The following is a 576,716-nucleotide window of genomic DNA, read 5'->3' on the forward strand; positions in this document are numbered from 1 at the left end:
AGTTTATTTACTTATTCAGTTGTATTTGTTGACTTCCTTACACAGAACAGCACGGTTCTAGACACGGTCATGTCAACATAGTGAAATCATCGCTATCATTCCATAAATTGGGTTTGCTAGTAAATCCTTGCAGTTTCTGAAAAATATAAATAAGGTAATTGATGCTCATTATATATCTTTCCTAAAACTAAAAGTGACCTTGGAGGTTTAAATTGTCTTGTTGTATAAGTTTATATTATATATAATACAATAATCTATACACAATAGGCTGCAAGTATGCAAAATATATCCTTTATAGCCCCAGATTTCATATACTTATTATTTGGTATAATAATTTATAGCCATTTTAATAAATAATAAATAAGTTTGATTATATTTATCAAGCTATTGGAATTCTTTCTTTTTAAATACTTTCCTTTGAGACTCATGGAAACTGGGGTCTATTTTTAACATCATTACTCCTAACCTTACTAATATCTTACACACCAATAAATATTTGTGAGTTGATGTGTATGTGTATGAGTGCTGACATAGGAAAGCAAAACTGTGTATCAGGGGGACGGGTGGGGAGAAAATGCAGACAACTGTAATTGAACAACAATAAAGTAATTTAAAAAAACAAAAAAACAAAAGAAACTTCTCTGTGTAGCAGAGGATGAATTGGGTGTGTCAGAGTCATTTATAAATTGTCATGTATTTCTAATATGTAAGATTGCCAATAAAACAATAGATAAAAGTAATATGGAAAACTAGTTCAATTTCCTATTTAATTCAAATCCAAAACACTTATATCAAATATGTACCTAATTCAGAAAAATATGTATTTTTGAAATATACAATACATGTATATTTATTGGACTGAATTATTCACATTACCTTAAACAGATAGCTAATTTGTTCCTTTCCATCTCAAAAGAAGAATATGTTTATGTCTCTTCTTGATATTGAAGCTAGAGCATAGTGAAATATACCAAGATTGTATTATGCTTCACAATTCACAGAAACTTTCTCATACATCACATTTTTGGGCATGAAATCAGGGCTAAGTGGTCAGCATAAGGGCCGTAGAGCTGAACTTCATTTTAAAACTGTTTTGTTCCTCTAAATCAAGTGCTCTTTCTAATATAATGCGGCCATTCAGTGTGTTGGGCCACAGCTTTCACAAAAATATTTCGTTTTGTAGATTCATATTTTGTTGAAAGTGTCCCTTTATGTGAAGAACCAGAAGACCAAAGTTCCTTACCGTGGTATTCCTGGGCCTAAAGGGGATCCATGCCGGGAAGGACTGGGGGCTCTGTGGCCCTCTTAACATCAAATGCAAATTGTGTTGTGCATATACAGGCAAGCATTTACTTGAGGAACTAGCTAGTGAATTTCAAAACATTCTTAAATTGGTGTATTCCTGCTTCTGAAGGATAAAACCACTGAGTTAGATAGTCCCAACTCAATTTCTACTTTTTTCAATTTTATGATGTTTCATAATAAGGATTAAGTGTGACATGGTCATGCTGTAAAAATACCTTCTAAATGAATTTATGAAACCATGAAAACTAAGTCTCATTGCTTTGATTCCTGAATTGTTAGGTGGCTGGAAGATTGCATTTGGTTCTTACGAATATTTGGAGGAGGAGAATCTCACCAACAGCTCTGAAATTCTACTAGTCGGCATTGTTCAGAAGTGAAATTTAAAGGATAAAATTTTTCTTCGTGATCGGGCTGAAAACCACAACCTCGAAATTAAGAACATAGATTCTAAGATCCGAAAACGAGGTTTGTAATTTAAGCTCTGTGATTTATTAACTGTGTAAAGATGTACTGAAGCTCTCTCTGCCCAGGTATCCTTTTTTAAAAACAGTTGTGGTAAATATACATAACCTAAAGTGTATAATTTTACGTGTACAGTTCAGTGGTAATAAGTATGCTCACATTGTTGCACACCCACCACCACCATCCCTCCCCAGAACTTTTCTTATCTTCCCAAACTGAAACAACTCTGTACCTATTAAACAAGTCCCTGTTCTCCACTCCCCCAGCTCCTGGTAACCACCATTTTACTTCCCGTATCTGTGATTTTGACCACTTTTGGTAGCTTACTTAAGTGGAATTGTTTACTACAGCAGATCCTTGGATACTGTCATTGTTTTTAAAACTGATATTTACATTTATTTTTTAAATTTTCATTTATTGACTTTTTTGAGAGACAGAGACACACACACACATCAATTTGTTGTTCCACTTATTTATGCTTTCATTGGTTGACTCTTGGATGTGCCCTGAGTGGGGGCAGAACCCGCAACTTGGTGTATTGGGACGATGCTCTAACAAACTGAGCTACCCGGTCAGGACTCTTAGTAATGTTGTTTTGGTTGTAATATTGATGAGATGTTGGGAACTTAATTCTTGCTTATATCAATTAGCTCATGGTAAAATTGGTTTCTTTATATGTTGTTTCGCTGTAGTTCCAAGGACATATTTGATGATGGTAAGGGAAGACTTACTGCATTTGTCCTTTTGTGACTGACTTATTTCATTGAGCATAATGTCTTCAAGGTTCATTTGTGTTGCAGCATGTGTCAAATTTTTTCTTCTTACGGCTGCATAGTATTCCACTGTATATACCACATCTTGCTTATCCGCTCACCTGTCAGTGGACACTTGGGTTGCTCTAATCTGCTGGCCTCTGTGACTAATGCTGCTGTGAGCATGGGTGTACCATACCTCTCGGCAACTCTGCCTTCAGTTCTTCTGTGTACATACCAAGAGGTGGAATTCCTGGATTAGAAAAGTAATTCCATTTTTAATTTTTTGAAGAAATGCCATACTGTTTTCCACAATGGCTGCATCATTTTACAGTCTTACCAAATAACCTACAGGACTTTAATTTGTCCGCATTCTTGCAATGTTTAGTGTCTTCTTTTTTTATGATAGTCATCCTACTAGGTCTGAATTGATATTTCATTGTGGTATGGATTTGCATTTTCCTAATAATGATATTGAATATCTTTTCATGTGCATTTTGGTCATTCATATATTTTCTTTGGAGAGATGTATATTCAAGTCCTTTGCCCATTTATTAATTGGGTTGTTTTATTGTTTTTGTTGTTGAGTTTTATGAATTTTGTGTGTATTCTATATACTAATAACTTATTAAATATATGACTTGCAAATATTTTCTCCCATTCCATGGGCCAGCTATCCTTTAAAAAAGAAGATCTGTTAGTCATCACAGGACAACAGAATTATTTAATATTAGTTTCTATGGCTGTTGTAACAAATTATCATAAACTCGGTGGCTTAAATAATAGAAGTATGGTTTCTCACAGGGCTGGGTGCCAGAAACCTGAAATCACTGTCACTAGTTTGAAATCGAGGTGCTGGCAGAGCCACACTCCCTCCAGAGGTTTTGGGGAAGGAGCTGTTCCTTGCCTCTTCCAGTTTCAGTGGCTGCTGGCATTTCTTTCTCTGCCCCCATGGTGACATTACCCCAACCTTTTCCACCTGTTGTCAAATATCCCTCTTCCTCTCATTAGGACACTTGTGGTGGCACTTAGAGCCCACCCTGATAATTCAGGATAATCTCCCTACCTCAAGACCGTTAATTTAATTACACCTGCAAAGAGTCCTTTTCCAAAGGAAGGTAACATTTACAGGTTGCAGGCATGGGAATCTGATCTCTTTAGGTGACCCTTGTCCAGTCTGCTGGAGGATGACTTGGAGGAGTGATGAGAGGATCTGTGTTAGCACTTAGTACAGTGCCTGGGCGGTGGTAAGCATGTCACAACAGTGTGAGCAATTATTATTATTATTATTATTGTTATTATTATTATTATTATTATGTATTCAGTAACAGTGGTGTAAATCTCCCTTTGAAATCACTAATGGGGTCTCTCTTTACAATTCTTTTAAACTTTTCTCAAAATTAGCAGTGATGCCACATGGAGCATCCCCAAGAGAGCAAGCCAGGGCAAATCACACGGCCTGTCCCCTCCTCCCATCCATTTCTGCAGAGACTGATTAAGACTTCAGACCGTGAAGGAGACACAGCTCTGGAAAGCACCATCTGAGGGCCCAATGAAGGCATGTAGACCCAGTGATCAGGTGGGGCTGGGTGGCGGCTTCAAATGCACAGGAACGTCTAAATCTCTTACTTGTCCCTGGAACGGTGGACGGTGGTGCATCTCAAGGGCAAAGGAGTAGGGGGGAAAGAACAGTTCATATCTGGTTTAATCACTGAAATGTACTGTCCTCTATAAATAGGGCTAATAGCAAGTGAGCAAAGAAAGATGATCACTTTGACAATTTAGTACAATTTGAATTTCCCAAAGAGAAGTAGTAATTCTATCTAAACAGAAAACTGTATAAATGTAAATACTGATTTATGTACATAGTAAAATTCATAGTGTATGTAACAAAATGTGCATGTACATAATAAATGTATATATAGAGGTGGGCAAAAGTAGGTTTACAGTTGTGAGCACACAAAACAGCTTATTCTTATATTATTTATTAATTATTGTCTTATTTTCCATATGAACAACTGTAAACCTACTTTGCCCACCCCTGTGCATACACGTATATATACATGTACTTATATTTGAGATATAAAATTTATAAAATTTATTTAAAATTTTGGAAAATAATTATTGAATGCCTGCTATATGTCAGGCCTTCTTCCAGGGTTGGAGAGCAAAATAGACCAAGTCCTTGCTCTTCTGTAACCTACATTCCAGTGGAGAGAGAGAGAGAACAAACACAGAAGCATGCTCTATATCACACACAGAAGTGTGGAGGTGGGTGCTATTTTCCATCACAGGATGGTGATTTGAGCAGGGCTAAGATCTGCAAAAACAGGGGAAGATTTTTCCAGAAAAGTGAAACTGCCCAGCATGTCAGAGTTCCTTCTTTTTTAGTAGTAGACAAAATAATGGTGTCACTAATACCGATAGTATCTTAGAGTCACCGAAATACACAAATACCTTTATGCTGATGATTATTTCATTTTCAAGTTGAATTAAATTAGAAATCATATGCTTCTCAATTAAACTGAATTAAGCCAGAAATCAATACCACTTTCTATTCTTTTCTGTAATATTAATTTTGGTGCATCATGAGAATACATACGGTAACAGGAATCATGGAAATACAGCATCCCCTTTTCTTTGATAGACTAATTATCACCAACTAGATCATCTTTGTTTTGGGTTCAATTGTGTCCTCTTTAAATATGTGCATTGAAGTCCTAAACCCTAGTAACTCAGAATGTGACCTTATTTAAAATAGGTTCCTTGAGATGCCCTCTCTCACCACTCCTATTCAACATAGTACTGGAAGTCCTAGCCAAGTGATCAGACAAGAAAAAGAAATAAAAGGCATCCAAATTGGAAAGGAGGAAATGAAACTGTCACTGTTTGCAGATGACATGATAGTGTACATGGAAAATCCTATAGACTCCACCAAAAAACTACTTGATGTAATAAATGAATTTGGCAAAACAGCTGGATACAAAGTCAATACTCAAAAATCAAAGGCACTCCTGTATACCAACAATGAAACTGCTGAAACAGAAATCAGGAAAAAAATCCCATTTGATATAGCAACAAGAAAAATAAAGTACCTAGGAATAAACCTAACCAAGGAGGTAAAAGACCTGTACTCAGAAAACTACACAATACTGAAGAAAGAAATTAAGGAAGACACAAACAAATGGAAGCATGTACCATGCTCATGGATTGGAAGAACTAACATCATCAAAATGGCCATACTACCCAAAGCAATTTATAGATTCAATGCAATCCCTATTAAAGTACCTATGACATATTTCACAGATATAGAAGAAACACTTCAGAAATTTACATGGAACCATAAATGACCCCGGATAGCTGCAGCAATTTTGAGAAAAAAGAACAAAGCAGGAGGGATCACAATACCTGATATCAAACTGTATTACAAGGCCACTATAATCAAAACAGCCTGGTACTGGCATAAAAACAGGAACATAGACCAATGGAACAGAACAGAGAGCCCAGAAATAAACCCAAGTCTTTAGGGTCAATTAATATTTGACAACGGAGGCAGGAGCATAAAATGGAGCAAAAATAGCCTCTTCAACAAATGGTGTTGGGAGATCTGGACAGCTACATGCAAAAAAATGAAACTTGGTCACCAACTTATACCATACACAAAAATAGATTCAAGATGGATAAAAGACTAAAATATATGTCGTAACACCATAAAAATCCTAGAGGAAAACATTGGCAGGAAGATCTCCGACATTCCATGCAGCAACATCCTCACAGACATGTCCTCTAAAGCAAGGGACATAAAGGAAAGAATAAACAAGTGGGACCCCATCAAAATAAAAAGCTTCTGCAGGGCTAAAGAAAACAGCATTAACATACAAAGAGAACCAACAGTATGGGAAAACATATTTGCTAATGATACCTCAGACAAGGGCCTGATCTCCAAAATATATAAAGAACTCACATGACTCCACTCCAGGAAGACAAACAACGCAATTAAAAAGTGGGCAAAGGACTTGAACAGACACTTCTCCAAGGAAGACATACAGAGGGCCCAGAGACATATGAAAAGATTCTCAGCATTACTAGCCATCAGAGAGATGCAAGTTAAAACCACAATGAGGTACAATCTCACACCGGTTAGAGTGGCCAACATAAACAAATCCACAAACAAATGTTGGAGAGGATGCGGAGAAAAGGGAACCCTAGTGCACTGTTGGTGGGAATGCAGACTGGTGAGGCCACTGTGGAAAACAGTATGGAATTTCCTCAGAAAACTAAAAATGGAACTGTCCTTTGACCCAGCAATTGCACTGCTGGGATTATACCCTAAGAGCCCTGAAATATCAATCCAAAAGAGCCTATGCACCCCAATGTTCATAGCAGCACAATTTACAATAGCCAAGTACTGGAAGCAACCTAAGTGCCCATCAGCAAATGAGTGGATCAAAAAACTATGGTACATTTACACAATGGAATTCTATGCAGCAGAGAGAAAGAAGGAGCTTATACCCTTTGCAACGGCATGGATGGAATTGGAGAGCATTATGCTAAGTGACATAAGCCAGGCAGTGAGGGACAAATACCATATGATCTCACCTTTAACTGAAAGATAATCAACAAAAGAAAAAAGCAAATAAAATATAACCAGAGACATTGAAATTAAGAACATTGTAACAATAGCCAGAGGGGAGTGGGGAGGGGATAGTGGGGAGAGGGGTCTATAGGAGCTACTATAAAGGACACAAGGACAAAATCAAGGGGGAGGGTAGAGGTGGGGGAGGGAGGGAGGACTGGCTGGGGTGGGGTGGAGGGAAGGGGAGAAAATGCAGACAATTGTAACTGAATAAGAATAAATAAATAAATTTAAAAAATAAATAAAATAGGTTCCTTGAAAACATAGTTAAGTTAGGATGAGGTCAGTTGGTGAGCCCTTATCTAATATGATTTGTGTCTTAATAAAAGGGAGAATGTGAAGCGACACAGAAATAAGATGCCCATCCATAAGCCAGAGAGAGAAGCCTGAAACAGATTCTTCCCCCAAAGCTCTTAGATGGAACCATCCCAGCTGCTGATACCTTGATCTCAGGCTTCTCATCTTCAGAATGGTGAGATGACACATTTTTGTTGTTTAGGCCACCTAATTTGTGGCACTTTGTTATAGCAGCCCTGGTAAACTAATACATCATAATTTTTAAAGTACAATTTATCAGTTTATACTTAGAAATGAATATCTAGTTTTTAAGAGTTCTGGAAGAATTGCAAAAAAGTTGTTCCTTATATCATGGATGTTGCTGCCATTGGACAAAACATATGTTCTTAAGATAGTCAAATTCTAAAATTGTGGCTTCAGGGCTGTAGACAACATAGAGTTTCTTCATACATTGTATATGATGCTTACATTCCACATTTGCAGGTATGTCCATGTGTATAACTTTCATTATTTTTCTAATAATGGTACTTAACCTACATTTCCGGGCATCATTCTGCCTTAGACAGAAATTGTGGTTATTTTTCTGGCATTTCAGATTTAAACTTTAGTTAGCTTGTCATTTGCCTTCTTCCTGAGGGGGTGTTCCATTTGAGGTTGGCTGTGGAGTCACAGAGCTGGGAGGTGGTGATGGGACTCCAGGAGGGGGGCGGCACAAGGCCTCTGCTGTGCTCACCCTGTTCTCCTGGCATCTGTTGAGCCATCATCCATATGTCCTGGAGCCCGCTGCAGTGATTCCTCCCATTGGCACCTACCAGTGCTGACACCCACACAGTGGTCTGCAGCCCCGCTGTGGAAGCCAGGGTCCCATGGGTGCAGTCTTCCTCCACCTGACCCCAGGCTCTTTTGGGTGCTTCAGTCATCTTCCCTTATGTCACTTATTACCCTTTGGGCAGTGGTGAGAAGCTTTAGAATCCTCCCCATGCCCTTCAGTGGGATTTGTCTCGAGCTTGTCTTAGCCTCAACCTGCTGCCCCTGCTCTACAGCTACTGCAGAATAAAGAGAGAATCTCACATTTGGCTGATCTGACCTTCCTGAGCCTTACAAGTCATCTTACCTTGACCTGTCCAGATTTTCTGGGGACTCTCTCATTGGACCCACCCAGTGCACACACTTTCTGGAGCTAAACCAGCTTCAGGGGTCAGAGGGGAGTGGGTCACAGGGCTCCCTCTCCGAATCAACACACAGCCAACACACAACCTCAGGAGCATTCTCTTCGCCATGCACAAAAAATGCTCTTCGAGTGATCTGCTAACTTACACCTGGACCAAGCACTTTGTTCATCTTCTACCTCCTAAACACTAAGAACTGTGATGTTTCTAGTCTTCGGAGCACAAAAGACCTCCATCCAGCACTGAAAAAAAAGGAGGTCCTGGGAACACAAGAACAGAAGGGCAGTGGTGCCCCAAAGGGAGTTAGTATGTCAAATATTACGCTGCCACAGTTGTATTTATTTTGATATGGTGTAGTCCCAGTTCTCTCTTCTAGCACAAATTGCTTTACTTCGTTTTTTTTTTTGACATACATTATCTCTTTTATTTTATTTTTATTTTCTTTAAAGTATATTTTGTTGATTATGCTATTACAGTTTTCCCAACTTTTCCCCCTTTAGCTCCCCCTGCCCAGCACCCCCAACCCTCCAGCATTCTCCCCCCCTTACTTCATGTCCATGGGTCGTACATATAAGTTCTATGAGTTCTCTGTTTCCTATACCATTTTTGATCTCTCCCCGTTTATTTAATGCCTACCAACTATGCTTCTTCTTCTCTGTACCTTTCCCCCCCTATTACTCCCTCCCCCTCCCCACTGATATCCCTTCGTGTGATGCCCATTTCTCTGATTCTGTTCCTGTTCTGGTTGTTTGCTTAGTTTTGTTTTAGTTGTTTTTCTTTCTTTTTTCTTTTAGGTACATGTGTTGATAGTTGTGAGTTTATTGTCATTTTTCAGTTCATATTTTTAATCTTTTTCTTAGATAAGTCCCTTTAACATTTCATATAATAAGGGCTTGGTGATGATGAACTCCTTTAACTTGATCTTATCTAGGAAGCACTTTATCTGCCCTTCCATTCTAAATGATAGCTTTGCTGGATAGAGAATCTTGGATGCAGGTCCTTGCCTTTCATGACTTCAAACACTTCTTTCCAGCCCCTTCTTGCTTGTAAAATTTCTTTTGAGAAATCAGCTGATAGCCTTACGGGCACTCCTTTGTAGGTAACTCTCTCGTTTCCTCTTGCTGCTTTTAAGATTCTCTCTTGGTCTTTAATCTTGGGTAACTTAATGATGATTTGCCTTGGTGTGTTCCCCTTTGGGTCCAACTTCTTTGGGACTCTCTAGGCTTCCTGGACTTCCTGGAAGTCTATTTCCTTTGCCAGATTGGGGAGTTTTCTTTTATTATTTGTTCAAATAAGTTTTCAATTTCTTGCTGTTGTTCTTCTCCTTCTGGTACCCCTATAATTCAGATATTGGAACATTTCAGGCTGTTCCAGAGTTTCCTAAATCTCTCTTCACTTTTTTGAATTTTGTGTCTTCATTCTGTTCCTGTTGGATGTTTATTTTTCTCTTTTGTTCCAAATTGTTGCTTTGAGTCCTGGTTTCCTTCCTGTCACTGTTGGTTCCCTGAATATTTTGCTGTATTTCATTTTGGGTATTTTTCATTTGTTCTTTCATTTTTCAACTGAGCTCAGTAAGTTCTGTGAGCATTTTGATTACCAGGGCTTTAAATTCTCCATCAGATAGGTTGGCTCTCTCCTCATCGCTTAGCTCTCTTTCTGAAGTTTTGCTCTGTTCTTTCATTTTGGCCCTATTTGTTTGTCTTGGCACACCTGTTAAGTTGCAAGGGGGCAGGGCCTTAGGTATTCACCAGGGTGGGTCAACTCTCCTTGCTGTGCTTCTGCGGGGCTGCCTATGGGGGAGGGGCCAGAGAGGGAACAATGCAGCTCCTCTGCTGGTCTCTAGCCCACTTTCCAATAAACTCTGCTGTGAGAATGGGATTTTCTTCCACCCTGGCAACCTCTGTAGTCCACAGCTGCTCTGAGTCTCAGTTTTCCCTTAAATCAGCCCCACCCTCAAAGCCTTCTGCCTCACCCAGGCTTCTCTCTGTCCACAGCCTTACCAGTCTAGTTGTTCTGTCTGACTGTTTCTTTAATTCTGTGGTTGTTGGAGTTCCATACAGCTTGATTTCCTGGCACTTATGGTTGTTTATTGATTTTAGATTGGTTGCTATCCTCCTTTTGGTTGTGTGAAGGAGGAAAGGGTTTCTACCTACGCTTCCATCTTGGCCGGAACTACCTGCTTTAGTTCTTTTTTATTTTTATCGTTGACAGGAGCCTTTGATCTTCCCAATGTCCGCATCATACTTTCTTAGCTTGCTGGGTGTATGAGAAAGCACATTTGCACATTTAGAAAAGTTAGTCATTGCAATGTGCCTGCTTGCATATTATTGAGTGACACATTTAGGAAACACAAGGCATACGATTAATGATTACTTACTAAGCATGTATGTTAAGATGAATATTTTCACAACAAGAAAGGTACCATTTGCCTCTCTTAAACTGTATACCTTAAAATGCAGTAGAGCAACCAGTAAATGTGATTACTGAGTAATCTTTATTTTCTTCCTGTACTAAAATATATTTCATTCTTCAAAATACATATAATTTATCAGTAATTTTTTTAAATTCTTAGTTTTGTTTACACTAAATCAAGTACAGAATTAGAAAAGCCTTTAAAATTGTAGTTATTTTATAATTTTATAGGATAAATTGGGGGTCAGAGAATTTAAATGCCTTACCCAAGGTCATACAGAAATCAAGATCTTCTGCTTCCTTAGGCTATTTTTTTTTTACTACACTGTGCTGCCTCTCTTACCAGATTTAGAGTGTTATTTATGAGAATATGTTGTTTAAGTTTTGTCTGAATATATCTACCAAAATAGTAGTGGGATTTAAAAAACCTAAAATAGGGACAGAATCCAATTTATTAGCATGTTTTGCCAGCCACATATTGTTCTACTGACATTAAATTCCTCAGAAAATATAGTCCATAGCCCTTCTGAGGCACATTCCAAATCCATATAAGATATAAAAGATATGATCAGTATTTAATGATATTTTAAAAAACAAAGCTTATAGTAAAACAAAACTGAGTCATTTTCCCATACTTAACAGTAAACTAGATTGAACTATTTGACGTTTTCATCCACTTTCAAAAATAATCAGTGATGCAGCTCTGAAGACTGAGGTGTAGACCATGTATTACAGTGTTATCATTTCTGGAAGAATTGTTAGCACAGTAGATAATGTAATTCGGGGAGCATAAATTAACTTGCAAAGAAAATAAAGGGAAGGAGGATTCTATTCAAATGTATGAATAGCGGAGATGCCTTAAGAAGCTAAGAATGGTGATGGATAGCAAGGTTTCTGAGATGGTAATGATGCTTCCAAAAGATTGTCAGTTTCGAGTAGCAGTAATCCACATGGACCAGGAGAGAAGAGAGTTCAAGGATTTCAGAGGCTGTAAAGGATGTTTCCTTCCAAGGAAACAATAGTTGGAATGCAAGATGCATCTTTTTAAAAATAGCGAAGCCCATTTTCCCCCTGCCCGGCAGGTGAAAGAAAATCTCTGTGAAAGAAGGAACAGGGAAGGAACATTGAAGAGAGCCAGGAGGGCAGCCACTGTAAAAGCACACATAGTGTGAGGATGTGCGAACTCTGCCGCAGAGGAGGAGGCCTAAGTGGTAGAGCCCTGCACTCACCAATGAGACTCCCAGAAAGGGCAGAGGTGGGGAGGAGCAGCATAGCATAGGGGCTGTGCGCTCAGACTGTCTGCCTTCAAATCTGGTTCCATCACTTTCCAGCTGAGGGACTTTGGGCAGATCGCAGATTTATGTGGAGGATTTAATGGAGTAATTCATGTAAAGTGCTTAGCTGGGTGTATGAAACCTAGTTATTTCTTATTAAATGATAAGTCATTCGTATCTAGAAAGGACAGGCATTTTGTGAACGTTTATTCTCTTCCTAAATTTCTTATGGTGAGTTTTCTTAAAACTACCCACAAGAAGTCTTGGAGGCCCAGAAATCCAAGAGGTGGCCCCTAGGCAAAGAGAATTTAGTGATCTCTTGCAGTGGGATTGATATTTTAATGAAAAGTAATGTATGAGTTTGCCTTGGTTGTTATAACAAAATTCTACTAACTGAGTGGCTTAAATGAAAAAACCCATTTTGTCACAGTTCTGGAGGCTGGAAGTCCATCAGCTAACTTAACCCAGGAAATATAAAACAGGTGGAGAAGGGTTCATTTCTCCTGAAGCTTCTCTCCTTGGCTTACAGATTTGGCTAGTTGGGTCCTCACATGGTCTGCGTGTTTGTTTCCTAAACTCCTCCCTTTATAAGGGAAACAGTCATATTGGATTAGGGCCCACCCATGTGAAGTCATTTTACTTTAAGTATCTGCTTAAAGGCCCTATCTTCAAACACCATCACATTCTGAGGGACTGGCAGTTAGGACTTCAACATACCAATTTTATGCAGAAGCAGTTCAGCACATTAGTAAACATGCACGCCTATGTCATCAGTTTAGTTAGCAAATATATATAAATAATCACCTGTGGTATTTTAAAAAATTATTTCAAATTAATTCTTTTGTTTCCAACTTTTTATCAAAAACTCCATCCTATTGTTTATGAGGTAACCCCTAAGTAATAATATATTTTAAAAGTTCAAGAGCTCTCACCTTTACTCACAAGGGCTGGCTTGAACCTTGTATCACCCACATAAGAGGTTTTGATCTCTGGATCTCTTAAAGTCTACTCCTTTGTCTACAAAATGGGGATAATAATCTCTACCAGAAAGGGTGGCTATACATATGAGATGAGGCAATGTACACAAGGCAATGTAGTAGGAATTCAAGGAATGTTCTCTTTGTTTAAGTGTACAACTAAACTGGAGTACAATCTATTGATGCGTAGTCATGAACTTGGTGCTTAGGCAGAAAATACTATGAACTATGTGGGTCATCAGTTACAAAATAATTTCCAACAAGGAGTTGGAAATGATGGCTGGCTTCCACCCCAAGCACCCTCCTTGAACCATGAGGTAGAAACCGTGTGTTGAGGATGGCAGACTAATGTGATTGAAGAAGCTTCATCCCTAATAACTCAGGAGCCCTCATACAAGCTCGAACAGCCCAACTCTGGGCTTCAGTTACATGGAAAAGAAATTAACTTCTGTCTCGTTTAGACCACTGTTCTTTTGGATTTTTGGCCTTCACAGTTAAGCCTAATCCTAACTGACATAGAAGTTTTATTATCTGAATAATACAGAGTTTACTATATAACCTTAGTACAGTGTCTATACATAGAGTCTAATAAATTGTACCTATTGTTATTGTGATATGAATGTAAATTCATAAATGCAAAAAAAGTAAAAAATTTAGAACACACACATTCACAACATTACATTTCTCTATACAAGTTACACAAAGCTAGAAAATGAGAGATATTATTTGATTCTTAAAATTTTTTTCAATTGATCATAAGATATTACTTTAAAAATTATATCTTCATGGGAAAAGAAGTATAAGAACAACAACAACAAAAATACCATACCCCTGCCTATAAAGAGTAAACGAAGAGAACTAATAGAGTTAGCAACAACAAATACGTAGGTGCCTAGCACTGTGTGTTGTACTTATTATAACCAGCTCATTTACATACATTAACTCACTTAGAACAATACATATTTTATTATAATACATGTTTTACAGAAAGGAAACTGGAATATAGAGAAATAAAGTAGCATTCTCAAGTTCAGATGCACACTAGAACTTTCTCTTTCTTGAAGTGCATACATACACACATTCTAAAATGCGACTAAATCCCCAATAAAACAGACAAAAATTCAGTTATTGTTAATTCAGGTTCTGAAGTAGATATAAACATGAGTATTGAAAGACGGAGCTTAACATTATTCATTAAAGATGAATAAACCTGTTGGATAAATTAAATTATAAAGTAAAATATAACAAAATAAGTAAATTCATATTTTTAAATCATAATTGAAACAACAATTTATCCTTCACTGAGTTCATGCTTTGAAATACTCCCTTAGTTTCAAATGCTTAGCAACAAATGGATAAAGAATAAATATATCTTAAAAAAAGAAAAAGGTACCCGGAGAAAGTCCAGGTTCATAAGCAAATAAAATCCTTCAGTGTATCAAAACCGTAAGTGCAACTCAGAGCCGTGAATAGGAAGGAAGACAATCACTAAATTTGCTCCAGGTCTGGAATGAAGATGTGATGGTCACAGATTCCAGTTTCTGACAGGAGGAGATGGGCCGAAGAGCCTTCACAGGTGGTGGGACCAGAGCAAGCTGGGGTGGGGCTCCCACATTCCAAAAGGAGGCTGAAGGAAAGGGCTGCTGCCCACCTTCTCAATCTGAATTTTATCAAGCTAAGGGCCTACACAGGTGGGAGAACAGACATAGCCCGGCAGCTGGGAACTCAACCATGCCAACCACCAGCTATAGGATATGTGCTATTCCCCAAATTTCTAAGACATTGTAAGAACTCAAAATTGGAAACGTGGCTAACTGATGCATGAAATAAATACAATTTTTTTAGAACTTGATAGACTTATTCTAAATATGTGTGTATCCACACACACATACACACACAAGGCAAAGAGCCAAGAATTGACATCAAACATTTTCTTTTTCAATTTTAAAGCAGTTTCTGTTTATTAACTGACCAGATTACAAAAATGACCATGGTAGATACCTTAGTTCACCCTTCTAATAAGCCTGTTGATCTGGTCCTCCCTGTTGCCAGCATCTCCACCTTCTACAAAATGGTGGTCTTTTTCTTCATTCCACCTCGTGAAGAAGATAATTTGGAGGGCCACAGGAAGTTGTTTGCTTCTTTGAAGCGTTTTCCAACCGTATAGAACTCATGAATCATATCCTCCATGCAGATGATGCCATATTTACCGAGAGATCGAGCAATCAATGCGTTATCTGTCAGGGCAATTTGTTTTTTTGTTGATCTCATAACCATGCTTGTAGATCAATTCATTTACTGACTTCAGGTTAGGGTACCCCCATGTAATATATGGCTCCACAATCCTCAGCATGTTCATCAAAGCCTTGTTGAGCTTAACGACAGTGCCATTGAAGATCTGGTGAAGGTGAAGAAGCTGCAGCACCTTTCGGACATTTGGGCTCACACCATTGATGCCTCTGATCCCGATGACAAATGCCAATTTGGGTTCTGCAGGTACATAGAAGTTGCCAGCTTTTCTTGCCATTCTAGCCATTTGAATCTCAGTTCTGTACATCTGCCTGTGATAGTGCTTAGCTTTTTCATAGATAAGCTTCCTCCTGGCCTTTTGAAGCATCTTTTGGGCAAATTTCTTTCTCAGGCACTTGATTTTTGGCTCTGTGAAATTCCTTCGCTTTCTCTTAAGGGTTTCTGGCCCAGCAGGAACCTTCTTCTCTTCTGCACCCTGCATGGTTCCAGCCAGAAAAAAGACCAACATTAAACTTTTGAAGAACAAAAGGAGGGATAATCCTATCAAATATCAGGCTTGTAATAAAGCTAAAGTTTTGTGAAAGAGTATTTTACCAATGAACTAGAAGAAAGAATCCCAGAGAACAATTGTATATACGGAAGTTAGATGGCAGAAATAGCAAACTAATGAGAAAGGAGGGGTTCTGACAAATGACAGAAAGATGTTCAATATCACTTGCAGTTGTGAAAATTAAAACTCACAGATTAGTGAAAAAAATAACCATTTTGCATATCAATTGGGGAATAAAAAGCCAATCATGTCATTTCTAGGTATACACATTTAAATTGTAGGTATTTACACAGAATCTGTGTGTGTATGTATATACGAGGTCTGTCCAGAAGGTATCCAGCCATGTACTATGAAAAGTAGAGACTTTTATTGAAGAAGATACAAGATACAAGAAACATTAGGCAATGACACCTCAATCCATTTCAAAGTAGGCACCTTGGGACCTCACACAGTCCTCCCAATCGTCATCAGCTGCCCCATCATGCTTCCCTGAAACTCATTAATGGTCTGATATCTCTGCCCTTTCAAAGGTGATTTTAGTTTGGAGGAAAGCCAGAAGTTGCAGGGCACCAAATCTGAGCTGTAGGGGGGCTGAGTCACCTGGGTGATTTGATATTTCAGCAAAAAACTCTGCATGAGATGTGATGAGCAAGAGCATTGTGATGAAGCTGCCAATCACCAGCTGCCCATAGCTGCGGTCTTCTGAATCACCCAAATAGTTTCTGTGGAGGAATGTTCCATCCTAACACAAAATTTGACACAGATTCGTTGCTCTACTTGCTTAGTCATTTTGTATGGGATGTTCACACAGTACACATGCTCACTTAATGGCATCTACCGCCCCCACTGACTGGTACAGTGAAGTCGTCATTGTTCACACATGCACATTTCAGTCCACCCTCTTTGGCTGTCAGGTTAAATCCATGTGGTGCAAACCATCCTCCTTATGTTAACAATGGCTGGACTTCCTCTGGACAGACACTGGATAGCCATGTAAACATATACGTATGAAAAAATGTGAGAACATTTTCATTGAGTTATGGTTTGTAATCTAAAAAAATAGAAATTGACACAATCTTCAATCAGATAAAGCTAAATAATTTGGAATGATATACAACTACTAAAATAAATACACTAGATATACATGTTTCAAAGTGAATGAAATTTAAATAGTGTATCTTAACATTAAACAAAGTAAAATTAAAGCATGATATATACAAAAATAGCATTACAGTTTAAAACATACAAAACATACCATGTACATTTTATGTTTACATACACATGTAATAAGAGTATAAAAATGTGCACAGTTCTAGCGAACAACACACTTGAAGCGATAGTTAGCTCTAGACAGGGAGGAAAGTGGCTGGAGTTGAGGAGGGTACACAGGGGCTTCAGCTACATCAATTGTACTGTATTTCTCCCCCTATGTGGTGTTTCTATATATTTTCAATGCATTTTTGTGTGCTTGATACACTTGATACTTTCTTTTAAAAGCTTGCTTTCTAAAATATGTAAATAATTGAGATAAATTTATAACAATTAACATTTGAATTCCACTTGATAATTGGTTAAAGGAATTAAATGAGCATTCAGTGACAGGGAACTACAAATAAGAAATCATCACACTGAATAATCCATATCTCTATCACTATTTAATAAATATAAATTTTAGTAACATCAATATATCATCATATACCTGTTTACTAAATAGAAATTATCAAAATGTCATTTTGGGGATCTATTGTATCTTAGAATGACATACATTTTAAATGCTTAAATGACATAAATTTTAAGTTTTCCTGTTCACATTTACAATTGTTTTCATTTCTCTGGGCAAAAGAACATGATGAACTATGAAACTATTCAATATGTATTAGCACAGCAATCCTACTTATAGAGTATTATCCAAAGAAAAAACATATAAAAAAGTTATTTGCTTAGAAACATTTACAGTAATGCTTTTTATGTTTGAAAAAAATGTAACAGAAAACCCAAATGTCTAAGGAGTGAGCTAAGCAAAACAAGCTGTATTGTAAAAGATGATCACTACGGAACTATAAAAATGTCAACTCTGTGAGTCATCCTGATGCATGAAAATATGAAATAAAGTTAATGTTATAAAGCAGAGCTATAAAAATGTCAACTATGAAAACCGTGCTGACACATGGAAATATAAGTTAAAATTAATTTGAAAGCAGAACATACCATTTCCTGATTTCATGATTTCCACTATGAAAACACAACATTTGACTAAGATAGAAGAGAATTTGGAGGAAAATAATAAACCGAGTTGGGTTTATTAGATTCTTATTCTTTCCTTTAAAATTGCCTGTTGACCTGTTTTCATTAAGAAAACAAGGCCACAAGGATTTTATCAGCAGCATAATGATTTTAGGAGTAAACAGACATGTCTGTGCCCATGTGATGTGATTGGAAAGCACCGGTCTTTTCTGACATTGTTTATCTTCTAGGCAAGTGAGGCCTGGGCAACATTTTTTTCCTAATAGATATGCCCAGTTTGAACCGTGTTAAAGTTTTATAATGGTAATAGCTGTTGATTAGTTTCTTATTTTGTAAAGAATATGCTTGTTGCAAAATCCATTTGTCTAATATAGACTATGAGCTACAAACCTGTATTTCATGTAGGACTCCGTAGGTCATTCTATGCTACAGCAAAGGTTAGTCTTCCACATGGATCAAGATACATAAGAATCAAAGGAACAAACAACCCCCAAACAGCCTGGCTTAGTACCCCTGTTAACAATCTTGTAGTATAAGTGAATGCGTACGTGAAATTATGAAGGAAGTAAAATTCTAAGAAAAAGATAATACTAGAAAAATAAAATTGGCTCTCTGGGATAGAGAAGATGTGAATTTTTCCAGAAGAACAAAATTACTTTTGAAGTCTCTTGTTTTGTCTTAAAGACCCAGGCACATTTTGCCTCTACTTTATAATATATCCATGTTTATTTTAATATGAAAAGAATGTTTTAAGTCACCAGCTAAATAATTTAATTCTCCTTCCCACCAAAGCTAGAAAAAAACTGATGTTCCAGGAGACACCCCTGTGTCTTCGTGTACTTCCGGGACATGGTTGCCCACTCCTGGGGTGGGGAGGGGACAAACATGGGGTTTGAGGTGGTGCTCAACAGCAGCCCTGACCGGGAAGGTCCGAATGGGAGCACGAGTCATGAAAGAAGGGAGAAGGATTAATTTTTGTTTTGCTCATAAGATTTTCACTCTCAAACTTCATTTCAAAAAACATGAAATCAGCATATCTTTTCCAAGGTATAAGACATTTATACTTATTATTAGAAAAAGAGTTTTACATAGTTTCATAAATCACCTTCCAAAATTAGACTTAATGGTTGATGAAAAACAATATGTAGTGTCAACTTTTGCTTCATAATGTGTTTATTTGCTGATCTACCAAAAAACCACTAAATATTCTGCTATCAGATATCTAGTTATTTAAGATAGGATGTTCTCTCAAGGTTGGATTGTCAGAAATCTGTGAAAAGTAATTAATAACACTGTAGAAATAGAGGAAAATCACAGAAATAATAAATATTTTCCATTTATAAAGTAAGAAAAATGATGTTAATAACTCAGCGTGGTAACAGATGATATTAAGACTGAGTGAAATACTTGGAAAGAAAGTAGTAAAGAGACCTTGGCAAAAAGCTGATATTGTACAACTGTAATTTGCTATTTAAAATTTTCTCTCAGGGCTTAAAATGGAATGTAACTGTAATGAAAAAGAAACACCTGGATAAATTTTGACCAAAGCCTCTATGAAGAAGACTAGTGCACAAAAAACCTGAAAATGCTATTGGAATACAATAAATATAGTAAAATCTAAGTAGACTGAGCGACCTTATTTACATGCTGAGTAAACAGTGAAGTAATTAAATTAACACAAATCAATGTGTGGTACTCTGGCTTATCGGTATTTGTACAGGTCAAAAACTTACTTTGATTATTAACTTTGTTACTGATAAAGTAGGAGTCTCACCTTTTGACTCATGTTTGCTGTTTATTTATTTTGGTGCTAGTTTATTTCCAGGTTGAAATTAGAGCCTGTGAGAGAAAGATGAGAGGAGACTAGCATATGGCGGAACTCTATACAGGAAACCAATGTGAGTACCAAGATTTATGTGCTCACTTGGAACCTCAGGTAAGATAAATTTAAGATGGAAAAAGGCAATCACGTTTTGTTTTCGGAAGGTGGAGATCATCAAGCTGCAGGTCGAGAGCTCTATTTATTAGGTTCTGGGTCATTCTGTATACCAAGTCCGAAGAGTTGGTGCAGAACAGAGACAAGAACTGAAAGGAAAGGAAATAAGAGGAGGAAAGGAGGTGAAGTTAATTTAGCTTGGGAGATGAAATGGTGATTAAAGATTATAATCCCACACAAATAGTCTAATTACTTGCAGACATTTCACTATAACAATGATTGGTGGAGGCAGACAAAGAAAAATCATACATGAGAAGTATTAAATGGCACTATTCTTGTATCATCTTCTCATCCTCAAGAATTTATTGAGCACTTAGTTATTATCTGTTCTGGCAATTGTTTGAATGTGCCTACCTCTCTTCAGAGCCACTCTATTTGGGTACATAGGGATGAAGTCTTGGCATCCTCAACACGGAAATACTTAAAAGTCATCCACATCAAGCCTGGATTGATGAATGAATTTCCTCCACAGTGTATTTCTGATGAACATTCACTGAACTTCCTCTTGAACATGATGAAATAGTTTGACTTCCAGAAACTTCTTTGGAGCACGTATGATGTACAAAAAACTGTGCAAGACTCATAGACACAGACAACAGTATGGTGGTTACCAGAGGGGAGGGGGTGGGAGGAGTAGTAAACAGTAAAGAGGGTCAAAATATAGTGACAGAAGATGATTTGACTTTGGGTGGTGGGCACACAATGCAATATACAAATCACGTATCACAGAAATGTACATTTGAAACCTATATAATCTTATTAACCAATGTCACCCCAATAAATTTGATTTTAAAAAAATTAGAAAAGCAATCTTGGAAAAGTCACTGAGTTTGTCTTTGAAGGACCCATCCTGATCCAAACAAAGCCACTAAAACAAATTAAAATGATAAGGCAGTCATTTCCATGTTCCGGAACCCCAAATACGAATGGAATGCAGAGGCTGACGCCAGGAGTGTCTAGTACCTGGGATATCAGAGACGGGCGGCATTTCCACTTCTGTCAAAGCAGTGTATACGTGATGGAGAACTGGAGCCAGGCTTACTACCCAAATGCAGGGTTTGGGTGCTATCTCTGAGCCCTACGGGAGCCAGAAAGTGGTACTTTTGCTGCGTTCTTGCCGTGCAGCCAGAAAGAGGAAGGTGCAGGACCTGGGCCAAGTTCCTCACTGTCTTGGTGACTGTGTCTGCAGTACCCACAGTATCAGAATGGAAGGCTGTGGCTGCCGAGAAAAGACCTGAATCTGGACAAGAAGGCAAGGGCCAGGTGAAGGCCAAAGAGGAGGGCAGAGGAAAGAGGGAGAGGAAAAAACAGACCTCTGCTCAAAGACTCTGAGGATAATTAACACTGAGAAAAACAGTCAAAAGTTGGAAGAGGAATTTACCAGCAATAAAATACAAATAAGAGAATATCATCCAAATGACTTTAAAGATGTTTCAGATTCTCCCAGAAATAAAGGAATAAAATATATGAAAAAAGTCATTATGAAAGGGGGAAAAGTGACTCTCTCAACAGAGGTAAAATGGGCCTCTGATAACATGCGAATAAACAAACAAACAAAAATAATTAGTAACAGAATGTAATGGAACTTCTTGAACGTGAAAAAGGATTTCTATAAGAGCCTACAGAAAACATAGTAACTTCATCCCATTAAAGTCAGGAGTCAAATAAGGCTGCCCACGATCTCCTATCATTCAACACTGCTAGGGGCCACAATTAATACACTAAGACTAAAAAATATTTTAAAATAAGACTATTTTTTACAATCTTGAACAAAGGAAGGATTTCTTTAAAAGGTCATATTCAGAAATCACGAAGATCAAGACTTATAGTAAAAGGACATGTACCAAATTCATCATGGTGGTTGCCTCTGAGAAAGGCGGTAGAGAGAGAGATGATAAAGGAATTCAACAGTATATATAATATTTTGTTTCTTAAAAAATGGCAGCTAGGGACTTCCAGTCAAGATGGCAGTGTAAGCAGACATGGCTCACCCCTATGCACAACCACATCAGAATTACAACTAAAATATGGAACCACCACCACCACTCAGAACTGGCAGAAAGGAGGAGAGTGTTTTGATGGTTGCCATGTAGGAGGGGGGTGGTTTGGGGGAATGGGAGAAGAGGTGAGGGGATTAAGAAGTACAAATAGGTAGTTACAGAATAGCCATGGGATGTAAAGTACAGCATAGGAAATGGAGTAGCCAAAGAACATACACATGACCCATGGATGTGAACAATGGTGGGGGTATTGCCTGAGGGATTTGGCAGTTCTGGGTGGAGGGGGCAATAGGGGAAAATCAAGACAACTGTAATACTAAAATCAATAAAATATAATTAAAAAAATGGCAACTATAAAGTATTTACAAATGTTCCTTCCAATTGGTGGATACATAGTTATTAATTGCAATATTTCCTGCATGTTTCTGGAAAAAATTTTTTTAAAAGGACAAATATTGAAAGCAAACCCCAACAGATACTTAAAAATTTAAATATAACTTTAAAGATGTGGATCCTTCTCTTAAGAAAACCATAGTGATCAGATATACGTACGTGTGTGTATATGTACGTATATGTACATATACAAGGTCTGTCCAGAAAAAGTCCATCCATTTTAATATAAAGAGAATGTTTGTGTGGCTTTGATGTAACTTGACATCCAAGGAGAGTGGACTGGAATGCGCACGCATGAACAATGATAACTTCCTTGTACTAGTCAGTGGGGGTGGTAGACACCATTGAGTGAGGATGTGTACTGTGTGGCTGTCACATTCAAAATTACTGAGCGAGTAGAGTGATGAATCTGCATGAAATTTTGCATTAAGCTTGAACATTGCTCTTTGGAAACTATTGAGATGATTCAGAAAGCCACAGCTACCACAACTTCTGATTGTCAGCTTCATCTCAACAACACACCCACTCATGCACCACAACTCATGCAGAGTTTTTGCTAAAACATCAGATTACCTAGGTGACTCAGCCCCACTGCAGCCCAGATTTGGTGCCCTGGGACTTCTGGCTTTTCCCAAAAATAAAATCACCTTTGAAAGGGAATGATTTCAGGCCATCAGTGAGATTCAGGAAAATACGACGGAGCAGCTGATGGTGATTGGGAGAACTGTGCAAGGTCCCAAGGTACCTACTTTGAAGGGGACTGAGGTGTCATTGTCCAATGTATGATGTTTCTTGTGTCTTCTTCAATACATGTCTCTATTTTTCATATTACATGTCTGGATACCTTCTGGACAGACCTTAATATCTAGTCAGTCATTATAGTAAAAATAAAAATAATACAACTGTAATATAAATATGTCAGCAAAATACAAAATTCTATGGTTATGTAGAAGAGAAAAGTAAAGCAACAAAATTAATAAGTGCTTCAGGGAAAATATTAAATTTGTGCTGAATCCTCAAAGATACATTGTATTTCAATATTCAAAAAGAGACATTGATAGAAGCATACTCCCATGGGCCAGTTGGTGAAACTTGTAGCCATTCCGAGAACAAGGAGTATCTTGTCACTGCAGTGGAGTGGGAGATGGAGCAGGTCATGTCGTATGAGGTGAAGCGTGGTGGCCTTGAAAGGGTTAGGGTAACATTTAGACTTGGAACTCTAGGCCAAGAATAGCCATGAAAAGTGTTTGAGGAGGTTTATGAGGGAGACAGCTTTGTGGGTATCTACCCACCCTAAACTACACGCATGCCTGTTGTGGACATCGATAGCATTTTGAATATGTGTTCCTGCCCACATCTGGGTTAAGACACAACAGTCAAACAGCGTCAATTGATCTTCTCTTCCAGGAATGACAAACTGGAACTCGGCAAATCATTCAGTCTATTAGGTGCTTAAACTGGAAGGGATGTGAAGTTGGACCAGAGGTGGCATGAGCTTAGAACTGGCCGTGTATGTCTGCCTCAGCAGAGCAAAACAGTGCCCCAACAGAGAGCAAGAAGGACTTGAGAGACAGGAGGATCTGGAGTGACAGGTCTCAGTAACTTGTGAGGCCAGGCTGTGCTTCTGGACCTTGAGTTTGAAAACACCCCTCATTCTGTGTGATAAAGCTGCCTTTTTTCTAAGTGACTTCAGTGGGGTTTTATCCCTGACCAAGGCCAAGGGATAGAATTTGAAGGAGATCAGGTTTAGTATCTTCAAAAGTTACAGAGGAGTCTAGTGAGTGGATAACCGATGATGAAAAAAATTGGGACAAGTCAAGGGCCACTTATGGGAACTGTTTAAGTAGAGCATTGGGGGCAGATTTGCAAGTATAGTTATATTATATATTATGGGAGTTAAAGCCCAAGTATACATTACAGATAGATTTTTATAGGAGTTTGGTAATTAAGGGAAGAAGAGGAATAAGGCTGCCTAAGAGGGAAGAAATGTCAAAGGCAGGCCTCTGTGCTATCACTGAGGATGAAGCATGAATATTTGTGTAAACTGAGGGGAGAGTATTAGTACAGTTGAGAGGATGGTTTATCAGGGAGAGTTATGAAGGGAGAGTTATAAGAGAGACTATATACAGCCCCACATTTGTGCAAAACATAAACAGCTGCATTTGCTTCCTATGATTTTTCCTGAAATCAGAAATGCTGAACTTATACAACACTGAAGTTTTTACAGAAAAATAGCATGTAGCTAGTTACTGATTTTTCTTCAAGAGAAAAGAAATAACATTAATGTTATAATAAACCGTTTGTATCACATGGTTATTGCTGCATTAAAAAAAACCACTGCAACACTTGCAGATTTAACACCATAGTCATTTCTCAGTTCTCACGAGAATAAAGGTTGGCTGGATGGTTCTGCTGATCTGGGCTCAGCTGATTTTGCTGGGCGCATTCATTCAGCTTGCAGGTCAGCTTGCAGGTTGGGTGGGTACTATGTGCTCTTTCACACGTCTAGACTCCAATGGAACAACTGGGCTGTGTTCCATTCTCCAGAAGGCAAGCTTATTCTCAGGGAGATCACGTAGGCACAAAACAGAAATAAGAGTGCACAGGCCATTGAGGTCTAAGCCTGGCACATTGTCACTTCACCCCCTTCCATTGGCCAAAGCAAGTCACAAGGCATCCCTGGTTCAAGAAGTAGGGGAATCGGCTGTGCCGCATGATGGGAACAGTACCATGTTACACTGTGAGGGTATGGATAAAGAGAGGCCACTAATTGAGGCTATTCAATTAATTAATCCAACACACTTACACAGACTTTTTTTTCCTTTTTAGTTGGAGTAAGGATGGTAACAAAACTGTCAAGGAGGGGTTTTTCAAGGAGGTCATGAGGAGCTCAGAAGTTTAGTGTTAAAATAGGAGGCTTAAAAACTTCTTAGGAAGAACTTCCTTACTCTTATTTTCACGTGGCTGGCTCAACTGAACTAAGTTGACGAGCTTTGCTCCATTCGTGTGTGTGTGTGTGTGTGTGTGTGTGTATCTTGTACACTTGATAATCTAAAAGTCTAAAGAAATGTGCAACTTCTTTTCCTACAAAGATGATGATTTACTTTTTAATGCAAATGTCACATTAGTAGTTTTAGATCAAATCATATTTCTAAAATTAGAAATGAATTTTGTAAGAATTTATATTTTGTGCATTAAAATGAAAAAAAACCCAAGTGCATATAAGTGGACACTTTTTAATGGAATATTAGACTTCAAGATAATATACTAAACTAAAACTGATTTTTTAATTTTGATCAAAGGTTTAATAAAATAGGGATATTAAATCTAGAATGGCAATAATTCAAACAGGTTTGAAACTAGGTACATAATAGACAGTAGGTAGGTACTTTTGGATTTTTGAGATTGGGTCGAGAAAAAGTTAATAAAAAGCCATCTCTGAGAGAGCCCTAAATAAATAAATAGTTTATTATTCTGTAGAAGCAGCCCTCCCCAAAAGATTGTTTGTAAGTATATTGCTGATGGTTTTTTTTAAGCACCCAAATCCAGTCAAAGTGACCAGGGAACAGCCCAAGGACTGGACTACTAAGGAAACAGGACCTTAGTACAGTGTATCATATCATGTCCAGCGGACACAGCCTTTGGGCTTCTTGGCTGGAGACGTCCTTCTACAAGGGTAGCTCCATCAGACAGCTGTCACTTGTGGACACTACACATGAAGAGGAGCCAGCTCTCCCTGTCCTGATTCCACAGGCACTTCGCAAGTTTAACATAATTTGCCTTCCTTTGTAGACTATGAGCGGTGGGAATGTGCCAACCAGAAAATGTTGATCTTTCTGGCATTTATGTATGTCAGTATAATTGGCAGTCTTGCTTCTGGCTGGTTACTTTAGCCTGATCATATCTGGTAGCATGAACAAAATCAAGTTTCTGGACCTACAATGCTGAGAACTAGAGGTAGACCCTGACATTGCCGTTCTCTAGAGTAAGTGCTATTCTGTGAGACACATTCCTGCGGAACCCGCTGGTGTCTTCCACGATGAGTCAATGGCAGAGGTATGAATAATCACCACCTTTCCTGACATCTAGCCTGTGTTCTGCATATTCTACCACTGCTATTTTTTAGAGGATGCATGCCTAGCTTCACAGCTGTTTTGGACATATTGCTATTCAAGAAAATATGAATTGCCTACTTCTGAAATTCAATTTTTCTTTTTCTAGCTCTCTCATCTTGGAGATGATATGGTTGGGTCATCAATATCTGTGAAGATGAAATTAAAGGCATTGATCACTTTCCTTCTGTTTTCATACTCTTCTCCAAATCTTATAGTTTAGTAGTGGTTATACTGAGAAGTAAGTTTGCCTATTGATAATGAGGATTCCTTTTTTAAAAAGATTTTATTTATTTATTTTTGGAGAGAGGGGAAGGGAGAGAGAAAGAGAGTAAGGGAAACATCGATGTGTGGTTGCCTCTTGCACGCCCCCAACTGGAGACCTGGCCTGCAACCCAGGCATGTGCCCTAACTGAAAATTGAACCAGTGATCTTTTGGTTCACAGGCTGGCACTCAATCCACTGAGCCACACCAGCCAGGGCTGATGTGAGGATTCTTGTAATATTCAGTTTATACAGCATCATCAGAAATACAGTTGACCCTTGAGCAATGTGGGGTTTAGGGGAGCCAACTGCCCTCCCAGTCAAAAATCCCTGTAGAACTTAAGTTGGCATTTTGAACACTTGGATTCCTAACCTCCACTTGACCCTTGAACAGTGCAGGTTTGGACCATGAAGGTCAACTGATCTACAAAAGGCAACTGAGAAAATCCACATGTAAGTGAATCAACTCAGTTCAAACCTGGGTTGTTCAAAGGCCAACTGTAGAGACTGTAACTGAAAACAGTGTTTTAATGCCTCTATGATAAGCTTTGCTCTATTAAAAAAAAGTGTAAGTGTAAAAATAGATTTCTATACACATTTAAAGTCATTAATCCAGAATAGTATAATATGTATATTGTTCATGAAGCTTTTTGGTATCATTTATTTAATATTAGTTTTAATTCTGCAGTATCATTTACACATCTGTTTTCTGAACTGATATTTACATATAAGTAGAACTTTATGCAATTATTTATATTTAAAGCCATTAAAGAAAATTTAACATTGAATAATTTACCATCTAATATAAATGTAACAGAAAATATAGTGCAGTGTGGATAAAATTATTAACAATGGCATTAATATGAAAACAAACTTGATAGTAATACTTTTTGAAGATAAATAGTGACCAGTAAAATAATTTTAGTGGCAATGGACAATCTGCTTATGGAGCAAGTAGAGAATGCTGTTAAGGTAACTTTTCTTTAATCACTCTGAAGTGTGTACGGGAACTTGCTCTGTTCTTAACTATCACAAATTGTCCTAAGTATATGCTAGAAAACAATTGTGAGTCTTAAAAACCCATCTGTGTTAAAAGCGAATCCTGTTATTGATCAATTCATAAAGGAATGTAATTGAATTCTACTTAGAAAAAATAACATATACATATAAAATGATGTATTTGAAACAAATACATACCATATGATCTCACCTATAAGTGGAACCTAATCAACAAAACAAACAAGCAAGCAAAATATAACCAGAGAAACTGAAAAAAAGAACAAATGGACAGTAATGGACAGTAACAGGGGATGGGATGGGGGAGGGGAATAATGGGGGAAAAAAGGGGAAGGGTCGTAAAGGAACACATATAAAGGACACATGGACAAAACCAAAGAGGGGTAGGATCCAGGGTAGGAGGCAGGGATGGGTGGGGCAGGGGAAGTGGTGAGGGGAAAATGGAGACAACTATACTTGAACACCAATTTAAAAAAAAAAAACAACCAGAAAAAAGTAAATAAATTCAGCAAATTTAAAAATGGAGTGTTCCTTATGTAAAGCAAAACACTATCTTAGCAAATAGGCAGGTTTCATTGCCACTGAAGTTGACCTTTCAAACACTTGGATTCCTAACCGCCAGTTAACTCTTGAACAGTGCATGTTTGGACCATGAAGGTCAACTGAACTGCGAAAGTCCACTGAGAAAATCCACACATAAGTGAATAGGCACGGATACCTTATAGAACTACCTTGACTCTTGTTTTGATGACCTCCAGAAAGGGATTCTCCCGTGTTTACTATGCCACCAGGGCTTCCTATCTCAACGGAAAAACCATCTTTATCTCTCTAGTCAACATTAACTTTGTTAGTTAGACTTTGTCAAATGCAATTGCATTATAAAAATAAATGCCTAGTAACCATTAGTGTTGTAAACCCATTAGTTCATAGTGGAATGTTGGTAACATTACAATAATCAACAATGTGACTATTTCATTTTAATCTGCAGCTGTTCAAATAAAGGGATTTACTACAACAGCTTTGAAAAATTCTGTAATAAATGTACCAGCGCATACGTGCTTATATTTCCATACAATTTGAACAACAGTGTAGTTTAAAACTGATGTCAGCTTCTTTGAATATAACCATACTTGGTTGTCAACACTATGCACCCATGCATTTGCATTTGTGTAACCCTGGATGAGGTTCTCTACCTGTGTCAGCTGTTTTATTGGCGTATCCTTTGCTTTGTTTAAATCTAACCCATGAAAATAGTGTTTGTTTTCATAAAGGTGAGCCAAATATATTCATATATCATGGTATAATGATTATTCTCTTTTCCCCCAAAAGTGAAGACAAGGTAAAATAAATTCACTGTATTTGAATTTTAATCCTGCTTTCTGTGATTTTGTAAAATATTGATAATCATTTTTTTCCAAGGGTCAGGTGGAATCAGAAGTGCCCTTAACTCTTTCTCTGCTGCAGCATTTTGACATTTATGCCACTAACACCTAGTCTTTAAAGGTAAACAAACACCACTTGGTAGGATTGGGTTACTCTGCAGTAATGGAAGCACTTGTCTTTCACCCCCCACCCCACACCACAACCAACAAAACAGGCTACCTGTGCTCATGTAAATATCAGAGAGGGGGACTTCTCATCCACCCACTGAGTCCCACTCTAATTTCATGCAGTTTTCAGGTAAGTAAGTATGTATAGGTGGTACCCGGAAGTGGCTGTGTTCACAGAATTACAGTGCTCTGCCCTGGCCTGTGCTCTGCTTTGGCAAGATGCCTTCATGTTTCAGCTCGGCCTTGGAGGCTCAGTCTTTACTTTGCTGGAAAGGGAAAGTGCAGTCCAAGAACCAGAGGGAGGAGCTGACTTATATAGACAGAAGTCCCCGCACCCGGTCCTTGATTGACTGTCCTCATGCAAATGAGACCTCCAGATCCTTCAAGTTTGGCCCAGAAGGCACTGTCCTGATTGGTCACAATGGAGTCACTCTGGTCAGTGAAGAAGCTGATGGGGATATAGCGGTGCAGCTCTCACATTGGATGGAGAAAGCCTCAGTGCTAGTGGTTGAAATCGCATTTCAGGAACTCCTTTGTTAGGACTGCCTCAGATGGCAGAAACACAGTGTTGGCAGGAGGGACAGTGTAGGCTTCTAGAAGTACAGTTTGCATGGGAGGTGCCTGTGTAGAAATGGCTGCAGGATTCCGTTATTTATTTATTCTTATAAATTTGAGCCTGGTTAGCCACTGAGAACCCATTCTTATAGGTCTCTTCAAGTATCTTCTTTCTCAGGGTTCACACAACCAAAGGATCAGTCTCACCTGAAAACCAAAGTTTTAGTTCTTGGTTTGTGGTAGTCAACAACCAAGCAAAAAAGATCATCTGGGGTATTATTATTGTTAATCATGTTAAGTTATTGAATTTCTTATTGGAAGCAACAAACTAATATTTGTTTTGAACCTACGAGCTATTATTTGTGTATTGCAGTTTATATACAAGGTACTTCCATGGAGAAAATTCTATTTAAAAGTCACAAGATACAGTTTTTAATTACCATATACTTTTAATTATAAACAAAAATCAATGATTCAATAAATTCCTTTAAATCTCGACAATTCCTTGTAAAAGGCTGAAGTTAATCAGTAAGACTGCAAGTTACCTGAGGGCAGGAGCTCAATTGCTCCCGTTTCCTGTTCAATCCCACGTAGCTAGAGCTGGGTCAGTAAACGTTTGTTCTGTCACTTGAAAAGAGTAATCTTTTACTTTGAAATGATTGTAAAATGAGTGCAGCACAGTCAAGAGCGGAAAGGGGGATTGAGGGGAGGTCGCAAATCTGAAGGATCAACAGGACCAAGAGGAATCAGAGGAGAGAGAACATTGGAAGGCGACCCCTCAGAGGCTGGAAGAAGCAGGGGTGAGGGCCCAGGGGCAGCGTTACCGTAGCGGGGAGGAGTCAGGCAGGAAGTAGCCAAGATTTGCGGGGAGTACTTCTCAGGGAATAAGGAGAAAAAGGCACGGGAAAATCAAGCCGCAGTCACCTTCCTCCCACGTGGGAGCCCCGACCTCGGCGGGTCCCAAGTCCACTCGGCTCCCAGAGGAGCGGAATCCGAGGGAGGCAGGTGCGGCGGGAGCATGCGCGCGGGGCGGGCAGGGGGAGGCTCCGCACCCCAGCCGGCGCGTGCACTCTCGCTCCCCTCCCGCGGGCCGTGCCGGACTAGCGGCGCCGCAGCCACACCCGCCCGACCTCGGTCTCCCTGCCGGTCCCCTTTCGAGGAGTCGCTCTGCGGACGGCTCGGCTCAGCTCACGGTGAGGGGGACGCCGCCGCCAGGCGGGTTCGGGCGGTAGATCGGGTGGGCGGCCGCGGTCGCCAGGGCTGGCTCCGAGCCCCGCGCTTGGCGGAGGGGCGTGCGCGACGCCTGCCTCGGGCCCAGGCCAGGGGGTTGGTGGCGGTTAGGAGTCGCCTCCGCCCTGTCCCTGCTCTTTCTCTTTCGCCGCCGGGCACGCGCCGGGCTCCGCGCGAGGCGCTGCCCCACTTGGGTCCCACTTTGGACGGCCGCGGCGGCCGCACAGCCCCTCTGCCCTTCGCCGAGTTCGGGCGGGGGTGCGGGGCCGCCGCCGGGGCGCCGAGGAGCCGGCTAAGCGGGACGAGCGGCGGGGACGTGACTCTCTGGGGTCCGAAGGGGGCCCTCCGACTGCTGGGTGCCCTGCGCTGGGCATTTGGCTTTTGTTTCCTTTCGGGGCCGGCGTCCCACCGGTCTTCCTTCTTCTCCGCCAACTGTCGTGTGAGCGGGGTTCGGGCTTCGGCCGTGACCCCCGCGAGCGCTTCATCACTCCACGTCGCTTTCCTCCCCTTTCCTGCTCCCTAAGTTCTGCCCTGCCCCGGGGTAGGAACCTTGGAAGTGAGCGCCGGGCGGACCAAACCGTAACTGACGGTTCGAACTAGCTCGTCCTTCTCCCCCAAACTGCCTGGGGGACGCCCTGGCCGGAGTGTCTCCTGCCTTCTACGGGAGCAGGTCGGGCGCACGTCGGGACTAGAGGAGCTGAGCGTACTTGGGCCGGCGCCGCGGTTACCTGCGGGATTGGTGTAAGCGTTTTTTTCAGGAAGTCGGGGAACTTTGAGGGTTTTATCCCCTGCCTTTTATATCCCATAGCGTTGATTAAAGTTCACAGAGTGCTTTATCTTATACATGCCTTTGTCCACTTAGAAGGACCCTCTCAATCTGTCCGTGGCCCACAGTGAAAACTACACAAAAGGAAGGTCTGGTTTTTGTTATTGTTGAGACTGCAGCGTGTGATAAGCAGATAAAGTCAGCAAGGTTACCTGGACCAGCCCTTCTGGGCTATTTCCACGTGGACGAGGACTTCCTACTCTCACTTCAGGGTTACTTGGTCTGTTTGCACTTGTCAGTGACACCTTCTGGATGCCACTGGTGGAGATTCTTGTAGCGGGCTCCAGAGTCAGTCCTTAGCTGGAATAAGTGTAGTGGGGTCTCTTGGTGTTTTCCAGCCCACTTAACTCCGAAAAGGTTAAAGTTGCAAACAGTTTGTGGTGGCTGGAATTTGTTTTAGATGCTTGATAATACAAAGACTTTAAATACGTTTAGTTCTTCACAAGATGAGATTTTTGGAGCAGATAAACTGATTGGATTCTGCTATACCCACTGGGTATGTAATTGTTGAGTAGGAAGGAAGATGAGCGTAAAACTGCTAATAATTATGTTCTGAGGTTGTGAGACACATTGATGAGTTTGTATTTTATGTATTCGACTGCGGAACTGTCAGTTAGCACTTTGCTGGAAGATACTGGGGTCAAAAGAAGTATTAAGCTTGGTCCACCTCTACAGTGAACTCTCAATTTTTTTTTCTAAGAAAGAGCATTAGTGGGAAGCTGATCTGGTGAAGACAGAATTAAGGCAAGTTAAAGAACTGCCTTAACTTTCATTTTAAAGAGAAATCAGCATTTTTGTAAATTCATAAGAATCTTAAGTGAGTTCTACCATCTATACATTTCATTGTAGTAACTGTGTGATTTGTATCTTAAGTTACACTTGTAATTCATCTTTATTCTTCTTAAAATTTCACTTGTCATTTGTACAGTAAACCATCTACTACATGAGTTCATACATTCATATGTTGAGGAGATAAAACATGTGAGCCAAACCACTTGTGAACAAAATATGTCAAGGAACAAACGAGCCGAGACTGAAACAATGTGAAATCAATGGCAGTGGTGTGGAGCAGACAGTGGCCAGAGGCTTCGGCAAGGAGAGGGTTTTTGAGGGGTCTGAAGTGATCAGAAAAGGACTCAGAATGTTGGGCCTTGGGCTGAGTCTTGAGAAGTGGACATTGTATAGATTGACAGGGAGAAGGAAGAGGAGTGTGGGGGACTTGGAGGTAGAAAGGTGTTTCGTGCATCGAACGAGGGGTGATTATGATTTGTTTAAAACTAAGATGATTTGCAGCGCCCAGAGTGGGCACTGTGGGTACACACGCTCTCCCCACCAGTCCCTAACCCTCCCAGACTAGAACACTTGCATTCTATTCTTCATGACCCGGTGTAATTCCTCCTCTTTGAAGGCTTCTTTGGTTCTTAGACCGGAGTTCCTTCCATTGACTTCTACAAAACCAGATTTAAAAAAAAAATGGCCCAGACCTTAGGTTTTGCCATTTTCTGCTTATTTGTTTGTTTGTTTATTTACTTACATTGAGATTTAATTGACATGTAACATTATATTGGTTTCAGGTGTACAACATAATAATTTATATGTATATTGAAAAATAATTACCTCAATAAAGTTGGTTAACATCCATCACCACAAAAAGTTTTTTCTTGAGATGACAACTTTTAACTACTTCTTTCTTAGCAACTTTCAAATATGCAATACAGTAGTGTTAACTATAGTCACCATTAACTATGGCCATCATAGAAAGTTTTATATATTTTTCATGATTTAGTTTCTGTCTTTAAGGAACATACATGTTTATTAAGGGAAGGAACAAGACCTTACTTCTGTTTTTATTCAGAATGCTTTGCTCTGTGGTCCAAGTTTAGCTTAAATGACAGTAACCGTTCTGTGCCTGGTGTGGTACTTGACATGCGGTCAGGTGCGTACTGGACAGACACTTGTGATTGTAGGACTGAATCCATGTGTGAGCGGGCAGCTGCTGAGCAGAGGTGCGGGTGATACGAGCAGCAGTCAGGAAGATCAGTCTGACTATGAAGGAAGATTTGCTGATGGGAGGTCCTGGAGTCCTTCCTATGAAGAAGAGGGGGACCTGAAAGTCACTGGGCGGGAGGCTGCAGAGGTAGCACCACCCACAGTCTTACGGAGGAGGTGGGGAGTTCGTCCCCTCTGCCCCTTTACCCCAGCCATTTCTTCAAGTGTGGTATAGGTTCCCTTTCTCTAGAGCAGACAGAGCAGACAAGACTTTGAAATCATCATTAGGTAAGGGTTAATTGTTTCAATTACTTTAATTAAAAAAGAATGCTGCTGCTTTGAAATGGGACGTTGGCAGGAGGGCCAGGTTGGCGGGTTGGGAGCAGGGTGGAGCAGATTGTGTTCAGTCTTTAGAATACTGAATTGTAAGAGACACTGACATGGCCGATTTGGAGAGAGTAACTCAGATGTTGGGCCAGAGAGAGCCAAATAGGAAATATTCAGCTGGTATGGGGGTGTCACTAAAAAGCCGAGACAGAGTAAATAAACTAGGAGAAAGGAAAGAGCAGTTTTATGACTGGGGAGTGGGGTACACCAGAGGAGGACTCTGTGAGGGAAGCTAGGGAGTGGTCAGCTGGGAACGAAAAATCAGGTGTCACAGTAACAGGGAAGCTGGCGGAGGACCATAGGGGGAAGTCCCAGTTAGGTCTGGTCAGTTGCTGATGAAAATCAGAACTGAGAAGATGAACTTGGCTAGAAAGAGGTGATCTCAGTGGTAAGGCTTCAGCGTAAGCTGTTGGTAGTGTTTTCCTTTCCGTTTTAGGTACATAGATGTCCCTCTTCATTTGAATAATGTTTTGTGGTTTACAAAGCATTCCTACCTATAGCATTGTGAACATATTTTGAGGATCATTTATTATAAGAACATATGTCCAAGTGAAGAAAACTATTTGGGACCATTAAAAAAAAAAACACCAATGGACTGTTCACATACTTCAAAGTGGCCCTTACATCAAATATTAAAAATACGGATATTATATATAAGCAGAATAAAGCAAAAACAATGAATTAGAAGATACTTGGGAGAAATGAAGCTCTTCAGTTAATTCACACACATAGTATCTTTTATTTAAACATCTGCACTACTGTTTTTGTTTTTAGAATAGTGCCTCAGAAGAATTTATCTTTATTTTGCAAATACACCTTTCACAGTAGCAATGAAAAAGTGAAACCTTTCCTCTGAGCTCTTCAGAGTCGTCACTGCTACCCTGGCCTGTGCGTGCCTTCTGGGGAGGATGGCGCACGGTAAGGCCCCTGTTTAGCATCACCTGCTGAACCTGTATGTTGTGTTGATTTCAGCTCATGTGTGAAGCATTCTGTTAATGAAACTAGCCATCGTGGAGAATGCTTATGCATCAGATCATTAAGATGGATCCTAAGTGATGAAAGTGTGGTTGCTGCCCCAATTAATAATTGAAAATAAGTCGTCTGGAAAGTGTCATGTGGGGGCTGTGGGAAGCAGAGCAGCAGTGCACGCGTCTGTTCTTTGTAGCATACCTAGCTAGAGAGGTTTTTTTTTTTAATTTTAATTTTGTATTGTTATTCAATTACAGTTGTATGCCTTTTCTCCCCATCCCTCCACCCCACTCCAGCCAAACCCCCCTCCCTCCCCTACCTCCACCCTCCCCCTTGATTTTGTCCATGTGTCCTTTATAGTAGTTCTGTAATCTCCTCTCCTCACTGTCTCCTCCCCACTCCCCCCTGTCCATTGTTAGATTGTTTTTAACTTCAGTGTCTCTGATTATATTTTGTTTCCTTTTTTTTTTCTTTTCTTTTTATTATGTTCCAGTTAAAGGTGGGATCATATGATATTTGTCCCTCACCGTCTGGCTTATTTCACTTAGCATAATGCTTTCCAGTTCCATCCATGGCATTGCAAAGGGTATAAGCTCCTTCTTTCTCTCTGCTGCATAGAATTCCATTGTGTAAATATACCATAGTTTTGGGATCCACTCGTTTGCTGATGGGCACTTAGGTTGCTTCCAGTACTTGGCTATTGTAAATTGTGCTGCTATGAACATTGGGGTGCACAGGTTCTTTTGGATTGGTGTTTCAGGGTTCTTAGGGTATAATCCCAGTAGCGGAATTGCTGGGTCAAAGGGCAGTTCCATTTTTAGTTTTCTGAGGAAATTCCATACTGTTTTCCACAGTGGCCTCATCAGTCTGCATTCCCACCAACAGTGCACTAGGGTTCCCTTTTCTCCGCATCCTCTCCAACATTTGTTTGTGGATTTGTTTATGTCGGCTACTCTGACTGGTGTGAGATGGTACCTCATTGTGGTTTTAATTTGCATCTCGCTAGAGAGGTTTTTAACTGGAGGGACAGATGCACAGTGTGACACTTTCATTCAGAGTTTTTTGTGTGTAAGCTATTATGGTAGCTTTAAAGATGAGGATAGCTGTTTAGATTAAATCATCATTGCCGTAAAGAACCTAAATGGGGACTGTTCCTGTGGTGGCAGCAGGTAGAGCTTAGACTGACAGGTACGGGCGGTTGCGAGATTGCTTCCAAGTATGGTCGCCATGCGGAAGAAGATCTCTGCACCTGGATAGAAGAGGCGACAGGCATGGGCATCGGCACCAACTCTCAGCTGGGCCTGAAAGATGGCCTAATCCTCTGTGAATTCATAAAGAAGCTACAGCCAGGCTTGGTGAAAAAGGTCAATGAGTCCTTGTTAAACTGGCCTCTGCTGGAGAATGTTGGCAACTTTATTAAAGCTGTTAGGCCTTCCCAGGCCTATGGTATGAAGCCCCATGACATATTCAAGGGAAATGATCTTTTAGACAATGGAAACATGACCCATGTTCAGACTATGCTGGTGGCTCTAGCCAGTCTGGCTGAAACAAAAGGATTCCATACCACCATTGACATTGGAGTGAAGTATGCAGAGAAGCAAACACAGTTTTCAATGAAGGAAAATTAAATGCTGGCCAAAGTGTCTTTGATTTGCAGATAGGAATGAACACATGTGCCAGCCAGGCAGGTATGACAGACTATGAACCAGGAGGCACCCAGAATCCAAACAGACAAACCTTTTGAGAAGACCACGATTAGTCTGCAGATGGGTACCAGCAAAGGGGCCCGCCCGGCGGGGACGTGAGCGCCAGGTACCAGAAGAGACGTCTATGACCAGAAGCTCACCTTACAACCAGCAGACAGCTGGACAATTTCTCTATAGATAGGTACCAACAAAGTCGCTTCCCAGAGAGGAATGAGTGTGTATGGGCTCTCGTGGCAAGTGCAATAGATGATCCTAAACATTGTGCTGTCAACAGAACCTGCCATCCACGATGGAAACCTAGGCACAGAGACAAATGGGGTGGAAATCAGTGATGGTGGTTAGCAGGCAGAAAACCCAGATGAGAAGCATGGCGGCTGCTACTGTGGCAACCCAGACATTGATTGCTAGTCACAAAGAGGAGCTCAGTACTTAGGCTGTTGTTTTTATTCAATGAGAACCAAGCTAGCCTTGACTAATTTTTATCTTGTCTTCCTAAAACACTATCGTGCTTATTATACCTAAAAGAAATAGTGCTTCCCATACATTCCTTTTTCCTTTTTTTGCCTCTTCGTTAAATAGTTGCCTTTTCCTGCTGTAACAGTAAAATCCTACAGCATAACCGATAACTCGCATATGAGGTAAAAAGGAATACTCTGAAAGCGGAGTACTCTTGTACAGCCGATTCTTTATCACAGATCCATGCATTTTTACCATCTTTTACTGAAACTGCTGTAGGAAGCTTTTTTCTTTCTTCTTCCCTTTTTAAAAAAAAAATTATAGCTTAGTGTCTGGTTTCTACATGGAAGACAAACTCATTCTTTCACACAGCTAAAGGTGGTGTCTGCCAATTAAATTGAAGATGCAGAATTTTAGAAATTTATATATCAATGTTTCTACAGTATTGTTTGGTAATTTTTAAATAAAGTCATGATCTGTGTGCAAAAAAAAAAAATAAAGGACCTAAGTTGGGGGGGTGAGGCATTTTTGCTGGGTGTCCACTTTGTGTCAGCTGCGTACTGTGTGAATGGGGCTGATGAATGCAGACATAACCTCTGCCTTCAGGGAGCATGTAGTCTGCTGAGGGGGACAGATACTAACAATCTCTGAAATAAATGTCTAAGGACAAACTTTAAGTATACTATGAGAAAAACAACAGGTGTGCCTATGTACAGGTTTGTGGGTCCGAAAGGCCCCGGCGAGGATGAATAGCTTCAGAGAGAAGTGTGTGTGCAAGGCACTCAAGGTAGTCTCGGTGCGCTGGAAGGAGGGAGAGAAGGCTTGTGAGGCAGGAAGGCATGGACTGGGTGGGGCAGTGGCTGGAGGGCTAGTCGGGGCCTGAGCATGAAGCCCCAAGAAAACCCTGTTAGGATTGTGCGTTCTATTTTTCTTGCCCCAGGAGGGCTTTGCAGAGTCTGAGCAGGGGTGTGACGTGATCTGCTTTCCGTTGGGAGAGGCCCACTCTAGCTGCCAGCTACAGAATGTTGTGCAGGTGGCAACAAGACCAGTTAGGATGCCATTGCAGGGATTCAAGTGGGAGTCGTGGGGCTTGGGCCAGTGAGATGGGTAAGGAGATGGATAGAAATGGAGGGACTTCAGGAGTATTTTTAGAGGTAGAATTTACAAAGTGGTTGATGGGTTGGAGGGTAGAGGAAAGAAAAGAATCTGAGTTACTCTCCTGAGCTTTAACACAAGAAACCAGGTGAATTTTCATGGCTGAGCAAGACTGGGGAGGAGCAGACCTGGTAATTTTACTTTGCCCATTTGTCCAGTGTAAGGCCTGCTGGGTATAGGTTATTTTTTGGGAGACAACTTGGTGTGGTTGTGATAGTGTCAAGCACACAGCACTGTCCTCTCTGCACATGTTTCTGGAGTTTAGCATAAGTTTCTTCCCATTTTCGGTGGCTGCTTAGCTCACACCAGGTTTAATGGCCATCCTGCACAGGAACCTCAAGTCTGTCTGCAAATGGACAGTGTGTCTAAATACATGTTGTCTTACAGCCTGCTATCAAGGAGCCTTCCAACAGTTTCAGCCCTAACCAGGAAGGTCTAAAGTTGCTGGATGTACCGCATGGACCATTTATTACTTAATTTCCCTACAGTGTGGCACCCCAACACCGGTCCTAACACTGGGAGACTCTCCAAGTCCCTCAAAAGTCTCTGGTATGACAGTTATGAGCCATTGCTTTTTCTTCATGGTTCCTTCTTTTGAGTACATTGCATTTAAAAATGGGACTTTCTTAAGTGACAACATTTAAAAAACTGCTTTTAGTCATTACTATTGTAATTTATTTCTACATAGAAACCAAGAAGTTTTATAAATATGACTACAGGCCTGCATAAATGGATCCAGGTTAGCACTGATGCCAGTCCAAGGCCTCCTTCATAAGATAAGCTGATATTCTGCCCTTGCCTTTGTGTTTTTAGATCTAGCCATGCACGGTACACTTGCTTGGTGCTGTTAGGCCGATGGAGTTATGACCTAAATCCAGGGTCACCAATTTGGATGTCTAATGGGGCTAGGCAGGTAGAAGAAAACACAGAATCCTCTTGATTTTGCTTTCATTTTCTCACATTGAAAACTTAGCATAGATGCTTGTCTATTATAAGAAGTTCTTTAAGTACAAGGACAGTGAGAGGAGGAGATTCCCCACAGTGCTCCCACACTGTGGGAGCCCACACTGTGCCCCCACAGTGGAGACAGTAGGGAATGGTGGAGACGGGCAAACTAGGGATCTTGTATGGGCTAAAGCAGATAGTTAATTAAAAAAAACCCCTCAAGACAAATACCATATGATCTCACCTTTAACTGGAACATAATCAACAGAAGAAAAAAGCAAACAAAATATAACTAGAGACATTGAAGTTAAGAACAATCTAACAATAGCCAGGGGGGAGTGGGGAGGGGACAGTGAGGAGAGGGGATTATAGAAGCTACTATAAAGGACACATGGACAAAATCAAGGGGGAGGGTGGAGGTGGGAGAGGGAGGGGGGTTCGGCTGGGGTGGGGTGGAGGGCTGGAAAGAAAAGGCATGCAACTGTAATTGAATAACTATAAAAATTAAAAAAAAAAGAAAAAAAAGGAAAAAAAAACCCTCAAGTTAGAAATCTACATTTTTAAGATGTGAAAGCACCCTATTTAAAAATACTGGCTCTAACTGTTTGGGACACTGCTAAGGTGAACAGCGCGTTTGCTGACCAGATGTAGTTTGCGGGCTCGGCCAGTTTACAGCCTGTGACTTATCCATGATTAGCTGAAGGTGCTTTCCTTTTAATCAGGTTGTTTTTCTTACTCATTATGAATGCCTTTCTTATTTATCATGATGGAGAATATCAGCAAACACACCGGCTTCTTAGCCTACTGGTTCCTGCCTTATGAAGTCTGATTTGATTAAATCTGGGAATGAGAAGTGGGGAGCGGGGTCAAGCCTTGCGGCTCTGTAAGGTAGAGTTCTCAAAATTTGGGTGTAACCTAGACTTGTTAAAGCTTTCATTCATGTTTCTGTGGAATTTTTCACATACTCCTATTTTTAAAATATCTTTTTTACTAATTATTTTAGAGTTTGCGTAACTGATGGATGAGTGATTTTGTATGATTTGAGGGTTACCATGTCTTCTCTCACTTGTGGACTTTTCAACAGTGGTGTCTGCCCTTCTTGTGAACTTTCCTCTGGGAAGTTTCTAGGTCTCCCTGAAGCTGGATTCCCCCTATCCTGTGTATTTGCTTGCCGTGGTGTGCTCGTGCTTGCTATTTCCCTCTGAAGCACAGACCCTTCCTTTCCTGTGTTCCCCAGGGAACTTTAGGGATTAAGTAAAGGCTTGTTCATCACATCTTTCCGGAGCCTAACAATTGCTCGACATGTGTTAGACACTCAGAAAGGTGGAATGAAAAAGAGTCAATTAGCGACAGACTCACATAGGAAAGAAAGTCCACCAAATCCCTAACAGTTTGGGATTCTGTGAGTAACCAGCTAAGGCTTCGGATTTGAGCACTGACGTTTTAGCTCCTCATTTTATTATTATTGTTACCCTTCAAGGGAACTATGAAAGTTCTCTTTTTGCTTTATAGCAAAGAGTATCTTTTAATTCCCTATCATTGCACCCCTTAATCCTGGTCTAAGACGTCATCAAAGTGAATTATTAGAATGTATGAAATCTGTATTTTACACACTCAATTTCTAAGGATGGCTAGAACAAATATTTTTTTCCTTTTCCCTTTTAAATCCATTAGCTTGCTGTGATTTTATTCCCAGAAGATATGTGGATAGACATCTTTCAGGCATCTTAACACATACAGTTGAGCTTAGAATAGGAAGGCTATTAAGGCTGTTAAGGCTAACATACCAAGAATCTGAGAAGTCTTGGCCAGTATAGGGGATCATCGTTTTGCTAAATGTACTTGGAAAAATCCTACACTTGTAATTTCCAAGTTGATAGAGTTCTGTGTAGGGCCATGAATATATTTCGTTTGTTAATTGAATGCCACAGATATTTAGTACTTTTTAGAAAAACAATAGTGTAAGTCATGTCGCTGGATTCTGCATCCCATGTAAATTAAGAGCTGTTAATTGTCCTGTGGATGGACCCTGTACACAGTACTTCTGTGTATAGGAAGCTCCTCATCTCCGTCTGTTGCGGTTGCTGTGTTTTGCGTGAATGTGGGTGGCCAGCCTTTTACTGCAGTCGCATATTTGTAATCTTTATGGCTACGTTGTTCTATTGTGAGGGCAAGGAGAATATCATTGTCAGTCTTTAGAACTGGCATGTCCAAATTAGTTGTCTCTCAAGTTTCTAGAATTTTTAGTTCAGAGTAGCTGTAACTTCTGTCATAGACCAATTACAGGTTATGGAGAAGCTTCTGCTGTCCCACATTTAACAATCTAGAGTTAACTTTTTTTTTTAAATTTAGGGAGTTTGGAAGCAATCTAATTCCTTTTTCTCAAGCTCTACTATTAGATAAGTTTTTGTTGTAAGGAGCTGTTCTATGCATTGTAGGATACATAGCTGCAGCATCCCTGGCCTCTACCCACCAGATGTCTTAGCACCTTACCCTTCCTAAATGTGACAAGCAAAAATGTCTCTAGATATTTCCAAATTTGCTCTAAGGAGGGGGCAAAGAGGGCAGAATTCTTCCCTGCCTCCACCCCTGTTGAGATCCACTTAGCTAATTCAGCCTGTTTTAGAGATGACAAATCAGAGGTCCAGTTGTATTAAGCAATGTGCCCTAGGTCGTTAGTGTGTCATAATATGAATAAAAAACAGCCTATCTAGCTTGAAGGAACTTCTTATTAATTCTAAACTCACTGTTCTTTTGTTTTTTAAAAAAATTTACATATATTTTTAAAGATTTTATTTATATAATTTTTAGAGAGAGGGGAAGGGAGAGGGAAGGAAAGGGAAAGAAACATCAATATGCGGTTGCCTCTCGTGTGCCCTAAACTGGAGACCTGGCCTGCAACCAAGGCCCACAACCCTGGCATGTACCCTGACTGGGAATTGAACCAGTGGCCCTTTGATTTGCCAGCTGGCACTCAATCCACGGAGCCACACCAGACAGGGCTGTTTTTTAAAAATACAGTTTTTTAAAAAGTATATTTTATTGATTATGCTATTGCAGTTTTCCCAACTTTTCCCCTTTTCCCCCCTTCCGCCCTGCACCCTCCAACCCTCCAGCATTACCCCTCGCCCTTAGTTCATGTCCATGGCTTGTACATGTAAGTTGAGTTCTCTGTTTCCTATGCCGTTTTTGATCTCTCCCTATCTATTTTATGCCTACCAGTTATGCTTCTTCCTCCCTGTACCTTTTTCCCCTTATTTCTCTCTTCCCCTTCCCCACTGAAATCCCTCCATGTGATGCCCATTTCTCTGATTCTGTTCCTGTTGTAGTTGTTTGCTTAGTTTTTGTTTTTGTTGTTTTTCTTTTCTGTTAGGTTCATTTGTTAATAGTTGTGAGTTTGTTGTCTTTTTACTGTTCATGTTTTTTATCTTTTTCTTAGATTAAGTCCCTTTAACATTTCATATAATAATGGCTTTGTGATGATGAACTCCTTTAACTTGACCTTATCTGGGAAAGACTTTATCTGCCCTTCTATTCTAAATGGAAACTTTGCTGGAGAGAGTAATCTTGGATGTTGGTCCTTGCCTTTCATGACTTCAAATACTCCTTTCCAACTCCTTCTTGCCTGCAAGGTTTCTTTTGAGAAATCAGCTGATAGCCTTATGGGCACTCCTTTGTAGATAACTGTCTCTTTTTCTCTTGCTGCTTTTAAGATTCTCTCCTTATCTTTAATCTTGGGTAGCTTAATGATGATGTGCCTTGGTGTGTTCCTCTTTGGGTCCAACTACTTTGGGACTCTGAACTTCCTGGACTTGCTGGAAGTCTGTTTCCTTTGCCCGATGGGGATAGTTTTCCTTCATTATTTGTTCAAATAAGTTTTCAATTTCTTGCTGTTGTTCTTCTCCTTCTCACACCCCTATAACTCAGATATTGGAACGTTTCAGGTTGTCCCAGAGATTCCTCAGCCTTTCTTCATGTTTTTGGATTCTTGTTTCTTCATTCTGTTCCAGTTGGATGTTTATTTCTTCCTTTTGCTCCAAATCGTCGCTTTGAGTCCTGGTTTCCTTCCTGTCACTGTTGGCTCCCTGAATATTTTGCTTTATTTCTTTTGGGGTATCTTTCATTTTTCAACTGAGCTCAGTCAGTTCTGTGAGCATTTTAATTACCAGGGCTTTAAATTCTCCATCAGATAGGTTGGCTATCTCATCATTGCTTATTAGCTCTCTTTCTGAGGTTTTGCTCTGTTCTTTCATTTGGGCCCTATTTCTTTGTTCAGGGCACCTGTTAAATTATAAGGGGGCCGGGCCTTAGGTGTTCACCAGGGCGGGGCAACCCTCTTTGCTGAGCCTGTGGGGGAGGGGTCAGAGAGGGGGCAATTCAGGTCCTCTGCTGGTCTCTAGCCCACTTTCCAAGGAACTCTCCTGTGAGACTGGGAGTTTCTCCTACCACGGCAGTGGCAACTGCCATAGTCCACAGCCACCTCTGAGTCTCAGTTTCACATTGAGTCAGTCCCGCCAATGAAGTCCTCTGCCTTGCTGGAGTTTCTCTCAGCCGGCCTCACCCGAGCAGTCTGCCACCTCGCCGTGGGTTCTTATCGGTCTGGTTGTTCTGGTTGACTGTTTCTTTAATTCCTTGGTTGTCGGAGTTCCATACATTTTATGTTCTGGCACTTCTGGTTGTTTATTAGTTGTTATCCTCCTTTTGGTTGTGCGAGGAAGCACAGGATTTCTACCTACACCTCTGTCTTGGCCAGAACTCTACTCATGTCTCAAAAATATATTTCTTAATGATAGTAAGTGGTCCATGTTTATTCTGTCTTTACATGACTAGCCAAATACTACTGTCACTACTGTTAAACTGTGGCAAAGACATAAATTATTAATAGCACTTTGAAAACTAAAACAAGTTATAAAGTAATTGAAATTTAACCACGTTGATAAGAAAAATATATAAAATTACTTCGTTTTGAGTTCTATCTTATTATGGCTTTATGCTCTTTACCTACATCTTAAATTTCTGCTGATAGTGAGGATAAAAAAACCTTGTTACGTATATTTTTAATCCAGACCCCTTATTGCAGAGTTGCCAAAATGAAAGGACAGTGAAAAGATGTAATTTGTCCACGTTTATCCATCTGAATAATGGCAGAGTCGGAACTGTGATTGAGCTTCCTGAATCCTAGTCCAGGCATTTTTCTATTATCGTGTGTTTACCTTTGTTTTCACAGCCAAGTTTTGCAGTATAGTTGTGTTCAGTAGCTTGGTGAATTTTATTCTAGAGTCGTAATTCTTTGTGTGCTTGCACAGTTGGGAATTATGGAGCCAGCAATATAAATATCTGCTAAGTAAGACTACATTTATGTATTCCATATGCATTTATTCAGTGTCTACTTTGGCCAGGGATGTGCGAGGCTGTGGGAGACGAGAAGGAGCCAAAAAGACACTGAGGGGCTGGTCCTGTCCCCAGGACACTCATAGCCACGGGTGCAGATTCAAATTGGAGGCTTCTCCTGTCACATCAGAAAAGACGCGCTGGCTTATTCCGTATTTAGTCATTCAGCAGCATTTTTGAGTACCTATCCCTTGTGTGCCAGATGCTGGCACTGGGTACTCTGTCCTTTTTGCCCAGGAAATAAAGCTGGGAGGGAATGGACGTGCTAGTGAGTGGGCCTTCGGATTTTACAAGAGATGCGTGAGAAATGTCAGTGCCTGTGCTGACAGGGGGATGGCCGTGCTTTCTAAAAGTTGTTGAGAGTGAGACCGTCCCCGTCACATCCCTAAGTGACAAGCATTATTGTTCTGCTCCGCAGACGGTACACGAGAAGCTGGGTGTAGAAGGTCGCACAGTGGCAGGGAGCAGTTCCCTCTCTGCCAGTTCTCGTCTGACAGCACTGCACTCCCTCGGAGACCACGTGTCACAGACGAACCAGCAGCTCAAGTCTTAATCAACCGCTCGGAGGGATGAGTGACGTCCTCAGGGTTATGTTATATTTGTTTTGTTCATGTGGTTCATGTGGTCACTGTTAGCATATGACACGAAAGAAGACAGACAGGTTCACTTTTTGAAAATTGAAAAATCTCTGTCCTCCTCTTTGAATGTTCTCACTGAGTGTTGTTTCTCAAGTGAAGATAATAAATTCTCCAAAATGCATAGGCCCTTCAGTGTGAGCATTAAAAAAGTTCTTCAATTTTTCCTCAGGCTAAATTACTAAAAATGTCAGTCAAGACTGAAAGTAAAAAGTAGTTTATAAATTATTTTGAAAGATGATTTAATTCACTCATGTTCTTTGAATTATTCTGATTTTTATTTAATTTACTTCAAAATTTCCGTAATGAAGGTTCCTATAATTAAATAGATGCCTAGGACCCTTTTATATCCTTCCTCAGGATACATTTCCCTACAAGCAACGATGAACTTTCTTCTAGGACTAAAAGCAAGGAAATCTTTTAAAGAGGGGACAGAAAATTGAGTTTTTAAATTTATTTTTGTTTCCAGAGTTTGCACTTACTCCCATCCCCTGCCAGGCATAAAATAAATGTTTAAATGAATGGCCTGGGGTGTACCTGTCACCCCTATTTCTTTTTCACTTATTTATAGGAAGATCCAAAGTGGAAGAATGTTCATGGATGTTGTAGATGAGGGGTTTCGACTTTATCAACCCTTTGATATCATATTTGGAACATCCCCCTTAGTATCTTGTATCTTAGTATCTTAGTATCTAGTAACTAATAGATTATAACTTACCTATAATTATTTTTGAAGAAGTCAATATAGTGCCTGTATATAAAAAATGGAGAAATAAAGGGAAGGCCGTTTATAATAAAATGATAGGCGTTTCAAAGTGGGCATGATTAGTCTAGAAAATAAAATGAAGTAGTTGGATCCTTGTACCTACATGTACGTTCACCTATATGTGCAAGTGACCAATACAAGTGCTGACACAGTGGGCTTGCGTCACGGAAGGGGGTCTTTGAGTAGCGTTCTGCCCAGTGACATAATTTTCTGAAATGTGAACAATATTTGCTAAAGTTTCACACAAAACAAAGTAAGACCTTTCTTCACTTTACACATAGGTGAATCCTGGGAAAGACACTACTTTTTGATTATATATAAAATGGAGTTATACTCAAGATTTACAGAAGCATAAATAGGTTTTTCACACATATGAATGTCAAGTGAGACTCTCACCTTCATAGTAGCCTATTCCATTTTTTAAAATTTTAAAATAGAAATTGATATTTGTCCCTCACCGCCTGGCTTATTTCACTTAGCATAATGCTCTCCAGTTCCATCCATGCCATTGCAAAGGGTATAAGCTCCTTCTTTCTCTCGGCTGCATAGAATTCCGTTGTGTAAATGTACCATAGTTTTTGGATCCACTCATTTGTGGATGGGCACTTAGGTTGCTTCCAGTACTTGGCTATTGTAAATTGTGCTGCTATGAACATTGGGGTGTATAGGTTCTTTTGGATTGGCATATGATCTCACCTTTAACTGGAACATAATCAACAGAAGAAGAAAGCAAACAAAATATAACCAGAGACATTGAAATTAAGAACAATGTAACAAAAGCCAGAGGGGAGAGGGCAGGGGATAATGGGGAGAGGGGTCTATAGGAGATACTATAAAGGACACAAGGACAAAATCAAGGGGGAGGGTAGAGGTGGGGGAGGGAGGTGGGACTGGTTGGGGTGGGGTGGAGGGATGGGGAGAAAATGCAGACAATTGTAACTGAATAAAAATAAATAAATAAATAAATAAAATAAAATAGAAATTGAGAAAGACAATTTGTTTTAGTACCTAGGGTATACCCATATATGATTTGGCTGTAATATATGAGTCCTTGTATGAAAACTAGTTTTTCTCTTCATTTGTACTTCATGTGCATCTTACAGGCTGCCTTCTTGCCCAGTTCAGTTGTTGCGCTGGGTAAATTTTGAGATTTGGGGTGAGAATGGGGATGGGTTTGGATTCCAGTATATTCTTAAGGCTTGAATATGATGTAAGAAGCAACAAGAATTCAAATTTCCACAAAATACTGTTTCATTTTATTTATATTTTATCATCACCCCAGGACATTTTTTCATTGCATTTAGAGAGAGAGGAAGGGATAAAGGAGGGGAGAGAGAGAAACATTGATGTGACAGAGAAATATCGATTGTTTGCCTCCTGTACACATCCAGACAGGATCGTACACGCCTGGGATCCAACTTGCAACCTAGCCGTGTGCCCTGCCTGGGAATGCAACCTGCAGTCTTTGGTTACGGGACAATGCTCCAAGCAACTGAGCCACACCAGCCAGGGCCACAAAGTACTATTTTGATGGTGTTTGACAACTGTCAGCGTTCAGAGAATGAAATTTAATATATAAGATGAATAGAAAGTGATGTCTGTAAATTGTCTTGTAAGGATTAAAAATTAAATATGAGTCATGTACTGATATTATACACCCACACTCACACTTGTATAGGACAATTTTGGGTTTATTATTGAATTGGTGACCATTATTGTCTATGAGAGATATAAAGGCATATACCTCTTTCAGTTCAATTTACTTGCCACTGTATAATTAGAATCATATATAATTTAAGTTTGTGTTTAAAGAGTAGGGCTTGTGGCCTGATGAAGTCTTTTTATAATGCAAGGGAGGTGAGAGTAGGCTAACGCATCAGGTAGCTTACAAGTGTGTCCTAGTCCAGGCTTTTGATGCTCACATGTGAGGATGAGGAAACACAGGAATGCAGGAGCGTGGCTCAGTGGGTTGAGCCTCTGTCACTGTCTGCATTGAGGAAGGAGTTCAGAGACTGGTGCCTCTCTGAACCTGTCTGTAGATTACAGTTCCCAGGAGGTATGTGTTGATTTTGGGGGTGAGCATTAAGCCATTTTCTTGATCGTTGCCTGTACGTGCTGAGCTTTGTGGTAGGCTTCCCGAGTAGTTTACAAAAATGAGACCCACAGATTTTTACAGTCATTCTTCTTTGATACCATCTTTGGCCTTTCTTTCACTTTTTTTTTTTTTTTTTTGGTCTTTTATCTTGTTTCACTCTGTATCTATAGGCTAATTGTGGAAACACCTGGGCAGAATGCATTTAGTGGTTTATCAACTACGTAATACGGATTTACAGGAAAACCTGAAGTAAAGGAAGCACAGAAAAGTGGCATATTAAATTGTTTAAGGCTCACTCTTTGAGTTTTTAAAGGCTTATTATTGATAGTCTAATATTTGGTAGACTTAACATAAAAGAATTTTTCAAGGTTGTGATTGCAGAACATTCTAAGTTAGGATAATCTTACCCCACACTTCTTTTTAGCACTCTAAGGGTGTGTTTTTAAAGTTTGGTATTTCTATAATGCTTTATACTTTTAGAACACATTCCTATCGATTTCAGTTATTTTTTAAAATACGTGCTGATATTCCTACGCATTGATTTCTCAAGGTCAGAGGTATTAGTGGCCATTAATTCCTAGCCAGAGTATTTAAGAGTTCTGTCTTTGTTTTTGTTTAAAAATCTTTAATCAAATAAAAACATTTTGTTTGGGAGGACACAATTTTGTAACAGAAGAAATGGTTTTACGAGGGAACCAAAATGCTTAATATTCTAATTATTTCAGTATATCATACTAAGAATATTCATATGAAAGATCTTCTTAAGATGAGCTGAATAAAATTTACTGTTAATTCACTATTAACTCTCTTACTTAAAAGAGTTTGAGTTTGTTATTTTCTAAGATGCAAGTGTAGTGAAACTTGACATTTTGCTAGCCTTTGAGAGGATGGCAACTGCTGAGCTTTCTTTGCTAAATTATATTCAGTCAGTTGAGATGAAAATTAATTGGAAATAAATGGTATGACTGTCAATTACTATGGAGTAAAAAATCCCCTAAGAACAAGGCCACTTATACAGTTAGATGGCACTGTTTCCTTTTTCTTTTAAAAAGTATGACTAAGTCTAATTAAAATATAAAGAGGTTTCATGTGGCCTTATTTAGATCTAGCCAGATTAAAAACAAATGGAAGTAAATTAGAAACCAGTTTGAGGTGAAGATCCAGCACCCATCTGTAATTGAAATGTACCTTCCTACCCATGAGCAGAAAGTTACTGGTTGTTTTAGGGATGCTGAACAAACACTGGGGTGCTTTCCAGAGTTACTCAAGACAAGCTGCAAGGGGCAGGAACATCAGTGTGTTCTGCGGCCCTGCGCAGGTGACTGGAGTAGGTGAAACGGCCTGGGTTTGGGGCCGGTGGGAGCCAGTGCACAGCGCACACCTGCAGGGCCTGTGGGTCGATGCCTTCAGGAGTTTGAGTCTTTTGTTGCCAGGCCTAATTTGTGTATTTGTTTGTTTGTTTTTCCTCCAATTGAAGTCAGAAATCCAATTATTTAAAATGTGTGTGTAATTTCCTGGGCTTTAAATAGTGGGAGGCACACACACAAAACATCTGCATGACTGAATTTGGTCCAGATTGCTGTCTGAAACTTCTGGCTTATGCACCAAGAGCAGGGAGGCAAGGAGGTTCGGGAGAGAAAGGGCGTTTCAGCAGCGTCAGAGCACCGTGGCTTTTCTGTGCCCCTGTGATGTATAAGGAATTGATCAAAGGGCTCAGCTCTGTGAAGAGGCTTGGAGCCTGACATGGTGCCCAGGTAGTCCTGACCCTCAGCGTAGGGAGTTTTACTTCCTTCAACACCTGCTTTGCAGGATATCAGACAGCGGATGTCCCACCTGCAGAAAAGGAAGGGTGTCCACCACTCTACTTTCCACTCAGCACTGTAGCATCTTAACCATTCCCAGTCCATTCCACTGCAGAGCCATCTCTCCCTTTTTCGTCTTATGAACTTAACGACACTTAGTATCTGAAACATAGGTTCCCAGATTTGAGGCTGTTTTATATACCAACAGAACTATATGTGAGCTTCTAGAGAGCTGCCAGCTTTTCATTTTCTGTGAACAGATAAAAAAGAAACCAGCTATCATACAGAACCTCCTCTTAAGGTCACCTTAACAACAAGAATGGAGGAGGGAAGCCACCTTAGAACAATGGACTTTCTGTTCCAAGAAAGGATATGTAGCACACTTCAGAAAACAGACACCGAAGAAGAAAGGGAGCTGTGATTGTGATGGAACATCTCAGATGTGAAAAGTTTGGTATAAGTTAAAAAATGATTTTTATGACATCGCACGGTGATATCAGTGTTTCATATAAATTATCTTGACATGGATCTTTCAATCTGGGGCTCTGTGGGTGATACTTGAAATAAAAATGATGTTCAGTTGTCCTAGTAATTTGATTTTTTAAAATAACAACTTAAAAAAAAACCAGTTACATGTAAATATTGAGAAAAAGGGGCAACTCGTTTCCTCAGCTTGTACTTTGCATAATATAGGGTGCTTGTAAGTCTTAGTAGTTTTAAAATAAAATAGTGCGTGTTTGCTGTTTGGATGTGTGTCCCAGTGTGGCGCATTGCGGCGCTCAGAGAGGGGAGGGTGCGCTGTGCTGCGGGCTTCTGTGTTGATTGGCCGGGTGGGGGGTTTGCCTGGTCCTTCTCGGTGGGCCCTGCCTCCTGCTCCATTTCTTTCCTCTCTGTCTTTGGTGTCTTCTTTCACCTGAGTTCCGTCTTAGTCTCTTCGGTATTTTTGCTTATCCTTTATCAGCAGTTTTTGTTTAGTTTCTCAGAATTCCTGAACATCTGTTTTTACACTTAAAAATGCTTATATGTTTGAGTAAACATTAAAAAATGCCCCTGTGTGAACATAGGCAACTTATTTAATGTGCCTCAGCTTCCTCAGCTGTAAGATGGCGGTGGCAAAGGGTTGTTATGAAGATCAATTACTTTCTAAGCATACAATATTTTTAAAATTCTGTGTATTTATTTTTTTTAATCCTCACCTGAGGATATGTTTTTTATTGATTTGAGAGAGGGACAGAGAGAGAGAAACATCGACTGGCCGCCTCCTGTTCATGCCCCAGCGGGGGATCTGACCTGCACCCTTTTGGTGTGTGGGACAAAGCCTCCACCAGCTGAGCCACCGGCCAGGGCTAAGCATAAAACCTTCAGAACACAGTCCATAGATAACTACTGTTCAGTAACTGTTGGAAACTTATGATCTGTTGTTACACTTATGTGCTTTAATATTGCCCCAAATGGGCAGCGTACTTAGTTACACACTGCCCAAACGAATAAGTAAATACGTTCTGAGAAACACCTTCTTTTCTTAGTGAAGGTGACTGCCTTTGCCTGTCACTCACAGGAGTGGTTTTCACCTGGTGGTGGGTCCCAGGATGCCTTCTCATTAGTTGGCTACAACATGCTCACACAATCCACCCTCTTTCACCGTATTGTGCAGAGCAATTTGAACTGTTTGGGTGGAGTGAGAGGTGCCAACAAGGGCCCATCATGTGGGTGGGGGCAGATAAGAACCTGGGTGTCCAGGCTGCAGAAGGGGTTGCACCATTCCTCCTCTGGGTAGCACCTTGCATGCAGGGCGACGTCGTGAAGTCCCAGGTGCCCAGTGATTATTCAGTCCTGTGAAGAACAGGACTCCTTTGGAGGCTTGTAGCAGGCCGAAGTGGTCTATGTGATGGGCTCCTTGAGGCTTTGTGGTACCTGTGTGGCTGCACAGTAACTGTTTATAAATGTAAATCATATTAAAAATTGTGCAATTTAAAAAAGGTGCTCTGTTAGACTCTTCACTGGGGTTGGGTTTTTTTTTTTTTCCCAAACAGAGAAGAAAACATTGATTAATATGCGGTGTGGGTATGCCAGTGTTAGTACTAGAACTACTTGGGTTCAAGTCTTAGTCTTGCTGAGTGTTAATTATGAGACCTTGGGGAAGAAATAATTTCACAGTGCTGTGCTCTTTTCTGCTCCTTTGTTGCAGATGATATCGCTGGGGGTTAAGTTATAAAAATGATCAAAAGAAAAACGATATAGTATACCCATGTGATATGGTAATGTATTTAGTTGTTCTGGAGCGAAAAGGATTTATATAGTGTTTAATTACGATTTTATTCCTCCAAAAGTGAAAGTTACATCAGCTTTTCAAATGCTGCTACTACTAATCATATTTTTTGAGAATTGTGATTAAAATTAACACACAAAACATATTGCAGAGCATATTTTTAGTCCTGAGAACAGTAAATTGGGTGTTTAGGTGCACCTGTCACAAGTTTGTGTTAGACCTATCACTTTATTAATAATACGCTTTCTAAAATAAAGGAGAAATTTCCCTGACTGGACTGAATTTACCTTTGTGCACACACATTTCCCCTCTTATGTCTTTATATGTAGGTAAGGGTGGGACAAATACTTCGGTCATCTCTTTCAAAAGAACCTCCCCCAAATTTGGTGAAATATATGGAAAGCAGAATATGGTAAATAGAAATAAGACAAATGGTCACCTATCCTAGAATAATATGGTGGAAGAAATGAGGCTGTTGGTTCATGAGTAATAATCATTTATCAATACCAGAGATGATCCCGGAAGTAACAGTCTCAGGTAATATTTTATATAACAATGGAGCAGACGTTGGGGAAGGAAATCTGCATGTATGTCAGGGTATTGAGAACAATTTTGTAAAGCATTACCTACATTCTTTTGTGTGTTGAGAGAATATAAATTTATTTTCTTGTGATTACATTTGAAAAATTTGTAAGCAAATGATCTTTTTTGGTATTTCATGCAGTCCCTTGTATGTGCACTAAACAGTCTTAAAAATCGTATGAATATGGGAGAATTGGGCTAGTGTGTTCATAGTGGTAAGGTGGAATCTCTCACTGTCTCTTTGGGGAGAGGTTGTTTTTGCTTCTAGTAGATTTACAAAGTTGCTGGATCAGGTAATTATAGTAGTATTACTTCAAATTGAATTATTTAATATTTGCTATATAATGTCTAGTTTCTTCATCCCACAAATGGTTATTGGGAGCCTAGAGCGTGTGAGGCCCTGTCGTGGGTGTTTGGGGTACATTAGCAAACAAAATACGCCAATTTTCTTGGTGGCTTTTGCTTCTCCGTGGGGGAGAAAGTCAACAAGTGATAGAAATACGAAATAGGTAGCTCATGTAGTATTCTGAAAGGTGACAAACGTTATGCAGGAGAGAACAAATAATGCAGGATAGGAAGTACTGGGAGTGCTAGGTGGCCACACACAGGCCTTCACGAGGTGAGATTTCAGCGAAGGGGCTGATGTCTGGGAAGGAGCCCCGGAGGGAGTGTGTGTCTAGCTACAAGTATGGCCCTAAGGCCCGAGGGTGCAGGGCGTGCTAGAACGACAGATTGGAGACTGTTGTGGGCAGGGAGGAGAGTAGGCAGTGAGGGAGAGACACGAGCCACTGGGAGAACTTTGGGTTTACACCGACACGGAAGGCCTGCCAGGACTTGGGGAGAGGGTTGACATGGGTCAACTTTGCTTTAAGACCATCGTGCGGCTGTGGAGTAGAGAACTGGGGCTTCGGAGCACCTGCTAGGGAGGCTGTTGTGAACCGGGTAGAAGATGAGTTAGCTCCGACTACAGCGATGTGAGTGGTGAGGAGTGGCTGTATTCTGGACGTGGTGTGAAGGCAGAGACAAGGGAATTTCCTGATTGCCTGGGTATGGCTGAAGGGAGGGTCTGTCATGGCTCCACGGTTTCTTGCACAAGGAGAGTTGCCATCTGAGATGGAGAAGGTCTTGGGTGGCGCAGGTGATCGTTGTGAGAATAACGCCAGTTCCTATGGGTCAAGCTCTTAGCACAGGGTCTGCTCATGGCAAGTATTAAAAAATGTTAGTGTCTCATTAGCATTAGTTGTAATAGAAACTGAATGCTTTTCCTTCTCCCCTGATCTGCTCCCAAGGTATCCTTCTGATGCTCCCTATGCAGATTAGGTGGCATGGAGTGAGTCATTGAGCCTGGCAGCGGTCAGGTGAGCTGGGCTCATCTTTGCCTCCTGCTAATTTCCAGTTAGGATAAGTCATTTAGCCTCAACCCCACTAGTGTCGTGGGAAACTGACAGGAGAAAATGGGCAGAACAATAGGTTGCAGATCTAAAAAACTAAGGTATATAATGTACGATTATATTTGGGCCATCGATCCAGCCAAAAGTAAATACGATTTACGGGAGGCTCCATGGGGGTTTTATTTTGAACATTTTGTATTTTTTATCAAAGTGATATGTAAATCTTATAGCAAACAGAAGAATCTGGAAAAGTTTATGATAATAAACAACAGTTCCATGCCCCGCTTTCCCCATCCCCTATTTTCTTATTCCCTAGAGGCAACGTCTTTTCTGGTCTAGTGCTTTTTCTGGGTTCCTGTCACTTCTTTTCTCTCCTGCCCTGGGAAGGAGAGCTGACACCTGGACCTCACCGCACTGCTGCAGCTCTGGGCTCAGTGGTCGATTGGAGAGGACCCAGGATGTCATCACGCACTATATTTTATTCTCAAATTTCCATATTGTTAGTGGATTCCATCCACTTTTTTCTCTCGTGAAACTTGTCGTCAAATAATGGTGCACTAAACATCCATAAACATTTTATTGAGCAATTTCCACATTGCTGGGCATTAACTGTTTTCATTATTTTCTTCTCAAATAATGCCAGAATAACCATCCTTAATTTGTTTGTTCTGCACACTGGTGCTTTTACTTTTGGGACAGATTCCCAGGAGTGGATACTTGAGTTAATGGGTATATGTAACTTTATATTAATAGTTGTTTTCAGATTACTTTCTTTTTAAATAATATATTTGTATATTTTTGACATATTGTATATATTTGTTCTGCAACATAAAGTTTTGATAATGTATACATTGTGAAATGATTACTGAAATCAAACTAACATATCCATTACGTCCCGTAGTTACCTTTTTGTGTGTGTATGGTGAGAATACTTGATATTTACTTTCTTATGAATTTCAAGTACATAATACATTATTAACTACAGTGACCCTGCTATACATTAGGTTTTCAGAACTTATTCATCTTATAGCCAAACGTTTGTATCTTTTTGATCAATGTCTTCTCTTTTCCTCTATCTCCCAACCTCTAGTAACCACCAGTTTCCTCTGTCACTTTGAATTTGACTTTCTTTTTCTTTTTTTAGATGCCACAAATAAGAGATCATGTGACAGTTGTCTTTCTGCATCTGGCTTATTTTACTTGGCATAATGTGCTCCACACTCGCCCATAAACATGGCCAGACTTCCTTCTTTTATGAGGCTGAATAATACACCTGTCATCATATGTCTCGTTTCTTTACCCCTTCATTTGTTGGTGGACACTGGTTGTTTCCGCACCTTGACCCCTGTGAATAACGTTGCAGTGAAAACAGGAGTGCAGATTTCTTTTTGGGATAGTGGTTTTACTTCCTGTGGTTACACATCCAGAAGTAGGATTGCTGGATCATATGGTAGTCCAATTTTTAACTTTTTCGGAACCTCCGTAATGTTTTCCATAATGACTACACCGCTTTCCGTTCCAGCCAGTGTGCACGAGGGCTCCCTTTGGTCTACATCCTTGCCAACACTTCTGACTTTTTGATAAATAGCCACTATGACTAAGTAGTGAGGTGGTGATGTCTCATCGTAGTTTTGATTTGCATTTCTGTGATGATTAGTGGTGTTGAGTATCTTCACATGTCTATTGACTGTTCATACACTGTCTTTGGGAAAGTGTCTGTGCAGACCCTTTGCCCATTTTTATTTTTATTTTTTTGTTGAGATGAATTTTATGCATTTTTATAGTTTGGTTTCTCTTTCCTTTGAGCACTATGGAAATATAATTGTCATATAACATTGTGCAAGTGTAATGTGCATGGTGTGTTGATTTGATATTACCACCTTACCAAAAATGTGGCTTACGGATATTTTCTGTCTTTCTTTTGGTGGCCTTTTCATTTTGTTGTTTTCTCTGCTGTGCAGAAACTTTTTAGTTTGATGTAACTTCACTTGTTGGTTTTGCTTTTTTTGCATGTGCTTTAGGTTTCACATCCAAAAAATTAATGAGGAGACCATTGTTAAGGGCCTTTTACCCTATATTTTCTTCTAAGGTTTTACAGTTTCAGGTCTTACATCAAGTCTTTTATCTATTTTGAGTTGATTTGTGTGTATGGTGTAAGATAATGGTTTAATTTTATTCTTTTCCATGTGGATATCCAGTTTTCCCAACATCTTTTATTGAAAGAACTGTCTTTCCCCCATTATTTATTATTGCTGCCTTTTATAAAAATTAGTTGACTGTATATTACTCATGGGTTTGTTTTTGGATCTTATATTTGTCCCATTGGTCTATGTACATGTTTTTATGCTGGTGCCATATGGTTTTTGTTATAATAGCTTTGTATTATAGTTTGAATTCAGGAAGTGTGATGCCTCCAGCTTTGTTCTTCTTGCTCAAGATTGCTTTAGCTATTTGGGGTCTTCGGTGGTTCCATATGAATTTTAGATTTTTTTATATTTCTATGAAAAATGCCATTGGAATTTTGGTAGAAATTGCATTGAACTTGTAGATGGCTTTGGGTACAATGGACACTTTAATGATATTACTTCTTCTAGGCCACAAACATGGGCTGGGTATCTTTCCATTTATTTGTGCCTTCATTGATGTCTTTCATATATATATTTTATAATATTCAGTTTCACTTTCCATGGTTAAATTTATTTCTAAGTATTTTATTCTTGTTTGATGCTATTGTAAATGGAATTGTTTTCTTAATGTTATTTTTGGATAGCTCATTGTTAAGTGTTTAGAAATGCAGCTGATTTTTGTATGTTGATTTTGTAGCCTTCAATACTACTGGATTCATTTATTTGTTTTAACAGTTTTTTGGTGATATCTTTTTGTTTCCTACATACAAGATCATGTCATCTGCAAACAGATAATTTTGCTTCTTTTTGATTTGGATGTCTTTCATTGTTCTTGCCTAATTACTCTGGCTAGGACATTGAGCACCATGTTGGATAAAGATGGCAATTGCAGGTGTCCTAGTCTTATTCCTGATCTTAGATGAAAACCTTCCAGCTTTTCATCATTGAATATGATGTTACCTATGGGCATGTCACATATGATTTTTGCTACTTGGAGGTACATTTCCTTTTTAAAAAAATTATTTGTTTTTAGAGAGAGGGGAAGGGAGTGAGAAAAATAGAGAGAGAAACATCAATGTGAGAGAGAAACATCTATCAGTTGCCTCTTGTACAAATCCCGAATGGGGACCGAACTGCGACCCAGGCATGTGCCCTGATGGGGAATCAAACTGGTGACCTTTCACTTTGTGGGAGGACACGCAACCAACTGAACTACATTGGTCAGGACTGGAGGTACATTTTTTAAGTACCTAATTTGTTTAGAGATTTTATTGTGAGAAAATGTTGAAATTTGCCCTTTGTTTTTTTTTCTGCATTTCAGATGCTCATACAATTTTATCCTTCATTTTATTGATTATGGTATATGATCCTTTTAACGTGCTATTGAATTTGATTTGCTAGTATTTATTTTGAGGATATTAGGGATATTGGCCTGTAATTTTCTTTTCTTGTAGTGCCCTTGCCTTTCTCTCTTATTAGGGGAATGCTGACCTGGTAAGATGGGTTTGGAAAGTTCCACCCTCTTCAGTTTTTTGAAAGAGTTGGCGAAGCATCGGTATTAAGTCTTTAAATATATGGTAGAGTTCACAAGTGAGGTCATCTGGTCCTGGACTTTTTGATAAGAGATTTTTGATTACTGATTCAGTATTCTTACTAATCAGTCTGTTCAAATTTTCTATTTCTTCATAATTTAGTTTTGATATGTTTCTAGGGATTTATTTCTTACTGGTCTGTGTTTCTAGCAATTTATTCTGTGTTACCAAATTTGTTGGCATATAATTGTGTGTAGTAGTATCTAATGATTTGTTGTATTTCTGTGGCATCAGTTATAATGTCTCTTTCATTTCTGATTTTATTGATTTCAGTCTTCCTTTTTTCCTTAGTCCAGGTAAGGTTTTGTAACGTTGTCTTTTAGAAAATCAACTCTTGGTTTCATTGATCCTTTTTATTTTGTTTCTAGTCTCTATTTTAGTTCTTCTTTGATGTTTGTTATTTCCTTCCTTATGCTAACTTTGGGCTTAGTTTGTTCTTTTTCTAGTTCCTTGAGGTGTAAAGTTGGGTTATTTATATGAGATTTTTTCCATTAATGTACCATTTATTGTTATAAATTTTTTCTTAGAACTACTTTTACTGTATCCCATAACTTTTAGTATGTTGTGTTGCCATTTTTGTTTTTTCTCAAGATTTTTAAAAATTTTCCTTTTGATATCTTCTTTGGATCATTGGCTGTTCAGGCATGTGTTGTTCATTCTCTACCTATTTGTGAATTTTCACATTTTTCTCTTGCTATTGATATACATTATTTCTTTAAATAAGCTTTTCTGCCCCTTTCTCTTTTGTCTGCTTCTGGGGTTCCCGTAATGCAAATATTGTTTTCCTGATGGTGTTACATAAGTTCTGTAGGCTTTTCTTCATTGCTTCTCATGTTTTTTCTTTCTTGATTTGATCATTTTAAATGACTTTACTTGAGTATTCTCATTCTTTGTTCTGCTTGATTAAGCCTTCTATTCAAGCTCTGAATCTTTTAGTTTAGTCATTGTACTCTTCAGTGTTTCTTTGGTGGTATCATGTTTTCTTGATTCTTTCTGATTTCTGAAGCCTTGTGTAGGTGTCTGTACATTTGAAGAATCAATCACCTCTTCCAGACTTTATGGAGTAATTTCTTCACCTATGCATGGGACTATGCCGGAGTGTACTGTGGCCCTGGGTCTAGTGGTACAAGTCACCATGTGTGGGGGCCTGTGGTGGCTCCAGGTCTGTTGGGGGGGAGCGTAGTGTCTCATTTGTTCAGGTAGCTGGTGTTCATAACTGTGATAACTGTGTGATCTTGGTGGTGAGAGCTGTGGGGAGTACATGTTGGCTGCAGCGGGTGTTGAGGTTCTTAGATGGTGCCTCCAGTTCCAGTGGTGAGGGACAGGAACAGGTAGTGGTGGTGGGGGAGCCAATGGCGTGCGCATAATCTGTAGTGGAGTCTGCCTGCAGGTGCCTGTGTGGCAGTCAGGCTGGCTGCAGGAACATGCATAGTGGCAAGTCTGGGACCAGTGGCAGAGGCTGGGGTCAATTGTGGGTGCACAAGAAGCTCTGGGGTCCTGTCCTGTCAGCCTGCCTTGTTGTGGCTGCCCTGGCTGGCTGCAGTTGTATGCATGGTGATAGAGGTCAGTTAAGGGAGTTGGGGCCAGCAACATGTTGCACAGTCTAGATGTGGTCATGTGTGGTGATGTCAGCCAGTGATATGAGTCAGGGCCAGCTTTGGGAACTTGAGCAGCTACAGGTCCCGGGCAGTGAATGTACACTCATGTGGCAACAGGGGTGTCACGGGCACACCTATAGTATTGGCTGGTGACAGGAGTTGGGGCCTGCAGATGCAGGTGTGTGGCTGTGTGGGCTAGTTGCTTCTGTGCCCCGCAGCATAAGCCTGTGACAGGAGTCGGGGTCAGGAGATGCAGGTACAGAGCTGCAGGTGCTGGCTGTGGGCACGTGTGATGGTGCAGGGCAATGACAGGAGTTGGGGCCAGATATGGGCCCACGGGCTGCTCTGGGGGCTTTGGCTCTCAGTGTGCACTCATACAGCAGTGGCGGTTAGGCAGGGGACAGAGTCTGGGCTTGGCGTGTACAGGTGCATGGCTTCAGGGTTCAGCTGCAGGTGCATGCATCTAATGGAAGCCAGTGACGTTAGTTGGGCAGGATCTGGGTACATGAGCCGCTGTGAGGGCCTGGGCTGTCAGTGTGACATCCCGTATCCTCAGGGTTCAACTGTGGGCATGCACATGGAGGTGAGGGTGGGGGGTTGGTTGTAACAAAACCACTGAAGCTGCGGCTGGCTGCCACTATGAATGCTGGACCTGGGGTGTCCGTGGCAGCACAGCTGGGGTGGCTAAAGAGTCGGGTAGTGGTGAGTACTTGTGTCCGAACACAAATCTGTGGGGCCGTTTGTGGGAAACACAGTAGGGGTTTCGTGGCAGCTATGCTTTTCTCAGCCATTGGTTTTCTCAGTGGCAAAAGCTGCAGGTGTTCTCTGCAGAGCAGTTTGCTCAAGTCCATGAGTAAGTCCGCAGTGATGAAAGCGTGGGAGGTCCACAGTGTTGGCAAGGGCATTTGGGGTACTCAGCAGTGAAGGCTGCTGGGGTCCTCTGCAGAGCAGGACATTGAGGACACAGTTTTTCCCACCGTGTGGCTGATACTGGTGGCTTCTGCCCTCCCTTTTTCCTAGCTATCTCTAGATGTCTTAGTTAAGCCAGTATCTGGGTGGGGTACAACCAAAACAGCTCCTTAGTGCAGTGTCCCCAAAGACTGGGGAAGCTGGTTGTTCACCTCTTTTTCTTTTCCTCTGGAGGGAGACTCTTGTCGGGCTTGGGATTTCCCTCTCGGTACTGAGTAGTGCTGGCCTGAGAGATGGGGTGATGCAGGCAAAATGAAACTTTTTTCTACCCTTTTTGTGTGGTTATTTTCAGGTTTTTGCTTCACTGTGTTGATGAAACTCCTTAAGTGGACTTCTGAGACCTCCCAGAGCTATTAATATAGTTCCTGGATAGTTACTTGTTGTTCATGGAGGGATGCGGGCTGGGATATTTCTACTCTGTCATCTTGATGTGACAAATCTCAGATTGCTTTCTGAAATTACATCCATGTCCAGTCCCAAGGAAGAAGGTACCTTTTTTACCCTTATGTCCCTAGTCAGAGCCCTTTTAAATTTCTTATCAGTGTCATGGGTGTGAGAAGATATGTAATTATTATTTCAATGTATATTACCTTGAGTTTAGTGAATTTGAGCATCCTTTGTCTATTTTTTGGCTGTTTGATTTGCTGTTTTATGACTCCATAACTGTAGATACTGTGTCTATATCTCTATGTATTGTTTTATCGATTTTCATATACTATCTGTTGACATTCAAGGTAAGAAGGATGAGAATTATCCTAATTTATACTATCTTCTCTCCTCTTTCTTTCAGTATAATTATTTCTTGTCCCATCAACTTTTAAAAATATGTATTTTATTGATTGTGCTATTACAGTTGTCCCATTTTTTTCCCCTTTATTCCCCTCTATCCTGTACCCCCCTCCCACCATCGTTCCCCCATCTTAGTTCACGTCCATGGGTCATACATATGAGTTCTTTGGCTTCTCCATTTCCCATACTATTCTTAACCTCCCCCTGTCTATTTTCTACCTACCATTTATGCTTCTTATTCCCTCTACCTTTTCCCGCATCCTCCCTTCTCCCTATCCCCGTTGATAACCCTCCATGTGATCTCTATTTCTGTGAATCTGTTCCTGTTCTAGTTGTTTGCTTAGTTCATTTTTGTTTTTGTCTTTTTTAGGTTTGGTTGTTGATAGTTGTGAGTTTGTTGTCATTTTACTGTTTGTCTTTTTGATCTTCTTCTTTTTCTTAGATAAGTCCCTTTAACACTTCATATAATAAGGGCTTGGTGATGATGAACTTTCACTTGACTTTATCTGGAAGCACTTTATCTGCCCTTCCATTCTAAATGATAGCTTTTCTGGATAGAGTAACTTTCTATGTAGGTCCTTGCCTTTCATGACTTTGAATACTTCTTTCCAGCCCCTTCTTGCCTGTAAGGTCTCTTTGGAGAAATCAGCTGAACTCCTTTGTAGGTAACTGTCTCCTTTTCTCTTGCTGCTTTTAAGATTCTCTCCTCATCTTTCATCTTGGGTAATGCAATTATTATATGCCTAGGTGTGTGCTTCCTTGGGTCTAACTTTTTTTGGACTGTCTGAGCTTCCTGGTCTTCCTGGAAGTCTATTTCCTTTGCCAGATTAGGGGAGTTCTCCTTCATTATGTTTTCAAATAAGTTTACAATTTCTTGGTCTTCCTCTTCTCCTTCTGGCACCCCTATGATTTGGATGCTGGAACATTTAAAGTTGTCCCAGAGGTTCCTAAGCCTCTCCTCATTTTTCTGAATTGTTGTTTTTTCATTCCATTCTGGTTGAATTTTCTTTTTTCCTTCTGCTCCAAACCATTGATTTGAGTCCCAGTTTCCTTCCCTTCACTGTTGGTTCCCTGTGTATTTTTCTTTAATTTCACTTCTTCCTCTATTTTGTGACCATATTCAACCATTTCTGTGAGCATCCTGATTACCAGTGTTTTGAACTCTGCATCTGATAGGTTGGCTGTTTCTTGGTTGCTTAGTTGTATTTTTTTTCTGGAGCTTTGATCTGTTCTTTCATTTGGGCCTTTTTTTCCCCCCGGGTGCCTGTTACGTAATAAGGGGCGGAGCCTTAGGTATTCACCAGGGTAGGGCAACCTACTCTCTGTGATGTGACGCTGAATGTGGGGTAGGGGTCTGAGCAGGAATAATGGTGCTTGTTCAGCTCTCTGTTGCCTTTCAGTCACTCCCACCACTACCCACAAGTTAATTGGGCCCTTCTGCTGTTGATTCCCAGGTGGGTGGTTTGTGTACATTCTGGGACCTGGTGGGTCTCTCCAATGACCTCTCCTGTGAGGCTGGGAGTTTCTCCTGCCATCTCAGCTACCACAGGTTTTTTCAGTCAGAGGTTTGTGGCTTTATTGGCCTGTGCTGGAACCCTGGGTTGCAAGGTCTGTCTTGCTCCCCAGTTGTTCCTCCCTGTTTATCCGCACGTAAATGTGGGACCGCTGGCTCTGCCAGCCGCTGGCAGGCCAGGTCCTCGAGCCACTGACTTGCGGTGAGTCCAGTCCACCCCAGCTGCCTGTCTCCACCCCTCCTACCAATCTGGGTGAATGCTTCTTTTTTAACTCCTTGGTTTTCAGACTTCCATACAGTTTGATTTTCTGGCAGCTCTGGTTATTTTTTGTTTTTAAATTTGTTTTCCTTTTGATTTGCGAGGAGGCAAAGTGTATCTACCTACGTCTCCATCTTGGCCAGAAGTCCTTGTCCCATCAACTTTTGACAGTTTCTTTTGACTCCCCAATTTTCAAGACAGGAATGTTTGCAACTCCTCCTTTTTTCTCCGATCTTCCCCCATTTCTCCATCCTACCTCCTATCAGTTACACTTGAACATTGTGAAAGACATTTAAGAATATATTTTATAGTCTAACCACAGCCACGTCTTCTGTGTTTTGCCCGCTAGAAGACTTGAAACATTGAAAACCAGTAAAATGTGTTTAAAACAGAATATTAAAGCAGTAGGTCCTGGAGATACAATTTAAACCAGAACTTCTCAGACTCTTCCATCAAAATATGCCAAATGCCAGTTGAGAAGAAATATACTTCTTTTCCCATAAACTCAAAACTTTTTTTTGTAGATATTCAGGTAGTATTTTCTCTTCCACTCCATCATATACTAGTTTTAATAAACATAAATGGTAAAAAAAATTACTCTCTAACTCTGTTAATACAATTAGCTTTCTGGGAAGTTTTCTAAGATTATATTGTGGCTTAAGTTCTCCTATGGGTTTCCTAGTGTGAGAAGCACAGTTTCCTAATTTGCTTTATTTTATAGAGATGGGAGTGGTGGCAAGAGAGATGATGTAATTTGCCCAAGTTCTCTTAGGTGAGCATCTCATGTCTCACTGTCTCACTGTGACTCCCAAGACTTTGATTTGGTTGGTGATCTACGGCCAGTTCCAAGGTTTATTTCTAGCCTTATTTTCTCTTGAGTATGTTCAGGGCAAAATTTTGGAGTCTTTTCTCTTTCTCCATAACCCAGTCTGTCACCAGATTTTGGAGGTTCTACCTTTGAAATCAATATCCTGAATCCAGCCCTTTCTTATGGTATATATTGCTGCTACCTATTATACCCAAGCCACCATCTTCCCACCTGGACCACTGCTGTGGGTTTTTAACTGGCCTCCTTGTTTAGGCCCTTCCCTCCATAGGGTCCCCTAAGTTCTTTTCTCTGTTCAGACTGTTTAATCCCATTCACATTGTATTCATAATAAAATACAAGCCTTTCTATGATCTACAGTGTCTTTAATGATCTGGTTCTTCACCACCTCCTTGCTCTCATTTTCTACCTTCTCCCCCTTGCTTACTCTGCTCTACCACATTGGCTTTCTCACTATTTGAGCAGATTAATAAGCAACTATCACAGAACTTTCGTACTTTTTCTGCAGGGGATACTGCTTACATAGATGTGTCAATTTTTTGTTCTCTCATTCCTTCTTATTTGGGTTCAAATTCTACTTTATTAGAGAGATATCTCTGACCTTAGCTCATATCACTACCTGACATATATATTATATATTTATCTGTTTATGGTTTACTCCCTGATTAGAATGTAAGCTCCATGAACTTGGACTATATTTTGTTCACTGTTATATATGTAGTGCCCTGAACAGTGCCTAGCACATTGTAAGTGCTCAATAAAATACCTGTGCAGTAAATGAATGAACATGGCTATATTGTTCCTGACCCTTGATTTTTGACTCTAGTTAAGCAAAACTGTTTCTGGTCAGTTATGACATCTCAAACACTTATTACATGCCATCTGTGCCAAGGCATTATGCTCCCCTCCTTGGTATGCCTTTATTCACAATGTTCACATTTTCTCAAAATTTTTTTGCTTTTACCTACTCATGCAAATCTTTCCCTTTCTTCAAGCTCAACTGAAATGCAATTTCTTCAGTGATACCTCCACTTCCCAAGTTGCAGTTAAGCACTTTCTCCTCTGTGTGCCTAGTGTGCTATTTGTAGTTTGTTTATTACCATCTGTCTTGTATTACAGTTATTTACATACATGACTTATCTCTCCTCCTGGATTGAAAGAGCCTTTAGGAAACCCTTGTATTCCCTTAGTGCTTGTTCTGGTGTTTTGGCATGCCAGGTACTTGTGAAATGATCATTGAGATGAATCATGTGTGATACTTAAGCCTTGACTCATTGAATTGGCTCAAATTTAGAGACGGGTTCAAATCTAATTGATGTAAGGAAGGTGAGCTTTTGGTAATTTCCTAAAGATTATATTAGAAATTAAAGGACTGGCAAATGGACCATGTGGGAATTGAATTCATCTGGCCTTTTGGAGAGTGATTTAGGAGTAGTAAAGAGCTTTCTGAAAGTAATGTTGGACAGTCATTCTTGCCTTCAAAAGGAGAAGGAATTTATATAGTAACTAAGAATGAAGCTTTAACACTTGAAAGAACTATGAACTAATGATTTAAAGCTCTGAAATATTTTCCGGAATAGCTCTAGAAGTGATTAAATAACTGTTACTTTGAGTGAAGATGGTAGTAGTACTTTTAAAGAGATGAATTCTATAACTTCGTTGGAGATGGTACTTCTGAATGGTAACCTAGCCATCTCTCTTGCCTATATTTTAGTGGTTGTTGGAAATCTTTACCTTTTCTTTTCAGCTTTATCATACTCTTAACTCTGCAGAAAATGTAAGATCTTTTGCTTTGAAATTACCAACTTCCTTCCCTTCTATATTAGAATCTCTATGTCTGTGTTTCTTACTTCCTGTTTTCTACTTCCTTCTTCCCAAGGCTGAGGCTCTGTCAGAGCTCTTACCTACTCCTCTCCCTGTCTTAAGGTATGTTGCTACCAGTTCCTTTTCTCTCAAACATTGCATCTCTTTTGGCCATTCCTTATGTGCACAGACTACTGGGTGTTCTCATAGCATGGTGGCTGGCTTTCCCTAGAAAGGGCCATCGCAGGGCGGAAGCAAGCCAGGTGGATGCTGTCCTTTATGACCCAGGCTAAGAAGGCACATGGCATCACATCTGCTGCATCCATTGGGTAGAAGTGAGTCTTTGAGTCTGGCCTGTATTCATGGGGTGTGGAATTACATTCTACCTCTTGATGTGAGGAGTGTTTTGTGGACATTTTTAAAAATGACCACAGCATTGTTGAGCCTGCTGTCCCAGATTCATTGCAAAAGTGAGACTTTTATAACTTTATTGAGTTTCCAATAGGTAGTAATATATGCATGTGGTACACAATTTAAGGGGAAAGTAAGTCTCCCTTCACCCTAGCTACCATTTTGTATATTTCTTTTCAGAGAGATGCCAATTCCATGTAAATGCATACATACATACTGTTGGGTGAAGCTGCCAATCACCAGTGTGTATATATATTTGTAAATATATATAAATAATGGTCAGCCCAGAAAGTATCCAGCCATGTAATATGAAAAATAGAGACATTTATTGAAGGAGATACAAGATATAAGAAACACTGTACATAGGACAATGATGCCTCAGTCCCCTTCAAAGTAGGCACCTTGGGACCTCACACAGTTTTCCCAGTCACCATCAGCTGCCCCGTCGTATTTTCCTGAATCTCATCAGTGGTCTGAAATCAAAGGTGATTTTAGTTTTGGGAAAAGTTGGATGTCCCAGGACACCAAGTCTGGGCTTTAGGGGGGCTGAGTTACCTGGGTAGTTTGATGTTTTGCTGAAAAACTCTGCATGAGACATGCTGCACGGGCAGGCACATTGTTGTGATGAAGCTGTCAATCACCATTTGCCTATAGTTGGGCCTTCTGAATCATCTGAATAGTTTCTGCAAAGAAATGTTCAAGTTTTATGCAAAATTTGATGCAGATTCATTGCTCTACTTGCTCAGTCATTTTGAATGCAGTGGCCACACAGTACACATGCTCACTCAGTGGTGTCTACCGCCCCCATGACTAGCACAGTGAAGTCACCATTGTTCACTCATGCATGTGCATTCCAGTCCACTCTCCTAGGCTGCTAGGTTACATGGATGTTGTGCAAACTGTTCTCATTATATTGCCAATGGTTGGACTTTTCCCAGACAGACTATATATATAAATACATGTATATACACACATATGTATATATGTTTATATGTATTTACACATAAACACATGTATGTATGTACTTGTGTGTGTGTAATCATCTTAAGTATGATTATATATTTAAAGAGAGACAGTGTTATAGGGAGGTTGTGGGCAAGGGTCCAGCCACCCTAGTAAACACATCCTGCGCAGTGGGGCAGCAGTGGTTCCCTCCCTCCGATTGGTGAGGATGACTCCTCTTGGTGGGAGGACAGCAGTTCCCAGATGTGACCGATGGATCATCACAGTGCCAACAGGAACTGTCTGTTTTTTTTAAAAGCCAGTTACTTTTCTTCTACCCTTGGAGTCTCTGATCTGATAGGCTTAGAGTAGGGTTTGGTAGTTTTTATTCTAAATATTTCCTAAGGATAAAATGGCATACTGTATGGAGGCAGTTTAGTAATATCTTTAAAAATATACCTGATCCTAAAGTCTAACTTGAAGGTTTTTATTCCACAGTGGTAGCAGCCAGTGTATGAAATATGTGTACAAGTTGCATAAGAGGCTCATTAAAGCAAAAAACTTAGAAAACTTCCCAGGAAAGGGTATATGTAGGCGGCATGGATAATGGAGTGGATAGGGACAGGAGAGGAAGTGAGATTTCTTCATATGAACCTATTTCTATTGTTTCAGTCTTTGAAGCGGGTGAATATGTCACTTATTCAATAAAGGAATGAATGAATACTTGACTACATTAGTAAATAAAACAAATTAAGCATAGTACTTCTGGTGGTCAGCCAGGTTTGCGATCATGGAGACAGGAGGCCTGTGGAGGAATAGCAATTCATTACTCCTCTTCTTTCCTCTTTGTTGCCCTTCTCAAGAGGGTTTTTCTTTTTTAATTTTTTGTTTTTTGTTTTTTGGGGTTTTTTTAGTAGAATTCTTCCTGGAATTTGTGAGATAACTAGTCAGTATTACTATATTACCTTTTGTATTTTCACAATCATTCCAGTGCTAAGGCAGGAGGAGGGCAAAGCCCATCTTGCAGTCATAATTCATCTATTCTCTTATTTGTTCAATGAACCTGATTCATTAGCAAGGGCCAGATGATGTTCTAAGTGCTGGGGGCTGTGCTGATGAACAAGGATAGGGGCCTGACTTTGTAGAGTTTCCAGTGTAGACAGGATAACAAACAGACAGTAAGTAATCACAACAAGCAAATAAACAAAGTAAGTTTATCAAATATTTAGTGATGAAACGAGAACAGACCGAGGCAGGGAGGGCCGCTTTGGATAACTGTTATGATTAATGGGGAGGAGGCGGTATCTGAAATGAGCCCTGTGTGATGAGAAACAGGACGCCATGTGAGGATCTAGTCAACGTATTCCAGGCACAGGGATCCAGGCACAGCAAGTGCAGTGTGGAGGTGCTGAGGAGCACCTTGCTTGTCACTTCTCAGGGACACCGAGATCCACTGTGGCCAGAGGGAGGTGGACAATGTGAAAACACATGGTAGAAAATGAGGTCGGAGAGTTAGAGAGGGCTAGACCTTGTAGGTGCTGTAGGATACAGCGATGACCTTGGAGTTTATTTAAGTGCATTGGGAAGCTGTTCATGTCTTGAGCAGGCAAATGGCATGTTTTTAGTGAAGACATCTCGGACAGATGTCTTGGGGCACGTCAAATTCAACATCTCTAAAACTAAACTAATTACCTCATCCTCCGAGTTTGCACCTCTGCTCCTTTCTTGGTAAGTGACACTGTTCAGTTTGTTACACCTAAGCTGGAAATTTGACATTGTAGATTCTTTTTATTCTTTATTACTGTCCATGTTTGTTCTGTGACCAGGCCCTACTTTATTCTACCATATTCTATTTGCATTTTTTCTATATCTCCATCTTAACTGTTGTTGGTTAAGCCATCATCATGTTATCCATTAAACTAATATTTCCTGCCTGCTACCTCTGTGCCAGGCATTATTATAGATGCTAGAGAGACAATGATAAAGGAGCCCCTTGGAGCTTACGGTCTATTAAGAAAGATAGGTAAATAAAAAAGGTATTGATACAATGTGGTAAGTGCCATGTTAAGGAAAATGCTGTCCTTGGAAGTCTGTAGCAAGTGTCCTTCACCTGGGAAGCACCCTAGGAAATGACATTTAAGCTGAGACCCTAAGGGCAAATAGAAGTGGGAAGGATGTTCCAGGTAGGAGGTGAGAAGAGAGCAAGGTAAGTTTGCAGCATGGTCTGGGTAGGATTCGGGATCAGTGGGCTGTGCAGGGAGTTAACAAGAGAGTCTGGACTTTACCTGACGACAGGGGGAGCCACTGAAGGGTGGTCAGCGTGGCAGAGATGAGTTAATAAGGGCATTTTAGGGCCACATGTGGGCAGTGGATGGAAAGGGCAGAAAGACTAGAGTTACAGCAGTGATTGGGGTTAATGCAGTAATGTAGGTGGCTAGCAGTGAAAAGCGCCAGTGAGTCAGTGTTTGAGTTTCCTGTATAGATACCTAAATTAATTCACTGGATCAGATTTGATGAATAATACAGTAGGAGCCCAGATCTCCCAAATACACTAAAGCAGAAATTTTTTGAAAACTTTTTTTTTCATGTTATTGGGAATGTCTTCAGAATATGAAAGCTTTATTGAGTTGGTGTCTGAAATGAATTTCATTTAAACATGAAGTTCATTGAAAACCTTGCTTCTGAATATTTTTCCATAGATTTCATGCCCCTTTAGAAATTTTCTTTTTCCTCATGTTTTAGTATCTGCAGTAAATACTGGCAATGGGAGAGGTGGTGTTGAGGGCAATGGCAGTGGGAAGTGTGGGTGGTGGTGTCAGTGGGAAACCGTCCACCTGTATTATGGGAAGGGGGCGGCGTGGCGGAGGCAGGCACATCAGAGGATTTATGGGGCTTCCCTTGGAATCAGGAAGTGAGGCTGTGGAAAGAAGTACCAGTTAGTGGTGAGGATATTACTCATTCCACAATTTACCACACCGGCCATTTGAGTTTGATAAGCTGTTCAGAATTTTAAATGTAATGGAAGAGATGATTGGTTTTTTCCTTTCTTCAGTTTTGTATCCATCTTCTCTGCCCATATCTGTTGACACATCACCCTACCAAAAATGTGGCTTTTGCAAATGAAGTAAGCATCAACCTTGTCCTTTGTGTAAAAGATGATATATGAGTCTTCAGAGCTGCAAAAACCTGTGTGCCAGGCTGTGTTGTACCCACTTTACCAGTATTAACCCACTTGACAGCTCTGTGTGGTAGGTGCTATTGTATTCTGTGTATACAGGCACTTGGGCACAGACGATGAGTAACTTGCCTGAGTCACACAGTTCTTAGGAGGCAGAGCTGGATTTGAACCCGGAGACTCTAGTACCAGAGCTGGCTGCTGGGGAGGACGATGCAGGAGGCACGTGGAAGTAGGGGTATGCCGCTGGTTGTGTGCGTGTTCAGGGCTAAACGTGTGTGACCAGATAGGGCTTTTATTCTGCCTTCACCCTTTAGAAGACCACTGATACATGTGGAGAAGAAAAAAAATAGAATAACTTTTTAAAAGTCCTCTTTTTAAACACATAGTTTTGTTTCTGCCATGGATTTTGGAGAACCAGCCTTTAAAGAAAACAGTAGTTTAGCTTTGTCTGTCTGCTAGATAAAAACAGTTTTTACTCTTGGTCTTTTATTTTCAAGTTTACTTTATTAAAAAAAAATGTAGTCTTTAGAAATGGTAGAGTGGGATATATTTCTTTTTATTAATGCCCTTGCCATCTGGGCAGATCTGAATCAGTTTATAAAGAGGCCTTCACAATAATTCTCTTTTACTGTCTCTGGGATTATCCTGTGCTGACCTGACAGCATATTTGTGCAGCGCCTGCTCTGCTTAACTGAGTGCTTGCTTTGCTGACACTGCATCAGCTTCCTTATTGGTGGCAGGGATACCGTTGCTTTGGGTAGAGAACTTTTTTTGTTTTGTCAAATCTCCAAGAGCTCCATGTGGGTGTAGGGGATGTGCAGGTGAGACAGGGTGGGGGCTTGGTGGAGAGCTCTGCTTGGCTGCTGACCCCGAAGTGCAAAACCAAGAGGGGGACCAAATATCGGAGATGCTGCATAGAGTAACTGCCAGTGTTTCTATGTAAGTAGTGAATGGAAGGGATGTTATTCCATTAAACCTGTTGGAGATCATGCAGAAAGGTGTTTAAAGCTGAAGTATTTTGGCTGCCTTGGGGAAAGGTTTGATAAAGGATTACTCTGTTCAGGTTGGTTGTTTGCTGCACATGAGACAAGCTGCCCAATTTCCAGCATGGATGGGGTGGCAGAGACAAGAGTGTGGAAACTGGATAGCTCCCCACAATCTACACAGTCACATCTTCACGGTACACTTCATTATTTAGTGTTTTTTTTTTTTAAGAAATTTCTCCCCTAGAATGTTGTGGATGCAGGGACTTATGTTTAAATGTCAACATAAAATACAATCTAATGTACAGTTGACCCTTGAACAACGTGGGGGTTAGGGGTGCTGACCCCTGCACAGTTAAAAATCCAAGTATAAGTTTTGACTCCCCAAAAACGTAGCTACATTTGTCCCTCAGTGTCTACAGGGAATTGGTTCTATGCAGATACCAAAGTCTGTGGGTGCTCAAGTCCCTTGCATAAAATGGTGTAGACCAATGCATGCATTTGGCCCTCCGCCTCCGTGGGTTCCCATCTGTGGATTAAAGATACTGGTTTTGATATCATTTGGTTGAGTCCACAGATGTGGATGTGTAAAAGGACCCACGCAGTTCAGACCTGTGGTGTTCAAGTGTCAGCCGCACATGACTTTTACATCACTCCCCGTGTTAGCTGATTTCCTAAAAGGAAAAATAGTGCATGTCTGAATGTGCTTAGCAGCAAGCAAGCACTTAGTGAGCATTCATTGTCATCTTGTGTCAGGAGGGTACTGAATTTAGGACTTTCTCTCCATTGCTTGCCAAATATAAATTCTTGGGGTAAGAGGTAATTTTTTGATATTCATATTTTCATTAAAATTTAAAAATTAATTACAGTTGACATACAACATTATATTAGTCTCAGGTTTACAACATAGTGATTAGAAATTCATATAACTTACAAAGTGATTACCCTGGTAAGTCTAGTACCTATCTGACACTATGATAGTTGTTATTACATTATTGACTATATTCCCTATGGTAAAGGTGTTTTAAGTGAAAGAATTTGTTGGACCATGTTCCGTTTTTTTAGAGAAAAATGATAACAAACAAATTGAAGTAATTTACATATTTGCAAATATATGTATATATATTTGTCCATTGGGTTATAAGAGGGTGATAATATTACTTAATATGTGAGTCAGAACCCTTCTGAGAGTGAAAAGAGGCCCTTACTGTACTGGATGAGCAACTGCAGGTCAGCAGATGTAAACTGGACTATCCTGTGCAAACCAGGAGCTTTGGTCACCCTTAGTGTAAGAAAGCTTGCTAGAGAATGAATATTTAAAAAAGGAAAAGAAAATAATTGGCAAATTTTTTGTAATATTGAAGAGAATTATTGTTGGTTCTGGGATTTGATTTTGCCTTAGTTACAAACTAGTAAGTTCTCCTGTTACTGTTTCGTGGATGCCGGCAGAACACAGGGGACCCTGGGGCTGAGACAGAGGCGCTTTCGGCTTTTGGTGAGGAAGGCGGCGTGAGCATCCGCATATCTGTGTCAGTTTCCCGTGCCCCTGAAGCCCCACAGGGGCAACTGGATACAGCCCAGATGGGAGCTGTGCACACAGCGTGTTTACATCACAGCTGAGGTATACTCTGAGAGCATTCACCACGTCCATAGGAAGCAGATTGTGAACCTAGTCTGGCTGTGGCGGCAGGAGTGGGGAAAGGAGGTGCAGAAAGGGGAGAGACGTTGATCCACCTGTCAAGGTTACCAGCTGACTAAACACCCTAAGAAACAGTCTAGGGAAAGGGTGGTCAGGGCCTTGCAGTCCTGGCACAACCAAAGGTCCAGGAGGACTGTTTCTCCCAACAGTTTTGTTTATAAAATGTATTGTCCTTATGGCTTTAGACTTTTGCTCATGGCATCAAAGTAGAAGGTGAAGAAACACTATTGGGAAGAGGCTCATGGGATGCAGAAGGGCTCATTTATGGTGATATCGATGAGTTTCTTGATGAACTGAGCCAGGCATTTTAAAAAAGGTGTTTTCTTATAGTGTTCCTTACTGTGTTCCTTTTGGGAGACAAGGTTTCTGGGTCAAATTATTAAGCTTTCTGCTTCATTGTGGGTCGGCATCTATTTTTTTAATCTCAATTAAGTGACATATGAATTCATAGCTGACTTAGGAAAGTGCTATTTAATGACCCTTACCAAGCGCCAGTGGCCCACCTGTGGGATGGACCAGTTTTGCTCTATAAAATATGCTGGAGCAGGGGTTTTGGTGAAATTTCCGATGACCATTGGCCAGGCAGGGTTAGCTTTCCTTAGTATTGTGGAGTGGGTTTTTTTTTGATTTTTTGGACTTGAGGCTAAGCTGCCTGGGGCTCTGAGCGTCCTCATATCCCCAAGAGGCCCCTGCAGGGCCTGATGCACAGGCAGCCTGTGTGGTGCTGTTCTTATCACAGTGTACTTTTCATATACATTTTCAGAACTTGAGCATTTGCTAATTCTTGTCACTTATATCCTGTTTAGTCAGTTAACAGAAATGGTGTAAGTAAGGAGTTGGCAAACTGGCCAAGTCCGTTCCACTGTCTGTTTTTGTAAATACTTGTGTTGGAACACAGCCATGCTCATCATTTACGTGGCATCTGTGGCTCCTTTCCCACTGTAACAGCAGGTTAAGTAGCTGCACTAAAGACTGTATGACCCCCAAAGCCTAAGTATTTACTGTCTGGCCTTGTAAAGAAAAAGGTTGCTGCTCTCTGGTCTACGTTAATAAATCATCTAAACAGCACACTCCTGGGTGTGTTTGGGTCTTGCTCATGTGTAGCGCCCTCACTGCTGTGGCACAAAAAGTGCCTTACTCATACTTGACAAATGAAGAATGATAAACAGCTTCATGCTGATGAAATGTTGATGACAGAGGACTGGTCTAGAGTCACATGTCTTATGAGTATGTTTTGTTGGGGGACAGTGTTTTAACCCAAACATGACTCAGCTGGGGGGAGTCAGTGGTTGGCCTATGGGAGAGGTTCTGTCAGAAGCCACCATCCACTTCTCTTTCTCTAGCTTCCATTCTCTTCTCTCCAGTACATAGACCCGTCGTATCCTATGTAGATTTAACTTAGGTGCCTTCATCTCTTTTGGCCAATAGTGGGTGTGATTCTGAGCCCCTCTGCCCCACTGGAACCTGGGACAGGAGGAAACTGCCGCTCTCCACTTGAGCTCAGTTCCTGCAGGCCTCCACGCCTGTCACGCCGCACTGGATACCATGCATGGCTTTCTTGCAGCAGCCCCCTAAACACAGGCCGGCTTTTTCATTTAGCCTTCAGCTAAGAACCAGCAGTGTCTCCCTCTGCTGGAAAAGAAGCTGGCTTTGTTGAGCTCGTTTAGAGACAGTTTGTAGTTTTCCACATCTCATTTTGACTGTGTATAATTTTTTCCTCTACATAAGGACATTAGAACCTGACCTTCCTGTAAGATGTGAATCCACTGAGTTGTGATTCCTGCATCAGCCGTTTATGCGTGTTCTCCGCTTCACACTGTCCTGGCCGCGACGATGGGCTGTGCAAGTAAGCAAGTAGACAGAATGAAAACGTGACCTTTTTTCTTCTTTCACACCTGTATCTAGTAGTGAAATAGGTCCGTTCTTTCTTTGTAATGTATTTTGCTGCTCTCTCTCTTTTCCACCAGCACTTTTTGTCACACTTGTGATAACTGTCCTAGCTGGGCTCTGGGACTCTCGCACTCTTGGTGTCACCCTGTGAATGTCATCACAGACCTATTGCGGATCCCCATTTCCAGCAAAATCCAGCCGTACTTCCTTTGCTCGGCTTTCAGAGCCCTCCATGAAGCCTTCCTGAGCAACGGCACTTCCTTCATGCCCCATAATAAATCACCTCCTGTGTATCTGATCTCTTGTCAGTGGTGTCTGAGCGCCTCTTATCTCATTTCCTTGTCCGTAATGACCCTCTTTAAATACTCTTCATTCCTCTAGCTTAGGGTGTCTTAACCTCAAAGTTATTAACATTTTGGGGCCAGATAATTCTTTGTGGTGAGGGGTTGCCCTATGCTTTTTAAGATGTCTAGCAGAATCCAGGTCTCTACCTACTAGATGACAATACTCTCCACTCCCAACCCCCAACTCCTGAAGGACATAATCATCCCTGTTGACAGCCACTGCCTTTGCTAAATCGTAGCCTTACTCCTCCTGAAGCATCTCTGTGGAGTCAGAAACTCACTTGCGTTCTCTTCTTTGGACTAACTACTATAGGGCTTTCCTTTATCATGTATTGAACTTTTAATTAGACAGTTTTATTTGCTACTTGTTTTAAGTGAATTAATCCTGTTTCCGTAGTTGAGTTGTAAGCTCTGAAAGTCAGGGATCATGTGGCATACTACTTTTGTGTGGTTTTGGGGAAGTTACTTAAACTCTCTATGCCTTAGTTTTCTCATCTGAAAAACAAGATAATATCTGTATTTCAGGTCTGTTCTGAAGTCAAATGAGTGAACTGCTTAAAAAGGTTCTTGGCAGATGGTCATCACACAATAAAGAATGGATAGCCAAGTTATTTTGCTTTTCCTTCTTCAGGGAAGTGCCTGGGATGGGAGTATGTGGGCTATGGCTTCAACAGAAATGGGTTGGTGTTTTCTCTCCCATATCTGCACCCCACATCTTTTAATGCTGTTGACATCGGGTAAAAATAAGTACCAAAGCCTGCTTCACTCCTACTCACGAAAGAGCACCATAAAGAAGATAGTTAGTGGGCATAGGTGACTGAGGAGAGCTTAGACGGCAGAAATCACACTACCTCGCCTTTGATGGAGGCGGGCCTGTGGCCCTCAGGCCTGTGTGTTTGCTCTCCTTCGTGTGATTCTCCTGTGAGCTCCAAGGGCATTTTGCTGAGGCACATGGCAACCTTGGGCAGTTCAAGTCAAGTTTTTCCAACAAAGTCTGTCTTGTACTCCTCTCAGCACTTGGATTAGGATTCTAGTTCACCACATCTGAGCCATGTGACTGACTGTGTAATCTGTGGAGCCTCCATTTCTTTATAAAATGGGCATATGATACCAATATCTACTCCAGGGGGTTGTGGTGAGGACTAAATGAGGTAGTGCTGCCTCTGTATTTTGTGAATAAAGCTTGTGGCAACTTAAAAGACAAATCATAGCCCTTTGTGACTATAACCACTGGTTATGATGTGCCTTTCTAGTGGCTATGAGAAGTCTGGGAATGGGGTAGAAATCTGGCAGTAGACTTGTCCTCGAAGTGCTTCATCTAAGAACATTCTGCCCTTAGGCTTGGTAGCTTTTGGAGATTTCTGATGAGTACACACAAGACTCTGTAGCCACGTGATGAAGGGCTGTGATAAGAGACCGCCATCTGCCTGTCCTGTCTCCAGCTTCCTAGACAAGACTCAGCATACTCGTTTACTTGAGAGGTGGAGAAGCCAAGTGAAGAAACATTCTCTTAGGGGTCAGGACTAAGAGAGCCCTGGACGAGCCCTGGAAGAGGCAACACCACGACAGTTAATCCTTCCACCTCCCAGGCTTGGTGAGAAGGCTCTTCTCACCAGCAGGCTACTCATTTTCTAGGAAGGTCACATTTGCCTAGTATCTTAGGTCTCTTATGTAAGAGAGTTAATTTTAATTAAGCTAAATTGCTAATGACAGCAGGATGTCTTTGTGCTCCTTTCGTTAGCCTTCCCAGTGATTGTTTCCAGGTGACCTTGAAATTGGAACACTGTTCTGTAGTTTACTGGAAACTGAGGAGTGTTCTGTGTATGTATTTGGGGAATAAGTTTTCTGAGTTCTCAAAAGAGATGGCATTTTGGGGCCTCAGTCGGACCTTTGCAGAACCGGAGCCAAGAACCCAGGTTCTGGATGTTAGCCCCTGGTGGGTGAGCCTCCCTCCTGGCTTTGCCTTCTGGTCCTGTGGCAGAGTTCTGTCTTGTTGGGGGTTTAGTCAGCCACCTCACTACCAGGTGCTGCTGTTTCTTCTCTTTGCAATGCACAGATCTACCCCACAGATACTGGGTTCTTTGGCAGGAGTAAAATGAGATATTCATATGGCTGAAGGGATAGAGTTAATTCATAAATTTTTGTTAAAAGCTATAGTTTATAGTCTTGAATCTTTCAGAGAAAAGCAGACAATCTGTGAGAGAAAATTTAGCATTTTGATGGCTTTCCTGTATCTATGGGCAAAAAACAAACATCTGTATTCAGCAAAATATTAATGTCACAGCATAGTTTATTCAACAAGCTTTTCTTTCTGTATTTGTTTTGGGGACATATGAAACTAGACACCCATTTAAAGTTGTATTTACAGCTAGCTTTGCAGTATTAATGGAGATATTTAGAACTTATGAATATCAGTTCTTTTGCATCATGAACTTATTAACTGTATGCTTTATAAAGATTCATAAATCTTCCTCAGTCTCTATTTTATGAACTTAGTTTATTCTTTTTAAAAAAATTATTTTATTGTTGTTCAATTACAGTTGTCTTCATTTTCCCCCAACCACTCCCCCCCACCCCAGCCAAACCCACCTCCCTCCCTTGCTTCCACCCTCCCCCTTGGTTTTGTCTATGTGTCCTTTATAGTAGTTCCTGAAAACCCTTCCCCCTATTGTTCCCTCTTCCCTCCCCTCTGGCTATTGTTAGATTGTTCTTAACTTCAATGTCTCTGGTTATATTTTGTTTGCTTTTTTCTTTTGTTGATTATGTTCCAGTTAAAGGTAAGATCATATGGTATTTGTCCCTCACTGCCTGGCTATGTCACTTAGCATAATGCTCTCCAGTTCCATCCATGCTGTTATAAAGAGTAGCAGCTCCTTTCTCTCTGCTGCATAGTATTCCATTGTGTAAATGTACCACAGTTTTTTGATCCACTCATTTAATGATGGGCACTTAGGTTGCTTCCAGTACTTGGCTATTGTAAATTGTGCTGCTATGAACATGGGGGTGCATAGGTTCTTTTGGATTGGTGTTTCATGGCTCTTAGGATATAATCCCAGCCGTGGAATTGCCAGGTCAAAAGGCAGTTCCATTTTTAGTTTTCTGAAGAAATTCCATACTGCTTTCCACAGTGGCTGCACTAGTCTGCATTCCCACCAACAGTGCCCAGATAATGTTATTATTCAAAAACATTAACTTTTCTGTCTTAAGAATTCAGTGATACTATGAATGTAATCAAGCAAGCCAAGGCTTGGCTATGTGGCACCTTGAGACATAACTCAACAATTAGTGTTGAAGGAAACAGGTTTTTATTAACAGGGTTCCTGTTTTATTAACAGGGTGGGAGCTGAGAGCACTCCTGCTCAGAGCCCTCCTGTCCCCTAAGACCAGCACTTCCTTTGCTCCCCAAAAGGCTACAAGCCAAAACCATGCCCAAAAGTTCCCAAATCCTTATCTGTTCTTAAGCCGGCCACACAAATATATCTCTGTCCTCTCTGGAATGTGCGCATCCTCTTGCAGCAGCTCTCTCCTTCAGGATCTGGGTTGTCTGTTCTCAGTCTCCATGTAGTGGTCCAGGAAAACATGTGCTGTGTAACACTGGGTCATGGTGGTCTCCAGAGAGGCACATGTCCCAGGACAGTGGCTTCTCTGTGTCCTTCAGAGAATCAGAAACCTGCAACTCAGCATTCCTGGTCACAGTCAAGCTCCAAGCATCTCTCATGAATTGAGCTTGGCTTCGTGGGACCCTGCGCAGGTCTGTCAGCTCTGCTGCTGTCTTCTCCAGGCAGGCTTCCTAGCAGGCCTCCTCTTTCTTACTCCAGACCTCGTGGAATGCTCTTACTCCAAACCCTGTGGCTTCCCCCTTGCACACCAGACCTCATGGTGGGCCCACTTCTCTTTCAGTCTGCCCTCATTTTAAAGGATTGGCCCGGAACTTTGTTTGTGCCCTCTTATCTGGCCCCTTCTATGATGTGTTAGTGTCCATCATTTTTGCGAGTTCCCCAGTATCTTTTACCTTCTTTCAGCTGCCATCTTTAGTGAGCGGCGCAGGGACATCTGGGCCGGGCATCTGCCCCCTGCCTGTTGTGCAGGCCCTATATAAGCTCCCCACCCACCCGTCAGGAGTCCCTCAGTGTTCGCACAAGTCATGTACACAGTTTGCCCTGGGCGGCAGCCCCCTTCCCTTCAGGAAAGGCGTGGCTATTAACTTGCCATTGTTATGCAAAGTATCTGCTGTGTCACGCACCCCCTCCCCTGACCAAGAGTTGTGGGGGGTATGCTCTGCTATTTTTCAGGGGACCTCTGCTCTGCCCCTCATTACATGAACATTTTCAGGTTTTGGAAGATGACCTTAAAACACACATTTACCATATTCTAATGCCTCTGTTCAGACACAAATAATTCCCGGACAGTGGAGTGCTTATTTGTATCTTGTGTGTAGCTACATTTTTGGGGGGTTCTGTATATTTCAGAGTTGTTTAATGAGGAATGTGCTGATCATCTGTGGACAGGAAGTTTCAATTACTACTTTGTCAGAAAATATGTATTAAATTACGTTTCTGTTTTATATAGAGAAATTATTATTAAGTTTATGAAATTTATGTATAATTATTAATTTATACATTTAGAGAAGGAAAGGACTTGGAAATGAAAGGTTGGAAGTTACTTTCCTCAGTCTAGCCCTGCACGTATGTCATTGAATTCACAAAAGCAGGCGGCCACTGCCCTTCCCATGGGCCATCCTAACCGCACAGCCCCAGTTGCTGTGCCTCCCTGAGGGGCATTTGACCACAGCTGTGTGACTTTTCCAAAGTGTCTGCACCCAGCGCCCACTTAATATGGGAGAGCCATCTTGATGCAGTCATTTAGCCTAGTGATTATAAAACATAAGTGACTAGGGAAGAATCTGATGTTCTTTGAAGAACTAGTGATAACTTAAAGATCTTTTCATTCGCAAATGTTGCAGTGTTTTAAAAGTTGACATTTTTGCAGGAGACAGAAGGAGCTGAGGAGCCAGTTTATATTAGAGATAGTTCCTTCCTTGACTTACAAGCTTTTCTTGCTCTTTGGACATTGTTTTCTTTATCTGAAATGAGGGATCTAATGACTCAAACCCTTGTTGCTGCCTTACCTTTGTAAGGGGAGCCTGAACAATTTGTTTCGATGGCTGAAAGGTCTGCTTTTCAAACAGGGAGGGAGTGGTAGGACCGATCCCCCATTTCTTCCACAACGGACACGGACAACAATTTAGAGCCAGTCTAAATTAGCCTAAATAATTGTCATCAATGTACATTTGTAATTGATTTACTTATATTTCCTTGTGATTTTATAACGTGTATCTTTATTTCTTAGACATTCCATTGGACAATGCATTCCTTTGATTTCTTTGTTGTTTGGGTATATCATCTCTCTCTGTCTCTCTTTTATTTTTTTTTTTACCTATTTAAACCATGTTTATACATTTTGTCTTTATAAATTTAGTAATTTTTAGAAAGCTTTTTGTCTGGAAGGAAGCATGTCTGTTGCATAAAGCATTCATAAATACTTTACATCATGCCGTGATCACCTTAGTCTTTAATAGGTGTTTTTGGCAATGATGATTGTAATTGTAACTACTTTTATTCTAAGTATAAATATTCAAACCTAAGTTTAGATTACATGTAAGCATATCTTAGTAACAGCAGCATGAATTAACATTTTATATAATTTGAGAACTCACATTAATACTTAATGATTTTTCTTGCCTTCACATTAAAAACCAAAAAATTGTCCTCACACTGGGTTAATAGTCTTTTTTATTGGCGTGGAAATCAACAGTAACTTTTATGTTGTTGCTTTTGAAGCATGCTTTACGTTTCGTTTGTAAATATTAGCCATCAAACTGAATTACTTAGATGTTAAAGACAGCTACTAAAGTCTCAGATTACAGTTTTGAATATATTAGGCATTATATAGAAAGTATATTTGATAGAAAAAACTTTTTAGTGTTATAATTAATCCTAATTTATTTTAAATATGATTAGCAAGATTTTATCAACAAGATTAATCAACAGAAATATATTCTTTTGATTATATTTGATAAATGTATTCTTTTGATTAACATGTGTAAATTGAAGTGTACATTTATGGGGTCATCTAATTTTGTCAGTTCTTTTTTAAAAAATTTTTTATTGTTATTCAATTACAGTTGTCTGCATTTTCTCCCCATCCCTCCACCCCACCCCAGCCAAACCCACCTCCCTCCCCCGCCTCCACCCTCCCCCTTGGTTTTGTCCATGTGTCCTTTATAGTAGTTACTGTAAACCCCTCTCCCCACTATCCCCTCCCCACTCCCTTCTGGCTATTGTTAGATTGTTCTTAACTTCAATGTCTCTGGTTATATTTTGTTTGCTTTTTTCTTTTGTTGATTATGTTCCAGTTAAAGGTGAGATCATATGGTATTTGTCTCTTACCGCCTGGCTTATTTCACTTAGCATAATGCTCTCCAGTTCCATCCATGCTGTTGCAAAGGGTATAAGCTCCTTCTTTCTCTCTGCTGCATAGTATTCCATTGTGTAAATGTACCATAGTTTTTTGATCCACTCATTTGCTGATGGGCACTTAGGTTGCTTCCAGTACTTGGCTATTGTAAATTGTGCTGCTATGAACATTGGGGTGCATAGGTTCTTTTGGATTGGTGTTTCAGGGTTCTTAGGGTCCACTGTTGGGATTATACCCTAACTTTTTCAGTTTTGAAGTTTAGAAGCATGCTTTATCATGAAGAAGTTGGTTTTAAAAAAATGTTCCCAGTGACGCTTACGGTCTCCTTAGGAAGTTACACTGACACTTTTAGTATTTTTAAAAATATTTTTATTGATTGATTGATTGATTTTAGATACAGAGATAGAGGAAGGGGGGAGAGAGAGAGAAACATCGATTTGTTGTTCCACTTATTGATATATTCATTGGTTGATCCTCCTCTGTGCCCCAACCAGGGATCAAACCCACACCCTTGGAGTATCAGGACAACACTCTAACCCACTGAGCCACTTGAGCAGGGCAGTGATGCCTTTAGTTTTGAATTGTGGGCTCTCTGTCCCTTGTAAAAGTAAACAATTAAGTAGTATATCTTAATGGGAGTTCTTAAGCCTTTTGGTCTCGGGACCCTATTATACTTTGAAAATATTGCATTTTCAAAAATGCTTTTATTATTGTACAGTTTATATATCATATTTATTGTATGTTTTATATATCAACATTATTTATTTTATTTAAATAAAATTTAAAAAATTAAAGTATTTGTTAGTTTATTTAAAAAACAATAAACTTGTTAACATAAATAATATTTTGTGAGAAATAATTATTTTTCAGAATAAAGATATTTAATGGCATTGTTTTAATTTTTGCAAATTTCTTTTAAGTGTCTGTCTGAATAGAAGACAGCTAAATTCTCATACCTGCTCCTGCATTCGGTGTGTTGCAATGTGTGTGCTGGGTGGAGTTTGTGAAGAAAGTACTGCTATGCACAGATGACAAGGGTGGAAACAGGAGGACTCGCTGAAAGTGTTGTTGAGGACCCCGGGATCCTCAGTCCGTACTTTGAGCTTCACTGTTTGAAGATGCTGCTGTAATGTTGGAAAGATTTCCTTTCTTTCTCTCCTGCTCCCTCTCCCCCTTTCTGCCTCCCTCTCTCGCTCTCCTTTCTTTCTGCATTCAGATATTAGAGGTTCAGGGAGTGTGGTTATGAGAAGTCATCTAAACTGCCTGGTATTTGTTCTGTGGATTAAACACGTATTACTTTTGGATCTCAAACTGAGTGTCTGCATTTAGCAATATGGTTCAGTATAGCTAGTGGTTAGGTGGGTGTGGGAACTCTAGATTGAGACCACCTGGATTCAGTGTGCCGCTCCTCCACCCACTGGCTTGGGAACCCTGGGCAGGTCCCTTAATCTTTGTAAATCTCAATGTGTTCATCAACGATGTGGAAGTAGTAAGGGTACCTGCTACCTAGAATTATGGTGAGGTCTTAGTAAGATAAATCATGTAAAGTATTTGAAAGTCTGGCATGTTGTAAACACTCAGCAAGTGTTCACACCCTAACAGCGAGTTAGCTGTTACTATTTTTATTGTTATCTCTGGGTTTTCAAAAGTAGCTTAATGGTTATGCTAGATAGTAAAAACCACCTTCTTTGTAACATTTCACATCATGTTTTCAGTTTGCTTTATAATACATGTACTTCAGTATACTTTTCCTAATTGTCAGTTTCCATTCTATTGCAGTTTCTCTGTAGACTGAGAAGATGCAGGGGTTCCCGATGTAGGACGTACACGGTGTGAGGTGGGGCAACTGTGTGAGTGAGAAGCATAGTTACTGAAGGGGCAGGGTCGGCTCTTAGATGCTTTGTACTTGGGTTTTCATATAACGGTTTGTTTGAAGAAAGGATGCAAGGTTAAACAAAGTCTGAAATCCACTTATTCACTGCCACAGTTTACCAGCTGAAAAATGGTATTGTGACCATATTGGGTGATTTTTCTCTTTAAATTTTTTTTCCACTAGGGATAAAATGCCTGTGTAGCATTCAACTGTGTCTTTGATATTTGTTCTAGATCATTATCTCTGTAAGATTTCATAGACAACTACCTTTTCATTTTCACAGGAATCATGGAGAAAGTGGTTTTTTTTAGAATAGAGATTATTCAGTTGTAACTCACAGTGGATGAGCGCTTTTGTTGGGAATTAGTATATAAAACACCCCCCCACTTGCCTTCCCCTTCTTGCCTACCCCCCAAAATCCAGAATAACTTGGAAATAGTGACTTAACATTTCTAATCAAAAATCGCATTTGTTTCCCATTTTATTGCTTTTCCCCCCCATTATGTTGCAATACAATGTACAGAAAGTGGTCAGTAAATATCGTTCATTAAATTGAAACTAAGATGTCATAGGTCACAAGGGAGGGAAAGGGGTATATTGAGAAAAGTACAGATTTTTAAAATCAGAGATACTTGGGTTCAAATCCTGGTAGTATTATTCATTGGTGGTGTGATTTGGGGCAAGATATTGAATTTCTTGCCTCATTTTAAAAATAGTTATGATAATTCACAGGGAAGTTATAGAATCTGTAGATTATGTTAATGAAGCATAGCCAGGGATTGGGGAGCATCCCCCACTGGAACCGTATGGCCAGCAAAGTGGAAGGAATAGTCTTCCAACAGAGAGGGGCACTGCTACAGAAGGAGAGAAGGGTGCTTGAGGAGACAAAATGCAGAGACAGCGTCTGTGAGGTCTCCTGGTACAGGGTTTGGTACCTGTTCATACCATTTATTTTCTACTACTTAGGACCTTTGCTTGCTTGAAACAGGGACCCAGTTAGAGTTAGCTGAAGGTAAGAGGGGATATGTACTAGAAGGCTCCTTAGGTGTTCAAGGAATCCAGGGACAGGATTGCCATCTGTCTAAGAAACGACGTGGGATTGCTTCACTGCTGAACACCCTACTTATGTATTACTTTACATATCTCCTTCATTTTCCCTTCTTTCCACATCCGGCTTTCTCCATTTCCACATAATGAAAATAGGTTCTGCCAACAATTCCCAGTCTACATGTTGCAATCCTGCTATCCAGAGAAAGATTAATCTGATTTGCCTTAGTTCCTGTTACACATTTTTAGGGAGGAATCTAATTTGTCTGGCTTCAGTCCAGAGGCCACTCTGCACCCATCAGCTGTCACCAAGGGCCAATATCATGGGGTGCACATAGGGCAACTCCCAGTATAAAAGTATGGATGGTAGGGGTGGGGGAGAGGGGGCAATTTCGAAACAAAGAACATTGGGAGGACTGTCTAGCAGACTATCATTACAATTTGTACTGGAATTTAGTGTGAGAAAAATCTGTGTTTGAGTCTTTGCCCTGCTGTTTTGAGCTACAGTGGCCCTGAGCGTTTCTTTTACTGGGGGTGTGAATTTCACTGTCCTCATAGGTGTCATGTGCTTTGCATATTGCAGGACATAGTTAAAAGATCAGCTAAGGTTGCAGTTGCTGCTGATTTTGTTCTACTGGTATTGTTACAGTCGTCATCATTTTCCTGTCTTGCCTACCCAGCATCACTCTTGAGAGCAAGAAGTCAGCTCATGTATGAGAAACAGATTAACCACACACACACGTACAATTAAGGTATTATTATTTGACCACTGTCTCGTAGTCTAAAGTTATTCTTTTTTCCTAACCTTGAATTTCTCAATTTACCTCTTTATAACATTAAAGTGATAAATACCCTTTCAGAATTTATTAGCTTAAGTAAAGTTTTTGAATGTTTTATATATAAGATCCCAGAGAAGTGAAAACCTCTAGAATAGAGGAGTAACTGATTTAATGTCTCATCTGGCTTTCTTAGGATTCTTCTTAGACAGTTCTAGTTCTATTTTAAGTGTTATATTTGTGAGACAGAAACACCTTTTACTTGCCAACTTGTTATTATTGTGTCATGTGGTGGTTGTGAATTATCAACTAATATGTAATTATGAAACACGGGGAAAGACCACGGTTTCCCCTTCCTACACCCCTTTAAGCCATTGTGCTTGCTGCCCTCTGTTTGCCACAGGCATGGATGAACATGGAGCACAGGGTGCCAAGAAGGCCCAGCCTCTGTGATTGAAATAGAAATCTGGGGAACACTCTCAAGCTCTCTTTCTAAAATAGGAATCTCTGTTGGTCATCTAGTGCTTCAGCACCGTGTTGGAGTCCATTCCCTCCCACTCTCTGGGAATGTTTTCCAAGATTAAAATTGATTCATTGTAAAATGTCCTTGGAATTCTCTAGAACAATTTACTTAGACTGCTGTGTAAAAATAATTTCTTTTTTCCCCTCAAGTATGTCATGACTGAACCCTCTTTTTTTGAAGCGTTATATACATACAAATGAAAAAAATGTTTAATGAAAATTTATTTCAACAATTGCTCAGGAGTATACTAAGGAATTGTTTGAGGAGTATACTAAGGAATTGATGAGGCTTTATCATTACTTGTTGACCGGAGAATTAAGGAAATTACACACTTTTATATTTTAAACAATTTCATAATGTCTTAAATGACTGATTAAATAAGTTCCTTATGTCATAGGACTGGGCTATGAAGCTAATTGGCACAAGATGGAAATGTTAGATTTTTATCAGTAAATACAGAAAGACCAAAATGCTTTTACTTTACAAGGCATTTTCATAACCTGAGATACTATCAGGACTGTCAAATTGAATATGTAACAGCCTAGAAATGATAATTGCAATTTAACCCCTTAAGGTTAATACCATCCTGCCTCTTGTACTTTTGCGCAAAGACTCTCCTAGCAGAAAGCAGGAACCGCCAGGAGCACACTAAGTGTATCCTTTTCCCCACTCTTGCCCCCTGACTTCCCTGGGGACTGTCCTCTTATCTGCTTTCTGTGAAATAAGGGCCGTTTTGTTCACTGGCGAGATGACAAGATCTCGGTTCTTGTCTTCTTGAAGGAAAAAATTCTGTCAAGAGACAAAGCACAGCAAAGTGAGCAGGAATTTATTGGTTCCGACAAAAGCACACTCAGGAAGTGAAACAAGGAAGGGCTTAGCATAGAAGCAGCAACAGGAGAGCCCAGGCTGGACTGCTTTGGCTCACTTGGAAGTCAGAGAAAAGGGGGTCTCGGTTCAGGGGGTTAGCCCAGGGTGAGCTGCCACTGCCCATTGCTCCCCTGGTTACAAATCTCCATGGGGACCCTTAGAATTTAAGAGATGCATGCTTGTGGGGGAAGAGGAGGGGGAGGGAAGGGCATGGGCATTCTCCCCAGAGGGAGAGTGCACGCTGGATTTTTTGTTCTGATGGTTTTTATTTCTCTCTTGCAGGCAGGAATCTTAGGGGAGGTCTCAAGGGCTGGTTTCAGCAGAATATTCATCAGTTTTCCAGGGGTGCTCTTTCAGGGTCCATGCCTCTGCTGATTAGTCAAGGCCAGGGCAGGGGTCATTAGTGCAGCTGGTCCTGAAGCAGCCATGGCCTCACTTGTCTGGTTTTGCTGCTTTTCTGGGCCTGGAGCTAAAACACAACTGAAGCTTAGATGTTATCTTTGGCAGGAAAGGTTAGGGGGTCCAAATCACATGACCAGCGATATGCTAGGGGAGGAAATGTCACCCTGGGGTGAGGTCTGTGTTTTCCCAGTTTTGCCTGTTGTTAGGCCCCTGGGGATTTCTGCCCTGGTGACCTTATGTACCTGGCCCATTGTCCTTGCTCTGCTCCTGTCTGTCTAGCGGCCTGTTACAGTTTGCATATTTGAGAAGTCGAGTTTGGTGAGTACAGAAATTGTGAGCTTACATTGCAGAAAGGCTTTCTGAAGCTTGAGCCAGGTAAGATCTTATAAGTTCTTAGATTTGCCTTGAAGAGGACAGGCCTATGGAGAGAAGAAACTAGAGTAACTGGTATGATGTTGGAGTTGGTTACTTTCTTATCCATAAAACCTTGACTTTTGCTTCAGCTTTCTTCCTGTTTGGGTAAATCTTCTTTTGGTACTTTATTCTAAAATGTTGTTAGTTTTGGAGGAATCTGCTTTGCCCTTGTGGTAACATTAAAAATGACTTGCCTTTTTAGAGAGTGCTTGTAACTAGGCAGTTGGCATGGTACAGGAACCCCGGAAGTGGCTGTGGGTGAGACCTGCGTCTGTGCTCAGCTCTGTATGTAACCTTGTCTCTGATTTGTTTGAATTTCAGTTTCTCTTTATGTAAAGTAAGAAGGATTGACTTGGATCAGTATTTCATAAACTGGGTTTCCATCAAATACAAGTTCACTTACTAGGCACTCTGGGGAAAAAAGATTTATTTTAAACTAAGGCTAAGAAAATTTGGATTGAATTTAAAACTTTTTATTTTCAATTGCAGACATCACTAATTTTACTTTGTTAAAATTCATCAAGAGGAGGGATTTGTTGTTCAGGGTTTCTCATTTTATGAACCCTAAGGTCATAGTATAAGGGATAAGAGCTTGAGCTTTTAAGAGATAATTCAGTTTGAATCCTGGCTCTGGGCTTTACTAGCTATGTAACTAGCTATGGGCAAATTACTTAACATCAGTTTCCACATCTGTAAAATAGGGACCCTGAAGATTATATAATGACTGTAAAACATTTATTAAAATTCTTGCCAATTAGAAAGTACCTAATAATTTTAACAAGTCTTAGAAATAACAGGTTATAATTCTGTGACTTATATTTCACTTAATTCTTACCTTTCTCTGTGATAGTGGCAGATAATCATTTTCATTTTGTAGGAAACAAGATTAAAATTTGGGGTTTCATCGTCTTGCTGAAGGTGATTATTTGTAAGTGGTAGAGCCGAGACGTGAACGGGCTTCCGATTCTGCATCTAGCACTCTGTCAGACTCTTCACAGGATGGTTTTCCGTGACACACATCGAAGTAAGCAAGCATTTCTTGAGTTGGCATTCTACTCGTGGAGTATTGTTAGCATGTAGACCTCTTTTACACAATTGGCTGAATTGGGAGATTTAAGACATTGCCCTAATAGGCTGACCTGGAAGAGGTCTTAAAGATCATCTAGTGTAGGCTAACCCGTTTATTTTATAAATGAAGTCATGAATTCATAGAGCTTAGCTTAAAGCTTCATCATTTATAGTGAGATTAGTTTCTCCACCTTGATGGGGGAAGGTAGATGAGACTGAAAGAGACCTTACCTTTTGTTTAGTTCGCCCTGCTTTGTCTTACTTGTCCATGGTTTAGTTTAGGGTAGTTTTTAGTAGCTGCAGTTTTGTGTCTTCACATGAACTGCGAGAGGACAGTGAGATAATGAGGTTAAGTTCTGAACTTTGAAGCATTCAATGAAGTAAGCCTAAAGATAAAGCTTTTCATGGATGTATAAGTAATTCTGTTTTGGTGGTTGTATGACAGTGTATGCATCTCACATAGTCCAGCATGGTTAGACAACTGACTTAGCTATCAGTGACCAGAAGAGTCCTGTCCATCCCTGTCCTTTATGTGTGTGGTTTGACTTTTCTGTAATGACTTTTTCAAAAGTCCTGATCGTAATAATTGGGGCCAGAAATTGAAGGAAGTTTTCACAGTTGCTTATGTGTAGGTAGCATTTTGCTAAGGAGTTTAAAGTCAGGTGATCAGCATTTGGAGGACTCTTGCATTCATATTAAGAAGAAGAGCAATATCTTTTTTTCTCTCTCTCAGATCTTCACTACCTGGAGTAGATCATTGGTTAAGGAAGACGGGGTCGGATGGTATAACAGAAAAGCTACCAAAATTAAACGAACAGCAGAATAGAAAGAATGTACTAGTTATCTAACTGCCCAAGATTTTTTGTTTAGTGCTTTTACTTATTTCTAAATTTTCTCTTATGAAGTTTGACTGAATAAACTCTTAGGAATTTCATGTAATGTTCCAAGGATTGACAGGAAAGTACCAAAATATAAAGTAATGTCAAAGACTCCAACCTGTCATCACCATTTCTGTTTAAGATAAATGGGGTTTCTTAATTACAATATTTGGAATAGACTTCAGCAGGCAAAAATGAAGTTTCAAGTAGGAACTAATTTTTATAAGATATCAGCAGCATAGCAAAAGTCAAGTACATTTAAATTGAACTAGAAAATCAGAAAAAACTCCCATGTATGAGAAGAATGTGCATACAGATATTTAAGTTGTAGTATGTATAAGGTTTGGAAGAAATCTGGTCTTTACTATGTTGATTCCCATCTCCTCTTCAAGGTTGGCCTGTGGCTTCCTCATGAGTGGGAGCATTGTCCTCTGCTTCCCAGGACACTCTTTGGAGTATAAATGTCATCTTGCACCAGGTCTTGTGCAAACGCAGTCCCATTTTGATTTAAAGTGTGTAGACACAGAAAGTCCAGGTGACTCACGTGGCTTTTTTTAGTAATTGGAAAGAGAGCTTGGAGCAGATAGCATGAGGGTAAGGTAAAAAGATGGAAGTTCAAGTTTTTCTGTGGGCTGTGATTCAGGGACAGAACAGTGGAGGAGCCCAGAGGTCCCAACCCTGCTGCTGACTAATGAGGCCTTTGTTTGTGGCCCCATGAAAATGGGAGTGGCCAACTCGGCTGGGGATGAATCAGGCAAATACTGGTGAGTTGCTACCCATGCACCTAGTGCTAGAATAAGATCTCACTATTTTGATCTTCATACATTTGGGGATACCATATTCTGCCATGTACAGTGCATATGTTTTTTGCCCAAACTTTTGAGGGAAAAATAAGAATGCACAATATACATGGGCATAATGATTACATACCATGAGTATAATAATGGGTATAACACAGTCCAGTATATAATGCTCACAAAACGTGGGTACGCATTATACATGGCAAATGATGAAGTTTATCTTCACATAGCTCACTGTTTAGTCATAAGTTAATGGAGTTTTAATATTACAGGAGGTTGTCTTGCATATTATTAGTAGATTTTAAGTCATTGAGGTTAATTTATTGATGCCAACTCTATGTTCTTTAACATAATTAAATAATAATACTTTGGAATTACAGTATTCCATTTTCCAGAACTTTTACGTGCAGATAGTGTTTCTAGCTGGATTGTTTATTTTGGTAAGTCTCTTTGCAGTAGCCATCTGTCTTCCTCGAGGTCCGAGGGGCTCCCTGGACACCATGGAAGGAGGTCACCATTATCTAGCACTTTGGCCTTCAGGCTTAAAGAAGTCCCCCCACAAACATACTTGCCTTATCTGGTGCTGTTGAAAACATTTCAACTGAATAGTTAATTTATTAAAAATCTTTTGAGAAACTTGCTTAGAGTGTTCCTGACAGAATTCATTAAAAAAAATTCTCTCACTCATATTTTTGTATTTATTTCATCACATCTGCTTCTTGCCTTATCGTGCATAATATCAGAACTCTGTAAGAATGCTTATGGAAAATAATGAGTAGAATACATACATGATTTGTAGCAAACAAAATTTTTTTGGCTTTAATCATCGTCTTTTCAAAGCTGAGGTTTTAGAACTACCTCATGAACAGTCAATTTTCTTGATTTGTATTATGCTGTGAATTATGTCAATGGCAGCCAGTCAGTGTATTTTCCATCATCATTTTTCAAGTATGTGTTTATTAGAGGTGAAATACATGGAAAGTTTGTGAAACAGAATGTGCGTGTTTAAAAAGATACTGCATTAAATTGTACTTATGGTAAGTTGTAAGTACATCATGTTTAAGTTAAGGTCATGGATAAACTAGGGTTTTGTTCATTTAGTTTATTCTGGAAGGGCACAGGAGATACCTTCTTCTAGTGAGGTTAGATCCCTTCCTGTTTTGTGTCACTGGGGATCCTTTCTTTTTGGAGAGATTGTGTCTCTGACTCTCGGACCCATCTCCATGTGGCTCATTTATCCTTTGTTGTGTGGAGCAGTTCTCATCTTGGAAAATTTTTGACAATTTTCTCTTCAAACATTGTGTTCACTAGTTTTCTCACTCTTTTCCTTTTTGGGGCCCCAGTTACATTTTGCATCTTTTCACTTTGTGCTACATCTTCCACGCTCCTTTTCTGTGTTTTCCACTCTTCCTGTCTGTGCTTCAGTTTAGATATTTTCCACTGACTGGTCACCCAGGTTTCTGCAGTGTCAGTCTGTTGTAAACCCGTGTGTCAGTGAGCTTCGTATGTTGTACTGTGCAGTTCTAGTGTGACAGGCAACCTCTGGGTTAAACTCCTGTGTTTCCGGGTTAAGCTTCTGTGCTTTGTTCTTGATTTTTACCAAATAAGGTAGCTAGACCTAACTTCCGCTTTGGGCTTCTGTAACCTTGCTTTGCCACGTAGGCAGGGAGCAGGGGACTATTTAAACCCTGGAAGGTCAGAGCTGGGGCCCCAGAATTTGGAGACTGACTCCTCTGGGCCCGCATGCGTAAATAAACTCCACTTCGCTACCCCAGGACGTCGTCTCAGTCATTTGGCCCGTAACACTAGAGTTTCCATTCGGTTCTTCCTGTATATTCCAAACATGTGGTGGCATGTTCTATCTTTTCATGTATTTTCACATATTTTCCTTAATTTCCTTGAACATATTAATCATAATTACTTAAAAATCCTTGGCTATTAGCTCCATATCTGTATCACCTATTGTGATTTTTTGTCAAATTTCTTATCTTTTATCATTTTGACATTGTTATTGCATTTTTTTCATTACCATTTATCCCCCTTATACCCTCTTCTACCTTCACCCACTCCTCTTTTCCATAATCAGCACGCTGTTGTCCGTGTCTGAGAGTGCTTTTATTTTTTTTTGGCTTGATCTCTCCATCCCGTAACGCCCTCTCCCCTTGAGCTATCTCCCTACATATGAGTCTTCATGCATAGTAATTTTGTTAAAAGTATATTTTATTGATTATGCTATTACAGTTTTCCCAATTTTTCTCCCTTTATTCCCCCTCCACCCTATACCCCCAACCCTTCAGCGTTTCCCCCCCCACCTTAGTTCATGTCCATGGGTTGTACATATAAGTTCTTTGAGTTCTCTGTTTCCTATACCATTTTTGATCTCTCCCCCTCTATTTGATGCCTACCAATTATGTTTCTTCTTCCCTGTACCTTTTCCCCCTATTCCTCCCTTCCCCCTCCCCACTGAAAACCCTCCATGTGATGTCCATTTCTCTGATTCTGTTCCTGTTCTAGTTGTTTGCTTAGTTTTTGTTTTTGTTTCCTTTTAGGTTCATTTGTTGATACTTCTGAGTTTCTTGTCACTTTACTGTTCATATTTTTGATCTTCCTTTTCCTAGATAAGTCCCTTTAACATTTCATATAATAATAATGGCTTGGTGATGATGAACTCCTTTAACTTGACCTTATCTGGGAAGCACTTTATCTGCCCTTCCATTCTAAATGATAGCTTTGCTGGATAGAGTCATCTTGGATGTAGGTCCTTGCCTTTCATGACTTCAAATACTTCTTTCCAGCCCCTTCTTGCCTGCAAGGTTTTCTTTGAGAAATCAGCTGATAGCCTTATGGGCACTCCTTTGTAGGTAACTCTCTCCTTTCTTCTTACTGCTTTTAAGATTGTCTCTTTGTCTTTAATCTTGGGTAACTGAATGATGATGTGCCTTGGTGTGTTTCTCTTTGGGTCCAACTTATTTGGGACTCTCTGAGCTTCCTGGACTTCCTGGAAGTGTATTTCCTTTGCCAGATTGGGGAAATTTTCCTTCATTATTGGTTCAAATAAGTTTTCAATTTCTTGCTATTGTTCTTCTCCTTCTGGCATCCCTATAACTCAGATATTGGAACATTTCAGTTTGTCTCAGAGGTTCCTAAGTCTCTCTTCACTTTTTTGATTTCTTAGTTCTTCATTCTGTTCCGGTTGGATGTTTATTTCTTCCGTTTGTTCCAAATCATTGCTTTGAGTCCTGGTTTCCTTCCTGTCATTGTTGGTTCCCTGAATATTGTGCTTTATTTCATTTTGAGTATCTTTCATTTGTTTTTTCATTTTTCAAGCAAGCTCAGTCAGTTCTGTGAGCATTTTGATTACCAGGGCTTTAAATTTTGCATCAGATAGGTTGGCTGTCTCCCCATTGCTTAGCTCTCTTTCTGAGGTTTTGCTCTGTTCTTTCATTTTGGCCCTATTTCTTTGTTTGGGGCCCCTGTTAAGTTGTGAGGGGGTGGGCCTTAGGTATTCACCAGGGCAGGGCATCCCTCCTTGCTGTGCCTCTGCAGGGCTGCCTGTGGGGAGGGGCCAGAGAGGGAACAATGCAGCTTGCCTTCTTGGCTCTAGCCCACTTTCCAGTGAACTCAAACTGGAAGTTTCTCCCACCACAGCAACTACCATAGTCCACAGCCACCTCTGAGTCTCAGTTTCCCCTTAATTTAGCCCCTCCCACACAGCCTGCCACCTTACCACAGCCAGCCCCTGCAGGGTACACTTGCACAGGCCAGCCTCCTGCCTCCCCGAGGTTTCTGTCTGTCAGCTGCCTTACCATTCTAGTTGTTCTGTTTGACTGTTTCTTTAATTCTGTGGTTGCCAGAGTTCCATGCAGTTTGATTTTCTGGTACTTCTGGTTGTTTATTGATTTTAGATTGGCTGTTATCCCCCTTTTGGTTATGCAAGGAAGTGAAGGGTTTCTACCTAGCCTCCATCTTGGCCAGAACTCCCATGCATAGTAATTTTTGATTGGGGGTGTGTTTAAAACATTGTAGAGGCTCTAAATGTTATAAATCAATTTTATCTTGCTCTAGAGAACTTCTGTTCTTTCCTTTGCAAGGCAGGAAAATTGGGGGTTGATAACCTTAATCTAGCTGAGTTGAAGTTTGGTTTTAATTGCCATACATCTTAGTCTGTCTCTGATAGGCCCCTGTTCCTTAGGCATATCCCTCCAGGACTTTAACTGAGAATCTTTATATTCATGCTTCTCCTTATTGAATGTTTCAATCTGATCTTTGTCGTCACAGAACTGTGAGAATTTAGAAAACTCTTATGTTGTTTTTAGGTGCTTTTGATTTAGCTTTTTCACTTTTCACTTTGGTACCTATCAGAGTGAAATGGGAAATGTGTTTGAGGACCTGCAAGACTCTAGTTTTGGCCCAGTTGCCTCACAAGATCACGTAAGCTTCCTCTTGGACCTTTACATGTCAGATGCAACCAGGAAATGTTGATGCAGATCAACAACTAGCCTCTCTGAGGGTTTTTTGTTAATCCTAGCCCTTCTTGTTCTCTCTATGTTTATACCTCTTTTATGCTTTTATCAGTTTTGTATCTTATTTAGCTTTTCTTTATGTTACTCAAGGAAGCTTTGTCTATCATAAAGCAATACATTCTACTCCAATGGTCTCAATAAATGTTTGCTAGCAAAACTGAATGGCTTTTAGAAGCATATGACATCATAGATCTGACCTATGATTTAAATTGAAGCCTTTAACATCTAAGTTTGATTTAATGTGAATGCAAAGTATTAGGAATTAAAGTGACTACATATAGCTTTTGGAATAATAACTCAGATTTGATAGGGATTTTGAAGGTCTTACATTAGAGTAAAGAAACAGGCATTATTTTTAACTTGTAAACTCTTACTGATTTTAGAGCAGTCATGAAGCTCTAATACCCATTTCATTAGTGTGCTGTGGGAGCGTGTTATTTTTATCTGTAAGAGAGTAATTGATTTCTGAGCACCTTGCTACCTGAGAAAGAGAGATTTTGGAGAGACGAAGGGAAAACATTGGTTTAGGAGAGGTATTAGTACATGCTTTTTTGTGTTGTTGGGGTTCTATTTTCCTTTCACTGATTTTGGTCATATACCAAAGTGGCATTTCAGAAATAAATGAAATGATCCTGTTTAACCTCAGGCACAGATTTGTCAGAGTAAAGATTCAAAGGTATGTCAATAGAGAGTTGAAATTACATGAGCAATATTTTAAGGAAGTCAGCTCCTATCTCTTTAGTAATCACAAGTAAATATCTTTATCCTAGAACAAACCAAACTTCCATGACTAGAAGGTATATTTCCCGTGCATGACTTCTCTGTAGAAACTGCCCCACTTCATCTAATACAAGATACTGTTCATTGTAACCTGCTCCATTCTTTTAAGAGCCAGAGTAAGAAAAAGCAATGTCAATTAAACAATTATGTGATATTTTATTATCACTAAGAATTTATTGAAAGAATTCTTCTTTAACTTAAACATACACTTTTAAACATATTTTTAATTATTTATAACATATATACTCAAAGAAGAAAATAATAGCTTAATAAGTTGGATAGGCTTTCTAAATCTTAATCACCTTCAGAGTCCAGCTCCACTGAATTATTTTTGACTCTCTCCTCATTGTCTGTGTTTTCCCGCACAGTATCTCCCTTGTGTATCCTCAGGAGAGTTAATGTTGAATCACGCCTCAGAAGAGTTTCAGTATTGTCTTTGGTATTTCCTTCCAAGCTCTTGGCATGTGTTCTACACATTTTGATAGTACCATCAAATGGTTTATCTGACAACAACTGGGACTCCTATTCCTCCTTCACATTATCTGCAAATGGTTTGTTGACCAAAGCATGGGAGGGTTACAGTTGTTCCATCGAGCTGCCAAGAGGCACAGTCAGGTCTGTGCGTGGGCAGGTAGTGATAATTACATAAGAATTGCCACCTGGCTGGCAGCATTGCGATACCATCTTGATCTCAGATATGCTAAAATGTACAGAATGTATTTTGTTAACAATCAAGTATGGCACACATTAGCATATATTATGGCCACTTAGTATCTGCCTGCTGTATGCATGATGTGTTCTATATTTGTGGCCACAGGTGTACACACCCTCTGGCAGACAGAATGGAGAGAAAGGATGAATTTAGTGTAATGCTTGACATTAATATTTGATATTTAGGGGTTATAGGAATGATCATTTTAATATTATTGAGTAATTAGGAACATAAAGAGGCACAAGAGACACTGAAAGTGGGTAACTGGAAAAAGATGACTTGTTTCCATTGATGTGCCTGGGAGATTTTTGTAGTCTCTTGTCATATAGCTGGAATTATGCTTAAAGTTATATAAACACATATGTGAGTGTCTCTTCTCAACCCACCCTTTTCCTTAGCCTGCATGCTAATCTCTTATTCATAGGCAATTAGGTGTTTTGTTTGCACCAAAGTCTTATCTACTATTGCCTCTACATTTTTGAACACCCATTTATTATCATTAGTATTCATTCCTACTCTTTTAAAACTTTAACTGAAACTTTTATTTTGGGCCATATCTTAATTTCCCTAAAATTCTAAATGTTGTATTTTCTTAAATTTCAAATAATTAAGAATCACTTTGTTTTGAACTTTTAAAAAAATTTATGATTTTAAAGATGATTAGAAGAGTACTAAAGAGATTTTAAAATCCAGATTGAAAATGATGTTGGGAAAATTAGATGTATTCAAGAAAATGAAATGACTATCTTTTTATATTATACACAAAAAAAACTCAAAATGGGTTAAAGACTTAAATGTTAGACTTAAAACCATAAAAATTCTAGAAGAAAATGTAGGCAGTAAAATCTTAGACATTTCTTGTAGCAGTATGTTTCCTGGTATATGTCCTGGGGCAAGGGAAACAAACAAATGGGATGACATCAAACTAAAAAGTTTTTGCACAGCAGAGGAAACTATCAACAAAATGAAAAGACAAGCCACTGAATGGGAGAACATATTTGCCAGTGATACATCTGATAAGGGGTTAATATCCAAAACTTAATGAAGAACTTATAAGACTCAACACCAAAAAACCAAACATTCCAGTTAAAAAATGGGCAGGGGACCTGAATAGATACTTCCCCAAAGAGGACATACAGATGTCCCATAGTCATATGAAATGATGCTCAACATCACTAATCATCAGAGAGATGCAAATTAAAACCACAATGAGACATCTCCTCATACCTGTCAGAATGGCCACCATCAATAAATCAAGAAACAGCAAATGTTGATGAGGATGTGGAGAAAAGGGATCCTTCATGCACTGTTGGTGGGAATGCAGATTGGAGCAGCCACTGTGAAAAGCAGTGTGGAGTCACCTCAAAAAATTAAAAATGGAACTGTTTTATGATCCAGTGAATCCACTTCTGGGAATTTAGCTGAAGAAACCCAAAACACCAATTTGAAATAATACACACACCTCTGTGTTCATGGCACTGTTATTTACAATAGCCAAGATTTGGAAGCAGCCCAAGTTCCCATCAATAGATGAGCTAATAGAAAAGTGGTGTGGTACATTTACACAATGTAATACTACTCAGCCATAAAAAAGAAGGAACTCTCATATTTTGTGACAGCATGGATGGACCTGGAGAGTGTTATTCTAAGTGATATAAGCCAGGTACAGAAAGAAAAAATAAATACCATATGATTTCACTCATATGTGGAATCTAATGAACAAAATAAATGAACAAGTAAAGTAGAAACAGATTCATGGATACAGGGAATAGACTGACAGCTATCAGAGGAGAGGGGTTAGTGGGGCTGGGTGAAAAAGATGAAGGGATTAAATAAACCAACAACCTCATAGACAATAGTATCATCATTACCGGAGGGAAATGGGAGTGGGGTGGGTAGGAGAGGGTAAAGGGCGAATAAATGATGATGGAAAGAGACACGACTTGGGGTGGTGAACACATGATAACAATATACAGATCATATATAATTGTACCCCTTAAGCCTATATAATTTTATCAACAAATGTAACCTCAGTAAATCCAATTAAAAATGAATAAAATACTAAGGACTCATGTAAAAAAATAAAATCCAGTTTGAACTTACAGAGTATGAAATGAGTAATGAGTTAATGTAGTGTTTGGATTACAGTCCAAGTCTTTCTCAGTGTGTTGAATTACGGAACTATTTAGAGAGCAGCTGTCCTTTTGCTGTTGCTCTGTCACTGCCGCTTTCTTGCTTCTAAAGTTTTTACTGGTCTAGACTCTTTTAGTTGCAGATGACAGAAATCCAGATCAGACTGTATTAAGCAGAAAAGGTCCATTATTAGTTCATGAAACTAAGAAGTCCTGGTACATATTGGATCAGATATGGCTGGGTCTGGGGGGTTGTCACTCTCAGCACTTGGTCTGCCTTCTTCTGTGTTGGCTGGGGTCTCAGAGAAGCTCTCTCTTACTTGGGGCCTCTGAAGCTCCAGATTTCTACTAATTTAACATTCTTGGAAGAAAGGTTCTTCTGCACAGTATTTCCAAAAAGAGTCCTAGAATTGAATCTTATTTTTTAGGGTTGCTTTTCTATTCCTGAAGCAATTACTATGTCCACAGTAAACATATCCCTTTGTGCATGTGTTAGGAGTTTTTCTATATATTTAGAGATTGCTGGATCCAATGGGTAGTTAATAGCAATTTGTGTTTAGCAATGTGTGAGAGTTACTGCTGCTTCATTCAGTCTAACACTTGATAAGACACCTTTGCCAGTCACGTTCATGGGTGTAAGAGGACACTTATTTTTTAATATGCATTCTTTTTTCCTGCCTGATACTGCCGTAGATGTATCTGAGTCCTGGATGTCCTTCCAGTAAATGCCGTTTTGCTTAAGAGAACCAGAGTCAGTTTCCCTTACTTGTGATTCGTATCCCAATGTTTTGCCCCTACTCAGATTTCACTTCAGTGGAGCTGGAATGGCTAGGGTTCAGCCAATGCCCTGTGTCTGTCAAACAGCATGGAGGAGGCTAGTGATGCTGGTTCAGTCACAGCCTCCGCCTTCCTTGAGAATAGTGTGGTCTAACGAAGGTGGGTAGGAGCAACACATACTCTTGTCCTGTCTGCCGCTTGCTAACTGCACATACATAGTACATGCTCAGAAGGGGTCTAGTGAGATATTTTTTCCCAAGTATAAGGGAAAAGCAGTAAGTCTTGCTGAGAAAGGGATTTGAACATAGGAAAAATGGACTGTTCAGTTAACAGAGAAAGTACCGTGTCCATTCTTTTACTTCTGTCAGCTTTGCTCTTTTATAGGGTGACTAGGATGCACCATTTCAAGTGACTTAAAAATCTTATAACATTTTATGTATACGAAACAACATGTTATGTATGTCAGTCATGAAGCATAATAGAAAAAACATACACCTCTGAAGCCAACATCCAACTAACGAACGAAAACATCATGGTACTGTTAATTTTCCCCTCCAGCTTCTATGCTGAGTTTTAGTATAGGCGTTGCCAGAGTGAGCACAGTGCTGAATTTTATGCCGATCATTTTCTTGCTGCTTCCAAATAATGTACTCCATAAGAATATATATCTAAGGTACATATTGGGGCTTTGTGTTTAAAAATGTACTGTGCAATCTTCTGGTTTGCTTTATTCATTCGACATTACTGCTCATATTAGTGTTCTTGCGTATTGAGTTGCAGTTAATTCATGTTCACTGTGTAACGCTATACTTTGTGAATATAATACAAGCTATTTTTTCAGATTCTTGTAGATCTGTATTTGGATTTTTCCATTTTTCCTCCAATTAATATGAGCTTTTTTCCTAATAGAGTGTAATTGCTGGAGTCCTGGGGTCATAGAATTTGCTGGACGGTCGTCAACTTTCATGTTTATGCAAAATGGTGGTTCTCCAGTGGTTGAACCAGTTTATCTTCCGCTAGCAGAGTAGGAGAGTTCCCATTACTCCTCAGGCATGCCAGCATCTAGTATTATTGGAATTCTTAATTTTTGCTACTTTAATGACCATGAATTGGTATCGCATTGTGATTTTATTCTTTATTTCTTTCATTACCAACAAAATTGAGCTACTTTTCAAAAATTTCTATGTGAAATACTTATTCATAGTTTGCTCTTTTTTCCCCTTATGTAAGGCTTTTCATCTCTGACAGCTATTGCTACCAAAAATATTGCATCACAAGCTGTCCCTAAGCTCAACATTTTAAAACAACATTTATTTATTTGCACATTAATAAAAAATCTTTAGGTGATTTGTGATTGAACTGATTTAGGCTGGGCTTGCCTGGATGGTTTTAATTTTTTTTTTCTTTTATGGGTTCAAGAGAGAGAGGAAGGAAGGGAGAAAGAGAGGGAAAGAATCACTGGTATGAGAGAGAAACATCTGTCAGTTGCCTCCTGCATGCACCTTTACTGGAGACTGGACTGGCAAGTGCCCTGATCAGGAATTGAACTGGTGACCTTTTGGTTCACAGGATAATGCCCAACCAACTGAGCCATGGAGGTGAGGGCTTGCTGGATGGTTTTAAAAGGCTTCAGGCTGTTAGTATGCTGGGCTTGTTTGTAGGATGTGAATAATGCTCAGGTGTGCTATACTTATGTTCACTCTGGGGCCCACTCTGAAGGAGCAAAGGTTAACTAAGACATACACCTTTTATGGTGGATAGTTGCAGTGCAGTGGGGTCAAGACTATCAGCAGAAACACATTTCAAGTCTCAGTCACAATGCATCTGCCACTGGCCAAAACAAGTCATACGATAAGCCCAAGTCAAATGCATTTGGTCCAAATGGAGCCATGGAAAGAGTGAGGATGTCTCGTTCTGTTACAGAAGAGTCAAGAATTCCTACTGAGGAAAGTGAAGGGATGGAAAAAGATATTTCATATAAATGGTAACCAAAAGAGAGCAGGGTGGTTATACTTATATCAGACAAAGTAGACTTTAAATTGAAAACTGTCATACAAAAGAAAAAATGACAAAAGGGTCAATCTACCAGGATTGATACAACGATTATAAATATATACGTACCTACCATTAGAGCACCTAAATATATAAAACAAACATTGACAGAACTGAAGGAAAAAACACACAACAATAACAGCAGTGGCAGGAGATTTTAGTACCCAACTTTCAATCGTGTATATGAAATCCATACAGAACGACAGTAGGATGCGGAGGAGTTGAACAACACTGTTAGACCACAGGAGCCTGATTGACACACGAAGAACCTTCCACTCAATAGCAGAATACACATTCTTCTCCAGAGTGTGTGGAGTTATCTGCAGGATAGGTCAAATTATAGGTCACAAGACAAGTCTTAACAAACTAAAAAACATCGTACCAAGCATCTTTACTACTCGCAGTGGAGTGCAAGGAGAAATCAGTGGAATAAGGAAATTAGAAAATTTGAAAATATGTGGAAACTAAATAACACACTGTTAAACAACCATTGGGTGAAAGAGGAAATCAAAAAGTAAATTAGAAAATAACTCAAGACTAATGAAAATACAACATACCAGAACTTATGGGATACAGCAAAAACAGTAGTAAGGTAGACATTTATTTATTGTGATGATTGTCTACGTTAAAATGAAGAAAAATCTCAAATAAACAAGTGAAATTTATATCTCAAGAATCTAGAAAAAGAAGAATAAATTAAGATCAAAGTCAGCAGAAGGAAGAAAATAATGAAGATTAGGGCATAACACACAAAATAGAAAATAGAAAAATCATAGGAAAAAAAGAAACTAAGAATTGATATTTGAAATTATAAAACATAAACAATATAGTTGACATACTCTTAGCTAATCTAATTAAGAAGTAGAGAAAATTCAAATAAATAAAAGCAGAAATGAGAGAGGAAATGTTACAACTGATGTCACAGAAATAAAAAGAATCATAAGAGACAACCACAAACAATTTACATCAGTTAACAATTAACAAAATATATAACCTGGAAGAAGTGGATAAATTCCTGGAAATATACAATGTACTAAGACTAAATCATGAAGAAATGGAAAATCTGAACAGATCTATTACTACTATGGAGATTGTTTCTGTAATAAAAAAAAAATTCCCTAGTAAGAAAGCCCAATACTGGATGGCTTCATTGGTGAATTGTACCAAAACAAACATTTAAACAAGAATTAATGACATTTCTTCTCAAACTCTTCTAAAAAACTGAGAGGAGAACACTTCCAAACTCATTTTAAGAGGTCACATTTCCCCAATATCAAAGCCAAAAGAAGACACCATAAGAAATGAAAACTTTAGGCCAGTATTCCAGATTACTATATATGGAAAAACCTTCAGCAAAATAAAAACAGCACATTAAAAGGATCACGCACCATGACCAAAAGGGATTTATCCCTGGTATAAAAGGGTGGTTCAATATACAAAATCAATTAATGTGTTACACTACATTAACAGAATAAAAGCTGAAAATCACATAATCATCTCAATAAATGCAGAAAAATCATTTGACAGAATTCAAAACATGACAAAAACAATATACTAGGAAGAGAGGGAAGGTGCTTCAACATAGCAGATGCTATATATGAAAAGCTCACAGCTGACATTCTGCCTCCTCTGATAATGAACTTTTCATATATACCTTTCTTTTTTCTTAATTTTAAGTATATTTTATTGATTATGCCATTACAGTTTTCCCAATTTCTCCCCCTTTATCCCCCCTCCACCCTACATCCCCCAACCCTCCAGCATTCCCTCTCTTACTTCATGTCCATGGGTTGTACATATAAGTTCTTTGAATTCTCTGTTTCCTATGCCATTTTTGACCTTTCCCCATTTATTTGATGCCTACCAATTATACTTCTTCTTCCCTGTACCTTTTCCCCCTATTCCTCCCTCCCCCCTTCCCCTTGAAATCTCTCCATGTGAAGTCCATTTCTCTGATTCTGTTCCTGTTCTAGTTGTTTCCTTAATTTTTGTTTTCATTGTTTGTCTTTTCTTTTAGGTTCATTTGTTGATAGTTGTGAGTTGTCATTTTACTATTCATATTATTGATCTTCTTTTTCTTAGATAAGTCCCTTTAACATTTCATAAAATAATGGCTTGGTGATGATGAACTCCTTTAACTTGACCTTATCTGGGAAGCATTTTATCTGCCCTTCCATTCTAAATGATAGCTTTGCTGGGTAGTCATCTTGGATGTAGGTCCTTGCCTTTCATGACTTTGAATACTTCTTTCCAGCCCCTTCTTGCCTGTAAGGTTTCTTTTGAGAAATCAGCTGACAGTCTTATGGGAACTCCTTTGTAGATAACTGTCTCCTTTCCTCTTGCTGCTTTTAAGATTCTCTCTTTGTCTTTAATCTTGGGTAACTTAATGATGATGTGCCTTGGTGTGTTCCTCTTTGGGTCCAACTTCTTTGGGACTCTCTGAGCTTCCTGGACTTCCTGGAAGTCTGTTTCCTTTGCCAGATTAGGGAAGTTCTCCTTCATTATTGGTTCAAATAAGTTTTTAATTTCTTGCTCTTCCTCTTCTCTTTCCGGCACCTCTATGATTTGGATGTTGGGACGTTTAAAGTTGTCCTGGAGGTTCCTAAGCCTCTCCTCATTTTTCTGAGTTCTTGTTTCTTCATTCTGTTCTGGTTGAATGTTTCTTTCTTCCTTCTGGTCCACACTGTTGATTTAAGTCCCGGTTTCCTTCCCTTCACTGTTGGTTCCCTGTACATTTTCCTTTATTTCACTTAGCATAGCCTTCATTTTTTCATCTAATTTGCAACCATATTCAACCAATTCTGTGAGCAACCTGATAAACAATGTTTTGAACTGTGCATCTGATAGGTTGGCTATCTCTTCATCACTTAGTTGTATTATTTTTGGAGCTTCGATCTGTTCTTTCATTTGGGCCATTTTTTTGTCTCCAAGTGCCTGTTACATACTAAGGGGCAGAGCGCTGGCTGTTTACCAGGGTGGGGCAACCAACATTGCTGTGAAGGGACGTTTTATATGAGGGAGGGGTCCAAGAGGGGACAGTGCTGCTTGCTCTGCTCTCTGCTGTTTTTCAGTCACTTGCCCCACTACCCACAATCAAATTGGGCCCTTCTGGTGCTGATTCCAGGGTGGATGGGCTTGTGTATGTTCTAGAACCCCGTGGGTCTCTCCAGTGAACTCTCCTTTGAAGGTGGAAATTTCTCCTGCTGCCGCCTCAACCCCCATGGGTGTTTTCAATCAGAGGGTTGAGGCTTTATTTCCTGGAGCCGGAACCCTGGAAGCCTGGGTTGGGTGGTCTGTCTCGCTCCCCAGTTGTTCCTCCTGTTTTATCTGCATGCAAATGTGGGACTGCCTAGTCCACAATCTGCCACCTCACCAGGTCCACCAGTTGCTGCCTTCCTGGCCAGCCGCAGCCTTGCCACCAGTCCTCTCTGCCCAGCTGCCCATCTCCGCCCTTCCTACCAGTCTGGATGAATGTTTCATCTTTAACTCCTTGGTTGTTGGACTTCCATACAGTTTGATTTTCTGTCAGTTCTGGGTTTCTTCTGTTTTTAAATGTGTTGTTGTCCTTCTTCTGGTTGTGTGAAGAGGCACAGTGTGTCCACCTACATCTCCATCTTGGCCAGCAGTCCCCAATAATTTCTTTTTTATTTTGAATATAGGTGTTTTGCAAATATTTTCTCCAAATAAAAAGTCCTTTTGCTTACTTGATAGTATCATTTCTAGCACAGAAGGTATTTTTTTTTACTATTTTTATTCTTTTTCCTTTTTACTATTCTTATACTTTTCATTATCATCATTATTTTTTATTGTTCAAGTACAGTTGTCTCCATTTTCACCGCACCACACCCTCCCACCCCACCCATCCCCGCCTCCCACCCTGGAACCCACCCCCTTTGGCTTTGTCCATGTGTCCCTTATACATGTTCCTTGATGGCCCTTCCTCTGTTTTTTAATTTTGTTTTAGTTCACTTTATCTGTTTTTCTTTTGTTGTTTGTACTTTGGGGTTATATCCAAGAAACCATTACCCAACCTAATGGCACAAAGATTTACTCCTATATTTTGTTTTAAGAGTTTTATAATTTTAGTTCTTACGTATAAGTCTATGATCCATTTTGAATTAATATTTGTAAGTTGATGTGAAGTAGGAGTCCAACTTAATTCTTTTGCATGTGAATATCTCTTTGCCCCAGCACCATTTTTTGGAAAAACTGTTCTTTGCTTACCAAATTATCTTGGCACCCTTGTTGAACATTATTTAACCATAGATGTGTGGGTTTATTTCTAGAACATCAATCTATTCAGTTTATTTGTATGTATATCCTTATGCCAGTACCATATTTTCTTGATTACTGTAGCTTTGTAGAAAGTTTTGAAATCAGGAAGTAACTTTACTTATTTATTGCATGATTGCTTTGCCTATTCTGGTTTCTTGCATTTGCATTCGAATTTTAGGATGAACTTTTAAACTTCTGCAAAAAAGCCAGTTGGGATTTTCATAGAGTTTGCATTGAATTTAAAATCAAATTGGGGAATATTGCCATTTTTAAATTAATTTTTTGAACCTGTGAATAGGAATAGCTTCCATTTATTTTCTTCATTAATGTCTTTTTACAATATTTTGTAGTTTTCAGTTTACAAGTCTTGTACTCTTTTGTTAAACTTATACTTATTTTTTGATCCTATTATAAGTGGAATTGTTTTAATTTATTCTGGGATTATTTGCATATGTATGGAAATACAACTAATTTTTATATATTGATCTTGTATTCTGAACCTTGCTAAACTCACTTACAGTTCTAATATTTTTTTAGTTGATTCCTTAGGATTTTTTACATACAGTCATGCATCACATACCAACATTTTGGTCACTGATAGACCTCATGAGATTATAATGGATTATAAGCAAAAATTTGCTAGTGATGTTGAAGGAAAAGGCTGGGCCTGACTGCAAGTTGAATTTACTATTAGCTCTAGATGATTTAAATAGGTGAGGAAGTTCAACATAGTTTCTCTTTACAATCCTTTTTATTTACATAAGATTATTACTGATGTAACTGCTCTCATTCTGATTTTAGTAATTTAAATTTTATCTTTTTTTTGTTTGTCTAGCTAAAAGTATGTCATGTTTGTTTATCTTATTGACTACACTTTAAATTGCAAGGGTTTTTAACTTTTTAATACCGAACTTCGACCAGCCCTTGAGTATTGCTAGTTGTGAAATGCAAGGCAACGTTGGCAATGCTTATGTCTTGTGCAGTCATATGTTGCTAAACACATCAAGTCTAAGCTGTTCATTTGCATAGATGTTCAGAGTGTCACTGGCAGTTAGGTGTGATATTGTATTTACATGCTGTAAAATGACTGATGTTATTGAATTTAGTAGGTAAGTTCCTGTGTTAAGGACAAAAATATCATTTGACTAGAAGCAAATGGATATGAGGAAGTGTTTTTTGTTTTTTATGTATAAAAGAGAAAGAGAAATGAGTTAAGTTTAAGACCTATGCTCACTCTAGTCATAAGGCTTTCTAAAAGGAGTAATGTATGGATCAAAAACTAATATTCATTGTACTCAAATATTTGAGGCCTCTGTAATTCAGAGACATTCTTACACGGTTGGAACAAACACATTGAGAGTCTGCTGTGAGCCAAGTACTGTCTAGACCAGCGATTTTCAACCTTTCTCCTCCCATGGCACACGTAAACGAATTACTAAAATGCTGTGGCATGCCAAAAATATGTATTTTGCTGATCTGACAAAAAACAGGTATAATTTTGATTCATGCACACCAGATGGCTCTTGTTGTGTTGGCTGTTGTTATTTTTTTATTTGACAATCTGAGGGAAACGATGTCAGGACCCCTGACTGAATAGTTAGGTATTGCATGCTTTAAAAATTCTTGTGGCCACAGCACACTGGTTGAAAATCGCTGATCTAGACAGTGGAGAATTAGGCTCACAATTTTCGTCATAAACGGAGAAATATCTACAAATAAAAATACAGCATAACGTGTTTAATGCTGTGGCAAAAATAAGTATAGATACAATGAATTTTAAGTAAGATACACTTGGTCCATTGGGAGCAGGAAGTAGTAAGTAAGGAAGTTTTTTCTCAAGGATGTGAAGTCTCTTAGTTGACTCATACAGGATGAGTAAGAGAGAGGTTGAAAAAGGGCTGGGTGAGTAGTAGGGAAAGTATTACAAGGTTGAGGGACTAGAAGAAGTGTGGATCTGAGAAGCAGCAAGCATGTAAGTCTTCCAAAGTTCTGCAAGACTCTAGGGTTGACTGGAGCATAAGATTGGAAGTGGCCAGGGAATGAATAGGAATAGAGGGAGAAGATGAATTCAAAAGATGTTCGGTAGATTAAAACTCAGCAGAACCTGGTGACAGACTATAGGGATGAAATGATATTAACTCCTAGGCCTTTGGTTCAGGCAAAGTCAGGCTGACATTAGCCCCCAAAATGTCTTTGTTTGAATTAGAAAAAGATGTGTTTTCTTCCTGGCAGATGTAATAACCCTCTAGCAGGGAAAAAGGCATGTGTGCAGAGCCCAGGGTGGATTTTAGCTTCCATGTGCCTCTTAGCTTGATGCTCCTGTGTAGTGCGCAGTGTGAACAACTGTAAGGGGCAGATGCGGGCAGATGAGTGGCCAGTAGTGCTATTAGTGCCATCAGGAAGAGAGGGTAGAATTGGGAGGCAGTGAGAGGGGAAATGAGGAACTCGGTTTTGTATATATTCAGTTTGTAACATTTAGGGTCATTTCTTCCGGTGGAAATATCAGGGAAGAAGTTGGATATATGATTCTAAAATATTTGGGACTGTAAATGGTTTAGGTCTATTAAACTTTTTAAAAATTACATGTCTGTTGTAGTTACGATTATTCAAAATGAATGACTTTTTGAATTATAACTCAAATGATACTTGAATAGTACTAGTGAGTGGTTGGTTCTCCAAATGGTGAGCCTGCTCTACCCAGAAAACTCATTCCTAATAATTTTTTGAAGACTGTCTACCACTGTTTATTAATGTACTGCAGAATGGCCTTGATAAATTTGGTAAAAAAATGTTATTTTCTCTGTTCCAGATTGCAGGGCTATGCCTTGTATGACTAAGACCTCTTACCAAGATTACCGTTGCTTTGACACGTGAAGACGGTCAGATCATGTGAGTATAGAATCTGTACAGGCAGAGTACAGCGAACCCTGATTGGTTAGGTCAGCTAAGTAAAAAACCATAAATTTTTGACAGATAAGACCAAAAGAAATAATACCTATTTTCTTTGTGATATAAATTCTAGATGAGGTAGAAAACTCATCTCTTTTCCCCATTAATTTAATATTACACTAGGGGCTATAAAATCAACACTGAAATTTTTATGTCAACTCATTTATCAAGGTATTTATGGCAACCAATTATAAGAAGTGTGATTGAAAGCATGTTTTTATTTTTGGTTTTGTTTTTGTACTTCTAAAGGAACAAAAACCTCTGAACTTCCCATGTGGCACTATTTTGCAGAAAAACACTGCTAAGGAGTGCTAAAGCGGCAATGAAACAGCCCAACAGGAAAAGGAAGCTTAGCATGGATTCCAAAGAGCATCAGAATCAGGATGGGTGCTTGGTAAGATGTCGTCGGTTCCTGAACCCTTCCTTTGGTTTGTGCTCAGGGTGGGAATTCACACGGTGATTGTGTAGTTAGTGTAACCACGGTGGAGGTGTTTTGTCAGTCAGTGGAAACTGATTCATTCTGGTTGAGTTTTATGTATAGTGGTATAGAATATAAGTGCCATTACAGTCTGGTGTGTTTTAAAAGTGAAAGGAGACCTTTTGTTTTAGAAAGATGGAGGTAATTGATCATTGTCAAGTCAGGGAAAGAGACTGTGAACTACAGAGTGTTGTATTTATCAGGGTGTCCAGAGAAACAGAACTACTAGGAGTAGCTGGCAGTCCTGTCACATTCGCTGTTCACAGTTTCTGTCCCCTCTCGATAATGATCAATCGTATGCATCTGTATGTGTATATACATACTGACGGAGAAAGAGAGATTGAGCTTTATTTCCAAGAATTGACTCATGAAACTGTGGGGCTGGCAAGTCTGAACTCTACAGGGCAGGGAGGCGGGGTGGACGCCCAGAAGAGAGTTGATGTTGCCGTCTTGATTGCAGAGGCAGTCTGGAGGCAGCGTTCCCTCTTCCTCAGGTGAAATCAGTCTTTTATCTCATAAGGCCTTTAACTGATTGGATGAGGCCTATCCACATAGTAGAGGGTAACCTGCTTTACTCAGTCTAGTGTTTAAATGTGAATCGTATCTAAAAAACACCTCACAGGGCATCTTGACAGCTAGAGGGTATAGTGTGCATCATGCCTTTAGTTAGCTGTGCTGTTTCCTTGTGACAACATCTTGTATTCCTACATATTCAAGGTGGGCAGAAGACAGCAGGAGAACTCGGTGGTGACTGTGTTCAGATTAGCAGGCGGTTAGGGCCTTCTCATTGTGTCACAGGCTCTCATTACTTATTTGGACATGGGTGCGGGGGACTTCATGTGGATCTTGGTTATGCATTCATTCATACGTCGCAGTTGGCGAAGTGACACAGTGTTATAAATTCTTTGGTTCAGTGCCAGGTTAGGTGTGGTTTGTTGAACTCCATACATTACAGGAGACATGTCAGGTGATGATATAATGTGTATTTGGTTTTGAGTTGTTAAATATAGGTCTGTGTCAAGCTATAGAGCAGTTTTTCTTCCCACCCCTCTCAGGATCAGCCTCACTGGGAGGTGGGGTGGTTAATGTGGGGCTGAGGTCCAGTTCCCCTTGAGGTCCAGATTGGTTTAATCTCCTAGACTAGTTCCATGAGAGTTTAGTGCTCTAAATGTATCTTGGAGAGCTTGCTGTCTAAGAGGTTGCTTGGACCAGACTTAGGGAGGCCTACACCTATCTCAGGTTTGTGAGGATGCCATTCTTTTCAGTACTTTTGGTTTGCCGTGCCATGCCCTCTGAAGAGACAGAGTATTTGATGTGTTCCAGGTTATTTTTAGATAGTTAATTCTCCAGCAGTGGTCTTCAGACTGGCAGCATCAGCATCACCCGGGGCAGAGGGAGGAGGGAAGAGGGGCGGGGCAGGGGGAGGGGGAAGAGGGGCGGGGTGGGGGGCAGTTGTTAGAAATGCAAATCCCTGGCCTCCCCCAGACTGGGTGACTCAGATACTCTGGGGGTGGGGTTTACCAAGCCCTCCACGTGGTTCTGATGCAGGCTCAGGTTTGAGAACACTGTCCTAGGGAAACAGCTAGACACATCTCACCTATTAATTGTGCTGTAGTTATAAGTGATAATGGCTGTTGCATATTTATTAATTTTTTTAGTTTAATATTTGAGACCACCTCTTTTTTCCAACATATTTTCTTCCTTTTCTTACTATCATTTCTCTTTAAATTATTACTGCCCCTTCATAGCACTTCAGCTATTTTGCCTTACAACGCGGATATTTAACCTGCTGTCTCTTTTGTATTGGCACAAACCCCAATTTTCTCTTACACCCCATTCAGTTTCTGACTCAACGCTGATGCTTTTATCATTATTTCCATCCCACTTGGGATCTTCCCTTGTTGAACTCCAGAACCGCTCAACACTTAGGCACTGTTCCAGCGTGGTGCCTCGCATAGCTGGATTTCTATAACTATCTATTGAATGATTTTCTCAGTGTTAATGACACCTTCACGCAAATGGGCTTCTTTGATCAATAGTAAGACAATGACTTAGAGGGCCAAAAATATTGCTAATTTGAGTTTTGAGGTCTTTGGAACATGTAATTATTCTAAAGGATGTCCACATGAGATAATTGAAAAGATGTAACCCTGGCTGGCAAGTCTCAGTGGATTGAGCGCCAGCCTGCAAACCAAAGGGTCGCAGCTTCGATACCCAGTCAGGGCATGTGCCTGGGTTGCGGGCCAGGTCCCCCAGGTTGGGGCATGTGAGAGGCAATCACACGTTTGATGTTTCTCTCCTTCTTTCTCTCTTTCTAAAAATTAAATAAATGAAATCTTTTAAAAAATGTACATTTAGGACGAATTGTGCATCGCACTGTCAGTTTGAGGCTCATTGCCAGTTACTGTGTCCTTTTTCATGAGGTAAATTTATAGTTCGATACAGTTAAGCAGGTTCACTTCTGCGGCTGCATGCACTGGAGAGAAAGGGGTTCAGTCCTGTTTGAGTTCGATCACTATAATCTTGTTTGAATTGTGATTGAAATGTCAGTAACATCCTTTACGTTCTGTGTTACCCTTGTGATTTTATAAGTGACATTTTCAGTCAACCAAGCAAAATAACATGGCAGATTAAATAAAACATCAAACTAATTAACAGTTGGATGCATTCTAAACATCTGCTTTTGAGACAGTAATTTAATATCTTGGATATCAAATAATTTTTACATGCTGATCTTACTGTGTGTCATTGGTGTCTTCCTAGACTAATATTTTCTCTCTGTTTCTTCATAGAACTTCAAAAATATTTATTTATATCTTTCAAAATGGAGGCACATAGTTAAAAATTCAAATAGTACAGACAGGTATTAAAATAAGAATGTAAATTCTTTGTACCTACTAACACACATGCTAACCTCCAACTCTTTTCCTAAAGGGTGACTGCTGTTTATATTTTCTTTTGTACCTATATAGGAATCAAAAACAATGACAACAAAAGCTAAAACCCCCCTAAACCCTTTATGCCCATATTCACACATACATCATACATACATCCATACATGTGTCCAAGTGGGCTCACATTCTGCTTTTTGTTCTGTATCTTGCTTTTTCCAACTCAAGCCTGTATATCTTGGAGATTGAGATCTTGTCATTGTTTTCAATGGTGCACAGTATTTCCTTCTGTGAATGGATCATAATTTATTTTAAAAATGTCCTACTGTAAACATTTAGATGATTTTTATTTTTGTTATACACAATATTACAACCAATGTTCTTTCATATATGTTGGTATACTTCTGTAGTTGGTTCATAGGTAAAATTTTACCAGTAGAATTGTCCTGAAGAATATGTGTATTTAAATTTTTGATAAGCCTTTTAGATCATCCTTTAAAGAAATCATCCCAATCTATACTTTCTGTGACAGCATCTGAAAGAGTGCCCCTTTACCTTAAAATTTGTGATGTCTTTGTTTTCTATAACCTACTGAGTGGATGAACCTCCACTTATCATGCTGGTCTTTATGGCGCTGCCATAGTCTTGAAGTCAAGTGCTTCCCTGCCCTGTTAGACTTCTTTTTTTTTTTTCTTTTTTTTTTAATATATTTATTGATTATGCTATTACAGTTGTCCCATTCCCCCCCTCCACTCCATCCTGCCCACCCCCCTCCCTCCCACATTCCCCCCCTATAGTTCATGTCCATGGGTCATACTTATAAGTTCTTTGGCTTCTACATTTCCTACACTATTTTTACCCTCCCCCTGTCTATTTTCCACCTATCATCTATGCTACTTATTCTCTGTACCTTTACCCCCTTCTCCCCCTCCCACTCCCTTAATGACAACCCTCATGTTCTAGTTGTTTGCCTAGTTTGCTCTCGTTTTTGTTTTATGTGTGGCTGTTAATAACTGTGAGTTTGCTGTCATTTTTACTGTTCCTATTTTTGATCTTCTTTTTCTTAGGTAACTCCCTTTAACATTTCATATAATAAGGGCTTGGTGATGATGAGCTTCTTTAACTTGACCTTATCTGAGAAGCACTTTATCTTCCCTTCCATTCTAAATGATAGCTTTGCTGGACACAGTAATCTTGGATGTAGGTCCTTGCGTTTAATCTTGGGTAATGTAATTATGATGTGCCTTGGCGTGTTCCTCCTTGGGTCCAGCTTCTTTGGGACTCTCTGAGCTTCCTGGGCTTCCCGGAAGTCTATTTCCTTTGCCAGATTAGGGAAGTTCTCCTTCATTATTTGTTCAAATAAGTTTTCAATTTTTTGTTCTTCCTCTTCTCCTTCTGGCACCCCTATAATTCGGATGTTGGAACGTTTCAAGGCGTCCGGGAGGTTCCTAAGCCTCTCCTCATTTTTCCAAGTTCTTGTTTCTTCATTCTTTTCTGGTTGGATGTTTGTTTCTTCCTTCTAGTCCACACCATTGATTTGAGTCCCAGTTTCCTTCTCATCACTATTGGTTCCCTGTACATTTTCCTTTGTTTCTCTTAGCATAGGCTTCATTTTTTCATCTGTTTTTCTAATAGATTCAACCAAGTCTGTGAGCATATTGATAACCAGTGCTTTGAACTGTGCATCCGATAGGTTGGCTATCTCTTCGTTGCTTAGTTGTATTTTTTCTGGAGCTTTGAAGTGTTCTGTCATTTGGGCCATTTTTTTTTTTTTGTCTTGGCGTGTCTGTTACTTTAAGGGGCGGAGCCTTAGGTGTTCACCAGGGAGGGGTAATGCTGGTTGCTGCGCTGTGACGCCGTACGCGGGGGAGGGGCCGAGTGGGAGCAATGGCGCCCGCCTCACTCTCCTCCGGCTTTCAATCTTTCACTCCGCTACCCACAATCAAACTGGGCCACTCTGGTGCTGGTTCCCGAGTAAGTGGGCCTGTGCATACTCTAGGCCCCTGTGGGTCTCTCCAACAACCTCTCCTGTGAGGCTGGGAGTCTCTCCTGCTGCCGCCCCAACCCTCATGGGTGTTTTCAATCAGAGGTTTGAGGCTTTATTTCCCTGAGCTGGAGCCCTGGGTTGCATGGTCTGCCTCGCTCCCCGCCGTTCATCAGGTTTATCTGTGGGCGAATGTGGTGCCGCGGGGTGCTACCCACTGCTCTGCCTCCCCCGTTCTCCGCCACTCTGAGACCAGCCTTCTGGGTTTATCTGTGCAAATGTGGGGCCGCAGGGTCTGCTAGTGCTCGGACTGCCTGCGCCATTTGTCCCACACTCCGCCAGTCTCAGTCCCGCCACAGCCGCGCGAGTCCTCTCCACCCCGGTGCCCGTCTCCGCCCCTCCTACCAGTCTGGATGAATGGTTATTTTCTATTTTCTTGGTGTTGGTCCCCCTTGCTGTTCGATTCTCTGTCAGTTCTGGTTGTGCGAGGAGGCGCAGTGTGTCTACCTATGCCGCCATCTTGGTTCTCCCCTGTTAGACTTCTTAACGTATGCTTTCTCCCAACATCCAAAACAAACGCAAGTGTTATTTTTGGTGCCGTTTGCCCACCTTTGCACCCACCACCTTCCTTTAGAATTGACTGGGATGTGATAAGAAGGAAACTAAGCCTTTTTTTTTATTTCCAAGGTGATTTCATAGATGTTTGCTGTGTACATGGGTGTTCTGGGCATAAAAAGTATATGTAGGCTATAAAATATCAAATTTCTTAAAATGCAACTTTCTCAAATAAGAAAAGAAACTTTATTCGTCTATACAAGTATAGAGTATGTGGTCTCTAACTGTGTATATAAATATCTGATAATGAAAAAATGTTAGCAACCATTCTTCCTCTCCCTCTGAATGCATCAAAATCTATGAATCTATATGTAACTGGTGAATTATGAGCTTTGATAAATGGAAATACAAGACATTATATATTGTCTAAAGGGTTTTAGTGTTGCTGAATGAAAGAGCAGTAACTTATCTAGAGTAATGCAGTACAACTAAGTACTTAAGCACATTAGTGCTCTAAGGCACATTCAACCTTCAGAAGAAGGTGGGATCATTCAGGGCTTGTGTCTGACCTTGAAGGATAAAAATTATGTAAGATGTACATGTTTAATTATTATATTTATTTAATAAGTAAAATATTTATTTATGCATATTTAATTCTATTGTAACAAATGGCTCTTAAATCTAACCTGGCAAAATGTTACATGAGAGAATACAACTTATTTGCATTTTAACATCTAGGTGCTCCCTCTAGGCAACTAAACTTGAGAGGTGAGGAAGTTGAAGGGTATAGCAGAGGTCATCTGGGCCAAGGAGCAGCAAGAGCAAAGGTATGGGGTTGAAAGCAAATATGACATATGTGATACATGATGAGATTATAATGACTTGAGCAGATGTTGCTCTTGGCAGTTTCTTAAAGTGAGTGTTGGGCTGTGGGGTCAGAATATTTGCATTTTAGTTTTTGGCGCTGGTGATATTGGTTCTCTGACCAAGGACAAGTCCTTCACCAAACTGGGGGCTCAGCTCCTTTGTTTGTAGAACAAGAATCTTAGATTAGAAGATCTTTAAGGGTCTTTCCATTTCAATAACTCTGAGCTATGGAACATAAGAGGTAGTAGTAAGATGAGTAGGGTGGATCTGGGTGGTCGAGCTTAGAGGGTCTTGAAGGCGGAGCAGGAGGTTATACTTGATATTGTGGCAGTTGTACTTGATAGACGGACAAGTAGGCCATGGTTGCCTTCAACTGGGCATAGTGTAATGAAATTTATTTTGTAATAGACTTAAACAGATATTGAGAAATTGTTTAGGGTGGGATTATTTTAGTTTTTCTTTTTCTTTTTAGTTTCTGATCTTCAGTAGTTCTAATTTTTTTTATCATTTTGTTGCCCTATACATGACTGATAATAGTTTGCATCAGCCAATGAAATTCATTTATATGTGGGGGACTCATAGAAAGGTGTTATGAGGCTATTTTAGATATTTTTCCTTTCTTTTTGTTTTTTGTGTAAGTCTTAGGAAATACCATTTTAAAATACACCAGCAATTTATTTTATTTTATTCAGGTATGGGGAGGCTAACAGATCAAGAGACAACTGCCATTGAAAAGAGAGTTTGTAGCTCACATTTCCCAAGAGTAGGGGGCACATCACACCGTGGAGGACCATTAGGGGAAGGACCAAAGTTGGTCAGGAAGCAGAAGGAGTGAAGGGAAAATGTAGGCAAAAAACCTTTATTGTGCTTTTTATTTATTTTTAATTGTTATTTTTTAAAGTATTTTTTTATTGATTATGCTATTACAGTTTTCCCAATTTTTTCCCCTTTATCCCCCCTCCACCCTGCATCCCCCAACCCTCCAGCATTCCCCCCCCACCTTAGTTCATGTCCATGGGTTGTACATATAAGTTCTTTGAGTTCTCTTTCCTATACCATTTTTGATCTCTCACCCTGTATTTTATGCCTACCAATTATGCTTCTTCTTCCCTGTACCTTTTCCCCCCTATTCCTCCCTTCGCCCTCCCCACTGAAATCCCTTCATGGGATGTCCATTTCTTTGATTCTGTTCCTGTTCTAGTTGTTTGCTTAGTTTTTGTTTTCATTTTTTTCCTTTTAGGTTCATTTATTGATAGTGGTGAGTTTGTTGTCATTTTGTTTTTCATATTTTTGATCTTTTTCTTAGATAAGTCCCTTTAACATTTCATATAATAAGGGCTTGGTGATGATGAACTTCTTTCACTTGACCTTATCTGGGAAGCACTTTATCTGCCCTTCCATTCTAAATGATAGCTTTGCTGGATAGAGTCATCTTGGATGTAGGTCCTTGCCTTTCATGACTTTGAATACTTCTTTCCAGCCCCTTCTTGCCTGTAAGGTTTCTTTTGAGAAATCAACTGATAGTCTAATGGGAACTCTTTTGTAGGTAACTCTTTCCTTTCCTCTTGCTGCTTTTAAGATTCTCTCTTGGTCTTTAATCTTGGGTAACTTAATGATAATGTGCCTTGGTGTGTTCTTCTTTGGGTCCAACTTCTTTGGGACTGACTCTCTGAGCTTCCTGGACTTCCTGGAAGTCTATTTCTTTCACCAGATTGGGGAAGTTTTCTTTCATTATTTGTTCAAATAAGTTTTCAATTTCTTGCTGTTGTTCTCCTTCTGGCACCCCTATAATTCGGATATTGGAACATTTCAGGCTGTCCCAGAGGTTCCTAAGTCTCTCTTCACTTTTTTGAATTTTGTGTCTTCATTCTGTTCCTGTTGGATGTTTATTTTTCTTTTTTGTTCCAAATTGTTGCTTTGAGTCCCGGTTTCCTTCCTGTCACTGTTGGTTCCCTGAATATTTTGCTGTATTTCATTTTGGGTATCTTTCATTTGTTCTTTCATTTTTCAACTGAGCTCAGTAAGTTCTGTGAGCATTTTGATTACCAGGGCTTTAAATTCTCCATCAGATAGGTTGGCTATCTCATCATTGCTTAGCTCTCTTTCTGAAGTTTTGCTCTGTTCCTTCATTTGGGCCCTATTTCTTTGTTCAGGGCATCTGTGAAGTTGTAAGGGGGCGTGGCCTTAGGTATTCACCCCATAGGGGCAACCCTCCTTGCTGCATTGTGGCACCGCCTGTGGGGTAGGGGCCAGAGAGGGAACAATGCAGCTTGCCTGCTTGGCTCTAGCCCACTTTCCAATGAATTCTCATGTGACACTGGGAGTTTCTCCCACTTCGGCAACTGCTGTAGTCCACAGTCAGCTGTGAGTCTCAGTTTTGCCTTCAGCCAGCCCCGCCCATGCAGTCAGCTACCTTGCTGTGGTTTTTCTGAGCAGGCCTCTCCCGAGTGGTCTGCTGTGTTGTTGTGGGTTCTTACCTCTCCAATTGTTGTGGTTGACTTTTTCTTTAATTCCTTGGTTGTTGGAGTTCCATGCCATTTGATTTTCTGGCACTTCTGGTTGTTTATTGATTTTAGATTGGTTGGTATCTATCTTTTGGTTGTGTAAGGAAATGAAGGATTTCTACCTACACCTCCATCTTGGCCAGAACTGTTTATTGGGTTTTTTTAAAGGGAGCAAAGAATGGGCAAGGCAGGGTAAGCAAGAGAAACAGGTGTAGGATGGTCTGGGTCGAATAGTTTCCTTGGTCTTTAGCTATAGGGGCCATCTCTGCTTGTCTAATACCTGGCCGATTTAGGGCAGGAGGGCGGTGTCCCAGACTGCCAGAGCCTGACAAAAAGAGGCAGTGGGCCGTGAGCCGCATTGGTTGATTGGCATATCAAAGACCTGAAATGCCAGCAAGTTGTTTGCTATCGCTACGAATTAGCTCTCTCTCAGAGAAACAATCCCTCCTCTGTCCAAAAGTCCCCAAATGTCAGGGCATCATAAAATATAGAAAAATTTTAAAAATACATGATTAGTACAAATACTGTAGAGAGATTTCATTTAGAGACTAGCTGTGTTAATGAGTGTTTGAACAAAATGAGAGCATTTCCTTCTCTCTGTCTGCATCTGATTTCCAGTAGGGCAATGGAAAGTAATCCTTCCCTGAATTTTCATCTGAAAGGCTAGTTTCATTTCTCTTCAGTTTATATCCCACATTGGATCACACCAAAAGAGAATTTGAAAAGTGGGCTTGAAGCAGCAGGTGAAATTTACATGGTAGTTTATTACTGGAGTTATTAAATAGGATTTCAGTGTTTTCTGTAGTTCATGAAACCGGCAGATTTCACCCTCTGTTCTGATGGAGGAGGAACAGCAGGGTGCCCCAGAGTCTTTCATTGCTCCAGGGACTGTCTGACAGTACAGGAAGGGGGGGCACTCTCTGACAGTTCCAGGGCAATGACTTCAAACTGCCCAACACAAGTCGGTGGTGAAAACCCCATGTTTTGCTTCCCTGATTGGAATTCATAGTCAGGGAAATGTAGACACTGATTAATTAGAAAACATCACTGTAACTTGTAGTAAAGTATATGATGCCTCCAGGGCCATTTTCGTGGTTTTTCCCATCTCACAATCCTCTCTTCCAAAATGATGGATTTAAAATTGACAAATGGAATTGTACCATTGCACAGACTTATTTTCTGTTCCTCAAATCACTCTCTCCTATTTTTTAGAGCACTGTTTTTTTCCCCTAAAACTTTATTTTCAGTTTTGAGAACTAAAGTTCAAAACCTGAGAAATAGTAATGGTTTTATTTTTCTCAATTCATGTGATTTCCTTACATGTTCTGTCTGTGAGGATTGGATAAACTGCTAATTTTTTTCTTTTGGTTTAAAAAAATTATCTATTTGTTAATAACAGTGATGATTTATTACATTTATGAAATGATTCATTAACTCAGACAGAAGCAAAGAGTGTTAAAGGCTAGAAGGAGCTCTGGAGAACATTGAGTCCAGTCCCTTTATTTTACAGACAAGAGAAGTCAGGTCCAGAGAGCATGTGTCATTTGTTCATCGGGTCCAGAGAAATCAGCACTTTACGAGTGGGGTTGGGATTCGGCCTTAGGTTACCCTGCTCCGAATTCAGCATTTTTTTCTGCACTACTGTATGATATTAAATCCTTTCTTATTTGCAAAATTGTTAAAAAGTTAGGTCAGTATATAATAAGGGAAATGCAAATTTATTTTGAAATATAAAATTATGATCTTTGATGTGTATATCTATAACCTTGATACATCTAAAAAACATATGCACATAAAGAAGTTGGGTAATATAACTCTGAAGTGAGAAGTAATTTATTTTTTTTGAGGACTGTATTTCTTCTATCTAGGCAGAATTTCAATAGCAAATAAAGAAGTGTTAACCAAACACCCTAGTCCACTAACTGAGTGACAGACAGCTTATTGTATATTTCTTTTTATATTTGAATGATACAGTGATTATAAAAATGCTTCAGTAGCTGTCGTGCTCACATAATCAACTCTTGAATACTATTTTTTGTTACCATTTCAGTTTTTTGCAGTACAACCTTTATGAGAAAAGACTTGTTGTTTTGAATTATGTAAATTTCCCATGTATTGAATGGGGTAAAGAGCTATCATAGAAAATTAGATCTTATTCAGTTCATCATTTTGCATGCAGCACAAGAGAGGTGGATAGGACTGGGTTATTGCTTTCCCATGCACCCCCGCCCCCCTCTGGTAATGACAGACCTTTGGCTCATTGTGTGGCCCACAGACCTTCAGCAGAATCATCACCTGGGGGCTTGTTGGAAACTCTTAGTGTCAGGCCCCACTCCAGACAGACCTATGGAATCAAGATCTGCCTTTTAACAAGATTCTCAGGTGGTCATATGCATGCTAAAGTTTGAGAAGCACGGGCTATAGTACATTTTACCAGGGTGCTACCTTATTAATTGCACAAAGATATCCGTGATAACTTTGAATGTGAAATCTGCCAGGCAGAACATACTGTTCTTGAACTTTGCATTCGTGCCTTCATTCAGCAGATATTTGTTGAGCTAGACTCGGTGTTAGACTGTGTTTTGAGGATAATAGGTTGAGACACTGTCTGCCTTCAGTAAGCTCATCAGAGCAGGTGAGACCAGTTAAGCACATAATGGTGGTGGAACGTGATAGGCCCAATAATAGAGATTTGTGTAGGATATTCCAGGCTTCAGAAGGTTACTCAACTTGGCGTGGAGAGGAAGAAGTAGGATTAACGAAAGTTTTCTGAGCTGAAGCCTAAAGGAAAAATAGATGTGTGTTAGTTTTGTATTGCCACATAACAAATTACTACAAACTTAATGACTTCAAACACTCATTTATTATTATTGTACATTTTCTGTAGGTCAGACTTCCAGGTATGGCTTAAATGGATTCTCTGCTCCAGGTCTCAAAGGGTAAAATCAAAGTATTGGCATGGCTGAGTTACTGTTGGAGCTCGGGCCTCTTCCAAGCTCCTGTAGTTGTTGGCAGAATTCTGTTCCTTGCAGTTGTAGGACTGATTTCTGCTTTCTCGCTGGCTGTCAAGCTGGGGTGCCCTTGGCTCCAGGAGGCCCTGTAGTTCCTGTCCACGTGGCCCTCTCACAGCCTGGCAGCACACCTTTTCAAGGCCAGCAGGAGACCCTCTTATCCAGTCAGCTGAGGTGGAGTCACATACAGTAATGCAACCAAGGGAGTGACTGTACCACTACCTTTGCCGTATACTGAGGTCTAGAAGCAAGCATCAGGTTTCACCCCCACTGAGGGGAGGAGATTCTACAAGGGCATGGTTCATTAGGGGTCATCTGAGAACCCTGTCCACCAAAAAGGGATTAAGCTGGTGGAGGAGAAAGCGTGGGTGAAAGAAGCTGCAGAGTGAGTTCAGGGGACTTTGTAGGGGGTAAGAAGAGCCTTCGAGTGTAAAATGATGAATTCATTTTGTAAGTATTTACTTTCAGGAGCTTGTAGGGCATCTAGATGAAGGTTTGCCTGGGGACTTTGGATCTGCATGTTTGAAACTTGATGGAGGGAGTTATGGGTCCACTGGTTGTCATGTTTGTGAAACTGACAGTGGACTGGATGGAGTGGGGGGGTGACTGACACAGACGGTAGGTGAGATGGAGCCTTAGAAGAGCAGCCGTGATGGTTTGCTCGGGGCGAGGGGCTGAGACAGGCAGGCAAAGGTGAGTTTAGAGCAGTGCAGGGAGGACAGGAAGTGCAGTGTTATCACAGGTGGGGTGAGAATGTGTAGGGAGCGGGAACAGCAGAGTAAGCCCAATCTTTCCTTTGTCCTCAGCCACCCATTCAGCAGATGGTGAACTGTCAAACCATGGCCAGTCAGTGCACAGACATCAGAAATTGTATTTGATGATGTTCGTCCTTAAAACCCAGCACAGTTCTAGGCCTATAAATACATTTAATAAATTAAAAAAAAATAGATAATTAGTTCAGTTCAGGTTTTAAAATCTTGACTTTTCTCTCAGAATTCTTATTTTATCAGATATTTTGTTCATTTGAGATATGTTTCTTCAGGTAGTAAACATAAATAGGGAGTCTAACTTAATATTTGAGACAGGACATGTCTTAGCAGTTTGAAATCGGGCAAAATAAGTGTGATAGCTACGATGAGGGTCTGCCGTGTGTCATGTGCTGTGGATCTCTAATTCTTAAAATGATCCAGTAAAGAAGTTATGATTGTCTCCAAGACACAGATTAGGAAACAGGTTCACAGAGAAGGAAAGGCACTGTACTGGAATAGAAGAACTAAGCAAGTGAAGAGACAAGCCAGGGGGAGGAGGAAATGCTCAAGGAGTTTGATGTATAACACGCATCCTAGGGCAGGAGAACTATTCAGTAAGTGGTGTTGGGACGACTAAATGGTTACTCTTCAAAAATACTGCGACTTTACCCCACATCACGTCCTAATACAAATTCAGATTTATCAAAGATTTAAATGTAAGAAACAGACAAACAAAGGAGAAGGTTTATAATCTGGGAGTTAAGAAGAATTTTCTGTTACTTAAATCTAGAAACCATAAAGGAAAACTGTTATAGTTTCATTTCTTTTGGTCCACAGGCCGGCACTCAGTCCACTGAGCCACACAGCCAGGGCAGTAGTTCCATTTCTTAAAAGAAACAAACAACAAAAATCTCTGCACATTAAAAACTGCCATAAGAAAAGGGGAATATAAACTGGAAAAAATAAATAATGTATCTCATATTGTAGAGAAAGGAATAATCTTTCTGATTTATTAAGACCAAAGATGAATAATCATTCCAACAGACAAATGGACCAAATATATAAAGATCTAGTTCATGAAAAAGGAAATACAAATGGCTTTTAAATATACAAAGTAATCTTCAACTTCCTCGTAGTGAAACAAGTATAAATTAAAACTAGAGTGAGATCCCATATTTCACTTGCCATCATGGCAAAATTCTAAAACTTTGATAACACCCCCTTTCGTCCCGGCAGTGGGAAAACAGGCCTTGATGCGAGGCTTAGGGACGGACTGTTCGGTAGAGCAGCCCCTGTGGAGCCCAGGTTGGCAGCGCTTCTCAGCAGGAAACTGCAAGTCTCTGCCTCAGACGTCGTTCCATAGACGTCCTTGCACGTATGCCAAGGACATATGTGCTGATTTTTCACTGCGGCTTGATATGACTGGAAAAAAGGTAGGAAACAACCTAAACATTCATGAATATGGAGCCGCTGAACAAACGTGACGCATGCAGTCAGGGTAATGCTGTGCAGCTGTGGACAGAGAACAGCGCTCTTTAGAACAGGATAATGATCTCCGAGGTGTTTGTTAACTGAAGAGAAGTAGAAAACAGTATTATGATGTGCTACCTTTTGTGCACGAGAGCAAGAAAATAAAAATATATACTTATGTTTCTTTGTATATTTATAAAGAGAGTTTTGCAAGGATATATTAGAATCGGGTAACGGTGATTAGTGGGTGGAGGTAGTATGAGTTGGCCGGATGGGGGAGGAGAGGTAGGAAAGTTTTCACCGTATTGTTTGTTTCTGTGTACAGGTGTACATTTTCACTTCGAACCACATAAACTCAAAACTAAAGTAGATTATATGTTCAGAAAGATAGCAAGCTGAGGCATCTCGATGAGTCCGTCACACTCAGCTGGCTGTGGCCGTATGGGCAAATGGCAGCCCCCTGCAGTCGTTTTCAAACTTGTTGGTTTGCTTTACCCATAAAGAAGCTTTGTTATTTTATCTTGATACATGTGGTTTATTTGTTTATTTTAAAATTATATGTTTTACTCAGTACATTAAAGCCGTGGACTAAAAAAGGAACTAAAAAAAGTGTAATATAAAAATGAAATTAATATTATTTATTTTATTAGTTAAAGATGAGTTTTCCCTCACTAACATTAATATGCATGATTCTTTTTTGAAAGCCTGATTCAAAGCTTTTTGTTACCATTATCTGAAGTCGGTTTTTTAGGTTTGGTTTTAATGAATGTCATGGCTAAGATAACTGACCATCCTGGCTTTTCGAGAATGGAGGAGTCGCTCAGGTGCGGGACTTCAGTGCTGTGACCAGATCATTCCTAGAAAAATGATACTCAGTCACCCTACTCATAGCTTAAAAAGACCTGTCGCAAAGATATAGAGGAATAAACTGAGGAGATGGTTGTTGGACACAATTATTAAATCACGATACTCATTTTTCAATGTCATCCATCAGTAATGCGAAGGCTTTTGTATATTTCAGCTGCTGAATTTTCACCTTCTCTGATAACAGTCAGTTTTCCTGGGAACAAACCAAAAGTATTGCATATTTATATTTCCTTTTTTTCCTTTAAATATATTTTATTGATTATGCTATTACAGTTGTCCCATTTTCCCCCCTTTATTCCCCTCCGCCCTGCACACCCCCTCCCACCCACATTCCCCCTCCCTTCCTTAATTCATGTCCACGTGTCGTACATATAAGTTCTTTGGCTTCTACATTTCCTATACTATTTCCTAAACTCCCCTTGTCTATTTTCTACCTACCATTTATGCTACTTATTCTCTGTACCTTTTCCCCCATTCCTCCCTCCCCTTCCCCACTGATAACTGATAACCTTCCAGGTGATCTCCATTTCTGTGATTCTGTTCCTGTTGTAGTTGTTTGCTTAGTTCATTTTTGCTTTTGTTTTTTTAGGTTCAATTGTTGATAGTTGTGAGTTTGTTGTCATTTTACTGTTTGTATTTTTGATCTGCTTTTTCTTCGGTAAGTTCCTTTTACATTTCATGTAATAAGGTCTTGGTGATATGAACTCCTTTAACTTGACCTTATATGGGAAGCACTTTATCTGCCCTTCCATTCTAAATGATAGCTTTGCTGGATAGAGCAATCTTGAATGTAGGTCCTTGCCTTTCATGACTTTGAATAGTTCTTTCCAGCCCCTTCTTGCCTGCAAGGTCTCTTTTTGAGAAATCAGCTGGCAGTCCTATGGGCACTCCTTTGTAGGTAACTGTCTCCTTTTCTCTTGCTGCTTTTAAGATTCTCTCCTTATCTTTAATCTTGGGTAACTTAATGATGATGTGCTTTGGTGTGTGCTTCCTTGGGTCCAACTTCTTTGGGACTCTCTTAGCTTCCTGGATTTCCTGGAAGTCTATTTCCTTTGCCAGATTGGGGAAGTTCTCCTTCAGTATTGTTTCAAATAAGTTTTCAATTTCTTATTCTTCCTCTTCGACTTCTGGCACCCCTGTGATTCGGATGTTGGAATGTTTAAAGATGTCCTGGAGGTTCCTAAGCCTCTCCTCATTTTTTTGAATTGTTGTTTTTTCATTCTGTCGTGGTTGAATGTTTCTTTCTTCCTTCTGCTCCAAACCATTGATTTGAGTCTCGGTTTCTGTCCTGTCACTGTTGGTTCCCTGTACATTTTCCTTTATTTTATTTTTCATAGCCTTCACTTTTTTCTCTATTTTTTGACCATACTCAACCAATGCTGTCAGCATCCTGATTACCAATGTTCTGAACTCTGCATCTGATAGGTTGGCTATGTCTTCATTGCTTAATTCTGTTTTTGGAGCTTTGATCTGTTCTTTCATTTGGGCCATATTTTTGTTTCGGCACGCCTGTTATGTTGTAAGGAGCAGAGCCTTAGGTATTTGCCAGGGTGGGGCAACCCATGTTTCTGCATTGTGGCACTATATTTGGGGGAGGGGTCTGAGAGGGAACAATGCCACTTGCTAAACTCTTGGCTGGCTTTCAGTCACTTCCCCTGCTACCCACAAGCAAGTTGGGCCCTTCTGGTGCTGATTCCTGGGTGGGTGGCCTTATATATGTTCTAGGACCGCGTTGGTCTCTTCAATGAACTCTCTCTGAGGCTGGGAGTTCCTCCTGCTGCCACCTCAAACCCCACAGGTATTTTCAGTCAGAGGTTTGAGGGTTTATTTCCCCGTACTGGAGCTCTGGGCTGCTTGGCCTATCTGGCTCCCCAGTTGTTCTTCCCTGTTTATCCACACACAAATGTGGGACCTCCCAGTCTGCAATCCACCAGCTTGCCCGGTCCACCAGTTGTTGCCTTGCCCCCAGCCACAGCCTTGCCACAAGTCCTCTCCGCGCAGCTGCCTGTCTCTGCCCTTCCTACCGGTCTGGATGCATGTTTCTTCTTTAATTCTTTGGTTGTCAGACTTCCCTACAGTTTGATTTTCTGGCAGGAGGCACATTGTGTCTACTTACGCCTCCATCTTGGCTGGAAGTCCTACATATTTCTATTTCTAAAAGTGAGTTCAAAGCCGAGGAAACCCTTCATTGGGAAGATTTTTAAAATGCAAACCTGTTCCCCAATTCTTGAGGAGTTTTGTAAGTGAATTTTCGTAAGGGGCATACATGGATTATGGCCACAAAATTATGTAAATCAAACATCTGTCTGGATATATATTAACAAATGCTCTTTGCTATTGTGAGTATCTTGTAGAATAGAAGTGATTCCCCTAGTCTTTGCTAAATGGTCAACTTTCCTTCAAGATTGCTGTGGGAGTGTGCCTGATGAGCTGCTTCCTCTGTGGAGAGAAGCTCTGCCATCTCCTAGTTGGTTGCCTGTATTGTCCTTCATGTTTGGTCTGTGTAGTTTCTTCCCAGGAATCTTTGAAGTCATTTGTCCATTCTGTGAAGGTCAGTTTGGCTAAAATTAGGTAATGTTATCTTAACTGAGCCTTGTAAACTGTAGTAGGGCCTGGTATGCTGAAATCAAAGGTAGGAAGGAGGACTTAGCTCTGTTGTGGGACATTGTGGGACATGCCTCTTTAGTTAGCCTGTGTCTTACATGACTGCCAGGCCCAGGGATCCTGTTATAAAAGTGCTCTTGTCAATATTAACTGCCAGTGAACCTTACCTTCTCTTGTATTTTAGCCAGCAAAGAATTAAGACAGCAATGGGTAATGGAGTTTTCCACCCCAAAACATGCCTGGTTATTTTCAAGAAACAAAAGAGTCAGGAAAAGGCTTTGGACTCTCCAGCTAACTGCCCCCCAAACTGTAGGGCCTGCCCTGGGAAGGGGAGCTATTATCATAGGTAACTATGATTTAATATGAACTGGTGTGATAGACAGGGAGGAATCTAGCAAGGCCCCTTTGAACAAAGTCTTCTCTATGTTCGTTGTTAGAGATGGGCCAGAAAATATTTATTTACCAAACATTTACTGTTCTGTCTCCATTTGTATTGCCTTCCTGGTCTTTGAAGTCCCAAACCACAATCCCTCTCCCCTTTTCTCCTTAGTCAAAGATGGTACATAAGCCTTAACTGCCCTACCTGTCCTTGGGTCTCATATTTTATGGAACCCTTGTATGTACATACATCATAAGTTAGGTCAGTTTCTCCTCTTAATCTGTCTCATATCAGTTTGATTATTAGTCTGGCCAGAAGAACTTAGAGGGGTAGGAGGAAAATTGTGTTTCTCCCACAACAGTAATAAAGGGTTCTTCCTGTGTCTGAACGGATCCTGGTGTGCTAGTCCTGGGGTTGGTACACCCACCTGCAGGGCACTGGCTGTTGATCTGCTGTCCCCTTCATTACGGTGCTTTTCATGGCTTGGCTTCCTGCAAACAGGGAAGTTAGTTTTCGGTGTTTCAAACAGTTAACCCAAAATACGGTCTAAACCAGATTTTCTGTGTTCTAGGAGCAAAGCCCAGAAGAAGAAAAGCCCAGGGACAGTGCAGCTCCTTTGAGTCACGGTAATGACCACCACCCTTCATAGTTTCGTTCACAATGGACAACTTCTAAATGAAGCTTTCAGTAGATAGCTTTAGTTGTTGTAGTTTTATTAAGTCTACAATAATATTGTTTATCAACAGCATGCTACATACTCTTCTGTAGACTTTATCAGTGTGATCCAAGATTTTCAAATTCTGCATAGGGCAACAGTAGGTTTAGAGTTGTAAGTATGCAAAACACAGAGTTTATTCTTTTATTATTATTTATTAATTGTTGTGTTATTTTCAACATGAACAACTGTCAACCTGCTTTTGCCCCACCTTATATATACATCAAGAGAAAGCTTGAAGCTCCTAAGAACTTTAAGTAAAACAACTTTTGATTTGAAACTTTCCCTTTGAAAAGAAAATAAGAAATCCTGTTTATTTTAGTTATAATTCTTCACTTAAGCTTTTCCAGACTGGTTTACTGTTCTAATGATAGCATTTGTGCTTTTGTATTGAAGTCGTGTTTTAGATGAGATTTTACATTTGCTCTACGCTGAATATCCCTTATTATGGTTATTAATACAGCTTTTGAATATTTAACTAATTCTCTGATGCTTTAAATTTAAATAAAAATGCAGATGCTATTTCCCTGGAATATATGTTCCATATATTTTGTGATTATTGCTATACAAGCAGACAACTATTACTAAACTTTTTGTAAAATGTAGTTGAATATCCAACATTTGTGCTGTTCTCCATGGGCAGAAAGCACAGAAATTTTATAATTCTTCTTTAATAATCTTTTAAAGTATCTTAAGTGTTTGTTGAGTAACGTTTTCTTTTTTAATAATGGGTAAAACTAAAAATACCTTGAGTAAAATGAGAACAAAGAATTTAGGTTTTTAAAGATCATTTTATATTGCTTAGCCTTGGGACTCAATATTGAAAATTTGTAGCCTTCTCCCTAAGTGACTTTTAAAGTAAAAAGCTACTATAAGAAAAATATGCTGCTTTAAATTTCTTTTTTTTTTTCTTGCTGTCACCCCGGTCTGATCATGTTCTTTGCTACAAAGGCAAAATAGAATATGGTAATTTGATAATTATGTAACTTGATGTTCATCTCCATTGAAATATACTTCAGTTATGCAACTCTGGAATTCCAGAAATAAGTTTGGACTGTACCTGGCCCTAACAGCAGGTGTTTTTAAAACATTTATTTTCTCCTCAGAGGTTGTGATTTATTATGTTGTTGTTCCCTGCAGCTATGTATTCATAGTAACGTAAATTGTTTGAGATTCTCTTATTCCATGGCTGAAGCATTGATTGTACAAAAGGAAAAGCAGAGGTAGGCCAACCATTTAAGAATGTTTAGCCCTGGCTGGGTGGCTCATTTGCTGGAGCGTCGTCACATACACCAGAAGGTTGCGAGTTTGATTCTCGGTTGGGGTGGGTACCGGAGGCAACTGATTGATGGATGTTTTCCCTCTCACATCCATGCGTGTCTCTCTCCCCCTTCCTTCCTCTCTAAAATCAATGAAGACATCTTTGGGTAAGGATTAAAAAAAAGTTCAGTCTCTAAAACTAAGATTTTTTAGTAATTTAGTTTTTATAGTTTCATTACAGCCAACTACATGTTTATATGTTTATTGTAAATAGTTTTAATGGGAAGTAACTTTTTGCTGTTGTTCTTCCATTGTCATACTTGTTTTATAGTTACTGGTTCATTCTCAAAAACTTCACCCTGTGGTTTATTCTTCTCCAAATCTGATGTTGTTGTTGCTGTTTTCCCAGCTGTGGAACGTAGATAGCTCAGTGTTTAGAAGGATGAGATTTGGTTTGTGTATAGAGATGTTACAAACTGTTAGTTGAAATGCAAATTGAGTTATTGGAGGGTCTTTTGAGGTAACATATTTTTACCACTTTGAGTGACTTAAGGGGAACTATTCCCTAAATTGCCTATTGTCCTAATGGTGCTAGTATTAAAATGGATATTTTTTTCCTTTAGTTTCTGGAGGTAGTTTAATTTTTACTATAGGCTACTTGTAAAACAAAAGGGATTTAGTCATTTATCTTATGTCTTAAAAATAATTACAAAAAAATAAAAACTACACATACATTTATATGTGAACAGAAAATTATACTGAAAAACACTCAGTTCTTGGTAGTGGTTTTATAAGAAGCAAGGTATTTCTTTGGAAATCACTAGAAAATAATTTATTGAATGATCAGTCTGTGTCACTAACATTAACTCCTTTGCTACAGACGATGAAGCCTTGAGAAGCCATTTGACTTATTTAGAGTAAAGTTTACTAGTTTGTGGTGCATCCAGGATTTGAACCCGAATTTAGCAAGTTCTAAAAGCCTGTGAACTGTCTATGTTCATCTATACTTTCTACTTTAACATTCTCCTTTCTTCATAGCTATTAAGACAAAGGTAGAAAAAACTGGAATCTTGCTGACAAATGGCATGGGGAAAGTAACTGCTAATAATTAAAATATTAATGGTGTCTAATACAGCCCCTGTTTCCTTGGGGCCTGCCTGAACTAGGTTTTTCTTGATATAGTCATACCCTGAGATTAATTCTTTTTGTTTCTTTTGGAAACTCTCTGAGCTTACCTGGTAATTAAAAATAATTAACAATGGTCATAAAATACCCTTAAGAGAGAAGGTTTATCTCAGTAAGTATTATTTGTTAATAATTATGTTTATTTAAATTTGTAGAATTGGTATTGTCAATCACTAGTAATTCCAGACCTCTACATTTGAAGTCTCCAAAATAAAAACAACTGATTATTTCAATTGGACAGGTGATCTGGCTTTTCTCCTTCTAAATTTTAAGTATTCTCTTTCACTAATGCTAATATTTGTTTGATTGAGTTAGGGCCATGAGGTCCCTATAAACATAAAAACAGTAGAAGAAATTATAAAGAACAATGAGATGTATACACATCCAAATTAAACTCTATACAACAAAGAACATTGTAATTATAATCAACAAAATTAAAAAGGAAATAGCAAACAAACTAGCACATATTTGCTACAACTGCAACTGACAGAAGATCTGTAATATATGAAGAAATAAGAAAAAAATAATCAGACATTTGGTATTTAAAAATTCAGTTATACAATATGCTATATCTCCCACTTACGTTAGGCGTCTTTTATAACAGGGGTGTCAAACTCATTTTCACCAGGGCCACATCAGCCTCGCAGTTGTCTTCAAAGGGCCGAATGTAATTTCAACTCCTTAACGGTTAAGGAGTAGTTACATTTATACAGTCCTAAAATTATTTTGGCCCTTTGAAGGCAACCGAGAGGCTGATGTGGCCCTGGTGAAAATGAGTTTGACACTCCTGTTTTAGAAAGTCATATAATCGGGTTCAGTCCTTGCAATATGATCTATTGTTTAGTATGCTGGAGTAATAATTTACTAAACCTCTGAAGCATTAATTATCCACATGGTCTAAAGAAGAATTAACACAGCTTTCAAAGTGCTTAGTTTTAGGAAGTAGTTTCTGTTGTGGAGGATATGGCTTATTAAGTGATTCTAAAAGACTCAAAGATGGCCTCTTGAGAATTATCCCTGTTGTCTTTTTTTTTTAAGAGGAAATAGCTTACTTCCTGGGTGTAATGACAGAAGTACTTAATTGCAAAATAATTATGTTAGCAGAACTAATGTCTGCATTTTATAAACTTTGTGAGAGATCTGTTCATTCCCACAAGGTAATTTGTGACCTAAAAATGGGTATCAACATCAGAAAAGGGAAAACCAGTCAATTTACTTTAGTCCGTTCTTATTATTATACATGGGATTTCCTATCCTTAAATCACAGTTGAATATTTAGGCGTTTGGATACTTTGAACTTAAAAAATCACATTTTCATTGAGCCATGAAACTTTCACTGAGGATAAAAACAGGGGCCTTCTTCCTAAGAAGTGGATGTTTTGTGGGGCAGTTTTAATAACTGAAGCATCCACATGCATGTTAGTAAAAATACTATTCTGTAACAAATACTTTACAGTATACACTTTCAAATAAGTTCTTTGCTCCTGATACTGATTTATAAAGGTAACCTTTGAATTTAATCAATTTAGTTGCCGAACCTTGCCTGTGGTATTCTGTCACTACTGGGTGAATTTGTACGTGTATTCACACAGGGTCCGGCGGAAGTAACATGCTTGAGTGTGGTTGGTAGGCTAATAATATGGGTGTAATAATCTATAGTTCTAATTTGAACATTTCACCTGAAATGGCATATGGTGTGCTTGAGTGTGATATTGTTGTTACAGAATTACATGCTTATGATTTTGTAATAAAAGACTTTGTAATAAAAAAGGGCATTATTTGTGCTGGACCCTGTATATTCTCACAAAGGAAAGGAACACATTTGTTTTCTTCTTGGAGACAGTCAGTAGGTGATTATCAGTGAATAAAATTGTATAAAGCACAAAGATTGATCCGTGTTGGGGGAATCCCCAAAAGTCTAAATTCAGGATCAATTCTGAAGAACTGACATGTAGCCTTATTCAAATTTATAAGAGCTTTAATAGGAGAAACTTATATACACGGGTAAGGCAGCTGCTCCGTGTCGTGGCTGGCTGGGAATAAACCCACCCCCTCCCAGGACAGGGTCTCTTCTTTTACAGGGGATTAATAGTAAAATCATATGGCATGTAGTCTCTGTGGACCACCAGAAAGACCAGTGCATTCCTAGGTTAACAGATGACATCTGCCAGTTATCACAATATATATTCATTAGCCTCCTTCCTGGGGGCATGGCTTTTACCTTTGGGTGGCATTCTAGTTTTCTGAGTAGTCCGCCAAGCCCGAGGCTGCAGGGAGTTAAGAGTGCAACATTTCCCAGAAGCCTTTGCTGCTGGAAATATTGCCATATTGCCATATGGCAATCTCAGTGAGTTCCCCTACAGGCAAGAACCTGTATTCGTATATTCTGTTTTATAAAGACCACTTTTATGGCCATTTTGAATTCTTTATTATGAAAGTAGACACCTTATTAAAATTTTGGCTCATTAAAGAAGTGGCTGAGAAGCCTTCAGATTGTTATGCTTTCAAACCGTCCTGCGTGGCAGCACTAAATCCTACCACATCTGTCATTAGAGGTCCCTGGTGGATAATAAGAGTATTGGACTCTGAAAAGGGAACTGAGTACCTTGATGTTCAGATTGATTTAGCAAAAGAAACTGTCACCAAGCAGCACTTAAGTTCCAGTGGAGGCTTCGGTGAGGACTTTGCACTGTGCGGGCCACCAGAGTTCCACGGAGGGCCTGGCTGCTGGCACCCGTCTCCTGGTCTCCTGCCCGGTAAACACCCGCTCCTGCAGGCGTTCCTCATTTTGTCCCTAAAACCAGAGGCTTGTTGCATTTTGAGGTTGAATCAAAAGATTCTTTCCACTAACATGCCTTGCTCTTTTAAAGCCTATTTGATCTTTGTTTATCATAATTACCTTTTGCTACTGAGATGAAAGCTGCATCTTAGGGGGCATTTCAGTATTTGTTTGAATTTAAACTGTTTCATGTGAAACATTTCATTTGGACTATGGGCTTATTAGCTAATAACTATTTTTAATGGCTGCTTCATTTCCCTGTGCTCTCTTAGCACTGTAGATTGAAAGCATTCTTTTTAAAAACACATTTAAGAAAATTTGAAACTATGTCAAACTTATGGAAGAGTTTACGTGCAATACTAAGATATTTTTTTCCCTGAATTAGACGGTAAGTTTCCAGCCTGATGCCTTATCACCTCAAATACTTGAGTATGTATTTCCTATAGATAATAACATGTGCTTTGTAACTGGTGCAACCATTCAAAGAAGGAGATTTAACGTTTATACATTACTGCCATCCAAGCTTTGGGCCCCCTTCAGGTCTCACCAGTTATCCTGATGATGCTGTGTGTAGAGTGAGGGTCCAGGTGAGAACACGCGTGTGTTGCACTTAATTGTCCTGTCTCTCCAGTCTCCTCAGTTGGGACCAGTTTCTCAGCCTGATCGGGACTTGCACAAGCTCGACACTTTGAATATTACAGGCTAGTTATTTTGTAAATGTCCCTCGTTTTGGGTGTGTCTGACATTTCATCATGATTACATTATGGTTATGCGTCTTTAGGGAAATATTACAGAAGTGATGTTTTTTTCTTCTTGTGGCATATCAGATAGCACTTGATTTTGATTAGCTCCATTTCTGATAACAACTTTGATCTCTTGATTAAAGTGATGTCTTCCAGGTTTCTCCACTGTAAAGTTACAGATTTTTTGAAATTAATAAATGTTTTATAAAGAGGTAATTATAAGCTATAAATATCTTGTTTTTCACCAAACTTTCCCTTTTCTCTCTTACTCTCTCTGTCAATATGGACTTATACTCCTTATTTTATTCATTAGATTTTAATCCATTTCTGACATTATTTTGGTGCTTAAATTGACTCTAGTTTGGCCAGTCGGAGCTCACCATTGAGTTGATTTTGGTGTCTTTTTGATATTTCTCCCTTATTCTTTGAGCACTAACATATTTTCTGGCATAACATGTTTTAGGCACAGCTTGTACTGTCCCTGACCCAGATCTTGAGTCAGTAATTTCTCCAAAGAGCTCTGGTTCTTTTTCATTTTGGGGGTTAAATGTGTTCATTACTATTAGGTTGTCACTGCTTCTAGTCCCTGACAGTGGACAGAGCTAAGGAATGACTATTTGTACATTCATATACAGGTATCTACAAACATAGAAATTTATATGGTGTGTATTTATACACATACTTTATATCACTATACATATATAAAATATACACATGTACAGGGTGGGGCAAAAGTAGGTGTTATTTTCCATACAGTTTGTATGGAAAATAACACAATAATTAAAAAATAATAATACAAGAATTAACTATGTTTCACATACTCACAACTGTAAACCTACTTTTGCCCCACACTGTAGATATATATGAGGTCTGTCTGGAAAAATCCAGCCATTGTAAATATAATCAGAACAGTTAATACCACATCGATGTAACGTGGCAGCCAAGGAGAGTGGACTGGAATGTGCATGTGTGAACAATGACGACTTCACTGTACTAAGTGGGGGTGGTAGATGCCTTTGGGTGAGCATGTGTACTGTGTGGCTGTCGCATTCAAAATGACTGAGCAAATGGAGCAACAAATCTGCATCAAATTTAGCGTTAAGCTTGAACATTCCTCTGCAGAAACTATTGGGATGATTCAGAGTGCCGTAGCTATTGGCAACTGCTGATTGGCAGCTTCATCACCACAACATGCCCGCTCATGCATCATGTCTCTGCAGAGATTTTTGATGAAATATCCAACCATCCAGGTGACTCAGCCACCCCATAGCCCAGATTTGGTACCCTGCAACTTTTGGCTTTTCCTAAAACTAAAGTCACCTTTGAAAGGGAAGAGATTTCAGACCATCAGTGAGATTCAGGAAAATATGATGGGGCAGCTGATGGTTGTTGGGAGAACGGTGTGAAGTCGCAAGGTGCCTGCTTTGAAGGGGACTGAGGCATATTGTCCTGTATACAATATTTCTTGTATTTTGTATCTTCTTCAATAAATGGCTCTTTTTTTTTTCTTATTACATGGCTGGATACCTTCGGGACAGACCTCATGTATCAATCTCTATATCTTCAAATCCCTGAAACACAGTGATACCTCCAGTTCCAACCCAATCCCACAGATTCACTCTAGTTTTCCCCCTTTATATATTTGAATCTCAGTCTTTGACAGTAAGAAACATGGCTCCTGTTATCCTGAATGTATTGGTTTATTTGCTTAATTTCTCTGTATGTATAATCATTCTCTCATTGCTGCTGCTGACTCGTCCCACTCCGGTTCCACTGTTCTGGGTGGTGTCTTCCTGGATGCCATCCTGAAGCTTGTTTGCTCTGGCAACCACACCAGGCCACCTCTCCTTAGGGGATGTTTACCTCACCCTAAACCTATGCTCTGCACCAGACTGCCCATCCAGGAGGCGCTCTCCTGGCCCCATTTGGGCTTCCACTGGCTCCCCCAGGTGGATGCCCTCAACACCTTGTTTTGGATTCATCCATTCCCTGCTCTGTGCCGTTCTACTGTCTGTGGAGACACTTCGCTCACTTCACTCACCCTGGGTTATGATACACTGTGCTAAACTTCCCCCCCCCACGTGTTGATGTTTTCTGTAGAGCATCCCCCATCTTCCCACGTGGATGCCTACCTTGTTCTGCCCCACATGGCTTTACAATGGAGTTGTTCCGAAGGTGAAGGGTAGAACAGGAGGATAAGGAAGAAGACCAGGATTCTGTTCTTGAAGAGGACAACAGAAGAAAATCGGGAGTTCCTGAAGCAGAAAAAAAGAAAAGTGTCTGGGTGGTGAGGAGTGTGAGGTCCAGCTTATATCTCCCAGCCGTCTGTTCTTCCCTTCAAGGTGAGATGTGTGGGTCAGTGGATAACGAATGGTTGAGGCTTCGATGCGCCAGGTGATTACATTCTTAATAGTCATCTGGCACGTCTGCCTTTCTGTATAAGAGTACTTTTCTCCTTTTACTGTCCACTTCAAACCTGAATTCAACTGTGAACCCTCGCTGTTCTCCCAGGCTCCAATGCTGACTTTCCTCCATTGCATTTCTGACATAAAGTCCAAAGTTGTGAAGCACAGGGGAAAGTCAAGTATGACAGTTGTGTTTTGAGTCTGGACGTCGGGGACAAATGTGGGTCTGGTGTTGGAGCCTCCAGAGAATGCCTATGGATTTCCCTCAAAAGCCAGAAAGATGTGTTCTTGCTACTTTGCTAAAGTTATTAGTTGTTTTAGTGTTTAGTTGTTTAAGGACAAAGCTGCATTTGCATAGTGGCTCACTTTGTAGAGTAGAAATTCTCGTGGCATGTTCACAACCAGAATCTTCTTTTTCCACTGATTTCCATTTGCATAATTGAAGCCTATGTTTAAAAAGGAGCTTTCCTCTAACACAGCATCTACTTCACAAGAGGACATTATAATGCAATACATAGAAACTCTCCTAATGTTCAGGCCAGGTGCACGTGGGCTGGTAGGTATCGACAGGTAGCCTGGGCCTTGGGTATTGGGCCTTGGTTTTGTCTTGAGTCCAGGGTAAATTTTATCTTTTAGAAGTCCAGGCTTTAAGTTATTCTTTCTGAATAATGACTTCTTTTGATATTTGGAAAGAAGTAGAGAGTGTGCTCTTAGAATCAGACTTTGTTTGAACTTTGGTTTTGCCACTCTACTGGCTGTGTGACTTCAATAAGCCTTAAATTTCTTGCTCGTGAAGTGGTAGTAATAGGTAATATCCTGTCGCTTTTAAAACAGAAGAATGAGTGGTTTAACCAGAAAAATTGAGATTATTCGGCACTAGTAGAAGAATTGCAATTTGGGACAAGCAAACTATGGTGAGGCCCAGGCAAGTCTGGAGAACGACGGGACGAGCGTGCTTTTATAAAGGCAGCGGGGATGATGGTAGGGGTGGTTTCGAACACGAGTTTATTGGAGGAAAGTGAGAGTTTCAGGTTGTGGCAGCTTCTTGTTGGCTAAGTTGTTGTGGGTCAAGGAGAAAACCTTACTCCTTCCTGCACAGGTATGTAGAGTAAGCTGCTTCTTGCTGGAATACGTAAAGTGAGTTGTGCTGGGTGTGTGCACGAGAGCCTCGTCTTCATGGCTCCCTGGTCCGTTTTTAATGAGGTTTTCCTTTACTCACTTTTACAATCTCTTCTTAAAATTGTCAGGATTAAATGACAAAATGTTTATGATTTATTTGGCTCTTGGTAGGTACTCAGTAAATGGTATTTTTCTTAAACAGTTTGAGCAGGGAATTTATGCATTAGTTTTTAATAATTTTGGGGGTCTTTTGGTATGGGCTATCATATTTTACTTAAAATATTCCCAAAGAAGTGTTGTAAAATTATTTGCTCTAAAGCATTAGCACCAGGTGAAGCATTTTTAAAGTGTTTTTATCCTAGTTAAGAAAGAACTTATTTTACTTTGAGGAACAGATAGGAAGTTAAACCTTTAACTAGTCATTTGGTTGTTCTTTCCTTACATAACAGGAAGTGGCATGATATGTTTTTGACAGCATTTCCTGAAATGCCTCTTTGGGATATAGGAAATAATGTGTTGGAAAAACACTTTAAATGAATATAGAAGATTATTGTCAATATTTTGTGACTGTTCTGAAGAAAATGAAGAACATGAGAAACTGAGAGTGGAATAGGTTTGCTCTTTAATAATTTGAGCAGATTTAAAAGGCATACAGATTTATAAAGATATACAAATGTTCAGAAGGCTTGAGAAATGTATCAATTATTTGGGGATAAAAGATCTTATGTTAGATTTCAAGTCATTCTCATCTTAGAAAAGTTCAGACCCAACGGTCCTTGAGATAGGAAGTCCTCCCTACTTTGGCAACTGGCCCACCCATCATATGCCCAAGTCAGGACTTGGGTGGCCATCTCAACTCCTTATTTTTTTCACATACCACGGGCAGTCTGTCATCAGTGCAGTTGCTTCTGCTTCTGGACTATTTATCCAGTCCTTGTACTCTTTTCATCTTTCCTTCTACCATTTGAGTCCAGACTGTCATCTCTGTCATCCCTTACCTGGATGTCCCAGCTAATGTCCCAAGACGTACTCTTGAGATTACCTAACCCAGTCTCCACAATGCAGCCACTTTACTGTTTTCAAAACACAAGCCTGCTCCTGTTGACATCCCTATTTTTCTTTTGCTATATGAGCAAAAGGATAATGTATGAGCAAATCTTTACTCAGACGTCTGACATCTGCAGAATCTGGCACCTTCTTGTCTTCTTGGCTTCATCTCCTGCCATGTGCTCATTCATCCCTTGTGCTCTGACAGTGCTGGCTTTATTCAAGGTCCTGCTAGTGGACATCCGTACCTGCTGCACTTCCTGGCTGGAGTGTTCCCCCTCTCTTGTTAAGAAAGCTTTCTCTGATCTCCCATGCTGGGCCAGACTGTGTGTTGTATGCTGTCAAGGTGCTCTGTTCTATGAAATTACTTAATGTGGTTTATAATTATATTCTGGATTGTTTGATTTTCCCCATTAGATCTTGAACTTTGTGAGTGAGATGTCATGTCTGTTTTTGTTCACTGTGTGATCATGGGGCCTGGCACATAGCATTTGTTGAGTAAGTGAAGAGAGGATGCAGTTGGTGAGGGTGAAAGTTGGTATGGGTCAATGGGAGAAGCACCTTGTTTGCTGTGTTAAGCTGGTTGGACATTGTACCATAGTTTCTTTTCTTTTTCTTTTTTTAAAACTATTTTATTTATTTATTTTAGACAGAGGGGAAAGGAGGGAGAAAGAGGGAAACATCAATGTGTGGTTGCCTCTGGCACACCACCTACTAGGGACCTGACGTGGCCCGCAACCCAGGCATGTGCCCTGACTGGGAATCGAATGGGTGGCCCTTTGGTTCGCAGGCTGGTACTGAATGCACTGAGCCACACCAGCCAGGGTTGTGCCATAATTTCTAAAGAGACTTTGAAGCTTTGGGCAGGAGACTTTTATCCTCTCGTGAAGAGAAAACTCCCGAGATATCCCTGGAGTAGGATGGGGAGAGGGTGTAGGCAGAAGACAAACTGAGAGACCAATGTACTGCCAAGAACTGATGAGATGGGCCTGCTCATCGACTACAGAGCTGGGCGTGGCTGAGAGGAGGAGACAAATGCCAAAGACGTCGGAGGTAGGAGCCACAGGACCTAGTTAACAGCTGATAGGGGCTGGAGTAGGGATCACTGGATCCCATGTAGATACCATTCACTGACTTAAGGAACAAATGGACCACATTTGAGGGACAGTGCTAGGTTTTCATGAGGAGATTGATGTCTGTGGGACTTTTGAAGGGCCTGGGTCAGAAGCTGGTGAGAGGAATCTGAGGAGCAGGTTTGGATTTGGCAGTTATCAAGTGTGTGGGTCAGAGATGAACCTGTGAGTACAGGGGGACCTCTCTAGGGGAGCAGTTAGCAGAGGGTGGGGATAACGTCTCAGGAGGGGAGGGGAAGAGAAGCCAGCCCAGAACCCAGGTAGAGCTCTCAGAACCATGGAAGGAACACTGGGCAAGCAGGCACCTTGGGGGCGGGCATGGCGTGCTGTTCTCCACATGCCCCAGGGCCTGGCACTCTGTGCGAAGCTGGTACTCAGAATGAATTTATCTATGTGACAGATTTTGAAGTAGAAAGATTTTTTCTGCAAATAAGCATGAAATATTATAAAGTCAGATTTTAGAAGTTTTTGACACTATTCTAATTTTTCTATATGTTGAAAAGTAGTCTACCAAATATAAGCCATGGTTTGCCTTTATTTATTTATTTACTTATTTATTTATTTGATACTTTTAATTATCTGTAGTTGTCTTCACAGTGCTTTAGATCCTAGGAGAAATGATTTTTTCAGATAGTTGTCATAATTAATTTTTTATAATAGCAAATCTGAATTCAGTAGTTCAGGATTTAATTTGACAAGGAAGTGGTATTTTATTGATGATTTTTAAAACATAGAAAGGATGCTTGGGAATTGAAACCAGCTATTTAAATTAGTGTACATTTATGGCTTATCAGGGTAATGGGCCCATGAAATAAGACGTTTATGCCAAAACTGAACCTTGGGGAAATCACTTCTTTCATCTTTAAAATGATTAGCTGATTTATTAGATGCCTCCCAGCCTTGAAGCTTCATGACTATATTTAAACTATTTTGGAGCGTTAACATCATGAGCTTTCTGTATAAAAAATGCTAAGGTAGTGACAGGTTTTTGGTACTGTCTACGTGTGCTCTTAGAAATTAATTCCCTGAACATCAGCTTAAAGACATGGGAAAATATTCGCTGTGGGTGCATTCTCTTGATTGTTTTTATAATTTCTGTATTATCTACAGTGAACTTCAGTTTAAGTCAGAGAGAATGCAGTTCCTACTATGTGGTAACTATTGTCCTAAGCTAATTTATTTTTTTGTGGATTACTTCTTATATTTTTAGGCAAATTAAATATGATTTTTTGGTTCATTTTCACAGTTACTGGGCATTCAGAAACATTGTGGTAGTAAATTTGAAGTTTACTAAATATCATTATTATTTCTGACATCCAGTTCTGTACTAGTTTCCTATAGCCACAACTTAACCACTCCATCAGCAGAACTTATTATCTTCAGTTCTGTGGATTAGGTGTCTGTCAGCTATTGCAATGGGCTAAAGGCAGCATGTAGGCGGGACCACGTTCCTCCTTGAGGCACTAGGGGATCGTCTCTTTCCCTGTCTTTTCTAGCTTCTTGGAGAAACTTTCACTCCTTAGCTCATGGCCCTTTCCTCCATCTTCAAAGCCAGCAAGGTGGCATCTCTCTGATGCTTCTTTCAGAGTCACGTCTTCTGATCATAGTTGGGGAAGCTTCACTGCTTTTAAGGACCCCTGTGTTTACATTGGACCCTCCTGGATAATCCAAGATAACCTCCCATCTCAAGGGCTTAATATATTACATCTGCAAAATCTCTTTTGTCATATGCTATAACATAATCACAGTCTCTAGGGATTAGGATATGAACATCTTTGGGAAGCTGTTATTCTGTGGACCACAAGTTCTATCTTGCAGAATCACTTCGGGCTTTCTTACAGGAGATGGGAATTGTTTTGTACCTGTTGCTAAGGGAACAGTGTCACTACTGCGCTCCTTTCGCACATAATTTGGGGTTTGTTAGTCATTAGATCTACAGTTATTACAATTTCTTGTTGCATTTATACAACATTATAATTTGAGTCAGGATGGAGGGGCTCTCGTTGTAAAAGAGTTCTAACGGGCTCTGTAGATGCTATATGGGACTATTGGAATCTTCACTGATAGCTTTGAATGCGCTTTTCTAGGAATTTAATTTTATAAAACTATTTTAGATGTTTTTATCTAAAACTATGTTTAGATGTTGAAACTTTAAATAGTGCTAATATATCTTTCAACTAATAAAACTATTCTTCAGTCTCCAAAATGGTCTGCTAGTGAACTGAAATTCAGTCTTCCTTCCTCGAGTTTAAATTTACATTCATTAAGAATGCTTGCTGCTTGGAAAGGTTAGAAAGTTATGAGGTTAAGGTATGATTTTGGAAAAGAATTTATTTGAAAGAGTTTCAGTGTCAAGAGAAAAAACAATCTTGAATAATATTGTAAGTATGTCCATCAGTTACAGCCTAGCAGGGGATGTCTTGAATAGAGAAGAATCTGAATTCTGATAGAACTAATTGAATTAGTGAAAGTAGCAGTATCACCTGGAGCTATATTATATTTAACAGGTTTCATGAGGTGTTTCTATGATAAATAGATGAAGAGGTCAAGGGAAATATGAATTAATCACTTTCTGAAGAGAATATAGCCATTCTTATATAAATGCCTGTTAATTTGATGACTTACAGGGTGGTATGCATAGGTGAGGATTTTAATATCAGCCCATAATTATGTGGTTCTTCTTTAAGGACTCTCAGTGAGTAAAATTGTTTTCATAGATCTGCCTGCCTTACATCAGGGGAGAGATCAGGTAACATTGGGAAATCTGCATATAAGTGTGTTCTTTACTGTAACCTTCACCATTGCCTGAATATTTCAATATTCAGATTTTTTTTTGAGATTCCTTAATTCTTTACTCTCTTCTAAAGACAGAACTAGGCCCACTCAGGAATCCTGGTCTTCATTCAGCCCTGTTGTTAAAGTGACCCCTTCATGTATTGGGGAATTTCTTCTTACCTTCATTCCTCTGTGTCCACATTTGCCCATCTGAATTGATCTCAATTGAGAAATGATATTTTATACTTAGAAACCCCAGGAGAATAGAATTGTAAACTATTAGAATTAATGCAAGTATGTTGAGGTGGTTCGATAGAAGATAAATATAAAAAGTCATTAGCTTCATTTTCTTTATGTCAGTCATTAGCACTTAGAAAATGAAAATGGAAAAATACTACACCCATAAAAGCAATAAAGTATAAAATATTTAGAATAAATTGAAAAAAAAAGTGAAGGACGTCATATGAACACAACTAGAATATCTTATTGGTACCTATGAATATCTGAACAAATCAAAAAATATACCACAAAGACGTTAATTCTCCTCAAATTAGCATTTAATTCAATCCCAAAACAGAATCCCAATTGGTTTTACTTTAAATTAGATAACAACATTTTATACTGACATCCCCAACTTATGGTTGTGTAGTAGTGACCCAAGATTCTGTGGAGCACAATAAAAGAAACCAGAAAGAGACGTGAGAATGTAATATACAAGGAGGGTGGTAAATAAATTCCGGCGGACCAAGCATGGGTATTTAATAGACTATGCTTGCCAAACTGCCTGTCTATATAAAAAGAGATTCTAAATGGCTTAAAGACTTAAATGTTTAAAGGAAAAAAAGATTTTACAAAAGAATTTTTAGGAGACTAAAGGAACTGTCTAGGTGTGAGGAAGTAGTAAAGAGTAGAAACTGTATTCTATAAAAGAAATGGTAAATATATCAAAATCAGTTTTTATTAAGTCTAAAAATTTTATTATTTTGCTCACGTTTTTGGAGGATGTTTACCCTCAGTATATAATTTCTTACTTGACAGTTTTGTGGCTTTCAGTGCTTCAAAGATATTTAATTGTCTTCCTGCCTCCATTTTTTTCCGATGAGAAATCAATATATATAAAAATTACAGATTCTGTCCTGCTCATATCACCTCTCACATTTATCTGCTTGATTTTCTCTGTAATACTTCCTGCCATCTGACATCCTATGCATTTTACTTATTTATCTTGTTTATTGTACACCTTTGCACAGAATCTATGGTGGATAAAGGTATGGATTTTTGGTTATGTTCTATTATAAGCTCCTTGCACACAGTATGCATTCAGTTAATATTTGTTGAATAAAAAATGAAAACTGAATGACGTGTCCTCAAGACAGTGTTGATTGTTCTGTCTACTTTGTTCTCATAGCCCTGAGCTCATGCCTGTGCAGTTGGATTCTTCTTGTTGCATAATAGTTACCTACTTCTCCACTGAGCTGCACCTCCTTAAGGGCAAAACTGTCTCTATGCTTTTATGAATCATTACTACCTAGCATAGGGTCTGTGCCATAGAAGCTCCTGTATGTTGAGTATTGAGCCCCTGGCTCGCATTGGTTTTCTCTGTGTTGCCATACATGACGCCTCTGTCACCATTATCTCATGGCTGTTTGAGCTTGTCACGTCTGAAGATGACCATTTCCGGTACACATTGCCATTGACGTACCTATGAAACTTGTTCTGTCACAAGGTGGGACTTCCGTGCAGCAGGAGGCTGGCCCTCACTCCAGGGCAGTGGTTGTCAGACACTAGCTGCATCAGAGCCACGTGGAGGGCTTGTGAGAAGAGATTGCAGGTCCCACCCTCAGAGTATCTGAGTCAGTAAGCCTGGGGTATGTCCTCCAAAAGCTGCATTTCTAACCAGTTCCTAGGAGGTGACCACACTTGGAAACCACCATTTTAGAACAAGTTGCTCACACACAGCCTTCTTCTCTGCTGAACTCAGATTTCCAATGTTATTTCTTTGTATTGTTCTTCTGTCAGCTCATTGCAACATCTGAGCATAGTGCCAGAAAGAGATGTTATGTTGAATGAACTGTTGATTCACCAAATTTTGAATTCTGAAATCCTCCTCTTGATCACACCCACATAACCCTCAGTTCCTTTCACTTCTTCGAATCTTTAGAAGCTTTTGAAAAGTATCATTATCTTGTATTTTAGCTTTTCCATTGCTGCTTGTTCTCGGTCAGTTATTTTCAGATGTCATATGCCTCCCAGGCTAGTTTGGGCCCCTTAAACATTTTATTTTATGTTCTCCTGGCTTAGCATCTCTCATCCACTTGGCCATCTCCTCATCAGTTCCCAGCTGTCCGCAGACTTCACCATCTGCCTCCATTCTCAGACCGCCAAGAGCCGATGGAGAAAGTCCCTCAGTGCCAGTCGCCCTTCTGCAGAATCTTCAGCTTAACGGAGCGGGGCTCTCAGGACTGCTTTGTATTATTCGTTTGTTCAGTCCTAGTTGAATTTCTGCATCTCTCCCTCTCCTAGTGCTCCCAACATAACCACTCTAACCTTGGGGTTAGGGTGGTCGGTGACGTGGGCTGTGAAACACAAAGAGAAGAAAATGTAGAGAGTAAAGTTTCTATTCACACTCCAGGAAAGGAGAGGGGCATGGTGTGGAGAGGTGCACCAGCATTGAGGGGTTGGAGCTTTGAGCTTTTATTGGATTATATTTGGATTAAAAATGGTGTGGGGTGCTGTTGTGTGGTCCCTGAACTGTGGAGGTGTTGTAACAGAGGCTGAAGTTTGTTCCAATGTTATCTTCTGCCTGTGGCTGTAGGGAGTGGTTAGTTCTGTTCTTGATTTCCGATAATTTCCAGTCCTGGGGACATAAACTCAGAAGAGAAAAATGGCGGTCATGTTTAACAAGGTCACAGGCCTGCTGGCAAATGGTGCCACCATAGCAAATGGGGCTGGCTCTGTCCTTTCACTTGGCTCTTAGCGGATGCCCTCCTCCATCATGAGGGAGATCAAGGGTCCTCAGCGCAGTGTTTTCTGTCTTCTTCGCCAGCAGTCTGAAAGTCCACTGTTTTTGATCTCATTCATCACTTGCCGTTTCACCTCAGGGTCCTTCTCACCTGTATTCTTAAACATTCTCTCCCCCATTCTCTAAGATCCTCACTTCTCTGTGTTCATTTCCCTTAGCTGATGAACCAAAATGCCCTCTTCTTTCTGTATTTCTTCTTAAAAAAGGAAAAAAAGGAAGAAAGAATTATTTTTCCTTGACTCTTTTTTCTTCTCAAGCTCTCATGTTTCCTGTCTGTTGCTCTTCATTTGTATGTTTCTCAAAGTGAGGGCTACACGTGCTGCTTTCTCGTTCTTCCTTTTCATGATTCACCCTTCCACTGAATTCTCTCTCTGAGGTCACAGTGGCACCCCAGCTGCCAAATCCCATAGCTGCTTCTCCCGTCTTTCTCTTCTCAGCCGACCTTCTTCAACACTTGATGGTGCTGATCCTCCAGCCCTCGGGGAACCCTTTGCCCCATGGCCTCCAGGTCTCTGTTTCCTTGGAGCATACTCCGACTCTGGTTATTCCTCATGCTTCTTCCCCAGCTCCTTTACCAACCTCTAACATGGACATTCACGTTCTGTCTTCAGTTCTTCCTCAGCGTTTCCTCCTTTGTTGCCTCCTTCTGAAAACTTTGGAATTACCTTTCGTTGGATCCATACACCCAGATTGTGTCAGATACCTAAAATTCAACAATTGTGAAAATAATTCTATCTTTCCTATGTCCTTCTGTGTTAGCTCCCTCAATTTGCTAAATCTCCTTACGGTTACCAAGGATTGAACCTGAAGACCACCCCACTCCCAAGCAGTTGTTTGCTAAAGTCTGTAGATTTTACTTCTGCATTGTCTCTCAGTTTCGTTCCCACCTTTCTTTAGAGAACACCCACATTATTTTTTGCCAGGATGATTGTGTTATCATTTTCAGTCTTTAGTCTTCATCTCCCACATCTGTTTCATCCTTACCTGGCACTGATTAATAAACTCTGATGATACAGTTTGCCACTCAGAAGTCTCTGGTGCTTTGCTGTCCTACCAGCATAAAGACCAGACTCCTCAGGCAGACTTCAGGACCTTTCAGGATCTTGTTTGGCCTTCTCATAACCCAGCATCTCAGCCTTCAGTCCCTTTATCCCTGCGAGCCTTATGTTAATGCTTACTAAATAAGACTCTGGCATTTGCAGAAGTTCTTCTTCCCTTTCCAGTCTCTCCTGCTTTGCTGCTATTGTTCCTTCCTGGATTGCCTGCTAAATTTCTTTGTCTCAAAAAGCAATGGCCTCCAAGAAGCTTCTCTGTTCAGAATTAATCCTTCTTCATTTGTTCCCAGGCACGTTGTTTGCTGCATATTAGAACTCTTTGCCTGCTTATTTATTCACTAAAACATTGAGTCCTGCCATATGTTAGGTTGGGGGTGACATTTGTCTGCTCTGTGTGTCTTCCCCTGTAGAATAAATGCCATATGAGGACAAGAGTCCATTTCTCTGTCTCCCAGCACTCAGTACCTGCTTTGCTAAGGGAGATGAGCAATGCATGATTTTTAAGTTCAGTTGTACTGAAATGAGAAGCAGCCTGAATGTGCCAATGAAAAATGTTTTAGGAAAAGTCCTTGCTGCAGTGATGTGGCAGAGTTATTAAAATGTGAGAGCATGGAAGTGAGTTATATTTAGGGAGCTGCTGCTTTGGAGGGTTATTACCCAGCAGTGATAAATTGTTAACATTAGGAAAATTGTATCATTTCTAGTTGGTACCACAAAGGAAAGCATTATTTATATCAGAATGTTGTAAAATTCGTTGGCTGCTACCAACAATTGATTTTCTCACATATTCTAAGATGTTACCTGAAGGAGCTGTACGCAGTGTAACTTTTGAAATGAAGTTGAAATATTGGTGTGAAGGGTTGTACAGCTAATTGAATTAGAAAGGCATTGCTTAAAAGGGCTCATGGACATGGACTATAGGCAGTGATTGTACAAGGGGACGAAATGATAATGGAAAAATACAATAAAGCTTTGGACCAAAAAAGAAAGGTATTGTTCTGAGACATGAGATTATATGGTTCTGTCCTTAAGAATGATAATTTATTCATTCTTTACCCCCTGCTGTTTTTAATTTTAGTTCAGGAAATTACTAATAAATATTGTGCAGTTTCCTAGAACTGGATGTTCTTATAGCCAAAGCGAGGCATTGGTCTACAGTGCTTTTTAATACGTGCTGTCTGAGGGGGCAGATTGTGGCTGAGTGGGCCGAGTGTGAAGTGGCCAGAGTGTTCCGCTCTGGGGCTTCTGACGCCAGGGTTCCTCATAGGATATCTTCGTAAGTACAAATGAGGTCATGCTAGAGAGAAACTAAAGGTTTGAAAAAATCATAGGCCTAGAAAACAACTAGGTCTCTTTACATAACTAGACAGCATGCTATGCTTTTTATGTTTTAGATTTTTATAAGAAGGGTTGAAAACAAAAATGCTAGTGCACACACACGAAAGAGTATTCATATAAAGAATTGAAATACAAAATAAAAGTTTTTTTATTAAGTTAGGTAAACTCTGTAAATCAGAACTCCAGATTTAAAATGATAAAGTAGGTATAATTGTAAATTACATAATCAAAAACATCCCTCAAGATTAAGGAGAACGTGGTCTGGGATATGTCCTACTCAAAGTGTGAGCTCCTTCAACAGAGGGGATGTTGCTGTGCAGTCCCATTACGTATTGCGAGTGCTTTGTAAAAGGAGTACTTTGAAGAGCTGTATCTCTGTGTACGTTCTGCTCTCAGTGAAAGCATGGCCTGGCTCAGGGTGGTGTGGCTATCCATTCATAAAGTAATACTGTATGTGCACACCCTGAAGAAAATTAGTCAGTGCTGCCTTCAAGCCATCCAAACATAGAAACCGCCTTTCCTTGGCTTATGTTTTGCTTAGCTCCTTTGCTTGGCCACACTGGTAGATTTGTTTTTCTCAGTAACTGACCCTGCTTCTCCACTGCCAAGTCTACAGTTGAATTCTTTCTCTTCGTACTCCGTAGCTTGGGCCATTATTTCTGTAGTGGACTCCCACTGTGAACGGTCTGGTGGCAGCTCTGGCTGGGTCCAGGGCCATTCTCCTCATCTCGCCGCCTTTGTTGATAGTTTCTGTAGGCCTCTACCTGGGCTTGTAGACAAGGAAAATAATGATGGTCCGTGGAGGACACTGGTTCATGGCCATATGTGTTTTTTTTTTCCCAAAAGCTTACTGCACAAATGTGTCATGTCCGTGGTGACATGAACTTCTGGTAGTGATAACAGCATAACAAAAAGCTAAGCGTTTAGAAGCGATTTGTTATCGTCTCCTAATGTTTCTTTGGTCAGTGAACTTGGCTTCTGCCATCTTGCTTTCTTGACATTTTACTTGGGCTGTCTTGGACATATTTTCTTCCGTGTTCTTTTGCTTTCAATTTCTAGTCTTTGCTATTGCTAAGCCGATGAATAGACCAACAAATCTCAAGGTATGTTTAGAAAAATAAAGTAAAATTCAGTGAGTGGTAAAGTGTAAATGTGTCATCTTGTCATTTCATCAGGCACAAATTGCTACCTTTTGTGAAAGAAGTTACGCTTTTTGCTGATCTGCAAATTTGGCTGAGGCTAAGTAAACCAGACACCTCAGGCCCACGGGTCAGTTGAGGACCTCTTTCTTGCTTTTAGAGAAAAGGAAACACACATACCCTACCTCCTACTGATCAAAGAAAGAGATGGCCCTACCCTTTTCCACGTGGGAAGGTGTTGCATTTCTATTTTTTAAAAGCCAAATCCGTCTACTTCTGCAGGAGAATGGCCCCACCATGGTGCCCTGGAAATGCTGCACGTACCTTTCCACACAGACTAGGTAGACAGTGCTTACCCGCCGGTGATGTGGGTCTTGACAAAATGCCCTTGACCCTTCTGGAACATGAGAACGTGGGAGTCTCCTGAGGGGCTGCTACAGGTCGTTTTTCATTTGCCTACAGGCCTCCCCTAGGAGGCCATCCTGAGACGGTTTCTTATTGCCTCCTGGCAACCTCTGGTGAGGTTGAGTCATTTTGCTTCACTCCCTGACCCGCTGCCCTCTTGGGACTCAATTGCAAGCTGTAAAACAGCATAGCTGCAGCTTGAAACCTGCTCCTCAGGAACAGGGTAGCTGAACATCCACATCGCGGTGTCTGGCCCTTTTGTCTCAGTGCCATTCTGTGTAAGGGACACAGGCTCCTGGCTGCTTTAGTTGCTTTTGCTGTCTGTGTAAGTAATAAAGTGAATGCAAAAAAGGGCTGGCTTCCCGACGGGCCAAATCTGCCAGCCTTTGTCTTGCATTGCTTGACAAGTCTCATCATCTTAACCTAGACATTTTCATTTCTTTGTTTTTTAATGGTTTTTATTCATATGTAAACGTGTGCTTTCTTATGCTAAAGTCCATATAAATTGTACTCTAACTGTGCTTAATTTATTATATATAAAAGTCATATTGTGTGATCTTCATAACCATAATTTATTTGGCCTCTGTTGTTGGATATTTAGATTTTTTCCAAAACTTCATGCTACTGTAAAGGCAGCATTTGTTACTTTTGCATTTTTTTAGAATATAGTGTTAAAGTTGGAGTGAATAGAGCAATCAGTATTAACATGTTATTTTGGGGCTATAAATATGTATTATTGATGTAACTTTTAAAAGTTGTAGTCAAGTTTACAAAGCCGCCATCAGTGAGTGAGTTTATTAATTTCCCGGCAGACTTAATTTTATGATGATTTGGAGTGTAAAAAGTTACTGATTTAATAGACATTTCTGTTACATCTTGGCTGTGTATGCTAAAGTGAAGCAGTGTTATATAGCAGGTGTACACGGGCTAGAAATGTTTCCATCCAGACTTTTCTAGATGTATGACCTCTGTAAGCCTCGGTTTCTTCAAATCATAAAGTCAGGTTATAAATACAATGTTGTAAAACATAAGTGGAACATGCACACTGCACATCCACGCGTGCTCACACATACACACAGACAGATGCACCCCCCAACCACCTACTTCAGTGCCTGGCATGTAATAGGTGTATATTAAGTGATGGATAATATACAACCAAACGCATATTAATATTAGTGGTTGGCAGTAGAGTAATAATTGGAACACCGTTGTAGCCAGTGTGTATAGTGAAAACAAAAGGAATTAGGGTTAACAAACCTGTGTGTGTACCCGGTATTCTGTGAAACGGAGGCCCTGTCTGTAGCACGTCTGAGAGAGCTGCATAAGGAATAAAGTAAATTTGGTACCTGAAGCAGTGCTCTCTCATAATTGGCTTCTCCCCTCTAGGAAATTGAGAAATGAGTTAGGCAAAATAAATATCTTTGAATTCATTTTTAAACTCAACAGTACTACTCTGCCTGCCGGCCTTCCCTGTAATTCATTAAGCATGTACTTACTGCCAGAGACGATTATATAGCTCCAGGGACACAATGATGAGCGCGACCCGAATCTCTTCTTTTTAGGACCTTACATTCTAATTCTGAGCAACCCAACGGGTTCATTTCAGCTAATGTAATCCTTGTGAAACGGGATGAAACAAGCTGAAAGGAGACAAAAGGGGTGGCAGAATTCTTCAGGGTCAGTGCCGGTGGAAGGGCCGTCTGCGGGCTCCAGGTGCAAGCCAGCTCCCCCTCGTCTCATCAGCAGGCGCCGAACTGCTGAGTGGTTCTCGTGCTTTACAAAAATATTGGATTCGCTGGAAGTTGTTATTGTTTGATATGTTTCCTTTTCCAGATAATTTTAAAAGGCTCACTGCATCCTGCGTGATCATAAAAGTTCTTAGGTATGATTTACTTCTGGTGAAATGATAATATATGACAATTGAAAATATTAAATTGAGAAATTATATACAATCTCTTTTTCTACAGCTGTTGTAGAAAATGAGATATCTATATTTGCTTTAGAGCCAACGCTGCTGTTATGTTTTTGTAAAGCATATAATTGTAGTGTAGTAAAACATTTATATAAAAATAGGTATGTTTACTATCTTACCAGATCATCTTCAGGATGTATCAAATTGCTGTCTCTGTTTAGGAAAGTAAAATATCTCATGTTGTGGTAGAAATAGCAAATATTTAAGTGATATAACGGGCCAGCAGACTGAGCTCTGAGGAGAGTCACACTATGATCTCACTGTTTTCAAACAAAGCGAGAAAAATCCACCCATGACAATTTTGTTAGCCTTGCTCGGTAATTACAATGCTTTAAAAATTATCATGCTTTAGTAAGTGTATTGCTTAGCAATAACATGTTAGTGTGTTGTGACTGATATATAGTAATAGATGTGAGGTTAATGTGCATGCTTTGCTGAGTCTATTTTAAAATTATGAATTAATATTATTTTTCTCTATTACCTGACCATAACATACTCTCTTTTTTGTCAGTGATCTGTATGAATACCAAAGGAAAAATGATGTATATTATTATTTACTTTTTATCCAATAGACTAGGGATTGGATTATATTTTTATTCCAGTTAGGCAGCATACTTTTTGGCACATTAAGGGGAGGTCAGAAAATAATTTTTAAATGATTAAAAGTCTACATGAGCTTTTCCTGCACAAGTTGGTGGATTTTTGTTTGTTAGTCCATCATTTTGCTTTATTGTCTTGAGAGATTTCAAATGTTTGACTTAGAAGTGAATCTTACCACCTGTCACCAGTGCTAACGCAGTTCTGACGTTTTACCATCTGTACCTTCTTCAGGAACATTTTGCAGAAAGATAAATGTTAAAAAATTCAGTCAGTCTTCTCCAAGGATGTGTGTATGTGTGTGCGTGTGTGACTGTGTGTGAATTAATTATTAGGTGGTTAATTAATAATACTTATAGAGAACTTTAAAACTATACGAAATAACAAATAAGGAAAGAATATTTATAGTGTAGCCACTGTTAATTTTTTGCTGTTTCTTTCCAATTGCTTTTGTTTTATTTTCATTTATTGATTTGAGAGAGAGAAAGAGAGAGAGAGAAGGAGAGAAATCAGTTTATTGCTCCACTTATTTATGCATTCATTGGTTGATTGTTTTATGTGTTCTGACTGGGAATTGAACCCGCCACCTTGGTGTATTGGGACAACACTCTGACCAACTGAGCTACCCAGCCTGGGCTACAGTTGCTTTTCCGTGTACCCGTGTTTGCCTCTGTGGACACACATATAGGCATACCTTGCACAAAGAAGGTGCCTTATAAGTATGTTGAATAAGTGAGGGTTTTAATACATATAATTTGTATTTTAAAATTTAATATCATATTATATATACTGTTTTGTGTCCTTACCTTGATTTATACTTAACCAGAAAATTCTGAAGATATTTTATTTAAAAATATGGATTTTGATAACTTCATAATCATATATACACATATTTACTATAATTTCTTTAACCTTTCTCCCATATTAATTTTATTTTTCATTTTAACTGTAATAATGTCACATGTATTTTTACCATTAAGTTTTATCATGACTAGTTTCTTAGCATGTAATAACCCTAGAGGAGGAATTCCTAATATATAGAATATAAATTCAAAAACAATTATTATTTTTGCCAGATTTTTCTTATTTAAAGATGATATTTTTCTGGATTACAAAGTTTAGGTATTCATTTAAAAAATTTTAAAAGCAGAAAAACAAAGTACAAAGAATATTGGGAAAAAATTTTATAATCCTGGCACCTAAAGATGACTTAATTTAAGGTTTTGATTTATAGAATTTTAGTCTTTTAATTTCCATTACATATTTTACGAAAAAAGGACCATTTCCTTTTCTAAACTGCTTTTATTCACTTAGTTGTGTACTGGTAATGTAGCCTTCCTCTGTCATTAAACAATATACTACAACTAATTCTATGGCCAACTATTAAAATGACATTTCCATTCAGTGCATTTAATTAACCCCCTTAGTGGATCTTTGGTTTGTTTCCAGTGTTTCATTCTTATAAAGAATTCTAGGATAAAAATCCTTGTTTTTGTCCCTTGGGCACATCTACTATAATTGTATTAAGACAAATTCCTGGAAGAATTGCTGGTTCCAGGTATAGGAATATTTTTAAGGCTTTTGACATATATTCCACATTGCCTTCTGACAGGTTGTATTAATTGACATTCACACTGAAAGGAGGTAAAGTGATAGGAGATTATAAAAAAATTTTCAAGTCATTCACCTTAAAATTAACCTAATCATCTTCGAGAGAACTGTACTTGTTCACTCGCGGTGAAAGGAGTAAGAGGGTACCTGTTTAAATGTTCACCAGCAGTCTCCTTGAGGGGGGGTATATTCATAAGCCTGTTCTACAATAGGACAAGCCGAGTGTGGAGGCATTAGATGATTTTACTCAATGTTCACAGAGAATAGGAGGGAAGGCTTTTATTGGTTGCTGGGTTTTCTGATTACCAATTTAATTTGCCTGCTCCTTGGGTTTGTCTACAGTTAAATTTCATTATTTTTCTGTCACTACTTGTTTCAAGAAAACTCATTGAGTGTGTCTGTGTGTTTTTTTTCCCCAGTCCCGTCAGCAACTGCACAGGACACGTGGGCTTGGGACCAGTACTTGAAAGAACAGAATGCCACGGCAGCACCCATTGAACTGTTTTCTCAGGTGATCTACTGACAGTCTTATATTTTTGCAAGGAGTCAATACTTAGCAGAATTAATTAACATTAAATTGTTTGCCTACAACAGAGTGCACCGACTTACTTGATTTCTAGTTGCAGGAAAATGACAAAACGAAGCTAATCAAAGCCTTAACGTTTCGGATGTGTGCTCTGCAGCTGGACTTCTGGGGCTGAAATCCAGTGCTCTTACCTACCTGCTCCGTGTCCGCAGGCACGATTCAGTCTCAGTCTCTCTGTTCCTCAGTTTCCTCATCCACACAGCAGGGGAAGTACCGTACCTACCTTCCTGGGTTGTTGGAAGATTAAAGAAATTGTACATGCAAAGGGCATAGGATATAACATGTACAAGGTAAACACTCCAAAAGTGTTTGTCTTTCTTTTTATTAGCTGATACTACTTGCATATGTCCACCCAGGGATCAGGCTTGAGCGATCCGTTTTGATACGTTGCATAGAAGTGGAGGGTCAGGCAGCAAGTTAGAGGAGACGGCGAGACCCCTAAAGCATGTCTCACCCGAAGGTAAGGATGCCCAGAGCAGCCTGTGTGAACCTGCTTGGCCAATTGGCTAGAGGCACCGAGGCTTGTAGCCTCGGGATTGTCTTCACCCAGACGCCAACCCTTCCATTGCCCTATTCTTCTCAGTTCGTTTTCGGTACTTCAGGGCCAATTTTTATTTAAAAATTACATCATATTTGCGTCACTATGTTGCATTTTAACTAGCTGAAACTTTTATCTGCTTTACTTTTCATTATATGTGTTGAGTTACATCTAGTACTTTTTATTAGGTAAAAGGGCTAATAATTATAATCCTGGATATGGCAATAGAATAGGGAGAAGAGGTGGCACAAACAGGGAAAGAGAAACCAAGTGCTAGCAGCCCACATTTAAGAAATACTGAGCATCCTCTTATTTGTTCTGAACCCATTGGTCACATCAGATACTTGTGTGGAACTTTGGAAAACCCAGATGTGTGCGTATTCCTGAGACCTACTACATTGGAACCTCAGGGCTGGAGCCTGGAAATCTCCAGCTTGAGAACCTACTCAGGGCTTCTGTGTGTAGCATAGAGGTCCACTGTGGCAGATGGTTTTAAGAACTGTGCAGTCCCCGCTTGAGTCAGGTCCCTGCTACTCCACCATGCTGTCATTTGATGAGGCTTATGTGTGTTTTTTCCATCAAAAGTATGGGAGTTCCATAGGTAAGTGATCTCTTCTTTCTTTACTTTTATGTTTCCTCGGTGTCTACTCTGTTCAGTGAGCTCACATAAGTCAATGTTGAATGACTCCTGAAACCTCTGAAGGTCCTCAAAGGGTGTTTGCAGTGACTGGGGCTGTGCGGTATAACTTGTGGCCACCCTTTCCCCCTCTCCCTATGCCCCTCCTAGGCCCTTGCTGGATCAGTCACTGCTGATCTGGAGGGTAGAGCAGGCCAGCCCAGGAGCTGACCAAAGCCGGCCAGAGGTGCCGTGACCTCTGAGGGTAGATGTAGCCCAGTCAGGGACTAAGATGTGAAGTTCACAGAGGAGACACAGGCCAGGCTTGGGTGGAATCACTCAGTGCCCAGGGTCTCAAGGCAGCCAGAAGCCATGTAGGGAACAGTCAGTGACTTTAGTTAGAAGTTAATGAAACACACTTGGCCATGAATGGTGTAGTGTCTCAGGAATTGGGCCTGTGCTGTGTCCTCCGATCAGGACCCTAGGACACAGATCTTCTCTTTCCTCCAGCAGGGACTGAATCTGACATTTGGGTGTTGGGGGTGAAGTTTGTTTTAATTTCCAGAGCAAGGCAAGTTTTGTCTGATGTCAGCAAAGTGTTAGATTCTCTGGCTAGCTCCTGTATTCTCCCCCTCATCTCAGCCAGTCAGTGTGTTAACATTATGTTTCAGAGTTTCTCCTTTTAAGTCCTTCAAGGTTCATCAGTTAGTATAAGAACACCTGCAGAAGAGAGAATTTCTCCCCCAGAGTATCTCTTGTGATCTGATGTTATCTAAAAAACTAACAAGGGGCAAATGTGGAATATCTGTCCCCGAAATAAGTATTTATGGCAATATTGGGTGCTCTGTATTAATTAACTATGGGTCATATAACTTTTCCCCCTAGGCTTTATAGAGATCTCACGAGAGTACTGAGAAGTGCTAAGTGAGAGGACAGTCTGGGAACGTGTAAAGATAGGAGTAGGTCTCTTTGGATAGGGGTTGGTTCTCTGCGAGGCTGTTCATTGAGTGGAGATGAGTGGTGAGTAGGGGATGAGGTCTTTGATGATTCCTTGCCTAATAGTTTTACTTAAATATGACTTTCTCATGCCTTTGAACTCTGTCAGCTCTGAAGGTGACAGTACACGAGAAAGCAAATATGTCTGATATGTTGGGGTGCCTTTCTCATTAGTCATAACTTAACAGTCCAGCTATTGCTGTTTTTTAAGGCTGTCTGTGTGCGGAGCATCACGTAAGACCTAGACTAAAACACTAAGGAATTTATGACACGGTTTCTCAAAATCTTACCATCTATGTTGGGATATGAGACATGCCTATAAAGCATGATAACAGTATGAGATAGAATGTTAATAGTCAGTGGAATGGACAGGTAGGGAGTGAGTTTGTTAGGTATTCCATGCTGAGAGGACCTCATCCACCCCGAATGAGAAGAACGAGGCACTGATTATTTGGTCTAGTTTGTCTTGGTGATCTAAGAAGATGCTTGTGTTCAAGCACAGTGTTAGTGTAACTCAGTGTTTATATTCTAAGATGAAGTAAGCATGGTTTATAATTGAAAATAGGTTTCAGTAGGATCCAAAGCAGATGCCAGCCTCCCATGAAGCATCAGACTGAACCCTGTTTTGTATTGACATTGTGCTCTTTAACCATTAATGTTCATTTTCATTGTGCAAATATTATAATATGGTATTCAGATCTGCCAGCTGAGATGGAACTTTTTATCTTTTGACATCAGAGTGTTGAAAATAACACTTAACATAGTTTGCATATCCCAAATGGAAAACTATCAAAAGACATTAAAATATTGCTTTACTTTTAGTTTATACTTTCCATACTAATACTCAAGTTTTAGAAGATGACACTCAGGCACACACGTGCCCACACGATCAACTTCATCGTGTAAACCAGACACCTCTTCTGTCCAGAAAATGTGTGTACTCTTTAGGAGAGTACTTTTATTTGTGGTACTATTTATCACCATCTGGGATAATGAATATACAAGGATTATACCTTCTGTTGACAGAAAATTTAAGAACATTTTATTTTCATTACCAGTGAAATGTGCCTATCTTGATTTGATTTAAACTTTGAAATAATTTTTCTTTTATTTTCAGGTTGGTATCAAAATGTTTTCTTGCCTCTCCCTGCCCATCAGCTGACCATACCATGTAATCCTAAGGCATTCTTTTCACCCCGTTGCTCATGACGTCCAAATATGGCAGCCTGGACCCAAAGGCCTGAGTCTAGCCCCATCTCCACATGGGCATCAGCCCAGAGCTGCTTCTGCCCGTTGGGACCATCCATGTACTGGCTCTCGCTTGCCATTGCCTCCACTTGAAATTTCCATTTATCCATGTTCGAAGACCTCTGTGTCTCCTCTTGCTCTCTAAACCTCATGGTTCCATGTCCCCCTTAGTACCCACCCCTTTCATGTACCTGACGCACCTGTCCCAGCCTGCCCTTTCTGACACAGCGACATGGACTTGCCAGGCAGCCACCATCTGCCTAACTCACATTGGCAGGAGCATAGGGAAGAGCAGGGGAGTCTCATGAGGACCAGACGTTCACCCCTAGTGTTACCCAGATGTTCACAGACCCCGACCTTCGCCTGTACCAGCCCCAGCACTCTGGGACAAATCACATCCGTAGTGTTGTTGGGCCTCTGGCAGAGGGAGCACAGCTTGCCCGAGGTCCGAACTGTCTGTTCTGGTGACAGCGAGTCCCCGCAGCCTCACATCCCTGTTGTCCTTAGTCACTGGCCCAGAAAGCCCTGCCTTTTATCCCTGGCAGGTGTTCCTCTGTACCCAGCCAGTGCTGGGTTACAGAGTACATATGCTAAATGTGTGCTTAGGCCCCTGCAAAGCAGGGACACTTTTATTTTTTTTTAAATAATTTGTTATTTCAGAACAAAATAAAAGTTATTATGAGAAAAGTTGAAACTTTCTTGGATTTCTTCATGTATCTTTTATGGTTTAGTAATATAGTTTTAATTTGGATTCCATATAGATGAGGTGTTGCATTAATTTCCTTTGGCTGCTGTAACAAATTACCACAAACGTAGTAGCCTAAACCAACACAAATTTATTACTGAAGTTCAGAAAGCCAGAAGTCACAAACGGGTCAGCAAGGCTACGTTCCTTCTGCTGGTCGTAGGGAAGAATCTCTTTCCTCCCTTTGTCTGGCTTCTAGGGCCATCTGCATTCTTTGACCTATGGGCCCGCATCACGTCAACCTGTTTTCATTGTCACATCTCTGTTTCTGATCCTTCTGCCTCCCTCTTATAAGGACCCCTGTGGTGACATTGGGTACACCTGGACATTCCAGGGTAATCTCCCGTCTCAAGATTTTTCACTTATTCACATCTGCAAAATAGTCTTTGCTGTGTGAGATACAGTCCCCACAGGCTCAGGGATTAGGATGGGGACATCTTTGCTGTGTGAGATACAGTACTCACAGCTCAGGGATTAGGATGGGGACATCTTTGCTGTGTGAGATACAGTACTCACAGCTCAGGGATTAGGATGTAAGCATCTTTGCTGTGAGAGATACAGTACTCACAGCTCAGGGATTACGATGGGGACATCTTTGCTGTGTGAGATACAGTACTCACAGCTCAGGGATTAGGATGTAAGCATCTTTGCTGTGAGAGATACAGTACTCACAGCTCAGGGATTAGGATGCAGACATCTTTGCTGTGAGAGATACAGTACTCACAGCTCAGGGATTAGGATGCAGACATCTTTGCTGTGAGAGATACAGTACTCACAGCTCAGGGATTAGGATGCAGACATCTTTGCTGTGTGAGATACAGTACTCACAGCTCAGGGATTAGGATGCAGACATCTTTGCTGTGAGAGATACAGTACTCACAGCTCAGGGATTAGGATGCAGACATCTTTGCTGTGAGAGATACAGTACTCACAGCTCAGGGATTAGGATGCAGACATCTTTGCTGTGAGAGATACAGTACTCACAGCTCAGGGATTAGGATGGGGACATCTTTGCTGTGAGAGATACAGTACTCACAGCTCAGGGATTAGGATGTAAGCATCTTTGCTGTGTGAGATACAGCACTCACAGGCTCAGGGATTACGATGTGGACTTCTCGCCATGAGATGCAGTATTCACAGGCTTAGAGATCAGCACATGGACCTTTGTCATGTGAGATAGAATATTCACAGGCTCTGGGATCAGGACGTCGATGGCTTTGGGTGCCCCTGTTCTGCTCACCCACAAATGCTGTCCCCCTTCCGTTGGTGGTCCTGGTGTGGCCCTGCCCCTGGCTTGAGTGACTTCTCATGGGATGTCTTCCTTGCAGCATTCTCCTGTGGTAAAACAGATGCAACACCCTCAACAGCTCAATATATTGGTCCCTTTTTTCCTCCGGCCAGAATGCATACCTGTTCCTCCCCCAACCCCCCCTACAGCTTGGCTTCTGCTTCCTGAGGGCCCACTGTCCCCTCTACCAGACACACTTCTGCATCCTGTAAGGTCAGCAGGCCTAGCACCATCATAGCTGCTTGCAGGCTCATGATTTCCCTTTTATGGCCACACCCAGCCCTCCCTCCACTGAGGTTTATGCCACCTCATCCCTGCCGTTTTCATTCCTGTTACTCTGTGTGTGTGTGTGTGCGCGCGCGTGTGTGTGGCTTCACACTACTACCTTTTTGGCGCTTCTGCTCTTTCCTGTGACCCATCTCTTGTCCCCACTCCTGTTCTCATTCTTGGACTTCCCTTGGCCCACGTGACAGTCCACCTAACTCCCTAGTGCCTTGAGTGCCTCCACCCAGGGACCCAGACTTCTTTTCAATTCAGTGCATCTGTTCCATGACCCCACTTGCAGTGCTGAACTCATAATTTCATCATCTTGTCCACTGTCATTTCATGGGACCAGTTAGTTTTTCTTCTAATTAAGACTTGTAGTTTTTGAATTCTTTTTCTCCCTTCTGACTTCACATCTGTCCCTAGTCTGTCTGGGCCCGCTGGTTCCCTCATTTCAGCCATTCTTTTGCCAGGATCTGCAACTCCTTTGTTCCCCTGTCGTCTTTTTCTAATACATACCGGCCTCAATGTCGGCTCTGGATGAACCATGTTTGCCTTTAAACTTCTGTACTGAGGCTGCCAAATGCTGCTGGAGAAGCCCACAAAGCCTTGCAAATTGGTGGCCCTGGGAACCCACAGTTGCCACCAAGCTGGGCAGTGCCCACCTGTGCTTCGGTATTGCCAGGCCGTGCGTCCCCTGTTTCCTGGGAGGGCGGTTCTCTTAGCCGTTTTCTTCCACTCTCAGCAGAAGATGGTTAGTCACTCCTGTCACTCCTTTGATGGATAAGATGACACCCTCCTCCACTTTCTCCTGCAGACCTCACTCATGGCACCTACTCTCACCTTCCTCCCTGTTGCACTGGAAGTAGTGCTCCGGATCATTCCCATTTCTGCTGTTCCAGAGACCTCAGTCCATCCGTTACTTCAGGTCCTGCTTGTAAATTAATTGTGCTTCTCTTCTGAGCCTTTCCTGTTAGAATACAAATATGCTTAAGTCTATTCCATCCTTGAGAAAAAATGCTGCCCCTTTATTCTGCATTTTCCTGACTTACCTCCTTAGTCCAGTCTAGCTTCTTGAAATTGCAGATTGCATTTTCTCTTTTTTAAAAAATATTTTATTTATTTATTTTTTTAGACAGTGGGGAAGGGGGGGAGAGAAATGTCAGTATATTGTTGCCTGTGGTGTTCCCACCCCGCCCCTACTGGGGACCTGGCCCGCAACCCAGGCATGTGCCCCGACTGGGAATTGAACTGACGACCCTTTGGTTCGCAGGCCAGCACTCAATCCATTGAGCCACACTAGCCAGGGCAGTACTTTCTCTTTTCTTGATTTTTCTAAACTTTTCCTCCTGCAACCTGGCCTCTGCTCCCACCATTGCCTTAAACTGCACTGTAGAAGTGACCTCTAGGATTTCAAAGCCAGTGCATGGTAGTCCTTCTTTTATACTCTGTCCACTGTCAGCTTCTGATTTTGCTTATACCGAGCCACTCCTTGCCATGCTCTTCTGAAAATCCTTTTCATCTTCTGTGACTTAATCTTAGGGCCCTTTTCTGCACGGCTCCCTGGCCATCTCATCTACCTCCTTAATTTCCATTCCAACCAGGCCCAGTGGCATTCCTAACCTTCTGGGTCTTCTCTTGGTCTTCCTCCTCACCTGGATGTCACATAGTTCTTAATACTCAGTGCATCCAAACAGGACTCATCCGCCCAGCCTCCTTCCATAGTTCAGCTTCCTGAGCAACTTGTCGCTGGGAATGGCCCTCTATACTTGTCCCCTCGCGGCCAGCTTGAGTTTTTCCTCTCTCTTTGTCCTGTGCATGTTTGACAGTCTAGTCTGCTCAAGTTTTGCCTCTTACTTCCTCAGTTCCTACTTTCTGTCCTTACCAGTGCTGCCCTGGCTTATGGTAAAGCCCTGGTTTTTTGTTTTCCTATATAAATGGTAGCAGAACTTTCTTAAATGGTCTTTCTGTCCAGGCTGGCCCCACCTTTAACCTTTCCTGTACACTATTGCCATAATGGTTTTTATAAATTGTAGTTCTCTTTATCATGTTTGTACTTAACGTTTTTGATGGTTAATTTTTATGCCATTCTGTGTGACTACCTGTAGGTGCAATTCCTTGCTGCTGTGTGGTTCTCTGGGAGAGGTACATTTTGGAGCACCTAGTATTTGCTTGGTGCTTTGACATGTGCTGCCTCACTAAGTCCTTCCAGCAACTTTCCCCTCACTTTATAGAGGAAGGACTCTATGATGCAATTCTCTGACCCTTAGTTTATTTAACTGAAAATGGCAGATAATATCATTCACTTCTCAGGGACTGTTGAAGAATTACATATAATGTATATAAAGTGTCTGGCATACTATAGTGTCTGGTGTATAGTTTATTAAATGGATGCAATTTTTAAAATTACTCTTCTCTCAGATCCTTGTGTTTTGCCCTCCCCAGAACCTTCTCTCTGCTCTTCTTGGTAGCATTCATTCAGAACACTAGCCAGTGCCTGGTGTCCCTAACCTTCATCGTTGTCAGGACTTGCCTTGGTTCAGCCGCAGCAATGCTCCTGCCTGTCCTACATCGAGCACGGCCTACCAACAGGAGGCATTTTGATCTTGCTTTCGTGTTCCTCTGTACTTCAGGGTGGATGCCCTGCCCTGTCTGCATTTTTGAGCTTCCCGTCATATTTGAGCTTCCTCTGGTATCTTAATGTTGGCAGATTTTGGTGTTCCAAACCTTTATATTCTCTCATTATATTGTTATTCCTCCAGCCTTCACAGTTGATAACTTACTGACTTTCTTCATGAAAACAGAAATATTTCCTCATTTTGGCAAAAGTATTATGTAGACTTCGGTGTCTCCCCTTTGCCTCCCCTACTTCCTTCAGTCACATCCTAACCTTGGACATTCCTTACTCCATGTTCTTATGTCTTACTCTCTCTCTCTCTTTCCCCATTAAAATGTATTAGAATCTATTATGATTTTGGAAAGAAATACTTTATATCACAATAAGGAAATTCCATCTCCTTATGCAGGATATTGGGGGAGTATTTTTGGAAGTGGCTGGGAATACTTGGGGAACAAAGACATCTTTTGACTTAATCTCCTAATTGACCAAGATGGAAGAGAGCCTTACTAGAACACATTCATATTCTCCCAGTCTTCCTTAATTAAAATGAAAACAAAAGGAATAGCTCACTCTTTCTTTCTAAATGTAACTTTTACATCCAGACCCGAATATTAGTTTTTAAAAATCTAAGTTTTCTAAATACACCAGTACTTTAAATAGAATTTGGAAAACCTCCGTGTGTGTGTGTGTTTTGTTTTGGATAAAGTCTGGATTTGTACTTATCAGTGCAGGTGCAGAAAAACGCTGCTATAAAAACTCACGTTTATTATAACTTCCTGTAAAACTATGTGAGATACCTAGAGCCTTTCCAGCCAAAACAATTCAGTCAGATGTCAAGCTATTTGTGCTTTGAACATGCTTCCGAATTACTTAATAATCACTGAGAACACTATCTTAGTTTTAATATAGATCCTTGGGCAATACTCTGTTAACCACGAGTCCCATGATCGCCATGCATGGCTTCCTTAGTGGTTGTGTAAACTGTAATGCGATCCCTCGTTATATAGTAAATTCTGACATGCTCAGAATCAAATACAGCCTCGTCTCTATTCTGTCTCTCTCTCTCTTTTTTAAATGCTCACCTGAGGATTTACTTACTGATTTTAGAGAGAAGGAAGAGAGAGAGAGAAATGTGAGAGAACGTTGACTGGTTGCCTCCTAATGCGGATGGAACCCACAAGCTTTGGGGTACGGGACAACACTCCAATGAGCTGAGCCACCTGGCCAGGGCCGACATTCTCTTTTTATTTGCCTGAACTATTTGCTTGTTTGTTTACTGGTTTGTTTTTGTCTTCTGTATGTATTTTGTTGCATCCAGTTTTAAGATAACTTCATTGGCATTTAACAGTTTTTCCAGAAAAAAATAAAAGAGAAATACCATGTGTGTTATATTTAGATGTTTGGCCAGGGTTTAAATCACAAGTCATATCAAGGGCAGAGAAGGAAGTGTGTTTTAAAACTAGAATGTAGCCTTACAACATAAAGTCATTTAAGCTGATTAAGTGCTGGGACCCTGAAGGACAGGGTGAATTCTGACTCGTGTTTATTTCTCATATTCCCTGAAGCTCTGAGTTTGGGGCAAAACTGAACATACATCCTGATCTTGTGGCTCGGAAACTTCCTATTCTTGGAATCCACTTCTCCGAAATGGTGTGACTCAAAGTACCAGGATAACTGTGAAATGGTTCAGCAGATTGAAGTGGTGGAGCTGGTCAGCCAGGGCAGGGCTGCTTGTCTGCACTTCCCGCTGTTGAGAGGAAGAGATACTAGAAGAAGAAAATAGTGAGATTCAGAATCAAGGAGAGACCATTTCTACAGCTTCTCTTCTTTAGTTGAAGGAAATTTATATTAGAAGTATTTCCCTGAGAGGGTTTGGTCCTTCAGGAAGGAAACGTGTGTGTTTATTGTGTCAGATTCTAGACTAAGAGAATATGTGGAATCCGCTCAGCGATGGCCAGCGATTTATCAGACAACTTTCGAAGTTTTTTTAAAAAGTTCTGTCTATGCAGTTCTTTATTTAATGCTGTGTGGGTTCTTTCTCTTTGTTCATAAAGGTCTTTGTTGGTGTCAAGCTGCCTGAATTCAATAGTACTTCACCCACTCTGGTATGTGCTGCTTTTTGTTTCTGAGACTGTAATTCAGGTAGTGGTTAGGGTGACTGGAGATACCGCTATGTATCTGTATCTGTATCTACCTGTCTGTCTATATCTGTCTGTCTGTCTCTCTATTTATCTATCCATATCTGAGCCAAATTCTTACTATTAGTAGGTCAGTAGGTTCTGGAGAAATGAGAATTTTTAAATCTAAGATTGTAGTAGAATAGATTTTAAAGCGACAGTAGGAATTACATTCACTAACTTGCTAAAGTATAACTTTGTTACGCCACGAATTCTGTGTTCTCCATTTGTGCAGTGCCCCTCGGTGTAATCTCGACAGCAGTTTGGGATTCAGAACTAATATATGAAAAGTGTTCAAAATAACAAGGAAGTACTCTCTAAAATGAGACTTCAAAAATACACAATCAGCCATCCTTCACTGCCATCTTAACTGAAGCTTTGCAGGGCATTATGTTTAATTATGTAGGTGATGATTTCTCCCCATTAGCTTAACAAGTAAGTGGCAAAAATAGGCGTCACTTGGAAGAAGCAGAATTCGGACGTGCATTGCTGCCTGGCCTGTGTATCTGTGGTGAACAGCTGCATGAACCATTGTGTTCTGCTTATCGAAGTCTCCTACATACGTTATTTAGTCAGTCAGCGGATCGACTGATGACAGATTCCCCAAAAGGATAGCCATGTGGCTCTAAATTTTCTTTAGGTCTTAGGCCCCTTTGAATATGTAATGAAAGGTACTGCTAACCTCCTCAGAGAAGTGTTTGCATGCAAATTTTGTATAAAATTCAGGAGGTTTCTGGAATCCCTGAAGAAATCAGGGATACCACCCCCGTTTCACCATTAAAAACATGTAAGGTGTAGTTTAAAGAGAAATAGAAAAAAAGTGTGTACATATGTGAGTTATGTGTGCTGTGTGAATGCATATTATATATATGTGCGTATATATATAAGTAATATATACATAAAGTATTCAAGTTCTCCATTGTCTTTGTGATTAAAAGGAGAGAAAGCCAGAAGGGGTTCTAATATATGCTTGATATGGTTCAGCGTTAGCTCAGGTGAAAATCATAAAGCTTCTTGAGGGAAAAGCAAGGAAGGAGTTTCATAACCTTTCATGGTTTAGTTTTCCAGTATCTTGCACGGAATAGACACTTATGATGACAGATTCTTGGCAAGAGACCTGGGGGAACACTGAAGCTATAGTAATGCATCAGAAAGTTGGAATTGAAAAGTAAATCAAAATTACAGTTGTTAATGAGCTGTCCATGAAGTCCTTGAAACTATCAGTAGATATTAATAACATCGTAAAACTAAAATGATCACATTATGGAAAATTTGGGAATTTTTTCCAAGCCTGAAACCTGGGTGTCCATTTAAACTTCCTGCTTTCTTCATCTTCGGCATCCAGCCAGTTGTCAGGTACTGCCCGTTTGACCTCCTACGTAGCTGTGGAATCTAGTCTCTTCCCTCCATTCCAACTCTTCTTGCTCAGCGTTGATTGAGGTCCTCATTATCACTTGTCCGGGCTACTGCAACATTGTGTAATATACCTTTGCAGTGAAGCACACAGACCAGGGTTTGGATTTAGATTTTAGGTTGTAACTGGCTAGCTGTGTAAGGGGACCATGCGTGCCCTCTTCCGAGCCTGTCTCCTCATATGTGATACGGAGATTGTAACAGTTCCAATACAGGGGATTTTAAGGCTTAAAGAAGTTCAGTTAGATGCTTTACCTGGCACATGAGAAGTTCTCAGTTATTGGTAGATATTAAAAGCCTCCTTAACCATCTTCCCTATTTCTAGTCTTGTCACCTTTCTAATTAATTCTCCACATTGCCAGGAGTAAGATGTTTATAAAATGCAAGAATGTTTTTTTCTCCCCTGTGCTTATAAGCTTTTTCTGGTATTTCATCAACTAAGAATGAACTCAAAGGTCCTTAACGAGACGTATAAGACTTCTCGTGACCCGGGTCCTGCCTACTTGCCTAGCATTGTCATCACTTGATTGTGTGTGCTGAGTTTTTTGGAAAATATCATGCCATTTAAAAATTTAAACAAGACAGAAGGGTATAAAAATAAAAAGCTATCTCTTTGCAGGTTCCCCTTTCCAGGTGAACCATGCACACTAATTTGATGTGTGTAGTTCCAGATCTGTATAAATGTTCATGTAGCTATGTGAATAATGGTCATATACGTAGTTGTGTCTCACTGGTCTGACACTCACATTTTATTTATCCATGTATCACAGCAATGGTGCCACCTCAGCAGATCCAGGTCTGTGTCTTTTTAGTAGCTGCATTGTATTCCATTGCATTATGTCTGTTTTCTCTCCACCTAAAATTATTTTTATATATGCTGTTGTGCTAGAAATACAATTAAAAATTTCTCTCCAAATGGATAGTCACATGTCCTAATGCCATTTATCTTTACTTTTCTGACCGAAAATGCCACCTTCATTTTATATTGCATTCTCTGTGCCACTGTTTTCAGACTTTTGGCGTCTGCGGAGCCTTTACGGTCACAGAGCACCAATACTCAAGACTACCAATTTGAGATATTGAAACAACTCACTCTAAACATAAATTATAAAATAAAATATTAAAAATTATGAAGTCTTTAGTTAATGAGTGGGATAGTATTGCCCCTAACTTTTCATAATAATCTACCAGAGAGAGTAATGACCCATTTGCTAAACAAAGCCAGACACAGTACGTAACCTCCTGTGCCCCTGTTTCATCATCTGCATTTTGTACGTAATGATGCCTCTTTCTTAGAGTTTTTATGATGCTTTAATGAGTTGATACCCGTGAAGTGCTTAGAACAGGATCTGGCTCAGAGTTAAGTGCTTCAAAAGTGCATGTTTCATTTTTAGGCATCTTTATCAAGGATAACTCATGCACAATAACCCCTTCTTCTCATTCCTTAGTCTTCATTTCTGTTTACCAGGAAATTATATCTAATTATTTTATGTCGTTAGAAATTATATCTAATTATTTTATGTCGTTAGCTATGGCAGTAAATGTTTGGTGGTCCTGCAGATAGATCTGGGTCATCCTGGATATTCAGATCAAAAATAAACTGAGATTCTTTTTGTTTTGTCAATTGTTAAGTCAAGAAACATACTCATGGTCAAAACTGGGCAGGCTAATTCTGTCTACTTTAGAGAGAGCACCAAATGCATTTGTAACTTTCTCTTTGGTTGTATTTGTCACAGGAAAATGTTTCTTCATGTTCCTTTCTACAGTAATTGAATTAGTTTTAGGCTACCAATAACCTGATTTTTTTTTTTTATATTGAGTGAAGAAAATCATGTGTTGACAAACAGTTAAATCCTCTGTGGTCAAGCCGTTTATATCACAATTGACCTACATAAATTAACCTGATATAAATTGTGACATTTCTAAAAAATATATATTTTATTGATTGTGCTATTACAGTTGTCCCATTTTTCCTCCCTTTATTCCCCTCTGCCCTGCACTCCCTCTCCCACCCGCATTCCCACCCCTTAGTACATGTCCAGGGGTCATACATGTAAGTTCTTTGGCTTCTCCATTTCCCATACTATTCTTAACCTCTCCCCTGTCTATTTTGTACCTACCATTTATACTTCTTATTCCCTGTACCTTTCCCCCTATTCTCCACCCTCTCCTCCCCACTGATAACCCTCCATGTGATCTCCATTTCTGTGATTCTGTTCCTGTTCTAGTTGTTTGCTTAGTTTGTTTTTGTTTTAGGTTCAGATGTTGATAGTTGTGAGTTTGTTGTCATTTTACTGTTCGTATTTTTGATCATCATCTTTGTCTTAGATAAATCCCTTTAACATTTTATATTATAAGGGCTTTGTGATGATGAACTCCTTTAGATTGACCTTATCTGGGAAGCACTTTATCTGCCCTTCTATTCTAAATGATAGCTTTGCTGGATAGAGTCATCTTGGATGTAGGTCCTTGCCATTCATGACTTTGAATACTTCTTTTCAGCCCCTTCTTGCCTGTGAGGTTTCTTTTGAGAAATCAGCTGACAGTCTTATGGGAACTTCTTTGTAGGTATCCGTCTCCTTTTTTCTTCCTGCTTTTCAGACTCTCTGTCTTTAATCTTGGGTTATGTAATTTTGATGTGCCTTAGTGTGTTCCTCGAGTCCAACTTCTTTGGGACTCTCTGAGCTTCCTGGACTTCCTGAAAGTCTATTTTCTTTGCCAGATTGGGGAATTTCTCCTTGATTATTTGTTCAAATAAGTTTTCAATTTCTTGCTCTTTCTCTTCTCCTTCTGACACCCCTATGATTTGGATGTTGGGACTTTTAAAGTTGTCCTGGAGGTTCCTAAGTCTCTCCTCATTTTTTTGAATTGTTGTTTCTTCATTCTGTTTCGGTTGAATGTTTATTTCTTCTTTCTGGTGCAACCCGTTGATTTGAGTCCCAGTTTGCTTCCCATCTCTGTTCGTTCCCTGTACCTTTTCCTTTATTTCACTTTTCATGGCCTTCACTTTTTCATCTATTTTGTGACTATACTCAACCATTTCTGTGAGCCTCCTGATTACCAGTGTTTTGAACTGTGTATCTGATAGGTTGGGTATCTCTTCATCAATTAGTTGTATTTTTGGAGCTTTGATGTATTCTTTCATTCTGGCCATATTTTCTGCCTTGGTGCAGAAACCTGTAACATAATAAGGGAGCCTTAGCTATTTGCCAGGGTGGGGCAACCCACCTGGCTGCGTTGTGAACACTGTATGTGGGTTAGGGGTCTGAGAGGGAACAATGCCGCTTGTTCAGCTCTCGGCTGGCTTTCAGTCACTTCCCCTGCTACCCACAAGCAAATTGAGCCCTTCTGGTGCTGATTCCCGGAGGTGGGGGGCATGGTTTTTTGTACGTTTTTTGGATCCTGTGGGTCTCTCCAGCAAACTCTCCTGTGAGACTTGGAGTTTCTCTTGTTGCCGCAACCCCCATAGAATTTTATAGTCAGAGGTTTTGAGGCTTTATTTGCCCGCACTGGAACCTTGGGTTTTGCAGTCTGTCTTGCTCCCCAGTTGTTCCTCCCAGTTTATCTGCACACAAATGTGAGACCACCTGATCTGCTAGCTGCTGCTTTGCCTCAGGTCCTCTCCACCCCTCCTGCTGCTGTGGATGAATGTTTCTTCTTTATCTCCTTGGTTGTTGGACTTTCATACAGTTTGATTTTCTGGCAGTTCTGGTTCTTTTTTGTTTTCAAATTTGTTGTTGTCCTTTTGGTTGTGCGAGGAGGCAAAGTGTATCTACCTATGCCTCCATCTTGGTCAGAAGTCCTAAATTGTGACATTTCAACCCTGGAGACACACATTGGGACTGTTTGAGATTTGAAAGATGTTGCTGATATAAAGCATTAAGAAGGCCACTGAACTCATGGCAGTGATTTTTGGTGTTAAAAGAAATTTTGTTTTGAACAAAAACATATCGAGTTCTTATGAACATCTTTCCCTTTGACAACCATCACCTTAAGGTTTGGAAAGAAGAGGTCCATGGTCCTTGCCCAGTCTTTTGCATAGCATGATAAAAATACATGCCTCAGTGGCCTCAATTCCATTGCATGCCCAAATTCTTCCATTTATTTCAATATCGAATTAAGATAAGGAAACTATTGTTGACTGCCAACTCTTGCCTATGAATAAAATAGAATGTCTGTGGGCATTCAGATAGAATGTTCCATGTAATGTATTGACACTTTTTTGTAACATGAATATCTAATTGATGCTCTGCTGGTGCTGATAGCTACTACTAGCCTTTTATAGTCCATACAGTGGTTCAGAAAAAATTATTCCAAGCATAATCTCTCTGCTCTTAAAATGGGTTCTCAGTGATGAATAGAGTAAAATGTCCAGAATTCCTCATATTTATCTGTCAAATGTCTAAGAGAAGCTCCTGCTGTACATTTGTGACTTCGTGCACCCACGAAGCAGAGATCTGCTGGCACACACTTATGATAATGAGTGCCCGTATCTATTGTATTTCGTAAAGGAATTTTGCCAATAGCCTGTCTGTTTTCTCTTGGCATGGTGCTTTGTTTTTTATATATTTTTTTCCTAATGCTCTTATTTATAGATAATAATATGTAACTTGTACCTGCTTTTGCTCTGAGATATACAACTTTGAATAGTTCTTCATCATTAGTGACAAATTTATCAATTTCATACCAGAAAGCATTATTTTGCAGTAATTTTTCTTGGGGAAAAGAATGAGAAAACAGAACACCTTAACTTCTGTACTCGAGCGCGTGCTGCTTCCCTGGAAACGGCCTTCCGTGGCCTTGAGCCTCGTTGTGCTCTGCTTGTTTTGTCGCCACATCCGTCTGTCTCCTTATGTGGAAACAGTCGCTGTCAGGCTTTCAGAGGACTTGGGTTCCTGGTTATGCTCTGCTGCTGCACTGGTTGTGTGACCCTTAGAGAGTCTCCTCACCTCTCTGGGCTCAACTGTATTTATCTCAAAAGCTTTATTCCGGTCCATAAACCTTATGATTTTTTATTTTTTAGTGACTAAATTGAATGGGCTTACTATTTGCTTTAAGTGTGTGATTTCAGTTCCCTTTTTTCATCATAAATGTAATTTTATTAGCACAACTATCAATTATGTTCATAAAATATAGGTTTTTAGAAAGGAAAAAAATCGTTAAATCTCCTATGAATAAAACATTCGACAGAAAAGAGATGGATGAAAGGCAGTGATACTTCTCACTAAATGTTGCCTTTCAAATATCGAGAATGAATGTTTTGTTTTTATGTGAAACTCTCAAAGAATGGTGTGGCCATTTTAGCCACATGGTGTTCCTTGAAACATTATTTAGGTCTCCCAAATGTTCAATTGAGAAACCACTTTGAAATGCTGACAAGGTAACGTTGATCATTCTAACTCCAAGCTGTGAATTATTGCCAGTGTTTTGAATTTATCATTCATATGTGATAAGAAGGTATTGTCTGCTCCATTTGGTTCCAGTTATGCATCAGTTTTGTTAAAACATGAAAAATGTTCTCTCAGTTTCTATAGCTTAAACTTTCTTTCAGATTATTCATATACTCCCCCTGGGGTCTCTTCTTTCCTTTTGCCTTCTTATCGGTGTTGTGTGTAAGAATATGTGTATGTGTAGGGTGCTTTTGAAGTTAACTGAGAAATTTCAAAGCAGTGAACATGAGGTAGTCACACAATACTTGTTAAATACAGCCTGCTAGAAAACAGAGTAGATGTGAGAAGAAGGCTGGGAGAGTTAAACACACACATGACATTTATTTTGGTAGAAATAAAATATTCCTGAGAAATCATTCATTCTTGCCATTTCATTTTGGGTTCTGTTATCTTTTAAGTTTTTCCCTTGGAAGCTTCTAAAATGATCTGTAAATGTAAGAAAGTTTTTAACAACATTTTATGAGACAATTCATAAATATTTTAAAACAATTTCATGTTCTTATAAAAAAAGGCACGTACCCCATGTACCATAGAAGAAGGATGAGCAAACTATGATGCCTCCCCAAAGCGGAGTACAGTGCAGCTGTAAAAAAAGAGTATGGACAATTGTGACCCGACATGGAGTGGTTTCCAGGGGCATTAGGAAGAAATCAGCATGTATATTATGCTGCCTTTTCTAAGAAGAAAAGGAAAGTGAAGAAAAAAATAACTGCTTATTTTTATATATAGAAACCCAGGAAAGATAAACCAGAAAACAGTGAGGTTGGTTATGCACGAGAGGTGGAATGGTGTGGATAGGATATGGGCAAGAGAGATACTTCTTTGCGTACCTTTTCATGTAGGTTTAACTTCTGGAAGCATGTTAACATTCTGCATATTAAAATATAAAAATAAATCATTAGGAACTGAGAGCAAATTGAAACAAATGAACTTAACTATATTTCAAATGAATATCATAACTGCACTGAAGAAACAAACACAAAATTGAATCCAAATATAACAAGGTCTGTCCAGAAAAAGTCCAGCCATTGTTAATGTAAAGAAAATGGGCTGTGCGACATTGATGTAAATTGGCAGCCAGGGAGAGTGGACTGGAACGTGTATGTGTGGACAATGATGACCTCACTGTACTGGTCAGTGGGGGCGGTAGACAACATTAACTGAGCATGTGTGGTGTGTGCCCGTCGCATTCACAATGACTGAACGTGCAGAGCAATGGATCTGCTTCGGATTTCACGCTAAGCTTGAACATCCCTCTGCGGAAACTATTCGGATGATGCGGAAGGCTGCAGCTGTGGACAGCTGCTGACTGGCAGCTTCATCACAGCAGTGCGCCCGCCCGCTCATGCATCAGGTCTTGTGCAGAGTTTTTAGCAAAACATCCAGGTGACTCAGCCCCGCTACAGCCCAGAGTTGGTGCCCTGTGACTTCGGATTTTTCCCAAAACAAAAATCACCTTTGAAAGGGAAGAGATTTCAGATCGTTGATGAGATTCAGGAAAATATGATGGGGGAGCTGATGGTGATTGGGAGAACTAGGTGAGATCCCAAGGTGCTTACTTTGGAGGGGACTGAGTTGTCCTTGTCCTATATTCAGTGTTTTTACATCTTGTACCTTCTTCAATAAATGCCTCTGTTTTTCATGTTACATGTCTGGATACCTTCTGGACAGACTATTTTATATATATATACATATAAACACACACACACACACACACACACACACACACTATGTACCTCATCTGTGGATTGCAGAGGAGCCAGGAGGGAAAATTGCAAAAAAATCTTGAACTCTTTTTGTAGGTGTATTTATTAATTGTAGTAGTGTGGGTAGAACAATTCTGAGGGTAAAATAGACATACTGTAGGAGTTAGCACGTGAGTAAATGGGGTGACCTTGTTAAAAGGGAAATACAAATATGGATAGAAGAAGGCAGAACAAGCCCTTTGGGATGGATTGGAATTAGATGAATCTGTTTGAGTTTATTATTTATAAAAATATGTACAGATGCATAGATATACATATGTACATGTTTCTGTGTGTATGTACATGTGTGATCTGTATGCAACTGTATGGTGAAAGAATTGAACAACACTAGTTGTGTGATCAAAATTAACATCACCACTGAGGGGACACATGAACATCATGTGGCTTCAGGTGTGATATCAGGAGAAAGACACATCACCCATGTAGTATACTGGCAGAAGAATTCATAACCTGAATCCGATCATGGGGAAACATTAGACGAATGCAAAATGAGGACCTTTCTATTTTAATAAAATAGGGGAGGGGGAAGATTATATTCTTTAAAAATGTCAATGTTATGAAAGTTAAAGAAATGTTATGGAAAATGTTCCAAATTAAGGAAGACTAAAGAGACATGTCAACTAAATTTAATATCTGACCCTAACCCTGGCTGGTGTGGCTCAGTGGATTGAGTGCTGGCCTGCGAAGCAAGGGGTTGCTGGTTGCATTCCTAGTCAGGGCACATGCCTGACTAGGCCAGTTGCAGGCCAGTAGGGGGCACGTGAGAGGCAACCACACATTGATGTTTCTCTCCATCTCTTTCTCCCTTCCCTCTAAAAATAAATAAATAAAATCTTTAAAAAATATATGACCCTAGACTGAATCCTATTCTGGGTGGGGAAGAATGTTATACAGTTCATTGTTGGGTAGATCAGAAGAATTGGAATATGAATAGAAGATTAGTTAAAGGTGTTGTGTATGTGTTAAATTTAGAGGCTGATAAACAGCTATTTTTATGTAAGAGAATGTTTTTATTCTTAGGGAATATACTGCTCTTACTGAAAAATATTTAGCATTTAGGGGTAAAGGACTCTTGAATGATTCAGAAAAAATCTTATGTACATATATGTGTACATATGTATTTCTGTATACACACAGACAGGAGAGCAAGGGAGCAAATGGAAATGATAAAGCAAATGAGATGGAATGTTAATAATAAATTGAGGCAAAGGCTATAAGTATTCTCTTTACTGTTTTTTTCTTGCAACTTTAAGTTTGAAATTTTCAAATGAAAAGAGTTTCTCAAAAGAATAAATTTCACTTCAAAAACAGGCATTCATATGTTAAGCATTAGTAAATAGTAATGCCATTAGTATTTAAAAAGCAGCTCTTGAACTAGATTTTAATAATCATTTTCCATTCGTATACTTATAAGTTTATTTGCAATGAAGAATAAATTGACTAGTAATGCTGAACCTGCTTGAAACTGCTCAAAACTAATAGTAGTTCAGCAAGGCTTTGGGAAATAAGACCAGTATAAAATAAATAATAATGAGTGGGGACAAAATAGAAAGTCTGTTATTAATTAGATTTCATTTAAAATAGCAATAAGCATGGAAAGGTACACAGAAATAAGCATGACAAAGAATTTTTGTAGATTATGTGAAAATTTAAAAAACATCTTGGACAGTTAAAAATGATTTGATTAAATGGAGAGGGAACAAGTTGCTGAATTACAAAACTCAGTATGGTGAAGATTGCTTTCCAGATAGACTCATTATAAGCAAATAGGCCCAGTGAACAGAATAAAAGGGCCAAAAATAGACCCACAAATATGTATAATAGAGATAACTTTGCAGATAATGGATTATTTAAAAAAGTTTTTTCAAAACTTGGTTTTCCATATGAAAAAAATAGACTCCTACCTCACACCATACAAAAAGTCAGTTCCAGTTGCATTGTAGATTTAAATACGAAGAACAAAATTTTAACAGAGCACTAGGAGAATATCTGTAACTTCAGGTTTGCAGGGGATTTCATAGGCTAGATGTACACACAGCATAGGAAATAATTGATATATTTACTACATTAAAATTTAAAATAATTCTCTACAATGAGTTCATCATAGACAAATTGAAGAGCCAAGTCACAGACTAGGAATAGATAATCATTGTAATAAACAAAGGATTGTTTCAAGAATACAGGAAGAGCTCCTTCAACTCATTAATAAAAAATGAGCAAAAGAAAATGAGTTCAGCCCTGGCTAGTGTGGCTCAGAGGATTGAGTGCCAGCCTGCAAACCAAAGGGTCGCTGGTTCGATTCCCAGTCAGGGCACATGCCTGGGTTGCCAGCCAGTCCCCAGTGGAGGGTGCATGAGAGGCAATCATACATTGATGATTCTCTCCCTCTCTTTCTCCTTCCCCTCCCATTTGTCTCAACATAAATAAAATCTTTTTTTAAAAAAAGAATAAATGAGTTCACAGGACATAAAGTTTTGTAGATGAACTATTTCAAACAAAGCACATGAAAATAAACCATCTTTCAGGGTCAAATATGTAAGAGCATCCTTCTGTCCAACTGGCCAAAAAGTTTGTTTGTTTTTTTCCATTAAGATGACTGTAGTAGCACTTTACTTCATTTTGATTTACTTCAAATCAATTTTGTTAGACTGTATTGTGACAGCTGTCATGTCAGTGTGCATTTAAAAAAAGAAACCTTATCAAAATTGGTGAATTTTTGTGTAGCCATTTTAATGATGATGGAAGAAAATATGCAACATTTTTGGCACATTATGCTTTAATATTTAGTATTAAGAAAGGTAAAAACATAGTTAGAACACCGAAAAAAATCTGTGCAGTATATGGAGAAGGTGCTGTGACTGATAGAATGTGTCAGAAGTGGTTTGCCAAGTTTTGTGCTGGAGATTTTTAACTGGACGATGTTTCATGGTCTGGTGACCTGTTGAAGTTGATAGTGATGAAATTGAAACATTAATTGAGAACGATTAACGTTATACCATGCAGAAGATAGCTGACGTACTCAAAATACCCAAGTCAATAAAATTATTGGTGACAATGAAAAATGTGTCTTTTATTTTATTAAAAAAAATTAAGTGGACATTTTGGCCAACCCAGTATCTTTAGCTATATTACTGAGCTTTCAAATTAGTGCAATAAGTTTTGATTGTATAGCCACGCCAAGTGTTTTAGTATTAAATTGTGAATATATTTCAGTAGCTAATGTTATATCATGAAATTTTTTAGGACCAATCCTTCCCAGAGTATGAAAATGGTTTCCAGGTTGGAATGAGATTAGAAGGCGTTGACCCCCGACGCCCAGCTGTATTTTGTGTGCTGTCTGTAGCTGAGGTAAGAGTTGGTGTTATTGTCTTGAGCTAATTGCAGAGTGAAGTGAGAGAAGAGAATTTTCTAGAGAATAATGAATCGAGTACTTTCTGTTCTAAACAAGTTCCAATACATTATAGATTTATTTTAGTCAATGATGGGTAAAATATGTTTCTTAATGACTTTTTCCTTCTGAAGATTAGCTTTATAATAAGTTTTTCATCCCTAGCAGATACTCTTGATTTAATTGGTAATAGTTTTCACCTGAGGTTGATTACAGTCAGTGAATCTCACATTGTTGCTTTTATCTGTTAAAGGAGATGTAATTATTGAAGTTTTAGCTGAACTAATGAGAAATGCATATGAAAAATACCATGCATATGAATTATAGATTTACATAAATATATGCATTTGGAAAATTACATAGCGTGAAGAGCCATTGATGAAAGTAAATGGCTTATAAAATGTGATATTTACTAAACATTTTATATTATTAAATTGATAAAAGATCTGTATATTTTTCATAACACCAAACATAGAAAACAATATTCATTTACTAAGTGGTTATGGCTATTAAATGTATGTAACATGTCCAGAGGATGCATTTCTCAGACTGTTGTATTATTTTGTTTATTGAGTGTGCTGGGTTTGTAAGTTTGAGTTGAAATAAGTCCATGCCCATTTGGATTTTTCTTTGTACTTTAGCTAGGTGGGGTTTCTGAAAGGAATATTTGACAGATTTGAGTTAATGAACAAACTCATTGATTAATGGACATGTAAATCGACCTCGGATTCCTAGACTGAGGGAAAGGGTAGTTATTTTTGCAGAAAAAAAAATCTAGTGTATTTTGTCAGCATTTTGCCTTATTTAGATGTCACCTATAAGCAGATGGAAGGATTGGTTCATGTATGTTGATGTCACGGACAGAACACATGGATATTTTGTGAATTTTTTGTGTGCTTCAAACACACGACACAGTGAACAACCGCAGACATTCCCTCTTGCAGGTCTGCGGTCACCGTCTAAGGCTTCATTTTGATGGTTACTTAAGCTGCTACGATTTCTGGACCAATGCTGGCTCTCCTGACCTTCATCACGTGGGGTGGTGTGAAAAGACCAAACATGAATTGCACGTCCCTAAGGGTAAGCCAGGATGGAGAGAGAGTGCGTTCTTATTTCAGTTTTATTTTAACAACAGTTCTATGACATAATAACGAGAGCCTGCTGTGATTTAATTTCCAAAATGAAAGTTTGATCCTCAGAAAAGAGTAAGTCTGTCAGGATACCATTCTTAGAAATAAATGTCTTTAAAAGAAAAACATTAATGACTGTTTGAGTCAGATATTCTGCTAAGGCAACTAGGGCAGGAATAAAATCTTGTGAGGGTATTTCATTTTATGTAAAGTTTATTAAACCGTATAAGAAATGAAGAAACTAATGTTTATTAAATCATGATTGAAATGAGATATCTCAGTCATTGGTGCTGTACAGTGTGGAAGCTTGAGTCGTTGTTTCCCATAGAATCCATGGAGAACACGGAGATATGAAAGAGAAACCCATTTCAGTGTTTTCATGGGGAATGAAAATCTCATCCTTGTCTTTTGTTATGTGCTAGAGGGATGTGGGCCTGGCAAACATGACTGAAGCCCTTTTTATTTGCTGTGTGCTAGTGAGGTGATGGTTTGACCAGTTGAGATGACAGTGGGCCCATTTATTTGTCTAGCAAAGTTCTGCTTAAGATCTCCTGCTTGGATGTTAAGTGATTTGATGGCCGTGGAAACTTCTGGAGTTAGTATTAGTCATTTATTCTTAGTAACCAATTCAAGGTATCCTTTGGGATCTGTCCCTGAGACTAATGGCAGAGTCCCCTAGGATTGCTGGATTTCATGGAAGCTGGTAACACACCACAGGCTCATTCATTTGGTAGGTATTTATGGAGCCTTTCCTCTGTGCAGGCACTGGGGATATAGCACTGAATAAAACAAGCCATCTCTGTCTTCATGGGGCTTTCATTCTAAAGGAGAGAAGAACAGTAAACAAGGATAAAGAGTGTCAGGCAGTGGCAGGGTGGGAGGATGAGAGACTCACAGGGACACTCTGACTTAGCATGGAGAAGAAAGCCTGAGAAGGTGACGTCTGGCAGATTCATGGGTAAAATGAGAGGAAGCAATGTGGCTGCCCGGGTAAGAGCACTTGTCAGAGAGAAAAGCAAGAGTAAATGTTCCGGGCAGTGTGCTTGGTGCAGTTGAGTAATCACGAGGAATGGATGTGGCTACAACAGAAGCAAAGGTGAGAAGATAGGAGATGAAACTAGAGACGCAGCCGTGGCTTTGAATTGAAGGCTGTGCAAGGAGTTTGACTTTTATTCCAAATATTAATATAACACTGACAGAAAATACTTACTGAGTCAGTTTTAATTGGGCCAGCACCCTGTGAGCCACTTTTAGGGCACATGGATGTCAGGATAATGCATTTTTTTGGATGGGAAACCTGTAAAGCTATGGATTGGAAAGCTGGAGCTGCCAAATGGTCTTTGGATTGTGAAGGTGTTTCTGTAATTTATGCCAGATGGCTGGCACCTGGACTATAGCATCGTTAGGACCTCTGAAGGTCTTGGTGACGTGGCTTCTTCAGGAGTGCTGACAAACTCAGGGGCTTTTGTCTCCTTTCTTTGCCCATTTTGGAAGGTCCCAAAGGGATACAAGACACCCATTAAATTACTAGGTACCAATTCCGTATTTTAGTGAATTTAAAAAATTTCTAAGGAGTGATATGCATGATGGGAAATCACACTCAACAGTCTTGAAGTTCATACATTAGAAAACATTGAAAGAGGGGAACCAAGATGGCGGCGTAGATGGACACACTGCGCCTCCTTGCACAACTAGAACTCACGGAGAATCGAATGGCAAGGGGGACCGACACCAAGGAAATAAAAGATAAACATTCATCTAGACCGGTAGGAGGGGCGGAGACGGGCACCAGGGTGGAGAGGACTCCAGTGGCTGTGGCGGGACCGAGACTGGCGGAGTGTGGGACGAACGGCGCAGGCAGTCCCGGCACTAGCAGACCCTGCGACCCCACATTCGCACAGATAAGCCAAGAGGGCCGGACTCAAAATGGCGGAGAGCGAGGCAGGCAGAGCTCGGGTAGCACCCCTGCCGCCCCACATTCGCGCACAGATAAACCAGGATGAACGGCGGGGAGCGAAGCAGACTGCGCAACTCAGGGCTCCAGCGCGGGGGAAATAAAGCCTCAAACCTCTGATTGAAAACGCCCGTGGGGGTTGGGGCAGCAGCAGGAGAGACTCCCAGCCTCACGGGAGAGGTCGTTGGAGAGACCCACAGGGGCCTAGAGTGTGCACAAGCCCACCCACTCGGGAACGAGCACTGGAGGGGCCCAGTTTGATTGTGGGTATTGGAGTGAAGGATTGAGATCCGGAGGAGAGTGGAGGGGCGCCATTGCTCCCTCTTGGCCCCTCCCCCACATACAGCCTCACAGCACAGCGACCAGCGTTACCCCGCCCCGGGGAACACCTAAGGCTCCGCCCCTTAAAGTAACAGACTCGCCAAGACCCCCCCCCCCAAAAATGGCCCAAATGACAGAACACTTCAAAGCTCCAGAAAAAATACAACTAAGCTAGGAAGAGATAGCCAACCTATCAGATGCACAGTTCAAAACACTGGTTATCAAGATGCTCACAGAATTGGTTGAATCTGTTCGAAAACCAGATGAAAAAATGAAGCCTATGGTAAGAGAAACAAAGGAAAATGTACAGGGAACCAATAGTGATGTGAAGGAAACTGGGACTCAAATCAACGGTGTGGACCAGAAGGTGGAAAGAAACATCCAACCAGAAAAGAATGAAGAAACAAGAACTTGGAAAAATGAGGAGAGGCTTAGGAACCTCCCGGACATCTTGAAACGTTCCAACATCCGAATTATAGGGGTGCCAGAAGGAAAAGAGGAAGAACAAAAAATTGAAAACTTATTTGAACAAATAATGGAGAACTTCCCTAATCTGGCAAAGGAAATAGACTTCCGGGAAGCCCAGGAAGCTCAGAGAGTCCCAAAGAAGCTGGACCCAAGGAGGAACACACCAAGGCACATCATAATTCCATTACCCAAGATTAAACGCAAGGACCTACATCCAAGATTACTGTATCCAGCAAAGCTATCATTTAGAATGGAAGGGAAGATAAAGTGCTTCTCAGATAAGGTCAAGTTAAAGAAGCTCATCATCACCAAGCCCTTATTATATGAAATGTTAAAGGGACTTACCTAAGAAAAAGAAGATCAAAAATAGGAACAGTAAAAATGACAGCAAACTCACAGTTTATTAACGACCACACCTAAAACAAAAACAAGAGCAAACTAGGCAAACAACTAGAACAGGAACAGAACCATAGAGATGGAGATCACATGGAGGGTTGTCAATAGGGGAGTGGGAGGGGGAGAGGTGGGGAAAGTTACAGAGAATAAGTAGCATAGATGATAGGTTGAAAATAGACAGGGGGAGGGTAAGAATAGTGTAGGAAATGTAGAAGCCAAAGAACTTATAAGTATGACCCATGGACATGAACTATAGGAGGGGAATGTGGGAGGGAGGGGGTGGGCAGGATGGAGTGGAGTGATGGGGGAATGGGACAACTGTAATAGCATAATCAATAAATGTATTTTAAAAAAATTGAAAGAAACTAGAGATTTTAATTTAAATCTTTTGTGGTCTGCTAAAGGACATTTAGTTTATGGCAGAAGACTGAATAAGACTTACATATTTAGCATGCACATGGTTACATCTTGTGATTATCTTGAATAATCCATACTTTTTTAGGTTATAGAAAAGATAAATTTGTTTGGATGAATTATTTGAAGGCCTACAAATTGCAAAATGCTCCCAAGAAATTATTCAGGAACAGAAGTTCGGTAAGTATTTTCCGCCTCAATACAAACTAGATTTTTCCTTGAGCTTCAATTTTAAAAAATTCACTATATATTCTGTTGTATTTTTATTTTTTAAGAATTCTTAGCTTCTGGTTGACTTTTCTCATTTAATATGTCAGTTTCTTATGGGCAATTAAAAATATAATTAAAAGTGTTATTAGATAAAGAGAGTTGAAAAATTTACATTTAAAACCTGCTAAAATTAAAAATGCCTTTTAGAAAATTTTTTTTCCTTTGTGCTTCTAGTGAGATGGTCATTTAAACTTACTTTTGGCATTTGAGATGAGTAAGCACCCGGGTAGACTTTAATGTACCCGGCCTAGTTGGATTTGTGTATAGTGACAATGAGGGTGACATTTCATACGGATTCAAGGGTAAATGAGAATTTGGGTAGAGCACACTTATGCCATCTCTGTCCCCAGCAACCTAACAAGTCTTTTTTTAAAAAGATTTTTTAAAAGATTTATTTATGTTTTATTTATTTTTTTTAAATATATTTTACTGATTATGCTATTACAGTTGTCCCATTTTCCCCCCTTCACTCCTCTCTGCCCTGTACACCCCCTCCCACCCACATTCCCCCCGTTTAGTTCATGTCCGTGGGTCATACATATAAGTTCTTTGGCTTCCACATTTCCTATACTAAAGAGAGAAGGAAGATAAATCGCAGCTTTGGCCTCCTTTTGGCCCACGGGCCCAGCAGGGAGGCCACACATCACAGAAAGGGTTGGGGAAGCCTGGAGGCAGATGTCAGCCTTGCTGCCTGTGGGCTCTGTCCCCCTGTAGGGCACTCAACCGGCCTCTCCGGGCTTCAGTGTCCTGATCTTGAGGTCACTGCTATGCAGCTTCTCGATGTGGTTCATAGAATTGTATTAAGGAAAGAAGTGTAAAAGAACCTTGAAAAATATAATGTGCTAAAGGAAAACAAACAATCAGGGTTCAGCATAGATGGTAAAGAAAAAAACCTCTAGTAGTCCCCAGACACTTTCTAAATCCCAGGACTGGCTAATTGTAGCTTTATGAAAGTGGGATTTTGTCATCGTAATATTATTGTAAATCATAGTCCTTAGTACTTTTAATACTAAAATTATATACATATAATAAAAAAAATTTGGATTTTTTTCAATTATAATTTTATTTGTGGGTTAATATGTGTATTCTTTAAATATTGAAAAACCACTATTTTCAGATCTGATGAAAGTAGTTTGGGTGCTAAAGAGCGTATCTTTATTACTTTTCCAAAATAGTGGTATATGGAAACTATTCAAAATCCTATGGGGAGCAGAAGAAATTGTTTGATACTATTATATTCAGTAAACATCATAATTTAAAATTAATACATACTATTCTAAGAACTGAAGAAGAGGGACAGTGACAATGATAAGGCAGATAAAGCCTCCCTGCACAAAGAAAGAGAAAAGCCCAATGTAAAAGCTCATTTCCCCATCTTTGTTCTGAATGTAAACTTCTTAACAGTTTGTGGGAATATTTTTACTGGCATTTGCTGGCTTCGTTCACCATGATAAGTGTTGATACCCGACAGACTTTTCTGATGCTAAACATCACAGAAGTTTGGACAGTGGCTCAGTCCTGTTTGGTGTCCTGTTTCTTTTTGTGCCTCTTCCTCTGGTGCTGTGTTAGAATGGGCCAGTGCCTAAAGAATTTCAGGTTGGAAGGAAGCTGGAGGCCGTCGACAGGAAGAACCCTGCACTGGTGTGCGTGGCAACCATAGCAGACATTGTTGAAGATCGCTTACTAGTGCATTTTGACAATTGGGATGATAGTTACGATTACTGGTGAGACACCGTTGTGTGTTTTATTTTTGTGTGTTCGTGTTCACTATTAAGAATGTGTTTTCATTCCAGTACTGTCTCTGTTTTTCTGTTCTTAAATGTGTGAACAACTGGAGTTTATTGGCTGACTTTTCAGTACCTTCTCTAATTAAAGAGCCCAAGAAACATTTTCTTCATTTCATGAGCAATTACCTAGTGAGAACTCATCTGAAATAATATGACCAGTTCAGGGCCCTTCATTGTATCTTGTCTAGTTTGTAAGGGGAGCATTTTTTTGGTGGTGAGGAGTTAAGAACTTGCAGTATTTTTTTTTCCCTGAAAAATGTTAAACTCACCCTGTCATATTTTTAAAAGGAAGGATTCAGGGAGAATGGAGTGGATTATTTGAAAGACTGTGGGGAGCAGAGCAAATGCATGCTACAGTGCCATTAAACTAACATTGCATGAGTTAAAAGGGGTTTCTGGGCAAAAACCTGAAATAGGTAAGAGGGAATGGCACAAATAATTTTAGCAGCATTTCTTCATAGCATGTGCTGAATAACCAACAAGTCCCTGCCTGCGGCTGTGGTTCTTCATGCACGTGAAGGGTACCCCATTTTTGTCTTTGAACTAGGAAGCAGAGCACAGATCAGTTGTTGTATGTGTCTTAAGTAGAATAGTGTGAATTCTTGGAAAAGGAGATGGAAGAAATGTGAAGCCATATAGAGTCTGAATGGGCTGTCCTATTAAAATTTGGACTGGCCTATTAATATTTTTCCTTGCTACTAGCAAGAAGTTGTAGAAGATTATTAAAATGTTCACTCTTTGGGGATATTACTGGCATTTCAGGTTATAGTAAAAAACTTTTTATTTTATACTTTTAAATTTCAAGAAGATTATGTAAAAGAGAGGTTTGGTCACTCAGCTTACAAAATATAATACTAAAAATCACTTCTAATTATCTTAGCTATAAAGTAACATTTTGGCTATGAAGTAATATTTTCCATGGTATCTTTTAATATCTAGAATGTTCATTAGTCTTGAATTCTTTCTCTGTCCTTGAGTAATATGGGATTTAAGTAGAATGCTGTTTTTGCAGGTGTGATGTGAATAGTCCTTACATCCAGCCAGTTGGATGGTGTCAGGAGAATGGAAGAACTCTGATAACTCCCCAGGGTGAGTGGACTGGCTGGGTGTTCTTTGAAGTCATCCTGTGTGAGTGGCAAAGGCCATTCATGTTTTCATTTATATAAACCACATTTCAATACAAAGTGTATGATAAAAACACTGTGCAAGGTTCTGTTGACCACCAAGTAACCCACATGTCTGAAATCTGCACATCCTTCCCCATGATGCAAATGGACTGTGTTTATAAAGATGAATTAGGCAGTCATTAAAAAAAGTTGCTAAAATTTTTTTATCCAATGAAATGAGTACCATTGCTGTGGATCAACATTTAAAACAAGCTATTCTAGTTACATAATTTATCTCTTAACTTACGTTAATTCATTGGTCAAATCACAGATTATTAAATGTACTTAGCTTTGGAGTTGACTATAAGAAATCTAGAAATCTAAGAAGTGAGAGTTAAAAATGAGTCTCCAATCTTGCCAGGCACGTTCGCCAAGCCAACTTAGTGACTCAGCTAATCACTGCAGCAGGGACTCTTTCTCCTTGCATTTGTTCTCATTACAGAAATATTAAGAAACATTCTCTAGAGATTTGCTGTGTCAAATCCATCATTCTTACATTAAAAATATAGGGGTGACATTGGTTAATAAAATTATGTAGGTTTCAAATAAGCAGTTCTAAAGTACATCATCTGTATATTGCATTGTGTGTTCACTACCCAGAGTCAAATCTTTTTCCATTTCCATATTCTTGGCCACCTTTACCCTTTACTACCCACGCCCTTCCCTCTGGTAACCACTGCACTGTTGTCTGTGTCTGTGAGTTTCCAATTGTCTGTCCTGCTTGTTCGTCTGTTGCTTCCAGTTTTATGTCCCACATATGAGTGAAATCATATGGCCCCTCACCCCCTCCATCTGACCTTCCTTGCTCAGCATGATATTCCCAACATGCATCCATGTTTTAGTTTTAAAATGAATTAGCTATAGTGCCTATGTAATCTAGCATTTTAAAGCAAGTGTTCTAGGAGAAACCTATTTACTTTTAATAAAAAAATGTATAGAAGGAAATGTAGAGTAAGGAATATGACATTCTAGAATGAAGCAGATGCTTACCTTTTCATTTGAATGATTCTGGAATTTTGCTGTTTTAAAATCCTTTTTCCCCTTAAATATAGGAAAATATTAGCATTTCTCATGAATTTCTTGAATTCAGTGAAAAAAGTTCAAGAATTAAAGGCAGTCAAGTCAAACAAAACAAAACAAACAAAACCCACAGCCTATTCAAAAATATTCAATTAGTCTTGAAAGGTTTATAAAATATATGTGTTATCTTCTCAAACTCTGGTTTTGATGCACAGACAGCTTTACAGTTGTTTGTTTTGTTTTTCTGTAAAACTGACTAAAGCTGACTTAAGCAATGTTCTTTAAGGTGAGGTGAAATGTTCGTCAGATCTCATAATATGTGGTTTGACTTGGGTTGCCTGGAGATCCAGCGCCCACTCTTCCATCGTCCTCTGGAGAAATAACTTCTCTGATGCTTGTGGCTTGTTCTCACTCGACTTCAGTATTTAAGTCCAGGACCCCTGCCCCTTGGTGCTGTGTGAGTCTGGGAATAGTCTGTGTGGCATGTTAAGAATGAAAGGCCAGAATCCTTCCATTGTTAACGTGTGCCAAGGACTGAGGGGAACAAACACCCACACCCCAGGAGAGGCTGAAGCTTAGGGCCCTGATTGTATGTGAATAGGAGACTGTATAGTTCCTAAAGTCAACAAGGTAACCACAGAATTCAATCCGTCTTGTGGTTTTTATGTAGAATGAGTTGTTTATTTAAATGTTGTCCCCATGCTGAAATCTGAGTGGTGGCTTTAACCAGAGACTAATTTAATGATGGAAATTCTTCACTGCAGGATCAAATTATCTTCTCTAAGAGTTCCTAAAATTCTGAGGAGACTTTGTCCTGACATCCAATGTTTAAATTGGAATCTTATAATAACCTACTCTAAACTTCACATACTCGTTAGCATTCCTTTTACTAATTAGAGTGTTTTTACACACTGAGATGGCCTCCCCAGCTCTACTTCATGTAAGTGCTTTGTTTCTTTGTAGTAAATTCCTCGTGCATTTTTTCTATTGAGATATAATTCACCTACTATAATTTTCACCATTTCAGTGCACATTTAGTGTGAATTGTTTAGTGTGAATTCAGTGGTTATTAGTATATTCACAGGGTATTCACTGGGTTGTACAACCAACACCTCTATTGACAGAGATTTTCATCACCCCCAGAAAAATAACCCCCCAATACTCAACAGCAGTCCCTCTTTCTCTTCCCCTTCGCAGACCCAGGCAACCATGAATCTGCTTTATGTAGATTGGACTTGACTATTCCAGACACTTCATGTGAATGGAATCGTAGTCTGCTGTCTTTCAGTTAGCTTAATGTTTTCGGGGTTCATGTTGTAGCATGTATCACTACTCTATTCCTTTTTGTTTGCATAGAATATTCCATTGTATGGGTTATACTATATTTCATTTATGCATTATTAGTTAAAGGGCATTTGGGTGGTTTTCACCTGTAGACTACTATGAATAATGCTGCTATGAACTTTTTATCTACAATTTTATGAGTGAACATGAGTTTTTATTTCTCTTAGATATAATGCCAGAATTGCCAGTCATAAAGTAACTGTTTGAGGAATTGGAAACTTATATTCCAAAGTAACTACACATTTTACATTCCCAGTAGCAATGTATGAGAATTCAAATTTCTCTATATCCTTACCCACATGTTATTCTTTGTCTTTTTAATTACAGCCATCCCACTGGGTGTGAAGTGGTGTCTCACTATGGTTTTGATTTGCATTTCTCTAATGATTAATGATGTTGAACACTTTCCATGTGGTTATTACCCATTTGTGTATCTTCTTTCAAGAAATACCTGTTCAAATCATTTGCCCATATTTTAGCTGTATTCTTTGTCTTTTTATTATTGAGTTGTAAAAGCTCTTTGTATGGATATTAGACCCTGTTGTGATTTCAAGTTTGTTTTAAAGCACAAAAGTGTTTAATTTTGATAAAGTTCAACTTACCTATTTTTTTCATTTTTCTTCTTTGTACTTTTGGTACCTAATTGAAGGTCACAAAGACTTGACACAAAAGACTTTACTTTCCCTGCTGACTGGTTGTGTAAACTTTATCACAAGTCAGTTGACTACAAATGCATGAATTTATTTCTGGGTCCTCAGCTCTGTTCCATAGGTCTGTCTGTCCTTGCACCGGTACTGTACTATCTTGATTGCTGTAGCCTTGTAGTAAGTATTGAAATGGAAACTGTGAGCTCCCCAACTCTTTTTTCTTTTCTCGATTGTTTTGAATATCTTGAGTCCCTCTAATTTCCATATAAATTTTAGAATTAACTTGCCAATTTCTGCCCCTAAAAAGCCAAGTGGGACTTTGATAGAGATTGCACTAAATCAAAGATCAATTTGGAGAGCATTGCCATCTGAAAAATTGTAAGTTTCCTACACTGTGAACACAGGACTTGTTGCCATCTGTTTAGATATTTTATCTTCTTTCAATGATATGTTGTAGTTTTCAGTCTACAAATCTTGCACTTACTTTATTAAATTTAATCCTATGTAGTCTATTTTTAAATTGAGGTGAAATTTATATAACATACAATTAACCATTTTAGAGTGTACAATTCAGTGGTAATATATTTATAATATCATGCAACCACCACCTCTATGGTTTCAGATATTTTTTTATCTCATAGAAACATTTTGTACTTTTAAGCAAGCACTCACACTCCCTCCCTCGCCCCATTCCGCGGTGACCTCTAATCTACTTCCTGTGGATTTTCCTATTCTGGATATATTACTTAAAAGGAATCATATAATGCATGAGTGTCAGTGTCTGCCTTCTTTCATTTATTGTAACATTTTCAGTGTTTACCCAAATTGTAGCATATATCAGCAGTTCATTCCTTTTTATGGCTGAGTAATATTCCATTCTATGTATATATTCCACAGTCTGTCCATTCATCTGTTGATGGGAATTTAGTCTGTTTGTATTTTTGGCTACTATGACTGTTGTCACTATAAGCATTTGAGTACAATTTTTTGTGTGGACACATGTCTTTATTTCTCTTGGGCATAAACTTAGGAGTAGAATTGCTGGTTCATATGATAATTCTATGTTTAATATTTTGAGGAACTAAAAAACTATTTTTTGAAGTACCTGTGCCATGTTACATTCCCACTAGCAAGGTATGATGGTTCCTATTCCTTAACATCCTTGTCAACACTTGTGACTTTGTTTTCTTGATTAAAACCATCCTACTGTGTGTGAAGCAGTATGTCTGCTTTTGATTTGCTTTTCTCTGATGACAATGATGTTGAACATCTTTTCATGTGGTTATTGGCCATTTGTACATCTTCTTTCAAGAATTATCTATTGAAATCCTTTGCTCATTTTTAAAAATGTGTGATATCTTTATTGCTCATATTATTAAAAATTATTATTTAAGTATTATATTCATTTACCATTCTTTATTATTATTGTAAGAGTGTTTTAATGTATTCTGGATATTGAATCCATATTGTTTAAGTGGTATCCAAATGTTTTCTCCTATTCTTTAGATTGTAGTTTTTAAGTATTTTTTAGTTTTTAATTAATTTTTTACTCTCTATAACAGTCGACCTGAAATATTTTATTAGTTTCAGTTGCCCAACATAGTGATTAGACATTTATATAACTGGAACATAATCAACAAAAGAAAAAAGCAAACAAAATATAACCAGAGACATTGAAATTAAAAACATTGTAACAATAGCCACAGGGGAGTGGGGAGGGGATAGTGGGGAGAGGGGTCTATAGGAGCTACTATGGGGGACACAAGGACAGGATCAAGGGGGAAGGTGGAGGTAGGGGAGGGAGGTGAGACTGGCTGGGGTGGGGTGGAGGGAATGGGAGAAAATGCGGACAGTTGTAACTGAATAAAAATAAATTAATTAATTTTTAAAAAAGAATTTATAAATGTCAAAAAAAAACCCAAGTGAGCACCCTGATAAGCCTACTACCCATCTGACACCATACATAGTGATTGAGATATTATTGGCTATGTTTCCTTACAACCCTGTGACTGTTTTTATAACTGTCAATTTGCACATCTCAGTCCCTTCCACTTTTCACCCATCCTCCCAAACCCCTTTCCATCTGGCAGCAATCAAAATTGTTCTCTTTATCAATGAATTTGTTTCTGGTTTTTTAAATAATGTTTATTTGGTTTTATAGATTCCACATACAAGTGAAATCACATGGCATCTGTCTGTCTGACCCATTTCATTTAGCATCTTACCTCTAGGTCCACCCATGTTGTTGAGGATGGCAAGATTTCATTCTTTTTATGGCTGAGTAATACTCCATTGTGTGTGTGTGTGTGTGTGTGTGTGTACCATCTCCTCTTTGTCCATTCATTTATCAATGCACACGTAAGTTACTTCCATATTTTGACCATATCTCGAAAACAATGCTGCAGTGAAATTAGGGATGCATATATCTTTTCGAATTAGTGTTTTGGGTTTCTTTGAATAAATACCCAAAGGTGGAATTGCTGGGTCCTTCTTTGTCTCTTGTTATAGCCTTTTTTTTTTTAAGTCTGTTTTGTCTGATATAAGTATTGCTATCCCAGTTTTTTTTTCTTTTCTGTTTGCATGAAACCTTTTTCTGTCCCTCTACTTTCAGTCTGTGTGTCTTTCTTTTTTATAGATTTTATTTATTTATTTTTTTAGAGATAGAGGAAAGGAGGGAGGAAGAGAGGAAGAGAAACATTGATTTGTTGCTTCTAACACACCCTGAAATGGGGACCTGGCCCACAACCCAGGCATGTGCCCTGGCTGGGAATTGAACTGGCAGCCGTTTCAGTTTTTATGAATGGTATTGCTATTTTAAAGGTAACTCAGATTGATTTGTATGTAAATGAAATTTCTAGTACTCTATGTTGCAGTATTGCTTGGAGTGACTTGTTTATCAGTTAGCACAATGTTTTAAAGACTGCTTTATCAGCAGTCTTGTATGTGTGAAAACCTGTTCTGTACTGGATGATGAGACCTCCATCCCGACGAGCCTCCCTCTCAGTCTGGGCAGGTAGACAGCAAGCCCTGCAGAGCCGTGATCCCTGTCGGGGTTCATCTGGCGCACAGCAGGACCACATCCCCTAGGAAGGAGGATAGCCCTGCCGAGAGTGCCTTTCCAAATGCGGACTGCTGTTCGCAGTTGAAGCACAAACTGCACTAACCTCAAACTCAATCCAGTAAACATCTCTATAGCGAGTTCCGTGTTCATAGAAGGGGAGAACCAAATAAGGATAAAACATGATGCTTTCCCTGAAGGAAGGGACTACAATACTTATGTTTTTGTGAAAGCTTTTTTGAGATGTAATTCACATACTATACAAGTCATCCATTTATAGTGTACAATTCAGATGTTTTTATACGTATTTACAAGAGTTGTGTAACCATCAATGCTATCCGTTTTAGAATGTTTCCCTCTCCCCCCAAAGAAACCCTGAACCATTTAGTTATTATCCCCCAACTCTCCGTTCCCACCAGCCTTGACAACCATTAATCTACTTTCTGTCTTTATAGATTTGCCTATTCTGAATATTTCATGTAAATAGACTCATATAATATGTGATCTTTTGTATCTGGCTTCTCTTACTTAACATAATGATTTTAGAGTTCATCCATGTTATAGCATGTATCAACAGATTACTTCTTTTTAATTCCAAATAATATTTCGTTGTATAGATAAACCACAATTTTCTTCATCTATCAGTTAATGGGCATTTGGATCGTTTACCTTTTTTTGGCTGTTTTAAATAGTGTTGCTCTGAACCTTTGTGCACAAGTGGTATTTGAGTGGACATGTTTTCACTTCTCTAGGATATAGTGGACTTGTCGCATCACGCAGTAATTCTGCGTCTACTTACTGAGCACTGTCAGACTCTACCACAGGAAGTGCACCGCTTGGCATTCCCACTGGTGGTAGTGTGGGAGAGTTCCAGTTTCTCACATCCTTGCTGACACTTCTTGTTTGTGTTTTTGTTGATAGCCATCACATGGAGTGTAAAGTGGAATTTTATTTTTGTACCTGGTTTTTCTTGAATGACCTATACAACTTCACACATTTACCTGTTTTAATGGCAACACGTTTTTGTCAGTTATTTCAATTTCATAGTTGAACTATGTGGTGTGTTGGGAATTTGGGAGCAGGCCCTGCTACTTGACTTCAAGAACTCCTTCTTCCCTTTCCTCCTCACCATGCTGCTTGAAGTCCTGTTTCTGATTGTGATGGAAGGAAACTTTCCATTGAGTACTGGGAGCAGGAGAAGGAGATGTAAATTCCAACTTCGTATGTGGACCTCTTGATACTGGAAGCAGTGTTGGCAGTCTTTGAAGGGTATGCAGAATTTTAACGGATATGCAGTGGCAGGCAATATAAGGCAGAAGGGAGAGCACACACAGCAGCAAGAAGACAGACATAAGAATTATGGGCGTTTTGACTGATGTGCTTGGCGGCAGGGCAGGGATGGGGGAGAAGGGTCTAGAAGGTGAGAAGTGACTAAGGACATTAGGCTTAGACTGATTTGTGACTGGGTACTGTAAATGTTTTCACTTTATCTAAGATTTGAAGTAATTTTAAAAATTCAGAAGTCATAATAGAAAAAACAAAACAAAATGTCCTGCTTAGCAAACCATTTGAGATTAAGTTATCAAAATGAAAGTTTTGCTAGTCACTTAGTAATACTCCCTATGAAAAGACAAATAAGCACACAGAAAAATAGACAGATTTAATCCAAGATCACATATAGTGTTTACCAACCATGTTCCTTTAGTGTCCTTCACTCTACAGTCTTTCCTTGATTTTTATGAACTTGACACTTTTGAAGAGTATAAGCTGGTCTTTTGGTTTTTCTGATGTTTCCGCAGGAGCAGGTGTGGACTAGATACCTGAAGGGGAGTGTCCCAGAAGCAATGCTGTGTTCTCATTGCGCCCTTTCTGGTGATGCCTGATTTCAGGCTCCTCCTTTCCTGCTAATGTTAATTTCGGTCACTTGATTGAAGTAGTGCTGCCAAGTTTCTCCACTGTAAAATTATTCTTTCCCTTCTGTAATTAATACCTATTTGCTGAAGAGTTATTTTGAAATTGTGTAAATATTTATTCTTCCTTAAAGTTTCACCCACTAGTTTTTAGCATGTATTGATGTTCATTAAGATGAATTATTTATAAATATGGTGTTTGCCAAATAGTGATTTCCTAATTCCATTTTCCTTCTATATTGATTAGTTGACTTATGCTCCTCTGTGATTTATTTACTCAGTTTTTTTAACTTATAGTGGAATAGAGTCATGGATTCTCTGTTCTTTCATTTTATTCATTGTCTTATAATCTGCTTCTATCATTATGTAGGACCTTGGTAGGGGAGGATGGCATAGAAAGGTGGGTGAGCAGCCTTACTTGAGCTCAGGGAGCTGAAAGTCTGCCAGGGACTGTTTAGTGAGTTTATAAATAACTGTTATAGATGATAGCAAGGAGATTAGTTAAAGAGGTACACCTGGCCAGAAAAGGCAAGACGCGCTTCATGGAGAAAATTATATCACGGTGTACTGCTCTGTTACAAATTACCGTAAACTTAGTGACTTAACACAAATTTATTATTTTATAGTTCTGCAGGTCAGGAGTCCACAATGGGCGTCACCTATGTTTTGGACTATTAATAAGGAATTATTGGGTGGGTAGATTGAGGCTATTTTATGAAAGACCTTTAAAAATGAGAATGAAGAGTGTATAGCGAATTCTCTGCCGTCACCTTGGTTAGGGAGCATTAATTTGGCAGTAGTGGGCTGGATTAGAAAGATGGAGTGAAAGACCACAAGGAGATTCATGATGTGTGAAAATAGGATGACAGGCCTTCCCCAGGGCTGTGGGAATGGGGCTAGGAAGAGGTACGATGTGTTGAGATTGCTACTTTCTTGATTTGGCAAGTTACTGAATACGAAGGCAAGTACAAGCTCTTTATTCAGAGTTCGTTGTGGTCTGGCAGGCTCTATGAGTTGATGGCCAGGGAAATAAATTTGGTTCTTGAACTTCCAAGACTCTCTTTTCTTGTAAATATCATGTTCTATAGAAAATTCATTTTAATGTGATAGCAAAAAGCCACTCAAAGCGAAAAAACAAATTAAACTTGCATATTTTGCTAAGTGTGGGACAATTTTTTGTAGCCATTTGACAGTGTGCATTACTGTTTTATGTTTGTGTCTCTGCCTCAGATAGACAATGTACCATAGTCCGCATAGGATATTACCGTGATTCCATCAGTAAGCGGTCCTGCCGCTGCAGCAGAGGGTATCATTGCCCTTTCTCTGGTTCTTTAACTTGATTGTGAATCATAGCTCCATTTCCCCAAGGCGTCTCACACAGAGTGAATTCCCAACACATTTTATAGTCGCACTGTATAGAGTGCTCCGTCAACTTAACTGTATTCCTTATGAGAGTTTATTTTACCTTTGAATACTTATAAATAATTACTGACAAAGTGAAGCAGTGGACTTCTTGGTTGTGGGTTCCATTTCCCTGTCAGGGAACATGCCTAGGCTGCGGGTTTGATCCTCAGTTGGGGTTTGTATGGTAGGCACCAAATACGTTTCTCCCTCCCTCTTTCCTCTCTCTCTAAAATCAGTGAACATTTTCTTGAGTGAGGATTAAAAATATATATTAAAAACATTAGAATTCTGGTCTTAGTGTTCATACTGCTTTTGTAGCCTTCTCCCCTCTTTTAGTTGAAAATATAATTTTCTTTAAGTATTCTTTGAGAACCTAGCTATCAATGACAGTGTATTTATTTGTATTATGAATACAGCAGCATTTATTTAGGGTTTTCCTTTGTATTGGACACTAACTTTTTCAGTTTTTAAATAATAATGAAATACATTCTTTAAAAGAAATAGTTAGGTATGTTTTCTGTTTCTTTGTGCTTCTGTTACTGAACAGCAAGTGGGGTCCTGCTGCCCACTGCCCCCCACTAGGCAAAATTCTGGAGGCAGAGGTTTGGTGAAAAAGGAAAGGAGCCTATTCAAAAGCTACATGGTTTTGGAATAATAGATTTCTACATGCATTAGTCACTTGAGCCTATCAATTAAGGCTAAAATCTTTAACTCTTTAGTTACACCCTTAATCACTTAAGCCCATCAATTAAGCCTAAATCTCTCTTTAGTTATGACTTTAATCACTTAAGCCTATCAATTAAGGCTAAACTCTTAACTCCTGAGTTACCCTGTTATTCCCCCTGTTGGTTTTTAATTATCTTCTTCTTTTTTTAAGTATAAACTAGATATAGGAATTATCTTATATAGGATTAGTTTAGAAACTAAAACACCATAAGATACAAAAGCTACACAATTTTGGAAGACTGGCAGGCTTCTGCCTCAGAGCCTGTCCCCTCTCGAACACCTAAAGAATAACCCTGTCACCCTCTGCCAGGCCAGGCCAATTTGAGGCTGTACCTGGAGTTTCTTCTCCCATCTAAAATAACTGTCCTTTGAGAAATGCAGGTAGCTGCAGCACCATCATCCAGGCATCCTTGAGGAAGAGAGCCTGAGAGCCAGTCTGTTCTCCTTTTATTTTAAATCTCCTGGCCCATAATTCCATGTGCTCTAGAGGTGTTCAGCTTCTCAGCCAATCCCATCCTAGGGTATTTGCCATTGCCTCAGGAGACCTCCTCCTCAGTCCCCTCTGCACCTTCCCCAATGATCTGACCAGATCTCTCTATCTGTTGTAAGTAGAATTATTGGATTACAGAGTATAGAAGAAATCTAAGCATTTTTGATATAGTTCCTTATTACCTTCCATAAATTTTTTTTCCAACAACAATATTACAAAGTTTAGAGGTGAAAAATAAAAATTAAAATTAAACAATACCAGATTTCTTAAAATATAGGCAAAATTTTCTGTGAATATTGTGTTAGATGGACTATGTTTATTTTGCTCACATTTTACCCAGAAGTCCTAGTACATAAAAAGATGCAATAAATCATGTTTCTTTTAAAAAATATTTCAAATAAAATAATTCTTGTATAAAGATTGAATTAGTAATTAAAAACCGTACAGCAAAGAAAATCCTGGGACCTGATGACTTCACTGGTCAAACCACTCCAAAGTTTAGTGCCCTAACACGGTGAGAATCGATTTCTTACTTCTGTTGCAGGACAGTCAGAGTTGATGGGGGCTACTTCTGCTCCATGCAGTTATTCTGGGACTAGGTCTCTTCCAGGTCCTTGGGAATCTCTCAGTTAATTCTGAGTCTGGGGAGAAAACTGCTGGTTGCACATGAGAGGGCTTTAGGGGCCAAACTTGAAGTGGCTTATTACATCATTTCTACCTCCACGCATTGGCCAGAACTCAGTTATATCACTGCGTTTCATGGCATGGGAGTCTGGGAAATTAGTTCAGCTGTTTGCCCAAGAAAAAAGGAAAACATTTTGAATCATTAGACATCCTTTGCTATACATATTTTGCTAATTCCCATACAATTGCATATACATGCACACATACATACTCATCACCCATATGTTCTGTCCTTTTTAAATCTTTGTGCTATGAAAATGGGATTATATTATATACATATTTTTCCATCTTTTATCTTGCTCAAATATGTCACAGCAAATCTCTTTTAATTCATTTGGTATAGTTCTAATTCTTTCCTTGTAAAGTCTACATAATACTCTGATATTTTGTATCAAAATAAATCCAGCATTTTCTCTATTAACAAGCAATTACTTTAAATTGCCTGTATTGATATTTTGGAGGCATTTAGAAGGGAACCAAGCTAAATATATGTGCTTATTTCTACATTTTAAATTGGAAGGCTAGCATTAGACTTGTGAATGAGTGCCAAATGCAAGTTTATTTTCACAGAATAAAGCTACAATAATTGATTTTTTGGGAGGTAATGAAATGTATTTTGTAGGAATAACAGCAATTGATTTCTGTAGATACTCTAGAATCATCAGTTGGCTGGACATAGTTATCAAAAATTTTAGATGTTTGATGAACACACAGAAATACTTTAGCAAATTAATGTTTTAATAATTTAACTTTACTCAGTAATTTCATTGCAGAATTAAAACTAGCAAAATTTATAGTATAAATATTTTATTTAATTATAGTATTAACCACACAAAAATTAGTATATTTTAAATGTCATTGTGTTATTTCCTATAGAGAGATTCTATTCACGTAGGCAAGGTAGGAGTTCAAAAAAATTATGAATTATTAATTAATAAATTGAACAGATATTAATTAAGAGTTCGCTAAATATAAGGCACAGCTAGGAGCTGAGGACATAACAAAGAACAAAAATAGACGTAACATATGAGGATCATTAAGTTAGTCATAGAAATTGCTCAGTGGAATGTTATTTATGTAGTTAGTGAAATTGAGAGAAAACAAGCAAAAAGCCAGCGTTTTTTTTTTTTTCTATAATGTTAGGTATTTATATATATAGAGAGAGAGAGAATGAATTTACCCATCGCAAACGTCTGCCAATTACCAAGTATTGGGTATATTAGGAAGGGTAGGTGCCATGGCCTTTTCAAAGACAGTTCTGCTCAGAGCTCAGCCAGTGTAGCACTGGTTGGTTGGTTTTTGGTGATTTCACTAGACATAGAAGAGACTCTGTTTCTTTAGTCTATTCTAAATAGTCTGCATTTCAGCCGTATTTTGAGTAAAACAATCAATTACAAAATGAACTCCGACAAGTTCCTGAGGTACTGATAGTCCATGCTTTAGATCACAGAGTTCTCCTTGTGCTTTCTGATCAGACTGATGATCAAGCAACAAGTACAACATCCTGTTCCAAATATTTACGAGTCTGACTTGGATTACTTTGCCAAAAAGGATATTTTAACTTCAATCGCGATGAGCTGAATTTGAGTCCAGAGCTTCTGGCATCTAAGGTACCATAAATGTGAGGTCAGTTTCAACGTGTTTTTCTGAAAACAAACTTGGATGGAACTGAATTAAGCTTGCCAGTGGTTGAAATAACTGATTGTCCTCATGTCTTGCATTTCTTCTGTCTTGTACTCCATAGTGTGCCACCATCTAACAGGATAATTAGCAGTAACTTGAGGCTGAGATCATTTTCACAGAGAGCACCTCTCTGTGCAGGATCGATGGAACGAGGTGCTGCACGTTGTTGGTGGTAATTTTCCTCAGTTTCCAGCATCAGAAGGCCTGCGTTTGTACATGAATGACTGACTGCTGTGTCTTGAGAGAGCTACCCAAAACAGAAATGAGAAAATCCAGGCTCATTTAAAATAATGGCAAAAGCTAGTCACAGCTTCACCAGTACCAGTCATGTGGCCCTCATTACTCCCCTGACGCTTTCTCCTGCCCACAGGGCCTGGCAGCCTACAGAGCACTCACTGGACATTGAAACAGCTCTTTAGAAGTCTTGAATTTCTGTCTATTGCAAGTCAGAAGACTTGGGCTCCAGTTTTGATTTAATTATTCGTTATCTTGCCTTGGACAAGGCACTTAAAATGCCACGTCTTAACTTTCCTCATCAGTAAAATGAGGAGTTAGATGAAGTGTCCTCTTAAGTCCATATAGCAGGTGTGTTTATGATCAACATTCTGTCTATTCTGATTGAACTTTTTTCTCAGTAAGACCCTTATCAGACCCCTTTTCATTGCGGTTATTAAATGGGACTGTTGTCTATTACTTAAAAATCACTTGTCCTAGGACACTCATGACTTTTGGTTCTTGGGTTGGCCAGTGGTGTAATTATGGGTGTCATGCTGCTTCTCTGCGTTCCATGGGATGGGTTGCACAGACCAGGATGGCAGGGACTTAAGGACTTGTGCTATTTATTCAGAGGTTTGCTCCCAAATCTCTAGGAAGAGTGTTCCAGTGCCAAGATTCTGTTTCTGCTTACATTATTGTTTCTGCAGGAAAAATAATGGAGGACGCTGTTATATAAGAAGAGTCTGTAACCAGTCTAACACTTAAGTTGGCCTTTCTTACATGGAACAGACAGTCGAGGAGTATTATGTTTTCCTTGCACAGATGCCACAAATCAGATGGCCTCTCTCGACTGTCCAGGCTTCAGTGTTGCTTGGAACCTTCGCAAACATTGTTATAGGAGCATCATCTTACTCTAATGGTACCTCTGAGACCACCAGTGCCAGCAGGCAAACGACTTTATATCTGAGTTCCATTCAGCATCTTGAGACTAGACCAATATCAGTTTGGCTCATACCTCTTTCACTCTTGGCCATAACAATATTAAGTGCAAACCTCTTAGGAAATACATTTTCTTCACTCAACAAATATTTACCAATATTTATTGAGTGCTAACAGTATGTTAGGTACTAGATTCAGAGGAAACAGCAGCAAACAGACACATTTCTGTCATAAGGCAGCGTATATTCCAGTAGAGCAAGCGAAACAATAAATATGTAAAACGTATAATACATGAGGTGGTAAGTGCTATGAAGAAAAATAAAGCAGGTAATGAACTTAGGAAGCACACACATATATATTTGGGAAGGGGGTGGGGGGAGACAGAAGGTCCTATATTGGCCAAGGAGTTTAAGGAAGGACTCACGGAGAATGTGAAATTTGCACGACTTGAAGGAGGTGAAGTGGGGACTCTGGGGGATCCACAGACAGATCTTTCATGGTAAAGGAACAGCACGTGTGAGAACTCGAGAGTGAACAAGTCTGCTCCGCTCTAGTGAGAGGACGAGTGGAGTGAAAGGGAGATGAAATCAGGGCAGTAATGGGCCATGTGATGTAGGGGCCTGCAGGCTGTTGTAAGGACTTGCTTTTTCCCTGAGTGATATAGGAATCCATTGGAATGACGTGATTTAGGCATTTTTTCACTTACATTTAACTTGGTTTGACCTTAAGTTTCTCTCTTTTTGTAACCACCCCATATTTATATCCTGTGTAAGGACTTTTTTTTGACAGTCAATCCCTTCAACTCAAAGCTCCGGGATTGGCCTTCATCTACCCCAGCATTTTCACACAGGGCTTCCTCTGTTGCTCCCACTGAGGCCACTACTTCACTCAGCCCACAGAGGACAGAGCACCATTTGCTACACCCCAAGTAGTCCTCCTGCTTTTCTTAAAACAGTTCTCAGCTGGTCAGAAGGGTCCCACCTCCCCGAGGGCACAAGCTCTTCTGCCCCACCACACCTCATTCCTCTTCTTGCTGCCATCTAGTTGCCTTCTAGTTATTCTCTAACAATTGAAGATGCTGTCACCCAGTTCTTCCGCTTATCCCAGAGAACTGCTGGCACCATGGGGAAATACGGGGCTGCCTGGCTGATGCCCTGCTCTGTAGTTCATCGATCCTTTCCTTTGTCTGGTTCAGCCACCCATGCCCACAGCCACAGCCACAGCTTGGACTTGATTTTTCTTCAGATAGTGTCCATGCCTGAAGTTTTAAACTCTTAAGTAGTGTGGAATGAGGTAGGACATGAATAAATAGGTTTATACCTACAGAGTGGGGCAAAAGTAGGTTACAGTTGTGAGTACACAAAACAGTTTGTTCTTGTATTACTTATTAATTATTGTATTATTTTCCATATGAACAACTGTAAACCTACTTTTGCTTACTCTATATGGTTTGCTGTCCAGGATCTTTGTTCCCACCCTCTCACCTCGCAGTACTGCACGTTAGCCTCTAGGGGGGCACTCGAACTCAGTCCTGTGACCCAGAAGGGTAGATCACTTTGGATCACGATGCTGTAGGTTATAGTACTAGGGGGAGGAACTTATTAAGAATGTAGATAATGGAGCCAGGTATAGTTATTCAAATCCCATTTTTTCCGTTTCTTAACTCGGTAACACTTGGCAAACTGCTCAAGCTCCCTGAACCTCACTTATAAAATGAGGATGAAAAGGTGTACCTCACAGGCAGATGTAAAGAATAAATGACAGTGTAAATGGAGTACTCGGTATATTGCTTACCAATAAATGGAAGCCCATTAGAAGTTGTTTTTCTTCGAGACAAGTGAAGAGGTTAAAGGCTGTTGTTTCATGGGTTAGTCTCATATGTTTCCTCTTTTTTTTTTAAATTCTCACCTGAGGACATTTTCATTTGCTTTTTTAGAAAGAGAGAGGAAGGGAGAGAGAAAAACATCCAGGCACTGATTGGTGTCCCTCACAGACACCTGCACCGGGACTGGAGGTCATACATACCTGCTCACGGACCAGGGATGAACCTGAAACCCAGGCATGTGCCCCAACTGAGGATTGAACCCGCAACTCTTTGGTTACTGGACAATGCTCCAACCACTGAGCCACACTGGCCAGGGCTTTTCCTTTTTGTTTTAAATAGGAATTTAAATTCTTTGAATTTAAATTTCTGTTGTGATATTGCCACACAGCTCTGTGAATGGGTCTTGTTCCCTGCCCTTTCCCTGTTATGCTAATTGAGACCCCCTGAGCCTAGCAGAACTCAGAACTGGGGCTAGAGAAAGACAATGGGAGTAGGTGGCTTTGTAAGCCTCCCAAGGCTGTAAGACGTATTCCTCTTCTTTGGGTACATTGAACAAGGAATATATACGTAATACATGTTTTCTCTTTTTTACGCATATAAAGCTAATATCTGGAGATTATATAGAGGAAATTATTGTTTAAGACCTATTTAAAACAGCCGTAGCCTACCCCGACCACCTGGTTGGGCATCGTTGCCCACAGCAAATGGTCGCCAGTTGGGTTGCCAGTCGGAGCACATGCCCGGGTTGCGGGTTTGGTCCCAGGTTGGGGCGCATACAAGAGGCATCTGATTGGTGTTTCTCTCTCACATCGATGCTTCTCTCCCTCTCTTTTTCCCTCCCTTCCTCTCTCTTTAAAAGTAAATAAATAAAATCTTAAAATAAATAAACAGCCACAGGCTTGTATTTTCATTTACTGATTATGAAGATAGGGAGAAGGAAAATTCCTCTCAACAGCTTGCCAGATGTCTGTAAAGGGCCAGAGCAAGACTAATTGCTTTTTCTTTTGCTCACTTCGCATTCATTCATTAATGCACTATACTGCTTCTTTTCCCACCATTCTACTGAATCTGCTGGTCAGACCTCTGAGTGAGAACCTTGGGACAGGGAGGAGGGGACTGCAACACTGAAGGGGCAAGGTATGAGCGTATTTAGAACCCATGCGGAAACGTGAAGATCTACAATACAATGAGTGAGACGGGACATTTAAAAAAATATGAACTATAAAAGTAAATGCAAGTGCAGAAATAAATATTGAGACATAAGATGTATAACATGACTTGTATAAAAAGGACAAAAAGCAAAAGAAACTCTAAAAGAGCTTTCTAAAAAATCCAGCTTAAAAGAATGTTTATTAGGAGCTAGGTAAAATAAATCAGTTAGGAAAGTAAATGTAAATGATTTTTAAAATCCATTTAGATTGTGTTAAAATATATGCAACCAGAACAAAATAAGATATAAGTGGAAAAAATGGGCAAAATTTTACCAGGTAAACATAAACAGAAAATAACAGGATAGCATACAATTTAATTTTTAATAAAAAGAATTTGAGGCAAAATGTAATAAATGTTTCCAAAGATAATTTTTCTCTGTATTAAATATGAAGAGCAATTAATAGTGAACATTCCATATGCTTTTATATGCTGGATAATGTAACATCAAATATGAAGCGAAATACCCCATGATCCCACAGTTTTCCTCCTGGGTACACTGCAACAAAAATGTAGGATTCTGGTCACCAAAGAGAATGTACTGGAATGTTCATGGCAACACTTTCCACAATAGCCCTCAAACTGAAACTACTCAAATCACCATCACCAGTAGAATGGATAAATACATTTTGAAAGGCACATGCTCTTTCCTCAGCGGTCTGTGTAAATGTCGCAGCCAGAGTGCCGAGAAAACCGTGAGCACGTGTTGTGCGATTCCGTCTGTACGAAGGGAAATTCAGAACAAGCAGAGCTGACGGGAGAGGGGAGAAGCCCGGATCGCAGCTTCTCTCTGAGGAAAGTGGGGCTGTGACAGCACCGTGGGGAGTGCGTCCTGGGCTCTGCTTACACCAGTGTGCTAATTCTGTGAGAAGTTTTCAAGCTGTCCACTTGGTTTGTATACTTTTCTTAAAATGTGTTCCGTTTTAGCAAAAGTTTAAATATGAAGAAATAATGATCAGAAATACTGGAGAACTGTACAGAAAAATTATTTTAGAAATGTTAACATACTGTTTCAGGCTTTTGCTTCAATACAAAATAAACAATTTAAAAAATATATAGCTATTTAGATTGAATTATACATATTTATATTATACCTTAAAACATAGATGTAAGATATATGTATGTATATACTTAAATTTTGTAATTGTTGATGCTCTCACACCAACAAGAAACCCTAAAGTCTCTCAAACAGGGATTGTACAGCCAATTTGAAACTACCACATGATAAACTAGATATTATTTTTAATATTTAACCACAAAAATTAACCATCTGGGATATCTCCTAAGTAAATACTTGGTCAGTGAATAAATCAGGACAGCAAATACTGTAATCGATTTTTAGAAAGTAAAATATATTATGTAAACGTCTATCTAGGGGTCTAAAGCTGCATTCAGGGACGATGATGATACGTTCATAGCCTTAAATGCTTATTTTATTAAAAATTTATTTTTACCATTAAATTTGTCAAGATAAGTATAAAACAAATCTAAGGGGAATATGAGGAAGGAGTAAGAGTAGAAGCAGCAAATGAGATAATTCGAAAAGACAAAAGAAAACAATAGAGCTGATGGATACATCTAACTACTTATTCCTCGAAAGGAAAAAGGAAAGGCACAGCAATGTACGCAGTCCTCCGGCAGATGCAATTAGAAGTAAAGTAATACGAACACAGAGAAACAAGAAACCCAATTCGATGGAAATTTTTTAAAACATAGAGGACTTCATAATATGTCATACCAATATATATACTATGTTTTAAATTATAGTGATAATAGCAAACCTGAGGTATTATAATTACAAAGATTTAAATATGAGAATAAAACCCTAATAGATGCAGACGTATTGAAGGGATTAGATTTTCAGTTCGTGGTTTGACGTCAGACCGTGAATGTGGCTGTGAGCTGGCTCTGCCAAGCTCTCGGATCGCCGTTTGGTCTTGGCCGGCCTGCTTAACCTTGCTGAGCCAGTGAGTGAACCAGTGAATGAGCGCTCTCGTGCCTTCGTGTGGCAAAACAGCCCTCTCAGAGGTTATCATAGACGTAAGTTAGGTAATATATGTGAAGTTCTTAGCATAGGGGCTATTAAATAGTGAGCATTCAATTAGTAGTAGGTGTTTTTATTATCAAGTATCTTATAAGGGAATCAAAATATCGGTGAATAATCTTTTGATATTTATATATGTTTCTCAGGTTATCCTGATCCAGAAAATTTTTCCTGGGCAGAATATCTGGATTCTACTCAAACTAGTGCTGTTCCTGCCAAAGTATTTAAAATGGTAAGTTTGCATCCATATATGTGCTCAACTTTAAATAATGTCCATGTTGAGTCATGCCTTTATTTGGCAGTTTTAAATTATTCTAGTTTTTTCTCTTTAAATTCAAGTGTTATTTTCATAACCAATTTGCCTTGCTTTTATTTAAGAACACGAAGGAAGTGACTCATTTACAATTTATTGTTTCTAGACATAAATGTAGGTGATTTACCTCCTTGAAAAACAGGAGTCCCACACTAGTCCTATTGAAAGCCCCTCATCAACCTCTGATGAGTGAGTCATTCATTTCCGGTTCTCTAAGTCCGCAGCTTTCACAGTCCTGTGGATTGTTTGAATGTCAACAATGTCATAGTAAGATAGGTGAATTGTTTGTAGCCTATTACAGTTTTATCCATTTAGTGGGAAACTTTAGCATTTGTCAGAATACCGATTTTTTAAGTTCAAATTTGAATTTATTTATTTCAGGATTGACCCGAGTATAAATTCCTTTGTAAAATAAGTGTGTTGATAGCATAGTTCGAAACGTTTTTGTTCCACCCAGTGGTTTTCAGGCTTTGGTCCCTTTCAGATCTGATGTTGTGCTGCAGGCTCCGCAACTTGTCCTTAGTCAGAATTTTATGTGGTGAGCGTCTACGTAGGGTTTTACTTATGAAAGTCTTCTAGCAATAAAAAAGGATTTAAAACAAAATGCTATTTCATTTTTTAAAAAAATGTATTGTAATAGGCTGCATTTGGGGGGGAAGAGATATAATTAAATGAAGATGGCTAGAAATTCTGAAGTATTAAAAAGAGTTTTAAGAATTCTAAAAATTCAGTTAGCAAAAATACCAATTGCTGTAGTCTCTTTCTCTCTTGCTTTCTGTCAAAATGTCATTTTACTTTTCCAAAGGGAAACAGTGAGAAAATAAAATAATGAAAAAACTTAGCTAAAATGTCAGCTTTCAGACCCTGGGGTTGTTGTGGGTTCACTTCAAGCTTCGGCATCTGCAATATGCAGTAATACCTTTGTTGTCAGGACGGGGACCTAAGGGAGAGCGGAAAGATTTTCTGGGATCAGAGACCCAGTTTATAGTTCGTATACTCTGCTTAGTAAATTTAATAATGTATTTTAGAAAGAAAATATGCTTCCACAAAAGCTGGGGAGAAACAAAACAGATTTGGAGAGAGATTTAACTGTTAGTACTCATGTATTATGAGGATTTTATTTTCCTATTGCCATTTCTAGACTTGAGGAATTCAATACACTTTCATGTTCAATAATGTCAATTGAACACTTCTGTGTGTAGTAGCATTCAAGTGAAACTTTTTGCCAACCTGTAAATATTGTCAGATGTCTTTTGACTTTGATTTTGTTAAATTTCCTTAGTTTCACTTAAATCCTGGTATAATTTTCTGACTCCATTTTCTTTATTATTGCCTGATTATAGACTCCTGGTTCCTGGCATGTTAAGTCTTAGAAGAAACCTTAAATTAATACAGTTTAACATGCTTATGTTACAAAGTAACAAAATACAGGTTATCCCTTTCAACTATGTTTTGGTATAGTTTTATAATAGTTTAACAGTTGAATTATGAAGTTACCTAAATATTATTTCAAAATTTGATTTATAAAGTATTATGTTTATCCTTTCTAATTACTTATTAAATAATTTTGCCTTCTGGGTCATACACTCCAAAATTAATCAATGAGAATAGTCAACAGTTTTTTAATTTATAGGTTAATTTCAGAAAAAATCTAAATGAATAGATACACTATAAGATCCTTTTAGAACCTTGGGTGATCATTAATGAACTTATGATTTAATCTATCTTTGTCTTTAGCTGTGCAACCAAACAAAATTCTTCCTCTTCTCACAGGCTTTTATGAAAATGTATAAACTGATAGGCATAAGGCCCTATGTGCTCTTAAAACTAAATTCCACGTGTACTAAAGTTCTGAACATAAAACTAGAACAGTAATATTTTAGAAAAAATTTAATAGCATAACCGAATTTTTAAAATTTGCCTGACTTGTTGCACTTGTAATGTTGCAGAGGTTGCCTCATGGTTTTCTGCCAAATATGAAACTTGAAGTTGTGGATAAACGAAACCCCAGGTTAATTCGCGTTGCTACCATTGTAGATGTTGATGACCAAAGAATAAAGGTACACATTTTAAATTACTGTGTTATTACTATGCTGGCTTCAGAGGCTCTGTTTTCTTGGCACAGTAGAACAATAAAACTTCGACTGACCTCATTTCTAGTCAAATGTCTTTGGGTAGAGAGATTTCCAGCTGAGGTGTCTGTACACTGGAGACAGCTGACTTTAAGGGGGATTCAGTACATTCCTGCCTGGATTTGATGTTTAGACTCTATTAGAACATTTAACAGTTTATCGAGAACTATTAAGTCTTTGTTTTCTATTATTCTTTGTCAGATCAAAAATAAATAAATAAAAACATTTAGTCACTGTAGCTAAAACAAAAGGTTAGATTTTGAAGATATGATTATCGGTGAGATTTCTATACTGTCCTTTTCTGTGACATCTATTTTTATAAAAATACATCTTCAAAATGAAATTTTCCTAAAATGAAAGCTTTTCATACTTTTTTTATACACAGAGCTAAAAAGCATTGTGGAATTCAATAAATCTTCTACAGCATGTCCCAATTCAAAAATTATTTCTTCCCCTAGCACAATTTTACGTCATAAAAATAAAAATATTGAAGTCAATTAATTTTAATAGGCACTATAAAGAAATAACTTCAAAAGAAATCTTATTTGCTATGTGCTTACGTGGAAAATAATTTTCAGTTTTATCATAGAGAATGATCAGTACATATGTTGTAGTGAAATGTAGAGATGAGTACTTGGCTTGGCCATAGGTTATCAAGAGTGGATGTTGGCCATGTCCCCTATTCTCCTGACAAACGAAAACAGTAACTGCTAAAGCACTAGTCAGGAATAACGTTATAGCTATTTTAGTTCACATACTTGTTACTAATGCTTTATTTTAAATTTAATTTTAAGCATATTGCGTAAATATTTATTTGAGGCTTTTATTGTTTGATAGCAGCTATTGTGGGAATAATTTTTGGATATTGTAATTTATAAATTTAGTAATATTTTGTCATTAAAATTAGCATTAGGTTTTTTCTCTGAATTTTTGTTTAACTTTTATTCTAAAATTATTGCATTTATTGGAAAAGCTCACTCTTATTAGTACATCATATCTTATTTAGAATTTTAATTGACCAACTATTTTCTTGGGATTCATAAGATACACACGATAGTATCCCGTGTTTGTTGCCAGCTTGTTGTGTGATTATATGGGATTAGCATCCCACCTTAAAATATCATCTGAAAAACTTAAGCTCTTAAAGTGAATTTATTACATCTATTATTTACCACCTCACCATTAATATTTTTACAGCTCCAAGAATGTAGCTGATCCTTCCAAAGATACAGTCCATGCATTTTCTCCTTACTCTTTTCTTTCTTGTCAATAGCTTTGTTCTTTATTAGAGGCAAAAAGAGCTGAAAAGTATCTGTACCTCTGACAGGTTTTACCTCTGTGGTTTGGGCATAATGGAAATCCCTCTAGGATTTCAGGGCATAATTAAGATGTATTTATGCAAATGACACTCTCTACCCTGTGAAACAGTGCTTCATAAAATGTGAAATGAATTGCTTCCACATACCATTCAGTCGCTCAGAATGTATCAGTCTTGAATGGACATAAATGCCTTAGGGCTTTTGAGGTCTCACAAGCAGCTCTGACCTCTCTCAGCTCATTCCTGGGAGGCCTGCTTTGGACTCTCCACTCTCCACCCTTCCCTAGTCAGTCCTGCAGTTAGGTAAATGCTTTTTCTGCCCCACGAGCAGGAGGAGATAAGATTGTCTGTGGGACAGCAATTCTCTGAATAGAAGAGGCTATAGAGAAGATTTAGCAGTATGGCTTAAAAGTCCATGCATCAGTTTTCCCAAGGGAAAAAGGATGATGAAAATGAGTGTCAGATTTTTTCCCTGAATTTGTATTTAAGGAGGGTGAAGGTAGTAGGTGGAGCTTTTAAGAAATCAGTGGAGGCTTTTCTGATCACCTGTTTGCCCAGTACATTCCTCTCCCTTTTTTATTGTGTTGGCCATATTCCTTAATTTTTTATTTTAAAGTTGGTATCTTTCAAAGACTTTATCACTGGCACATAATAGATGCTTAATATACATGTGAATGAGTGAATGGCATTGGATGCATTTTGGCATCCTGTTATTTGAATATGTGAAATAATTGTATTAGTCAAAAAGTACCTTCCCTCCTTTTTTAATTCCGTTCCCAATTACTCTTCCACTGAAATCTAATTCAACATAATGTACTGGGAAGTGCCATAGGGTAAACTGATATGGTTTTGAATTCCAGCTCTGGCTTTTATTTAACTGTGGTATTAACTTGGTGTTAACTTATTTGAACTTTCCCTATCTGTAAGGTGCTGGTTTTAATAATGTCTACCTCATAAACTTGTCAAAACTCAGGGAAGTGATGCATGCTAAACACCTGAAACTGTGCCTGACTCTCTCTAGGTATTTCAGGGGTATCTGCTGCTCTTAGTGCAGATGTCCTGTGCTGCTCTGCTGGGGGGCCTTTGTTTTCTGTGTTACTGAAGGGCTCTCGTGGAACCACATACCTTCAGTAGACGAAGGAACAACAAGCCCACACTCCTTAGTGAACAAAGCAGAGAGTTTGACTGGAATTCTCCTGGGCAGTGCTAATGTGAGCATGTGACTGAGTGGCATGGCGGTGCTTGGCAGTGGAGAATAAAGTCACTTATTCCTTTGTTTGGTTGCACACAGTACTTTGTTATACCTGGAAGCCCATTACTGTCACCTTATCAGGAAATGCACCTTAAATTACAATAGGTGGATGAATGCTTTTAGAAAGTTTAGCTTTTGTTTGTAAAAAATGTATTCTTCTACAAGTAAATATAAGGGGAGGACTTAAAACTGTAATATATGATGAATATTTGCCCTATGGGAACTGCAGCTAAGCTGTGAAATAAATTATAAATGAAGTCCAAATAGATGCATTAGGAAGTTCTACTGAATCATTAATAAATTGAGTCTCTTTAACAAGTCTTTTTATATTTAATGCATTAACTAGATGTATTTTGGCATTTCTAAATGAAATCAGAACATCATGACCAAGAGAAATTGGCATGATAAGTTGTCTAATTGTATGACTAAAAATTATTTGGGATTTTAGGTCAGACCAAGAAGATTAAAGCTTTTGTTTGAATAACCTGCTGGTAGATTAGGGCAAAGCATGTCTCAATACAAGCTGGTGAAAGCCCAGGGTTGCTGTGCTTAGAGAAAGTCGCTTGACCCCTTTAGTCCTAGTTTAATTATCTGTCAAGAAAGGAGCAGAATCTGGAATATACCATCTTACTTCCCACTGTCTCTAACCAGGATGCATTTTTTAAATCACTTTTTATTTTTCAATTACAGTTGGCATTCAACATTATATTATGCCCCAGGGGTTAAACATTATATAACTTACTAAGTGATCATCCCAACAAATCTAGTATTCATCTGACACCATACATAGTTACTAGAATACTATTGACTCTATCCCCTATGCTGCACTTTACACCCCATGATTATTCTGTGACTACCAGTTTGTACTTAATCCCTTCACCTTTTTCACCCATCCCCCCTACCCTCTTCCATCTGGCAACTGTCAGAATGTTCTCTCTATCTATGAGTCTATTTCTGTTTTGCTACTTCACTTATTTTGTATTTTAGATTCAATTGTTGATAAATACTTACTGCCATTTTCTTGTTCATATTTTTTATTCTTTTTCCTTCTCCTTAAAGAACACACATTGACATTTCATGTAATACTGGTTTGGTGCTGATGAGCCCCTTTAGCTTTTTCTTGTCTGGAAAGCTCTTTATATGTACTTTGATTCTAAAGGATAGCTTTGTTGGGTAGAGTAATCTTGGTTTTAGATCCTTGCTTTTCATTGCTTTGAATATTACCACTACCTTCTGGACAGTAACGTTTCTGTTGAGAAATCAGCTGATATCATATGGGAGCTCCCTTGTAGGTAATTGCTTTTCTCTTGATGCTTTTAAGATTCTCTCTTTGTATTTAACCTTTTGCATTTTAATTATGATATGTCTTAGTATGGGCCTCTTTGGATTCATCTTGTTTGGGACTCACTGCACTTCCTGGACTTGTATGCCTGTTTCCTTCACTGGGTTAGGGAAGTTTTCTTTCATTATTTTTTCAAATAGGTTTTCAATTTCTTGCTTTCTCTTTTCTCCTTCCAGCACTCCCATAATGCAAATGTTGGTATGCTTGAAGTTGTCCTAGAGACTCCTTACACTATCCTCATTTTGGGGGGCTCTCTTTTCTTTTTGCTATTCTTTTCTTTAAATTATATTTTATTGATTATGCTATTACAGTTTTTCCAATTTTTCCCTCTTAATCCCTGCTCCACCCTGCCCCCCTCATCCCCCCAGCATTCCCCCCCGCCTTAGTTCATGTCCATGGGTTGTACATATAAGTTCTTTGAGTTCTTTGTTTCCTATACCATTTTTGATCCCTCTCCCTGTCTATTTAATGCCTACCAATTATGCTTCTTCTTCCCTGTACCTTTTCACCCCTATTCCTCCCTTCCCCCTCCCCACTGAAATCCTTCCATGTGATGTCCATTTCTCTGATTCTGTTCCTGTTCTAGTTTGCTTAGTTTTTGTTGTTTTTCTTTCTTTTATTTTTTTAGGTTCATTTGTTGATACTTGTGAGTTTCTTGTCATTTTACTGTTCATATTTTTGATCTTCCTTTTCTTTGATCAGTCCCTTTCACATTTCATATAATAAGGGCTTGGTGATGATGAACTCCTTTAACTTGACCTTATCTGGGAAGCACTTTATCTGCCCTTCCATTCTAAATGATAACTTTGCTGGATAGAGTCATCTTGGATATAGGTCCTTGCCTTTTATGACTTCAAATACTTCTTTCCAGCCCCTTCTTGCCTGTTAGGGTTCTTTTGAGAAATCAGCTGATAGCCTTATGAGCACTCCTTTGTAGGTAACTATTTCCTTTCCTCTTGCTGCTTTTAAGGTTGTCTCTTTGTCTTTAATCTTGGGTAACTTAATGATGATGTCCCTTAGTGTGCTCCTCTTGGGGTTCAACTTCTTTGGGACTCTCTGGGCTTCCTGGACTTCCTGGAAGTCTATTTCCTTCACCGGATTGGGGAAGTTTTCCTTCATTATTTGTTCAAATAAGTTTTCAATTTCTTGCTGTTGTTCTTCACCTTTTGGCACCCCTATGATTCAGACATTGGAACGTTTCAGGTTGTCCCAGAGATTCCTCAGCCTCTTTTCATATTTTTGGATTTGTGTTTCTTCATTCTGTTCCAGTTGGATGTTTATTTCTTCCTTTTTTCCAAATCGTTGCTTTGAGTCCTGGTTTCCTTCCTGTCACTGTTGGCTCCCTGAATATTTTGCTTTATTTCATTTTGGGTATCTTTCATTTGTTCTTTCATTTTTCGACCAACTTCAATCAGTTCTGTGAGCATTTTGATTACCAGGGCTTTAAATTCTCCATCAGATAGGTTGGCTATCTTTTCCTCACTTAGCTCTCTTTCTGAGGTTTTGCACTGTTTTTTCATTTTGGCCTTATTTCTTTGTCTTGGCGCACATGATAAGTTGTTAGGGGGCGGGCCTTAAGTATTCATCCAGGCAGGACACCCCTCCTTGCTGCGCTGCAGCACCGCTTGTGGGGGAGGGGCCAGAGAGGGAAGTGCAGCTCATCTGCTCATCTCTAGCTCACTTTTTAACAAACTCTCGTGTGACACTGGGAGTTTCTCCCACACTGCAGCAACCACCATAGTCCACAGCCACCTCTGAGTCTCAGTTTCCCCTTAAGGCAGCCCCTCCAGTGCAGCCTGCCCCAGAGCCACAGCCAGCCCCGCCCCCACAGTCTGCGGCCTCACCATGGTTTGTCTCCATTGGAGGCCTTACCTGTCTGGTTGTTCTCTTTAACTGTTTCTTCAATTCCGTGGTTGTCGGAGTTCCTTGCAGTTTGATTTTCTGGCACTTCTGGTTGTCTATTGATTTTAGATTGTTTTTTTTTCTCCTTTTGGTTGTGCAAGGAAGTGAAGGGTTTCTACCTACGCCTCCATCTTCACCAGAACTCCTCTTTTTGCTATTCTAATTGGGTATTTTTGCTTCTTTATGTTCCAAATCACTGGTTTGATTTTTGGCTTTATCTACTTTACTATTGACTCCCTGTAAATTATTCTTCATTTCAGTTAGTATATCTTTCATTTCTTTTTTATGTTTTCTGTGTATTTTTTCATGCTTTTGAAGTTCTCACTAAGTTCCTTGAAGTTCTCACTAATTCCTTGAGCATCCTTATAACCATTGTTTTGAATCCTGTATCTGGTAGTTTGCTTGCCTCCATTTCATTTAATTCTTTTTCTGGAGACTTCTCATGTTCTTTTATTTGGAACCTGTTTCTTTGTCTCCTCATTTTAGCTGCTTCCCTGTGTTTCTATGTATTAGGTAGAGATGTTACATCTCCCAGATTTGGTTGAGTGGCCTTGTGTCATGCATTTCCTGTGGAGCCCAGTGGTGCAGCCGCCCTAGTTACCTGGTCTGGGTGCTCCAGCTGCCCCTGTGTGGGCTGTGTACACACTCCTGCTGTGGTTGAGCTTTGATTTCTGTTGTCATCACTGGGAGGGATTGACCTGCAGGCTGATCGGCTGTGAGGACCAGCTGCGACTACAGTGGAGGATCAGCTGTGCAGCAGTCCACCCTATGGAGCAGGACTTGCTTCATCAGGGCTCTGGTGCTCACCAGGTCTGCCCCTTGAGTGTGTCCCTTGTGGAGGTGATAGGGCTGTGATCTGGCATGGTCTGAAGCTGTCCACTGGGTGCACTGGCTCTTCCTGGGGCCATCCCGAACAAGCTTGTGCTGGGCTTGGAGGTGCCCAGGAGAGGCCAAACAGTGAACCAAGGCCTGCTGCCCCTAATCCTGGGCCTGGGGCTATTTAGCAAGAGGTATGGGATATGCAGAGGCTGGATGCTTCTTGTTTGAGAGAAGTTAGGGAAGTCTGAAGCATGAGGCAAGAGAGGCCATTTGTATGGAAAAGCCGCTGGGAAGGGCCTGGGTGAGCATGCACTTTCGGTAGGGTGGGGTCTCAGCAGATCACCAGGGTGTGGTGAACAGTGTGACACAGGTTGATGGAGACTTAGATATGGTGCCTGCCTGTCAGCCCTGTGAGGGGACGGTCTCAGAAAAGGAATAATGGCCTCCTCCATCACTTTCATCTGGCAGAAAGCTCTTCTCTCCAGCCCTTGCTCTGGTGCCAGACAATCCAGTTTCTCCCTGTATGTTCCTGGTTCTCTATCAGGCTGCTGCCCCAGTGCTGGATCTCACAGGGAGTGAGTCTATGTAAGCCATGCACAGGCCCTTTAAGAGGAACTGCCTGGGTCTCCAGAAGCCCTCCTTCCCACTCAGCTTCAATCTCTGCTGGCTTTTACCACCAGAAGTTACAGAGACTTCTCTTCCCAGCACAAGAAACCTGGACTGGGTGGCCTGATGTGGAGTTGGGATCCCTTGCTCTGCAGGGGGGACCTCTGCATTCTAGATATCCCTCTTGATTTTCATCTGCCACATGTGGTTGTGGGACCAGTCCATTCTGCGTCCCTGCCCCTTCTACCAGTCTTGATGTGGCTGCTTCTTTATATCCCTAGTTGTGGGTCTAACATTCAACCAGATTTAAAGTGGTTCTGAATGATGGTTGTTCTGTAGTTGTGACTTTGGTGTGGTTGTGGGAGGATTGAAGTACTGCATTTACCTACAAAAGTCCAGGATGCATTTTTAAAAGTGGTTTTGAAATACAAGGATGGGACAAGATACTAACATTAAAAATGACTATCCTTTGAGCTAAACTTCTAACTAGTGGGCATTACAGTGCTAGAGTGGTTGATGACTATCTCCATATGGGAAGGAGACTGAAACAGTTTTCAAAAATATTATGACCAAGTTATGGAAAGATAATTTTTAGAGTAGGTGGAATCATGAATTAGTGTCAGCCATGATTTTTATTTAAAAAAATGGTAAAGTGCTCCTCCTGGTAAAGATGAATTAGTCTAATTACAGTAACAAGCAACAACAATAATAATAGTATCAGTGATGTCACACTTGAATATGTTGCCCCCATGCCACTGTTTATGTGCTTTACATTTTCTTACCCTTAATCCACACAGCAACTCTATATGGCTGGCATAGGTGAGGAGACAGGTGCGAACAGTTTAAGGAACTCGCCCCCAAGGTCGCACAGCTCATAACTGGTAGAACCAGGTGGGAACCAGGTGGCCTCATTCTTCAGCCTGAGCTCTCAACCCACAGGCACCATATGTTTCTGTAAAGGGGCCGAGAGTCAATATTCCAGCCTTTGTGCGCCACGTGGGCTCACCGCTGGTCAGCTCTGTGGCTAAGCCCCAAAGCTGTCATAGACAACATGGGAACAGAGAAGCGTGTCTGCGCTCCTAGAAAACTTTATTTGTGGGCACTGACATCTGAATTTGTTATAATTTCCATGTGTTATGAAATTCTCTTATTTGGGTTTTTTCCAACCATTTAAAAATATAAACCATTTTTAGTTTGTGCGATGGCCCAAAACAGGTGGTAGGGCCCTGTTTGGCCTGTAGGCTATAATTTGCCAACTCCTATCTTCATAGATTCAGTATATGGAATAGACTGTAAGATGAACTTATTGTTACTGTTAGTAGATGTGGTTTTTTGTCCTTGTCTTATTTTTTCTAATATTTGGTTTTTGAACCAAACCACATTTATATTTAATTTTGTTTTGTTTTATATATTCAGTTAAAAAGGGGGAGAAGAGATGAGACCTACATGTAATCAACAGCTTCTAGAATTAAAATAAATGCATTTTCCCAATATTAATTGATTACTATCCATTTGCTTGATTTTCAGTGTGACTGTAGTCACACCGTGCAGTGATAATCTTTCACAGAGAATGCTTCTCTGACTTTGGGTTGTATTCTCCAAGAACTGTAAGTGGAGAGTTACCTTTTCCGTTGTTACGAAAGTCAGTCAATCCAGAACAGAATGCTACGTCCACTATTACAGCAGTGGAGAACTGCCGTGGCGATGAATCAGATACCCTAGTCTAGAGCCCCTGCTGGCACTCCCTAGGGTCCTCACCCAGCCCCCCTCTTACCAGTCTGACTTGAGTGAGCTAATGAGATCCTGACATGCGATTATTTGGCTGGAGGCATCGGCTGAGTCATGAGCTAGATAGAATAGAAATAGAACATCTCACAGTTTTCCATGCAGAACATATCTGTGTAGAAACTTCTTAAATAAAAGATGACACTGTTGTAGCATTAGTTGTCCTGAACCCTAATTTTCAGGTTGTGTATTACTTTGAGTATCTGGGCAACGCTGCAGACCGCTGTGCTGTGAAATGCACATTCGTGTGTATGCAAATACTAGATTGCGTCTGTGTTTCAATGGCTAGTGGACTTTTGAGTAAATACCTGATCTCTATACTCTTGTCACTTCATTCAGAGCTTTATATTTACTCAAAAAGTACGGGGCCCTTGCTTGCTGTGATAAGGAAACTTCTGGTTTCGCAGACCATCAATCAGAGTGCAGTATGGACTCACTGTCTTACTTCAGAGCTAACCAGAGAGTCTGTTGGATTTTTCTTAGCTTTGGAGAGTCATACATGTTCTCTGCTGCTTCCCTGAACAGAAGCGTACTATTTCTGACCAGCTGCAGTTTTGACATTCCAAGTGCTCTTACTAATACTGATACTTAGCTAATTATGCTGAACATCATCTCTTTTTCTCACATCCTGCTTTATAAGTGCTCTATTTTTACCAGTGGAAGAATAGCTATCAAAAATAAATGAATGAAAACACCCAAGAATAAACCGTTTGGGCAAGACTATGAATATATTTACCCTCTTTGTTCCAAAATCTATGTCATTTCTTGTGATATAAGAAAGAGTGATAGACTCAGGGAAAGGGGATTCTTTTATAAGAAGCGAATGAGTGAATTCTTATCCCAGATTTAATTTATTTCCAAAATGTAGTTGTAGTATTTTCTTTTTGCTATTATAACAAATTACCCCAATTTTGTGGCTTAAAATAACACAAATTTGTTATGTTACAGATCTTTGGGTCAGAAGTGTCAACTGGGCTAAAGTCAAGGTGTCAGCAGAGCTGTGTTCCTTTCGGAAGCTCAGGGGGAGCATTCGTTTCCTAGCCTTTTCCAGCTCTTAGAGGCTGCCTTTACTCCTCGGGGCATGGCCCCTTTCACTGTATTCAAATCCAGCAGTGTAGTGTCTTCAAACCCCTCTCGGACACTCCTGCCTCCCACTAATAAGGACCACTGTAATTTCCTTGGACCCACCAGGTAATCCAGGATAAGCTCCCCAGTCGCAAACTCATTGACTTAATCACACCTGCAAAATGCCTCTTGCCACATGAGGTAACATTTTCCCCAGTTTCAGGGATTAAGATGTGGGCAAATTGGGAACCATTATTCTGCTTACTGCAGTAACATTGGGTAAAGTTAAGATACTTATTAAAACCAGGTGGAAGAGGTGAGACCTGCTATGTAACAAACAGCTCCTATTTCCTGAGCCCCGCTAAGGTAGAAGAGACCATTCCAACAGCTGCGAGCTCTAGGATGAAATTAAGACTTGGAACTCACAATCCAATTGGGGAGATAGGTGAAATTACAGGTCAACACATAATGTATGGCACAAACCATCAAGTGCTGTAAACGTTCATTGCAAGTACAGGGAGCGTTGTGAGCAAGGATGCTGAGGGGCAGATGGCTTCTGGAGAAGAACAGTTTTTCTTCTGTTAAAAAAAGTATACAACATGCCTTGTTTTATTGGCATTTCCTAACACCAAATGTCTTTATTTACTATTTTGTAGAGACAAAGGAGACTTCAAGTTTAATGTTTTATTATGTGTATATGCATCATGTATGTATGGACCTGTGTATGGATCTGTGTATGTATGTATCTACCTATCTTTGATTTAAATGGAAAGCCCCTTGGACAGATGGTCTATACAAGATCTGCATTTGGACCTGTATGCAGAGGACTCTTGGGAAGTTGCCTTGCTATAGGAGATAGCAGGGCTTAGCTGTGGGAAACAAGGAACAACCAATTGGGAGTCTGCAACTTAAGTGGTTGCTACACATCTTGTTTTTCTGCTACTACTTCTTTTAGGCTTATTTGCTGCACCTTCTGCTCCAGGACTCCATGTGGACTTTGCGTGCCCTTGCTTCCTTGGCGGAACTAGCCCTGGGCCATGGAAACAATAGGAGCAGGCCATATTCATAGGGATTCCCTTCCCTCAACCCCACCAGGGGCCTAGTGATAGTGAGAAAGAAGGGTTGTGTAGATCCTGTGCACTCAGAGGATAGATTCATGTTTCAGAGTTTTAGGACCAAGCGGGAGAAAAATCAAGGTGGAATTGCAGATGGGGTTCAGAGGTGTGGGCTGGGCAGTATGATGGCCCCCAGTGAGCAGCTTTATAATCTGGGAGGCAGCCCCCGCACAAACTGGAGATGGGCACAGCTGAATGTATTCGCACAAGATTCCGTATCCTGGCTCAGGGCAGACCGGGCATGGCATTGCAAGGGTGTAGTACAGGTGAGGAGTTTCTAGAGCAGCAGAATGCAGATTCACCATCACTGGGGAGATGTGCAGAGCTTCAAGCCTCACCCCAGACCTGCTGAGTCAGAATTTGCTTTTTAACAAAAGCCCCGCCTGATTTGTTCTCAAACATGAACAATGAACACTTGTTCATGCCTAGGGAAAGGTGGTCTGCTTGTCCTGTGCCCTGCTTTTTAATATTGTTCTCCACCTGAGTGGAGGAGGCATTAGTTATGCTGCCGTCCACATTGAGTCGGGCACAGATGGCTGCTTTTACCTGTGAGTTCAGCAGACATCAGGATTATCAAGGTCTCACTGGTGCTCTGGGGAGCCCTCCTACCCACGACACTGTTGTAAGAAAACTAAGTCTACTCCTTAACTCCTTGAAACGTATGCTCCCTAATGTGGCGTCCAGCACGAGGGGTTTTTGGTGTCATTGAGTTTCATGAAGCTCAAAGCAGGTGGGATCCAAGGGAGAAAAAGACCGAGGAAAACATAAGACAAGAAAGAATACAATAGAATCTAATGTGTTAGACCCATGGTTATTCATTTCTATGAAAATATTATACAATCAGTTGTCAGAGTATGAAACAAGAAGCGGAAATTAGGCAGAAGACTCTGTTAGACTTGAAATCTCAATAAAGAATAGAATAAGTGAAATATACAAGGGGGGGGCCCTAAAAACAGAATTTACTTATAAAAAACTCTGTATTTATTCTTACATGTTTAAACTTCAGTCACCTTCAAAGTACTCTCCATTTGATGCAATACACCTATCAAGACGTTTTTCCCACTGCTCAAAACCATTTTTGAATGTATCGATTTTGATGTCTTGTAGTGCTTCTGCTGTTTTTTGTTTCACCTCTTCCACATCAGCAAAACATCTCCCTTTAAGGACTTTTTTCATCCAGGGAAATAAAAAAAGTCACTAGGGGCAAGATCGCATGAGTAGGGAATGTGGGGAATGAGGGCCGTGCTGGGTTTTTTTGTCAAAAACTGCTGAACACGCAGCACAGTGTGGGCCGTTGTGCTTGTAAATCACTCGTTATGAAATGGGCAAGTGTGTTGAAGGAGTCTCCAGAAAATAAATTCACTGAAGCCCAACACAGCCTCTCACAACAACGTCAGCTGGTTCGCTGATACAGATGGGCTCCTAGAACACTCACCTAGTGGGAGAGGCCTGTACTACAAGGGGCCTGCCCTCCAGAAGATAATTCCAGTTTGGGGATCTCCCCTCATTTTGAGAGTAGTGCAGAATTTCTGGGTTTTGAAATAGTGTATTATCTTTCCCTGATAAATACCAGAAGTCTATGAACAGAGAATAAATTGGATTAGCAGGTGGGAAAATGAAATGGACAAATGTAGCTGAGATAGCTGCTCTATTACCATCAAATGTGAGTGGTTGCAACCCTGAGGTAAGTTTTGGTGTGGTGATTATGTTATGTCCAAGTTGTGTTCCTCATTATTTTTGCTGTGAAGATGAATAGTATGATTTTTAATCAGCAAAAAAATACCAGCAAGGACAGACTGAAGAAAGATGAAAGTGGTGTTTACATTAGCTTGAGAGCTCACAGTGGCATCCAGACAAAGACACATTCAAAGAAACAGGCAGAATTAAGAGGCACTGGAAAGAGGTGAGTAGAGAAGGGGAAATAAGGTGATGTCACCCTAGGCTTGGGCTTGCCTGCCCTGCACTTGGTAATAGATGCTCCCGATGCATGCTCATCAGCACAGAAGCTTTTCTTGCCTTCCTGCCGATACTTTGGAGGGTGGGAATGATAACAGATGAAGTCATACCTGTAGAAATTTGGGTCTGCGAGTAACCCTAAGTGGCGGTGTAGGTCACCTACACAAGAGGACAACAGGAGTACCTGCAGTCTAAGGCTGCACAGGCAGACGCCTGAGAAAGGCCAGCGTCAGCCACTTGGGACCAAGAGAGATGCTCTGTTAATATCTTGTCAAGAATGGTTTAAGTACCAGGACTTTCTCTACCAAAGTTCACTCCTAACAGCTATATGGAGGCCTAATTTTCTAGTATTTCCTGTAAGTTACTCAGGGTCCTGCTTGGCCTTGCCTTTGGATGGAACTTTTAATTTTGAAGGGATTGCTTAAAGAATATTTATTGAGGTTCTTCTGTTGCAAGTGAGAGAAATCCAGGGCTAACCTAACATAGGTTAAAAAAGGTGGGGGGCAGGGTGTGAGGAGGTGGAAGGATTATTGGCTCACTTAAATGGGAGGACAAGCATCACTGAATCCAGGGTCTCATACAACGTTGTCAGTTTTTCTCCTGCTCCCTCACTCCCTTTTCCTTCAGATCTGATTTCTCTGTGTCTTTCTCCAGAAATTTCTCTCTGTCTCCCACCTCTCCTTCCCAGTTCATTAACCTTTCCTCCTGAAAATGGACCATCTCTACTCAGATGTGGCAAAGTCACCAGCAGATGTGTCCTCACATCGTCTTACCACAGTTACCCCCATGGCCGTGGTCTTCCATACTGCTTGGTCAGAAAGATCCAAAGTCGTGGGAGGGTTCTGACAGGGTCAAGAGCCACCCGCTGGACCCATCGCTGTGTCCAGGGTTTACAGTTCTCTGAGCGGCCCACTCTCCTCTCAGGGGGAGATTTGGAATTGGGCCGAGTCTCGCTGCCTGTCATTGTAGAAGTCTGGAGCCCCAACGGGGGGCAGCTCTCTGGTTGGGTAAAATATTGTACAATCTCTCCAGCACCACTCACCTTATCCTTAGGAAACATCTCGGTCAGTCCCAAATCTCCAGGACAAAGGTCTGCAGTGAGAGCCATTTCTTCATCCCACTGGGACGTACTTGGGCTTATTTTTATTATTTTTGTGTGTTTTAATCTTAACCCTTAGCCTAACCCTGACTTGGGCTTATTATTGAGACTTTTGAGACTGTTAGATGCTCAAAAAACTCAGACTTTGTATTTAAGTCTCTCACCTCCTCTTTAAGTACTCTTCACCTGGAAAAGATAATCATTAAAAGGCTTTGACCATTTTCTTTTGGATAGATAGCTCCATAGGAACAATTTTTTTTTTTATAAATGATTTAACTTTTCTAGTGATTAATCTATCTAGAATTTGAACCTAAAACTCAGATTTTTTAAACTTTATTTTTGTTGACATTATCACAGATGTCTCCATGTTCTCTCCTTTGCCCACTTCCACCCAGCTCCCCACCCTCCCAGCACCCCCCTCCCTCTGGCCATTACCACACAGTTGTCTGCGTCTGTGGGTTAGGGGTATGTGTTCTTTCGCTAATCCCTTCACCTTCTTCCAGAATTATTGTGTATTCAAAGTCAAGTTAAAATCCCAAGGTTTTATTTAAGAGGAGCTCTAGGTTAGGGACTAATTAGGGTATTTCTGGCACTTGTGGGAGACCTAGGCGTCAACGAAGTCAGCAGTGGTGTGGACGTCGCCTGTGTATATGGGTACATATTTGGGTACCGTAGCTGGTGACGGCGTGACTGTGGGACGGGGCTAGGAGGGAAGTGTGCAGGCCAGAGATAGGGAACAAGGGATGGCATGGGTAGGGTGAGTGGGGCGTGGAATAAAGACCGAGGAGCAGGCCCCTGGGGAGGGGAAGCATGCCAACTCCGCTTCTCATCTGCTGACCGTTCATGCCCACCAGAATATGTTATTACACTGTCAGGGTTGTTTTGCAAAGATTTAAAATCCCATTTTATTTTTCTAACACTGTAAAACTGGGCTTTATCAACTAGTTAAATAAGGCTAATCAGATAAGCAATAGGCATCTGCAGAAATTAAACTGAGCAGGAGTAGAGATTGCATGGAATTTTAAGAATGTTCCCCCCAACAACAAAATATTTTATCCCTAAAATAATGTTTTCATAACAAAAATAAATGTCTGCCACTTTTAACTGCAAAAATTTGGTGAGTCTTTTCTGAGTTTGCTGTTTGCACACATCTGTGTTTGTGTTCCTCAGATAGTCTGAGACTATGAGAGACTGATTTATCCCCGTGTGTGTGCCCCCAGAATGGACTGTGTCACCTGATATGGCGCAGCTGCTCCCAGCCACAGGTAGCTCCAACACTGAATGGAAAACCCCGACAAATTAATTAGCTCTTAGCTTCACCAAGCAATTATACAGTCTGTAGCAGGAGGTGAGATATCTGATGCTCCATACCCGGAGTGCACAGGTGCTGGGCACTTCCACTCAACCAGGTGAAGGGGAGTTCTGAGCCAGGTGAGAATCTGCCTCCCTTCCTTGGACCACACACCACTGAGGCCCTGGATCTCCTAGCCAGCTCAGATGGGTTTGCTGTCAGTGTCAGGACAGACGGTGATTGCTGATCAACTAGAACCACAGGCCGTGGTCTCCTGATGAATTGCATTGTTCCCACGCCACTGTCACTGTCACATACAAATATTTGTCATTGTTACATGACAATATCATCCTCCACGATCCTACTTACTGATGCCTCCTGTGCATTAGGCACTTTCATATGTTACAAGTAATTGTTAGGAAACCTTGTACTTAGGCAAGTTCAGCAACATTATCTCCATTCTGTAGGTGAGAACGTCGAAGGTCAGTCTGCATAAGTGCCACACTCAAGGTCACTTGTCTAGGAAGAGGCAGAATTTGGCTTCCATGTGAAGGACCCAGGTATTTCTACTGCCCTGCACTGTGAAGAGCGGCATCTACACAGCGAGGGCTCTGCTCTGCCCCGCTGACACGGGCAGGGCTCTCCCGTGCGGGAGGAGGCCAGGGCTTCGCTGTAGCTGTCTCAGTCACCTGTGTCCACTGCATCTCCATTTCCTGTTCTTACCCAGGAAGGGAGAGATGTTGGGGGCCGTTGTCCTTACTGGTTCTTAGGCACTCTCAGTGACTTGCAGTTCCAAGCTAAGGGCCACAGTACATAGAGTGGGGAAACAGAGACCTTCCTGTTAGACGTTTCAGTTTTGCTGGAATAATTGTGAAGTATAGGCCTCACAGCACATGGGCTATAATTTGTTAAATGGGCTGCTTCACACTGTGCATTTACTTATTCATTAGCTTAAAACAACAGAAATTTATTCTCCTACTGTTTTGGAGGTTGGAAGTTCAAAGACAGGTGTTATCAGGTCTGTACTCCTTTCCAAGGCTCCAGAGGAGAACTCATCCAGTTTCTGGCAGCTCCAGGGATTCACTGAGGTGGCACCACTCCAGTCTCTGACTTCATCTTCACATGGTCTTCTCCTCTGTGTCTGTCTTCTTCTCTTCTGTCTGTCTGTGTGTGTCTCTGTCTCTCTCTTGATTTTTATTTGATTTTTTTAATTGAATTTATTGGGGTGACCCAGTCTCGATGTGACTTTTTTCTATGAGTCCTCGGTTATAAGGCTTCTTTCCAGCTAGTCTTCAGCTGGTTATTCAGGATGATTGTTCTATAATTTAGTTATAATTCCAGTTTGGTCCTGAGAGGATGTGACTGTAACTTCCACCCACTCCACTGCCATCCCCTTCTGTCTCTGTGCTTGCTTTTAAATTGGTAATAACTATGATGTCATAGTTGTCACTTTACTGAAAAAAATATTTTTAAAAGAAATGGCGAAGATGGTAGCATTTAGCAGCCTACATGTGGCATTTGTCCCAAATATGTATGGCATTTAGCCAGTTTTCAGAGGCAGTTGGGCTGTTGTGATGGGCACCCACCCCTTCAGGAGAGCAGACTCATTCCGATTCCCTCATTGAGTCACTCTCTTTAGCTGAATTATGGAATATTTACTTATTCCTGTGGCAATGTGCATATGTGCGCTACCGAATGTTATTGAGCACGAAGCTCACCACTTTATATTGGGAATTTGACACTCACTGACTGGTACCTAAAATTCTTAAAGGTAAATTGCAGAATTTCTTTGAATTTTTCCAGTATGAGGGGTTTAAATAGGCTCAGACCTTTTTTCCTTTCCCGAACTTACTGTTGGAAAGCTTGGCTGCAAGATATTTAATAGGTATACCTCTTCTGTCCGTCATCCCGCGAAATACTGCAGTGAACACCACAAGCTCCGGCAGAGCTTTTCTGTGTCTGCCAGGGTTGGGGGACCCACTAGTCCTTGTTATTTCCTGGTGTGCTTTTGGCCAAGTGGCAGGAGTTAGGGGCCGTACAGTGACTTTGTGCTGTGAAAGAGTAGAGTGTTTAAGGACGTCCAGGAGCGGTCTCTATGCTGGGTACGGCCAGTCTCCCCTCTCTGCCTCACCTTTGTCCAAGAAGTCAGAAGGAGTCCTGGTACTCATTCCTCACCGAGCCCCCAAGTCTTGCCATTGCTCACACCTTCCTTTTTTTTTTCATACTCGTGCGAGGTTATGTTTATTGATGACAGAGACGGACAGACAGACAGACATTGATGTGAGAGAGAAACACTGTTGGATTGCCTTCTGTGCACACCCCAACTGGGGATCATATCTGCAACCTAAATGTGTGCCCTGACCAGGGGTCAGGGATTGAACCCACAGCCTTTTGGTGTGTGGGTTGATGCTCCAGCCAACTGAGCCTCCTTGGCACTACTGCTCTCTTCATCCTGTTTATGGCAGCTTGATCAGCAGGCCCAGACTCCCAGGTCACCTCTCAGTTCTTCCCCACCCCTAGTCCCTGGTCATTGCCCTGTGCTCTCTCGAATCTCTTCTCTGAACATTCTGTTCACTTTTCTACTTCAGACAAAATCTGGCTCCCTCTTCTGCAGCCCTCTTGACCTGGAGGCCCTGCAGAGTCTGATTGTTATCTCCAGACCTCCTCCCTTTCCCTCCAGCTTTGAATCTCATGCCATCAAACTCTATTCACCACTACTCTTCATAGTCACAGTGACCTACCAATGCCACCTCATTCCCTGGTTATTTAGCTGCAGGGTTATGGCCTCTCTCGCCGACTACCTCAGTCTTTGTTCTTGGTGGTTTCAATATATACACAGATGACCCTTCTAACACTGTCTTCTCAGTTCCCAAAATTATCTTGTCCTCCATCCTACCTCAGTCCCTGGGCCCCATTGTCATGCTTTACTCCAAGCTTTAGCACGATATTGTTAATGACAATAATTAGTATAACTATTGTAATACACTTTATTATAAGTAATTATAATAAATATTGTTAATGACAATAATGTAACCCTTTTATAATTGCAATTTTTTTTTGCATCAGGCTCTCTGACCTGTCCTACCTTCTTTGTAAGTAAATCCTTTAAATATTACTACTAATATTATTACACTGAATAACCTATCAGCTTTTCAACTCCCTCGGGACCTGTAATTTACTGATCCTACCGCTTTTTCTCTCACCTTATCTTTTTCCCTTTTTCCATAGCGTGAATTCCATAGATGATGGATATCAGATCATTGCATGTTCTTTCCACTTCCTTGTTCTTCACTTCATCTTACTTCCTTGTCAAAACCACAGCCTTGGCAAAATTCAACTCTCTGCTACTCTGTATCTGCCTCACGAAACTAAACATGGCTGGAGAAACACGATCTGCTACCTGTACTTCCTATACAAACACACATGTTACCTGAACCCTAATACTGACGGGAAATCATTGTTTCCACAATTTGTTGACTCTCTCATTCGTTCAGATAACTATTTCACATTTCTTCCCCTCTCCTAAAATTTCTCACTCCTTTTGCCACACCCTTATTCTCAGCTGATGATGTTTATTACTTTCTTTTTTTAAAAGATTTTATTGTTTTTAGACAGAGGGGAAGGGAGGGAGAAAGAGAGGGAGAGAAACATCAATGTGTGGTTTCCTCTCTCACATTCCCCACTGGGGACCTGGCCTGCAACCCAGGCCTGTGCCCTGACTGGGAATCAACCAGCGATCCTTTGGTTTGCAGGCCGGCGCTCAATCCACTGAGCCACACCAGCCAGGGCTTGTTTATTACTTTCTATTCCACCTAGAAAATTGAAGCAATCAGAGTAGTCTTCCACACATGTGCAACACTGTACAGACCCACCCATCTGCTTCTGTCCCCATATATCCCACTTATCTTCCTGTAGTTTTAGGTGAACTTTCCACGTTCCCATCAAAGGCAACCCCCTTCATTGCGTCTACTCCCACCCGCCCCTCTTTCCTCAAGCACATGTCAGCAACTTAACCCTCTTTCTTTTATCATATTTTTATCTTTCCACAAGAAAATTTCCATTAGCGAACAAATATGGTGGCATTTCTTTCATTTTAAAAACATCATTTCCTTCACTTCTTTATTCATGACCATTGAAAGGTAGCCTCTTCGAAAGAGTGTGAATACTTCTGTTGGCACTGTCTTTACCTGGCTTCTGGGGCACTGCATTCTCTTAGTTTTTGAACTTATGCATTGCCAGTTCTTTCTCAGACTCTTTTTATTTTATTCCTTCTTATCTTTCCAAACTCTTAACATGGGTGTGCACAAAGGCTTGTCGTTGGACCTCTTCTTCAATTATATTTATTTCTTTTGTAATTTCATCAAATGTCCAGCTTTAAAGATCATCTAGATGCTTACGAACTCCAGACTTCTATATCAACCTACCTATTTGACTCCTCCGCTTGATATCTAATAGATAGCTCAGACTCCGTAGGTCCCAAATTTGAATACCCAATCTTCTCTCTCTACTCACTGTCTTCCCCATCCCATTCAATGGTCATTCTCTTCTTCCCATTGCCAAGTCAAAATCATGGCATTACCTTGGATTCCTCCCGTCCTATAATAATTAATACTCAAGTCTGACAGCAAGTAGTTTGGCATTATCTTTCAAGTATACATGGAACTAGGCTTTATTGTCCACCACTTGGACTGATATCATTCCAGTCCAGGCCACCATCATCTTTGTCATCTGTCACCAGGATTATTATGCTAGTCTCTTAACTGGTTTTCCAGCTTTCAACCTAGCCACTTCCCATCTGCGCCAGCAGTCTCAATGCAGCAGTCAGGCTGATTCTTGTAAAACACAGGTCAGGTATGTTGTTATTCTGCACAAAACCCTCTAGGGCCTCTGTATTTCTCCCAAGAGTAAAAGCCAAAGATCATAACACCCTATCTGATGTGGCAGTGATGTTACCTCTCTGCAACCCTTACTACTTTCTGCCTTGCTCACCCTGCTGTAGCAAACCAGACTTCTGACAGGTTGCTGCCTAGGGATCTTTGCGCTGGCTGTTCTCTCTGTAATATTCTTCCTGATTTACCCAAATCTCTAATGCCTTTAACTCTTTTATGTCTCCCTGCATCACTTTATTTAAAATTGCAATAGCTCTCGACCTGGCACACTCCTAATCCCCTTAACTTTCCTCTATTTTTTCCAGCTGTTACCACCTTTAATCTGCTAAAAATTTTAATTTATTTGATGATACCTGATTATCCCTGCTAGAATGTAAGTTTCAAAGAAAAGAGATTTTTCTCTCTCTTTTGTTCACTGATACATTCCTAGTACCTAAAATTGTCCTAGGAACATAGCAAGCACTCTGTTAGTATTGGTGTATTGAATAAATAAATGAATGATTTTTTTAGAGCTCTGTAAATTCTGAATCAGTCTTATTATCAGACTAGTAAGCATGCCACAATGGAGTAAATATTTGTGGGCCCATTTACAATGGGTTTTCGTTTTTTTAATTAAAGGATAATTTATCAAGAGTAAAATGTATACAACATAAGTGTACAACTCACTAAATTTTTATATATCTAGCCATCCCTTCTCTTTCTTGTAAAGACTCTATCCAGGTCAAAATAGAGAGTATCTCCAACACTCAAAATTTTTCTATTAAGCTCCTCTCAATCAATACCACTTCCTTCTTCCCTGTCTCTCCGGAGGTAACCATTATTTTGACTTCTGTTTTACCAAGGTTAATTTTTCCTGTCCTTTGCTTCCTGTAAATGGAACCATACACTGTGTACTTACTCTCGTGTCAGACTTCTTTGATATAAAAACAGAGAGTTGAGACTTGCCCATAGAATCTGATCATCTGTAGATCTTTCACTTGCATTTTCAGTTTGAGTTGATGTGTATTTTTTGCTTTATGTTTAAAATACAAGTACTTTCTTTGTATTTTTCATGTTTGGAATTGATTCAGTTTCTTGAATATGTGGGTTAATGTTCATCATAAATTTTGGAAAAATCTCAGCTATTACCTCTTCAAATATTGATTTTGCTCGTTTTCTGTCCCCTCTCCTTCTGGAATAATAGTTACACATATGTTAGACTGAGAGAATCCCAAATCTCTCAAAATCTGTTTTGTTTTCATTCTGTCTTTTTGTGCTTGAATTCAAATAATTTCTATTGATCTGTCCTTCATATCTCTTATATTTCTACTGCTGTTTTCATTCTGCTGTTAAGTTGCATCAATGAATTCTTAATTTTAGGTATGAAATTTTAAATTCTAGAATATTCATTTTGTCCTTTTGAGATGTATACTTTTCTGTTGAATTTCATCTTTCTATCCATTTGCTTATCTTTTTTCTATTTCATTTAACATATTTAAAATAGCTAATGTCCTTGACTGCTAATTTCAACACCTGTGTCATATGTTAGTTTGCTTCTATTGGCTGTATTTTCTTTAGATTACAAGTCACATTATCCTGTTTCTTTATATATGTTACAAATTTTTATATATGCTGGATGTTGTGTGTAAAAGAACTATAGAGCCTAAAATAGATGTTATTTTCCCCCAAGGAGCCGATGCCTCTTCTTCTATTAGGCAAGTAGTCTCAGGGACTTTAATGGGTAGAATGGTAGCCCTCAAAATGATATATCTACCTCACAACCCTGTGATTGTGGTATTTCTCAGGAAAAGGGTATTTGAGATGTCATTATGTTAAAGATTTGGCAATAAGGTATTCAAGATTGTCCACATGGGCCTTAAATCCAATTACAGGTGTCCTTATAAGAGAGAGAAGAGAAGACACGGAAAACAGTGGAGTGACACAGCCGCAAGCCGAGGAACACTTACAGCCACAGGTCACTGGAAGAGGCATGGGACGGTTTTCTCCTATAGCTCTCAGAAGGAGTGCAGCCTTGCTAACACTTGATTCCAGATTTCCGGCCTCCAGAACTATGAGAGAAGAAATCTATTGCTTTAAGCCACCAATATTGTGGTAATTTGTTATGGCAGTCCTAGGAAACCAGCACAGGGACTGATCTCTTCGATTTGGTTTGGAATTGAACTGGGTTTGGGATAGGCTGCAGGTTTAGTTTTAGTTCATCTCTGGTTTCAAATGTATTGAAATATAGAACTTTCTTGTATGCATTATGTCCTTCTCTCTAGTGATGTAGGACCAGTAGATAGCAGGAGATCCCTCTGCTTTCCAGCCTCTCCCTGGGCCTCCTGGGCCTCTAGGCACTTGGTAACACCCAGACCCGAGAGAACCAGCTCCAGGTCTGGAATTCCTCCAGATTCCTGTCCGTCCAGCCAGCACCTGCACTTCCAACAACTCCACTGGCTGCCTTTTCTTCCAGGCTGATTGTGTCACCTGTGTCAGGTTTTTCCTCTGCTTCTCCGTGTAGCTTTCGATGATCTCTGTTCACTCAGGCAGGGGCCCTGCCTTGTCCAGCATTTAGATCATTTATATTTCTTTGCATCCACAATTGATAAAAAAACTGTGCTTTTGTAGTTTTGTAGTAGTTGGTTTCTAGATATTTTCTAGTTGTAATACTTCTAATTGAGCTCTCCTGTTCAACATCCTTGCCAGGAGCAGAACTCCCTAACATACCTTATTGCAGTTTTAAATTATTAATTAATAAATAATTAAACTTTTGATATTACTATTGTATATATTATATATACATTATATGGTACATATAATGCATATGTAATTATATTACAATGCATTCGTACATAATTATTCATGTAATTTAAAATACAATTAGTTGTTGATACCTTTGAGCGTGATCTGTGTGGAGGTTAGTGTGATTGGTGTATGATTCGAGTGAAGGCCGGTAGCTGCTGATTGCAGATTTGGGGTCCTAGGATTTCAAGGTGGAAAAGTGGGAGAAATGTAGGGGACAAAAATATAAGCATAAATAATCAGGAACATCTGTACTGAAACGTTGGAAATAGTTTATGGCTGAACAATAATGCTATTTTTTTGGCTTTTATCTAAAATAAAGTAGAAGATGATTAGATGTTTGTATGATGCTTCTAATTTACGTTATGTTTAGCTGGCATAGCATGCCAAAGTTTAGAGGGGAAAGGCCCACTAATAATTTTTTTCCTGTAGCAATTATTTCACCAGAAATAATTTAGGCTTCTGATATTGAATTATGAACAAAAATGTAAGAAAGCATGAAAAAACATGTTAATTACAAATATTCACTCTCTGTTGCTTGAAAGTTATTTGGCTCGGATATTATTTATTTTCTTGAGAAATTTAATTCATTTTCAGAACGCATTGTTCTGGTTGAGATAATTACTCAGTTATACATGAACAGAGAAGGCTCCTGCAGGCAGCTGGATGAATTTCCTGTTTCAGGAGGTACGTGTAAACATGAGCAATTTATACAGAATTTTAAATTCACAGTTTTGAGCTCCAGCTACTTGTTCTTTAGAAGTAATTTATTTTAATTTTAATGACCTAGTATACTTATAGGACATGAATATAGTCAGTATGTAAATGAAATCTACTAAAACAAATCTACTAAACATAGGTATTGTTGAGATAGAGCCAAGATCTTCATCTATTATAATTTGACTTTTCATTTTTATTTTTATTGTTATTCTGTTACACTTGTCCCAGTTTTAGCCCGCTGTTCTCCCCTGCCCCGGACCATCCCCCATTCCCACAGTCAATCCCCACCCCGTTGTCCATGCCCAAGGGTTATTTATACTTTTTGTTTAACTAGACTCTTGCCCTTCTTTCCTCCTTTATCTCTCTCCCACCTCCTCTTTGGTCCCTGTCAGTTTGTTCCTTGTTTCCACGCCTCTGGTTCTATTTTGCTCATTTGTTTGTTTTATTCATTAGGTTCTTGTTATAAGTGAGATCATATGGTGTTTGTCTGCTTCTGCCTGGCTTATTTCACTTAACATAATACTCTCCAGTTCTATCTGTGCTGTCGTGAAAGGTAGGAGTTCCTTCCTACATTCTGCTGCATAGTATTCTATTGTGTAAATGTACCACAGTTTTTGGATCCCCTCACCTACTGATCTACTGATGCACACTTAGGTTGCTTCCAGCACTTGGCTATTGTAAATTGTGCTGTTATGAACATTGGAGTGCATAAGTTCTTTTGGATTGGTGTTTCAGGGTTCTTAGGATATAATTCCAGCAGTGGAATTTCCAGGTCAAAAGGCAGTTCCATTTTTAGTTTTCTGAGGAAATTCCATACTGTTTTCCACAGTGGCTGCACCAGTCTGCATTCCCACCAACAATGTACTAGAGTTCCCTTTTCTCCACAGCTTTGTTGTTTGTTGACTTATTAATGATGGCCATTCTGACTGGCGTGAGGTAATAGCTCATTGTAGTTTTAATTTGCATCTCTCTGATGGCTAGTGATGTTGAGCATCTTTTCATATGTCTCTGGGCCCTCTGTATGTCCTCCTTGGAGAAGTGTCTATTCAGATCCTTTGCTCATTTTTTAATTGGATAGTTTGTCTTCCTGGTGTTGAGTTGGATGAGTTCTGTATATATTTTGGAGATCAAACCCTTATCCAATCATGTCATTGGTAGATGTGTTCTCCCATATGGCCAGTTCCCTTTTCATTTTGATGATAGTCTCTTTAGCCCTGCAGAAGCTTTATATTGGCAAAAATATTGCTACATGGGATATCCGAAATTTTAATGCCTCTAGGACTTTGATGGTGTCACGACTTATATTTAAGAATTTTATCCATCTTGAGTTTTTTCTGGTGTAGGGTGTAAGTTCATGGTGTGGTTTCATTTTTTTGCATGTACCTGTCCAGTTATTCCAACACCATTTACTGAAGAGGCTACTTTTACTCATGCTACTTTATGCTCATGCCCCCTGTGTCACATAGTAATTGATGACAGAGACATGGGTTTATTTCTGAACTGTCTATTCCCTTCCATTGATCTAGGTGTCTGTTCTTATGCCAGTACCAGACTATTTTGATTACAGTGGCCTTATAATATAGTTCAGTATCAGGTATTGTGATCCCTCCTTCTTTGTTCTTCTTTCTCAAGATTGCTGAGGTTATTTGGGGTCTTTTTTGGTTCCACTAAAGTTTTGAAATATTTGTTCTAAATCTGTGAAATATGCCATTGGTATTTTAATGGGGGTTGCATTGAATCTATAGATTGCTTTGGGTAGTATCGACATTTTAATGATGTTAATGATTTTAATCCATGAACACGGTATATGCTTCCATTTGTCTGTATCTTCCTCAGTTTCTTTCTTCAGTGTTCTATAATTTTCCTAGGAAAGGTCTTTTTCCTCCTTGGTTAAGTTTACTCCTAGGTACTTCATGTTTCTTGTTGCTATAGTAAATGGGATTTTTCTCATAGTTTCTGTTTCTGATATTTCATTGTTGGTGTACAAAAATGCCATCTTGCTGCATACTGACTTTGCATCCCGCTATTTTGCCAAATTCACTTATTAGATTGAGTAGTTTTTGAGTAGTTTTTGGTGGAGATTATAGGGCTTTCTATGTACACTCTCGTGTTGTGTGTGAACAGTGACAGTTTTACTTCCTCTTTTCCAACTTGGATGCCTCTTATTTCTTCTTCCTGTCTGACACTGTGGTTAAAACTTCCAGTACTATGTTCAATAAGAGAGGTGAAAGCAGAATCCCTTGTCTTGTTTCTAATCTTAAGGAGAAAGCTTTTAGTTTTTGCTCATTGAGTATGATGTTGGCTGTAGGTCTGTCGTATATGGCCTTTATTATGTTGAGGAATGCTCCCTCTATTGCCACTTTGCTGAGTGTTTTTATCATAAATGGGTGCTGTGCCTTATCAAATGCTTTTCCCACATCTAATGATATGATCATGTGATTTTTGTCCTTCATTTTGTTAATATGGTGCATTATGTTTATTGATTTGCAAATATTTTACCATCCTGCATCCCTGGGATGAAACCCAATTGATCACGGTGTGTGGTCTTTTTAATGTATTGCTGGATCCAGATTGCCGATATTTTGTTGAAGATTTTAGCATCTATGTTCACCAGAGATATTGACTTGTAGCTTTCTTTCTCTGTTGTGTCTTTACCTGGTTTTGGAATAGGATAATATTGGCCTCATAGAAAGAGTTTGGAGGTCTTTCCTTTTATTGAATTTTTAAGAATAGTTTGAGAAGGATAGGAGTTAATTCTTTTTTAAGTGTTTGGTAAAATTTACTTATAAAGCCATCCTGTCCAGGGCTTTCGTGTAGCCAGAGTTTTGGGTTTCTTTTTTTTTTTTTTAATGATAACAGCAAGTACTTTTATTTATTGGTGCCTAGTCATCTTCCAGTCCAGTGAATAGTTTTTCCAGAGTTTTTTTTTATAATTTTAATTTTTTATTGTTATTCAATTACAGTTGTGTGCCTTTTCTCCCCATCCCTCCACCCCACCCCAGCCAAACCCCCCTCCGTCCCCCACCTCCACCCTCTCCCTTGATTTTGTCCATGTGTCCTTTATACTAGTTTCTGTAATCCCCTCTCCTCACTGTCCCCTCCCCACTCCCCCCTGCCCATTGTTAGATTGTTCTTAACTTCAATGTCTCTGGTTATATTTTGTTTCCTTTTTTCTTCTATTTATTATGTTCCAGTTAAAGGTGAGATCATATGGTATTTGTCCCTCACTGTCTGGTTTATTTCTCTTAGCATAATACTCTCCAGTTCCATCCATGCTGTTGCAAAGGGTATAAACTCCTTCTTTCTCTCTGCTGCGTGGAATTCCATTGTGTAAATATACCATAGTTTTTGGATCCACTCATTTGCTGATGGGCACTTAGGTTGCTTCCAGTACTTGGCTATTGTAAATTGTGCTGCTATGAACATTGGGGTGCACAGGTTCTTTTGGATTGGTGTTTCAGAGTTCTTAGGGTATAATCCCAGCAGCAGAATTGCTGGATCAAAGGGCAGTTCCATTTTTAGTTTTCTGAGGAAATTCCATACTGTTTTCCACAGTGGCCTCACCAGTCTGCATTCCCACCAACAGTGCACTAGGGTTCCCTTTTCTCCTCATCCTCTCCAACATCTGTTTGTGGATTTGTTTATGTTGTAGCCAGAGTTTTTTATTACTGCTTCAGTTTCACTAGTTGCTCTTGGTCTGTTCAGGCTTTATGCTTCTTCTCGATTTAGTTTTGGAAGATTGTATGTTTCTAGAAATGTGTCTATTTCACCCAGGTTGTCCAATTTCTTGGCATGTAGTTGTTCATAGTAATTTCTTACAACCCTTTTTATTTCTATGGCATTGGTTGTAACTTCTCTTTTGTTCCTGATTTTATTTATTTGCATCCTCTCTCTTTTTTTCTTTATGAATTTGGTTAAAGGTTTGTCAATTTTGTTTATCTTTTCAAAGAACCAGCTGCTGGATTCATTGATCCTTTGAATTATTCTTTTAGTCTCTATGGCATTTAATTAAGCTCTGATCTTGATTATTTCCCTTCTCCTACTTTCTCTGGGCTTTATTTGTTGTTGTTTCTCTGGTCCATGTAGATGCAGGGTTAGGTTATTTATTTGAGATTTTTCTTTCTTCTATAGGTAGGCTTGCATATGCTATGAATATCCTTCTGAGGGCAGCCATCACTGTGTTCAATGGATTTTGGGTCGTTGTGTGTTCATTTTGATTTGTTTCCAGATACTTTTTGATTTCTTCCTTGGTCGCACTGATAACCCATTCATTATTTAATAACATGTTATTCAGTCTCCATGTATTCGAATGTTTTTGAGTTTTTTCCTTGTGGTTGGTGTCTAGTTTCAGGCCATTGTGATCTGAGAAGATGCTTGATATGATTTCAGTAGTCTTGAATTTGTTGAGGCCTGTTTTTTGTCTTACCATGTGTTCTATTTTTGAAAATGTTTCATGTGCATTTGAAAAGAATGTATATTTTGCTCCTTTGTGGTAAAATGTTCTGTATATATCAATTATCCATTTGAATAGAGTGCCATTCAATGCCACAGTGTCCTTGTTAATTCTTTGTTTGGAAGATCTATCCATTGTTGACAGTGGGGTATAAATACCCTATGGTGACTGCATTGCTGCTGATATCTTTCTTGAAGTCCTCCAAGATTTTCATTATGTATTTAGGTGCTCTTATGTTGGGTCATATATGTTTATAATTGTTATATCCTCTTTTTGGACTACTTCCGTAAGTATTAAGTAGTGACCTTCTTTGACTCTTGTTATGGCCATTGTTTTGATACCTGTTTTATCTGATAGAAGTATTGCTACCCTACCTTTTGTTTATGTTCGTTTGCTTGGAATATTTTTCTCCATCCCTTTACTTTCAGCCTGTGTATATCTTTTGTTTTGAGGTGAGTCTCTTTCAGACAGCCTACATGTGGATAATGTTTTCTCTTTTTATTTAAGATTTTATTTATTTATTTTTTTGGAGAGGGGAAGAGAGGAAGAGAGAGAGGGAGAGAAACATCAGTGTGTGGTTGCCTCTCATGCATCCCCTACTGGGGACCTGGCCCACAACCCAGGCATGTGCCCTGACTGGGAATTGATCTGGTGACCCTCTGGTTTGCAGGCCAGCACTCAGTCCACTGAGTCACACCAGCCAGGGCCAGGTCATGTGTTCTTGTCCATTCAGCTACCCTATGTTTTTTGATTGTAGCATTTAAGCCATTTACATTTAAAGTTATTATTGATAAACACTTATTCATTTTATTTTTTCCCTTTGTACTTGTGTTCCTCTCTCTCTCTCTCTTTCTCGCTCGCTCGCTCGCTCTTTTTCTTCATCTTCTTAAAGCAGTCCATTTCGCATCTCTTGCAATGTAGGTTTGGTGGAGAGGTAGTCTTTTTGCCTCTTTTTGTCTGGGAAGCTCCTTATTTTACCTTTCATTTCGAATGAGAGCCTTACTGGGTCAAGTAGTCTTGGTTGCAGGCCTTTGCTTTTCATTACTTGGAATATTTCCTGCCATTCCCTTCTAGCTTGTAGTGTTTCTGTTGAGAAATCAGCTGATAGTCTTATCAGAGCTCCCTTGTATGTTACTGGCTGTTTCTTTCTTGTTGCCTTCAATATTTTCTCTTTGCCATTAAATTGTGCCATTTTAATTATGTATCTTGGAATGGGCCTCTTTGGGTTCATCTTGATTGGGACTTTCTGTGTTTCTGGGACTTGTGGGACCTTTTTTGTCATCAACTTAGGGAAGTTTTCCATCATTACTTTTTCAAACAGGTTTTCTAACCCTTGTTCTTCTTCTCCTTCTGGTATCCCTGTGATATGGACATTATTGCTTTTCATGTTGTCCTGCAGTTCCTGTAACTCCTCTTCATTCTTTTTGAGTCTTTTTTCCTTTCTTGCTCTTTCTACCTTGTCCTCCAGCTTGCTGATTCAATCCTCTGCTTCATCTAACCTGCTTTTGATTCCTTATACTGTGTTCTTCAATTCAGAAATTGTATTCTGCATTTCCTCCTGGCTCTTGTTGGTAGTTTCTATGTCCTTTTTCATGCTGTTGTAGTTTGCAGTAAGTTCCTTGTAGCTTCCCTGTAGATTTTGGTATTCTCATTAAACTCATTGAGCTTCCCTATAAGCCATTGTTTTGAATTCACTATGTGATAGTTCACTTGCCTCCATTTTTATTTAGCACTCTTTCTGAGGGTTCCTCCTTTCCTTTTGATTGGGGGTTGTTTCTTTGTCTTCCCACTTTTTGGGACACTCTTCTTTGCTTCTCTGTGTTAAATTGATCTGTTTTGACTCCCTTTCTTTGTGCTGTGAACTTCTATGGTAGGAGACCTGTGAGATTCAGTGGTGCAGTCTCCTTGAACTCCTGAACTTGATGCTCTTGGGATGTCCTTTATGCTGTTTATGTTGGCTCTGTGGATGCAATTGCATTTTGATTGTTGTTGGGTCACTCTTTGGTGGGTCCTTCTCTCCAGCTGGTTGACTGAGGGTCACTTTGGCTCACCACGTCTTGTGTGCTATTGTGCAGATGCTGTCAGAAGAAAACCACAAAGCCCAGGAAACAAACCCACACTCACAAAAATAACTCCCCTCCTGCAATCCCACTATCAATAGCAAGTGGACCAGTATTAATAAGGGTATAAGGAGATTAAAACTATTATAAGAATGGAGAGCGAATATGAGGTGACCCACTGAAAGAAAAATGATTTTGAGAAGGTAAAGGGATGAGCAGTAATAAGAGTTGGGAACCAGAGCAATGCGAAGAGAGAAAGTAAAATTTACATCATAGATAAATAAGGGAGTGAAGAAGGCAGAATGGAGTAAGAGAAGGGAAGCACGTAGTATTCAGTTTAAACAGAAATTAAAATAAAGTGATAGAAAGAAAAAGGAAGGGGGAAAAGTAATTAAATAATTAAAAAATAGGAACCAAATTGGAGAGAAAGATCCATCCTAGCACTATCAACAACAAATGAGCTAAAATTATTATAGGTGGGATGGGAATAAGACAGAACAAAAAAAGAAAGAAAAGCTTAAGAGATGTCTAGAGGAATGGGAAGTGATTTTGAGATGATAGAGGGAGAGGGAATACGATGAGTGAGGAACGAAAACCAGTTTAAGACAAGGAAAAATTAAAATTTGAGATAAAAAGAAAAAGGCAGGATGAAAAAGAAAAGCACAAACAGGCTAAGACAGAGGAAAACTAAAATTTGAGATGAAAAAAGAATAAGAGAGGGGAACAGTAAAATTTGAGATTTGAAATACAAAATTAGTGGATTTGTAGAGGTAAATGGAAAACAAATGCAAAAACAACTACCCTATCCACAGACAATGAGCAAAGATTGCTAAAGGTGGAGAGAGAATGTGGGTATTTTAAGAGTCAGGGGAAAGAATGTGATATGACCATTGACAACAGAATTGGTTTTGAGAGGGTGGACCAGGGAGAAATGGTAAAAGTGCAGAATGGAAACAGGTTGCATCGAGAGAGAATACAAAATTTACAATTAAAATAGTAAGAGGAGAGAAGAAGGTAAAATGGGGTAAGAGAAGGGAGGGGCAAAATATGCGAATTGAAATAAACTACAGTATAAAATCTAGTGACTTAATATGTATAAACTTGATGGACACAAAATGAATGTTAAAAAGCTATACAGGAAAAGATATCCCAAATTATGGAGAAAACCATGGTGAGTTTCGCCTAGGTACCGTCTAGTATTTACTACTTTTTTCTTTCTGGGTCCGCCTCTGGTGATGTCAGATGTTGACTCTGTCTAGCATCCCATTTGAGACCTCCAGGGATCTAATGTCTGTGACTGACTCCTTCAGTTGTTAGTCTAGTCACTCTGCACTTAGCAGTCAGGTTTAAGCACAGTAGGGAGGGGCAGAATCCCTCCTGGGGTCAGGGGATATTGTTTCCCCTCAGGCTGCTGCTGCTCCGAGGGGAGTGGCCTTCCTGAGCAGTGGTCTTCCATGGCTGCTGCTGTGTGGGTATTGACTCAGCACAGGGACCCTGGCAGCTACTCTCCCAGTTTTCTTCCTAAAGCCTCAGTCCCCATTCTCTCCTCAAGAGTCTCTAGTCCACTCTGCCCCCCTCGCCAGGGACCTACCATCTGTGGCTGTCTCCTTAGGTTGTTAGTCTAGTCAGTTTAAACTCAGCAGTCAGATTCAGGCACTAATCCATAGGTTGGACTTGGATTAGTTTTAAGTGTTTGTTGTAAATTCTAGGTGAATCAGTAAAAAAAAAAGTAGAAAACAAAAGTATAATTGATATGCTAAGAAAGAAAAGAAAATGGAATCTTACAAAGTACTTATTTAAAACCAGAAAAGTAGGAAACAAAAGTGGAAGACTAAAAGAAGTACAAAGAAAAAGGACAGGAAACAGAAAACAGTAATGAATATGGTGGCTATCAATCCAAGCATGTCAGTAATCACTTTGGGTGTCACTGGTCTGAATGCTCCAATTAAAAGACAGAGATTTTAAGCCTGGATCAAAAAACATTACCCAACTATATGTTGTCTATAAGAAACCAATTTTAAATATAGATTCATGTGAGGATTAAAAATAAATGTATGGACCATGCTAACACTAATCAAAAGAAAGCAGAGTAGCTTAGCTATGTTAATTATAAACAGAGCTGACAATTCTTAATTTGCGTGCATCTAACAACAACGCATCAAAATACACGGGACAAAAACTGATAGAACTGCAAGGAGAAGTAGATTAATGCTATGATAATAGGAGATCTCAATACCCCTCTCTAAAAGTGGGCAGATCTGACAGAAAATCAATAAGGGTATGGCTGAACTCCACTAAACCATGAGTTAACTGGATTTCATCCAAGAACAGCAGAATACACATTCTTCTCAAACTCACATGGAACATTCACCAAGATAAGACCACATTCTGGGCCATAAAACACACTTAGAAAATTTAAAGAATGGAAATCATGCAGCGTGTGCTCTCGGATCACAATGGAATTGAACTAGAAACTGGAAACAGAAAGATCACTGGAAAACCCCCAAATCCATGAAGATTAAATAACATAGTTATAAATAACACATGGTTCAAAAAAGAAATCACAAGATAAATTGTTTTAAATATTTGGAACTAAATGCAAATAAAAATTCAGAGATGCAGCAATAGCAATGCTTAAAGGGAAATTTATAGCTTTGAATGCATGTATTAGAAAAGGAGATGTAAAATTAGTTAATCTAAGTTTCTACCTTAGGAAACTAGAATAAAAAGAGCAAATTAAATCCAAAGTAGTAAGCATAAGAAAAGAAATAATAAAAATTAGAACAGAGGTCAGTGAAATTTAAACCGGAAATTGGTAGAAATCAAGGAGACCAAAACCTGTTTCTTTGAAAAGATTAATAAAATTGATAACCCTCTAACCAGTCTAACTAAGAGAGAGCACACAAATTACTAATATCAGAAATGAAAGAGGGGATATCATTACAGATCCCATGGACATTAAAAGGATAATAAAAGAATAATATAAATAATTCTATGCTCACAAATTTGATAACCAAGCCCACTATGATGTACCAGGTAAAAGGAACTACTGTGAACAGCCCTTTACTAATGTGATAGTGAGGGGTAGGGGGAGACATGATTTGGAGGGAATAGACAATCTGAATAGGCCTATGTCTATTAAATACATTGAGTCACCAGTTAGTAACTTCCAAAAACAGAAACTGCCAGGCCTAGGTGGGTTCACTGATGAGTTCTACCAAATATTGAAGAAAGAAATTATACCAATTCTCTACTGTCTTTTTAGAGGATGGAAGGAGAGGGAATACTTTCTGGCTTATTCTATGAGTCCAGCATTAAAGCTAAAACCAAAACCACACAGTGATTACAAGAAAATTACAGACCAATATCTGCCATGAACATAAATGCAGAAATCCTCAACAAAACATGAGCATATCAAATCTAACAACGTATAAAAATATTACACACCATGACCAGTAGGATTTATCCAAGGTATGCAACTCTGGTTTAACATTTGCAAATCAATTACTGTAACTCATCACATTAACAGGCTGAAAAAAGAAAAATCACATTATCATTCATAGATGCAGAAAAACTATTTGACAAGATTCAACACTTATTCATGATAAAAACTCTCAATTATATGACTATTTAGAACTTTTTATTAATAAAATTGATATACTAATTAGGTAAATTATAAGAATAGATAGGAAAAATATGTAACCTACTTATGGCTTCAGAAATTTTAGGGATAGTGGTCTTGATACATTCAGTTTGTAAGTATACCTGTACGTGTGTTTACGTATACATTTCCATTTTGCTGATACCACCCATATAGTTACGTTACATAGTTACATAAATCATTATGCATGCACTACATCATATTGCCATTGTGTTTTCTAATGTTCCTATATAGCGTCTGTACAATATATTTGTATAAGTCAAAGTTTAGGAATTTGGGGCTAACTGGTGTGGTTTTTTCACATAGTAATGGGATTTGTGTAATATTTCCCCTTCGCCATTGGTTTTCTGGGAATTATTTATTTACAGAAATCATCCATAAACTACTAGGAGTATTTCTATATCCTGGCTTACCCGGATTATGCCTGTTATAATTGTGTAATCATTAATAGCACTCTCTTATTCTCAAAATGTCCCATTTGGTCAATTCATTATGTGGTATAAGATATAATCAGCCTTTCTTCTTTGTCATGTCTCATGTGAAATCCTATCTTTGATTACTGTAAGCAGCTCAAGTCCTTTTGAGTTGGAGGTTTATCAATAATGAGTATACATCATGTATGATTTAGTAGAAAAACCCTGATGGCTTGATGACGGATCCAAGGTGGGAATTCAGGACTGGAGGATAAGTGGAGAGTGCGTGTTGAGACAGTGTCCGCTGCAAGGGCTGGTGTTCTGAATGGGAGAGGAGGAGCAGCGCCTGGTGAATAACCAGGAAGGAAATGGCCTGTTAACAATGAATATGTAGTGGGTGCTGCTTCCATGCTTAACGCTCTGCGAATCTTACAGCAGAGCTTATGAGGGTATTTATGTTAGTTATAACTATAAACTGATTTTGCGATTGTTTGTCCTCACACTGCTTATGAAGAAGGTTTTTCTTCCCAAGATATTACCCAGACGCGTGGCTGTGCAGTCCCAAATGCTGCTGTGATTATGTCTAACTGATGAAATATTTAAAGATTTCTTAACAAGAAGTAAAGCCCTGGGCATTCTGTTAGAAATGTGAAATTTATATTTCTTGTGGGAATCTTATGGGGAAAATATACTTATGGGAAAAACTAATTGTGTTTGTGATACCAATAACCAGAGAAATAGAGAATTGAAAACTTATGCAGACATATTTATCACAAATGGAAACATTTGGAGTCGAATGTCCTCTGTATTAAGCCTTCAACCAGGTTCTCCTGGGCTCATTGTCATTCAAAATTAAAAAGGAGCTATGACTTTAAAAAATCAGGTTATTCTTGATTGCTTTAGAGAGAACTGTGAGTCTGATGGCAAGTTCAATTAACAACCTTATTGCCATGGCAGTACTCTAAAGAAACATTTCAAAAAGTTTTACCCAGAAACCACCTTCAAAAGAATAATCTTAGGATGTGTGGTTTAAAAAATGCAATTTCCAGGCATTATTTCTGACCCCGCTCCCCACCACCTCCAGTAAATGAGAGTCCTGTGGGAGCAGGGGCGAGCTGGTATATGGCTGGTATTTCAGTTACTGAATTTTGAAAACATTGCCCAAGAAATATGATTAATTTGGGCAGTGATCTTGAAAAATGAAAAGAATTTTAAAATAGCTATAGAGAATACTATTAATTTTCCAATTTAGAGATTAAAGGACTTTTTTCCTAAAACACTTATCACAGGAGCGGACTAGAGGAAGGTAGAAATAATTGTGTTTGTTGGAAGAGCAGATGGGTTATGGGGAGGATAGCGGGAAAGAGAATTGAGATAATTTACCAAGAGAGGGTGTGGAAGCCATGGGAAGGCTCGAGGGCCTTCGGGGCAGTTCCACACCCTCTGAAAGGAGGTGCACGCTCACGCCTGGAAGAAAGGGAGGGTTTTCACATCGCGGTGACTTGGACATGGCAGCACGTCTCTTAACCCTTACGTGACTCTGTAGCTTCACGTGTAAAATGGAAATAACATACGAAAGTAAAACTTAAAATTACATACACTTTTCTGTTATAAATTCTGTATTTTATGTCTCTCCTCCTTTGTTCTTGCTTGGATAGACATGTAAACAGATTGGCTCAATGTGGAATTAATTTTTCATATGAAAAAGTATAGGTAGGTCTGGGCTGCAGCCCTGTGTTATTCCATGTTATTTTATTTTTATTAGGAAAATGTCGTTTTACATTTAAAAATGTAATTTCCCTCTGTTACATTAGATTCGTAGGTAGAGTAGTCCCAGACATCCTCACAATCTATATTTATGTATGGTTTTCTCAGTAAACTGTTTTCTGAGAAGTCCGGTTTTGACATTTACTTGTTGTATGATCTCAGCAAACCTCTTATAAAGTTACTTTTATCATCTATGAAAACACCTATCGTGGACATTAAATGAGAATACATATATTTTACATCTATGCCTGGAATGTTAAGCACACAATAAAAATGAGTGCTCCCACCGTACCCAGCACTTGCTCTTGGGTCGTGGTGGTGTTTCATGAAGGCGTGAGCTGCAGCGGAACAGGTGTCTGGCTCCGGCGCTATTCCTGCATCTCCACCACCCCATCCCACAAGAGAGCCTGCGTCATGGGAAGTGAGGCTTACTGTAGTCTTATTAGCACCAGTGCTTATGAGTAAGTGGAATTGGGATAATATATAAAGACTCAGTTCATCTTTGTTTTTTTTTAGTTCATCTTTTAGAATAAAATTTAAGGCTAGGTTTAGTTAACTGAAAGTGTATTCAATTAAAGCTACACTTTCTCATATAAAGCTAAACTTACACTAGAATTCAGGTACAGTCAACTCTTTTTCTAAATAAGTTAACATCACTTACATGCTCGTAATGCTTTCACCATGAGCATTTAAAGTAGATTAGAGGCCTATGCCAGTAAAATACATATATCCAATAAGACTGTTAAAATGGAAATTAAAATTTTACAAACTATGTAGGAGGAGTAATGAAGTTGTTGGTATTGAGCATTAACTTTAGCTCCTGTGTTCCTAGATAAATAACTGCTTATTTTCCAGCTGCCAAAGGAACGGCAAGGATTGATGATTACCATCATGCATCTCATTCGCCCAGTCATTTTTGAAGTCTGATGATGTGTAAGCCACAGTGCTGGGAATCCTGGAGGCAGCCAAGGTGACTGAGGCAAAGTGGCAAAGCTCAAGGGAAAGTTCCCCGTGTTGGCATTGGGCAGTAAACGCGAAGGCAAAACAGAGCGTGAAGGAGTCTGTGCAAAGAATTGACAGCTTTGGGTTTACACTAAGGAGTGTGTCCTTGGCTTTTCATTTGCTGGTCTAGTTCTTAAATGTCCAAGTTATTTTCCCAGTCATTAATCACCCATGCATATGATGTTAGTACTATCAGGAAGCATCACTGTCACTTAAGGATATGAACTTGAGACAGCAGTTGATTCAGTTACCTGACCTTTGTATTCCAGTTTGTCAAAAGCCGGGCAAGAAGGATCTATATGTTTATGCAGCTTTATTCAAGCCCAAATATGTGAAAAAATTATTATATTATGAAATATAGTGCTGGAGATGATTTGGTTTTCAAAATGATCTTTGCTTTAACAAAGGACTTTGTAAATATTCTTAAAATGTCAATCTCCTCCATTAATTTGACCATCTGGTTAGAATTCTTGAAATTAGATTTTCACTCCAGAGATATGAAGATTCAAAGGTAGGAAAATATCTTTCATAAAGATTATCTGGGTACAGATTTGTGTTATATATTCCAAGTTTAGACTTTCTTTGCAGGGGAGGGGAACATCTCATTGTTGGGTTAACACAGCGTATGTTTAATTCCCATGTTTTCACTGTAAGTAATTATATACAGACCTGGAAAGGATAATTTAACATTTCTTAATGAACATAAGGTACAATGTTGTGTAGTGATGAAAACATTGTACCAGCTCTCAAAGAAAAATTTTAAGATGTTATCTTCTTACCTTTTCGTTTTAGACTCGGTTCTACAGTAGGGTTCCCTGGTGCAGGCTCAGTACCTGAAGTAGAAAGGCCGTCCTCCGTGACATGTCGTCCTGCGAGAGCATGCAGCCTGTCTCGTTTCTGCTTACGGGGTGCCTGCTTGCTTTTGAAACACAAATAATTGAACTGAAAATGCAGAAGGGTATTGAAATTAGATAGGTTGAAATATTAAAACTTGAGGAAAATATTTCTTTAGGTTTTTTTCTTTACCCCATTCATTATACACACTTACATAAACTTCTTTCTACTGGTAAATTCAAAGAAAAATACGGTATATGATCAGAAAAGCCCCATATGACAGCAGCCAAATGTAGAAATGTTTTAAATGAGTTAACTTTAATGAAATGTCATTTACAAATAGTAAAATGTACAGAGTTTATGTGTTCATTGGGATAAATTTTGAAAAGTGTATATCTTATAGAACCACTACCACAATCAAGATTTGGAATATTTTCATACTACAAAATATTCCTTTGTGCTCCTGTGTAGTCAGTTCCATTCCCCACCCCCTCCCAAATAACCGTGGGCTTAATTTTTGTGCCTGTTGTTAAACTTCATATAAATGGAGTCATAGAATATTCATTGTTTTGTGTGTGCCCTCTTCTGCTCAACATGGTCTGTTTGATGTATGCATATGTGGGTATTTTTTTAATCGGTGACTAGCATTCACTTTATGTATATACTATACTTTTAGGGAATGGATAGTCACCTGTTGTTGGGCATTTGGTTGTTTTGGGATTTTGATTATTAGGAATGAAATGGCAAGGAACACTTGTTGACACAGGTTCGTATTTTCATCTCCTTTGGGTGAAATGCTAAGAGTTATAGAATTGGTACATATTTAAATTTATGATGAAGTAGCAAAACATTTTCTAAAATGATTGGATAATTGTACAGCCCTACTCCCCAACGTTGTGTGAATGTTCTGGGAGCTCCACAGCCTCACCAATAATTGATATTGTCAGTCATTTAATTTAAGTCATTCGAATGGCTATACAGTAGTGTCTAATTTTGGTTCCTCTGATGAATAGTGATGTTGACAGTTTTTTAATTTGCTTATTGACCATTCATGAGTCTTCTGTTTTCAAAGAATCTGTCAATCTTTTGCCCATTATTAATTGAGTTTTTTGTCAAGTTTTTGTCAGATAAATGCATTACAAATGTCTGTAGCTTGCTTTTCCTTTTTAATTAATGATCATTTGAAGAATACAAGTGTTAGATTATGATAAAAATTGAATTTGTTTAACCACGATTCCTGTCCCATTCTCTCTTTCTCTCCTCCTTCTGGACCCAAATACATGTATAGGCCTGTTGACATTAGCTCGCAACTTCCTCAGGTTGCGCTTATTTTTAAAATTGTTTATTGTGTGCACTTTCAATTAATAATTTCTGTGAGTCTGTTGGTAAATTCACTCACCCATTTCTCTGCCATCTTCAATCTGTTATTGAGCCCATGCAGAAATTTTTTGTTATTTCACACATTTTACTTTTAAGTTGTAGAACTTCATTTGTTTGTCTTTCATAGTTTCAGTATTCCTGCTGAGATTCACTATGGTTCACTAAGACCATTTTTCCTTTTAAGTCCTTGAACATATTTTAATTGCTACTTTAAAATCATTGTCTGCTGATTACAACATCTGGGTCATCTCAGGGTCTCCTTCTATTGACTGCATTTAAATTCTTTTGTAATTGTATTGTTTAATATAATAATAAGCCAGAATCTGATATCCTTTTTAAGCTTTTCCATGGATAAAATGGTGTGTTGCTGACCCTTCTCCTCGTATGTTCTTCATAAGGATTTATGAATTTCATGGCCTTTCATTGCATAGATATATCATAATATAAGATAAAGAATGGTATTTTACAGCTTTTAAAGTTTTATTTTGTATAGTTAAAATTTTATTTTTAAAAAACTTAAAAGCTATAAACTTAGGCATATACATCACATTTCCGACAATTGATGCCTCTCAGCATATAATTCACCTGTCACATGTCTCTGTGTTTTCATATACATGTCTCTTTATGTTCCCCTCCTCAAGGGCTGGGAAGAGCCAATGAATTAGATGCCACACGAAGGTACTACACTCTGTCATTTCAAGTCATAATCTCAAGGGCCCATCTAAAAGTGGCAGAGTTAGTAATTTCACACATGGGTAACTGAAGTTCTGCTTGTGGAGTTCACATGTTGAACTGCTACAAGCTGTCCAACAGTTGGCGGGTTTGACTGCAATTTTAAAAATTAACAATGGCTCACATTCGCCTGCTTACTTGCATGTCTAAGAAATTATTATTCTGTATTGGACATTATGAGTGACATAGTATACGCAGTTGGGAGTATTTCTCTTCCATCAAGAAAGAGAGAGTTTGTTTTATCAGAGTTAATTATTGAGGGTTCGTCTCAGTCTTGTTGAAGTTTGATTTTAGCCTTTTTTAGGGCTGGTCTACAGTAGCTCCTATAGTGGCATGGTTCTTACTCCCAAAGTACAACCTTTTTGGTTCCTCACTCGAATTTTCAATGAATTGTTGAGGTCTTTACACTCTGGTCTCTCTATTCTCCCAGTAAAGTGTGAGCTGTAGTATCTTTGTTTTACTCACAGCGTGTGCCAGCTGCTGTCTGCTTGGCTTCCCCAAGTCTCACCTTGCACACGTGTGGTCCAGCATTTGACCGAGGTCTTAGGAACAACCCCTACAGACTTCTAGATAGTAGCTCTATCTTCTCTATAACTTTCTCCTCCAATTTCCAGCTGCTTTATCAGCTATGAACAGTAATCTCTGTCTCCTCAGCATGATGTAACTGCTGCTTATGTTTCTCCTTCCTGTGCTGTTATCAGGAAATTGTCTCCGCACTGATGTCCTGGACTCAGCTGGGTATACTTAGCGATGACATTTCTGGGCTGGCTATTGTACAAAGTATAAAAACAGTTACATCATATATTTTGTCCAGTTTTATAGTTATTACTGTGAAAGGGTACTCTGTCATGTCTAGAAGCCTAATCTGGTAGAAATATTCTTTTGAAAGTTCTTCCTAAGATCATTGGTTCTCAAACTTTGGCATATATCATATTCACCTGGAAGACTTGTTAACACACAGATTGTTAGGCCCCGCCCTTTAGAATTTCTGGTTCAATAGGAATGAGTTTGGGCCCAGGAACCTGCATTTCTAACACATGCCCCTGTGATGCTGCTGCTGCTGGTCTGCGAACCACGCTGAGAACAACTTTCTTAGAAAGAGGGATCTTGAGAAAAATGTCGAGACTCATTTGGGACTTAATACACACAATTTTTCTTTCTTTTTATTTTTCTGGTCTTGTGCCCTGAAAAATAAATTTATATTTTAGTTGGTTTATTGTAATGCTAGGCATCTTTATATTTTTATTTAAAATATGATTTTCTAAAAGTTTTAGAGTTTCTTGCATTGAACAGGATATGTTCTCCATTTAATTGATAGTCAGAAACAATATATGAAAATAAATGGTTATAAAATAATGAAATATAACTTTTATTTTTTGTCTGCACAAATAAGTATTTTTATTCAATATAAATCTTCTCAAACATGGAATTTAATAAGTTTCAAAACTAAGTATTTGGGTTTTATTTCAGAAATTGGACTTTATGTCAATTTCATTATTCTCAGACCTGTTTGTGTATGTGTGCCGTGTGTGTGTCATGTGTGGGCATGTGTGTTGTATGTGCATGTGTGATGTGTGTGCATGTGTGTTGTGTGTGCACTTTGTAGGTGAGAGGCAAAACAGCGATAACCAGTAGGATTGCTGGACCTGGGTCGCACCTCTTCCTCAGATTTTCCCAAAGCTAATAATAGCTATTAAGATAACTATTAGGGGAGAGGGAAGATGGCGGCAACATAGGTGGGAGCAGAATTCACTTCCCCTCAGTGCCAGGGAAATACCTAGCTGATCTGAGGAGCAGAGCGAACAGCCAACAGTACTCCAGCATATACGAAGATTAGAGACCAAAGATAGAAGACACTGAAAGATCTGACGGTGCGACAACAAAACCTGGAGTGCTGAAAAGACTAGAGTTAGACCGTGTTAAACACATAAACGTCAGCTCAAGACCAGTGAGCACAGGAGAGTAAGGAGACAGCACCACCGAATCCCATTGGCATTCTACCATAGAAGTTCATATCATAAACCCAGGGATTCAGAACAAAGCAATTTAAGAAGCAGAGGCCAACAAGAAGAGCCTCACAAACAATGGGAAGACAAAGAAACAATTCCCAAATGAAAGGAAAGGAGGAAGTCTCAGAAAGAATACTAACCGAAAAAGAGGCAAGTCAACTATCAGATACTGAGTTCAAAGCAATGGTCATCAGGAAGCTCACTGAGCTCTCTGAGCTCAAAGAGAACTACCAGAAACTACAAGGAAACTACAATGAACTCACTGCAAACTATATCAACATGAAAAAGGAAATAGAAAATATCAACAAGAGCCAAGAGGAAATGAAGAATACAATTTCTGAATTGAAGAACACAGTAGAAGGAATTAAAAGCAGACTTGATGAAGCAGAGGATCGGATCAGCGAGCTGGAGGATAAAGTAGAAAAAAACAACCAGAAGGAACAAGAAAAGGAAAAGAGGCTCAGAAAGAATGAAGAGGCAATAAGGGAAATGCAGGACAACATGAAACGTAACAACATCCGTATAATAGGAATACCAGAAGGAGAAGAAGAAGAGCAAGGGATAGAAAACCTGTTTGAAAAAGTAATGATGGAAAATTTCCCTAATCTGAGGAGAGAAAAAGTCACCCAAATCCAGGAATCACAGAGAGTCCCAAACAAGAGGAACCCAAAGAGACCCACTGCAAGACACATCATAATTAAAATGGCAAATTTCCAAGACAAAGAGAGGATCTTAAAGGCAGCAAGGGAGAAAAAGGAAGTAACATACAAGGGAGCCCCAATAAGGTTAGCAACTGACTTCTCAATGGAAACGCTCCAAGCCAGAAGAGAATGGCAAAAAATATTCCAAGTAATGAGAACCAGAGGCCTCCAACCAAGACTACTTTACCCAGCAAGGCTCTCAATCAAGATAGAAGACCAAATAAAGAGCTTCCCAGACAAAAGAAGTCTAAAAGAATACAGCTCCACCAAACCAGCTCTGCAAGAGATGCTAAAGGGACTGCTTTAAGGAAAGGAAGGAAAAGAGAAAGACAGAGGAACACAGGTAGGAAATAATGGCAATGAATAACTACCTATCGATAATAACCTTAAATGTAAATGGATTAAATGCTCCAATCAAAAGACATAGAACAGCTGAATGGATAAGAAAACATGACCCACACATATGCTGCCTACAAGAAACCCATCTCAGGACAAAAGACTCACACAGACTGAAAGTGAAGGGCTGGAAACAAATTTTCCAAGCAAACGGACAGGAAAAAAAAGCAGGGGTAGCAATACTCATATCAGACAAAATAGACTTCCAAAGAAGGGCCATAAAGAGAGACCCAGAAGGTCACTTCATAATACTCAAAGGAAGAATCCACCAAGAAGACATAAACATTATAAATATATATGCACCCAACATAGGAGCACCCAAATACATAAAGAAAATCTTGGAGGATTTCAAGAAAGATATTGACAGCAACACAATTATAGTAGGGGATTTTAACACCCCACTATCAAAAATGGACAGGTCTTCCAAACAAAAGATTAACAAAGATATTGTGTCACTTAACAATACCCTAGAGGAAATGGACTTAACTGATATATACAGAGCTTTTCATCCCAAAGAAGCAAAATACACATTCTTTTCAAGTGTCCATGGATCTTTTTCAAAGATAGACCACATGATAGGACACAAAGCAACCCTCAACAAATTCAAGAAAATTGAAATCATATCAAGCATCTTCTCTGACCACAAGGGTCTGAAACTAGAAACCAACCCCAAGGGTAAAAACCCAAAACACTCAAAATCATGGAGACTGAATAGCATGCTATTAAACAATGAAGGGGTCAAGAACGAGATTAGGGAAGAAATCAAAAACTTCCTGGAAACAAATGAAAACGAACTCACAACAACCCAAAACCTATGGGACACAGCTAAGGCAGTCCTGAGAGGGAAGTTCATAGCAATACAGGCCTACCTTAAGAAGTTAGAAACAGTTCACACAAACAACCTAACCCTACGCCTACAAGAACTGGAGGAACAACAACAAAGACAGCCCAGAGCAAGCAGAAGGAAGGAAATAACCAAGATCAGAGCAGAACTAAATGACATAGAGACTAAAAGCACAATTGTAAGGATCAATGAATCCAGAAGCTGGTTCTTTGAAAAGATAAACAAAATCGACAAGCCTTTAAGTAGGCTTATCAAGAAGAAAAGAGAGAGGATCCAAATAAACAGAATTAGAAATGAAAGTGGAGAGATTACAACTGATACCACAGAAATACAAAGGATCGTAAGAAATTACTATGAAGACCTATATGCTAAGAAATTTGAAAACCTAGATGAAATGGACACATTTCTAGAAAAATATAATCTTCCAAAACTGACTGAAGAAGAAGCAGAAAACCTGAACAGACCAATATCAGCAAAGGAAATTGAAGCAGTCATCAAGAAACTCCCATCACACAAAAGCCCTGGACCAGATGGTTTCACAGGAGATTTCTACAAAGCATTTAAGGAAGAACTAACCCCTATCCTTCACAGACTATTCGAAAAAATCCAAACTGATGGAAGACTCCCAAACTCTTTTTATGAAGCCAACATCATCCTAATCCCAAAACCAGATAAAGACACAACGAAGAAAGAAAACTTCAGGCCAATATCGCTGATGAACATAGACGCTAAAATTCTCAACAAAATATTAGCAAACCGCATCCAGCAATATATTAAAAAGATCATCCACCATGACCAAGTGGGATTCATCCCAGGGATGCAAGGATGGTACAATATTCGCAAATCAATAAACATAATACATCACATCAACAACAGCAAAGACAAAAATCACATGATCATATCAATAGATGCGGAAAAAGCATTTGATAAGATACAGCACCCATTTCTGATAAAAACACTCAGCCAAGTGGGAATAAAGGGAGCAGTCCTCAACATAATTAAGGCCATATATGAGAGACCTACAGCCAGCATCACATTCAATGGACAAAAACTTAGAGCTTTCCCACTAAGATCAGGAACAAGACAAGGATGCCCTCTCTCACCACTCCTATTCAACATAGTATTGGAAGTCCTAGCCACAGCAATCAGACAAGAAAAAGCAATAAAAGGCATCCAAATTGGAAAGGAGGAAATGAAACTGTCACTGTTTGCAGACGACATGATAGTGTACATGGAAAACCCTATAGACTCCACTCAAAAACTACTCGACCTAATAAATGAATTTGGCAAAATAGCTGGATACAGAGTCAATACCCAGAAATCAAAGGCATTCCTGTACACCAACAACGAAACTGCAGAAACACAAATCAGGAAAAAAATCCCATTCGATATAGCAACAAGAAAAATAAAGTACCTAGGAATAAACCTAACCAAGGAGGTAAAAGACCTGTACTCAGAAAACTACACAACACTGAAGAAAGAAATTAAGGAAGATACAAACAAATGGAAGCATGTACCATGTTCATGGATTGGAAGAATTAACATCATCAAAATGGCCATACTACCCAAAGCAATTTATAGATTCAATGCAATCCCTATTAGAGTACCCATGACATATTTCACAGATATAGAACAAACATTACAGAAATTCATATGGAACCATAAACGACCTCGAATAGCAGCAGCAATTTTGAGAAAGAAGGACAAAGCAGGAGGTATCACAATACCTGATATCAAACTGTATTACAAGGCAACGGTAATCAAAACAGCCTGGTACTGGCATAAAAACAGGCTCATAGACCAATGGAACAGAATAGAGAGCCCAGAAATAAACTCAAATCTATACGATCAATTAATATTTGACAAAGGAGGCAGGAGCATAAAATGGAGCAAAAACAGTCTCTTCAACAGATGGTGTTGGGAGATCTGGACAGCTACGTGCAAAAAAATGAAACTCGATCACCAACTTACGCCATACACGAAAATAAACTCAAGATGGATAAAAGACTTAAATATAAGCCGTAACACCATAAAAGTCCTTGAAGAAAACATTGGCAGGAAAATCTCAGACATTCCACGCAGCAACATCCTCACAGACACATCCCCTAAAGCAAGGGACATAAAGGAAAGAATAAACAAATGGGACCTCATCAAAATAAAAAGCTTCTGCATGGCTAAAGAAAACAGCACCAAATTACAAAGAGAACCAACAATATGGGAAAGCATATTTGCCAATGATACCTCAGACAAGGGCCTGATCTCCAAAATATATAAAGAACTCACACGACTCCACTCCAGGAAGACAAACAACCCAATTAAAAAATGGGCAAAGGACTTGAACAGACACTTCTCCAAGGAAGACATACAGAAGGCCCAGAGACATATGAAAAGATGCTCAGCATCACTAGCCATCAGAGAGATGCAAATTAAAACCACAATGAGGTATCATCTCACACCAGTCAGAATGGCCAACATAAACAAATCCACAAACAAATGTTGGAGAGGATGCGGAGAAAAGGGAACCCTAGTGCACTGTTGGTGGGAATGCAGACTGGTGAGGCCACTGTGGAAAACAATATGGAATTTCCTCAGAAAACTAAAAATGGAACTGCCCTTTGACCCAGCAATTCCGCTGCTGGGATTATACCCTAAGAACACTGAAACACCAATCCAAAAGAATCTGTGCACCCCAATGTTCATAGCAGCACAATTTACAATAGCCAAATACTGGAAGCAACCGAAGTGCCCATCAGCAAACGAGTGGATCCAAAAACTATGGTATATTTACACAATGGAATTCTACGCAGCAGAGAGAAAGAAGGAGCTTATACCCTTTGCAACAGCATGGATGAAACTGGAGAGCATTATGCTAAGTGAAATAAGCCAGGAAGTGAGGGACAAATACCATATGATCTCACCTTTAACTGGAACATAAGCAATAGAAGGAAAAAGCAAACAAAATATAACCAGAGACATTGAAGTTAAGAACAATGTAACAATAGCAAGGGCGGGGGTGGGGGGGTGGGGGCAGGGACAGTAGGTAGAGGGGATTACAGGAACTACTATAAAGGACACATGAACAAATCCAAGGGGGAGGGTGGAGAGGGGGGAGGGAAGTGGGTTCACCTGGGGTGGGGTGAAGGGATGGGGGAAAAGGCATACAACTGTAATTAAATAACAATAAATAAATTAAAAAAAAAAAAAAAAAAAAAAAAAAAAAAAAAAAAAAAAAAAAAAAAAAAAAGATAACTATTAGTTCGTCTAACTCAGTAGCACATTTTGTCTGATCTCTTTGCCTCTGTTCCAATGACTCTCTCTCTCCTTATTTTTTAAGATTTGGAAATGCATTGCTTCCCTTTGCTCTAATTTATTCATCCCCTATCCGTATAAGCCTTGTACTGATGTCACGGTGAGGGACTCTTACTGCTGATGCTGACATGGCTCTCGCAGTGGCTCCTGGGGCAGGGAACATCCTTACAGCATGTCTTAGTTGGGGAAATTGATTGGTCTTATTTCTTCAAATTCTGATCAATCCTGAACAGTTTTGTTTGTTTACCAATTTCTTTAAATTCTTAGGAAAAAATGGTATAATAGACTTTGCTCACTACAGTAGAAGGATAGTACATTTTAAATATTGTTACAGCTGTAATGTGTGATTAATAAAATTTCATTTAAAGTTTTAAGGAGCTGTTTCCAATACTCTGATACAGGGATGGTGAAATTAATCAATACTAATTATTCAACAGGTTCATTTTGATGGCTGGGACCACAAGTACGACTATTGGATGGACGCAGACAGCCCTGACATTCACCCAATTGGATGGTGTGATGTAACAGGGCATCCTCTCGAAGTGCCATATCGTGAGTATTTTGTCTTTGTTGTTGCTTTTCAAATACTTAGCCCGAATTCTTACCTTAATGCTGTCTCTTCATGTCATTATAAGTATTTGCAAGCTGAATATCAGATAGGTGAATTGATTAATCATCACTCTAGCTCCACTGAAAGCCTATTACTCTCAATTAAGCCTCAAAGGGCATGTTTCATACAAATGAAAAGCTATAGTCTTTAAGAAATTACTTTGATAGTATTGTGTTAAAGAATCTTTGTTTTCCAAACATTTTAGTTTGGAAAACAAAGCCAGGCCTAAATCCATCTAATTTGGCCATTGCTTTTAGATGAAGTATATTTTAGTTTTTTGAACATTCCATCTTAATTTTTGATAGAATAGATTTCAAAATGTTTTAGAAAAAACAAATATTTTAAATGTCAGCAATTAAAAATAGTTGTAAAAATTTTATGAAACCCTTCATTATATTGGTATATCTATTATTTCTGTCTCTCAAGCTACTGAAAGGTAAGAAGAAAATTAACCACTGTAAATTCTAATGCACCTCATACCAAAATATGTTACTTGTTTATCTGAAGGATTCTCCTGATCAGAAAGGCTCATGACTAATAACTGGTTTTAGACACGTGTGCAGGTACTCCCTGTTCTCTCTGTTCTTCTTTGTTTTGTTCCTTCACCGCTTCTGTTGCCCTCCCTTTGGCCTCTCGGCATGAAACTAGTGAGTTACTCTGTTAATGAAGATATCTTACATTGAGCTAGCTCCAACGATGCTTGAACCTTAAATCTAAACAGGCATCTTTGAAAGAATTCCTTAACTTCTTGTATAAATGAGAAGGATCCCTGAAAAAATGACAAGCATTTTTACATTTTCCTAGGTTCTTTAAAAACCACAAAGTCAATAAGGTACAGGGCCTTACGTAGCCTGCGGTACATCGTAAGCATGTGATGGGTAGACAGAGAGTGTAACACAGGGGACACCATGCTCAGCACACATCGGGAGAAAAGTGTAAGCATTTGTGCTTTGTGGTTCCTTTGATCCCACTTTTTATCTTCCCAGATTTCACACGCCAGCATGCCAGGGAAAAGGTTTTTTCTCTATGTTAACCAACACCTACATATACCCCTCAGTCTCTCCTCCCGGTAACTTTCTCAAGTAGGAATGATTTAAACAGAGGTAAGGAGGGATTATTTCAGGTATAGCGACATTTCTCTTCACTCCACTTCATCCGTTACCTGCTCCTTTGTCAAGCTGCTTAACTGACTTCTTGACCTGAGTGTTTCATAAGCACCCTGAAGCCTATGGGATGCTTCTCCCAAATCTGAACATCATCCCAAGCCAAAAACTTGCTTTTCTATTGTTGTTCCTACTTCCTTCAAAGCTCCTACTGATTATTCAGAGTTATTCTGGACTCTCCTCCCTCCCTACCCTCCCTCACCCCACACATACAATCAGTCGTTATGTCTGCTGATTGTCTTTCTCAGTTTCTCCAGAATCCATCTTTGACCTCCGCTCCTCCCAACACCATTGCACCATTTGCACTCTCATCATATTTAGAAATGATTGTACAGATGAGTTATACAGATCTTCCCAAAGAGCCTGGAATGGATCTAAAATTTCAAGTTCTAGGAGGCAATGTAGCCTAATTGTTAAATGTGGAGTCAGAATGCTTAGATTTGAATGTTAGTTTTTCTGCTTGCTGAGCTGTATCTATTTCCTCATCTGTTTAATGGAGATAATATTAGTATGTCTAGCTCCTATATTTATAATAATGACATGGGGTAAATATATGTATAACACTTCAAAAACTATCTGACCCATAGTATGTGCTCAATTAATGTTAGCTGCCACCAGGAAATTGCATAACATTCTATAGATTTTCATTTTTATAAAGAACTGTGTCAATTATTAAGGATTCCAAAATTTGAAATTGTGCTAAAATTAAAATCTGAGTTTTCAAAATATTCAATTTTTTCTGAAGTGTGACTTCCATGTGTTGGCAGTATTACAAGATTCCGCTCCAGCGTGCTCACACTCAGGTGATTGGAATCCCTGTGATTTGGGGGAAGATCACTTGTAATTGACTGTCTTCAGTTGGTTATGATATTCGGTTACTGCTGTGCTTGTTTTTTGTGACGGATTTGTTTGGATTAACCATTATTAACATGGTTTATTATAGGTTGCTCAGTTAACCCTATGATTTACAATTATTCATCTGTCTAAATACCTAGATTTTAAAATATGCTTATGATATGGTTCAATATATATCATTTGTGCCCATATTGTTAAAGCAAAAATACACAAAATTACATGCACATACACACATTCTGCTCCAATATTTATTTATTTGTCACTGAATTCCTTTCCCACTGGAAAGTGAAAATAAGGGTGGGTCTAGGTACTGCAACGGAATAAAGTTTGACGGTCTAGAGCTAACTGTTGTAACAGGTTCATTCACGACTCGTTTTCTCATTTCTTCGTTATAATAGTTCGTGTGAAACCCAAATCTTACCTCGTTTCCCCATAATCACAATATTCAATAATTTATACTATTCAGTCACTAAGGCCTGATACAGAAGTTCTTGAAACCGTAACTGGTGATTGTGAAGGCCTCTGGAGCACGAGAACTTGAATGTTCCCATTCGGCTGGGTCGAGCTCCAGTTTGTATGGCCAGGTGATGACAGATTCCCTGTAGCGACCATTCCCAGCCACAGGTGCTCACCTGCAGGGCGCCCTGTACCCCACAGCTAGATGAAACTCCTTTTCTCATGCCACGAGGGCACAGTTTGTCTTCTTTTTCTAATGTATAGGACTTCACGGTGGGCTTTTTCTACCATTAGAATCAAAATTAAAACTTGAGATGTAGCATTATTAAGTTGTCAAGATCTTTCTCTCATGCTTTGTAGTCCATGAATGTCCTTAAAAAAGATATAAAAAATCAGAACCAAAGAAACCATGCCTGCCATGGTCATCTACTCTACTTGATTCCTTCTCAGCAATCTTTTCAGTCACATCATTTGGAAACTATAATCCCAGTCACATTTGATGTTAAATTTCTTTAAATGGAGCTCCTTTTTTCTTTTATTATTAATTATCCACCCACATATTACCTACTCTGTGGGGCAGTAGGATGTCCGATATCTCTTGCTCTGGAAATTAACCAAGCTTGAGAATATGATCAACTTTGGAGTTAGAAAAACTTGGATTTAAATTTCTATTCTGCTCTGACTCTGTGCCTTTGGGCATATTTACCCAAAGTATTTGTGCATTACTTTACCTCTGGGACTTGCAAGCTTGTGAGATTAAACACCTTAATGTCTGATTTTGGTCGTCTGAGGCACAGAGGCCCTTCAGTAAACAGTAGGGCTGGGGTGAAGAGCGCAGGAACATTTGCTTCCCACATCACCATTTCTCTTCATTGGTCCAGAAAATTGGGAGTTGACTTTATTTCCTAAAAGTTATATAACCAGTAAGGTTTTTGCATAGGTACTTGTTATAATTGCACTATCCATAAAAGGGTTGCTGATCTCTGCGTGAATACTGAATGGTCAAAACATTTAGAATTATTGACCTAGCTTAGGATAATCAGGCCCTATAAGCCCTGTTAAACTAAGAAGTAAAGAACCATGCTGTTCTTTTTTAAAAAACGTCTGTGTGTGTCTTGGCAATTCTGTACCAGTTGCAATGTGTGGGTTTTCTCCTCACACCAAGCCATTCTCTGACACCACCTGAATGTCCTACAACTCCGCTCCATTCTGACACTATCTCCCTGAAGATAGCATCAAATCCACAGGTGCAGCATTCAGTCCCACAAGACTCTCCCTACTTCAGATGTGAGACAAAAGTCCAAGTTGTTACCTTTGCGTATGAAAAACTGACTATAAATCACAGGTTTCCATGACCCCCTCTTTGGGTTCAATTAATTTACTTGAGTGGCTCACAGAACCCAGGAAGCCAGTTATGAAGAGCTACAGAGGGCGAGGTCCTGAACAAAGGAGGTTCTGCTTCGTGAAGTTCGGGACCCAGCGTGGTGGCGCATGCACACCACGTTCTGATTCACTAACCTGGTAGCTCTCCACACCCTGTCCTTTGGGGGTTTTATGGAGGCTTTATTACATAGGTGCGCTTGGTTAAATCATCGTCCACTGGACATTGAACTCACTCAGTTTCCAGGTCCTCTTCCCTCCTTGGAGGTCTAGGGGTGGGTCATAAGGTTCCAACCCCGTAGTTACAGGGTTGGCTCCACAGGACACCAGCCCTCAACCTTAGGAGCTTTACAGAAGTCATCATTTGTCATTAACATAACAAAAGACACTTACTACTCTTATCACAGGAAATTAAAGGATTTTAGGAGTTCTATGCCAGGATGGGGATATATTTCTTATTATAAATATCAATATCACAATTGCAAATATACCACTAGTGAAATAAAATTATAATCACTAAATTGTTCAGTAGCTAACTAGTCAAATAAAACGGACATAACTGGTTCTAATAGGAATCTTCTCTCGTAAGCACAATTAACCCTTCCTTTGTCCCTGTTTTAGGCTGTGCTCCTTTCCTCTTGTCTCCTTTTGCCTTTCTTCGTAATGTAGACTGAGGGCCCCTCTACCTCTGGGTAGGGCGTGTCTCCCCTGTACCTAATCCTTCTAGCATTTGGACCAAGAAGATGAAGTCATTTGCAGTCAAGATTCATGTCTCCAAAACTTCGATGTCCTTGGGGAGATGAATTTTCTCTTTATTCTCATCATCCTATAATACTTTGACCTCTTTTCTTTGTTTTGTGAGCGTTACTTTTTTTTTTTTTTTTTTTTTTTGCTACTCTTGTGCCCAGAACTTTCCAACACAGAGTTTGTTACAAAGTCCTTCCTCTTACCCAGAAGCCCTCTGCAGTCTGGCCCCTGGAAGCTCCCAACAGGGTTCTGTACTTTTGTCCTCGCTCACTCGGCTGGCGGCACTGGCCCTGCGCTAACTCCAGTACACCAGCAGGCTTCCTTGTCTGCTTCAGCTGTTCCCTTGACTTGGAGCCTGGGGCCACCACGTGCTCCCAAGGCTTGTTCAGAGGTTCCCTCCCAGAGATGCCTTCTCTGCGGAAGCCGTTACTGACAACAGCCCTGCCCTTCTTTAGCTCCTTAGCTGCCTTTGTGTTTCTTAATGGCAGCTCTCAGGGGCTCACATGATATGATAAGCTTATTGGTTTCCCTTCTCATCCCTTTTCCCTTACTAGAGTGCCTCTCCCATGCTGACGGGAACTCGCGTTGTTGCTGGCCCACTCCTTCCTACCTTCAGCTGGTGGCTCAGCCTGTGTTCTCCCCAGAGTAGGCCCTCAGTGAATATTTGTCCAATTTGTTTGTTGTTTTCCTAACTTCCTACATTTTGTACATGTAATTCATGGATATTTATTTCACCCCAGGTGCTCCTTCAGTCTGTTTTAAACACACGTAGAAATCATAGTCAAAAAGAATAAAATATTCGACCACATGGAAATGTTTGTTAAAGTTTTCAGTTAGGGATAGAAATAATAAAATAAAAATATGACAGGTCCCAATGCCTCTAATAAGGGAGTTTTCGCTGGAGACAAAACAAAACAAAACCAGAAAACGGTTTTTTAATTGAATGCCAATTTGAATGCATGACTTGGTAACTGATAGTCCTCACTGAGTATGTGTAAAATGTTTTTTTCTGAAATGACAAGGCACCAATACGGAATGACAAGAGCTGGTGGGGTGTGGAGCGACATAGTGGGCTGCGCAGCCCTCCAGTGGTCCTGCCCCCAGGAGGTGGCCCTTCCGTCCTCGCAGCTGCCTCACCATTTGGGCCATGGATTCCAACATCACCAACTTGAGAGGAGCAAACTGCCCTCTCAGCTTAGGAATAAAAATAAGTAGATGTAGGAGAGAACATTTAGTTTGTATTCTCAAAGTCCGAGACAGCCTAGAAAAAGTGCTTTATCCTTCGGAGTCACCAAAGATGTGCTTGTGGAACATAAAAACTGACAGAATCCGAGCTCATCGGGTCCAACCTGTCACTCAGAGGCATGGAGACGCTGTTTGCCCAGCTCGTTGGACACAAAGGTGGATCTCAGGCCCTAGTCAGAATGGCCTTCTTGATTTGCCTGAGCCCTTCAGTGTGTACATACTTCTGTACTCATGTAAGGCTCCCCTCCCTGTCACCTCCCTGTCACCCCTCTTTAGATGGGGAAGTGGGTGACCCAGCTGGTTCCAGCCTTGGAGAAGCCTGTGGAAGGGCTGAGTCATGGCTTCCAAAAAGAGGCGGCACCCTCTCTTCTGCAGCAACAGCAGAGTTGCATGAGGCATGATGGGAAGAGGGTGGCAAAAAAATACATATAGGTGACACTGCAGCACAGCCTCGTACCCAGAGAGTCTGAAGTAATTGCACATCATTTCTAATAATCAGCAGCTCACAGGGTGCACAGCTGTTTTATGGAAAAGGCTGATTGGCCCTTATCTTCCATACAGAGGAATCCTTATTGGGCCTGGGAGGAGCCCCTGGGTTCATACTGAAGATAGTTCCCAAGTTGGGTTGTCCTGGCTGTTTGCTATAGTCCCCAAATTTCTATTTCAGAGGCTTTTGTATCTTGACCTCAGGCTTCTGCTTACCTACCAGGCCTTTCAGAGACCCTGTGCCTCTTACTGAGGCATGGAAGAACAGCTGGTCCCTTCTGGGTCCCAGGTAAGTTGTGCCTTAGGCTCATTCACTTGGCCATTGGCCACTGCTACATCATCACCTCCTGCCATGTGAGATATTTTCCTAGAGATGTATGGCCACCCCTTAGTATACCAAAGGAAGCAAATAGCGGCCCTTGCCCCAGCCTCATTTGGAGGCTCCCTATTCAAAAATAAATACTCCCCCCACCATTATGTCATCCTAAAGGGCAGGGGGAGGGATACAACAAGAGGGGAAGAATGTGAGCACACACACCTCTGACCTGCATGCTTTCCTTTCACCTCACATCTGCTTCACTCCTTTCAACTTCTTGAATGCAAATTCTTTCCACCCAGGGCCTTTGCATATGTTACCTTTTCTGTCCAGAATGGTCTCTATGCTCCTATAATAGAGGATTCTTTCTCACCTCAATCCATCTCAAGTGGTTTCTCCTGAGAAAGGCCTTCCCTGGCCACATTTTCCAGAAAACAGCCACCACTATTATTTCCGTTTCACAACTTCCTTTTCTCCATAGCACACAGCACAATATGTAATTGTTTTAATTGTCTGTTTCCTTGCTTTTTGTCAGTTGTCCTCATGAGACAATAAGCTTCATGAGTGAGGGTCAACGAGTGTTGTGTCTGTCATCGTTTCTCTAATGTTTGGCTTCCAGTAAATATTTTTTTTGTATGTTCATTTCTCTATCTAAGAGTTGGTTAATCACCTATGCCAAAACATGCACCTCCGCATTGGGCTCTTGCCTGCGATCTTTATGGAGGGAACTCTTGAGTTGTAGCTACAGAATTAGTCTAGTCAAGATAAGCAGAAAAGACATGGGCCAAACACTCCTCATTACCAACAAAGGAAACTTTCATAAATAAAAATTGACAGCAGTTAAAGGAAATTTTCTACCTGGCTTTCATGTCTAAATAATTTTGTCATTATTCTTTCTTTAACTTCCATTTGATTTGTATTTGGAAGTAACTGTGATGCTTGATTACAAAGTAAATTAAATGAAGCATTAGTAAATTCAATGAAATTAAAGTATATACTAGTAGAATAATAATACAAAGTATAATAATATGCATAGCCTTTATAATAAAGACCTTGAGAACATGACTAATTTATTTCACTGTTACACATAAACAAACGCAAGAGAACGTAACTTGATAAAAGGTACAGAGTGAGCGCTTCGCCCATTGGTTTCATCACACAATTGACTAACTTGTAAATACACCATATGGCCTGCTGCATTGTTTATCCTGTTAAGTGAGATAAAATTCATAAATCTGCATTAAGAAATGAATAATTAATAAAGCCCTCTTTAATGAACATTTGGGAAGCTGTGGAATTAGAAAAGTTTATTCCATCTAAGGTGGAAATTCACTTAGATGGTAAAAAAGAGTTGATGCAATTATAGCTTAGGTGTGGAATGGTAAATATGATGTCGGGTCGATATCATCCTGAGGAAAATAATGAAGATTGCTAACTTAGTCAGGTAACAGTACATTTTCAATTTTACTCTATTTTAAAGACAATTTCATAAGGAATCCTTAGTACTTGTTCTTCCAAAATACAGCAGGCAAGCAATCAGCAGTTTTAAGAGTCCCTAAGTACTCATTGACTTAATAGACAATTACAGCACATTGTGTTTAAAAAGAAACTTAGCTATTTTAGACGTCCCTAATTACAGATTTACATGATACACTTCTCAAGGAAAAATAATACATTGCAAAATGTACTTAGAGTCTTAATGATATTAATCTGTTTTAAATGGTTCTTGTTAAAGTGCTTGTCCTGTATGCTCTTCCTTTTGGAGGTGAGAAAGCAGAACTCATTTACTTTGTTCTAAAACTGAGTCTTTGAGATACTAGTGGCAGCTCAGAACAATTTTACAGATTATGTTCCCAGCATGACTAGATGAGTTGGTTTGCTACTGCTCAGTTGAGATGGAGTATAGTAAGGTGGGTCTTAGTCCTCCCATTACAGACACTGGTAGATTCTGTCTAAAGAAGATAGAGCTCTGTGCAAAGTTACAGACTTTTAAAACAAATACATAATTCTAAAAGTCATGGACTGACTCACTGGTTTGACAATAAAGCTGAAACAGGTTCTTATCCTGTCCCACTTAGTGAGTCACCTGGCCGTGCAGTCACCCAGTGGAAATCCTGGGGTGGGCAGAAGACCTTTCAGGATTTCTCTGAGTTTTAACCTTATTCGAAGACTGTAACACCTTCAAGGGAAGGGGAATGGGATGAGATACAATTATCGTACTCCTGCCCCTACATTTACGTACAAGGCCTGATTCATGGAAATGTTGAGTGATCAGCTGAGGGTCTGAAAATAGTACTTGAAAGGAAGGGTCTTACCATCTCGGAGGGTAGTGTTGCTGTTGTCAGTGAATAAAAATTTACTTGGTATCTTGAGTATACTGAGCACTGTGCCAGGACTTGGAAAGTCCCTGTGGGACTTTCTGCATTTGGTGACTATGATGATGAAGCTTGGAGGGAGAGAGGGCCCTGTGAACAGGCTCCATGGAGGACCGTGGTGGAGGTCATGCAGGCACCAGGATTCGGTGTGAAAAGATCGGAATTCCTGTCCCAAGATTCTCTCTCCTACTCACACTAAGGTCTCATTACAATTTGGGGGTCAGAGTGGGGATGAAATTTTGGGAAGGGCACTTTGGTTGTTGCTTTAAAGACAAGCTTAGCTATATTAGTATCTTACGAGATATTTTGTTCATCTTTTCTTCCGTGATTTTAGAAAGATTAGAAAATAATTGTCTGTTTTATTTTACAAGTAGATATATCCTTAAGTGACTCCCTGGAATGAAGGTAGAATCAAATATTTTTATTGTAAAATAAACGTTATATATTTGTATTTTGAAAGAAGCTGTTTCTAGATTATTGGTTTTTTCCATTTTACTCTACATTTAAGCAACTCAAAATCAATAAGTTGAAAATATACACAAACCCAAAATTCAATGAACACTGTGAATGCAAAACTTACAGAACTGAAAATTTTGTAGCATATTTGGGAACTAAGACTCTTTGGCTTATATGTTACTTTTTATACATGTTTTGCTATGTATTTCAAACCAAGAAGTAAAACTTAGATTTTTTTTCTTTAGCAAAGCAGTAAGTTTCACTTCAATACATAACATTACTATGATTGTAGTGATGGCAGAACACCATCCACGGGTCTTTGGGCTCACAGCTCTCTGCGCCTGTGCATCCAGCACCGGGGACCATAGATCTTTCCTTCATGACCTGCTCCCAAGATTGACGTATGTAAGAGCTCCTCCCCCTAGAGGCCACAGACCCGAAGTCAGAGCTACTTTGATCAGGCAGTAGCCTCTCCCTGCTATGTTTGAATGGCTGCTGGACTGTCTTCTGCTGAATCTCACCTACCCTGGAGCATTCTTTAGAATACTCCTAACTTTATTTGTATTGTTCCTGCTCAGATATTTTCTATATGTAATGTTATTTCTGTAATCAAATACTTGAAAGCCATTAAGTTTGAGAACACAGTACTGATAGCACACCATACTGGCATTATATCCCAGTAATGCATACCTTCCGCATTACTGACCCTCCCCTTCAAGATATTACTCCCCTTGAATAATCCTATATTCTGCTTAGTGCTTCTTTTTTAAATTATATTTTATTGATTATGCCATTACAGTTGTCCCAATTTTCCCCCTTTGCCCACCCTCTACCCAGCACCCCCAACTCCCTCAGACAATCCCCACACCGTTGTTCAACTCCGTGGGTCATGTGTGCAAGTTCTTTGGCTACTCCATTTCCTGTACTGTACTTTACATCCCTGTGGCTATTCTGTAACTACCTCTTTGTACTTCTTAACCCTCTCACCTCTTCACCCATTCCCCCACACCCCTATCCCATCTGACAACCATCAAAGTGCTCTTTGTATCCATGATTCTATCTCTGTTCTTCATGTTTGTTTAGTTTGTTTTTTATATCCAATTGTTGATAAGATTATATTTTTTGCCATTTTATTGTTCATAGTTTTGATCTTTTTTAAAGTAAGTCCCTTTAACATTTCATATAATAATGGTTTGGTGATGATGAACTTTAGTTTTTTCTTGCCCGAAAAGCTCTTTATCTGCCCTTTGAGTCTAAATGATAGCTTTGCTGGGTAGGGCAATCTTAGCTATGTGTCCTTGCTTTCCATGGCTTTGAATATTTCTTGCAGATCCCTTCTCACCTGTAAAGTTTCTTTTGAGAAATCAGCTGACAGTCTTTTGGGTACTCCCCTGTAGGTAACTAACTGCTTTTCACTTGCTGATTTTAAGATTCTTTCTTAATCTTTGGCATTTGAATTATGATGTCTTGGAGTGGGCCTCTTTGCGTCCATCTTGTTTGGGACTCTCTGTGCCCCCTGGACTTGCATGTCTATTTCCTTCACCAAATTAAAGAAGTTTTCTTTCATTATTTTTTTAAACAGATTTTGAATTTCTTACTCTCTTTTTTCTTTCTGCCACCACCAGGATGCAAATATTGGACCTCTTGAAGTTGTCCCAGAGGCTGCTTACACTATCCTTGTTTTTTTGGATTCTTTTTTCTTTTTGTCCTGATTGGTTGTTTCTTTGCTTCCTTATGTTCCAAATCATTGATTTGATTCTTGGCTTCATCCACTCTACTGTTGTTTCCCTGTAAATTGTTCTTTATTTCAATTATTGTATCCTGAATTTCTGACTGGGTCTTTTTTATTGTGTTGAAGTCCTACTAAGTTCCTTAAGCATCCTTATAACCAGTGTTTTGAACTCTACATCTGATAGATTACTTATTTCCATTTTGTTTAGTTCTTTTTCTGGAGTTTTGATCTATTTTTTCATTTGGGCCATGTTTCTCTGTCTCCTCATTTTGGCAGCCTCCCTGTTTGTTTCTGTGTATTAGGTAGAGCTGCTATGACTCCCTCTCTTGGTAGTGTGGCCTAATGTAGTGGGTGTCCTATAGGGTCCAGTGGCACAGCCTCCCCTATCACCCAAACAGGGCAGGGTACACAAAGTGTGCCCTTCGTGTGAACTGAGTATACCATCCTCTCGTATTTGAGCCTTGATTGCTATTGGGAGATCAATGAGAAGCCAGTTAGCTGCAAGGATTGGCTGTAACCACTGACCGCCAACCTCTGCTCTCCGTGGAGGATCAGCTGTGCAGGAGCAGAATGGTGGTTCTTTGATGTGGTCTGTAGTGGGGGCTTCCCAGGTGGTGTAGTCCAAGGTCAGCCCCAATCCATGTTCTGCCTGGGGCCACCCTGCCTGAGCTATAAAAGTAAGCTGAGATGGTTGCTACTGGTGCTCGGCTTGGAGATTCCCAGGCAAAGCCAAGCTGTGAATGTAGGCTGGCTGCTGCTAGTGCCAGGCCTGGGACCTCTTAGCAAGAGGTATGAGGGTTGGGGGCTTGCTGAGGCTGGCTGTTGCTTGTTTGAGAGGACTTAGTTGGGAACATGAGCCAAGACCAGCCATTCATATGGAAAAGTCACAGTTAACAGCTTGGGCGGGCCAATAAGTTGGGTAGGCCAGAGTCTCAGGGGATCTCCAGGGGGTGCCTAACAGTGTTAGCCAGGTTGATGGAGTCTCACCTGCTGTCTCTGTGACTCTTTTGGGGGAGGATTCAGAAAAGGGGCAATGGCCTCTCCCTGCCTTTCTGTCTGGGAGAAAGCTGTCCCCCCAGCTCTTGTCTTGATGGCAGATACTTCAGTTCCTCCCTGTTTGCCACTGGTACCTTTCAAGCTGCTACCCTGGTGCTGGAGCTCAGAGGGAGTTAGTCTTAGTAAATCTGTGTATGGGCTCTTTAAGAGGAACTGCTTTGGACTCCAGAAGTTTCTTCTACCAACTCAATCCCAGCTCGTTTTGCAGCCAGAAGTTATGGTGACTTATCTTCCTGGAATCCTGGGCTGGGGGTGGGGCCTAGTATATATCTGGGACTCCTCACTCCCGAGATACCCCTCCCAAATTTTTATCCACCACACGTGGATATGGGACCAGCCTGGTCCACATCTCCGCCCCTCCTACCAGTCTGAATGGATGTGGTTTCTTCAATTCTGTAGTCGTCAGACTTCCATTCAACTCGATTTCTGATCATTCTGAATGATAGTTGCTCTGTAGTTTAGTCGTAATTGTGATGTGGTTGTGCAAGGAGGGGAGCTGCGTTTACCTGTGCCGCCGTTTTGACCAGAAGAGTGCTTCCTCACTTGCCTACTTCCCTGACCATTAAAGATTTTATGGCCTAAGAAATTGTAAAGCAGAGTAAAAGAAATGCAGTTTTTATAAGTTTTATTCTTTTTAAAAAATTCATCTGGTGACATTGGTTAATGAAGTTACATAGGTTTAAAGTGTAGAATTCCATAACACATCATCTGTATATTGCACTGGGTATTTAATACGCAAAGTCAAGTCTCCTTCTGTTACCATGGATTTTAGGTCCTTTACTCTTTACGACCCCTCCCAACCACTTTTTCCTTCTGGCAACCACCAGACTGTTATCTTTGTCTATGAGTTTTTGTTTGTCTTGTTTGCTTATTAATGCTTTCAGTTTTATATCCCACATATGAATGAAAAATCATTTGGTTCTTTTTCCATCTCACTTATTTCACTTAGCATGATATTCTCAAGGTCCATCCATCTTCCCTGAATTCAAATTATGCTACAGAGCAGTAACAATGAAAACAGCATGGCATTACCCTAAACAGGTAGCTCATTTGGTTAGAGCGTCATCCCAGTGTGCCAAGGTCGCGGTTTGACTCCCAGTCAGGACATGGGCAAGAAGCAGCCAATGTGCGCATGAGCGGGTGGAGCCGGAGGTTGATGGTTCTGTCTCTCTCTAATCAAAAAATGTTTAAAAAATTATAAAAATAAATAAATAAACAACATGGCATTGGCAAAAAGCAAGTTTTTATTCTGTTATGTGCAGCTTGTATTTCTTAGATTGCAAGAACATCCTCCATCATTTCCTTTGAAGTCATCCTCCTTTTTTCACACCAGTGGACTTATTTTGTAATGGAAGTCATTAACTTGGAGAGGAAACTTTTTACGTAATATCTCTAAACAAATTTTATACAATGCCAGGCAGCCAGGGAAAATTCAGCAATAGTGGAGTAACATCTTATTCCAGGGTTAGCTCTAAATTCAGCAAGTAAGGCAAAAAATATGCTTAGTCACAATTTCTGAAAACTGTATTCCAATAAACCCAGCACAGGAGGTTGTCCAACATCATTGAACTAAAGTGTCAACACATGTTCAACATTAGGTGAGGTTACTGGCAAGTTGAGGATCGTGCTGTATGAAAATTATATCACATTTGAAATACTAGGACCATTGCAAGCTCAGGGATCTGCTCCCATTGGGAGGTGCGTGCGAGGGCTGGGAAGTGGTGGTCTTTGACTACCTGTGCATACTCCTTACCATGTCCATTGCTCAGTAGTGTGGTGGACCATCCAGACTTTATTCTGCTCATTGTATGTATTTGTCTACCTTGACATTCATGGCTACCCTTGCTATCTTTTAGAGCTGGGTATAGTTGATTAAGACAGTTTGTGCACATAAACGTTTCCTGCTACAGCAATTGCTTATTGGGCAGCATAGCAGACACAGATCTGCAAGTTAGGAACCTTGAGTTCTTGTTCTAACCACTGAAATATGATATATGATCTGACACAGATTATTTAACCTTCTAAAATTTATGTCCTTATTTGCAAAAGTAAGTGGACGGATTAGATCAGTGGTTCCCAACCTGGAAGGGGAACACTTAAGAAATAAGGTTCACAAGCTTACCTCCAGAATTCTGATTTTGTAGGACCTGAAAATTTACATACTTTAAACATCTTTGAGCCCTTCCTGCCTTGTATACCAGTCATGGGACCTCTCACCTTCCTCTAGCAGACTTGCAGGCCCTCCTGGTCCTGCTGTGTCCTTGGCCTCTGGCCTTTCAGAGCCTGGTCTGTTGTTGTCCTGAAGCTTTAAATTGGACTGAAATGGCAGTCGCTGGGGTCCATGCAGCCCTTGCTGTCACACAGCCATAGAAAAGTTAGAATTTGGATGGTCAGACCCTATGATGGCAGCTTTCTCTGAATGGAGTACCTTTATATCTGTAATCAGGCAGCCTGTAGGAGGCCAAGTCTGTGGCATCTCCTCGCATGGAACTCCGTCTAGGGCAGTACTAATGCACTCAGTAAGGGTTTGTCTTTCTCTGTAAAGTCTACAATTCAGACTAATTCAAAGTCGCCAGTGAAGAAACTAGTGCCCGGGTCTGGGAGAGAAGGTGAGCTGCTCCTTTCATTTCATCCAAACACTTGTAGACATCAGGGTGAAGGATTTTCTTCCTATCGGAAACATTGCAATTCTGACAAAACTATTCACACATCATTCAATATGGAATGCCATTAGTTGTAGAGTAGAAGCCACAGGGAGAAATGTAATTATTAATTTTACATATAGGGTAGGGGCAAAAGTAGGTTCATAGTTGTTTGCATGGAAAATAATACAATATTTAATAAATCATAATATAAGAATAAACCCGGTGTTCCATGTACTCAGAGCTAGAAACCTACTTTTGACCCACGCTGCACACACACATATGTACATACACATACATATATACATACATACATGAGCTTCTCAAGCAACTGTCAACATTTTCTGTTAAGAATGGCCGAAAGCTTATTGGTCATGAAAATTCTTAATGTGGCTATATTAGGTCCAGACTAATTTGAAGAGGGATTGTGAATGTCATAATTTCTGCTTTAGATGTAATTTGCAGGTTATTGGAAAGATGTTATTATCATCCGTCCCAATTTGGAATCTTGATTATAGAGTGTGTTTAATTCTTCTACATAATTTTTATACTTACATATATAGAGAGAGATAAGATATAGATATATAGATATAGATATAGATATGAGAACAGATGACATCTCTGTCAGCAACTAATTTGATTTTTTAGTCAGCAAATTAAAGGTGACAATTTCATTAAAAGTTTCAATGAAAATGGAACTTTTAACAAAAAAACAGTTCAGGGATTGGGGAACCTCGAAAAGAATTCATGAGTGGCCAGATATACTTACAGTATTAGGCCTGTCCCTTTTCTTCCTTGATATGAATAAGAAAAATCCTAGGAATAAGGAAGGTCTGAGTTACCATTGCTTTTGCTTCTAGTTAGTATCATGTTGCCTGACGTGAAGCAGGAGGAGGGAGTGAGGCAAGGAGCTCCAGTGGAGGAGAGAGGGAGGGAGAAAGAGAGAATGATTGAAAAGGACAGAGTGGTTGTTTTGCAGCATTTTCATTTAGATTAGATGGAAATTTTCCATTTACATAAACCCTGTGCAAAATTAGTCATTTTTTAAAGCTAATTTCATACAAAATACAAGCTAAAGGAGGTTCCGAGCAAAAGAAAGTAATGGTAGTTTTTAATAATCTTTGAGATAGCATTGTATAAAAGTTAAAGTTTAGAAGAAAGTACATGTTTTTATTTCTTTCTTAAAAATAATGAAAAAAAATGAAATAGGGTCCCTCACAATAAAGCTATCAGTCAGATATAGGTTCAATTCTATTTAGTTTAGTTACATGTAAATAAAAAAAATTTTTTTGTGAGCCAATAATCCCTAAAGTTTTTTCTACTCTTAAAATTCTGTGCTTCTACATTATCTGTGTGGACCACTCCCAGGTTTTTCCTGCCATAACTCAAGAGTGTCATTTTTCTGATTTTTTCGAAGTTTAAAAACTAGGTTACCAAATAAGTTTGACAGTATATGAAAGCCTATGCTATTTAGTAATATAAAAAGTCTACTTTGGTGTATTTAAGTAGTTTTGGTATAATCGATGGTTTAAATTCCTTACTTTAAAATGCTAGTGTGACATGTGTGAATGAGAGAGATCTCTAACTCTGTATTTCTTCCTTTCTGCTTTAATGTCATTACAGCCATACATCAGTTTACACCATCCACACATTCCTCGCTGTTTGGTCCCTAATCCCTACAGAGGCTTATGCAGCCAGATCTAAGATGTTCGTCCAGATACCTCAGGTCAAATCATTCCAGTTAGCAGCCAGCCTTTCCTCTCCCTGATACTGTATCCCTATTACTCACGAGATTCTCGTTTTCTGGGATCCTTGCGTAGTTATCCAATTACCCATCATATTATTCTTTCTCTATTTAAAGTGCAACATATGATAAATGCATTTTATCATATTTGCTAAGAAAATCTTTGCCAGCTGCTCTGCTGTCTTTTTTTAAATTCTGAGCAAAGCCCAATATACCATGTTTCACTTTTTATCATCCCTGCTCAGAAGATCTGTCAGATCTGTGGAAAAGACTTTTAGAAGACTGTGCGTTGCTTTTGCACTCTTTTCTTACAACGATACCGTTTCTGTTTGGTAGCATTAGTATCGTTTTTATATCCACTGGTCCTTTGGGCTCTAGCACATTTCTAAGTGTTTTCCTGCGTTAGGTGGATGGTTAATTTATCTCCCTCTGTAATATTGCCATTGTTATATTTTAATGGTTTTTCTGTATCATCAAGTAAGTATAACATTCTCATTTTTAGTAACCTTTTAAAAGTTCTTTGGCATTTCCATTTCAGAAAATTACTGTTCTCTTTTATTTAGATTCCATGAAATCTGACAGCCTGAAACCTAGTACAAGCAGCCATGGTGTTTAGTTACACTGTTTTCTTCTTATTTTTGAGAAACTCATTGTTATATCACAATGGGTATTTATTGTCCCTAGTTTATTAGAAGGTGGAGAATTAGTGTGAGTAACCTATAATTTTAATTTGAAAGATATGCTTATTATTTGCATTCTCCAACATTCAAGGGTAATTATTTCATTAAATCTTAACAAATATCGTAAGTATGGGGTGGAAAGGAAAACAGGATACTAATCTGAAAGTTTCCAATCTAAGAAAAGATAGCGAAGCCTTAATTATTTGAAATGAGAACATGTGCGTATATGAAGTTTATTATTTAATTTCGAGATTTAATATTTTTTGCTCCCTTGCTCCATTCTTAGCCTTAGCCAATGATTTTACTGCCTATTTTGCTGAGAAAATAAAAGTTCTCAGGGGAGAAACTGGTCATCCCCCCCCGCCCCCTGCGCCGGGCTACCAGCACACCCGCTCTGTCACATGTGCTTTGCCTCCCCTGCCGCTGAAACTGGTGAGAGCGCCCCCTCTGTCAGACGTCAGTCTTCACTGGCCACCAGCCTGTCCTTTTGTGGCCACCCTCTCTCTCCACACTATCAAATTTTCCTCCTACTGAAACATTCCCATCATCACTCAAACAAAAACAATAATCAAAATAGTTGACCACAAACCCACTTATACCACCTTTTATACAAAAACTCCTTAAAAACAGTGTGAACTATCACTTTTCGCTCTTTCCTCTCATTCTCCTTGAACTTCAGTTGGGCCTGTTCATGGCTATTCCAGGATCCTGTTCCAGTTACCGCAGCTCAGCACGCTGCCACGCCCACGGCACTAACTCCCTGTCTTCATGTGACTCTGCTGTGAAGGATGCCTTCTCCTGGCTTTCCTCTTCCTCCCCCGCTGCTCCTTCTCGGCCTCCTTTCACACCCTAGCGCCGAGACTACAGTCTGGCATGTAACAGGCACCTAATATCTCTTTAAATGAATTAATAACTGTGGTTATTTATATGTCAATAATAATAATAAAGTATTTTAATTTGTCTCTTATCAGTGGTATTTAAATCTGTTCCATTTTTCTGTTGTATCCTCTAGTGGATATTATCACCCAATGCTAATATCATTTCTCTATAAAAGAATCAGGGTGAACTTCATGCTTTTTCAGCAGTGGGTGGATAGTATTGAGACGAGGGTGAGAATGCTGCTGCTTCATCCTTATTTTCCGATGCTGGCCAGCGTCAGTCTGGAGCTCACATACATGTATCTCAGTTTGCTTCCATCAGTGTCAGCACTGTCGTTCTGCTCTGGGCCAGCCCTATACCAAGAAGAATAACAATTCTAGGGGAAACTGCTTTTTCTACTCAGAAGGAAGGTGACAATCTCAATGTCTAACACATTCTGGGTGGGATAATGAGCCTTTCCACTCACATCACTCATGGTTGCCGGTTTGGGCCATTTTGAAATAAAGGACACTTCTCTTTCTCATTTCCTGGAAATGAGTGCAGTCTCTTTTATTTCTTGATTTGCCCTTGATATCTTACATCATCTTTACATGACAATAGGTCTGATACCTGTATGCAATTCTAGTTTTTTGTTTTAGAACAATTACTTGATTTCACAAAAGAAGAAACAAAATAAAACTGCTGTCTTATCCTAGGGATTTTTTTTTTAGCTCTAACTAACACAAAAGTCTGTTTACAATGGCTTAATCAAAAAGAGGGTTGTTTTTCCTCCGTGACAGACACTGATGTAGTAGGTCCCCCCGCATGTCTTGGATCCAGGCTTCGCCTTCCTTTGTTTTCTGCTTTCTTCAGCACTTCGGCTGTCGTACTTGTGCCTGTCACCTCGTGAACTCTTCCTTCTGCGTCTGGAAAGGTCAGAGAAGGAGGAAATGGGCAAAGCAGCACCAGTGTTATCTTTACCCTTTAATAGGCAAGAAAAGCTTTGCCTTTCCCTGAGGTCTTATTGCCCAAGACAGTGTTAAATGACCATGTCTGGATGCGAGAGAGGCTGCCAAAGCCAACATTTTCAGCAAGGCGCATCGCTGCCCTAAACCAAACCAGGGTTCAGTCAGCAAGAAGGCAGGGACGTCGGGTGGGCAGCTGCGGTGTCTGTCCTGGCTGCTTATGGCCACCACGTAGTTCCATGTGCGGGGGGACCCACGAGGCCTTCCTGCTAGTGTCAGGTTAGTGTGCAGCATTGCTCGTCATCCAGAGCACTGCCAGTTTACAAGGATGCTTTCCATTTCCTTGTTGTCCTTGCGCTAAGAACTCTGCAATTAGACTAACTCCTGCTTGAGTGAAATTGTTGTAGAAGACTTGGAATAAATTAGAAGTTATTCATGCTGCTTGATTTAGCAAGTAGCTATTTAGGAATAGAAAACCAGATTGATTTTAGATATGCTAAGCTCTGAAATGAGAATCAAATAGTAATTATCTCACAGAATTCTGGTCAGGTTATATCAAAATAATAAATAAGCCCACAGGTGTTAATTGTTATTGTCTTTATGATTCTTTATTTATTCTTAGAACATAATTATTCCATATCTCATAGGTGCCAGTTGCTGCTGTGGTAGGCGCTAGGGATGCAGTGTAAATAGATTAGTGAAGGGAAGCAGGTGATGCTCAGATAAACTAGAAAAATAACTTCCAATAAGATGGTAAAAAGAAGGCAGGAAAGGGTAATACGGTCAGAGACATTCGCTCTGAAGAATTGATTTCAAGCTGAGAACATTTTTTTCTAGATACCTAATTCCCTCAATATCCAAGTTACAAGTAAGATTTTCGTAGCGAAAATGCAGTTATTTTCTGGGGACCTGTGATAGAAATTAATTTTATCCTAGGTTCCCTTTATCCTAGAGGCACTAATATGAAGGCCTGCACAACTGACAGGTTTCTTTCCCCACAGCTGGCTCTCTGTCTCCTTCCCCATTGAGTTAACGCAGCAAACATCATACGGAATTTACCCAGGAAATGGTTAGAGTCCGTGCATCTCTACTGCATGTTATATTTGGCTCTTTCATCATGCACCTTGCTAAAATTCTTAATGGAATAATTCTCCCAATAGCTGAGGTCATGCCTCTCCTTGTAGATCTAACAGGGAGAGAATTATGACACCCAGCAGGGCTCTGGATAAATATTTAAAAGACCACTTTCAACTTTAATTTAATCAAGTACATTACAGTAGTCCTGAAAACCATTCTAAGTAGCATTCATTGAGAATTTACCGGAATATTGTGCGCACAGCGTGACATCTGGCCCGTCGAATGGAAAATGCTTGTCGGCTTGTTCAGGGTGAATACCCAGGCCTTTGTGATGCTGGTCTCGGTAGTGTATTGTGAGGTGCTGTTTGAAAAAGTCTCTTTATATCCCTTTTTTCCCTCATAGATCCTTTTATTTAGTTCTTAGTTAGGGACTCATTTACAATTTTTAAACATCAGTCCCTTGGATTTATTTAAAAATGGTTTTATTTTTAGAGCTGTTTCCAAAAGCCATCTTTGAGTTGGGCGGTTCTTACTTCTATTGATCCCTCAAGGTGTCTTGTGAAGGTGTGGGAGCATCAGTGTGTAAGACATGCTTTCTTTCTTTTCTGTAAATTTAATAAAATCATATTTGAAGTATAAGTATTTATTCTAATATCACCACGCATTGAGACCCCGCTTCAGTCAGCGTTTTTGTGCAGCAAAGTCACACTGCGAGGCCAATTTCTGGTTTGTATGTAAGACTCTTTCCGTAACCAAGACCATCTTGAGGTAAGGACTGGAGAGTACCCATCCATTTACTCAGGAAGCATTTCTTGAGCACCAACTACGTGTCAGACTAGGTACCAGTGACACAATAATGAAATACAAACAGGCTTGCAGTTTGCAATCTAATAAGATGGATAACATTAAATAAGTAATCATTTAATTTGTAGTAGGGTAAATGTTATATAAAACAGGAACCTCACGTACTCTTGGAAGGTAGCCTGAGGAAGTGAAGTATAAGCTACCACCTGAAAATAAATAGAAGTTTTCCAGGCCCGGAAACAGGAAGCTCATCCCAACATGCAGATGCCCTACATTGTAGAAGAACCTGGTAGGTTCAAGGAACAAGGAACGAGCAGTTTGGATGCAGACTGTTTTGTGTGGGGGAAAGTCAAGTGAGATGTATCTGAAGAGGCACACAGGAGTCAGATCAGGTGGGCCCGGCTGAGGACTTTGGACTTAGTTAAAACAGTGAGAAGTTATTGCAAGGTGCGGAAAGGGAAATGATACGGTTAGATTTGTGTTTGGAAAATGTCATTCTGGTTGCAAGAGGGAGAATGTGATGAAGATAAATTGTCAGGTTAGAGTAATATTTAAGAGATTGTGAATTGATTAGAAATGGATGCAGAGTGAAATGAGAGAGAGGAGATGTAAAGGATTACTTCCTGGTTTTGGAATGGATTGTGATGTGATGTATTGGGATGAGCAGCTCTAGAGGATAAGAAAGTTGGGGGCAAGATGATGACTTCAGTTTTGAACATGTTGAGTTTGAAAAGCCTTGAAGAGAGCCCCGTGGACGTGTATATTGGAGTTGAATGAATGGAGTTGGAAGCGTGGGGTCTGGAACAGAAGGAATGTCTAGGCTAGAGCCTGTGCACATCTGTAGCATGCAGTTGGTAAATGGCGTGTCGAAATGGACAGCCAAGAACAAAATGTGGGCTCTCCGACATTTTAAGGTTAAGTAGAGGAGGAAAAGCGGGCAAAGGGAAATTATCAGAGTGTGATGTCACCAAAGCTGGTGGACAATAACAATTCAAAAGGAGATGGTGACTAAGAGTACCAAGACACTGAGTGTGACGCACACTCAGCAGCGCATGTTGGGCATAATGCATAAGGTCCTTACTGACCTCAGAAGATAGATTGATGTGGTTTGAGACGTGAGGTGTGAGGAAACAGAGACAACCTCTTTGCGAAGTTTGGCTATGAAAGGAAAAAGAGTGAACAGCAGTAAAGGGAAATGTAGGTTCCAAGTCTAATTTTAAGCTTTTGTCCTCTGTTTTGTTTTGTCTTTGTTTCTTTTTATAATGGGGGAAACTGAAGTATGTTCAAATGTTGGTAGAAAGGATTCAAAAGTCCAGAAGTAATTAGAATATTTGGTTGCCTAAAGATCCTGGAGAATGAGGTGGCTGAGACCCAAACATAAATGGTAAGGGGGTCACTTTGAGAGGGGAGGATTCTCCCTGCATTGTGGTGGGAAGGAAGGAGGGAAATGGTGTTGCACAGGTGAGTGAGCTCTTGTTTTCTTAATGCAGTAGCATGCAAGCTCAGCTACTTGGAGCCAAGTGGTGGAAGTTGGTGGGAGGTTTGGAAGAGTGTAGAGGAGCTCAGGTGATATTGAAGACAGCAAGTAGTTTTGGTAACAATCTGCGGTGTTTAGTTTTTTCCTAGAAGAACTTAGCTACACAAAACCCAGAGCAGGAGTGTGGTCCATTTGTTCCATGGTTGCATTCTGTTTTTGCCACGGCCACTTTTGATAGAAGGTCGGAGAGGAAAGGAAATTCATATGCAACAGTCAAATACCGGTTGATAGACTCTAAGACTGGTTGATAGGCTCTAAGTCAAGAGAAGGGGGGACTGATGACTGATGGCAAGAAAAGAAGGGAAATTAGTGGCCTGGGAATTCCAGTGATGTTGAAAGCATCGTTAGGAGTTGGGCGGGATACCTGAGCAAGCAATTTGGAAGGATAGGCCTTCGTAGTCAACTGGCTCTTTGCTTAGTGGTTTCAGAAGCGGTGTCGTGTTGGTGGTGACAGGACCAGAGGGTTTTCTTCGTGTGTGTGCCAACATGGGTTCCGGGAAGGAACCACTGGAAATAAGTTGGTTAATGATGTGTGAGGGCAGCATACTGGATGGTACAACTGTGGGTATTAGGGTGCGTTGGGTGACTGCTGGAGCTGGGACAGAGCAGAACACAGTGGGTGGGGGCGGCAGTCTTTTCTGAGTCATGTGGTGACAGAGGAAGACGGGTGCCAGCAATGAGAGGGCCAGTGATGAGGGAGCCCCCAGTGTCAAGCCTCAGAACCAGGGGTAGTAAAGAATGTGAAAGAAATGTAGTCTCTAAGAGGTGCTGGGAAGAAAAGAGGGCACTGACTTCCCTGCCAATTCTGAGACACATGGAGTGTGAGAAAATGAACATTTTCTCCTAAAGAAAGCTGCAGAATGTACTCTTTTCCACTCACAGCCAGATAAAGTTAGAGCTAGATAATGGAGAAAATATTGAAATGAGGACAAGGAAATAGGGAGCTTGCACAGGAAATGAAAGCAGGAGAGCTGGGGAGAGAGAAGGAAAGTGTGGGGTTGTCAGGGAAATAAGGCCCAGATGGCATGACAGTAGGGGATAGAACATTCTAGGCGCTCATATCTATGTTGGGGAGAGGGGAAAGAGCGGGGGAGCAGACTGAGGAAAATCACATAACAGAGCAAAGGGGATTAAATTGAAATCCTTCAGACATGGATTGCCTCCTGTGCTTCACAGAATGCATCTCTGGCCTGAAGTGGTTATATATAGTGTAGTATAGTGGTGTGGTGTGGTGTGGTGTGTGGGTCAGGCAGTTCTGACTTCAGCTAGCCGATTAAGGAAGCTCGGGCAGGGTCGTGCTTGCTGTCTTTGGCACGCCCCTTTCGTAGCCCAGATTCTGTTCAGCACACGGGGCAGCCTTGGGGCTGAATGGGAGTATGGCAAACCGGACTTCACCCCCTTGCGTTCTCACCTCATGGCTGTCTTGCTTTTGCCAGTATTATTCTCTGAAAGAGATTAAGTGAATCTTCTCGTATCTTTTTTTTTTTTAATTTCTGCAGTGCCAATTTAATTTGCTCTGCCCCTTATATTAGCTGCTGTTAGTGTTACCTATTATAGCAATGATATTTTCTGCTAAATCATATTATAAAATGTCACAAGTACCCAGTAAGTGTTTTTGGTAATAATTTGTTTTTAATTTGTAAAGTCTTGATGAGTGTCATTTACATATTTTAGTCTTTCCAGTTCTTCTTTACGAAGGGTGTTTTCAAGGTTGTGTTCTTTTACTTCCTGAAGGAGCAAATGATGTGAAAACCCTTCCAGGTCAAGCTGTTTGTCCTACTCCAGGGTGCCGAGGAATAGGCCATATCCGTGGTCCAAGGTATTCAGGACATCACAGGTAAAATTTTTTCTTCTTTAAATTATTTCAGGGATAAATTAAACCATTATGCGAATTAGCAGCGATAGGCGGCATCATAAATGATGCGCTTGGAGCCAGACATCTCCCTGTCGTACTGCCTTCTCTGTTCCTAAAGTCCTTCCTTGACATTTCCCCCCGTCTGCCCACCTCTGCCTTCCCGGAGCCTTTTTGGACGTGAAGGCCTTGCCCAGACCCACGTCACGTCCCAGCACCCCTGCTCTGTAACCATTTCTCACGCACACCCTCCTTCGGATATACTTGCCACTCTAGGGTCCACCCCAGCCCTGAATTTTCTCCACACAGCTTCCGAGTCTTACTTTCTTTAGAGAAGTTCCAGGACCTCTTTACCTTTTCCCCTCTTGTTTTCTCTCTGTCCCTATTTCTTTTCCTGCATTTCTTACTCATTTGGAGATGAGATAAATCTTGGATAGAATAGAAAATAATGCTTGTGAAGTTATATCACAAAATATACCTGTTCTTTAAATATTTGGTATCAGTATGGGAAGGATAGTGCTTATAATGAAAAATAAGTACAAATAAATGTATATAAGCTTTTTCTGTCCCAGTCAACTGGTAAAATAATGGATAGGTGAATTATTTATATTGATGATCTAGTTGCAGACTATTTCAATTAAAACTGGGCCGAATTGTCATCAGACATGTCCAATAAACAATTTTTTTAAAAAACATAGGAAAGTATAAAGAAAAAAAAGAATAAATCATATAATATGTGAAGCAAGAAAACATTTGTTTCAATAAAAGAGATCCAAATAGAAGTTCTAGTTTTTTCAGGTGGTTGCAGTTCTGGAAACCTATGCTTGAAACAGTTCTGAACAAATCAAAACAAGTATTATTGTAAGAAATAATGGTAAGCACTCCCAAATAACATACATGAATGTTACATACGTAAATATAATATTGATATGAACACTTAAAGGAGAAGAATATAATATAGTACCCATAAAAAGACATAAACTGAAGACATGCAGACACCCCGGTTACTTGTGAAAGGTGTAGGAGTTGTGGGTGAGAGTGGGGCGGGCCTGGTGGGGACGTTGTGGTGTTTTATGAGGGAAGGAGGAAAAGAGAGTAAAGGACACGTACAGGATGAGAAAGACGGAGCGCTGTCATCTTTGGGAGGGTGGTCTGTATTAGGGATGACCTTGTCGGATGTACTGGATCCACTTTCCAGACCACTGGAAATGTGGCTGCAAATAATACTCCTCAGACTGTGTGTGTGTCTTTTTTTTTGTTTTGTTTTTAAATCTAGAACTGCCAAGTCCAATATGGTAGTCCAGTAGTCACATGTGTCCATTTAAATTAAACAATAACTGAAATCAAATACAATTAAAACTTTTTAGTTCCTTACTTAGCTACATTTCAGGGGCTCAGTATTCACCTGTGGCCAGTGACCAGCATACTGGACAGCAGAAAAGGTTCCTTAACAAGAGCCCGAAAAGGTGGTTTTCCGTGTTCTGCCTTCTCATGGTACATTTCTGAGTGCACGTTTGTCCAGGTGAAACAACTGGCCATTCGACTGCCTCTTCAAAACCGGAGTCGTTATGCTCAAAGTTAGCCGGGCCATAATCTTGCACTTGTCCTGTTCATTAGCACACTCTGGCGTTTCCTGTCCTGTAGCCCTGGGCGGAAGTAACAAGTTCCACCCTGGACAGCTCCTTAAGATCACTCCCCTGGCTCACTCACTCAGACCTCTTCTTCTCCTACATCACCGAGACCTCTTCTTCTCCCACATCACCGAGACCTCTTCTTCTCCCACATCATCGAGACCTCTTCTTCTCCTACATCACCGAGACCTCTTCTTCTCCCACATCACCGAGACCTCTTCTCCTACATCACCGAGACCTCTTCTTCTCCTACATCACCGAGACCACTTCTTCTCCTACATCACCGAAACCTCTTCTTCTCCCACATCACCGAGACCTCTTCTTCTACTACATCACCGAGACCTCTTCTTCTCCTACATCACCGAGACCTCTTCTTCTCCTTTGCCTTCCACACTGCTCTGTTACGTAGTTCATTCTCCTTTCCCTACTTGGATTCTGAAAATATTGTGAACAAAGTCACAATGGCCATGTTCCACTTTGTTCTAGCAGCTTCCCTGAGCTTTTCTCATCCAGTATGAAGTTTAACTATTCATACTTGTAGTATCTAATTATGAATAATATTGAGAATATCTGACATGACTTTTTTGACCAAGTGGCCTTTAATGGTTGACCTCAGAACTTCTGAAGAAACTAGAATGTAAAAAAAAGAGAATAGTTTAAAGAAGGCATTCTGTGACACTTAGAAAAAAAGAAATACTGGGCCCATGTGATAGAACAGTGGGACATTCTAAGGGAGCTAGAAGGCACAAGACGTTATATTTCCAGACCTTACAGTTCACAGGGCTGCTCCAGGTGAGGCCTCGTGATTGGGCCATGGCTCTTCTCCTGTCCTAGCTTTTGTTATGACAGAGCAGGGCCCCCGCAGGCAAGAGAAACATCTTCAAAAGCTGAACAATTCCATTATCTCAGAAAAGCGAAACAAAAAGCAATGAGTGCCTACAGCTTGCATTTCTCTAGAATGAAAAAGACTAAAATTAAACAAACGGATGTTTCTTAAGCTTACTTTTCATGTAGAATTTTTAAGGTATTTAAATGATCAGGTAAATAAAGTCTAACTTACCTCTGCAGAGAAGAGCAGAGAGATAACTTTTATTTAACACTATTTTGCATTACAGAAATGAGGACAAACTTGTTGGAGTTGATGTTGATTATATGGAAATTACTGGAGGTGTAAGTCAGGTGGTCTAAGGTTAGCTATGTGTAGGAGGTGCTGGGCATCTCTCTCTCCCTTGCTTTCATCATTCTCAGTGACAGGCCTCTTTATCAAGTCTAGCTTTGTGGTGCTGGAGTTACTCATGAACTGACTATCCCCATTTTCAGTTAACACATTGATTTCTTTTTAAAGCAGTAGTTCCGTTCTTACTTTAGGTCATCAGATGCCGAACATCGTTTTCAAGTCAGTCCGTTTACTTAGGTAACTGTGTGTATAACTTAAGAATTTATCTAAATCCTTTTATAACTAAATGGGAAAAATTGTTTTGATATCATAAAGTCTGGGGTTTGTTTTTATGTTATTTCTATTTTGTAGTCTAAATTTTACATATCTCTAAGAGGAAAATATTATTCTTCAGTATGTATCTCTGGTGGTATCTGCGGAGAATATTATGCACACACACTCACACACACACACTCACACACATACCCTACCTAACTACACCTGCTAGAAACTTGCCATACCACACCCAAAGTTATCATATGTTTTGCCTCTTACATGTCAATAAGAATTTTTAAATGTTACTGTATCCTCCCAGAATCCTACATCATCTCTACCTTGAGTTTCCCGAAGCATTTAAATTAATAAAACTTGCATATTCCAAAATGAAAGTCTATTTTTTTCTCTTGTCCTAGATTTGTATCTTTACCAAAGAATGATCATTCTGTAAGATGCTTTTTGCAGTTTCTGCCCAGAAGATTCCTAGGCAGATATTCTTACCTTCAAAAAGAGACAAAAACAATAAAACCAGGAAATTCCCGGGGGGGGGTGGGGGTGGTTAGGTTCTTTTTTTAAATTGTTGTTTAAGTACAGTTGTCTCCATTTTGCTGCCACCACTTCCCCTGCCTGACCCACCCCCATCTCCCACCCTCAATCCTACCCTCCTTTGGCTTTGCCCAAGGGTCCTTTATACATGTTCCTTGACGGCCCTTCTCCTTTCTCCTGCCCCCTTCCCCTCTGGTTACTGTCAATTTGTTATTTATTTCAATGTCTCTGGTTATATTTTGCTTGCTTGTTTTGTTGATTAGGTTCCAGTTATAGACGAGATCATATGGTATTTGTCTTTCACCAGTTCTAAAGAACCTATGCACCCCAGTGTTCATAGCAGCACAATTTACAATAGCCAAGTGCTGGGAGCAACTTAAGTGCCCATCAGTAAATGAATGGATCAAAAAACTATGGTACATTTACACAATGGAATACTGTTGGGGACCGCTCTGTGTGCTTTTGGAGACTGTAGCCCTGAGACTGTAGCCCCTGAAAGGGGCTAGTAAGTCTCCCTGGAAAACCAGGTAAAAATACAGGTGGCAGGCATGACCCGACTCTTAACACAGAGGGTTCCCATGGGAATCAGACCTGATAAATACATTGTATCCTTTGAAGCTTGCTTTGCTTGGTATAGCCCTCTCGATATAAACCAGATGTTTAAGTTCAAGACATAAGGAGTAAACTCCTTATCTCATGAAACACGTCTTAAAGACCCTCTGGAGTCAGCATGACTAACAGACCCTGACCTATGACAAATCTGTGTGTTCCTTCAGTTGTTATCTATAGATAATACCTGTTTGTGTATGACTATAGCCTTTGACATTGACTGATGAGCTATGCATGTATGCTCTGTACACCTACACATACCATTCCCAATAAAAGCCATTTGGGAGAAGAGCTTGGGGTGTTCTCCACTAGAGGGAATTGCCACCCCCTTCCCCACCAGAGCAGCAAGATTGTGTCCAGGATGGCTTACTTCTCATCCGCAACGGCTGGGAGAATTCTGCGGGATGGAGTTCCTCCCACAGAATACTACTCAGCAGAAAGAAAGGAGGAGCTCCTATCCTTTGCAACAGCATGGATAGAACTGGAGAGCATTATGCTAAGTGAAGTAATGGTTTGTTTTAAATTGTCGACTTTCCTTTTAATGGAGGCCTGTGAAACTCCTTTGGGCTCTTGACCTCATAGACCTGTCTCCTGTCATACTTAGAAGCAGCCTTCCCTGTTCAAGGATAGCATTTCCTCCTCCTGCTTCTTGGATGGGTTTTGAGATAGCACTCCCTGGTTGCATCACAGTGTGACCTTGAAACCTAAACTCCTCCAGCTGACCTCTGATCCATCTTAGCCCTGCTCTGTGGCAGGCTGAGACTCCTGCTTGCTTATCTCTCACCTCTAAAGCCCTTCTCAGCTGCAGTCAGACATAGCTAAGGGTTTATTAATCAACACCTTCCTAAGCAGATGACTCTTCTGGGGTCTTCTGTCATTATCCCCCAGTCCCTTAGTATGAATTGGTTTCTCTGCAGGTTTGATAAACAGCTGTCATCTTGGGACCTACCTGCCTCCTGAAACTCCCTGTACCTCCCTTCTGTTAGATCCTTTGTTCTTGGATTCTGAGTATTCTTTTCACTGGTTTTTGGGATAGGATTTGTGGGAAGTATGTATGTAGGTTGTATGTATAGCTAAACTACATTTTTATCTCTCCTCAACCACAGTTGTTCAGTTGTGGATAGAATTCCAGTTGGAAACCTTTTTCACCAGAATATTTAAGGCATTTCAAATTTCAGTTTTGCAAAAAGAGTTGTTCTTCCTCCCCCTCACTTCAAGAATCTCACCTCCCCCCTAGATATTTTTAGGACTTTCTCTTTATCCCTTATGTTCTGAAATGAGCCGTATTCATTCATTGGTTAAATGGGAAAACTCAGGTCTCTTATTTCTGGGAAATGTTTCCATAGTGTTTATTCTGTATGCCCTCCTTTCTGTTTGCTCTGTTCGCTTTTTTGCAATGATGCTTGGATTTTCTTTCCTAGACTTAACCTCCTTATCTCTTGTTCTCTTCTATGGAATATTTCCTCAGCTTTATTTTCCATTCCTTTAATGGAAGTTTTTAATTGCTCTATGACATTTTTTCTGTTTCTTTCTTTTTCTTTTTTTAAAATATATTTTATTAATTATGTTATTACAGTTGTCCCATTTCCCCCCTTTTATTTCCCTCCGCCCTGTACACTTTCTCCCACCTGTATCACCCTCCCCTTAGTTCATGTCCATGGGTCGTACATATAAGTTCTTTGGCTTCTCCATTTCCCATATTATTCTTAACCTCCCCCTGTCTATTTTCTACCTACCATTTATGCTACTTATTTCCTACACCTTTTCCCTCATTCCCCCCCTCCTGTTCTCCACTGATAACCCTCCATGTGATCTTCATTTCTGTGGTTCTGTTCTTGTTCTAGATGTTTGGTTTAGTTTGTTTTCTCAGTTTTGGGTTTTTTTGTTTGTTTGTTTGTTTAGGTTCAGTTGTTGATAGTTGTGAGTTTCTTGTCATTTTACTGTTCATGGTTTTGATCATCTTCTTTTTCTTAGATAAGTCCCTTTAACATTTCATACAATAAGGGCTTGGTGACGATGAACTCCTTTAACTTGACCTTATCTGAGAAGCACTTTATCTTCCCTTCCATTCTAAATGATAGCTTTACCAGATAGAGTAGTCTTGGATATAGGTCCTTGCCTTTCATGACTTTGAATACTTCTTTCCAGCCCCTTCTTGCCTGCAAGGTTTCTTTTAAGAAATCAGCTGAGAGTCTTATGGGAACTTCTTTGGAGGTAACTGTCTCCTTTTCTCTTGCTGCTTTTAAGATTCTCTCCTTATCTTTAATCTTGGGTAATGTATTTATGATTACATTAAGAGAAAGTACAGTAAGAGAAAGTGCCTTGGTATGCGCTTCCTTGGGTCCAACTTTCTTGGGACTCTTTGAGCTTCCTGGACTTCCTAGAAGTCTATTTCCTTTGCCAGATTGGGAAAGTTCTCCTTCATTATTTTTTTCAAATAAGTTTTAAAATTCTTGCTGTTGTTGTTCTCCTTCTGGCACCCCTATGATCCAGATGTTGGAATATTTAAAGTTGTCCTGGAGGTTCCTAAACCTCTCCTCATTTTTTTGAATTCTTGTTTCTTCATTCTGTTCTGGTTGAATGTTTATTTCTTCCTTCTGCTCCAAACGATTGATTTGAGTCCTAGTTTCCTTCCTGTCACTGTTGGTTCCATGTACATTTTCCTTTATTTAACTTTTCATAGCCTCCACATTTTCCTCTATTTTGCAGCCATACTCAACCAATTCTGTGAGCATCCTAATTACCATTGTTTTGAACTGTGCATCTGATAGGTTGGCTGTCTCTTCATCACTTGGTTGTATTTTTTCTGGAGTTTTGATCTGTTCTTTCATTTGGGCCATTTTTTTTTTGTCTCAATGCACCTGTTACATAATAAGGGGTGGGGCCTTAGGTATTCTCCAGGGTGGGGCAACCCACGTCTCTGTATAGTGGTGCTCCTTGGTTGTCAGATTTCCATACAGTTCGATTTTTTGTCATTTCTGATTATTTTTGTTTTTAAATTTCTTGTTGTCCTTCTTTTGGTTGTGCAAGGAGGTACAGTGTATCTACCTATGCCTTCATCTTGGCTGGAAGTCCCATTTTTTCAGTTTCTGAGAATGAATCTTTATTCTCTGACTTGTTTTTTTATTGTATCCCTCTCTTATGGGGTGGATTGTGTGTCCTTTCTTAACTCTGACAATGTTTGAGGCTGTTTTCCTGTATTGACTTTTTCCAGGTACTTGTGTTTTTGTTTTTGTTTTTTTTTATCTGTTTGTTTTGTTTTGATTAGTTGGTCAGCTTGCTTCTGTCGTATGACAGGCATTTATCAAATCCTGGCAGTCTTTCTCCGTGTTCACTCTTGAGAGTGAGGTACCAGAAAGCTGGTATGTTGGGGCCTGCCAGTTGGTGAGCTTCATGGATTGTGGTCAGGCAGGAACCTGGGTGATGCCAAGGAGCCCCCAGCCCCAGTGACAGGCCTCTTCTGAGTAAGTCTCTTTCAGCAGAGACCATCTTCCAAACTCTTCCTGGTATGTCTTTATGGCAACCTTTCTCTCAGACTCTGTTCTTAGTTTATCCATTTTCCAACTTCAAAAACTGTGTTGAATTATTTTATCTGCTGTCATTTCTTCTCTCATTCTTTGTCTTTATGCATTCTACCCTTTCATTGATTCATTTATTTTTTTAGTAGTAAGAGAAAGGATCTATTATCAAGGAAAAAGGATAAATTCACATTCCCAACCTGCTCTTTTCTCTTATTAACACTTTGTTTACCCCCCAAATAATAATTCAGCTAACAGCATAAGATTTTATGTCTGACTCTCTGTAGTTCTTCTACTTCATCATCATAACACCTTCTTCCTGATATACATAGAAAATACAAGATTTTGTATAATGACTTTTTATTTAATGTGGCTTTGTATATTTTGTAATGGTTGATTGGAGTACTATTTTCAAAGAATTATCAAAGGCATGGTTTTCATTTTATATTCACAGTATTTCTTAATTTATTGTCATCTTCAGTTAAAACTTTTACATGCTGAGAGAGTTCCTTAATGACATGTGTTCACTTTTATCTGATCCCTTTGTCACTTGGCCTGTCATTTTCTTTGACATTATGTTACCACATAGTGAAATTGAACTGGGTGGAAATTTAAAAATAAAATTTGGAGATGTATTTTTACTTTATTAAGTAAAAAGAAAGAGTATCTGACTTAAGATAACACTTTTAATTCTCAAAATGACATGATTAATTATGCAATTTAGTAAAAGCTTTGATGAAGTAAAAAAGATCAGTCATGGGTCTTTAAATCACTTCTACACATTAGTATAAAATTCTTGAGTGTCAATGTATATGTGTGATTTTACTGAATCGGGAAATAATTATGTGAGAATTTCCCCTACCTTTAAAGAAGATTGCATCTGGAATGCTTAGTTTTATAGCAATTGACGTGTTCATTTCCAAAGAGACTATGTTCTTTGACACATTCTAAGGATTTTCCTAATACAAAATTCCAAATTACAAGAATTGCCAAGACTGCAGAAGCTGTACCCTATTATAATTAGAGCAGATATAGATTCAGTTTATTTTTGTGTGAGAACAGTTTATAGTAATTAACAGAAGGCCAAAATGATATCTTATAACTTTAAATCCCCTTAAAAACCAAAACCAAAGTAAAATGTTGGGGAAAGCCCCAAAAGTCTAAATTCAGAATCAATTCTGAAGAACTGACATAAAATGTCTTATTTAAATTCATAAGAGCTATAATAAGAGAAGCTTATATACCTGGGCAGAGCAACTGCTCCCAGTGATTGGTCGGCCTGGAAGTATCCACACCCCTCCCAGGACTGGGTCCCTTTTTAACGGGGGCTAATAGTACACCATATGGTGGGTCCTCTCTTAGGCCACCAGAAAGAGCAATGCATTCCTAAGCTAACAGAGAACATCAGGCAGTCATCGCACTCTGTACATTCATCAGCCTTCCTGGAGGCATGGCATTTTTGTTTGGACAGCATTACTGGTTTGGTGGTTTGGTTTTCAGGTAGTCAGCCAAGCCTGAGGCCACAGAGAGTGAAGAGTCCAACATTTCCCAGACACCTTTGCTGCTGGAGCCATACTGTCTCTAAAGTGACTTCTACACTATAAATGAAGAAAACCCATTCTCTTAAAATGTAGAAATATCACCACCATGTACATTAGTTAAAAACTGATACTATTTTATTAAAAATTAGTTTATGGTCAATAATAAAATTTTGGAGAATATTTGAAGTATTCAAAAACAAATAAAAACCATTTGTACTCCAGCTACAAAGTAACATGCTTTAAATCTATTTCATTTTTTCAGGCTTTTTTCATATATTTTTTTCCATGACTAGGATCAGACAGGACATACAAATTTTTGTTATTTGTTTTCAATAAAATAACAAATAGTTATTTTATTAATGAGGTATTATTTGGTTGACAAGTTTCACGACCATTGTATCTGTGTGTTATGCATTCTGTATTAGTTAAAAATGACTCTTCATTCTAATTTTTCTTTGATCTTGCGTTGTCTCATCGGTTTTTTTTTAGTGTTCCTAAAATCTTTGCCTATTCTTTTTTTTTTTTAGCCTTTCATGTTATTTTATTTAGGTATGGTTTTTGTGAAAAACATATACTGGTAAATGTCTTTAAAATGAAATCTCATCTAATAGTCTTTCCTCTTAATAACAGAATTTTTGACCTATTTGCAATTATTATTGTAATTATTATGTAAATTGTATGTATTCAAGTTTGTTTTATGCCTTACATTTTTTTTGATTTTCTTGTGAGGGTGGTGGACAAGGAAGGGACCTTCCTTTTTTCCTACCTTCCTTCTTTTCAGAATATTTTGTTTTTTGGTAACTTCTAGTTAAGAAGGATGGCTTTTAATTATTCTAATGGTTATTCTAAAGTTTTTCTAGATGCAATTCTAACCCAACATTTATAGCCATCAGAGCCATTAGAAGAACATTAATCTTCGGCTTTCTTTTGTGAAATTTGAAATGCTAAAGGATCCCCCCACACCATCCATCATATTCACTTGTGTTGATGTGAGGTTATATACTTCACTATTTTTTTCTTTGCAATTTTTGAGCAATAGAGATCAACTATTCTTGAAAACAAGTGGTCAAACAATTTTGCAATCTAATTTAAAAACACCAATGAACATTTATTTCTGTACATTTTACTGGTTCTAGTGGTAACCTCAGTCCTTTCCAGGCACAGTTTTCTCATTTCTTGATTAAGCATCTTTTATTCCTCATTCTGGAACAGTTCCCAGATTTATTTTAATTTGTCTGTAGTGCCTGGATATTATATTTAAAATCTTTTGCATGTCAGAGAATGCCTCTCACCTATGAGGAATTGGAGAGGAGACAGATGTTTTAAGCACAGACCTTTTTTTCCCCTCAGTTTCATCCATGTTACTTCATATTCTCTCCTAGACTTACTGGACAGGGGGCCTGGCCCTGAGAGGGCCTAGCCAGGGCCAGCCAGCAGTGGGTGGGTTCTCAACTTCATGTAGGAAAGATTTCGCAGCACGAGTCCAGGTGATGATGAGGGTGCGTTTGTTAAAGCTGGGGACAGTGAAATAAGGAAGAGCTTAGCATAGAAGAAGCAACTGGAGAGCCTAGACTGGGCTGCCTTAGCTCACTGGGAAGTCAGAGGAAAGGGGGCCTTGGAGATGAGTTCAGGGGATTAGCCCCGGAAGAGCTGTCACTGTGCATTGCCTTGGAGTTTAGGAGAGTGCTTGTGGGGGAAGATTAAGGGAAAGGAAATAGCTCAGGTTGCTCCTCAGAGGGAGAGTATGTTTTGGGTCATTTGTTTTGAGGCTTCTCTCTCATGCAGGCAGGAATCTTAGGGGATATCTCAGAGGAGGATTTCAGTAGAATATTCATCAGTTTTCCAAGTGTACCTTTTCAGGGACCTGGTCTCCATTGATTGGTCATTGATGGGGCAGGGGGTCTTCAGTTACAGCAGCTGGTCCTGGCGTTGCCCACCTCGTTGGTCTTGCTGCTTTTCTGGGCCTAGAACTGAAATGCAGCCAAGGCCTGGATGTTATCACCTGATCTTCTGTATCTGGCTATAAATTGCTCAGCCAGTTTGTTCAGCTCTCTGTTTCAGTTTCCCTATTCCACTTGCCAGGGAATTTTTCTGGCTTCTTACTGTCCTGTCTCACTAGTTTCTGTTGTGATGTTGGCGGAGTCTAATGCCACCCCAACAGATGGTTCTTCAGAGGTAGCCTGCCCTCCTTTTATCAAGGTCTCTATAGGGTACCTTTATATTTTTACATACATATGTGAAATTTAAAGTTTCCCTGCATATGTCTAGATACAGTTTTCTTTTCATCCAGTTTACCTGTAATGCCATATTCTCAGTTTTTAGGCCAGAGTTCTCCACCTCAGATCATTTTATTTCTTCAAGTATTTTTTAAAGCTTTATTTATATTCTAACTGTTCTTCTCTTCAGAATTCTTATTAAATGACATTGGGTCCTGGGCATCTGTCCCTAATGCCTCTCATCTTTTCTCTCATCATTTTCAGTTCTATCTTGTCTCTCTGGGTACCTGCGAGTTGCGTGAATGTGTGTTCTAAACGGCTGGTGAGGTCTGCTGTGCCTCCCCTGAGGCTCTTCCCCAGCGTGCTGTTGTGACACCTCCTCGACGCTTTCCCGACCTTCCTTGTTTCTCACCGTCTCCATCACCAGTTACTACTAAGCAGGCACCATGAGAGACATTCTAGGTATAAAGGTCTTAGTTGATCCTAACACATAAATATCTCTACAGTGGAAAGTATCATTTCTTTCTTTATTTTCTCCAAGATGAAAAGCTTCAAGTGGGCTTAGCCCTTAATTAAAAGGAACTTAAAATATTCCTTATAATTTCAGCTGGTTGGACAACAGTAAGTTTACATCATCTCTGGGCCTCAGATTTTTCATCTAGTGAACAAAATAATTAGTCTAGATGATTTCTCATTTCCTTTTTAGAAACAGTATGTGTGATGTCATTTACTCTAAGAGATACATAATTTTCCTAAGCTCTACAACATACTGCCAAGGCAGAACTTATTCCAGTTGCTGTTAACTTACCTATAGGCAGACTACACTGTTTATTAACATGTAAATGTCTTAAGTTCAAGATCTGTATTTCAAATGTAAGGCCCATAACTGCAAAAATGCTGCTGGAACAAGGAACTGGGTTGGAATAACCCGTTTCCTAAAAATGCCTCAAGAATCCAGATTTAACAATTCTTCCATTATCTGCTAGACACAGGGAAAAAATTATAGTTCCATAAGTAACTTGCTGTGATTTTCTGGAGTTACTCATATTGTTGAAGAATTTGTCCTGGCTAATCTGAATGCGTGGGAAACTCAGTAATGTGAATTAAAATGGATTATTTTTTCCAAGAGGTAACATTCCTACACCTAGGAAGTTTGTCACACTCTCTACATTTTTTTCCTTATTTATAAATGAATCTTAAATATATCATCCTTTTGGAGACTCTGTTTTTAATATTTTTAAGTAAACATCATTACTAAAGGTGACGGCAAAAATCCAAACAGACATTGGAGCCGGGGTCAGTCTGCCTTTCGCGAAGGAGGATAATGTTCATAGTACACATAGTACAGCTGTGGTCATGTGTCACTAAAAGCGTTTGGTCAGCGAGGGGCCACATGTACGATGGTTGTCACATCAGGTTATAATGGAGCTGAAAAATTCCCATCGCCAAGTGACACTGTAGCAGTTGTAAACTCATAGCACAATGCCTTACTCCATGCTGGTGAACACAGACCTACTGTGCCTCCAGTTGAGTAAACGCATAGCACATACAGTTATGCGCAGTACATAATACTTGATAATAAACAGCTGTGTTACTGGTTGATGTATTTACTATACTGTACTTTTTATCATTGTATTAGAGGGTACTCCCTCTACCCATAAAAAGGTAAACATTTTGCTTTGAAACAGCGTGTCACGTTACTCTGGCAGCAGCTTCGTTCACCTCACGTCTCCCTGTTTTTTATTGCATCCTTCCCTCTTGCTTGATTGCGTCTCATGCTGTTTTGTGCAGCAACATGCTGTACAGGCTTGTGGCCTAGGAGCAGTAGGCTGCGCCATACAGTAGGTGTAGCCTGTACCATGTATTACGCTATGTCATCTAGGTTTGTGTAGTACACTTTACGATGTTTGCAAACGAAGAAATTGCCTAATGATGCATTTTTGAGACTATGTCCCCATCGTTAAGTGGTGCACAACTATTTTCAGAAATTACTCGCCAGCAGACAATAGGGTAGACTGAGTTCGATGCAGAATTTTAATGATTTTTTTTCTTTGAAAAGAGTTGGTTGTACAAGATAATAATAACAATCATAAGATGCTGTATTTTCGTGTTATTTAACCACTTACATCATGTTTCTCATGCATTGACTTAACTAACACACAAAACAGGCCTACGCTGTAAATTTTAAAATCCCCATGAATCAAAAAACGGAGACTTGGACAAGTTATATGTTGTCATCGTGGCACAGCTAATAAGTGACTGAATTTAAACTAAATGTCTTCTAATTACTCATCTGCTACTCTTTCTCCTACACATACACGTGTCCGAAAAGGAAATTGGTATTAAACTACATGTTAATACCTGTAAACCTGTTACACCTGAGAACTATAAAAGTATTTCTCATAAAACAGAACTGTCAATAAGAAAGTAACGAATCATGCCAAGTGAAAGAAGTCAGAGAGAGAAAGACAGAACAGTATGATTTTACTTACATGTGGAATCCAAAAAAACAAACCAGCCTTGGCTGGTGTGGCTCAATGGGTTGAGCACTGGCCTGTGAACCAGTAGGTCACTGGTTCTGTTCCTTGTCAGGGCACGTGCCTGGGTTACAGGCCAGGTTCCCCACTGGGGGCGTGCAAGAGGCAACCAATTGATGTTTCTCTCACACATCCATGTTTCTCTTCCTCTCTTTCTCCCTCCTTTCACCTTCCTGAAAATAAATAAAATATTTAAAAACAAACAAACAAACAGAAACAGACCCATAGATACAGAGCACATAGATACAGTCCGGTTGCCAAACAGGAGGGAGGTAAGAGGACTGGGTGAAATTTTAAAAATAAAATAAAAAGGACTTACAAATCAGAAATCTGAAATAAGAGCTTTAGTGATGAAAATATTAATTTCGGTATGATGATTTTAATCATCCTTTGGTCTCAATCATTCACATTATGAAGATACAACAAGGTATCATATTCCAGCTTTTGCTATTTTTTGCTATTATAATCATTAAATATGTCATATTTAATGTTTACTTACCTGTCCTTATGTGGAACCAGATGGAAGAGGTGTATTGCCTATTTATAAGAACTAGCTGTTACTGCTGAATTTTCCAGATTCCTCAGTGATAACAGTGGGTGCAGTTGAGGATTAATTAGAATTGCATTAGAACTTCCAGAGCAAAAACGCCAGGTAGATAAAGTGGTGCTTTGTATCTGCAAATGATCGTGCCGACTGTGGAACTAGACACGACCGACAGTGACTTAGTTACAATGCTACATGCTGTAGAAGTTTCAGGCACGAACGGAGAACCAGTACTTCTGAATGTAATACATGGATTATGGTCTCGGAAGTCTTATAAAATGTCGTGAGCAAAAATGATGTAGTACATACCTAAATTAATTTAGAAAGGTATAGAATTTTCATTCCAAATTAAATGCCCAACAGAAATGTACGTGTGTATTCACCAAGAGACACGTACCAGAATTTTCATAGCAGCACCATTTATAAAAGCCCAAACCTGAATCTACCCAAATACCCATCAAAGTGAAGGGATAGATTGTGTTGTTCATGCAATGGACGCTGTACAGCAAGGAGACAGACCGTACACATGACCACTGACTGAAACGTTTGCACCGAACACAAATAGTAAACACCGAATGACTTTATCAATGTAAGGTTCATTAATGTAAGGCTCATTAATGTAAGGTACAAAAACAGGCAGAAGTTGCTACCATGTAAGAGTTCAGGACTGTGGTTCCCCTTGTGGGCGTGACTGGAAGACAGGGATTAGAGGGGCTTCTGGGGTACCACTCTGTTTCTTGATGTGGCGCTTGTGACAAGAGCGGGCTCGGCTTGGGACGGCAGTTTACAGCCGGCATTCTGTGTGTAAGGTCCGCTTCGGTAAAAACCGTGAGCTGATATCACAAGGACGTTGAAGTAGCCTCCCTAGCCAGCGTTACTCACAAGCTGACCCTCTGCGTTTGGTGCCCCAGCAGCAGTCTGGCGTGACACTGAACCAGAAGGAAACCCACACACCTACCCAGTGCAAAGGCTACAGGTGACCACACCCGCGACACTGGGTATCTTGGCCGACCCAGGGGGCAGTCCACTAGCTTCCAAGGCCACCCTTACCTAAGGCCTGAGAGTCACACAGTTCACTGAAGTTCAGAATGCACCTGTGCTATTTTTTTTAATCCTCACCTGAGGATATGTTTTTATTGATCTCAGAGAGAGAGAGAGAAACAGAAACATCAGTGTGAGAGAGAAACATCGGTCCGTTGCCTCCCATATGCACTGGACGGGGACTTGAACCTGCAGCCTTTTGGTGTACAGGACGAAGCTCTGACTGACTGAGCCACCGCGCCAAGGCTTGCACCTGTGCTATTTACGCCTGATGGCGTTTCACAGTCCACGGTACTCATCTGAGGCTTTAATCTGCTTTGCAGTCTCTATCATGGATCGAAAATGAGCAAACAGAGCAGTAAGATGATGAAGTTTCTCCCTGCATTAGGAATTAGGAAACTTGCGTTTCAGCCTTGTGTTCTGGAGTACATTTTCCAGCTGTTGGCCTGTTTTTGCTTCCTTTATACTATGTTGGGTGGATAGTGAACTGACTTTTCCCCTTATAACACAACAGGCTTACAAACTGTAGAAATGATCCCTGAAAGTATAGTCTTACACAGCAGGCTTACAGAGAGGCATATCCGGATAATTAAAGCTCACCTGAATTCCTTATAGTAAAATCTATATTTCATGAAAAACTACGGTTTTATCCTGGAATTAAGCCTGGGACATACACATCTCCCCCACACATGCAAGAGGCATGCGGTCTTCTGTCAAGAGCTATTTGGCCGGGCTTTTGTGCTGTTTAAACTAGGTTGAAAAATAGATGATGAAATCTTAAGAAGAATAAAATAACTTGTGCCCCTCCTTTGAGAATTTCCTCAACAGTAAACTGCAGGCACACGAGCTTGGCGTCCTGTCTGTCTCCTTCTCTCATCTCTGCCACCCACACGTGTATCTAAGAATTCTTTGCTGATAATTCACAGCTATGAAAAAGATCTTTTTAAAAAGAACCAAGAACCATGTTTTGTTGATCAACAAGTCAGTGTTATATCCTGAGCCTGAGGAGACTGTGGCTGCACACGCCACTTCTGCGCCACCAGCGCCCGGTCCGTGTCCCCATAGCCCCGCATTTCAGCAGTCGTGGTTCCCTTGGACGGCAGCTCCAAACAGGTCCCAACTTCTGTTCACAGATAAAAGTGCTGAGAGTGTCAGCGCAGTGCCACTACCTGTCATATTTCTAAAAAATCGAGCAGCTGGTGGTAAAAGAAACCTGTGACTTCATATAACTAATGTCGTTAATGAGTGGTGGAGACCCGGTGGTAGGCTGGCTGCGTGCCAGTCCAGCACAGGTACAGGTCAGCCTTGTGAAGCAGGCGCTTTGGAGGGAAGAGTGCCGTTCTGGTAACAAGACCAGCGGTGCCAGGTTCATTACGCACTAGATGTAACTTTAAATATGTAACTCAACCTTGATGTAAACATTCGTGCCAAATGAGTGAAGTTTCTTCTCTTCCGTAATACATGGAAACAAATGGAAAGCTCCTAAAAGAATGAAGTACTAGGTGTTCACTTAATCAATTATTTCTGGTGCTACTTAACACTATTTAAAAATAAGGTCACATAAGTAGCCAATGAAATTTTTGTGTCTCTTAGGGTTTCTTCTGAATAGAATGGCTAGGAACTTCAAAGAAAAACACTAGAAATTTATGACTTAAAAATAGTCAAAATTTTGCATTTACATCTTCAATTAATAGAACTATTTATCTTTAACAAAAACATACTGATATCACCTGGGGTGGCTTGTATTCCTTTCTTTTCTCATACAGTTTTCATCCTTTCGTGAACAAGCGTTTACTGAATTCATTTTACACGCCCAGCGTTTTGCTAGGTCTGAGGTCTGCTCCTGTTTCTACAAGCTCGCAGTCTCGGGCAGGAGGTGAAGAATGCTTATGATATTAATACAATGGTGTGGCAGCGGTGTGTTGGGCGAGCTGTGTGTGAGTGGTCATGCGAGGGTTCTTGATCCAGTCTGAGTTTCACGAAGTTTCCTAGGAAAGGTGATACCATCCTCTAGTGCAGCGGGGTGAGGAAGATCCGATCCAGCCAAGGGGGGAAGGAGGGAGATTCCAGTGGCAGGAAGCAGCTAGGACACGGAACAAGTGTGCGTGCGTGTGCCCGTGCATTTGGCTGTGTGGTCGCACCGGATTTTACATCCCTGGAGCTTGGGGTCTGGCGGTGATAATGGGGCAGGAAAGGTGACTAGTGAGGCTGATGAAGTGACCAGGGCCTCTCCCGTTGTTCCTAAACCTGTCCTAGCACGGGCCTTCGTAGACTCTGAGACGGGAGGTCGAAAGTGCAGATACTTCACCTTGAATCCAGGTCTGAGTCCATGCACCCCAGGTGCCCGTGCTCGTGGCTAATGCTCCTTACGAGTACATCTGATACAGTAAATGTCAAGGCTAGCTTTCCCTCCCCGTGTTACTAATGCAGAGTATTAGACATTCTTTCCATGACTGTTCTCGGCACTCTCCAGCTGGTCCAGGATGTGTGCATGGAGAATACATCTTTGCTAAGATGCCACTGTGGTTTCATTGTTAATAATCCACTGAGGATTTTTTTAATGATGCTCAAACTTGGGTTTCTTCAGTGTGGCCAGGTTTTGACATATGACACTGTATGTAATTATCACAACAAATGTGATATAATGGATTCTGTCTCCATTCTGTAGATGAAGGAACTGTGGTTGGTTTGGGAGGATTAGCCGTCTTCCTGGCTACCAGCGGCAGAGCCAGAGTTTGGACACAGGTCGTTTGAGCTCATCATTACACTAAGTACCACCTCCCTCCCCTGACATTAAACTGAGGGTGCCTGTGGCTGCAGATGAAATTCTATACCCAGGCGGGGTGTCCCCCATTCAGGTCCTGCAGCCCCTGCCCAGGCTCAGCACTCTCTGGGAATTGCTGAAATTATATTTCATAATTTCTGTGTTCCTTCCCTTCCCTACTCCACCTCTCCTGCTCTCGTATCCAAGAAGAAAGCTCCTACTTCACTGAAAAAATAATAACCATCTGGTCATAATTCTTTCCCTCCCACAGAACAGAGGAGCCCTTCTCCTGCTCACTGCTCATCTCTGAGCCCCATCCTGACCCTTGTTACCACAATGCCTATAAATTAGTCTTTTCCTTTCTAAATGCAACTTCCCCTTCAAGCCTAAGCATACTCTTAGAATATCTATATAAAGGAAGATGACAGCAGAGAAAATGAACAAACTACAGTCAGACACAATGACGTACGAGAATCTCACAAACATCGAATTAAGTGAAGCAGCAACACCAAAACAACACACAGAGCGTGGTACAAATTCTATCAAGTTCTGCAGCTGGCAAGCCAAGCGCTACCATATAGGGGCACTCGCACAGCTGGCAGAACCATAACGAAAGCAGAGATGATAGTGGGAAGGTGGGGTGGCACCGGGCACACTGGAGACTCTTTGCGATGGTGGCGGTGTTCTCTTTCTTGGCCATGAGCATAGATATGCAGGTATCTGCTTTATAATTGTGTTTTAAACAGAATACATATATATTTTTGCCCCTATATATAGCATATGTCCAACAAAGAATAAAATTTTAAACATACCTTAATTTTTTTTCTTATTTTATTGTTGTTCAAGTACAGTTCTCTGCCTTTTCCCCCCACCCCAGCCTGTACTAAAAAAAATCTTTTTGAGCTGAAGTCCCTCTACACCTTTTTTCTATCCCCCTCTGCCCTTCACCTGAAACATCCTGTGACATGATGTGTTTGCCCTGCCCTCCATCCCAAATACTGCGAAGGGTGGCGTCTGCCCGCCCTTCAGCACTGCTTGGTACCCTGCCATGTGGCTGGCCACAGTGCCTGGGTCATCTGCTGCCTCCTTGTCACTGAACCCTGTGGTCATTTCTAAATTTTCACAGGTCCTGCTTTTTTGCATCACTGTGGGTGTCCATTTCCCTCCCATTTCCCTCCTTTAAATTGTTACTGACCTCTTTGCCTAGTTTCCATGACATTCCCTTCTCTTTGCTTTCTCTTTCTCCCAGTCTTCCTTTTCAACTTCTTAGTGGGCTTCCCAAATTGTTCTTCCTCGGGGTCCTTCTCAGGACTTCCTCTCTCCTCACTCCACCTCCCAGAGACTCTTACCACTGCCTGTGGGTGGAATCACCAGGGAAGCATTGTACAAACACTGGCGCCTGGGCCTCACCTCCCAGGGATTCTGACTTTACTAAACAAGGTAGACCCAGGCGTCTTGGTCGCTTTAAAATTCTCCAAGTGGTTCTAAATATACAGAGGCTGAAACCACTTTTCTCCTGCTTACTCCGTGGACTCTGCATGGGTCATTTCATGGATCTGTGAGTTACCATGACTTCAGTGACATCTCAGTGCTCATGGCTTTCAGGAGCTACTTCCTGCTGAAGTCACTCCAAACAAGAGGCCCAAATATCCAACTGCCCAATGAACATCAGCTTTTGGTTGCTTGGTTCCTCGATCTTGTCATACTCAAAGCTGAACTCATTACCCCCATCAAAATTTCAGTGAGTGGTACTATCATTTACCCAGTAACCCAACTTACAATGTGAGAAATAGCTTTTAACTCATTCCCCTCTCTTCTGATACTTTGTTAATCACCCAATCTCATCAATAGATTTCACTTCCTAAATGGTCTCAAATGTGCCCATGTGTTTCCATTTTCACTGCTACTGTAGCTCATGCCGTTCTTTCTCAGTGGATCACTCAGCACCCTCCTAGCTGCAGCACACTCTGTTTCCCTCCCTGCAGCCAGACCGGTCTTCTCTGAATGGGAACCTAACCGTCTCACCTCTCTGAAGCACCACTCAAGGGCTCCCATTCCTAGCAAATAGGTTAACATGGCTCATAAGGCCCACCTGCATTCTAGCCACGCACAGATTCTGGCCTCAGATGTCCAAACACACGTCTCCTGCTTCTGGAACTCCTCTTGATATCCCTATTTCCAAATACACTACGCTTGAGCGAGCCCCACCCGTTGTAACACAACTTGGTACCATTCTTAGAAGATTCTGTGGTTTCCCCTCTCTGGTGTGGCCTGCGTTTGCTCCCAAAGCATTGTGAACGTCCCCTGTCCCCCATGGTGTACCTGGGACACCCTTGCAGGTCTGTTGACCTGTCTTTCTCTATCAACGGACAGCATTCCTGAAGGTGGGCATGGTGTTAATCACCACTGGGCCCTGTATTCCAGACGGATGCCTGGCGCACACGTGATGGAAAGTGATAGAGAGCTTTCAGAGTTTTTCAAATTAAGAATTACAATATAAAGAAGGAAATACTGGAAGAAATTTTTCTAGTAAATCAAATAGGACATATTTATTGAGCAGTGAGAGATGCAATTCTCAAAATGCAATTTTGTTTCAACGCAGACTGGCTTAGCCTGTTCAGGCTGCTCTAACAAAATACCACAGACTGGGTAGCTTGTAAGTAACAGAAATTTATTTCTCACAGTTCTGGAGGCTGGGAGGCCGGAGACCAAGGTGCCAGCGTGGTCATGTTCTGGGGAAGGCCCTCTTCCTGGTTCATAGCCAGTGCCCTCTCTTTGCGTCCTTACGCAGTGCAAGGGACAGGGAAGCGCTGTGAGGCGCCTTTTATGAGAGCATGAATCCCGTTCATGAGGGCTCTGCTCCTGGGACCAAAGCACCTCCCAAATGTCCCCACCTCCCAGTACCGTCATGAGGGACCCTAGGGTTTCAGCATGTGAAGGGAAGGGGGATGCAAACAGTCAGTCTATGGCATTGACTAATCATTTATTCCAGAAACATTGGTTGAAATATTGCTTGTCCAAGGACTGTAACAGAAGCCAGAAGAAGTGACAAAAGGAATGTATAGATTCTCAAGGAGCTTGTCTCATAGGGTTGAAAACACATGAAATATATGAATACAGATGATTTAATACAAAACTGAAAATGATGACTATCTTAGAATGAGCACAGGTAAGCACTTAGGGTTTCAGTGGGGAGAGAGATGAATTTGCAGCGGAGCAGTTACAGAAAGCTTCCCAGAAAAAGTGATGTCCATGCTGTGAAGTGAGTGGCGCCAGCCAAACGCACTGTGTGGAGAAGAAGGGAGGGAGAGGAAGTTTCTCGGCAGAGGGAAGGCATGGCCTGTTCCTTCACCTCTTTCAAAGTTGCCTTAGTGAGGACACACCCCTCACACCTGAGCATCGTGTCTCTCCCCGCTGCCTTATGTACCATCACTGGAAATACTATTTGTGTGTGTGTGTGTGTGTAGAATTGTTCCCTGCAGTATCTCCAGTGCCTAAAACAATTTCTGGCACATTGTAGGTATTCAACTGACATTTTTGGAAGGAAGGAGCGGGGAAAGAAGGGGAGGCATTTGCATGTGAATTTGGTTCTAATCTCTAAGCAGGTACACTGTGGATACTGCAGAGGTGACGTAAATGTGTTCTAGATGACGGAACCACCCATACTTTCCTTAAGTGTACATCGGAGCAGTTTAAATACTTTGTTCTTTTTTTAAGATTTTATTTATTTATTTTTATAGAGAGAGGGGAAGGGAGGGAAAAAGAGCGAGAGAAACATTAATGTGTGGTTGCCTCTTGCACGCCCCCATCTGGGGACCTGGCCTGCAAACCAGGCATGTGCCCTGACTGGGAATCAAACCAGCAACCAGTTGGTTCACAGACCAGCACTCTCCACTGAGCTGTGACTAAACACCTTGTTTCATATTTACTTTTATCCAGGCTATAAATATCCAGTTTTTGAAAACAGTTAGTGTGACAATAAACCCAAGTGGTCATTGAGTTGTCCATTATTAAGGACATAAAGAGAAAATTGCCTAAGAGTGGAGCAGAGAAAGGCAACGGTTTAGTGCTTTTGAAGCAAGTGAATCAATGAGTACATTTGAGAGATCCTTTTACATTCCTATTGTCTGCCAAAGAGACAAAATTAAATTAAATTAAAATTACTAAATTAAAAAAGTAACAATTAGAGGACTCCAAGGAACCTACCAGAGCCACTATTAAATACTTATTTGTAATTCTTTCAGCATTTTGGAAGTGAAGTGTTACATTAATACAAATTAATACTCCTTGTTTTTCATTTACTCTCTTCCCACACGTCCTTCCAGTCACATAGTTTTACTTTAAATGCAACAAAGCTTTATCGCTTCTTGTGGTTAAACAGTGTAGCTTTTTGAACTCTTTTGAGTATGCTTTCTTTTTTGGCCTTTGTTCTCTTCTCTCACTGTTTCTGAAAACAGAGGAAGCAGTTCCCATATCCGTGTATGAATGATAGCCTTCAGTACCAATCAGATAATTCTTATTATACATGAACAAGAGAGGAGAGGGTATTTTCCTTTTTCCCAAAACTCCTATCCATGTCCTTTGTTCTGTTATCAGTATATCCAATTCTGAAAAGTACTTTCTCATAATTTTATTTTCCCTGAAATTGCTTTTTGGAAGTGAAAGATGCAGTGTGCAAAGCAGCTGAATTACCTGTGAAAGACAGATGATTTGGGCTCTGTTCCTCTGATGTGCCAGGGAGTCCACCGAGCACAGGCCATTAACACTTGTGGGGAAGCTCATCACTTACCGTGTGCATTCTCAGACGTCGTGGGCAATTTCTCCCTCTGATTTGCTACATAAGTTGATTCTGCTAATGTGCTAAAATTAAAAAAGGAGCTACTATTTTGTTAATCATGCATGTTAAGGATTACTTCTCATTAATTTAAATTTGAATTTGACTGAGAACAGACGTTCTTCCCCCAAACCGTTATTTTTCCATCAGTACATCTGTAACATCCTAGACATTATATTCTTCTTTATATTCTCCAAATAATGAAAGTACATACCTGCCATATTTTTAATATAGTGTACATTTTACCGTATTTTAAGTGCTGCTCAAGATTCAGGGAAAAACTTTCTCAATTTAATTCAGAAATCTATATGGCTTCTTCCACCACAACCTATACCCCCTTTACCCTCTTCTGCCTCCCCCAACCCCTCCTCTCTGGCGATCGCCTCACGTGTCATGAGTCTTTCCTTTTTCCTTTGTTTAATCCCTTCACCCTTCTCACCCAGCCCCCAGCCCCCTCCCCTCTTACAGCTGTCATTCTGTTCTCTCTATCTATGAGTCAGTTTCTGTTTCATTTGTGCATTTATTTTGTTCGTTAGAATCCACATAGAAGTGAAATCAGACGGTATTTATCTTTCTCTCACTGGCTTATTTCACTTAGCATAATACTCTCCAGGTCCATCCGTGCTGTCGCAAAAAGTCAGATTTTCTTTTTTCACAGCTGAGTAGTATTGAGTTGTGTAAACACACCACCGCTTTTTTATCCACTCATCTACTGATGGGCACTTGGGCTGTTTCCACGGCTTGGCTGCTGTGAACATGGAGGTGAATATGTTCTTTCAAGTTAGTGTTTCAGGTTTCTTCAGATGTGTTCCCAGAAATAGAAACACTGGGTCATAAGGCAGCTCCATTTTTAATTTTTTTGAGGTATCCCCACACTGCTTCCCACAGTGGCTGCACCAGTCTGCATTCCCACCAACAATGCACTCGGGTTCCCTTTTCTCCACATCCTGCCAATACTTGTTGATTGATTTGTTGATGTAGCCATTCTGACTGGTGTGAGGTGGTATCTCCCTGTGGTTTTATTTGCATCTCTCTGATGATCACTGACATTGACATCCTTTCATATGTCTGTGGGCCCTCTGTATGTCCTCTTTGGAGAAGTGTTTATTCAGGTCCTCTGCCCATTTTTTTAATTGGATTATTTGTTTTTTGGTGTTGAGTTGTATAAGTTTTGTATGTATTTTGGGAATAAACCCCTTATCAGATGTTTCTGTGAATATGAATGGGTTGTCTTTTCATTTTTTTTGATGGTTCCCTTTACTGTGCAAAGGCTTTTTAGTTTGATGGAGTCCCATTTATTCTTTGTTTCCCTTGCCTGAGGTGACACATCACAAAACATGTTGCTGTGGGAAATGTCCGAGATTTTAGTGCATTTGTTTTCTTCTAGGATTTTTATGGTTTTGAGACTAACATTTAGGTCTTTAATCCATTTTGAGTTTATTTTTGTGTATGATATAAGAAGGTGCTCTAGTTTAATTTGTTTGCATATTCTGTCTTATTTTCCTGACACCATTTATTGAATAGACTGTCTTTACCCCATTGTATGTTTTTGGTAAACACACAATACAATATATAAATGATGTATTGTGGAATTGTATACCTGAAACCTATATCGTTTTGTTAACCAGTGTCACCCCAATAAATTCAGTAATAAATGAATACATAAATAAATTTTTAAAAAGAAAGAAAATTAGAACATCAATTTAGGAAGTTGTATCAGTTATTCATTACTGTGAAACAAATTACTCCAAAGTTTGCTGGCTTAAAACAACAGTAAGCATTTATTATCTCAAAATGAAAGAAATGTGCATGCCGTGGAGATTTCACAAGGACGTTTTTGCGCACATGGAGATGCGTTGCTCGCCAGCGCTCTCTGTGAAACAGACCTGAGACAGGGGCCGTCGCAGGCAGAGGCTTCTGTGCAGCCACAGAACGGGCGCTCCTTCTGTGCGCTTTGCTTCCAGGCTCCAGGATGGATGCGCTCAGTTCCAGTAGCGCTGAAGACATGCTCATTCGCTCTGTAGTTTGGTAAATGTGAAGCTGCCAGGGCAGAAAAAGGGAGAGGCACTTTTACTTGAAGGTATACTAACTACAGTGGAGAGAGAAGATCCCCCGTTATCAAAGAACTCAATATTAGAATCAGTCTTTTTAAAAAACAGGTTTAAGTTTATGTTATTATTTGTGAGACAAAACAGGATTTTTTTTTCAGTGACATGAGGCTACACTCTGGTGACTATGGGTGTGTGTGCATGCAGTAGTCAGGAGATTGGGGGTTAAACATTGTTCAACAAGCGGGACTCTCTTCTAGGTGACCGTCCCTAGTTAGAAACGTGTTCCGGAACTCAGGGGAAGAGCACTGGCGCTCGTTATTGGTTCAAACGCTGGAGAAACGGAGTCGCTGACCGGTGCAGCGGGCTGTTTCTGGTCTCCTGTATCTCCTTTGCCTTTGCAACCTCATCCTACAGATTCTTCATTTCTGGTGACAGTAAAAGGCCGTCTGCCGTGGGCCCTCAGTGTGCACGAGATCCTGGGGCCTGAGGGGCCCTTACAGCAGGGCGGCATTGCTGTGCGCAACGTCGGCCTGGAGGCTGGTGTGCTTCGAAACACTTATGTATTTCTTTTAAAAATCTGTGTTCACTTTTTAAAAATATAACAGCTTCATTGGGCTAGAAATCACATGCCATGCAATTCACACATGGTTGTCAGTAAATGCAGAGTTGTACAAAATCACCGCAATCAACTTTAGAAAATTTTCCTCAACCCTGAAAGCAACCTTTACTATTTGAATTTTCACATCTTTTCAGTCCTTCTTTGCAGTGCTCTCTCCTTTTTTCTTTCTACTTCTCCAGCCTATCTTTTCTTATTGTATTTTCTGCTTTTCCTCTGCTGCCTGCTCCTCTTCTTAGTTTCTTTCTTTTCCTTGCAAATGGCAAACACAACTCTTGGGTCTGGCTATTGTTCAATGCCAGGGAAGAGGGAGGAGGGGGGAAGAGAGAGAAGGTGAGGGCTGAAAGGGAGAAAGAGGGGCATTAACCTGAAGGCCCCAGAGCACCTGAAGATTAATGTGAACAAACGCAGGACATTGGAAAATGAGAATGCATCTTTCCAGCACTTTCCTCTTCGCATCCCATTGACACGTTATCCTATGCCTCTGTCGTTCGTTACTAAGGACTCACTGCAGCAACACCGTGTTTACCTCACTTCTGTCCTTTCATTCTTCAGAATAGCAACCACAGACAGACTAGTGATGCAGCTATATTGTCGTCATCGACCCCGTCCCCTCCTCCTCCTTTTTCTCTCCCTGTGCCTGTCTTGTCCCCTCCCTGTTGCGTACATGCACACACACACACCACAGGCACACATACAGAGACACAGGAGAGAGACAAAGGTACCAAAGCAAACCGAGGTGTGTGTGTAAAACATGTGATGTGCTGATAACAACATTTCAGACGTGCCTTTAACTGCAGCATTTATTTGCTCTATCACCAGATTAAATTTTGAAACTTGATAGGGGTCTTGGACATAAATGGGATTAGAGTTTTCCCATTGAAAGCAGAGATACTCCTTCCTAGGCTGCAAAGGACTTAGTGAATACTGAGCAATTATCCTTCACCACATTAATTTCAAATCATCTCTTCTGACTGGCAGTAAGTCTTCATGACAGTGGATCCTGGCCCCGCATCCCAGCGCCTGACAGGTCACCCCATATTCACTCCGTGTCCGCATCCTCCGAGGATTTGTTCCAAATACAGGTCCTGTTGGCCATGAGCCATGGGGTGACCTGTGACTCAGTCCCCGCAAAGCACACTGGCCCTCTGCTTTTCCCCCCTCTCTCTCTCTCAATGGAAAAAGAACATACTAGAAAGAGACCACAGGTAAGTATGAAAAGTAATGAAAGTCTGTCTCACTTTTAAAGGAAATGTATTGGCACATGTGCAGTTGCCAACAAGAGGATCCGTGATACTTAACAGATGCTCAAAAGGCTTTTGACCCAAAACAGGCTGTGGCTTAATATTTATTAATCATTCAGAAAAGACCTACAGAGACAAGATTGCACCTGAGCGTGAGCCCCCGGAGGGCAGGTCAGCCTGGACAGCGGCTCTGTCACCTGCGCGGCTGTTGTTGGTGCTGAAAGTTTGGCCTTATCTTAAAAGAGAGAAGTTCAGGTCTCATGACAAGGACTAAACCCATCTACGTAGGAGTTCACACTCGAATAAGGCCTGCCCACATGGTGTGAAAAATAAACCACGAGGAAATGGAGACAAATGTGAGCGGTTTGCAGTGGGAGCAGGACACCTTTCCTTTTACTAACATTCTGTACTAGAAACTTTACAATTTATAAATTATATGTAACTTTTATAATTTTCCTCAAAATACAAACTCCAGTACGTAGTTTCAAAGCTAAAATGAGGACAAGTAAAGCCTTGAGTCCTAAGCTAGTAAAATTCTAAACAGGTAAGTAAATCTTGCAGAAGTGTGAGTAAAAGCATGAAGTCTAAAAAATCAGAACTCTTCTATAAAGATTTCACTGTCAGACAGATAAAATTAATAAGCCAATAGAGATTTAAACAGTTTTTTTAATCTAACAAAGTGAGTGAGTAGAGTACTTTGAAGTCCCAAAGAAACTGTTACGAAGAACAACACTTCCAGGGTGGGAATCTTAGGTAATTTCCTATTTCTATCAAGTATCACTTTAAGGAGTGACCCATCACTGGTCTGAAAGGAAACTGCCTATTTATCAGAGAGAAGCCAATATATAATGCTGTAGAGAAGATGCCACGTTGTAGACAACAAAGAAATTCTGATTTGCCTCCACTAAGTGTCCTTCCTTCAGGCTTCTCCGGGCATACTCAGGGGCACAGACTCGGAGTCCCTTGAAAGCCTCAATATGCCATAAAAAGGAGGGATGTGCTCCCCAGAAGGCTCGGAGGAAGAGAAGGCAAGCCCAGCACTGCCGTGCTCCCACGGCCTGCAAAGGCCCATCCACCCTGAGACTGTCTCAGCTTCAATTAACCCTCAGGATGGACTCCCAGGCAGTGACACCGGCTGTGCAGTGCAGTTGTAAAATCCCACCCAGAGCGATGTGTGGACCTGCATAATCTACGCTCCTGAAAATTAGATCTGTTTTCAGCTTCACCTTTCTCAGATTGCAAAACTAACATCTAAAGAGCTTAAAACGCCAGTTTATCTAGATAGATTTGTCAACAAAAAATGTACAACTGGAACATTTCTGTTGAAACCATTTTTGTACAATAAAGATTTTTTTAATGGTAATTGATAAAATTAAAGACAAAAGGAACCTTTTCTACCATTTTGAGTATTAGTCGCCCTCGGTGCCACGCCCAGGTCCTCCCTCCTCTCCGCAGTCTCCGCCCTGCCACGCCAGTGATGTCTGTCTTGTCTGAAGAGTGCTCTTGAGCTCTGCAGCGCACATTCTGTGCCTTGTTGAACTGTAATTAAATATCCCCCCTCCTGCTACACCAGCAGGTGAGAGACCGCCGCACAGGGTACTTCTGCTGCACCTGACGGCAGCGGCGGTGCGGGAGGCCAGCAGTGTCCGGTGAGAGGTGTGGAGGGTGGAAAGCATGTCACATCTTGTCCTTCCCTTTGTCATGTCATGAGATTATTTGGGGAGGGGTGGCTCGGTGGTTAATCCAGTGACTCAAAAGAATGTGTTACTTGGACGAAGTGAACAAGGTGAAGTGGGCAGTGTAGAGACTTTGGAGACTTCCACACAGCATTGAGATTTCCCGGCAACATTAACAGGTGCACGAAATGTAACCAGCAGGCAGTCTCTGTGCAGGCTGAGACTGGGAGAATGCATGCAACCTCAGCTTCAGCCACAGGGGTCTGCTGGTGGCACCCTGAGAGGCGTCTTCCTATTCGACTTCTCACTCTGAGTGACGTATCCCTCCGCCCACCTGCAGCGTGGTCCAGAACTGTACTGTCAGCCCTGCAGTTTGCACTGGTAGAAACACAGTACATATCTAACCCCTTAAACTAGCAGCTCTTCCTTGCCCATGTTTGTCACCACACTTACAGATTTATATTTCAGTGTTTTCCTTAACGATCCCCAAATTTAGTAAGTTTCCAAGTCCCATTGACTACTTTTCTACATCATGTGTAGGAGGAAACTCCCTCTTCTGTTCCTGCTGCTCGTACCCAGACCCTCAGGCCTGCTGTCCAGACCCTGCCCCGCCGTCCCTCAGGCCAGTCCTCTTGGCCAGAGCTCCTAGAATGACCTTCCAGACCTTTGCCTCCTGCACCTCTGACGAGTCTAAATTCCTAGCCAGACATTTGATCCTCCCGCCCCAATTACGCGTATGTGTTGCCCACACTCCTGCTCCCAGCCGCATGGTCCCCTCCTGCCATGTTGTGTCTGCGCCCACCCCTGGGACTGACTGAGGCCAGTCCTAACTCAAGAACCTGCCCCTGTACTCTCCAGGGTCTTAATTTAAGAAATAACAGCAATAGCAAAAACAATTTTCTGAAAACACTCCCTCCCCAGATTTTATTTTTCAAGAAATAATGCATATAATGTGTTAGGCGCTTAGCGTAATGCCTGGCTACATATTAAATGTTTAATAAATATGTATTCCAATTGTTATGATTATATCATTATTAACTATATACAACAACAATTAACCACAACATACACTGTTTTTGCCTTTTACGTTTTTAATTTGTTTGGTTTTTGTCCTTTGAGTTTAAAGACCATTGAGTAGGATCTGTGCTCCAGTTTGGGCTCCATAGTGCCTGGGGTAGTGTGTGCACAGTCGTGTTCTGTAAATATTCATGGGTGGGATTAAGAGTCCGCAGCGCTTGTCTCCTACTCCTGGCCTCCACTAAAACAGGGTACTATTTGGATGCTTGTGTAGCTGCATTAGGTGAAATGGTGCATTTGTCCGTTTTCATGCAACGTTAGTGTGTGTTTATGTGGGTATGAAATATTTAAATTCTCATTTAAAAACATGAGAGGATGGAGCTTTGAAATCTTTCTGGCAGAAAGTCAACACTGTCTCTCTATTTTCTTGTTCTTTCTCACAATTTTTATAAATTACAGCTTGTCCCAATAAAAAAATTATCCAGATGGCCAGTTCTTCACATTACATTTTATTCCATGCAGAGAATGCGCCTTTGTTTCCAGAGAATTCCTTCTTTACCATGTGATCTAGCTTGTAGCAACTCAGTAAATTTCAGGATGAAATTGAAAAACATTAAACAGCTTAAATTCTCTCAAAGTATTCTAATTTCCCTGCTTGTTCCTCTCTCTCTGTAATCAGCTATGCCAAAGAGATTATATAAATGTACCAATATCATCAGTATCCATTTAGCATAGCACCTCGCATGTGCGTTTCTCTAAAGTATTCAGAGAAAAATCTAGTCCCAGAGGCAGTTGAGCACAGTACTGAAAAGCCTAGACCCTGACGTGAGGCTACCTGGGCTTCAGTTCCATCTCTGTAACTTCTGCATTATGTGTCCCCGATTGGCTCATTTAGCCTCGCTGTGCCTCAGTCTCTCCATCTGTAAAGTGCAAATTATAATGGTACCTACTTCCTAAGGATATTGTGAGAACTGAATGATTTAACATAAAAAGAGCTTAAATCGGGTTATGCAGCAGAGTAAAAACTACAGAAGTATAACCTGTTACTGATATTACAATGAATATTAGACTAATCAAATTGTGTTTGGATGGCAGCTGTCTTTAATTTTTGTTTTGTTTTGTTTTAATTATATTTTATTGATTATGCTATCAGAGTTGTCCTGATTTTTCCCCACTCCACCCAGCAGCCCGCAGTCCCTCAGGCAACCCTCTTGCCATTGTTCATGCCTGTGGGTCATGCATATAAGTTCTTTTGCTACTCCATTTCCTATACTGTATTTTACATACCCATGGCTATTCTGTAACTACCTATTTGTACTTCTTAATCCCCTCACCTCCTCATTCATTCTTCCTCTCCCCCCCTCCCATCAGGCAACCATCTGGTAATTAACTTCTTTTCTCTTGCTGCTTTTAAGAGTCTCTCTTTCTCTTTAACTTTTGACCTTTTAATTATGTTGTGTCTTGGAGTGGGCCTCTTTGCATCCACCATAATTGGGATTCTGTGTGCTTCCTGGATTTGCATATCTATTTCCTTCACCAAATTAGGGAAGTATTCTTTCACTATTTTTTCAAATAGACTTACAGTTTCTTGATCTTTCTTTTCTCCTTCTGGCACCCCCGTGATGTGAATGTTGTCCCAAAAGCTGTTTATACTATCCTCATTTTTTGGGGTTGTTTTTTCTTCTTGTTGTTTTGCATGAGTGTTTTTTGGTTCCTTATGTACCAAATCATTGATTTGATTCTCGACTTCACCCACTCTCCTGTTGTTTCCCTGTAAATTGTTCTTTATTTCAATTAGTGTATCCTTCCTTTCTGACTGGGTCTTTTTATGCTGCTGAGGTCCTCACTAAGTTCCTTGAGCATCCTTATAAACAGTGTTTTGAACTCTGCATCTACCAGATTGTGTATCTTCATTTCATTTAGCTCTCTTTCTGGAGTTTTGATCTGTTCTTTCATTTGGGCCATGTTTCTTTTTCTCCTCATTTTGGCAGCCTCCCTGTGTTTGTTTCTATGTATTAGATAGAGCTGCTTTGACTGCCTGTCTTGGTAGTGTGGCCTAATGTAGTAGATGTCCTGTTGTAGGGTCCAGTGGCACAGTCTCCCCTATCACCCAAGCTGGGTACTCCAGGTGTGCCCTTGGTGTTGTCTGAGTACTCCTTCCCCTTGGTTGCTGTTGGCAGATCAATGGGAGGGATTTACCCAGGCCAGTCAATCTCAAAGACTGGCCATGACCACTGACACCAACCTCTGCCCTCCATGGAGGATCAGCTGTGCAGGTGCAGGGTGGTGGTGCTCCAGTGTGGTCTGAAGCTGTCCACTGGGTGTGCTTGCCCTGGGGTTTCCGGGACTGTGCAAGCCAAGATCAGCCCCCGCCTGTGCTTTGACAGGGGCCACCCTGCCTGAACCTTAAAGCAATCTGAAATGACTATTACTTTGCTGGACTAGGAGACTCCCAGGTGAAGCCAAGCTATGAATGTAATCTGGCTGCCACTAGGGCTTACTGAAGCCAGCTGTTGCTTGTTTGATAGGATTTAGGAACCAAGACCAGCCATTCCGATGGAAAAGCAGCTTGGGTGGGCCCATAAATTGGGTGGAGTAGAGCCTCTGGGGATCTCCAAGGCAAGTCAAATAGTGTTAATCTGGTTGATGGGGTCTCAGATATGGGTGGAGGGTTTAGCAAAGGGATAGGGCATCTGCTCACCTTGATTCCGACACTTCAGTTTCTCCCTATATGCCACTGGTGCCTTTCAAGCTGCTGCCCTGGTGCTGGAGCTCACTGGGAGTGAGTCTGGATAGGTGAATCTGTGTGTGGGTTCTTGAAGAGGAACTGCCTGGGGCTCCAGAAGTTTCTGCTAACTACTCAGTCTCCATTGGTTTTTGCAGAAGTTGTGGGGACTTATCTTCCTGGCAATGGAATCCTAGGCTGGGGGGCCTGGTGCGGGTCTGGGACTCCTCACTCTTGAGATATCCCTCCCGCACTTTTATCCATGTGGGTGTGGGAACAGCCTGTTCTGCGTCTGTACCCGCTTACCAGTCTGAATGGATGTGGTTTCTTTAATTTTGTAGTCGTCAGACTTCCATTCAGCTCGATCTCTGACATTCCTAGTGATGGTTGCTCTATATTTTACTTGTAATTTCGATGTGGTTGTGTGAAGGAATGAGTCATGTTTGCCTTTGCTGACATCTGAACCAAAAGTCCTACGTAAAGGGCTCTTTAACTTTTAAAATAAAATAATTTCCAGCAGAATAAAAACATTCATGTGTATATTTTAGATTATTCTAGTCATCTTTTATAAAATATATTATGTGTTGATTCTCAATAACAGTCAAAACAAATGATTTGAATAATTTATAATAGCTTATGGTAAAGAAAAAAGGAGATCTGATCATATTTTCTTAAAAGAAATAGACATTCCTTTTATCCACAATTTTACCCTGATACCTTCAGTCTTTAATATCTCAGGGTTTTTTATTAAAAAACAAAACAAAAAGCACACAAAAATGCTTTTTAAACAACTTCCTTCAAGATATAATGAAGGATTCCTATCATTGGTCCTTTTTTTAATTTTAAAGATATTATTTATTTATTTTTAGAGGGGGGGGAGGGAGGGAGAAAGGGAGAAACATCAGTGCGTGGTTACCTCTTGGGTGTCCCCAACTGGGGACCTGGCCTGCAACCCAGGCACGTGCCCTGATGGAAATCGAACCAGCGACCCTTTGGTTTGTAGGCCGGCACTCAACTCACTGAGCCACACACCAGCCAGGACCTAGCATTGGCTCTTATTTCTAATTAGAAGCATCTTGCTTTACACATACTAAATTATAGGAAACAGCCTTTGATGTGTTAAGTAATTTAGGAGGAAGAGAATTAGCAATCAACTTCTTTAATAGGAAGTCTGCCTCTACGTATTCGAGCCTGCAGATGAGTCATTATTTGCAGACTTTAAAATGATAAAAGACCACCTCTTAAATGCAGATCAAAATGTATGCTTTTGTAGTGTTCCAAAAGACTCCCTAGCACATTGTTTGGTTGGGAGGAAGGGACCGTAGGGCTTCTGTAAATCCTCTTGTGTCTATTAGGGTTTGGGACTGCCTAGCTCAGGCAGCTGAAGGATGGTTTATCCTCTGACCTATGCTGGTTTGGTTTCCCTTTCTCTGTGAAACTGCGCTTGTAATCTTAGCACATAGGTTTATCAAGTTGACTGCATTTATCACTTTAAGAAATAAGATCTGAATGCCCTGTTGACTATGGCCAACATTAGCATTTAACACAAGTGTTAGATGTTGTGGGTATATATTAATATATCCATATCTAAACTTACCTTCATGCATATCCAGATACATTTTTACAATTGTATTTAAATGAAGTATGTTGAATTTAAAGCCATCCAAAAGATGGATGTATTTCATTATGATCTGTACCCAAAATATATGAGGTCTGTCCAGAAAAAGTCCACCTATTGTTAATATAACAACAGTTGGTGAGACATTGATGTAACCTGGCAGCCAAGAAGAGTGGACGTGAACAATGACAACTTCACTGTCCTAGTCAGCGGGGGCAGTAGACACCATTGAGTGAGCCTGTATAGTGTGTGGCCATCACATTCAAAATGACTGAGCTAGTAGAGCAATGAATCTGCATCAAATTCTGTATTAAGCTTGAACATTCCTCTACGGAAACTATTCAGATGATTCTGAAGACCACAGCTATGGGCACCTGGTGATTGGCAGCTTCATCACAACGCACCTGCTCATGTATCACATCTCGTGCAGAGTTTTTTGGCAAAACATCAAATCACACAGATGACTCAGTCCCCATCCTACAGCCCAGATTTGGCACCTGAGACTTCTGGCTTTTCCCAGAATTAAACCTTTGAGAGGGAAGACGAAAATATGAGGGGACAGCTGATGGCGATTGGGAGAACTGTGTGAGGTCCCAAGCTGCCTGCTGCAAAGGGGGCTGAAGCATCATTGTCCTGTGTACAAGGTTTCTTTTTTGTCTTGTATCTTCTTCAGTAAATGTCTTTATTTTTCATATTACATGGCTTTATACCTTCTGGACAGACCTCATATACCTTAAGTTTGTGGATAATTTTTTAAAATTATGCTTGAAGCATTTTTAAAAAATTGTTTATCCTCACTTGAGGATATTTTTGAATTGATTTTAGAGAGAGAGAAAGGGGAATAAGAGGGGAGAGAGACACACAGAAAAAGAGACAGACTTCAGTGTGAAAGAGAAACATTGATGGGTTGCACCCTGACCAGAGATTGAACCTGAAATCTGGGTATGTGCCCTGACTGAGGATCAAACCCATAATACGGGATGATGGTCCAACCAGCTGAGCCATTTGACCAGGGCATGCCTGAAGCATTTTTAACTTGCAATATTCTCCAGGTGCCTTTGGACAACTGCCCTGAATAATGCTTTCACTTGTGAGTGAAATTTTGTTTTAAAATAATGTATATTTATCAAAAGAGGAAAAATATACTTTAAAGACCTTTGCAGAAATTAAATGTATTTCAAACTAGAATATTCCAAATGAAAAGGCACTTGCCGATTCAAGCTATAAAGTTGTCCATGACATATTACTGTAATTGTATTTTGATTGAATTAGTAATGTAGCAGTATTGAGTCCAGTACTCAAGTCAAACTTAATTTTCCCCCAGCCCTAGATCTGTTTCCAAGTCTGATCCAGTCCTTCCACAGATGCAGTCTAGCATCCCAGTCAGACCCAGTCCAGCTCCAGGTGGTTTCTGAAAACACTCTAAAAGAAATGCTCAAAGTCTGAAAGGTCATAATTGGAGCTAGGATCCGACAGTGATATACCCACAACTTCCAAAAGCCACGAGAAAGCAGCAAGCTCAAGGGGCTTAACAGCATACCAGATAGGGTGGGAGTAGTGGCTACCAGTAAGCCTGCTGGAGGGAAGAACCCATCAATAAAGAAGACCAGTCGGTAAAGCTCAAGTACAGCAAGGGAGCCCACACAAACAGAAGAAAGGGCAACCCTAGAGCATCCAAACAGGGAGATCAAAGAGACTGCGCCACTTAGTCCTACAGAACCCCTACGACAGAAGTCCACCCCATGAAGACACACAGTCAAAGCAGAGCACCCAAAGATGCAGAAACAACAAAAAGAGCTGCCTAAAATGGGAAGACAAATGAAGAACCCCAACTGAAAGGAATGGAAGAATCCCCAATAAAAGAGCTAAATGAAATTTAGGCAAGCACTCTATCAGATACAGAATTTTAAAAAATGGTTATAAGGATGCTCAAGGAACTTAGTGACAAGTACAAGGAACTGAGTGGGAACTACAACAGCATGAAAAAGGAAATAGAAACTATAAATAAGAACCAGGAAGAAATGAAGAATACAATATCTGAAATAAAAATAGCACTAGAAGGAAATGCAAGCAGGCTGATGAAGCACAGCACAGAATCAGCAAGCTGGAAAACAAGGTAGAACGAAATATGCAGGTAGAGCAACAAAACAAAAAACTCCAAAAGCATGAGGATAGCTTAAGCGAACTTCAGGACAACATGAAACATAGCAACATCACATCATAGGACTACCAGAAAGGGAAGAAAAGGAGTGAGGGATATAAAACCAGTTTAAAAAAATAATGACAGAAAACTTCCCTAACTTGGAGAAGGGAAAGCTCACGCAAGAGGGTCCAAATCAAGATGAACCTAAGGGGTCTACTCCAAGACACATCATAATAAAGACAAGGACAGAGTCTTAAAAACAACAAGGGAGTTCCGACAAGGTGAGCAGCTGACTTCTCAGCAGAAACAGTACAAGCCAGATGAGAATGGCAAGAAATATTCCAAGTAATGAGAAGCAAAGACCTGCTTCTCCCAAGACTACTCTACCCAGCAAGGCTCTCATTTAGAATGGAAGGCGAAATAAGGAGCTTCCCAGACAAAAGGTTAAAAGAATACACTTCCACCAAACCAGCATTGCAAGACATGCTAAAGGGACTGCTTTAACAAGATGAAGGTATAGGTGTAGAATGAGAGAGAGAGAGGAACACAGGTACAAAGGGAAAAAATGGCAATGAATACCTACCTAACAATAGTGACCTTAAATGTAAATGGGTTAAAGGCTGCAATCAAAAGACATAGGGTAGCTGAATGGATAAGGAAACATGACCCGCATATATGCTGTCTACACAAAACCCACTGCAGAACAAAAGACTTAAACAGACTGAAAGTTAAGGGTTAGAAAAAAATATTCCAAGCAAATGGACACACACACACACATACACACACACACACAGAGGCAGGACAGCAGTACTTATATCAGACAAGATAGACTTCAAAACAAAGGCCATAAAGAGAGACCAAGAAGGTCATTTCATAATTCTAAAAGGAAGAATCCACCAGGAAGCTATATACATTGTAAACATACATACACCCAACATAGGAGCACCCACATATATTAAGAAAGTCTTGGAGGACTTCAAGAAAGATACAGACAGCAGCACAATCCCCTACTCATAGTAGGGGATTTTAACACCCCACTGACAACAACGGACATAATCTTCCAAACAAAGAATCAACAAAGACATTGTGGCACTGAACGACATGTGAGATCAAATGGGCTTAAATGATATATAGAGAACCTTTCACCCCAAAGAAGCAAAATATACATTCTTTTCAAATGCATATGGAACATTTTCAAAGATAGATCTCAGGATAGGACACAAAATAAGCCTCAACAAATTCAAGAAAATTGAAATCACATCAAGCATTTTCTTGGACCACAATGTCTTGAAACTAGAAACCAACCTCAAGGAAAAATCTCAAAAAAATCGAATACAGAGAGACCGAATAACGTTATGAAACAATGAATGGGTAAACAGTGAGAACAAGGGAGAAATCAAAAAGTATCTGGAAACAAATGAAAATGAATACACACCAGCCCGAAACCTATGAGATACAGCAAAGGCAGTCCTGAGAAAGAAGTTCATTGCAATACAGACTTACCTTAAAAAGAAAAATTTCACATAAAGAACCTAACCGTACATCTACAAAAACTAGAGGAACAACAGCAACGCCTAGAGTGAGTAGACAGAAGGTAATAATCAAGATCAGAGCACAGTTAAATGACATAAAGACTAAAAGAACAATCCGAAGGATAAATAAATCCAGGAGTTGGTTCTTTTAAAAAATAAAATTGGCAAGCCTTTAACCAGACTTATCAAGAAAAAAAAAAAAGAGATTACCTAAGTGAATAAAATCAATAATGAAAGAGGTGAAATTACAGTCAATACTATAGAAACACAAAGGATCATAGGAAATTACTATGAACAGTGATATGCCAAGAAATTTGAAAACCTGGATGAAATGGACAAATTTCTAGAAACATATAATCCTCCAAAACTGAGCCAAGAAGAAGCAGAAAGCCTGAATAGACCAATCATCAGCTAGTGAAATTGAAGCAGTAATCAAAAAGCTTCTGGCACACAAAAACCCTGGGCCAGACAGTTGCTGGGGAAAATTTTACCAAACATGTAAAGATGAGCTAACCCCAATTATTCTCAAACTGTTCCAAAAATTCCAAGAAGAAGGAAAACTTCCAAACTCTTTTTATGAGGCCAGTATTACCCTAATTCCAAAACCAGATAACACAACAAAGAAAGAAAACTTCAGGCAAATATTGCTGATGGACACAGATGCTAAAATCCTCAACAAAATATTGGCAAACCGCATCCAGCAATATGTTATGATCATACACCATTATCAAGTGGGATTCATCCTAGAGATGCAAGGATGATACAATATAACAAATCAATAAATATAATACACCATGTAAACAATATGAAAGACAAAAATCACATAATCATATCAATAGATGCTGAGCAAGCATTTGATAAGGTACAGACCCATTTATGATAAAAACACTCAGCAAAGTGGGAGTAGAGGGAGCATACCTCAACATAATAAAGGCCATATACAAGAAACCTACAGCCAACATCATACTCAATGGGGAAAAAACTAAAAGTCTTTCTCCTAAGATCAGGCACAAGACAAGGGTTTCCATTGTTACCACTTCTATTCAACATCATATTGGAAATTCTATCCATAGTGATCAGAAAAGAAAAAGACATAAAAAGTACCCAAATTGGAAAGAAGGAAGTAAAACTGTCATTATTTGCAGATGAGATGATAGTGTACATAGAAAACCTCAAAGTTTCCATCAAAAAGCTAATCGACCTCATAAGTGAATTTGCCAAAATAGCAGGAAACAAACTCAACATTCAGAAACTGAAGACATTTTTGTACACTTGACAGTGAAATACCAGAAACAGAAATTAGGGGGAAAACCCCACTTACTATAGCAACAAGAAAAATAAAATACTTAGTAATAAACTTAACCAATGAAGTAAAAGACCTGTACTCAGAAAACTACACACCACTGAAAGAAATTAAGACACAAACAAATAGAAGCTTATACCGTGTTCATGGATTGGGAAGATTAACATCATTAAAGTGCCCATACTTCCTAAAGCAATCTATAGATTTAATGCGATCCGTATCAAAATATCGATGACATATTTCACAGATATAAAACATATATTTCAAAAATTTATATGGAACCATAAATGACCCCAAATAGCCTCAGCAACCTTATATCTCAGCACCTCAGCAGCTTGCTGAGCTTGCTCACCCATTTTACTGAGTTCACTCTGAAATGAACAATTATGGCCTCTGATGTTAAGAGATCTATAGTATAGAAGATGGATATATACAAATTACAGTATGATGAGATATTCATGGAATTTGGAAAATGTATTTTAAATCTAAGGAGCATTGATTATTCTAATGTGACCAGAGCTTAGGTTTTATGAGTAGTGAAGATGGAGATAGCTTGGAAAGGTGGTCTGGGTCAGAGCAAGGGGGTCTTTGAATGCTATGCAAAAGAATTTCAACTTGGGTCTAAGAGCATACGTTTATAACAAATAGAAGGAAGGAAAGAATTAATGACACATTTCTCTCAAATGCATCTGCAATGTGAAAATTGAATTCCTGTAACTAATAGCAGTATGAATTATAGAGAGGTAGAGAAACAGCCTTTATTGAATGCACATCGGCCAGCTACTAAACTCTCATTCTGCATCCAGTGAAACCCTTACCTTGATACAGTGAGTGGAACGCTCTTCGTCGTTGCCTGTGAGGAAGTCACGATCTGCAGAGGGTGAGGGTGGAGGTAGAAGGAGGACTGAAACCCTTTGACCTGTCAAAAGCTTCTTTTGCTGCTTCAGGATTCCCTGGGTGTTTTCAGATAAATTCTTCCTTTAAAAAGAGAAGTAAACAAAGGTTCATTGCCCAGGAGGAGCCTTCAATAAAGTTTTTTAACATTAAAATTACTGTTAGAAACTTCTACTTTCAGAACAATGGAGTAAAAATCTCTCTGTTACTCCCACTAATAAACATATGAAGGCTCTGGGAGTTGGAGAGGAGGAGGCAGACCAACTAGAGACCTCAGAGCCTGAGTGACACCTCAGAGCTGCATTCCGAGTTTTCCTTCTTGTACATCTTGGGTGATTGCTGTTCCCATTTTTCATTCGTTCCATGTGTGTCGATAAGTTGCCCATTAAAGCATTTTTATTATGGTTGCTTTGCAATATTTGTCAGATAAAAATTCTAGCACAGGTGTCCTCTTGATGTTGTCATTAGCAACATGAAAACATATGAAAGTATAAAATTCACTGGTAAAGGTAAGTGTATATTGAAATTCAGAATAATATTGTAATGGTGGTGCATCAGTTACTTTAAAAGAAAAATGTTTAAAAGTTACTATACTACAATAACTTGCTGTGGATACACAGTCTTGAGCAAGAATAACAAAACTGGAAGCACCACACTTCCCGATTTCAAATTACAGTACGCAGGTATAGTTATCAAAATAATATGCCATTGGCATAAAAACAAACATGTAGACCAATGTTCAGAATGGAGCCCAGAAATAAACCCCTATATGTACACTTAATTGGTCTTTGACAAGGGTGCCAAGAATACACAATGGGGAAAAGACAGTCTCTTCAATAAATGGCGTTGTGAAAAGTGGATATCCATACGCATAATGAAACTGGGCTTTTATCTTACGTTACACAAAAATCAACTCAAACTGAATTAAAGGGAAAAGCCCCTTGACATTGGTCTTGGCAGTGATTTTTAAGTGGAACGACATCAAACTAAAAAGCTTCTGCACAGCAAAGGAAACAAAATGAAAAGGCAGCCTACTAAATGGGAGAAAATCTATGCATACCATATGTCTGATAAGGGGTTAATATCCAAAATATTAAAGAACTCATACAACTCAATAAAAACAAAACAAACCCCCCCCCAAATACCTGATTAAAAAATGGGCAAAAGACTGAAATAGACATTTCTCCAAAAAAGATATACAGAAAACCGACAGGTACACGAAAAGGTGCTCAATGTCACTAACCATCAGGGAAATGCAAATTAAAACCACAATGAGATATTACCTTACACCTGTTTGGATGGCTATTATTAAAAAATAAGAAGAAGATAAGGATTGGCAAGGGTATGGAGAAAAGGGACCCTCTGTGCACTGTTGGCGGGAATGCAAAATGGTACGGCCACTGTGGAAAAGAGTGTTGAGGTTCCTCAAAAAGTTAAAAAAAGAACTACCATATGGCCCAGCAATCACACTGTGGGTATGTATCCGAAGGAAATGACATCAGGATCTCCGAGAGATACCTGCACTTCCATGCTCGTTGCAGCATTATTCACAATATCGAAGACATGAAAAGTGCCTAAATGCCAGTGAATGAGTGAATGTATAAGAACTGTGGCATATACAGAGTAGGATATTAGCCTTTACAGAGAAGGGAATCCTGTCATTTTCAACAACATGGGTGAGCCCGGAGATCATGACGCTAAGTGAACTAAGCCAGACACTGTGCGATTCCACTAGTGTGTGGAGTCTGAAAGAGTCAAACCCGCATAACTTTATTATCAAGTGTCACCCGAGTAATTTAATAAAAAAGAAAAAAAGACCTATTAGGACCATGATATCTAAGGGATATCCTTGAAACACAGTAAAAATATCATTATTAGAGGAGAATATGATAAACTTTTCTTCAAAAAAATAAGTAAAGTAGACTTATAAAAGCACAGTAGAATGGGGGGTGCCAGGGTTTGCGCGGGGATGGTGAGGGAATTGTTAAAGGGCATAAAGTTTTAGTTATACAAGATAGATAAATTCTGAAGATCTACACAGCATAGTGCCTATAGCTAACAACACTGTATGCTTAAAATGTGCTGAGAGGGTAGCTCTTAAGTATTCTTATCACTAAAAAATAAATAATAACAGGAAGCTTTGAGAGGTGACATACTATATTTTGCCATGTATGATGTGCACCCACATTTTAGTACTACCCATGTATAATGCTCATCCTTATTTTGCCTCAAAAATTTGGGCAAAAGTGCACATTATAGATGGCAAAATACAATATATATTTATGGCCTTAGTGGCGGTGATGATTTCACAGGTGTATATTTATCCCCAGACTTATCGAGTTGTACACATTAAATGTGTACCGCTTTTTATATGTCAGTCATTTCTGAATAAAGTCCTTCTTGCTGTGTACATTCAATTTTATAATACCTTTGATGACAAGTGAAAGTAGCAGCTGTTTTATGGACAAAGTTACTTAGAATCAGAGAAAATTTACCCATAATATCTTGGGCAATCTCATTTTAAAGCTACAGGAATTTGAAGAAAGTTGACCCTAATACTTGTAATCTCATATGTAACAATTGGGTTTTACCCGTCTCTGAGAAGAATGTAATAAAAGTTGTGTTACATTCAGTAGGTATTAAAATACTACGAGGCTTCTTCCTTCCTGGTCTGCTTTCCAACATGTATCGTTTATACTTGCTCTTAATCTTTTTGGAAGTAAAATCAGCAACAATCTAAGTCACATGTTAGCTTTTATTTATTTTTTAAAATTTTTATTGTTGTTCAATTACAGTTGTCTGCATTTTTCCCCATCCCTCCACACCACCCCAGCCAAACCCACCTCTCTCCCCCACCCACACCCTCCCCCTTGGTTTTGTCCATGTGTCCTTTATAGTAGTTCCTGAAAACCCCTCTCCCCACTATCCCCTCCCCACTCCCCTCTGGCCATGGTTAGGTTGTTCTTAACTTCAATGTCTCTGGTTATATTTTGTTTGCTTTTATCTTTTGTTGATTATGTTCCAGTTAAAGGTGAGATCATATGGTATTTGTCCCTCACTGCCTGGCTTATTTCACTTAGCATAATGCTCTCCAGTTCCATCCATGCTGTCGCAAAGGGTAGGAGCTCCTTTCTTCTGCTGCATATTCCGTCATGTAAATGTATCACAGTTTTTTGATCCACTCATTTACTGATGGACACTTAGGTTGCTTCCAGCACTTGGCTATTGTAAATTGTGCTGCTATGAACATTGGGGTTCATAGCAAAACCAATATTTTTAATTGCAGTCATTTTTATGTTTCTATTTACAAAGAGAACTATTAGGCTCTCAGTTTTAGATCTGTCAAAAATCTCATTTAAAAGTTTACAGCTCTCTAGCAGCTTTTTCTTCTTTAGCATTTGCCTTCTATTCATCTGCTTTGCTATTGATGAGCTTGAGGCTGACATTTTTAAAATAAATTATTCATTTGAACCATATGAAATTCCCAGTGTTTGATTTTCTGACTTTTAAAAACTACAGTTTCATACGGGTCAACCTAATAGTTCCTGCTGTCTCTTCCTCTCTTCCTTCTTTCCCTGAAAACTACAAACAAACCAAATTAAGGAGAGAGAGGGAAATGGTCTGCTCAGCCAAAAGAACCGTGTCTCCCCCAAGACCTTGCTACTCAGGACTTTAGCCTGAAGTTTTTACAGTTGCTTATCTCTGTCTACAATGAGTAAAATTTGAATATGCTATTTCCTTCTCTGTCAGAAATTGATGGAAATTGACATTTTACCTTGATCAAAGAACTTTAAGTCATAGACATTTCAGTTTATGTCAACAACTTTCTAAAGAGACTCTTTCTTCAGAACCATTTTACCCAATGTTTGACTAAATGAAAGGTAAATTTTAAATGGTTTTATCACACGGAGGAATATCTCTTCGATCAGGTTTTTTTCTCTGTGTATAGATTTATGCAGGGTCACGCATGCTCTTCCGTGTGTGGACATGTGCACATACAAATAAGGGTCTGCATCTTCACGGGGTCGGGCCAGAGTTTGCGATGTCCTCTTTAACACAGCTGATTCTCTGCAAAGAATGCGAGGAAGCACAGTGTTTTCCGCACAAACTCGTTCACAGCAGACGCAGGTTGAAACTATGCAGTTATATCTGAAAGCTTCCTCATCGCAACTGCGTTTGCACATCCTTTTGTCTCCCATCCTTATCTTCTCTCGAGTTCTTCTCCAGCATTTCTTCTGAAAAGTATGTCTTTGTCATTTAATATGTTCTTTTCAATTTTACGCTTTACTCTGATTCATAGAATCTGGAGGTAATGTTCTCACACAACTTGCCTCCCGGACTCAGGAAATACTTCATTCTAGTGGTGCTCAGGGAGTTCCATCTAATTTTCATACCTCAAGTAACAAAGAAGGGCTAGCATGAAATTAGGAAATGGGCAAATGATTAAATGACTAAAGGAGCTGATTTATTAATAAAGATCAAGGGAAACAAAATTTCTCTCAACTGAAGCAAGGACTGAGGAAGGGGTCTGTGTGGCTGGCCACAGTGCTGGACGAACGAGCCTTAGGCAGAGAGAGCATGCGTGCCACACAGCACAAACCATGTGGGGGTAACGATGTGAAATTAAGAAAATTCATGATAATCATCATGAAAAAAATCTCAAATTGAGAGTGTATGTTAGATGGGCAGCAAAACTTCTGAGTCAGAGTATCTTAATGATTGCTCGGCTGTGCTTGAAATAAACATTCCCCAATCTCCCTTAGGTTAGCATTTCAACTATTATCTGCAGGAAGTTCTTTCTAAAATCCCCCTTAAGTCCCATATGCTACATCTTAAACAGATCACTTCTCCTCTGTTGTTATTGGGAACAGTACTTTATCACATCTCCACTCCTCACAAAGGACCAGCACTTGCAGACATATGTCCTCCTAGCCATGACCATGGCAAACCAGCTGCTTCCTTTACTCTGTGAATATCAGCCTTGGCGTCTCTTTCTATAAGAACTATGCCACAGTCTCCTTTGTGTTCCTTTCTTCTGGTGGTGTTAAAACTTTGTCCAACTTCTGCCCACCTGATTGGTGCTGATGACTAAGCGATCAATTTGGGGGCTTCCCAAGAAAGTGCCAGGCATCTTTCGGAAAGTTGCTTATCCTGTGTGAGCCTGTTTTCTCACCTGTAAAATAAATAACATGAATACCATATTTGGGTATTTAGTAATAAGCATTAGAAATAATATATATGAATCTCAGTGAATTGTAATGGACCTATAGCATACACTCAATAGGGGTAACTTTTTTGTTCTTATAAATTGTATTTATTGGTGTATAATTCTTAACTCACTAGCTATATATTCTCTAAAGTGCCTAGCATGTAGCAGATCCTCAGTTAATGAATCAATAAATGAATAATCAATGCTAATGATTACAAATTATAGAAAATACCTGTAAAGGGGCACTTCTGTCTAGAAAAGGCTGCCAGCAGACCAGCCGTGATGCTGGCACCAAGACGTGCGGGGCAGGGCTGGTGTCCTGCTGACCACCCTGTCCCAAGTCACCCTGTCCCAAGTTGCAGGCATAGGCGGGCACCACAGTCCCTCCGAGACCAGAATGACCGGAGGCCCTCCCTGGAAACTCAATGTACTTAAGTGAATGAGGAGCTGACAAGAGTCTTCTGGAAGAAATAAAAATTCACAAAACAGTGCAAAGAGCAAAAAGGAGACAACGTTTTTCATGTTAGGTGCTGGCACCTCTAAGAATTAAAGATGAAATTAAATGAGACTAATTGCATGAAGGAATTTCTTTGTTTGACTGTGATCATTATTTAGAATCACCTCTTCCCCAAATCTGTCTTCCTAGATTTCAGGAAAAGAAACATAGTTGGACAGAAATACATTTTCTTCCTTTCGTACTGCGCAGCTCACTGCTTTGGGTTTCATAAACTGCCTAAGCTACCTGTCTGGCTGGAAGGGAAGGTTGTGTTTTTACATTTATATTAAACAAAAACCTGGTGCTTTAATAATAAATCATCACATCTGATGTTAAAAAAATAAAGTAGAGGAAAAATTGCATTGGTCCCTGATTTTATCATAACCTTAAAATAACAAAGAAAACGTTCACATATTCAGAAAGAGTTTACTATTCACCGTGTATCAGCAAATGTACAGTCAATAGGAAATTAATTCCTGAAGAAGAACCAACTGCCTAAATATTAAAGCATTTGACTGTGGGCTTTCCCAGATGTAGATGATAACACTGTGGTAATGACAGCAGCTACCAGGTAGTAATGGTGTGTGTGTGTGTCAGCGCGTGTGTAGTGAGCGAGAGAGGGGGAGATTTATGGTCACAACAACCATTATGAGTTGGATTCAGTTTCATTTTACTGGAGAGAAACTGAAGCTCCAGCAGGAAATATGTTACCCAGGCTTGTGTGCAGGTGACCTCCTGTTACACCTGTGCTTTTTCCCACAGTGGCTGCCCCATTCCTAACGGCAGCAGAAGTTTGGGGCCTCATTGGAGACAGGGATGAGTGCATAGAAATCTAACAGGGACCATCGGTCAGCCTGTAGAAGGAACCGGATCATTTGCCCAGGCGGATCCTTCTGCCCAAGCCTGCAGTTAGGCTCCAAACCACATCCAGGCTGCAGGACTCAGCCCTGACACTAGTCTGTCCTCTTTCACCTGCAGCTGTCCCTTCCCACTCAAACCCGAAACTTCTAGCGAGGTTCAGGAGGATTAAGCTGAATCCAGATACTGTATTTCTGAATACACAATTCAGAAATTTTTGTTGTTATTCAGAAATTTCTGAATACACAATTCAGAAATTCACAATTTTTGTTAAGAAACAAACGCCTAATATTCTCCCATACTGGTAAATATTTTAGTTACCCAGAATATTTGTCATATAAATAGTCAAATCAGTGCATAAATATTGGAGGAAATACTAGAGTCGTGTTTATATAATATTTTCATTGCTCCATTGGAAGTACATCTTTATATTATTCCTAGGTTTTTAAGTTTCCAAAATTGTAAAAACCATGTATTGTCATGACTGCTGACCAGTGTCTAGAACCTAAACCTTTTCTCAGAGGACAATATGCAAAGAAACTTATGTGAGTGTGTTCAGTCAAAGAAGAATGTCTGCTCGGTTTTAAAATACTGGATGTACGTCTGGTCCAATGACAGCGGGTCACTGATTTATCACTATAGACTGACGACTGTGCTCTCATTTTGTTACAAACCAGTGCATTTGGCTGCCCGTATTCTGACATGAACTTGAAAAAGGAGGCAACGCTCCACAATCGTCTAAGAGAACAAACACAGGAAAATTCGGAATCAGACTCTTCACATTTAAAAATGAAAAATCTCTGTAGTTGGAACTTCAGTGGAAAACATGGACAGGCAAACAGCCAGCCCAGGTAAGGGATGTTTGAAATGTGAACCAGAAAGTAAACCATGCAGAACAGTTGAAGAACAAATTTGTTAATACTAATAATTTGCTATATTTTTTAAAACTGCTTTTATTTCTAGGTATTATGTTCACTGGCTCATGGAATTCATTTAAGCCTTGATTGTCATTTAAAAAATATTCTATTCATCAAAAATTTGAATTTTTCTTTTTGTAAAGTTATATATTACATGTAAGCAGTAGAAAGCATATCTCATTTAGAAAATTCTGGAAGATTCCCTTTTAACTTGACAACTTCTTTATCTTTGGAATCATTTCATAGAAACGATTCTTCTGGAACATGGCCGGGTATTTGTATCCAGTCATATCAGGATTTCCTCTCTTACCTGTTAACTTGTCTTTGTCACCTTTAATCCAAATGTACCTCACATAAAATTTCTTCTTACCCTGAATAGTTTTATTTTGATTTTTTGATAATACATCATCCTTTTGTTCCTAAATGTAAATTTACATTTTAAGAATCAGGTTCCAATTTTATTTACATACAATCATTTTCTAAAGAGCTGCAAATGCAACCTTATTTGGCATTTTTTAACCTAAATGAGTAAACATTCTAAATAACATCTTTTCTATAAAATAACTCAATTCTCTGTGCTGTGAATAATAAACACAGAAAAATCTAAAAGTAAGTAATTGGAGACTGGACAGAGATGGAGCCAATTAAGACTAAGCAGAGAAGCAAGAAGCGGTGTTATTGTGACCAGTCCCCAGGCAGGAGGCCTTCCCGTTCAAGCCCTTGAAAGACAGACCCTTTCTCTGCCAGAACTGACAGAGATGCTGCTTGAGGGCTGCTGTTTCTCCTAAGGCTCCAAAGCCCATTTGGCAGGCATAAGAGGGGAGACCTGTGTGCCACTCTGTGGGAGCAGAGATTGCATTGGAACAACTTTCTGCCCATTTATACCTTTCGGTCCCAGTAAGGGTGCTTCTTTACTCCCAAGGGGAGATCTGTTCATTGGGAGGATACACTTTCCACATCCCAGACTGTGGATTTGTTCTTTTTTCATGCAAATGTTGTTATATGGCATTTGGGTGACATTTCGTTTTTGTTAAGTAGCTTATTTTTACTTCAATCGCTGTGCACGCAACTGTGCGGATTCGCTCTCCTCCGTTGTGTGATCTGTTTCTTATAGATGTGCACGCCTCTCTTTCTGTAGCTGGATCGTGCGTGTTTATCATTTATTTATACACCCGCTCCTCCCGTTGCAAACTCACAGGGTCTAGTTGTGCTTTACTGCGCTGCACACCCACACTGCTTACAACTCCAAATAGTTGAGCAGCTTGAACATCCTTTCCGTTTCCTAGTTGAGGGAGACTTTTTCTTTTTAAAACCATTTTCCAAGGAACCATGTTTATATATTTTCATACATCCATTTACCCTTATCCTTGCTGTTCTAGTCTGTTATCTTTTTTTAAAATAAAAACTGAGTCAATCTCTCTTGTAAATATTTCAGACGTTCGACGTTCATCCTCAGTGTCAAAAGTCACAGACACTAAGCAGATCTCTGAACTGCTCTAAACAATGATTACACTGTCGTATTGAGCTCAGCTAAACCTTTCTGTTCAGCACAGACATATGACTTCCTGTGTCTTGAACTTCTTTTAGGAATTTGCTCCTTTTGGTATATTATTATGGGCCTTAGTATTTTAAAGGAGCTTTGCACTAAAATATATGAGATAAGTATAATTATTACAGTTAGAAAGAAAAAGCAGAGACGGTTAGTTGAAATTGAGCAAAAAGTCACTCTTGATCCTATTCAGCCAAATCCTATTTCTTGCATGCACAGAGCTGTGCAAGTAGCTGGACGGGGGCTGGGGCGGGAGTCGCAGAGCACATCTTGAATTCCTAAACCTTCTTTTGCTCTCAAATATCAAGACCAAAGCCATCATCGCACGCCGGTCCACTTTTAGGTTGACTCACTCACTGTAGCAATGGTGGATAAACAGTGTGCAGTAGCGCCCACTCTGACTCTGCCCTCATCTCTGTGACATCCTACTCATGGTCTAGAATTCCAGCTGGAGGTAAAAGGAGAACAAGGACACCGGCAGGGAATACTATGTGGTCTAACTATGAGCAGATAAAGTATATTTTTACCCTCTTCACAGCTTACTTATAGTAACTTCCTGAGGCTGCCTGTCATCTAACCCAAACCTTTACTCTTAACATCACAAGGTATCAGGTACAGGTGGAGGAGAATATTTAAATTCCATCTGTTCTACGTGATAAGAAGAAGTAATTTTTACTTGATTCATGTGGACTCATAAGCATTGGGGCTGAATTAGTGAAAATTTGAGTTATAATTTCCCCTGGCCTCCAACCCATCCATTCGTCACTGAGCTCTGGACAGGCCTTCTGTAATTTCTTACACAAGCAAAACCTGTCACCGTAGAATCCCAGGCTTCTTGCAATTCACGTGCAAAATGTAAAATTAACTACTGACATTCTTCCAAAATCAGTTAGATGCTGCCCAACAGTCTAAGGAATTTTTTCTTTTCCTTAGCTGTATCCTGGTTTTGTGTTTATTTTTAAAAAGTACATTTGTTCTCATGTTAATCTTTGAAGCAGGAATTATTAGTAGACATTTAGTCTCCATTATTTTGTGGTAGAAATAGCCTATTTATATTCACATTTATTAGCAGAGAGTCAAGTTTTAAACTTGAGTGAATTATATACTACTAGATGCTTGCAAAACTAGCCTTCATAGCAGTAAGATTACATATTAATACAACTTTGAAGAATCAGATTCATAATAGGTCACCATTGCTGAAATACTATATAGGTATTCCTTTCCCCTCGTAGTAAGAGTACCACCGTATTCATAGTGCATTAAATACAGGCGTGTGACCTTATACGTGAATGTCTTCCATTTGGGTATGTACTCTAGAAAGGGGAAAAAGTCTTTAATTTGTTTAACAGTTTATGGTTTGTGCATACATTACCTTGAGAGCTCCTATCATCTGTGAGTTAGGCAAAGGAGCAGTTATTGTCATCATAGTACTGCCATTTGTAGGTGAGAGAGTAGAGATCCTTACTAATAGTTGATCTGGGACCCAAGCATAAGTCTTTTGATTAAATTCAGAGTATTCCCAGTTCACTAATCTAATAATAATAACTCCAAAAATGTCAACAATGATAATTAACTATTAATATCACACACTTTGAGCTACAAAGCATTGTGCTAAACAATTTACATACAACATCCTATCGATTGTATTTTATTGTCAACAACCACCCTATGTGTGGTTAAGTACTCAAAGTCTGATTTTATAAAGTAGGCATCTTAACGTTAGAGAAGTTAGGTAAAGTGCCGAAGATCACGCAGATAAACAGCGGAAAAGTTGGGATTATAGTCCAGAACTGCCTGACTCCAAATCTTTCAACTACATTAGGCTACAAAAAGAATGACAGTTTAAGACTTTGAAATTGCCCGGCTGGGTTGTATGTAGACTACTTCCTCCTTCTGTCTGGGATTCTCAGGGTCACCTTGTAACGCATTTATTTCTTATTTTTTGAAAAGAGAACTATTGAAGGGGAAGAATCTTAACTATGTTTCCCCCAAACTGTTTATTCTTCTTTATACTATGTATATAAAACACAAAATCTTTCACCTTGAACACATTTCACTGTAATACACTAAAGGCTTCTCTCTGTAACAAGGGAAGAAAATTATACTCATTTAACAGTTTTATCATAAAGAAAATTTCTTTGACTACAACTCCTCCCATTTCCCCCATTACTGAATATCTGTTAGCTGGCTTCTCCAGGCCAGAGTAGGATGTTTGTTTCTGGCATTTGCAACTCACCTAAGTATTCTTTAATAACATCTTTTACCTCCCTAAAGCAATGTTTAATACATTCTAATTCACACAATTGGTAGAACTACCATTAGTTGAAAGACCTGTCATTTTCAATTGTTACTATTAAGAAAATCTAAGAAAATACCTAATAAAGCTCACTTTGTTTTTCCTAATGCCCGCCGTAATGTAAATTGTGTGCACTTCCCTAAGGCCCATATCGATGATGAAAATGGCTGGGGAAAGTTATGGTAATAGAGAAGAGAATGGCATGTAGTGGAATAGTTCCTTAATGATCCCTGTAATAAATTGCACTGCCCTGAGCCGACTAGTTTATCTCCAGTACTCAAATTAACTGCAACATAAATATCTTCTATAAGGTCCATTCTCAGAATTAAAATAGTGTTAGTTGGTTGTTCCACATATTAATTTTCCAAGTTATTAAGTAGATTTTCTTTAATCCATCAGCCATTTCTCTTACTCCCTGCCACATAAATTCTCTGCTTTGGGAGATAAAGTCTACCCATTGTCCCACTCAGCCCTGTCATCATCTACAATATTGTTTTGATTCCTGCACCAGTGCCTTTGTTTCCATCCTTCTACCTCATTTATTCCTGCGTGCATGTTCTCCCTCCTCCCAGGCTCATCTCTGTCCTGAGGTTTTCCATAGCAGTTCCAACACGTATGAGCTTCTTGACATTAGAGATGATGTTTTACATGAGTCTATTTCTAATGCCTGGTATAATGCCGGACACTAACAGGCACTCAGCAAATTAGGTAGATTTTGAGCAATCACTATGCACCAGGGACTGTGCTAGGCCCTGGGGTGTGGATCAAAGAAGAGATAATCCCATTCCTCGTTCCTAGTTGTCCTTCGTGCCTTTGGTCTAGTGCCACGCACAGTGGCTTATGTCCGTGTGTCTGCGTGTGCCTTTTTAATGCTTGTTTAGTGTGTGCCTTATTTTGTCAAAAAGATTGGAGGCTGCTAAAGGGTAAGAACCAGTTTTCATTATGCTTTTGTTTTTTCACTGCTTTTCCATTGTAGGTCTTAGTAAATCTGAGTTGACTGATTCAGATACATACGTTAGTTTTCCTCTTAGAATCTCAATCTCTTCACCTGTAAAGTGAAGACGAAGTATGAGGCTTAGATTTTGACTACAGGTATATGAAGATAGATGGGGTTACAGCTATGTAACTGCGCCTGGCACACAGTGGAGACTATTGAAATACTAGTCCCGTATTATTTTCATTTTTATAAAAGTTGTGGATTTTGAAGTCTTGAAATTGGACCAGCTCTAGTTGTATACGTACACCACGTGTCTCTGCACCAAAGATAGATGTGTAAACCTTTATTTGAATATCACTCAGCATCTGAAACTGCATTAGACGCTTAGTCAGTGAGCAGTGATCAAACCACCAAGACACGCAGGCTCCCTGTGGGCCTGTGGCGGACTGTGGCTGGACAGGAAACCTGCAGGCCATCCCATGCGGGCAAGTTGCTCCCCATGCCACACTTCCAGATGGACCCTGAGGAACCTCCCACCAGGTCTGTCAGTGCCGGCGCTCAACAATGGGGAAGGACTTAAAAGATGATCTAATCCCACTTTTCCAACATGGAAATAAGGACATCAAAGCCAAAAAGTTTATTTCCCTATTGGCACTGTCAGTACTTGCAATGTGTCAAGCCCTCCGTTTCCAGGTCCTTGTCCCGCTCACTATATCCTACCTCCTCCTACCCCAGAATTAAGATTCAGCCCTAACAGGTCGGTTTATGGTGTTTGAATACCTCAGTGACGTTTACCTTGCTGAATTCAGAATCCTGATCGTAGCCAGGCCCTAAAATTGGGCATATTCATTCATTCAACATTTGTCCATTGAACAAATATTTAGAAAGGTGCTATTGCAAGCCCTAGTGAACAAAACAAACTATAGTCCTTGTCCTTATTAAGCTTTCACAAGGGGTAAGAAAACCAACCCAAGCTAGGAAGTGGCAGAATGAAGATTTGTACTGAAGCAAGATGACTCTAGTCCCTGCAGACTTGGCAGTGGGTGTGTTGATTCACTCATTGCACCAACATTTATTCGTTCAGCAAATATATGTGGAGCTTCTGCAGTTGCCAAACGGCATGTCAGGTGCTGGGGATATGGGGGTGACCGTAACAGTCCCGTCCCTGCAGGGAGTATGCTTTCAGGTAGAGAAGAAGGAAACCATAAATGAAGAGAAAATCACAGATGGGGATGGGGGCCATGAAAGAAGTAAAAGGGTAACACTCAAAATGCCTTCAGCCATTATCTGTCTGAAAGTCCTGGGGACCACAGCAGATCCAGGCCATGAAGGAAAAAAGGGGGAGGACTCTGTTGTATATTTTGCAAATTGAAAATGAAATGAGCTATGGCAAGATCAGCTCGGGAGCGTAGACAGAAGCTGTGATGAGATGAAAGGACTCGGCCCTCACTGGCGCTCACTTGCCTTGCTTCCTCTGGCACTTCCATTGTCGTCCTGTGTCTCTAGACAAATGCTGAAGTGTTATAAAACCACCGATGTGTGCCTTAAACAGACCCTTTAAAATGCTTTTCTGAACTGATTCTCTTAAGGCATTTTATAATGCATTGTGAATCTCAGGATTTCTGGAATCCTGCCTTGGCCTGGGCTCTTAGTAATTAAATCCCATCTCTTGCTGCAGAACAGTGTGTGCTAAAAACACTCATGGCTCTTTGCACAAGGGAGATACTGCTGTTCCTGCGCCCCGGAGAAACAAAAGTCTGTTGCCCAAGCACCAGCGGGTATTTTCTTCTCATCTTCATACTTAATTTAGCTTTAAAATAATTATTTCCCATTCACTATAAATAGTACAGTTAGGACATTTAACCTTTTTTCCCCTAAGTAAAGCAATGTTTGTGCATTACAAGAAAATTAGAAAATATAGATTATCATAAGTAGAAAAAATAAAAATTAAAAAAAAATAATACCCAGTCCTTTTCCTATCAAACAGCACAACTTAAAAGCTTATAAGAATATGACAAAATTCCTACTTCAGTAATTCAGGTAATATAGAAGCTCAAAAAAAAAAACAAAGTTTCACTCCTCGCTCCTTAACTCTGATGCTGCATCCGAAGGTTGTAATATGAATAGATTGTAATGTCTTCTACACTTTTTCTGTGTGTATGTATCTATACAGATATGCCGATACACATCCACCCTTTTTTCAGATTTCCTCAGCTGTTTTTAAAGTATATTTTATTGATTATGCTATTACAGTTGTCCCATTTTTTTTCTCCCCTTTATCTCCCTCTGCTCAGTACCCCCATTACCTCCAGTCTTCCCCCCTCCATTAGTTCATGTCCATGGGTCGTACATATAAGTTCTTTGGCTTCTCCATTTCCTATACCGTTCTTAACCTCCCCCTGTCTATTTTCTACCTATCATTTATGCTGCTTATTCCCTGTACCTTTTCCCCCATTCTCCGCCCCCCTACTGATAACCCTCCATGTGATCTCCATTTCTGTGATTCTCTTCCTGTTCTAGTTGTTTGCTTAGTTTGTGTTTGTTTTTTTCAGGTTCGGTTGTTGATAGTTGTGAGTTTGTTGTCATTTGACTGTTCATATTTTTTATCTTGTTTTTCTTAGATAAGTCCCTGTAATGTTTCATATAATAAGGGCTCGGTGATGATGAACTCCTTTAACTTGACCTTATCTGGGAGGCACTTTATCTGCCTTTCCATTCTAAATGATAACTTTGCTGGATAGAATAATCTTGTATTCACTCTTTTAAAAAAATGACATTAATTTTTGTTAATGTTTCTTTGAAGGTGAACTTGTATCACTCTGGGTAGATTATGGTATAAATATGTTAAATATTGATAAAGACACTGCATTCCTGGAAGGTTAACACGGGAAGAAATATTTAAAGGACCCTGACATTAAATTCTGAGGCTTTAATAAAACACACACACATTTTATCCTGAATTTATAATGGTAGACTGAACAAGGCACCTGCAAATAAATCAACATTGTTGACTAGAAGAAAAACAGTCTGGTCTTGGACTTTTATTTCTATATAGAACTGTTGTAGAGACATGGACCACTAAATACCCACAAAGAAAAAAGAAATTCACCTCGTCCCTGAAGGACAGCCGTGCACAGTTGTTTGCTGACTCAAAGCATGTCTGACAGTAAAAGATATTAGCTACAAGTATCTTTTATTTATTTAACAATATGTCATGGGTAATTTCCCACACAACATAAGGGGATTTAGTGCATTATTCTTAATAACCATCATATTCCACAGCGTAGACTTGTTATTTCACCCATTCCCCTGTTGGCAGGTGTTCAGGTTGTTTCCAGTGTTTTTCCTCTTACAAATGGTGCTGCAGCAAACATCTTCATATGTGTGTTATCTACTGGTGCTTTATACTGCAGTACTTTCAAAGTTTCATTGCTTTTTATTTACCACCTGAACATATTGTATGAGTCTTTCTTTAGATTGATAGTCTTACAGCCCTTCATCTATTTTGCTTCACTGTAAATTCACATATACAAATGTACACACACACAGCATATATACAGGGTGGGGCAAAAGTAGATTTATAGTTGTGAGTATGCAAAACAGTATATTCTTGCATTATCATTTATTAATTATTGTATTATTTTCCATACGACAACTGTAAACCTACCGTGTCGCACCCTGTGTGTATGTCCATAGCAAACTCTTGCGGTCCTCTAACTTACCCCCAGCCCGCACATCTGCCTCAGCACGTGGCACGCCGCGGTACTAATTCTCACCGCCACGCTCCACGTGCCGGTGCCTTTACCACGTGCCTCTCCATAATTCCCTTAGTAAAACTTGTTCTGAGGTTTAGTTCGAAGTCATCTCCTCCTGAGAGCTTTTTCTAACCTCTCCAACCTTTAAGCAGAAAATCCCTCCCTACTGTGTGATCCCATAGCAGTTTCTGCATTTCTGTGTCATAACCCTTTTCTCGGTCTCCTTCGTGCTCAGTTGCAGCGCGCACAGCCACGCCCGCTGTTGGATTGTCAGTCTCTGCTCGCAGGCACCATCTCGGCTGCCTGCAGGAAAGGTTCGAAGAAGTGTTCATTGGACTTGAACAATTTGTCTAAAAATAATAGGTAGTTGGAGCCCAATACTTCCCTTTCAAGCCCTATTATAACTAAATACAGTTAATAAGGCAAATTTGGGAAAAGAGAGGAATGTAAAATAGTCCCATGTGGTATGGATATTTTGGCCCTAGGGACCTTGTCCTTTACTTCTACAGCAGGGGTCAGCAACCTTTTTCTATAAAGGGCCAGATCGTATGTTAGACTCTGCCAGCAGCAAGACCTCTGCTACAGTTACTGAGCTTAACTGTCGAGTGGAAGCTGTTGTAGACAGTAAGTAAATGAGTAAACATGGCTGTGTTCTAGTAAAACTTTATTTACAAAAACAGACAATGGACAGGATTTGATTTGTGGGCTGTAGGTTGCCAACTCCTGCTCTAGAAGGTATCTAGCTACATTTACACTGGCCTGAGTTAAATTTAAATTCTGGCTCGTCGGCCTTCACTCTTCTGTTTGCTATGTGACTTTGGGCAAGCTCCCTACTCTCTCTGTCATTTTCAACAAATGAACATAAGATTCATAGTGCCTCTTACATGTTAGGCATCTAGTTCAGGGCTTAGCATTTATAGAATACAGAAATGGTAGCCATTAATTTCCATGTTAAAAGTAGTGGAAGCATAGAAAGAGGATCAGAGAACATGCAGTCCTTTTTTTTCTCAACAGAAAGTAGCAAAATCCTAAGGGAAAGGAAGAGGAAAGCCCTGGCTGGTGTGGCTTAGTGAATTGAGTGCCAGCCTGTGAACCAAAGGGTCGCCGGTTTGATTCCCAGTCTAGGGCACATGCCTGGGTTGTGGGCCAGGTCCCCAGTTGGGGGCATGTGAGAGGCAATCAGGCATTGATGTTTCTCTCCCTCCCTTCCCCTCTCTAAAAATAAATAAATAAAATCTTTTTTAAAAAAAGGTTTTAAAAAAAGGAAGAGAAATAGTGGATAGCAGACGTTACTGGGTGACAGCAGCAGGTCTCACCAGCAGAAACAACAGTCCTCTAAGTCACATACACTCCTCTGTGGAATGAACCAGGACAGACAGACAGACACGGAGCTGGACACTTGCTGCAGCAATAGCAATACTATTAATAAAAGAACTTGAAGATTGTTTTGCATGCCTGGAACTCTGATAACAATGTAAAAGAGAGGAGCCAGGCTTCAGGAATTATTGGTAAAATAGTTACACCTGCAAATTTCAGTGGTATTACCTCTTTAAAGTGCCAACAAATAGGAATCTCTGGCAACTTACTAACTAATTATCTCCAAACATTTCAACTGACTATAGCAATTGGCACTTTGAAGATGTAACACCTCAGTGCCTTTTTCCTCTGCCATCAAGATAAAGCACCCCTCGCCCTCCCCACAAAAAAGATAAAGCCCAAACACTTGAAAGCAGCATGCAGGGCTCTCCACATCTTGGCTCCAGCTTAGTCTTTCAGCCTCACGTTTGATCTTTTCTTTCCTTGCACAGCACAGATGCTTTATCCAAGTAAGTTGATTAGCTTAATCCTGTCCCCTGAACACTTCTTCCTCCCCTGTTGCTTATGCCTGTTCTAGTCCAACCTAATTCTCTAGACCTTTACCAACCCGTCAGTCATCCACATCCCCATTCTTTCAGGACCAGGCTTGCTGATCCTCTGCATACAACCTGACTAACCCAGTGTCAAGCAATACCAGTATCCTCCTTCCAGCTGCCAGGAGCATTATTATTATTCTCTGTCCTTTTCTTGTGCTCTGCTTATGACTTCTCCAAGCTTTCTGTAAGTGCTCAGGAAACCGTATGCTAATGAAGATGGTGTGTACACTAGAAGGAAACCCGGATTTGAAGTTTGAAGGCTTGAGTCTGTGTCCTAGCTCCACTGTCATTTCACTGTGTGTCCCAGATGGGCAAGTGGCTTCATATCTCTGAGTCTCAATTTCTTTTTTAGTAACAAGGGTCCTATAGCTACCCTGTAGAGTTTTTAGATGAAATGAGGTCAAACGAAAGCAAGAGTCTGGGAGTCCTTGCAAGGTACCTACCTCACTCAGGAGAGGGAACTGAATCTGAACTGTTTGCAGAGTTCGGCTTGGTGTATCTCTCTAGTGATGTAACAGTTTTGAAAGCAAGAACTATACTTAAACATATTTGTGATTAGTTGCAGTACCTGGGATGTTTATAAAAAGCTACTCAAATTTATTTGACTTATTTTTATGTTGAGTTTTCAAATCCCCATCAAAATCATGTAAGGCATGCTAGCTTGTGGTTTTTAATTTTGTAAGCTAGAACCCAGATCCTCATCAGCATATACTGCAGAGGGATGCTTTACAATGGTTTGAAGATCAACTCAGTTTTATAAATTTTTAAAGCTTGGGTGAAAATTCCCAGGGCTTTTCAAAAATGTGTACATACAGCTGAATACTTTTCCAGCTTAATTTTTGCAGAATTAATACTCTGTGCACATGTTGTGCTTCCAGCGTTCCATGCTGACTGGCTCTCTCCACCGGATGCTCACTGCTTAAGTTTAAGCCCTCTTTATCTGGTTTGTAGGCTTTCCTACAGGAATGTAAATCGAGCCTGAAGATACATATTCCTGATGATAGATAGAGAGTGTAAGGAAAATTATACATACTGAATTGTGAAAATATTCCACACATTCTTACGCAGGTGCAAGAGGCATGAGGGTCTGTAGACTATTTCATAATGCATTGTTTCATTGATGGTTCACAACAGACCCTGTAAGCAAGCACTGTCTCCACTTTGCAGGTTGGGAAGCTGAGTCCTGTAGAATTTAAATGTGCTCCCTGGGTCACAAACTTAGGAACACGGGTGCTAGACATGGAACCAGGTTCTCCGACACCAGTGTACTGGTATCTGCCTTGCACCACAGGTGGTTGACTCCCCGGAGTTAGCATGCTCCACAGTAGCTAGGTAGGACCTCCTTTCAAGGTTGAAAAATGGGATTTCAGTAGAAATTTTTCCTCTGTTTCTTGAGGGTTTGTTTTTTAATGAAAAAAGTCTTAATTGTTTAAAAAATCTGATAAAATAAATGTTTCTACCATGACATACTTGTGTATAAAACATATAAGTAAAATCAACTCAAGTCTTGTACAAGTCACTTGCCTTTCTCTGTAAGGTTTTAGTAACTGAATCAGATCCCTGCCCTCAATCAGAGATGGAACTAAACAGAGCTTGTCTGCCTGACTCAGAGACTCACCCGTGGGGTAAACGAGCTGCTGTGCAAGTGCAGGCACAGGGTGTGGTTGCAAAGCCGGGCGTTATAGTTGTCATTAAACCATAAGTATCACAGATAAATTAATCATCTGTCTCAAGTTCCGTCTACCTGACATTAATTATTCAGTAATTAGCAACACTGGAAAAGTGTCATTTTAGAAACTACCATATTCGTTACAAACTACAAGCCTCGAGATTTTATAAAGTTCCAGGAGAGTTGCAAATTTAGTCCTTACTGCATACTGGAACATTTAAAAGTTAATTAATTCTCTGACATTCAACAATGTAACTAAGTTACTTTATACGGTTGTTTGAGCACAATGTATGTAATCTTCTGATTAAAATAAGTGCTCAAATCATCAGTAGCAATTATTTACCCACCTACTGTCCCTAATAGCTCCTCCACAGAATCTGAAGAGATTATTCTCCAGAGAGTTACAGAAACATTTGGCAATAAGAGATGGTGGAGTAGCTTTTAAGTTTTCGATCTCAAAGTTAGAATTTCTGAACAAAAGTGTGTTTTTAAAATATTGAATTGAAGGAAAATTCTAAGAAGGTTCTGTGCAGCAAAATACCTGCCAATTCACTATTGTGTACCCCGTGGTTTCTATTTAAATGTGTGCTGTCGTTCGCGATTTATTCCTGCTTCACATGATAATGAATCTAGATTTTGTTTCTGTTCTTTGTCCAGACTTGTACAGCAGGCAAAGTGTTTGAAAATCAAAGAAAAAGAAGATTTTGACTGGGATAAACTCTTCAGAGGTAAAAACAAAAACACTAGCAAAAGCACAGACTATACTTTTTGTTGTGAAGATGTCTTGTTTGTTTGGCTGGCTTTACCATTCCCGTAGGAAGAGGGGGAAAGGACCTGCCTAGATGTCAACAGGCTTGTGTCTCGCCCCAGCTCTATGAATACGTTCTGTCACTTCACTGGTGTAAACTCTGATTTTCTCATTTTTAAAGTGAAAGGACTGGACTCTGTAATTTCTGTGGCACTCAGTCACAAGAGGACAAATCTAAGCCTATGGAAGTGAAAGTCTCAGTGGTAGACTCTTTGCCATCTGCAGAAGGCACAGAGGGAAAGCAGAGTCTCATTGTACTTGTGTGAGTTGGAGCGCTGGGAAATGTACCTCATTAGTAAGGCAGGCAAGAAGGTTATTGGAAAAAAAGTTTAATTATTAAAAGCTGAGGGATTATCAGAGTATAGGAAAAAGAACTACATGTTTTCATTTCATTATGTGTCTTTCCAGTCAAGGCTCAATGTAGACAAGATCTCATCTATAATTTGAGGTTATATTGTAGCAAGCTAAGGAAATAAATTTCCCCTTGGTTGTGTTAATTTAGTGAAACAATTTTTATTTGGTCAGGTTACAACATAGGTAATTTGTAAATAGTATCATTATGTCTTCAACCATAGTACTTCCATATGTTTTTATCTCCCCAAATATGGTAGGGGATCTCTTTATCTTCTAGAGAATAAAGCAAATTAGTAAGTTTTCTGCTGACTTGGCCAAAAGGGCAACAAATTAGCCCAACTTGGTAGCACTGCACTTCTTCTCCAATGCAATCACCCATTCTACTTTCCTTAAGAGAAAAAGAGTGTCCTTGGCAGTCATTGAACAAAAGGGCTGTAACTGTGAGCAAAGCTGACCTGCTCATTTCAGGCAGGACCCAAGCTCAGCTTGTGGTTGAAAGAGCTTGGCCACAAAGGGAGGAGGAATCTTTTCCTCAGAAAGTGGAGGGCAGTTACATTACTTTGGTTTCTTTGTGCATCTGCACATTTCTCCCTATGGGAAGAATTTCTGTGTGATGTAACTAGTCTGAACAGCGCTTTACACAAAGTAAATAACTGACACATCAGAAACGGCCCCATGCAAGTGTTCTAGCCCGTTTTACCAAGCCTTCGTTCCGTGAACAACGTGTTTTGGAATGATATATGGAGCCCTAAAGAAGCGTCAGTATATTAATTCATATTTTAACACTTTTGAAAATATCTCCACAGACTAGTTATCTATGGGTTCCTGTTAAAACGATAGACAATTTTGTCATTCACATGGTAAAAGTAGTAATGAGGATCACTTTTGTATAAACAGAAAATATCACTAGCAAAATGCATTTGCAACTTGTGGAAGATGAAATCTCTAATTTGTTTATAGTGTTCACTTGTTCCTTTCTGCATCGTTTATAAAAAGATTATAACCACATGCCTTCATTTATGTGTGTGTATGCCGCGCTCTTTAACACGAACATATGCGCTCCTCACAGTGCGGGTCTGAGTTCACAGCGGGGGAGCCACGACACCCACCTTGGCGTGGGCTGAAGCCCCCTGCCTGAGCGGAGCGCGGGTAGCAGCCTGGGCCCATAACACTCTCTTGTTGAGAAAACGCCTTCAGGGATCCATTCTAGTCCAAGAAAATTGACAGGATTAGAGCCTGCTTTTTAGGGTAGGGGTGGCCTTTTGTCCCACAAACTGGTTCCTCCTTATACTGAACTAATGATCTGCATTGCTGTAATTAAGCTCGTTTTCTCTGGTTCTAACCTGGATGAGACAAAATAAGGAGAATAAGTATGTTACTGCTGTGATATTGAGTGATTATTTAATATTTTCCTTTTATTTTTTATAAATTTATAAATCAGAGCATAATTTCTAAATCTTTACCTTTGCTTTTTGTCTGTCTGATTTTTGGTCTGACCATAGATTTGAATAAACGCCTTCATCAGTTAGTTTTGTTTTGTTTTGCTTTGTTTTCAGAAAAGTAGACTAAAATCTGTTCTTTGTTTTCCCCATGAGGGAAAATACTATACCTTTGACTTCTTTTATAATTTTTTTATTTTTCAATCCAGTGATTAGACATTTCTAAAACTTACTAAGCGATCACCCTGCTAAGTCTAGTACCCACCTGGCACCATGCACAGTTATTACAATATTACTGACTCTATTCCCTATGCTGTACTTTACATCCCCATGGCTGTTCTGTACCTACCAGTTTGTACTTCCCTTTCTGAAAAATTGTCGACACTATTACAGGTGTCCCCCATTTGTCCCCTTCTCCCCCTCCACTCAGACCCACCCCCGGGGCCTCACGATGTTTTTGTCTGCGTCCCTAGGCTATGCATATATGCATGTATGTTCTTTGGCTTTGATTTTTAGAGACTGTACACATGTGTACACAGGCAGCTTACTGTCTTCATATCTTGGGTGTGTTTTCTGTTTTTACTTGGAAATATCTTTACTGTCTAAATCATTTTATTCAGATACAATAAAATGTTTTTAAGTATAAATTGGTTGAGAAAAGCATGGTTATCTAAAAGGCTGTTTAGTTGTGAAAGGGCAGAAGTATAATAAGTTGGAGTTTGTCTTACTAAGGTTTACAAGCAAGCTCATTGAGTGTCACACCTAAGTCATAGCAAATGGTAATTAGCCTTTGTGCCTTTTGCTAAGCAAGTAACGCATGAACATATAGTTGACACTTCCGGGGTACCACACGTCCCTTCTCTGGGGTTGAGTTGGGCATCTGTGCAGTGGCCTGTCAGGTTTTTACCTTTGTTCATGAGTGTCCCACAGAGGCCTGCACAAAATTTCCTTTGCACATAAGTTGAGTGAGGCTGGTGAAAGTGCATTTACATGAAGTGTCAAGGACCTGTTCTCCTAAGTGCTCTGTCCGTCCGGCCCCTGAGCGAATTCTTGAACCAAAGCTGTATGGTGCCCCAGACAGCAATGCTGTCCGGGCTGCCACGCGCACTGCCCCTGGGGATACCTTTGGAATTGTGGAATGTTTAACTAGAAAACTGTTTCTTTTTTACTATCGGTTATTTTTGGACTCAAGTGTGTGTAGCTAATGCTCCCTTCCTTAAAAATCCAAAAATTTTATAAAGCAAAAAATGCAAGAGATAAACCTTGTTACTAAATGCTTCATAGATTGATTTTGGATATAATAATCCACCTTTTTGTTTTCATTACCAGTACAGAATCCTGTTGTATTTGGTGATCGACAATTCACTTTATTTTTCCACTTGCTGATATAGTTTATCACTGCATATACACTACTAAATTCTTTTTTTGTAAGTAAACATTGTAGCTATACCCCTTTAATTGCCATTTGGTTCATGAAATAGAAGCTGCCTGGGAGCCCACCTCATGCCATACGATACCCAGCTCCTGCCAGGACAGTCGCTCTTCTGGTTTTGGTCCCCGTCAGTTACTCCGTCACTGCTCTGAACGTCCTATAAATGAAATCATACAGTAGGTACCCTTTTATGGTTGACTTCTTTGGCTAGCATGATGTTTGTGCGATCCATTCAAATCATGTTTTTTTATTCTCATTATTGCATATTACTGAATTTTATGATGACGTCACAGTTTATCCATTTGAATGTTCATTGCCTGCAGTTTTGCCCTCTTACCAATGATGCTTACTAGGAACATTCTAGTATGTGATTTGGTGGATATGTGTATGCATTTCTGTAGGGTATATACCTAAGAATGGAGTTTCTGACTGTATGGGTTTGCATAAGTTCAACCTCAGGATCTCCTGTTGAATTTGTTTACAAAGTGGTTGTAACAGTACATTTCTCCCAGCACAGTGTGGAAACTGCAGGTACCCTGCATCCTTGCCAGCAGTTAGTTTTTGTCTGCCTCTTTGGTTTTAGCCATTCGTTTGGGTTTACAGTATTTACTCATGCTTTTAATTTTGCATTTCCCTGAGGCCTGATGAGCTTGAACATATTTTTATGTTTATTGCTATTTGAATATCTTCTTTTGTGAAGTATCTTTACCATTTGTCTTTTAGGCCATCTTTTTCTTTTTTTTTTAAATCATTTTTTTATTGTTGTTTGAATACAGTTGTCTACATTTTCCCACCACCACTTTACCCTGCCAAACCCACCCCACCCTTAATCCTACATCCCTTTGGATTAGTCTGTGGGTCCTTTGTACATGTTCCTTGATGACCCTTTCCCTTCTTTCTCTGTTATCTCCCTCCCCCAGCCCTTCTGGTTACTGTCTGTTTGTTCTTTATTTCAATGTCTCTGGTTATATTTTGCTTGCTTGTTTGTTTTGTTGATTAGGTTCCAGTTAAAGATGAGATCATATGCTATTTGTCTTTCACTGTCTGCCTTATTTTACTTAGCATAACGCTCTCCAGTTCCATCCATGCTGTCGCAAAGAGTAGGAGCTCCTTCTTTCTTCCTGCTGCGTAGTATTCCATTGTGTCAATGCACCAGTTTTTTGATCCACTCATTTGCTCTTGGGCACCTAGGCTGTTTCCAGCACTTGGGTATTGTAAATTGTGCTGCTTTTGAATTAGTGTTTTAGGATTCCTAGAGCATAATCCCAGCAGTGGAATTGATAGATCAAAAGGCAGTTCCATTTTTATTTTTTTGAGGAAATTCCATACTGTTTCCACAGTGGCTTCACCAGTCTGCATTCCCACCAACAATGTACTAGGGTTCCCTTTTCTCCACATCCTCGCCAGCATTTGTTGTTTGTTGATTTGTTTATGATGGCCATTCTCACCATGTGAAGTGGTATCTCATTGTGGTTTTAATCTGCATCTCTCTGATGGCTAGTGATGCTGAGCATCATTTCATATGTCTCTGGGCCCTCTGTACATCCTTTGTGGAGAAGTACCTGTTTGGGTCCTTTGCCCATTTTTTAATTGTATTGTCTGTCTTTCTGGAGTGGAATCATGTGAGTTCTTTATATATTTTAGAGATCAAACCCTTGTCCAAGATATCATTGGCAAATGATTTCCCATGCGGTTGGTTCTCTTTTCATTTTGCTAATGTTTTTTTTAGCCATGCAGAAGCTTCTTTTTTTTTTAATGAAGTCCCATTTGTTTATTCTTTCCTTTATGTCCCTTGCTCTAGGGAACATATTGCTTCGTGGAATATCTGAGATTTTCCTGCCTATGTTCTCCTCTAGGACTTTTATGGTGTCACGACTTATATAAGTCTTTTATCCATGTTGAGTTTATTTTGGGGTATGTTGTAAGTTGGTGGTCTAGTTTCATTTTTTTGCATCCAGCTCTCCCAACACCATTTGTTGAAGAGGCTATTTTTTCTCCTTTTTATGCTTCTGCTCCCTATGTTGAGTATTAATTGACCATAGAGACTTGGGTTTATTTCTGGTCTTTCTATTATGTTCCATTGATGTATGTGTCTGTTCTTCTGCCAGTACCAGACTGTTTTGATTACTGTGGCCTTATAATATAGTTTGATATAGTTTGATGTAATATAGTTTGATGGTTTGATATCTCCTACTTTTTTCTTTTTCAAAATTGCTGCAGCTATCCAGGGTCATTTATGGCTCCATATAAATTTCTTAAATGTTTGTTCTGTATCTTTGAAATATGTCATTGGTATTTTAATAGGGATTGTGTTGAATCTATAAATTGCTCTAGGTAGTATAGACATTTTGATGATGTTAATTCTTCCTACCCATGAATACAGTTTATGCTTCTATTTGTTTGTGTCTTCCTCAATTTCTTTCTTCATTGTTGTGTAGTTTTCTGAGTATAGGTCTCTTACCTCCTTGGTTAGGTTTATTCCTAGGTACTTTATTTTTCTTGTTATATCAAATGGGATTTTTTTCCTGATTTCTTTTTCTGATATTTCATTGTTGTTGTACAAAAATGCCTTTGATTTCTGAATATTGACTTTGTATCCTGCTGTTTTGCCAAATTCACTTATTAGGTCAAGTAGTTTTTTGGTGCAGTCTGTAGCATTTTCTATGTACACTATCATGTCATCTGCAAACAATGACAATTTTGCTTCTTCCTTTCCAATCTGTATGCCTTTTATTTCTTCTTCTTGTCTGATCACTGTGGCTAGGACTTCCAATACTATGCTGAATAGAAGTGGTGAAAGCGGACATCCTTGTCTTGTCCCTGATCTTAGTGGGAAAGATTTTAGTTTTTGCCCCTTGAGTATGATGCTGGCTATAGGTTTTTCATATATTAGGCCATCTTTTTCTTGTTGATAGGAAGGAGTTCTCCCTATCTCATCCTACCTGGAGCTGTGGGTGCTTGCATCCATGGTGGGGGAAGTCAGTGCTGAGGTATCATCAGAAAGTTAGAGTCAGGAGAGACTGAGGAAAACAAGAACAAACAGATTAATGGCATCAAACTAACAGGAAGAAGAAAAAACACAATTAGGGAACTAAATAATGAAGATAAGATGAGTTTAAGCAATATATCAAAAAGCCACAACTTGTGGGCCTTCTTTGTAAGTTTAAAAGACACAGTCTTAGACATCTTTTTATTTCACTTAGTTCTCTGTGGAAGGTGAGTTACAATACTCACTAGTTTTACACACACGTTAAAAGCCCTCTGGGAAGCCTCTGTACATAATTACCAGCATTTTTCATTAGTAGAATTATGATGCAAGCCTGTGCTGGAGTTCATGCTTTCAGTTTTGTAGTATATCACAAAAGTTGTTTCTGTGGGTGCCTAAAGATCTTTAATCATGGCTGAATTACTCAATGGTTGCTACTCACCCTGAAACATGCCCCACAGAGTTGCCTATGAGAGAAGGAGCTCAGTAGCAAATTAATGCCTGTATGTACCTGGTTTGCGGTGCTGGGGAGGGGGGAGAAGGGGGCGAGGGGGCGACGCATGTTTGAGGGTGGGGCTTTGTCTGTCCGAGGCATCTCTCTTACTCTGTGGCAATGACTCCTCAGATAGGCCGTGGCCCCACTGCCGCCCCCCAGGCATGGCTGCCCAGCTTTTGGAAGAGCCTCATGATTCCCAGCAATGAATCTCGTGTTTACATACATAATTTCTTCATTAGGGTAGAGGCTATCACTAACAGGGTCTTTAAATTGGATGAAGATACACCATTTTTGGTTTACATGGTGAAGGACAGAGAGAAACATAGAAAATTATCAGTGGTCACACTATGTATTATATCGTTTAGAAAAATGACTGACTTACGTTATGACCTATATGTATACTGAATTTTAAGGGCCGTGTTGGGGTTCATTCCCTAAGGACTTGCTCTTATAGGGAACTGAAGCAAGAAATGACATTGTTTCTTCATAGGAATCATCACAGTTAAAAAGCAGGTTGTTCATCATGATTCTGACATGTAAAGAGGTTGTAAGTCATCGCTCCTATCCTCACAACAGGAAAAAAGCTGAACACACTGACTCACTTTTCTCAGATCCATCAGAGAACTGAGGTCCTGCCCTCAATGGAAACTGCTTTACCCGTGGTGTGTGTCCCAGGGAGAGGCGGTTAGACCGCTCCAGTCCCCGCTAACCATGTGTCTCACAGCAGGGAAGGAGGATGAAGGCCGACACACTCTTCTGAAGGTCACAGCCCAGGGACTCAGGCCTGTTAAAAAACAACCATAAGACTCTAGAACACCTCCCCGCACCGATACCTGTACACAGAGACACAGATTCTATTTAAGAAGGAGCTTCAAAGGACTTTCTTCAGGCAACCCAAAGACAACAGGGGAAAGTGAAAGTACACTAGACGAGCCCTGGCTGGGTGGCTCAGGAGGTTAGAGTGTCATCACAATACACTAAGCTTGCAGGTTTGATCCCCGTTCAGGGCACACACCAGAATCAACCAATGAGTTCATAAATAAGTGGAACAACAAATCGATGTCTCTCTCCCTCTCTCTCTCTAAAAATCCCCTTGATATTTTTTAAAAAGTACACTAGATGACACCAAAGCCTCTGACACCTACAACCATTAGGCATTTGTCAGAACCCCTAGAACTTTCTAACACAAAGACTGAATCTCTGCATACCAGCTGCTCAATTTTTCTATAAACCTAAAACTGCCCTAAAAATTAAAACATTAATTTTTATTAAAAAACAGCATCTTTGTAATGACTCAGCAGTATTTGGTGTGGTAATGTGGGCCATATAGAGGGACAGGGACAAGCTGGAGTTCTTGGGAAGAGAAAGGAAATGAGTTGTATTGGGCTAAAGGATGATTCTAAGGGCAGGAACTAGGTGCCCACAATTAACTCAAGGAGGGTATTCTCACAGTTAAGCAAACGGAGGCTGATGGCATCGTGAGAGTGAGTAATGAATTTTATCAGCTGTAGTCTAGAGAAATTCCAGCAGCCGTGGTAAGATGTGTAGTGCTGTCCGACAACATAAACGCGCCGGTTCTTGTGAGACCACACCTGTCCTTGTAGCACCCTCCCTCGGGCGCTCTGCTGTCTTCTTTAGGTGTCAGTTAAAATATTAATAGTAAGAGTTTTCAAGATAGAACAGAATGTAACAAACATTTCTCATTAAAAAAGGAGAGTTAGCTTTATTTTGCTTAAAAAAAAAAACAACACGTAACAGAGAACTGTGTCCCAAGTGAGAGACCAGATGAGATTAGGGCCGTGGAGTCACAGATTTTGGAGGTGCCGAGATGCTCTGACCCACCCACACTCAGGCCCATGGGAAGCTGTTGTCCTGCGGCTAGTGAGGCTCCGAGTGAGGGAAGATTCTTGGAAGTGAGGGGAGGGGTCCGGATGCCTCTCACGTCCCTTCTGGGATATCTAGAGCTTTTTTTACTTGGTTTTTAATCTATCCCATATTATCTTTCCAAAAATTCCCTTTACCCTTCTTTTCATGTAAACTCTTTTTCTGTCAAGTTCCTGAAGAACATGAAAACGAGAAAGCCAGTTCTTTTGCTGGATCAAGGCCTGGTTTATAGGCTTTGAAGAATTATAAGCACTATTGGCAAAATATTTTGAAAATTCAATTGTGGAGAAAAGTATAATGCAAGAATAAAAAAGTCTGAATAAAAATAAATTTGCTTTAATGAATAGATACTTATTTTTAGTTAAGGCTTGAGGGACTGACAACTCTGAAAACTAAAGGCAGCACCAGGCCTGGTGCAGTGTGGGCAGCCGTGCCATCGGCTCCCTCAGACTGTTCCAGAAGTAACTCTCTTGAACCGGAAGCCGCCTCTGACACGTGGTCTTCTGCACACTGACACTGTCTCTGCTTACATCAGAATGCAGCCGTACCTGTCCAGATCACTTCAGCCCTGGTGCAGAGCTGGTCCCTTCACATTGTTCTGGGACAGTGGTCAGACACCAGTGCCAGCTGAGAGTCCTCCACTTGTTTACTGTGCAGAGTTGCGGAAGCGTGGACAACCTAGGCAGGCAGAGAAGCAGGTCTTTTGGGGGGGAATAGAATTACAGCTTTGTGTTCCAACACTGCACAGTGTTCTTCCTCAAAGACCAAAAGGGGATTCCTAGATTCTTAGACCCTAGGTTCATCATCCCAGGGAATGTTACAGGGAATTCTAACGACTTCACCTTCTTCCCGGTGTCAGATCTGGGGGATGTGGACATTTCCCTTCTTAGATTCTATGGACACGTAAGAATTGTGTGGGTGTATGCGGGTGGAGTGGACCCCCTGAAAGTAAAGCATTTCTCTCCTTTATTCATCATTTCTCCCAGGGTGTTGTGAGGCCTCTCTCCCATGTGCCCCAATTTCAGTGCTAACGGGAAATACCTCAGACTACAGCAAAGAACCTTTACCGCTAAAATGTATCCAGGGTCAGAGAGAAAGCCCCTGGGTCCTCTCCAACAGGTCAGTGGTGTGAGACACATTTTGCCTTAATGATAGGAACCAAAGACTTGGGGAAAAACTGCCCTAGTATACAGTCTCCTTGGACATGCCTGTTGTATAAGAAAAAGTTTTCTGAACTGAGAATTTATATCCCGTAAGTATACAGTCAATGCAGAACAGCTCAGGGGTTGTTCTAAAGGATACAGCAAAAGGTTAGAAGAGAAGGCTCACACTGCTAGAGTAATTGAGGGAGTGAGGCCGTGGAATTTGTCTTCTGAAAAGGCCTTTAGCCAAAGATTGTCCTGGGCTTCTCCTGCCAGGCAGCACTGCCTTTTGACATTCCATTAGTGCGGAGAGACAAGAATTTTAAATAGTAATGCCAAACATCATATGCCTAAATAAAGAATCAGGATTTGGTGTCTTAAATATATGGAAACAATTCTTAGCTATATCATTGGACAGTTGTCCTGTTAGATTTCTGAACTAAATTCTTCAGACATAAAATCACTCCTGAAAAGTAGAAAATGAGAGTCGTTGCTCACCCTGGTACATGGGCTGTTTGTTTAAAGTTATGTCGATTTATTACCTATGTTGGGAGACACAGGACATTTCCATCTCTTTGTAAATTAAAGGACTGGCTGTTAAAGTGAGTAACTTGACATAAATAAGGGGCATAAAACAAGTCAATATCCTGTGAAAATATACGTGAAATATATTTAGTATATTAATTAGGTGTTCAGTGAAGTGACTCTAAGTGCATTATATTTCTTCTCGTTATAGTTACCATGGCCTTGTGGGGGTACGTCGAATATCATTTATGTTGAAGATTCTATTTATTAGGAAAGACAGTAGTTTCTTCTATGATTTACATGGTTCTCTCTCATTCACTGGTTTCTTATACTTTTCTTCAATGATTTTTCTTTTTAAGATAATTTCAGATGATGACATTTTCCTTCAAATTTTGACTACCAAGTGGTTTCGATATGCAGAAAATCAAAATAATTATGAGGAAATAATAAAATAACAAGCATTTAAGGAAACTAGAAACTAAACTAGTCAAAAAGATGAGACTTCTGATTTATTTTAGATGCAGCTACTCCGATGGCAACTTTTTTCTTTTATTTGTGTTTAGAAAAATAAGGCTTTAAAAACATTTTCCCCAGTGGCGATGGGTTTTCATTCACGTACTTCACCTAGTTTTGATTATGTAACTTTGAAAAGGACACTGTTTTTTAAAAACATTTCTTAGCAATGGCATCAAATAATACCTTTTTATTAATATGCTCCCTATGATGATAATGATGGTAATAACATACTCATCTAGCACTTCCCATATTATAAAGGAAAATCATGTTTATTGGACCATTTTCTCTCCGAAGGATTGTGGTTAACATTTTCCTGTTTAGGTGACTGAGTTGCAGGACAGGTGACTTGTCCAAGGTCACTCAGATGTTACAGCTTAGAGATACAGCTTAGACTTCCCTTGCAAATTCAAAGCTCTTTCCCTTTAAAGTACTGTTTCGTTATGGCGTGCTCACGGGCCTCACGGGCCTCACTCACTGTGTGGCTTAGTTGCAGGTGCCATTACACAGAGCGGTGGGAGACCTGACCTTAAGCCCAGCCACAGACTTGCTGCCTTATGGGCTCAGCCATTTGGACTGTGAGATGGAGGCCATTTCTCTACCTCTCTAAGTGGTAGTTGAGTGGATCCAAAGAAAGAATTGATATGAAAGGACATTAAAAATAAAGTACATATATGAAGGTATGATCAATACTCAAACATTTTTCTGTGAATTCATCTAAGGTGGATTAATAACACCTTGTTTTAACCTCCTGACTGGGTGGGGCACCTCAGCCCAGCTGGGCCGCTTTGGTGGTGGGTGTGCTCTAGATGCGGTGTGACTTGCTTTTTCTCTGACCTTTGCTAAGTTCTCGTTTAAACATAAAGGCAAACTTCTGCAGGAACTCTGGTAATTTTGCTCTGTGTTGAATAGATTGGCATTGCAGTCTGAAATCAGAAGCCGTTTCAGTGTCTCTGACATTCTTATTCTGTTCGATGGCAGTCTCTCTTTTCTTAAGAAGAATGCCTTTCTGCTTGGCCAGAAATTTCTCCTTGGAGATGACAGAATTGCTGTCTTACTGTTAATGAATTTTACTGCCCAAATCCTTTATATTTTGAAGAAATGTGGGCATATCTACCCGAAACCATGCTTTAATACAAAAATAGAGGAAATTACTGGTGTCCAGAAAAGTGCCCCTTCAGATAATCTCCTCGTGGCCACTTGCAGGAGCAATTACTTTCACAGTTTGTATTGGGATATTTAAAAACCCACAGAGTTGCTGTATGCAGAGAAAAGGCTGAGAATAAGAGTTTAGTCATCTGTATTTCACACATACGTTCCGAAGTATAGTGGGAAGATCCTTGCCTGAGTGTCTGGGAATCGGGGTACAGTCACTGTTAGTGTGGCATGGGCAACACATCCCTGCAGCATCTGTCAGACGATAGGTTGCCTTTGGCTAAATTGCAGAGGCGTTATTTCTTCATTAGGTTTATATCAGTTTTTAATTTTTATTTGTTTGCTCCTATAAACATAGGGATTGAAGAATGAGAAGTTTTCAAAGTAATCCTTGTTTGGGTGTTGTGCACTGTTTATCTTTAAAATTAAGAACGTGTCCTGAAAAATCTTTCTAAATCATTCCCCCACCAAATTCTGCATCTTGAACACACTGTCAAAGAAACCTTACTTCCGAGTATCCCTGCTCACGCCATGGTCTCACTGGTCACGGCAACATGGGCTGGGCTGCTTAGAACCCTACATCTTTGCGCGGTACCTAGCAACCCCGAAGCTTAGTAATTTGAAATGTATGGGTGAAATGAACAAGATATTACCAGATGTCACCAGTTAATAGAAGTGAGTCTTCAAATGAATCTAAAAATATTAGAAATTTTCTTTGGGGCCTCCATGCTGCCAAAGGTCAAAACCTCTTTACCTCTAGCAGATTCCTTAGAGAAGTTGCAGTATTTAAAGTGGTGCGTGTAACTGTGCACGGAAAGGAGGAGGGATGTGCAATTGGAGTTTCTTCTGCTGTGACAGACAGCCTGGGGGTACCTGGTCATGTTGTCTCGCAGATTCCTGAGGTAAAAGATGTAAACCCTTGGAAAGAAATGTGAAAATAAGTAGTTTTTAAACTGCATTTTAGTGTCTTCCATTTGGAGTCATGGTGGGAGAGGTAACCTAGAAGTAAACAGATAACAGCTGAGGGGCCGGGAGGGAAAAAGGCGGAAGCCCACCCACTTGGGGCCGCCTCCCTAACCATGCAGGGGCCTGAGGCAGTTCCACAGGACCGTTTCTGTGGTGCCAGCGTCATGATTTGGTCATTGGGCACATTGTACATGCCCAGCTTTTCTAGGCCTGGGGGGAGACGCCAGTGACCAAGTGCGGTTCTCCTGGAGCTCACTGTCTAGTGAGAGTGACTGACATCAACCCAGGGAAGGTAGCAGCTGAGATATGAGCCAGGGAAGAGCAGCATGGGAGGCCAGAAGGCCATCGAGGGCTCCTCTAAGGAACTGACACAGGGGCCCAAATCTGAAGGGTGAGGGGATGGGCAGGGACAGAGGGGAAGGGGAAAAAAGAATGTTTGCTGAGTTTCCATTAGCTAACAATATGAGTACTGTGTATGCTAAATCATTTCCTGGGATTATCTGATATAATAATCTTAATAAGGCATTGGGGGTACCCTGTTTCACAGGTGAGTGAGAGCCCACCCCTGGGCCACCTGGGTGCCTCCTACTGTGAGGGAGCCGGAGCAACAGTGATTGATGTGTGAGACAGTCTGCTTGCCAAAAACCCCTGAAGATGCAGCCTGAGTCAGGTGTCTCAGCCCACTGCTTCTCACTCTAAGATACATGATACAGTAAAGATGGAGTTTTGAGAATCTTCAGAGGGAAGGATGTCACTGAGAATGGGCAAACATAGGACAGCGCTGAGAGCCTTTGTCTCCAAGGTCGGCAGAGAGCGGGGACTTTAAGAGGAGCATTAGGAATGAGGCAGTGCCTTTGCCATTCCCCCACCCCGTCAGACAGGCAAGAGGTGTGGGAAGGACAGAACGAGGTGGACCCGGTCAGTCAGACTTTGCAGGGGCATTTGCATGCCATGATTCCTCCCTCAGTCACTTCTCGCATAATACTGAGTTCATCTGCCTTGTCCTACGTGTCGTTGATGTGCCCGCTTGACTTTGAACTTCTCATAGGCTGGGAATCTTTGCTTATTTTTGCACCCTCTGGGCCTGGCCTTGTGCCAGTTCTGCAGTGGACACTCGGTACTGAGTGCATTTTGTAGCATTTCTGGAACCGTGTCCCTTGCCTCTTTCTCTATAAAGTGTTTATTGCTTTATCAAATTTATATTTCAGCTATGTAGGCAGTTTTTTTAACTAATAGACATAAATAAATTATAGGTCATCTTAACAGTCTCAGCATAGTGCATTTTGAAGAGCTAACACTGGCTGGAAATATATAAGAAATCCCTTTATACCATTTAAAAATAGGGAGACATAATTAACAAGGACAGGATAAAAACCACATGTTCAGACACTGGACTTGTTCGTGCAAATGTTAAATTTGCCGTGGAGAGTATAAGCTGACAGACTTTGTAATGGAACGCCCTGAACTGTGATGTGTGCCTAGCCAGCTAGGGTGCCCATCTGTGACACCGAATTTGCATAGCCCAATTTCAGGCCATTGCAGTACATTTTCCAGTTTGTTGAGTTCTTTCTCTAAAAACTAACAATGTCAGAATTCTTTATGTCCATTAGCCTACTTACTCAATGAATCTCGAAATAGAAAATTATCCACTATTAGCAAAGTAAGAAAAGAATCAGCTATTTGGAAAACAAATTGAGATTCAATTTTACTTCAGAAGGTTAGATGTGAAAAAATACATATGACTTCTGAAACTCGCTGGCCTTTCAGCGGCAAAGGTCAGACAAAGATATCTGACTTCCTTTTTTTTTTTTTGCCATTTGCTTAAATACGTGGAAATTGATGTTTATTTTCCCACAAGAGGCAGTAAGCACTGTTATTCACTGTGGCCATCATCTGGCAAGGTGTGGGCATGAGTCATGGTTATTGTCACCCGATATATTGATTAATTGAAAGTTAGCTATATGTCAACTACCATGTTCTATATATTGCAATTAATTTGATCCTGAAGATATGCTGGACGTATTTTATTGCTTTATGATTCAGAAAGTCCTCCACAGACTTCATAAACTTCTGAGACATTATTTAAAACCATTTTAAATTCTACTAATTAATGTGATAGTGCCACTTAATAGGAATTTCTGATCCATAACATGCTTTCAGTATCAGTCTATATTTGTAATTTTTAAAACAAAACATCGAAGAAAAAATGTCTATGAAATTTACTTAGAGAGATTTTTTTAGTCATTGCTAAGTGTTTCTCTAAGTTCTTAGTAAGCCTTGGAACTACCTCCAATTGCTTTCCAAAAAACTCCAAAATAGACATTTTATAATTGAACAGTATGGCATTTGAGAAGCCAGGAGGGAAGCCCATTCTCAATCAGGCACTGAGCTCGGTGGCCAAATATATACCATCAGTGTTTAGTGAGACAGAGTAGCTAACTGACTGGAAATACTGCAAGACTCTTCGGTATTTCTGCCCTAGCTGCTCCCACAGCCACAGCTGCCCCCACAGCCACAGCTGCCACTTTTCACTGTCCATAGTATGGACACTTACCCTGCGAAGCCAGGAATTTTTAATGTAATATAGTGAAAGCCATTGTGTGGCACCACTCGGGACACTTTTCGTTAGCAGAGGTACCGAGTCCTTTAGACTCCCAGCAAAGAACATCAGTCCCCTCTTATCTGCGGGGACACTTTCCAAGACCCCCAGGATACCTGAAGCTGCAGGTAGTACCAAGCCTGATATGTGCTATGGTTTTTTTCTGTATGTACATACCTGTTACGTAGTTTAATTTATAAATTAGGCACAGTAAGAGATAACTAATGCAATAATAAAATAGAGCAATTATAACACTATACTATAACAAAAGTTAGAGGAACATAGTCTCCCTTTCAAAATTATCTTACTGTGTTGTACTCACCTTTTTACTCCACAGAAGCACTTTACGGCTTCTCTTTTGCATATCCAAATTGCCATCGTCACTACTCTTTCACCTCCGGGTCGTTATTAGGTAAAATAGGGTGACCTGAACACAAGTACTGCAGCACCAGTACCGAGACAGGGTGACCTGATAGCCCCGGTGGCTACTAAGTGACTAGCAGGGAGGTGCTGCGCAGAAGGCTGAGTCCCGCCCTGGGAAGGACCGAGCAGGATGGCGTGAGACTGCATCATGCTACTCAGAATGGCATGCCACTTAAAACTTACGAGTTGTTTATTTCTGGAATTTTCCACCTAACATTTTCGAACTGATGTTAACCTAGAGTAACTGAAACTGCAGTTACTCTGCACAGTGAAACTGCAGTCACTGAGACCTGGGTGAGGCGGGGACTACTGTACAGGGAGGCACGCTGCTCCCAAGACAGGGGTCAATGTCTCTGTCAAAACTGAAGAATAAACTCAGTCCACTACTGAGATGTTCAAGAAACAGCTGCATTCATCCACCAAATCCATCCCACCAAGAAAGTATACCAGAATTTCTCCACAGTTCTGAAAGATACAATGCAGACTGTGATGGCCTCAGTGGCATCTCATTGCTCAAGGGCCAGTAAGATTTTAATCAGAATTCTTCTACACTGACAACCGAATTAGGCTGGATCTGTGCATTCTGTCGACTGGTACATACTGAAGATACAGCCAGAATTAAGAGCACAGGAGTTCCACAAACGACACCTTTGCTTTGTGGCCCACGAGAAACGGTGCCCAGATCAAAGTCAGGGGTCTCACAGCCAGACCCCGGGCCCGGAGTAGCTGCTATCACCACCTTTCACATCTGCTTCCCCCTGAGACCAGAGGCAGGAGGAAAACAAGTATCACAGCCCAGATGGAGACCAAATAGGTGACCAACTGTGTTGGTGTCACATGACCATGGTTCTTTAATATGTAGCATATTGAGAATTTACAAGCAAATCAATATATGTTCCACAACCAAATTTGCTTTTAAATTTTCCCCCTTTATGAGCAGATCACCTACAGGGAGAAAAAAAAACCTTCCCTTTACTTTCTCTCCCTCTCTCCAGAGCTCATTTCAAACCCATTGCACAAAGAGAAAAACACAATCCATTAAAAACCAGAAGTTGTACACCTCACAGCAGCAGCCCATGGAACTACTGGGGGACAGCATGGCTCTTGTTCACATAACAAATCTGAGAGCTGTTGTGCGCACTGGAGGCAGATTACTTTTGCATTTTGGAAAATATTCGGCATTCATGTTGTTGAGTTGCTTAAAATCAGATACTTTAGAAGTTAATGTGCACAGGCATTAATAATAGAGAATATCACCATTTATAACGACTGAGGAGCTTTTCTCTTAAATTGTAAAAATTGTGCATGGTGATATTATTAATATTTTTATCATTTTTGAAGATGACAAGATTAATTGCTTTTCAGATTGGTGAGACTAACTAGTGTTTACAGTTTCTACCTAGAGGAAAAGCCTAAGACTAGATTAACTAGGATTTTATGTTTCTAAAGAATTTCTCTGACATACTGTGGGGAAGTATGTGGGGAAAATAGGATTTGGTGAGATCCTATTATGCAATGTTTTTCAGAGGAAAAGAATAGAGAATTAACTTGGAGCCCTTGTTTGCCCTCCAAATATTTTGTCACTTTCCATAGCATTTATTAAATAATGGCCTGTCTAGGTACTTTGTAATGACTTTTTTTTTAATCCTCACCTGAGGATAAGTTTATTGATTTTAGAAAGTGAGGAAGGTTGGGGGTGGGAGGAGGAGGAGAGAGAGGGACATTGATATGAGAGAGAAACACCCATCGGTTGCCTCCTGTAAGGGCCCCGACCAGGGACTGAACCTGCAACCTAGGTTTGTGCCCTGACCAGGGATAGAACCCACAACTTCCTGTTGTAGGGGACGATGCTCCAACCAACTGAGCCACCTGGCCAGGGTTGTGATGAACATTTAAAGTTTGGTCTCTTAATAATTTTACCAAATTAATGGCATGAATGCTGTGGATAATTATTTTTAGTACTCAAAATACTGCATTTACTGTGTTCCTGAGCCCTTACCTATGTTTTTCGACAGCGTTTTGCTAGCTAACATGTTGACTGTTAAAAATCTTTTATTAACAAATACAGAACATAGAATTACATAGGTGTTCTGTGCAATTACCAGTTGGGGTTATTGTGCAAAATTATTTTCCTGAGACTACTTTAATAATACAAGTTGAAAAGTTTCTGTTGTTTTGTTTGCTCTCACCTTTTCTAAGAAATAATCAGGATAATGGATAAAGGAAGGATGCAAAGCTTACCAAGCTGCTGTGTGGTGAGCAGCTAGATCTGTTGTGGGTCAGCTGGTGCTCTGGGGCTTATTAAGACCCTTATTAATTCTTCCGGGAGAGGTAAGTTCAACTCGGGGGGAATCTGTTGTCATGGCAAACTGCAAAATAAAATGTTTAGGCAATTGGAAGTAAAGCCAATTCTGTGGTCTTTCAGGGCAAAGTCACTCTTCTGGTGAACCACTTAAAATGGAAAGAAGACTGGGCGAAGAGAGGAGTGATGGCTATGTGCCAGGCTCCAGCAGGCACTTCTCTCACTTGTTCCCTACAACACTCTAATTTTTATTGGTCTTTATGATTGTGAAGAAAATGCAGTACACAGAGTGTGAATAACCTTCCCAGGGCCACACAGCTTATACATGGCTAACTGACCGCAGCGCTAATGCTTGGCCCTTCCTCATGAAGGCAGCATGGTGGAGTGATGTCCTGATAAGTAGTTTGGCAGCAGACACTGTGGTCTCTGACCTGTCTTTAAATCTGCATGAGAAGCACTTTCCTGAGGGCCAGTTTGAGGCAAAAGGAGAGACGGCCGGCCAGCCCCTACGACATTTATCTGTGCTCAGGGCACGGACACAGACTCAAATGAAAGATGTGTGTGTTTTCATCAAAGGTAACGAGCTGGCACAGTGCTCTCACTCTGCTTTAGAGAACTTGTGCCATGTGTCAATATTCGTGTTCTTTTACTTCATTCTTCCAGGAATTTTTCCTAAAGCAGTGATCAGAGCACTTACCTTCCAAACACATTCAAAATCTTCCCTACTCCAGGCACCATCTAAAGAAGAAAAGCAGTTATCCCTTGCTAGTGCTCTTGAGAAAATACCCAACTTTTATTCAATGACAATAAATTACAAAATAATGAACCTAATAAAAGATCATTCTACTCTAAGATCAGCCATTCAGCAAACATTTATAGAGCAATTACTGTGTATCCAGCACTGTGAGTTTCAAACAGTCAACTGAACTGTGGCTATATCAAAGGAAAGAAATACAAAAGCAAGTTGTTAGTTAACAACTCTGGAAAATCCTCGTCATTGGAAATGAGATAAAAGCGTTCACTGTTCTGTGATTTAACTCAAAAACTTAGATCTCTATTTGTATTATGGTTAAGACCACACATATTAGAGTTCACTAACTCATTTATTTAATAAATATTTATAACCTTGGCCCATGTGGCTTAATTAGTTGGACCATCGTCCCATAAACCAAAAGGCTGTGGATGCGATTCCTGGTCAGGGCGTATGCCTGGGTTGGGGGTTCAATGCCCCCAGTTGGGGCACATACAGAATGCAGCTGATTAATGTTTCTCTCCATCTTTCTCTCTTCCCCCTTCCTCTGTCTGTGAAAGCAATGAAAAAAAAAATGCCTTTGGGTGAACATAAGAATAAAATAAACATTTTGTAGATGGCTCACTGCTTAACAATCACTGTGTTAAACATTGGAGTACCTTGTTTGCCAAAACCAGGAGCAGTCCTGTCTTCACTGAATATTGCGTCACATCCTAACTGGGAAGTCAGATAAACCAAATGACCATATTTTAAAACTATCAACTTGTACCTGTGCAAGTGCTATAAAGAAGAATTATACGAAGCTATTCAGTATGAGAAGATTTGATGTAATGGAGGAAGCTAGGTGAAGTTACTGAAGAAGGGATATTTGAGCTAAGACTTGAGAAGTGAACAGAAAGCGACGTGGCAGAGGGAGGGAGAAGGAACACAGCAGAGGCAGATGCACAATCCCCTGGGAGGGCGGAACAATACAGAGCGTCAGGAACTAACAGAGTCAGTGTGGCTTGAGTGGAGGAGTGGGTGTTTGTGAGGACAGTGTGGTTCAAGGTGAGCCTAGAGAAGGAGAGTCTGGTCTTTGTTCTGAACCCAGTGGCAAGGCATTGATGAGTTTAAAGCAGGAGGAGTGGGCTATGGGTTACTGGGCAGAGTAGATACAAGTCGATCGGTTGGAAAACTATTGAAGTTTCCAGGTGGAGGTGATAATGGCTCAGAGTTGCACAGTGGTGTGGGAGAGATAAAGAGAATATATTCTAGGTGTATTCAAGAGGTAAACATCCACAGGACTTGGCTATTGGGAGTGAGAGGTGGGGTATTAAGGACAACTTGGGCCCCAGCTGGTGTGGCTCTGTCGAGTGAGCATGGGCCTGTGAAACCAAAAGGTTCCCAGTTCAATTCCTGGTCTGGGACATGCCTGGGTTGTGGGCCAGGACCCCAGCTGGGGCCGTGTGAGAGTCGGCCCATCGATGTTTCTCTCCCTCTCTTTTTCCCTCCCTTCCCCTCTCTCTAAAAGTAAATAAATAAAATCTTTAAAAACAAAAAAAAGGACAACTTGGGGGCCTGGGCAACTGAAGAGGTAGTGGTGCCTTTCACTAAAATTAGGAAACTTAAAAAGAACCAAATTTGGGATTTGAGGACAGGAGAGACAGAGTGAAAATATTATGTTTTAGAATGTGGAGGCTTTAGAGGCCCTTGAGAAAACAAAGAGGAAACATCAGTATGCCTGCTACATTACGGTAATGCAGCAGGTATATGGGTCTAAGAGCCCAGCAGTGAAGATTGGGCTGGAGATTCACCTTGTGAGTAGAGTGCGTGGAGGTGGTAATTGAACTCCTGGGTCTGGATCTCATCACTTAGGGAGAGGGTGCAGAGGACAGAGGGTGTTCCAGGAAGGCCTAGAACCAAGTCTTGGGGAACTCTAACACTCCACAGCTGGTTCAGAGGGGATGGTGAGTCTCAAAGAGATAGAGGAAGAAAAGTCTGCCCAGGAAGGTGTGAGGAGAGGCCAGATCAGTGTGTCATAGTGTCTAGAGAAAAGATTATGTAAAGGAGGAAGGGCCCCAGCACTGAATATGCTGAGGGGTCAAGAAAGATAAAGCCTGAGAAATGTATGTGGGAATGAAAATAGATTATCTTGGATTGAATGATGCTGAGCATTGGAGACACTAGTGAAAACTGTGGAGGAGTCAATGGTGAGGTTCAAGGGGCTGAGGAGTGAGTGGGAGGTGTAGGAATGAAGGCAGCAAGTAAGGCTACTTATTCAGGAAGGTTAGCTGAGAAGCTCAGGAGGGAGATAGGGTGAGAACTGGCGGCAGACCAGACATCTTTGAGGTTGTTTTATGTGTGTTTTAAATGAGAAACACTTGAGAGCGTTCCAGAGCCAGCAGAAGGATCCTGCTGAAGCAAATTGAATTTATAGGAGACAAGGGGTCATTGAAGTCACAGTATCTGAGAAGGCTCAAGAAGACGGGATTAGCCTCAGGTGGGAGGAGAGACAGCTTCTGTAAACAGGCTCAGTTTGGGGAAGACTAAGACATTACAGTTTGTGGCTTCCATTTTTTCTGTAAAGTGGGCAGCCACATCATCTGATGGGAAGGTTCAGGGACAGTTGGGGAAACCTAAATGGGTGGAGTTAAGGAAGTGGAGATTGACTTGTGTGCACAGAAAGGGGAAAAGCAAGTGAGCCAGAGCGCCAGCTGTTGGGCGGTGCCGAAGGCCTCCTTGAGCTTGGTGGTTATGAATTTACAGAGGGACCAGCCTGCCCTGTTACGATGTCTCTGCAGGCACAGAAAAAGCAGGTACCAAGGAGAAAAAGGAAATGAGAAGTATTTGCAAGACATAAAAAAAACAATGTCTACAAAATTTAAGCAGAAAGGAGGGAAGTGAAGAAAGAAGGGAACAACTGCGGGGATGAATCGTTTGAAGATCCCCATGAGGTCCAGGAGCTCACTTGTTGAAAGCTGACTGATAAAAGGCGGTACACCAGGTGTGATGGGTATAGTCCCAAAAGTCACAGAAGCCTGTTAGCTCGTGGCTGGGGAACTGTCCTTCTCCCCTGGGGCATGACTCCAGACCCAGAAGACAAGCTCCACAGGCTGCACTGGCCGGACGGGTGGCCCCACAGTGCAGGCTGACCTAGATGGTGACGGCCTCCACTTTCTGCCATTTACGACCACATGTGCTGCAAACCTCAGTTTGCTCGTCTGAAAACTGGGATTGGCCATGAGGTCAGTCTGCGGTTGTGAGAATTGAATAAAGCTGTGGGTATAAAATAGTACAATACTTGACTCCTGATTGGGAATCCATAAAGTGTCAGAAGCTACTGTTTTGTTGACACACATTTTTCTAGGCAGACCACAGTTTTGTTTTGTTTTGTTTTGTTTTTAATTCTAGGAGTCAAGGCAAAAAGACATTTTGAATTTTATAGAAATGGTGTGTGATGTGTGACAATATTATTATGTTGACTTCGTCCTTTTGCCTGTGACACTACACCTGAGAGTTGAGAGCCTGCAGGTTGGCTGGAGGTGCCAGAATGAAGGCCAAGCTGATCCTTAAATAGGGTGTCGTAGGTGCTTGCTACCCGTGGGTGTCTCTCTTTTTCAGACTAGTACTAATTTAGATTCTTTTCTTAAACCATAAAATGCAAGTTTCAGGTGGTGAGTGACTTAAGCCACTCAAAGGACTCCTTGCCTCAAAAGAAATATAAGTAAAAAGTTCAATCTTTTAGGTTTATATGCTTATCTGTAACCCACAGGTAAGGGCCAGTAGCTCGGTTGGTTAGTGTCATCCCCATGACGCCAGAGCCAGGGTCCTATTTATTTCTGGATATACACACTCCCGGCAGGTGTTCAGTAATTACAGCACGGAGTAGATTCTAATTAGTAAGATTTTAGTTCTGTGTTGGTTAGAGCAGAGTTTCTTCGCACCTCAGCACTATTGACATTTTGGGCCAGGTAATTCTCTTTGTCGGGGGCCGTCATGTACGTTCAGGTATTTAGCAGCGTTCCTGGCTTCTACCCAACCGGTGCCAGTAGCTCACCTCCTCCCCACGCCCGAATCTGTGACAACCAAAAATGGCTCTGGACGTTTCCAAATGTCCCAGGGGGAAGGAGGACAAAATTGCCTCTGGTTGAGAACCACTGGGTTAGAGGAAATCTTTAACGTGATCTACAGTGTTGAATTTTTTAAATGTTTGTTGTATTATTTCCAGAGGAAAAGGTCTGAACTGTAACCCAAAATATCTTGCAAGGTTTATTTCTGAGAAGTGAGATTCTAAGTATAATTTTTTTCTGCATCCTTCTGGCTTTTCTGAAATTTCTTGTGTTTTTCCACTATATATGTATTGCTCATATAATTTAAAAGAGAAAGAATGAAAAGAAGTTTAATATATGAATACTATTCTTTTAAAAGTATCTAATTAGTTTCTTCTTGATAGCTCAACATTTCTAATGGTCATATTGAAATAATGACATTATTACTGTCATCATTATTTTTGTTTAACTATCTAATTTATTAGGTAATTTTCATTTTTGAGTGTTTCAGTCAGCAGTGACATAATCTCCTATTAACTCTGTAAACCCAAATCCACTGGTCAGCCAATGGATTTCAGTCTCACAAATACTTGACCCTTTTCTATAAAGGCAGAAGCTCATCCAGCATCTAGTGACTCTGGGCCAACCACACTTGTCACATCCCCCGTTTTAGAGTCCCAGAGCCCAGAACACAGGAACGGAGAGGGACTGTGCGTATGGAGTGTATTAATACACTTGCAGGCAATTGGAAAAAATCAGTCAAGTAGGAGATTCTGCAGCACTCCGAATCAAAAAAGAAGATTCGAAAGAAAGGATCCAGGACGCCTTCTTCTTACCCCTTGGTTCAAACAGGTTTGAATGGGGGAAAACCCAAAAGGTAAAGGCTTTCCTTTAGCACAAATATTCAGAAAGGGGGGAAAAGTCACTAGACCATATGTGTAAAGATAAAATGTGGTTGGAGTAGAGTATTTTTAAAAGCAAGAAAATGTTTTTCTTTTCCCTTCAGTGTTTTCATCACCGGTGATCTTAGATAACCTACTAGAATTCCACAGACTCGGTGGCTTAAACAACAGAAATGAATTTCTCACAATTCTGGAGGCCCAAAGTCCGATCACAGTTCCAAAAGGAAAATTTCATTCTCAGGCCTCTTGTCCTGTGGGTGGCTGCCATCTTGCTGTGTGCTCACATGAACTCTTCTGTGTGTGTGTGTGTGTGTGTGTGTGTGTGTGTGTGTGTGTGTGTAGCGAGAGTGAGGAAGGGAATGAGAATGCTGTAAAGAGAGTACTCGAGCTCTCTGGTGTCTCTTACTTAGTATAAGGGCACTAATTACATCATGAGGGTCCCACCATAACACTAACGTCACCTAACCCTAATTACTTCCCAAAGTCCCCATCTCAAAGTATTATCATATTGAGGGTTAGGGCCTCAACATAGGAATTTGGGGGCTACAAATATTTAGGTGTTATACCAACTTAATGATAATATGCCAAAATTGGTGGTGGAATTGCTCATTATTTATGAGGCAATAACTATTTGACCAAAAGCTCTCTTTTGAATAATTTTTGCTTGTAGATATTTTTGTTGTTGCTGATTTTTTGTTAGATGCCTCTTCAACACGGAGGCACCGCAGCTCCCATCTTTTATGTACTGTTTTGCCAACACCCAGTTCATGTTGCTGTCTCTTACTAGGTCACCAATTCAACAGTCAAAAGCTGACACTAGAAATGATTTCTAGTATTCTCTAGAATAATTTTTAGTATCTCTGTAAAAATATATTAAATAACTTATTTTATCTGCATTGGTGTTGGCTAAGTCTCATTGTGACATAAATATTTAATACAGCACGATTTCATTACAATGAACAATATTTGCTAGCTCCTTGATTCCATTATAAGGAGATTACAAAACGTGTGCTGAAGAATTTACATAGCGTTGGTATCATATATAGCTTTATGTAATACCATATGCCCATTGTACACTTTATATACTGGGTGGAGCAAAAGTAAGTTTATAGTTGCAAGTGTGCGAAACACAGAGCTTATTCTTGTATTATTATTTATTAATTAGTGTATTATTTTCCACATGAACAACTGTAAACCTACTTTGGCCCCATCCTGTACATTCACTTAATAAGGCAAAAGTAGGATAGATCAAAACAGAAATCAGCAAAATACTGCTTTGTAAGGGAAGAGAAAGCAAGCATGATTATAGCATGCAGGTGAAATACTGTATTCAGTACTGAGAAATAGGGGAAGGTGATGATAAAACACAAATGGGATATTTAATGAAAATCGTAAACAAATCAACAAATAACAAGCGCTGGTGAGGTTGTGTAGAAAAGGGAACCCTAGTGCACTGTTGGTGGGAATGCAGACTGGTGCAGCCACTGTGGAAAACAGAATGGACTTTCCTCAGAAAACTAAAAATGGATCTGCCTTTTGACCCAGCAATTCCACTGCTGGGACTATACCCTAAGAACCCTGAAACACCAATCCAAAAGAACCTATGCACCTCAATGTTCATAGCAGCACAATTTACAATAGCCAAGTGCTAGAAACAACCTAAGTGCCCATCAGTAAGTGAATGGATCAAAAAACTATGGTACATTTACATGATCGAATACTACTCAGCAGAGAGAAAGAAGGAGCTCCCTCCCTTCTCGACAGCATGGGTGGAACTGGAGAGTATTATGCTAAGTGAAATAAGCCAGATGGTGGAAGACAAATAGCATATTATCTGAGCTATAACTGTCACCTAAGCAACAAAAGAAATAAGCAAGCAAAATAGAACCAGAGACATGGAAATAAAGAACAAACTTATAGTGACCACAGGGGAGAGGGAGAGGGTTAATGGGGGAAAGAAGGGGAAAGGTCAAGTCAAGGAATGTGTGTAAAGGACCCATGGACAAAGACAACAGTTGGGGGGAGGAGTGAATGTGGGAGGTGGGGGTAAGTAGGGCAGGGAGAGTAATGGGGGAAAAACGGGGACAACTGTAATTGAACAGCAACAACAAAATAAAATATAAATAGAGTCATGCACCACAAAAACAATGCATTTTCCCCTCTGGAAAGCCTTATTTTTCCTTGGTATACAAATGAGTTTCTTCCCCTGGAGAAGCCACCTGCGGCTATGACACTCACTGCATTTTCTTTGCATAGAACCTTATTTTTCACAGACAGCTGAGCAATAGAACTTCTTGCTCTATCCTGTGTTCTCTCTTTTCCCCAAAGCTAAGATGGTGTTTGGAGCCCGTCTTGGACAGAGCATAGAGTTGGCTCCTTCACTTGTGGAGACAGTTCCCATGCTGTGTCCTGAACTGACCAGGGTCATAAACTCTTCCTCTTTATGCCCATAACAGCTAATACCGCATCAGCTGCAAAAGTGCATTTTCTTAGGTGACGCTTTTTCTGCTGAAACTGATATATGTATGACAGTATCCATATGCTTTTATATGTTATATATTTGTATATAGTAAGTGTGAGAATAGTGAAAATAGACAACGTAATCTATCCAGTAAGTGTTATGTTCATATCTTCTCTGACAGCAGCATTTTCTCCCTGGCAGTGGTGGTTGTGTTGTTTGTGGAATCGCTGATGCTGTGGAGCCCTGCTGCCAGGGCAGTGCCCCTGGAACTAGGTCACACATCACTTTTAAGGAGTTTTACATTTGTCATGGTGTGGTTTACCAACCTAGGGAGACTGAAGCCAACCACCTGGCCCAAGAGACAGACGCAGTAAATAGATTCAGTGTCCTTGTCTTTCTCCTCTCTACGTCATTGAACTGGAACATTACACAGGTATTTCCAACTCCTTCCTTACCTACCTATCCAAACTTCTTCCAAAGTATTATTTCTCCTGACTGTGGATACACGAGTTACTTTAGTCCCTTAGGCTTTTGCCAAGTTCTCCTATCAAATTCTTTTTTGCCAGGGCCAACCACTCTTCAGGAGCCTACTTGTACTTTCATTTCCCTGTTCTGTATAAAACCAGCACTTTTATCCACTAACTAAACTTCTGTGCTGTCCTCCTCCGAGAGACTGGGAGGGAGTTGGGGGAGGGGTGAGTATCACCCATGGATCTCTAGAGAACCATACATTCCCTAACATTTGTGATTAAGCCTCCCCTACATGATCTCAAATGTCATTATGCAGAGACAAGCATAAAGTTTTCTAAACCAGCATCTTTCAAGCCTATCTTCACAGAGGCTGCAGTTGGCTCTACAGTTGCAAGAGCTGGAGTTAACTGGTCCCTGTTCTACCAATTATCTGTTTACATCTTGCAAACAAAATAGCAACTTATTATATATGAAACCAGTTTAACCTGGGATTTGTGGAAATCGATTTTCCTATCTTGCATTATACCTCCAAGGACAGCACCCTGCACAGATTTCCATGTGGAACGTGGCAACTCTATCCCAACTAATTTATCCAATGCACAAATGACATGCTTCTGGTCTCTGTCTCAAGAGACAAAGGATGATCCCTCCAGCAACTTGTAAATGGCTTAAAAGTTAGAGAAGTACAGAAAGTAGAATTTCCTGTATATTCTCTGCCTGTCTGAAATGAGGTGAAGGAAGGGATTTATTCTCTCAATAACACGAGAATGCTCTATTCATCATTCCAGTGTGCTGCTTGGCAGCAGGTGGACTAGTTTGCAAAAGCCTCTCTGACGCAGAAATTAAAATAATGCTTAAAGAGCATTCTACTCCCATGGGGGCTGTGGGGACATAAAGTAGAAGCACAGCTGGGCTTGGAACTGGGCTCAAATGGGCTTTTCTCAGGGATCAGAGGGGTTTCTCCAAGATTGCAGAACTGCGTCGCCATGTGACCATCAGGACCCCGTTCCTGCTTTCACTTAGTTCTACCTTTGCTTTATTTCAATTTTGTTTATTCGTCCCTTACTTGAAGAAATCAAGGTAAATTCTCACATTTCTAAAGAATATTGGGGTAGAAGGTGGCCACAGCTTTAGTGATCTAAACTTTTATTGGATTTCCTCTAAATTCTGATTAACATTGAAAGAGAAAAAAATGCTTAAATTGCAGCAGATTGAAATTACCCAGTTTAAAATATAGGGAGCACTACTGTAGTACTGAGTATGTTTCACTGTGCTCTCGTTATCTGAAAATTGGTCACCTTGTAAAGAACCAGATCATCTCCTTTCTCCTGTAACTGCGCTCAGAGCGGTCTCCAATAGCGTAACGCTCCTTCATCTCACCGGCCTGAACGTGATTCACTGTGGGACATGCGAGGTAGTCAAGATTCTGGTAGAGAAAGTGTTGATAATTTTACTTCCATTGTAATTAAATTTAATATAGGGTGAGGAAAATTAATGCAAGAGGTTATGGGTTTAGTCTTAGCTCAGACATCTGTTTGTTGTGCAAACGCTTGGCAAATCATTTAACCTCTCTGCTTTGATAATTTCAATTTTTTGGATGTGCACATTAATAAATATTCAGGTAATATTAAATGTTAGCTAATATTAGATATGCAGCCCCTTATATTTGTAATCATACTCTGTAGTCATTATTATGAGGCCTCACTAAACAGCCATTCCTGTTGGTACTCACTATTCACAGTGGTTATTTCGGTCCCAATATAGCATTTTAGATGAGGAAACTGGGTACGTTCTCATGACTTCTCCCATGGTCCTTCAGCAGACTGAAGGAGCAGCTGGGGTGAGAACCTATGGGCATGTGTTTTTAATCAGTCTGACTACTACAATTTATCTACCACCTTCTCAGAAAGTTGATGAAGATTATCTCTTGCCTCTTGCTAAACTCATTGCAAATTGGGAATGCTAAAGAATATAAATACAAGTAAAGCTCCTAGGGACAAGGCACTGGCATTGAAAAGCATTGTGAAGGCTCACAAAGTATTTTAAAGTATATTTTATTGATTATGCTATTACAGTTTTCCCAATTTTTTCTCTCCTTTATCCCTCCTCCACCCTGCACCCTGCAACCCTCCATCATTCCCCACTCCTTAGTTCATGTCCATGGGTTGTACATACAAGTTCTTTGACTTCTCTGTTTCCTATACCATTCTTAACTTCTCCCCATCTATGTAATGCCTACCAATTATGCTTCTTATTCCCTGTACCTTTTCCTCCCTATTCCTCCTCTCCCCCTCCCCACTAAAAACCCTCCATGTGATGTCCATTTCTCTGATTCTCTTCCTGATTCTTGTTGTTTGCTTAGTTTTTGTTTTTGTTTTTTTAGGTTCAGTTGTTGATAGTTGTGAGTTTGTTGTCATTTTACTGCTCATAGTTTTTGATCTTCTTTTTCTTAGATAAGTCCCTTTAACGTTTCATATAATAAGGGCTTGGTGATGATGAACTCCTTTCACTTGACCTTATCTGAGAAACACTTTATCTGTCCTTCCATTCTAAATGAAAGCTTTGCTGGATAGAGCAATCTCGGATGTAGGACCTTGCCTTCATGACTTCAAATATTTCTTTCAAGCCTCTTCTTGCCTGTAAGTTTTCTTTTGAGAAATCAGCTGAGAGTCTTATGGGAACTCCTTTGTAGGTAACTGTCTCTTTTCCTCTTGCTGCTTTTAAGATTTTCTCCTTATCTTTAATCTTGGGTAGCTTAATGATCATGTACCCTGGTGTATTCCTCCTTGTGTCCAATTAGTTTGGGACTCTCTGGGCTTCCTGGACTTACTGGAAGTCTGTTTCCTTTGCCAAATGGGGGAAGTTTTCCTTCATTATTTGGTCTAATAAGTTTTCAACTTCTTGCTGTTGTTCTTCTCCTTCTGACACCCCGATGATTCTGATGTTAGAGAACTTAAACTTGTCCCAGAGTTTCCTAAGCCTCTCCTCATTTTTTGAATTCTTGTTTATTCATTCTGTTCCGGTTGGATGTTTATTTCTTCCTTTTGTTCCAAATCATTGATTTGAGTCCTGATTTCCTTCTCTTCACGGTTAGTTCCCTGTATATTTTGCTTTATTTCACTTTGGGTAGCCTTCATTTCTTCCTTTATTTTGCAGCTGAGCTCAATCATTTCTGTGAGCATCCTGATTACCAGTGTTTTGAACTCTACATCACATAGGTTGGCTATCTCCTCATCACTTAGCTCTTTTTCTGGAGTTTCCATCTCTTCTTTTATGTGGGCCATATTTCTTTGTCTCGGCACATCTGTTACGTTGTAAGGGGGTGAGGCCTTAGGTATTTGCCAGAGTGGGGCAACCCTCTTTGCTATGTTGTGGTGCTGTCTGTGGGGGCGGGGTCAGAGGGAGAACAATGCTGCTCACTTGCTCCACTCTAGCCCCACTTTTCAATGACTGTCTCATGTGAGACTGGGAGTTTCTCCTACCATGGAACCCCCGCAATAGTTTACAGCTAGCTTTGAGTCTTTAGTTTCCCATTCAGCCAGCCACCCCCTCGCCTCCCCACTGTCCACTGCCTTGCCACGAGCCCTCTCCACTCAGCTGCCGGTCTCCAGTCTCAGACCCTCCCACCGGTCTGGGTGAATGTTTCTTTAGCTCCTTGGTGGTCGGAGTTCCATGCAGTTTGATTTTCTGGCACTTCTGGTTGTTTATTGTTTTTAGATTGATTGTTATCCTTCTTTTGGCTGTTCAAGGAAGCAAAGCATTTTTACCTATGCCTCCATCTTGGCCAGAACTCACAAAATATTTTAAATAGGAAAATGAACCCTAATTTAAAACAATTGCCAAAGGGTACGCTGACCAAGATTTCCTTTAAATTATTTATATCAAGTCTTTTCCTTTCTTCTAATCGAGCTCACTAGTATTGGTTCTCTGGTTCTAGCTGTACTTTTGAAATGAGGTCCTATTTTCTACCACCCTTTCTAAGACTAGAAAGAAGTCTGTTGCAGAAAGGGCAGTAGAAGGGAAAGCTTGTGAAAGAAGTCAGTAACACATGATGAGTCTGCAAACTTGCTGAGTTTGTGCTTACCTGCAGCTGACGTAATTTAAGTGATACTGGGTAACCAACAGTTGTTATCCTACCACACATGAGATAGACGAGAGGCAAAGTATCCACCAACACTTTATAAAGTACGGAGAAGTCCCGAAAGTTCTAACGAGCAGTGTGAAACTACACATAGTAAAGGTGTGGAAGGGTAAAACAGAGTGGGTGTTTTTAGAAATGGGAAAACTGGAATATATGCACACTCAAATGGGTTAATTAGATGTTGACAGCATGAAAAGAGTGAGGTTCATCTTGAAGTTGTGATTCACTTTGAAAAGGCCAGATGCAGCTTGGGTTTCATTGGGTGGGTGAGGGCTGTGGGGAGGGGGCACGGGGACCAGGGGATGCCAGGTCTGAATTTAGAGACCCCTCCAAGGAGGTTCAAAGCTACACTGTGCTTTTCTTAACCAAGGAGCAGTGCTCTAAGTGTGTCTCTTTTTTCACATTCCCCTGGAAGATCAATGCTGCAGGTCCCTGGTCATGCTTAGCTGGTATTTTAGCTCTGGAATGTCATTTCTCCAGGATTTTGTTATGTTGTGTTTACCAGTGTCAAACCAGAGGTTCTGTTTTCTGATGACCTCCACAAAAGTGCCACGCTGCCGAGGCATGAGGAGGGGTCCCATCAGTACGATCCCCCTGAGAGAGAGGAGTGCTACTGATGCGTAATCATGAGTAAGCAGAGACGAGAAAAGAAGCTGCTTGGAGGAGGAGGAATTGGAATTATTTTTAAACACCCTCTATGATTATTTGGCTAAATGCGAGAGGCATACTGAACTTTATTTTCAAGTATGTGACCTTTTCACGATCATAAACTTTAGGCTGGAATGTGCCAGAAAGTGCAGTAGTTTTAATTAGCCACCCTATCATGTACAACCAACAACCAAAATTAACATGAGGTGGGGTTTTTTTTCAATACCCAATGATTTAAGTAATTAGAAAAAAAGAATTGTAAGCAACATTCTTTAGATGAGTTTATCCTGGTCTGTGTTAATTTTAACTAGAGTAGGAGCTTAAAAGGCAAATTGCACTATTTGGTTTCATTTCTTAGTTTAGTAAAAACCACTATGGCCAGCACTAATTAATTAGCAGAAGTGCTATTTATGTAATGGCATCTTTCACCCAGTGTACCTTCCAGGGGAAAAGGTAGGCGGTTTGTATAATTTTGTCTCTGTGGACTTGAGTGGCTATAATTTAGCAAAGCAGTATTCTGGAATATATTAGGAAATAACAATGCCAGATTCATTTTGTATTTTGTGCCCTGAAAAGCCATTTATGTAAATGTAAATGCTGTATTTGTGATATAAAAATACTTGGAAATTGCAAGCTCTTCAGTCCCTGTTTGTGATATGATAGGAAAGGGAAAATTAGGAATCCCCTAACTGTGCTATGATTAACTTTATATTAGTAATGCAGGATATGCCCCATTTTAAGGAATTCCAATTGATGACCATCCAAATTTCAAAATAAATAAATCAGGGGATTTGCAAGAGCACTGTCAAATAAAAAATCAGCAGGAACTTATTGCCAAGTAATAATAATTATCAATTTTATATAAACGAGAAGTTGAGAGTTAATATCTGAAAATCTATAGTATGTAGCAACAAAAAATAGCACTCTATTAAGAAAGTGTTGATTTATGAACAACTTTTTAGGGATATATCCATTGTATAAAGTGGAAGTAAATTTACTTTTAAGCTCAGTAGGGCTTTTTCCAATGTGGGGAATAAGATACAAATAAACCAGCCTGGTAAGTTTTTAAAATGAGAATAGCAGACTCTAAAAAGTGTGGTAGTTCTGTATGTGCATTGGCGTTGTGTAAGAATGGAAAGCACTTCGGGTTCAAATCATACATCTGCCACTTTGAAACAGCAAACGTGGGCAAGTTTCTTGAATTGTCTGAGTCTCGGTTCTCCGGTACGTAAGGGATAATCATACTCTCTGGTGTGACTTACGACTAGGGGAGATGGTGCGCCAAGGTACAGTTGAGCACTCGGCAAACGGTTTACTGTTACTATTATCTTATATGAAAATGGCTTTCAGTTAAAATTGCTTTAAATATTTCCCCCAAGCAATTGTAGTAGATTACAACCCCACCCCACCCCCATTTTTAAGTGTTTCCCACAATGTCCTTCATAGTGGTTGGCAAAAAGTGGTACTTAATACTTGTAGTATTTTGAATTATATAATCCCCATTAATTTACTTCCTCATTTCTTAGAAAGCTAAATTATTTCACAAGATATCAGCCATTTATATCTACATTTTTCACTGGAATTTTCTCCATTCTATCAAGAGGAAAGAGAAGCTGACTCACTTTCTGTAGATTTTTACTGTCGTTTCCATTTGAGGCTTCAAGACTATAAAAAATAGAGCTTTCTTTTATCTTTCTGCACATCTTGAATCATTGCACTCAGATGCAAAGCCCATTTTCTACTTTAATCATCTTTTCCAGTTTTTATTGTCATTCCCAAAGCTAATAAGAGCAATTGTTCCAGTGTGTTCTCTCCCACAGAAGTCAGCATGGCTAGCCACATGAGTGATGTCTTTTAAACTCTTAGTATAGCCGCCACTGTGCCGGCTATCCGGGAAGGGGCAGAGTCCAGGGAGTGGCCTCACCTGCATCCAGCCTTGACCTCAGGCGTGCCGTCTCTCAGGCCTTCCTGTCTGTAATCTCCCTGACTCTCCACAATATCCCGCCTGGTCTGGCTTTGTCAGAGAGTAACAAGGGGATTCAGAAATTTAGTCACGGTCAGCAGGCCAGAAGTGAGGGTGGGAAGAGTCAAACCAAGCAAATGTCTCAGGAGTCACTGCTATGCGCAGCTGCCTGGAGTTGTCACACATGCAAACTCTGGGTTTGACTCCTGGGTCACTATAGTCTGGTGACCCTAAGCCAAATCACTTAATCTCCTTGTTTCTTAAGTGCTACAAAACAACCAAGAATTATGTGCCTATCTTCCAGAGATGTTGTTGGGATTAGGTGTGATAATCCATACAAGTACCACAGTACCAGGCACACAGTGGAGGATGAGGTTGTGGTGGTAGGTTTTTAAAGACCTTTTGAACAATGCTAAAGAGTTTCAACTATAGCCTCTTGACAGTGGGGACTCACTGGAAGTTTACAACTTGTCCAGGAGAGGCATGATGAGATTTGTGGTTTTGAACAATGAGATTAAAAGCATTGTGGAGGATTTATGGGTAGGAGTAAGACCAGAAACAAGGATTCATGGTTGGAAGCTTTTCTATGGTCCATTCAAGAGGAGATGCAAGTTTGAAGCAGGGCAAGGTAGAATAAATTGGAGAGCAGACCCCCGAATACCATAGGGGGTGACTGGAAGGGATGGAGTTGCCAGTTTAATATGGAGGTGAGGAAGTAGTTACACGTAACTTTGAGGACTCTCACAGCCAGGTATATGGTGATATTATTCACCAAAAATAGGAAGTATTAAGTGAGAAATGAATTTTGTGGTGGAAATTAAAAAGCTAGCTTGGGATGTGCTGAATTTTAGATTTCCTACCAAAAATCTGAGAGAAAACATCTATCAGAAATTGGCTCAGGAGTTCAGAAGCTACATCTGAAACATGGATTGACATTTGGGATTTATGGAGAGGGTGCCAGATGGACACCTGGCAGTAAACGACCACCAGCTGGTCTTGATTCAGTAGTAAAATCACCATCCCACAATAGGGCTCTTAGTAGGTGCTCAGTAAATCTTTGTGGAAGGAGGGATGGGAGATGGGAAGGGATTGGCCAGAGAGTGCAGTGTCAGACTAGAACGTGCCAAGAGAGCTGTGAGAGGGGCTTGGAGTGAGAGTCAGCAAAGGTGGGTGAGAAGGACACTCACCGGAGGCCACGAGCACCGAGCTCCATGGTGTAGCTGTGCTTCTCAAAGTACCTCCATTTGTCTGTATTGAACAAGATTTTACAGATACCCTAAAGACCAACGTTTTCCCCTTTGTTCACACCCCAGAAATAGTCTGAGTACTGCTTCCTAGCCACTTCAGTGCAGGGAGTGCCGTGAAAGGCAGCCTCTCCCCACTGGAGAGCGGCTCCTGTTACAGGTAACAAAAGAGAACTGCACGTGAGGCCTTGTGCCTTCCAGCATACTGTGCCTTTGAGAAGAAGTGACTCATGATCCCAGCTCTTTGTCTCTTTCAGCCCATTTTTCCTTTGTCCCGTTCTGAATTCATTCACCAAGCAGCATTCTCCCCTGCAGATAGACCTGTTGGCAGCATCTTCCTGAGCTATGTGGAAATACATTGAAAAAGATACAACTGAAGTTTCATCATACTCTGGATTTCAGTAGGAGACTTAGGTTCAAGGTGTGTCTTTGCTGTCAACAAGCTCCTCCCACTAGTCCTCAGCCATACAACAGCCGGCTTCCACTGTGGTCATACGGTCATAGCCTTGGCGCTGACCTCCAGGTGGACACTGACCTTCTCATTGTAAAGCCTTTGGATATTTTCAGGGCTTCACTCACTTGAGTGTGGAAGTGTGGTTGGCCCTGTGAGACCATTGCCACACTCTTGAAAATTTCTGCTCTGGCTTCCTAGACATGTCCCTGTCCTGATTTTCTTCTCTCTGGCCTTGCCTTCTTTCCCAGCTCCTTTGCTCTTTTCTCCACCGATCTCTGAGTGATGTCACGCAGTCTGATAGCTAATGGCTTCCAAAGTTTTATTTCCAGCTCATATCCCACTCTTGACTCTATCTGCTTAATGAGCACATCCACTCCAGAGTGAAACTGGTCCAGGACTAAATTCATTATCTTATTTTCCAAGCTTAAATCAGAAAATGACTCCACTGTCTATCCAATTAACACAAGCCAGAAACCTAGATCGTCCTTGGCTCCTGTCTTTCACTAAGCACCTATTAGAAACCAAACCTATTGCTTCTGCATCCAAAGTCGTCTCTCTGTCTATGGTGCCACTACCCTAGTCCAGCCACCAGAGTTTCTCACCTTGACTTCAAGACTGTGTCACCTTATCTGGTCTTCCTGCTTCTCTGCTTCCTCCTCTACTTTATTCTCCCCTTTGCAGTTAAAGTAACTTTTAAATCCAATCATATCACTCAGTGCTCAGATCCCTTTTGTAACCTTTCCAATAACCTTAAAATAATAAGCTTTCAAGGATCTTGATGGTCTGCTCCTTGCTCATGTTTTCAGCCCCATCTATCCCCACCACCCTCCCTCTCACTTTTTTCCTCTCACTTCTTGCCTTTGGACGTACTCTTTCCATCCCCAGAACTGCTCCTCCTTCTTACCTCTACCCAATACCTGCTTAAATCAGAATCTCCCTCCTTCACCCCAATAAAGTAGGGAGCCCAGCATTTTAATGTCATAAACCCTATAATTCCTGTACCTCTCTTATCATAGTGTTATTATACAAAGTCTGTCCAGAAAGCATCCAGCCACGCACTATAAAAAATAGAGACATTTATGGAACAAAATACAAGAAACACTGTACATAGGATGATGATGCCTCAGTCCCCTTCAAAGTAGGCACCTTGGGACCTCACACAGTTCTCCCAGTCACCATCAGCTGCCCGTTGTATTTTCTTGAATCTCATTGACGGTCTGAAGTCTCTTCTCTTTCAGAGGTGATTTTAGTTTTGGGAAAAGTCAGAAGTTGCAGGGCACCGAATCTGGACTGTGGGGGGCTGAGTCACCCTAGGGATTTGATGTTTCACTAAAAGATTCTGCACAAAATGTGACGCATGAGCAGGTGCGTTGTTGTGATGAAGCTGCCAGTTGCCCATAACTGCAGCCTTCTGAGTCATCTGAATAGTTTCCATTGAGGAATGTTAAGCTTAATGCAAGGTTTGATGCAGATTCATTCTTCTACTCACTCAGCCATTGTGAATGTGACAGCCACACAGTACACATGCTCACTCAGTGGCATCTGCTGCCCCTGCTGACTAGCACAGTGAAGTCGTCATTGCTCACACATGTGCATTCCTGTCCGCTCTCCTTGGCTGCCAGATTACATCCATGTTCTGCAAGCCATTCTCATCATGTTAACCATGGCTGGGCTTTTTCCAGACATATCTGTACTCTCATTGTAATTGCTTGTTTAACTCTCCATTTCTCCCCTAAAATGGCCCCTTCATTCCTACATCTACTGTCCTAATTTAGTGTGTAGCACACAGTAGGCATTCAAGAATGAGTGAATAAATGCCACCCCCTGGGACTGCGTAAGTGGACAAAACTTGCATCTTGTCTTCAAAGAATTCATAATCTTATGAAAAGGGAAAGCTTATAAATAAATATCATATTATAGCTACAGTAAGAGAAACTATAAACCATCCAAATTAGCACGAAAAAGGGAAAGACTGACTTTGTCAGGGAGACTTGAATTGGTCTTTAAAACCTGAACGCAGTCAACATAAGACGCTTCACCTTTGGACTCAGCTGTGCCACTAATTAGCCTTTTCATCTTGGGTAAATTACCTGTCTTCTCTGAACTTAAGTTTCCTTCTCTCCAGAAAAGTGAAAATAATAACTAACTTCACAAAACTGGAGGGAAGATTAAATGGTGAGATTTAAATGACATACACAAAACGTGGCAAGGGCTCAGTAGATAGCAGCTGTTTTATAATTTAAATTAACTTAAATGTGTTTATTCAATGCTTCTTGAGTGAATATACCTAAAATGAATGAGGAAAAAAGAATCTATTTCTTGAATGTGACTAAAATTACAGCTTCAGCCTGGGTCTACATGAGAAAACTTGCTGAATGGCCTAATATATAATTTACCATTTGCCTCCATTTAACTATAATAAACCATTAAGAACAAAAGGAGCAGCCCTTACTCTCGAATAGTCCTTATGACAACCCCAAGGAATTATTTGCGCGTGTGCCTTCATGCATAGAGTAACTTCCTAGCACTGGGCCCACCTTTATTCATCCGTGATTTCAGTGCTGCGTAATCCTACGTAATACGTTGCTCTTCCCTGGACCTCAAGCTCCCCAGCCTCGTTTATTGAGGGATACTTTAAAAGTATAAAATCTGTGGCTGGACGTGCAGTGGTAGGAATGCATTTGAAGACGTGCACTACGAAATGCAATTCGGAGCAAACGCGACCAGTAGTACTCAGGGGTTACCTTTTCTTTTCTTGGGGAAGGAGCTGTGTCCTGTGTTGTTGTGATCTAAAATATCTGAGTACTCTAAGATGATATCGTGAAATTGTGAGATCTACCAGCCACTTTCACGCCACTTTAAGAAATGCCAACAAGTTGATTGCAGTTAGTTTGGGGTCCCTGAGGTAAGGTTAAATTATTCATTAACTTGCATAGCTTCAGGCAGGGTGGCTGGAATCTTTGCCTGGTCTCTCTTTAGCATTGCTGATCAGAATCTTTGCTCTCAAAAGTTTTATTCTAACCCTTAGCTCTTTGAGCATGGGCATGCCTCAGTACGTCATAGTAAAATTACCTGTTTACTTGCTGACAGCCCCCACCTACCCTAAAGCCATTTGCAGGCAGAAGCTGTCCTTCATAGCCCCCATTTTTCCTACTATCTCAGACTTTCCTGCCCCCAGTAAATATGCAATAAATACTTGTTGAATGCTAAGAGTACAAGAAGCCCAACCAAGTACATACGCAAAGGTAGCTTCTCCTGAGGCTGGGAGAGCCCTCAGCCACACCCCGCCACCCAATGACGAACCCAAGTGCTATGGCTCCGTGCCCAGAGGACAGTGGGCATTAGCGCACTGGTTTGAGCTGAGCTGTCTTCCTTCATTGGCCACAAAATTATCTTTGAAATTTCATCCGCATGAAAAATACTTATGTTAGAGGCACTGAACAAGTCCCTGTGGAACAATCAAAGGCTAAAAAGACAAGTCCCCTACCTGCAAATTGCTTTAAAAGAAATTAAGGTCACAATCACACAGATAGGAGTTGAATGGTGTCCAGGGAGTAACCGTTATAGCTGGCTTCCGTTATCTGTTCCAGGAAGTCCAAAATTCCAGCTGTCTTTCAAGAACCACCTCCACCTGGACCTTCTCCAGCTGTGTCCCCTGTCACTCCCCTACAAGAGTCCTCTTCTCTAACCCTGTGATCTGTTCCTTGCTCTCCAGATAAACTGTGCCTAATCCCGTTTCCACACCATTGCATCCAGTGATAACCCAACTAGAGTGTTCACTTTACTCTGCTCCTCTAAGCCATGCCCTTCAGGACTCAGTGGCAAACCCTCCTCCCCATGAGGCCCCCCCGACTGCCCCAAAGGAGCACTCCTGTAACATTCACAGGGCACGCGGCATGGGCTACACTAGGTGTAGTTACGGCTTATTTCTCCATGAATATTCTCTTCTCAAGGACCATATTTTATGTGTTTTCTAATTCCCAATGTTCAATGTAGACAGTATTGTCTCAATAAATACAGGATGGGACAAAAGTAGGTTTACAGCCATGAGTATGTGCAACAGAATTTTTTCTTGTGTTATTATTTGTTAATATTGTATTCTTTTCCATACGAACAACTGTAAACGTACTTTTGCCCCACCCTGTACTTGGAGATGGTGGTCGCTTCTAGCTGGAGAGGTTAAGGAAGACTTCCAGAGGATACAGCATACAAGAAGGTGTGAGGGTGACCCTGCCCCATCTCTCTGGAGATAGAGAAATACAAGTTCCCTGTTTTTTGGCACATGTTCAGAAAAGCATCTTGCTTTAGACCTTAGCTCTGGGCAGCACTCAACATGATTGACAGCCCCACTCCTTATTTGGAAGCTTCGCCAGCACCATGTTTTCCTGGCTCCCCTCCCACATCACCACCACCACGCCCTCCTTGGACTACCTTACAGATTCATCTTCCTCTGCCCCCCATTAACGTTTGAGTTTACTCAGGGCTCTCTCCTTTCAAAGGACCTCACTTCTTTCTTTACACGTTCTTTCTGGGGAATATCATCTACTCCATGGCTTCAGTTAGCAATCTGTGTGTTGAACACTATGAAATCTATCTGTATCTCCAACCCCTCTCTCTCTCCAGACCCAGAAATCTAGCTGCTTGCTGGACACTCCATTTGTCCCAGTGTCTCCATATCATCACTGCTCCCCACAGAGCCCCTCTTCTGAGCTCTCTGCCAGCGGATGGCAACCCCTTCTCCAAATTGAAGCCAGAAGAATAGCAGTGGTTTTTCTCTTTTATCAATATCATCCTGTTGTTTTTGAGTCCTGTTGATTCTTATATCTATCCACTTCTTTCCATTCCTACTGTGGCTTCCTGAATCCAAGCCTGATTGCTGCAAGGGCCACCTGTCGTTCATCCTGTTCCACCACTGCCCCCTCTAATTCCATTCTTTACACTGCACACCAAAAGTCGTATTTTTGAAAGTCAAATGTAATCATGTAATGTTTCTGCTTACAGCTCTTCAAAGTTTTAGCATTGCTTTTAGGATAAAGTCAAGTTGTCTTAACAAAACCTTTCATCATCCATTCCCCTCTAGCCTCTCCCTACCCCTCTTGCCATGCCCTTTGCTCTCCTTCCCCTGCTCTATATTCTGGTCACAACAGGCCCTCTGTTTCTAGACGCCTCTCTACTCCTCTCACCTCCTAGGCCTCTGCCTTTACTGGTGTTCACCCCCCTGCCCACCGGCCTCTCTGCTGTCACAGGCGTGCATGCCCTTCCCCTGCTAACTCCTGCTAATCTAGGTATAGATCTCGGTTTTGATTTTACTTGCCTGGCGGCCTTCTCTGACCTCATGGTGTGGCTGGGGCACCCTTTTCTGCTACTATGGCAGCCTCTACTTCTATATTATAGTAGCTTGTGTCATTTTATACTCACTAATAGTTTTCCTGGAGGATGGGTGGATGGATGGATGGATGGATGGATGGATGGATGGATGGGTAATTTGTTTATTGAAAAGGTAGCTTCTGTGTAAATATATTTCCTTTGAAGAGGAAGAAACTCATTCAGGGGAATCCAGTAACAATATGTGAAATTATAAAAGGTGATATAAGTACCACAAAGTGTTTTATTTTAAAAAATGCATTACATTTATGTAACCATATTTTTATACAGCACTTTAAAAAATCAATTTTGTCACACTAACAATCTCATATGAGTCAATAGTCCTTATATGAAGCAAAGGTGGCAGAAAATATTAAGCCTCATTTACTAAAGAGACAGGTGAGCCCAGAATAATGAAGTCTGCGGTGGCGGGAGGACGAGCTGGATTTGCAGCCTGCCGTGAAGAAGTCTGTTCACACCGGTCCACAGACCACACCTCCAGGCTGCCTGCCCTCGGGCTGGTTGTTAGAAAACAAAGAAGGCTGCTGTTCTACCAGGAGAGTCTTGGAAAAGGAGAAAATGGTTGAGAAAGTACTTCATAAAAACATGTAAGATTAACCTTTTATTCATTCAGTCATTCAGCAAACGTGTCTGGGTGCCTGCTGTGTCTCATACGTGCCAGATACTGGGAAGCAGTGGTAGACAGAAAGGAAAGCTGTGTCTGCCTCATGGACTTCAGTGGGGCAGGGAGACCAATCACAAACGTGGACTGTAGTATGACATTACAATCGTGGGAAGATCTCTGAAGGGAGGGCTGGTGCGGTACTTGAACAGCACGTGACAGGAACTCCCCATTGGACCAGAGCCGGAAGGTTTTAGGACACAGAGAGGACCAATAGGTGCTTCCCGGGGAGGGCAGGGCTTGAGCTAGGAAGGGGAAGGGCAGAGTGAAAAGATGGTGCCAGACCCCTCACCCTGCCCCCCGCCCCCCCTGCAGGAATCCGCCCGTTTCTTGGAAGGTTAAGGATCAAAAGAAGAGCACAGATCCTCATCATCATGGAATAAGGAAGGAGATAAAGTATTTAACTGAAAGGTTTATTCTAAATTAGTACAAGACTTGCGTTCAGCCAATTATAGCTGAAAAAGTAGATGAACAAGACAGTGTAAGAAGCTAAAAGGAGAAAAAGCTGGCACAGAAAAGGAGCGAATGAATTTCCCCGTCACTTTAAAAGCTGCCTGCTATTGCCAGTGGGCAGGTGTTTGCCTGCCAGTACCTGCCTCTAGGTACTTGGAAGTTAGTCCAAACTAGGACATTGCTCCTAGCATCTGAATTGAACCTGCCGTGGCCCCAGGGACAGTGGCTGCTGAAGGCTTGCTGATTTGGTTCCTCTTAGAAGAAAGCAGATGTGTGCAGTGATCGAGTGGATCACTCTGATCCATCGGGCCTGAGGGGCCATGCAGCAGTACGGGTCTCTGGCTACCTGTGGGACTGCGAACGGGAGGAGAGGAGACTAGAGGAGTCTGGCGCCGGGAGAGTGGATTAGAGATGGGACAAGAGGAGCAAGCCTGTGTGGAGAACGCAGCAGCGGGGCGAACGCAGTGCTGCATTCCCTCAGTCTTTTGCAGAGTTTAAGGTGAAAAAATGCAAGGGCTTTGAGTGTTCGTCCATTGCAAAATATTTTCATGTTATTGCCACTAATAGAAAGAGAATAATGGTTACTTCTGTTGATTTCTGGAAAAACTGATTTCAAAATCAGATGTTTGTGTGTCTTATCAAAACTTGTCTTCTATGCCTGGGGCTTGAAACCTGCAATTCTTTTATATGCCTTTCTGATAGTTTGTCTTGCTTTCTTTTCTCCTCCCTGGTCTTCATTTCATTGTCAGCCAGGTAAATATAACTTTAAACTTCCCAGTGCCCTTGCTGTGTCTCTTCCCAACACACCATAGTTATTCCTCAACTCTTCATCTTTATCATTTTATGATCTTAACATCACGTCTCTGCCTTCCCTCCCATCTGTCTCCAGTTTACAGACGTCAGTGACCCGGCACTGCAGAGCAGGCGCCTGCACGGGCTAGCACCTGAAATGTCCAGCTTGCACATTTCTGTTTTTAAGGAAAACTTGATTTTAATGTGCTTCAGGCCAAAGAACAAAAAAAAAGAGTATTTATCCAGAAGCAAGGTTTACGAGTAATGGGAATTGGAGAGGCAGCCCAGACCGTTGTTAAACAGAGAGCGATGGTCTTTCTTTTATTTAATAAAAAAAATCCCTTTAACAATTTTCCTTCAGCCAAAAATTCTTTTATTTTGTACTAGGTATTTGTGTTATCATCAGAAATGATGAATGTAGGGAAATAGCATGGCCTCTGCTTTCCCTAAGAGGCCAGTTGCATTTCCAAAAGCCCCCGTGTTTAAGTCGAGCCAGTCCACCAATAGCTGACGAGCACTCGCCCGTTGAAGATGGTGGCGTGTGGCAGGGGTGACACTGCCACCTTCACAAGGGCAAAGAAATAATGGGCATAGGAGAAGGGGAGATGGTGGTTCATTGTGAGTAAATTAAGGAGGAAGTTAAATAGACTTGGTGACCAGGAAATACAGGAATGGATTAAAGAACAATTCAGATTCCGATCAGTCAGACTACAACCAGATCAACATCTTTATACATTGTCTTGTCACCTGTCCCCTCTTAATTTTCATTTGAAGTCTGAAAGAACTATCTTTGTCAGGTATCATTCTGCAGAAACTTTGACCTCCGGAAAATATGGCAATTATTTTTGAAATGACAAGAGAATCTACTTCTGCCTCTTAATCTTTTCTATTTTTTATGTCTTTCTAAATACGCATTTATGGCTGACAGACTAAATGAGAACTTGTCACATGCCACTTTAGCTTGTCTTCTTGCATATTTTCAGCCAACATTAAAAACACATATAGTAGTAATTAAGTCTTCTTTAGAAATCATTTCTTACTGGTAATGTGCTTTTTAGATCCCTCAATGAGGCACCATAACCTGATAAATTATTCTGTCAGCAGCAGTGGCAACAGCAGAGCCTGCATAACTGTAAACCCTTCCCGTGCTGGTACTTAGCAAAGTGATTAACCAGACTGCTTTCCTCACTTTGCAATAAGGAGGCCAACATTAGCAGGTTTTGAGAAATATTCCTTCTTTCTGGCTTGTGGGAGGAGTCACTAGTCCCTTGACAAATGAGGTTCTGAAGTGACTGAGCATTAGAGAAATGGTCTTGCTGCTTTAGCATCTTACCCCAGACTAATTTTTATTGAATTTGGACTGGTCCCGAGGTCCTGCTGGGTATAAATCTAAAGAGAAGATCCTAAGTTTCCCTTTGTGGTGAAAAATTTTCCACTTACTTTACTTCCATTTTGACTTTAAAAAAGAACAGAATTATTCAGGGAAAGAATATATTATATTTGTTATATGATATGATATATTGATTATATCCGTGTTTATTATATTAATAAAAGACAGTTGGGTTAAAGGGGAAAGAATATATATCTCAGCGTGGGGAGTCTAGGCCACACCGAGAAGAACTGAAGAAACAGACGGCACCCAGTTCAGCGCCCCCCCGACCCCCCACCAAGAGGAACAGCACAGTATCCACTCCACAAACACAAGCCATTTTGACTAGAGACACCGTTGGCACTGGCTTCAGAGAGGTTGCTTCCCAATTAGACTTGTTCGGATTTGATTTTTTTTTTTTAATGATGTGAGTCATCACCGATCAAAATGAATCACAATTTTTATGTGAAATTTGGAGGACATTTCAAAGGCATAAAACGTGATATCAGAGCTGCTCGACAATGCGCATTCATCCTATATTTCTTATTAGATTAGCAACATCTAAAAATCTAAACTCTCACTTGGTGACATTTTCACTAGCACATCTTATTCCATGTTCTGGCTTTTAAGTTTTAATGCCTGTCTTATAAAGAAAGAGAGAATAGAGGCATCTTAATCAGAATGTATTAATTTTGATTTAATATCTTTGAGAAAATCTTGCTGAATAGCTAGTCATAACTAAAAGGGGAAAGAGACACAGGAGACATGATGAGGCCGGAGAAGGCAAGTGTAGATTCTGAAGAGCCAAAAATAGTGGAGGGCTGAAGTACGTTTTTTAAATGTTGAATAAGAAACTAAAGACACTGCGCCTCCTCACACAACCAGAACTGACAGAGAATCGAACAGCAAGGGGGTCCGACACCAAGGAAATAAAAAATAAACATTCATCCAGACCGGTAGGAGGGGCGGAGACAGGCACCAGGGCCGAGAGGACTTGCGTGGCTGTGGCGGGACCGAGACTCCCGGAGTGTGGGACGAATGGCACAGGCAGTCCGAGCACTAGCAGACTCTGTGGCCCCACATTCGCACACGGATAAACCGAGAGGGCCGGACTCAGAGTGGTGCAGAGCGAGGCAGGCAGAGCAGTGGGTAGCACCCCGAGGCCCCACATTCGCGCATAGATAAACCGGACGAACGGCGGGGAGCGAGGCAGACTACGCAACCCAGGACTCCAGCTCGGGGAAATAAAGCCTCAAACCTCTGATTGAAAACGCCCGTGGGGGTTGGGGCAGCAGCAGGAGAGACTCCCAGCCTCACAGGAGAGGTTGTTGGAGAGACCCACAGGGGCCTAGAGTGTGCACAGGCCCACTTACTCGGGAACCAGCACCAGAGTGGCCCAGTTTGATTGTGGGTATCGGAGTGAAAGATTGAAATCCGGAGGACAGTGAGGCGGGCACCATTGCTCCTACTCGGCCCCTCCCCCACGTACAGGGTCACAGCGCAGTGACCAGCGTTACCCCGCCCTAAGGCTCCGCCCCTTAAAGTAACAGACGCGCCAAGACAAAAAAAAAAAAAAAAAAATGGCCCAAATGACAGAACACTTCAAAGCTCCAGAAAAAATACAACTAAGCGAGGAAGAGATAGCCAACCTATCGGATGCACAATTCAAAACACTGGTTATCAAGATGCTCACAGAATTGGTTGAATCTGTTCGAAAACCAGATGAAAAAATGAAGCCTATGCTAAGAGAAACAAAGGAAAATGTACAGGGAACCAATAGTGATGCGAAGGAAACTGGAACTCAAATCAACGGTGTGGACCAGAAGGAAGAAAGAAACATCCAACCAGAAAAGAATGAAGAAACAAGAACTCGGAAAAATGAGGAGAGGCTTAAGAACCTCCAGGACATCTTTAAACGTTCCAACATCCGAATTATAGGGGTGCCAGAAGGAGAAGAGGAAGAACAAAAAATTGAAAACTTATTTGAACAAATAATGAAGGAGAACTTCCCTCATCTGGCAAAGGAAATAGACTTCCAGGAAGTCCAGGAAGCTCAGAGAGTCCCAAAGAAGCTGGACCCAAGGAGGAACACACCAAGGCACATCATAATTCCATTACCCAAGATTAAACGCAAGGACCTACATCCAAGATTACTGTATCCAGCAAAGCTATCATTTAGAATGGAAGGGAAGATAAAGTGCTTCTCAGATAAGGTCAAGTTAAAGAAGTTCATCATCACCAAGCCCTTATTGTATGAAATGTTAAAGGGAGTTACCTAAGAAAAAGAAGATAAAAAATAGGAACAGTAAAAATGACAGCAAACTCACAGTTATTAACGACCACACCTAAAACAAAAACGAGCAAACTAGGCAAACAACTAGAACAGGAGCAGAACCATAGAGATGGAGATCACATGGAGGGTTGTCAATAGGGGAGTGGGAGGGGGCGGGGGGGAAAGGTACAGAGAATAAGTAGCATAGATGATAGGTGGAAAATAGACAGGGGGAGGGTAAAAATAGTGTAGGAAATGTAGAAGCCAAAGAACTTACAAGTATGACCCATGGACATGAACTATAGGGGGGGAATGTGGGAGGAATGGGGTGGGCAGGATGGAGTGGAGTGGGGGGGGGAATGGGAGAACTGTAATAGCATAATCAATAAATATATTTTTTTTAAGAAAAGAAACTAACTAAAATACGATTCTTAGGCCCATGGCTGAGTCATAGAAGAGATGGTGGGCACCTTTGTCCTTATTTTTAGTTAAGAGTAGAAGTAAATTAAATAAATTTAAACATTAAAGATAGAGGATGTGCTAAGAATCTTTGCGTATTTGTACTTAAATTGGCTTCTAGGACCCTGACTCGTCTCTGTACTTTGGACGTACAAGAGTTTAATGCGGTGAGTTAGAGAGGCCCAGTAGATACGGGGAAATTCAGAGATCTCCTGCGGAGCTTTCTTTGGCCCTGACTCAAGTTCTTCACCCAGTCCATCCTCTTCCTCTTGGGAATTGGGGTCTGACTTCATCCCAGGCTGGTTATTGCTCCTCTAAAGCATGCACTACTGCTGACAGCCTAAGGCTCCAACCCCTGAACTCGCGCTGCCACCCCTGCTCTTCAGTGGCCCTAGGCCTCTGGGCCCCCCTCACTGCCCAATGGCCTTTCTATAACCAGAGATCCTCTCCCAAGCTCTCTCAGGCTCCTGTTCCTGCCACACCTGTGTGCCCTCCCAGCGTGCCAGCCCTGCCCTAGGACTTGCGCTGACAACCATCACTACTGTTTACAGCCGCACAAGAAGTAACTCCCAGCCCCCTGAGAGAGGTTAAACCCTGAAATAGATTCCTAATGGAGGTCTGCAGAAATAGGAGAGGCTCTTGTTTGTCTGAATAGTTTGTCAGTCAGAGAATACACAGACCAACTGGTGCCTGGTCCTGAGTTAGTAAACTTCAGGTTTTATAAACACATAGACAAAAGAGAAAGCCCAAACTGTAGCAAATAGTACCTAGTTTTGGAATGTATACAAAATCTAAACCCTCGGATGGAAATTGGCCCTATTTGTATCCTTTCATTATCTGGCATGTGTATGTCAGATAGAAATGGACCCTCCCCCAGATGTTCTCCGCCCGGATACACCAGAAACCACAGCCTTCCTGGGAGGGAGAGGGGGCACGTGATTACAGAGAGGAGCGGTGTGCCCCGAACCCCAGATAGGAAAGTCTTCCCATTCTCATGCTGCAGAGACAGATCCCCGTGACCCTTCACCCACTGACAGAAAAGGATACTGTTTCCTTATGGGTTTTTTTTTTCTAAATCAAGAAATAAGGAAAGAACCATATTTTACAGATCTTACAGTAAAGCAAGACACAAAACTTCGCTATCTTAGCTTTCTTGCCTTATTAATTTTATTTTTGAGTAGGTAGCATATATATGCATTAGAGGTACACAGTGAGGAGTCTCCCACCCACTCCATCTACACAGCACTCTTCTCACGCTCACTATTATTACTCTCTTCTGTATCCCTCCAGAGTACTTTCATGCATACGCAAGAACATACATATTTTCATATTCCTGCCTCCTTTTTTAACCCAATAAGTAGTATTCCATACACACAGTTCTCACTGGAATTTTCTTCACTTCATAATATACCTGGGGATGTCCCCCATTTGTATAGACGGAGCCTCTTCTAGGTGCCTGGAGAGTAGTTTTATAGCTGCGCAGTAGTGTTCCTTTGCTTGATGCGCCATCACCCAACCAGCGCTCTGCTGTGGACATTTAGAACATCTCCAGTCGGGTGTTGTTACAAAGTGTTGTCACGCGTAAGCATGTGCATGTGTCATTTTGCCCACGCACTAGGGTGTCCATAGGATAAATTCACAAAACTGGAATGCCTGAATGAAAAGGAATATACATTTGTCACTTCAATAACAAATTGCCCAACATAAAAATAGCAATTTTGGGGAATGCCTTTTGTCAATACCAGTAAAGTTTGTTATCAGACATTTAGATTTGTTTGACAGCATAATAATTGAAAAATGCTATCTTAGTATAAATTTAATTTGCATTTTTTATTATGACCTACATTGAGCAGTTTTTCATAGTTTAAGGATCTTTTGTGTTTTCCTTTCTGTGACCTTTTCAAATTTGCTGTTGACATGTTAGTCTGGTTCTGGCATGTTTCAAAGAGCTTTTTTATCTTTCTGTATTAAGGAATTAGCCCTTTCTCCATGATATAAGTTGCAGTATTTGTTTCTATTTTGTATTTTGGCTTTTGACTTTGCTTATGGGTGTTGTGCTTATTTGGCTTGTTGGTTTTGGTTTGCCTTGTTCTTCTGTATCAATTGTTTTCCTTTCTTTTGAATTTTATAACATAGGTAAAAGGTTTTTCCCATTCCATGAGAAGATCCTGCTGTTTTCTTCTAGTACTTTAATGGGTTTTCATTTTTTTACCTTAAATCTTGTATTCATTTGGAATTTATCCCTTATTCCAATGTCTCATGTCAGCTGTGAACTTAACTTTATTTTATTTTCCTTTATTGGGCTTTGATTCAGAGGGCTACCTAGTTGATTCAACACTGTGCATCATTTCACTAACCTGAGATGTCACACTAGTGTGCACTAAATTTTCATAAATACTTGCTCTGCTTATAAATTTCTTACTCTGTTCCATCATTCTGCCTGTTTAGTGTACCTGTGCCACATCATGTTAATTATTGAAGTTTTATGGTATGTTTTAATATATGGTAGGTTAGTCACACTTCATCACTGTTCTTATTTGTTTGTTTTGTTTTCCATATAAGCCTCAGAATCAGTTTGTTGGTATTTTTGTTGAGATCGGAAGTGTATGAGAGTAACTTAGAAGTGAGACCTTTATGATGTTGATTCTACTTCTACAGGAACATGTTGAATTTTTTAAGTTTGCTGGAATCTTCTTTTGTGTGCCTCAATAGTGTTTGATACTTTTCTTCATATAAGTCTTACACATTTCTTGTTAAATGTTTCCTAGGTATTTGCGTATTGTAAATGGGCTTTTCCTATATCTTCTAACTGGTGGTAATCTGTGTATATGAGGGCTTTTGACATTAGTGTTTTAATTTTATAAATTAAAATTTACTAAATTTTCTTATTTTTTGTTGGAATTTGTCACTTGATTCTCATGGTTTTCTAGGTTTACAATAATGCCATCTATAGCAGTGATGGCTTTAACTTCTCCTTTCCAAGCTTACATCTCCCATGTATCTTGTCTAAATGTACTGGTGAGGGCCCCAGTAGGACATGGACACCAAAATGAATAATATTGGTGATTGTGGGCATCCTTCTTGTCCACAGACTTGTTGAAAATTATTCTTAGTGCTTTCTTGATAAGCATGAAGATATTTTTTAGACTGAAATAGAGATATTTTATCAAGTTAAACTACACCATCAGTTTCTTTATTGAGTGTTTTTATCAATAATAGTAGTTGTATTTCAATAAATCCCTTTTTAAAATCTATAGAGATGATTATTTTTTTTCAATTTAGACTTTTTGATATGAAAAAAATTTCTGTTTCTAAATTGTTACTCATTCTTGGGGTAAACTTCATGTTGCCACAATACAGAATTCTGCGTGCTAATAATGTATTTAGGGTTTTGGCTTTGATGTTGATGAGCAAGAACGGCCCGTAGTTCTCTCTGATATATGTGCATGCAGCCCTTGTCGGAGTGGGGACCGGTATTGTAACTACTCCAGAAAATGAATTGGGAGGTTTTCCCTTTTTTCTGTGCTCCGAAGTAGTTTTAAATAGCACTGGATTTTTTTTTCTCTTTACCCATTTGGTAGGAGTCCTCTGTGAAACCAGCTGGACGGACCCTCTAAGTTCACGGTCCAGTGGCCCGGAGCATTTGCGGGCTTCAGAGTGAGGACAGGTGTTCAGTACCATTGTCTGTTTCTTCTGTGAAGGAAACACATCTTTCAGTTTTCTGTTTTCTCTGGGAGCAGTTTGGGGAAATTATATTTTCCCAGAAAATTATCCATTTAATCTGCATTCTAAATGTATTTATGGAATTGAACATAGTTTTTTGTAAGTAAATTCTGTTTCTGTGAGTGTTGCCCTCCCTCCAGCATTGCTTATTTTCTCTCAGCGTTTCTAAGTCTTTTGTATATGATCTGACCGCTCTGACATTTTCATATGTGATTCTTTCAACATGTAACGGGATTTGTCTTTTAAATGGTCACTATTATAATTTTAGATTTATATAAAATTTTTGGCTTTCTTTCTCTTGAAAGGACATCATCTACTTGTTCCCTACTCTAAACAATAAACAATTAATGTTTACTCCCCTCCCCTTCACACCAGATTTTAGTCAATAATATATCTTAACTGATACTTGTCTCTATACTGTTAAACGTGTGTGTACTTCATTACCTGATTTGTTGTCTTTAAGTAATATCCTTTGACATACAGTTTTATATGTCCAGCAGTCAAAGAACTTTTTCTACCTCTTACCTTATTCCCCCTTCCTTTCCCAGCATTCTCCATTGTCCAGCATGAATTTTAAAACCATTCCATCCCCCTTATTCTCTTTTAGATCTAAAGTTAAATATATTCACAGCTCAGCACCAGTCCTTTCTTTGTACTTTTCCTGTTCCAGTGACATTTTTAAGAAAGAACGGTAGGAAACATATTCCCTGAATTTTTACATAGCCTGTAGTTTTGAAGGACTGTTTAGTCGGACGTGACATACTTTCCTGGAGTATGTTGTAGATGTAGCTCCGATGTCTTCTAGTGTTTAAAACGTTCATGGTGGTAATACATACAAAGCACAACATTTACTATTTAGCCATTTTTAAGTATACAGTCCGGTGGGATTAAATACATTCTCGTTGTTGTATGACCCTCTTCAGAACTTTTTCATCCTCCCAATCTGAAACTCTGTACTCATTAACTAATAACACCCCTTCACCCTCCCCCGACCCGCAGGTAGATGGTTCTACTTTCTGTCTCCCTGTAGCTGATTAAGTATCGCAAATAAATGCAATCATACAATATTTAACTTTTGTGTCTGGCTTATTTTACTTAGCATAATGTCTTCAAGATTCATCCACATTGTAGGATGTATCAGAACTTCACTTTAAAGCTAAATAATATTATGCTGCATGTACATACCACGTTTTGTTTATCCTTTCATCTGTGGGTGGGCGGTTTAGGATTTCTTTAAGTTTTTCCGCGTGGATTCATGTCATCTGCGAACAGAGATAATTTTACTACTTTCTTTCCAACTTAGATGCTTCCTATGAATTGGGAAGTGTTAACCTCCTCTTAAGTTTTTGGACACGTTTGAGAAGAATTTATGGAAGTTCCTTCAGTGTTAAAGGAATTTAGTTAATGCACCATTGAAGCCATCTGGTCCAGGGTTTTTCTTTGTCGAGGGCTTTTGATTACTGATTTAACGTCTTTATCAGTTAGAAGCCAATTCAGATTTTCTATTTCTTCATGATTCAGTTCTTGTGTTTCTAAGAACTTATATACTTTTCTGTATTTTCCTATTTGTGGGCATACAGTCATTCACAGCACTTGCTTATAATTCTTTTTAGTCATGTAGAGTCGATAGTAGTGTTCCCCCTTTTTTTTCCTGATTTTAGTTAATCTTGTGAAAAACCAGCTTTTGTTTCATTGATTTTCTCTATTGTGTTTCTCTTCTCTATTTTATCTCCAGTCTAATCTTTATTACTTCCCTTTTTTCTGCCTGCTTTCAGTTTAGTTTGCTGTTCTTTTCATAGTTCCTTAAGTCATGAAGTCATTGTTAATTTCAGTTTTTTCTTCCTTTCTTAACACAGGCATTCACAGCTATAACATGTCTTAGCACTGCTTTCACTGCATCCCGTACGTTTCAATATATTGCGTTTTCATTTCAACTTGTTTCTATGTATTAGCAAATTTCCCTTATGATTTTCTCTTGGACTCCTCCATTGCTTCAGAGCATGTTTTTTAATTTCCACAAATTTTGTTAATTTTCCAGTTTTCCTGCTGTTATTGATTTCTAATTTTATCCTGTTGTTGCCAACAAAGATACTCAGCATGATAGCTGTCTTTTAAAATCTGCTGAGACAATTTGTGGCCTAATACATGGTCTGCCTTGGAGAATGCCCCATGTGCACTTGGAAAACTGTATATTCTGTTGTTGGGTAGAGTGTTCTGTATATCTCTGTTATATCCAGCTGATTTCCTGTGTTATTCAGGTTCTTTCCTTGCTGATCTTTTTATCTGGTTATTCTACCCATTATCGGTATTGAGATCTCCAGCTGTTTTTAATGTTTTAGAACTGCCTATTGATCCCCTCAATTCTGTCAATTTTTGTTTTATGTATTTTGAGGGTCATTTTTTAGTGTGTAAATGTTTACTTCACTATATCTTCTTGCTGTCTGTAACTTTTTGTTAATATGTAGTCCTTATTTTTCTCGTTAACATCTTTGGTATAAAGTCTCTGTGTCGAGTAGCAGTACAGCTACTGCACGCTTTCTTTGGTTGCTGCTTGCACAGAACCTCTTTTCCCACCTTTTCACTTTCAGCCTATTTGGATCTTTGGATTAAAAATAAGGCTCTTCTAGACAGCATATAGTTGAATCGTCTGTTTTTATTCATTCCCATGATCTGTCTTTTGGTTAGAGAACTCGTCCAATTACATTTAAAGTGACCGCTGATAATGAGGGACCCCTGCCATGTGCTGTTTGTGTCATACCTTACAGGATTTTTGACGTTCATTTCCTGCATTATCGTCTCCTTTTGTGTTTAGTTGACTTTTTGTTTTGAAACATTTTAATTCACTTTTCATTTCCTTTTGAGTGTATGCTATATCTTTTTCTAATTACCATGGGTACTATATTTAACATCCTAAAGTGATAACACTCTAATTTGAATGTGTAACATCCTAAATTCAATAGCATATAAAAACTCTGCTCCTACACAGCTTCATCCTCTCCACTTTTTAGTTATTGATCATCTCAAATTACATCTTCCTCTATTCTCTGTCCAAATACAGGGACTAATCATTCTTCTTTTATCACTAGTTTTTAAAATAATATAGAATATAATAACTGGAGCTACAAACCAACATTACAGTAATATTTGTTTTCATGTTTGTATTTATCTTTACCTGAGAACTTTGTATTTTTGTATGCCTTTGAGTGATTGTCTAGCATAGTTTTCATTTTAACTCGAAGGACTCTTTTTGGCAATTCTTACAGGACTGGCCTCGTGTGTATCCCTTCGGCTCTCATTTGTCTGACCTTGTCTTAATTTCTCCCTAATTTCTGAAATACAGTTATGCTGGATATAGAATTCTCAGTTGAGTTTTTTCTTTCAGCTCTTTAAATACATCATACCACTGCTTTCTGGCCTGCAAAGCTTCTGCTAAGATATCTTCCAATTATCTTCTTGAAGGGTCTTTGTTCATGATGACTTACTTTTCTCCCGGTGCTTCCAAGATTCTCTCTTTGCTTTTGGCTTTCAGTAGTTTTATTATAATGTGTCTCATTGTGGGTCTCTACTTGCAGTTCACCGGGCTTCTTGTATTTGTAGATCCGTGTCTTTCCTAAAATTTGGGAAGCTTTCAGCCATTGTTTCTCTCAGTAATATCTCTGTCTTTTCCTCCTCTCTTTCACTTTCCTGCTCTCTTCCTTCCCCCACAACGCATGCGTTGGCCCATTTGATGCATCCTACACGTCCCTTAGACTTCGTTCACTTCCGTACTTCATCTCTCTGTGTCTCACACTTGGTAATTTCAATTGTCTTATCTTCAAGTATATTGACTCTTTGCCTACCTAAGATGTGTTTTTAATCATTCTAGTGAATTTTTCATTTTAAGCTTTATACTTTTCAGCTATAGGATTTTTAATTCCTTTTTTGGATTTCTATTTCTTTATTGATATTTTGGTTTCTTCACACATCCTTTTCTTGACTTTGTCCACATTTTTCTTTAGCTTTTTGAGCATTTTTAAGAGTCATTTTAAAGTTTTTGTCTAGTAAGTCTGCCATCTGGTCTTTCTTAGGGACGGTTTCTGTTTAGTTTTATTGTTTGTCGAATGGGCCATTCTTTCCTATTTCTTTGTATACTTTGCAACTTTTTTGTTAAAACTGGGACATTTGAGTCTCATAATATTGTATCCCTATTAATCAGATATTCCGCTTTACCACAGGTTTGCTGTTTTGTTTTGTTACTGGTTTTAATTGCTGTAAGATGGTGTTTCTGTGCTGGAGAGCAGCCTCACGTATAAACTGAAGGTCTTCCCAGTCTCTTCTGAGCCTGCGTCTGTCTGTGTACGCTGACTGTCTAAATTCACCCTTACACACAGTTGCTCGAGCATGTCCTAATTTTTAAATTCCTGGCTCCCACATGGGAAATGGGAAAAAATAAAGGGAAAAAAATTAAGGCACTCCCTTTACATACTCTGGAAGCCACCTCAGCCAGAGGGGCTTGCGACAACAGAAGTGGCCGCTGTTCCTGCACTTCCGCAGTGAGAGCAGCAAATAGCAATGCGATCACAGCTTCCTGATACTTGAAAGACAAGGTCCTTATTACCTACCTTCAGCTTCTATAAGTCACACGCAAGCCACTCCACGAATGCAAGCACAGCTGCCTGCCATGGGGCTGGTGTGTGGAGAATGGGTAGCTGTTGCCATGGTAAGAGCCAAAAATGACCAAAGTTAACTGTGATTTACCACCAAGCCTTCTCCTGGAATATGCAAAGATTCCAATAAAGTCCAGATATCCAAAATAGTTACAACAGGCAGATTCTATCAGTGCCATTGCTGTATAGATGGGGAATTCCTGGCACTTCTTCCCTAACACAACTCCTGTGCTCTGTTTTGGAAGGATTTGAGAAGACATCTGAGGCATGCCTGGCCACCCAAATGCGTATTTACCTTTAAACTCTAATAAATTTACTAAGATATGTCTCGTTATTGAATTGTGACTTACCTCACGTGGTACATATTATAATCTTTCAATATATAGATTCAAGTATATTCAAGCATGTAAAGTCAAAATGTTCAGGACAGGATTGTGGTTATCATTATTTATATATTAGTTTTGTTTCATTGTTTTGATTTTTCCTCAGAAATGCTATTCATGCATTTGTTGGATCTCCTTCTGTAGTCTTTTTTAAAATTCTTTTTAATTTCGACTTTATTTTGCTTCCATTTCCATTGTTTATCCTTTATGTTTCTTGCTCTGTGTTTTACAAAGCATGTTCTCCCTTTCTGCTCCTTCCAGTGTCATCTTCATTCCTGTGATGATTTTATTTTTTTCTTTTACTTCTTTCTTGAGTTCTACCTGTCCTCCTGTCAACGTGCTGTGTCTTCCTTGAATTACTGAATTTCTACATTGTGTTCTTCATTCATAGAGATAGTTCCTTCGCTGAGCTCTGTTTTGTGTTTCTAACTGCATGTCAGTGTATCTGATCGCTCTTCTATCTCCTCAGTGACAACGTATTTTCTGGGTGCATTTTTTACAATAGATTCTGCTGGTCTCTTCCACATTTTTCTCATGGCATTTCAATATCAATTCCTTTTCTTTTTTCTTTGATGGTGTTTGTTTTTTAGATCACTCATTATTGATGGGTTGGATTTTTGCACACACCTCCATAGTGATGGAAATTTGGACAGACCACACTAAAGGTTTTCTCCCTTTTGCCTGACACTTAGACAAAATGCTTCCTGCAGATTATAGCGCAACTGAATTATCCTTTCGGTAACTCCAACTCCTCTCACAATGAAACAAACTGAGTCTAGTAGGACTATTCCACTAGCCCTGCTCACCCCGTTTCTGCACCCATTTTTGGAAGCAGGAACATGTTTGCATTCTAGAGTTGGGTGCTTACAGAGATCCACCACCACTGGGTCCTTGTTTCCATCACTTCCTCTGTACAACTTCCAGCCAGTCACAGCTGTTTCTGCCCCTCTTGAAGATATAGTAGAGTCTAGGGAATATATCTACCTCCTAAGTTCATTGATATGGAATTTGTGGTGTTTTGTTTCTTCTCTTCATTGTTTTTGTATGATTCTAGGAGGATAGGAGAAATGCTCAGAGCCATATTCCTTACCGGTTAGCATGTTTTAAATGACTGTAATAAAACCATGTTTTCTTCTCTTTCATTTTATTCACCACATTTCATTAAATGCTACACCTTCTATTAAGACCATAGGGCTGGGAGTTCCAGCCAAGATGGAGGTGTAGGTGGAAACCCTTCACTTCCTCACACAACCAAAAGGAGGATAACAACCAATCTAAAATCAATAAACAACCAGAAGTGCCAGAAAATCAAACTGCATGGAACTCTGACAACCACAGAATTAAAGAAACAGTCAAACAGAACAGCCAGATGGGTAAGGCAGTGGACAGAGAGAACCAAGGCAAGGAGGTGGACCATGAGGGCGGGGCTGGCTGAGAACCCGTGGTGGGACAGCGACTGTGCAGGCAGGGCTGGCTGCAGCAAGGCGGTAGGCTGCAGAGGCGGGGCTGATTTCAGGGGAAACTGAGATTCAGAGGTGGCTGTGGACTATGGCAGTTGTTGTGGTGGAAGAAACTTCCAGTCTCACACGAGTGTGTAGAAAAGTGGACTAGAGACCAGCAGACAAGCTGCATTGTCCCCTCTCTGGCCCCTCCCCCACAGGCAGGCCACAGCACAGCAAGAAAGGTGGCCCTGCCCTGGTGAATACCTAAGGTCCCGCCCCCCCTGCAACGTAGAACTTAACAGGGGCCCCAAACAAAGAAATAGGGCCAAAATGAAAGAACAGAGCAAAACTTCAGGAAGAGAGCTAAACGAGGAGGAGATCACCAGCCTATCTGATGGAGAATTTAAAGCCCTGGTAATCAAAATGCTCACAGAACTGATTAAGCTTGGTCGAAAAATGAAAGAACAAATGAAAGATACCCAGAATGAAATAAAGCAAAATATTCAGGGAACCAACAGTGACAGGAAGGAAACCAGGACTCAAAGCAACAATTTGGAACAAAAGGAAGAAATAAACATCCAACAGGAACAGAATGAAGAAATAAGAATTCAAAAAAGTGAAGAGAGACTTTTGAACCTCTGGGACAACTTGAAACATTCCAATATCCGAATTGTAGTGGTGCCAGAAGGAGAAGAACAACAGCAAGAAATTGAAAACTTATTAGAACAAATAATGAAGGAAAACTTCCCCAATCTGGCGAAGGATATAGACTTCCAGGAAGTCCAGGAAGCCCAGAGAGTCCCAAAGAAGTTGGACCCACAGAGGAACACACCAAGGCACATCATCATTAAGTTACCCAAGATTAAAGACCAAGAGAGAATCTTAAAAGCTGCAAGAGGAAAGGAGAAAGTTGCCTACAAAGGAGTGCCCATCAGACTATCATCTGATTTCTCAAAAGAAACCTTACAGGCAAGAAGGGGCTGGAAAGAAATATTTGAAGTCGTGAAAGGCAAGGACCTACATCCAAGATTACTCTTTCCAGCAAAGTTATCATTTAGAATGGAAAGGCAGATAAAGTGCTTCCCACATAAGGTCAAGTGAAAGGAGTTCATCATCACCAAGCCCTTATTATATGAAATGTTAAAAGGACTTATCTAAGAAAAAGAAGATAAAAAATATGAACAGTAAAATGACAAGAAACTCACAAGTATCAACAAATGAACCTAAAAAAAAAAAAGGAAACCAGGCCAACAACTAGAACAGGAACAGAATCAGAGAAATGGAGATCACATGGAGGGATTTCAGTGGGGATAGTGGGGAAAAGGTACAGGGAAAAAGAAGCGTAATTGGTAGGCATTAAATAGATGGGGACAGGTCAAAAATGGTATAGGAAACAGAGAACTCAAAGAACTCTTACATGTTCAACCCATGGACGTGAGCTAAGGTGGGGGGGAAGCTGGAGGGTTTGGGGGTGCAGGGTGGAGGGGAGTAAAGGGGGAAAAATTGGGAAAACTGTAATAGCTTAATCAATAAAATATACTTTTAAAACAAAGTCCATCGGGCTTATACAGGAGAAGGAGAACTTGCCCTTCGGTGAGGTCCCAGAGGCGGAAACAATTGTTACAGACGCAAGGTGACATGGGGTAAGTGCTGCTTTTACGGGTTTGGACTAAGAATTCTGGAAGAGGGCAAAATCAAAGAAATTTGATTTTGTGAGAATCAAAGACATTTTCTGTGAGAACCAAAGAAATTTTCAGGAGCAAATGGGATTTAGACTGGGTTCTAGACAGTGGATACAATGTCAACAAATACAAGTAAGAGAAAAGAGACTCCTGGAGAGAGAGAGAAAGTCACGGTGAGGTAGTTGATGGGGCTGCGGGAGCCAAGGGTTCTGAACACCATGCCAAGGGATGTCTACTTATCCTGGACTTAATGTGAGAGAGTTTGGGAATAATTTGAGTTCAGCACATTATTTGTTTGTTGCTGTTCTGATTTGGGGGAGAGTGACATTACTAGATTTACGCCATAGAAAAGTGCTGAAAGCAGGCTGGAGGAAATTTAGAAATCGAGGAGCCTGAAAGGCAGAGGCCATTGCAGGCCACACAAGGCCAGTGGGATGCTGACAGTGAGGACAGAAAGGGGGACAGGGACTGGCAATAGGGCTTTCCCCTGAGCCCTGTGCTCCTGGAAACGAGTAAAGGTTAAGAACTCTCCCACAATTCATGTCCTGGGAAACTGCTTTCTGCAAAGCACCGCCCTTTGCCATATGACTTAGCACCTGTGGTGCCTCCTCACTCATCTCTGACAAGCCAGGCCAAACCCAGACCCTCCGAATTCCCATGACTGTCTCATAACTGGTTAGCTCACCTGGAAACAAGAGGCCTGTGAACCAGCCTTTGTCCCCCAGGCCTCTCGACTGCGGCTCACCCTTGGCCTGAGCCAGCAGACAGCCCCTACACTACGCAGGGGCCCTCCAGGAACACAAACTGAGCTGCTAGCCGACCTTGTGGCCCTTCCATCCCACCTCGTTCCTTCTAGCCTTGTGTTCTCCTCTCTATAAAAGAAAAGTCCTTTTCTCCTGGCCTTCGAGAGCTTGCTGATTCTGCGGTCAGAGCTTCACCCTATTGCTATACTCATCTCCCTCCTTCATAAATAACCTTTTCAAATAAAGTCTCTGGTTTTTACTTAACAGTACAAATCATTCAGGATGCAGCATCAACCCGGCCACTGGCTGGATGAGAGGAGGTTGGGGCAGAGGAGTTAAGCAGGGCAGAGATTCGGGGCCAGGTCAGCCAACTGAGTGAGAAACACACCTTTGTCTTCCGCTGTTTTGTTTCTGTGGTTTTAGTTTAGTTTAGTTTTATTTTGTGGGAAGGGAGACATTTCTCTATTTTAACTTATGAAGGAATATATTAACTGGGAGAAAAAAATCTCTGTGGTTCTTGTATTTCTAAAATATATCTCACCTAAGTTAGTTTTCCATCCCATCTTCTAAATCCCCTAATACCAAAATTTAAATGAGTTTAAATCAGGAGGGAAAATAAAATATTATGAGTTGTTTATGATATTGGTGATTTTAGCTTTCCTTCCTTTTATCCATTTAAAAGATTAATGAATTTAATATCTAAAATGAATTTAATATCTAAAGAATATCTTTATAAGATATTCTTGCTACCCATGGTCTCCACCCCTCAACACTCTGGTGTTCCCAGCACACTTTCCGAAGCCTTCCAGATTGTTAATTATTGACCTTGAAATGCTTAGCTCTTAGCATCTTCAGTGTGCTTCATAATCTACACTTGTGCCAATCCGCAGCTCATGGACACAGGCGTGCTCGGCCCTTTCCCATAGAAAACCCCTCCCTGGCCTCCGTTTCTGGATGAAGAATCAGAGAGTAAGCGCGTGGGGCCCAGACCCCAGCCTGTGCCTGAGGAAGCTGCACTGGCGACTTGCCCAACACCTTTCCTGGGTTTCTGTTCCGTGTCCGATCCGTGTTTCCCATGGTGTTTCAGCCCAGACATGTTGGATACACAAGAATCTCTCCTTTAAAGGAAACTCAAAATAACCGAAACAGCGTTGCTTGGGATAAATAGCATCAATGGACGCCCAGCCCTTCCCATCCTGTGCACAACCACAGCCTCAGCCTCGGCTTTCATTGTGCCGCGCTTGTTCTTACAGCATCAAAATCTGTCTTTCGAGTTTTCCCGCAGCTCTCTCCGCCCAGTTCTGTGTCCGTAGACATGTGAGGGTGCACCCTAAATGCCATGGGCGAGATGATTAATCCCAGGTCAGTGAAAGTCAAAAGAGCAAAGCTAGATATACATCTAGATTATATAAGAACATTATTTCCTTTACTTTCACCTTGGCTGAATTCTGAGTTTCTATTTTTCTTATTTTCATAAATAGCAAAAGCCATCCTGTAATTAACTTCAAAAATAGCCTCTGTGTAATATGCTGAATATTTTAAAAACAAAGTCTCAGGTTTGGCCTTCAGCATTCAGTCCACATGACGGTAAGGCTGGAGCCTGGAGGAACACACAATGGTGAGATGTTGGAGTTAGTCGAATCCAGGGGGCCTGCTGCTGTTTCATATGCGACGTCCTTGACTGCATCTTCACCGCGCACGTCCCTGCGTGGTGTGGTCGCCCTGCAGAAAGCACAGACGGGGACGGTCAGCGCCGTGCCTCAAATCCATGGCCTCCTGGATGCAGCCATTTCTCTAGCTGGTATTCTCCTTGTAGCTGTTTTCCTACCATTTTGAAAATAAGCCTTAAATGTATTTTTGAAAAACCACATATTTCTATGCAGCCCCTTCTAATAACAACAGTCTCACTAAATCAGGATGTTGAAAGGGAGGCTTATCACAGCTTAGCGGGAAAAACCTGAGTTGTGGACTGTTTGTAAAGGCATATAAAGGTGTGACATCTAAATGTACAATAAGATCATGATTTTATATGTGGAAGAAAGAGAAAATGGACTATTTCAAGGCAATTCCTGAGAGCAGAAGTGGGGCTAATGGATAGAAGGGGAAGGACATATTTTACTTCAACCTAAGGGAAGCCCAGCTAGCGCACATAAGTAGATTTGGCAGAGCAATTTACCTTGTGGGGGTGATGCTATTGCTAGAGGTGGCCCGCTGGAAATCAGCTCCTGCATCAAGAGAAACTCCAGGTCCCTTTCCCAAGAGGCCACTGCAGCAGAGGTGGCGCCCACACCAAGCCTGAGTCCACGCCACCCCGCTCCAAACCCTGCTCCTCCCACTCATTAACTTAGTAACCTTGGGCAAATGACCTAACACCCCTCTGCCTCAGTTTCCTCCCCTGTAATGGGGTTGATCATTTTGAGGAATTGATATTTAGAAGAATTTTAAACTTAGAACAGTAATGACAGGTACATGGTCAGCGCCATGTAACTGTTGAATATAAGGAAGGAAATGTTTTCTAAGGTGTCTGAGGGACTCTCGAGTGGCTCCTTTGTGCTAAGCAGACTCGGACTCCATGCAGCTCATGGCTTGTACTGGAAAAAGAGAGACAGGCGTCCAGGCCACGGCCTGGAGAGGACTTCCATGGCCAAGGAAGCCTGGGCAGGGGGCTCACATCAGTACCTACAACTCAGAGGAAGGTTTGTTGTGAACCAGGGAGGGAAGGAGATGGCGGGAGATGTTTCTGGAAGAGGAAGAGACATGAACCTGGAGAGCTGGGGCTTGATGATTCCCAGCATCCTCAGCTGCTGCAGGCACTTGGAGGCTCTGCCAATTTAGGTCCATGTGTTTTTACAACTGCTGACTTGTTCTTTCATTCATTCACTTAACTTTACTAACAGGTAACATCTAGAACTTCTTATTGCAAAAAGGTATTTTTTAATTACCCAATAACAATTTTATTTAGTTAGAAGCATATGTAAGTGTTTCAAGTTGTTGCAAATTCTGATCTTGTGTATTTGAATAATACTGTTGGGGGAAAACAGTATTTATTCACATAGTGTCCTTGTAGGAAATAATGGCTATAATCACAATTCCACTTTTTAATTATTTTTACTAAAGAGCCTAATGTAACTATTATTATAACGCGTAATTTTCTAAAAGCTTTGTTTGAAGTACCTCTTGGTGGAATCATTTTCTTTGGTGAGCTACAAATGGTGAAGCTTATTTGGTGTAAATTAACAGCTCTGATTATGCTTAATCTTAGGTCAAAAAAACACAAATATCAACACGCTGTAAAAGAACCTATCCGGGATAGCCTATCATTAAACTGTGGGTGAAAATATGAAAACACGAAGTTTGGAAATAAAGGGTGAAGTGGCAAAAGCGGACTCCCTACCTGTGGCAGCGGGTACATTCCCTGTAGATGCGGCGGGATGTCCCGAGGTGTTGTTAGTTCAGTTCAGAGACTGGCCACGGGCTCCAGGAAACCTGAACACGCGGTGCTCCAGAGCCCGTTTCCCCGGGGCTGAAGTTGTCCCCAGATTTACCTAGGACACTCATTCCGTTTGGAAAGACGAGGGTATTTCTTTAGAAAGCATTGCTTGGAGACCTCGAAGTCTCCAGTGAAAGGTTTGTGTGGGACGAGGCAGACTCTGTACGTGAAGCAGAACAGTCACGGGGTCTCCCTCGCACACCACAGGTGCCCTGAAACGACTGTGATGTGAAGTGCAGTAGAGAGAACAAGGTCCTAAGGCCACCAGAGCCCCTTTCTCAGAACCTTCAGATACCACAGACTGCCTAAAAATGTTCATCTGCTCTGTTTCACAGTCCGTCAACCCACACCCTCCCCACCAGCGACCTTTCCAGAACCTAAATCAGAGAGTTCTTGTGTAAAATTCTACCATGGCTTCCCAAGAGCTTCAGGGAAACTTTCGCAGTGCTTGATGTGGCTTAGGGGAGCGTGTGGTCTGCACACACCTTGCTCTCCGGCCTCACGCCTCACGTCTTCCCTCACATCAGAGTGTGCTTTCATCCTATCGGCTCACAGTGGCTCCGCAGATACCCCACGCAGCGCCACATCTCCTTAGTGGGGCACGTGTTGTTCCTCTGCCTGCGACGCCCCGAGCCCCTCCCACCCGGCGGGCATGACTTGGCCTGGGGACCCAACCTGAGCAGTTCTTCCCATGACCCACCATCATTCCCTCTGTGCCCCATCTGTGAACTCAGTACCTGACTGTCATTGCATTTCTTCCATTGCCTCAACTAATTCTTCTCACCTCTGCCTTGCCTGTTGGACCATGAATTTCTAGGATGAAAAATTAGTCGTGTTTATTTTTGTCTTCCGAGTAGATGAATGCATGCAATGTTGATAGAAGTCTAGATCCCAGGGGCCACTGGGCGAGAGGGAGGAAGAGGAATACGAGTCCGAGAACGAGCCCTGCCAATGCCATGGGGCAAAGCCAGCCAAGGGCGCCACCTTCACCCCCTTCCCGTCCTTCAGGGTGGCCAGGTCCACCCCCACTGAGACAGCCGGTGGTGAATTTTTCAGATGAAACGATATTTCACAGCTAAGCAGGACTCCAGTTCAGAAGTAGTTCCCAAAAATTTTAATGTGACTGAGGTTGACATACTAAAATTTTATTATAGAAATTTTAAAGGTGAGCTGGCTAAGAAAAGGGCATTTTCATAATTCCTTGCTATTTTAAATTTGGTAAAACCGGTTTTGACACTGCTGCCTGTGAATTTTCCTGTGTTTTACCTCTGATCTTCCTCGTTCCCCACTCTGGTTATAGTAGGATAAGCATGAAACTAAGTAAACAGGTAAAAAGAATGGGCAGCTCTGGTGTAGACAAAAGATATAAATACCGAGTAACAAATAGTGTGACTTGTGGAGAGTCGTTTAAGGTCAGCCAACAGAAGTTTTATGTATCTATTAACCAAAAAGTCCTATACATCTTGGGGGCCAAATGAGAGAAATAGGCTCTTCCGTAAAAAATTTTCATGTCCATCCACTCATTTAACATGAATTTATTAAACTCCTACTATGTGCAAAGCACTGGACTAAGCACTTGGTGCACAGCAATAGGGAATACAGACAAATACAACTTATTTAAGTATAGAGTATGAGAATTAAAAGGATAATATGTTATCAGAGAGAATGAAAATAATATCCGGGGTTGAGAGGAACCTAAATTACACTTGGGAGTCAGAAAGAGCCTGTCTGTGGAAGTTCCTTTGCATCTGATCTCCTAAGAGTCAGCCGAGCAAAGAGAAGGGCCTGGAATATTCCAAGAGGAAAGAACAGCAAGACGTATTTAAGGGACTGGAAGCAGGATCTCTGTGGCTGGAGCGTGAGACAGGGTGGACAGAGGTGTGAGATGGGGGCAGGCAAGTGGGGACATATATACGTAAATTGTGGAGAAAAAAAATGCTATTCAGTCCTAGGTACTGTGTATTTTATACATGTATTTCATTTAAACTTCATAATCACTCTTTGCTGCTGCCGTCATCTAAAAGGTATCATCAGTGGACACTGGAACAGAAAGGTAGTCCATCTTCATTCATGGCAAAAGAAAGTGAAGCATCTAAAGACTAGTAGTATGGACTATTACCCTTACAGACTAATACTATGGACTGTTAGTATAGACTAATAGGAATTCCTGGTTTTCAGGACTTGGCTCTCTAGGGTGAACTGATGACTGTCTTTGCTGTCAGGGAGAAAGACAGCTTAAGGAGAAGGAAACGTGGGGTTCAGAAAGTAACATGCCCAAGGTCACGCGGTTTGGTTCCAGGATAGCTGGAATTGGAACCCAGGTCTCTCTCACTCTGAAAACTGTGCCTGCTCTTTCCACCACAATGTGCTTCAGGCAAAATAAAATAGTTACTATCTAAAAAGTATTCACTGTTGTGGAAAAACAGGAAGGGTATTTAATATGAGTAAAGAGAAACTGGATAGTGTTGCAGGTCCTTCATTGAAGTGAAATGAGCCAGGTCAGAGCGAGTGGTCTGTGAGCTCCTTCCACCCCCACAACCCTGTGCTTCTGTGGAAGGTCTCTGTCCAGCTGAAGGCGAGGGCTCTGGCTTACATTGTCCATAGTTCTACTTGAGCTCATTTTTATTTAGTAAATGCGACGCATTGCTATCTAAGCACATAAACAAGATGAATAATGACAGGACGCAGGGAGCAGGACGTGTTTATTTTCTTAATAACAGCCCTTTTTGATAGGTAAACAGCTAATTCTGGGTTTGTGGCTAAATTTCATTTGCTTGTAGGTGAAGTTGCTCAGTTTTATAAAGGTAAGAGACATTCTTTCTATGAGATAGTTGCCGTGTGTCCCGAAGGCTCTCCTGTGAATTACTAGCAACCAAGCATTGCCTTCTCTGTGTACTGTTGTTTTCTTCAGGTTTATGTCTTGTGAGGAGACATGGTTGTCTTTGAGTAGAAATTCCCTGGAGTATGTAAACAGGCACTTAACCAAGAGCAGAGTTACAAAGCACCATTTTAGAAGACTTATTGTCTGTAACTGGGATGGAAAGTTGATGGCACAGCTGCCGACAGAACAGGGAAACTTTCTACCTTGAGCCCAGCTTCTACCCTGAGGGTGTCTTCCTAGCAACTCTCCCTCCAATCACCATCAAAATAATCTTCTTAAAATCCTTCTTTGATCCTCTTACTTCCCATTTTAAAAGCTGCTCCTGCCTTCCCAAAGCCGAAGGGATAAATCCCAAACCCCTCTGCTCACATTCGGAAGCTTCACCCTGGGCTTCCGTTTGTCTTTCAGGCCCTACCTCTGATGGTGCCCGTGTTAAAAACTGGCCTCAGGTGCACCTGTCCGGATGGTTGTATTTTCCCCCAGCTGGACTCCAAGATCTTTACTTGCCTTGTCTCCTCATCCTACCACCCCTCATCCCTGTACCCACCTCCAGCAGCATCGGCCGGGCACCTTGCTTGCCCTGCACTAGGAACTATCCAAATTGATTGTTCACTGAGTCATTCAGCAAGTATTTATTGAGCTCCTAATATGTGTTAGGCATAGTGAAAAAAGACAAGGTGCTGCCCTCAGGGAACAACTAATCTTGTTGTTTGATAAGTCATGTGGTTGTGGCTAGCCTATGTGATTCAAGCCTTTGCTTCGCAAAGTGCGTTCCTTAGATGAATCATATTAGCATCATCTGAGAGCTTGTAGTAGCTGTGGAATCTCAGCCCCCCGCCATCCATTCTGCAGCTACAAGGCACGCCCATGATCTGCACTGCGCAGAAGAGTACAGAGCTCCGCTTTAAGACTTGCAGGGAAAGGAGAGGGGTCAGAACGGTGAAGTGTGAAGATCCCGATCTCACCTCCACCCACGGACACACAAAACTACAACCACATACAGAACAACTATCACTGCGAATGACCCGAAGACTAGCAGAACAGCTTTTCTACCACTAAGGATATAAAGGAAAAGGCACGTTGAAATGGGGAGGAGTGGCAGAGATGTGGCCCAGTCGGAGCACGCACCCCAAGTGTGGTGTCTTGCAGGCAGGAAGGGTATCAAAACCCCAGAGGTCCTTCCTGAGGATCAAGGAAGGTGTCCAAGACTCACATTGGGCACCGCCTGCCAAGTGACCTGTATCAGGTAGAGGAGCTGCCACAACATTTGGCTTTGAAAACCAGTGGGGCTGCATCCAGAAGAGCTGAAGGGCTGTGGGAAACCTAGACTGTACTTGTAAAGGGCTCACACACAGGCTAACTTGCCCTGAGCCCCAGCGAAGAGGCAGCAGTGTGAAAAGCTCATGGATCATATGTGAAGGAGATACATTGACTAATTTTAGGGTGACCGCTGGAGGTGTAGGTGCGTTGGAACTTTTTCCAGCATGGAAGTGCTATCAAGCACCTTTTTTTTTAACTTGTCTTCCACTTAGTTGGCCTGATGCTAGCACGTGCCATAGCTGACACTCTCCACTGAACTTGCTAACACCGTTTGCCTTGCCCCTGTGTTCCCCAGAGGTCCCACCCTGCCCAGGACCCTTCTAAAGTGGCCCCTGCTTCGCCACACCCAGTGGGTTGCCTTGGCCAGGAGTGGTGTCTCTCCAAAGTGGCTCTCACTCTGGGGGACCAGCCCACCCATCAGCACATCTACAGTTGCAGCTGGGCCTCCAAGACTGTCAGCCTGGGAACCAAACCACTCACCAGCACACCCACAGGAATTAAAGCTCTTCCACAATAGCAGGAACACTCAATCCACACAGTGAAGCCCCCATAGCACCTGGGTCAGGTGACCAGGGGGATTGAATCATGGCCCCACAGTCCACAATCTACATAAGATCACACTTTCAAAACTGGGAAACACAGGTGCTTCCCCAAATACAGAGAAACAAACACAGACAGTCAGGCAAAATGATGAGACGAAGGAATATGTTCTAAAAGAAAGAATAACACAAAACCCTAGAAAAAGAACTAAACAAGCTGGAGATAAGCATTCTATGAAATAAAGAGTTAAAAGTAATGGTCATAAAGATGCTCACCAAATTTGGGAGAAGAATGGGTGAAACGAGTGAGAACAACAGAGAGACAGAAAACATGAAAAAAGAACTGACCAGAACTGAAGAATACAATAACTGAAATGAAAAAAAAACAACAACAAAAAACAGTAGAGGGAATTAACATCAGATCAGACAATACAGAACAGACAGCAATCTGGAAGACATGGTAGTAGAAATTGTTCAATTGGAGCATCAAAAGAAGAAAAATTGTAAAAATGAGAGTTTAAAGGATTTGGGGACAATGACGTATCAGCGTTTGTATTATAGGAGTCCCAGAAAGAGGAAGAGAGAAAGGGACGGAAAATCTGTTGAAGAGGTAATGGCTAAAACTCTCCTGAGTAGCCAAAGGAAACAGACGCTGAAGTCAAGGTAGCACAGAGTCCCAACACTGTGAGCCCAAAGAGGCCCTCACCCCAGACACATCAGAGTTCACGTGTCAGAAGTTACAGATGAACGGAGAATCTTAAAATAAGCGGGAGAAAAACAGCTAGGCAGCAGACACTTGACAGGACAGCAGGGAGTGGTGTGATCCACTCAAAGTGGCGAAAGGGATAAACCTCCGACAAGCAGTAATCTACCCGGCAAGGCCGTCATTCAGACAGGAAAGAAAGGGACAGAGCTCCCCAGGCAAGCAAATCATCACCGCTAAATCGACATTATCAGAAATGTTAAAAGGACTTTTCTAAAAGGAAAAAATGTTAAAACTATAAAAAACAAAATATATGAAAGAAAAAAATTCAGATCAATTATTTATAAAGCTAGTAGAAAAATTAGAAGCAGTAAAATTATCTATGGGAGGAATCTCCCAAAAAACAGAATTACCTTCTGGAGGGCAGGCCCCTTATAGTACAGGCTTCCCCTGCTAGGTGAGTGTCCTAGCAACCCATCTCCATCAGTGTCAGCTGGCATTGTTGTGAGAGGCTGCATTCGGGTTCTGTAAATTTTTTTGAAGACTCTTTCAATGCATTTGTCCATTTCATGATGGGTGACTTATGAGCTCACCTGCCCACACAACGCTGAGTGCTCAGTAGTTTTAGACATGAACAGTGGGACCCCTGTGCCCCACCCTCCTATTCACCTGATCTCACCCCAAGTGACTTTTTTGTTTTCCTGGCTGAAAAAAGTCCTCAAAGGGAAATATTTTTCTGGTGTGGAAGAGGTGACACAGAAAACAGCAGAAGCCCTAAAAGGGATCAAAAGTGACGAGTTCAAAAACTGTTTTGAGTAGTGGCAAAACGTCTTGGTAGGTGTATTGCATCAAATGGAGAGTATTTTGAAGGTGACTGAAGTTTAAACATGTAAGAATAAATACATGATTTTTTATAAATAAATTCCTGGTGTTTTGGGTACCCCCTTATAAATCCATAATAATCAGCTAGGGGATATGCGCAGACACACACAAAAAATGTAAAATATGACATCAAAAACAAAATATTAGTGGGTGGATAAAATGAATTGTTTTGGGGGGATTGAATGTGGGAGTAGGGGTGGGTAGGGCAAGGGAGAGGGATGGGGGAAAATGGGGACAACTGTAATTGAACAACAATTTAAAAAATGAATTGCTTTAAACCTTTTCTCCTTTCATACAGCACTAAAAAATGAATTGCTTTTAGAATGCATTTGACTTAAGTTACCATCAACTTAAAATGGATTGCTACGTCCATTTTATACGTGATGTCCAGGTTTTTACACGTGAATTTCATGGTAACGGCAAGCCAAAAGCCTATTATAATAGATACACAAAATATAAAGAGAAAGGAATCCAAACATAACAGTAAAGTCATCCAATTGGAAGGAAAAGAGCAAGAGAAGAAGAAGGGAACAGAGAACTACAAAAATAACCAGAACACAACGAACAACATGCCAATGAGCTCATGCCTGTCAATAGTTGTTTTTACTGCAAATAGAGTAAGTGCTGCAATCAAAAGGGAGGGCGGCCGGGCGGATGGAAAACAAGGCATGCGCGTGCTGTCTGCAGGAGGCTCGCTTCAGGTTGAAAGGCATGTAGAGACTGACAGTGAAGGGATGCAGAGATATGCACATGGAATTGAAAAGGAAGCTGGGGTAGCAATATCGATGCCAGACAACATAGCCTGTAAAGCATGAACTGTTACACAAAGACAACGCATGGTATTACATAGTGACACAGGGATCAATCCAACAAGAGGATCTGACACTTGGAAACATCTGTGCACCCGAGAGAAGAGCACTTAAATACATAAACCAAACAGTAACAGACATAAAGGGGGAGAATGGCAGTAAAACAATAATAGTAGGGGATTTTAACACCTCACTTACGTTAATGGATAGATTATCCAGACAGATAATTAACTAGGAAACATTGGTGTTAAATGTCACATTAGATCAGATGAACGTAATAGATGTAAGCAGAACATTTCATCCAAAAACAGCATAATACTCATTTTTTTACAGTGCATCTGGAACATTCTCCAGGATATATCACAACACAAGTCTCAACAAATTTAAGAAGATCAAAATCATAATAAGCACCTTTTCCAGCCATAATAATATAAACTAGAAGGCAATTGCAAGAGGAAAACTGATAAAAAAATAAAAACCCACACAGACATGCCGAGGATAAACAACAATGCTGCTGAAAAGCAATGGGGCCATGAAGAAATCCAAGGGGAAATCAAAAAATGTCTTGTGACAAATGAAAATGGAAACACAACTTTCCAAGTGAAACACAGCAAAAGCAGGTCTAAGAGGTTTGTAACAAATCAAGCCTGTCTCAAGAAACAAGAAAATCGTACACAGTCTAAACTTGCATGTGAAGGAACCAGAAAGCGAGTAACAAGCAAAACCCAAAGTTAGCAAAATGAGGGAAATAATAAATATCAGAGGAGAAATAAATGAAATAGAGACTAACAAAATAGAAAAGGTTAATGAAACTAAGAGCTGGTTCTATGAAAAGATAAACAAATGAATAAATCATTAGCCAGAGTGGTCAATTAAAAAAAGAGGGGGGGGGCCCAAATAAATAAGAACAGAAATGAGTGAGAAGTTACAACTAGCACCACAGAAATACAAAGGGTCGTAAGGAATATTACAAACAATTACACACCAACAAATTGGACAGCCTCTCTGGTAAGTGACTTGAGTTGTCAGGTCACGTGACTGTACTCACCTTTATTATCTTATTTCCAAAATTCCCTAGTAAAAGCAATTATACAATCTCCTTCAGGGATTCATTCAAGATAGCCCCTTGGAGAGGAAGATTATGTCTCGTGAAATGCCGTGTCCTGCTCAGTGCTTGCACACTGCCTTCCCCACACCGAGTAACTCGAATTTAATATTTAACAACTGGATGGAGTAGAAGAAGCACTCGGTAAATATGTATTGAATAAATAAGAAATGAAGACGTACTCTTCCAGATCTAGCACAGTCATTGAAGCTTCAGGGGAAGATGTAAAAGATCTGGTGGTGCCTCCTGTTCCTACAAAGTCATCTTTCCTGTAGTTTTGAAGCTCCTACTGAAGTTATCCCTCAGCCTTCTCTACTCTGGACTGAATCTCCCTTCTTTTAGTCTGTTTCCATAGGTTTTTAACTCTGAAATTTCAAGTTTTGTCTCTACTATTTTTTTTCTAATTTTCATCTCTAGTTCATCTCAGCCCTAGCCATCTCTCTGGCCCTTCTCGGGCCCTGCCGGGCCCCTAAAAGCAGTGGGGTTCGACATGCTAGGACCTGCCTCATGAGTTAGCGCCTTTACAGTCACCGTCAGAGTCTTCTGTGAGAAGCAGCACCAGTGGGAGGAGAGAAGGGAACATGCCTGTCATGAGAGCAGAGACAAGACCCTCGGCGAGCAGCTTTCAACCCTACTGACAGGAGCTTGTAAAAGTACCAGTGTCCACTCCCCATCTGCTAACCAGAATTTCTTGCACCCCCAGAAATTCTGACTCAATTAGTATTGGCATCACCAGACTCGAAGATCTCCACAGATGATGTTCATCTGACTTAAGAACCACTGCTCTAGCCCATCTACGTTCCTTGGGGGAAAAAAAAAGGAAATCATGCCAAACAGGGGGAATATGTGTGTCTCTGTGCATATGTGTGTGTATGTGTATGTATGCCAAAGTAGGCTTACAGTTGTGCGTATGGAAGATAATACAGTAATAGTAGTACAACAATAAGCTTGTTTCCCGTACTCACCTCTGTAAACCTACTTTTGCCCACCCCCACGCACGTGTATGTGCCTGTCGCGTATGTACATACATACATTGTATGCACATACATACATTGTATGCACATACATACATTGACAGGGTTCACACCGAAGCCTCATTGCCCTGGACTTCGGGGATTCTGGACTTTATGATAGTTTGTGCAGTGAGCTAAGTTTACCCTTCCCACCTATAGAGAAATGAGTACTATAAACAAGAGTGCTTTAAAACGTTGTACAGAAGCTAGATTGTGTTTGTAAGGATTTAAATTCAAACACTGACTTGAGCTAAATATAATTTACATTCCCAATTACAGAACAAAAAAATTGGAAGGCAGCAGCAAGCACTGTGAATATATTATACAGAGTTCCTCTAACAATTGTAGAATTGCTTTCATTACCTTGTTTATTAGCACTTGCACTAAAATTCTATTTATACTTTAATCACTTTAGAATAATGTTTATTACCGTCGGAATTCAGCCGTTTACACACAGAGTTGTTCCTACAGGCCCGTCATCAGACGCCGGCTTCCTCGAATGCCGCGGCTTTAGTGGGGCTGCACCCCCCCAGACACCCATGCCTGCCGACGTGCTATAGCGGCGATTCTCAATCGTTTTCCAGCCCGTGGCACATATAAATTAGTTACTAAAATGCTATAGCATACCAAAAATTATATTTTTGCCAAGCTGACCAAAAATTGGTGTCATTTTAATTCATTCACACTGGACAGCTATTGTGTTGTTGGCTGTTCTCATTTTTTTATTTGGCAATCAAAGGAAAAGAGGTCAGTGCCCCCGACTAAACAGTCAGGTTCCGCGTGTTTAAAAATTCCCCTGGCGCACAGGCTGAAAGTCGCCGGCCGCTCTGCGGTGTTCTGGGGGGTGAGGTCTCTGCCGTTTCGGGCAGTCAGATGACTAGGGGTCTGACAATCACCAGAATAATTCCTGTAATGGCTTTATGCAAGAAATTTCGTTATTTCTAATAGCTTACAGTGGTTTAGTATTTTAATATAATTATGGTTAATTATGTATTGTAATAGGCCTTGACTAGGCTTTGGATCTGGGTCTAAGTAAGAAACAGCTAATGGAAAATTTTCTCCAGTTGTTTTTTTAAACAAGGAATTAAGTCCTAAAGTGAAACTGAATGCAAATCTAACAGGCAGTCTCTTGCCAGAGAAAATATGGGCATAATTACACTTAAATGCCTACTTTATCAGTTTAATTGGCTATTTCCCACCTTTCGACTTACCTACTTTTAGTAATTTCTGTTGTGTTGGGTGAAATTTTACCAAAAGGTAGTCTGAGTGAGGGAGATGTTGAGAAACATGTATCAAATAATGTTATTTATTATAATCACCATTAAAGGTACAGAGGAAGAGGGAGTCGGAAGTAATGCCCAGGATGAGGCTCGGGATTTCATTTATCGGTGTTGCCTGTTCTGTTGGATGCTAAAGATGGACATAAACAGCAGGAACTAAAGCAGAGCTTGCTTCTAGTGAGTGTCCACTTGCTGCTAAGCCGTAATGCAGTGTTTCCGATTACATTCCCACACTCCCGGGGTTGCCTGCAGTCAGGCTTTGAGTGAGGGAGGGCAGTGGAGAAGCGTTAAAATTAATGTGAATTTGTGAAGGCCTAACTTTCATTCTCCTTTTGAGAAATGCTCTCACTCTCTGCCCCCTGCCTTCCACTTCTCACTCCATAGCACCCTTTCTCTCCCTGGGGAAGTCAAGAAACACTGAAAGAAGGGAGCAGCGTGAGGGCCGCTGAGAGCCTTCCCCACCCTCACTCAGCCTTTTAGAAGCACTGAGGCGGCTCCTCTGCAAGGGCCCCCTTGAGGTGTGGGTACCTGGAGCCTGACAGCCAGACTTGTAGGCCTCAGCAGAGTGCAAGGTCTCAAAGGCATCATAAACAGACGGTTCCGACCTCCCACTTACAGGAGGAAGTGCCTACTTGCTCATTCATTTGGGAGTTACCTACTTTCTGGCTTGGAAGAGAAGGTAGAAAAAAATGGGGGGGAGATAATTCCTAACATTTATATAGTGCTATCCCATACAAGTGACTTAACTCCCTTCACAAGCCTGTGCTTACTAGCTCCATTTTCCAGTTGATAAACTGAGGTTCTGAAAAGTTTGACATCTGGGTGAAGTTTACATAGTGAATGCACAGGGGGGCCAAGCCTGGGTCCAGGACTGCTGCCCACGTCCAGGGCACTGTGCATGCTCCTCTGCGAGTCACAGTGGCCAGAGGCACGCTCAGGCATTTCCCAGGGAAGGATAGGCTCTCCTGCACAGAGCGTTTTGTTGTGCTTTTAGCAGAATTCAGCGATGCCTATTTTGAAATATTTCTTAAGGGCACACGTTAATGTTTAAGCATGGGGAAAAATATTTAGCTACCAGAGATAAGGCAGGGTTATTAAATGTCACCTGATGTGATGACATTGCATGTGAACACCGACATGGACACCTTATAGAAATGAGAAGACAGCATTAGGTGAATGGGAAGGGCAGTGAGACGGATGTCAGGTGCTCTGTGACAAGTCTGACGAATCCTAGGCAACTGGCATATCAGAACAGCGGTATCTCACAGATTGTTGTGGAGCTCAAATACCTTGGGCGTAAACTGCACTTTTAAACCTCTAAAAGCCTTTACAGGTAAAAGGTGTCCGAACTGGTCTATACTTACTGGTCCACAGTCTGAGAGGAGCAGACTGTGGGCCGTTAAAGGCGTGCCTCCCTTTCAGCCTCTCTCAGCACCTGATTTTATTCCCAGTGACCCAGCTGCTTCACCTAGGCTGTCTTTCTGGGTTGGTTGCTCTCTGTGATCAGTTCACTCCTAATTGCAGACCTAAACCAAGACTACGTTATTGTACCCCGTGGTTCTGGTAGGGCCTAGCTGTGCACCCTCAGAGTCACTCCTCCACTATGTCCCTCTGGGACCCTCCCCATCCCCTCAGACCCTAACTACAAAATCCGTCCACTGAATTAGCCTGTCTCCTGGGTACATCCATAGTGTCCTCCCACCCCAGCCCTTTACTCCATAACCTGCTCTCTCTCTTCTGCGTCCTGGTCTCCTGTGCTGTGAACTCCGCCCCATAGATACCTCACCTCGAGGCCTAACTCCTACCTCCTAGGTAGGTAAAGAACTGTCAGCATGTTATCTTCCTGAACCTTCATCTCCAGAATGAAGGCAATATAATGTAGTGGTCAAGAGCACAGACCAGAAAGCCAGGCAGCCTAACTGTGAGCCCTAGCCACTTTCTATCAGCTTTTCTAGGCAAATTCAATTCTCTCTCTCTCTCTCCCTCTCCCTCTCTCCCTCCCCCCTCCCTCCCTTCACTGTGCACCCCCCTTTCTCATTTCCTTCTCCTAAAATGCTCAAAATGGTACCTGGCACACAGTACTATATGAGTGCTGGGCTTCGTCGGGTGGGCCCAGCTTCAGAAAGCAAAGGGAAAGAGGACTGAACTTTAGGACTAAATGGGAAGGGAAGGAGCAGAGCATGTGACCCACTAGTTACTAATGCATTCTCCACCTACAATAGTACCTTCCTCCAGGGCTGTTTCAGGTAAGCCTTAACTAAGACCCGTCTGGTTTCCCGCTGATCCCCCCAGTGTCATCTCCTATATTAATGCCTTTGGTGCACTCCATTGTGTGCTTCCGTCCCAGCCTTTGTGTCTGCCCTCATCTGTCTTGCTGTCTCATTTGAACTTTTAGTAGGTAAGAGCTTTTTACTTAAATTTCAGGGCAGTTTATAAATAGACTGCTTAGTTTCAGCCAGCAGGTAAAAGCTTTCATTAAATTGTTCCTCCCTCCCAAAGTGCTGTTATCTGAGCTCCCAGAAAGGAAAAATTGCGAGTGTTTTCCTAGTCACTCAGGAAGCAGTTTTTGAAGCCCAAGCAGCAGTGTTCTTTTCCCTGCCTAGAACTGACCCGTGCGATTTCGACCAGTAATCTGCACCGATAATTTTTCCCTCTGAGGAAAACTCTTCTCAAGACACCTAGATGACTAGCCGTGATTCAGGAAAGCCAAAGTCCAAGAATAATTCAAAAACAAGGTTCAGACTCACTCTGAAAGCAAATTATTTTAGCATATCAAATTGTTTCTCACCAAAAAGGAAATGGGAACATAAGCAGCAATAGCTACCTTTGATAGAATAATAAATTGAGATGAGGGGTAGGAGGACTACCCAGAAGTCTCCCTTTTCTGCTCAAAGTCTGAAATGGAATTGCCTCTGAAATATTTTGGAAAGCATTTTTTTTTTTCAAATACGCAGATGTATCAAGAGTTTCTTGTATTGTTGCAGTTACATAATTATGTGTAACATTTTCTTTGGCGTTGTAATCATCTCTCATCTTCGACTTTGCATAACAGTGGAAACCACTAAAAAGAGGAAGCCGTGGAAATGACCAATGAGAAACCACTGTTAAGCGGCATGTAAAAGTGGTGACGGCAGAGCGGTGGTGGGAGCTCTCTAACATCGGGGGCAGCTGAGTAATGGGTTCAGCTCTACCGTCGCACTTCAGCAACGTGGCCGCAGTCATTTCTCTTCGCATTCCCCCAAAGAGGTACACTAGTATATCCTAATCATTCACATGACCTTAAAAGTACTTCAGGGGGTTTATTTTCAGCTTAGAAGAGGAGTTGACACAGTGCAGCCACACTGTGTGATTGGGAATATCCAGGATGAGGTTATTGGCCCGAAGGAAGACTGGAAAATGAGGGCAGTGTCATTCCTGACAATGCACAGATCATTGAGGACGTAGGCAGGTCATCTGGCCTCGGAAACTAGCTCTTTCTCATTTATTTCAGCCACATTTTCTGTTACCGCCATTGTACCCTATCACCGTTCAGTCTTGCTCTCAATGCTTTCTCCTCCAAGTGGTTTTTAGACTCTCCGCAAATGTTTCTAAAATCACCCGTTACCGCAGACAGGACTTTGAGAACGCGGTGGCAGCTTTCCTGAGGCACCTTCTTCAGACGCTGCTTCCGTACAATTCTCTTCTCTTCCAACACGGTTACTTCTCAGTCCCCACCCACGCTCACTAACGCACAAACGTTAGCTGCTTGACTTTTAGAGCTGATAACCAGGAGTAGCGTTTTGTTGTTGTTTGAAGTGGCTGTGTTACCACCTTACTTCTCTCATTCGTGAAGAGTGATCCAGTTATCTGGTGACCGAATAATCCTCAAGCATCCAGTCCTTAAAACACAACCTCATTTCAGTGACACCACTTCCGCAGTATCTTCAGGTGGAAAATAGGCCTTTAGAGAAAAGTACTGATTCAAAATGCAGTTTTTTTCAAGAGATGTGTAAAGCAGGGTTGATACACAAATATCACTTGAGAAAGAGGCTTCCATATCATCACAAGTAAGGTGCCCCCTTCAAGTTGGAAATAAAGGCCTCAATTTACAAGAGTGTGTTTCCTTCCAATGTGAGAACCTTGAGGCTCCCGTAACAAAATCCCATCGATTTTCCATACCATTATCTATGTGCAGAAGCCTCCGCCTTTTGCCCTGGTTGCCCCTTAAATGTTGCTTGAATTTCTGATAGAAGTTTGAAGTGGTTACTTACAAGTTAGCTGGAAATAATTATTTAGTAGTTACATTTACTAATACTCATAAAAATATAATGCCCAAATTCTGTATCTTTTGATATATTCACATAAACGGGAAACCAGAGTCAATTAATTCTAGGATCAGCCATACTATCCCTCGCGCCTCCACCCTCCTACCCCTCTACGCACACATGCGATGAGCCTGGCAGCTTCGATCCAATCTCCTGCACTCATTAAGAATGGAAATTGAACTGTCATTTTTGTAAGGTATCATGAGTGTGTAAAATTAGCATCTAAATCAAATGTATACTGTAAATGTGATAGGATCATAAACTTAGTTTTTCCGAGATTTAATTTATTCTGGTTAGTTTTTAAAATTGCTCAGAGCCTGTTTTTCAATTTGTATCTTCAAAAAATACGTGTATGATCTGTCTGCTGGGTGTTTTCCATGGTGCGTGCAGCCGGGCTCCCGAGCAGCTCGGCCGGTGGGCCCTGCAGTCCCTTGCCTCCACTCAGAGTTCCAGGGGAAGGGTGTGAATTTCAGGCAACCGAGATCTGGCTTCAGACTAACTCAATGTTTTTGGCTACTTGCTAACATATACATTCAAGAAACAACCCCTAGCTGTGTCCGCAGCTCAGAGGATCTGGAATTCAGCTCTGTACTGCGCAGAGAGCCCACTGGCTGCATGACAAGAATGGATTGCCCAAGGCAGGCTATCAAGGGCCGTGTCGAAAAATGTGAAAAGGGCCGGGTGGCAGAGAGGAAGGACCACGGTGCGGAGGGGGCAGGTGGCCCGTGTAGGGAGCGGGCTCCACAGGCCTTGCTAAGGTGAGAGTTGATATTTCCATCAGCCAGACTTCCGATTTTCAAAACAAGGTTGAAATGAGAGTGTAATGGCTGATCCGATTCCCTCATTATCTCTTTGCGTAGTAATTTGTTTTTAATTTGCTCCAGGTACCTGTTCCTGCCATTTAAAAGTTTGGAGTCTTTTTCTCCTTTCCATTTTTTTTCTTTAAATACATACACACATACACCCTGAGAACAGTAAAAAACTTTCTGTTTTCTTTAATGCTACAGACTGGAAAAGGTCATACGTATTATTTGTGCATGTGAGCATCTAGTGGTGTGTGTGTTAGGAGAGAAAATAGATGACTGAACAGAACAACTTCCGTGGGCTTCGAGCCCAGTTTCTGACACGACTGGAGCCCTGTGACGGAGATGTCTCCATTGCATCTTTCATCTAGCTCCCAAACAAGTCCGTTTTCTTGAATGTTGGTGTAATTTAGTATTTTTAACGGAAGAAAGGACCACAGTAAACAATGTGATAAACACCTAATGAGGACGCTCAGTTTTAATTCATGAGGGACAAGCTTGCTTCCACTAGGTCCTGCCCTTCCCAGAGTGGGACTCACAGGACCTTCAGGGCTGTCCTAGGCTAGAAGGGTCCCTCCAGGACCACTTTCAAATGGGAACAGCTGCTCTAGGGCGGGTGGAGCGCACCCTAGACAACAGGTTGGCCCCGAGGACTCGTAGATCAGTCTCTTGTATCTCAGAGTGCCCACGGTACGGGCTGATTTCTCTAATTCTGTGAACGCATCAGCACCTCCATGAGGAGAGCCCTTGGCAGTGCCTCAGAGCCAGCGTCTGTGCCGAGCTCTGTGCCAGGAAGCAGGCAGAGACAGGGAGGGACGAGCAGCGGCACTGTGTCCCTGGGCCCTGCTAGCCCACTTGGGCTGCGCACAGGGTCCCTCTTCTTTCCAGAGCTTGAAGTGCTGCTTTGATCAGGTCTACGTGGGCCCCAGGGAATATCCCTGGACGCAGGTTTATTTTGAGGTGTATCTGGCAGTACTTCCAAAGACCTGCTTGGAGACAGAGTGGTCTTAGATTGCAAAATGGAGGCTTTCCTTACTAAGGAAGAGGCAGCCCTGACTTTCCTGGAATGATTAAGCCTCACACACCATCGTCCCCCACGTGTCACTCTGCCACTGACTCTTTAGACAGAAATGTAAAAGCCAAGATGGAAAAGACCTGCCCTTGAAGGATTAAAGGAAAGGAATGCCCCAGTGTGGTGGCCTGTGGGGTCGGCCTCCAGCCCTTCCCTTGCCTGAGTAACTTTTGACAAGTCACTTAGTGATGCGGACACTGGCCCGCAGTGTCCGCAGCATTATGGATGAGACAAGACAAATTGAAACGGGCTGCAGAAGTCCTGTGGAGAAGGGATGACATGGCCGCGCTCTCAGTGAAAGAGAGGGCCAGCCCGTCCCTTGCCTGGACAGGCTTTTATTTGGCTTAATTTGCACAGGAATACAGGGCATATACATAAAGTTCATCAATCATTGTCAAGCAGAAATGATCAAATAATAGATAACACTCAGGGACTCTGAGGGCTTATTCTGAGTCAGGGTCAGGTAGCTAAAGGGCCATGAAACTTTGGGGAACAAACTCATTTCATGCTTGGACCCTTATCATTTAAATTGAGGGTATTAGCAAAGCAGGTTTGACAGGATTTTATGTATTCTTTTTCAGGCCTGATCTCCCCAGGGAACCCACCCTTTCCAGCAAAGGGCCGCGTCCACCTCTGGCATTGTTTCAGGCTTAAATCAGGCAGAGGAAGTAAGGCAGCCAAGAGATTAGGAGACTCCTGGCAGACAAAATGAGGACTCAGGCTATGTCAAAGCCGAGGGGCGAGGGTCCCTCACCCCCTTTTTCTATAGCCCCACAAATCCTTCCCTGAGGGCCCCTTCGTGACCATCCCTGTCTTAGGTCATCCCTCCTTTGAGGAATCTTACCCATCATTGGCTAACTGGTCATGCACTGGGGGCCAGGCAGGGTGAAGTTGAAAGGGGGCAGAGGCTGCGCCCCTGCCAGGGAGATAAGCTTTGTCTGCTAAGTGGTTTATGGTCCCAAGGTCTTTTTACTCAACCTTAGCCATGGGGGGTTACAGTTTCTGAAACCAGGCAGGGCGGTTCCCAACAACTTAGTGTCCCTGAGACCACTGCATTATGTACAAAAGAGGGCTGGTAGCACCGCCTCTCCTGAAGTGTGGAGTAGATACAATAAACAGTGAGAGACGCCTAGCAAATGTTTGTCCCCTTGGTTCCCAGCCTGCTGCTGGCAGGGCTCTCTGAAGCCCCCAGTGGTGCTGGCAGCTGTGTGTGTGTCCATTTGGTGCAGTTCTTGTCACTGTGATTGAGTGCTCCTGGCTGGCAGGCACAGCGCTGTGCCCTGGGCTGGCTGTGCCTCGTGGTGAGCATAGGAAACCGTGGAGTCTTGGGCTTCTCTGATCAGGTTGAGCACCCAGAGACCCCTCGCTCAAAGAGTGTGTCCAGTGGTTGGTAACAGGGCAGTGTAGAGAAAAAGGAGGTAAAGTCCAGAGAGGTGCTGGCTCATGGCACGTGCATAGTGGGGAGCTTCCGGCCTTCCATCAGTCAGAAGGGAGACGTTGTTCTGCCCCTTCCCGGGATTTATTCCTGCCGTGCTATTTGTCAGCGAACAGCTGTTGAGTGCTCCTGTGTATCAGGTACTACGTGGGGAGTGCGGGGTCCAAAGATAAACAGCATATGGTGTTTGCCCCCCCAGAGGTAGGCTGTGTAAGACTTTAAGGGTTATAGCTTCCATTAGTTCACTTGCCCCTCCCAACCTCTACATTAATGGCTGAGCGAGTTAAGAGCCGGCACACAGAACTGCCTCGGCTTCCACACTGCGTGCCCACACACTGCCCTCAACTCCAGGGGCTTTGCTTCCAAATCCATTTGCTCCTTTCAATCCAGTACCACCCAATCCACTACCAATCCAGTACCACCACCCAAATGCTGGGATTAACATCAAATTAAACTGTTCCTTCATGCACGGTAGTGTTTTCATTTGTGTCCATGGTGCACGGTTAAGGGTGGTAGGGCCTTCCCATTTGCGAACTTCAGCCCAAACCTGGTTTGTCTTCCTGCAGCTGCGCGGGAAGAGTCAGGACAGGGAGTCACCAGGGAGGGCGGGCCCCCTTTGAGAAGAGCTCCTCCAGCCCTCGGCCAGGTCCACTCTGGTCTTCACTCAGTTAGGGTTTCACTTTTACAAGTGAAGAAACAGTCCTGCAGAGGATAGAAGTCACGTGCTAGTGATTGGTTGTAGTATTCAATCCAAAGAAGTTAATTAATGATGTCTCAAGCTGTATAAAGCAGATATTAAAGTAAAAGTTTACCCTTTAGCCATCAAAAAACATTCTACATTCTGTCTTTTATTGAGTGACTACTATACCAAAAGTGAATACGGATTTTTCTGCATTTTTGTTAAAATGAAACCAGGGGATATCTGCCTCTAAGTATCAAATCAAGGAGTTAATTAGATCCCTTATCACAAAGAATTCCCAGCCTTTTCAGTAATAAATGTATTTGGCAAACAAGAGCCCAGAGCATGGGAGCCCTTTTCACTGGCACCACAGAGGCTGGCGTTGGCCACTGCATTCTTTGCCTCCGCAGTGCCGGTTCTCAGCCGGCTGGGCGGCACGTCAGGTGTTAAGCATCTGCACTGTGCTGCGCTGCTCTACAGGATGCGGGGATGAGTTGGAAGTGTCTGCCCTTGAATTTGTATTCCAATAACAGAGACCACAAAGTAGACAGACAATTCCAATGTGGAGGAGTAGGTGGTGGGGCCCCACAGGAGCCACCTGAGAAGGCCTGTGTCACCCCTGCCGGGCTGCCAGAGGGCTGCAGCCTCCATGAGTCCTGGGGGCCTCTGTGCCAGCGAACTCTGAGACTCAGGGTTTGGGAGCCCGATGGGTAGATGCCTGGGGTTAGGGGCCCCCTTAGAAAGGGTAATTGCTGACAAAGGATCAAAAAAGGAACTAAAACCTTGCCCCAAGGAATAAAAGCAGGGAGCTAAACCGCTTCATGGAGCAGGAAGGTCTCGTTCCAGGATGTGTGTGTTATTTGCCACTTTTCCAGATTACTAAATGATTTAATTCGTCATTGCCCTGTTGTGTTTGGGATTTAGAAAGCGCCTATGTGGAAGCAGCAAGGCAAGGGGAGCCAGGAAGGCTGTGCACTCGGGGGCTGGGGAGGGGAGGGGTGGTGGAGAAGCACCCTGAGGACCAGCGGAGAGCGGGGCAGCCTGAAGGAGAGAGTCAGCTCCTGGAGAGAGCAGACTTATGTTCCTGGGAGTGGGGACACAGTGTGCAGGGGCAGGAATGGAGCAGTCTGGTTTGTAGCAGGGGGTTAGGAACTGTGGGGAGATGCTCCTCTGGCAAGAAGACCAGCAGCAGGCTGTGGAGCCAGATGCTGCCCGTGCGGAGTGAAGAGCCATACTTCTCGGTCTGCAAACACACAGCTGTGAGCAGCAGGCAGGAGGAGAACCAAAGGGGAAGGCTCCCACAGCTGCGGCAGGCACACCCTCCGGAGGGGAGGCGGTCCTGGGGTTGACGGGAGCCATGAGCTGTGGCCTTCAGTCTTTGCTGAGTGAGGGAGCATGCACAGCTGAGGAGGACAGGCGTACCTGAGAATGCATTATAAAGCCCAAAAGGTGGGACCTCAAGGGAGGCTGGGCTTTGTCTTGATAACTGAAGAGGACTGCTTGGAATATGGCAACAGGGAGCCTAGAAACTTCAAATTTCTTGTTCCCTAACTCCTTCCCCCAGTACCCCAGCCCTGGTGAAGAAGAAGACAGCTGAGCTGCCACAAACCCCTCCAGGATTTAGTAATTTGAGGGTGTGAAGTGAGAAAGTGGCTCTAAATCTGAATGGTTCCCAATCTAATTTTCAGAGTCATTCTTTGTGTTTGTAGCAGTCGGAGACGGTTCCTGCCCTCCTGATACGTGCGTTTATTCAGTCAGGCACATGTTCATCGTCTCCACAGACATCTGTGGAGCGTTGGCTGTGCACCAGGTAGGCCGCTCGGCCCTCTCGGCCAGTAAACTGTGGGGCTGAAACAGGAGCTCAGGTAGCCTGTCTCCAGCCAGACTCGCCCACCCAGCCGGACTGCCCATTTCTCAGGTCTCCCTATCCTCTCCCACTCTTGGAGTCACCGGGGCTGTGTGGAACGCAGGCCACCAGAGCCACATCGTCATTACCTCCAGGGGAGTCATGCAAATTCCACCCAGCCTCCTCTCCCCTCCCAGCACCAAGGGCAGCTCTTGAGAGAGAGCCATGGGCCCGCACTCTTCCAGACCATACTGCCCGATGGTCTTCAAGGAATGGATTAGTAGCCACATTTAAAATGATACAAAGAAAAAGGTAAAACTAATTGAAATGATAGTTCATGTAATCCAGTATACCCAAAATATCATTTCAACCTATAATTCAAGATTTTAAAAATATTGAGACACTTTACATGTTTTTACTAAGTCGTCAAAATCCAGGGCATATTTTACATTTATTGCACATCTTGTTTGCACTGTTCACATCGCAGGTGCTCCGTGGCTGTGTGTGGCTGATGGCTACTGTGTTGGACAGTGTACAGACCTAGAACATTCAGCGTTCTTCATTCAATTTATGATTCTCTTGAGAGCCCCCAGCGAAGTCCCTGGAAAACTGTCTTTTTTTCTGCTTCATCACCCAGATTTATATAAAATCACGAAGAAACAGTCTTGTGATGAGGGATGATTAATAGCTACAATCGTAAAGCACTCTATAGCTATAAATTATGAATTCTAAACACGATAGCTGTGAGCCCTGGCCAGTGAGGCTCGGTTGGTTGGAGGCGTTGTCCCTGTGCACGAAAAGATCACGCGTTCGATTTCCAGTCAGGGCACATATGGAGAGGGCGGCCAATCGATGTTTCTCTCTCCCTCTCTCTCTCTCCCTTCTTCTCTCTCTACAAGCAGTGAAAAAACATCCTGAGGTGAGGATAAAAAAGTAAACAGTACGACTCTGAGAACACAGAACAGTACAGCAAACCAGTCACCCCACTTGTTTTGGTACAGGGTGACCTAGCACGGAAGAACTAGCAGCGTGGCGAGAGCCAGGTCTAAGTTAAATGACTGCGCGGGACGTTCCCGTGGAGCCATCGAAAGGTGTCTTCTGATCGTGTTTGCACTACTCACTGTCTTTACTTTTGCTGTGAGGAACATAGTGGGTAAAAATATTGGAAATGAGGATGGACCAAGTCCAAACCCATCAAAATCAAGAGAAAATGTTGCAGTCTAGAAATGACGTTCCAACAATATTAAATACAAAGACCTTGAAAACAGATGATCATGGGAAGAAAAAAACATCGCCAAGTGCAAAGCCTGGTCTGAATGTTTCCTGGCTTCTCCAGCAGAAGCCACTGCTGGATCCCAGTGCCTCCAACAGAGCCCCTTCCCAGCAAGCACTGGGTACAGTGATGGAAGCCAGTCGGTGACCGTCGTGAGACCTTTCAGTAGGCGAGACAAATCACATGACTGGATATTGGGACCTATCGCAATTTATTTTTGTTTCCTTCTGTAATTTTGGAGCTGAGAACAAGGAGAATTGTTACCCCTCTCATTGAAAGGAATGCTACTTGTGAAACGGGTCTCCATTTTTAGTGGGATTAAAAATAACTTGAGTCCCAGTCAAGAAGCCTCTAGTTACCATTTATGACTCACTGGCTTCAGTTTTATTGTGTGAATTTTTGTGAAGAAACAGCCATACTTTACAAGAACATTTCCGTAAAGGATTTGTGGAGCAGGAGTGGGAAGGACAAGAGAAAGGGGCAGAGAGGAAAGCAGGGACCTACTTTCATCTATTTCCAAGTGAATTAAAGACCTTTAGTAGCTAAGTAGTTTTTTTTGAGTCTGTGGAATCAGGAAGCAAACAGTCCTGGAAGCCGCCTGTTTGGTCATTTCACGGGTAAGGCAGACCCTGAGTCACACGCCGCCCGCAGTTGGCCACCCAGACTGGCTGTCCCCGTGGAACTGGAGAAGACGGTCTGCCCTTGGTTGGGGTGTTCCATGTTCAAGAGCAGAAGCAGAGAGCACTGACATCAGGGAGGCAATTGGATTCCAGCAGGTTACTGCCTTTGCAAGAAAGAGAATGACAACACTTTTGGAGACGGAACTGTGCATTTGTCTCTGAGTGCTGCTGAAGGGGCTCAGACCTGTGGCCAAGTCTCCTGGCGCTCAGTCCGGGGCCTCCTTGAACCCTGGAATGCGGCACAGAGCTGAAGATCCTGGCCTCAGAAACCCGAGAGCACTCCAGATCTCCAGGCACCTTGACTGGAATCATTAACTGTTCCATTATATTTTTTAAAAGGCATAAAATCCCAAAGAAATACGTAATGAGAGAGAAATTGTAGCAAAAAGAATTCTTCCAAACACAGGGTTCTGCAAATGGCAAATCGCTGAGGTGACAGGTATTGCCTATGTCACTGTGTTGTCTGGCAGGGTAAAGCCATCTGAAGTGTTGGGGTGGGGTCTTGTATTGTCACTCTCCACTGGTGTTCAAGGCAAAGCCAGGACTATACATGCATTTCATTTTCTGGGGCAAAAGGCATTTGGGTTAATTAAAATGTGAGAACTTCCAGTGGGAGGGCTGCTTCTACAGGCTGAGTCTCCCTGGCTGACCTTTAGGGGGACTGAGTAGGAATCATTGCTCCCATGAGGCAGCGCATCTGAGGAGCACCCCGCATCCCCCACTGTGTTCAGCAGACACGGGGCTGAGATGCCGGGTCCGGTGGAAGACATACAGAAGTTACCCAGTTAAAAAAGACCCTTCCTGCTCTCTGTTCGTGGTAGACATCTGTCTCTAACCTAGAAGACTCTGTTCACAGTGCCCAAAGTAGAACAATACCCTCTGGACTTCATGAGAATGGTTTCTGAGGACAGCATAACCCTTCTTCAAAAGCTTATGCTCTTTAATCTACTACTGACTATTTAGTGAGATCTAACAGGACATGAGCTGTGCCGGCTTGGTAAAAATTAAAACCAGGGTGTTCACATTTGATAAAAATGTATGTAAAATTTTAAGTAGACAATTTCAAAAGTCTAATTTTATGCACAGATTTTAAAATAATGCAAATTATCCCACATTTTAAAAGTCTGTCAAGAGCCACAGAACTTCAAAGCTGGCAGGCTGAGTGGGTTTTCACAGTGTTTCCTGGGTGCCACACGCCGGCACCATCTGCCTGGGAAGCAGGTGGCCCACCTTGTACTGGCAGCACACTGTGATTCCATCTCATCTCCGTCCACTGGGGCTTCCGCAAATGATTTCGGTGACCACAGCACGGTCGTCCCCGGACCGCTTGGGTGTGCAGTCTGAACGCCGCCCTGAAGGTGCTGAGTTTCAGTCTGAAGTTCAGCTTTCGTAGACGTCAGGCCGGTCTAGACACACTGGCTTCGGAAACATTGTATGTCCTCGTCGTCACTATTGTTATAATTTACAACACCTTTGCATCTTATAACAGAAACGTAATGTCTCACATGGACTGAATACTCATACTGTAGCAGGAGCTGTTCGAATCCCAACACCTCACTGAGGTATAGTGTTGTTATTACCCCATTTGAAAGATGAAGACCTTGATACATAGGAGGTATCTCACCCAAAACCACTCAGCAACGGTGTGGGGACCAGGATTCACGACCAGGCAAGCTGGTGTGGACGTCCCCTGCCTCTGATGGCACAGTCTTCTGAGGCAGGCCTGCCCGAGCATTCTCTCAGCTAGACCTGGAGATTTCACCCCCAAACCATCAGCTTTGGGAGAAGTCAGACCTAGTAAATGAGACAAAGAAGACGCTGTGAAACACTGTCCAAAATGCATTGCCTTTCTTTTGTTACTATTGGAAAATTAGTCTTGCATTGTGCTCATTTCTAATCATGCAAATCCCCTTCATAGAACACCAGTCCTGACCTCTAGGAGCTCACAGTTGAGGTTAGAGTAGCATCTACCACTTGAGCAGTTACAGTGCGCTGGGACCACACTAAGTCAGCCCTTCTGCACTTCCTCTTTCCCCTCCCGCGGGTTCTGCCAGTGGGTCTTGTCAATTCCAGGCCCGTCTCAGAGATGGCAGCCTGGTTATCCAAACTCCCTCCATGGGGACTCTGTCTCTAACCTAACTCAAGTCTTTCTGAGTGGGAAAACTCAAATTTCAGGCCTCCCATGTCATGACATAGTTTTATACTGTAAAGTTGATAACAGTCGATCATTGATTTTCGTGTTTAGCATGTAGCTGGTACTGGGAAGCATTCCCCAAAACCTGAGGTTGCAGGTAAACATACAGAGAACCTGGCACCAATAGCGGATTGTAGCCCAGCAGGTGGTGAGACCTTTCCCCACTGCCCACGACACAGAGGGCCTGTTCCCCACTGAGTTCTCTTCATCCTTTTTTCACCCCTAGATTTCACCTCTATTCAGAAAGATTGTTTGCTTGAATAAGGACACAGTTGACAGAATTCAAAAGCCTTAGAAGACACAGGGCCAGCTGGATGGTGTAAAGCTAGAGCCCCCGACTGTAGCTGTAACCTGAAGACCACCTGGCTACTTGCACTGACTGAAGTCCCGGGGCCTCCAGAGCTCAGGACCAGGAGAGGCGGCGGGCTCAGGAGCCTCAGCGCTGTCAGGCGCTGGCAACCACACCTTCCGTTTGTTTCCAGGTGGATGCCTCAGCAGCCAAGGCAGTCTGCTTCCAACATCACGGTGTGGAAAATTTCACAGCTTGGGAGCACAGTGGTTTTTTCACATACCTTCAGCACTTACTCGTGAATTATAGGAATCTGATTGTCATCACTTGACATTCTCTACCTCCCAAACACAAGATTCATTCATTGTGTCTTTTCAGAGTCCTATACATATGTATTTCAGTCCTGTACGTAATGGATTTACAAAGGGAGTCGGTTAGAGATACAGATGTGATTTTTTTCTTTTAAGTCCATTATTTCTGCAAAAACAGCTGATTGATTGATGCAGTGATTCCTTTCCAGAATAAAGCCCTGCTTTGGCTCAGGTCTTAATCCCTAAGAGTACATAGGTTTAACCCTTGGTTTCCCAGTAAAGTCCTCAGTGATTCTGTGTGGCTGTGACTGCAGACCTGCTCTGCGACCAGGGCCACCCTGGGTTTTGGGGGCTTGTTTTGTACATGCTCCTTGTCCAACCTGACAACTTCATTAAAGAAAATTCTCATTTGTAAACATGCTGGCTTTTGAAGATGTGAAGTTTCCCCGTCAGAACCTGCAGCCTTATTCTGCTGGCTGACTACACAGAGGGAGATAACCTATTTACATACTAAAAAGGTCAGTGTTGGGCAGTCAGCATTTAGAAACACATTTGCTGCTGCTTGCAACTGGAGCATAAGAATTTGGGAGGAGGCCGCCGTTTTGCTGTCTCTCTATTTCTGTAGATAGCAGCAGCATTGGTAAATATGCAGGACGTCTGTGCCTGGCAGCTGGAGGGGGGGGTGCGGGGGAGCATCTCCGTCACAGTTTAGACCCTTTCTGATGACTACCAGGTACCATGCAAAGCGCAGGTCAGCCTCACCTGCTAAAAACTGTTAATTAGAGATGGAAATATTTGCATAATAGCTCTTCTGACTCAGGTTAGTAAAACACAAATTATCATAATAAGATTTTAAATCATGTGGCAACTGCTTACTTAACCTTCCATTTGCATTAGGAAAACTAGGCTCTTAGAGAGCTTGAAACATTTCCTTTTGTGGCCATTCTCTTCAAAATCTTTTAAAATGATCAACTTAATTTTGCTAATATATATTGAAAATATCTTCAAAAATACCATAAAAGCGTGAGTTTGAGTTTTCTCTGAAATTGCTATAATGTTTTTGCTCCTTACCCATTTGTGGAAAATATAAGGGTACTGAGTCCATGGCTCCACCTAAAATAACGTAAGAGTGGAGTCACCCTGAAGGTGGAAAGCCCGTTCAGAAAGACGGGGAGAAGAGTGAGGTGAAAGGAAGTCTTACTCCTTGGTGATAGCAGCCAATCTCGGACAAGCAGCAGCCAGCTGCCGTTCATTGCTCTTCATGCCACAGACTCGACTGTGGCACGTTCAGAGCTTTTGCTCCAAAAAGAGAGCACCCTTTTAAGAGTGCATGGGGCAAGGGTAGTTGCAAAGCTGCAGCTTCTTTCCGCGAGTCCTGGTGAGGTCATCCTGGCTGGCTGGGAGCTACTGCAGCAGCTGCCACCCAGGTTCTCCAGGGAACCCTGTGCTGTGTTCCATGTTCACTGTCCCCCAGGGGACCAAGGAAGCCAGATGTGGACCTGGGCTCGTTCCTTCTTTGGAGACATGCGAAGTGGCTTCCAGGAGAAATCATTCTTTACCTGCAGTGCACATGCCTGTGTGCCCACCGCTTAATAGTCACATCGGTGCGGCTCTGTACTTCCTCTGATTCCTGATTAAGGGGAGAGGAGCCGGTGGCAGGGACGAGTTAGCTCTTTGCTGGCATGGAACAGTGTGTCATAGAGATTATGCAAACCTGCTTCAGGGCCTTGTGTAACAACGGGTTTTCCTGACCATTGTTTTGAAACACAACAGTGGTGTTGGCTGTGCTGGGGACTCCTGGCCATGATGCTCTGTGGCTAGAAGACCAGGCTTTCCACTGTGTCTGCACTTCACCTAACTTGACTCTGGACTTCTGTAATGAGAGGCTGACCTAGATGCCACTCACTAATTCGCACGTCTGTGCTTCCCAACCCCTGCCTCTCTCAGAATACGTGGCTGAGCAATCGCAGCAGACACTGCATGAGTCGGTCTTCATGGCATCCGTGTCCACCCACCCTTCCCGGGACCTCCCGCTCAGCAGGGAGCAGCACTGCAAGCTGCTGCCAGGCGTGGCTGACATCCAGGCAGATGAGGTGGCCGGATGGACAGTGGATGAGGTGAGTGGGGCTGCTTTGGGGCAATGGGATGGACGTACTCAGCTGCTGAGAATTTCTCTTAGCCGCTGAATTCGGTGTGTCAAAGTTAAGGTCCACATGTAAGGGAGAAGACACTCGTGATTGTGAGGAAATTCACAAGGCCCAATGTGTGTTGCCCTCCTCTTCCCAACCGAATCCCAGCACCTCCTCTGTGCTCCATGGCCACAGCCCTGGGCTCATTCAGGCAGAGGGGCCAAGCCTCCAACCCATGCTGCAGGTGGGATTGAGGAGGCCCAGTGTACAAGCATCTCAGCCTGGGTCTTGACAGCTCCTGTCCTAAGAGTCATCCTCCCTGGGGGAGCGCCCACCCCAAGGTGCTCTGTGCCCAGAGGGGCGCCCTTTGCTGGTGCCCGCAGGCCCTGAGGTCCTGTGTTCTCACAGCTGAGCAGCTCTGTGCCGCCGTCAGTCCACCTGAAGTCACAGATCTGAAAGGGAATTAGACCACAACATGGCACGAGGTGCTGTACCAAACAGAAAAATGACCTCGAGTTTACTGTAAACATGTCTCACGATACTGGTTTTTAATAAGGTTCAGGTAAGTCCCCTTGCTTATTATAATGCTATAGAAATGCTTCATATTTGAAAACAATTATCCTTTGAGGAAGAGGTCTTTGACTGACATTCCTTTCCATAAAGCTATTGTTGTCCCCAGACAGCGCTTAGTTAATTTTTTTAAAACAAAGGAAAACCCTGGGTTACTGTAAGAGCAAGATTAGAGCTGGAATTACATTAATCACAAAATGTTCATTGAGCACTTAACCACAGTCAACTTAACTTAATGTTGGTTTAATTAAGCCTTCCTTTCCGGCTTTGGACAAGCGGCAGGTGGTGAAGGCCACCCAGAGGTCAAGGTTTGGAGTGGGCCCTGCCCCCTCCTCTTTCTCACAGATTCTGCCTGGTGGGTTCCCCCGGCCCAGCATCCCGGCCCAGCGTTTCTCCACGTGCAGCAGAGGAACTGACCTGCCCATGGAGAAACGCTGGAGAAACCCCTGCCCACCCTGCCTGCCCACCCGTCCTCCCGCCGCTGCTGAAGGGCTCCCGTGAAGGGGTCCTGGTGTCAGCGAGCAGACGTGAATGCACCAGGAGCTGGCTGGTGTTTGGAGAAATGACTGCATGGGATCCTGCTCCTTCAAGAGCATGCAGAGTCTGGCCCTCTCCCCCATTTATGAATTTTTACCCGTGTACAAAGCGTGCGTCAGCTTCATGACCAAGCGGGGAGAATTACCGTCTCTTGTGTCCATAATCCGGCCCTGTAAGGTTTTGCCCCTGAGGCAACACTGAACGTAATGGGAACTTTGACTGAGAACACGATGGCAAGTTACTCGTTCCTGCCTTTCAAGCCATTCGTCTGAGTTTTCCCTTTTTTAAAGACTGGAAGGGGCTGTGTTCCCGGCCCCTTGCACTGTCCCTGTCCTGCTCAGAAAGATGTCGTGGGAGGCAGCCACCTGGATCCAGCCCTTTGTGTATATACAGAGCGAGTACGTCCTGAGAATCAGTGAGTGTGGTAGAGAAGGGAGAATTCCGGCTGAGTCTCCCCCCAGCTTATAAGGTCCCTGGCTCCCCACCAACATCCTCGGCATATCGCGGAGCCCTGCATGGGCTGTCCTCACCTGCGTTTTCAGTCTGCCTTCCGCCCCGCCTCACCTGGTCCTCCCTCTCTGGGCTGCAGAACCTCGCTCCTCCCCAGCCCCACACGTTGTTCTCCTACTTGCACAGGTGCTTCCGCTGCCTCAAACAGCCCTCCCACCCTGCCTGCTGCCATCCGCTCTGCTCACTTCAGCAGAAGCCTCTGGGCTGGGTCACACCTCCTCTCAGTGCTCCCTTTCATCTGTGTCTTCTGTCACTGCCCCGACATGCACTTGTCTGACCCCCGACCACATGAGGAGCGACCTGATTCCACTCACTGGGCGTATCTTGATAACCTCTTACTAAACGTAGCGCTTAGTAAATGACACAGTGAATGCGCACTGAATGAATGTTGAGGGACAGGGCATGGTGAGCTGGATTTCGAAACCAAAAGTAGGACATATCTAAGCAGAAAAATGAAGGGAAACCATTCCAGTCCCCATTCCAAAAAGAAGGGAACAACAGGACGTTGCACGGGAGAGGTGTGACGTGTGCAAGGGCGGCCGACACGCAACGCACCCTTTACTAACATTGACGATGACAGCAAACAGTATTGATATCACGGGAGAAAGACAAGGCTTCATTTTGCCCATTTTACAGGTTGGGAAATTGAGGCACCAGAGACTAGGTAGCTTCTTAAGGTCGTGTAGCGAGAGCCAGGTCCAGAGCTGATGTGTTACCCACCATGCATGCACACTGCAGACCTGGGTCCGAGACTAGTGACCTGGGACGGGGGAGGGGGCAGGGCTCGGGCCAGACACTGGGCATGTGTGTTAGTCACTGGGCGCTCTGAGCTACCACAGGTTCGTATCCAGAGTCACTTTGTAAAGATGGTGCCTCAGGAAGATGAGAACGGCAAAAAGAGTAAGAATGAGAAGAGGCCAAGGGAAGGGAGATAGCCAGAAGTCACCACCACGCACTGGACATGGCCATGAGAAGAGCCACCCAAACCCAGCAGACGCTGTAAAGTCCAAATCAACACCACAGGGAAATAGATCAGATACTGAGATGAAGAAATGACATGAGCCACAGGTGACTCCATGCAGAGTCTCGGCACTACCCCGTCAGAACTGGATTAGAACAATCGTGTGTGAGCACAGGGCCCTCAAGTCCATCTGAAAGGCTGGGAAAACAGTGGTGCCATCGAACGAAATGAAACTTTGGGGACAGGCCCAGTTTGGGGCAGGAGGATAAGGTGATGAATTTGACATGGGATGGCGTGAGCTGGAGACCCCTGCAGATTACACCAGTGGGCAGGGAACCACTCTTCCAGGGGCAGAGATGCGGGGCCGCAGGAGTGGTCACCAAGGAGGCCACTGTCCAGAGAGGGCTGCAAGGACGGAGGTCAGCGGGACCGAGTCAGGACACGCAGGGGAAGTGTCTGGAAAAGGGCACTCTGAGGAGAAGTCGGGGGAAATCGTGAAAGACGAGTGTCACGGGGAGGCAGCTGTGGGCGCTCAGTGCGGCAGGGTGGACACCGGGCTGGGGTCGGGCTCCCGGCTGGCGCTGTGGAATTGGAAACATTGTGTACAACATGTGTATTTTTTTCCTTAAGAAGAGGGCCAGAAATAATTAAAGTTTCATTAACTTTTCAAAGTGGGGGGGCATCACCCAACAAGAAAAAGAACAACTGTTTCAGGGACATGAAGCAGCGAGCAGGAAATCGGCAGGGGCCTCTGATCTGACAAGGTGCCAGTCTAGCAGTGAAGGAGCGTGAGAGATTAGAGGCTGATCAAAGGGAAGTAGGTGGTCCGAGGGCAAGTCTCACTAGGTTAGAAAAGGTCTCAAAAGGAAGAGACTTGCCGTGGGGAAGGCTGGAGATGCCATCAGGGATTACGCAGGTGCTGAGATCCCCATTCCCACGCTCTCTGTAATGGGACGCGTAGAGTCCCAGCCCGTATCTCTGGGAGAGCCCTTAGAGATTTTCCAGACTAAAAATAAAGCAACCATTGGAGAGGCCGTCTTTTTGTAAAGTGCCGCTGCGCCTGGTGCTTCCTTCACCGTGGCCTGCTCAGGGATGCGCTCCAGAGAAGAGCGTTTGGGCAGTTTTCTAGCTCGTGCATCTTCGTCTCGGTACCTACCTGCTGAGAGGCTCTTGAGGGCATGGACCATATCCTAAATATCCTTTACTATCCTCACCCTCCACGGCACATTTCCTGGCAGCACACTAGGTTCTCCAGAAGAATCCTTGGTGGGTCGATAGTGTGGGTTTCGTGATGGTCCCACGTGTATCTGTGAGAACAAAGCAGCCCTCAAAGGGAGTTCACTTAGGGGCATTGCAGAGTCCCAGCAACCAACCGGTTTACGATGGCCCCACGCACCACATCAGAAATGGCGTGTGGGCCGAGAGGGTTTGCAGAGGCAGTCTGGGGCCAGTGGGCACATTTTGAGGAGATTATTTTGTGCTTCGTTGCCATTGGAGAGGGACCACAGCAGACTGGCACAAGGCCTGTGGAAAATGGACGAGCGTGACTTTGCGTTAAGGCCCAGTCAGTGGGACTTAAGGTGGGTGGCTGGCTGTGACAGAAGACCGAGCAGTGTGAGGACTCTCCCTTTTGTCTGCCCTCCTGGCCCAGGGGGAAGGCCTCCGCTCTGCTCTGTGTTACCTGTGAAGGGCACCAGCCCAGGCTGGGTCTGCTGACATTTTCCAGAGCATGGGAGCTGGCTTTTGACGCCTCTGTCACTGTGGCTGTTTCTACTAGAGCAGTGTTTGTCAAAGCACAGGTGGACTTGAAAGTCGATTAGTGCTTCTGAAATGAAAGGCCTACGTGCAAGTGCATAATTGTAGGGAAGGTCATTGCTTTGCGAAACCTGGACTAGAAGTGGGTGGGTGTGTGTACACACTCAAACCGTGGTCAGTGTGAAGTGTATTTCCTACTCTGGGTCATGGGAATATCCTGTAGACCAGTGTAAGTGTTTAAGAGTAGGGACTAAAATATCTTTGTATCTTTTCACATTTTTGTAGCCAAGTATGTTGCCCAGAACAGGTGTCTGACAAGTGAGTGAGTGAGTGAGGAGTTAATTTTATGCAGTGCCCTCCTGCCAGGTGTCCAAGGGAACCAGAGGGCCGGATGTGACATGTTACACGCACATTACCACCGCAAGTGTGACTCAGATATGTTTGGTTCACACGTGGGTACTTGTATTTCTTATTTTCATAAATACTGTTTAAAGCAGCACATATAAATCGCACCAGCCTCAAGTAAGTGTTCCCTAAATATCCATTAACTTTAAAAGATGGTGGTCACATTAAAAGCAATCCCTACACAGGAGAGCGTGTTTGGAAACATTCAGAGTATTGCTAACTAAGCATAGCCGCCTAATACCATCAAGCCCTCAAAGAGGGGGGGGGCACAAATAATAAACTGCACTGTTAAAAAATGAGACCCAGGCTGGAAACACGGTCCCCAGCGGACTCTGAGGCAGTACAATCAGGCACAGAGCTACAGGCTCGGCCAAATAGGAAACACCGGCATTTGGAAAGATTTAGGGGAGCGACACCCCCACTAAAGAAAACAAGCCCTGCTGAGCTCCAGAAGGACGCCTGGAAAAGTAGGTCGCTGGGGAAGTAAGTTGGGTAAAGCGATGGGCTCGTCTAAGAGCCTGCGGTGTCATCTTTCTTGGTCTTTTCCAAACTGCTGTGTCATTCCTAGAATTAACTTGCTCAGAGCCCTTCCAAAGTAAAGCTGGGGCTTGAGCTGTGGGACACTGCGCACTCAGGAACTCAGGAAACCACCGCACCTCAGCCTCCACACCAGGTGTGCTTCCTGAAGCCAAGGCCAAGGTCGCCCGCCCCCGGACTCCAACAGAGCTGCCATTTCCTCGGAGAAGCAGACAGGTCCCCACAGCCACCTTGGGTGGGTACACATGGACGGTAGTTTCTTCTTTCATAGAGGTCGCTCGCATCGGCCGGAACAGTTCATGTTTACCACGAACTTGAGAGAATGAGAGGGGAACTCTGACAGTATTCTGTGGTATATTAAAGCTCATCACTGCGCGTTTATAAAGTTTGTGGCAAAATGGGCTTTCTCCTAAAATTTAAAATATAATTTCTTTTTAGGGAACTAAATACTGTCTATCAGTACTAAATAATTACACTGAATAATGGTCAAGGCCTTTGGATATTTTAAAATTTTGGCCAGAAAAGTTGGCCTCAATAGATTTCATGGAACTTGTTCTTCACTTGGAAAAAGAAAAACAGATTGAATAGAATCAGAATCTCTTTCCAAAAAGAATTTCAGACACTCGGTAAAGCAAGCTAGACGTCTGAGGAAGACAGACTAAATGACAGCAGGAGGCGGGACAGTGAGCGGCTGCGCTGACACCAGGCTCAGGGCCCCTTGCTCAGCAGCCCGGGTCTGTTTACTCTTGGGTTTAACACATTATTTATTCCCATTTAAAAATCCAATCTACCTTTGCCATGGACAATGATTTCTTGGCTAACAATACTGAGAAGATGAAATGTGATCCTTTCTTTTCATTTGTTTGCTCAGAAACAGACATTCTAACCCCTGAAAACCATCAAAACAATATGCAACCCTTGTGCTTAAGGGTTTAAAGGGGCCACCTCTCCACACACTTCACTTTGCCTGTGGCCTGGTGTGTTCAGGGTGGAGACCCATGGGCGGCTCCAGGGCTTCGCTGGGGCCTGCTGGTGCTCCTGGAGACCCCCACCCTTCCCTCCTGCCTTTCTTGCTCAGCAGCTGTAGCCAAAGTTGACTCTACTTTGGATGACATGCAGGCTGGGCATCAGCTTGTTGCCCTGGTCCCATGAGGCTTTGTGCTGAGGCCTCCTCTACACTGCCACCCTGAGTCGCCCCCTGTGGAAATACTGTGCAGCCACCAGCGCCTATCTCAGCCACCAACTCCCTGTGGAGCATCTGCTGAGACGCCCCTAGCCTACACCTCTCTTCTGGATTTTAGCATATTGGACCGTGCACATGGTGACTAGTAAGTCCTCTACTAGCCATTTTCTCTCTACTCTCCCCCACTAATCAAACCTAAATCTTACTGACAGTTCAGACTCAACTTGAACACAGGCTCAGCCTTCCCAGCACCCAGAGGAGCTTCACACGTAGCCACGACCCCAACATACTTGGCCAGTAGAGCAGCCTAGGGAACAAGGGGACCACACCCATCTCTCAGTGTCCCAAGCCCCAGAAACACTACAAACCCCGCCACCACCTGTCCCAGTGACCGTGACTCTGTAGTTTGACCATCAGTATTCCAAGGCTTTCCTCCACTCCCTGAAAATACCAAACACATGCACCATTCTTCCAGTCCACCCAGGAAACAAAAAACCACATTAACTCAACCAACAGACTCAGCTTCCCGGGTGCATGGACAGCCAGGGCTCTGGTCCCAGGTGCAATGGCTGGGAATTATGAGGAGAGGAGGCCAGACTGAGGCACACCCACCTCCCAGAGGCCCCTCAGTCTTGAAGATGCCGTTGTGTGGCAGCACAAGGTGGTTTGAAAGGGTTTTTGGTTTCTCTTTTAACTCATCATCCCACACTTTAGGGTGACTGTAAATGATTCATGACAAAATATACTTGCAGCATCAGAGGTGAGAGAAGCAGACATCAACATGCCAATTTCCCCTAAAAAGATGTTCCGAAATCTCTGTATTAGACTAAACACAGCTGTGAGTGGACAGGGGACAGCTCTAGGGTGCGCACACACAGGTGTCACGCCCTAGGTTCACCCTGTGGGTGTTGGCCCAGGCCATTCCATACAGTGGAAATAAGCCGGCTCTATGCTGTTCTTTTCTGCAAAGTGCAGAGAGGGGCCCCCAGCTGCTCTCATGTTGGAGCGCCTGCAGGGAGCCGGTACTCCCAGGGCTCTTTGACTGTAGAACACGCTGTGAGCTCCCTGGCCTTCTCTGTGAGACACAAGAGAGAAGGGCGAGTGCACACAATTTAGTCCACACCAGAGGCAGAGAGCAGAGAGCAGAGAGCCAGAACAGAAAAAACAAAAACCAACCAATCAATTCCTCCTAGAAATATCTCCTCCCCGGATTTTTTGGCCATTGCTTCCTAGCTTGCCTTTCACCCCTTGCTGCAGCAGTGCCTCGCGGCGCCAGAGGTGGCCAGGACCCAGCCATTATTCCGGTGGTTGGGAGTCTGCACAACATCCCATTTGTTCAGTCAGCGCCCCAAAAGTATCACCCAGGAACACTCAGTGGCTTCCCTTGCTTGTAGCCAGATCTTTGCCTGACCTCTCTTATTAAAAGGAATTCAGCGCATGTGGATGGAGAGGGGAGAAAAAGGTAAGGCTGGGAAAATGAGCTGAAGAAACTTGATTTTTTAGAACTCTGGGTTAGGAGTCAGAAAACCTGAGTTCCAAGACTACCTTTGGCACTTAATAGCCTTGAATGACCTTGAGTAAGTTGTTAAGACTCTTGGACTGCAAGCCCTGGCTGGTGTGGCTCAGTGGATTGAGCGCTGGCCTGCAAACCAAAGGATTGCCAGTTCGATTCCCAGTCAAGGCACATGCCTGGGTTGTGGGCCAGGTCCCCAGTAGGGGGTGCACAAGAAGCAACCACACATTGATCTTTCTCTCCCTCTCTTTCTCCTTCCTTCCCCCCTGTCTAAAAATAAATAAAATCTTTTTTTAAAAAAGACTCAGGGTTCAGCTCCATAAGACTTATGTGAGAATTCACTTTGCATAGATTCCTTGAGTCCCTGTTTTGGCCAGGCACCAAATGGACATGTCCTCATTGTCTCTGACAGTTATTGTGACAAGTACCAAGCAGAGACCCCAACCCCTGCCCTCCTCTCTGACCCATAGCATCTACAGCCAGGGAGGGTCAGATGAGAGAAGGTTCTACAATGCCAGAACTCCACAGAGATGGAGATTGTCATTGTCATCATCTAGGTCAGCTTGGAAATAAGGGGCCAGAAAAGGGACTAGAGGCTAATCTGGTTCCTGAGCTGGCACCTGCTACTGTGACTTGATAGCTACTATTTAAATCCCAAGTGTTTAAAGGATTTGGGGTATATTTTAGTCCACTGTTGAGTTACTATGAACCAAGAAATTATTTCAGGTGCATTTTTTAAATATATCTTATTGATTATGCTATTACAGTTGTCCCACTTTTTTCTCCCCTTTATTCCCCTCTGTCCTGCACCCCTCCTCCCACCAGCATTCCCCCATTTTAATTCATGTCCATGGGTTGTACATATAAGTTCTTTGGCTTCTCCATTTCCTATACTATTCTTACCCTCCCCCTGTCTATTTTCTATCTACCATTTATGCTACTTATTCCCTGTACCTTTTCCCCCATTCTCCCCACATTCACCACTGATAACCCTCCATGTGATCTCCATTTTTGTGATTCTGTTCCTCTTCTAGTTGTTTGCTTAGTTTGTTTTTGTGTGATTTTTTTTTTAGGTTCAGTTGATAGTTGTGAGTTTGTTGTCATTTTATGGTTCATAGTTTTTTTTATCTTCTTCTATTTCTTAGATAAGTCCCTTTAACATTTCATAGAATAAGGGCTTGGTGATGATGAACTCCTTTCACTTGACCTTATCTGGGAAGCACTTTATCTGCCCTTCCATTCTAAATGAAAGCTTTGCTGGATAGAGTCATCTTGGATGTAGCTCCTTGTCTTTCATGACTTGGAATGCTTCTTTCCAGCCCCTTCTTGCCTGTGAGGTTTCTTTTGAGAAATCAGCTGACAGTCTTATGGGAACTCCTTTGTAGGTAACTGTCTCATTTTCTCTTGCTGCTTCTAAGATTCTCTCCTGTTTAATCTTAGGTAATGTAATTATGATGTGCCTTGGTGTGTTCCTCCTTGTGTCCAGCTTCTTTGGGACTCTCTGAGCTTCCTGGACTTCCTGGAAGTCTATTTCCTTTGCCAGATGAGGGAAGTTCTCCTTCATTATTTGTTCAAATAAGTTTTCAATTTTTTGTTCTTCCTCTTCCCCTTCTGGCACCCCTATAATTTGGATGTTGGAATGTTTAAAGTTGTCCTGGAGGTTCCTAAGCCTCTCCTCATTTTTTGGAATTCTGGTTTCTTCATTCTGTTCTGGTTGAATGTGTATTTCTTTCTTCTGCCCCAAATTGTTAATCTGAGGCCCAGTTTCCTTCCCTTCACTGTTGGTTCCCTGTACATTTCTCTTCATTCACTTTGCATAGCCTTCACATTTTCCTCCATTTTGTGACCATACTCAACCATTTCTGTGAGTTTCCTGATTACCAGTGTTTTGAACTCTACATCTGATAGGTTGGATATCTCTTCATTGCTTAGCTCTATTTTTGGAGCTTTGATCTGTTCTTTCATTAGTGCCATATTTTTTTTTTGTCTTGGCATGCCTGTTACGTTGTAAGGGGCAAAGCCTTAGGTATATGCCAGGGTGGGGCAACCCACGTCGTTACATAGTAGTGCTGTATATGGGAGAGGAGTCTGAGAGGGAACGATGCTGCTTGCTCGACTCTGCTGACTCTCAGTCATTTGCCCCACTACCCACAATCAAATTAGGCCCTACTGGTGCTGATTTGTAGGTGGGTGGGCTTGTGTACATTCTAGGACCCTGTTGGTCTCTCCAATGAACTCTCCTGTGAGGCTGGGAGTTCCTCCTGCTGCTGCAACCCCCACACACTTTTACCACCAGAGGTTTTGAGGCTTTATTTCCCCGCACTGGAACCCTGGGTTGTGTGGTCTGTCTCACTCCTCAGTTGTTTCTCCCAGTTTATCCACATGCAAATGTGGGATCACCCGTTCCGCCAGCTGCCACCTCGCCCATTCTGGTCCACAAGCTGCCGCTTCAACCGTCGGGTCCTCCAGCAGCCCCCTTGATGCGAGTGCTCTCCACCCAGCTGCCCGTCTCTGCCCCTCCTACTGGTCTGGATGATTGTTTCTTCTTTAACTTCTTGGTTGTCGGACTTCCATACAGTTCGATTTTCTGGCAGCTCTGGTTATTTTTGGTTATTAAATTTGTTGTTCTTCTTTTCGTTGTGTGAGGAGGCAAAGTATATCTACCTACGCCCCCATCTTGGCCGAAAGTCTCTCTACTCCACACCAGTTTTCTCTGCTCCGGTCTGGCAAAATGTCTTTGGTGGGGAAGTGCCGCCTTCAGCCTGGGAAGGAAAGGGAGAGTGCCCAGGTGCATTTTTTAATTCAGGCTTTCCTTTGTGCTGTAGGTGGCTGAGTTTGTACAGTCTCTGCTGGGCTGTGAAGAGCATGCCAGTTGCTTCAAGAAAGAGGTAAGAAATGTAAAATTATATATTCATTTCTATACTTCTAGGCCCAGAAGGGCTTTGTTTCCATTTACTTATGTATAAATAAGAGCAGTCTGAGAGGCAAGAGAAAAGGGTCCCTGCAGGAAAGAGCCCAGCTGTGGACTGGTCCCAGCAGGGTCCACCTCTGTCTGCAGCTCCCTTGCATTTGCTGTGCCGGGCTCACACAGCATGCTGAGGAAGTAGACTGTTTGAACACATTAATTGATTAGCACTCGTGATTGCCATGAAGCCCTGCACTGTGACTCCAGGCTGCACTAGGGACAGGGAGGAATCCAACCATGTGACTGTCCCGGAGAGGAGAGGGGAGAGACAGTGGGGCAACCTGTATATCCCTGCTCTTCAGCTGCTTCAGAGGGAATGCAGAGAAGCCACAGAATCCTCCTGTGAGGTTTCTGCCTCCTCCTGCTTCTCAGTTTTGAGTGTCCCGGAATTAATACCCACCGCTCTAGGGGCCCCAGAAGGGATTCGACCCGCTACAGAACAGTAATGCAGATAACGATGCTAGTTGTTGTTTACCTTGAGCTTGCCATATACCAGGCCCCTGTAATCCCTGCACAGTCATCGTCCTTGGGTCCTCACAACTCTACAGAGCAGTTCACCAGTGAGAACCTAAGGCTGGGAGGAAAGGGCAGTCAGGTTCCAGCCCAGTCCATCTGATTCCAGAGCCTCCATCATTGCTCCGGAACACTCCGAGAAAACTGGATTTCTAGAGACTCCAAGAAGCAACACACACTCTCGCTGTCTGAAGTTGGGGCACACCTGGCTCAGGGGAAATACTTTTTGAGTTTGGGGTCCTAGGCCCCTCCATTAGGTGGGTGAGAAATCCTACAGTTAGTCAGCCTAGTGACGTGCCTAGTGACGTGCCTCAGAGTCCCGCAAGCCCTGTATTTCCAGGGAACTCAGCATCAGGTCACTATGGCAGCAGTCTGCAAATGCCCACGGAAACTGGGGCTTTTCCTGGTTCCGCCTGGGCCCAGCCAGGCTTCAGCGTAGTTGGCCCAGCCTCACGCACACAGGCCACTCTCTGCATTGAGCAACACCCACGTGCCACCGAGTCCGCAGGTGTCTTTGCAGGCCAGGCTACTCAGGCTTGGCACTTACGCCAGCAGTGTCACCATGGGCACATCACTTAACCTGTCGCATCCCTCCTCTTTAAACACAGAGTTCTGTGAGGGGACCTTTAAGGACTAGGATTAGCATGTTTACAATACCTGGCCCAGCTCTTGTCCCAGACTTGGGGCTTAATAAGCGGCAGTGATAGAGACCGGAGGGTCTCCTCTGGAGGCCACCATTCCTGCCAGTAATCCCAACATCATCTCTGAGACGCTCTGTGACTCAGGCACGTCACTAGGCTGACTAACTGTAGGATTTCTCACCCACCTGATGGAGTTGTTGGGAAGATCAAGCATGCAGAAGAGACTAGAGTATAGCTCCATAAACGTTAACTGTTATGTCATCACCACCGCCATCATTGCCCCCTCCTTAGTGACTATTTGCCCAACAGACGTCGCCTGAAAACCTGAAAGTGCTGGAGCCGAACCAGGTGAGGGTGTGGCAGCAGGGAGCTCCTCTCCCCGCTGCTGCCGGAAGTGCACTTTGTGCCCCATGGGAAAGGTAGTCCATTCTCTAAATGGACGACCCTTCATCAGGCTATGTGTCATACCTGCACAGGAAGCTTTTTAAAACTCTTTTAAAGCTTTAGCACCTCACCAGGGATCCCAAGGCGGTCCCTCCTTCTTCAGTGAGACATTAATACCAAGGGTTTGTATCGTTAATTAAAAAAGATTAGAACCACAAATTTAGGCTTCTGGAGGGGTGGTACCGTAGAAAACCCTTTCATTCGTCCTTTTGGTTCTGGCCCAGGACTCATTGTGAGCCAATCTGCGTAGATAGTTGCCTGGGTGTGGGACCCACCCCAGACTCTGCAGCTGCCGCTCTGAGACCACCCTGGGGCTGCGGGAAGCTGTGGGGAAGCGGCCTGCGGGGCAGCCCCTGGCCTCACACACGGCTCAGGAGAGCTGACGTATCTCAGACTGCAGTGTGGTGTAAAGGCTATTAAATGAAACTTTTATGGTTTCTGTATTTCTGTTTATTATAGCATTTATCATTGAAAAAATTAAAATACAGGAAAGTTAAAAGGAGAAAATAAAATCCCAACCACTATTCCACCAGCCAAAGATAACTTCTGTTAACGTTTAGTACAAAGATTTCAAGTAGTTTAACTATGTATATGTATACATGTGGTCATGCACATTTAATTTTACAGATTAAAACTGAGATCTTTCTATATCATCATATCATGTTCTGCTGTTTAACGATTCATGAAAATTTCCCAAATCATTAAGTGTTTCATTGAAACACGATTTTGGTAACTGCCTAGTACCCCATCCTGGGTGACACTGTAATTATTCACTGCTGCTGGTTTTGAGGTGCCAGGCTGTTTTCAATAACTCACTGTTATAAATAACACTAGAGTGCCCGCATTGCACATTGTTCTCTTGGGGAAAATTACTGGAGATTTACTTGGTGGATGAAAGTAGGTTATTTTTAAGGCTCTTCATATAAATCCGGGCTAACATATTTAAAATGTAACAATAGAAATGTAGCCTGGAAGCAGTTAGCGTGTATCGAATTCATATTTAACAGAGGGAACACCTTTTGCATTTAACTTAGCTTCAGAGCCCTGGGGGAAAGGGACGAGCAGTGGCTGGGACTCGGGCTTGTGAGGTGCCAGGCCATCACTCTGCAGGGCCACCGAGCTCTGCAGGGAGGCCGCGGCCTCAGGTTCGGAGTCACAGCTCAACACCCAGGACTCACCGGAGGGTAAACAGCTTTACCGGCTTTTGTTTTTATTCCCGTCTATTTATTCACACGCAGCAGATCGATGGCAAAGCCTTCCTGCTTCTGACACAGACGGACATCGTCAAGGTGATGAAGATCAAACTGGGCCCAGCACTGAAGATTTATAATTCTATCCTCATGTTCAGGAATTCTCAGGGCCTCCCTGAGGAGGATCCTGTCTCCGGCTGAGAACTCAGGGGCTAAACGCACCGCCCGAGCCCCCGCCTCACTGCAGCCTGGTTCTCTCAGCAATAAAGTTGGCCCACACTGATTTGATTGTAATGCCCCCGTGGTCACATCTGTATTTAATGGACCTTTTAAATGGCTGTGGCTTATATGTTTAGAGGATTTTTATGGCTGCTCCAGGGCCAACAGTGTTTGTGGATAACCTTGCTTTCAGTGGGGCCCTTTCAGCTCTGATGTGGGGCCACAAACAGACCAAAGAAGTCGACACATACACCTTTGTTCTTCTCCCTTGCCATAAAAGAAGCCATTTCCCAATTTAAAAGCATAAAACTCTCAAGTGGTAAAACAGTAAAACAATGGAACTCATAAATACTCGTCAGTGTTCTCACCAGAACGACTGGGCCTGGCTCAGATCTGCCACCTGTGTGCGGTGAGTCCCAGAGACAGGGGCCAGGTGCTGTCAAAAGACGTCGTGAGATTTTTGTGTACTTTACTCAGGAAAGTATGAATCTTTAAAAAATAACAATAAGCACATATTTTCATGATTCAATAGTTCTTTTTGTTCCATTAACCATTTCTTGGTTGTGCTCCTGGGGCCTCCTGGCGTGCACCCGGCAGCTGCCTGAGAAGAGCCCGGGCAGCTAGTGGAAGCTGGGGAGACGCTCCCGCAGCCCCTCCCCTTGCAGTGCCTTGCAGGCTGCGTGTGGGACCTGCCGCAGGGAGACCTCATCCTGACACTGGCCTTGGCTAGTGGGCCAGATGCCCACCGGCACCAGAGTCCTCCCCGCTGCCACCCTGAGGCAGCCTCAGGGGAACTGGTTTGCCCGCAGTCGTCTGAGAGAGTGTGATCAGGAGCTACCCTGCAGCCGGGCCTTGTGGGCATCTTTACAGGGACACGGCTTTAAAAGGGGCGGTGTCCAATGTAGGGAGCTTGCGACCTATTCTTGTTATTTTTTGAACAATTCTGATTTGTTATCAGACTTACTTGTGTGTAAGTGACTGTATCTGAGACCTAAGTGACGTGGAGTCAGCCCCACAGTTTCAAAGACAAGCCCCTCTTTGCTGACACCCACCTACCGTGAGGGCTACAATGTCCCCATGGCAGCGGGGTTCCAGGGTTGTCTTTAGTGGGGAGAGGGAAGAAATGGGAGAAAGGGACTCGGGCCTGACCATACCCATGTTGTTTCAGTAAGAATGTAATGGTTTAAGATGCTGGAGGAGTTCCTCAAACCTTAGGTCACTGAAAAAGAAAGAGAATCTTCTCTAAGAGCTGTCACAGGCATTACGTTTCTTTAGACCCTTACTCAAATGGGATTTTAATATATTACTGGTTGCTATAAATTTTTCTGTCTGTGGAGCTTGCTTTCTTTTGTTTTTGTTTTGTGGACTGCCATGCACAATTAAAATTCTTGCTTCTCTATGTTAAAATTTTAATATATTTTAAATGATAATAAACAGATAAAATAAAACCTTCACCTCTCTGCCTTAATGTTGTTATAACCTGTTCCCACGCCACAACCCGGAGGCTGGTTTTGCGGCCTTGGACAAGTAAAGGTGTCACGGCTGGCTTTAGCCAGCCAAGATGTCACTGGTTTGGGTACTTGGGGTATGTTTCCTAAGGGAAGTAAATTTAGCTGTTAGTAACTTAAGAGATTTAATTTAAAAAACTCAAAACTGCTCATTGTAGAGGCTCCGTGGAAGACATGAGACTTGGGTTCATGTGTTTAATAGTGTACGTGTCACTTCAACAGAAGGATCTAATACAGGACGGATAGTACCAAGCCAATTTAGGGTGGAACCATCGTGTTCCAAGAAGACAGTGATCAGCTAGAACGAGCCTGATCCAGGTATCCAGCTGCCTCCTGAACTTCCTCAGTGTGTCTCCCAACATCTCAACCTTGACAGATTCAAAAGGCAGGTCCGACGGCCCCACTCCAGCATTTCCCCCTGAGAGAACGAAGACACTATCGCAGTAGCTGCTCAAGCCAGAAAACTAAAGCCATCTATATCTTCCTCAGTTTCGGGGCTATACATTCTTCTACCACCATGGCATCATGGGACGTGGAGATGGGAAGAGAGGTGCCCGGTCAGCTTTCAGGCTGGCTCCTGCTGGCCCCAGCACCCGGAGGGCATTCATACCTCCTTGCCTTTACTCTCTTGAACTTCTTTCTTTTATCCCCACTCACCTTTCCCCTGCACCCCTCTCCCCTTTGTACATGCTGATCCCTCTGCCTGAAGTATCTCTCCTACTTCCCCCACCCCCTTGTTCACTAGTCTTTCTTGACGCCTGAACTATTAGGTTCCCCCTGCAGGCCCCGCAGCAGCTGTGCCTTCCCACCACACTGCCCTCACTCTTCATTGTTGTTATGTCTTGGTCTCTCCCGCTAGTCTGGATGGTCTGAAGACAAAGACTATGGCCGTCTCCTTACCACTTACTTGAGCGAGCATTCAGCATGGTATCTGGCACTTAACTGGCATACCGGAAGTTACTTCTTGCATCAATAAATGAAAAAACTAATCAAACTCAAATCCAAATCTCAGCTCTGCAACTTCCTAAATAAGTGTAGCTTCTCTGTAAAAGAAAATAATTCCTACCCCAAGGAGATTTTTAAATTTTATTTGCGGATGTGTGCATGTATGTAATCATAACCAACATGCACATGTAAGGTGCCTGACACCTAATGGTAGCCACTAAGTAGATGCAGGAAAATAACAGCAACAGCAACCCATTTCTTGAAAACTCTTGCAGGAATCTCCCTCATACAAACCCTGTAAGTTTGCATCAAACCTGACCCCAAGGAGCCCCCTTCTCTGTGCGGCTGTGTGTTGGGGTCCCAGGAGTATGCCGGGCCGACCCTGGGGGGCCTCGGTTGCCCTGACTCCACTGCCCCATGCCCAGCTTCCACTCCAACCAGCTCCTTTCCCTGTCCCCATGACCTCCAGAAAGGCCGAAACATTATGAGTTGAAATCTTTCACTCTGCCTGGAGGACTCCTATCATCCTCAGGAGTCAGGCAACATCCAGAAATGCCCCAGATGACATGAAGGTCCCGGCTGCCCCTAGGTACCAGCCTGAGATTTTTACTCTTCTCTTCCTGATTCCCACCCATGGAATGTGAGTGAGGGAAAGTTTCTAGTAGGGCTTCAAGAAATACAAACTTCTGGGCTATTAGAAAGAGTTCCCCCAAAGGACCATTTGTACAACACATCATAAATACACATCATGATCCTGGAAATTAGATCATTAGCAAGAATCCTAAGGGAGCTTGGGACATCTGAGACCATAGTCTTTGAACGCCTCTAATTTCAGATGACTTTTGCAAAATTAAATTTCTCTCATTTCCAATAACAAACAGACATTCTGAGAGAAACCTAGCCTCAGTCAGCTCTGCACATCTATTTTCTCACTCTGATTAGGAGCTGACCTTGTATAACCCACAGCCTAAAGAGATTCCAGGAATGACAGCATAGGAGACTGACTACTCGTTAAGTCAGGGCCACAGGTTCTTTCCCTTGCTGAGTGTTGACCCTCAAACATCCCGGCGATTTCTTGGTCAAGTTACCTTTGTCTATGCAGTCTCCATCTGCTGAGCGAGGGGTGGAAGCTGGGAAGTATAGGGGAGAGTACTTGGGCTTTGCAGTGAGGACCAGGCTTGAATCTTGAGGTCTGTGCCTACCTGGGTGCCTAACCTAGAAGTATTTGTAACCCACCCAGCAAATGACCAGCTTGCCACTTTACTCATTTCTTTTGAAGTACTGAATTTTGATTGCATTATGTTTTGCTTCATATCATTTTAAAGAATATTCAGTTTGTCTCTGCAACTCCCAGAACTGGAAGGTATGTCTTTGGAATGCGTCCTGTTCTTCACACTTCAGGGTCATTGTTCACACTTTTTTAAATATGTATTTTATTTATTGTGCTACTACAGTTGTCCTAATTTTTCCCCCTCTGCCCCCCTCTACCCAGTAACCCCATTCCCTCCAGCAATCCCCTCCCTTAGTTCATGTCCATGGATCATGCATATAAGTTATTTGACTACTCCACTTTCTATACTGTTCTTAACATCCCTTGTCTATTTTCTGCCTACCAACTTGTGCTGCTTAATCCCTGCACTTTTCCCTATTCACTCCCTTCCTCCTATGACTCAACTAAAGAAACCATCATCAGAATGAAAAGGGAACTAACTGCATGGGAGAATATTTTTGCCAACGACACATCAGACAAGGGACTAGTCTCCAAAATATATAAAGAGCTTATGTGACTCAACAACAGGAAGACAAACAATCCAGTTAAAAAACGAGCAAAGAACCTGAACAGACACTTCTCCAAGGACATACAGAGGGCCCATCGACATATGAAAGGATGCTCAGCATCAGTAGACATCAGAGAGATGCAAATTAAAACCACAATGAGATACCACTTTACACCTGCCAAAATGGCCATCATAAACAAATCAACAAACGACAAGTGCTGGCGAGGTTGTGGAGAAAAGGGAACCCTAGTGCACTGTTGTGGGAATGCAGACTGGTGCAGCCACTGTGGAAACAGTATGGAATTTCCTCAGAAAACTAAAAATGGAACTGCCTTTTGATCCAGTGAGCCCACTGCTGGCAATACACCTGAAGAACCCTGAAACACCAATTCAAAAGAACTCACGCACCTCCATGTTCATAGCAGCCCTATTTACAATAGCCAAGATTTGGAAACAGCCTCAGTGCCCATCAGTAGATGAGTGGATAAAAAAACTGTGGTACATTTACACAATGGAATACTATGCAGCAGAAAGAAAGAAGAAATCCCTACCTTTTGTGTCAGTGAATGGAACTAGAGACTATTATGCTAAGTGAAGTAAGCCAGTCAGTATAAGAAAAATACCTTATGCTCTCACTTATAAAAGGAATCTAATGAACAAAATAAACTAATGAGCAAAATAGACCCAGAGGCATGGACACGTGGAACAGACTGGCAGCTGTAAGCGTGGCAGGGGGAGGCGGGGACTGACTGAAAGAAGGTGGAGGGATTAGTCAGAGAACATATATGAAGGGCCCATGGACGTGGACGACAAGGTGGGGACTGACTACGGAAGTGAGGGCAGGCTGGCTGGAGGGGGGCAAAGGGAGAAAAATGGGGCAACTGTAATAGTATAAACCATAAAATATTTTTAAAAAGAAACAGACATTTCTTTAAAAATATATTCTTGTTATCCTCTCTCTGCCCTTTAGTTTCCGGCTGCGGCAGGGAGCTGGGGTGGCCGAACTCTGTAATGTGCTGCCGCAAAGACCAGGAGAACTGGGCAACTAAGGCTCGAGTTAAACGAGTGAACTTGCTGAGTGAGCCATCTGCTGAACTGGAAATCACAACTTGTTTTCTCAGGGAAATTGCCTGCTCCCAAATCTTTGAACAGTAATTCTGTCCGGGCAGATGATGGATTTTGAATCCCGTGATCAGTAAAACACAGCCCGGCCGCCTCTGCCGAACAGCTGGTGCCGAAATGCCGCAGCTGGGGTTCACAGGGAAGCCCATAGCGCCTAGCAGAAGCCATGAGACTCAGCTCCTGAGTGATGAGAGCAGAGGACTATGGGCACCTCGACGGCAGGTGTCCTCCCTCTCCTGGGGACCACACAACACTGAGGTGCAAATCTGTGCTATCCTAACTCCTGTGTGCTGATTGTGGCCATAGGGATGACTCCGAGTTAGAGGAGAGTGAGGCAAAAGGGTTGTAGGGTTTAAAAAAAAAAAAAAAGGACCACCATTAAATAAAGAATGGAAAGCAAAGTGAGAATTTGAATTTAAAATACTGAGTTTTTCCTCCAGTAGTTCTATTTCATGGGCTCAGACTGGTTGTGTGTGGTTTTTGCCTACAAGGCAACATTCATCAATTTCCCATTTACCTCAATTTAGATTGTATTCTTTTTGTTTGAGGAATCTAGATGTCAAGGCAAATAAGATGCAAGAAGAACACAAAGTGCTGAGAAATCCCAGGTTAAACCCAGATGTCCCCACAATGGATCGTCACAATCATTGAACTGCAACTGATAGCGGGAGTGTTAGATGCCCGTGGCGGCTGTTTGGAGAAACAGGAGGCTGCCTGTATTCTGCTGCGACGTGCTGGGGCCTCAGAGGTCTTTTAGTGGGGAAGCAAGATGAAGAACTACTGTTTACTGTTATGTCTGCTTCACTTTTTGAAAACAAAGAAATAAAAACTGTGCTTACAGGATCTATTCTCCCAGATGCACGAGTTGCTTCATCGGCTAGTATGAGGATGGCAGGCACGTGTGACCTGCGCTTCGGAGGAGGCGGTTATCTCTCCCTAAACTGCCCCGTGATCTGAAGTTGGGTCCTGCTCTGATGACTTGCTTCAGAGGACAATGGAGGTTTTGGTTTTTTAGTTTTGTTCTGTCCAAGAAAAAGCAATTCGAATTTCATTTAGCTTGGCCTCTCCAACAAAAAAAAGTTAAGCCAGTCAAACAGTAGTTTGTTAAAGGAAAACACAGTCAGACGGGTTACCTGGTGTTGATGGTGGATTCTTTTCTTTCACTTTTCAACCAATTTGCAAAGTTATGCTCCAGAACAGATAGCTTTTTTTTTCTTTTTTCTTTTATTTTTTTTAAAGAATAGATTTGTCTTTCACAGGCCCATATAACTATCAGTTTGAAACCTCAGATTGTCCTTCCTGGGACTTCAGAGATATTTACTTCTGTGCCTTTCAGGCTGGGACAGCTGGGTCTATGAGCAGAAGGAAATATATCACAGATACACATCCACATTGATTCGGAAGTTTTCTTCAAATGTGTCAGCAAATTCACCAGGGCAAATGTCCTTGTCTTTGTCCATTGTGGAAATCATTGCATCTATTTATTCAACAAACTGAGAGACCAGTATGTGCCAGGTACTATGCACGTTTAGAACAAATCCATGGATGAATAAATGGAAATATCTTCTTTTGTGGAGCTTAAACTCAAGTGGATGGAGATGAGAATGAACCATAAGCCTAAAAATATGAAGATGAATAGGAGGGGATAAGGGGACAAAAGTCTACGGTCTCAGGTGATGGAAATGTGACCTCGCCTGTTAACAGATCTCATAGGTAATATGTTCAGGTGCTACCACTGGGAGGAATCTCCTGGCCCTTAGGTGTGATTAACATGACACATACCTGCACAGGTGTTGCTGCGATTCCTTCTAGATCTCCGTTCTTGCTCTGTCATTGTAAACTGCGGAGATGCTCTCCTATCCCCCATGGGACCTAGAACAGTCCTCTGCACAGGGTGCCTCTCAGTACATACTGCATGCTGGCTGGCTCCACGGGGGGCACATTATTCTGAGAGCCAGTTTGATGTTACCAATTTAAAAATGTTACCTAGAAATTTCTGGACTTTTTTTTACCTCCAGATTTTAAGTGGCAATTAACCCAAAGTAATCAGAGCTAATTCTAATGTGATTCTGTAAAATCGTCATCAGGCAGATAATTTTAAATACTGCCAGGCTTTAAATACAGGCTTATTAATTTTAGCTCAGTCATATTTTAATATTTATCATACATACATAAGAATTTTAAGTATGAATATGTTTCACATTGCAATGCTTGGTAATCCTGCAACTCCCAAAATTATCCATCTAATAATGCTCGCAGCAAAAGGTTAATAACGTGATTAGCAAGTGCCATACTGAACTAAAAGGTATAGCATCTCGATGAAACATGTCTGATAAAAAGGTGGGAAGACTTGACCTTTCGTGTGAGTCAACACCAATTACCTATAGTAGGTCCTGTGTTACAACTGTTTTAGATGCTGAAAAGGGCAAATTTTACTTGGTGCATGTTAATTTGAAAATTGATTAACCTTAAAGGATGCACAGTTTTAGAAAAAGTAATATTTATTCATTCATTAATTTATTTATTCAGCTCTGGGTAAATTCTCTTACACTGAAAAGTCTACAGCGGTTTTTCAGGATCTGAATTTGGACCAGGCTACTGTGCGTGAACTTCGCATGTCCGGGTGGCTGTTGGAGACTTGAAGGGTCATTGGAAGCCTGTGCTCGCTCTTAGCAGACTTGGACTGACAATTCAATCTGCATTCTGTGCCGATGATTATATCTTCCTTCAGAAGAAAATAAAGAAATAAAGAACTCACTGATTAAAAACCTGAAACTCAAAGTTATGTACTTCATTTTTTAGAAGTATCAAGCTGGTAAAAAATATTTGTTCCCACAAATTACTTGCCACTTTCTGTAGACAATAAATCATCACGCACACCCATCATCAAAAGCAACTTCATAGCTTTCTCAGCCTTGAAAAAGATCTGAAACTAAATAATAAACAGAACAGGACTTGAATTGTTGGGTCATAGGATTATACTCACCTCCTTTATCCCATTTCCTAAAATCCCTAGTTAAAGCAGTTACACAATCTCCCTCAGAGACCCAGTGCTTTGAGCTGCCTTCCCCACACTGAGTAACTAGAATTCAATATTTAACAACTGGGTGGTGCAGAAGCAGCACTCGGTAAACATTTATTGGATAAATAAGAAATGAAGATGTACTCTTCCAGATCTAGCACAGTCATTGAAGCTTCAGGGGAAGATGTAAAAGATCTGGTGCCTCCTGTTCCCATAAAGTCATCTTTCCTGTAGTTTTGAAGCCCCGGCTGAAGTCATCCCTCAGCCTTCTCTACTCTGGACTAAACCCCCTTCTTTTAGATGTTTTTGTAGGTTTTCAATTCTGAAACTTTCAAGTTTTGCTTCTACTATTAATTTTTTCTTATCTTCATCCCCATGTACCTCCATAACAGTTTTGTTTACTAGAAAGCCTTCTCCTTTTCTCTGAACAGTTCTTTAGAAGCCAGCTAACGTCACTCTGTCCTGTGGCTCAGTTCTGCTAGAAGTTAATGACGCAGGGCACATGCATTGTCCCTGACAACTGTGTGAAAAGTGTCAACTGTGGGACTAAAGGTGGAGACAACCCGGACAGGCACAGAGTCCTGCGCAGTGAGAATACTCGGTAGAGTGTCCTGAAGAGAAGTCCCACTGACTGGTATTTCATTAATGGTTTGTAAACTGTTACACAAAACAAGCACCTAATGAAGAGACATTAGGCAAACTAGAATCCAGTTTCAGGCTTCAGGATGTTACCTAAGTTGATTGTATTTCTTATGTTTGATGTCCCATGTGTCTGGCTATTTGGTTTGAAGACTTCTATTTGGCCCTTTTCATTTTGTTTCTGCCCAATCTGAACTTCTTCATCAGTTCCAATAAGTATGCCATTGTTTAAGCAATGCGGATAATTTCTTACATTCCCTATAGCACCTTGCCCAGGATTAAGACTGTAACTCAAAAAAAAAAAATTTGCCCAGTTATGTAAAATTGGTCGTATAGAGAGTTGATAAGTCTTTTTTTGAAGGCCTTATGTTCTATCTGGGAATTATCAATGACATAACTTGCTTTGAAGAAAGCTAAACCGTATCAGCCAAATTCTTTCTGGTTCTGTCTTTCATGAGTATCTTATGTCCTGGCACAGGCCCCAGGTCCAATTAAAAAATGGGCAAAGGACTTTACTAGACACTTCTCCAAAAAGGACATACAGATGGCCAATAGACATATGAAAAGGTGATCAATGTCATTAATCATCAGAGAAATGCAAATTAAAACCACAGTGCAATATAACCTCACACCAGTCAGAATGGCTATCATCAATAAATCAATAAACAACAAGTGCTGGCGAGGTTGTGGAGAAAAGGGAACCCTTTTGCACTGGTGGTGGGAATGCAGATTGGTGCAGCCACTGTGAAAACCAGTATGGCGATATTTCAAAAATTAAAAATGGATCTTCCTCTTGACCCAGCAATCCCACTTCTGGGAATACATCCAAAGGAACCCAAAATGCTAATTCAAAAGAACATAAGCACCCCTATGTTCATTGCAGAGTTATTTACTACTGCCAAGATATGGAAGCAGCCCAAGTGTCCATCATTAGATGAGTGGATAAAACAACTATGGGACATTTACACAATGGAATACTACTCAGCTGTAAAAAAAGAAGAAAAATTTACCCTTTTCAATAGCATGGATGGACCTGGAGAACATTATGCTCAGTGAAATAAGCCAGTCAGAGAAAGACAAATACCATAGGATTTTACTCATATGTGGAATCGAATGAACAAACCGAACTAACAAGCAAAATAGAGACAGACTCATAGATGTAGAGCAGATGACAGCTATGGCTGGGGGGAGATGAGGGAGTGAAGGTACCAAGCAAAAAGGAAAAGGGACTCATGGACGTGGTCAACAGTGTGGTGACTGCAGAGGGGAGGGGTATAAGTGGGATAAATGGTAATGGAGAAAATATAATAAAAAATAACTTTAGGGAAAATTAGGCAAAGCATTACCTACTAATTAATTCAATCATTCTTTCATTCGTCATACATTTATTGAGCATCTACTTAGATCATACACTCTGCTCATCATATAAACATAAGTAATAACATCGCATTTTTGATCTTTGAATTGTAACAAATGAATGATAGAATGACTAAATAAATGAACAAATAATTACAATATAATTTTGAAACTGTGAAAAGCCTTTAATAGTTCACACAAATTCTGATAATGTGTTTCAGGAGTTCTACAATGTTTGAGTCACATAAGGCACTGGTTTTCTGATTTTTTTATTGCATCCCACAGAAAGAGACATGCCCTAGATCACAGATTCATATGTACCAACACACACACGTTTCTGTTCAATTATACATATGTCTTTTCATACTGGTCCCAACCTATCAAATTGGTTTCACGACCATTTGACTGTGACCATGAGTTTGAAAGGCACCACCGTGGGACGCTCCACAGCAGTGGTCTCAGCCCCAGCTGCACAGGAGGATCACAGGGAGCTTTGTAAAAAGTCGATGCCTAGGGCGTCCCCCAGACCAACTGAATCGGAAGCTGGGGGTGAGGTGGGAGCACTGGTTTTTGTTAAAGCTTCCTGGGTGATGCTAATGAACAAGGAGGGTGAGCAATCCCTTCTTTACATAATGGAAATGTTCTTTTAAAATAAACAACTACTATTCTAATCACGTAAGCAATTTGTGCACCTACTGAAAAATTTTAAATATTTATAAAACAAAAATTAAGTCACTGGCTCAACTCCTTATCCCTCACTTCTGTTGTCTAGAGGTAAACAGGGTAGACAGCTTCCTGTGTGTCTTCCCCCGAATTGTTTCTATATAGTTTCTCCAAGTTTGCGTTTCCAGAGAGCATTAAGGATATGTCGCTGAGTTACAAATTACTCTCGGTGTTTTGATGAGGATGACGTTGGATACATGGATGAATTTATGATAACCTGATGTGTTTACAGGATTGAATCTTCCTAAGAAGAATCTGATGGGTTTTTTCATTTATCCCATTTTATTTTTATGTCCTTCAAGAAAGTGTTAGTTCTGAAAAAAATCTAGGTCTTGTATATACCTAGGTGTTCTACTTTTATAAATGAGATAGTTTCCCTGTTATATTAAACAGCTAAATACTGTTTGTTTACTGAAATACTACTGAATGTGGATATTAATTTTGAAATCAGACCACTTAACTGAATTATCATCACTTAATTGCTACTGGAATTCCCCCGCATTGATTTTTTTCATTTTCTATGTAAACAAATACATTGTCTAAAAATAGTCATAACTATGTGTCCTCAGCTCATGTATTAATGACTCATATTTTTCTGTTATCTAGTTGCACTGACAAGTACTTTCAAAATAAGTTTTAGTTTGAGATGATTTAGGAAAGTAACATCTATCATCTAAAAGACTTAGAGCCAAGAATTATGTACATAATATAAATAAGGATGTTAAAATGGGAAAAATACAGAAAGCTTGGTAAAATCACACTCAGTAATTTTCTTCAGTTACTTTTTTCATGAAGTCTGTAAATTTTAAGAAAAAATGTCATTCCCCCATATCTGTTAATATCACTCACTGTTAAGACTTAGTCATGGATATCACTAAAAAGATGTGCCCACTTTTTTTTTTTTGCTTCTTTGTTTGTTTTTTACTATCATCAGATTTAGTTCCAGGGTGTTGCAACTTCATAAAAATAATTTAGGAGCTGATAATCTTCTTTTGCGCTTTGGAATTGTTGAAGTGGAGTTTAGAGTATGCTTTGAATTAGATTTGCATCATTCACCTGAAAACATGTCAACATGATGGGGTGGTTTGTTTGTTTTTGTCTTTGACAAGTTCTTCATGTTTCTCCACGGTGATTTACCCATGTTAGTGGAGCTGCCAGAAAAAATGCAGGACATCCAGTTAAATTTTAATCCCAGAAAAACAACCAGTAATTTGTTTAGTGTAAGTATCCCAAATATTGCACAGTACATATTAAGATAATTCTTATGTACCTGAAATTCAAAGGTAACTCGAATCCTATATTTTTATTTGCTAAATCTGGTGACTACATTTATTCATCTCTTATGGTATGAAATTTCATGATAAATATTTTCCTAGAATTTTTATTTTTTATTTAGACTTTCAAAAGGGTCAAGATAGCTTTAAGTAAAGTGGTCTCTTGAAATAGTTCCTCATTTTTAATTTTATGTTTTCTCCCATTTTCTTTATTGGGCTAGTTAATGGTTTATCTATTTTCTTAGTTAAATTAAAAGCAGTTCTATAAATCATTATCTGTTCTCCTTTTCTGATTAATAAATGGGAAATGTTTATGTTACTGCTGTGGATCCCTCCCTTGCCCATTTTTTGGTCAATTCTCCACTCCTTGACTAGGAGAGATCCAGGCTGGAGAGGAGATTGTGAACTTCGTTCTTCGTTCTGTGAACTTCCCAGAGAGTGGTGAGTACTGCGCTGAGTCAGGAGAGGGTGGGGAGAGGAGACCTGGAGTTCCAGCCTTGACACACCTGGTAGAGAACAGAGATTTCAAAAGGAAGCCTGAGAAGGAGTAGGCAGCTGAGTCAGGAGAATATTAAATTTCAATTAGTCTAAGTTTCAGCTTATTCATTCACAAAATGAGAATAATATTATCTGTGCTGTAGTCTTACTAATGCATACAACACCCCCAACACATAATAGGTGTTCAAGTATGATTATCAACAGCCAGTCCCTCCACAGTAGACATGTGATCTTCTGGGGTCCAAGTCCAAGTCTGAGTCCTTTGTACTTGTCCCCACTCTCCTTGGGTCTGACCCTGTTCTTGCTTGTTGGTTTCAGGGGTTCTCTGACTACGTTCTGCATATACTGTATTTTTCTGACTATAAGATGCAGTCCCCCCCAAATTTGGGAGGAAAATGGGGGTGTGTCTTATAGTCTGAAAGTAGCTTACCTGGCTCGCTGGGGGCGCGTGGTGGGGGGGCAGTGGAGCGGGGTCACAGGAGACAGGAGCAGGGCCACTGCAGGAAGCCGGAGGCTGCAGGAGTGGAGCGATGCTGCGGGCCCTGGGCTGGGAGGAGGGGGTGTCCCGGCGGTGTGAAACAAGGGAGGTAGGAGAGGAGTCCCCACTGTGGCATACTATAGTGCTAGGGAGAGGGTACAGGCGGTGCAGGCACATTAGGAGAAGAAAGCCTGCGGCACCCCTACATGCCTCCATCACGTGACTGGTGTGTCCCCCCCCATTAACATTAACATAGGCGAATGCCACTGCAGGGTCACCTGTCAATGTGGCCCTGCAGCTGTTGCAGAACTACAACCCCCATCATGCTTGGACAGGTTGGGATGACGGGAGCTGTAATTTGGCAACAGCTGCAGATTTGTACAAACTGCTGTCCCCATACAAGAGTGTCGCACAGCCTGTGGCCCTCCAGCAGCAGATCCCCCCATAACAGTGCCAGCACTGCCTTAGACGGCTCTGAAGATGCCATCCTCTGTGAACAGAGTGAAGACAGTGATAGTAGTGGTTCTGAGGAACTGAGCTTCATGAATGTGGACAGTAGTGAGGAGGAGGTCTTGGGGTTCCCTGATGAGTAGAGTTTCCCATACTTAAAGCTAAAGCTTAAAGTTAGTAATAATGATTGTTAATGCTACTGTTGAGTTCTGTTTACATTTATATTGGTGAAATATTATGTTATTTATGTTATTAAATATTTTACCACATTTTTTGCTTCAAAAATTTTTTTCCTATTTTCCTCTTCTAAAACCTATATGCGTTGTATGGTCCGGTGTGTCTTATAGTCTGAAAACTACGGTACTTAATGTTCCAGCCACACACTGCACGGACCTGCTGTCCTTGCTTTAAAGATGCCTTTGCTGCCATTGCTGCCCTGCTCTAGGCCAGCTGCTCATTCCCCTCGGGCTCCTTGCCCAGGCGCCACAGCCTTATGAGCTCTCCGATGCTCATTCCCAGGGCCCCGCCTATCAGTGCTCCTGGGCGCTCTCACCCACCTGAGGTCTGAACAAGCCCCGTGGTCACCACTTCCGAATCCTAGAATAAATTATTTATCCCACCCTGGGACTTGGGACCTGAAGGAAGTGCTTCCATGCTAGGAGAGAACATACCTCTGTGTTCTAATGTGGTCTTGACCTCCTTCCTGTTTAAGAAAGTAGACCGCTACTCTCACCGTGGAAAAATGAAGAAAAACTTGTCATCATCTAAAACATCCAGAAAGCATAAATTCTGGATATTTTCCTCTTCCGCAGCTACCGTCGCTAACAAACGGAGAGCCACTGCTGTGGACGAAGAAAATTGCTCCTCTGGGTGGGGTGGAGGGATGGGGAGAAAAGGCGTACAACTGTAATTGAATAACAATAAAAATTTTAAAAAAAGAAAGAAAGAAAATTGCTCCTAGGCAATTCGAGATCCGCTGCCCCTTCACTTTCCCCTCTTACATGAGTAATATGCAGTCCGTCAGCATCGGTGGACGCCCGGCAGGGGCGTGACGCTGCTCTCCAGCACAGCCAGTGCAGTGGCTACTTAACTGTAATTAGTTAAAATCTAAAAATGTTTAAACTAGTTTAAACTTAATCAGTTCATTTACAATAACTCAGCTCCTCGGTCACAGTGGCCACACTCAGTGCTCATAGCCACCCCTGGCTCGTGGCCGCCATGCATCTAGCACGTGGTCACTGCCATTGCTGCAGAAAATGCTATTGGGCAGCAACGCCCTGAGCTGTCCCTCTGGACATAGAGCCAAGAACCTTATAGTCAACCTTGGAAAGGCAAAAGCAGGCAGAGTAACCCCCCGGGCCCTGCGCTTCCTGTTTCTGGGAAGGACAACAGTTCACTGCTACTAGAGATTAGAAAAGCACGAAGATGTCAATGCAGAAAACAGAGCTTTTTTTCAAATAGTTTCATGTGGAAAGGAAGAAATCAAGTGGTGTCGTCTGGATCATGGTTTCAGGGTTGCTTTTATATTTTTAAAGGGAAAACAAAGGAGACAATAATTCCTGTTTTCCTTTTCATTTTTCCTTCTCAGTCTTAGATCTGTGGGGCAGGGTTAAAAACAATGCTCTTGTCTCTGCATCCTGCTCACCTCCCAGCTTGCAGGGTGGAAGGGGAAGAACAGGTGAAAAAAACAGCAAAGTCACCTTCTTCTTTATGAAATACTTGTTCAAAATTACATGAACCAAATGTCCGGGGCAGGGCTGCGTTGACAGGCAGACCGGTTGGGCTGACTCGGCAAAGGTGGGAGAAGAAAATGGTGCATGCCTTCCCTTCCCCTCTTCCCTCTCCTGTCAGCTCCCTTCCCATGTGAACAGAGAGCTGGCAGAGCTGCTTCTCCCCAGCACATGGAACTCCCTGGTGAGGCCGCCAGTTCTTCTTGGAGCTGGACTTAATCACTGCACTGCGGTGAGGGCAACCTCTGTACCCTCAGGAAACAAAAATAGCAAAGCCCCTGTGTACACATGGGAGAGAGCCGCCATCTGCCTCAGCCCGAGGAAGGCGAGGGTTCTCTGGCAAGGTCTGGCTCTGCTGATGCACAGGCCAGAGAGCAGAGATGTGACCTCCTGGAGTTTTACAGGGTCCCCTGCCCTCTCGTGGAGACACCTCAGGAAGGAGCAGCAGACTTGGTAGCTGCTGCCGCTGCCACTGACACTTAAATAATAATAATAATTATAATTATAATAACAACAACAACAACAGTAGTAGTAGTAGTAGTCCTTTTCACTTGTTAAACTCCCTCATTCTCACAGCAACTCTGCACACTGGGTCCTTTTCCTAGCCTCATTTCACAGGTGGGAAAACTAGCCCAGGAAGGTCATTCCATCTGCTCGAGTCTTACAGAGAGCAAGTAAGATTTGGTTTGAACCCAAGTATTTTGGGCACACCGGCCACACTACTTAACGGTTATTATAGCAACACAGCCACAAAATGGTACTAAAACAAACACATACACACACAGAAAACAATCACCGAATTTGCCACTCCCCCTCATTCTGCATTTCAATTTTTTTTTCTGATGATCTCGCTTAGGCACTAGCTAACAAACCCCATCGGGCCAGTCAGCCTCTGGCAGAATGACCACACCCAGACACACCCGTCACACTGCACTCCCAGCCTCACCAAATGAAGTCACCCTGAGGTGGGACCTTTCGGAAGGCGTGGTCCGAACCTTCGTGCTATGAGGGGATCCTACAGTGCACACTGATAACTAGCACAGTGTTTGGTTGGTTTCAGAAAAGATATGCAGGTTTATTCCTGTGCTGCACAACTATTGGTCGAGCGCTCAGGATGTCCTAGGTATGGTGCTGGGCTTTCTGGGTAACGGCATCCATTTTCAGGCGAGCAGGTGCTGGTAGTGAGCCTTGTTTCAGAGCCCTGCACACCTGTGTGAATTCGATCCACAGGCCTCCCTCTGACGGTTCTTCCCAGCAGTGTCTGCACCTACTTCACTGGGTTAAACCACACCAAGCTCTACGGCGTGACAGTAAATTGTACAGGGTTGGTGCTCCGTGAACAATTTCACCATCAATGAATGACCAAGTGAGCAGAAATGTGTCGGCTGTCTCGTCATGAGCAATAGTGCCCCAGGATGTTTGGGTAACAAATGCACTGAAGTTCACCACCATCCATTTCCCTCCCACCACAAGAAGCTGCGACTAAGTCTTTGAATCCCCGCTTTGAGAACCGCCCTGCAGAGCATCTGGTCTGCAGGCCGCTTCTCCTGTACCCCATTAAAGATGGAAAGCCGAGGACTCGCGTCTTTGAAGCACAGGCCATGCTGACAGTCGTGGGCCCAAGCCCAGGTGCATGGCCTTGTGGCTTTAAAGATTACACGGCACCTGAAGCCCCGAGCCTGTGCCGTCTGCACTCCACCTGTGAGCTACCCTAGCTTTTCAACAAGGCACACTCCCCCCGCTGCAGCTGGCACCCCTTGGTACTGGGCAGTGTGGAAGCCAAAGCTGTGATGACTTTCAGCTGTGGGATCTCAGCAAGGCCTCCTTCCTGCTGGGGGAAGGCTGTTTTCCAAGCCAGCCAGGCATCGTCAACAGTGTTCTCAGAAACCTAGTACCAGCTGTGCCCCCACCGGCCGCTAGGGGACCCCGCCCTGCCGTGTGGCTCAAGCTGCCGCTGCTCACTTTTCTGTTAAAACACAACAATTCACTGGGAAAATTTATAACATAAAAATAAAAACAGTATATATGTTAAAAGCAGTAATAAAATTAACCCCAGAAAACATACTTACTCCAAATATAACTGCAAAGAGGTTATGATATATAAACATGTCTGCAAAATGAATAACAGCATCTGAATAAGATATAAAATATTGGGCAAAGGGCATCAATAAAAGTAAAATTATATGTAACCATAAGAGAAAATATTCTATATTACTAATAATCAGATAAACATCAAAAGTGCAAATAAAGCAACACTATATTTTGATCCAGAAACATTTGCAAAATGATACACAGGCCATGAGGTCAGCAGCAGTGAAATGGACATGTTTAAATAATTTAAATAATTTAAATAGTTACTCAATATTTATTTAACAGCAAAGCTCGCATGGCCCATACAGAAAAGTCCAAAACCCTGCAACTGATCAGACACCCTCTTCAGAAAGAAGACAATTAATTATCTGTTGTTCCTTGAGGATTTTACCCCTTCACCCCAACTGATTATTAGAATATTCCTCCCTGATGAGAGTTGGTGCAAATTTGATTTTTCTTCCTCTTGTTGCCTATGCTTGGCCCTCTTTGGAGGTTGGGGTCCTGGATCACCAACTACTGCCCTGCTCCTCCCTCCTTCTCAGTGTAGATCAATGGTTCCGAATCGGTTGTCTTCAACCAGTATTTCCCCAGACCTACAGATACGAGAGCTCACTTTGCTTCTACTTGTTTTCCTCTTCAAATTCAAGATGCTCAGAACTAAAGACATGCAGTCCCTGCGCCCTGCACACCCCAGCCCAGTGCTCGGCCTGGCTGCACCGCCACCCACCCACCCACCCAGTCACGCGTGTCAGACGAGGTCAGGAGCTTTCATCCACTCTGTACTTACCCACCTTCCCTGTGGCCAATCAGTAATGGAATCCTGTTGAATTTACTCCCTATTAACCTGGGAATTGTTCCCCTCCACTCTCGCTGCCACTCTCTTATTTAAATGACAATTTATTTTCTCCCTAGATTACTTCTACAGCCTCCCAGCTCACCTCCCTGCTTCCGGGCCCTCCTGCCTTTCACAGGCTCTCCACTTGGCAGCCCAAGTAATGATACAGATTTGATCATTCCCCACTGATGACATTTCAATGGCTATTCATTGTACCCAAGATAATGACCAATTTTCTCAAATGACTTAGAAGAGCCTTGTAAGATGGCGTGGCTGGTTTCTATAGACTTCTGCTGGTGATACCTTATAATTCAGCATTATCATGCTTCTCTCAGTCATTTCCAGTAATTTGCATGCACCTGTACTCTCTCTAAAAATCTTTGCACTTCCCATTCCCACTGCCAAAACACTCTGTCTCCTCCCGCTGCCCAGTGCTCCTGGATAATCCGTGCTGTCCTTGGGCCTCAGCTGGGACCTCTCTTCTTCGGCAAGCCTCCCGGCCCCCGTGGCTGGGTTAAGGAACACTGGCTGTTTTGTCGTGGCAGCACCAGGGCCCTCCTGCATCCTGACACGTAGGCCCCGTATTATAAGTGCTTATCTCTCTCCGCCCCCTGTGAGCACCTGAGTTCCCCAAGGTCCTTCCTCCTTCCTCACTCTCCACAGAAGCTGGGGTGCTGCAAGAAACATGTAACAAACTACTAAAATGTGCCTGTCCTTCAAAGAATCTATCCTAGTAATCAGAAACATGGTTTCTGATTTCTGCACAAATGTTTGTTTAAAAATTATTTATAATAAAGCCCTGGCTGGTGTGGCTCAGTGTTTGAGTGCTGGCCTGTGAATCAAAAATTATTTATAATAGAAGAATATGGGAAACAATATAAATGTATATCAGATTTAGAAGGTTCACGTTAATTGTGATGACTCTATGTTAGAAAATGCTAAGTAGTCATATTCTACTTCCTTTCCTATATATTAAGGGAAGAACAGGTAGGGTCAAATTGTACATTGCAACTGAATAGTATTTCAGATCCATATGGGAAAAGACATAAAAGGAATTTGGCACAATGTTAGTAAGTTTTGATCATAAGTAATGGGATTGTGGGGTCATTTATGTATTTTTCTGTCGACTTTTCTATGTTTTCTACATTGTCTTGTGCTGGTGGGCACACTCAGGCATGTACCCGCAGGCCCTCCAGCACCTCAGATGCAACTCAGTGGGCACGGCCTTGTGTCCGCTCTGAAAGTGACCCTGCCTGGGACAAGCCTCACGTGATGGTCCAACAGGACGTGCCCAGCACACGAAAATTCTGCCAAGCACATCCTCTGGCTTCCTCATTAAGTTCCAGGCCTCTGTCAATACCTTGATCCACCCTCTGCCCCTGAACACTGGGGTCCCCTGTCCCTTATCACAAAACCTGTGTCCACTTTTTAGTCCGCCTCACCCAACGCTCCAGACCAATGTCCCCCCAAGTTCTTGGCCTGCTACTAAACCACACATGCCTTCTTATCAGCTTTCTACCTTTGGGTTGTGCCCTATCCAGACGACCTTCTGCCCTGAACCTAACAAGCAGCTAAACCATGTGGCTCACTCAGGGAGGAAGCCTGAGAGCTGGAAGGCACCTCCCGGATCACCTTTGTCCAGCCCTTGCCTTGCAAACAAGAGCACGCAAGCCGCACATCAGAAAGAGCAAAGCTCTAAACCAGGATCACGTGTCCGGGTTATATCTGCTGACATATTACGTAATGGTTTTACATGGTCTCTAACCTATGTTTCCTTTGGAAAACTATCTAACTCTTTTAAGAACTGAAACTTTAATGTGCTGCTAAACTGCATGTCATTAACCTGGGGTGGGCCTGAGAGAATAACGGAGCGTTATTTCAGGCACGCATCCTGATGTCACACTCTACCTGTATGGGAAGGCCTCTGGTCCCCTCAAGAAGTGTCCTGGGACATTCCCCCTGAGTTCTCTTGGCCACTCCCGGGCACTGGCCCTTTTCCTTCCTCCCAACTCCAGGTTCCATCACCGCTGAGCCTAAAACCAGCAGTTACGCTCCCAGTGCCTGCCAAAGGTGCAGGTGGCCGCCACCGCTGGTGCCCTGCAAGGTCTGCCCGGCGTGCCCTGATGTCTGATGTGGACAGTGTGTCTCCCCTGTGGAAATGGCATCTCCTGTCTCAGCAGAAGCTGCTGGCCCCAGCTCGGATCCTTCTTTCTTCTTCCAACGTCCGGCTATTTCGTTCTTATCTGTTCTTTTATTGTAGCCTGCTGTCCTCAGGATTCCCACATGAGTCCCGGGCCTAGGCCACAGGGCAGTGCTGAGGCAAATACCCTGTCCTATTCAGAATCGCCCCACCCCTGTGAAGCCTCCCTGGTGACTTCCATCAATGTGTCCTGTCAACTCTTCCCTCTCGCTGGCTGCCTGCTCTTTTAGGGCTCTCTTTGGGTCCTCATACGAGACCCCTAGCAGTTCTCCCGACCCCAGGACTCCAGCACCAAACACGTCTAAATCCTGAAGTGATTCAAGCAAGACGTCTCGCTGCATCGCTACACCTGTGATGAGTCAAATGTCTGAGTGCACGAGGGTCCTCAGCTTCCCCCTACCTTCTAATAAGGGTCCTGGCACTCCCCCCCAGGCTCACCCTCTCCACCTGCCCTCTGAGGAGAGCTCTGCTTTTGCCAACTCTGTCCTTAACCTTGTGTGATGCAGGATAAGGGAAAAGGGGGCATTCAGGTTGGAATTGCGAAGCACTTACTGAAGGCTGCGAATGAGAAACAGGAGAGTTGCTGCAGGCCTGAGTTATTTTCAAATGTGGTTGATCTCACGGTGTGTTGCTTTGGGGGTCATCTTTCTTGTACTGGGTCACACGTACACCTTGTGGATTGTGGCTTTGGTAAAGCACTCAAAAAATACCAATGAATACAGGAATGGGTTATCCCTGCTTCTGTCCCAGTATGTATCTATGTCACACAGAGTAATAATGTGCTGCCACGTCTACAGAATTACCTGGATTCGGGGCAACGTACTAGAAATCAGAGTAAAATGAATCACCTGCTTTGAAAAAACCCCTAACCTTTTTGCATGTTAACCGCCCTGAAATTGCTGGACAACGTATGTGAGAATTGAACTTCAAGGCTGGCTCTTGGGACCAGCATGTGATTCACTGTGGTCCTCTCTTTCTCATCAGCCTAGAGGATCTCAAGTCATTAATATATTGTATAAAGGTTTTCAGTTTCCAAGTAGTTTCTTACAGACTAAAATGGATGTTCAGACAGCCTGGGAAGACACTGAATGTGACCTTAACCTAATTAAGACGTGATAAAACTGAGATTCAGGAAGGTGTTAAATAACTTGGTCAGGGTCATGTGGCCAGAAGGAGCCGCAGCTGACGATGGAAAAAGTTGTCGAGAAGCCAGATGAGCCAAACATCCCTGAATCCCTGATGAGATTTGGTTGAATGATTCAAGTGCTTTTTGATACTGTCAGAGAGTGGGAGTACTTATTAGCTGATTGTTAGCGGAAAAGAAGCTATTTAGATTATTATAGATGTTCAGGCCTGAAAATGAAGGATATCAGGTTGCTGCTAATTTATCAACCTCATACTGCGATTCCCTAATTCTTCGGACTCCCTGTGTCCTGAGCTGACAGCTCTGTCATCACAAAGACATAAGAAAGGGTGAGACGCACTGAGGTAGCTTTGGGTCTTGGTAATGACTCATAATGGTGGAGCAAGATTTCTGAACTCATCAGCCAGGCTGGAGGGGGCGGTGGCTAAAGATTCTCAAGCCAGGAGCTGTGCAAAGTTGCCCCAATAGACTTCATTGCTGTAGACCTTTCTATACCTAAGTCATTTGAGTCTGCATTGACAAGAAGAGGAAAAACCCTTCTAAAAATTTCTCTAGTTGATTGTTACGAAACCACAAAAACTGTCAGTGAATGTGGCAGCTGATGCTGGTGAGCTGAGGAGCTTGACAGTGTCCCTGTCCCGCCGGTTATTGAGGTTCACGCGTAAAAGTTGCGTAGTAAGGGAAACCCGTGCTCAGCTCTTCTGCAAATACATTGTCATCTTAGAACTACTTGGAAAAGCCCCTCCACTAAATACATCCCTACTTAGGATCCAAATACCTGAGGTGTGACCCTACTTCTGTACTAACTTGGAGATGTCCTGAATGTCTGTCTGTTCTTAGAAACTATGGTCATGAACTGGGGCTCATTTTGATAATGATAAGCTATAAAGAAGAGACGGTTATCTGCATGTACCTGGAACACTGCCTGCTCTCTTTCCTAGGTGACCAGGAGCCACCTCAGTGACTAGCCAGGTAACAGCACAGGTGAGAGAAGCACTCCACTGGTCAGGCCGCTTCCCACCTCCTACTCACTGCTACTCTCGCCCTAAAGCTTTCCCATGCTTAAAATGGAATTCTCCTCTTTTCAGTTCTTTCTGAGTTTAAAACTCCCAACTCTTTACCTCTGATTTCAAATATTCCTTATACTTACTGAATAGTTTTATTTGTGGTAGAGGCACATGAAATCATGAGTTTACAACCTCTTTCTCCTTTCTCTTCTAAGGAGGGTGGGTCTCCCCAAAGATGTTTGTTTTCCCCAACTCTCGAGAATCTGGAGAGAAGGGAGTGCACCGTCCGCACGGGGCCTGAGAGAGCGGGATGAAGAGGGACGGAGGAGGAAAGGGGGGAAGAGAGACACAGATGGATGCTATGGTAGTCATGCCTTGGGGAAAGAGAAAAACAAGGGGAGTTTTAGAAAATTTACTTTAGGATATAAGATGTAACTCCTGCCTTTGTTTTCTCACACCCACCCTTCAGAAACCTTTATTAAGAGCCTTCAGCAGGACCATGTGTGCGTGTGTGTGTGTGTGAGTGTGTGTGACAATGTCCTGAGACTGACCTTAAGGTGAAAACTTACTGGATACAATTAAATTATATAGAAGTTCTATAGAAGTTCTCTTACATACCTTCTCCTGTGCGTGTCTTGCCTCCCTCTCTAAATTACAGACTTCTTAAAGATAATAGTTTCAGGTTCCCCAGTTACTCTCCATATCGAGCATATTGTTTATCACTGTGTCTTACATATGATAAAGACTCATTAAATACTTTATTCTTTGATTGACAAGAAAGGCAAGAATTATTATAATTTGGTGTGGTGAGGAACTAGTATTTTATAATATGAGAGAATCAAGAACTTAATCAAAAGACATACTTCTGTTAGGGTTATCTTTAAAAGATATATAACTGTGTTCATATTGACCTTGGAAGAAAAAGCCTAGTGCTCAGCCTTGTGCTAAGAGAAACACAAATGCCCATGAGCCCCTATGCACAACTGGTATCATTACCTTCCAGTCAAATTATTCCCAGTAATTGTCATTACTTCCCATCAAATTTCTAAGCAGAGCAGTTTCTCAGAGGACCCTGTCTCAGGCTTCGGAAGGCTGATTACAGGAAATGAACTGTGGGCTAGGAGGATTCTGATCAGTGGAATGCTGGTAAATCTTTAACAACTGGCTTCAGGATAAAAAGGCCCTGGTCTTCATTTAGTGTGTGCCAATTTCCCTGGATATGTGCTCTCATCGCGGCAGCTTTCAATCCACCAGCGTGACGGAACTGAATGCAGAATTGCAGAGATGCGCAAAAGCAGCTCTTGGGAGCCGGTGCAGGGCACTCCAGCACGCCACTGACGGCAAGGCTGCCTGTGCCCTCGTGGGCTCCCCAAACAGCTCTGCAAACTGCAGAGGAAGGTAGCGGCTCGTGTGTTGTTTTTCTTTGAAAAAGAGGCCGAGACTCAGAAAAGTTACACAAGCATGAAAGAAAGAAACACATACATGGAATACAAGTAGAAGTCAATCAACCAACTAATAAAATACACCTCTTTCGGGTTGTATTTGCAAAGACTTCTCGAATTTCATCAGGCTAATGTGACTGTACCAGGAGAGCCAGAACATCAGAATTACAGACTGTTAAGACCTTAGAGGCAATTTAAGTAGGTCCTTCAAGGCAGAGGTTGTATTCTGGTAAGCAGAGAACAAGGAATGCCCTAGCATCTGAACTGAGGTCAATCACCTGAAGATTTCTCCTCTGCTTGGCCCAAATCCTTTTGCATCTCACACTCCACTAGAATCTCTCTGTGCCTTTTTTCTCCTGGGGCCTAAATAAGATATGATAACATACAGGATTCTAGTAACTCAGAAAACTAGGAGAAAGCTTGAAACAACCAAGCGCCTATGGCAAGTCAATTTAGTTTGTTTAAAGCAGTTGCTTTCTGGCACGTGCATTCCAAGTGGGGTGAGTGTGTGAGCAGGCACCCCCTCTCACCCGCTCTCCATCATCAATGCCTGGCTGTGCGCTCCTCAGCCCTCAGCCTGATCAGTCCCTGTGCCTACACATGGAGAAGAGAGACGGACGGGGCTGGCCAAAAGTGCTTATCCATGCTAATCAACTGACACTGTTCTCATTAATTAATGAAAATGACTACTCTAAAATGCTATAAACACCTGATTGCTATGACTTATGCACAATAATAATTCTTTTTTAAAACTAAATTGTGTATTTTTATTGTTGTTCAGTTACAGTCGTCCCACTTTTCCTCCCTGTTGCTCTCCCCCTCCCCTGACCAACCACCAGCTCCCAAAGACAATCCTTACTCCATTGTCCTTGTCCGTGGGTCTTGTCCTTGTCCTTGTCCTTGACCCTTCCCCTTCTTTCCCCAGCTATCTCTCTCCTCCCTCCCCTCTGGTTACTGTCAATTTGTTCTTTATTTCAATGTCTCTGGTTATAATTTGCTTGCTTGTTTGTTTTGTTGATTAGGTTCCGCTTATAGGTGAGACCATATGGTATTTGTCTTTCAGTGCCTGGCTTATTTCACTTAGCATAATGCTCTCCAGTTCCATCCATGCTGTCTCAAAGGGTAGGAGCTCCTTCTTTCTTTCTGCTGTGTGGTATTCCATTGTGTAAACATACCATCGTTTTTTGATCCACTCATGGACACTTAGGATGTTTCCAGCACTTGGCTATTGTAAATAGAGCTGTTATGAACACTGCAGTTTATATGTTCTTTCGGATTGGTGATTCAGGGTTCTTAGGGTATAATCCCAGCAGTGGGATCACTGGGTCAAAAGGCAGTCCCATGTTTAGTTTTTGAGGTAACTCCATACTGTTTTCCACAGTGGCTGCACCAGTCTGTATTCCCACCAACAGTGCACTAGTGTTCCCTTTTCTCCACATCCTCTCCAGCACTTGTTTGTTGATTTGTTAATGATGTGGACAATAATAATTCTTACATAGCTAGAAAAACCTTCCAGGTTTGTGTGCGTAAACCTGGTGACGTGCACAGTAATATTCTTTCCCTTTCAGGCAAATGGACTGAGCTGAGTGGAGGAAACATCCTGTGTTTCCCAGGCTCATTCTAATTCCTTTTTCCAGGGATCTCTGTTACCCTTACCCCTGAATGTCTGTCCTTGACAGAGAACTTGGATTTTCAGAGTTCAGCCTCACAGAAGGGAGATCTCAATCGCAGGGCTCTGAATGAATTGTTAATGAGCTTTAAAAACAATACCAAGGGGTCCGCAGTTTAGATACTTCCCTTGTGCGGCCAGCTGAATAACATAAGGAATGTCAGCTTTCATCAGAGCAACGATCCAGGACAACCTCCTGCCTCTCAAATGGGAACAGATATTTTACAGAGGAGCTTGGCTGCCCTCTTTAAGTCTAACATTTTGGATTAAGGATGTTCAAAATATTTCATTTATCTAACTAATTTTATTTGACCAGATTAATTTTTTTGGCCAAAATAGACCATATCAGCCAAATTTTAACATCCTCTGTAAAACAAAACAAAACAAAACAGGACTTCTCTGTATGTCTGACCTTTACAACTTCAAGGAAGTGCTAGCTAAAATTTAATAAAATGCATCGGGTTGAATAAAAATAAAGCCCATGGACATAGTTTTACAAATGTTAATTACGCCTTTCTTTCAGTCTTAATCTTTATATTAAAATGTTCACAATTGTTACAGCTTTTTTTCTGATTATATATTTTGCTATTATATTCTTGTTAGTAATTTTTCCCTTAAAGTCTATTTAGCCTAATATTAATATTAGCATAATATTATACTAACTATAGTATACTATCTATCTTTGAAAAATTTCATTAACAAATATTTACCTGGTATGTTTTCTTTTTTCTTTTTACATTTTATAGCTTTTATTATTTTATTGATTTTCAAGTACAGTTGTCTCCATTTTCCCCCATCCCCTCCCTACCACCCTACCCACTCCCATCTCCCACCCTCAATCCTACCCCCTTTGACTTTATCCATCTGCCCTTCATACATGTTCCTTGATGACCCCTCCCCTTTTTCCCTTGTTATCTATCCCCCTCCCCCCACCCCTCTTGTTACCATCAAATAAAGAACAGACTGATGGTGTATGTTTTCTTTAATCCCTACATATCGGTATCATTTTGTTTTATATATGTCTCCGGAAGGCAGAATATGGTTGAACTTTGATTTTTATTCATTCCAATAGCCTCTGTCTTAAACTAATGGGTAGATGTTATCATGTAATTACTCATATTTCAACTAATATCTCCATCTCGCATTGTGTCTTATCATCCTTTATTGTTTTCTTCTTCCTATCTTTTGTGGAATTGATGGGATTATATTTATATTATTTTTATAATTACATTTAAATATGTAACATATACACCAAATTATAAGTTCAGTGTATTTGACTATTCAGAAGGATGTTTTTGCTGTACTAAAATCATACCCCCTATTTAGTTATTTGTATAAACTATTGTTAATTTTATTTAGTATTTTATTAATCCCTGTATTTATTGTTGCTTTTTTCTATCTCATGTCTTTTCTTTCAGTTTTTCTTTTTTCTTGATAAGATATAAACTTTAACAATGAAGGTCTGTGATTGGTGAAGATCTATGTCTTTATACGTTTGAAAATGTTTCCATTTTGTATTTGACCTTGAATGATAGTCTAGATGGGTATAAAATTGAAAAATGAAAAATTACTTCCATCAGTATTTACAGGCCACTGTTTTCTGGCATCTAGTGCTGATGAGAAGTCCCTCCTTCAATTTTATTGTGTGTGTGTGTGTGTGTTTTACTTTTTAAAAAATTGGGATGACATTGGATAATGAAACCATACAGATTTCAAGTGTACAATTCAACAAAGCACTATCTGCACCATGTATCATGTGCCCACGGACCAAAGCACAGTGCCTTTCCATCCCAATTTACCCCCCCACATAACCCCCTTTCCTTCTGGCCATCATCACACTGTTCTCTGTGTCTCTGTGTTACATGTATGAATATATATATTCACATATATATGTACAAAAACACACATGAGGGGGGCCCCAAACGAACGGAATTTATTTATAAAAAATCACGTATTTATTCTTACACATTTAAACTTCAGTCACCTTCAAAGTACTCTCCATTTGATGCAATACACCTATTGAGACTTTTTCCCACTGCTCAAAACAGTGTTTGAACTCATCGATTTTGATGCCTTTTTAGTGCTTCTGCTGCTTTTTGTTTCACCTCTTCCACATCAGCAAAACGTTTCCCTTTGAGGACTTTCTTCATCTGGGGAAATAAAAAACAGTCACTCAGGGCAAGATCAAGTGAATAGGGAGGGTGGGGCATGAAGGTCATGCCATTTTTGCTCAAAAACTGCTGAACACTCAGCTTGGTGTGGGCAGGTGCACTCATAAATCACCCATCATGAAATTGGCAAACACGTTGAAGGAGTCTTCAAAAAGAATCTACTAAAGCCCAATTCAGCCTCTCACAACACCACCAGCTGGCATACTGAAACAGATGGGTTCCTAGAACACTCACCTAGAGGAGTGTTCTACACTGCTATACTACAAGGAGCCTATGCTATAAGGAGCCTGCCCTCCAGAAGATAATTCTTGTTTGGGGGGGATGTATATGTATGTAAAAACATATATACATTATGGGGTTTTTTTGCTTAATCCTTCAACCTTCTTTTATCCAGTCCCTCAAAACCCCCCTCCCTCTGACAGCTGTCAGTCTGTTCCATGTATCCATGACTCTGTTTATTTGTTCATCAGTTTATTTTGTTATGTTTCTGATATTCTATGTTTTTGCTCTGATGTCAAGTCCTAGATTTATTTTTGTTTCCTTTATTAGCATTCGGTAGGTGCTTTCAGCCTGAGGATACAAGTCTTTAATTCTGGAAAGCTCTTAGCCGTCGGATCTCTCGGTTCGGCATTCTAGGCTGCTGTCCTCAGCCACCCTCCAGGCCATTATTCTCCCTTCCTGTCCAGACTCTTGTTTAAATTACTTATTAACTTTTTAATTTTAATAACATCTTTTATTGCCAAGTTTTATTGATTTTAATCCTATCTATACATGACTTTGTTGAATTTCTGCCTGATTTCATTTCATATTTTTAAAATTCTTATTATAAATTCTATTCCTGTATTTATCTTTTTGAGCATTCTAAACGTAACCTAATGTTAATGTGTTTCTCAGACTGACAGCCTGTTTCAACTCCTGAACTTAATTCGTGTTAATTATCGATTTTGTTTTTGTTTTCTTTCTTATTATGAAATGTCTTTGTGGGTTTCACAAACCAATTAAATAAATAAATAAAAATAGACACCTTTTGAAGCCAATAGATTTGTAGGATCCTTTTGAAGAGTTTGATTGTTTGTTTGTTCCATTTTTAATTCTCCCTTCTTCTGCGTCCCAGGCTCCCTGTCCACATGTCTGGAGGCCGCCCTCATTCACCTGCCTACTCCCACACTCAGGGTCAGGTCTTCCATTATTATTCAGCCCTCTTCGTCAGTGAGGTGATCTCAGGCCCCCTCTCTCAGTCAACAAGGAGTTTCATGAGGCTCCTTACTGGCCCACTGTCACTGTGCTCTCCATTAGTCTACAACTCTCTTTGTTGGCAGAAGTTTTTCATAGCTTCTTCTTGTAGAGGATGGCTTAGCACTGCCTCAGTCCCAGGCTTCAAGCACCAAACCTGGTCCAGGCCCCACCTCCAGTGGAAAGCTTTAGTCTTGCTGCTCCTGCAGGACCAAACTGCCCCTGCCCCTGCCCGCTTCTGGTCCCCGAGATCAGCGGGTCCACATCTCTAGTCTAATCACTGTTTGGCATTGTTGTTCCCTATCTAGTCAAGGGGGAGGTTTACATTGAATGTTAAGCCTGCTGTGGCTGTTCTTCTTTTCATCAATCATTGCTATATGCTGGGAGCACGTTAATACTTCAGTGTGTGAATTTACTGTCCATTTACAACAACAGAAATGAACATTCACTAAATACTTACGTACCAGGCATTGTACTAAGTATTTTCATAATTTACCTCATTTAATTCTTTTTAAAAATATATTTATTGATTATGCTATTACAGTTGTCCCATTGCCCCCCCTCACTCCACTCCATCCTGCCCACCCACTCGCTCCCACATTCCCCCCCTATAGTTCATGTCCATGGGTCATACTTATAAGTTCTTTGGCTTCTACATTTCCTACACTATTCTTACCCTCCCCCTGTCTATTTTAAACCTATCATCTATGCTACTTATTCTCTGTACCTTTGCCTCCCTCTACCCCTCCCACTCCCCTGTTGATAACCCTCCATGTGAGCTCCATTTCTGTGGTTCCATTCCTATTCTACTTGTTTGCTTAGTTTGCTTTTGTTTTTGTTTCAGGTGTGGTCGTCAATAACTGTGAGTTTGCTGTCATTTTTACTGTTCCTATTTTTTATCTTCTTTTTCTTAGATAAGTCCCTTTAACATTTCATATAATAATGGCTTGGTGATGATGAACTCCTTTAACTTGACCTTATCTGAGAAGCACTTTATCTTCCCTTTCATTCTAAATGATACCTTTGCTGGATAGAGCAATCTTGGGTGTAGGTCCTTGCCTTTCATGACTTGGAATACTTCTTTCCAGCCCCTTCTTGTCTGTAAGGTCTCTTTTGAGAAATCAGCTGACAGTCTTATGGGAACTCCTTTGTAGATAACTGTCTCCTTTCCTCTTGCTGCTTCTAAGATTCTGTCCTTCTGTTTCATCTTGGGTAATGTAATTATGATGTGCCTTGGTGTGTTCCTCCTCAGGTCCAGCTTCTTTGGGACTCTCTGAGCTTCCTGGACTTCCTGGAAGTCTATTTCCTTTGCCAGATTGGGGAAGTTCTCCTTCATTATTTGTTCAAATAAGTTTTCAATTTTTTGTTCTTCCTCTTCTCCTTCTGGCACCCCTATAATTCAGATGTTGGAATGTTTAAAGTTGTCCTGGAGGTTCCTAAGCCTCTCCTCATTTTTCCAAATTCTTGTTTCTTCATTCTTTTCTGGTTGGATGTTTCTTTCTTCTTTCTGGTCCACACCATTGATTTGAGTCCCAGTTTCTTCGCATCACTATTGGTTCCCTGTACATTTTCCTTTGTCTCTCTTAGCATAGCCTTCATTTTTTCATCTAGTTTTCGACCAAATTCAACCAATTCTGTGAGCTTCTTGCTTACCAGTGTTTTGAACTGTGCATCTAATAGCTTGGCTACCTGTTCACTGCTTAGTTGAATTATTTCTGGAGCTTTGAAGTGTTCTGTCATTTGGGCTTTTTTTTTTTTTTTGTCTTGGTGCTTCTGTTACTTAAAGGGGTGGAGCTTTAGGTGTTCCCTGGGGTGGGGTAATGCTGGTCGCTGCGCTGTGACGCTGTACATGGGGGAGGGGCTGAGAGGGAGCAATGGCGCCCGCTCCATTCTCTGCCAGATTTCAGTCACTCCCTCCGCTACCCACACTCAAATTGGGCCCCTCTGGTGCTGGGTCCCAAGTGGGTGGGCTTGTGCATGCCCTAGGCCCCTGTGGGTCTCTCCAGTGACCTGTCCTGTGAGGCTGGGAGTTCCTCCTGCTGCCGCCCCAGCCCCCATGGGTGTTTTCACTCAGGAGGTTTGAGGCTTTATTTCCCTGCACTGGAGCCCTGGGCTGCATGGTCTGCTTTGCTCCCCGCCGTTCATCCGGTTCATCTATGTGTGAATGTGGGGCTGCTGGGTGCTACCCACTGCTCTGCCTGCCCCGCTCTCCGCCACTCTGAGTCCAGTTCTCTCAGTTTATCTGTGCACGAATGTGGGGCCACAATGGTCAGACTGCCTGCCCTGTTCATCCCACACTCCTCCAGTCTTGGTCCCACCACGGCCACAGGAGTCCTCTCCTCCCCGGTGCCCATCTCCGCCCCTCCTATCGGTCTGGATGAATGTTTATTTTTTATCTCCTTGGTGTCGGACTTCCTTGCCGTTCGATTTTCTGTCAGTTCTGGTTGTGCGAGGAGGTGCAGTGTGTCTACCTACGCCGCCATCTTGGTTCTCCAATCTCATTTAATTCTTAAAATACTTCCGTGAGGCCAGTGCTGGTCTGTATCTCCATTTTATACAAGAAGCAATCAACACTCAAGAGTTTAAAAACCTGTCCTGCGACATGTATTTTGGCAAGTAGCAAAACGGGACTAGAATCCAGGCATGTCCCACTCCAAAGCCAGAGCTCTTGACCTTAATATATGGTAAGGATAAGAAAATGCCTCCTGAGATAACCTGGTATTACTGGCTATATGACCCTGGGGAAGAACCCATAGGAGGAGGAAGAGTGTGGACTGCTGTTCTGTGGCACCATTTCTAGTTAGGGTTATTTTACTACCAGAGTAACCTGGGAAGTCACTGAAGCAACCTTGGTCTTTATTTTCTCTATAGATGAGGTTGGGAACAGTTGATTTTTCACCCTATTTTCTTATGAAGGTAAAAAAAAAAATGGATCGAAAATATCTTTTTAAAACATGAAATATTATGTATTTTATGATATTTTATATTGATTTCTAGCACCTTTATCTGTATTGAAACCAAGAGGTGACATAAGCAAAGTTTATATTACTTTCCCCAAGTAGATTGCCTTACACTTGTCCACGAGAGAGCTCGTTTGTTATTTCTCTACCCACACATGAAACCTCACGAGATCTTACCATGGTTTATCCCTGTCAGTTTGACATTTCACTTCCACCTTTAATTGTGTAGACCTTGCTGTGTACTCCCCAACCCAACTCACTTATAAAACTATTACCGTATTTTTCGGACTATAAGACGCACCCCCCACAAATTTGGGGCGGAAATTGGGGTGCGTCTTACAGTTCGAATGTAGCTTACGTGGCTCACTGCGGGGAGGGGGGCAATGGAGTGGGTTTTGGGGTTTTTTTTCCTACTTTCCTCCTCTAAAACCTAGGTACGTCTTATGGTCGGATGCGTCTTATAGTCCGAAAAATACGGTAAATAAACTCATAAAATTCTTCCATCTGGAGAAGCAACTATTTTCTTCTACCTTCCACTTCCTACTAAACCAATTCTTTATCTACAGCAAAACGAATACTGCCCCCACTTCACTCCCTGACTGGTGAACTAATCTTGGCTGTGCCACAGTTTTCCATCAGCATTCCTCCATTTTTTTCATGGTGTTTTTATTTTTATTTTTTTAAACATTTTTTATTGTTGTTCAAGTACAGTTTTCTGCCTTATCCACCCACCCCTCCCCACGACCCCAACCCTTCCCACCTCCTTCCCCTGTTTCCGCCCCCCCTTGTTATTGTCCATGTGTCCTTATAATTGTTCCTGTAAACCCTTCACCCTTTTTCCCCATTATCCCCTCCCACCTCCCCTCTGGTCACTGTCCGCCTGTTCTCGATTTCAGTGTCTTTGGTTATATTTTGCCTGCTTGTTTGTTTTGTTGATTAGCTTCCTGTTAAAGGTGAGATCAAATGGTATTTGTCTTTCACTGCCTGGCTTATTTCACTTAGGATAATGCTCTCCAGTTCCATCCATGCTGTCACAAAGTCTAGGAGCTCCTTCTTTCTCTCTGCTGTGTAGAATTCCATTGTGTAAATGTACCATAGTTTTTTGATCCACTCATTTACTGATGGGCACTTAGGTTGCTTCCAGCACTTGGCTATTGTAAATTGTGCTGCTATGAAAATTGGGGTGTATAGTTTCTTTTGGATTGGTGTTTCAGGGTTCTCAGGATATAATCCTGGCAGTGGAATTGCCAGGTAAAAAGGCAGTTCCATTTTTGGTTTTCTGAGGAAATTCCATATTGTTTTCCATAGTGGTTGCACCAGTCTGCATTCCTACCAAAGAGAACATAGGCAGGAAAATCTCAGATATTCCATGCAGCAATATTTTCACTGATATGTCCCATAGAGCAAGGAACACAAAGGAAAGAATAAACAGACGGGATCTTATCAAAATAAAAAGCTTCTGCACGGCTAAAGAAAACAGCATTAAAATGAAAAGACCACCAACTGTATGGAAAAACATATTTGCCAATGATACCTGCGACAAGGGTTTGATCTCCAAAATATATAAAGAACTCACACGACTCCACTCTAAGAAGACAAGCAACCCAATTAAAAAATGGGCAAAGAACATGAACAGACACTTCTCCTAGGAGGACATACAGACGGTCCACAGACATGTGAAAAGATGCTCAGCATCGCTAGCCATCAGACAAGAAAAGGAAATAAAAGGCATCCAAATTAGAAAAGAGGAAACAAAACTGTCATTGTTTGCAGATGATGTGATAGTGTACACAGAAAATCCTATAGACTCCACCCAAAAACTGCTCGACCTAAGCATTCCTCCTTTTATCAAGGGGGAAACACCTGCAATGGAAAGACCAGATTATAAAGCAAGCCCACCTGCGTGGACATCCACGCGTAGTCTGACTGGGGCCACTTACTGAGCATCCCTGAGCTGCAGTTTTCTCCTCTTTAAAGTGAAGGTAGCCTATCAATCCTAAAGAAAGGATGCAATGACTTTATAATACCATGTATACCAAATACCAAGCACAGTATTAGACAGGTAATAAGATTTCAATAAATACAAATTATCTTTATCAATATCGGAAGTTCAAAAGTATTTATTTAAATAAAACTTGTAAAAAATATGCAAATTAGATTGACCATACTCCAGTGATGCAAATAACTTGCTTTTTCATTTTTATTGCACTGTTGGGTTTAATAATAGCAGCAACATACCATGATGCTCCATGTTGATAGATAATAATGACTCATTTCAAACACCAACAAGCATGGAGGCTTCATTTTCCACATAAGCGGTGGGCCCTTTCAAATCCACTCTGAAGCCTTTGCAAGGAAAAAAGTGCAGGATCTTGAGTAATGATGATGAGTGTGATGAGGCCTGCAGAAGTGTTAAGCCCGGCCCTGAGCCCATCAGAGCCGCCCTTTACAAGCCACGAACAAGCTGTTGTGTGACTCATTGCAATGGGCTGTGCAGCCAAATGCAATTCTGCCCATGAGAAATCGCTGACCTGCTCCACTTGAGAGTGGCAAGTCACTGGGAACGCATTTCCTGTCCCTTTGCCAACGTGTTTTATAACCTGTGGCTCCATCGGCACTAGGCAGAGTTTCAACATGAATAGAACTTTGAAGAAATCTGTGTCTTGAGCCTTCCTAGGCTGAGTAAGTGCAGGTGTGTGTGTGTGTGCGTCCAAGTAATTAGGGTAACGGAAATAACTAGGGAGACGGGAAAGACACGAGGGCAGGCAGGGAGGGTAGAGGGGAACAGCAGGGAGTCTGACTGCTGTCTCCATTTACTTCCTTCTTACAGGAGTGTGCCCATCACCGCACATGTGCTACCTTGCTGACTACATCTTTCCAGAAAGCTACACTGTCAGGTTCAATAAAGCAGCAGCATTCTCTAACTTTCAGTGTTGACAGGTAATGATGACTCATTTCAAACTCCAACAAACATGTAAGCTTCATTCTCCATATAGTGGTCCCTTTTAAAACCAACCTGCTGACTGCATCTTTCTGCAATTTTTCAGAAAGCTGTACAGATTCATATTATTGTCATTGTATATGATAGGAAGTAGAATGTTTCTTCCTGGGGGAAAAGAGATACAATTGCAGCCTGTTCTTTCATAACTGTATTTGTTTGTGCGATAGCTTTCTTCCCAAGTCACTGAGTCATATCTTCCCAGACACGAAACTGAAAATTTCCTTTCTTTTATCGGGAGATTGACATTCCAATATAACATTTCATAACAATGTGCTCAAAGGACACATTTAAAATACATGAAATGTATATGAAATAAAGTCATTGAGAACTGGTGGTATTACAAGCCTCAAGCTACCAGGCTGACTTCATAAAGAACCCCAATACCTTGCAAAATAGAAATTCAGACTAGAACCCAGAATGAAGTCCTTCCCCCACTTCTTATGCACCTGAGTTCCAATGTTTTCTGGTGCTACCCCAAAGAAGAATGTTTAACCAGATTACTTCAAAACTATTTTATATTTTCAAAACTATAAAAGTGTGCTGTGTGAAATAAGCAGCATCAAATTTAAAATATGATGACTTTGTATCTGTTATAGCTCCTTTTATGCCACTTTGAATTTGGAATAGTACTGAAAATCCCAGTAACTTCTTGAAAGACTAACACCTCTCCATTCAGCACTTACTGTTATTTCTCAAATGTTTGTGAAAACCTTCTCTTATCACACATTACAGGATTTTCTTCAGTGAAACTAGCTTTATCTTTATGTTTCTATTATCCAGAACATATGCGCAGGTAGGATTTTTTTAAAACTATAACAAAAACTGTTTCAGTATTGGTGGGTAGCATTGAAATCTGTTCTACAAATAAAGACTCGTACAACAATAAGAGAAAAACTATGGCTTCCCCATTAAATATTACTCTCAGCTAAGCACCAACAAACCAATAACTTTCATTATTAGAATACACTAGAATATGTCCTTCAGTACTTTATCCAGCCCACAGACCCCTGAGGGTTCCAAGAAGTCCTAGCCCGGATGCCATGGTGGCTTTGCCCACGCAGGAACTGTGTCAGATGGGGCCGAACTCCCTGTGGAAGGATCAGCCAAGAAACCTGCACATTCCAGGAAGGCTTCTGCTCTTATGGCCATTTTTTCACCTGTCCTGCTAAACAGATTTGAAATTCAGCTTCTTCCTGAACAGACACACACACACACACTACGTACAAAGCTGGCTTTATTGAAGGTTGAAGGGTCATGAGAAAAGGTCACATATTCATTGTATTTAAAATGACATTGCATCTCAGAGGACATATTTCTGACCTTCAGTATCCTTTTGGTCCCCCTCGGTTTACCCTCTCCTACCAACGAGTTGTCTCAGTGGCCCTTTGCCTGTGCAGCTCCCTCCTTGTTCCCATACCCTGTGCTTCCTGGACCACCCTCTGAATTCTTCTCCCCACTCTCCCCGCAGCTTTGCAGAGCAGTCCGCCGTTGCTAGGTTCTGCTCGCAAATGTACTGACCTGATCGGAGGACCACAGCACCGCTGGGTGGCAGGGCCCAGTCCCTGAGAAGACAGTGTGGTCATCCATGTGCTTTCCCATCGCACAGTGTATCTTTTTCCACGTCCAGGTTTTCTTCAAATCTTTTTTTGACACTACATCTTTTTAACTTTTTGTTGGAGATCACCAAATATTTATACAGTTCACAAGGCTTCAGTCCCGTGTTTTATTGATATAACAGATAAACTTATTTGCTCTCCCAGTGGAAGTTTTAGAGTGGGATACATTCTCGTTCACAATTTGAGTGATGGTTAACTTGCCGGCAGTAGTACTAACAATAATTTTCTCTTCTTTGTAGGTCCTGATCATGTGCCACGAAGCTTTCCTAAGTCTGAAGGAGTAAGTGCAGTCTCATGTGGCTTGGAGCAACTTAGAAAAACAGGTTCTCCCACATTTCAGGGGCAAAGCACCACCATTAATCAATGCGTAACTCTGTACAAGGTATTTACATCATTAAAGTCAATATGTAGTGAGTTTTGAGAAATGTTCTAAATATGTAAGTTTAATAACTACTTTAGAATATACTAGTGGCATTTTTAGTATCAAGTAGCTTTTAAAAAAAAGTGCTCCCAATTTAATGGCTATTTTTACTTTTATACTAGAATTCACCCTTTTCCCAATTTCAAATATCAGAATCAAATGTTACTGTCAAACACTTTTATGGACTACTGTTGATTGGGCAAAAACTCCAAGTGACCAAAACCTATTATGTCCTTAGCAACATTTTCGAATTAGTACACATTTTGTTACTCACAGTGTTAGTTATATTAGCTACCTGGTCTCTGCAGATTGGATTGTTAAGAGAGGCCTCTCTGAGGAGGTGACGGCTGAGCTGAGACAGGAAGAAGCTGTCAAGGGAAGATGAGAGAAATAGCGAGTGTGAAGGTCTGGAGGTGAAGATGGGCCTGGGACGTTCAAAGGAGAGAAAGAGGCCAGTGTGGCTGCGTGTAATGAGCAAGGGGCAGTATTCAAGAGGCTCTCAGACATAGGACACCACAGGGCCTTGAGGCCAAGGTTAAGGGGCTGGCCTTGATGTAAACACAATGTGAAGTCATGGAGCGATGCAAGCAGGGAAATGGCATTGATGCGATTCAGTTTTTAGAGGATCTGTTCAGCTCCTAGGAAGAGAAAGACTGTAGCGGGAGGGAGAAACTAGACCTAGCAGGCGGGCACTGCCCTCAACCCTGTGAGAAATGATGGGGCGTGGCCTAGAGCGGGTGTGAAGGAGGAGGAGGAGGGCAGAATGGGGACCACACACAGGTGTACCACACGAACCTGGTACCCAATGTGAACCAGAATGATACCACATGCAAGGCAACCACTAGTATCCACTCGATGCTTTTGCTTATATGGATGGCAATACGGGCTTCTTTCAATAACACCGGGTCCCTCTTGAGAACCACTGCTTTAAAACATCGCAGGGTCAGGTGGGGATCACTTCATAAGTTATGTAAATGTCTAACCACTATGCTGTGTACTTGAAACTGATACAATATCGGATGTCAACTGTAACTGCAGAATAAAAACATTTCAAATAGAATATTGCAGTATGTATAGTGGGAGACCCATTTCCTCCTTTACATCATTAGGCAAACTTTCTGAAGTATCACATGAACTATTTTCATCTGCGGAATATTGGAGGTAATGCTTTTCCATCAGTGCCTGATGGGGCTTAATTAGTTAATGCTTAAAAATTAGTTAATTTTTAACCATTAGTTAATGGTTAAAAATGAAAAATGTTTAAATGTCAGCTATGACTCTCTCTAACTGTATTGTAAGCATTTACTTCTGAAGCTTGCTGAGAATTCCTGTTTCAAGACAGTTATTCTCCAGAGATGTTAAGAAGACAGAAGCAGCCTTCTCTAACTTCAGTCAAAAGTCAATCCATCACTTCACACCATTTTTCCAGAAAAGATATACGAATCCAGTCCCACAGAGAAGTCCTTTTTCTCTTCTAGAATGCGTGTCAGAAGGTGATCTGAATGAGAGCAGTAAACACTCATAGAAATATCACACTACTCGGTATCACTAGGGCACAGGCGGCAAACACAAGGCCCGCGGGCCGAAGCCGGGCCTCCACCTTGTTTCTACCCGGTGGCAGCGCCGAGTTCCTTGCCCCTAGTTAAGGAGTAGCTACATTTATACAGTTTTAAAATTATATTCGGCCCTTTGGAGGCAACTGAGAGGCTGATGTGGCCCTGGTGAAAATGAGTTTGACACCCCTGCACTAGAGAATAAACCTTTCCAGGTAACTGTCTACCTTGAAGCATCAAATCATTTTTATTTCAACTAATTTTGATGGATTTCTATCTTAAATGCGGAGCACAGTTCTCTGCATTAGGTATGATGGCGCATCTCCACCCTCAGGGTCGCCATTCAACAAGAGTCCCGTGTTGTGATGTAACTGAGTGACGCTCCTCGGTCTGCCTCTTGTGACCTTTCTGTGGGCTGTCTTTCTTCCCTTTCCCACTCAAGGAATTCCTTTTCACATATTGTAACTGTCATTCTTTTTGCTCCAATAACTCATTGTTGGTTGTGTTTAACCTACTGCAGGCAGGATCGCTAGTTAACAAAGATGTGAGAATCGTGTGTGGAGTAGAGAGTGAGCAGATTCGAGGGAGAGCCTGAGGCAGCTCTGTTTTGAGCTAAGTGCTATGACTTTTTTGATCCCTACTAGGCCCCTGCAGATGACGTTAGAATACTAATGTTACTTTATAAATGAAAAAGAAAACTAAGAAAGGATATATTTTAACCACGCACTCTCACTGTATTAGTTTCCTATCGCTTCTGAAACAAATTACCGTAAACGTAGTGGTTTAGAATTACACAGATTTTTTACCCTATGGTTCTGGAGACCAGAAGTCCTAAAGCGGCAAGGCTGGTTCTTTCTGGAGGCTCTAGACAGTCATCTGTTGACTTGCCCTTCCTGGCTTCCAGAAGATGCCACTCTGCTTGGCTCAAAGCTTCCTTCCATTTTTTTTTTAAGATTGTATTTATTTATTTTTAGAGAGGGGGGAAGGAAAGGAGAAAGAGAAGAAGAGAAACATCAATATGAGAGAGAAATATTGATTGGTTGCCTCTTGTACTCACCCTGACCAGGAACCAAACCCACAACCCAGGTATGTGCCTTGACTGGGAATCAAACCTGAGACCTTTCGCTTTGCGGGACAATGTCCAACCCACAGAGCCACACACGTCAGGACACTTCCTTCCATCTTTAAAGTCAGCATCACAGCATTTCCAAATCTCTGACTCTGCTTTTGTTATCTCCTCTCCTTCTCTGGCCCTTTTAAGGACGCTTGTGCTGACATGAGCCCATTCAGATTATTTAGGTTAATCTCCCATCTCAGTGTCCTTAACTGACCCACATCTACTCTGTAAGGTAACAACCACAGATTCTGGAAGGGATTAGGATATGCACACCTTGGGGCATTCTTCTGCCCACTACATTTGCCAAATGTGAATCAGTCTTTTTAGTATTGTGTTGGACATGGAAATAGGTAGCTGTATATGTGTATATATATATATATATATATAACCAATTTTCTTAGAGATAAAGGATCTAACCATCTTAAGACACCACTTAAGAAAACCAGAAGCCTCATTTCTTTTGTGTTTAAGTCAGGACGGAGAGATTCACTTACTGTCCAGACTATGCATTCACTTGCACTTTTAATCAGGGTGTAGGGATTTGGAGGGCTCTCTCACCTTTATTACATCCTTAGGGGTCTACTCAGAGAGGCTTGTTTACACACACATGCCACAGTGCTGTTTGGAGTGTGTCCCAGAAGCACACCCTTGACGGCATTGCAGACAGAGCTCCATGCTGGGCATGTGTTTCTTCCTTTAGGTGATCAGCTAGCTAGAGGCACCTGCACCCTACTTTCAGAATTTATCTGGCACCTTATTATATCCACATCTGGTACAGAGATAGAATGTGTATATCTGTGTTAATAATCTGTGTTAATTGCATAATAAGATTCTTCTGAAAGTTGGGTCATTAAATAAAGAGATCCTTCAGATGTACTCTGAAAGAGGACAGAAATTCAGTCACACAAATCTGGAACTACACTTTCATTCATTCACACATTTGGGTGCTGGGGAAGTAGAGATGGACCAGAGAGATGGGATTTCTGCCCTAAGCAGGTTTCTAGTGTTGTTTGGAGAGGCAGAATCAAGTCAACAAAAAAATTAAAAACACAGTTGGAGATTGTCATTAGGACTATGATATTAACAAACAGGGCTGGGGCTGCCAAGCAGCAGGACTTCAGGGACAGCCTGTCGAAGGCAGGACAGCTACTCAGCTCTGAAGACCAGCAGGAAGCCATGGGAAGACTTAGACAAACTGTTCTAGGTAGAGGAAACAAATGCAAAGATCCTGAAGTAAAAAGGAGACGAGCACAATGATGCAATGATTAAAAGGTCAGTTTGGCTGGAGGATAGGGGGTGATTGGGTAAACATAAGGAGCCACAGGACCCACATCCGACAGGGCTTGTTGGGTTAGTTTTATCTGAAGATAAACTGCAAATCACTAAAGTGTCAGGCAGATCAATGATATGAATAAGATGGTCCTTGTCTAAGACCACACTGCCTGCCGTATGGAGATTATATGGACAAGAGTGGAAGCAGGAAGACCACTTAGGTAACCATCCTAGTCCCGCCACCCAGCAAAACGACCGCTGGTGCCCATGGAGATGAACGGGACGTGGTCAAGATCACATTCTAAGGGTGGGATTGACAGGAGATGCTCATGGATCAGGTGTGGTAGGTAGGAAGACTGAAGAGTTCAGATGACTTCTTTTTGGCTTATATGAGGGGGAACCCCCCAAATCTGGAAATATTTACTAAAAATTATGTATTCTTACATGTTTAAACTTCAGTCGCCTTCAAAGTACTTTCCATTTAATGCAATATACCCACTGAGACTTTTTTCCCACTGCTCAAAACAGTTTTTGAACTTGTTGATTTTGATGCCTTTTAGTGCTTCTGCCATTTTTTGTTTCACCTCTTCCACATCGGCAAAATGTTTCCCTTTGAGGACTTTTTTCATCCAGGGAAATAAAAGAAAAAGTCTCTTGGGGTGAGATCTGGTGAATAGGGAGGATGGGACACGAGAGTCATGCAGTTTTTTGGTCAAAAACTGCTGAACACTCAGCTTGGTGTGGGCAGGTCCACTCATAAATCACCCATCATGAAATGGGCAAATGCATTGAGTCTTCAAAGAGAATTCGCTGAAGCCAAACACAGCCTCTCACAATAACGCCAGCTGGTACACTGATACAGATGGGTTCTTAGAACACTCACCTAGTGGGGGAAGCCTGTACTATAAGGGGCCCGCCCTGCAGAAGATAATTCCATTTGGGGGGTGGACAGCTTACCTCATAAACTGGATGGATGATAGTAGTATTTATCAGGAAGAGGAAAACTAAAGAGAAAACAGGTTTGTGAGAGAAAATTAAGAATTCTCTTTTAGGTGTTTATTATAAGAAGCCTATTAGACATACCAGTTGACATGTGAAGTAGGCTGTTGGACACAGTCTTTAGCACAGGAAGACACCAACAACAAAGTTGTATTTGCTGTAGCACTGTCTCATGTTAGAAGTTTCTCCTTCCCCAGGCATCGCTCTTTGCCCACAGGAGTTTCAAACAAACTTATACTACTTCTTGGAGTGACTTGGGTTGCTACTTGATGAAGAAATATCCCTGAGCATTGAGAATCTATTTGGCTTCTGGACATCATAGACCACAACGGTCACCAGAATTAATGAATACCCCAAACCATCACTGGGTACTTATGTATACAGTACTTAGAGTGTAACCAGAAGGAACTACCAACTGTGTAGCACACAGAGGTACATAAACACTTATTGAATTGTTTCCTTTAATTCCTTTGTTTTCTATCAGGTGAGAATGGGATTAGCAAGTATGAGTCAAATTTTCCTTCAGGAAAACAACAACCAAAAAAAGCTACTTGCCAGTTTGAGACCAGTACTTCTTTGCCCTTAATGTTCTGGGAATCACTGGAAATTGTGGAAATGCAGATTCCGATTCAGTCGGTTGGGCACAGTGCTTGGATGCTGCATTTCTGACAAGCTCCCAGGTATTACCAAAGCAGCTCGCTCTCAGATCACACTTTGAATAACAGGGGATGTGACATAACCAGGCAAACTTGCACGAAACAGACAAGATTCAGTGGGCAGGGCTTTCACAGCCAAGTACAACCATGGAGACCGCTGTCTCCTATGGCTTTCTATAGCTTATTTATTTATTTACATTGGGGTGACTTGGTTTCTACAGCAATTGTTTTTTATTTTATCATTTGACACTCACTATTTATTGCCTTACATTGTTAATGATCATTTTATGCTCTCTGTATTATTTTCCAAGCAAAACTGAAAGTGCCTGGAGATCAGGGACAAAGCCGTCTAATTTTTTGTGTAATAGCCCCAACACTCAACTTCCCTGTGTTAACGAGTGGATTTTCTTAGTAGGAACTCCGGACCCATTAGTATCAATTGGACTCATACAGAGATGGCAATATGGTTTTTGACATGAAGCTTAAAGTTGAAATCAGATAGATTTAAAGTTTTACTACATGCAATACAGAATATATATGCCTGTGTTTAAAATCTGGGTTAATTGCATAACAGGACTGTTCTAAAAGTTGGGTAATTCAATACACAAGTATTTCAGAGCACCTGGACCTCTAACTGCTTCTCAATTATGAAAGGATTACATAAAACTGTATATGCATATTAAAAACAAATTAAACAATAATAATGAATATTATCCAAAATAATAAAGTAAAGTGAGTAGCTGCTTGAAGTGAATTAGCAGGAACACTTTCATGATCGCTCTTTAATTAATTGCTGCATAATCTGAGAGCTTCTCTGCCTCTCAGTGTGCGTAGTAGCATAATGTTATATTTCCTTCCCCGGAACTCGCTAACAGCTGACCAGTTTGTGCAGTGTAGTACGGCAGTGAAAGGAACATTTAGTTGTGTAGGCTACCAGTCCATGTTTGGTTGCCACTGGGACTTCAGTGCTGAATTACATGCTGTAGTTAATAAGAGGACCATTGTCTGAATGACTGCCATCTCTCCGGGGGCCATCGCTTTCTTCCTGTGCTCGCTGGGAGGCGAGTTCCGGGCACAGAAGCCAGAGCAAGGCCACTCGAGAACTCTGAACATGGCATCTCTGACCTCTGTCCACAGTGTCCCAGAGATGCTGCTGTAAGTGGTGGCTCTGTCCCAACAACAGCTGAGAGGAAATGTACGCACAGCTGACTTCTAATTTTTCAGAAGTGTCAATTACACAGCCAGTCATTCATTAATAAACACTTTTAAAGCATCTTTTTTTCTGGTTAAGTGCTGCGCTTGGCTCTAGATAAAGATGCAGGGACAGGATCTCTCTCTTCAGGAGCTCATAATTCACAGAAAGGTAGCTCAGAGCTGGACCTTCATTTGGCGCGTTCAAACTGTATCCTAACCAATCCAAGTGAGTGCTTGCTTGGCTTATAATAAGTCTTCAGAAATATTTATTAAATGGATGGATGGATGGAAGGATGGGTTTAGTGGAAGCATAGATACATAAATGATTAAATTCTGGTTAATGGAGTACTTTATATTAAATTATACCAAAGCTTCAATTTATAGAGTCCTCACCAAGCCATGTGCCAGGTACTGTCCTGTGCACTCTGTACATAAACCATTTTAATCCTTACGATGACCTCTGAGCAGCTGCTAAGTCTCACAGCATCGCAGCTGTGCAGAGATGTGGAGAGGAGAGGTCATGCACGGGGCCCAAGCTCACAACGTGTTAGCGGCAGAGTGAGAACTCAGGTTAGGGCTGCTGACTCTAGGACTTTTTACCATGGCACTAGACTGCTCTCTCTTCCAACTTCTGAAATAGCCAGGAGTTTCCAAATTGTGGTGCAAATATAAAAAGGAAAAAGGCAAAACGATGAGTGATTCTTTTGCCATGGGACGTACTAAATGTGATGGCAAGAGCAATCTTTATCTTGTTAGATTGCTCTGCTTTCCTCATGGTTTCCCTACAGTCTGAGCCGAAGGAAGAAGCAGGAAAAAGACCTGAGCTGACTCATCCATTGGTTGGAAGAGTCAAGATGCCAAAGTTGTCCTTGGGGAAAACGTCAGTTTTCATCCGTAGGCCGAAGTCAGATGGTACTCCTTCAAGACATGCTACAGTGGAAAACTTTGCCACCATCAATTTTTTATATCAAGAATGGCAGTCAAAAAAGCCAAGATTTTTAACAAAGGCTAATTTCTTAGTGCAATAATTTCCAAATATTGCAACATACAACTCAATATTAAATGCCAAAGGAAGCAAGTATGCACACCATAAAAATATAAATTAATCACAGACTTTAAATTCCAAGGACTTACTCTTCAGATTACTTACCCACCACCTAGCTTGGAGGGCGCTTGTAGAGCTGTGGGTGTGTTGGGGATGCTGAGTGTCCTTTCATATGTCTATGGGCCCTACATATGTCCTCCCTGGAGAAGTATCTGTTCAGGTCCTTTGCCCGTTTTTTAATTGGATTGTTTATCTTCCTGGTGTTGAGTCATATGAGTTTTTTATATATTTTGGAGATTAAACCCTTGTCCAATGTAACATTGGCAAATATGTTCTCCCAAATACAATCAGTTCCCTTTTCATTTTGATGATGGTTTCTTTAGCTGTGCAGAAGCAATTTACTTTGATGTAGTCCCAGTTGTTTATTTTTTCCTTTATCTCCCTTGCCCTAGGAGATATATCAGTGAAAATATTGCTGTATGGGATATCTGAAATATTACTGTCTATGATTTCCTCTAGAACTTTTATGGTGTCACAACTTATATTTTTAAGTCTTTCATCCATCATGAGTTTATTCTGGTGTGTGGTATAAGTTGGTGGTCTAGTTTCTTTCTTTCTTTCTTTCTTTCTTTCTTTCTTTCTTTCTTTCTTTCTTTCTTTCTTTCTTCTTCTTCTTTTTTTTTTTTTTTTTGCATGTAGCCATCCAGATCTCCTAACACCATTTATTGAAGAGGCTATTTTCACTCCATTTTTGCTCCTGCCCCCTTTGTCAAATATTAATTGACCATAGAAACATGGGTTTATTTCTGGGCTTTCTATTCTGCTCCATTGATCTATGTGTCTGTTCTTCTGCCAATACCAGACTGTTTTGATTATAGTGGCCTTGTAGTATAGTTTGATATCTGATAATGTGACCCCTCCTACTTTATTCTTCTTTCTCAAAATTGTTGTGTCTATTCAGGGTCATTTTATGTTTCATATACATTTTTGAAATATTTCTTTTAGATCTGTGAAATATGCCATTAGTATTTCAATAGGGATTGCTTTAAATCTATAGAATTCTTTGGGTAGTGTGGATGTTTTAATGATGTTAATTATTACAATCCATGAACACTATATATGCTTCCATTTATTTGTACCTTCCTTAATTTCTTTCTTCAGTGTTGTGTAGTTTTCTGAGTACAGGTCTTTTACCTCCATGGTTAAGTTTATTCCTAGGTACTTTATTTTTCTTGTTGCTATAGTAAATGGGATTTTTTCCTAGTTCCTGTTTCTGATATTTCATTGTTGGTATACAAAAATGCCTTTGATTTCTGAATATTGACTTTGTAACCTGCTATTTTGCCAACTTCACTTATTAGGTCAAGTGGTTTTTTGCTGGAGTCTATAGGCTTCCCTATGTACATTATCATGTCATCTGCAAACAGTGACAGTTTTACTTCCTCCTTTCCAATTTAGATGCCTCTTATTTCTTTTCCTTGTCTGATTGCCGTGCCTAGGACTTCCAATACTATGTTGAATAGAAGTGGTGAAAGCAGATACTCTTGGCTTTTTCCTGATCTTAAAAAGAAAGCTTTTAGTTTTTTTCCATTGAGTATGATGTTAGATGTCAGTTTCTCATGTATGGCCTTCATTATGTTTAGGTATGCTCCCTCTATTCCCACTTTGTTGAGTACTTTTATCAAAAAATGGGTGCTGTACTTTATCAAATGTTTTTTCAGTATCTATTGATATGATCATGTGATCTTTGTTCTTCATTTGGTTTATGCGGTGTATTACATTTATTGATTTGCGAATATTGTATGAGCCTTGCACCCCTGGGATGAATCTCACTTTATCACAATGTATAGTCTTTTTGATGTATTGCTGGATCCGGATTGCCAATATTTTGTTGAGAATTTTATCATCTATGTTCATAAGAGATATTGGCATGTAGTTTTCTTTCTTTGTTGTGTCTTTACCTGGTTTTGGAATTAGGATAGTACTGGCCTCATAAATAGAGTTTGGAACTCTTCCCTCTTCTTGAATTTTTTGGGATAGTTTGAAAAGGATAGAAGTTAGTTCTTCTTTAAATGTTTGGTAAAATTCTCCTGTGAAGCCATCTGGCCCAGGGCTTTTGTGTGCTGAGAGTTTTTTTTTTATTACTGCTTCAATTTCACTAGTTATGAGTCTATTCAGGCTTTCTGCTTCCTCTTGATTCAGTTTTGGAAACTTGCATATTTCTAGAAATTTGTCCATTTCGCCCAGGTTGTCCAATTGGCATCTGGTTGTTCATATTAATTTCTTACAATGCTTTGTATTTCTGAGGTATTGGTTGTAACTTCTTCTCTTTTATGTCTGATTTTATTTATTTGGATCCTCTCTCTTTTTTTCTTGATGAGTCTCATTAAAGGCTTGTCAATTTTGTTTATCTTTTCAAAGAATCAGCTCCTGGATTTATTGATCCTTTGAATTGTTTTTTTAGTCTCTATATCATTTAATTCTGCTTAGATCTTGAATATTGCTTATACATTTTTATTTAACAATAAGCTTTTAGATCTTAAGCAATTCATTTAAGAAATATGGTACACTCTGCAGATTTTGAAGCAGAGAAGCAGGAACTCCTGAGAAAAGGCCCAAGTCTTTGAGGAGAAAGCACTCCCACCCAAGGCCAGAAGGATAAATGAGAATTCTCAGGTGGTAGCTCTAGAGATTGGAAATGAAAGTTATCCTTTTCACCTTTTCAATTGCTACCTCAGAGCTACCTCTGGCCAATGAAAACTGAATGGAGCTATAATATAGGTGCTATTTCTTGATTGAATGGGTCGTCTCAGTGCTATAATCATTTCACACAATGTGTAAATAATATTTGTAACAAAATCAGAGGAAAGAAATATAGAGACTGTCTCTGGGTTAATTCTCACTCTGATTTATCTTTTTCTCTCTCAAATGTTGCCTCAATTTCTCCATGTGTGCAATGGAAATAATGCATCAAACCTCACTGACAGAGTGGTCTTGAATATAAACTTAGTTTTGTCAGCGGTCCCTGCAGTTGACAAATGCTGAGAATTATTATTAGATATTATTGTCCTAACAAACTGACAAGATGATGTTTATGCTGCCAAAAAGAGTCCAGAGAATCCATTAATCATGCAATATCTCTCCTGTGGCTAAACAGACTGCTTCATTGTCGTCTGGCACCTTTTAGGCATAGTAAATTTTTTGCCATAAATTCAGATAGGTCTTTATACCCAGGATGCCTCTGCGAACTTAAAATAGGTTCCTCCGCAGCCTGACCCCATCTGTACCCACCACCTGAAATTCAGATCAGCTGAAGCACTTTGGGGATTACACATCAAAAAAAGGAGGAGAGACGTGATCCCCAGGAGGGCCACGGAGAATCTTCTAGGAGCGGTAGTTGTAGATGTTCCCTGTTAATGTCTGTGAACTGACCAAACTAGCTGGAGGACACCTAAGAAGGCACGCAGCGCCAGACCTAAGTGGATAAGAGGTGAGATTTTAAATTTCCTGTTTTAGAATTACAGGATTAGACTAGGAAGTCTGTAGATGTTAGAGGAGAGCCCTGTGTTCTTCTACTTTTAAATTTTCAACCAAGACAAGCAAGGAACTCAATGTATTCTGCCCCCTGGACTTTATTCAAGCCTTAGCTTGAGTGCAATAGATGGATGCAAAGGAGAAGCACACCCCCCCCCCCAAGTACTCACACAATAGGGTGGACCGATTGAAGGCATTTTTGAAAGACATCGAACGGAGGAGGTAAAGGGTTTAGGAAACGTATCCTGAGGCAAATATTCAGCTCTACATCTACTTAAAATTCATAGTCAAAAGAGGACAGCTTGTTTTAACTTGCATTGCAGCATAGAAGGAAAGACCAGGAAAAAGCATTGACAATGAAAAGAAAGCAGACCTTGTAATAAACTCCATAGAATCAAGAGAACAATAGAATACTTTTTAAAAAATGAAGATAAAATGTATATGGGGTGAATCCATATACAGATAAAATGTATATGGGGTGAACCGTCTCAAAGGCTTTTACCTTAATAAATGACCCTGTTGATTGTTTCTAACCCCCACTTCAGGTTGTGCTTGGTACTTGGATTGCTTGTATAATGCTGTATATATTTTTTATTTCCTAGTCTTTCATTATGAAGCCAATAATTAAAAAAACGAAAACAAAAGCAAAAAACCTCAATCTAGTCCTGGAAATAATCCAGGAAGCTTTTAGATGTTGACTTATTAGGGCCATTTCTATCAGGTGGTAAATAGTTCTGAGACTCTCCTAGCCCTGAGCTTCAGGTAAGCGATGCACTTACCATTGGCCGGGAAGTGACGCTTGCGTCCTAACTTGCTTCCTGACTTGCTTTCAAGTAGTGATAGAGGCACTTCTAGAAAAATGCTTTTGCTAGAACTTTCTTCTTTTTTAGAAATAAGTTCTAGACACATGGTAAGTGTGTCTTTCCTAGCTTCAGAATCCTAAAAGGACTTTGGCTATACGATAAAGTTCCATGTGCCTCCATTTCCTTCTTTTTTTTTAGGTTTTAAAAAGACTTTATTTTTATTTACTTTTCTTTTTAATTGTGTTTTTTCTCATTACCATTTAACACCCTTGTACCCCTCTCCACCCACAATCACCACTCTGTTGTCCATGTCCATGAGCCCTTTTTCCTTTGAGCTTGTTGCGAAGAAGTGTGTAGAGCTCCTGTGAACCCTTCACCCTGCCTCCCCCAATGGTAACATCTTGCATCAGTATATTATGACGTTACACTAACATTGGTACAATCAAAAAGCTTATCTAAAGTTCTTCAGTTATATATGTAGTTATTTGTGCGGGTATCTGTATGCTCTTTTACCACATCTATAGCTTCATGTAACCACTAATCTCATTCAAGATACTTAAGTCTACCGTGCCAGAGGTTCCTTTATGCTACTCCTTTATCGTCACAGCCATCCCCACTCCCCACCGTCTCTAACCCCTGGAAACCACTAATCTTATATGTTAGCAAGGAAAAAACCCTGCACATTTTTATTGGAATTGCATTATGCTAAGGGGATAATTGGCATCTTTACAATGTTGAGTCTTTATGTCCAGAAAAAATGGCACATTCCTGCCTTTATTCAAGCGTTAGAACCTCCTTCCAACCCTCCCACTTACATAGGCTCTCCGGTTAATGGGATGCTGTCTGATATTTCTAATTCATTTCTGTGTACTTCCCTTTTGCCCACTAATTTATTCACTGTGTTGAACACAGAATGTGTGTGATAGATCTTGCCAGGAACTTTCTCTGGTGTTTAAGATGCTGCATTTCTATAATTATGCCTATTTTGTGATTTCTAAATGGGTTTGGCAGTCCATTTCTTTTTAAAAAAATTTTAAATGATTCTATTTATTTATTTATTTTTTAGAGAGAGGGGAAGGGAGGGAGAAAGAGAGGGATAGAAACACCAAAGTGTGAGAGAGAAACATCAATTCGTTGCCTCTCATAAGCTCCAAACCTGGGGCTTGCCTGCAACCCAGGCACGTGCCTTGACAGGAAGCCAGGTCACAGGTAGTGCTCAACCCACTGAGTCACACCAGCCAGGGCATGGCATTTCAATTCTGATAGTTAGTTCAAGAATCTTTCACAATACACACATACACACACGCAGGGAGGGGCAAAAGTAGGTTTACGGTTGTAAGTACATAAAAGTTTATTCTTGTATTATTATTTATCAGTTATTGTACTATTGTCCATATAAATAATTACTTTTGCCCACTACTTTTTTATAGTTATATGTATATACATGTATGTATTAACTCATATAATCTTCTCACAACCGCCCCAAGGTAGGTTTTGCAGACAAGAAAACTGAGGTTCATAGAGGCAAAATCGTTTGCTCAGGGTCACACGGCAATGGTCGGCAAAGCCAGGATGTGAACGCAGTGTTCAAATGTGTGTATGTGTTATATATTATATATGCAATATAAACATATAATATACACATAATTGTATAATTATGTGATTATTATGTATATACAATGTTATGTTTTATACATATAATTATTAAAAGATATCCCTGGTAACTTTGGAAATATTTGACAAAAAAGAAAGATTTGCAAAGAAAATAAGTGAAAAATATTACCTATGACGTCCCATCACCAAAGATGTAAGTGCCATTCTAGTCTCTGCCAATTAGAAAACTGGAGTTCTGAGAAGTCAATACTTAGCCAAGGCAAAGTTGGGAATGTAGTGTTTCCTTTCCCTTTTGTATGAGTTAAGAAAATGCTTTTGGATGTCCCTAACTGATAATGGCTTAATCATATCAGGAGTGGGGCAGCTTTGGGGCGTCGGCTCAGGGATGCACCAGGGACTCCGGCTCTGTTTTGTGTCCACTGTCGTGAGCAAATTGGATATGATCCCCAGGCTTGTGGGCATCTTCTCATCAATAACATAAAAGCTTTCTCAGAAACCATCCTTCATAGACTCCTGCTTAATTCCTGCAGGCCAGCCTGGGTCACGTAGCCACTCTGTGCAACAAAATGGGGTGATAGATACCTGCTTTCCCAACTTCTAGTCAGGAGAGCAAGGGAGGACTTTCACGACAACTTTGAAGTAGCCAAACAGCAGTACCTGTTGCACACCTCTACTGAGTTCCAAAATCACTTGTATTTGAACTTTAATTACCATTTGCATATATTTTAAAAATTCTAACCCGCTTTTTTCACTTACTGTGTCATTAACAGTTCATACCACAATTGTAATGTAGTTACTCTACAGCAGAGGTCAGCAGCGATCACCTGCAGGGTTACGCCATCCCAAGGCCTGTTTTCAGTGTCCTTGAAGCACAGCCACACTCACAGGCTCACCTGCTGTCTGTGGCTGCCGCCGCACCCACAGCACTGGAATGCTCTGACGGAGACCGTGGCTCGCAGGTCTGAGCAGTCACTATCTGCCCTTGACAGAAGAGTTTGCCAGCGCTAACTGGGCAGCAGCGTTTAAATGGATGCTGATTTACCGCACGATGATGGATAGCCCCTAAGTTATCTAACCAATTCTCTAGTTTTCATCATTTTAAAGCAAACATTGATGAACATCACCGTACATAATTTTTTTGCATGTATCTCTAATTATTTTCACAGGAAGAAAGGGGGTATAGCTGAGTGGTTAACGGCATGTTCTGCGGAGCTCGACTGCTGCGGTCACATCCAGGCTTTGCCGACCATTGCTGCGCGGCCCTGAGTAAACGATGCAGCCTCTGTGAACCGCAGTTTTCCTATCTGCAGACCTACCTGGGGACGGCTGTGAGAAGGTTAGGTGAGTTAACACATGCAGAGTGCTTAGAAAAATGTCTGGTACATAGGAAGTACTGTTACATAGTATGAGCTGTTACTATCGTTATTGGTTTTTTGCTTTATTACCAGTATTAGAAGCTAAATTCCTAAAAGTGGAATTGCTCAATCAAAGAGTTCACAGATTTTAAAACATATTACACTGCATGCAAATATGTTTTCCTAATGTCTGAGTAAGATTGAAGGTTATGTTTAGAAAAAAATGTTTTCTTTTGCCATTTTGACAGGTGAATAATTGTATTAAAATACATTTTTTTGTTTTTACACTTGCTGTTCTTTTATTATTCATGAAATTAATCATTTTCTTGTCTATTTGATATTTGAATTTCTCATTTTATGAATTTTCTATTTTTCCCTCTATTCATTATTTCTAATTAATACTTTTTAGGTGTTGAAACATTTTTATATGTTAAAAATTTTAACTCTTCATTGTCTACGTTAAAATTTTTTCATTTTTTTGTTTTGATTTTTAATTTTTTTATAGTTATTAACTAAAGTGTTAAAAAAAACTTATATAGTGCAAACTATCCATTTTTATCTGTATGGCTCTGGCCTTCGATTCCTGGTTAGAAGGAGTCTCACTATCCTACGATCCACTATATATTCACTAGCATTTTCTTGAGTTTTTTAATGGTCTCATGTTTTAACTTTTCAATGTTTCATCCATCTGGAATTCATTCTGCAGTATAGTGAAAAGCAAGGACCTAACTTTTTCTTTTTTAACTGAATAGCTAACCTAGCAAAATTTATTAAAAAATCACTGGCTGACAAAAATGATCACCTTTGACATACGTTAAATCTCTCTTGTTGATTACCCATCTATACGTTTAAATTATTTATACTTTTAAAACAGGACTTTAATAATTTATTATATGACATTTGTATCAGTATAGTTTTTTCTTTACCAATTTTTTAATTTTTAATTTTTTAAAAATTAGAGATTCACAGGAAATTGCAAAGATGGTACAGACTTTCGCCCAGCACTTCCCAGTGGTCACACCGTATACAACGTCAAAACCAGGAAAACGGCACAGACTCAGTGTGGGCAGAGTTCGGTGCCATTTTATCACATGTGTAGATTTCTGTAGCCGCCATTGTGATCAAGTTGCATAAACTATTCTGTCACCACAAAGATCTCCCTTGTTTTATTTCTCGATAGTTATACGTAGCTTCCACCCTCCCCACCTTGCTGCACCCTGACCACCATCCATAACCCCTAACCACCACTTGTCTCTTCCCATCGCTACAATTTTGGCATTTAGAGTGTTACATAAATGGAATTATACAATATGAACCTTTTCAGATTTTTTTTTCATTCAGCCTAATGCCCTTGAGACACACCCAAGATGTTGTCTATGATAGTCCATTTCTTTTTAGTGTCGAGGACAGGCATGCCTCATTTTAGTGGGCTTTGCTTTACTGCGTTTCACAGGTGGTGTGGTTTCTACAAATTGAAGGCAAGACCCTCCACCAGCAAAGATTACAAGTCTCTTTATTGCGACACTCGCTTTATTATGGTGTCTACCTCCAAACCTGCAATATCTCCAGGCTCTGCCTGTAGTGTTGCATAGGAAAAACGTACCACAGTTTAACCATTCGCCTCATTCCCCTCATCAGGCATATTTTGAGTGTTTCCTATTTTGGGCTCTTACATATGAAGCTACTCATCACAAGCATTTGGTATTGTTGCTTATATTTTTTTATTTCAGCTGTTTTCATAGAAATGTAGTGATAGCTCAACATGGTCTTAATTTGTATTTTTGTAATAGCTAGTGGTGTTTAACATCTCTTCATGGGCTTATTTTTCATCTATACATCTGCTTTAGTAAAGTGTCTGCTCTTGACTATTACCCATTTTTTAATTGGAATGGTTGTTTATTTTTCAACTGTTGAGTTTTCAGTGTTCTTTATATATTGTAGATGTGGGTCCTTCATCGAATATGTGGTTTACAGATATTTTTCCCAGTCTGCAGCTTATCTTTTCATTGTCTTAACAAGGTCAGCCTTTCACAGAACAAAAGTTTTTAATTTTGATGAGCTCCAGTGTGCTGATTTTTTTCTTGTGTGGATTGTGCATATTTAAGGATGCTTTACCAAGAACACATTTTCCCACAGATATTTTTCTGTTTTGTTCTCAACATTTTGTAATTTTATATTTTACTTTAAAAGCAAATACATATTTTGGTTTCTTCCTGTTTAAGGAGTGATATTTTGATCCAGGTTTATTTGCTTGTTTATTATGAGTATGTTCTCATGGGCTCTTATTTTATTAAATTACTGTTATTATTTATTTGTATATGTTCTTTAATACAGAAATTTTCCTTTTAAAGCTTTTCCCAAAGTGTCCCATCACTACTTATTTTTTATTTGTTTGTTTCAAAAATGCCTTGGCTAGCACTGGCTGGGTGGCTTAGTTCGTTGGAGCATTGTCCTGTATGCAAAACGTTGCAGGTTCGATCCCCCGTCATGGCACACACCTGGGCTGTGGGTTGATCCCCAGGCGGGGTGCGTGTGTGAGGCACCCAGTCAGTATTTCTCTCTCACATCGAAGTTTCTCTACCCCCTCCCACCTTCCTGTCTCTCAAGAATCAATAGACATGATCTTGGGTGAGGATTAAAAATATATAAATATTACTGACAAAATATCAAAATTAAAAAATGCTTTGGATCCTCATACTTCCTTATTCTTACTTATATATTTTATCAATTTTGCTTTATTGAGATATAACTTACACAGCATGAAGTTCATCCATTTTAAGTGTACAATTCGATGGGGTTTTTTGTATATTTACAGAGTTGTGCAACCATCACCACAGTCTCATTTTAGAACATTTCTATCACTCCAAAAAGAAATCTTTGCCCATTTGCATTCACTCCTCAATCCCACTTGCAGCCCTAGGCAACCACAAATCTACTTCTTTCTATGTATTTGCTTTGTTTACACTTTTCATGTAAATGGAGTGATAGATTCTAGTATGTGAGCTTTTGCATCCTGTTTCTTTCACTGAGCATAGTGTTTTTGAGATCATCCGTTTTTAGCATGTCAGTACTCCTTTCCTTTTTTTGCTGGACAGTAATTCATTGGATGCATGCACCGCATTTTGGTTATCCATTCACAAATTGATGGGTATTTGAGTTCATTGCTTTTTAGCTATTATGAGTGATGCTGCTGTGAATATCCTTGCACAGGTTTAACTTGGAACCATGTCTTCATGTTTCTTGAGTAGACCCCTGAAATAATGTTGATACGTTAAAAGAAAAATCCAAGTCCATTTTTATTGGAATTGCATTATGCTAAGAGAATAATTGGGATCTTTGCAATATCGAGTCTGTATATCCGGAAAAATGGCATGTTCTTGCATTTATTCAAGAGTTAGAACTTCTTCCAATTCTTCCACTTATATAGGCTCTGGTTAATGGGATGCTGTCTAATATTTCTAATTCATTTTTGTATAGTTCCCTTTGCCCACTAATGCATTCACGGTAGAGAACATGGAGGGCGCACGATAGACACTTGCCAGTTTCTTTGAGGCTCCGGAAGCAGCAGTGAACAAGACCAAGTAGCTACCCTCACTGAGTTCACTTTCTAGATGAATGAGGAGACAATTTGCCTGATATGTTAAAATAGCCAGTGGAGTGGTAGAGAGTGACCATTTTTAGTGAGTGAAAATGAGAAATGGACTCACTGATGCTCCAGTTTGAGACCAGGGCCATCTTTCCAACCTGCAATATCCCTGAGATGCAAATGACCCACCTTTTTGAGACCAGCCTGCACATGAGATTCTGCTTTGACTCTTCAGACCCACAGTGCTGGGAAGAGGGGTTATGACAAAGAATGGATCTGTGCAGCCATTGCCAAGTGCAGCACAGGAGGGGAAGATGGGTGAGCCACACTCTCGGAAATAAATGACCTGCAACAAATCCAATGAGACTCTGATGTACGTTATCATCAGATGGTAAGATCCCGCAATCCCTACAAATTCCTCAGGTGTAGTATACATACTGTGCAGGTTGTTGGCCCATGTGATTGACACAAAAGTCTGAAAAATGTTGGTGCATTTATGTGAAGGGTGTGAGTAAGGGGGTAGGCAGAGAGACATCCCACTCTGAGAATGAGTTTGGGGAGAGAAAAACACCAAGGAAGAGACGATGATGATGGCTCCTAAGTGAAGAAAGCAAGTGTCATCCCTGTAGCCTCTGAGAAGGAGGAAAGGAAAGCCCAGAGAGGCTGTGTAGTGAGGGAGGAACTCTGGCAAAGGAAGAAGAGCTTCCCTGCAGAGGCACAGGGCTGCCCACCCCCAGCCTGATCCTCCTACACTGAATGGGGGTGGGGGGCGCGCTCATGAAAGGCGGATCCACCTGAAAAACCTCCTACAGAATTTTGCAAACAACCAGTCCATCATTATCGACTTCCTGCAGAGATACTATGATGGAAAACTGTTGGACAACCTATCGAATGAGCACTTTTGAAACAACGATGCTAGAAACACAGAGAGGTGTTTGAATTCAACATGAACTTATTATCTGATTTATATGGAAAAATAATTCATGAAATGTTTCTTCAAAATGAACTCACAGTGGGTTGAAACCCTTTTCTGTCTTAAAACAAAACAGCCCCCTAGGTACTTGTCCCTTTGAGGGTAGTGAGGGCTTGGATACAATTAACCAGAAGGGAAATTCCCCAGTGACCCTGAACCTTCTGCGAGTTGACTAATGATCAGGAGAAGGGAGTAAACAATAACACAACTAATGGCGCCCCCATAAAAATAGGGAAATGATAGCAAAGGATTTGCTTAGATAAAGAAATTGCACTAGGAAAAAAAAATGTAATTCAACTGGGGAAAAGTGCTAATGGATACCTCCTGGAGTATTGTCCAGAGAAACAAGGCAGTTAATGAGCGAGAGAAACATGAACAGCAGCATTGCTGAAAGAAGCCAGAATGAGAGAACGAGAAAACAGGCAGGTGTTTGCAGTGTGCTTCTGAAGGCAAAAGCAAAAGCAATGGCCCAAGACAGAGGTTCTTAGTTACCTAACCATGATGATAACCAAGACCAGGTTTCAAAAATTGTATTCTTGAAGAATACTGCTGTTCCATAACTAGGTCAGGGTGTCTCATGGCTCAAATCAAGGACTGTGGTTTTTCCAATTTATAGGAAAAAATTAGACAAACGTTCATAGTTTTAAGGTTTTCTTCCATAAGTAGTCCTTAAATATGACACTTACTATATTTCTATGTAAGAATCTAATGTTAGATGGGTTTGTGAGTCATTCCAAAACCATACATGAATTTATTTTAAGTTCAGTATCTCAAAATGTTCCAAGAAGAGCTCTGAGATTTTCAAACAGCCCATCTCCCGCAGAAGTTTAAGAATCACTAATCCAAGTGAGGGCAATGCTTAGAGCAGTTATAAAACCAAACCCGCTAGCTTCTCCATGCTTTGGGACATTATCATTTTGTATAAACTGATGTTCGTCATTACACCAGGGAGGTACAAAACAAAGTGGTCTGATAAACATTACCTGAATGACCTACCCCCTGTTTCCACAGTTTCAAGCGAGAATATAGGGCTCAAAAGATAGGAAGGAATCTTTAAAAAGTCATCTTCAAATCAAATCATTCAATACCAACTATTCAACATTATGAATCACTTCAATAGTACATTAAAATGTATCGCATCCAAGAAGTTATGCGGCATGCCCTTGAGATTTTTATGACTGCAAAAACAAAAAGGGAATCAAATTATCTAGTTTGACTTTCTATGCCCTTTAAATAAGCAGGACATTTTCAGTCTCCACATCACCCAGGAAAAGATTACAAAAACTATCATTTGACATGGTTTAGAACCCGTCTTGCTCAGAGACGGGATGACTAGCTGACTTTTTGATGTCTCTACCTGGCAGTAGAAATGGGCACAGAGCATCAGGGAGCTAGTTCCACTGATGGAGTCCTGGAGCCTTGTGACTTCCTCCCCACTGAGAAGCATGACCGCTCCCCCCCACCAGCCGCAGACCGGCACCCCTCACCGGTGCTCTCAGCTTTAGCATTGCCTGGGGAAATTCCTCTACTGCTCATAAAGGAAAATTAAGGATATTCTCTGATTTCTAGCACTACTAAAGTAAACCATTAAATATACACCCTGATGTGGAAGCTCTTCAAGTTACTTGTACAAATTACCATTTTTTTCTAATTCTTCTCCCTTGGGTGTGGATTCAGTTTTGATCATAATATATTTATCTTTGTAAATGGGAAAAATATCATTTCCTTGGCAAAGAAAAAAAAAGTGGAGCTGTAACACTGATTGATATCCAATTTCCAGAAAGTATAATTTTTCTATCATTTCATTAATATTAATGTCATCAAAAGCCAGACATTAGAAGTGATTGGGAGGAATTTGAAGGCACTGTGACACAGCTCCACTTCTGTGAGGTGAATATATTACGTTCTCCCAAGATTTGCTGTAAATACTCATAGCCTTACCGAAGTTTTTTCTGTAGCCAAACCCTGATCCTTGGAGGAATGGCTTTAAAGAATAATAAAAAACAGGGATATTTTGAAACATTATTTCTAGTTTTTCTGTCTATCAATTTCCAATATGCCATACAAATATTTCAACTCTATAAAAAAGCTGTGTAATCACTTTACCTGTCAAAAACTAATGCTGACATCTTCCTTGATGGAAAAAAAATATCTGTAATGCTTTTCTGATGTAAAGATATTTCAATCTGCTCCTGTATAAAGAAGCCAGCTGAGATTGTTGTCAGTAAGATTTTATAGAAATTCAAAATTAAATTTAGTGTGAAAATGTTGTGTGCTTTTTTTCCTTTAGAAAAAAATTATATTAATAGTACATTGAGCATATTTTCATCATTTAACATATCTTTTGTGGTTCTGATAAGGTCAAACGAGTTTTGTCAGGTAAAAATATGCTGTAGGAGCTGATTTCCTGGTTTTATGTATTAGACATATCAATGCTTTGTGATGGAAATTTGGGTAGGGCAGTCTTCCCTTTCGCTATGACTGTTTATAGCACCAAAGAATATAAACATAATACAGTTGTTACTATGGGGTCATCTGAAAGGTCTGTGTAATTAAAGAATACCTGGGTGGCGCCCCCTTCAAATGTGAAATTTAATTCTTCTTTGTGGTCCTTTGGCTCCTAACAATCTTGAGCCCCAAACACTAAGACCCTATAGTTGCATATTCAATGACTCAGCAGTGGGGATTCCAAAACATTGTGAGGTTATAGGATCCCCACCCCCTGAATTCCTAAATAGTGGTACAAACTGTGGGACTGACATGAATGTCTTAATGGACTGAGACTGAGGAAACCCAAGCCTACTTCAGAACACTACTCTGCAGGAGTGTCAAAGTCGGAAGGTAAGGAGGTGAGGCACTGGAGATCAGGAAGCTACCGCCACCTGGCTGGGACTCCCTCAGAGCCACAAAGCAACTTGAGGAAATTTCTGGTGTCTTTTGGAGCAGGTCCAAACTTCATAGGTAGCTTTTGCATATCTCCAATATGCAGCCCAGTGCACACAATGGGCCCTCTATAAATATTCACCACTGTCATTACGACCACTAACATCTGAATAATGCCATACAGGCCTCAATGCCTGTACCCCAAGCAACACCTTGGTGCCTCAAGATTTCTATATACAGTTGGCTTAGGGACAGTGATATGGTAGGATGGGGAACATAGCAAGTACTCAGTCTTTACTTCTGTATGTCCAGTTAGGGGTACTTTTGGGGGTGGTGGAGGTTATGGGGGACCAAAGCACCTCTTCTCACAAATACTCCACCAGCTGCCACTGGTGATGATCTCACTTCTTCCTGACAACTACCTTGAAAGAGCAGAGTTATAAATCATCCTTTGCAAACAGTGCAACTATGTGCAGACACTTAAATAACTTGCTCAGTATCACATGGCTAGAAGGGACCAAGTTACTCAAGTATAAATGGTCTGAACCCAAAGACTAATCCAAGAGTAGAGTGAATTTGATCTTTTAGAAAACTGCACTCAGATGTCAAATCCACCAAACTCATTTCCTGGACAGATTCATAAACCTGCAAAAAGCAACCAAGTTTTAACTTTCCTCTTCTATTTGAGCCAAAACCCATGCTGCTGCCGTAGGTAAGAAATACACATTTGGCCACAGATGTTACGTATCTCTGGGCTCACTGTTTAAAACAAACAGTTAAAAGCAAATCTCTCTCTCTAGTGCATGCACGTACAAAGGCAGGGATTGGGTAAACTCTCTTCTCATTCTTAAAATGAGAGGATTGGACTGAAGTGTGGTTCTCAAAATTTAATGTGCACACAAATCATTTTGGCATCTTGTTAAAATACAGATTCTGATCCAGCAATTTTGGGATGGAGTCTGAGATTCTGCATCACTAATAGGCTCCCAAGGTGATGCAGATGCTGCTTGTCCTCACACCACACACTGAAGGCCCCTTTCCATCCTCAGCATCTTGACATCTCTGTCAAGGGCATTCTTGGCCCCCTACTCCCTGGGCCCCTTACACCTGTCAGGGAGGTTATATCCCCATCATTCCTGCTCACCTGCCCAATTCTATGCCTTCACTCAACTTGCCCAAATCTATTCCAGGTCAAGGGTGAGATCCACATCCACAAGGTGTTCCATAACAGCTGACCCTTGAACAATGCAGATTTGAATTACGCGGAGTTCAAAGCTGAGTCGTTCAAGGGTAAACCAACTGGCAGGTGGGAATCTGTGTATGTGGAGGACTGGCTTAGGTTACAGGCGAATTTCAACTCTGGGGGTGGTCAGTACCCCTAACCCTATTTGTTCAAGGGTCAACTGCAGTTTTTCTTCTCCCCATTGGTTGTTTTATTCTGAAGTCCTCTAGTACTTAGAGATTTACCCTCCTGCCGTACCTTGGTTACTAATGATTTTTTGATAAATCTAACTAAATTATAGGCTCATAAGATCATGTCCCTTAATTCTTTTCTGTCCCCAGGAATACTTTCAAATGATCAGCTCCTTTTCCAGCTTTAGTTCTCAGCACACATGCCACTCCTCAGTGAGCCCTTCCTTAAACATCCGATCTAAATCACCCTCTTTGCTGCCTGCTCTGACCAGCCACTGCACTCTCTTTTGATTTCTTAGTACCACTTATCCAGTTTTGAAAGTTTCTTGTTTATTCATTTACTTGCTTATTATCTGCTCCCCCCCAAGAGAGAGGGACTTTGTTTACACTGTTCGCCACTCTATCTCCGGTGCCCAGAATGGTACCTGTAACATAGAAGGCATTCAGTAAGTATTTGTTGGAATCAAAGAGCTGGGCATACAAGAGGTGCTTAAGAAAATGCTACTAAATGAATCAAAGACCTGTCACCCATGCTCTCACCCTGGAATCTTTTTTTTCTTTATTTTTGAAAACTAGTTCCTTCTTTCTTGCTGAGTAAACTCACGGCAGCTCACACCACAATTAATTTTGAAAGGAGATCAGACATGTGAGTTTCTATTAGCTCTCAGTAGGACAAGTCATATACCCATAGTGCTTGCAGAATGAAAGCAATAATAGGAGTGAGCTAAGTGTGGGCATTTAGGTATGTTTCGGAAGCATAGGGGAAATTTAGTCGTGGGTCTCTTCTTGGCTCTTCCCTTGATGGAGCCCTCTCTGCAAAGCCCTTTCCAAGCTCGGCTTTGATCTGCTTTCAGGCCTTCCAACACACCCAAATTTCTCATCTCAGACCTCAGTTACTTTATAAGGCACACAATCTAGCTTTGATGGTGTACACGGAAAAGGGTAGAAAAATGGCTATGGGGGGGAAACTGAATGTACAAAAACCAGCCTGCTTATTAGAGAAAACAACCCCTTGTAAGTTTCTAATTGAGAGCTTGGTGATTTGTGATATTAAGAAGGAATGGGGCTGAAGGCAGAGGTGAAGGCTGTCAGTGCCACATGCCATTATCTAGACCGGAAGTAAAAGCCCCTCTCTGATATGTTCTAAGGAAGGCTCTTTAGACTTTTTATCATTTCCTGTCCTCTGTGGAAGAAGCATTTGAACTTGAATTCTTTGACACTTTTAAGAAACACAAGAAACAGGCTTGATCATGGCCGTAACACTAGCACGAGTTTACCGTTAGTTTCCAAACTGAAGTTCTTGAAAATGATGCTCAGTTCTACCTCTGAGGGGTTCATTTGTGGCACCCCAAGGGAGCAAGTGCCTGTCCCCCTGGCATGGCAGTGTTTCATGGGGAAGGGCTGGAAACACACACTATGTAACCTCTAACTATGAGAAACCCCAAGGCCAAATGTAGCTCAGTTACGGAAGTAACATCCTTGGGCTTCTGAGTTTATTGCTCTATCCAGGATCTGCTCTGTGTTTTCTTTTCCTGCCTATTCTGTTCCAAGAGAAATCTAATGAGGCTTCAATCCACTGCTGCATTCCCTATTTTCTGTTTATCAGGCTCTTTTACACTTTACACAGGCCGTGAAGAGCTGTGAGACGACCAGGGCGTACTGTGCTGGGGATGCAGGCAAAAGACAAGATGCCCAGTTAAATCTGAACATCAGATAAACAACAAATTGTTTTTTAGCGTAAGTCCCAATATTTTATCTGCGACATCTAGTGCTCAGTTTTTTGTTTTCTTTTGCCATGGCTGTGTTTAGCACGTTCTTTTTTTTATTGGTAAGGGTACAAAGAAGGAACAAAGAAAGAGGAGGAGTGAGGTATTTTGTGTCCTGCTTCCAACCTTGGGATAATGGTTTCCTCCTTCTGCTGTAACGATGCTATAAAAAGACTCGACAGTCCTTTCTATGAAATCCTGACACTTCCAGTTGGAAAAAATGTCCTCTTGGTTGTGTTTTTGCAAATTTCTAATTTGACTGCAGAGTGACATGAGTTTGAAATCTGGGTTCTCCAGCAAACTGAAATGAAAGGGCCTTGGCTAATTGCAAAAATGAGCAATAGCAATAAAAAGTATCTTCACTCTCCTAGACAGCGGGCTTTCCTGAGTGACACTGGGCCTATGCCATGTGGATAGGCATAGTTCAGTCACAAGAGCTAATCCTGTCACCTCATTTCAGAGAGATTCCGTGCAGATATGGTCCCGTGTAGATCCTGGTGAATGTGAGAAGAACAGGAAAGCGAGAGTAGCAAGCTGGGAGAAGATGTTAGGACTAATAAGGATGATGGCTAAATTTCATGAGTGTATACCATGTGCTAAGGAAGCATTGGTTTACATGAACTAAACTCTTTTACTCCTTGGCAATGCTGTGCAATAGGTATCAGTGTCATTATTCCATCACAGACAGGGAAACTAAGGAAGGTGAGCTTAAGTCATTTCCATACTTAAATTAAGTATTTAGTGTAGGATACAAACTGGTTCCAGAACCCATCACACTAAACTACTTCTGCTTCTGCAGCATGGGCAATCTGTGAGAGCAGACACGTGGAGGGGGTGGAGTTGCTCAGCTGTTGACACAAGAGCCCTGGAGATGAGGAGGGGCCTGGGTGGGCCCCGGGCAGGCCCCTGTCTCCCCCTCCAGCAGCCCTGAGAGCACAGGCAGGAGAGCCAGACAAGGTGATGAAATGATCAGGGGAAGTAAATGGGTTGTGAATAAATTATGAAACTGATAAATTACATAAGGATTGTTTTTAAGAAAGGGCAAGTGAAAGGTTTCAGGTCAGAGTTTAATCCAACTAAACTAGCTAATCTTTTTCCTCTTTTTTCCCAAGGCCTTCATTACTCTCCTGCAATGACATGTTCAGAATGCTGTGCTGAGCTCCCAATGCTAGTGAATTATTATGATTACGTAGCATTAGCCCTTTGGTCCTCAGGAGGATGAAAATGGGTGTCCCATAATCTCAGAAACCATCCTAACTAAATAGCCAGTGAAACTAGAAGAAAAACAACTCCAGGAGGGCCACAAACATCATTATTCCTTTAAAAGGAACTGTGTATAACTTGGAAAGCCCTGGAAATGTATGTTGATACTATGTTATTACAGAGGGCATAAAGGACTCCTCTGGAAAGAGATATGATCTGTCTGGTTTCCTCTGATACCCTGAGCGGAAAATGAACAAAATTACCCAAGGTGGTACCACTCCAATTAAATAGAACATGCAAAGTTCCAAAGAGCTCAGTTTGGAAGGAAGTCTTTGGTTAATAAACCATAAATCTTACTGTAGTCACTGACACAAAAGCAAACAAACAAACAAACAAAAGAACACTAGCGCTGTCCCAAAGCCTGTTTGTCTAGAAAAGAATTCTTCTCCAAATCTCTCCAATGAGTTTTAGATATGAAGATGATGGCTATAATTTATGCTGAAATTTGAAGCCATTAGTGGTTTAATCCACCTAAAAGCCTAATGAAGTTCTGCGGTGTTATTCCCATTTATACAGCTCAGCAGAGGCCCACAAAGGAGAGAGAGGTGTTGCCACACAGAGCCCCTGACTGCCAGCTGGGTGACGAGATGAGCTCTCAGATCCCATCTTTGTACAAAACACCAGATTATTATGGGATTCAACATCTGGAATCTCTGAGCCAAAACAAACCTTTAAAAATGACAGCAAGACCAAGTTGCTTCTCCTTTGCAGTAATTTCTCTAAAAGGAAACAACCCAGTGTGGGGTTTAAAACTTTCTCTTTATTGTGGCTTGTTTTCTTGCCTTCTGCATGTGAGCAGGAATAGACAGATGGAAGGAAGTGGGTCCTGAACACCCTGCTCATCATCCAGATTCATTACTGGCTTGGAAAGTGTGACAGAGGCCACCTTTCAAACAGGCAAGTGTAGGGGTCCTTTGGGGAGACATTGCTCTTCCATCCCTTCCGGCCTCCCTACCTCCTCCATACCTACCTCATATATCATTGTCCACACTTCTCTCTCTCAACCTGTAAATGTTTTGTTTCTTACTGTTCTTTTTGAAAAGTGTACGTTCTAGCTTTAAACACAAGTGAGTTCTGTGGACATGGACGAACTATCTTGTAACTGGAACTGTGGGCATCAAAGCCCTCCTGTGTGGCTTCTGTGGCCCCCTAAACAGCAATGCTCAGAATATACCACAGGCACCCTGCCCACACACATACACCACAACCTGTCTGTCTGGACCCCAAAGTTCAGACAGCCCTTGCTTCATCTGCCCTTCTGTTGCTTTCTTCCTGAATCCTGCTGCCTCGCTTCCATAGATAATTGAAATCTTTCCTACTTTCTCGATAACTCCATGGGGAAATTCCACTTTGAAATCATCGTTTCCCTGTCATTTTTACTTTACAGTTGAGAGGCCAGGGATGAGCTGGGAAACTGGATGTCTCTCTCCCTCTTGCTTTTTAAAAATGACGTAGGGAGTTTGCATATCCTCCCTACCCCCACTACTTCTCTTTGATTCTAACCCTGATCCCTGCAGAATTACCGTTTTTCCTTTTAATGCTTGTTGATTACCGCACGGGTTAGGAGCAGGAGGAGCTAGGAAGAGCCCAACCGATTCTAATCTCCGATGAGCCCCAGCTGGCCGCGCTCGGAGGGGAGAGGCCGAGGTCCCGAGGAAGCCGGTCACACAGCCCGGCTTCACTGAAGCGGAGGACAGGAGAGGGGCCAGGAGTCCCTTGCTGCTCCCTTGCTGCGCCCGGATCGGCAGTGGCGGCTCCACTCCGCACCCGAGTTTGCTTAGGGACAACTTACTGTGTTCGCTGCACGTCCACACTGCAAACACCCAAATGGGGGGCGGAGGGGGGCGACAGCAAAGGCTGTGTCGTATCCAAGAGTAGAAGCAACAAAAGAGAGAAGAAGGGAGGGAGGAAGAGGGGGACACTAACCCCTCTCACTCAAGAGTGTCCCTCGGATGCTGATGGGGAGACCCTCAGCAGTGGGGGCCCTTTCTTTGGGCTCTCTCCGGTCCGCTGCTCAGACAGGTAGTTGGAAGAAAAAGAACAAAGCTCGCAGCGAAGGCGGGCAGCGGTCCCCGGGCGCCCCAGGGGAGGAGTAGGCGGAGGTTGAAGCGCCCAGCGCCCAGTCCTCCCCGCACGCGTCCCCAGTCCCCGGGCTCCTCCTCTGTCTGCCCTGGAGCCTCCAGGTCCTCCAGCGGTTCTTCCGAAGGGACGTGCGGCGGGCTGCAGAGGAAGTGTGTTGGGGGGAAGGAGGTGGAGGGAGGCCCACGAAGGGGGAGCGCTGGGGAGGCGGGGCGGGGGGCGGGTGCGCCCCTGATGAACAGAGTCGGGCCGGGTACCGACTGCCAGCCTGCAGCAATTTCCCTGTGTCATGGCTCCGGTCTCTTAGCAACAGCCGCCAGTCCGGCCGCCCGGAGCAGTGCGAGCCTCCGCGGGCTCAACTCCACCCGGCGGAGCCCGGCGCGCCGCAGCCACACAAAAGGCGCTGGGGCAGCCGGCGAGCGGGGCGGGAGGGCAGGTACAAGGGGCGGAGGGGCTGCGGCGGGGAAAACGGCCAGCAGACAAGATGCAGGTTGCAGAGGACCTGACACTTCTTGGAAACTCTTGGAAATGGCTCCAGCCACAGCACCGGAGGGGGCTGCGAACCTGGGGCGGGCGCTCGCCCCCGCGAGGCTGCTGAGCCGCTCGCGGATGCAGGGCCCCGGAGGCGCTGTCCCTGCGCTCCGCGGCTGGCTGGGACTGAAAAAGTTTCTCCATGGTTCCTTTGTGTCGCCCGTGCGTGGGATCGCCGGCCCTGAACTGCCCCAGTCTTCCCGGGTAAGTGAGCGATATTGTTTGCTTCTAGTGCTGCCATTTTGAGCAATTCTCTCTGTTCTCAACCCCCGAGCTGCCCCTTCCCGTCACTCACACTCCGAGCCTGGGTGCCCCGAACACCAGTCCTGGGCAGTCGTTTCCCCGGGAGGACTGGCTAAATGGGATGCGCTGCCCAGAAAATGCAAGTTCAAGATTGCCCCCACTTCTGTCCTGCCTGTCTTCTTTCCAGAGGCGGACTCCCAGCTGCTGCACTCATGTGACTCCAACATAAATAAGCAGAAGAAGAAGGTCGGGGCTCGCTGTCCTGCCAATGAGGGAGTGGGGGTCCAGGACCTGGGTTGACTCCTGGGCAGCGCAGGGCGCTCCCAGACTGTGGGCTCTGAGTCTCACGGAGTGGGGCTTAATCCATCATGAACCGACAACTTGAATGTCTCTCTTGGAAGCAGTTGTATTTTTAGACATTCCCCCTCCTCCATTCCTTAACCACGGAAAGACCAGCACCAGGCAGTAAGTCGCTAGGGCAGCCAACCTCTACTGCTAAGTTTGTTTCCCTGCATTATGAATGGGAAAAACGCCTCAAAGGTGGGTCTTCCGCGACATCTGACCTCACTTCTGTTTTCATGTCAGATGTTGTCAGTATTTCATGTCAGATGTTGGTATACGCGAAAGGAGCTCAGCCTTCAAAGAGCTGAAGGAATAATAAACTAGGGAGTTAATTACTAGCTATTAAACTCATTTTAATGATCTTCTGTAAACGATGGTTGAAATTCATTCCAATCTTTCTCACATTCTACCCAGAGCCAACGCTGATTTCTGAGGAGAAATACATCGTGGGGGTCTTCCTCCCCTAGAAACGCGGCACACCGGTCCACCTTGCCGATGTTGCCGAGCAAAATGTTAGCACGTTAGCCCTCCTCTCGTTCGTGAGAGCCACCCCGCCAACCGGGCCCGCCTTTGTTTCTAAAATGTCTAGCTCCTAAATCCTTCTTAAAATAACCACAGATCTCCAGATGAGATGCTGGAGTCTAGGGATCACTTAAAACAGCAGTTTCTGTTACAACTACATAATAAATATGCTTATTTTGGGGGGTGTCAGACAAACAGTAAACTACTCTCTTTTTTTTTAACAACCTGTACTTACTGGTGCAGCTCCTTAAAATAAAATTATAAAGGGTCATAGATGTATTCTCTCTACTGACCCCTCCCTAACCCACCTAGTATTTCTCCTTACTGAACATTGATTTGCAAACATTGTAAAGAGCTGATTACCACCTGCTTTTCCTCCGGTGGAGAAAAGATCCTGCCTGTATTGATATAATGGAGGGAACTGAGGGCCAAAGCACTTCATCCAGGCACTAATTAAAAGCAAAATTCCACCTAAATCGTCTCCCATTTTCAAAGGGTAATTAATTGTAAAACATGAATTATTTTATAAAGGATAAATGCCAAAAGGCTCATGAGTGATATCGAAGCCTTTCAAATTCAAACAAGGCCCCTAATTTTATCATCTCTGTTATAGGAGTGAGCACAACCAGTGGAACAAAACATGTTTTCCTCTGAGGATCCAGAAGCTAATAGATACCCACAAAGACACACCCGCACTTATCTAAGGTCGGCTTCAGCATAAACAACCAAACTTCCTATAAGATCATTCCTTGACTGCTGTCACCCTCCCTTCCTAAAAATGACCTCAGGAGGAAGAAAACAGCTCTCACTTGGGGAAATGCCATCTTAGAAATCATTATTATGATCTGTACCTAGTTAATTGCCTACTCATTTGAATTTTGAGATTTTGAAAAGTGTTGGCATATTAATAAGGGGTCAAAAAGCTCCTATGGCAGACTGGTGAATTTTCTTTTTTAAGGTCATAATTTTTGCACTGGAGAAAGAAATCTTTCTCTTGGAGATTCTAGGGAGCTCTCGAATTCCCTGAAGAGATCTAGCATATGATACCTAGAAGGGAGTTCCTCTGAGGGAGGAGAGGAGGCCAGAAGGAAGAGCTCAGTTACATAACCAGTTACCTAAAACTAAATATTCCACCCCAAGAAGCTGTCCAGATGTTGCAGAAAAGAGATGAGGAAAAGGCTGGGAGAGGGCTCTGTTTGCCATTAGCTGTAGGAACAGTAATGGGTAGCAGACAACTTGGTGCAGATTTTTATTGTCAGAGTATTGACATAGTTCTTTGGTGTTCTCCCAGCAATGGGCTCTCTGTTAACTACCTGAGGTGAATAAGCTGCCTGCCTGCCAACATAGGTATGATCTGCTGTCTTGCATATGTATGAAATGAATTCTTTTGTCTTTATAACATAACTTTTGTGGCTGTTTTAGTGACTTTGGGCTGAACCTTGACAAAATCTTGGCTTAGGTAGAGAATTGAGACTCCTGTGGCAGCTCGACTGGGAATCTTCTGATTCCAGTAGGACAAAGGGAATGGCTTTTGCCTGGAAAGTCCTCAAATATTACGTGGAGTCCCCACATTTAGTGTCTACTAATGGTCAGAACTCTGTTGGCTGCCAGCCAGGAGGGTTTGAAATGAACAAGCTGGAGTATTACCTACAAAGCATGTGTGAAATGGAGGCATGGGGGCGACGTGTTTTATCACCTCCTGTCAATTATTGCAACAACAATGCTTCCCTTCCCTAGTCCCTCCACCCCACCCACTGGTCTCTATAAGCCGCACTCCCGTTGTTGGGTGAAGATCCTGGGGTGGGAGACACACGTGTGGAGGGATGGAGGAGCGGGACAACTGCAGTGTGTGGCATGTCGTTACAATCAAGCCTATACCCTCTGACTGTCTTCCTCTGCTTTGCAGCAGGAAGAGGTGGCAGAGAAGCTAGTGGGCAGCTGGCGTCCCCTTTGCACAAGTCTCCGCCCCCGGGATTAGCCCCTCACTCCACCCCCTCGAAATGATCGCCACCGGGGGCCTACTGAGGATTTCCGCCAGGAAGCAGGATCCGCTCCGCCCTCCAAACCAGGTTCCCAAGCGCAAGCGGAAAGCCAAGAAGAGGCGCAAGAACGACGTGGTGGTGGTGAAAGGAAAGCTGAAGCTGTGCTCCATATCTGGGCTCATCGCCCTCTGTGGGATCCTGGTGTTGCTGGTTGGCATAGCCATGGCGGTGATGGGCTACTGGCCCAAGGCCGATGGGGCTAGAAAGGAGGGAGGTAAGCAGCTACCGCCCTCGAGCAGCGGCCACCGAGTCCCAACCACGGGTAACAGCAGCAGCAGTGGCAGCAAAAACCGGCCCAAGAGCCACCTGGGTTCTGCGGGGGGTGTCAACTCCAGCTCTGTGGGCACGTCCAGGAGCACGCCTCCAGCACGTTCCACCAGCCCTTCGCCAGCCTCCTCTGCGTCGGCGGGTTTCTTCTTCCGAATCTTCTCCAGCTACCTGCATTCTGACAAGCTCAAGGTCTTCGGGCCCCTCATTATGGGTATTGGCATCTTCCTCTTCATTTGCGCCAACGCGGTGCTCCACGAGAACCGAGACAAGAAGACCAAGATCATCAACCTGCGGGACCTCTACTCCACGGTCATCGACGTGCACAGCCTCCGTGCCAAAGACCTGGCCGCGGCCGCTGCAGCCAAGGCCTCTTCATCCTCGGTGCCCTCCTCGGCGCCCCCTGGGGCCACGCCACTCAATGGTTTCCTCACCTACGTGCAATCGCGGGGCCTGGAGCTGAAGCCTGGAAGCTGCGGTGGCCCTGGGGATGCCTTCGAGGCTGCAGCGATGCTGGCCAAGGGCTCATGGCCCCACCCCGCAGCTCTGGGCGGGGGCAGCGGCGTGGCCAGGGGCACAGTGTCCCCGCCAGACCTGGCCTCATCCCCTCACTGCCCGCTGGAGCCCCCGAGCCTGGCGGAGGCCGTGTACAGCATCTACCGTGAACGCTCATGTGTGGCTGGCCGTCGCCGGGCTGCCGCCACCGCTGCTGTGGCTCCTGCAGCTACCGCCACCGCCACCGCGGCCCCCAGCAGCAGCAGCAGCCCGGCGCCCTGCAGCCCACCCGAGAGCTGGGGGCGCCAGAGCACCGCCAGCTCCCTCGTGGACTCCTCGTTGAGCGCCTTCACACTGTTACCCATGCAAGGGGACCGCGACCGGGACGGGGATGCGAAGGGCGCAAGCTGCAGCTGGCAGAGACTGCCTGGGGAACGTGGATCCCAGGAGATCCCAAGAGGTGAGCTCGACCTGAGTTTGACCGACCTCCGAGGGAACCTGGGTGGAGCGTGCTGGGCGCCAGGAGAGCTGGAAGAGCCTGGGGGCGTGGCGGCGACGCACAGCGCGGGGGTGCAGGGCCGCCAGCTGCTCAGGACCGGCAAGTACAGGGCTCTGAGGCGCTGTAGCACCAGCGGGCTCCCTGACTACCGGGCGCCGCTGTCCCCGGAGCCCCCGCCCTCCTCACGCAGCGCGGACCTGGACTCGGACCTCCCGGCCAAAGCTGCTTCCCCTTCGCCCCCCTTGCAACTGGAGGGCTCGCCCCCCGCCAGGCTGGGTTCGCCAAGCTCCCACTCCGATGACCCATCCTGCAGCAATAAGGGCTACACCCCGCTGCGGGAGGCTGGCACCTCCTTGGAGTCGGTTGTGGACGAAGTAGCCAGCAAAAGTCAAGATTGTGAGTCTACCACCACCCAGGGTGCGGAGGAGCAGAGTCGTCCAGACAGCCCCCTGGAAGATCCCAGCCGAGGGCCACCCAAGGCCCAGCCAGTGCAGCCCGTGCAGAGGCAGTTTACAAACAAGGAGAAACTCTTCATGATTTCCCGTTCTCATACCTTAGGGGTAGAGGACAGAGGACTGGGAAGTACTGGCACTTAGGGAAAGAGGGAGCTAGGGCGAAAAGGAGTGAGAAAATATGCCCACTTGAACCAGTGAACGTCATAGTTCCCTCTTTCCTTGTGGACTTATCAGAGGAAATCATCCAATACCCAAAGAGCTGCAGAATGTTATCCTTGAACTGTGTTCACCAGATTCCTGTAGATAACTCCAAGCAATTTTTTTTAAAAAAAAGCAAACTAGTCTTTTATGTCCGATGGTGATTGTATGTTCCAGCAAACCAAAAGTATTGAAAGGTCAGCAATCTAGTTCATTAGATAAATGCTCTTAATTTTCTTAGGAAAAATAATATATTTTTGACAGTAACTGTGCACTTTAACTTTTTTTTTTGAATCCCTAATTTCCCTAATCCCTCAACTCTGCCTCTGGTTTTGTCCATAGCTGCTTGTGAATGACAAGCTTTTTTCTCCTATGCTTTTGCAGGGCATAGAAGGGTTTGATTCAGTTCTCTCAGAACTGACATTACTAAATGAAGTCAAAGCCAAGAGCATGAGTATGTCTGGAAAGAGCTCTTGCCCCCATTCCGCTCATCTAACTGCCTAAAGGCCTCTTTGTTTTTTAAAGGAATATTTACATTTTGCTACTAGGGTAGCTAATGGAGAGGGAGGGGCCAGCATCTATGTGGACTGTTACATTTCTAAATTCACTATATCAAGTACAGGATACCTTATTGAGTATTATCATACCTGTATTGAAAATAGCATTAATATTAAAAATCTTTTTTAATAAAAAAGTTTCCAAACAGTTACACATAATATTGCCTCATTTTGCCTTGGAACTAATGCTTCTAACACACATCAGATATTTAATAGTTTGGCTAATAAATCTAAAATATTTTGCTAGGACACTGCTACTATGATTGTAGTTATTCCTCAATCAATCACTTTCCAGTATATTTTAAACTTTTAAATATAGGTAGTATTGATCATGTGGGAGTTTCTCTTTCAAGTAGAATGAAGCATTAAATAAATAGTAATTTTCAGTAGTACTTCTAGTTTACCTCAAAGTATTAATTTACAGAGTACCAGGCTTAATATTCCCTTTTCTTCTTCTACGAGTTGACTATTTGCTCTTTGACTTCAAGTTCACAATCTTGAATCCATGGCCTATATAATGTTTTAATAATTTGGTAGATTTTTTTTACACTTGATTTTATTAAAAGTCAGTGAGTTAATTTTCAAGAACAGTAGACAAATAATGTACCATTTTGATGCCCTTTTCCTTTGAATGTGAGCTAATGTTGGGAATGGTATTATTATTTTTTCGGCCATTTGGATGCAAGTTCTGCAGTTGCACGCAGACAGGACTATCACTGCCATAGGTTAAAATACTGATTTTAAAAGAAAATCCAGTCAAAGATGTGGTCGTATTGGTCCACACGGGGGAAGCAGTGGGTCCAGAGGAAAGAGTGCAGGCGCAGGAGTGAGGCTCCGGCTTCCAGCATTTGCTCGCCGCACAGCCTCGAACAGGTCGCAGTGCCGAAGCTTAGTCATTCGATCTGTAAAGCGGAAACAACTAGGCACACCTCAAAGAGCTATGAGGTGAGGACAAAGAGTTCTAAGTATCAAACAGAGTACTTGGCTCAGAGTATGTGCCCAATAAATAATGGTTACTGTAATTATTATAATATGTTGTTGAATGCATGCTGTAGGAGAGTGGGACTGCTCACAACTTGAGATCAAGAAAGCCCTCTGCTAAAATCTGGACTGTTCACTTATTCCGCATAACCTTAGTCAAATCCCTTAATCCCTCTGGGTCTCTGGTGGGTGATATAATCTCTATCATTGCCTTCACCTCTGAGAGCTTTACCTAAATTCAGGGTATCTGTTTTGTCCCAGATATAATCATATATTTATACATATAACTTTGCAGAGTGAATTAAGTACTTGCAAAGTACTTAATAAACTACCATTTATTGTAACATTCTGTAATCAATTTTAAAAGGACCTACTTTATTCCCAGATCGAACCTGCATAAAGCTAATACAACTCACTTTAAAGCTATGGATTGATTTATTTGGCTCTTCTATATAGCGAAAGTGAGTTTCCACTAGTAAGAGTGATAAGCAAGTGTAATCAGACCTCCAGAGAATAAAATTTCAAGTCTCAGTTAAATTTCAAATGTCCTTAGGCTTTCTTCTTTATTTCCTTGCATCCTGGGTAATTTATATACTGTATTATATAAGTTGTTTATATTACTGGGTAATTAATATACTGTATTGATGAGCTGTTTAAAAGGACAGACAAGTTATAGTGCTCTAAAATGCTGTTTCCAGGCCTCAGAAAATGTACTGTAAGAAATTTAGCAAATAATAAAGCCACTATCTTGTTAACCAAAGAGGGGGAGGGAGATTAATATCTACCCCTTATAAACTTTAGAAAATCCAGTCCAACCAATTGCTTAAATGATACTGATTGCCTAGTTAATTTAATAAGGTTAAATAAAAACTTCTAATTCATATTGATCTTGTGAACACGGGTCCTCTGATATTAAGCATCTTTACCAAACTAATATAGTTCAGTATCGAGTCACATCTATCTTAACCATTGAGCAATTTACGTGGATTTTTTTTTTGCTCCTGAGGATAAAAATGATGAGCCCAATTTTCCAATACTAAGAGACTGGGCTTTCATCAGACCTCGGAAGGAATCCTCCACAGCTATGACAATAGTTGGAATTCATAGTTTTCCACTTCTTAGGAGAGAAGATATTCTCAAATGATGCTAAATTTTTACTCACTAGTTACCGTGTTGCAGGCCTGTTGTGCATGCTTTACAGCCATTTCAACTACTCCTCACATCAGCTCTACTGAGGTAGAATTATCACTATCCCCTTTTTACGAGAAAGGTGCTTGATCAGAATGATGGAATACTTGCCTGGGTCACACAGCTGGTGAGCGGTGGAGCCAGGAATTCTAGCGTTGAGAATTATCCGGGCCTATTGGCAGATGCTGAGCTGAAACTGGCACTTCTGGAGATCAGCAAAATATTTTCTACATTTTAGCTAGGTTCCTTTGTAGCTAATGTTTTCTACTGCTAGATACTTTTCCCGAGAAACCAAACGTACACAGAAAGTGTTAGAATGTACAGCCAGTTTAAATGCTGCGGTTTGAGTTTAAGCCTTTGGAGTGACATAAACAAGGCTTTTCCTACGTGACTTTGCAGGGTTTCTTGTACCAAATTAATAGGACTATTGGAAGGGATTTTAGAGATCATGGGATCCCACACTGCCACCCATTATTTGTAAATGATGTTGCTAAAAATGAGAAAGATGGAATAATTTTTTAAAGGCAAACAGCAATGGCAGGACTAGAATGTTAAAAGAATTGCAATAATTGGCATAGGCACTGCCCCCCCCCCCACCAAATGTTCTGTCGTATTAGCTAGATGATCATGGGCAAGCTACTCATCAACTTCTCAGTGTCTCAATTTCCTTTCCTGTACCGTGGGAGCAATAGTGGTGCCTACATGGGACTGGATCAAAGATTAAACGAATTAATACCTGAGTAGATTGCTTACAACAGGTTTGGCACCTAAAGAATGTTATAAAAACTTTTGTTAGTTTTACTTAAAATAGAATCAATTGCCAAACAAAATCATTACATACGGCCTTCCTTTTTATTAACAGAATAATGTTAGGTTTAAAAGTCTAAAGGGTAAGGCAGCGTGGTATAGTGGCTCAAAGTATGACTTAGAGATGATTGTACCTGGGTTTCCACATTTGTCAAATGCAGATAAGTAGTCGTTTCTGGCTCATTGAATCAATAAACTAACTTAGAACAACGCCTGGCACAAATAAGCCTTCAGTAAATGTTAACTCCTATTATTAAGGCAAAATACAGAAAAGTAATTAGTAGGCTAAATTTACTACTCAGTTGTTAGGGACAACCATAAAAGTACTGTACTAAAAAGTCTTTATAATTTAAGTATATTAGAAAGACAAAAGAGACTTTAAACAATGAGAACTCAGGCCACTACAGTGCCACCAATAAGACAGGGAATAGTGAGAGCCAGGTGCCTGCTCCTCACGTCCCACGATCAACATGGAATGGCTGCCCGGGCTGGCTCACGTGGCTGTGCTTGGCCAGGAGTATTTCATTTCTGTTTATTGAGGCTGGTTACATCAGAAAGGCTGGGCCAGCCCCGGCTCCCAGCCCCCTTCTGTCAGAGGAGCCCTCAGGCAGGCGCGAGGAACAAGTACGTGTTGATTTATTTAAATTGTCCAGACAAACGTTTTTTAAGTAATAGTTTTTCTTTTTAGTCATTCCATATTCTTTTTAAAGGTAAAGTTTTGAAAAATTTTTTGAGTTAGAGAACTTAGAAAAAACCCTCCAACAACATAGAATCAGGACAAACTAAGTATATGCATTTATATTTTGATCAGAAAAGTATTTTTGTCAAAATATAAACATAATTTTACAGTCAAATAAAGAATAGCATTGATATTTGTGGAGTTCGTATTCTATAGATCCAGAATATTATTTTATGTATTTAAAAAAAATTTTGGCTAAAGATTATTGGATGAATATTTAGGCTAAGTTTTTGAATGACTAACTCTGAAAAGCATTCTGAGATTTTTTCTCTAGGGAAATCATCTTCTAGATTTTTTCTTCAAAATTAATGACTTTAAATGGATATGAAAGTTATGCTTTTTATGTTAAGTCACCACAAGTTAGGGAGGTCATTTTCACTAACATCTTTAGTCAGCAACTCCCTGCCACTCTCCGAACACCTGATGGGCAACTTATTTTGTGGGTACCATCTATTTCTCCCTGATGTCTGCAAAGACTGGGCTGGTGTTAGGTCCTAATGGGCATGAGCCGCAGTAGGAGTATGAACGGCTGCCACCCTGGAATTTAGCCTTCACCCCGAGCTGGGACACTTTAGGGTTTCTACCATCTGAAAATATATTTATTCAACTTTAAACTGGCTCCCAAGCCTTCCTCCTTCACCATGCTAGCCCATGGTGTGGCCCTGGGTGGCAGACAGGGTGTTTGGCTGATCCATTACTAAGACAAGCTTTTTCTGGTCATGGTGTTGTGGCTGACATGTTCACAGGGAGCATCACAAAGCGTGTGTCTGTCTCAATAACCTGGACTGCTTTGCCTGTGCTCTGACCCCACCCTGTCACCCAGTCCCACTCACGGCAAGAGGGCTGGTTGGCAGTCACAAGGGAGGAAACAGGGTGCAGACCCAGAGCTGGAAGAAACAGAGAATCACTCAAAAACAGACAAAAGATAGTTAGGCTAGAGTTGCTAGGAAAGCTTTCTGCTTCACAAATGAGCATGAGGTCACTCGTGTTTGTAGATGATTTGTATGTAGACAAGGGTCATAAAATGAAGCATTACAGTAAGTTTTATTCCTAGAAAATATCCTTTCAGCAAATGCATGGTGGGACATTAATTTGTATCTTTTTCCATATTTAAGAAAGTCAACATAATATAGTAATGTTGACCCAAGTCCACATATACTAGGAATTGCTAAACATACAATGATGTTTAAATAATGTAAAAGAAGCGTATGGGCAAATTTATAAAGAATTGCTGTTATGTTGAGAAACTCAAGTATCTTTAAAATATGTCTATGCTTCGAAAGGAGGAAAATACGCTAGTTATTAGTCATAACTGGTATATAAAGTCATTTCCAGCAAGACAGGCCAAAAAATTACTCTGTCTCCCTGTAGGTCTTTAGCCATTGCCCTGTGTGTGTGTGTGTGTGTGTGAATAATTGCCTTATTACTCCATTTTTTAATAGACAAATCTAAAAGAAAATAATTTCATCCGTGTGAGTAAACATTTTTGGGTGAAGCTGCTGCCCTTTTAATAAACACATTACTTGCGGATCAGTTCAGGATGCAGTTCTGACTGCCTGTTATGAGTGAGGTGGGCGCTGTGCTGCTTGGAAGGGTTAAACTGTGAGCAGGAGGCAGTTCCAGCCCCCTGGGCCCTGCAGCAGTGCTGCCGACACAGGCACACCCCCAGTAACTTCCGCAGTGAGAATTAGGAGAGAGTTACAGTACGGAGCCTGCAGCCAAATCTTGAGACGTGAAGAAAATGTCAGCCAGGTGCAAAAAAGGTGGGAACAGTGTGCCAAACAGTTAACAACACTCATGACTGCAGGGAGGCAGAACACAATTTAATAGGCTAAGTTGTCATAAGACAACTTACGTTTGTCTTTTCCCTAATTCCCCACAATTGCAGACAAAGTGAGGTGTTTATTTTTTAGAAATTAGGAAAAAAAACCCAAAATAGTTATCATCTATCTATCAATAGATAAATCTCTTCTTTCATAGGTAATAGAAGTATATTTGGAATTAAGATTAAAGTGACTTGGGGCATTAAAATATTCAAAATATATATTATCTACCATTAGATATTTAATTATATTCCTTTTATAACTGACCTCAACTAGCAGGATTTCTTAACTGAGAAGTTTCAGTGCATGGGACTAAGCCAGCTTCACGCACAGGAATGATTTTTGCTGAATTATATATTGCTTTAAATGAGCATTTCATCTCTAACTGTGGTATGAGGGACACAACGAGGCAGGAGACCGGCCATTGTCAGGGCGGTTTGCTGGTTTCCAGCGTGGTGGGGAACGTGCGGATCCCTGTGGATGAGGATTGGAAGCAGCGTAAACTTGAGGGCTATTTTTATCAGCACGCAGGGCATTTTTACAAAATACAGAATGTATTTGTACATCAATTTATAATGTCATTTATATCTCAGTAAAAAAATTTATCTTTGTTAATAAAGCATGCCATTCCTATTGTTTCCTCACATCCATGTTCATAGCACAAGGAAAGATTATTTAGTTGCAAATATGTATGAGAAATGTATGAGTATTCTTTCGGGACTGGCGGCAAAAGAGTGTGCTTCTTCATTTCCAAATAGCCAGTCATCCAGGGATATTCACTGGAAACCGGATTCGGCTAGAATACGTGTTTGCCATTGTATAAATGCAGACTACACTTCTTTTACATACGAAGGTACAAACTAAAAGGCCAAAAGAAACCTACTTTTCAGTACGAATATTCTATTAAAGAACAAAAATAGTAGTAGTGTTTCTTTGAGTTCCTCACACTTTGATTTCTCTCAAACTGCTTTAGTGCATAAAGACAGTCAAGGCCAAAATATAAAATATGTTTATTCATCTTTCTAATTCACAAAAGTGAGAATTTTGCAAAAGCACATTTTGTCACAGATCAAGTTCAACAGATGATCAATTGCAGTTTTATTATCATGGCCACTAAATAAATCTTTTTTGGAGATTTATCTACTGGTAAGCAGCTTAAATTTTTGAAAATATGGGTAGATAAAGTGCTATGGGTAATATGACATGGTAAATGATGTCAGAAAGCAAATAGAATTCTTGATAGAGCAAGACAATTGAAAAGACTAATTTAGTGACCTAAATGCTAATGCTCCTGCATATTTAAACACACATCTCAATGCGTGTGGAGCACAAAATATTACTTCAGTGCTTGTGTATTTGATTGTATCATTTCTTCCATTTGTATTCCTAATTTAATTTTAGCTTCATGCTTGAGAACATTTCTTGATTTATTACTCTTGCTCAGGATTACTACTTTAGAAAAAAAATGAATGCATTTATAATAAGAAGAATACAAGGTTAAAGGAGACTAAAAGTAATTTATTACTTTACTAATAATATAATAATTGTTTACATCAAAATTTTAAATATCTTCTCAAATAGAGAGTAAATTAAATGATATCTTCTTGAAACATGTGCTTCCAAAAAGCCAAAACACAATTAAAGTGCATGTTTGCAACCTCCTCGTTCCTTAAATCCCACTTAAAAACTTGCTTTTATTTTTACGGTATATTCTAAGTTGAGATATGGGAATGAATGCTTTCCAAGATTTATTTTGTTATAAAATGGATGAAAAAGAAATTTAATAATGCTAGAACTGCTTTAAAAAATGCCAGCTTTGATTTAGTCAATGGCAATTAAACATAACACTTACAAATAAATTGAACAGAGCATCTGGCCAGCCCGTAAGTATGAATCATCTTCAATGGAAGTACTAAATTATAGTAAAATAAATAAATAAGTAAAGCGATATGAGAAGAAAATGCTTATTTCAGGCATGATTAGGACCATGAGTAAAAATAATCCAAGTTGATGGGTGGCGATTTCTAATGCAAGATAATTTTAGAAAATTATTTAGTGATTGTAAATGTGACATGCCTGAAAAATGTTAATTAAACTGGTTTACACAATGGTTGATGTATAATTATTTAGCCATGCTCCCACATGGAAGAAAATTGTAAGTTCCGATTCTAATGGGCTGTTTTGAATTACAGCCCCTGGAGCTGGTGGTTGCAGGCAGAGCCTTTTCTCTCCCCTGAAATTTACAAGGCCCCGGAAGCGCCACAGCCCCACCTCATTCTTCTCTGATTTCATTCATGCACGTTAAGAGGACCAACTTCAACAGCGATAAAGACCTATGCTTCAGTGCTGATTTCTCTTAACACATTTACTTCATGAAATAAGGACAGTGATAAGATACTAGGTTGGGTCTCAGAATGAATAACCCAGCCATTGTGTCTCTGACTTAGAAGCACTCTGTACAATCTTAAACGCAGAAGGGGATTTGCTGAGATGAGCTGGAGGGCCTCTTCAAATCTGGAACATTGTTACCATGTAATGTACTAAAACTGATATAAGTGCCTGGGATTGATTTCCATATCTTAGCCTGGAATTATAAATCTGGGAGTCAGGCTGTTGAAATGAAAATTAGGGTTGATAATAGAAGTATTAGGTGGAAGGATACCTGGGACTTGGAGTGGGAAAGTTCCTGGCCAGAGATCTCAGAGGTGCGATTAGCGTGTGTGCGCACACATGCGTCAATGAACCCACTGAAACATATGTCAAGGTCATCTTTACAGTCACTGCTTTAGTTTGAAGTTTGTGCACAAAAATGGCATATTAGGAAAGTTTAGCACAGTAAGGAGACTCTCGCTTCAAAGTAGGTCATAGTCTTTATGATAGACTGAAACCTTAAGAAAATCAACGAACACCAAAACTTACTTTTGGTATCATATAATTTTATCTCATTTTATGAATAATACTTGCTCGTGTTTATACTGACAAAGCGAATTAAGGCTTCCATGGCCAGTTTTCATACTATATTTTTGTTTTTATATCGAGCAGTTTATATGCTCATCATTCCTACTATAGTCAATATTGTGAGCGTAAGTGAAGACCTGTGTGTTTTAGAGCTCTGGGCCTTGCCAAGTGGGCTCGGCGAGACCAGAGAAAGAGACCTTGCAAGTGAAATGAACCAAACAAAAGTCAACTTTACAGGCGCTGAAACTGGTTCCAGACCAACTTTGCATAATTAAATTAAAATAAAATAGGAATAATTCATTATGCAACTAAGTTCTCTGTTTGACTACACAGACTATTTTTTCCCCTCAACTCTAATTTAAGAGCTCAGAGATGGTCAGAATAATTTTGAAAGAGCTTATGTTTGTTTAGAAGGCAGTTGGGGGTATTTTAAGGAAATATTTGCTATGGAGATTATGCAAAGAACTCTTCTCAAAGTGTAGCACCATCAACATTCGTTTGCGGAGCTGTCATACACTTGAAGTGAGCTTGATTCTCTCTAGTCTTCATGGAACTAACCTATTTTCTTATATCCTGCCTTGAATTTCATAAAACAAGCAAACACGTAACAATAAATGTTTCAAATTTTATCTTATTACATTATTTTATGCCCAAGAAAGTTTATTGAAATAATATTAATTTTCACTTCAATTTTGGTTTTCCTTAGACTACAATAAAGGGTTCAATTCAAGCTTGGGTCTAATTAGCAAGAACATGGGGGGAATCTTACCACTGTCAAAGGACGAATCAGTTAATTTGGTTAAAAAAGTGTATTGCGTTTTAACCTTATTGAACACCTGCCTGCATTGATCATTGTGGAATCCTCCCTGCACTGTGCGTGCGCCAGGATGCTACAGCTCTAGTGAACAATTTCAAAATCATTTCAAAGAGAAGAGTCAGTATTTAAAATATATCAACACCCCAATTTCAGACCACTTTGTGTAAAATCACTTTCTCATGCTTTTATCCCTAGATGATGCAGATAGCAGCACTTTTCTGTGTTCCTAAATTTTAGATTTCCCTGCGTCTTGCTCCCCCTGCTGTTGAATAGGTGTACGTACTCCTTAAAGTAAAAAAGTTCACATTACCAGGTATTATTACATGCTTTTTCTAGAAGATGAATGCCCTCTCGGACTGCCCCTCTCCTAACCCCCAGTCAGAATGTGAATTAATCTAGATGACAAACCTTACTTTCTACCACCACGATTCCCATCAATAGCATAAGCGCATTCTGTATTGTTTCCGAATTCTTTTATGTAATAGGCCCACATCTTGGAAATGTGAGCCAATGTCCACTGAGAGAGTCACTGCCAATATCTCTTAACGGAAGTGCTAACACTGGCCCTGTCCCCTACCACCGTTCCTTTCCTTTGTCCATTTATTCAGCAAACTTTTATCATAAACCTTCTAATTCCAGACCTTGTGTTTAGCAATGAAGATACTAAAAGGTACTTCTTGACCTTGAAATATACTCTACTGGTGGACACTAATAAGTAAATAAATAAGTTTAACATGTGACACGTGGAGGCACTTTACATACCATAGTGGTTAAGAACATGCACTTTCAGCTCTGACCTAGCTCTAAATTTATTCTTACTTGCAAAATAGGATGCTATTTGTATCTACTTCACGAGCTTTTTGTGAGAAATAAAATGACATAAGGTGTGTAGGGCCCTGTGCCTGGCATGTAGTAGGTGCTCAATAAATGCCAGCTATTACTATTACTAGTCAATACTGGCACTGTAATCATCAGCAATTTTCTAGGTTTCTTGGAGAAGGCACTCTTCCCTCATTTACTCACTAGTCAAAATTCCTTCATTTGGTTTGATACAGCATTTAAATTAGGTCCAGTCAGAAAGGAGAAGTACTATGAGTTATGTGACATGGGATTTAGTATAAGATTGGGACCTTGCACAGTTGTAGGTGGAGCTGGGGAAAGTGAAGGTCCAGGAGAAATCTCGAGTATCAGAGAGGACTCACCAAACCCAAGAAGCTAAGCGTGTCCAGCTGTGAAAGTGGGACTACAGGTTGAAGACTCCTGCTTTCTGTGCACTGCCTCCTCGGTGGGCTGACCACCAATTCTGGGGCCTGGGGCTGCTGCTTCTCCAAATGGCCACCAGTCAGAAAGGAGAGCTGGACGGGGGATGGAGGAGAACAAGGGCAAGCTGTGCTCTCTGGCACCTCTGCATCTGCTGCAACATCGCCTAACCTCCCAAGAATAATCGCTGCTGCTTTGCTTCCTCCTTTTTCAAATTGGACTTTTGGCCGAGTTTAACTCAGAATCATATAGGGCACTATATTCGGAGAAGATAGATCCAGCCTAACTAAGTTGACACAGTTTAAAAAAAACACTAGAGTCCATCTGTTGTCAACTTGGCATCCATACACACTCCTTTAACCATATTAAACTTCCAAATGCAGATGGAAGAAAATCGCCCTTCTACCTAACGACTATCTCTCATGCAATGAAACCCTTTCTCCAAGACAGAACATAAATTCAGTGTATTCACCTTTTAATAAATGGTCATGTCTCTTCTAGCTAAGTCACACTCAACCTTTGGCCATCCCGGAGCCTAAACGTGAGGTCTAATGAGGTTAACCACTACTAATGTATGCTAATTTAGATAAGGAGGGGCTAGAGTGGGGAATAAAGAAAGAACAAATTTTCATATGTTATATTCCCTTCACCTTCAGCCAACACGTTGGCTTGTCGTGATTTCCTTCCTGGTGGTGACCTAAACCTTCGTTTCCGGAAGGTCTACGCCAGGAGCACGCCTGCCCATCAGGTTGTTGTAATTTTTCCTTAGAAGACCTGGGAATCCCAACAGGCACCATCAGACAACAGGCATCTGTACCCCAGACAACCTCTGCCCCCCGCCGTGTAGCAGCGAACCTCTTCCCCCATGACAGTGATGACAGGATTAATCACACCAGTGAGAACAGCCGCTCTTTTCTTCGCCCGTAGGCTCACCGGCACAAATAGCCTAAAGAGGCCGCATGGCGATCTCAACTTCCAGCTCAGTGGAACACTGTGCCCTGGGTGGAAGCATTCTTTCCCTGGGAGAATATCTTTACGCCTGCAGAGCCTGAAGTGGCAGCCTAGTAAGTCCTCAGGGATAATAGTGAGAGGCCTACCCGCCTTTCCATCCCTTGATTATTGGGCAATGAATCATGGTTATGGGAGGAACATCAGCACATGCTGTTTGCTGACTCAGAATGTACCGTCCTAGAGAATATTGCCCCAGCCCTGCAAAGTGTTGCTGCACAGCAGTGCTGTGCCTTCGTCTTCAAAAGACTATTTCACTGTCTATCAGGCCAGCTGTTTAGATGACTACAATTGGTGAATTTGGGGTGCACAAGCTCATTGCTACATTACATTTGCTATAAACTTAGTTATACTGTCAGAATCAAAACTATAGAATACCATAATGGTAAAAAAAAAAAAAAAAAAGACATTCTGAAGGCTCACGGATGGTTTGGTAGAAGCAGTTCCAGCAGCAAAGGCAAATCCATGTCCAAGGTAAGTGTTTATTCCAGTGAGAATGAAACACGGCCCCTCCCATGGTGAAGTGGTTCAATTTAACCAAACTCCCACCATTCTGGGGGCTCATTGTTGTCTCTGCTGTCATAATTACTTTGTTCCTGAGCTGATTGAACAACAGGAGGGGTGGCAGGGGAAAGAGGATGACTAAAATTTAAAAATGGGTCATCTAGTCTACCTGATTATTAAAATCTTCCTCCCCGAGACTGTTCTTTGGTGAGCATTAATACGGTACATAAGTATCTTTACCTTCTGTGTTCATGCAAATAGGGCTATCCATAACACTTCCTTCCCAAGCCCTTCTTGTCACCAATTCTCTGGCTGTGCTCTTTCTAGCTTCTGACAATTATGCTCTGAGTAAATGCAGAGCCATACTTTTGGACATTCCTCCTCCAAGGCAAAACAAACACCCAGGTGTACTGCTTGAAACTCTTGCCAAAGAGGATTTCCCCTCAGCAGTATTTTTCCAGGGTACCCTCAAGTGGGGCTCTATTGCTACCTTTCATCAAAGTTTTGTAGTTGCAATTTTCTAAGTTCTCACCTCCTTTGTTAAGCTAATTCCTAAGTATTTTATTCTGGTTTTTGATGCTGTTGTAAATGGAATTGTTTCTTTAATTTCCTTTTTAGGTTGTTCTTTGTGTGTGTGTGTGTGTGTGTGTGTGTGTGTGTGTGTATACAGAAATGCAACTGATATCTGTGTGTTTACTTTGTTTTTTGCTTATTTGGTGAATTCACTTATTCTAATAATTTTTATGGAGTTTTTAGGAGTTTCTACATGTAAGATCATATCATTTGCAAACAGAAATTATTTTATTTTTCCTTTCCAATTTAAATGAATTTTATTTTGTTTTCTTGCCTAATTGCTCTGGCCAGAACCTCCAGTGCTATGTCGATGAGAAGTGGTGAAAGCTGGCATCCTTGCCTTGTTTCTGGTCCCAGGAAAACACTTTACAGTCTTTCACCATTGAGAATGAGGTGCACCATGGGGTTTTCATTTATGGCTTTCATTACCTTGAGGCATTTTCTTTCTATTCATAGTTTGTTAACTGTTTTTACATGAAAGGGTGTTGGATTTTGTCAAATGCTTACCCCCCCCCCATCAATTGAGGTTATCATATGGTTTCCTCCTTCATTCTGTTGATGCAGTATATTACATTAATTGATTTTCTGATGTTGAACCATCCTTGCATTTCTAAATAAATCCCATTTAGTCACAGTGTATAATCTTTTTAATAAGCTGGTGAATTTACTTCACTAATACTTTGTTGAGGTTTTTTTGCATCAATATTGGTAAGGAATATTTGTAGTTTTCTCTTCTTATAGTGTCTTTTGTCTAGCTTTGGTATCAGAGTAATGCTGGCCTCACAGAATGAGTAAGGAAATGAACTCTCTTCTTCATCTTTTTTGGAAAAGTGTGAAAAGAATTGGTGTTCTTTCTTTTCAAAATACTTTTAAAAAACATTTCTTAGACTAAGTCTCCCAAGAAAGAAAAGTCCTGGACCTGTGGCTTCACCGGTGAATTTAACAAACATTCAAAAAAAGAAATAATACCAATTCTTTTCAAACTTTTCCAAAAAAAGATGAAGAAGAGAATTCACTTCCTTACTCATTCTGTGAGGCCAGCATTACTCTGATACCAAAGCCACACAAAATAAACTATAAGAAAAGGACTACAGATAAACATTCCTCTGAACTTTGATGCAAAAAAACCTCAACAAAGTATTAGTGAAGTAAATTCAGCAGCATATTAAAAGGATTATACACTATGACTAAATGGGATTTATTCAGGAATTCAAGGATGGTTCAACATCAGAAAATCAATTAATGTGATTGATTTTTTATTGTTGATTCAATATTTTTACTAGTTATTGGTCCATTCAGATTTTCTATTTCTTCATAATTTAGTCTTGGTAGGCTTTATGTTTATGTTTATGTTTATGAGGCCCTGCAAAATTTTATATTAAATCTGTATTATAATTTAGCCTTTAGTAAGATTAGACTTTGAGTTTGGTTTTTAAAAATCCCAATTTGGCAATTAATGGAGATAAGGGTTTCTTTCAGAACATTCATATCATAGTTCTTTAAAGAGCTAGAAATTTAAAGTCCTGAGCTCAATTTTCTTTATTTAAACTCTCTAGCACACTTAGAAGCAGTCAACAAACATCATTATACTCTTTATTTTTACTAAAATATTTTATGGCTGTTGTTATTTGATCACTCAAAGCCTTGTCTGTTAGCGCTGATTGATTACAGGTGGTTACAAGCCATAAGTTGAGTAATTGTTTTGACACTGAATGCTGTGGACTGCCAGTGCCCCATTTACTTCTAGAAACATGTCATTAATACCATTAAATCTAATCAAGTCAGAGAACCTATTCCAGATTCCCATCCTTTAGGTTCATTTCTCTTAGAGCCATTTCCAGTGCCAATAACCATCGTTCAGTGTTCCATCAGAGAAGAAGAACTAGTACAAGTTATATAATAAGGTATTTATGTAGAATTTAGATCTTACACAAGGTGGGAGTAGCTGGAGGAACTGCAATTGGGAAGTAAGTTAGGAGGTCAGAGAAGGCACCAACCAGTCAGTCTGAGGAATGAAGCATGCCCATATGCCAAAACAAGACTGAGAAGGAAGTTGTGCTTCTGTTTAGTTACCACCTCTGTAGGTCTGTCACCGACCACCTGGGGCTGCTGTTGGCCAGTGGAGTCAGCAGTTGGAAAGAAGAGCTGGACAGGAGGTGGGGGAAATCTACAACAAACTGGAACTGACTTGCATTGCTACTGTGGCCACATCTTTAATGAGCTTTCAAGAGTGAGGGTAGATGCTTCACTTCCACCTTCTACACATTGGTCTGTAGACTACTCTAACTTGTAGCCATATACAGGACAGAATTCTAGAAATACAATTCCAGTTTTACAAAAGTGACAGAGTATTTTGTGACCATGAAGATAGTCCTTCAGACCAACTAAAACCTGAATTTTAAAAGTTGTACCAAGTTGACCTCTTTTGTCTTAGAACATATGTAGTTTTGTTAGCTTTTCCATTAGAAGAAATAGTCCAAATTTCAGAACAGCAATTAGAGCATTGGCAAGAACCTTCTCCTTTTGCCATCAATTGTAACACATAAAATGAGTCAATGAAGAGTCTGACATTTTTTCTTAAAAAATTCCTTTTAATTTTTAAGAAAATTTATAAAACATTTGGTTAACATGTAAGAAAGAAGAAGTTAGATGAGTAATAATTACACAGTAAGAAATGTGTAATGTATTCTCAGGCAAAGATTACAAGTTATCAGATGAAATAATTTCTAGGTATCTTGATTTATTGGAATCTTTTCTTCCTTTGTGCCATGATTGTAGTGATACAAAATAAATTCAGCTACAGTTAAGCTTTATTACCTTGCATTTTGCCCATTGAAAAGTATAAAAACAAGTACATATAAAATATATAATCCAAAGAGGTGGAATAGATAGTGGGTGGTAATACTTGGCAGCAAAGAAATGTTTCATTCTCTCATTTCCTTACCCCCTCAATTTGTCCTGAAATTAAATGACTAGAGATTATGTTCTTTGACTCATTAACATAACAGACTTAAAAATATACTAAGCATATGTGTTGTTTATAGCAGAATTATTCACAATAGTCAAAAAGTGGAAGCAACCCAAGTTACCTCAACAGATGAATGGATAGACAAAATGTAGTATATACATAGAGTGGACTATTATTTGGCCTTATGAAGAAAGGAAATTCTGACCCATGTTAAACATGGGTGGACCTTGAGGACATTGTGCTAAGAAAAATAGGCTAGTCACAAAAAGGACAAATACTATGTAATTCCACTTACATGAGGTAACTACAGTAGTCAAATTTATAGACACAGAAAGTATATTAGAGGTTACCAGGGGCTGGGCAGTGGAGGGAATGGGAATTCAGTCTCTAATGGGTAACAGAATTTCAGCTGAGGAGTATGAACAGTTCTAAGGATGCGTGGTGGTGATGGTTGCGCAACAGCGTGAATGCCACAGCACTGGAGACTTAAAAATGGTTAAGTGGTTAATGCATATTTTACCACAATTAAAAAATAAAAATATATTAAGCAAAGGGCTATCAATTATTCACTTCTCAGTATGAATTAATTCAGATACCGTCTTTTAAGTATTGAGCGTTAGGAATGGCAGTTACTGCCTTTTGACCCAGCAATTCCGCTGCTGGGATTATATCCTAAGAGCCCTGAAACACCAATCCAAAAGAACCTATGTGCCCCAATGTTCATAGCAGCATAATTCACAATAGCCAGGTGCTGGAAACAACCTAAGTGCCCATCAGCAAATGAGTGGATCAAAAAACTGTGGTACATTTACACAATGGAATACTATGCAGCAGAGAGAAAGGAGCTGCTACTCTTTATAACAGCATGGATGGAACTGGAGAGCATTATACTAAGTGAAATAAGCCAGGTGGTGAAAGACAAATACCATGTGGTCTCACCTATAAGTGAAACCTAATCAACAAAACAAACAAGCAAGCAAAATATAACCAGAGACATTGAAATTAAGAACAAACTGACAGCAACCAGAGGTGAGGTGGGAGGGGATAATGGGGAGAAATGGGGGAAGGGTTTTCAGGAACAACTGTAAAGGACACATGGACAAAACCAAGGGTGGGTGGAATTGGGGGAGGGAGGTGGGGATGGCTGGGGTCAGGGGGAGAGGTGGAAGGAAAAGGCAGAAAACTGTACTTGAACAACAATAAAATTAAAAAATATATTTATTGCAGAATAAAAAAAAAGGAATGGCAGTTATGGCTGAATAAGGGAAAACAAAGGTTGTAAACTTGGAACATGGGATTCTGACTCTAGAAATGAATCTTAAGAGGGGTGATAAAGTGGAAAGAAATGGGTAATTCATCAAAGATTATATGGGGAGTCTTAGGGAGAAAAATGTAAAAGGAGTGTAGTCAATACCACTTGGGACAGCTGCCTGACTTACAATTCCTCCTGCCATAGGATCACCCCTTATAGTGTCGGGTCCCCAGTGCCTACACTTACTGGACGTGGCGTTGGTTTCCTGGTCACAGATAACTGATCCGGGGCAGATGCCAGCCCTGAGGTTGGCCAGTCGGATTCTCTGCCATGAATTTAAAAGGTGGCAGGAGGAGAATCAGAGACGGAGAGCCCTTGAGGTTGGGTCACTGATGTTACCCGCAGCGCTGCAAACAGAAGGTGCCTAAAGTCTTGTCACTGAAGTTCCTGGGGCTTCCCTGACTCTGGCTCTAATTAGCCTGTTTTGTTTTTTGTTTCTTTATTTTGTGTTTGTTTTACTTTGGTTTGGTTAGTTATAACAAGAGTATTCCAGTTTCCATTCCCCTCATTTTCTGTTTTGTTTTTGTTTTTGCTTGTTAGCTAGAGCTGGCTATTGTGCCAAAGACCTTCAGCTAACACAGGGGCGCAGAGGTTCCTGACTGCAGAGGTCAGTGGCCGGCATGCTGCCTTCAACGTTTCAGTGTCAGGAGGGAGAATAAGTGGTGAAGACGATATGTAGACTCAGCTCCTAGTTAACAAGAATTTTTGACCAATTGATACCACTCATTCTTATAATGATGTGTTTTTTTTTACTAATAAGTATTTTCATAAAAATTCCTTCCAAGTCAGAATCAATGGTCATTGAGTTAGCAACTGTTATATAACTCTTACAGAACAAAATAATTTGAATAGTATCTTCCATCTTACTATAATAGGATTCGAACCTATTGGCCCTTTCTTTGTCTCAGTAATTCAATAAAAGTTAAATACTTCTATTTTGTAGAGTAAATACTCTATATAAATATAATTATCATTGTTAGCTTATAGGTACATGCTTTCCTTCCCTTAAGTTTATGCCTATACATAAGGAAAAGAAGAAAAATCAAATAGCATACTTGCTGAGCATTTATCTCAAAGAGAAGCTCTCACTAAAAGAAATTTTAGATGTCTTTATATTGGATAGGGCCAGTCTTCTCAGCAACTTCATCTGAGGAAAACTTAATCACAACAAACCATCCTTTCCCAACACATTCTAAGATACAGTCTACCTCAACGACATCCTAATGTAAAATACATATACATTTAAAAAATAAATTGTGTATCCTCTTTGCTGTGGGGAGCAAAGGTAGCTACGGATGGAGCCAGAGACAGAGAACTAATTATCACTTTCCCTTTGTTCCAGTGCCTTAGATTAATGGCTCTCAAAATACAAGCCTGGACCAGCAGCATCAACATAACTCGGGTATTTCTTGGGAATGCAAGCCGTTAGCCCCATCCTAAATGTCCTGAATCAGAAACTGTGGAGGTGGGGCCCAACAGTCTGTGTTTCTGACACCTGCTCAAGTTTGAGAACCACTACGCAGGCTCTACCATTAAGTCTGGTCAGTCACCTTTCAGATTCATTTCTCTTTGGCTCCGAGGAGGCTCAGACAAGAGAATATGCATGGATGAGGAAACAGGTCACTCTGGGTGGGCAAAACTGAGACTAAACATGCACACCTTCTCGAGGGGGATGGAGAGAGACTGTCACCAGATTCACCTGAATTCCAAGGCTCCTTATTGTTCCCATCAGTGACTCAAGGAAAACCCAGAATTACTTGAATGGCCAAGATGCTAAAGGGATTTCAGTATTGCTTAGGCCATGCCTGCCTTCTTGATTCAAGGTTAAGAACCATAGCCTCACACAAAGCCTCATCACAGCCCCCGTGGGCAGCCTTCTTCTCTCTGATGTTCATCACCCTGAGTGTGCAAATGTACAGTAGGCCATGCCCAGTATACGAGTTTGCTAGGGTTTCCCTAACAAATTGGGTGGCTTATACAACAGAACTTGTTTTTTCCCCTAGTTCTGGAGGCTGGAGGTCCACGATCAAAGTGTTGGCAGGTTTGGTTTCCTCGGAGGCATCTCTGCGGCTTATTGATGGCTATCTTGTCCCTGTGTCTTCACACGCCCTCTGTGTCCCTCTATGTCCAACTTCCCTCTGCTCATAAGAATACTAGTCAGATTGGTTTAGGGCCCACCCAAATGGCCTCATTTCAACCTAACCATCATTTTAAAGGCCCAGTCTCCAAATACAGTCACATTCTGAGGTCCTGGAGGTTAGGCCTTCAATTATAAATTTTGAGAAAGGACCAATAAGCCATAGTACTCAGAGAGAAGTTCTGGTTGGGCAGCCTGCAATCAAGTCTGTTCCTAACCAGCTTTGTTACCCCAGGCACCAGCATCTTCCCGGTCCGTGCCATACATTTATAATAACACCTGCAGGGACTCTTTAACTCAGGGCTTCACAAAGACAATTGAAAGTTAGAGAACAACTGAGATCATTCAATTCAATAAGAATTAAATTGACTTTCCAGTTTACAGAAATAGCTACATACACACTTGTAAAAGTGTTATGTGATAAAGTTCCAGTATAAACACAACATAATAAAAATAAATAAATCTTGAAACGTATGTGGCAAAGTAAATAGAATTTACAGTTTATGTAGGTATAGTTATATATATGATACCTACATACACACACATAAAAGTGTTATGTGCTAAAGTTCCAGTATAAACACAACCTAATAAAAATAGGTGAATCTTGAAACATTTGTTGCTAAGTAAATGGATTCTTTCCGGGTTCTTTGTTTCATCATCCAGGTGCAGCTGCCAGCTCTCGTTGTCTGGGTTCGGAGCCTTTTGTTAGGGTCTCCACTACAAACTGGAAGAGCACTTTTGGGCATACCATTACTTCCAGCACAGAATGAATATCCTCTCACCTGCTCACTGCTAGGAGGTTTTGTTTTACCAGGAAACTGCTTATTCCAGGAAACAGAAAGCAGAGTGCCTGCTGCCCGTTGTTTATTGCCCAGGAAGTGTGCCTCTCTCTGTCTGAGTGTCCATCTAAATGCTTTCTCTATGTTTGTTATGCTGTGGGGGTGGGAGGGTTATATAGTTGGGAAGCTTTGGCCTTGGTAACCCCTTCAAAACAGAGATAAGGATTCACGTACAGATCTTTCATTACCTTCTAGTACAACTGCTATCCCAGCTCAGCGTTGGGGGCTCGTGGTCCCCAACCTTGAGCACCCTAATGTGCAGGTTTTGGTGAAATGGCCTCACCTGGCCAAATGTTAGACCCTTTAACCATTCTAACAGCAAGGAACTAAAAACCGAGGTCCAGGCCTTGCTTAGAGACTAGGGCCCCAGCTCTGCCTGATTATCTAAATGTTAAATTATTTTCAATCCACATATTCTCATTGACACTAGGTCATTGGGTTCTCCAAATATTATAAGACATGTGTGACTTTTAAGGAGCCGGTCTTATCCCCCCCAGATCTAATGTGACTCCTGACCTCAAGGGCTTACACTTGGGGTGAAACGAATACGGATACAGTGTGCACAGCCCCTGAGAAGGTAAGAACACCTGCTGGGTGGTGACAACACTCTAGGATGCTCTTTTCTCACAGAATATAGGGACTGAAATCAATACATTCCTGAAAGTGGAGTTCTAAATTACGGTGACCAGAACTTTAGAAAACCAAGGCAACCTATGCCACAGCCAACACTGAAGAAAAACAGAAGTGATCCCATTCATCACAGACAGAACTACAAACCTAGTTTAGGAGATAATTCTGGGCTCAAGGAAGCAGGGATATGAACCAGCCAGAAGAGCTGATGAGGGGTAGAGAGAAGAGAGAGAAAGAAAAGAAAAGAACTGTGTAGCTTTCCAAAGGAATTCTTATGTGCTGTAACTATTTCTATAGCTGCTCCCTCCCCCCAGTGTTGTGATTATTTATAGACAGTCAGAGGAGTCTCTCTTTTTCATGTGTAGGTTCCAATGAAAATCTGGCAGCAAGTCATCAAACCTGTGAAAGCAATGCTGTAACTCCGTTAGCGTGCAATCTGCCCCCTTCCCCCAAATCAGTTTCTTTTTCGAAGAGAAATAATTACTGCAGTCCTTCGTCTACACGGTGAGCAGGGAAGGGGCTTAGCTATGGGACAAAATAGTTCAGCAGAGTCTCCACGGTGGTTTTCACTATTGGCACGTGTCCAGTCCAACAAGCAGGAAGTTCTACCCCAATATTATATTCCTTCTTGATTGAGAAAAAATACATTTTCTATGAAATGAGAATTTCCTGACAGCTTCTCACAGTCCAGTGATTCCTAGCAACATCAAAGAACTAAGAGGGCAAAATGGGATGCTTTCTGAACATAAAGATGCTGGGTCCTTGCATCTCTTTCAAGAAATAATGGTGTCAGTGCCACCTCTCAGCTGAGATGAGCATCATCGCGAACAGCCCTGAGGAGCGGGAAAAGCCCTGGGCTGTTACAGCATTGGCATACACGCTATTTGCAAGCCAGAAATGCATCTAGCACTTGGAGATACTAAGATTTCCTGTTATTTTGTAATGATTACTGCAGCTCTGATATTTGAGGGAAAGGAACAATGAAGTATGAGAAAAACCTGAAAATTAATAATTGCCTGGCAAGAAATGACTGTCGAGATAATAAAGAGCCGCCGTAAGGAATGCTGCCCTGCAAATATTGTCCCCAAGCTGTGTGACTTAGGAATGTCTCACGTGGCAGAATTTTCTTTTATGTGTGTGAATGAAATGGAAGTAACTCAGATCCCAATGAACTGAAGGATGCCTCTTCCCTTCCCATTTACACACTCAGTCTCTTTTCCTTTACCTTTTGAAGTGGCCATCATGAGCTTGTCCTGGCTCCATAGGTCCCGACAAAGGTCAGTGCATGTAACCATGGGACATGAGAAGTGAAGCTGATTGCTTCCAAATGCTTATGAGTGTCACGTACGATGATGCACTTCATATTGCTGAGCAGAGGGGCCACTACACGCATTCACAAACTGGCACGTGAACTTGTCGTTCCAGCCAAAGGGGTTGTCCCAAATAGGGGAGGGCTGGTCATCTGTACAAGCAGATCTGAATCAGTGTCGTTCTGGAAAAGTAGGTGCTGCTACCAAGTAACAGGAAATCCATCTTTGAAAAAATCGACACCCTTAGCAGATCAGTGGTTCTCTATTGGTATTGGTTTTGTCCCCCTTAAGGGACATTTGGCAATGTGTAGGAATATTTTTGGTTGGCACAGCTGGGGTGTGAGTGTGCTCCTGGCATCTCGTGGGTAGAGCCCAGGGATGCTGCTAAAAATCCTGTAAGGCCCAAGACAGCCCTCTCCCTACTCCCTGCCCCACTCAACAAAGAATTAATTAGCTCAAAATGTCAATTAGCGCGCAGGATGAGAAATGCTGTGGTGTGTTAAATATGGCCACACATGTTTTGCCGCCTCTTCCATCAGGAAATGGAGTCTGTTTTCCCATTTGCGGCAGAGGGAGAATATTCAGGTTCCAGAGTGGCGTCTCAAGTGGCCTCTTGGGTTCTGCCTGTGCTCCCTGAGACCATCTACCAGGTCATCCCAGGATGCTGCCCTCAGGCCATCCTGCCAGGGAGAAGCCCACTGTGAAAAATCAATTAGAAAGACCCAGCTTATTCAGCTGCCCCAACAGCATGCCGCCCAACAGCAGGGTGAGAAATAATGAACAGCTGTGCTAAGTGGCTAAGGTTCAGGCTGGTACGCTATGCTGCCACAGACCCCTGAAACAACGCGATGAGATCATTTTGGTGTGGAATGCGCTTACTTTTCCTGGTGTTCTCCATGCGATGGTCCGACAAGTCCCCATAACAAGCCTACCGGCAGTTGTCCTGGGAAGAGCAGCATCTAAACCCATTGATCCTTTTCCTCCAATGACACAGCCAACCCAGTGAAATTCTGCAGAGATTTCTGGGGAAGTTAACCTGTACCAGTGAGAATATTCTAACTACCACTGGGCTGTGCTTTCCCTTCTTACTCTTTGAGTCAGTAGCAATTGATGTATGTTGAGGGGGAGAGAAGAAGATAGAAAAAAACAGTGTAGATATGAGAATCTCTGTTAAACAGTTATGTGGCTGTTGTTGTATTTTATTTTTGCACTCCACATAAGTTCTCTAGAAGACCCAGAAGAGGCTGTGACTCTCCTCACAAGCCCGTGGAGAGGGAAGGGGTTGCATTCCTTAGGGTGTTTGTCCTCTGTAATCACTCACACACAGGTGTAACTGCAGCTAGAAGCCCAGACCGAACCAGTCAGAATGCAACAAGAAGGAGTTTGGGGATGAAGGGATGCAAAGCCCAGTTCATCTTCTCTGCCCCATCGGGCAGAGGGTAATGACCCACGGGAGCTGCTGACGCTCGCTCTCCATCTTCAAACTTACTACTCTCCCATTCTTCCCTCCTGTGCAGTCACGCTCTCTACACCAGCCTGCCTGCCCCGAATTGTGGAGCACAGTAAACCAGATTTCAGGGTTCCCCCACCCCAAAGTCCAGGCACTGTTCTCTGCCAGGAGAAAGCAGGACTTGGTGACAGCTGGCACCTGGGAATCTGTGGATAAGGCACATGCTTCATTATTAACAGGACAATCTTCCAGGGCCAGGAAGTGCAGTATGGAATAAGGAAACCTCACTAAGTGGAACATCTGGTAATGAACTCATTTTGTTAAGCATCTGAAGGAAGCAGGGTTGACGGTGGTCTGTGGGAAGCATTGGCCCCCCACCCTCCACTCTGCGCTCCGGGTGTGATGGAGGGGACTGGCAGCGTAGGTCTTCCCGAGGAAGACTGAGGAAGGGCCGGGAAAGGACGGAAGGAGGCTCACTGATGTGAGTAGGGGGCAGACGTGAGCCCACCGCGGCAGTTGGACCGCGTCTTTGAGGGAATGAGAGCAATGGCACGCTCCTCCTGGTCCTCGTGGCGCCTGAGTTGCTTTCAGTTTCCTTATGCATCCGGAATTCGCAACCCAGGCTGCACATCACAGTGGTCTGGGAAAAAAAGCAAATGTCTGGATCCGCCCCCAGAGAGTCTGATAAAAACGATCTGGGATGGGATCCTGGCACCAGTAGCTCCTTATGTGCAAGAATTTTTTTGTTTGCGGATAGGAAACTACTATTCTTCCCGTCTGTGTGCTGAGGCTGCTGTCTTCTTCAGCCCCTGGACAGCTCACAACAACTGATGAAACTCGCAGGCGTCAGCGCCCTCTGGTGTCAGCCAGGGCACTGCACAGTTCCTACGGAAAATTTTCCTTCGGCAGGTTGGGGCCGTTGAAGAAAAATGAGAAAACACACAAATACAGAAAAAATATATAGACATAAATAACCTGCACTCCTCAATGTTAACAACTTGTATATATGTTCACGGAATTTTCTGATAAATTTTGTTTTTTACAAAAATAGAAGTAAGCTGTCTTGTCAACCTTTTACTTCATAGAAGTACTTGCCATTGATAATCTCATTTTACATGCATAACACCGGTACCAAGTAGGTCTTATACACACTCCCGTTTTATGAATAAGGATGTTGATGTTGCAGAGGGTTGGTAAGTTCGCTAAGCGGGGGAACAGAATCAAAGATAAACATTTTACTCTATCTTGCCAGGTGTGAGATACTAAATCCATTCCTCAGTGTTGTCCACCTGCCCCCCCCCCACTTTTTTTTCAATCAAGCTACATGGAAAGATGCTATTTTAACTTTATCTTTCCAATATTATTCTGTATGGGTTCCAGGTGTACAGCAAGGTGTTCCTCCTGGTATTGCCAGCACCCACCTGGCACCGTACATAGTTATTGTAACATTATCGACTATATTTCCTGTGCTGTACTTCACACCCCATGACTGTTTTGCAACTACCAATCTGTGCTCCTCAGTCCCTCCCATGCTTTCACCCAGTCTCCCAACTGCCCTCCCCTCTGGTAGCCACCAATTCACTCTTTGTGTCCATGAGTCTGTTTCGATTTTGTTTGTTGGTTAATTTTGTTCTTTAAATCCACGTATAAGTTAAATCATATGGAATTTGTTTTTCTCTGACTGGCTTACTTCACTGATCATAATACCCTCTAGATTCATTCTTGCTGTTGTACATGGTAGGATTCCATTGTTTTCGTGGCTGAGTAGTATTCCCTTGTGTAAATGTACCACAGCTTTTTGTCCACTCATCTACTGATGGGCACTTGGGCTGCTTCCATATCTTGGCCATTGTAAATAATGCTGCAGTGAACATAGGGGTGCATATATTCTGACATCTCCTCAGGCAAGGGGAGCAAAAGGAAATGTAAACAAATGGGACTACATCAAACTAAAAAGTTCTTGCACAGCCAAGGAAACCATCAACAAAATTAAAAGGCAACTTACTGAATGGGAGAACGTATTTGTCAAAGATACATCTGATAAGGGGTTAATATCCAAAATTTATAAAGAACTTATACTACTTGATACCAAAAAAGTCTTCAAACAATCCAATTTAAAAATGGGTAGAGGAACTGAAGAGACAGTTCTCCAAAGAGGGCATGCAGAAGGCCAATAGATACATTAAAAGATGCTCAACTTCACTAATGGTCAGACAAATGCAAATTGAAGCCACACGAGATATCGCCTGACACCTGTCAGAATGACTACCATCGATAAATCCACAAATGACAAGTGCTGGTGAGGCTGGGGAGGAAATGGAACCCTCATGCACTGTTGGTGGGGATGCAGACTGGTGCAACCACTGTGGAAAACAGTATAGAGTTTCCTTAAAAAAATTAGAAATGCATCTGCCTTATTACTCAGAGATTCCACTTCTGGGTATTTATTCAAAGAAACCCCAAACACTAATTCAAAAGAATATATGCACCCATGTTATTTCTTTGGGGGTCATAAACCGAACTGTGTAACATACACACACGCCTGTAATCATAGATTGTTTCCTTACTCCTTGTGCTAGATCCCTGGATGAATTATTCATGGATCCAAATAAGTGCACTCTATAATTTAACATTTACCACCAAACCTTCCTTTAGAAATGCTATCCTACATTCTCAGAAGCCCAACTGAAATGTGTGCTACTATATTCCTGTGTTCGAAAATGTACCAGCTTTACTTTCTAGTTTAAATTCAATACACACACACAGACACATGCATACAGAGCTTTTGATGGTCTCAGTGGTTTTAAGAGTGCAGAGGATGCCTGAGACGGAGGAGCAGCCTGAGTGAATTTGTGTGAGTGCTGCTCCCTTTGCCCTCATCTCCTACTCCCTCCTCTTGGTCAATGGACTCTCCCGGGGCTGCAGATCCATCCTCTGCCTTTCAGTATTTCGCATCTTCCCGTTACCCCTCACTGCTGTGCTACACCCGGCGATTCTGTTGGCAGCTGGTCTGAATCACACGTGTGCTGCCATACCTGCACAACCACATGGTCCAACGTTTCCAGGAGAAAATCCTGCCCCAAACACCCCCTCTGGTCCTCCCTCTCCTGCCCCAAGAACGCTGTGACGGGGCGGCCAGTGTCTTAGCAGGGTGACGCAGTGCTGTGGAAAGAATTGGTTTGAATACCATCTCTCTTGGGTATCACTATAGTTTCGTAAATCTGGGAAGTTATTTAACTGCTCTGATCTTAGTTTCCTCATCCATGAAACATGAGAGCCTTACCTATGTTTTTAGGGTTCTGAAAATTAAAGAAAATAAATGAAGGAAAGTATCTAGTACGAAGCCTGGCAGAGAAGAGGAATTCAATAATGTGTAGTATTTCTCTGATGTGTCTTTATTCATCTCTTTATTTTCAATGTTTTCATGTCTTTATGTTTTATACATGTAGCTCTTGTAAGTGGCATAGAACTGATTTTTTTAAAAAAATCCACTGTGGCAATTTCAATCTAACTGGAGAGTTTAATTCCATTAAATCTGTGATTCTTACATAGTTGGACTTGCTTCTTTAAATTTATAATGTGAACATTGTCATATACAAAAAGAATATAGAAAACAAACCTGTATGGTTCAAAGAATAATTAAAATATCCATGTGCTAACTACTTGGTCTAAGAAATTGAACTTGTCATAATTATACCTACCCCCATCCCCAGTTGTAACTCTTCTTTCTACCTCCTCTAGGTAACCAGAATCATTTTTGTTTAACCACTTACTTGCATTTCTTTCTGTTCTACCACCGATGCATGTGTGCTTCTTCAATACATTGTCTAGCCGTGCTTTTGAACTTATAAAAATGCAGTATCACAGAACGGACTCCTCTGAATTTGCTTCTTGTAAGCACTCATTACTACGTTTCCCAGATCATCCGTGCTGGTGTGTGAAGATATATTTCACTCAGCTATTTCACAAGACTGTATCGCCCATCTTGTGCCATGACAAAGTTTGTCTGTCCGTGGTGTTGAGGGACACTTGTTATTACCTTCAGTATTGGTTTCCGCTTTAGTTATATATCCATTCTTCTCTGCCGGTGTGGCCACACTTCTGTGAGGAGGCCTTCCGGTGCCCGCGTGCAGGGTTTTCTCGGAGTAGAACTGCAGCCCATCCTGCGCACATATGTGGCTTTATCAGGCAAGGCCCCACTGTCCCTACTGGGGGGGTGGGGGAGGGGAGGCCCAAAGAATCTGGAACTTACTTATAAAAATTGTGTATTTATTCTTATATGTTTAAACTTCAGTCACCTTCAAACTCTTTGTTTGATGCAATATACTTTTCGAGATTTTTTTGCACTGTTCAAAATAGTTTTTCTAAGTCGTCGATTTTGATGCCTTTTAGTGCTTCTGCCATTTCTGGTTTCACTTCTTTCACATCAGCAAAATGTTTCCCTCTGGGGACTTTTCTTTGTCCAGGGAAACAAACAAAAAGTTGCTTGGGGAGAGATCTGGTGAATAGGGAGGGTGGGGCATGGGGGCCATGCCATTTTTGTCAAAACCTGTTGCGTACTCAGTGCGGTATGAGCAGGTGTGCTTATAAATCACCCATCATGAAATGGGAAATTCATTGAAAGGGTCTTCAAAAAAATTTAAATGAGGCTGAATGCAGCCTCTCACAACAACATCAGCGGGTACACTGATATAGATGGGTTCCTAGAACATTCACCTAGTGGGAGAAACGTGTACTACAAGGGGCCCACCCTCCAGGAGATAATTCTATTTTGGGGGTCCCCCTTGTACAATGTACAACCCCATTATAACTCATGAAAATTCCTTTTGCTCCACATCTTTGTAATACTTAGTATTTGACTTCAAACATTTTTGCCAATATGAAGGATGAGAGATAAAGTAGTATTGGCTATTAATTCCATTTGCCTGATTAATAATAAGGTTGAGTACCTTGTCACTTGTCCCTGATGTTTTCCATCTCTTATCTGGTGAAATTCTTGTTCATGTCTTTAGCCCATCTTCTTAGGCAGGAGTAAAGCATTCTGGATATTTTTTGTCTATTATGTATGCGGTAAACTTATTTTTACCATCTGTGGGTATTGTCATTCACTCCTTGATGTCTTAATAGGGTCAAATTTGTAAATCTTACAGTGTGTATCTTGTATGAGAAATCATTCCCTACAAATAGATATTTCCTATATTTTCTTCTCAATATTATATAGTTTCAACTTGCACATTCCGGTCTCTAATTCACGTGGAGATTACTTTGTGTTTGGGAAATGGGGATCTGTTTTCAGCCTTTAACAGTTGTCTTCCTACTATGGATTGAACAGTCCCTTACCCTTCAAGGATATGAAAAAAACTATTTATGTAGGCTATCTTTAACACTTTTCAGTAAACTTTTATAATTTTATCCACATATTGCTTATACATATTTTATCAGATTTAATGCAAAGTATTTTAATTTTACTATTATGAATTTTAATATTTAAATTTTTCATTTTCTAACTTATTTTTGCTTGTATGCAGAAATGCAATTAACTTTCATGTATTGATTTTATACCTAGCAACCTTCCTAAATTCTTACTGATACCAACCATTTCTGTATATTATGAATTTATTTTATTATTGTTGTTATTCTATTATGTTTGTCCCAACTTTTCCCCCTTTTGCCCTCCTCTGCCCAGCCCATCCCCAGCCCGGTCAATCCCCACAGCGTTGTTCATGGCCACGGGTTATTTTGAGTTTTCCTTCACTATGCTATCATCAAAAGTAATGAGTTTAAATATACCATAGTTTTTGGATCCACTCGTTTGCTGATGGGCACTTAGGTTTCTATGCAGCAGGGAGAAAGAAGGAGCTTATACCCTTTGCAACAGCATGGATGAAACTGGAGAGCATTATGCTAAGTGAAATAAGCCAGGCGGTGAGGGACAAATACCATATGATCTCACCTTTAACTGGAACATAATCAATAGAAGAAAAAAGCAAACAAAATATAACCAGAGACATTGAAGTTAAGAACAATCTAACAATAGCCGGGGGGGGCCAGTGGGAAGAGGGGATTACAGGAACTACTATAAAGGACACATGGACAAAACCAAGGGGGAGGGTGGAGGTGGGGGAGGGAGGGGGGTTCGGCTGGGGTGGGGTGGAGGGACGAGGAGAAAAGGCATACAACTGTAATTGAATAACAATAAAAATTTAGAAAAAAAAAGTAATGAGTTTGTATTTTCCTTTCCAAACATATACATTTTTTTACTTGCCTCATTGTAGCGATTGGACTACCCTGTTTAATGTGAAATATATGATAGAGGTCATCTTTGTTTTGTTATTCATTGTAATAGGAATTTTTCCAATATACCGTTATTAAGAATAACACTTTATATAGGTTATATTTTTTAATGTTCATTATCAGGTTGTGAAACATTTGTAGAACTTTATATCATGGAAACAGAGGGTTTTTTTCCCGCCTTTTCTCCATATGTTAAGATGGTAAGATTTTTTCCCTTTAAATTCTTTATAAGAAAATTTTAGTAAATTATTTTTCTAATGTAAAAGTAACTTTAATTCCTGAGACAAAATCATCAGGGTCACGATTATTAATTATTATTTACACAGTGCTCAATTGAGTTTGCTAAGATTTGTTTAGGCTTTTTTTTTCAATCTTTTTTTTCTTGTCATTAGGTTTTGGTGTCAAGTTATACTAGCTTTTATTCCCTGGAACAGTTCATGTAAACTTGGGAAGAATGTTCCTTGAATTTGCATGTAATATCAAGTGTGTTGAAGGTTTCTTTTTAACAAGATTCCTGTCTACTGATTTCATTTCATTACTGGTTATGAGAATATTCACATTTTCTATTTCTTTTAGAGTCAGTGTGGCTAAATTGCATTTTTAAAGATTATCAATTCATCTAAATTTTCATATTAATGGGCTTGAAACTGGTCATAGTTCACTCCTACCTATCAAATCTCTGAAGTATCTATAGTCAAGCCCTCCTTTCATCCCAGTATTTCTGGTCTTTTCTCTCTCGCCTTGACTGACTGCTTCAGAGGCTTGTCAGTTTTATTCTTCTTTTTCAAAGAACGCACTTTCGGCTTTAATTTTCTCCTTTATGTTTGTCTTCTGTCTCATTAACGGTGGCTTTTATCTTTATGGTTACCTTTCATTCGCTTCCTTTGAGATTAACTTGCTGGGAATTTTGTTTTTGTTTTTGTCTCATATGTTGAATGCTTACTGCCTTAATTTTGACCCTTTTCCTTTTATTTTTCTTTTGTAGATAATAAACGCTTAGACCTTTTTCCTTTTAAACAAAAGCATTAAAGGTTATCAATTTCCCTGTTAGTACCAGAGCATTTCACCATTTTTGACCCAGTATTTTTGTTTCTCCTTTGACCCATAAGTTACTTAGAAGAAGTTTTAAGACTTTCCAAACGTGGAGTTCTTTTAGTTTCTGCTTTATTCTGAACTTAATTGCATTTCAGGCAGAATATATGTGTTATGTGTAGCAGCCCCTTGTTCCTGTTGAGGTGGATTTATGACTTCACGGGCGATCAGTTTTTGCAAGCGTCCCCATGTGTTTGGAAAAATGTGCATTCTTTCATTGCTGCATGTATCTAACCTTAATTATGCTTTTTAAAACTTATATATAATTATTCAGTTCTGTCTGCTTGAACTAATAATTTCTGAGAAGAATGTGTTCAAATCTATATGTTTTCTCCCTGCAGTTCTATTTATAAGAAACTAAATTCTGCTGTTACAATTTTGACATTTTATACCTTCCTGATGAATTGAACTTAGCAGCTTGAAGTGAATCTTTACCACTATTAATGTTTTTTGCTTGAGGTGTTTTTAGAGATATTCACTAGCTATGTCAACTCTATTCTGGCATATTTAGTTAAAATTTATATTTTTGGTTGATAAATATCTGGTATATATTTTCTTATTCTGTCAATTTTTGCATTTTTATGTTTTTGTTATAAACAATGTATGGCCAGAATTTTAAAAATCTGCATAAATGCATTTTTTAAAAAAGTATTTCTTTTAGCAAGTGTTTTGACTAGTGAAACTGTAACAGGGTGCATCCAAGAAGGTAGGGGGCAAATAGGGATTTGTAATGGGGTCCAGAACTCAAGGTGTCCAGGAAATAGTAGAAAAAAATATATAGGATGTCCCCACTCCCACAAGTCTGAGCTGGGGGATGGGACACATGGAGCAGGGCCATTCAGAGCTGTTTTGTACAGCAACAGCTGTGCAGCTAACCTCTGGCATGGTCATTTAACATATCTATAACCTTTAACTGGTTTCATAGATATGTTAAATAGTTGTGGCCATGCTTTGAGCCAGGGAGGTGGGAGTGACTTCCACCCATGACATAACTGGGATGCAACTGCTCCTGGTTACAGCACCTGCATGAGAGCTGGGAGATGATTGGCTCCACACCATGGGGCCACACCTGCTCAGACTTACTATGGCAGCCCAGTAAAGCTGGAAGAATACGGGGATACTGGCAGGTGTAACTGATTGTGGGAGGAGTCGGAAATGGGGCTGCAGAGGAAGACTAGCGCTGGGATTTAAAACCCAGCTTCTGCAGCCGTACGAGAGAGGACCACATGGCTTTGGTGGAGTGGGGACCCTGTGGCTTGGGTGGGAGAGAGAGGATCACATGGCTTTGGGTTGCTCCTTTTTGCCACCAGGCTTAGGAAGCAAGAGAGACTTTGCCAGGAAGAAAAGAGGGTGAAAGGACTCTTGCTGGTGGGCCATGAGAAGGTGCCACTTGGTTTTGGATTAACTGGAGATCGTGGAGGTGACACAGCTGATGGTGCCAGGAGCCTGAATCGCAGACTTCTACTTCTTTTCCTGAGATACGGTACCCCAGACTAGGCAGAGGGAGAAGGGAGGACTATGTGGGTCTGTGGGTATTCTAAAGGACTTCAGTATTTTAATGAAGACATTAAGTCGCTACTCTAAGTCTGTATAGCTTTTTAATAAATAATTCCTTTCCTTTTCACAAATCTCTGGCATTGAGAGACATCTCTCTCTTGTGGTGGGCAAGGCGAACCTAGTAGGTGGGGGTACTCAGAGAGAAAGGGGGGTCCTTTCGGTAATAGTATGTTGTTCACCACCTGTCCCCCCAGGTCTGTTCTGTAACAAAGCTGGGAAACTGTTAGTTTTGGTTTATTTTGTTTTTTATTTTGCCTTTACCCTTGAAAATTTTTCTCTCTGTGTATAGAATTCCAGGTGGTCAGTTCTGACCACTTTGAATTTATTTCACTATCTTCTTCCGTTGTTGTGCTTCAGAAATCAGAATTAATCTAATAGCCAGTTCTTTGCAGGTTTTAGTTTTGTATTTTTTTCCTCTGGCTTTTAAAAAATCTTCTCTTTTTGGTATTCTGAAGTTTCATTATTATGTCTAGATGTTTGTTTTGTTTTTTTAAATCAAGTATGTTGTTGTTTTGCACTGGATTTCCTGGATCTGATATTCTCTCCCCCAGCAACTGACAAATATAATTGATGGTGGCTGAGGTATGTAGGTTTCTGAATCAGCATTTTTTACATTGGAATTAGTTTATGTAATGCAAACTTCTTTTGACACAGCTGCCATTTCAGATTCGAATGACAGAATTTGGTAGAGAGGAAGCTGAACACACTTTCAAGTTGTTCAGCAGGGCTCTCCGGATGCCGCTTACGCTGCTGCTCCTGGGGCAACAGCCTCTGCCTGTTCACATCAAAACAGCACACTTAGCAAGCAGGGAGAGTGCCCCTTGGGCTCTCCAGGCTTATTTCCTTCCTTTCTTCCCCTCCCTTTCTCCTCTTGCTAGCTGACGAAATTCTATCTAGCTCTAAACCTTAAATTCCGAAGGAGTACAAACCATTAGGAATTGAATGGGGTTCTTGTCCAAGACTCTTAGGGCCTCCAAAATCAGAAATTTCTGAGACAAAAAAAGGAGGGGGGACGTGCCTTTTCAGTAAGAAGTAGGCTGGTTTGGACTGTTTTCTAGGTGCTAGAATAAGTAATCCATTTGATGTGCTCATAATAAGATGTGCCCTTCTATTTTCACTCCTCTCAGGCATGAATTATTAAAGACTCTTATTGTTCCTCTGTAAGTCCTGTATATAATGGAGAACTCATCTGGAAAAAAAGGGGAAAAAAGAGAAACTGGAAGTAGCAAAGACTAATGTATCTCGAGCTTGTTATCCCTGCCAAGAGTAAAATCATTTCTTGTACTTTTGTACAAAAATGTTTTTCCCCACTTTATTTTTATCTTGTGCATAAGGTAATTACCCTTCAGAGGCACCTGTAGGGAGAGGCTATAAGGATGTCTGATAATTTTTAATGCATTTGCCTCTATGTTTTCTTTCTGACATTCTACTAAGTAGAGCACATCTGCCCGAAGCATTATCAGAGGATGACTTTATTAAATATTAAATTGTTTCCCGTCTTAGCAAGTGTTTGTCCTGTTCAAAACCCTCCAACAGGGGAAGTGTACAGGAGGGCAACCACACTCTGTGAACCGCACAGGCTGCGCCTTGCAAAAGGCAGCCCATTAAGATGCTGCTGGTTTCTTACGAGCAGGTAGCCACCTGCTGCTTTTCCACTTCAAACGAGTGCTATGAGAGCATCTCTAAATAATTGTTCTAATGGAAGCTTGGCACAACATATCTGTGAATCAGAAACAATCTTCAGGATTTTTAAGACTCATCTGTTCAATAAGAAATAATAATTCAAAAATGAGAGAAAAAGTAGGATATATGTTTTTATATTGCATTTTCCAAAATCTGTGCCTTTGCTATTACCCTATCTTACATTCACTTTGGAATTTTCCCCTTTATAATTCAAAAAATGTCAGGCACTGTTCATTTTCCTGTTAGTGCCATCTGCTGGTCTAGATGCTGTGACTGGGATTCTGGTTTGTAAGCTTCAACACACTAAAGAAAATAAGACAGATTTTAAAAGCAGTGAAAAATTATTTCACATGCACCTGATATTTGTCATATTTGAATTCACAGATCATTTGACCCCCAAAGCTGTAATTACCATGCCTTCAAGTCCTTCATAAGTATATTCATATTTATATAATTTGACTTTATATTGTATGTTGTTATAATAGATTAAGCTGATAGTTTGACTTCTCTATTTCCCATGATAGTTAAGAAACTGTAGAATGTTAACATTCATACTTAATTACATAATCTCTAAGAAGCAGATTTCAAAGCTATAAGATTAAAAAATTCATTAGGTGAACATTTTATGTGTAGTTTAAATGAATGCTTGCCAACCTCAGAAAATAACACTTACACTGATTTCAAATGTTTTAAATGGGCAGATGTAGAACTAGTGAGTCTTTTCTTACAAGTATCTTGTTATATAGATAGTTATATCTAGTATAGACATATTAGTCATATCTAGTTATCAGCAATTTTTTCCTTCTGCTTTTCTGTAGTGTATGATTAATGCCTTTGGATATCTCAAATGTTCATTAACTTTATTTACTGTACTGTTTCCAATAAGTTTATACTCATGACTGTATTCCAGATGGCTTTCCAACAAAGGGGCATCTCTCCCCCTTTGTACGCGCATCCAGCGGTGCCCAGTGGTTTGCTAGCTGTGCTTTGGCATGCTCACCATCTCAGTGGTTAGTGAGCATGGGAACACATCCTTGCTTTTCTCTTCTCAATGATGAGATACAATTTATGTTGATTCAGCTCTTCACAAATTGCCATCTGCCAGCTTTGCTTTCTCTAATCCCTCATCTTCCTTCACTGCATTTGGTTGAACTGGCAGAAGTTCAGGTATTGGCTTAAAGCAAAGTCTCTCCATCAAATAGTAAAGATCTCATTTGAAACTAACACTTCACTCAAGAATTACCTTCTTTTCAATCTCAACTGTAGCACTATTTTCATTTGACTCTTCATCATCCCCAGCTACACAGGAGATACAGCTGCAGCACGTATTGGAATCTCTGGCTTCTGGGACTGAATTGAGGGGTGCTTTGGCATATCTTTTATATCTTCCAAGTGACCTGTCTTTGTTTCTATTCTGTGGTTTGGCTTCGTGCTTCTGGGAGCTGGATGTATGAACTGTTCAGAGCTAGTACCAGATTCCTGCTGCTCCTTGTGCCTGGAGCACAGGCCAGTTTTACCGAAGATCTCTGCCTCAAAGAAACTGTCATCGTGTTCTTTATAAAGATCTAAACAAATCATTTTACAGACATGGAATGCAGAAAAAGTCATTTAATGTTAATGAAAAAGTAGACAAGCATCATTTAATTAATAAGCACATTAAAGCATGATGAAAATATCCATGTAGACAGAGTAAAATGAAGCCCGAGTAAGAAAGACTTAATGTTTTTAGAAGTGCTTTCCCTAAACCAAGGATTCTTGACCTCAACACAACTGACATTTGAGTCAAACACTTCTTTGTTGGGAGGGGTGCACAGTGTGCAGAGTGAGGGGTTCATCAGTGCCCTCGGCTTCCACACACTGGATGCCAGCTCTGCTCCAGTCCTCTATGTTGTGACAACAAGAATGTCTCTAGACATTGCCATGTTCATCACCATTGAGAACCACAGTTATATATCAACATTAATAAAAGAAGAACACTAAAATGTGAGCCATTATCCAGAAGTCTGAGTGGTTTTAAATGGCTGGCAAATGATCTCACTGTAAGAGAAATGTCAAAGGAATTCAAACATGACACAAAAACATATAACTTAAAACTGGAGAAGAATATGAAAATTTCTTCTAGCAATGAAGAGCTAGGATGTAGCTCACGATCATGGACTCTAGGCATTGTCTAAGCAAAACTTGGGGACTGAACACAGGACTAGAGTGTCAAATGTTCTGAGACGTTCCCAAGTACATATGTCTATTCTGATAGGAAAGCAGGAACGTGTGGAAACTTGTCATGGATCATGCCTAGTGGCTGGCTACATGCTCTCTGAACCACTGATCTAATGAGTAGATGCTGAGTGACAAAAGGAGGGGAAAAGTCTATAATGGGCTATGTCGTCACGGTTCTTGGTTGAGAGCCCTCTGAATATACTCTCGTTGAGGGCCTATCTGCTTGAGCAGTAGACATTTCCTAGAAGCAGGAAGTTTCCTACACTCAAAGTATCCCTCAAATGAAAATAAATGGTAGCTCTGTGAAACAAAATGGTTTTTTGTTATAAAAAGCTTTCCTTGTTTCAAGGAGTTGGGAATGCCACAATCTAAATCATGCCCCTGAAATATGAAAACATATACAATAAAAATCGAATATAATAGGGTTATTCCTGAAACAGAAGTTTAAGTTCAACCTGAACCTTTGAGTTACTACAGAAATTACATTTTATACAACCACTCAGACTGCATCATGTCAACCACTTAAAAATGCCTGGCTCTGAAATTTTGGACTAATGGGATCAATGTCAACCATGGCCTTATAGCAGTTAAAAATATGGGTGACAAGACTTTGCTAAACCTCAGTTTCTGCATCTATAAAGTGGTGGGCAGTAATAATAGTTCCTGTGCTACATAGGTTTGTTTTTAGGGTAAAATGAGATGCTACATATGAAACATATGGCTTTGTATCTGGCACACAATCAAGAACTCAATAGCTCTTAGCTGCTGGTACTTTACCATATTCTTGTACAACAAATATTGTTACAGGGGCTACCAGGTGAGAATGGTGCTCTCTTCTACTTCAACAATGTTTTATTAAGAGTAAACCTTGAGAAATTCACACCTAAGAAGTTAGGTTTCCTAGAAGTAACCCAAGACATGCTAAGTGCTTTATAGAAGAAATTCTATAACAGCATAAAAATGACCTGAGTGGCAATGAAGGTTGCATTATGTGAAATAAAGAAAAATCTACAGGGAACCAACAGTGATGGGAAGGAAACCAGGACTCAAATCAATGGTTTGGAGCAGAAGGAAGAAAGAAACATTCAACCACAACAGAATGAAGAAACAAGAATTCAAAAAAAAATGAGTAGAGGCTTAGGAACCTCCAGGACACCTTTAAACCTTCCAACATCTGAATCATAGGGGTGCCAGAAGGAGAAGAAGAAGAGCAATAAATGGAAAACTTATTTGAAAACATAATGAGGGAGAACTTCCCCAATCTGGAAAAGGAAATAGACTTTCAGGAAATCCAGGAAGCTCAGAGAGCCCCAAAGAAGTTGGACTCAAGGAGGAACACACCAAGGCACATCATAATTACATTAACCAAGATGAAAGATAAGGAGAGAATCTTAAAAGCAGCGAGAGAAAAGGAGAGAATTACCTACAAAGGACTTCCCATAAGACTGTCAGCTGATTTCTCAAAAGAAACCTTGCAAGCAAGAAGTGGCTAGAAAAAAGTATTCAAAGTCCTGAAAGGCAAGTACCTACATCCAAGATTATTCTACCCAGCAAAGCTATCATTTAGATTGGAAGGGCAGATACAGTGCTTCTCAGATAAGGTCACGTTAAAGGAGTTCATCATCACCAAGCCCTTATTATATGAGATGTTAAAGGGACTTACCTAAGAAAAAGAAGATCAAAAATAGGAACAATAAAATGACAACAAACTCACAGCTATTAACAACCAAACCTAAAAACAAACAAACAAACAAACTAAGCAAACAACTAGAACAGGAACAGATTCACAGAAATGGAGATCACATGGAGGGTTATCAGTGGGGGAATGGGAGGAGGAGAGTGGGGAAAGGTACAGAGAATAAGTAGCATAAATGGGAGGTAGAAAATAGACAGCGGGAGGTTAAGAATAGTATAGGAAATGGAGAAGCCAAAGAACTTATATGTACAATCCATGGACATGAACTAAAGGGGGAGAATGCGGGTGGGAGGGGGTGTGCAGGGCAGAGAGGAATAAAGGGGGGGGGGAATGGGACAACTGTAATAGCATAATTAATAAAATATATTTAAAAATAAATAAAAACTCTGGGGTAAAAGTCACTGTAGTTTTGTAAATAAATGTCATTAAAAGAAAAGGAAACAATATATTATATTGTAGCCTAAAAGACTGACAGAACATCCAAAGTCATCTTGGAATAAGGGAGAGAAGGAGGAGGAGGAAGGGAGGAGAGGGAGGGGAAAGGGGAGGGTGTGGGGGAGGAAAGAGAAGAGAAGAGAAGAGAAGAGAAGAGAAGAGAAGAGAAGAGAAGAGAAGAGAAGAGAAGAGGAGAGAGGAGAGAGGCAAGGGGAGAGGAGAGGAGAGAGGCGAGGGGAGAGGAGAGGAGAGGGGAGAGGAGAGGGGAGAGGAGAGGGGAGAGGAGAGGGGAGAGGAGAGGGGAGAGGAGAGAAGAGAGGAGAGGGGAGAGGAGAGGGGAGAGGAGAGAAGAGAGGAGAGAAGAGAGGAGAGAAGAGAGGAGAGAAGAGAGGAGAGAAGAGAGGAGAGAAGAGAGGAGAGAAGAGAGGAGAGAAGAGAGGAGAGAAGAGAAGAGGAGAGAAGAGGAGAGAGAAGAGATGGGGGACTATATAGCACGGATTTCAGTTTCTTTCTAATGGTAACCAGGGCTCAAATGCCTTAACAAGCTCACAGGCCATTTCGCCTCCTCTGGAGGGCAGACAGAGGGAGCCACTGCATTGAATGATCACAGCTCAATCACTGAGTTACTGGTGTTCTGATTCCTGCTTGCCAAGCCACCTTCAGAGAATAATCTGACTTTCCATGACTATTTCCAGCTGCGAGAACATGAACTGGCCCAACCAATATGTGGCCCACCTGGAAGTTATAGGCTCACTATCAACATCACCTTTGAATGCTTTGAGGGTTTGGCAAGTATGAGACAGTTTGGGAAATGCCTGAAGAATGAGGACATGTGAAACTAAAGAGTAGGCCTTTGAAGGGTGAAATTCCTTGGAGGACAGCTGGCTTCTGAATAGGACAATCAAATTTAAACACTCTCTACATCAATGACCTTGATTCGATGCCTAAATACTTTGCTCTTTGACACTTGGTTTAAGAATCTTCTATGTTAGTCTAACTTCCTGAAAACTATAATAACTCACTAATTTAGTGAAGATTTTTGGTTCTGAACTTGATTGGCCCTCTTCCTTAAATAGTAAGACACTCAGTAATTAATAATCTAAAGTGTCAAGGTCTGTCCAGAAGGTATCCAGCCATGATGAAAAATAGACATTTATTGAAAAACATACAAGATACAAGAAACATTGTACATAGGGCAATGGAAGTAAAGGAAAGACTAAGTAAGCGGGACTACATCAAATTAAAAAGCTTCTGCACAGCTAAAGAAAACATCAAAATGGAAAGGGGACCAACTGTATGGGAAAGCATATTTGCCAATGTTACCTTGGACAAGGGTTTGATCTCAAAAATATATAAAGAAGTCATATGACTGAACACCAGGAAGACAAACAATCCAGTGAAAAAATGGGCAAAGGACCTGAACAGACACTTTTCCAAGGAGGACAGACAGAGGGCCCAGAGACATATGAAAGGATGCTCAGCACCACTAGCCATCACTACATGCAAATTAATGAACTTTTAATGACCACAGGAGGGCAGGGTTTTTATATAATCTGAATTCCAAGAGTTCCAACCTTTCTTCTTTTAAAAAGTAATCAAATAAAAGCCAATATTATAAGATACACGAAGGGGCAAAAAAATCTGACATATAGTCAAAAGTAGGAAAAAGTCAGTAGAAGCCCACCCAGGTGTCCCAGATGTGGGACTGGCCAGGTAAGGGCTTTAGAGTAAGTCTGATGGAAGTGCAGACAGAGACACAGAGCCCCGCGAAAAACCTGGAACTCTGTTTCGCACAGGGCAGTCCTCAACTTCATGTTCACGCTACATTTGAACAAATGAGAAAATATGTTATATGATGAGAGGCAGGTTTCTCACTGTCAGAGAAGAAAGTTGCAGATTAAGAAAGGAAGAATGTAGGAGTAAACACTGAGATGTTTGATTGGGATTGGAGGCATGAGTATGATGTGTGTGCGTTAATGTGTATTTGACAGAAGGATGTGGAAGTTAACAGAGAGAGGTCTGTAGGCTGGGTTAGCATACACACACCTGTTTCCACACTCTGCCCCCTGAGAGGGACTGCAAACAAGGCACCACAGCAGCAGTGAGCACGCCCAGAGCCCAGAACTTGGTTGTTAACCTCCATCCTCCAATAAGAGGAGTCAGGGCTCCTTGTAAAACAGATTCTAGTTTCTAGACTGATTCTAAAGGCAGGGCAGGGAAATACCAGATAAAACTGGAGCATCTTATGGAAAGAAGTACTTAAAAGAGGATGGGGGTATGTCAAAAGTTCCTGATGGCCAAAGCTGGAACAATTTCAGTCCCAAAATTATATAGTGTGTGTGTGTGTGTGTGTGTACTACTATTGGATAGAACAAAATAAATATTGAGTCCATACTGATATAATAAATAATTGAAAAAATAAATGGAGGAGAAGATACAGCTCTTACTTACAGAATTTCAATTAAGAAATGGAGAAAAATAAGAGAAAAAGAAAATTATCCTTAGAACAGCACAGTTAGAATTGTTGCAGGTGAGATCCACCAATGTTTGCAAAAATTAGTGCCTAAGTGTTAGAAGAAAAATAGGATATTTGCATAGTATCAGTGTTTTTCCCCAAGGAATTTATTAACTATAATACAAAGAGAAAAATAATAACTTCACAGTGGAGAAACCCAGCAGACATCACATATACCAAGTGAGCAAGGTCAGCATCACCAGCTACACAAGACATATCAACAGTATGTAGCCCTTGTCACAACACACTGAGAGAGCTCATCACTTCTGGAGTGTTTGCTAAAAATGCATAACCTCAATCTAATGAGAAAAAATATGACAAACCCAAATTGAGGGATTATCTACAAAACCCCAAAATCTTCAAAAGTGTCAAGGTCTTAAAAGACAAGGGAAGACTGAGGAACTGCCATGGATTGGGGAGACCAAGGTGACATGACAATTAAATACAAAGAAATCCTAGACTGGATCTTGAAACAGAAAAAAAAACCCAGATTCCTGGACAAACCTGGCGCAATCAAACAAGCTCTGTAGTTTAGCTGGCAGTAATACGCTGATGCCGATGTCTTAGTTTTGATTGTACTCCGGTTATGCAAGATGTGAACATCAGAGACGGCAGGGTGAAGGGTTTGCAGGTTCTCTCCCTATTGTTCTGTGAACATTTCTGTAAATCTAAAATGATTTCAAACTAAAATTAAAAAGAAAAAAGACACCAGAGAAACTAGTGGAAACAGGGAACAGCATGCCTAAAGAGAAGGAAGATTTCCACAAAGACATAGAAAGTATTGTAAAGGAACTACATGGAAATGTCAGGACCAAAAGGAACATACCTGGGTCTCACACAACAGAAACCCTGATTTAATTCTTCTGAGGCAGGGCTCAAGCTGTGGGGGAGGGGGCGGTAATTTCCCAGGAACTTCTAATTACTGTACACGATTATAGGAACTACTATAGGAACTACTGTATACGATTATAGGAATCCTATATGATTATAGAAATCGTATAGGATTATATGATTTGATCACCCCAGCCTGATCAAATTAGCATTAAAATATAAAGAAACTACACAGAAGGTGCCAGGGATCCCTTAGGCCACCACACATTTGCAGAGTCACTGGAAGGACACAGGCGAATCAGCACATAGTTTTACTCGGGGCTGAGGTGACTGGTAGTGAAGATTTACAGTCAGATCATAAGAGAAAAGACAGCAGAATCAGGAGGAACCCTGAGCAGGCTTCCACCCCTCTCCCCACAGTGAGGGGACACACTTGAGTATGCTCCTTTCTCCAGCAACAAGCGTGTGATATTGCCTAGGGAGGTCAGAGAACGCAAAGTGCGAGCTAGAAAAGCCTAAGGTTTTTATCGGGAGCTGGTCACCTCAGTACCCTCTGCTTCATACAAACCGAAATTCCAGACACGCAGAAGGAAAACATGATCCATGTCATTGTCAGGAACTGTTTACCAGGCAAGTTCCTGGAGACGAGCCAAGGGGCGACCTTGCCAGCAAGCCTTTCCAGGGACCAAGGGCCACAGGCCAGCTCTGGTGACTCCTCCCTCCACCCAGAATAGCCCCGCCCCAGGGCTCGTGTTTCACGGAGCAGGTGAGAGGACGGCCTGGAGCTGGATCTCCGGCAGACACCAACTCATGGAGCCCTCGCGGCACCTCGTGAGATGGATTGTCTTCATTTTACAGCTGAGAGAACTTGAGCTGTAGAGAATTTTGAGCCCAAGAGATAATTTACCCCAATATCATGCAGCCAGTAAGCAGTTTGCTGTCATCCAAACTCCCAGTTCAGTTCTGACATATTGTTTTGAAACTTCTTTTCATCCCCCATCAAACATGGAAATAAATAACAGCATGTGCTCTCTCTCCCATACAACATTTCCTGTGATAAATGCCTCTAAAAGTACGTAGAAAGAAATTATATAAATTCTACGTTTTTCCATTGTTATCACCAACATAGGTAATTTTAACACAAAGGAGGGTCTTGAGTATATCAGTAAATGTGGCATTTGGAAAACCACATTTGATTAAGAGACGTCCTCAATCTCGTTCCACACTACAATAGGATATGAAAGAGGGAACCAAGATGGCGGCATAGGTAGACACACTGCGCCTCCTCGCACAACCAGAACTGACAGAGAATCAAACAGCAAGGGGGACTGACACCAAGGAAATAGAAAATAAACATTCATCCAGACTGGTAGGAGGGGCGGAGACGGGCACCGGGGTGGAGAGGACTCAAGTGGTTGTGGTGGGACTGAGACTGGAGGAGTGTGGGACAAATGGCACAGGCAGTCTGAGCACTAGCAGACCCTGCGGTCCCACATTTGCACAGATAAACCCAGAGGGCCGGACTCAGAGTGGCAGAGAGTGGGGCAGGCAGAGTGGCGGGTAGCACCCCGTGGCACCACATTCGCCCACAGATAAACCTGACGAACGGCGGGCAGCGGGCGGGCAGCAAGCAGACCGTGCAACCCAGGGCTCCAGCTCGGGGAAATAAAGCCTCAAACCTCTGATTGAAAGCTCCCATGGGGGTTGGGGCGGCAGCAGGAGAGACTCCCAGCCTCACAGGAGAGGTTGTTGGAGAGACCCACAGGGGCCTAGAGTGTGCACAGGCCCACTTACTCGGGAACCAGCACCAGAGTGGCCCAGTTTGATTGTGGGTATCGGAGTGAAAGATTGAAATCCGGAGGACAGTGAGGCGGGCGCCATTGCTCCTACTCGGCCCCTCCCCCACGTACAGGGTCACAGGCAGTGACCAGCGTTACCCCGCCCCGTGAACACCTAAGGCTCTGCCCCTTAAAGTAACAGATGCACCAAGACAAACAAACAAACAAAAATGGCCCAAATGACAGAACACTTCAAAGCTCCAGAAAAAATACAACTAAGTGAGGAAGAGATAGCCAACCTATGGGATGCACAGTTCAAAGCACTGGTTATCAATATGCTCACAGACTTGGTTGAATCTGTTCGAAAAACAGATGAAAAAATGAAACCTATGCTAAGAGAAACAAAGGAAAATGTACAGGGAACCAATAGGGATGCGAAGGAAACTGAGACTCAAATCAATGGTGAGGACCAGAAGGAAGAAACAAACATCCAACCAGAAAAGAATGAAGAAACAATAACTTGGAAAAATGAGGAGAGGCTTAGGAACCTCCAGGACACCTTGAAATGTTCCAACATCCGAATTATAGGGGTGCCAGAAGGAGAAGAGGAAGAACAAAAAATTGAAAACTTATTTGAACAAATAATGGAGAACTTCCCCGATCTGGCAAAGGAAATAGACTTCCAGGAAGTACAGGAAGCTCAGAGAGTCCCAAAGAAGCTGGACCCAAGGAGGAACACACGAAGGCACATCATAATTACATTACCCAAGATTAAACGCAAGGACCTACATCCAAGATTACTGTATCCAGCAAAGCTATCATTTAGAATGGAAGGGAAGATAAAGTGCTTCTCAGATAAGGTCAAGTTAAAGAAGCTCATCATCACCAAGCCCTTATTATATGAAATGTTAAAGGGAGTTACCTAAGAAAAAGAAGATCAAAAATAGGAACAGTAAAAATGACAGCAAACTCACAGTTATTAACGGCCACACCTAAAACAAAAACAAGAGCAAACTAGGCAAACAACTAGAACATGAGGGTTGTCAATAAGGGAGTGGGAGGGGGAGAGGGGGGTAAAGGTACATAGAATAAGTAGCATAGATGATAGGTGGAAAATAGACAGGGGGAGGGTAAAAATAGTGTAGGAAATGTAGAAGCCAAAGAACTTATAAGTATGACCCATGGACATGAACTATGGGGGGGGGGATGTGGGAGGGAGGGGGGTGGGCAGGATGGAGTGGAGTGGGGGGGGAAATGGGACAACTGTAATAGCATAATTAATAAATATATTAAAAAAATAAGATATGAAAATATCACTTTCCCAAACCCTTGTCAATTCACCTATTTGCCTTTCTTTTCTTTTACTTAATATATTTTTTAAAAGACAAGTAGGCTTTTGCTTTCCATATATTTCTGACTTCTTCCCTTTTTGGCTCTTCTATTCTTGGACCATGTGAAGTTTTTTGTAAGTGGTCGCACACACTATGCACAATCAAAGCTCGGGACACCTCACCCACCCATCACAAAACATGTGCCTCCACAGCCTCTCTGGAAGTTCTATCTACTTCAATAAGCATTAAGTTCAATTTCATTACCATCACTCCTACGTGTATTTCAGCAACTGGAGACTAAAAGGTGAAGGAGAAGGCCCCTCTGCTCTGTTTGGGAACAAAGCCTCCTCGCACTGTGCCCTCGAGGGCGCCAGGGACTCCGCTGGGAGCCCAGGAGCAGCCCAGCCCGGGCTGACCCGGCTGGGGTGGGGGTGGGGGGCCGCCTGTGCGACCTGCAAAGAGAAGTGGCTCCTGCGTCCCTCTCCCGGTGGGTGGTCTCTCTCTCGGAGCAAGCGCTGACTGCTGCAAAGTTCACACTAACTGAAGTGAAAGTGCTGACCTAGAACTTTAAATAAAACAGAGCCCTAATGAAATACAGCATTGATCTGCCAGAGCAGGAGCCGGCGACTTCTATGTAAAGAACCCAGTAGTAAATATTCCAGGACTTCAGGGCCGTACGGTGTCTGTCTCAACAACCCAGTCCGCCTTGCAGTGCACACGGGCCGCAGGCCCTGTGGGAACAAATGCGCACGGCTGTGCGCCCAGAAAATTTACTTCTGAAAACAGACACTGGTTGGGTTTGGTTTGCAGGCTGTAGTTTAGCAACCTCTTGTTCTACAACATTAGCAGAATTTCCTATATGTGTTTTTCCCTCTAATTTAAGAAACCCAGGAACTGTTAATTCTTTTATTAAGCATGTACTTTATTATTCCTACCTAGACCAGAAGTATAGTCCCCATGCTCCAGTGCTAGAATTTACAGATGTGAGGTGCATGCATATCTAACTTTCTTCCTAATAGTTATCGGTGCTAATCATTCTTAAATATAGAAATGCAGATAGAGCGTGTGTGTTAATCAATAGCACGTGAGCCATCTTAGCTGGCCACTGCCCCGATCTATGGGAAGAACAGGATCTGACTGATTTTGCAAAATATGCGAAGGTGCCGTGACAAGAGAATTATATCCAGGTGCCTGAACGTGATAATACGTCTAGAAAGAAGACAGGTTGTAGAATCCATAGCAGTCAGATGGTCCGGCCACACAGATAGTCCTGGGAAACCAAAATTTACAAATAAAATGCTTTTATTTTGTAATTTCCTTACAAGCGAAATCTAAACAAGGCTTTAAGTTCACAGCAGCTTGTTTTTTCTAAATACACTCTGGGCTTCAAAATGTAGCGATGCTTTTCCAGTGATTGATTCGTACAGAAGAGCTCCATGATGCCACATAACATTATTTGAATTTTAGTGATGGGCGTTCTGACCATTCTGCCCCTCGCTGAAGGGGTGGCCAGTTGTGTCTAACAACAGTTACAGCCAGTAGATGGCATCTAATAGCTAGAGGAGTATTTTAGACCTATTTTTAACACCAGACTTACTGACTTATGAGGGTTTACCTCTGATGTTATTTATATTGCATCCTTTAAATGTTTAGCCCTACTCATCGGAGTTGAATTTTTAAATTCCCATTTAATACATTCATATAAAGAGCTAAAAAGACCCCAAAGCATCCCCCAATTTGAACCTGATTCTCCTGCATTTTCACATAACAGGCAGGACAAATGTCTGGCATTTTTAAATGGATATATTGAAAGATGTTAAACACTGACAGGCATTTCAAATGGAGTTAGATCTTTGTGACCGGACAAAGCCAAGTTGCTAATTGCTGGATCAGGGCCAAAAGATAAAATGAGTGTAACACCAAACACCCTCTAATCTGGATAAATTCCATGGGGAGCAACTGAGTTTAAAAGTTTCACAAATAATTAAATTACTGACTAGGGTAAACCAGAAGGAGAAAACTAATAGACTGAATTCTGTTCCTTAAAGCTCCATTTGCCTTTTAGCTGACTATATTTAGCTATCTGCAATTGCGACAAACTAACGTCATTAAAAAGCCATCCATTTTCTTATGCAACCTCAACCGAACTTCGATGCATTTTTACCACATAGAGATAATAGTACTTTTTTAAAAGGAGGCAGAATTTTCAAGTCTCAACTCTTTCTTTCCTCTGCCGTGCTTATCAAAGTCAATATACTTGATTATAAATGATTTTCCAAACAACAAGTGTAATGTGTTTCGTACATCTTCTGGGTTGTGATCCACATATTTTGGTGTCTGAGTTAGACTGATTACATAAATCAAAAAGCATTCTTGGAAATGTGAAGGGCAGGGGTCTTGTCCTTCGAATTCTTGGAAACGTGAAGGGCAAGAATATAATCTAATCAGAGACTTGTTTCTTACTTTAAACACGAGCCATAAAAACAGCCAAATCCCATGTCATGCTGCAGTAAAGGTACATCAGCACTTCATACAATATTTATAGTGTAAAAGAAAGAAGCCCTACAGTCCGACTCTAATATGACATTAATCTTCCTGTGCTCTGTATCCCTTATCTCACCCTCCACCTATACTCCCGCCTCTCCCTTTAGTACGTGTGTGCCTGGGAGCCATTCTGAGCAGGGATGACTAACAATAGGATACTGATGTAACAAGAAATCTGGACCATGGAACCTAGTGGATCCTCGAAGGAGGAGGCCTAACCATCCCAGTCTGCCCCAAACTGAATGTGTTCCAGGATATAGTTCTCTACAAACCTGGACAAGTTGGTGAATCCATTTTGAAGAGGCATACAGCTTTAAAAAGCTACATTAGAAAAGTATCTATTACATTCTATCATATAGAAAATGCTCATGGGCCAGGCATGACACTGGGCTCTGCTACTTGAAGCCCACTGCTGCTACTGAGACAGAGGTCAGAGTCTCGTTTCCACGAGAGCCAGAGAACTCTTCTCTGATCCCAGATTCCATCGTTATTCTCAGCCATTCAGGCTCCTAGGTTTCGGGAGGATGGGACAGGGCTTTAGAGAGCTAACAGTTCCAGAAACTCGGTACTGTTTGGAACAGCATCTCAAAGCACAGATCTTCCCGGCGCTCTTTTCTATGGTGGTGCCCATCTGTAATGCTCAAAGGAATAAATGAAAGCAGCTGAAAAGGAGCTCAGTCATAATGATTCAATCAACATGATTATCATTATTCTGCAGTAAGCTGCTCTGGAGAGCTTGACGATTGTCAGGTGGGATTTGAAGCTGCCTGTGACGTCTACACTCTTTCCATGAAAAGCTCTCTCCATGACTCTGGTAAACAAGTAATTTACAGTTACCGAAATGGGGTGCAGGGCTGTATGATCGCCTTTATTCCAACCGTCTAGGCAAAGGCAACACGATTAGCAATTGAATAGCCAAAGGTATTGAAAGGGCCCCCTGATTATGTACACTGACAAGTCAAAATTGCTCTATTTAGTATCAATAGTGTCACATAAAATGACTTTGTTATAATACATCCCCTCTGCTTAAGGTATCCTCATCCTGTGACATGTGGAGAAAGCAGATTTCCCCCTCATGTCTGTATCACATGCTAGGTACCCCATTTCTGCATTCTTGCTTCACACTCCCTCATGTATCATCACCCTTAGCCTCCCCAAAGATCAGCGTCAATTCAGGGACCTCTGCTAATGAGAGTTTTGTTGCTTCTTGGCAACCTCATCTTCAGATGGCACCTCGGAGCATCTCTGTGATTTTCTTGGGAAACTGGATCGTGGGGAAACCCAGCCTGCACTGCTGTGCGCACACTTGGCCGCATAGCCCCTGCTCGGAGAAGCAGCACATCGGCTGCGTAGGCAGCCGTTTCCTGGAACCCAGAAACAGGGTCCACGGTGTATACAAATACAAGGATGGGCGCAGCAGAATGGGTCTCCAGGTTCAAAAGCAGAAATTCTACCCCAAAGGCCAGCATTTTAAAAACGTAGATAAGAAAATGTGCAACAAGAAGTTTTTCTTAGGAAAAAATGCCTCCCTTCTAACCAATCTGAAGTTTCTACTGGCAACAGGTCACTGGTGGCTTCTTAGAGAGCCGTAAGTAGTTTGAGAAAACATCCTACAAAGGTGATGAGTAGCCACTTATTACATGTAGCTATTTCGGAGTTCAAAGGAGAGGGAGAAGAGATGGGTAAATTTTGACTTCAGGTTCATATGAGTAGGTATTTTTAAATAGTCACAAGAAATTGACTGCAAGGAGATTGGGGACAAAAATACAGGTAATCTACTTCACAACCTTATCAAAGGCCATTGGCACCCTTTCTCTTTTGCCTTCCTTCCCTATAAGAGGTGGAAAGGGCTGACACCTGGTACGGGCTTACTAGCCCATGTGCCATATGGACTTCAAACAAATTGTGCCCATCACCAATCTGAATCCATTTAGCCCTAGCCCTTGCAGAGCAAAGGAGATGTTTAAAAATGCCTAAATATTGCAAAGAATCATGTTAAACAAAGATGGGACACATAGATTTAGATAGCTGCAAAGAAAATATTTGCAGCCTAGTAATTTTAAAACCAGTCTCTCAGGCTTTTATTTATCTTTTTAATCAGAGAGGAGGCATTGCCATTCACCTTTTCCAGAAGTTAAACCACTTAATGAAAGCGCTGTGGTGGAATGATTAAGAATTCCAGTCCCGAAGTAGGACTGTCCAGGGTCCCAGTCCCAGTTCCACCCCTCGATGTGCGCGTCACCCATAGCTATTTATAGTTCAGTTTGTAAAATAAAGATACTGTTGTGGTGCTTCCCACAAGCGAGGGTGGTTTGTGTATGAGTCAATACGTGCCCAAGTGTAACAGATTCTTGTTAGTTGTAACAACAATTTTTACTGAAATCATCACTCTTTCTGAATTTGGGTGGAAGTTCTCACCAAGACAACAGGAGGAAGAAGTGTTCCTTATTTCTGAAGGAAGGGGAACACGAAGCAATTGCTGTGTTAGCTGTCCTGAACGGGAAAGTCTTCAGTACGTGGGTGTTGTACAATCATGGGCTGTATTTACTGCTTCGGTCAACAAATCTTAGATTTTCTGGGATCATTTTATTTAACATATTCTGTTCCTATATTGCTACAAATTCTGGACTTTCTCAGAAAGTCCAAAATTATGGCATTTAACCAGTATCTTCCCAATGGCCTTTTCAAAAACAATGTCCCTGTAAGTCCTCCTGTTCTGATTTTATGTCAAAAATGTGGCCACCTTAGCACACTTTCCACGTGCACCCACTGGTCTCTGGCCAGCTCCTTCTGAGCCACACGATTCACACTCATTTTGATGAGACAACTGTGCTCATGTATCATGTACTCTTAGGAAGGTGAAGTCCATTGCTTGCTCCAAGTAAGCAGAGAATGTTGGACCTTAGTGAAGAAGCTTCCAGAACTAAAACTAACCTCAATAGAACATTAACAAAGGCAAAGGAATTATTTCAGATGAGACTACAATATGTCTGTAAGGAAAATATACTATTTATTCAAGTCCCAGCCCCAATGTCATCTACTTCGTTAACCTTTTTCAATTTCCCCATCATTTTTCCCCACGTTGAAGTCAGCAGTACTCTAGTAACACACTGTAGTAATACTTCGATTACGGCGTCTGTCATATTGTAACTGATCTATCTACAAGTCCAACCCCTTTCTCCTTTCTGAACCCCTACTCCCCACAGTTTATATATCCTCCAACACGGGGACTTCCCTGAATAGTCTCAGCAACTAGCGCAGTAAATGGCACAGCGCTGGTGCCCCAGATGCTTGTTAAACACAGCAGACCTTAATGCTCACCCGCAGCAGGGCCCCCTCTCCTCCTCAGCACACAGAAGCTCGTGAATCCTAGGCCACTTGCATTCAGGACCTATGGGCAGTTCTTCCCAGTGTGATGACAGCAGAAGGGATGAGGGTCCCTTCCAGGTAGACACCTAGAATGTGTGAGATCCTAACGTCATGGTGAACGCTCCCTGCCCACATGGTGGCACCTCCAGCACCCTCATTTCTGGAGTGAGCTGTCTGCTGCTCACTTGGCAGATGACTGAAAAATAAACCTTGGTGGTTCAAGCCACTGCAATTTGAGAGGCCTTGTTATCAGAGCTATCCTACTCCATTCTGACTAATACACGATGATGACAAGTGTTTTCATTTCATTAGGTTCAGCCATCAGATTGGAAGCATCACAGTGTCGTAGAAAAAACCGTCCAGCAGGGGTCAGACAGAAGAGCAGATGTGCGTACGCGTATGCACTTGTGTTTAAATCACTGACACACTCTGAGATTTTACTCCTTTGGGGAAGAACTAGGGCACCGAACCAGGATGATTTGAAGACCCCCAGGCTATGATTCCACGGATTTGAAGCATTAATAATGACCTGCTGGGCCAAATGCTCAAATTTAAGAGATTATCTCTGCATGGGCTACAGGTCAGAAAAGGTCACTCGTCACTAAAAATCTCAAGTGGAATCTCATTTACACGTCAGCTAAGTGTTTTATAGGTCTTTAATAAGAACATTTCCACCTAAGAGCCACTTTCAGAAGATAATGATTTCTATACAATTATATTTGCTTATCTGAATTATCTGGTCACTAAAGACAGATTTTGACTGGCTTACCCAATCTCCTAGGCAAATTGGCATTCTAGGAACAGGAGCTCCTAAGGGGCTCCTAGGGCGAGCCCGAATGGAACAAACCATCACAAAGGACATATCAACTATGGAAAAGAAAGCAATTGCAGGTCTAACTTGGCAGCTTTTCATTTAGGCAGGTGGCTTTGAAGTGATGCAGGCACACCTGTGAGCTCACAGCTGCTGCAGGCCCATTAAACTCAGTTGAGCTCTGCACCTTCTCTGGGTATTTACACCAGGGGTAGCTGAGGTTGGGACCCCACCTTCACTAGGAATGTGCTCACTGCAGAGTTTCACCAAGTAAAAGAGCCAGGATTTCACTCATCACCCAGGATACGATGCCCAGGTTCTGAGCTGTTGCAATTGTCCTTGACTTTCTCTTGAGAAGACAACGATGAAAAGTGGAGTGATCCTCTATTTGTTTGGCGTAGAAATAGCCCACTCTCATGCTGAGAATGGGACACTATCACTACTTACCCTGTGGTTCCCAGCTTGGGCTGCTCACCTGAAACAACCTAAGGACCCAATCTGAACGCTGCATTTGAGCAGGCCAGGCGGGGCCTGGGCCTCTGTGTTTCTTTCAGCATCCCAGGCTTGAACAGTTGGCGGAGAACCAGGGGTTTGCTCTAAGGTAAGTTAGAATAACTCCTCTTGTTTCCCTGCCCCCAGTTACCATTAGGGTAAGCTGTGACAAGCCAGATAGAGGCTGTTAGCACTGAAGCTCTATTCTGTTTTTAAAGTAGCACCTTCAGTAGCAGTTTTCATTCTTAGAGCCTCAGGGCACAGTTTATGCAGAGATAGCTGCAGCTCTGAGTATACTAGTACCTTTATGGCCTCCACACAGGCAACAGTTCTCCAGTTCCTGGAGAGGCCAAGGAGCTCAGGGCCCAGGTTCCCTGCAGTCCTGGGCACTGAGGAATGCAGCCACAGGGCCCAAGGCACAACCAGTTCCTCTGGCTGCTGACTCTTCAACAAGGCCTAGGGAATTTGTGAGATGACTGGGCCATGATTTGGTTGCATAAGAATTTTTTTAAAGGAACCTTTATTTTACTCTGTAACAATTTCAAAAATGTTTTTTCACATTTTCCATGACTTTGTTAATGGGATTTGCACCGGGGCCTCTTAATTACAGGTACCTCTTAGGGCTCAGGGGAAAGAACAGGGCTATCGGCCTGAGGTCTGCACCCAGCCCCTGGACATTAGCCGCCTCACCCTGCAGCCTGGGCATATTCCCATCATGCAGCACTTTGGGGGAGGCAGGTGTGGCTCTCTTCCTCCAGCTGAAAAGTGTTAACATCATAATCCTCAAGTTTGTGCACTGGGCAGATGCTGTGAGTCAGGAGCCTGTTGAGCCTTTTAGAAATACTCTAATTTAATCTTCATAACAACCTTTAAGACAGGGGAAGGGAATGAGACTCAGAAAGTATAAGGAGTTTGCTCAAGAATGCCAGAAAGTGGTGATGAATTCACACCCATATCCCACTGACCACATCCACCGAACGCAGTGGTATGCAGATACAAGCCTGGGTACCATATAAACAAAGCAACAGTGGGACACAGCTGTAAACACAGTTCAGCGACATATGAGACCACCCTCCATTTCATTTCAGAACGGGGGAGAGTGGTCAGGCCCTGAGGGCTGGGGCACTCATTGACTGGCTCTTTTCAGTTGCTTCTGATTTAGGACAGTTCACGGGATTGCTTGTTTCCATTTGTGGCGGTCAGGTATTCCTTAGTGGTGTGGGGGCAGGGGGCAGGTGCAAGGTAGACTTCATTGTGATGTTTCTCATAAATGAGAAGACTTTAGAGATACCAACATTGTCAACTTTAAAAAGAAAGTTCAAATTAAAAAATACTGGAATCTAAGCCTCGGACACACCTGATCATTTGGGGTAAAGATACTGAGAACCTGGTCCAGCAAACCCTCCTGCAGCATTGACTGGTCCCTCTGGGAAAAGTAAACCCGCCTGACGGGCATCCTGGGAGCTCTGCCTGACTGCTCCCTAGAGTGACCATGTGAGGCTCAGTGTGGACAAATGGAAATATTACAACTTCCTGTGCAAGTCATTCCACCATGCAGTTTTAATCTCTTGAGTTGGGAAGCCAAAAATTAGAAGATTTTTTTTCTAAGAGGAAACCTAATATACACATAACAAAAGAGGCAAATGTGAGGATTACCTTGTGAGGAGAGATGCTGAAGGGAGGGCCAAGAGAAATGATCTTTAATTATTTTGAAGACAAACCATGAGTGGAAAACCTCCATGTGGCACCTCTTGCCCTTGAGAATGTCCTTAAGTGCTAAGGAGGTGAAGACATAGAAGGTCCCTTCAAGATCACGGTCTGAATCTGGGGCTCAGACTTCTGTTCCCTGAGGGCTGGAGAGAAGCTGGCAGAAACTGCACTTGAGCCATCATCTCCCCTCTCCTTTCTCCTGTGCCCACTCGGCTTAGCCCAAGTTTTGTCGCTGATGCTTTAGGGAGAGAAGAAAGACATTAAGACTCCTGTAATGATGATGCATCCCCTTCTCTCTCCCTATAGCCCTGTGACTGCCCATCTCAGAACCAAGAGCTCAGGCTGGGAAGGTGTTCTAGTCAGTGTGCACTGAGGACAATAAATGCAAATGTTCTTTATCCACTTTGGAGCCACAGCCTATCCTGAGAATAAGCCTTCTGGAGACATAGAGGTTTGCGGACAGCTGGTGATAATTGATACTTGCCCCTGAGTTCCTGGGGAGTCATTGATTGCAGTCCTCTAAAGGGGATTTGGGTTGTGTTTTCCCCTACCCAGTTGATGAGTCCAAGGTACCAGGCAGAGCTCGAACTTATGTCTGAAGACTGTGTTAATCCCACCCAACATAGCTGCTCCCTGGGGCTTCAGTAGCACAAGCCTACCCTGATGTTCACTGATAAGGGGAAAAAAATCTCATCCTCTCTCTGTGGGGCAGGGGGCTATTTTAGAGAGAACCAATGAAACATTCCAGGTTCATCTGGTGAGCCGTAAAGCCCAGCATTGCTCAATTGCTCACTCTCAAAATAGTAAGCAGCTCTGGGAGAGTAAAATTTGAGTCACTGCACCCAACTAGCAAAAGCCCTTCTTCCTTAGCTAAGTGGTTCTTCAGAGGCCCATGGACAGACAGCAAGCCTTCCAGAAAGGGACCAAAAGCTGGGATTCCTCTGGCTTTTGTTTCTGCATGAATGGAGGCTCTGACAGATGACCATGACCTACAGTGAGTTCCGCAGGAGACGAGGGAAGAGGAGAGAAGGGAGGGGAGGGGAGGGGAGAGGAGCATAAAGATCCAGTCAGCAGTGTCAGGAAACACTTCTCCAGAACACCGTGGAAATTGACAGCTCCCTTCTGTTCCCTATAAGGATGTCTTTTTTCTCCAGAATGAATATTACATGAAGGCATGACCACCAAAAGATATTTAAACAGAATGTTTAAGATCAGAGATGAACCTAGACTGACTTGATGCTATTGACAGCTCAGCGCCAGGGGCCCACCGCAGTCCCGCCCCCAGTCGCCTTAGCACATATGGCTCAGCTGGGAAAGCGGCCCGCCCCATAATGTCATACTAAGAAGTTTGCCTTGCAGAAGTCCTTCTGCTTTAGTATTGCTCCATTCCAGTGCCAAAATAGTCCTGGTGAATGACACATGCAAAAGGAGAACCCTTACATGTCTTAAGGCTGTTGGATTGTCCTTCCTTCCTGGGAGACGAAGACAAACAAAAGCTCATTAAGGTCCCCGGGACTCAGAAGGGAGTGCTCATCTTCAAGGAATTCATGAACACACCCAGTTGTAATATTGCAAACAACTCCCCCAAGAACAGCAGTCCTCCTGCCTGCCACCCCCATTCCCCAGCGGCAGGATGGGAACTAAGCTGTCTTCAATGGGTGGACGTCCAGTGTGCCGCTCGGACACTGCTGCCTTCCCAAAGAGGCCCGCCGCCACTTGCCTATTAATGGAAGGGTGCACAGGTCGTTAAAGGCTGGAGAGAGACCAGAGACTGGAATTTTCTAATCAGAACGGACCCCTCCAGGCATACAGCATTTGATACATCAAGGCTTAGTATTTGATACATCAAAGACCTTCTCAGTAATTCTTTTGAGTAATCAAAAAAGTATGCTAATGCATGCATCAACCCTGTAGTTTTACACTTGATCTTAGCCAAAAAGCCGAGAAGCAATGCACTCTGTAGTTCTAAACTGTAACTTTTTCTCTGGCTTGATATAAACTTTTCATAACTTCATTTGATTGGGGAGCATCTGCCTATGTGCTGTGGTTTAAGATGATCCCAGAGAACCAATTGCTACCAAATACTTCCCTTCGAGCTTGCCATCCCTACATTAGTGAATCTCCTAGGTTAGGGGTTCGAGGGCCCATTAAAATACATGTTGTCCCCCAGACAGAATGGATAAAATGCAATTGCCCATTATTAATACATTAGGACAGATTCATTTGTCCAGATAGCTCATCTCTTGCTTAGGCTGCTTTAGAGGGTTGAGTCCTACAACAGATACCCTTTGATGGGGTTTGATGGTTGTAGAGGTTCAGCACTTGGAGTACAGGGGAAACACCCAAAGAAAAATGAATGAAGGACTATGAGAGCAATAGGATTGCTGGGAGCAAGATCCTGAACTACAATTCACATAATTCTTGAAGACTCAGAGAACAGTGTTGTGAAGAAGACCTACCTTTTCTCCACCCCCCCCTAATTATGCTGCTCAATGTCTAACTCCTCTGGGCTCTGGGCTAGCATCTTCCATAAACTTTGCTACAGTGCTAATTATATGGCATCACTCCTTTTGTTCACATGACTTCCCTTCCGACCCTCTGCTGCCTGCAGTAGGAAGGACCACGTGCTCTCCCAAGCACCCAGTCTGGCCTTCAGGAGGCACCCAAAGTCTTTATGAATGAATCATTATCCAGTGAATTTCATAAACCCACATGGGATTGAGATGGTCCTGATAGTCCTTCCATTTCATTTTGAATGAGGGTGCCTTCTTTTCCTTTGACCACAGGGGCTTCTCAGCTGGGCCTCCACCTGCATGTGCCATGCATTTATTGAATTGTACCTCCTGGGCTGGCAAACAGCAAATAGAGGCCCCTTCCTTCCTGGTATGTGGAATGGCCAGCTGAGAACTGAGTGGGTTTCAGCCCACACACTATCCCTGCCGGGCACTTTTGGGCCATACACACTGTGTATGGGGCACACAGCCTGCTTCTCAGTTAACTGTTGCCTTGGTTCATGAAGAAACCACTAATCATCTACCTGACCTAATTATGTTTCACACGAACCCCTGAAAAATTTTACTTATATCCTTCACGACACATATTTTAAAGACTTCAAAATAAGATACTCTACACAGCTGTATTTTTCATAGTGTATGGCTGGATACTTTCTGGACAGACCTCTTTTATCATGGTGCCTTTCTCTGTCCCACCTAATGTGGTCTATTCTAAATCATTTGAAAAATAACCAACAACAACACATTTGCCTCATATCTGTTCTCAACCCTTCACAAACTTTAATCATAGCTCTCCTTCCACCTGAAAGCCCCTCTCATTACTCTCTCAAGTGGCATAAAGCTAAAATTTTGATTTAAAGTTCACTCTGTGGAAAGCAAGGCCAGATAGGGGAAAAACACTTCTCATTTATCTTCCACAATAGGGCCTGCAGAGGTTTGGGGCCTACTAGCACTAAGTCAACTGGAGACTCTGACCGACCTGTGCTGAAGAGCTTAACTATTTAGATAATCAGAATTAGTTTGTAGCCCATTTAGAAAGCTTAAGGACTTGAAGATATCTTAATAAAATTAGCCAGGAATATCGAACTTTAAAAAGGTAGAGTTCAGCAGAACTGGTTATCTCTAAAACCAGACCTGCGTGGTCTATTTCAAATGGAAGCTTCATGGTCAATATTTTTTTTCTTGGCATTTTATCGCAAAAGGATTATTGCCAAAATCCCTAAGCTCATGTTTTAGAAATGTGCCTTGAAGAGTGCATTCATATTATTGTTCCAAGATGATTTTTTTTAAAAACTACAAACTTGATTACTCATTGGTCATTAGATTTCTCATATATTAATCAAATTCATTGATCACTCTCCTTCCTTTTTTTAACACCAGGAAAATGGAGCCTTTGGTCACATTAAGAAGGAAAAATCTGCTTTGACGTATTTTTCTTTACTGAAGCTGGATGGGTTTCTTTACTCTCAATCTTGCTGCTTAATTGGCTAATGCCATTGACATTGACAACTGACAGTAAATGACAGGTAAGGTAACAAAAATATAAAGAAGGCTCCACTGGGCAGCTCTTTGTAAAGTAGATTAATGGCCGAGGGAACACAGTGTTTTGCTGAGCGTCGACCCCTCAGTTCCTAGTTTGTTGGTCTAATTAACTATTTTCCATATGGTGAAGTTTCTACTTATATATTCCATTGACAACTTGTTGCTAAATAGATATGCATAAAGAAATCAGTTTGGACCCAAAGATTTAATAGTACTAAGTATCTAGTTTTTCTTACTTTTTATACTATACTTCATTTGTGCCCACTATCTTACAGATACAGCTCCCTGACAGATATTCTGATTGTGAGAATTCTTGTTAAGTTGGGTTCCAAATATCATGCCAAAAATGAAGGGGAGGAAAGGGTTATGCCTAGAAGTGTTTCCTTAAATGACTTGTCAAAACAGTTGTAACTGTGAAAATACAATCACAACAAAATTTGTGTACAGCTGGAAGAGTTCCCACTTTTTAGAAATTCTCATGGAATGATATGTTTATTGATTTTAGAGAGAGAGGAAGGGAGAGAGCAAAAGAGAGAGACACAGAAAGAGAGAGCAACAGAGAAACATAGATGTGAGAGAGAAATATCAATTGGCTGCCTCCCATGTGTGCCTCAGCTGGGGATCAAACCCACAACCTACGTATGTGCCTGGACCAGGGATCGAACTCACAACCTTTTGGTGCACTAGACAACATTCCAACCAGCTGGGCCACCTGGCCAGGACAAGCGTTCCCACTTTTGACCATCATCACCATCAGTCTTGGGTTGAGTTATGATAATGGGCATGATTATCATGTGCTTGGGATCCTGACTGTATATAAATTCTTGAAATTCTTAATTTTACCCAGAATCTACATCACACAGGGAGAAAAAGGAAAGAATAAGCTACTTTGCTTCAATCACAGAGTATCTTACGTGATTAGAAAATTCTACTGTTTTCTAGAGGAGTAGTTGAAAGCAAAGGTGAACGGATGTTGGTTCCCTGGGAAAAGCAAATGGTACAAAATCGGGGACTACCCAGTGATGCAGTGATGACAGCACAGAAATCCATGACAGGAAGGCAGAACTCTACTCCAAATAGTCACTGACATTTAAGGAGGTTCTTAGGCTAGCAACCACTTTCTGTAGGAAACCAAGAGGAAGAGCATAGATGCGAAGAACAGACTGATGATTGACAGATGGGAGGGGGGCTGGGGGCTGAGTGAAAAAGGTGAAGGAATTATGAATTACAAATGGGTCATTACAAAATAGTCATGGGGGTGTAAATTACAGCATAGGTAATATAGTCAATAATACTGTAATAACCACATATGGTGCCAGGTGGGTACTTGAAATATAGGGGGATGACTTTGTAAAGTATGATTATTTAATCATTATACTGTACACCTGAAATGAAAACAAAATAATATTGAATATAAACTTTAACTGAGAAATAAAATTTCAAAACAAATAAAAAAACAAAGGCATAGCCAGTGTCCCATCAAATCAGAGCATGAGAGGGTAGGTAGGGACTCAGAGGGCCAGGCCTCCACAATGCTTATCTGGGATGTTTTAAAGACACTCACTGAGGGACCTAAATTTAAATGTAAGTTTAGGTGGAAAGCTAATCAGCTGCCTTCCCTGACATATTCTTTGTGCTTCCAGTAGAAACCACAGGGTGGTTTTCACCGAGAGGAGCCCAGGGAGCAGCCGCTGCTTGCTGCCTGCATCTCCCCAGCATCAATCTTCACATCCCTGCTTCTCGTCTGCTAAGTAACAACAGTCGTTTCAACTGTGTGAAGGTGGATTCCTTGCAATAAGACTTAGACTGCAGGTGCTTATTTTAATGTCTGCATGGATCTGTTTAAAGCAGCTTGTTCAAAATTTGCCTGCAACCTGTGCATATAATCTTTTCCTGAGAAAAATCACCTACATTTAACCGAGGCAGCTGTGGGCACAGCAGATGGATAGCTGTCTGAAATTTAGAGAGAATTAGAACACCCTGACCCAAATATTATACCATTCCCCCAATCTCCTGACTTTTCCAGCTCAAAGCCCTTTATTCGGTTTAAAACAACACATCCTAAAGGCCTAAATAAAAATGCAAATATGATACCTGAAAGGGGAAATGCTCTAAATTATTCAAGTTTACTAATGCATTAGCAAGGATTAGTTTTTCTGATTAGAAAAGTATACCCTTCAAATATGGTATCCAAAAAGACTAGAATATACCCTTTTGATTGGTTGGAATCAAAATCAGTTGTTTGGAATGAAGGAGAGGGAGAGAAAAGACCCAGTACTCAAGGTTTTAACCAGAGGATGAATAGAACATCAGCTGAGCATGTTCTTAATGTCAGTTGCTTTTATTTATTTTAGTTAATCTTTATAACAATCTTATGAGGTAGGTTTTACCATCCTCAGTCTAGAGATAAGGAAACTAAAGCTCAGATATTTTTTAAATAACTCTAAGTAGAAGCAGAGCCAAGAGTTAAGATCTCATTTCTCAGACACCAAAGCCAGTGCCCCAGCAAATGCCTGAGGGACCCAAGGGCTACTAGTGAGCGTATTGATCAATAACAACAGCCTCCGCCTTTCCCGTTTTTCCCAACGTCAAAGGGGAAAGGAGGCCAAGTGAAGATACCTGCAAACTCTCATATGATTTGGGCTATCGTGGGTGTGTGTAGAGGCCTCTTACCATGATACTGTTGTAAAATGTCATATGACTGACTTTCTAGAGTGACGGAAATGTGTATCTTGATTCAAATGCTGATTATACCTTTGTCACAACTCATCTAACTGTGCACTTAGCGTCTGTGTCTTTGGCAGCATAAAATTATAATATGAAAATAA

At 41.1% G+C, this 576,716-nt stretch overlaps 2 protein-coding genes and 2 pseudogenes across 5 annotated transcripts; 3 read left to right on the forward strand and 1 right to left on the reverse strand.

The window, feature by feature from the left end:
* Nucleotides 1-15,200: 15,200 nt before the first annotated feature.
* On the reverse strand, nt 15,201-16,015 carry LOC112322952 (large ribosomal subunit protein uL30 pseudogene; annotated as a pseudogene).
* A 15,263-nt stretch (nt 16,016-31,278) lies between these two features.
* L3MBTL4 (L3MBTL histone methyl-lysine binding protein 4) lies at nt 31,279-445,034 on the forward strand. The gene is made up of 19 exons (XM_053913420.2): nt 31,279-31,408; nt 108,917-108,996; nt 109,348-109,450; nt 127,987-128,041; nt 154,135-154,226; nt 176,666-176,770; nt 177,755-177,890; nt 181,582-181,673; nt 183,333-183,487; nt 184,563-184,639; nt 204,062-204,147; nt 206,178-206,288; nt 254,299-254,413; nt 278,780-278,882; nt 326,170-326,343; nt 339,186-339,256; nt 429,481-429,650; nt 440,459-440,521; nt 443,435-445,034. The coding sequence occupies exons 3-19, from the start codon at nt 109,379-109,381 to the stop codon at nt 443,585-443,587; spliced, it is 1,830 nt and encodes a 609-aa protein (XP_053769395.1). The 5' UTR covers nt 31,279-31,408; nt 108,917-108,996; nt 109,348-109,378; the 3' UTR covers nt 443,588-445,034.
* Nucleotides 36,828-37,730, forward strand: LOC112322608 (calponin-3 pseudogene; annotated as a pseudogene).
* A 65,470-nt stretch (nt 445,035-510,504) lies between the features above and the next one.
* Nucleotides 510,505-515,568, forward strand: TMEM200C (transmembrane protein 200C). 4 transcript variants are annotated; one of them, XM_045187904.3, is made up of 3 exons: nt 510,505-510,758; nt 512,275-512,366; nt 513,568-515,568. In XM_045187904.3, exon 3 carries the CDS (start codon nt 513,662-513,664, stop codon nt 515,558-515,560), a length of 1,899 nt encoding a protein of 632 aa, XP_045043839.2. In that variant the 5' UTR covers nt 510,505-510,758; nt 512,275-512,366; nt 513,568-513,661; the 3' UTR covers nt 515,561-515,568. The 4 variants fall into 4 exon arrangements, with proteins under 4 accessions (XP_045043839.2, XP_045043840.2, XP_045043838.2 ...); XM_045187905.3 differs by having other exon boundaries at nt 513,571-515,568; XM_045187903.3 differs by lacking the exon at nt 512,275-512,366.
* The last annotated feature ends 61,148 nt before the right edge of the window (nt 515,569-576,716 follow it).

The sequence above is a fragment of the Desmodus rotundus genome, chromosome 10 (assembly GCF_022682495.2).
Source record: "Desmodus rotundus isolate HL8 chromosome 10, HLdesRot8A.1, whole genome shotgun sequence".
NCBI classification, from domain to species: Eukaryota; Metazoa; Chordata; class Mammalia; order Chiroptera; family Phyllostomidae; genus Desmodus; species Desmodus rotundus.

Excerpts from the sequence above, each read along its gene's own strand:
- L3MBTL4 (XM_053913420.2), top strand. The coding sequence starts at position 109,379 with ATGAAACAGCCCAACAGGAAAAGGAAGCTTAGCATGGATTCCAAAGAG. Across the intron at positions 184,640-204,061 it reads AACTCTGATAACTCCCCAGG|GTTATCCTGATCCAGAAAAT; the intron begins GTGAGTGGACTG and ends TATGTTTCTCAG. Across the intron at positions 440,522-443,434 it reads CCAGTTGCTTCAAGAAAGAG|CAGATCGATGGCAAAGCCTT; the intron begins GTAAGAAATGTA and ends ATTCACACGCAG.
- TMEM200C (XM_045187904.3), top strand. The coding sequence starts at position 513,662 with ATGATCGCCACCGGGGGCCTACTGAGGATTTCCGCCAGGAAGCAGGAT.